The sequence below is a fragment of the Aedes albopictus genome, chromosome 2, assembly GCF_035046485.1.
Source record: "Aedes albopictus strain Foshan chromosome 2, AalbF5, whole genome shotgun sequence".
Lineage (NCBI taxonomy): Eukaryota > Metazoa > Arthropoda > Insecta > Diptera > Culicidae > Aedes > Aedes albopictus.
Window position 1 is genome coordinate 442,754,277 of NC_085137.1, and position 576,716 is coordinate 443,330,992.

The 576,716-nt window shown below is 38.7% G+C and overlaps 5 protein-coding genes and 1 long non-coding RNA gene across 13 annotated transcripts in view; 3 read left to right on the forward strand and 3 right to left on the reverse strand.

Annotated features, from left to right (window-relative positions):
• Nucleotides 1–1,429: 1,429 nt before the first annotated feature.
• Nucleotides 1,430–255,505, reverse strand: LOC109420237 (probable chitinase 10). Of its 6 annotated transcripts, none has more exons than XM_062853763.1 (10): nucleotides 255,248–255,505; nucleotides 242,275–242,645; nucleotides 78,075–78,190; nucleotides 7,880–7,961; nucleotides 7,213–7,478; nucleotides 5,977–7,149; nucleotides 5,803–5,914; nucleotides 4,771–5,741; nucleotides 4,499–4,700; nucleotides 1,430–3,061 (listed from the first exon to the last, which is right to left on the reverse strand). In XM_062853763.1, the coding sequence occupies exons 3-10, from the start codon at nucleotides 78,111–78,113 to the stop codon at nucleotides 2,850–2,852; spliced, it is 3,057 nt and encodes a 1,018-aa protein (XP_062709747.1). In that variant the 5' UTR covers nucleotides 78,114–78,190; nucleotides 242,275–242,645; nucleotides 255,248–255,505; the 3' UTR covers nucleotides 1,430–2,849. The 6 variants fall into 6 exon arrangements, with proteins under 6 accessions (XP_062709747.1, XP_062709748.1, XP_062709746.1 ...); XM_062853764.1 differs by having other exon boundaries at nucleotides 255,228–255,505; XM_062853762.1 differs by having other exon boundaries at nucleotides 255,186–255,505.
• LOC109420241 (uncharacterized) lies at nucleotides 72,511–73,669 on the forward strand. The gene is made up of 2 exons (XM_029872235.2): nucleotides 72,511–73,024; nucleotides 73,132–73,669. Exons 1-2 carry the CDS (start codon nucleotides 72,953–72,955, stop codon nucleotides 73,444–73,446), a joined length of 387 nt encoding a protein of 128 aa, XP_029728095.2. The 5' UTR covers nucleotides 72,511–72,952; the 3' UTR covers nucleotides 73,447–73,669.
• On the forward strand, nucleotides 84,958–86,432 carry LOC109397344 (uncharacterized). The gene is made up of 2 exons (XM_029872231.2): nucleotides 84,958–85,091; nucleotides 85,157–86,432. The coding sequence occupies exon 2, from the start codon at nucleotides 85,176–85,178 to the stop codon at nucleotides 86,229–86,231; it is 1,056 nt and encodes a 351-aa protein (XP_029728091.2). The 5' UTR covers nucleotides 84,958–85,091; nucleotides 85,157–85,175; the 3' UTR covers nucleotides 86,232–86,432.
• Nucleotides 93,973–105,664, reverse strand: LOC134288564 (uncharacterized). Its single transcript, XR_009998022.1, has 3 exons — nucleotides 104,573–105,664; nucleotides 96,548–104,287; nucleotides 93,973–96,484 (listed from the first exon to the last, which is right to left on the reverse strand). It is a non-coding gene; the product is annotated as an uncharacterized LOC134288564 (long non-coding RNA).
• Nucleotides 255,506–268,719: 13,214 nt separating the features above from the next.
• Nucleotides 268,720–273,939, forward strand: LOC134286907 (uncharacterized). The gene has a single exon (XM_062848606.1). It carries the CDS (start codon nucleotides 268,720–268,722, stop codon nucleotides 273,937–273,939), a length of 5,220 nt encoding a protein of 1,739 aa, XP_062704590.1.
• A 77,149-nt stretch (nucleotides 273,940–351,088) lies between these two features.
• LOC109397351 (LON peptidase N-terminal domain and RING finger protein 1) overlaps nucleotides 351,089–576,716 on the reverse strand; it is a 243,304-nt gene continuing 17,676 nt past the window's right edge. For all 3 annotated transcript variants that reach the window (XM_029869935.2, XM_029869936.2, XM_029869934.2), the window contains exons 2-6: nucleotides 564,776–566,238; nucleotides 381,925–382,043; nucleotides 356,037–356,171; nucleotides 354,540–355,970; nucleotides 351,089–352,979 (exon numbers count right to left, since the gene is read on the reverse strand). In XM_029869935.2, coding sequence (XP_029725795.2) covers nucleotides 352,539–352,979; nucleotides 354,540–355,970; nucleotides 356,037–356,171; nucleotides 381,925–382,043; nucleotides 564,776–565,598 — 2,949 coding nt within the window. In that variant the 5' untranslated portion in view covers nucleotides 565,599–566,238 and the 3' untranslated portion in view covers nucleotides 351,089–352,538. The remainder of the gene's footprint in view (nucleotides 352,980–354,539; nucleotides 355,971–356,036; nucleotides 356,172–381,924; nucleotides 382,044–564,775; nucleotides 566,239–576,716) is intronic.

A 576,716-nucleotide genomic window follows, 5' to 3' on the forward strand; every position in this document is an offset into this window, starting at 1 on the left:
TCAGAAATTTCGTTCGGGATCTCTTGAAAAATTTATTCATCGGTTCCATCAGAAATCTCAGAAACACTACCATTATCTATTTCAAGGATGCACCCAAGAATTTCGCCAGGACTTCCTGTAGATTATTCTGAATTACTTCAAAGATTTCTGGAAGAATTCCACCAGCAATTTGTATTGGAATTTTATAAGATAATTTCAATGGGATTCATGCAGGAGCCAGGAAATTCTCCAAAAAGTCATCGGGGAACTCTTACACAATTATCACTCAGAAATCTTTTAGGAGTTCATCCACGGATTTTTTTAGGAATCCTTTTAGGAATTCCTTCACGAATACCTTATACAGCTCCTGCAGAGGAATTCCTTCTGAAGTTCGTCAGGAATATACGGTAAAAGCACTAGACTTCGACACTGCTCTAGGCATTGCCCCCTCCATACAAATCCCATTTTTTATGTATGAAGTTGCGAAGATTAGAGCGTGGGTTCTCCTTCCGAGTTTTGTGTAGGGATTTCTACAGAAATTTCTCTTGGAATTTTAAAGAAGTTGCCTATAAAATTTCCATCAGTTTCTTCGGGGATTCCATCAGGAACTCTTACAATAGTTTCTCCAGGGGTTCTTCCAAGTAATACAAATATCACAGAAGAGTCACAGCACTGCAGGTTTTGATTGCATGGAAGTCACTGTGAAGCGCTTTCAGAGCTTTTAAAAGGCAATTCTTCAGGAATATACTCAGGGAAAACTTTTCGGAGCTCTCCCAGTGTTCTCTCCCTTCTCTAGCAAATGCAACAAGAGTATTTCTAGGAAATGCTTTTCAAATTCCTCCAGACATTTTTTTTAAATATATTCCAGGGATTCGTCCAGGAACTCCTTCAGGAGAATTCCAGGATTTTTCCAAGCATTCCATTATTTGCTAGTTATCTGGAAATAACTCCAGCATATTCTTCAAGAATTTCTTTAGGGATTCCCTTCAGGAATTTTTACAGGGATATCTTGGGCGTTTCCTCCGGTGCTACTTTCAAGGCTCTTACGAGAATACCTTCAAAAATTCTTTTAAGGATCCTTCCGGAAACTAAGCTTAGCTTAGTTGGAAAAGCACTTGTCTAGCGTATGAGGGTCGTGAGTTCAAATCTCACCTGAGCTGTGGATTTTTTTTACAATTTTGCTAATAATATATCCATTTGTACATATGTACGTTGAGTTCATTAAAAATTGAAAAATATCCTATAATAATGGCATATTTTTCGTGTTTCGTGTGAAAACACTCGAAAGGCAAATCAAGCCTGTGCCCATATGTTAATTTTGTAAGCAATTTCGATGATTTTTATCTACCATGGATTTCGTCATCTATGCTCATAGCTTATTGCTGAGTTTCAACGTTTCGGTCCATCCGGAATCTTTTTGAACGGTGATATAAATTTGAATTTAGCCCAGTTTTGAATTTAAATAATTCTTTATTTAAAAATAACTCTAAATTGTCTCGTACGTTACATCAATATATTTTACACTTAGTCAACGTTTTTTCTCTGTTTTCATTTTGTATTCGTATTATATAGCGTTCGCTCTAGCTGGCTGCACTTCCGCTAGCGTTTGTTTTCTTCGGCGCTTTTCGTTTCGACTTCCTCCATTGCTTCAAACATTCACGGTGCAGTTTCATTCCCTATTTAAATCTTATTATGAACAAAACAAACTTAACCCGACCATCGCCCAGTTCGGGGAAGATCTAATGCAACTGCTCCTGCCACTCGATCTTCATTTTCCTAAAAAAAACAGAAAATGTGCAGCTCATTCATCTTCCACTCGCTGGACAGCGGTGCTGATTTTTATCTAATTTTGTGTTTCTGTTGCTTTAGCGGAGCTTCTTCGCGGGGGGTAGCTGTGGACACGCACACATGCATGAATTCGCGCTGGATGTTGTTGATTGGTTGGCTTATTGGCTTGGATGTGTTTCGTTCCGTATTGTTGCGTTTATTTTTTTTTGTATATACACTTAATTATCACAGATTTTATACATCTACTCAAAAACACATTTACACAGAGGTTGCCAATTTGTGGAATTATAAAAATATGGTTCCGATCTCGAAGGGGGTTTGTGGTTCGTAGTTTCTAGGGTAAACTTCTAATCGTACGAGTTCAACAGTGTTCTAAGCTCGAAAGGCAGATCGCATTTTTTTTTTGCGCAAGTGTTTGTGTGCTTGTCTGCTGTTGTTTTCGAATATTTTTATATTTTCTACCGATTGAAGAATTTAACTTGATTCATTATTGATGTTTGTTGTTCGCTTAGCTTGTCTGTTATTCGTACTATTTCTTTTTAACAATACTTAAACGTAAGTGTTTGCTTGCTTAGTGGTTTTATATAAATAGTACTTGATAAACAATAGGGTCGTAAAAATAGAAGGGTGTTCGGTTTTTGATGTTTTTTTATGAAAAAGTTTTTGTCGATTTTGTGGTATTAAATGAATTGTGTACATAAATAAATTTCGTTCCGTTGTTGCATCCGGTAAGATAGCGAGCAAAGTAAATGGCAGTAGAAAAGTTTCTAAACGGATTGGCAGTTTTGTTGTCGGGTGCTTCTTGGTTATTTAGAGATACATGAAGATATTTACAACAGTTATTCGATCGATTGGTTGTCTAAGAGTAGCATTTCACCCGAAGACAACCGAATGCAGAGTATTTTCTGTTACATAACTTTTGAGGCTCTCTCTAGCTTGGATTGGCAGTAACGAATTCATCATAATTATTGTCTTACTATTGCTACATCTAAGGAAATAAAGGTGCGGCTAAAGGGAAGGAGAAAAGTGTTTGTGTTTATCGCGATTATGCTAGCAATGCAATAGACCTTAGGGGTCTAGAATTAGGCAGCTGGGGGAGACTGCGTGTGCTGCTGGCAACCTTCGACATTCTCGGGCCAATCGCAGACGTTCTCGTTGGGGTTGAACACCAAGTTGGCAGGGCAGGGCATGTGATGCTTGCGTTCTCCTTCGCACATGAAATAGTGGGTACAGTCGCTCTTGTCCGGATGGTAGCTGATGTGGCCATCTTCCTCGGCGCAAACGACTTCGTTGGCTGTTGGAAGAAAGGGAAGACCCATAAATTTCTGTGCTACACCCAAACTTCTAGTAGAATATTTACTGCCCAAAATTCTAAAACCCTATGATATAATCCTATGGAATTCCCCCTAGAACTCCACTAAATCCTTCGCATCCAATCGTCTCCGAAATCAATACTCCCGCCAAACGACTTTGTAATCGTCCTTAAATCCACGGAGAATACTTTAGAACCCCTTGAATTTCCATGAATTACCCCAGAGATCCCACAGATAAAACACCCTGAAAATCTCCTGGAACTTCCAGGAGCATATTCTCTGAAACATTCCCATGAAATCCCATGAACTCCGTATATCCTCTCAACCAACCGTGAAGTCATCCTAAATTTGTTTGGGAAACCCTTGAAGCCATCTGCTGGAATACCTTTATATTCTACTTGAAACCCCTCAAAACCCCTTGAACCCACTTGGGAAATGGCCTAAAGTTTCTTCAAAATCCTGGTGAAGACTAATTCCTTTGAAAACCTCTAATGAAACCCCCTGTGAAATCTTTCCCTTGAAACATCTGTGAAGCCATCTCTGGAGCACCTTGGAACGCCTCTGGAGTCCTTGTGAGGCTCCCAGAAACCCCCCGCGAATGCCCTGAAAGCCCCTTAACTCCCATTGATGTCTTCATCTTTTATTCTAATTTACCTATCAGAAGACCGGATCCAAAGGTACGATATCCTCCATTTGTTTTACCTAACGTTTAAATCGGGACAAACCCATGCAAAACCCTTTTGATGAAACTCCATTCCAAAACCCCCTACTAAACACCTTGAAACTAAACTGAATTTTCCTTCTATATTCCTTTTCAAACTCCTCTGACACCACCCGGAAAATCCCTGAATCTCCTTGGTACCCCTCCTGACACATTTTTGAAACACCCATTGAACACCCTTAAAACCATCTGCTGAAACCCCCTGAAATCTAGTATCTCTCGCCAAAAGCCATCTTCGAGTTTTCTCTGAAAAACCCCAGAATCCATATCCCTGAAACCTCTCTGGTGCTCCCATGAAATCTCGCTGAATTTTCCTGAAACCTCCTGATTCCCTGTTGAGTTACATGAATCAATGTAAAACGATGTGGTACTCGGAACGAAGCCCCGAAATTTCTCTTAAGTATGTCTGTAACTTCTCTGAAACTCCCTGAAATCCCCCATAAAATCACCTGAAGTTCCTTTGAAACTTTTCTAAATCTTGAAGCGCATCAGAATACTCCCTACTAAAACCTGCTGGACCTTTTCAGAAATCTTCCTTCTGGTTCACCTACTCCCCTATGAAGTTCTATAAAATCCTTCCAAATATCCTCTGGAGTCCTCCCAAAACCCTCCAGAGACCTTTTTTAAACACATCAGATGAATTGAACTCCTTTCTGGTATACACAACTGAAGGTTTGACCATCGGATTAATACTTACGATCCTTGGTGGTGTAGGCTCCACGTGGTCCGTACGACTCGTAAGGTCCGTCGTACTCCAGCTGCACCTTGTAGTCTTTGAGTTCTTCGTTCAGCACGTTCAACAGTGGGAACTTGCCGGCTCCGCAGCGACCAGAGAAGTCATCCATATCGACAGACCAGACCATGATTCCACCGAAACCCATGTCTTTCAACCATTCCATCTGTATGGATCAGGAAAAAGAGGCACTTTTGAAGACTTCTGCTCAGATCAACATCCCACCCCGCTCATACCTTTGTCTTGAGGGATCGCTCGTCGTCGAATCCGACCCACTGGTCTTGGCGGTAGGCAAATGGCACCTGTTGTTCCGAGTCCCACACCAGCGTTGTATTGTCCACTCCCAGGAAGGCGCAGATTTCGTAGTAGCTCAGGAATCCAGCCTCGTTGGTGAACTTTCCAGGTAAACCACCTCCGGAAGCCGGAGCGCCGATGTCGAACTGTGTCTGGTTAACCAACGTGAAGGATCGTCCATAGGTAGGCATACCGATCAACAGCTTCTCCTTGGGAGCTCCCTGTTTAACCCATTCGCGAGCGCTGAAGTCCACAGTCAGCTTCTTCTGGTAGGTGGAGGCGGTGTCCAGCGGGTACAGCGGAGAATTGTGTCCAACCTGGCGTTCCCATTGTCCGTGGAAATCGTAAGTCATAACGTTGATGAAGTCAAGGTACTTGGAAATCTCCGGAACATCGTATCCAGCAGCGATGGCTTCAAACGAGGCAGGGACAGCAGCCGTCAGCAGCAGCCGGGGTTGTCCAGCGGTCTTGGCCTCACCCTCGAAGGCGATACGCAGTTCACGCAGCAAGTCAACATAGGCCTTACGATCGTCCGCCCCACGAGGGTACTCCCAGTCGACATCCAAGCCGTTGAACTGATACTCACGTAGGAATTCGATAGCTTCATACACAAACTGGTTCATGCGGAACACATTTGAGGTCAACTCTTTGAACGGAGTAGATCCGAAGGCCCATCCTCCGATAGCCAGAAGGATCTGCAGATCAGGGTTCTTCTCACGCAGGGCAATAACCTCATCGTACATGTCCGGATCGTTCTCGTTGGCTTCGGTCAATTTGTGATCCTTCAGCGTAGCGAAAGCGTAGACAACGTGCGTGCACAGCTTGGCATCAATATCCTTGGGTTCGAACTTTCCGGCACCAGGGCGCTTAGCGGACCAACTGGTCAGATAACAGAAGACTTGTCCTGGACGAGCTGTGAAAGAGAGGGTCTGTTAAAATCTGTTTAGGAATTTGATGCAGTGGAGAGATATTACAATTCTTCTCGATGGTAGCCAATCCTTGCTTGATGATCTTCTTTTGCGGTTTCTGGACCTTCTTCAGCACTTCATCGACGGAAATCTTGATCGGTGCCGGTTTCTCTTCCTCCTGTAAAGAGACAACCATAAATCAGTACGTTACTACAACATCCCTAACCACCACAAACTCACCTTCTCCTGAATAGTAGCAGCGACCTCAGACCAGTTGACGTCCTTGGCTTCCTTGCCTCGGCTGACACCTCGCAGCTCCTCGCGCATAGCTCCAATCAGCGGGTACTTGACGTTTCCACCGCACACAGTTCCGCTGAAGTCATCCATGTCCACGGTCCACACCATAGCCCCGGCGAATCCGTTCGTCTTGATCCAGGTCATCTTGTTACGGATCGAACGTTCATCGTCAAAACCAACCCACTGATCCCCATCAACCATGTACGGAACCTTCATCTCCTCGTCCCAAATGTACGCAGCACCGTTCAACAGCATTTCGCAAATTTCGTAATAGGCCAAGAATCCAGATTCCTTCGTATATTCTCCAGCCTTACCACCACCGCTAGCCGGCGAGTTGACCTTGTATCGATCAGTGTTGGACAGCGTAAAGGATCGTCCATACGTAGGCATACCGATGACCAGTTTGTCCTTGGGAGCACCCAACTTAACCCACAAAGCTGCAGCGTAGTCTACCGACAATTGCTTACGCCATTCCGAGTCCGAGGATGGAGCGTACAGAGGAGCATTGTGTCCAGTTTCGCGTTCCCATTTTCCGTGGAAATCGTACGCCATCAGGTTGATGAAGTCCAGATAGCTAGCCACGGCTGGAACGTCATATCCTCCACGAACATTGTCCGGACCAACTGGGACAGCAGCGGTCAGCAACAGCCTCTGTTGACGGATTTCCTGAGATTCAGCCTCGAAAGCCTCACGCAACTCCTTCAGCAGCAACACGAAGTTCTTCTTGTCATCCGAACCCTTCGGGTACTCCCAATCCATATCCAATCCGTCGAAGTTACGCTGCCGCAGGAACGGAATAGCTGAGTAGATGAAGGTCTGACGCGCATACCGGGTAGCGGACATTTCCTTGAACTTCTGGGTTCCAAACGACCAACCACCGATGGCCAAAAGGATCTTCAGTTTAGGGTTGGCCTTCTTCAGTGTCATCATCCGATCGTACAGACCGGTCTTACCGTCTTTGGTTTCATCGTTGCTCTCAAACGAGCTGAGCTTGCCCTTCTTGAGCCAACCGAAGGCAAAGATGACGTGAGTGCAGAGATCAGCCGGAATATCCTCCGGGACAAACTTGCCGAGCTTGGTTCGGTACTGGGACCAGTTGGTGTAGTAGCACACGATCTACGGGTAAGAGAAAAGATCACATAGTTATTCAACTTAGATTACAAACACCGCGCATCCTACCTTGTATCCATCCTTATCCTGGACCTTCTTGGTGACCAGGGCATTGGTGGAGGCACCGGCAATGATGGCAGCAGCTCCGCCGGCTGCGGCTCCGGCCGCTAGACCCCCGCGCGTTTTCGATCGCACCCGGAATCTGTTCGTGGCGGAGGCCGGAGCTTGATCGGACCGATCCTGGGCAACCTTCTTCACTGGAATTTGATTATCTTCTACGCTCTGTTTGACGGTCGTTGATTTGAGACTAGTTGGTCGTCGTATTCTTCGTTTTGCTGCAAAAGCGGATCAATAAATTAGCCCTTTTCATAAGTAATCCCAGTTTAATTTCCATTGATCTACTTTGTAGTAATTGATCGACAGGAAACATCAATCACTCAATCTACAAAGTAGGATCTACGGCCGACGATCGATGGACGGTATAATTCAGAACCTCGTACGCGAACGATCGCATCGAGGTCACCTTGGACGAAGGAAGTTTACCGGATTTTATGGACTAGAATGGGTCGTAAATCTGCCATATTTATATACCAAGCTGCGGCATTTTGTATAACCGGTACGGTACGGTAGATTGGCGTAATCGCCGTCGATGGGAAAATGTCAATCGCGTCAACTCCTCCATCGACCGTCCAACCGTGTGCATGAAGTTTCTTATTGCGCATCGTGGTGTACTTACTTTGAGCACTATCTGTGGTTTGTGAGAAGATTGCGACGATGATGCATAATACTATCGCTATTCTAAGTATCCGTGGCGTTAACTGCAAGGGAAAACAGGAAAAGAAGAAAATCGATTAGTTGCTTGTTTAGTGACTTCTCATTATAATTAAATATGATCTGTTTATTATTGAACAGTTTTTTTTTTATATTTTTACAATTCTTCATATCAGCTACCAAATAATTTATGGGTGCTCTCAAGATTTTTTTTACTTATTTTAGGGAAACCCCTGAATCAGGAAATCGCTGATGGAATTGTCAGCAGATTTTCAAGACAAATCTGGGTCTCTGAATTTCCAAGACCGAAAATAGAGGCAGGCAGCTGTAAATTACCCTGGAGGATGTTTTATAGGATTTTAACTTTAGGCCATTTGTTGTTATACAGGAGAAGAACATTTTCCTGATTTCTTTTCACGCAATTTGAATTTTCGAAAATCTTCCAAAGTTGTAGGGTCTTGTGCCATTTTGGCAGGTGTACCTATTTTTGGCACAGGCCGGTATAACTAAATCAATTTTATCGCTTATTACTTAATTTTTGGCACACGGTGAGATACGTACAGTATCTAACCCTATATTAGTTTGTATAAAATTAACTTAGTTGTAGTGCCCAACAGTGCTGAAAATGTCATTTCGACATATCTAAATTCAACCACATCCAGATCATTTAAGAAGCTCAACCTGAGAATATGGTATACGAAAAACTTGTGCGGCTAAGCTCTACAAGAAAGTCATGGAAAACCCGCTCTTTTTTGAAAATTTAAGGTAATGTCACGGACTATTTTCGGAAAATGTCAATTGATATTCTCTTGATATTGGCATTTTTCAATCATAGTTTTTTTTTATTTTATTTTATTTTATTAACTTAATCTTCAGCTATAGCTGTACATATTGTTTTGTTACTTAAATTAATTGCCTAATCCTAGTTTCAAAAGTCGTTCTAGATAAATTAAAATCAATAATCCGTGACGTTTATCTTAAATATTCGAAAAAGGTCGGGTTTTCCATGACTTTCTTGTAGCGCTTGTCTTGCCGCACAAGTTTTTCGTATACCATATTCTCAGGTTGAGCTTCTAAAATGATCTGGATGTGGTTGAAAGAGATATGTTGAAATGACATTTTCAGCACTGGTGCCCAATATAAGTACACTTGGTCGGCGTTAAGTCAGAGGGGACCAAGTAACAAAATTGACGAAAATTAGATTTTTAGGGCATTTGATTAAGAATTACTTAAGCTACTTGGAAAATTCACCCAATTTTCTTAATGTTACATTTAACGAGAGTTATAGCACAAATTTCTTTTGATTGAACTGCAAAAATCGATAATAGTGTGCAGTCAGAGTGGACCATATGCTTGATGTCAAGAGAGTTGAAAAAATATGTATTAGTCAAAATTCAATAAATAAATTAGTTTATCATCAAAATGTGATACGTTTCCAAATCGTATGACTCCCTAACGCATTTTCTGATGAATATTGATCAAGAAAGCACGTGGAATTCCATTTTATTATGGTCAATATCGTATTTTACAGATCAACGTGTTGAAGCATATTGCGACATTTCGCGGGCAGACAGAGTGGACCATGTGTCTCTAAGAAAAATAGTTGAAATTACCTTATTCTTCGTAATCCTTTCCAAATCCAAATATGTTTGTTTAGTAGCTATTGGGCATCATATTGAAATGTATCAATACCCGTTTCACGAAGAAATTGATTTTGCCGATTATTTAAGAATTGTGTACTTGGTTCACTCTGTGTGAACGAATATTTGAAAAATGCCAGTCCTCTGAATAAATTATTATGAACCGTGTAACTACAATATTTCAAAAACGTACCGAACTATGAGAATATATTCAAAAGTTGTTAGCTATTAAATGTTCAAGTTAAGAATTCTTAAATAGCTCATTAATTGACTACCCTTCATGTGATATTGAACTGTTGTACTTGGTCCACTCTTACTGAACACAAAAATTGAAAATGGTAATCAACAGTGTAATAACAGAAATATCAAATTTCAAACTTCCTGCTCACATTATACACTACTCCTATTAACTGTTGTCCTACTTGTGCATTATTTTTTCATCTAATATGTAAAATCTTGAGTGTGCACTGTAGTTCGTTTAAGATTTTCCAAAAATCGTTCAGTCAGAGTGGACTAAGTACAATCAATTACTTGACAATTTCTCGGTTTCAAGCATTATTTAGCGTATTTCCTTGATCAATACAGAGCGATGCTGTGATGAATAGTCGTTAAGATTTATGACAAAAATTCAAGAACATTTGTTGAAAAACTCAAAACTTATAAAGTTGCAAACTTTAAAGTCGTTTTTCTAGAAATTAAGTAAAATACACATGGTCCTCTCTGACTTAACGCCGACCACTTGTCCAAATGACACAAAACCCTATGTGAAATTCCGACAGAACTTCAATAAACAATGAGAGAGTAATTCCTGAAGCAAGAAAAAGAATTGCAGGTATTATCATTGAAAGAACAACTGAAATTTTCTTGCAAGTATTGAAATATAAACAGACAAGATTACTGGTAGAACATCTTCCTAGAATTTAGTGAGGAATTTCAAATCCATGAAGCAATTACTGAATAGTTTTTGACGAACTACCATCGGAATTCTTTAATGAAAAAATAACAAAAATCCTGTTGAGTAAAACAAAAAAAAATGCTTTCATATCTAAAAAGTTTTGAGAAAAAGAAAGTTTTTGGAAAAAAATATGACATAAAAATATGCATGTTTCGTTGGTCAAATTTATAGAGCAATCTTATGATTTTTCAAGTTCCTACCATTAACTGTATATCATCACAGTGTTTCCCACGAGTTCTGTTGGATTTTTACTCAAATTTTTTGTCAAAAACGGTTGCTCTGTAAAAACAGTATTCCTATTGATGGTGTCTCAGCTCGTAGTGTTACAACTGAAATTTATAGTCCTGATTTAAAAACTGTTTTTTTTCTAAAGTGATTTCATTATGTCCTAGGGTAATTGTTCTCTTCGTTGTGGTATGTAGTACCTATTGTTGCGGTAACGGAAATTGAGCGCTTTTTCGATTGAAATGTTACCAAAAGACATTTTTAATAGATGTATTATACTTAAATTCTGAGATTGCTTTTTTGTGTGCCTAAGATTTGCCCAAAAACCTATTTAAAAAAATATTTTCCGTAATATTTTTGCTGCTGTGTTCCTAATGTTGCGGTATCCCATATGATTTCAATGAGATACCGCAACAATAGGAACTGAAAATAAATTTTATCCTCCATAATAGGAACAGTGTGCCTAATGTTGTGGCAAGCGATTATTGACCGAAAGCAGAGAGAAACGATAGTTTTCATATTTTTCCCAGCAAATTTGGATAGAAAACTACTGACTAATGTTCATTAGATGGTACGACCTTTTTTTTGAATTAATTTACCTTATTACCACAACGATCGGCACACTTACCCTACCTATTCTTGTTTTAAACCAAAAATTGGTCCACGAGTACATATTTATTAGTATTTCTTTTTTATTTTTTATTGAGACATTTTTTTTTTGAATTTTTTGATCTTGCCATTTTTTTTCCAAAATACCGAATACAGTTGAGTTTAGTTTTTCGATATTAGTCAGTATTCTAATCTGAAGATATTTGTTGAAAAAAAAATCTTCTATTCCTTTTATATGTGACCTAATTTTTTGTTGTTAAAAACTCAACTACCAATTACAGTTTCCCCCTGAGGAAGAAACTATCACCGTGTCAAAACGTCGGGTGAATAAAACAACTCGTTTTTTTAATCCCAAGACTGCGTAGCCGTTAACCAAGAGAGTTTTCTACTAATTTCTCTATACCTCAAGAAATAAGCAAGTCACTCAACTTTGAATAATTTGGCTCCTCTTTCCCTGACGGAATTCCATGGAGGAAGGTCTTAGTTTGGTCTGGTCCTTCTTCTTCTTCTTTATGGCTCTACATCCGCATTGGGACTTGGTCTACCTCGCTGCAACTTAGTGTTCTTTGAGCACTTCCACAGTAGACTGGCCCAAATATAAAAATGTTGAAAAATTCCACGGGGCACCCTTTAGAATCGTGCCTTTGGATGAGAAGAACAATCTGTGAAAGATTCAGCTCAATCGGTTTAAAACTGAGCTGGCGCAAATGAGTTGAAGGTTTGTATGGGATTTTCAGTCCAAATATATGGGAAATTGGATGACCTCCAGTCTCTCACTAAGTACGCTGGTTCAGCGAGTTCGATTTAGCTCAGAATTGAAAGAATGGTAGTTTATACCCTAAGGAACAACTTTGTAGAAGACCATATCATGATAAAACTTAATATAGTTGCGGTTTCAGCTAACGAAACCAGGATGAGGACATCTTCCCCCGTTTACTCTCGGTTGTTACATACAGCACGTGTTTGCTGTTCGAAACTTGCGCTCAACATCATAGGCGGCTATGTTGCCCTTCATTTCAATTGCTCACGCACGTGGGCGGGTATCGAAACAATGAAGAATTACATAGCTGCCTATGATGTAGTGCACAAGCTTCGACCGACAAACACGTGCTGCATGTAACAACCGAGAGTAAACGGGGGAAGATGTCCTCATCCTGGTTTCGTTAGCTGAAACCGCAACTACATTAAGTTTTATCATGATATGGTCTTCTATAAAGTTGTTCCTTAGGGTATCAAATACCATTTATTCAATTCTGAGCTAAATCGAACTCGCTGAACCGGCGTACTGAGTGAGAGACTGGAGGTCATCCAATTTCCCATATATTTGGTCTGAAAATTCCATACAAACTTTCAACTCATTTGCGCCAGCTCAATTTTAAACCGATTGAGCTGAATCTTTCACAGATTGTTCTTCTCATCTAAAGGCACGATTCTAGAGGGTGCCCCGTAAACTTTTCCAACTTTTCTTTCTCGCCATACAAATGTGGGCCAGTCTATTCCACAGTTATTAATTGAAGGGCTTTCCTTGCCTGCCATTGCATGAATTTGTATATTGCTAGGCAAGTACAATGATACACTATGCCCAGGGAGCCGGGAAAATTTTCCCGACCGGAACGGGAATCGAACCCGCCGTCTCCAGATTGGCGATCCATGTCTTTAACCACTAGGTTAACTGGAGACCCCTGGTCTGGTCTGGTCCCTCTTGTGCAAATTTCCAACAAAGGACTCCCCTGTTCAATCGAGTGTGGAAACAAGAATTAATCGGCCGACATTAGGGTACCTTGTCGCAAATGGTGACGCACCCAACGTAACTATTTTCTGAAGAAGATTTTCGCCAGAACAAAACGGAGGCTCGTCATTTGCGTCAATCGAGCCAGAATGAGAATTTCCTACGGCCAGGAACGGATACCTCCAGGAGCAATGCCTGGTTCGGACCCCGCAGGTCAATAACCGGTAAGCTCCAACCGGTCTACCCTGTTCTAGTTCTGACAGAGCCTCAAAATGGAGCCCGCCGCCGCCGCCGCCAGTTCGCATTGCAGCCTGGTGTAAGTTTCTCCAATTTTCTGCTCCAGTGAGCAGTGGAGTCTCTGTGTCGAGTCGTAAGTTGTTAAGCAACATGCGGGAAAAGGCTTCTGCAGCGGAATTCCGGTTCCGGTTCTGTGCACAAAAGATTCCGTGCGGTTTAGAGTCCATGAATAATGGAAATGTTCTTGTCCTTTGGATAGGGATAGATAATGTTGGAATGTTTGGCGCCCTTATCTGAGGGGGGTGAACAACGCTCATGAGCTCTTGGTAGAAAAACATTCATTTTCCATCGCGCATGACTGCACACAGGGATGTTCCTGCTGCTGCTGCTGATTGTGATGCTTGCTTGTCACTGTAGTGCGAGGGGACGTCACACCTGTTGAATGGCAAAGGCTGCGGAGAGACACGTCCATTCCGAAGTCACTTTCACCGACATCAAGCCCTGAATGTGTGCATTACCACTATCAAATGGATAAATAATGGTACAGTGTCAAAATTAATGTTTTAAACTGGAACTTTTGTGGCAATATCTACCACCTCGATACCTTGATAGCTTTTTTCACAGACGTCAAATTGCTTCGACAAAGTTGTTTGGCTCATAGTTACAGTACTGGATGAAATAAAGTGTGCATTGGCTGTTTTCATACACAATGTTCATGTCTGATGGGTCCAATCTCTCCTTCTAGTGCAACGATTGATTTCAAATTGTGTCTGGATATTCGTAATATGTAACTTGAAATTTGTTCTGTGATAAAGTAAATATTTCTGAACAAAACTTTTAAAAATATCGCAAAACTCCAATTTCAAGAAAAAATGAGAAATTTTGATGTTGGATTTATTCCGTAATTTACATTTTTTGGAAACATGCAAAGATGATTAGTCTATCGAAACAAATAACTTTTTCGAACAAACCGTTTACTTCAAACAGCTTGTTTACAAAATAATTTAAAAATCGCAATTTAGTATTTTTTCTGGAAGTGGAAATTTTACGATATTTTGAAAAAGTTTGCTCCAAAATATTTTCTCTTTTCACTAATCAAATTTCAAGTTAGTCAAGTTCAAGTCAATCCCAGACAAAATTAGAGATCAATCGGTGCACTAGACGCTAAGATTCGACACCCCAAACATAAGCATTTGCGTACTTTATCTCGTACAGTACTGTAACTACATGAATATCGAAGATGGAATCACTTGAATTAGTTTCGGTGGAAAAGCATGCTCTGGCATAATCTAGCGTCGGTGTAGCCAGCTTTATCTTTTTCTTGCTTATTTTTTTTTTAATAAATCCATACGAGAAAGAGCGGGATGAAATAGGAGGCAATGCCCCCTTCACAGGAAAAAAATATGTAATTAAAATTCAGCGAGAAATCATGCACATAAAGGGAATGCTACAGCTAGTGCAATTTTACATGAAATATAATGTCAAATTCCATTACCGTCGTGTAAATTTCTGCCAACCGTCGCGTAAACCATCATGAACTCCAACCGGTTACGCGACTATAAGCGGAAATTTACACGATCGTAGCGTAATGTTACATGATATTTCATGTAAATATGCACTAACTCTAGCATTCCCTTTATGTGCATGATTTCTCGCTGAATTTTAATTATACAGTCATTGCACAAATATGGGTCACTCTGTCACAATTATTAGTCAGTCAGTTCACCATGCAATTCAAATGGAATTGACCCATAATTGTGGGTGACCCATGATTGTGCTATGACTGTATTTTTTCTGTGTTTTTCATATTTATTATACTCATGTTTGCTTAGGAGAGTTAGTAAGAAAAAAGAAAAAGCTGACTACGCCAATATTATCTGCCAAAGCTATTCTTTTTCATTAAATCGTAAGCAGCATCAAAACCATAGACGACTTAGATACCTCAGTCTATTGGGCAGGTACCATGGTAATATCTTGTCCATTGAATTAAAAAGAGTAAGCCTTTTAATTTGTTTAGTGAGTACCCATAATATCTCTCAACAGTTTTCCTACGTTTTAAATGCTAAAGCTTGTAACTTATGATGCACAGCAAAAACTTCTGAGCATTACTCCCGACGTAAACTAATTTGACATATACATTTCTGTTCCATCTCACTGAATTTTACATCAAGCAATTTCTTGTACGGAATGTTGAACACAAGCTTCATACTGAGAGTGAGCTGTGAATTCAAGAACTGATGGAAAATGTGTGCGATATGACGGGGTCCTTTTGTTACAGGTTATATTATGTAACATTTTTTAACTGTGTGGTTAGACCACAGCTACCGTTGGCTTCAGGAGAGGGTCACAGAAGGTGACTCTTCCCAGCGGCTAACGAGACTCTGTATTTATCCTCAGTCCCAGGGTCGGCACGCTTATCCTTCCTATTTCGCGGATTCAGAAAAAAACACTTGGATCACCTTTTTACGGCTTAGTGCACTTCCTCTATCTTTCCCTAGCTATCTACATTCACTCTACTTATACCCACTTTCTTAATACTGAACTGACCTTTTTCTTCTTTCTTCGTGGTCCCTTTCTCCTGCCGCCATCATCTGCCGATCCTCTCCTTCCCCCACCTTCTTCTTCCCGTTTGATGCGACTTTTGTCCACCAATCGAATCGGGGTATCTGCGACCACTGGAGAATAGCTTTTAGGGTGGTCCTCGGCCTGGTGTAACGAATGACCGGATCATCATCTGCCCAAGCCTTTGCCGGATGTAGCCACGGCGGAAGGCCACCCATTTTGAGGTTAGGGAACACCTCTTTGTTTGTGGCGAAACCACGGTTTATAGTTAAACCTCGGGGTTCTGTGTCCGTTTCGGTTCAACGAACACCGAGCACCTCCAACAATGCTGTTAGGGAATACATGGGCATAATGGCCGATCTTATCTTCCCGATCAATCCAGGATCTACTTAAGGACAAACGTCTTAAAATTCCGGTTTAACAGTGCATCAAAACTTCAGACGCACAAATCTCAAGAAGCAAGCTTCAAACAACAATGCATTTTATTATTCTGTTCTTGCTCACTTGTGATAAGCCTAAAATATGAAGCTCAGGTGCGCTGGTTTTGTTTACGAAGAGATTTGTGCCCTCAAAATCGTGAGTAGGTGCCAAAGTCGGCCATTGTGGCGGCCATATTGGGATTCCAACAAGTCTGTCCTTAACCCTAAAAGAGATACCTTCATGGCCTCAGTTTCGTCACCTCGCTGAGTGTGTTCCATCAAAGACGAGCTCTGAAAGGCGCCTGGGGTCCAATGGACCCCAGGTATCCCTTTTAGGGTTAAACATGGCCTCCATTCGCTACCAATAATGGCTACCAACATCATGCTTACATGCGGAGTCCTCTGGTGAGTGAAGTTGCAGGGTATTGGTAGCTGCTATTGTTGGCTGCATCCTTTTCGGGTGACCATCAAACACACAGAGTGGAAACAAACAATACAAACACTTTCCAGAATTTAATTTAACAAACTGACGAATACTACACCAGACCACGACAAACTCTCACAAACCTGCTGAGGGGGTGCTACGAACCATTTCAAGCTTTCTGCAGACGGCATTTAGAATTCTATTGACCCTTTTGTATTACTCGTTTGATCAAGGTGAACGACAGTGAACTAACTCAATTAATCTTCTAAGTAAAATGTTTCAAATATACCAACGGAACCCCGTAATGGATTACTTCTAGCTCTATCTTACTCGATTCCATAGGTTAATCACTTAACGCAATCCTCCCATTGATAGTACTCAACACCCATAAGTTTACACAAATGAAAGCAAACGTTCAATGATGAACCGTTCGCATCATATATCACAGAAGCGCGGCATTTAGGAGTATCTAAATGTCGATTTGCGGTTCGATGTTAAATAGTTATAATCGTCGGACAGCTCATGTTTCAATCGCATAAATACCCATATCTAATCCGACACCTCTATTAATTTCGCGCTGGCTTTGAACGTTGCTACCTTACACAGATGGTACCCTAAATGGAGGTGAATTTGATCAACAGTGTGAGATCGATAACGGGTGTTTTCGAATTGAATTTCAGCGATTTAAATAAGTTCATTGTTAATTGTTGAAGAAGTTAATCTTATTACGCCTACAAATCAGCAATTCGCGAATAATGCTACATCATGTTCACAGTAATCTTGAACAATTCCGACACCAACGTGAACTTTGCCAAACAGGAATTTTCCAATCACAGCAAGATCCGCATGAACTTGCGTAGACGTACGTTTGGTCTGCCGTGGGCAAGCGATAGTATAATTTCTTCTTACCTCTATCCCTTTTAAGTCAAGAACGACGCCTGTTACGTCAAATTGCAAGTAAATCAAGCAGTTATCTCATTTCATTGGTTCCTCGTTCATCTGATCTGGCGGTCAATCAAGCTCAATTTCACCCTGCATTCCGGTAACCCCTCCAAGCCCAAGGTCGATCATTAAATTCGCCAGCTGGAAGAAATCTCAGTGTGGCGACTTTTTCACCGCAAAATGTCCCCGTCGCATTATGGCTTTTGGTCAACGGTCAGTCCGTTTTTGGAACCCACCTTTCTACCTACAAATTTCGCATGTTGTTGTTTTGACATTCCATCATTTGACGCGGCCACCACTGACTGTCGCCGCCGGGGTCAGACACCGGGGTCCCGCACACGTTGCACTTTTGGAGGTTCAGCCTATGCGAACGCCCGCCCGCTTTGAGTAGCCCAAGTGAATGCTTCCCAAAGTCCAATTGTTGTTGTTGCTGTTGTTTGCATGTGTTGCTGACTGACTGGGGTCGCGTGTTGGTTTGGGTTCGGTCCACACTGCATTGTTGAGGGGCTGTGGATTGTACTTGACCGCAATTTCCCGACAGCGACCGCCGTCGTCGTTGTCCGTCGACGTCGGTTACGTCGTGTGGTAGAAGTAAGAATAATTGCTGAAATTGCAGCTTGCATGTGCTGCACCTTGTTAGAAGATAGCGAAAGAGCTGAAACCGTTTCGGTTAGAGGTGTGTGGCTTAATTTGATGGCTTTAATTGAGATTGGTGGTCATAGCTTTGTATGGAAAATAATGCAGCTACAAAATTATTCAGCCAACTCATAATGAAAACTATGACAATATTCAGATACTATTGACCACCAGGGTCTTCCTCAAAAACTGTCTGCTTGCCATACACGTACGTTTACATTTCATCATCATTGCAATGCCCCAAAAATGGATGAAATACAAAGTTTAACTGTAATCCTTACATATTTGAAAGTAAAAAAAAATCAATTCTCGTCACCTAAGCGTTGACCTAGATAAATCATAAATAATATCCAAGAAAAAGTTCTTGGCCTTCCTTGGACGAATTTCTGTGATTGCATTTTTTATTAGAATTTTCATTCGGAAATTTCATTTGGATCTTTTTCAGTAATTAGGATATCGCGCTACTTGGGCGATGGCTTCTATATTCGTCTGTTTTCCACTATAACTCAGTCAATTTTGAACCAATTGTGTAATGTTGTACACGGGTAGATACTATACCTATTAGACTGGGTCAACAAAGCCGATTTTTTGGAACAAAGCTTTTTCGATTCCTTTTAGCGTCCAAAACAACTGTGCAAAATTTGGGAGCGATTGATTGCTTCCTCGAATTCCGCATTGCGATTGTAATTTGTATGGAATTTAGTATGGGAAAATGTGCTTTTTTGCATTTTTCTCATAAATTGAAATTTTTCGTCTAAAACAATCTAACTAATGACGTTGAAGTATAGCCTAGGATATGCCGAACAACTTTGCCGAAGACTGCAAAGTGATCCGACACTTGTGAAAAAAGTTATAACGTACAGATTGCCCGGTGGCGCTTAATGTTTAACATGTAAAGGAATAACATCAATAATAAAATCTCAATTTTTGGCCTAAGTTACCAGGTGAATAACTTTTTTCACAAGCATCGGATCACTTCGCGGTCTTCGGCAAAGTTTTTTGGCATATCCTAGGCTATACTTTCACGTCATTAGTTAAATGGTATTAGATAAAAGAATACAACTTATAAGTAAAATGCAAAAAAGTACGTTTTCCCATACTAACTTCCATACAAACTTCAATCGCAATGCGGAATACGGGGACGCAACCAATCGCTCCCAAATTTTGCACAGTTGTTTTGGGCGCTAATATAGATTGAAAAACCTTTGTTCCGGGTTGATACGATCAAATTTGAAGTTTCTCCATACAACGTTGACCCACTCTAATACCTATCTCACTGCATTCCAAAAATTGTGTCAATTGGTTCAAATTTGACTGAGTTATAGTGGAAAACAGACGAAAACAGAAGCCACCGCCCAAGTTGGAAATCCGCGCAGGAACTCGTTCAGAAATGTCCTTGAAAATTTATTTGGAAACTCCTTCGGCAGATACTCTGAAAATTTTCTTCGGAAATTGGTTTGGGAATTCCTAAATATATTTTTCTGAATCCATTCTTCATTATTTTTAAAGAAAGTCTTTGGCAATTTATTTGAAAATTGCCTCAGCTATTGTGTTCGCAACTACTTTGGTATCTGTTACAAGTGTTATTGAAAATTCCTACGGCAATTCTTTTGAGAAATTGTTAGGCAATTCCTTCTTTAATCAGTTCTCGGCAATGCCTCAGCAATGGCTTTGCGAACTTCTTCAGTTTTTTTACGGTTTTTTTTTATATTACCTTTTGCGAAGCTTTTTTTTGGCAAAACCTTTGGAAATTCTTCTAGCCATTTTTATTAAATTTGATCCTAAATTTCCTATAAGATTATTGTTGGGATTTTCTTGAAGATTTTTTTTAAACAATTTCGGCAATTCCTTCGGAATTTGGTTCGGTAACTCATTCGGAAATTTCTGGACTATAATCTTGAAAATAGATTCAGGTTTTTATTTTTGAAAATATCTACTTCATTGCGGAATTCCGTCTGTTGTTATTTTTGAAATTCTATTAGATACATTCTTGCGAAATAGAAAACCAAGCATTTACAATGGAACGGCCGAAGAAAATTAAAAAAAAATATTTAAGAAATTTTTCAAAAATCTAAGGAAGTTCGCAAACGATTTCCTAAGAAAAATCGCAAAAATGTTTGAAGGCATACCAGTAGAATTTTTTGGGGGAATTTCTGTGAGAATGCTTGAAAAAAATTACATTGTTTTATTTAAATCAGCTGAATCTTTGGAGAAATTGTAAAAGAATTATTGGATAAACTGAGAAAAAAGTCTTTGGAAAAACTTTTGAAGGAAGTTTGGGAGGAATTTCAATAGGCCCATTGAAGGAATTCCTTTAGAATTTTGAATAAAACATTGGTAGGCTTCTTAAAGCGATCCTTGGAAAAAGCCCAAAAGTAATCCTCTGTAGAGCTCTTGGAGAATTTATTGAATAGATTAAGCAAGGAATGCTTCATCCAAATTATGAAACCTTCGCAGAGGCTCCTAACAAGATCTTTGAAGAAATTCTGAAAGATTCTTTTAAAGAAATATTTAAGAAATCCTTGTAATGGAGACGAACCAGCCTTGGGCTGAAAGTCTCGATAATAAAGACATAAAAAAAATCCTCGGATCAAATCCCGTTGAAATTCTTGAAGCGATTCCTGAAGAATTGGATTGGAGGATGGATATCGTATATGAAGTCTTAAACTTGCATCAATAACTTTAAAGGTGCTTCTAGGCATTCTGAAAGAATTCTTGAAGAAAGTGGCAAAACAGTCTGTGCAGTAATTTTTGAAGAATTTCTAAAGGAATCCTTGGAAGATATTCTTAAGAAATCTTCAAAGGAATGCCAAGATGAGTAATGAATGCTTGAGGAAATGCCAGTGATTTTTTTTCTAGAATTTCTTAAGAATTCATTGATCTTATAGATAAATCCTCAGAGATATTATTGTTAGAATCCTTGGTGGACTTCCTGAACAAATGTTTCGAGAAATACTCGATGAAGCATTTTGAACCTTTTGATGAAGCCTTTTGAACCTTTTGAAGTACTCTGAAGTACTTTTGAAAACATCCTCTGAGACAACACTGTAAGAATTCTTGAAGGAGTGTTTAGAGAAATACTGAATGGCACCCTTGCATTAACCACTTGATCGATTCTTTAAGAAAAATTATAATTTTCGTAAGATTTTTTAAAGAAAACGGTAAAACAATCTTTGAAGGAATTCTTAAAGGATTAAAGGAAAAATCTTACGCTCATTGATGGAATTCCGGGATGTACTTATCCTTGCAGAAATCCCCGAAAAAAATCCTGAATGATTACAGAAAATAATTTTTACCTTTCCATCAGTAAGTTGGCCACCACTGCCAGCATCACGCTTATACTGAGTACAAAAGTCGGGATTGTTTTCAAAGTTTTGTACAAAATACAACAGAGTGATAATTTGAGGGTTAGAAGGATAGATTTTGAATGGTAAAATATGTACATCTGTAATTTTCATGGGGGGCCACAAACTTGGTTCCGCGCCGGGCTCCTAAATTCCTAGCTACGCCACTGTTTCCACCGTTGAGAAAATTCATAAAGAAAAGCCAGAAAAACTATGCCCGAATTCGCGGAAAATTTTCAAAAAAATATTATTGAGAAGGTGATTCTATAAGCTTTGATCGCTAAAATTTTTGGAATGCACTTTTTTTTATTTCCTCAGTTATGGCCAATTTTGTGAACCATGTAAGCCTGTATTTTCCACTTCATATTTTTTTGCGAATTTTTGAAAAAATTTCAAGGTTTCATTTTCATTGTAAAACTTTCTACGATGCCTCGTGCTTAGGTTATTTCTCAAAAAAGGCTTAGACGGCACATTTGGACATTTTCAAAAAAATATTTCATAACTCAAAAACAAAAAAAAATGGATTCCAAAAAATTCAGCAATTAAAGTTTATGGAATCGCCTTCTCAAAAAGTTTTCCGCGAATTCTGGCATACTTTTTCCGGCGTTTTTTTTATGAATTTCCTCAACGGTGGAAATTTTATGGAAAAGTTTTTTCAGTTCATATTTTTTTGGATGTCTGAGAAAATTTAAAAAATTTCCACGAGTTCGGGCATAGTTTTTCCGGCTTTTCTTTACAAATTTTCTGAACTGTGGAAAATCTTTTCCAGTTCATATATTTTTTTTTTGATTTCTGAAAAAAAATGCTTTCATTTTCTTAAAAAAAACTTTGTTTCTACGATGCTTCGTTCTTAAGCTATGATTTTTCAAAAGTAAAGTGTCAGGGGAAAACAAAAAAAAAACACCTGAGTTTTCCGGGAAAATACGCGACCCTGATTTTTTTTTCATTTTTTTCTGTTCATAGGGGAATTTACGTATTTTCGGCAGTTTTGTTCTCTTCGTAATGGGGGGTTCTTTGAAACCTGTAGATCTCAGAGTTGGCCTCAAATCTTTCCCAACCAAGCTGAGTTATATGCCCAAATTTTAGGCAATTCGGCCCACAAAAACCCCCCATGACGAAGAGAACAAACCTGCCGATAATACCCATCGTCACCCTATATTCATGAGTCCTCCCTGTGGAAAAAGTTCCATAAGAATCTGAGACCCATCGGCCCAAACCCGTATGGTAATAAAAAAATCCACATGAGGTAATTTTTATTCTTATATGATTTTATATGATGAGATACATCGCAATAAATTCAAAAAATAACATCATTCATCAACATATTGTTGCGTTTACATTTTATGTTTTTTTTTTCATTAGCTTATTGTGTTAGGGCACGGGTTCCCAACCGGTGGTTCGCAGCCCCCTGGTGGGCCGTGAAGCCAGTCCAGGGGGGCCGCGATGTTACCAAAAAAAACGCAAGAGCCACAATTTGAGGAATAAATTTTCAGTATAAAACACTCTCGGAAGAAAAAAAATTTCGGCAGCGCCGCTATTTTTTAAACCACGACTTAAACTAAATGCACATGTTGACACGTACGTCATTGTTAACGAAATTCGAGTGTCAAATTAAAAAAAAGTATCATTGATCGTCGAAAATCCCTCCCATAGTAAATTTCTGACTACGCCAATGTACCCAAATAACTCGGTTTCGTTTATTTAATTCATATTTTTTTCTAAAATTTTTCATTGGGCCCCAGACGCTTTGACAATTTTTAAAGGGGGTCGCCACCTCAAAAGGTTGGGAACCCCTGTGTTAGGGCATCTTCATAGGTATTTCTTCTGAGGATTTCTTCAGGAACTTCTTTCTGGAGATCGTTACAGAATGTTTATCCAGGAGTTTTATCTTGCGATTACTCGAAAAATATCCTAAATGGATTTATTCTGCGAATAAATCAGAAATTCCTTTAGGGAATTTAGGAGCTCCTGAGGGTTTCCAACAAGGTATTATTGAAGCACTTCTTGTCAGAACTCCTGCATTCGATGAAGGAATTCCTAAAGGACTGCAACAAGGGTTCTTAGAAAGAACTTCTGGAGGACACTCAGAAATTACTCCTGGAAGATTTCTATAAGGAACTTCTGGAGGATTAATAGAAGAAACTCAAAAACAACTCCTGGAGAACTCACAGAAGCAACACGTTGAATATTTCTAGAATATCCTCCTGGAGGATTCCCATATGGAACTTTTGGAGGAAACGCAGTAAGAAAACCTGCAGGAACTTCAAAAACGAATAAAGATAGAATCCAGCATTCAAAATAGAATCGATACAACTGGAATCGAGTTCCATAACGAACTCTTTCTCTTCATCTTCTTCTGTATGGCTCTACATTCCAACTGGAACTCGGCCTACCATATTCCAACTTAGTGTTCTTTGAGCACTTCCACAGTTCTTAATTGAAGGGCTTTCTTTGCCTGCCATTGCATGAATCTGTACATTGTGAGGCAAGGACAATGTTACACTACAGGGGGTGGCCAAAATGTTTGGGATAGGCAACTTTTTTTCTCCCACAAAAAAGTTCAACATGCTGTAACTTTTCATAGAGTGCATCAAAAAATCTCAAATTTTAACTGTTTGTCAACCTGTTATATGTGCATCATTGGTACAAATTTGGGCTCGATTGAATAATTTTTCGCAATGTTAGAACCGTTCGGGTAAAACACTATTTTTTAGACAACTCATTTTTGAGCTGTCATATCTCGGAAACCAGTGAACCGAATTGAATGAATTTTTTAACGTTTATCAACAATATATTGATGCTTAACGGTATAAAATGTAATATTTTCTCATGGTGAATTAAGTTATACCGGGTTGAAATTTTTACCCGTATAGAGGAAAATAAGTCAAATTTACAATACCACACAAAAATTACTAAATGTGTTCTTTCTTTAATCTAAATAGGCTCCAACATATCTAATTAAAGATATCTTTAGAACAGAAGTGGAAAATCTTTGGACATCAACACTAAAATTTATTGACATTGACTTAAAAATAATACATTTTTTCGAGAAAAATCCAAAAAGTGTCAATCCATGATAACTTTTTTCAACGTTCAAAAAGTATTTATGTTTTAATAGTTTTTGAAGCATTTGTATATTGTTAGTGTACGTTCAAAATTTCATTCAATTCGGTTCACTGGTTTCCGAGATATGACAGCTCAAAAATGAGTTGTTTCATAAATAGTGTTTTACCCAAACGGTTCTAACTTTGCGAAAGATTAATCTCAATCGTGCCCAAATTTGTACCAATGATGCATATATAACAGGTTGACAAACAGTCAAAATATGAGATTTTTTGATGCAGTCTATGAAAAGTTATAGCATGTTGAACATTTTTGTGAGAGAAAAAAAGTTGCCTATCCCAAACATTTTGGCCATCCCCTGTATGTCCAGGGAGTCGAGAAAATGTTCCCGACCGGAACGGGAATCGAACCCGCCGTCTCCGGATTGGCCATTCATAGCCTTACCTACTAGGCTAACTGGAGACCCAAAAAAGAACTTCTTCTGCACAAATACCAAATATAACTCCTGCAAGCATCCTACAAAGAAATCCTGAAGAAATTTTTGGATTGGCCCCAGTAGGATTTCCTTAAAAAAAAAAAAAACAGGAGGAACTCAGTGAAGAATGCCAGAAGGAACACTTGATGAAATCATAAAAAACATATTTGAAGGATTTCCAGAAAAAAAATACTGGGGGACCCCAGAAGGAACTTCTGGAGGAATATCATAAAAAAAATCAATGGTAGTTTCGAATGGGACTTGATATTGGCTTTTATTTGCGGCTATCTCACTCATTCATTTTATTAGACGGTATTATTTTATTTTACCAGACGTTTCGGCCATTGTGAAAAGAGATGACACACCTTTTCTCCTTTGAAAAAGGCCACACCTAAGAGCCGAAATAAATTGTAGCCGCAAATAAAGAATTTCTGAAGGGATTTCAGAATAAACAACGGAAGAATTTCCGTAGGAAATTCTGAAGTATCGGAGGCACTCTTGTAGAATTTTCAGAAGGAACATCAGCTTAGTAAATCTTAAGGAACTTTTGTGGGAATTTCAAGAAAACCCCGAATGATTTTTCTTCATGTATTCCTATTCCTGGTGGAATTTCTGATGAAATCTCCGAAGAAACTCCAGAAGTAAGGAAAAAATGGACATCTAGGTTAATTTGAAACTCCCGAAGAAATCCCAGGTGTCAGAAACTCTTTTTATGAGATAACCTAGAGGACTCGCAGAAGAGACTTCTTAAGTAATTAAAAAGAAGTTCTGGGGAAGTGAAAATTATTGCATAGAAAATTCCTAAAAGTATCCCAGAAAAAACTTCTGTTGAAATCCCAAAAGGAATATTTGGCTTGATGAATTTCAGAAGATATTCCTAAAAGTTGGTCATTCTTGAAAGCATCGTTCCAAGTATTAAAACTGTCGTATGCGTCACTCTTGCGTTCAACAAAGATAGACAGATTGTGAATTTCAGTTTCTTTAAATTCCCATACCGTCTACCCCCGTTCGTTTGAACGACACCTCATGCAAACCAACGGGGTTCATTTTTAATTTGAACATCTAGCAACTCTGTTAGCATCGAAAAACACACTACTGGCAACCTGATTTGGTGTTTTGTTTTGGTTCTGCGTTCCGTTTCACACCGTTCCATTAGCAGAATGACGTTTGAACCATTTTTAATTTGAACGATGTGCAGATTAGAGGGGGTCAAACTAAAAAGTGTTCAGATTACATGCGGTCAAACGAACGAGGGTAGACGGTATACACCCCGAAGTCACAAAATAGTAAAATGTGGTAAAATATGCCAAGGAATAATAAAATTTTATAGTAAACTGCATAATTATACTTCAGGAACGTCCATTAGGCCGAATTGCATCTAATGTAACATAGTACTTTATTCGATGTACTGCGTGCGTACTATGACTCCTGAGTCCTGTTACTAACACGTCAACATCAATAAAGTAGTGCAGAGGCGAATGAACAAGAAAATTTAAAACCTCTATAGTAAAAAAATAAATAAATTAAGTTGTGTGATTTGTTGATTATTGTATCGAGCCCTTAAGAACGTCCAATACCTGGACCGAAACGTCGGCAAAGATCTGAAATCGGTCAACACAATTTATTTTAGACTGCAGGCCGAATATCCAAGAGATTGAAGCATCCCAATCAGTCCCATTTGTAGCCCCAACGTCGTTTCGCAGGCTCGCCTTGTTAACTTGTTCAAGCGAGTCTGCAAGAGGTTGGTTGGTGCACCGCGAAACCAGAACTTACTGAACAACAGAGAATTTTGAAATGGTTTTTCACAGGAGCTGAAGAAGTATTGACACGTTTGGAAACCGCCACAACGAGAGTGGGCATCAGGGCACAGCAAACGGACGCATGCGCGTGACATCTCCCACCGTGTGTATAGTGGTAACTTCCCGTTTTTCCCACGCCTGAGTGCTGTGTGCACTCGAGTGTGTACGCTATCCGGCTCGTGATTCGGTTGTGCACCGAAATGTGACTAAATCGGAAATTTATGGATTTCCATTTCGAAAGCATACGATCCGCCCCGATGGAAGTAATTTCAACGACCATTTTCCCATGGCTGTTCACTCAAGCATGAATGAGGGAATTTCCCGGAACCAGAGCAGCAGGTTTGAAAGGATGATGCTTTGATCAGTCGTGGTGGGTGCTTTCCCCTTAGATTTCCCCGACCCGGTGGACTCCAAGTTCAGTCATGCGTGAAAGTGCCCTTCAATTTTGGCGCCTTTTTTCTACCGGTAGGTAAAGGAATCACAATCACCTCCTCGACAGCAACATATTGTCGAAGGTGACTGTTTACTGTTATCAACGAGTTACCAAACCGACCGAGGGTGATTAGAATCCGCCCGATTAGGGTTGTTGTTGTTACGACCCGCGTCAATGTTTCACACCACCAACAACGCAACACGGTCGGTCACTCTTGCTTTCACCCCTCATAAAGATAACGGAACTGACCGGCGTGTAATCACCGAAAAGTGTGCGAACCGTGAAATTCATCACTGAGACTGGGCACATGCTACGACCAGACCAACCACCATGACCACCATGGCGAAAGATAAGCGGTGCGCTTGACACAGTTCGTTCCTGCTCCTACCTACTAGGACAATGGACTCGAGATGCTCCGCTTTTGTCCGCTGACCGCGCGAGCGGCGCGAGTCATCATTATACAACGTCGTCAACCGTCCCGTCACCGTCCGGCGAATGCGAATTACCTACGCTTGTCAAGAAGGTATAGTAGGATCATTACTTCGATGATGAATACTGGACAGTGGACCTCAATCGCTGCTGGAGGGTTTGACGATTCCCATCTTTGGGGTAGCCGCAAGCCGAGTACTCGGTGTACTGTTACGTAGCCGGTGCGTGTTGCCTTCTTCGAAAATGGTAAGGCTTATCTCATAACATCTGGAGACGTGAAAACTTCGGTCGGCGGTGATAATTAATGGACAGAGATTGGTACTGATCTTGCGAATAAGTTAGGTAATTATGATATTACATCCGAACCGTCCGTTGCATTTTGTCCCTTGTGCGGCTGTTTCAATTTCGGTAAAAGAAACACATTGGTCAAAACAGTATTTGGCGATGTTCCTGAAAAAACTCTTGTCAAAAAAGTGCACAATTTTTGAAAATTGCTGGTAGATATTTTTAAGATTTCTCTTCCAAACATTCGTCAAATAATTTTATCAGGAAATTTTTCCATGCGTTGATCTAGAATTTTGCAAAAAAAAAATCGCAACTGATTTTCGTCAAAATCCTGCATGAAGTCATGCAGAAATTATCATGGAGAAGAGATGAACCAGCCTAGGGCTGAAAATCTCTATAATAAAGAAATAATAAATTCCGCCGAGAATTCCTTCGAAAGATCTGGCAAATATTTCCTCAAATTCCTATTTTACCTAATGAAAATCTTATACTTTTTTATTTCCGAGGACGCCATTACAAGATTATTCAGATCCCTTGCCTAATTTTATGCTGTTTGAGCAAAACTTTGGGTAGGTAACTGTGTTGTTGTTTTCTCCATTTCTTGCAACTTGAACAAGTTACCCAATGTTTTGCTGAAATAAAGGGTGAGTCGATAATTATTATGCCATTTTCGAACTAATGTAACTTTTTTCCTACTTCGCCAAAATCAACCAAATTTTGCACAGTTTCTCCTTATAGTCTCTTGCTTACATATAATGAATTGAGCAGTTATCAGTGAGATTCCGGTCGATATAGAATATATTTAGTTAACAGTTCTAAAAAAGATGTTGTACAATCACATGATAAAATCTAAAATCATGGTATCGCGCGTTGGAACATTTAATGATTATACATTATCGGATCATCTTAATGTTCGTCAATAGGTTTCAGGAACGGTTGTCAGTGAAACATAAGCTTGGAGCTGGGTGGAAACCAGGCACGATACGCATAAACAAACCAGAGAGCTAGAATTATTTGTTTCAAGTGGAGCCTGAACATGTCCGCATGGAGGGCGTTAATTGAAAATGTCGTAAATTACACTAAAACGCATCCTAAATTTGAACCGACACCAAAAAGTTGAAATACACACCCCAGACAACCAGGAGTCGCATAAGAATGCACTCTGTCCATCGTATAAAGTACTATTTTAAGTCAGTATCGCATATATGTTCAGCGGACGGACAATTTTCATCGCTTATTATGATATTTTTGAACTTATTACGACGTATCAGGTCAAGTCATATAAGAATACAAATCAACTTTTATTTAATAAGTGTACATCGTAATAGATGACATTCTAATGTTTTATTATGATGAACTTTAATTATTCGCAAAAGCGTGCGAGTAAACCCGCAAAGCGTCAAATGAATTCGCATAATTGTGCACTGCGATGATTATTCGATTTCGCTTGGTACTTTTCTTATTGTGTCTGTTTAACTCGCATTGATGTTTGGATGAAATCGCATAAAAAGTACAAATAATCTCGTTAAAGTGTGCATACAAACTCGCATAAGCTAGAAGTGTTTATGTTAACATAATGCGATTTTATATGTGATAACAATGAAAGAGTTGCTGTAGGACTGTGGATGCAGTGCCAAAATGCTACAAGAAAGTGAACAGCCATAATTATGTTTACAAAGCCATCATTATTTGTTTTGTTGGCTTGATAATCAACAATGGGAGGTGCTAGCCAGAGAGATGTAGTGAAAACTGTGAGGAAAATGGTGCCTTCAGTATGCCAAACACGCACAGCGCAGGTGAACCAAGTGCATTTCAACAAACACTATGGTGAGTTAGAATATCATGATAATTAATCATCTTATTTCATAAGTAGCGTCTGGTGTTAAGTGTGAAGTGTGGCTCAACAATCCAAAGGTCATTAGTTCGATATCGAGATGACAAGAATTGTTTTTTTTTTCGAATATTATTAAGTCGCATAAGGTGCTGAATTACGTCGTAATAGTGCTCACGGTACATCGCATAAAATATCGCTTCAAGTCATATAGCGTTATTATTGTTCCGTCAATGTACGTATAGCGCCTCCACCTTTGTACGCATAAGGCACTGTTACTGCATCTTATGCGATGTAACTTTAACGCATAAAAGTACGTATAACATGAACATGAACTTCATTATACGTGTAAATTGGTTGTCTGGGACATATACTAAACTACTGTAAAAATTTGGCTTCATTTCGTTAACTGTAGACATTTTGCGAACCAGTTGAAGGTAGGGTGGCACAATAATTAACGACTCACCCTTTAGAATAAATTTAGACCATGAAACAGAACACCCACGCTTTTGCATCATTTTATTGCAGAAACGGAGAATTTACCATTCAAAAATTCAGCTCATTACTACAAATCCAGTACTTAACCGATCGTGTCCTATAGTTCAAAAACATCCATTACTTTACTTTAGTCATTCTATACCAGAAACTTCAATGGGAAAGAATGCTTTCTAGTAAAGTCGCATGAATGTTGTGCAAAAAGACAACACTTTCACTGAATAGATGAAACAGTTTCGGACTGGAAATCTCTCTGATAAAGACACCTATCCTAACTTAACAATACTACGAATCAAAATCAGCCACTCTATATACGCGATTGATACATTTGCTAACACAGCTATTGCAAATCATTTCTGAAATCCGCATACTGACCAACAACTCGTGCGCCGACAGCCCATGCGCCGGGTTTAGAAGATCTATTCTCCATTTCTGCAATAAAACGGTTCAAAAAGCGGGCTCTAGGACAGAAGGTCAAAGGACAAATGGTTGAAGGACAAAAGGTCGAAGGACAAAAGATCGAATGGACTAAAGGTGGAATGGACAAAAGGTCGAATGGACAAAAGGTTAAAATAACAAAAGGTCGAAGGGACAAAAGGTTGAATGGGCAAAAGGTCGAATGGGACAAAAGGTCGAATGAGACAAAAGGTCGAATGGACAAAAGGTCGAATGAACAAAAACATTACTAGACCAAGTTACCAGCTGGTGTGTCACTTATAAGAATAAATAATTCATGTTGTTGCTCATTGAGAGAAACATTATGGTGCTGTTAGGGGCTGTCCATAAACCACGTGGTCATTTTTTTGGGACTTTTCAACCCCCCCGCATGGTCATTAGTTCATACAAACATTTTTATTTGTCCATACAAAATGGTCATTGGCCGAACCCCCCCCCCCCCCTGAAGACCACGTGGTTTATGGACAGCCCCTTATAGTAATCATATGTATTTCAGCCACTTTCTATAGGAAATTTTTCCTTCTTTTGTTTATAGGCTATTCTTGCAAGTTCTTTAGTTTGATGATTTTTCCTTCTTAAATTTATAGGCTATTCTTTTAAGTTTTGTTACAGAATTAATTATCGACTATTTAGGTACTTATAATTCAATCAGAAATTTTGCCTTCTTTAATTCAATAGCTGTTCTTCCTATCTATACTGCAGAAACAATTACTACTTGTGATTAGTGATCATCCCTTCTTGGATTTATAGGTAGTTCTGACGAATTACACTGTATAAGTTTAAAAAATTTCTTCGAATTACGACTGTTGATGATTATGTTGGGAGGTATGGCGTTCAGTCTTTGCAAGAATAACTCAAAAACGGATTCTTAAGCTTTCATAAGTTATTCCTCCAAAGCCATACCTCCCAACCCGTGAACCGTATAGTACATTTTTTTTTTTCATTATCGTCGCAACGCCTTTACCGTCATGACTAATGTTGCATACTACCGTCACACACTACATTCATACTGCCGTCGATGCATGAATGTCGTCTACCATGAATGTAACATTTGGCACCATGATTGTAACACAAATCAAGATGATGGAAGTACGAAATGACTGCTTTGAAATGTAGAGCTGGAGCGGTTCCGAAAATTGCGAAAGAAAAATGCGGATAACTCGTGCTCAAGCTCGTGCTAGAGGGTGTCAGGAGCGTTACTTGGGGTTTGGCGTCTGACAGGGACGGGGGATAGTTTAGGAAGATTTTGGAGATTTTTTAGGGAGTTTCAGAGGATTTTCGGCTGATTTCAAAGGCATTACGAAGGCGTTACATGGCGTTTTGGGGGTTTCGGAGAGTACATGTGCGTTACATGGGGTCAGAGGGGGTTTATGGGGGATTTTAGACTCATTCCAAGAAGCTTCAAAGCATTTTCAGCAGATTTCATAATCGTTACGGAGGCGTTACATAGCGTTTTAGGGGGTTTCTGGAGGTCTGAGGTGCGTTACATGGGGTTTCTGGAAGTTTAAGGGGGATTTTGCAGGCATTCCAAAGAGCTTCAGAGCATTTTCGGCGGATTTCAGAAACGTTATGGAGGCGTTACATACCGTTTTCGGGGTTTCGGAAGGTCTGAGGTGCGTTATATGGGGTTTCTGGGGATTTAAGGGGGATTTTGGAGGCATTCCAAAGAGCTTCAGAGCATTTTCGACGGATTTCACAAACGTTACGAAGGCGTTATATGGCGTTTCTGGGGGTTTCGGAGGGTCTGAGGTGCGTTACATGGGGTTTCCGAGGGTTTAAGGGGGATTTTGGAGGCATTCCAAAGAGCTGCAGAGCATTTTCGGCGGATTTCACAAACGGTACGGAGGCGTTATATGGCGTTTTTGGGGGTTTCGAAGGGTCTGAGGTGCGTTACATGGGGTTTCCGGCGGTACTAGGGGGTTTTTGGAGGCATTCCAAAAGGCTTCAGAGCATTTTCGCAGGGTTCCAGAAACGTTACGGAGGCGTTACATGGCGTTTTCGGGGGTTTTGGAGGATCTAAGGTGCGTTACATGGGGTTTCAGGGGGTTCAAGGTAGATTTCGGAGGTACTCCAGGAAGCTTCAGAGCGTTTTCAGCGGATTTGATTTCAAAGTCGTTACAGAGGCGTTTAGATAATGGCGGAAACCCTTAGTAGTGTCCCTATATTGTCCCCGAAACCCCAAGCGCAATATTTATTTCCAAAATGGCCTAGGATGTCGGGTTTCAACATAAACTCAATTAGCCAGGTTCGAAAATATCCGTGGGGCATGAGACTTTTTGATTTATTAGACGTGGGTCGTAACTATTCAGTTGGGAGCCATTGACTTTTGTTCCCCTGCTCCTTTGGTGGTTATGACCCTCGGAACGCACAATCCGAAAATCTGTCTCCGCTTCTTCACACTTCCGGTTCCTAAGTTATACGCATGTCCCGTTCGCAGTTTTCGGAACCACTGGGATTTCATTAGTTCACTCAATTTGCCAATCCTCTACATTTTTTGCCGTGATTAAAAAAATGTCACAGTCACCCATGAATATTTCATCTGCTCATACGTGAATGTTTTTGTTGCATGATAGTCAAGACCATACACCGACGATTATCATGCAAACTACAGTTTTTGACAGTACATTTTGGATCACTGCTCCCAACGTAAATTATTTCGTTTTGTTTGCTCAGAGATTTGTTCTTCTCTAAGATTGTTTAACTTTATAAAATCGCTGTAATGATTGGAATTTCAAATGACAATATTTCAATATATTATTCATCCTTCTTCTACCCATAGGCTATTCTTTCAAGGAGTGCTATTTTCCACATTTAACTTTCATGAATAACATTACTTTATATTCTTCTATTGGATTCTACTTTCTATCATTCTAAACATCTATTTCGGATTGCAATGCGGTAGTAAATAGCTGCATATAAGAATAAAGAATAAAGAATTGTCGTTTTTCTGTCAAATACTGACCACTTTATCATGCCTTCCAAATTGTCTACTGTCAATTATACCTTTTGTTCTATTCGACCTTTTGTCCATTCGACCTTTTGTCCATTCGATCTTTTGTCCTTCGACCTTTTGTCCTTCGACCTTATGTCTTTCGACCATTTGTCATAGATTCTGACGGCTAACTCGACCAAAACCAAGTACTTGATTATCTTGATTATGCATAGAGACAGGAGGGAGCGGACCTGGTGTGATGGTTAGAACACTTGACTATCACGCCGAGGACCTGGGATCGAATCCCACTCCCGACAAACTCGCAAAATGTGAGTTCTTCCTTCGGAAGGGAAGTAAAGTGTGGGTCCCGAGATGAACTAGCCTAGGGCTAAAAATCTCGTTAATACAGATAAAAAAAAAAAAAAAAGCATAGAGACAGGGGCAGGCATTGTGGTGCTAGTACGGAGGTAGTAATTGATTGCTAACTCAAACGAAATACGCTCTAGTTGAGAGAATAATTCTGGAGCTCGATTTGAATAGGTCGTAAGTACATTTGTCGGTATTAAACTTCGATCAGTTTATTTTAGTTATTGTAGTAAAAGGGAAGATATTTTGGAGACTTTTAATGATGGAACGGAAAGCCTGTTTTGTGATGATTCTGCTGTATGTATCAACTTTGTTCAATTTCAACGGTTTTTGCTATAATAAGCGAATCCAACTGATCGAATTTTTAATCGACAAAAGTACATACGACCTTTTCAAATCGAGCTCCAGAATTGCTGAATATTACCTCGGGTTCAAAGGTTTGAAAACATTGTAAACATTTGTTCTTTGACCAGTTATGAATTAACAATGTCATGCACGAGTTCAACATAGCTGGAGGTCATATATGATGCATGTCAATCAGTTTTCCGCTGCACAAGTGATTACATAATTTCGTACAAGCATACAAAAAAACGAAAACTGAATGACTCCGCACCACTATTGAAATGTTGAAGGCTAAACAATCCAAAGCGAGTCGCGAAACGGTTTTCCACTTTTGGCATCAAATAGCCCGGCGGTAACTGCCGGTTGATGTTTTGGCTTGGTGACGATGTTATGGTGTTGACGCACCACCGACAGGTGAACAAATTGTGATGACACTTGCACGTGTGTGTCATTACACATTATTGTCGTCGCCTTGCTCGGTGCAAGGTGCAATTTGAAATGCGCGTGCGCTTGATTTCCCATCCATCACCACAACACAACCATATTCATGTATGCACTGCCGGCCGTGGGGGATCATTGAACAATCTGTGTGCAGTCATGCGAACATGGCAGATTCCCGACGACCAGGCGAGAAGGATACCGGGTCGTGGAAGTAGAGGTTTTTATGCTTTTGGAGCTGCATGACAATTCAATTAGGACGTAGCTGTGCTGTCAAATGGGAGACCCTTTGCTCAATCAAGCATAAAGGTGCGATTTTTTACGATTGGGGAATCATGATGCGTGAGATATCTATTTGCCTCACGAACGGCTGAATGATAAGGATAAAACAGTCACAATGGAGTTGTTGAAAATGCAATGTTAAAAAGCAGGAGCTTGGGTCTTACTAACATGTTGAATAGTTTTCTTAAGAGAACTTAGAGGAAATCTTTTAGGGATCTTAGGGCAATCTCTTCAAGAATTTTTTAAAAATTCTACTTTTGCCTGCAGAAGCATAATGTTCAATCGGTCTGATGTCCATTCAGCTTTTGGTCAAATGGCCGGACACCGTTACTGAATTTTTATCTACCGACACCTCAAGATGTCAAACCATTCGAGCGGTTTCTTTGCAATTTACTGGGTTTCACCTTAACTAGAGTCATTATTTGTGCCTAAATTATGAACTCAATTTATTTATCTCATGATTAATGGTTTTCAAGAAAAATAGTTCTTCACCAAATTGTTTTAATACTTATCTTCACCCGAATCATTTAAGTCTACATCATCTATCACCAGTTTGCACAACGTACCTGAAAAGACAGAAAAAAAAAACAGAAAAGAACGTGATTAATTAAGAGCGACGTAAGCGGATCACCACTGCATCTCATCAGAAAATCTAGATCTCTTCAATGACCACCATTCCATCATTTAGGAAAACAATCGACGCAACGATTCTCGTTCCCACGGTTGTTGGTTGTGGAAAAGACATCCACCACCTGCACCCAGTTGTCGCTTGAACCAAAGTCAACCATAGCAGTCCAAATCGGTCATCTCGAGATCAAGGACCGGGGCTGGCTTTCTGATCTGTCTGATCAGAATCAATTAGCGTGAGCTAGAACTCCACTTCTGCTGACTGTGCGTGGGGCGATTACGACGACGCACAATGATCCAATTTTGAGAAAAGCTGGCAGAAACTCAATTTTTGAACATCTCTTTAATGGGTTTAAGTATATCTATCATACATCTACAATATCAAAAGCGTTGAATGTCTTTCAAATAAATTGAAAATCATGATTTTAAATCCATTTACAGCGCTGAATTGTTGCTGATGGAAAAATTGCTGTTTTTTTAATAAAGAACACAAGCAAGTTCAACCACTACAAAAGTCTAATGATATAAGTAATTCAATGGCTTCCATAAGTTCATTCGTATGTTCTTGTGTATATTAGGCACCTGCAATGGAAAAAGAGATCAAAATAACACTTGACAAAATTATCATGACATATTATTAGCACAGAGAACAGACGTCTATCTTCGCTTTCTGCCTTGTGTAAAACTCTGTAACGGTCATTTCAGAGTATGTGGTTATGCTCCCGTTGCGCGGCGCTAGCGTCCCATCACTTACATTGTTGTGTTGTCAAATTTGTTTCCAGTGCTCGCCGTTTTTGGCCGTTTGGCGCTTGTGTCGCTTTGTGGGCTAGTGTATTTTAACGATGAACACTGCCATCGTGGGTTCAAATCGACTTTATAAGTGGGGCAGTCTCCGTTGGTGGCGTTGAGGTACACTTAAATCCTTTACACACGATTTCGACGTATTTTTGTTCGAGCTTAAATGTCTGTTCTCTGTGTTATTAGTACGAGAAATTTACAACTTTAAAGTGTCTTACAAAACGCTCCCAGCTACTCCCCGCGCAGGTATTCGGTTCAAACGCTCGTCTAACTACGGAGAATTGATTAAGAAAAATTGCAGCTGCCAAGACATTAGCGCCATAATGATATGTGTATAGCCAAATTGTATGAAAAACAGAAATTTTGTTCCGAATTCGTTCGAAGAAATCAACAAATAATGAAAATGCTATTAATATGAAATTGAGAGCTTAATAATGTATCAGTATATTCATTTAGGCTAAAACTAGCAGACTACTATGATTTGGCAATTTTTGCCACGTATTTTCAAATCTGGACCACTGTGCGACGCATTGTTACCTCGGGCGGTGTGAAAGCTACCACACAGAACGAAAACCGAAAAAAATGGGCGGTACATTTCAAATACCTAGTAGCCTAACATGACAGAAAAATCAGTTTGTAGCACCTGGGTCTCACCAGAATGGCTTTGCTGGTGAATGGCGGAGCTTACCTAAATGGCTAAACCAGCTGGTGAAGGAATCTTGGTAGGTTATGACTATGAGTATTAGGGGTGCGCCGTGATCATGAATTTATTGGGTGGAGAAAACGATTTCATCAAGGTTATTTTTTGTCGCTTCTATTGGAGTTTGAACGATCTAGGTAATTAGAATGGATTGTTTGAGGTGTGTCGTCGTTCTGAGTGAATGGATTTAGAGACCAATTTACACATTACTTTATTGCATAGACAACCAATTTACACGCATAATGAAGTTTATGGCCGTGTTATCCGTACTCTTGTACGAGAAAGTGACATCGCATAAGATGCAGCAAAAGTAGGCCAATAATAATGCTACATGACTAGATATCAGAAGGCCGGCTCCAGAGGCACGTTATCCTTCATTTGGGACATTTGTGCCATCCGATTTAAGATGTCGAAAAAGGATTTTTAGCTCAACATAAAAGATTTGGGTATTAGAGGATAACGTGCCTATATTCATGCGACTTAATTCACACACATATGCGGGTTAAGCAGACATAATAAGATAAAGCACCAGAAGAAGCCGTATGCTCATCGTAGTAATGAGAATTTATTGGACACTTTGTGAGTTCAGTTGCACGCATATGCGAATAAGTTATGTTCGTCGCAATAAAACATCAGAATGTACAGTCGAGTCTCTTACTAAACGAATTTCTATTCAATATCTCAGAATCCCGGTAATTGGTTCACTAGCGCCACCTAGTGGCAGAACTTCAAAACAAGGGTTCCATTTTATATAAGTGTATATAATAGTGATCAACTTTGCCGAAGACACCATATTTCTAAGTTATCAGGACAGGATTCTGAGCTATGAGATTTCCAAAATGGGTATGTTCATTGGCGCCGCCTAGTGACAGAATTTGAAACAAGTGTTCCATTTTATGTAAGTCTATGTTATACTGATCATTGTTGCCAAGGACAACATCTTTCTAAGGTATCAGGATTCGGAGCTATGAGATTTCTAAAATTTTCATCTCTACTAGTGCCGTCTAGTTGCATAATTCCAAACAGGATTCTGCACTATGAGATTTCTAAAATTTGCATGTTCACTGGCGCCACCTTGTAGCATAATTGTGAATCAAGTGTTCCATTTCATGCAAGTCTATGTCATATTGATAAAATTTGCCGAAGACACCAACTTTCTAAGTTATCAGGATTCTGAGCTATGAGATTTCTAAAATTTGTATGTTCACTAGAGCCGCCTAGTGGCAGAATTGCGAATCAAGTGTTCCATTTTATGTAAGTCTATATCATACTGATCAACTTTGTCGACGACACCAACTTTCTAAGTTGTTAGGATTCTAGGCTAAGAGATTTCTAAAATTTGCATGTTCACTAGCGCCGCCTAGTGGCAGAATTGCGAATCATGTGTTCATTTTTATGTAAGTCTATGTCAGACTGATCAATCTTTCTAAGTTATCAGGATTCGGAGCTACGAGATTTCTAAAATTTGCAAGTTCACTAGCGCCACCTAGTGGCAGAACTTCAAAACAAGGATTCCATTTTATATTAGTCTATATAATACTAATCAACTTTGCCGAAGACACCAACTTTCTAATCGGGATTCTGAGATATGAGGTTTTGAAAATTTACATGCTACTAGCGTCGCCCAGCGGAAGAATTTCGAACTTTGCAACTCATCATCAGTAAGTTATTGGCGTACCCAACAACTTTCCCGAGGACACTATCCTTACAAATTATCAGGGTCTTGAGCTGTCGCATATCGTAAAGTCTGCTTGCCAACCTGATATGGTTCCTGTAGTGCAATTTAGCATCAAACTTTTCATGGTGCCTCTTGCGGCCAAATTGCCAACTAACCATATGATCCAAAGTTCTTAATGGTAGATCTTTTCAAGCCCTAAAACTTTGCCGAAGAAAGTATGGCGCTATCTCTTAACACACCCGAGATAATAGCCCCCAAAAATCCAAAATCCCATAAGCTCTTAGTCTGCTATTAAGCGGATTCCTATGTCACAATAGATCTATCAAATGGTCGCAGTGACTTAGATACCCAACAAGGAATAATAAAAAAGGATTCCTGCTGAAATTCTTCCAGGAATTCTATCACGGATTATAAATAAAAAGTTTGAAAGTCCATTAGGAAATTCTCTTCATGGACTGATTATGAAGTCCCTTGAGGGAATCCTTCAGAAATTCCATTAATGATTCATCCAAGAGTATGTTTCAGTTTGACACAGAAAAAAACTCCATATTTTTTTAGAAATTCCTTTCTACAGAAATTTTGCCACGCATTTTTATTTCTGAAATTCATATTCGGAATTTTCTCCAGTGAATCCCGCAATAAATCATTCAGATATTCCTTCAGAAATTATTCTGGGAGCTTTTCAAAAACTATTTCATAAATTCCGTTGGAATTTTTTCTAGGATTTTTCTTTTAAATACCTTCATTGTCTCTTTAGAAAATTTTCTAAAGATGCATTTGAGTGTTATTTTTTCAGGCACTGCATTAGAAAATCCTTCAGGGTTTTTTCAAAAAATCTTCCAAGAATTACATCGGAAATAACTTAACTTTTTTTTATCGAAACTTCACAGTCTCATCCCAAAAATCTCCCAAAATATGCATAGGAAATTTTCTTCAGAGTTTGCATTAGAATATGCTACAGAGTATCATTCCACGGGTTTTTTCAAAGAATCTTCCAAAAATTACATCGGAAATAACTCTAAGGGTTTCATTCGAAAATTAAAATTCTCCTTGGAAGTTCGTCACAGTCTTGTCCCAGAAATCTTTAAAAAATGCATCCAGAAATGTTTAAAAAAAAGCTTTTGGGAATTTTCTTCAGGGGTCGCATCAGAAAATGCTCTTGAGGTTCCTTCAGTAACTCTGCTCTTTTTTTCAGAAAGTCTTCCAAAAATTGCTTCAAATTCCTCCGAAAATTCTCTCATTTCTTCAGAAATTTCTATGAAAACTTGCATTCTATGAAGTTACAAATTGATCTCTATGATATTTTTTTTTTCAGGAAATCGTCTACATATTTATTAAAAAAAAGAACAAGAATTCCTTCTGAAGTTTGTTCGGAATTTTCTCGAGGGATTTCTTTGAAAAATCCCCCAAGGGTTTCCTTTACGATTTCTTACAAAAAATCCCCCAAAGATGCATTTGGGAATTTTCTTCAGGGATGGCATTAGAAAGTACTCTGAAGACTCTTCTGGGGGGTTTCCAGAATATTTTCAAAAAATTCCTTATGATATTCCTGCGGGAATTCCTCTAGATTTTTTCCCAGAATTTCTTCACGAGTTTAAAAAAATCTATCAGATATAAATTCAGACATTTTCTTCAGGGATTACTTTTGAAATTGTAAAATTCCACAAGGAAAAAAATTTCTCTGATTTTTAGAAATTTTTCAGAAATTTCCCCAAAGATTGGTTTTGGAAATTCTTCTCGAAGTATTCCTTCAGAAACTTTCTATGGATTTCTTCAGAAATTCCTCAAGGGAATTCAGGAATTTGTCTTAAGATTCCTCCATACATTTTCCACAACTATGTAGGTATTCCATTGGAAAAACTACCAAATATCCCTATAGTATTTTCTTCCAGGTATTTTTTTCAGAAAATCGTGCAGGGAATTTGGAACCCTCCTACTCCATTCCAAAAAATTGCTGAGATTTCTTTAGAGACTTTTTCTTCAAAAATTTCTCGAGAAATTTTACAAATCTTCCTTCGGAAAGTCCGCATCGATTTTTTTCAGTTTTTCTTGCGGAATTTTCTTGTGACGTCTTTGATTTGTTAGGAGATATGCTTGTATTTTCTCCTAGAATTGTTTTAAAACACCTTCCATAGGTTTCCTCAGTAATTTCTCCATGGATGCCTCTAGAAAATTTTCCAAAGATTCCTTTTAAAATTGCACCAGCGATTCCTTTAGAAAATGCTCCAGATATTTTTAGGAATTTGTTTTTCAAAAAAGTTCTTTAGAAGTTCCACTTTAAAATGCTTCAAAAAATCTCCCTGGCATTCCTTTAAAAAAAAATCGCAAAGCTTTATTTAGAAACTTTTCTAGGGATTCCTCTGGGGTTCTTTGAAATAATTTTACAGAGATGCCTTCATCAATATTTCTAGAGCTTCCTTAAGGAAACCTTGCATGGATTGTTTCGGAAACTTCTTCATGAACTTTTTCAGAAATTCCCGTAGATTCTTTCAAAAATCCATGAAGTATTCCTTCAGAAAACCTTCTATGGATTTCTCTAATAATTCCAACAAAAAGTTCTCCATAAAGTTTTCCAGCTGTTTATAGTTAGGAATCAATTGATATTCCTCCAAAAATTTTCTCCAGATATTTCACTAGAAAAACTTTATCAGATTTCTTAAGGTTTTTCTATAGGGATTCTTCCACAAAGTTTTTCAGATATCCATTTGGAAGCTTTCACCGGAATTTCTACACTCCGCCAAAATACACAAATATGTAAACATAAAAAAAAATCTTTCACCAGAGATTTATTCTGAAATTCCTTTGGGACTTCCTTTCTTCACAACTTCTTTTTGGAAATTCTTTCAGAGTTTCCATCGTTTTTGATTTGATTTGAAGGATAAACTTGTTAGTTCTCCAAGGATTCCCTTGGATATCTTTCCATAGATTTCTTTAGAAAGTTTTCTTAGGATTCCTTCTGGAACTGCCCCTGAAGTTACTTCAGAAAAGTGTGAAGAATTGGCAAAGTTAGTTAAAATTCACAAATAAAAAAAAATCAGAACTTCTTTACTAATTCTCCCAGGGATTCTTTTATAAAATCTTCCATAGATTCATTTACCAAATTCAGATTTCTTGATTTTTGCAGATGTTTCTTTAGAAAATCCTCCATGGATTTCTTCTAGGCAACCTACTACGGATTCCTTCAAAAACGTCTCCAGGGATGCTTTAAGAAAAACTTTAAGAATTTCTCCATGAACTTTTCCAAAAATTCCCCTAGAGTTTCATCTGAAAATTTCCTCACAGATTCCTCCAGAAATTTCTTCAAACGTTCCCATACAAGACATTCCATGAACTTTATTGAAAACTCCTGATTTTTTTCAGAATTCCTTCCGGCATTCAGCCTAATGGCTAGTTTCCACCTGGTAAGTACTGTGTAAAAAGATAGGACAAGTAATGGTCACGTAAAACTTTTGCAATCAAAATTACTTAAGAGTTCGCAGTTGATAAGTAATTTGCAGCCAGAAAGATTTGCCAACAGATGGCAGTGTCATGCGATGCTGTCAGTCATGTTGTTAATTTTCCGTACGGAATAATATGTCGATGCATTATTCCGTGAGTAAAAGTGACATTTCTCTTTCTTTTTTGTTTCATCTTATTCGCACCACAGACATCAGTGTGCATTAAGCTGTTAGTACACAGAGGCCTTAGGCCTGTAGTACACAGGGTCAAATATTTGACAAGGAAAGAACTCAAGAAACAACACTAGTTTGAAGCGGGAAACGTAATGGGGCCGGCAACGGAATACGGAAGCACTGCGGTATGGACCAATCCGCAAGTATGCCGCTGCGGTAAAACACAATGAGTGCGGATTTCTTGCGGTTAATTTCAAAACAACTTCAGTTCGGTGAATATGTTTGTTTCCTGGAAGAAAAGAATTGTGTGAGAATCTGCAGCATTGCTCTTGCTCTGTCTTGCTCTATCGAAAGAAATCTGAGGTTTCCTAGTTCTCGAAAATTCCTAAAAGAGTTCTTTCAGGAGTTTCCTGATATTTCCTCTAGAATGTCCCGCAGGGGTTCACGGGAATTCATTCAGAAGTTCTCCTCCAGTTCTTCCTCCAGGAGATTATCAGGGATTCCTCCGGAGTTTCTCAGTTATTCCCGAGGGAGTTCCTCGTAAATTCCTCCAAGAGTTCCCCGGGAATTTCTCAAGGAGTGTTCCGGAAATTCCTCCAGGGATTCCCCCGGAAATCATCCAGAAATGATCAGGTTTTTCCAGGAAATCCCCGATAAAGCTTCCGGGAGTTCCCTGGGAATGCCTCCAGAAGTTTTCGTTAATTTCTTCAGGTACTTGTCGGAAGAATATCCAGGAGTTCCCCGTGAATTCTTGTAGGAGCTCCCCGGGAATTCCTTTGGGATACCCCAATGAGTTTCCAAGAAATTCCTCCAGGAATTTCCCAGGAACTCATCAAAAATTACCTCGAGAATTCCACCAGAAGTTCACCAATAATTCCACCAGTAATTTTCCAGGAGTTCCTCTGAAATTCTTCCAGAATTCCTGCAGGACTTCCCCGGAGGAATTCCTGGAACAATCATCACAAGATCTTCTGGAGCAAATCTCCAGAAATTCCTTCTAAGATTTCTCCAATAATTCCTCCGGAGATTCCTCCAAAAATACCTCCAGGAATCCTTCAGGAATCCCTCCGGAGATTCCCCCAATAATTCCTCCGGAAATTCCTTCGGGAATTCTTTCGGAGATTTCTCCGGAAATTCCTCTGGAGATTCCTCCGGGAATTCTTTTGGAGATTCCTCCGGAAATTCCTCTGGAAATTCTTCCGCAAATTCCTCCGCCAATTCCCTCAAAGATTCCTGCAGTAACTTCATTGGAGATTCCTCCAGGAATTCCTTCGAAGATTCCTTCATGAATTCCATCTGGAGATTCCTCCAGGAATTCCTCCGGAGATTCCTCTAGGAATTCCTCCGGAGATTCCTCTAGGAATTCCTTCTGAGATGTTCCCAATAATTCTTCCGGGAATTCCTCTGGAGATTCCTCCGGAAATTCCTTCGCAAATTCCTGCGGAGATTCTCTCAAAGATTCCTGAAGTAATTTCTTCGGAGATTCCTCCTGAGATTCCTCAAGGAATTTCTCCGTGGATTCTTCCAGAAATTTCTCCGGAGATTCCTCCAGGAATTTCTCCAAAGGTTCCTACAGGTTCCAGGGATTTATCCGGAGATTCCTTCAGGAATGCCTCCGGAGATTCCTACAGAAATTCCCCCAAAGACTCCTGCAGTAATTCATTAGGTGATTTCTTCAGGAATTCCTTCGTAGATTTCTTCAGGAATTCCCCCGGAAATTCTTCCGAGGAATCCTCGGGGGAATTCGTGGAAAAATCCTCGGAGAAATTCCTGGAGGAATTCTTGGAGGAATCCTCGGATGAAATCTTGGAGGAATCTCCGGAGGAATTCTGGGAGAAATATGTGGAGTAATCCCCGAAGAAACCTCCGGAGGAATTCTTGGAAGAATCTCCGGAGCAATTTCTGGAGGAATCTCCGGAAGGTTTTCCCCGAGGAGTTTCCGATACTTCCGATAAAATACTGCAGGAATCTCCGGAGGAATCTTTGGAGAAATTCTTGAATGGATACCTGATCTCCCTTATGCCACTCCTGGTGTAATCTTAAAAGAAAATCCTGGAGAAATACCAGAAGAAACTATAAGAGGGACCCAAAAAATTACTCCTAGAGGAGATCTAGAAGGAGCTTCTGGAAGAATCCCGGAAGAAGTTGCCGCAGGAAGGATTTCCCAGATAGTAATACCATTTAAAGTTCCCCCAGAATCCCAGCGCAATGTCTCTCATCAGTATTTTCCTTGGAAAGCTTCCCAACTCCGTTGGAATCTCACTATCTGATTTTTCCCCAGAAGCCCACCCAAAAGTTTTATATTGAATCAGTTTCCACACACGCACGCGAAAAAGTACATTTCAATTTCAATAACATTTCCAAGAACATTTCCTGACGAAACGAACGAAATTTCTATAAGTCCAAATCGTAAACAACCTGGTGCCCTTTCTTCACATCCTTCTTACAGCATCGTTTCGTTAAAATGCTGTCAGTTAAACAAATGTCAAAATTACTTACGGAAAAAGGTGAAATTTTACTTGAGCGCTCTACTTGGCAACAGGAAACTTAGCTTAATGATCCAGAACGGTCGATTGCAGACTATGTACCATAATTTGGCTACCCCCTAGGTCCCATTCAGAAAAAAATCTTAGCTACACTAATGATAAATAAGTTGGACGTTTTTGTCAGCTCCAAAGCAATTGGTAATTTTCAGCTGAAAAGAAGAGACATGAGTATAAGGAGTATTTTTTTTGTATTTCAGCCCCAAATTTCAAATTTAAAAAATCACTTAGTTCACTTTTGCATCAACATAACCGTTTTTCCTCATCTAACTTTTGAAAAGGGCGTATGAAAAATACTTAATTTTCTTCTTTAAAAAGAATATAAATCGAAAACAGTTTGTTGGATAAAAATGATGTTTTCTAAGATGTTTGAGAATACACTAAAACCCCAATTTACGCTCATAACGGGAGGAGCGTAAATTGGAGGAGCGTAACTTGGGGGGAGCGCTATTTTGGAATTAGTGCGTAAATCGGGGGAGTGTTTTTTTTTTTCAGTTTTATAATTAGTTTGGGAAGATCGAAATCACGAAGTTCCTAACCTGTGAAAAGTTAATAAGTTATTTTATTACAATCAATAATTTGGCAGTTTTGCTAAGTTCAGTGGTTCCCAACCTACGGTCATGGACCAAGCGAATTTCTCGAGAACCAAAGGTGTGAGGATAAAGTGAAAAGGGTTTTCGCATTCTGCAGGGAGTACATATGAACTTATCACAATGTAGTGTACTGCAAAGATCAGTGGTTTCCAATCTATGGTTACAGGCCACGTGAATATCTCAAGAAACGGAAGTGCTAGGAAAAAGAGAAAATGCTTTACGGATTGATCATCTCAAGGATCAGTATCTCTGAAATAGATATGTTGAAAAATCAGTGGTTTCCAATCTATGGTCATGGGCCACGTGATTATCTCAAGAACCGAAAGTGCTAGGCACAATAGCAAATGTTTTACGGATTGATCATCTCAAGGATCAGTATCTCTGATATAGATATGTTGAAAAATCAGTTGTTTCCAATCTATGGCCACGTGATTATCTCAAGAACCGAAAGTGCTAGGAAGAAGAGAAAATGCTTTACAGATTGATCACCTCAAGGATCAGTATCTCTGATACAAATATGTTGACAAATCAGTGGTTTCCAATCTATGGTCACGGGCCACGTGAATATCTCAAGAACCGAAAGTGCTAAGAAGAAGGAAAATGCTTTACGGTTTGATCATCTCAAGGATCAGTATCTCTGATACAGATATGTTGAAAAATTGATACAGATACAGATATGTTGAAAAAATCAGTGGTTTCCAATCTATGGTCACGGGCCACCTGAATATCTCAAGAACCGAAAATGCTAGGAAGAAGAGAAAATGCTTTACGGATTGATCATTTCAAGGATCAGTATCTCTGATACAGATATGTTGAAAAATCAGTGGTTTCCAATCTATGGTCACGGGCCACGTGATTATCTCAAGAACCGAAAGTGCTAGTAAGAAGAGAAAATGCTTTACGGATTGATCATCTCAAGGATCAGTATCTCTGATATAGATATCTGAAGGGCCTTTAAAACAAAAATACACTGTGAGTAATATTCATTGCGGATCCATGTTAGATGCCATGTAATTTCGATTTTCCAAAAACCCTACCCTTTGATGTTTTATTATTTTGCTGTAGAAAGCTGACTTCCATTCTCAAAATTTGTCTAGTGGCCCAGCATGGTTGACTGTCTAACTATTCTTTCTCAAAGTTTTATTTTTCATCAATTTTCAATACAACATATGAAAACAATTTTTGAGATTTTTGATAACCAAAATAGGTTTTAGGAATTCGCTTCAATGAAAAAAAAACACATAATTCAACCATGCTTAAGTTTCAGCGATATCAAAAACTCGAAAAAAAGGAAAAATGTATGGGCATTCAATGATTTTTTTTTAATTTATCATTAACAAATCCAGTTTCTGTTGATGAAAATGAACAAAATAACTAGCAAAGACAGTGCTCTTCACTTCCACATTATTGTGTTGGCTGTGTGCTACGTAACATTGAATTAATCGGCCTACACTAAAAAAAGAAAATAAATAAACAAGTATTTTATTCAATTCAATTGAACCAGCCCTAGTTACCTTCCTCAAATACCAGTTATACGCTTCATTTTGTGCTAATTAATTCCAGTTTTCATCAAACTTTCATAATACACCGAATGCCCCTCGCCGCAAGGCAAGGTGCACTCGAGGCAATTGACTACCACTCGGCCCGCCACCCATCCATAAAATGCTCAAATGCTTGAGAAAGTGTAAAACAAGTCAAATAGAGAGAAAAAAAAAACTGGACCCCATATCCATCGTCGTTCGTCGGTCGTCCAGACAATAGAGGCGTAAAAAAGGTGTCAAATGGTCGGTTTCGTAACACATCTGCGCCCCGAGGTTTGTTTGTGGATGAAATGTGCTCAATTGAAATCGTTGCGCAATGCAACGGGGCGCTGGAAATGTGTGGAAGCCAGACGATCAGAAAGACTTTCGATTTTGTTGATGAGCAGCGGCACTTAACTCATTAAGCGGGTGAACCTTTCCATCTGGTTCAGTGCCCTCGAAATTCGTCATCGTATCATCGCCACTCCGCGCATCGAAGCTGAAAATCTCACACCTCATCACGACCTTGACCGGGTTCAATCGATCCCGGCCCGGCACAACAACGAGTCATCGGCCCCTTGTTAACGGTCGGTTGATCGATGCATGAGATGTGATAATCTTCATTTTTCAGAGATCATTTTGGGACTAGCAGGGTAAAATGCTCCAACTGAAGGGAGTAACCAAGGAGTACCAAAGAATTACAGACGGCTTGCCTCAACAGAGAACGCGGTACAGGGTGTTAACAGTAGAAGAGAAACTAATCCATTGCAGAAATGGCAGCACGAAAAAAGCATGGATCAGTACAAAATGCACAGTTTTTTTGCTACTCTCAATGGTGTGCGGTTCAAGACTGCGCCAGTGCTCGCTAAGCTCAGTGACCGATATGAAAATTTGGAAAATGGCAGTGATGTGAGGAGAAAGAATTACGGAAACAATATTCAGCAGAGAACAAGGTAGAGACTGGCAACTCTGTAGGTTGTACGTGGTCGAAGAAGCCCTAGGATTTCTGAACATTCGAGCAAACTAGAGGAACATCGCCCAAGACCCAAGAAGATTGAGCTCTACTACATATATGCACGGATCTGGAGTAAAGTCACTCTTTAGCAATCCGATGTCAAAGCAGGTAACATTCAGTTATTCAGGCTTAGGCCATTTAATCCCAATTCCCCTGGTAGTTAGCGGAGAATCGCCTCTCCATAGAGTCCTTCATTGCGTGCACTTAAGGCCGTCCGCCCCAAAAGAGGTTGAAATATGCTAGAGCCATCTTCTCCAACTCCGTTCAGGGTTAACCGCGCAGGCAATTGATTGGCTTTTAACAAGCCGTAAAATATCCTACTTAACACCGCCGCCTTATGATGGTCCACTCCGCGTTGAAAAAGGTGAGAAGAAGCACCTCCAATGTTTAATGTCACCACCATGCTGCGCTCGCAAAGTAGCCAACTGGCGGTGGCCATCACTCGGTTGAAGCGGAGAACCTTGATCGAGATGGTCTTAAAATATATGCTGCCGTCTTGCCGTCGTTTTCGAAAAGATCAAGACTCTTGGTCGAGTGATATTTTGTTGAGTAGGTCAGTGGCTGGCTGTCTGTATGTGAGGAAATGGGGTGTTTTCTTCTCTAGGTAGTAGAGCTCTGGACGCGATCAGAATGGAAACCTTTTGCGTCAGGTTGAGAGCGATCTTATCGCGGTGTTGCCGGATACCATAAATTATGGAGCGGACCTGGTGTGATGGTTAGAACACTTGACTATCACGCCGAGGACCTGGGATCGAATCCCACTCCCGACAAACTCGCAAAATGTGAGTTCTTCCTTCGGAAGGGAAGTAAAGCGTGGGTCCCGAGATGAACTAGCCTAGGGCTAAAAATCTCGTTAATACAGATAAAAAAAAAAAAAAAAAAAAAAAAAAAAAAACCATAAATTATGAATAGCCATTTAGCGAACCTCTGAGCTACTTGTTACTCCCATCAGTGTGCATAAATAGAGAGGATAATTAATCACTTCGTTGTGGTGCCCTATGTGGACCAAGATAGACTAATGACGGCGACTCACTTGCTTCACCTATACTGATCGTATACTAGTGGACGGTAATGGTTTTGTAACATTTCAAAGTAATAGATTGTTCATCTATTGCGTCGGATGGGTATGTTTCACATTCCCAGCTCTTGATTTTATATTTAAGGTGAAACTGGATGCATTTCCTCCATTTTTTTGGTTTTCGATTTTTTATAATATAACACATTTAAAGGAAGGATCAAACCCGACTAGAAGATTCTAACAAAAATATAACATTATTATAACAAACCCTGATATTTATAACTCATTGTGATATAATCAAGTTTAACCTTCACGTACCCGACCCCAACATCTCATTTTGAAAATGATGGCATTTCGTCAATTTTTATCTATTTTTTTTTAAGTCGCCCTCAATCGATCATAAATTGGTGCAAGTTTATTACACCCAAGTAGCCATGCAATATCCGGAACCATTCCGGAGATATTCCGGATTGTACTGGGGTCAGGAAGGGTGCCGAATTAGCTAAAAATGACTATTTCGTGTGTTATTGTGTTTGAACCATCGATTTTCAGCGGAATTTTTGTTGCGAACAGTGAAACACAACTGCGATAATCAGCTTTGAATTAGTTGACCCATCCGGATCACCGTGACAGGTTCCGCGGGGGCCTCATTGGGGACACTTCTGGTTGTCATCCAACACATGTCATCCCGGGTAGAAGTAAAATACTGACGATCAAAACATGATATTGGTTTGATTGATATAAGAGATAAAAGATCTGAAAATAATATCTAGAAAATGTTCCTGGAACATCTGAACAATATCAAAATTTGATATTCCAAGATCATACGAATAGCTCGCTGCTATTGGTTAGATCTTACAAAATCTAAATATGATTTGATGATGATGTTCCAGGAGTAAATTTTTGATTTTATTTTTAGATCTTTTATCTCTTATGTCAATCAAACCCATATCACTTTTTGATCTCTATATCAAAATATGCTATTATTGAGCTCTTTTCCTCTACTCGGGATGCGACATATCAAACTTCATGATTTCGAATGACTGAGTCAGAAACGATACCCTGAAGTCTGTATCAACTAATATGACGCGAACCGCAAGTGCTATGAACGTATGAACCCTACTTGCAAAACCGAGTCTGCGCATGTCCCACCAATTCCCCATTCAAACCACGCTCACAGCGAAAAGGTGCCATTATCGGTTGTTTTTTTTTTTATCACCGAAATCAATCCATTCATTACCGATGTATGTATGTACGTACGTACCCAGTACCACACTGCTAGTTGAGTGACTAACGAAGCGGAAAATTGTGCTTCCATTCTACTAGGAAGTCATGCGTGAATGCCCGCCCGCGCGCGTTTTAGTAGGAATGATATTTCGGCCGGATAGGACCATTTCCGGTCATACTATATTGGCTTGGCGTGAGGAAAATGGTCTTCGGGAAAGAAAAACAAAACAAAAATGACAACTTCCTAAAGAGCCAACTAATTTGTTCAGTCATGTGAAAATTTTACCATTTCCATGGACCAGGCGAGCAGGAGTTCGCCGCAGGTGTTTCGCGAGCGAGGGAAATCGGGTGGAAAATTTTTCGGAAAATGCTTCGGGACAGCCGAAGACGGTCGGTGACGAGAAACGGCGAGGGACTCCACTGCTCGGTCATGCGTAAAGAGGCCCTGCTGCGGTTTGTCAACCCCTCCGAGCAGGGAGTACAATTTTCGTTGATACTGGGAACAGTCTACATGAATTGAGAAAATTATATTGAGACATGCATGACATGTAGAAACTTTTCTTACAAGAAAAAAATCTCTTGGAATTCCAAATTTTAGGTGGTTGCCAACACGGTGAAACAAAAGGTTTGCTAAATAAATTCAAGATAGCGACTGACCCATCTTTTTACATCTGCAAAAAGTATCTCTACCTTTCTTCTCTCCAACAGCATTTTGTTTTGAAGTGGTTTCTGGAGAAACTTTTGAGTTTTGACGGTTTAAATGAGCCAACAATTGACCCATTTCGAAGGGTCTGCCAAAATGAAGGTAGCTTTAACTTACGGGGGTCCATGAAATTGATTAACCAAATGTATTTTTGTTACTTTTTTTCTGCGAAGACTTTTAAAAAATCGCCATCTAAAATATTTTTAAAGACAAGGTTTAAATAGTAGGCCGGTCTCAGCGAGAGTTACTCCCTCCAATGCTTCGGAATTCTGTCGGAAATTCCTTCGAAAATTCTTTCCAGAACGAATTTAAAAACTGTTTTTTTCGTGAATTTATTCTGAAACTCAAATGAATTCTCATGAAAATTTCAAGAATTCTTCAATAATGTTTTTGAAAATATTTGCGGCAATTTGCGGGAATTCGCTTCAATTTTTTTTACGAATTTACTCGACAATTCCTTTGAACATTTCCCTGACCAATATCGGTAGGGTTTAGAATAAAAATCTTGCTTTAGAAATTCGTTTGAGGTGTCACCAATTCCTTTAGAAATTTCTCTGGCATTGTCTTTAGAAAACCGTTGTGTAACTCTTTTGAAAATTACTCGAGCAATTTTCTTGGGAAATTCTACCAAAATTTCTTCAGCATATTCTTTGAGAGGTCCTTTACAACTTTTTTTTGTAAATTTATGCGAAAATGTCAACTGAAATTTCTTTAACACTTTTTCAGCAAATTCTTTAGGAATCCCTTGAGAGATTTTTTTAGGAATTCTAACTTCTATGGAAACATTTTCGGCAATGCCTTTCGGAATTTTTCAACCAGTTTTTCGGAAATTTCTACGATTTTTTTTGAGTCAGTTCGTAAAATTGGAAATTGTTTCGGCATAGAGGTGTGCGCCGATTTGAAATCTGTCGGCAGCGGCGTTTTGCACTTTTTTGGCCGGCGGTGGCGGCGTGAAACGGCGTGGCCATAATTTTTAATTTTTTGATAATTCCGTTAATCAATATCAGTGCTTTATTTTTTAGTAACTCATCATGCTGAAGATGCTATGACATGTTCATAGTTACGGTTTCTTATTGTTTTATTTTCACATGTTTTTTGAAAATTTCTTGAAATAATTGGTATGGTGAATCATCAATCAGCTGCCCAAAAAATTATCCAGAATGACCTCCTATGGGCATTCCCGGAAGAAATTCTAGAGGAATTCCCAGTGGAATTTCTAAAAGAATTTACAATTAAAATCTCAAAGGAATTCCCTGAGTAACTCGTAGAGGCATTCCTGTAGGTACACCTAGAGGGATTTGCGGATGAACTACTAAACGAATTTCCAGAAGAAAATCTAAAAGAATTCCCTAATGAACTCTTAGAGGAACGTTTAGGAAACTCCTGGGAGAATTGCCGGAGGAACTCTAAGAGAAATTGCCGGAGGAAATCTCAGTGGAATTCACGGTAGAATTCTTAGAGCAATTTTCAAAGAAATTCTTAGATGAATTACCGGAGGAACTCATAGAAGATTCTCGGTGTAAATTCCGGGCATTCGTTCTGCAACTCTCAGAAATACTTTTAGAGCAACTAGTAAAGTAATTGCCGGGAAACCTTTGTATCTCCTGAGAAACTCCTAGAGAAATTGCTGAAGAAATTCGAAAAGGAATTCAAGGAGGAAATCGTAGAGAAATTACCAAAGGTATTCCTAGATGAGTTTCCGGATGAACTCTTGAAGGATTTCCCGGGAAAATTTCTTGAGGAATTCTCAGCCGGATTTCTAGAGCGATTACGGAAGAAATGCGTAAAGAAATTCCCTGAGTAACTCGTAGAAGAATTCCCGGAGGTACTCCTACAGACATTGCCGGATGAACTCCCACATAAATTCTTGAGAGAAGTTCTAGACGAATTCTCAATAGAACTTCTAGAAGAATTCCCGAGAAATTCGTGAAGAAATTCCCGGAAGAACTCGTAGAGGAATTCCCGAACGCAACTCGTTATGAAATTGCCTGGGGAATTGATTGATTGATTTATCTTTATTTGAGAGACTTTCAGCCCTTGGCTGGTTCGTCTCTTGCCTGGGGAACTTCTTCCCGGTGAAACTCGTAAAGGTGTTCCCAAAGATATTCGAATTCCCGGAAGTACTCCTAGACGAATTCCCGGATGAACTTAAGAACAAGTCACGGTGAAACTCTTAGTGTGATTCCCGGTAAGGAATCCCCGAAGGAACTCGTAGAGAAATTCCCGGAACAATTCCTAGAGGAAATCCTAGAGAAATTCAAAGAGGAACTTTTGGAGTAATGTTCGGAGAAACTTCTGGAATAATTACCGGAAAAATTCTTAAAGAAACTCCTGGAATTCCCGAATGAACTCGTTGAATAACTCGTGCGGTGCTCCTAGAGGAATTGCCAGACAATCTCCTAAACACTAAAGGAATTCGCAGGAAACACTTCTAGATGAATTCCCAGAGGATCTCCTAAAAGAATACCCGGAGTAACTCTAAGAGGAATTTCTGGAGGAAGTACTATAAAAAGTCTCAGTGAAACTTCTATAACAATGGCCGGAGAAACTCCTATAGGATGTCTCGGAGGAAACCCTTGGATTTCCCGAAGGACCTTCTAGAGTTTCCGGAGGAACTTTAAGCGGAATACTTGGCGAAACTGCTAGAAGAATCCTCAAAAGAGTTGCTGGAGAAATTTCATCTCTTCTGGAGATGAGCACAATTTTTTTTTCAGAATCATTAGCATTTTCTTCAATCTTCTGAATCCTTACATTATTTCTTCAGCCATCAGTTATCTTCAGGAACCCCCAAAATCTTTGTGCACTCGATTTAATTCAAAGGACAAACTTTTTCACTTTCAAAACGTCGTTGACGCGACACACGAAGTTTAGAATTTCGAACAACTGAGTGTAATTTGATCTATTTGAGCGTTCCAAATTTTCAGAACTAAAACTATGGACTACCGCTGAAAACGGCCTTACGTAGCATTTGATGCTTGAAATATTGTAATGAAATAAATCAAGAAATAATATAACTTTGAGATCGGCGTAGAAAATTGGAGTTCGGCGGCGTAAGCGACGGCGCGCCGAAAAATAGTCGATGGCGGCGGCGCACCCCTCTAATTCGGCAGTTCCATTTTATTATTGGTTTAATGTTATGGTTATCGTGATCTTTTTTGAAATTGCTTTAAAACCTCATTCAGCAACTTCAAATATTTGAAGAAAAATTTGAAGGAATTACCAAAGAATTAAAAAAAAAATGTAATCCGAAGGATTAACTGTTTTTATTAGAATTATTGAATTACTTCAAAAACATTTGTTTTAAGAAATGCTCAAAGAAATTGCCCAAGGATTTAGCCGTAGAAGACAACATGTTCCTTTTTGGACCACCCTTATGAAAACCGAATTTTCAAAGCAGGCAGTTTAACCTTTGCAACAGCTTGAAACTATTTTTATTATTCAATTAAACAAGCAGAGTAAACAAATTCAAACATTATTAATATTTCTTTTCAGCTATAACTACTATCTACTTACATTTAATAGTTTTCTTCTAATGTCCTGCTTTTTCCTAACAGGTATGGCGGCTCACGGTCGGGCGCCTTCTCGAATGCTAACCAACCTAAATTAAATGATTTTAGGTTCACATATTTGTTTGCCATAATCACAATCACAATCTTACCTAGGAATTTACTTTGATACACGCAGTTTCTCAAAAACTACGCCCTTTTTCACTAATCGCGAAACACTCTAAATATTTTCAATTTTACTTTACTTCTTGCTGCAATGCCTATTAATCTTTACCATTTTGTGATCTTTCTTCCTTCTGTTTTTGTTTGTATTTACAGTTCGTCTACTCACTCACTCTCCCAACATACTCACTGACGTCTATGCTCAGCGCACGGGTCATCCATCCACCGGGTGTTGTCGCGTCCGGTGTGGACAACATGGTGCACCCTGGTTGCGCTGTCGAAGAGTGGTACTGAGCTGTGCCAACACAACCTAACAAAAATAGTGTTTTATTTTTGTCAAGACTGACAAGCAAAATGCAATAAAATACAAACAAACTACAGAAGAAATCTTAATTAATTCTCAAACAAATTTCCAAAGAAATGGACAAAAAATTATAATACGATTGACGAACAACTCCATTTCTGAGAAATTCACAAGCATTTTTAAATATCCGAAATCGTTATGGGAATTTCATGAGAATGGCGAAATCTTGCTTTGGTCTTTACATTTATAGTTCTATCAGGCGAGTTCAGCTGTCTGTTAATATATTCATCATTTGGTCTATCAATCTACATACCTATTACCAAAATGGAAAGCGCACCTACCAATGAGCTGAAACGCGAACCAAATTCCACCGAGCTCCAATTTTCAACTTAGTAATCCGCATAATTGAACCACCAATTTGGTACATTTTCCCATTCATTAGTCACCCATACCCATTTAGCATCGGAGCGAATCTCCATCTCAGTTTTCTTCGAACAGCACGAGCTCTCCACCAACTGACGAACACCAAACCTGAGCAGAAGGGAATAACAACAGCATAAGGCGCTGTGTTATTTGGGTAAAATAATAGAATAATAAAATCGATTATTTTTAAGTTATTAACACAACATATTATGTTATAAACTTGTCTATCATAAGCGGCAAAATAACAAATATCATAACAAAAAAATGTTCTTGGAAAACCATTTTAATAACTTGTTTTGTTAGTTTCAAGAACAACTTAATAACAGTGAATTTTGAAAATATTTCAATAACAAATTTTGATATTAATATATTATTGATAATAATCGGAAAGCAAAATTCGTTATGATATCAAAATCGTAACTTAGTAAATTATGATACTTATTATATAAAATTATTCACTTTGTCTCACAAACCCACCAATAACATAAGTAACAATACTTTAAATGATCAAAAAATACTATATTCAGTTTTTAATTCATTCTAAGAGCATGTAAAAGAAAAATCTTCCAGAAATTTCTCCGAGAGTTCTTTCACGAAGTCATTCACAGATTTTCAACGACTCCTCTAGAAATTCCTCCGCAATTATGAACAAAATCCCTTCAAGGATTTCTTAAGAATTTCCCATGATTTTTTTTTCCCAAATTTCATCTTAAGATTCCTTTGAGAATTTCACCAGAAGTTTTTCCGATGAATTCTCCAGGAGTTATCAAAAAAATTTGCCAAGAATTCTAATAATTGCTCAGAAGAATTACTTTTGGAATTTCTAAGCAGATTGCTCCAGGAGTTATTTTGAAGACTTCTCTAGGGTATCGAAGGGTTCCTCCAGAACTTCTAAGTGTTGTTCCGAATATTATTTAAGGAATTTTCAGAGAATTCGTTCAGAAATTTCCGTCCTAACTGTACACAAAAATGGAATAAAACAAAAGGACAGGTCATTATTATCCAATTGTTGATTTGATTTCAAAACTTGTTACTGTTGTGCTATTGTTGATAAGTTGATCAATAGTCCGACAATAACAAAACTTGTACTTCAACGAAACATGTTATTGAAATGTAATTGAGTGAATGTATATCAAAAACTTGATTACACTCCGTCCTTATTTCACGTCCACTATCGGGGGGGCGTAAATCAAATTGGACGTAAAAAAAATCACAGTACTTACCTAATTTCGTCAAAATACCAATGTTAGATGCAAGTTTACCTTCTCCATGTGTTCAGCAAAGTTTGAGTACTGACCAAGGGCTATCATGTGTGGCCATTCACTGTTCGAAATTTTGACCTCAGATGGCAACACTGATCGATCTACATAAAATAGTCCATTATCTGGGGGTGTTGTTTCAAGGCACCGGTAAACGTAGTTACCAAGTAAAGTTTTAGACTTCCCTAACTCGTGATCCAAAGCAGATAGAAAAGTGCCGTCTTCGGCAAAGATGTTCAGAAGAATAAGATCATTCTGTTGATTTACCAATTAGTTGGAGATTTCGCCGCTAGGTGGCGCTAGTTATCAAGTGAAGTTTTAGACTTTTCTATCTCGCGATCCAAAGCAGATAGAAAAGTGCCGTCTTCGGCAAAGTTGTTCAGAAGGATAAGAGCATTCTGTAGGTTTACCAATTAGTTGGAGATTTCGCCGCTAGGTGGCGCTAGTTATCAAGTGAAGTTTTAGACTTTTCTATCTTGCGATCCAAAGCAGATAGAAAAGTGCCGTCTTCGGCAAAGTTGTTCAGAAGAATAAGAGCATTCTGTTGATTTACCAATTAGTTGGAGATTTCGCCGCTAGGTGGCGCTAGTTATCAAGTGAAGTTTTAGACTTTTCTATCTTGCGATCCAAAGCAGATAGAAAAGTGCCGTCTTCGGCAAAGTTGTTCAGAAGAATAAGATCATTCTGTTGATTTACCAATTAGTTGGAGATTTCGCCGCTAGGTGGCGCTAGTTATCAAGTGAAGTTTTAGACTTTTCTATCTCGCAATCCAAAGCAGATAGAAAAGTGCCGTCTTCGGCAAAGTTGTTCAGAAGAATAAGAGCATTCTGTTGATTTACCAATTAGTTGGAGATTTCGCCGCTAGGTGGCGCTAGTTATCAAGTGAAGTTTTAGACTTTTCTATTTCGCGATCCAAAGCAGATAGAAAAGTGCCGTCTTCGGCAAAGTTGTTCAGAAGGATAAGAGCATTCTGTAGATTTACCAATTAGTTGGAGATTTCGCCGCTAGGTGGCGCTAGTTATCAAGTGAAGTTTTAGACTTTTCTATCTTGCGATCCAAAGCAGATAGAAAAGTGCCGTCTTCGGCAAAGTTGTTCAGAAGAATAAGATCATTCTGTTGATTTACCAATTAGTTGGAGATTTCGCCGCTAGGTGGCGCTAGTTATCAAGTGAAGTTTTAGACTTTTCTATCTTGCGATCCAAAGCAGATAGAAAAGTGCCGTCTTCGGCAAAGTTGTTCAGAAGAATAAGAGCATTCTGTTGATTTACCAATTAGTTGGAGATTTCGCCGCTAGGTGGCGCTAGTTATGAAGTAGAATTTGAGACTTTTCTATCTCGCGATCCAAAGCAGATACAAAAGTGCCATTTTCGGCAAAGTTGTTCAGAAGGATAAGAGCATTCTGTTGATTTACCAATTAGTTGGTGATTTCGCCGCTAGGTGGTGGTAATCATCAAAGTGTAGAATTAGCAGTAGTTAAAATATACAAAAAAAAAATAAAAAGGTGATCATCAAATAAAGTTCCAGACTTCCAAATTTTGGGATCGAGAGTAGATAGAAAAGTGCCGTCTTCGAAAACCTTGTTCAGAAGGATAAGAACTATTTGTTTATCGGTTGACCGTGATGCCTTATGTATACGTTTCAAGGTGTATTAAGTAATGAAGCAAAAAATATGAATGGAAAATTTCTTTTATTGTTCTCTTTCGTTTTAAATCCAGTACAACTGCCCTTATTTTAGTTAACCCATTCTCTCTTCATCGACCGAGCAATTTTTGGCAGCCAAAACAGTAACTGACTGCTGTTTGAAAAGCTGATTATACCGAAGCGTCACTCTCCGCAAATCAGCCCGAAATTGCACGGCTCGTTCAACATCAAGGTCCTCATCCAAGGCCATGTCGCCCATCTTTTCTGCCATTTCAAGAAGTTCACCAAGCTTAGTCTGGTTGAATTCCTGCCCACATACCTGGCTTTCTTCTGCGTCTCCAAAATTTTCTTCCGATTCGATCAGTAACTCCATCAGTTCATCATCGTCGAGAGGGTTGTGTTTTTTTTTCTACACCGTGATTTTTAAATGGGCGCTGGGTACCCGGGTACCCTGTCGGTTAAAGGATACATAAGGGTTAAAGGATGTATACAGTTATTTTTGCAACTAAATATTTTGGTTACCAATTTCTTGAAAATTTGGTTCACCCTAATTTTCATGCACATTGTGAAGACAGCCTTATTTTAAGGAATTACGAGCGAACAGTTTTTGGGTGGATGTGACAGAATCAGATGGCCAGTGTTGGCAGCACCAACATGATTTCACATGGTATCGGTATGCGTGATAATGTTCGCGCCATCGTACAAATAACGTTCCAGTTCCACTTGTGAATACAATTAGTTGGTTTTCTTTACATGCCTTTTCTTCTTTTTATGGCTCTACGTTCCCACTGGAACTTGGCCTGCCTCTCTTCAACTTAGTGCTCTTTGAGCACTTCCACAGTTATTGATTGAAGGACTTTATTTGCCTGCCATTGCATGAATTTGTATATTGTGAGGCAAGCACAGCACTATCCCCAGGGAGTCGAGAAAATTTTCCCGACCGGAACGGGAATCAAACCCACCTTCCCCGGTTTGGCGATCCATAGCCTCAACCACTAGGGTAACTGGAGACCCCATTTGCATGCACGTAAGCAGTATCTCATGCCATAGTAGGCTGGGAGTAAAAACGAGCTTTTGTTTTTTGGTTTTGGTACTCGTGATTTGTCCACGCGCAGAAGTCGAAAAAAGCTATTTCAATCACCGTGTGAGTATCCCGGTGAAAATCGATTTTTTGAGATTTTTTATGTTTACATTTCTTAATGGTGTAGTTACCAACACGCATACGAAATTTTACATAGCGATCCGATCTGGAATTTGGTAATTGACCGATGAGAAACATGCTCATGAACAGGAAAAATGGACGATATTCAAGACTTCCTTGCGTGGCGTAACTCGTAGCTCTCGGAAGCGATTTGTAATCATATGAGTTTTTTTTTCAATGACCGAAGGATCTGAAAAGGAGGCCCTCGTAATATATTTTTGTGTAACAATGCACTGCAAATGAGGTGCATTACAACATTGTCGAACATTCGAATTACCTATCTCACACCTGAATTGATATTTTTAACTTTATCTAAATCTGCATGGTCAGTGTTGCCAGTAATAACAGAATTTTTGTATCACAGTGTGAAATAACACACTGGAAATGAGGTGCACTACAACATTGTCGAACATTCAGATTGCCTATCTCACACCAGATTTGAGAGATTGAGCTTTATATAAATCTGCATGGTTAGTGTTGCCAGAAATAACAGAATTGTTGTATCACAGTTGGAAATAATGCACTGTAAATGAGGTGCACTGCAATATTGTCGAACATATGAATTGCCTATCTCACACCGGATTTCATATAGTGAGCTTTTTCTAAATCTGCATGGTCAGTGTTGCCTGTAATAACAGATTTTTTACATCACAGTGTGAAACAATGCACTGTAAATGAAGTGCACTACAAAATTGTCGAACATTCGAATTGCCTATCTCACACCGGATTTGAGATATTGAGCTTTATATAAATCTGCATGGTCAGTGTTGCCAGCAATAACAGAATTTTTGTATCACAGTGCGAAATAATGCTCTGTAAATGAGGTGCACTACAACATTGCCGAACATTCGAACTGCCTATCTCACACCGGATTTGAGATATTGAGCATTATTTAAATCTGCATGGTCAGTGTTGCCAGCAATAACAGAATTTTTATATCACAGTGTGAAATAATCCACTGTAAATGAGGTTCACTACAACATTGTCGAACATTCGAATTGCCTATCTCACACCGGATTTGAGATATTGAGCTTTATATAAATCTGCATGGTCAGCGTTGCCAGCAATAACAGAATTTTTGTATCACAGTGCGAAATAATGCCCTGTTAATGAGGTGCACTACAACATTGCCGAACATTCGAACTGCCTATCTCACACCGGATTTGAGATATTGAGCATTATTTAAATCTGCATGGTCAGTGTTGCCAGCAATAACAGAATTTTTATATCACAGTGTGAAATAATCCACTGTAAATGAGGTGCACTACAACATTGTCGAACATTCGAATTGCCTATCTCACACCGGATTTGAGATATTGAGCTTTATATAAATCTGCATGGTCAGTGTTGCCAGCAATAACAGAATTTTTGTATAACAGTGCGAAATAATGCTCTGTAAATGAGGTGCACTACAACATTGCCGAACATTCGAATTGCCTATCTCACACCGGATTTGAGATATTGAGCATTATTTAAATCTGCATGGTCAGTGTTGCCAGCAATAACAGATTTTTTATATCACAGTGTGAAATAATCCACTGTAAATGGGGTGCACTACAACATTGTCGAACATTCGAATTGCCTATCTCACACCAGATTTGAGATATTGAGCTTTATATAAATCTGCATGGTCAGTGTTGCCAGCAATAACAGAATTTTTGTATAACAGTGCGAAATAATGCTCTGTAAATGAGGTGCACTACAACATTGCCGAACATTCGAATTGCCTATCTCACACCGGATTTGAGATATTAAGCATTATTTAAATCTGCATGGTCAGTGTTGCCAGCAATAACAGATTTTTTATATCACAGTGTGAAATAATCCACTGTAAATGGGGTGCACTACAACATTGTCGAACATTCGAATTGCCTATCTCACACCGGGTTTGAGATATTTAGCTTTATATAAATCTGCATGGTCAGTGTTGCCAGCAATAACAGAATTGTTATGTCGGAGTGTGGAACAATGTACTGCAAACGAGGTGTACTACAATATTGTCGAAAATATGAATTGACACCCATATAAGTTATGCTGAAAAGTCTGATATATTGTGCACATTCATATGTATATATTTAGCAATATATGACTCTATTAGAACAGTGTTGCCATCTAAAAGTGTAAATAATAACAACCGAAGCTATCACTGGTTAGCTATTGTTGTCCTTTCAAACTTTACAGAACATTATTTGTGTCTATTTAGAAAAACTACTTGATAATTTGAGCAATGATTGAAATGGACGTTAATCTAAATTTTGGACGTAAAAAAGTGGACGTAAACTAATTCGGCGTAAAAAAAGTGGACGTAAAATAAGGTCGGAGTGTATAACAAAATGAGATTGTCCTACAAAATTTGTTATGGAGAAGCTATGCCTTCATAATTAAATATTAACAAAACAAGATATAAAAATAGGTTATGTGATTTCGTAGTTATTAATTTGATATTCTCCTCTGCTCGGGAGATGCAGATTGCAGATGCAGATTCGCATGATTGAAACTTTTATAGCCGAGCGAGAGGCCCTCACGTTTCGGCTTCAGCAGCCCCCAAAAACGCCACGCTGCCGCCGAGTGTGAAATTGATTGAGAAATCCTCTTCGCTTCGGTTTCACTCGATTATTGGACGGATTTCGAAGGGTGATCGAATTTTCGAACCAATTTTCGCGCCTTTCCGTGCCGTAGCGCCGTTCGCTCCGATTGAGGTTGATTTGCTGAGCGATCCAAAGCTAAGTGGGCTGAGGGGCAGCTCTAGAAGCTTTTGGTCACGATTTGTTCTCCATTCGTGCCGTTGAAAAGTAGGTTTCTGTGTGAGATGGAGAGTCTTGATTTTTCCGAGGCGAAATGAGTGAACTGTGTGATCTGCCTTGGGGAGGTCTTTAGATGACTAATCTCCGTTCCAATCAAGTGGGGTAAAAATCTACTTCGTCATATGCGCTAATTCCCGTCATATCAGATCGAAAATAGCCAATAATTACAGGTATTCCAGCTTATCTTTGACAATTTCTCATCAGATGGTAGCAAAAAGATGTAGGCTATCAATAACCAGCCCGTATAGCACTGAAAATCGAATAATAACGCGGAATTTGATGTTTCAATTTCACTTCATTTACGAGTTGATTTTTTTGTCGTTTTGCGTATGGCGAAGGCAACTGCACCAATGTAGGAAGAACTCCTGATGAAAGGCCGTTTGTTACTTTGGTAGCAATCGCGAGAACGACACTGTAAGAAATCCTGACAAACCTGCAGTAATTATGGAAAATATATTTTAAAAATTCCTGAATAGCCTCTCGAAGTAATACCATAGAGAAACTCCGAGTTGAATCCCGAGAAAATCTCCAGGAATAAACGCTAAAATCTCAAGAGAAGACGTTGTGGAAAAAACGTCCTCAAAACTTTCAGCAGTGGCTCTGAAACAATCCCACCAAGAATTGTTGGATTAACGCTTTGGCAGATTCCGAGAAACCTCTAGGACAAATCCTGGAAGAAACTCTTGCAGAAAATATGAGAAATCTCAGCAGTAAACCGGAGATGTTCTTTGGATCTCTGGCTGGAATTCAGGGATAAACTAATTGAGATCCCGGAAGGATTTCTGGAGGAAATTCTGGGGAGAGCTTCGGGAGGAATCTCGGAAAAAAATCACTGGAGAATTGCCGAGAGACGCTCTGGAAAAAACACCAAGAGAAATTTCTGAGAAAAATCCGAATAAGGTTGTTTGGAAACTCTAAGGAAACTTCTGAAGAAATCACTCGAAATCGGCTGGAAGATATTTTGGGAGGAACTATTGGAATATTCTCTTGAAGAACTCCTGAAGAAAGGCTGCCAGAAACTTTGGTGGCGATCGCGGAAGGAACACTGAAAAACAAAATTTCGATAAATCTACAGCAATTACGAGGAATATCTTTTGAAATCTCTGCATGAGCACATCAAAAACATCATTGAGAAACTCCAAGTAAAATCCCGAGAAAACCTACAGGAGGAAATACTAAAGCCTCAGAAGGAATCCTCAGAGAATTTTTGAGAGAAACGCTCTGGAAAATCCCACCGAGGAACTATGGGAATAACGCTTTGGCAGATCCTGCAAAACCGCTAAGACAAACTTTGGAAGAAACTCGTGGAGAAATTTCGCGAGAAAAACTTGCAAATACGAGAAACCCACTGATAAAAAATCTCCCTCCCAATCCGTTGCGGAAATATTTGCAGAAACACCGAGTGAAATGCTAGGAGAACCTCTGAAAGAAATCCTGGGATGAACTCCTTGAGACAATCCCAGAGAAACTTCAAGTAAAACTCCGAGGAATTGAAGCTTCTGGAAAATAAAAAAAAGGAAAACTCCTGCAAAAATTTCAGGAGAGCCTTCAGGAAAAAAAACACTGGAAATTCTCCTGAAGGAAATCCTTAAAAAAAACTTCGAGAGAAGCTGCTGGAAAAATCCGAAATTCCAGAAGATGGTCTGAAGAAATCCCGCGAAAATTTCTGGCAAATATCCTGACCAGAACTATGGAAATAATCTCAAGAAGGACTCCTGCAGAAACTTTGTGAAATTTTTGGTGGAAATTGTGGGAGGAACACTGAGAGAAATTCCGAGATACCTCAAAGAGAAGTTGTATAAGGAACTCCGGGAGAAGTCTTACGAGAAACTCTTGGAGCTGCTACGAAAAACCTCTAAAACAATCTCTTGAGGAACTCCGTCGAAAAGCCAGGGAGAAACACCCAGTGACATTACGGGAGTAAAACTTGTGGAAGCGAAAGCCGAAATTCATGCAGAAATCCCGGGATAACCTCCAAGGAGAAACACTGGGAAACTCCTGGAGGCTTTCCGAGAGAATCCTCTGCGATAAACGCCTAGAAAACTTCCGGGAGCAGCTCTGGAGACATCCCACGAACATTTCTGGAAGATTTCCGGGAGGAACAACTGGCATGACCTCAAGAAAAGTTCCTGAAGAAATGCTTGAAGCATCTTTGATAGGAATTACAGAAGCAACACCGGAAGAAATCACGGGATGCGTCTACCAGTAGTCTTGAATGGAACTCCGAAAGAAATCTCTCGAGGAACTCGTGAAAAAATCCCTCGCAGAACTTCTGCAGAAGTCCCGGGAGAAGTTTCGTGTGAGATCCCTGTGGATTTCCCTGAAATGAATCCTTTTTTGAGACTTGCATACGAATTTCAAGTAGACCCAAGTAATACACTTGTCACATAAGAGTTACGGCGGCGCAGGTTTTTGTTGCGCAGAAGTCATTGTCAAGTTAGTGTTTGTTAGAAGTAAGTCACAGTGTAACAAAAACCTGCGCCGCCGTGACTCTTCTGTGACAAGTGTGTTACTTGGGGAACCTAACAAGGAACTCTTGGGGCAATCAGGGGATACTCTTTTTGAGCAGTTAAGGGAAGTTCTCATATTGAGGTAACTCCTGCAGAAATCCCTCGACGAGCTCTGAGTGCAATCCCAGCAGAATCACTAGGAGAAATTTAGGAATACTCCCTTGAGAAAACTTCAGACATATATCTCTGAACAAGTTCCTCGAGGAATTCCCGGAACAAAAAAAAATCCGGTATACCACAGACGAAATCCGGAAAAAAATGATGATTAGCAGAACTTCGGGGAGAAGTTGAGGAGTTCCTGGGAATTCAAAACAGAATTCCAAGAGAAATTCCGGAAGGAATCTTGCAATGCACCCTGGAAAAAATCAAAGAGGAATTCTAGAAACAATTACAATTCTCTTTAAATATTATAGAGATTTTCAGCCTTGGGCTGGTTCATCTCTCAGTTCCCGAAACCATTTCCAAATTGTTTTTCGTCACTGTTCAATTTTCACTTCGCCAGATTCACTTATCCAATTTACACTCCACATAAGCTCTGTGGCACTTCAAAGCTGGGTTTCTATGCTTCAGATTGCAGAAAAAGCTGTTCAATTAATCAAATCCAATGCTGTCGTGGTGAAATCAGAGCTGATTACTCAAGGTTTCCAAATTTCAGACTTCACTGTTGTGTCTAATTAAGAATCATTCTGGGAAAATCCCACCATGCATTAGAATTTCACATTTTTTTTCTACACGCAGAAAAATAAATTGTAAACACAATTAACCCTCTAATACCCAAATTTTTGATTTTGATCTAAATATCATTTTTCGTCATCTAAAATCGATTTAAACATGTTTTGGAAGATGATTCTTCTTAATTCTCGATTTCGTGAATTTCAGTTTTTGATTTTTCTAATTTTTATTTTTGAACATCCCCACAGTTTTATATTTTTCCTGGAAGCCTATTTGGGGTACGGATTTTTTGAGATGAAAACATTTTGAGATTTTATGATTATTGTTAAAATATTTTTATTTTAAATTTTTTTCATAGTAAATTTTATTTTCCGTGTAATTTTAAGGAAAATAATTTTAGAGTGTATTCGATTCCCTTAAACTATAAAACTAAGATAGAATGATTTGGGAAAAATTAAAAATATGTTATTTGTAGCGATTCAATACAAAATAAACAATGACTTCTAGAAGGTGACTAAAACATCAATTTTTCAATGATTTAAAAAAAATGTAAATACGCTTTAAAATACACCAAAAACTATTTTGAGATATACAAAACATTCCTAAATATCAGCCAAAAATATAAAAATTTTGGTTTTCCACGAAACAAAAATTACAAAAATGCTCAAACTATACCCCGTCTAAAGGCGGGGTTGGGTATTAGAGGGTTAAATTTTAGTTCAAATCGACCGATTTTTTAGTTTACTATAGAGACAAACTGATTTCTAGTTTAAACTGAACTGTTCTATTGTTGGATAATACAAATATTTTCATTGGCCGAAATTTTTGACAGTTTGTTAAAACAAACAGAGATATGGTATTTTCAACATGAAACAATGGATTGATTCAAACGACTGCAATTTTGCCACTAACAAACCCGGATTGTGATTGTGTTGGTGACGGCAGCAACTGCGGCAGCTCGGAAATCTATTTTTAGACCGTCGGTAAGCGGATAGGTAGGAGATCGACTAAAAAAAAACAAAAAAGACGAAACAGATCAACTTTTTGTGGATGCTGTCGTGAGTACCTGCGCGTTATCCATCACGGCCAAAGCTGCACTTGAAAGTTGGCGTGATGGATTTGCTGCACCTTCTTCGTTGTGGCGATGTTGGGGTAAGCATTTTATAGATGTGTGAGTGCTTTCGGAACCATGTTTATGGTTTTTATTTTGTTGAAACAAATGAAATTTTTGACATTATATAAAATGATGGTAATCGGTTGTTTTTATCGATAAACTCTAAATGAAAACAATTAAATATAACTTTGGAACAAGTAAATTCTCAGTTTGAAAATCAACCATGCGTTTTATTGTTTTAAACAAGCGTCATTTTTCTGCGTGTATAACTATCGTGGAAGTGATATTCTTGCTGGAATTGCTTTTATAAATTCAGCATGAATTCTTCTTAAAATTCCATGAAAATTCTCCACGATTACTTGCACGGGCACCGTCAGAAATTCCATCGGTGATTCTTCAGGAATTTTCAAAATTTTCCTGGAATTTTTGCAGAGAGAAGACTTTCACAGGGTTTTGGATAATAATTTGGGTAAGAATACCTCATGAAAGATATACATATTTTAAGCATTTTTGTAGAACATTTCGATATTCTAAAAAAAAATCGGTTAGGGGTTTCGCCAGGGCTGGTAAAAGGTCCATTTTTTAACAATTTTCCAATTAAATTTATTAAAAAACATACATGTACTCTTTTTTATTTCTATAGGAAAAAAAATATATTTGAAATTTTTATTTTTATTTAATTGAAAAAAGGTCTTTTTTCAAAAATTGCTCTGGCGGAACCTCTAAACGTTTTTTTTAGAAAATCGATATGTTCTACAAAAAAGCTGCAAATATACGTATATTTCATTTAAGAGTTGACTTTTCGAACATCGATTTTTTGTTGGGACAGCCTAATGTACACATTTGCTAGTACGTGGGAAATTGAGGGATAAAATTGTGAAAAAAATCATGTTGGTGGGAGTCGAACCCACGACTCTTTTTTAACAATTCCATCGCTCTTTCGGCTTAGATGCCAACCTTTCAACACGCTTGCGGTTATGTCTTCTAATTAATATACAAGCGAGAGCGAATTGTTTTGATAGTATCAAGACTCACTCTTGCACTCCACATACCTAACGAGTGTACATGGTGTGAGCTCGGAGTCAGTTTGGCTTCCTATCCCACTGAATCGTTGCCTGTTCTGTGGCTCAGTTGGTTAAAGCGCCGTAAAGCAAATGCGTAGTCGTGGGTTCGAATCTCATAAGAGAGGATTTTTTTTTTCACAATTCCATCTCTCAATTTGACAATTAATCAACATCCTGTGTCTTCTAAGTTTTATTTGTTTTCCCAAATCGGCAAAAAAATCGTATCCATGCATTTCCTTGAAAATTGATCCAGAAATTACTTCAGGAATTTTCCTTGGGACTTCTTCAGGAGTTTCTCACGAAATTTCCCAAAAGGTTTACCTTGAAATTGGTGTAATGGTTTCATCAGAAATTTCTTAAGTTTTTGCTCCTGGTATTCCTCGAAAGACTTTTCAGGAAATTTCTTCAAGGATTGCTGCACAGGGTCATGATTGTATTTCTTCATGTATCTCTGCTATTTAACATTTTTAATAGAATTTTTCCAGAAATATTATGAGAGTTTTCTCAAGCAATCCTTATGGAAATTTTTATGGGGGTTTCCAGGTATTCCTCCAAACGTTTCTTCAAAAAATGCAATTCCAAGAGAAATTTATCTCAAAGATACGGACCCTTATTTCAGGAATTCTTTCACAAATTCCACCAGAGTTTTCTTGTATATATGTTTTACTGAGTAACGCTTCCAACCGCAGCTACTGGAACAATCTAAAGTCTACTAGCTTATTATAAGCCTTTGCGACATTGAGGGTCGTCCAAGCTGTTCTATAATGAAGTCTTTCAAATCTGCAAGAAAAACTTTGTGTGTTTTCGCCATAAATAAAAGAATTGCATAATCTGCTGGGATCCGCGAAGCTTTTGAAATCACAAATGTCATTTAGAGACACTACAGCGATATTCCAGGTCAGCCAAACTACCTTCGAGTTCAGAGCTTCAGGTCTACACTCGTAACAGTATCCATATCTGTTATACTGAGTAACGCTGCATAATCAACCGCAGTTACTGGAGCAATCTGAAGTCTACTTTTTTATAATAAACCTTTGGGATATTCAGGGTCGTCCAAACTGTTCTAAAATGAAGTCCTTCGAATCTACAAGAATGACTTTATAAGTTTTCGCTATAAATAATAGCATTGTATAATATGCTGGGATCCGTGAAGCTCTTGAAATCACAAATGTCATTAAGAGACACTATGGGAATGTTCAAGGTCAGCCAAACTATCTTTTAGTACAGAACTTCAGGTCTACACCCGTAACATCAGCTATATCTGACATACTGAGTAACGTTTCATAATCAATCGTGGTGACTGGCCCAATCTGAAGTCTACTACATATTATTATGAAGCTTTGGGACATTGAGGGTCGTCCAAACTATCCTGAAGTTTAGCTCTTGATAGTAACAGTCGTTATTCTCACAATGAACTTTAAACTGTAATCTGTAATCCCCCTGGCATAACATGAATCATTTCAAGACAGTTTTGAGATAATCCAGATCTACAACACTACTCCGGAGACCATAGCTTCAGGTCTACACTCGTGATAATAGCTTTTGCCACTACGTTAAGTAGGGTCACATATTCCAATGTACTTACCAAAGCACTTAGAGGAACAATATGCATTGTTATATATATTAGGGATATTATGGGCTTCCATACAGTTATGAATCTTAGTTGATAAAAACAACCACTGCAACTTTCGGAGGACTTACTGGACATGATAGATTACAAATCGTAGCTTTTAATGGAAGAATTTACCGTTACACCCGCAGATTTTAGGGTCTAAACTCAAGAACAGTTTGGATGACCTAGGATATCCCGACTGATCTGATATTGTCTATTGTCCTTTCAGAAGACTTACTGGGCATGATAGATTACAAATTATAGCTTTGTATAATGAAAGAAATTGCCGTTACACCCGTAGACTTTAGGATCTAATCTCAAGAATAGTTTGGATGACCTAGGATATCCCGACTGATCTGGTACTGTTTATTGAACTTTCAAAAGACTTACTGGACATGATACATTACAAAACGTAGCATTATATAATGAAAGAAGTTACCGTTACACCCGTAGACTTAAGGATCTAAGCTCAAGATCAGTTTGGATGACCTAGGATATTCCGACTGATCTGATACTGTCTGTTGAACCTTCAGAAGACTTACTGGGCAAGATAGATCACAATTCGTAGCTTTGTATAATGAAAGAAGTTGTCGTTACACCCATAGACTTAAGGATCGAAACTCCGTATATTCAGAAGAAAATGTTCCTCATAATATTCTACCGTTTTTATGCTATTGACCACTAAAACCACAGAAAAACGTAGGAAAAATTTCATAATAACGGTTGGAAAAATTTCGGTTTCAGAGGGTTACGGGGGTTTCGGAGGCATTTCAGGTAGTTTCAGAGTACTTTTGGCTGATTTCAGAGGCGTTTTTGGAGAATCTCAGGTGCATTACATATCAACATTGGCAAGTAAAGAAGTTGTACCCTCTAGAATTTGAAGTCTGAACTTTTTCATTACCATTGATGATATAAAATATTACGTTTGAATGCAGACTTTTTTTTCTTCCTGTTCGGGTCCATCACTGCGACCAGTTATTAGACCTATAGTTACATTACCCGTGTCCTTAGTGTAGTGCATGTTGCATTGCTCCATTGCAAATTAAGGGTAATACGATATCGATTGTTCCACAGTTTTTGTTTTGTTTTCTACAGGAGGTTGAAGATTCTACAGGAGCTATACAATTTATTAATAAGATCGCACTATTTACACTACTTAATCCCCGAATGGTTTCGAGACGAATCACCGACGAAATTCCAGGAGGAGCATTATAGAAACTCCTGGAGGAATCCATAAAGATACTTCTCGACTAATCCCTGCAGGAACTGTTGTATGTAACCTTGAAGGAATTTCTGCAGGAATGTCTGGTGGTTCAAGAATCTCACTTAGAGAGAACTCTTCAAAAACATCTTAATCCCAAATTGGAATTTTCGAGGAATTTCAGAATGAATTCCTGGAATAGTTTCCGAAGGAACTCCAGGAGGATTGCTCAAAAGAATTCCAGCAAGAATCCTCAAAGAAATTCCAGCAGGAATCCCCAAAGGATTTTCAGCAAAAATTCTCAAAGGAATTTCAGTAGGAATTGTCAAGGAAATACGATAAAGAATCTCCAAAGGATTTCTAGGAGGAATTAACGAAAAATATCCAGAAGGAATCTCTGAAGCAATTCCAGGAAAAATCCGTAAGGGAATTCTAGGAGGAATTACAGGAAATATCCCTAAGGGATTTCCAGAAGCAATCTCTGAGGGAATTCCAGGAAAATCGCTAAGGGAATTCTAGGAGGAATTCCAAGAATTCCCGAAAGAATTCAAGGAAAAATTCCGGAAGAAAATCTAGGAGGAATCCCCGAAGGAATTTTAAGAGGAATCCCCAAAAAAATTCCAAGAAAAAACTCCAAAGGAATTCCAGGATGAATTCCGATGAAGTTCTAAGAGGAGTTCTCGTAGATAGTACAGGAGAAAACCCTGAAGGAAGTCCAGGAGGAATCTTCGACGGAATATCAGGAGGAATCCCGGAGGAATTCCAATGTGGATCCCCGAAGAAATCCCAGGAGAAATCGAAAAAAAAAACAAAGAGAAATCACCAGGAATTCCAAAAGCAAACTTAGAAGTAACTCTGTGAGAAATTTGAAAATAAATCCCTGAAAGAATTCTAGGAGGAATCTACGGAGGAATTCCAGGATGAATCCCCAAAGGAATTCCAGAAGCAATTCCCGAAAGAATTCCAGGAGGAACCTCCGAAGAAATTACAGGAGAAATCCCAGCAAGAATCCGAGGGGAAACCACCAAAAGAGTTTCGGGAGGAATCTCCGAAGGATTTATAAGCGGAATCCTCGATGGATTTTGAAAAGGAAACCGCGAATTTCAAGACGAATCCACATTGGCAGTTCAGGAGAAATCCCCGAAGGAATTCCAGAAGAAATTCCCGAAGGAATTCTAGGAGGAATCCCCGAAGGAATTCCAAGTGGAAGCCCCGAACGAATTTCAGAAGAAATCGTGGTGGAATTCCATGAGGAATACCTGAAGAAATTCCAGCTGGAATCTCCGAAGAAATTCTAAGAGGAATTACCAAAGGAATACCAGGAGCAAACCCCGACTGAATTCCAGGAAGAATCCACGATGAAATATCACGAGGAACCCCCGAAAGAATTTCGGGAGAAATCCATGAAGGAAGTCCTGAAGGAATCTCCGAAGGAAGTCCAGGAGGAATCCCCGAAGGAATTCCGGGAGAAATTCCCGATGGAATTCTAGGAAGAACCACCGAAGGAATTACACATGGAAACCCCGATGGAATTCTAGAAGAAATCTCCGAAGAAATTCGTGATTCCTCTTCAAATTCCACGAGGAATCCCCGGAGGAATTACACAAGGAAACCACGAAGGAATTCCAGGAGAAACCCCTGGAGGAGTTCCATGAGGAATCCCCGAATCTACTGGAGATTCTTCTGATAGTTCCTCTACAGGTTCCTTCAATAGTTTTTCCTCTTATTCCTTCAAGGATTGCTTTGAATTTTTTCAAATGATATGGAAGCTAATTTATAAATTAATAATTGTTACCAAATTGGCCATGAGGCATTAGGCGAGGTGCAAGAATAGATTCTATCAATGATCAGTGCTTGGATAGACGGGAATTAAAACATATATGCCGAACTTCATAAGTTGAGCACACAATCGCAGATAACATTATCCATTGCAATTGCACTGTGAGTTGTCACGTTTGCCCTGATGTTTGCTCAGCTGCCTGCTGCCTGCTGCCCGTTGTAGACCTTGTCCCACCTGTGCCTCATCGTCATCGTCATCGTCATCGTCGTTGCCGACAACCTGCCACCATATCGATCACCATGCTATAAATAATTTAGATTCCTTGGCGCGATCGCAAGGCAAAACCTCGACGTTCTTGACTGGAAGCCACCCGTGTAGTTGCTGTCGGTTGTGCCACCACAATAATGGGAACGGCCGCGACAATCACCGTCGTAATTGGTTGCAACTTGTTGCTGATCATTGCGTTGATCATTGGGGTACGATTAGTAGACGATTGGAGTTTGTCGACGTCGCACACACCTAGATTCATAGGAAGCGAAAAAAAAACAATCAGAACTAATGTTTCATTCCTGAACGGTTCTAGCACATTGGTCAATGCCAGGGAGCACCCGTGGAGGTGGACTCCGACGGAGTCCGATCGTACCATGACGACATCCGAATCGTTCGTCTGATTCACTATCTGAGCTATCTGATTGATCATCTGGTGCGGACTTACATAACCGATTGGGCGTTGACCAGTCCGAAGGAAGCGTCGGACTACTTCGAGGCGGCTCTGGTGGCCGGGAAACAGGACGAACCCAAAGTGGACGGAGGAAAAGCGTCGCCGTACCAGCCGGACCCAGCGAAGGCAGAACGCAGTGTGCAGGTGGTGGAGTCGGTTAGCAAGTCGAAGAAGTGAAGAATGTTTTTTGGGGTACGGGATGCTAATTGATTGAAGCACACCTTTCTTGGTGGAAGACCTTGAAATTAAAATTATTTGAAAGCTGCTCAAGTAACGGCCATAGATTATGTTTGTTGAAGATGCGGAAGCTTATTATTATTTTTTTGCACACCTACTTTCCGAATTTTCGGAAGAATCGATCGATCGAATTTCAGGAGAATTTTCTAGGTGGAATTCCGACCGAAATTCCTGGAGGAATTTCTGACGGAATCCTTGGAGGAGTTCCTCACGGAATCCCTGGGGGAGTTCCTCACGGAATCCCTGGAGGAGTTCCTGACGGAATCCCTGGAGGAGTTCCTGACGGAATCCCTGGAGGAGTTCCTAACGGAATCCCTGGAGGAGTTCCTGACGGAATCCCTGGAGGAGTTTCTGACGGAATCCCTGAAGGAGTTCCTGACGGAATCCCTGGAGGAGTTCCTGACGGAATCCCTGGAGGAGTTCCTGACGGAATCCCTGGAGGAGTTCCTGACGGAATCCCTGGAGGAGTTCCTGACGGAATCCCTGGAGGAGTTCCTGACGGAATCCCTGGAGGAGTTCCTGACGGAATCCCTGGAGGAGTTCCTGACGGAATCCCTGGAGGAGTTCCTGACGGAATCCCTGGAGGAGTTCCTGACGGAATCCCTGGAGGAGTTCCTGACGGAATCCCTGGAGGAGTTCCTGACGGAATCCCTGGAGGAGTTCCTGACGGAATCCCTGGAGGAGTTCCTGACGGAATCCCTGGAGGAGTTCCTGACGGAATCCCTGGAGGAGTTCCTGACGGAATCCCTGGAGGAGTTCCTGACGGAATCCCTGGAGGAGTTCCTGACGGAATCCCTGGAGGAGTTCCTGACGGAATCCCTGGAGGAGTTCCTGACGGAATCCCTGGAGGAGTTCCTGACGGAATCCCTGGAGGAGTTCCTGACGGAATCCCTGGAGGAGTTCCTGACGGAATCCCTGGAGGAGTTCCTGACGGAATCCCTGGAGGAGTTCCTGACGGAATCCCTGGAGGAGTTCCTGACGGAATCCCTGGAGGAGTTCCTGACGGAATCCCTGGGGGAATTCCTGACGGAATCCCTGGGGGAATTCCTGACGGAATCCCTGGGGGAATTCCTGACGGAATCCCTGGGGGAATTCCTGGCGGAATCCCTGGGGGAATTCCTGGCGGAATCCCTGGGGGAATTCCTGGCGGAATCCCTGGGGGAATTCCTGACGGAATCCCTGGGGGAATTCCTGACGGAATCCCTGGGGGAATTCCTGACGGAATCCCTGCGGGAATTCCTGACGGAATCCCTGGGGGAATTCCTGACGGAATCCCTGGGGGAATTCCTGACGGAATCCTTGGGGGAATTCCTGACGGAATCCCTGGGGGAATTCCTGACGGAATCCCTGGGGGAATTCCTGACGGAATCCCTGGGGGAATTCCTGACGGAATCCCTGGGGGAATTCCTGACGGAATCCCTGGGGGAATTCCTGACGGAATCCCTGGGGGAATTCCTGACGGAATCCCTGGGGGAATTGCTGACGGAATCCTGGGGGAATTGCTGACGGAATCCTTGGGGGAATTCCTGACGGAATCCTTGGGGGAATTCCTGACGGAATCCCTGGGGGAGTTCCTCACGGAATCCCTGGGGGAGTTCCTCACGGAATCCCTGGGGGAGTTCCTCACGGAATCCCTGGGGGAGTTCCTCACGGAATCCCTGGGGGAGTTCCTCACGGAATCCCTGGGGGAGTTCCTCACGGAATCCCTGGGGGAGTTCCTCACGGAATCCCTGGGGGAGTTCCTCACGGAATCCCTGGGGGAGTTCCTCACGGAATCCCTGGGGGAGTTCCTCACGGAATCCCTGGGGGAGTTCCTCACGGAATCCCTGGGGGAGTTCCTCACGGAATCCCTGGGGGAGTTCCTCACGGAATCCCTGGGGGAGTTCCTCACGGAATCCCTGGGGGAGTTCCTCACGGAATCCCTAGGGGAGTTCCTCACGGAATCCCTGGGGGAGTTCCTCACGGAATCCCTGGGGGAGTTCCTCACGGAATCCCTGGGGGAGTTCCTCACGGAATCCCTGGGGGAGTTCCTCACGGAATCCCTGGGGGAGTTCCTCACGGAATCCCTGGGGGAGTTCCTCACGGAATCTCTGGGGGAGTTCCTCACGGAATCCTTGGGGGAGTTCCTCACGGAATCCCTGGGGGAATTCCTCACGGAATCCCTGGGGGAGTTCCTCACGGAATCCCTGGGGGAGTTCCTCACGGAATCCCTGGGGGAGTTCCTCACGGAATCCCTGGGGGAGTTCCTCACGGAATCCCTGGGGGAGTTCCTCACGGAATCCCTGGGGGAGTTCCTCACGGAATCCCTGGGGGAGTTCCTCACGGAATCCCTGGGGGAGTTCCTCACGGAATCCCTGGGGGAGTTCCTCACGGAATCCCTGGGGGAGTTCCTCACGGAATCCCTAGGGGAGTTCCTCACGAAATCCCTGGGGGAGTTCCGCACGGAATTCCTGGGGGAATTCCTCACGGAATCCCTGGGGAAATTCCTGACGGAATTCCTGGGGGAATTCCTGACAGAATTCCTGGGGGAATTCCTGACAGAATCCCTGGGGAAATTCCTGACGGAATCCCTGGGGGAATTCCTAACGGAATCCCTGGGGGAATTCCTGACGGAATCCCTGGGGGAATTCCTGACGGAATCCCTGGGGGAAGTCCTGACGGAATCCCTGGGGGAAGTCCTGACGGAATCCCTGGGGGAATTCCTGACGGAGTCCCTGGGGGAATTCCTGACGGAATCCCTGGGGGAATCCCTGACGGAATCCCTGGGGTAATTCCTGACGGAATCCCTGGGGGAATTCCCGACGGAATCCCTGGGGGAATTCCCGACGGAATCCTTCTGGGAATTCCTGACGGAATCCCTGGGGGAATTGAAGACGGAATCCCTGGGGCAATTCCTGACGGAATCCCTGCGGGAATTCCTGACGGAATGTCTGGGGGAATTCCTGACGGAATGTCTGGGGGAATTCCTGACGGAATCCCTACGGGAATTCCTGACAGAATCCGTACGAAAATTCCTGACAGAATCCCTGGGGGAATTCTTGATGGAATCCCTGGGGGCATAGGCGCCAACTTGTGACGTAGTTGGTGGGGCGAAGCTCTCCAAAATTGGACAATATTCAACTTTTTTCAGCTCAATGCGCTAGTTTTCACGTGAATATGCCTAAACTAGATCAACTGCGTCGATATTATCCGAATTTCATGGGTTTTTAGAGGCCTTGCCCCCCCAACTACGTCATAAGTTGGCGCGTATGCCTGGGGGAATTCCTGACGGAATCCGCGGAGAAATTACTGTCGGAATTCCTAACGGAATTTCTGGAGGAGTTCATGACGGGATTCCCGGAAGAATCTCTGACGGAATTCCCGGTGGGATTCCTGACGGAATTCTCGGAGGGATTCCTCATGGAATCTCCGGAGGAATTCCTAACGGAATCCCCGGAGGAATTGATATCGGAATTCCCGTAGGAATTCCTGACGGATTCCCCAGAGGAATTCCTGAGGGTTTCTCCGGAGGAAATCCTGACGGATTCCCCGGAGGAATTCCTTACAGAATCCCCACAAAAATTCCTTGCGGAATCCCAAATATAATTCCTAGCGGAATCCCTAGAGGAATTTCAAACGGCAATCTTTTGAAAAGAAATATACTGGCGTTTTTGAACATGTGCCATTTGACATCATTAAGCTGAAAAATAGAACTGATAAGATATTCCTCGGGTCTCTTGATCAACTACCAATAATGTTATCAGCGGATACACCCCTTGTTATACAAAGAGTATGCTGTGTGATATTCAAGGCTCTAGTTAAATCATATTAGTTGTGTCACAAAAAAAAATAAAACAACTCTATTGAAAAATTTAAAAACATATAAAATAATATAATATTTAAGCAATTTCGTATTTTATAATTTTGAAATTTTGATGTTTCACAAATTTAAAAATTCGATTTTTTTTATTTTTTACAATTTTAAGAATTGAGAGTTTTGAAATTTTAGAATTTGAATTAATTTTTATTTGTTGAGACAACTATGAACAGTAATTCCCAAACACAATATCAACGACGACAAAAGTTCAATTATTTTGCTTCAATTTGTTTGTTTTTCTAAGATGTACACCATAGTCAATAATCATTACTGCAATCGACGTTATCAGAATCAAGTTTCAATTGCTCGAGTGGATAGTCAATAAAAGTACATTACAGTAATTTGTATCAGCTTTTTGAGATTGAGCCTTATGTTAGCATCCCAATGCCATGTATCCTAAATTTGGGATTATTTATGTTTTTTTTTTAATTTCTTTGTCGACTGATCATGTAAGGCGAAGACTTAACCTCACTCAAACTATTGGGCACTGTGCACCAATTCAGTTGGAGCATGAATGATGATTTCGCCACAACAGGGGTGCAGCAACATTTGCAGGAATACCATTTGAACAAACCGCTTAATGGGTAGTTGAGTCGGAAAATTACTTTCACCCATTCACACATCGCGATTGCCCCTTGGCTCATTAGAGGAAAATGCGTTAGCATGCTTCCACCACAACTCAGCTGGTTAAACGTGCGGCTCAATTGCTCACCGTAAATGGGGTGGAAAATGTTCGAATGGTAGCCGCCATCTTCGCCGTAGGTACATAGGTACTTGTTGCTTCCTCGTCGCCGTGGCATTAGCTCTGTTGGCTTTGTCGTAACTTACCTGTAAAAAAGGAAAAGAAAAAAGAAAAAATGTGAGAAACTCGGTTAGTGATGGGGGTTTGCGGTGCTATTTCTGCAGGATGTCTCAATTAGGACCGCAACAAACCCGACCAGGAGCACATTACAAGATCATAACAAATTTATGACAATAGTTGTTACAAATAACAATAGTTGATATAATTCGAATTTTCCATGCGAATATCCATAACAAAATTATATTATTGTTGTAATAATTTCAGTACCTTAATTGCTTGTTTCAATTAGTTCAAACAGATGTATAACAATATTTGTTATATTATGCATTAAAATACATATAATTGCTTCTAACATAATTTCATGACACGTTTATTGCAATCTTTGTTATAGATTTGGAAAAAATATATCAAAATGTATAAGAATGTTTGTGTTGTCGTGGATTGATAATTTTTCTTATTTTGGTCACTTGAGCCAAGAGATTTATAACAAAACTTGTAACAAATTTGTTCTGAAATATATAACGGAACTCGTTATAATTTTGTATTGATTTTGCAAGTTTAATCTAAGAAAATTCGATATAATCTTGTTATGATTATATCTCAACTTGTTATATTTTTGTTTAAATTGGAACGAGTTTTGTTACATTTTTTGTTACTTTAATTACTAACATACATGTTTTATAACAACCGTTGTTACAAAAATCATTTTAACAAAATAACACAACATGTATCAATTTCGTTTTTTCCATCTAGTCGGGAATAGCCGAATTTCGCCCCAAATCATATTCGGAGTTGGCAGCACCCTCTCAGATTACCATGAAACTTTCTGGGTGTGTAGACCTTGACTAGATAAGCCACTTTGCATACTTAGTTTCTTCAAAATTTATCTAGACTGTCTTTTGAAAAGGGCTTAACTTTTTTTACCGATTTTTTTCAAATGTGTTTAATTAAAAAAATGAATACTCCTACAAGAAAGTGTTGCATGAGTAATTGTCACTAAATACGTCAAGTTTCAAGAAAAAAAATGGAAAAAAAATCTAAATTGAGTCCTACACTGAAAAAAATCGTTTAAAAAAAATCAAAGTCGATTTAAAATGATTTCGATGAAAATTTGTCTCAATATAGGTAATTATGTTCCCTACCAACCGTCCATACGCCACAAGATGGGGACTATTAAAGAAAAAAAGGTTTTCTAACAACAACTATTTCTCAGCCGGGGCCCGTGGCGTAGTGGCTACACGTTTGATTCATAAGCATATGGTCATGGGTTCGTTCATACTTATTGGAAATTTTACAAGGAATCCGAATATCAATATCAATATCAATATGGCCGACCCAACTTTTTATTATTGCAAATAGTAGCTCTATCTTTCCTCTTTTCAACAACAATCGGCACCTTAAACATTTTTGAAGACAAGGTGTAAATAGTGGGCCGGTCTCAGCGAGAGTTACCCATATGCAATAATATTGGAGGGTTTACGGTCCAATTTACAAGTAGTGGAAAATCTGACTTTCGGTCAAAACGTTGTAACGTCACGGTAGAATGCGTCTAATATGACCGGTGGTCCTCTCCTCAGATTCATAAGGATATAACCTACTAATTAAATTCACATAGGTATCCTAATCTCATTTGACATACAGATTGCCCGGGATAGGTGAAAGTTTCCAGCGTTTTTGCTGAGCCCCCAATCTATTTTCAGATCCATAATGATGCCAATCGCGGATAGGGGTCAAGTTTGTATCATATTGTGTTATGATGTTATAATATTTTTCTATAACTCATTATGTTATAAACTACACGCAAAACAAGAAAAGCTACCAAAAATTGAGATATGCCTTTTCTACCAATTTATGTATTAAAAACGTACAGAAAATGTGATAAATCATAATCCATTCGTTGTATTAAGATGCGCTACACGGTTCCATAGCTTCCATACCACTACACACAAACACCTCCATTCAAACCCGAGAAGTTGAACCGGGTAACGTCTAAAAATAACTTTCGCTTCGCTGCTGAGCTTCGCGTCCTATTGTCTACATGGAATTTTCCACTTGTAAACAGCAACCTGCTGGGTGCGGGCTTTTCAGTGCACAATGGGTCTAGAGTAGTATTTACGAAGACAAAAATGTTTCTGCCAAGTTCTGTCATTTCTTTTTTTTTTTTTTCATTATTGTGAAATGATTACGGTCAATCAAGTGTGGCTTATCCAAAAATCTGCTGATTAATTATTCTCTATATAATATCAGAATGTTTTACAAAGTTATAGCAAATTTTCAAAAATAAAACATTCGATTGATTTGTCTTTATTAAAGAGACTTTCAGCCCTTGGATAAAACATTCGAATCATTAGAACTTTTCGAAAAGTTTTCAATAAATTGCAACTTTTTTGCCTTTAGTCATATTTTAGTCGAGTCCAACGATACATGAAGACCAATACATTAGTCACAAACTTTCAAAATTTAATTTAATTCGGTTCGCTTAGTCCTAAGGTACAGTAATTTGATAAACGGAAGTCAAAAACTAGATATAGATAGAAGGGCTCTAATTTCGTGTAAAGTTGAATAATCAATCAAGCCCAAATTTGCACCAATTAAATCAAACTCGTTGAGGAGCAAGTAATCAAAATTTGAATAGTTTTGGTGGACTTTATAAAAGGATACAACTTGCTAAAAATGTTTTAGGCAATTTTTAAAACTTAGCATGCTTTTGTATATACCACTAGGCGGTGCTAGAGGTCAAGCAAATTTTAAATTTAATATATCTCAGAATTCTGGTCACTTACAAAGTTGGTGTCTTTGACAATGTTGTTTGGTAGGTCAAGGGCTTACAGTTAATGGAGCACTTGTTTCGAAATTTTGTCACAAGGAAGCGCAAATTACACATTTGCAAAATTATGGAAATGAATGTTTTTTTCGTAAAGCAATCAAAAAGCTGTAATTTAGTTTTCTTTGAACATATTTAAGTCAAGTCAAAGGTTTTTCAAAGAGCTATATATTAGTCATAAATGTGCAAAATATAATTTCATTCGGTTCACTTAATCCAGACATATAGCAGTTTAACGAAGAACACCCAAATATGAAACATTTTACTAGAGTCGCTCCAACTTCATGTAAAACTATCCACCTCCTCTCTCCTCTTCTTGGCGTAACGTCCTCACTGGGACAAAGCCTGCTTCTCAGCTTAGTGTTCTATGAGCACTTCCACAGTTATTAACTGAGAGCTTCCTCTGCCAATGACCATTTTGCATGTGTATATCTTGTGGCAGGCACGAAGATACTCTATGCCCAAGGAAGTCAAGGAAATTTCCTTTACGAAAAGATCCTGGACCGACCGGGAATCGAACCCGTCACCCTCAGCATGGTCATGCTGAATACCCGTGCGTTTACCGCCTCGGCTATATGGGCCTACTATCCAACTATCCAATCGAGCTCAAATTTGTACCATTTATAGCTAATTAGTTGTGCAACTAGCAGATAAAATTTGAGAATATTCCCTACACATTATAGAAAGTTACAGGTTGCTGAATATATTCGAGATAATAAGTAAAAGATACATGCTTCTACTAATTTGCAACTAGCGCCGTCTACTGGCAGAATCCTGAACCAATCAGCTAATCAACTGAAACGCCTTAATAAACCAAACAACATTGCCGAAGAAACCAACTTTCTAAGTAATCAGAGTTCTGAGATATATGGAATATAATAATTAATTTATCGTCAGCGCTACCTAGTGGTGGAATTTTGAATCAAACGGCCCATCACCAGTAAAACCTTGGCTGGCCTAACAACTTTGCCAAGTATACCGAATATTCAAGTAATCATGGTGCTAAGATGTACGGTATGGAAATTTCGCCAGTGCTACGTCTTGCTGTCTGTGATATCTGTCATACCAGAAACAAACAGACGTAACACTGATGAAATGTTTATACCAAATATCTCATCATCCTGATTACTTAGAGAGTTGGTGTCTTCGGCAATATTATTTGGCTGGTCAAGAACTAACAAATGATGGGCCGTTTGATTCAAAATTCCACCACTAGGCGGCGCTAGTGAGCAAACAAATATTATATTCCATATATCTCAGGACTCAGATCACTTAGAAAGTTGATGTCTTCGGCGATGTTGTTAGGTTGGTTACGGCCGCTCAGTTGATCAGCTGATTGGTTCAAGGTTCTGTCAGTAGGCGGCGCTAGTTACGAATTAATTGAAGCATGCAACTTTTATTTATTATTTCAAATATATTCAGCAAGCTGTAACTTTTTCAATAATGCACCAAATATTCTCAAATTTTTCCTGCCAGTTGCACAACTAGTAAGCTATAAACGGTACAAATTTGGGCTCGATTGGATAACTTTACATAAAATTGGAACAACTCTAATAAAGTAGTTCATATTTAAGTGTTCTTCGTTTAATTGCTATATCTCTGGATCAAGTGAACCGAATGAAATGCGACATTGCACAATTATGACTAATACATAGCTCTTTGAAAAACCTTTGACTTGACTTAGACACGTTCAAAGAAAACAAATTTACAGCTTGTTGATTACTTCACGAAAAAATATCAATCATTTGAATGATTTTGCAAATGTGTAACTAGCGCCACCTAGTTGACCATTAACTGTAAGCCCTTGACTCACTTAACAACGTTGTCGAAGACACCAACTTTCTAAGTGGTGAGAGTCCTGAGATATATGAAATTTAAAATTTGCCGTTTATTATTGGTGGAATTTCTAATTAAACGATCCATCACCATCCATCATGGCATCGCAAATAAAATTATTAGAAAGCAGATTTTTGAATCAGTTTAACCAGACGAACCACCCTAACATAACAATAATAGGGAATAGGGTCAACAATTGAAAATAAACTTTCTAAAACACAATATGTGTCTAAAAACTTAATGCTGAAGCTTAAACAGTTTTGTCTTCGCAAATACGGCTCTGGACCCATTGTGCAGTGTGGCGGCTGTATCAATTCCATCACCAAGCCACGTTTGTGTTGATGATGATGGCTTTCAGCCTCTTGTCTATTCATGTGCAGTTATAGCCGTGCTGGTTAGAGCGCAGGATACCGTGTATCACCATGATAGTATCTCGGTTCGATTCCCGCCGCCGCCCGTATTTCTTTTTAAACATGTATTGGTATTTGATGCCGCCGCTGCTGCCATGATCAGTCTAAAAATAGATCAAATAATGAGAAACCAGTGCGACAGAGCACACGCACACATGCGAAATTTTCCTTTTCCAGATTCTAGGAAGCCAATACAATTTTTGGTATACTGCCACCTACCAATTTTTGTATTTGCAAGGCCCTAATACAATATTTGTATATGTTTCATACCCAATTGTATTAGAATCTGCCAATCTCAGGTTGCGTGTAGATGCAGGATGATGTTAAAATAACTAAAATTGTTAGAAAAAGTACACTGGTCTAATCAATATTATAACCTATTTTGTTACAATTATATCATAATAATAACAAAATGTGATATGAATTTTCACCTCAGGATTACTGGTTTCCATTAAATTTTGATACAATTTTGTAACATTTTTTTCCAAATGTCCAAGACTCAAAACTAAATGATAACACAATGAGTTATCAAACAACATTTATAACACAATGTGATATAATTTAGTTATAGTATTTTGACAACACCAACGATGTTGAATATGATTATAACACAATGAGTTATAAATATCAAGGTCTGTTAGGATTATGTTATATTTTTGCTACAATTTTCTTGTCGAGATGGCACGAGAAGATTGATCGTCACTCCCAAAATCGAATCTCGAATTTTGGTGAGTATTCTCCACGAACCGATTCATGGGGTTGGATGATTCAATCTACACTACTAGGTAGTGCATTCCACTTCAATTGCAAGAAGGCTGATAAAAAAAAATAAACGCTGTCGTAATACTATTTGAGAACAGGAAACATTTCGTTTTTCAGAACTGCTCATAAAACGAACCGTTATCTTTCAATAAGGCTTAGGACGTGGCATCATCTGATAAGGCCAAACATTTCGCTTTCGATGACGCTAGGCTTGCTGTGATAACATGTGGATTGTTGATTATGATTATACCGGCTATGCAATGAACCTCCATTGAGGTAGAATCGATTCCGGTAGATTACCTCCATTAAGGTAACATTACCTCAATGGAATTTAGTTGTATTCAGAACAGTTGGGGGACTTGAGATGAGGCTTACGAAGAAATTATGGGAAAGGAAAAAAGGATGAGTTAATTGATGTTTAAGTTTAAGGAAGGAGGGACGCTGACTATGCATGGGTATTGGTGTGGGTATATATCTATATGAAATTCATGTGAGGCAAAAAAACTCACGAACGGATTGTCCGATCACGGACACTGGACGGAGGAATGGCCGGCTCTTCCCACTGAAGAGGGCTCACAGGAACAAATGCTGCAGACGATAGCTCGACGACGGAATAACTCTTAAGTGTTAGCCTTGTAAAAGGCTGATTGTTTCGGCTGTCCAAGAAGTAGGCTTGAGGGATTCGATTTCAACGATGTTTATTATTCAACTGCTTTACAAAGACTGATTGCTCTTCGAGCAAATGCGATCACTTATATATCCCACCCGCGCGCGAGATGAGCATGACTCTCGTTATCTATAGTCTGTTGCTCAACTAACAAAATTGGGAAATGTCTGTCTGTATGTGTGTGTATATGTGGGTGCGAATGTACGCTCAAATATAATCTTGAAATTTCGTTATAAGCAATATATCATTCTGATGTTCAAATCAAATTTTGCTGTTTAATAGGTGGATTATTCTTCCTTTTCCAAATATCGCAATATTGATAACAATGCACACCTCTGTTACAAATAAGTCATCGCTATGTGGTTTCAGTTACGCCTTTCCTCGATAACGTGAACATAGCACATATTCTTGATCTCCGTATACTATCAGTAAGTGTGGATTAGCAGTAGAATTTTCACGTTTAATGTAAAGTAATGTGCCTTTTTCCATACAGCATCAACTTCCGATCAACAATGTGTACCACAAATGCACTCACCCCTTTGCACACCATCGCTATACAATCCAGCAAAGTAAAGGTCATAACGTGGACAGTGAATTTTGACCGTAAGTCGATTCAGGAATGCGTTGAATCTGTAGAATCGGAACAGTTTCGCTTCTCGGGTATTATGTGGAAAATGTGTTTGGACATCGCGACACCAACGAAATACACCGGAATTAAGTGCTACCTGAAGGTGACGGACTGCAGCTATCCAGCGGATGTTGGACATATCATTTTAGCTTTGGATTCCTCTGGAGACATAGTGTGTTCCTGGGGTAAGCGTCCCAAGAAAGATGCCGAATCAGGAAAAAGTGTGTCCAGTGCTGATGATATTGTCAAAACATTTGAGTTGCCCAGTAGGGTAATTTCCGATGGTTTCTTAACGTTGTGTTGTCAATTGATACCAGATGAGGTATACTTTGAAAAGCAATTGAAAATGCTAGAACAAGAACAATCGACTGACGTTGTCATCTCATTTGGAAAGAAACATTTGAAAGCACACAATTTCATGTTGGCCGCCCACAGTCATACCTTCAATGATATGTTGAATACGGAGAAGCAGGAAAGCCAACTCAAATTGACAGATTTCGATTATGAAGTCGTCAAAGAAATGCTTACCTTCATCTATACTAAACGATTGCCGAATTTGGAAAAGCTCGCGGTGGGTTTGCTGAGGATTGACGATAAGTACAACATAAAAGGGCTGAGGGAGCGATGCGAAGAATCGTTCTGTGAAAGTATTTCAACCAACAATGCGATCAGGTTGCAAGCCCTTGCCGAGCATCACAATCTTAGCCAACTGAAAGACAGAGTCAGAGTTTTCATCGAATGCAATTTAAAGGCCGTTCAAGAGTCCGTTGACTGGAAGACTTTGATGCAGAAGTGTTATTCGGACTTGATAATAAGAAATTGTGTGCAAAATTTCGACCGTACCGAAAAAGAAGGCCAACCGGCAAGTAAAAAGCCTAAACTTCCAAAGGATAGAAATACAACCTTGACATTCAAATCGAATATGGGGAAATTCTATTGAAAATATAAATTTATGTACGTGAGCCAATTTATTTGAAAGGATCAGCATGTACCTTAAATTCAAATCAATATATTTTTAATCATTTTTATTTTTGATAATATATTTGAAGATTACCATTAAGAAAAGCTCAAAGCGAGATTCATTGTATACAACCATACAATCAATAAAATCAATGCATCGCTTATGTAAAAAGAAAATCGAGTTAAGTTGCTTTTAATTCCACTATGAATTTGCATCCTTTGACAGAGCCTCATTTTGCACCCAATCTCAAAACTTCAAAAATCTGATTCTCAGCCGTTTCTCAACGGAAGTTAAGGAAATTTTGACAGTTGATCACAAAATCCTTCTATTTTATGTAACCAGTATCATGGTTCCGGATTTTTCCGTTGTTCCGGATTTATGGCCGGGGGTACTGGGGTATTCTCCTTATCAGATAGAGGTGCAACCTATAATTTGCCTTCGAAAACTAGCTTGCGGCATATCAAACTTCATGATTTTGCATAACAAGAGTATTGGACCATGTCTCTAGAGATTTCAGATAAAATGGTCACTTCTCCGGATGTTCCGGACTCAGGTACCCCCAGGGAAGTGGCCACTTACTGACCGGTTCTGAAACCTAGCTTGCGACATATCAAACTTCATGACTTTGCAAAACAAGAGTATTGGACCATGTTTCCAGAAATTTCGGATATATTGGCCACTTCTCCGGATGTTCCGGACCCAGGTGCCCCCAGGGAATTGGCCACTTTCTGACTGGATCTGAAACCTAGCTTGCGACATATCAAACTTCATGATTTTGCAAAACAAGAGTATTGGACCATGTTTCTAGAGGTTTCGGATACAATGGCCATTTCTCCGGATGTTCCGGACCCATGTGTCCTCAGGGAAAAGGCCACTTTCTGCTCGGTTCTGAAGCCTAGCATGCGACATATCAAACTTTAAGATTTTGCAAAACAAGAGTATTGGATCATGTTTCCAGGAATTTCGGGTACAGTGACCACTTCTCCGGATGTTCCGGACACCTGGTGCCCCTAGGGATGTGGCCACTTTCTGACCATTTCTGAAACCTAGTTTGCGACATATCAAACTTCATGATTTTGCAAATCAAGAGTATTGGGCCATGTTTTGCAAAATCATGAAGTTTGATATCTCGCAAGCTAGGTTTCAGAACCGGTCAGTAAGTGGCCACATCCCTAGGGGCACCAGGTTTCCGGAACATCCGGAGAAGTGGTCACTGTATCCAAAATTTCTGGGAACATGGTCCAATACTCTTTTTTTGAAAAATCATAAAATTTGGTATGTCGCAAGCTAGGTTTCAGAACCGGTCAGAAAGTAGCCACTTCACTGGGGGCACCAGGTTTCTGGAACATCCGGAGAAGTGGTCACTGTATCCGAAATTTCTGGAAACACTGTCCAATACTCTTTTTTTTTGCAAAATCATGAAGTTTGATATGTCGCATGCTAGGTTTCAGAACCGGTCAAAAAGCAGCCACTTCCCTGGGGGTATGTACCAGGTTTCCGGAACATCCGGAGAAGTGGCCAGTTTATCCGAAATTTCTGAAAACATGATATAATACTCTTGTTTTGCAAAATCATAAAGTTTGATATGTCGCAAGCTGGGTTTCAGAACCGGTCAGTAAGTGGCCACTTCCCTGGAGGTACCTGAGTCCGGAACATCCGGAGAAGTGGCCAGTGTATCCGAAATCTCTAGAAACATGGTCCAATACTCTTGTTTTGTAAAATCATGAAGTTTGATATGCCGCAAGCTAGTTTTCGAAGGCAAATTATAAGTGGCACCTCTATCCGATAAGGAGGTTACCCCAGTACCCCCGGCCATAAATCCGGAACAACGGAAAAAACCGGAACCATGATACTGGTTACATAAACTAGAAGGATTTTGTGATCAACTGTCAAAATTTCCTTAACTTCCGTTGAGAAATGGCTGAGAATCAGATTTTTGAAGTCTTGAAATTGGGTGCAAAATGAGGCTCAGGCACATAGGTGTTAACTTTTTCAGTTTCGATTTTTCATCTATGTCGCCCAAGAAACACTTGTAGAGCATTGGAAGACGCGTCGTTTCGTGCGCTGAGATGGTCATTATCTCTCTTGGTTCAATAGTTACAGGAGTTTTTCTTGAAAAATCGTAATTTTCTGAGTGCTGGAAAAACTCACGAATCTCATTCTGAGGAGTCAAAACTGTTCAAATCACAACTAGCCATGGTTATGAATACAAAACCGTCCGTTACGATAGTCTAATTTGTTGAATTTTATTAGAAACCATGTGCTGCAACAGTAGTTTGCAACAGTAGGTCGCTATGTCGCTGTTCTAACGCGATTTCTTAGACAGATGAAGCTTGGGAAAAAGGTTTCGGGATGATTTGTGACAAATTGGGTAGGCCTACGCTGAATGAATCGGGGATGAGACGTTTGTAGAATTGATGGATTGATGACGAGGATTTTAGCTGGGAGAATCGGACAGGCATTTGGACCATTTGAGAAATGAAATTTGAGTGGGGGACGTGTGCTCCGAAATAGTCGGGCATCGGCTTGTGCCTTTTCAAGTAATTGTTTTTTTTTCTAATTATAAATAGTTCTTATTCCGCTAGTACGCGTCCGGAACACTAAAATGGCCATAACTCCGGAACTCCAGGACCAGACCGAACGATTTTCTCAGAAATTCAATCTACAATGTGTATGACATTTGGGCACAATAAAGTAGACGTTCGATAACTTCAACATGTTTACGTTTCATTTACCGCATGAACTTCGATGATTACAACAACTGACGGACGTCATAGAACTGTCAGTTGCTGCAGAATGCACATATAAAGTCGATTTGACCCCACGATGGCAGTGTTCATCGTTAAAATACACTAGCCCACAAAGCGACACGAGCGCCAAACGGTCAAAAAACGACGAGCACTGGAAACAAATATGACAACACAACAATGGAAGTGGTGGGACGCTAGCGCCGCGCAACGGGAGCATAACCACATACTATGATATGACCGTTACAAAGTTTTACACAAGACAGAAAGCGAAGATAGACGACTGTTCTCTGTGATTTCAGTTTGACGGAAAACGGTGCGATAACTGCAAAATTGTTGCACGTAGCGGACTTGCAGTTAAAAAGCATTGCTGTTAAAGCGTTTGCACCAAGCAAACGTCTACTGTATTAGAGCGTTGTTCAGCTGAATATCAACGTTTATTGAATGAAATTGTTAAAATCCTAAAATTACTGAACAAGTGCTAGAGATTAAGGTCCAGGTAAGCATTTAGATTCAGCCATTATTATGAATTTATTTATTTTTTTCAGTTTGGAGATTTATTTTATGTTTTTTTTTTTTGCAAAAATATTTGCACTTACCGATTAGAGACCTAAGGTAAAATTGTTTCAATTACAGACGAGGCCAAATATTCACTGCTAATCTCTTTCGTTTATTTCGATAGGGCTATCTCAAGAGGTTGATAAAGCCTGTTATCATATCATTTAACGTCACGACGTGTAGAAAATTAACCCTTATGTGGCCGTCAGGGTACCCGGATTTCAAATTTAGATATTTCAATGATTATCGAGAGTAGGAAGTTGAAATTCTGCTAGATCCCAGAACTTGTGAATATATGTCTATAAATGGGGTTGACCGAATTTTCAGGTGAGGAGGGGCAGGGGGAGCGGCTTTTGATTTTTTTATTACGTGGAATGCCGGCAGGGTACCCAGGTACCAGTGTTGGTAAAATCACACTCAAAGCAGACTCATGAACCGCTCCTGCGTGAGCAAAGTTGCGTGCGATTCTGAATCATTTTCTCACGCGCGAGATTTTCGTGCAAAATTTCGCTCTCACGAGTCAAGCGCCGAAATCTCATTCGCTTGTAAAACGATTCCAAATCAAATTGAACGGCATTCAATGTTATTGTACGCTAGATTTACTTCTGTTCTATCATATAATCCTAAAAACTGTGATGTAAATAATAAGAACACCAAGGAATAAAGCAATGAGTGAAATCGCGAGTCAACTCATGCATGATTTTTTCAGCGGTGAGTTTGGCGAGTCAAGAATCGCGCGTGAAACAACTCAACCAGTCGAGCACTTGACACTGAAGAAGTCTGTAAGTCACAGACGAAATAGGCCTATCTGTCCGAAGATAAGCACAGTAGTAGAATTAAAAGGAATTTGCTCGTCCTTTCTAGTTTTTCTTTAAAAGAGTTATTCATTTTTTATTTTCTTTTGCAAAAGTAAAGTATTAGTGAAGTGTTTTTAAATTAAACTAGAGTCTGAAGTAACAAGTTCTACTAAAAGCTCTAAAGTAATAGTAAAGGAAACTCAGCCATGAGATTTGAGAATTTGAGTTCTTACCAACACTGCCGGGTACCCACGAAACTGAAATGATCATAATATATATTATCTCCGTCAGTTTTCTATCGATTTAAAAAAAAATGGCTCATTTAACTCAGAAACTCATTATCGAGAAAATATTTAGTTGCTCCGATCTGATCACCGTGGTTTTCGGAAAATCTGGATTTTCGGCAGCATATTCTTATACCATATTGAAGCCCACATTGTTGAGCCTGGCATGCCCACGGGAAGCCTGATCCGAAACCGCAGCTTCAAAGTCAATGCGATTTATAATCCCAGGCTGGTCAGATACTATATGCTGAGGCAATTACCGATATTGCTACTAACCTAATTAACCAAATTAATTCAGTATGGTGCTGAATAACATTTGGATAATGGTGTTGTGCGCCAACTGAATTGTTTGTTGTTAAATCGTTTTACAACTGTTAACCAGCTTAAGTCAAAATGATTGAAAATGAATAAAATGCAAAGTTTTTCAATTTCCACGAGAGACTATTGTTGGCACTTATGCGGTGAACAACTATTGTGAAATAATAACTAAACATTAATTTACTTAAATTAGGATGCGAACTCGAGACCCGTCGATTGCCAGCTGCATGCCTTCCTATCTGCGCCATCCTAGAGATGATGAATTGAAGCATAAAACATAAACTTCCCGTGGTTTAATAATGGTTACACTTTGACTCCTATTCAGCAGTGGTGAATTAGCACAGAACATTATGGTTCACAACTGAACATGAGCATGAGCATGAGCATGAGCATAGATGACCGCACAAATCGTAGTTGCTACTCCGTGATTGACCGGAGCAATCGAAATAGCACAAAGAACATATGAACGGGGCTTGGGATTAGCTAACCCTTTCTCAATGTACACAGTTTGAGAACTCTCAACTATATTAAGGTCAATAACGGCCCCGGCCACGTCCTTACGGTTATCGAGGATGGAAAGGAATGTTAGTATGGTGGGTGATGTGATCTGAAAATAGATCAATGTACAAAAACCGCCAAGCATACTCTACCGTTTTTCCAAACCAACAAACCAAAAAGAAAATCTTATCGCGCGTCTCCACCCCAATATGAAGTACAAATCTCTAAACCATTCCACATAGAAATGAACTGAACGCAACACTTAGTTTAGCTCAGGGGTTTTCAGATCGTGCAGCGCGGTGCACTTGGTGCACCGCAAAGCCTTGACAAGTGCACCGTGACAGTTCTCTTTGGTTGTGAACATGTCATAAGTTTTATTAAAAATGCTTAATAAGTAAATTGACTAACAAGGTGAATGGCTGCTAGCTTTATTATGAATATTGTAACCTCCAAGAAAATGAGAGCTAAGCTAGCGCTAGAATAGGGTCTGGGACCATTTGGACCGGAGCACCTATTTTGGGCACTTGCTGTAATTACTCAGTCAAATTTGAACCGATTGGCTTGATTTTTGAGACACAATTAGATAGGCACAGTATCTAGCCATGTTCAAAAATTCAAGTTAATCGGTTTGAAATTGACCGAGTTATAGCAGCAAGTGCCAAAAATAGGTGCCCCTGCCCAAATGGTCCCAGACCCTACTACTAATACTAAAAATCTAAAAAAAATTGGCCAATATTTCCGAAAATTCAAGAGGGGATTTCCCAATTATTTTTCAACAAATTTACCACCAATCTTAATGGAATTGTTTGATTTTTTTTCTCAGATTTGCATGCTCCATGGAACCTGAGATGAATATGTTCAAATTAAGTGCCGAAAAATCCGACCATCCCAAAAAAGATTTTTCTAAGATTTTTTTTCAGAAATCTTGAAACAATAATTACCAAAAATCATACCAGTTCACCAGAAATATACATCAACATCACGTCCGTAAACGCATCCACATTTTTAACAATCTTCGAATTTTATCTTTAATTTTTTTTAGTATATGCACCGTGAAATAATTTATTTCTTAAAAGTGCACCGCGAAAAAAAATGTCTGAAAACACCTGGTTTAGCTATTATTTGCTTAGAAAAGTATCGTAGGATCATGATTCACTTTGGTAATATAACTTTTTGATTTTAGGTCATGTCATGAAGACTTTCGCGTTAATGTTCGCTTCACGCGGAAAGCAAACAATTGATCATCCACGTCAGATGTCAATGTTTCTTCTCAAAACGTAGTCTAGTCTGCAAAAAAAAAGTCAATGCCATTACTTGAAGTGACGGACTATACAAAGTATGCTTCAGAGAATAATAAAAACAAATAATTAAAAAAATAAAATAAAAAAAAAACGTCTTCGACTATCCAAGTCATGTTATTTTACAACGAATATTCACAATAAAATAATAGCATGAAACGAGCTCATCCATTTATATGTCTCCATCGCTGGTTGACTGTGTCTTTCAGCGTCGAACAAAGCGCAAATGTGGGGGAAAAAAATAACACACACACGCGCACCGCGGGTGGCTGTACGAAACTTACACGCGGAACGACGACGCACACAACACAAACCGACGACGATACCGCGACGATGCCGAACCGGAAAGAGCGGCATTTTTCTGCTCTATAGGGTATCGCGTCACTTGGGCGGTGGCTTCTATATTCGTCTGTTTTCCACTATAACTCAGTCAATTTTGTACCAATTGACTTGAAATGTTGTACACGGGTAGATATTATACCTATCTCACCGCATTCCAAAAATTGTGTCAATTGGTTCAAATTTGACTGAGTTATAGCGGAAAACAGACGAAAATAGAAACCACCGCTTAAGTGGCGCGATTCCCTACACAATACAGTCGACGTTCGATAACTGCAACATGTTTACGTTTCACTTACCGAATGAAATTCGTTAATTACAACAACTGACAGACGCTAAAGAACTGCCAGTTGCTGCAGAATGCAGCCAATGTGCATTCAGAAAACATCGCATTGCATCAAAAGTGCATGCAAAAAAACATCGCATCGCTGTTGACATTTCAGTTTGCACTTTGTTGTACTTTGTTGCGCTTAGCGGTGTTGCGGTTAAAAAGCATTGCAGTTAAAGCGTTTGCATCGAGCAAACGTCTACTGTATTAGAGCGTTGTTCAGCTAAAAATCAACGTTTTTTGAAAAAAAAAATCGCTAAAATCAATTTTGTTGTTTTTTTTTGCAAAAATGTTTGCACTTCCCGATTAGGGTAAAATTGTTTCAATTCTAGACGAGGTTAATCATTCACTGCTAATCTCTTTCGTTCATTTCGATAGGGCTATCTCAAGAGGTTGATAACGCCCGTTATCACTTCATTTAACGTCACGACGTGTTAATAGAAAATTTAAAGCGTTCAGTATCTGCTACTTTTTTCATTTTTTTTTTTGAAAAAAGGGAGACTGGTGATCAGAATGTGGTGAAGGATTTCTCAGATTATCTATTGTATGGGTATTGTTTATTTCTTTTAATTTGTTTATTTATTTATCGTAACGAACAAAACACATATTGAAGTGTCATCCGATTCGGCGCAAAAAATAAAAAATGAGCATGTTCACGGCTACTTAAAAAATGCGTTTCTTGGCACTATACAACTGTCATTTTGTTGTGCAAAGTGTGTTTTCAAATCAAGCAATTTTTTTTGTAATAGCAATTGTATGTGGATTAAAATGTGGGTGTCTGGACTTACCAAAAAGATTTTTCTGTCTTTGCTCATAGTCTTAAATAATTATGTTGTTAATGTTTGAATGGTTCTTGTAACAATTTCAGCACTTTAAAAAAATATGAAAAATCGATTTTCAAAAAATTGAATATTTTAATAACAATTTGATAATCCGATTCCCGGTGTTTTTAAGTCCTGCATCAAAGAAATTCACATCGGGCTAGGCTTCTTCCTTTTTAGAGATATTTGATTTTTTTCCTCAAACTTCAACCAAAATTCCTTAATCATTTCTTTCCATTCCGACGTTGCTTGAATAGCGTCAATTTTGAGCTCAATAAACTGTTTGGTTTCCTCTTTCAATTCTCCAAGACTTTTATGCTCAGCTAGAGCTTGCAGTCTTACTGCGTTCCCAATAGAAATCTTTTCACAAAGGCGTTTCTCACATTGTTCTTTGAAATATTTTATATCATACTTTTCAGCCATCGTCAGAAGATCGACCGCCAGTTTTTCAACATTTGGAATACGTTTAGAGTAAATGAAAGTTAGCATTGCATCTACGACTTCAGAGTCAAAATCGGATAGTCTGATTACGGAATCACCATTCTCCAACCAATCATGGAAAACAGAACTATGAGAGGCAATCATAAATCTGTGAGCTTCCATCTTTTTTTCTTGGGTCAAGAAAATAACATCTTCGTATTCATCATCTTTCAGTTTTTTTAGATGATCAGTTAAGTATTTTCGGAACAAAGACAGTTGGCAACACAATGTAAAACAGCCAGCTTCAACCCAGACAACCAATTTGCACGTATAATGAAGTTTATGTTCATGTTATACGTACTTTTATGCGTTAAAGTTACATCGCATAAGATGCAGCAAAAGTGCCTTATGCGTACAAAAGTGGAGGCGCTATACGTGCATTGACGAAAAAATAATAACGCTATATGACTTGAAGCGATATCTTATGCGATGCACCGCGTGCACTATTGCGACGCAATTTAGCATCTTATGCGATTTAATAATATTGAAAAAAAAACAATTCTGTCAGCTCGATATCGAACTAATGACCTCTGGATTGTCGAGCCACACTTCACACATAACACCAAACGCTACTTATGATACAAGCTGATTAATTATTATGATATTATAACTCACCTCAGTGTTTGTTGGAATGCACTTGGTTCACTTGCGCTGTGCGTGTTTGGCAGGCTAAAAACGATTTCCCGTACAGTTTTCCTGCCCCTCTCTGGTTAACACCCCCCATTGTTGATTATCAAGCCAATTCAACAAATAATAATGACTTTGCAACCATAATTATGGTTGTTCACTTTCTTGTAGCTTTTTGGCACTGCATCCACAGTGCAACAGAAACTCTTTAATTGTTATCACATATCAAATCGCATAATGCCAACATAAACGCTTCTAGCTTATGCGAGTTTGTATGCACACTTCAATGAGTTTATTTGTACTTTTATGCGATTTCATCCATACACCAATGCGAGGTAAACTGACACAACAAGAAAAGTATCAAGCGAAGTCGTATAATCATCGCAGTACGCAATTATGCGAATTCATTAGACACTTTGCGAGTTCGCTCGCACGCTTTTACGAGTAAGTAAAGTTCATCGCAATAAAACATCAGAATATCATCTACTACGATGTACTCCTACCTTATAAAAGTTTATTTGTATTCTCATATGACTTTACCTGATACATCGTAATAAGTTCAAAAAATAACATCGTATGCGATGAAATTTGTCAGTCAGCCGTACATATATGCGATAGTGACTCAAAATAGTACTTTATACGATGTACAACGTGGTTTCTTATGCGACTCCTGGTTGTCTGGGAATCGACTTCTGGGACAGGCTAAAAGGTTGATTGGGTACATTATCTGGCATCTCATTAATAGGGGTCTGCCTACCGAAAGTCCCATTATCACTATCTTTTTTCTCCGCTTTCGCTGAAAACTGATACCAGTAATCTATTATGCTGCGCGTCGAATCAAAAACTAGTACGATATAGCTCACTTGTGGAGCACTTCCGGAATCCACTATTTTCAAGTGACCTTTTGTTGTAAACTCAGAGTTCATCTCCAGGGACATTTTCCACCAGTGTCCCGCAAAGGAAAATTTGTCGGATTCGATAGTTTCCCCATTGGCAAACTTCGCAACTGAGTCACGTTCGAAATTCACAGTCCACGTTGCAACCATCACTTTGTTGTTTCCCTTTGTGATGATGGGCAAATGGGTTAGCTCGTGTTTCAGTAACGGGGATGGGTTCATTTCGATTCAGGATATAATGCTGCGTACAATTACAAAAAAAACTAATTAATGCGGAACAAGAACTAAATAAATTGACACCCACAATTATTTTTAAAAATCTGGAGAGAAAACGTTCCTACGTGCACTCGTAGTGAAGAGTCGATTGAAACTGATTTCACGCGGTTGCACAATCATTTCTTCAAGTGCAATGAATATTCCCACTTTTTATCAATTTTATAAGACTCCATTGAATGATAACCATACCATTCCACCATTCAGTTATAGGGAAAATCAACACACCTATTGTACAGTAAGTGACGTCAGTCAATCCGGCTGTATATTTTTATGAACAAGGAGAGGCTAAACCTTGAGGAGATCCGCGTTTTTCTTCTGAATGAAAATTGGTTCAGGACGTGGTTAGCAATACCAAAAATGTGTTTCAACTAAATCTTCAAATAGCTATATCTTAGCGATGCCTTAATCGATTTTTCAAAATTCTTTTTCCCATTTTCTAGTTTTGGATATCTGTACAAGAAATAAAAGTTTCCTGTCGGAAGTTCCTGTCGGAATTCTTGAAAGAATGTCTTGGAGAAATTCTCAACATAATTCTTGTAGTAATTCCTGGAGAAATTCTTGAAAAAAATGTTGAAAGAAGTCTTGGAGCAGTTCCTGAAGAAATCAATGAAAAAAAAAAATTCTCAGAGGAATTCCTTGGGTTGTCCCAGGAATATTTTCTTGAGGCATTTCTAGAGGTTTCCTGAAGAATCTTGGAAGTATTTATGAAGAAATTTCTGGAGGATGTTTTGGATGAATTCTAGAAGAAATTACTTGAAAAACTTTCTGAAGATATTTCTGGCGAAATTCCTGAAGGGAATCTGGGAGGAATTCTTGGCAGAAGTTTAAAACTCCTGGTGAAATTCCTGTACGAATATTAGGAGGAATTCTTGGAGGAATTCTTGGAAGAATTCTAGACAGATGTGTTGGATGTGTTGGAGGAATTTCTGGCTGAATTTTTGGGGAAATTCCTTGAGGAATTCTTGGTGAATTTCCTGGATGAATTGTTGGGGGAATCCCTGAAGATATTATAAGAGGAATTCCTGGATGAATTGCTGGAAGATTTCCAAGTGAAATTCCAGAAAGATTTTTTTAAGGAATTTCTGAAGGTGTAATACTTTCTTGAGGAATTTCTAAAGGTTTCCTGAATAATCCTGGAGGTATTCATGGAGGAATTTTTAGAGGAGGTCTTGAAAAAAAATCTTTAAAAATCCCTGGAGAAATTCCTGGAAGAATTTATCGAGGAATTCCTGGAAAAATTCCTGGAGGATTTCCTGAAATAATTTATGTATAAATTCCTTAAAAATTTTCTTCACGAATTCCTAGAGAAATTTCTGGAGAAATGCGTGATAGTAATCTCGGATGAATTAATGGAATAATTTTTGGAAGAATTTTCGTAGAGTTTTCCACAGGTTTCTGGAGAAATTTTTCGAGGAATTTCGAGAGAAATTCCTAAAGGGATTTTTGGAGAAAGTCCTAGAAAAATTCTTGGAGGAATTTCTAGAGAAATTCTTGGAGGAATTCCTGGAGAAATTCTTGGAGAAATTCCTAGTGGAATTCTTGAAAGAATTCTTGGAGAAATTCCTCGAGGGATTCTTGCAAGAATTTTCGAGGAATTTCTAGAAATATTTCAGGAAGAATTATTGGCAGAAGTTCTTTGAGTAATTGTTGAAAGATTTTTTGGATGAAATACATCGATAAAGTAAAGATATACAATAATAATAATAATAATAATCCATTTATTTATCATTTGATAATTTACAATAAAACATAAATTCATCTTATTATCTAAACACATACAAACAAATTCATCTTCTTCGAACATTAATAAATCTTATTGTCTAAATCGTTCTTTAATCCACCTCACACAATTTCTCTTGAATTCAGGAACACTTCTCATAGTTCTTATTTCAATTGGCAATTCATTAAATATTCTTATTCCACTAAAATAAATAGATTTTTGCGTACTTGTCATAGTAAATGGCACAACACGTAAATCATCACTTCGTCTAGTTGAATAATTATGTATGTTTCGTCCACGCAAAATAATATTTGTCAAGTATTCCGGCAAGAGGTTATTAGTCAATTTAAAGATTATTGTCAATACATTAAAAACTATTCGTTCTTTCACTGACAGCCATTGTAATGTGTCCAACATAACTCTTATGGGTGTATACCTGTTGCAGCTCAGAATAAACCTCATAAACTTGTTTTGCAATCTTTGCAATCTTTTCTGATGTATATCACTAGCTAAAAATATCACTGAGGAACAATAATCAATATGTGGTGCCACCAAAGTTTTATACACAAATATTTTACTCCAAAACGTCATTTGACTACTCAATCGAACTAGCATGCCGTACTTTTTCGCTATCTTTTTAATCACATTGTCGATGTGTGCTTTGAATGTCAATTTTTGGTCAATTAGGACCCCGAGGTACTTAAAGACCTCTACTCTCTCAATTTCAATTCCTTCAATATAAATTTTCAAATCTGCATAATTTAGCTGCTTCTTATTACTTATAATCATTGTCTTAGTTTTCTGAACATTTAATTTAAGTTTTTTCACTTGTAGAGCTTGAAGGTCCTAATCCCAGAATAGTTTGGATGACCTAGATCACCAAGTGAGTAAGTTTTTAATTATAATTGATGTAGCCTAAGAATACCTACCAAAATATTTCAATAAACATTTTTGCCCACCACATTATAATACGCCATCACAGTGCAACGAAGAAATCTGCCTCTGTGGTTGTGAAATACGATGCTTCGTATGCAGAAAATCCACGCACACATTTGCTTGCATCTTCCCTAGGCGAAAACTACTGAACATACCCATTTTACCGACGACAAAAAGCGATGGATTTGATTCATTGAATAGGTTTTGCTGCATCCTGCAGCAGTGAAATAAAACTTTGAAGTACCAAAGAGCTTTTGTGGAGTGCGAATTGAAGGTTGGTCCAACAAGTGAATTTGGTGAATTGAAAATTGCACGGTGATGAACAACAAGTCGGCTAGTTGTTGCTTTGGTACGGATGCCTTCGTCACGCACAACGAGAAAAAATGTTAACTCGTAAACGGAGTGAAATTGAAACGTAAAATTTTGCGTAATTATTGATAGTCTACAGCTTTTAGCTTCCATTCGATGATCCATTGGCATAGGTAAGTTGGAATGTATGAAATTATTTGCTTTTTTCCGTCTGATGTGACGGGAATAAGCGCATATGACGCAGTAGCTTTCTATCCTACTAGCCATCGTATCAAACTCCCAAAAATCAAAGTTCATTCAGATCTGACCGTGTCGTTCGTAAATCAACATCCTACTCGTGGAACTTGTTGCAGCTACCCCCGAACAGTTCTTGAAGCGTAAAATTCAACTCAATCCGCGATGCAGCAGCTGCCAGTCACTCCACAGTCGGTTGCCACATCTCATTCGGTTGTCAATTCTTTGCGTTTCGAGTGGGGGATGCCTTTATCATACGCGCAAATTGTAGACACCATGCAAAACTCCTCCCAAGGTAATCTAGTTCCAGTTCGTGCCTTGCTAATGTGGAGCTCTTTGGGAGGAGATCTAGAGCTTGCGCCATCCGCGGCCGACCGCGACCGCTCTGTGTGACATGCAAAGATGCAAAGCTCGCCGTAGTCGCGAAAAGCAAGTTTTTGTTCTTGCCCGTGCGCTGCTGCAATCGGCCGGCGACAGGTACCGTAGCAGATCGAACATGGACCCGTTTTTTTTTGCGAAACTGTTTCAATTCTTGATTGGTCGTTTCGGGGTTTGGATTGCTGGGTGGCTGTTGCCAGGTGGAAGACGGTTGGTCAATGACCAGTAACGGGCTCGCTAAAATGTCATTACTTTGGATTGGATTATGCGCTGGCTGGTGGTACCCCGTCCGGTACAGTTATTACCGATCGGACCGAGGAAGTCTCTGATTCAATATTGAAAGTAAAAGGGTTCTACCTACTCGTTTGGACGGCGAGTGGTGGTGCCTTGGAAACGAGTTTCGATCTTTTCTACTTGGTAGTCGGATGCAATCGGTACCTAACCGGTTTGAAATATTATTCGGTTGAATTGAACGGGTCTGGTATTGGTTCGAGCTCTAAATCACAGCAATCGATCAAGCCGAGTCTCAGCCGATGATGTTTTCCAAAACTTATCACAGTATTGTTTGAAGCAGCGATTTTGGGCCCTCCCTCAATTCTGTCGATGGCCAAAAACTACTCCTAGCAGCCACACCACCTCTCGATGTTTCTAGAAGGGTTTCAATGCCAGCGAACGGTATCGATGGTTTCGATTCAGTGCACCAAAATAAGGGAAAGAGGGGGGAAATGCGCCACGAAGTAAAAATTCGATTAATTTTACATTCGGTGCTCGAAAACATTTAAAATACACTAAAACCTCTTTTTATGCATGTTATTTTTATGCACTTTTAATTTATGCACCTTTTTTATGCCCTGCATAAAAAGAGGGAAAGCTACTCAGAACCAATATGGTTCATAAGAATATTTATTAATGACGGGGACTATTGCAACGGTGGCCAAGGAGTGTTACAGAGGAGAGCAAAGGAAGGTTCCTGATTCGTTTTTGGGTGTTTTCGAAGGTCTCATGTGCGTTACATGGGGTCCGAGTGGGTCTTAAGGGGGTTTCGGAGTCATTTCAGGAAGTCTCAGAGCATTTTCGGCTGGTTTCAGAGGCGTTTTAGGGGTTTTGGTTTAGGAGGATATTTTGAGGCATTTCAGGATGTTTCAGACCATTTTAGGTGTGATTCAGAAGCGTTACGGAGGAGTTTTCGGGGTGTTCGGAGCTTCTCAGGTGCGTTACATGGGGTCCGAGAGAGTTTAAGGGGGATTTTGAAGGCATTTCAGGACGTGTTTCAGTGCATTTTCTGTGGAATTAAGAGGCGTTACGAAAGCGTTACGGAGGAGCATAGGTTTGGAGTAACTCAGATGCGTTACATGGGGTCCGAGGGGGTTTAAGGGGGATATTGGAGGCATTGCAGAATGTCTCAGACCATTTCCGGCGTGATTTAGAGGCGTTACGGAAGCGTTACGGAGGAGTTTTTGGGGGGTTTGGGGCCTTTCAGGAGCGTTACATGGGGTCCGAGGAGGTTTAAGGGGGATTTTGGAGGCATTGAGGAAGGTTTTTGACCATTTTTGGCGTGATTGAGAGGCGTTACGAAAGCGTTACGCAGAAGTTTCGGGGGGTTCGGAGCTTCTCAGGTGCGTTACTTACATGGGATCCGAGGGGGTTTAAGGGAGATTTTGGAGGCATTTCAAGATGTTTCAGAGCATTTTCTGCGGATTCAGAGGAGTTACTGAAGCGTTACGGAGGAGTTCTCAGAGGTTTCGAAGCCTTTTAGGTGCGTTACATGGGGTCCCCGGGGGTTTGAGGGGGATTTTTGAGGCATTTCAGGAAGTTTCAGAGCAGACTCTGAAATACTTTAAAACGCCCCTCAAACCTCTTGCAACGCCTTTAAAGCTCCTGAGTCCCTTGAATTGCCCCTAAAGCCCCTTGGAACACCCCTGAAACCCACTTAATACAATTTAAATACCCCAGAATTCCTCACAATCTCATGAAAACACCAAAAATCTTGACAGAACACCCTCAAAAGGCTCCTCAAATCCCCCGAAACAACCCCTTAAAACGCCCCTGAAGTAGAGTGTCCTTCCCGGGACATCCCGGGACAAGAATTCCCGGGATTTGTATGATTTCGGGATTTCCCGAATCCCGGGATATAGTTTTAGAAATCCCGACCATCCCGGGATTCCCGGGATAAAGATCATTTATAGCTATAACTACTAAATATTAATGCAAAACATTATTTTCACTTTTGAAATCTGATCGGTTTTTTCACATGCACTACCATCGGGCTTTGGGCTATAGGTTTTACTTGAAAAAGAAAAAAATAATAATGAAAATATTGATTTTATGTTATGCATTTAATTTAAATTTTCTATCTTACTGGTTTATTCAGTAGTTGCAAGAACAATCTGGACATAGCCCCAACTTTGTAATGTTTGGAAACACGATTCCAAACTTGTATTATATTATGTTAATAAATCGAATTTTTTTTCTCATGAAATTCATGAATCTCAAAATTAAGTACTACAACATCTTTAAAACTATCAAAAAACCGCAATGAATTACACGCATCGCCTGTTTTCCTACTCACCGTATGGCGTTACCTTCTATGTGCAAAAAATAGCTAAAAGTAAATCGTAAAAATGTCGTATGGCGAATGACATCTAAAGATAAATTTCTCGAAGTGGGACGCGTTATTCGAAAAAAAATATTTGGTAGCTTAGATGGATTATGATGCTTATTCCAGTCAAACTATTAGAAATTTGTAATTTTCTACCTTGTAATAAATCAACTATCAAAGCGCTAAATACAAATATTTCTTGGTGAGCATCATGCTGATACTTTTATTTCTCCTTATAATACTTCTTGTTTTGGAAACAAAATATATTCATAACTGTTCGAAAAAAAATAATACTTGAACTGCACAAGAGAAAAGGAAAACTATTTTCTGGGTTTTTATTAAAATTTTGAAAAATCCCGGGATCCCGGGATTTCCCGGGATTAGCTAAGTATTTTGTCCCGAATCCCGGGACAAGAAAAGTGGCCGGGAAATGGACACTCTACCCTGAAGCGCCTTGGAACCCCCTTTTTGGGCTCTCTGGGAACTTTCTGGAAACCCTCGTTCAGGCGCAAGAGAGTATGGACCAAAGTGATATGTGGAGGTTTTACAAAACTGTCAATGGCGTGCGGAGAAAAACTGCGCCTTCTCCCGTCATGCGCAACGACCGTGATGTAATTTAGAACCTCTTCTGACATTTACAGTGATTGAAAAGTCTTTTTAAAAGCTTTTGATTCTCCAAATTGTAAGAAAAAATACCCTAATTAATCCTGGATGGTCTTAAAATTTACTTTCTACAATACTCACGTTATTTAGGATTTTCAGGTCATATTTTTTTTACACCGAATATCTTCCCACACTACTAAAGAGATCCATATTGCATGGTTTCAGAGCATAAACTCTAGAAAACAATCGCCATCTTAAACGTTGATACACTATCTTGGTTGTTCTGGTACTCATTTTTGGACTCCTGACGTATTTGTCATGCTAAATATTCCCATATTGCATGGACTTAGCATCTAAAATTACATAAAACAGTCGCTGGTTTGAATTTGGCATGCCTTGGCATGGTCTAGGATTTTCTGGTTACCAGTTTTGGTTAGAGTCCGGCACTCTTCATCATACAAATTATAGTCGTATTGCATGGTTTAAGAGACCTCGTAAAACAGCGGACATCTTGGATTTTCTAAATACAAATTTTGTCATGTTTCCCATACCAAATATGCTCATATTGTAAGGTTTCAAAACCCTACAAAATAGGCTCTAACTTGAAAAATCTTCAGTTCTCCGGTGACCAGACTATTTTTGTACTACGAACATCTTCCTCATACCAAATACACTTATCTTGCATAGTTTCGAAACTCAAACACGCATAAAACAGCCGCCATCTTGTATTTCGAACCGCTACATTAGATTCATTGGTCACCATTTCTGAATTCCGAACATCTTCCCCATACACGATATACCCATATTGCATATTATTAGCTCAAAAATCTACAAAACAGCCGCCATCTTGAATTTTTGTTTGCAATGTTGGATTTTAGATCGCCATCTTGAATTTTCTGGTAATCATTTTTTACCTCCGAACATTTTCCCCATACCAAATATACTCATTTAGCATAGTTTTAGAACTTAAAACTTCACAAAACAGTCGCCTTATTGAGTTTTTATCCACCATCTGGGATTTTGGACCGCAATCTTGACTTTTTTGGTGATCACTTGTGAACTCAGAACATCTACTCCATACCACTCATATTGCATAGTTTTAGAACTCAAAACTCCAGAAAACAGTCACCATATTGAATTTGTGTCCACCATCTTGTGTTTTTGACCGCAATGTTGGTTTTACTGGTCACTATTTTTGACCTCCGAGCCTGTTTCCCGTACTAAATATACCCATATTGTACAGTTTTAGAGCTAAAACTTTACAAAACAATCACCATCTTGAATTTTTGGTCTGCCATTTTTAATTTTAGATCGCCATCTTGGGTTTTTTGATCACCAATTTTGAACTCCGAACAAATATTTTCCATGCCAAATATAACCATATTGTATAGTTTTAGAGCTCAGAACTCCAAAAAAAAACAGCCGACATATTGAATTTTTGTCAGCCATATTGAATTTTAAATCGCCATCTTGGATTTTCTGGTTACCGCTTTACCATACCGAAAATACCCATATTGCATAGTTTTAGAACTCAAAACTCCATAACACAGCCACCATCTTGATTTGTTTTCCGTCATTTTCGATTAAGGACCGTCATCTTGACTTTTTCGGACATCATTTTTGAACTCCGAACATATTTGCCATACCAAATTGTGTAGTCTTGGAGCTCAAAACTCCACAAAACAGCCGCCATATTGAATTTGTGTCCGCCATCTTGGATTTTGGACCGCCATGTTGGTTTCTCTGGTCACCATTTTTAAACTTCGAACATTTGCCCCATACTAAATATACCCATATAGCATAGTTTTAGAACTCAAAACTCCACAAAACAGCCGTCATCTTGGATTTTAGCCAGCTATCTTAAATTTTATGGTCACCATATTTGGACTGCGAACATGGTTCATCAAGTATGAGCAAGTTTGCACCAAAACCTCTATTTGGGTAACGAGTCGGGATTTCCAAAATAGAGTTTTTACCTAAATGGATTTGGAGATTGCAAAGAAGTTTAAGAAGGGCGAGTGACTTGGAGATTTAAAGGGGCCATCCGGGATTTCATGGGTGTTTCAGGAGGGAGGGGGGGTCAGAGGTGTTGCACCGGGGGGGCTTCAGGGGTATTTTCGGGGAGTTTCGAAGGGTCTCAGTTGCGTTACATGGGGTCCGATGGGGTTTTAAGGGGATTTCGAGTGCATTTCAGAAAACTTCAGAGGATTGTTGGAGAGTTTCAGAGGCATTACTCAGGCGTAACGAAGGCGTTTTCAGGGATTTCTGAGGGTCTCAGGTGCGTTATATAAGGTGCGAGGGAGTTTTAGGGGGATTTCAAAGGCATTTCAAACAGTTTTAGATGATTTTTGACGAATTTCAGAGACGTTACAAAGGCGTTTAGGGGCTGTCCATAAACCACGTGGTCATTTTTTTGGGACTTCTCAACCCCCCCCCCCCCCCGTGGTCATTAGTCCATACTATTTTTTTTATTCTTCCATACAAAATGCTCATTGGCCGAACCCCCCCCCCCTCATGACCACGTGGTTTATGGACAGCCCCTTACGGTGGTTTCTGAGGGTCTCAGGTGCGTTACATGAGGTCCGAGGGTGTTTTAGAGGGATTTCGAGTGCATTTCAGAAAGCTTCAGAGAATTTTTGGCGAGTTTAAGAGGCATTACTCAGGCGTCACGAAAGCGTTTTCGGGGGTTTCTGAGGGTCTCAGGTGCTTCAGAGGGTTTTTGACGAGTTTTAGAGGCATTACTCAGGCGTCACGAAAGCGTTTTCGGGGGTTTCTGAGGGCTTCAGGTGCGTTATATGAAGTGCGAGGGGGTTTTAGGGGGATTTCGAAGGCATTTCAAACAGCTTTAGATGATTTTTGACGAGTTTCAGAGACGTTACAAAGGCGTTTTCGGGGGTTTCTGAGAGTCTCAGGTGCGTTACATGAGGTCCGAGGGGGTTTTAGAGGGATTTTGAAGGCATTTCAGAAATCTTCAGAGGATTTTTGGCAAGTTTCAGAAGCGTTCCTCAGGCGTTAAGTAGGCGTTTTTGGGGGGTTTCTGAGAGTCTCAGGTGCGTTACATAGAGTCCAAGGGGGTTTCAGGGGGATTCCGAATGCATTTCAGACAGCTTCAGATGTTTTTGGCGAGTTTCAGAAGCTCTACGTAGGCGTTTTGGGGGGTTTCAGAGGGTATAAGGTGCGTTACATGGTGTCCGGGGGGTTCTAGAGGAATTTCGAGGGCGTTTAAGGAAGCTTCAGAGGATTTTTGACTTTTATTTAATCATTTAAGCACATAAGTTATGGATGTAGGGTATTGGTTCCTCTGAAGCATGTGGCTCCTTTTTTCATCCTACGAAAAACAAAGGAAGCACTGTTTATTTTGTTTCTTATTTTTGTATTTTTGTTAGAAGTGAGCATAATCGCTTGTTTTCGAATAGGATGAATATGGGAGCATGAGATTACTGATGGCACACATACCCTAGATTCGATGACTTATGCTCAAGAAAGTTCTTAGGAAACCTTTAAGAGTCCCAAACCCCCCTGAGCACGCCCTGATCTCCCCTTAACGCCACTTGCAACTTAATTCCCTTAAACCAACCTTATCCCTAATCTAAGACACTTCAACTACTCTAAGCACAATTAGATTCCATTTGGGTAACGTTAGCTAAATGGAGGGACCTAAATAGATTATATCTAAATGGATTCGTCCTAAATGGAGATTTGAGTGTACCCCATTTAGCGTGATTTGATATGTCGCATGATAGGGTTTTGTGCATTTTCACATTTTGGTCCGGATCACTCAAATGGCCATTACTCCGGAACACCTGCACCGATCCGAACCATTTTCAATAGTGAACAACGGGGCAAAACTCCGGTTAATTTCCTAAGGATAACCCTATGAATTTCTCCGCGATTTTGTAACGGAATTTGTTCAGAAATTCTTCTGGAAGATGTGTTTTGTGGGATTTTTACAAAAGCTGATAAAGACACTTCTCCAGGTATTTCTGCAGTAACTCCTTCAGAAAATACGTATACAGATTGCTCCAGGAACAGCATCAGCATTTTATCAAAGTATTTCTCCAGGAATTTTCTTAAAAAATGCCCTATAAAGTTTTCTGAGAATTCCAACAACGTCTTCTCGAAAAGTTTCTCCAGGAAAGTCCACCGAAATTCCTCCTGGGATTCCTTCCCAGAATTTCCCTGGAATGCTTTCAGATTCTCTAAATATTCATCCAATAGCACTTACTGAAATTTTAGACGATTTCTACTCCAACGGATTCTTCAGAAATACTTCCAGGGATTTTCCAGCATCTTCTTAAAATATTGCCTCAAGAAGTTCTGAAGAAATTTAATGAGGAATTCTTCTAGGATGATTTCCATTGGTTTCTTCTAAAATTTCATCAGGGGGTACTTCTGAAATTTTTCTAGAGATTCGTTTCAAAAATTTTCTGAAATTTTTACAGGTATTATTTCATATATTTTTTTAAAGAAAATATTCCACAGACTCTTTCAGAAATTCTGACAGCCATTTCTTCTAGAAGTCCACCACAGATTTGTTCAGGAATGGCTCTAGTTATTCTTATGCAAATTCTCGCAGGAATGTATCAGACATTTATCCAGGGATGCATCCAGAAAATCCTACAGAAATTTCTCCAGATAATCTTTGATTATTACTGTCAGAAATTCAGGCTGGAATTACCAAACCACCCCCCCCCTGTTTCTACATGAGTTCATACTGAGATGAATTTCCTAGAAATTTCTGCGACATTTCCTCCAAGGATAATCCTATGAAATTCTCCTCAATTTTTTTTACGAAATTTGTTCAGAAATATTTTCTGCGATTTTTTTTTTAGAAATTCTTCTGGAAGGTGTGTTTTGTGGGATTTTTACAAAAGCTGATCAAGACGCTTATCCAGGTATTTCTGCAGGAACTTTTTCAGAAAATTCGTACAGAGATTGCTCCTGGAATAGCATCAGCATTTTATCGAAGGTTTTCTTCAGGAATTTTCTTAAAAAATCCCCTATAAACTTTTCTAAAAAATCCAACAACGTATTCTCGTGAATTTTCTCCAGGAAAGTCCACCGAAATTCCTCCAGGAAATCGTTTAAGAATTTCCCTGGGGTACCTTCAGATTCTCTAGAGATTCATTTAAGGACTGACTTGTTAGTATCCCAAAATGGCTGACTTTGACACTTACTCACGATTTCGAAAGCACACATCTCTTTGTAAACTAAACCAGCACACCTGATCTTCTTATTTTAAGCTTATGACAAGTGAACAAGAACAGAATAATAAAATGCACTGTTGTTTGATGCTTGTTTCTTGAGATTCGTGCGTCTGAATTTCTGATGCACTGTTGAGGCGGGATTTCAAGATGTTTGTCCTTAAAAGCATTTCCTGATTTTTTTTCAGAAGCTTGTTGAGGGATTTTATCATAAAATCCTGCACAGATTTCTACCAAAATATCTGAAAATTATTCAGAATTTTAAGAATGTGGGAATCAAAAGTTTTTCCATGGCGTTCCCATTCCTGCAAAAGTTCTCACAAGGATTTTTCTTAAAATGGCTCCTCCGGTTTCTTCAGATACTCCTGCAAGATTTGCTTCAGATATTCCTCCAGAATTTTCTTAAGAAGCTTTTCCAAAAATTCCAAAAATAATTGCTGGAAGAATACTTGATTGATAGAATCTCTCAATGATTCTCTTCAATAAGGACTGTTCAATTTATAAAACGGACAACTTGCTTGTGCGATATCTTTTTTATTTTTCAATAAAATCATTATCAGTTTTTTGCATAACTTTCTATAGCTATTCTCAAATGTAGGAAAAATATTACATTAGGCAAAATTTTCTTTATTGTATAACTGAAGCGATTTTCGTAAAACATCATTAAAACCCATTTCTCAAAATTCGACATAACTTTCCACAAACTTATCATGCACATATTCTTGAAGTTTTTAATGAATTGGAATCTTATACTACTCTACTAAAGGTAAAGCTCAAAAGTTGATCAGTAATAATGCACCAAGCAGTCTCCAGCTTGATATAGTGAGTTGCCTTGTTTTCATAAAAAAAATTAAAAAATGTTCATTTAAGTCCTGTGTTGCAATTGCATCACGGATTGGGCTAAAAATTTATCCAGAGTAGTAGAATATTGCTCTCTGAATGATACAGAAGAAAAATTTACTTTTAATTGCCTTTTTCATCAAAAATTTAATTCATAAAGATGGTCATATTAAAAAATGTCATACTTTTTGCTCCATTGAGGCAGATTTTTGACTCTAGCGAATCTTGTTATTAGTTATTTTCAACAAAGTTGGTCCTATGTTATTGTACACCATATTTAATAATAATCGGATGCAAAGTTTTTATTTCCCACATCATTGTTATGCAAAATTTGCATTAGGTGCCATTGTTATTTGGAAGAACCTTCAAAGAACGAAACTGTTTTGATTACTGTGTCTGTAATGGCGCACAGTAACCAAACCAGCAATTCTATTAAGAAGCAGTTTTCTGCATTTGAAACCTCATTAATCCCACTTTCGACTGGACGTATAAAAAACATTATTATTTAATATTTTAATGCTCTTTTTCCTTTACAAATGAATTTTATTCAAAAAAATCGAATTTCACTTGAGATTCTAATATCTCAACAGTTAATTTTCCAATTGCGTTTAAAGTTTGCCAGAATGTTTATTACTCATGCTGCTGCAACATGGCACATACTTTTCTGGTATAAGAAACGATATACCATACGTGAACAGTAATTTCATATATATTTTCAATTTTCAGCAATCGAAAAATTCACCTGGCCGATTTGCTATTAGATAAAACTATTTTTATTCGATTCAAAAATGATTACTATAATGAGAGATGATGTACTGAACAACGAACCAAGGGTGGTTAAATTTGAACTACGCGTCTTCTTTTTATGACCTTGTAAAGTTGTCCGTTTTATAAATTGAACAGTCCTTATAACTGTTGGTGATGCCTTTGGAAATTCCCAGAAGCAATTCTTAAAATTTTCTGTTCGATTTCCTGAACAAAAATTCCTGAAACAATTTCTGAAGTTATATCTGGAGGAGTGAATGCCTGAGAAAATACCTCACGAAACTTCTAAGGATACCGCCTTAATTATTATAAAAAGTCACGACAAACTTCTGGAGGCACTCTGGCAGTAATTCAAAGGGCAAATCCTTGAGAAATTTTTGCAGGTATTCCTGTAGATATTCGTAGATAAATTTCGGTTAATATCACTTTCAAAATATCTGCAGAATTTGCAGACAAAGCTACTGATGGAATTTTTGAGGAAATTCTGCAATATTTTTTTGAGAATTATCTGATCTCTGATATCTGCGAAGGATTTTTTTTACAGAGTTCCAATATAATTTCTGAACATATTAATCTCTAAAGTGAAATTTCTGAAGTTAATCCTGCGAAAACAAAATAGCAATCCTGGAAGAATAACCAAAAAGAAATTTTTGAAAATTTCTGAAATAATGTCTGCAGAAATTTTTGAGAGAATTTTTGAAGAAATTCCTTAGCCATCACCGGAAAAAAATCTGAAAAACCTTAAAAGAAAGGTCTGAATAAATCCTAAACAATACTGGAAGAGAACCTAGATGAACTTCTGGAAAAGATTTCCAGAAGACTCTAATGCGATTTTTTTTCTATGAATTGGTAAATAAATATCTGAAAGAGTCCCTGAAAGAGATTGGCAAAATGATCAAGACAGAAAAAAAAATCAGATTCCACATTTTCAAATTTTTACTGTAAGTTTATTAACTTCTGGCGTATCACTGTTCCAACTTTTGGAAAGATCGAGCTATTCTAGACGAAGCTTGAAAGATTCTAGAAAAGGGCATTATAACCTGATAGCCAACTTTGAACAGTTATATCTCTGGATTCAAGCGCAATGACATTTTGAGCGTCCATGACTTATATAATGAACATTGAGAAACTTTTGAAATAACCTAAGATTGTTAACACGGAAGAAAATTAAAGCGTTTAGATTATTTCTCTGATATAACACAAAATTATCGAAAACTTCAACATCATTTCAAAGCTCGAGATGGTGATAATAGATTATTTGAATTTCCTTCAATTGACTTGAATATGAATATGTTTTGAAAGGAAGTTACAAAATACCCTGGAAATAAATTGAAAAAAATAATGGGAAGTACATTTAAAATAGACCAATTTACTAAAACATCATAGAATAAATGAAGTAGCTGTAACATTTTCTCTAATGAATAATTTCAAGTTTATTCGTACTTTTTTTCAAAGCTCATTATACAAGTCATGAACACTCACAATTCCATTGCATTTCATCATTTTAATGCTTAAAGAGTTCCTTGAAAAATTTATGAATTTATAAAGGAAAACTCTAGAGGAACTGTATCTTTTGAAGAAATCTTTAGAGAAATTCCTGGAGAAACTATTGGAAAAATTCTAAGAAAAATTTCGTCAGGAATTTCTAGAATAATTTCGGAAGAAATCTCAAAGAATTACTAATGCATAATATTTCTGCAGGAATACCCTCAAAACCGTTTGACGAATACATGCACGAACTTCTGTAGTAACTCTTGAAGGAAATTTCCAAAATAATCTCTGAAGAAATCTCAGGAGAAGTTTCTTGAGATACCGTAAACTAGTTTCAAGATGAACCTTTGGTGAAACTCCTGAAGAAGGCTCAAGGAAAATTTCTGGAGGAATTCCCAAAAGAATTCCTGGCGGAATTATTGGAGAAATTTCCAAAGATGTCAATAGGTGGATGCATTTTGACTTGAGGGGAGTTTATTATCGTACAAATGGGGATGAAGGGTTGCAGATTTTCATAAAACTTTTTCCACAGGCAGGGCTCATGCATATATGGACAAAAAAATTGAGACAAATTCAGGGTCGCCTACTTTTCCGGAAAACTGTTGATTTTTTTGTTTTCCCTGGCACCACTTACTTTGAAAAATCATAACTAAAGAACGTAGAACCAAAGTTTTTTTTTATGAAAATAAAAGAAAATTTTCTCAGAAATAAAAAAAAAAATGAACTGGAAAAACTTTTCTACAAATTTTTTCACCGTTGAGAAAATTCAGCAAAGTGTGACGACCCATACAAAAATTTCAGAGGTCTCATTCAAAAAGTGTGACATAGGGGGGATGAGGGTTGAAAATGGACAATTTTTGCGTGACGTAATTTATGAACGCTCCCCTTTCTTTAAAAAAACTTAACTCTAGAACGAAGCATCGTAGAACCAGCTTTTTTATGAAAATAAAAGCAAATTTTCTCAGAAAATCTAAAAAAAAATTGAACTAGAAAAAGTTTTCTTAAAAAATTCGTTAAGTAAAGTCAGAAAAAATATGCCTGAAATAGTGGAAAATTTCAAATATTTTTGAGGTGGTAATTAATCGCTGAAAATTTTGGAATGCACTTTTATTTTTCGTTTTTGGGTTTTGGCCAATTTTGTGAAAAATGTCCAAATGTGCCATATAAGCGTTTTCTTTGAAAAATCATAACTCAAGGACGAAGCATCGTATAAACAAAGTTTTATTTTTATGAAAATAAAGGAAATTTTGAACAGGAAAAAGTTTTCCAAATTTTTTTAATAAAATATTTTTGAGTAGGAAACTTTATAAACTTCAATTCCAGCAACTTTTTGGATGTATTTATTTTTTCTTTCCTGAGTTATAGCCGATTTAGTGAAAAATGATTCCAGGAACGCTAGGCCAGACATATTTTAGATGAGCTTCAAGTGGGTTTTCAGAGGGCTTACAAAGGCGTTCCAAAGCGCTTCAGGAGGTTTCAGAGAGATTGTAGCAGGTTACACAGGCTCTCAGCTGAGCTTCAGGATGGCATCAGAGGCGTTTCATGACATTGATAGGCATATCAGAAGGGGTTTTAGGGGCAACACAGGCTCTTAGATGAGCTACAGGGGGCTTTCAGCGATGGTTAAAGAATTTCACCCAAGTAACATTTTTAAGTCAAACAGACTTGAAAAAGTGTTTAGAACCATGATAAAACTAAAATTAAAGGTTTTTGTTTTTTGCCGGTTCTCAAAACCTCTACAAGACTAAATGGTTATCGAAATGTTACTTGGGCATGGACGTTTTAGGGCGTTTTAGATGGTTTCAGAGGGATTTTACCAGACTTCACAGGCTCAGAGGTGAGACTCAGGGGTGTTGCAGTTTGATTTCAAGGCGTTCCGCTGCCGCTGTTATGTCTGTAGATCCGATTACCTATACTCAAGGGAGTTCTTGGAGATCCTCAAACAGACATTGAACATTGAACAGCTCCAGGGGGTTTTAGGGAGGTTCCCAGACACTTACGTGAGCTTCAGGGAAGTCTCAGGGGGCGTGGTGGTTTCAGTGGCGTTCCAAGGAGTGTATGGGCCTTTCAGGAGGATTCAGAGAGATTTTGGAGGCGTTCCAAAGTTTCATGGCCGTCCGAGAACATTTCAGGCGGTTACAGAGAGTTGTAGCTTTTAGTGAGCTTCATGAGCTTCAGGGTGGTTTCAGGGCATTTCAAGAGTGATTTAGGGGATGCCACAGACTCTCAGATGAGCTTTAAGGACAGACTTGTTAGAATCCCAAAATGGCCGCCACAATGGCCGACTTCGGCACCTACTCACGATTTTCAGCGCACAAATCTCTTCGTAAGCCAAACCAGCGCACCTCATCTTCTGATTTTAAACCTATTACAAGTGAGCAAGAACAGAATAATAAAATTTACTGTTGTTTGAAGCTTGCTTCTTGAGATTTGTGCGTCTGAAATTCCAATACACTGTTGAAGCGGGATTTCAAGACGTTTGTCCTTAAGGAGGTCTCAGAGGGAGTTCAGAGGCATTTCAAGGGTGTTTCGAATGATTTCAGAGAGATATAACTGGATCTCAGTTAAGGTTAAGGTGTTTTTAGGGGGTTTATGTGAGCTTCAAGGAAGTCTCAGGGTGGGTTTCAGAGGCGTTTCTTGGACGAGCTTCAAGGGGGCTTTAGAAGGCTTTCAATGGCGTTTCAAAGCGTTTTATGGGCATTTTAGGATGTTTCAGAGAGGTTGTAGCAGGCTACATAGGCTTTCAGATAAACTTCAGGTGGACTTCAGAGGCGGGTCATGGCAGTTATGAGCATTTTAGAAGGTTTTAGAAGGGCTTTGGGGGCTTCACAGGCTCTTTGATGGGAATTTAGGGGGCTTTTAGCGAAGGTTAAATAATTTCATGGACGTTTTAGGGCGCTTCAGAAGGTTTTAGAGGGGTTTTAGCAGACTTCACAGGCCCAGCGGTGAGATTCAGGGGTGTTTCAGTTTGGATTCAAGGCATTTCAAGGTGTTCCGCTGATTACGTCTGTAGATCTGATTACTTATATTCAAAGGAGTTCTTGGAGATCCTCAAGAACAGCTTCATGGGGTTTCAGTAAGATTCCCAGACACTTACGTGAGCTTCAGGAAAGTCTCAGGAAGCGTGGCGGTTTCAGTGGCGTTCCAAGGAGTGGCCTCGGGGGTTTCTGAGAGATTTTGGAAGACTTCACAGACTCCCAGATGAGATTCAGGGGTTGCCAGGAGGCTTTCAGAGGCGTTCCAAAGTATTTCATGGCCATCTGAGATCATTTCAGGAGTATTCGGAGAGTTGTAGCAGGCTACAAAGCCTCTCAGGTGAGCTTCATAAGCTTCAGGGGGGTTTCAGGGGCATTTCAGGAGTGATTTAGGGGATGTCACCTAAACCTCAGGGTGGGTATCAGAGGCGTTTCGTAGATGAGCTTCAAGGGCGTTTTAGAGGGCTTTCGAAGGCGTTTCAAAGCGTTTCATGGGCCTGTCAGAAGGTTTCAGAGAGGTTGTAGCAGGCTACACAGGCTTTTAGATGAGCTTCAGGCGGGATTCAGAGGCGTTTCATGGCATTTATGGACATTTCAGAAGGTTTTAGCTGAGTTTTAGGGGGCTCCACATGCTCTTTGATGTGGATTAAGCGGGCTTCCAGCGATGGTTAAAGGATTTTATGGATGTTTTAGACCGTTCGCAATGCTGTTTTATTTTGTATGGCGAGTTTTAAAATTTTTAAAACTCGCCATACAAAATAAAACAGCATTGCGAACGGCCTTAGGGCGTTTCAGATGGTTTCAGAGGAGTTTTAGCAGATTTCTTTGGCTCAGAGGTGAGATTCAGGGGTGTTTCAGATTGATTTCAAGGCATTTAAAAGCGTTCCGCTGATTACGTCTGTAGATCCGATTACTTATACTCAGACGAGTTCTTGGAGATCCAGACAGACAATTGAATTCGCAGTTTGACAGTACATAGTTGTATCGTGATGTGTAAGCTTTTTCTTCTTGGCGCAATATCCCCACTTTGACAAAGCCGGCTTTCAGCTTAGTGTTGCATGATCACTTCCTCAGTTATTATCTGAGAGCTTCCTCTGCCAACGACCATGTGCATTGTAGATCGTAAGGTTCCTGGACCAACCGAGATTCGAACCCGTCATCCTCAGCATGGGTCCATTGTGGATCCATATAGCCATAGTTGTAAAGGCGGGGCTATTCAGTATGACCATGCATTCCTTGATTGACTGATAGCACAGAGAACAGACATTTAAGCTCGAACAAAAATACGTCGAAATCGTGTGTAAAGGATTTAAGTGTACCTCAACGCCACCAACGGAGACTGCCCCACTTATAAAGTCGATTTGACCCCACGATGGCAGTGTTCATAGTTAAAATACACTAGCCCACAAAGCGACACGAGCGCCAAACGGCCAAAAACGGTGAGCACTGGAAACAAATATGACAACACAACAATGTAAGTGATGAGACGCTAGCGCCGCGCAACGGGAGCATAACCACATACTCCGATATGACCGTTACAAAGTTTTACACAAGGCAGAAAGCGAAGATAGACGTCTGTTCTCTGTGCTGATAGTTCCTTGATGATAGAGGTGTTCAAACCTGCATAAAAAACGTCAATGTCCCCGGTGCATTTTACACCGACTACACCTTGCGTGGACAGTGTTCAGTGTTCATGTGTGACTGAGTGACGCCCACTCGCCGTTCACCATTCTTCGGAGGTAGAAACAAATTTCATAAGCCGCTCGCAGCTCGTTTTCAGCTCGTCAGCAAAACGCGGCCAATTAAATAAATATTGTCGCTAATGCGGTCCCCAGCACTTCGGACCTCCATATCTCCCGCAGCCCTCCGACTGTCCGCTGCGACTGTCTGCCCTTCTCCGCTGTTGGGCGAATTGGTTGGAGGTTACTCGTCCAACCAGCTAACTACCATTAGTGTTCGATTGGCACCAGTCCATACGTAGCAAAAGCAAACAAATAGTATGGATGGGGAGAAGGGATTATAATTCGATACGCGCGCGCATGCTGTCAAGGAACTACTACAATACAAATTTGGCGTAGGTATCTGCTGAAAAGGGGGCGAGTGTCGATCGTGATAGAAACCAAGGTCTGGTGATTGAAAGGTGCCACAATGCGCCTTCGAATAATTTGTTGATATCATCTGGGGTTGTTCAGGAGGATTAGCATTGGATCATTAGTGTAGACTGCTAGTTGTTTTCATATAAAAATCAACTTGATTGTCAACAAATAAATGTCGCTGAGTAGCTAGTGGCAACGAGGAATACCGCATACAATAAAAATGTTTAAAACCATTTTTAAGTTACTCTTTTTATAAAACGGCTACTTTGGAGGCCATACTGAAGCGACCGGTAGAATACAAATAGCCGGAAAATCCACAATATATCTGGCAAAGAAGTACGCGAAACCCGTAACTTTTATCCGTCGACGTTTGACCTTGATGTCCAAACCGTTTCGCAACTTTGTCTGCGTACTCAACATCGTCATGATTGAATTACATGGACCATACTTGTACGTAAAATCTGTTTTTGATATCAAAAATCGCAAAAATGTAGCACACATGTTCTTCAAAAGTATATGCAACTCTTGTATGACTAAATTTAGTCCTATAAGAGTTGCATATGCATTTCTGGAACATGTGTGCTACTAGAGTTGCTTGTTTTAAAAATCGATGAAAACTAAAAACTCGAGAAAAAGTAGTTAGAGCTACTTGGAAATTTCGAGGCTAGAAGTGAGTATTCTACAGAAAAATAATTTAAAAAAATCGTTGGGTAAGGGTTTTGTAAAATTGAAATTAAATGTCATCTAACAGAAATCTGCAATGAATATTACTCTCAGAGCATGTTCTTTTCTAAAAGTCCATCAAATTCCTCAAACATCTTCGAAGACATCATTTCAATCCAACAAACCGTTTTCGAGTATTTTTTTTTAAAAGAACATTTGTTTTTTATATCCCCTATTGAAGAGTTCGGTGAAGATGCTAAAGTAAATGATTCGCGCAGTCCAGTGGATTTACTTCATGATTTACTTGGGGTGATAATGGTTTCAGATCAAATTTGTTCACACTTATCGTCACCTTGATTAGTTTAGTCTATGTCATCTTTCACTAGTTGTAATGCGTACCTGGAAAATAGAAATAAAAATAAAATAATTAGTTTGAAGCAATATAAATCAATAAATAAAATGTCATTTCGGTGAACAAAAAAAAAATTCTCCATTAGAAAATCTGGTTATTTTAATTTCTTTCTGCAATTCCAACATAAATACATGAAATTTTGAATATTTGGCCCAATTTTCAGTATACATACAATTCATCATGAAATATAAAACAAATCCAAACAAATGTAGCATGTAAATGTGATTGGTCATGACTGGATGTTTATGCTACGTGTAATTGACAAATTTAATGCCAACTCATCTTTGGAGTTGGCAGCACCATCTCAGAATCCAATGAAGCTTTGTGCATTTTGCAATTTTGCATATTTTATTTTTTTTTTATTTATCTAGACTAACATTTGATAAAAACTAAAGGTTTTGACCGATTCATTTTAAATCAGTGTAACTCAAAAATGGCAAGACGAAGAAAAAAAGGAAAAAATGTCTGAACTTTCAAGTAAAAAAATAAAAAAAAATCTAAAAATCGATTCTACCTGCTTAAAAAAAAAAAAAAAACAAAAACGCTTAAAAAAAGTCAAAAACAAACAATGCCCTTTTATTAAATTTACGATTATTTTTTCGGAACCGAAAAAAATGATTGTCTTAAAGTTCGCCATATATGTATCGTAAGATGGGCGCTTCAAAGATAACAAGTGTTTTTAACAAAAAAAAAATCTAGTCATCTTTTTTTCAGCGTAGATATTTTTTTATAAATGTCCCTCTGTTTCCCTATTATTTAAAAAAATCTGTCATTTCGGAAATCTTCCTCAGAAATTCCATTTGGTATTTCTTCAAATATTTCGCAGAGGTTCATTTTGTAAAATGTTGAATGTTTCAGGATTGCTGTAGAAATTTCATCATCAATTTGATCAGAAATGCTTAAGGGATTCCTTTAGAGATTCTTTGAGAAATTCTTTCACAAGCTACTCGAGGGATTCATTTAGAAAAACATTTTCGGATTTTTTCGAAAATATCACCAGTGACTTCATTAGACAGTCTTCCAAGCATTCCTACTCAAATTCTTCTGAGAATTCTTTCAAGAGTTATTCCAGAGATCTTTTAGATCCGCAGCATTATAAATGAATTTCTATGAAGTTCCCTGAAAGTTCATCAGATGCTAAGAACTAAAAATCCAAAAATTCCATGGATTCTTTTGAAAATCCTCCAGGGATTTCTTTCAGATAATCCTCTACGGATTCCTTCACCAAGTTTTCCAAGGATTCTTCTATAAGATTATTCACACATTCCTAGAGAAATTCCTCCAAAATCCAGAAGGAGCCTCAGAAATTGTTCCATGGATTTTTTTAGAAATCTCTTCTGATATTCTTTTAGAAAATTCTTCCAGCGATTTCATTCGAAAAACCAAATTCAAAAAAATTACAAAAGGTTTCTTTGGAATACTAGTTCACACAGTATGCTTCAGAAATTCATCCGGTGATACATTCAGAAATATCTACACAGATATCTTCTCTGGATTCCTTCCAAAATTGCACTATGAATATCTTCTTGATATTACTCCAGAAATTCTTCCATGAGGTCTTTCAATGATTCTATTAAAAATTCTTTCAGAGAATCGCCGAGAAATTTCTGCAGAGAAATTTTCAGACATGCTCTTAAGAATTACTTCGGAAATTTAAAAATTCGCTTGGGAAGTTTTCCATGGATTCTTTTAGGCTGTCCTTTGATAAATCCCTTTGAAGAAAGCGGAAGTTTCTCCGGGGATTCTTCCATAATATACAGGGGATAGACAAAATGATCGGGACAGGCAAAAATTTCACTTTTCACAAAATGGTAAGGAGGCTGTTATTTTTTGAAAAATTACACCAAAAAATCTAAAATTTTAACTGGAAGTTGATCAACTATTTGTGTATCTGTGGTCAAAATTTGGAAAAGATCGGGCTATTCTTCATGAAGTTAGAACAATTCTAGAAAAAGCCAAAATTATTCGATAGCCAACTTTGAACTGTTATATCTCTGGATTCAATGAACCGAGTGCAATGAAATTTTGAGTGTTCATGACTTGTAAAATGAGCTTTGAAAATAGTTTGACTAAACTTGAAATTATTAATAAGAAAAAAGTAAGAGCGAATTAATTTTTTTTATGTTTTTTTAGTAAATTAGTGTAATTTTAATATGCTTCCCAATACTTTTTCAATTTATTGCCGGTTATTTTGTCACTCCTGTCAAAACATAATCATATGGAAGTCAATTAGAGCGAATTCAAATAAACTGTTTCGAATTTTGAAGTGTTGTTGAAAATTTCGATAATTTGGTGTTATATCAGAAAAATAATCTAAACGCTATAATTTTCGTCCGTGTAACAAATTTAGGTTATGTCAAAAGTTTTCGAAAGCTTATTATATAAGTCATGAACGACTTTTTCTAGAATCTTTTATACTTCATGTAGAATATCCCGATCTTTCCCCAATTTTGACCATAAATACACAAATAGTTGATCAACTTTCAGTAAAAATTTGAGATTTTTTTATGCACTTTTCAAAAAGTTACAGCTCTTCTACTATTTTGTGAAAAGTGAAAATTTTGTCTATCCCGATCATTTTGTCTATCCCCTGTACTCCATGGATCCACATTCCACAAGTTGTATATTTCATTATTATTGGCTTAAACCTGGGCTGGTTCATCTCCGCCTAAAGAAGTTATTTCAAAACTTGTTACAGAATTTTCTTCCCTCCAGCGATTATTTTTATTCAGAAAATATTCCGGTAACCCTTAAGGGATTTATACGGATATTTCTTCACGAGCTGCTCCCCAAATTCCCTCGGATATTCATCAAGGGATTCCATTGGAAACATCCGCAGGAACGTGAAATTTTCAGACCACGCAGAAATTTTCCGTGGAAATCCCTGTAGAGGTTTCGAACAAACACCATTGGGAAGGTACTGAAGGAATCTTTGGTGAAGTTTTTCAAACAATCCCTGCAAGAACTCCTGGAGATACCGCAAGGTATTCCTATATGTACATCTTATACATTTTTTTTTTCTAAATTTTAGAAGACGTTCTGCTGATTTTTTTTTATCCAAACTCCTGGAGGTTTTTTTATGGAATCATCGAGGAAAATTCTGCAGGACAGGAATTTTTGAACGAATTTCTAAAGGAATACCTAGAAAAACTAAAAAACCTGCTACAGGTAAAAGAATCCTGAAGAAAGATCCAGATAAATCCTAAATGACTCCATGAAGCAGACCGTGGAAGAATACCTAGAAAAACTTTTAGGGAAATCCCTGGAATCTAGGAAAAAAATCTAGAAGAGTCTCTTGAGCATTTTCTAAAGGAATTTCTGGAGAAATGCTAGAGAGTAATTCGTGAAAGAATTTTGGGAGAAATGTCTGAGGAAATCTCTGGATTAGTTTCAGACAGTAAAGCGCAAAAAAAAACTCTGAAGGATTTCCAGCAAGAATTTCTGGAACAATTCCTGGAAAAACTTAAGGGTACTCATAGGGAAATTCTTGCATGAATCCCTGAAGGATATTGCAAAGCAACTCCTTTGGAATCTCTGAAGGAATTCGTGCTGGTAGTTCCAAACGTAATTTTGCAACGAACTGTAAAGAAATCTCTGGAGGAACACCTGGAGGAATTCCCTGAGAAACTTCAACGATAATTTCTCGAGAAATTTATTTAATTTTATGAAATTCTCAAAGAAACCCTTAGAAAAAAAAATCTGGAGGAAATTTTAATAGAATACCTGAAAGAATTTCTTCAGAAATTTCTGAACTAGAACATCTTCAAATTTGTTAAGCGATCTTTGAAGGGATTTGTTAAAAAAAAAACCTGAAAAAAAATTTGAAAGAATACCTGGAAACATTCCTGAAGAAACCCGTGCATAACAGAAAAGGTGTATACTAGCATTGGGCAAATCTGGCTGAGACATCGGTTTTTGTGAGTCGATTCGAATCGGATCAGCAGAATCGATTCACCGATTTAATCGAATGCTTTGAATCGGTGTTTTCACATCGGTTCGATATTATAAAATATAACAAAACTATAAAATAATTCGTTTACTGCATTATTGGGCTAAATGAATTCAATATCAAAATATACGAACACTTTGCGACTCAGAATCGAAAATGAATATAACGTTAAAAAGGTGCATTCTAAAAAAAAAGAAATTTAATACTTTTGAATCGAAATAAAAATCCCCAGAACTCTGAGAAGTATTTCCATATAGTACTGGAATAAAATTCACACAGACTTCTGAGAGAAATTCCCCCAGAAAATTTTAAGAGACTCCTCCAGAATTCGGAAAGGAGTTCCTCTAGAATTATTAAAGAGATTTCTTCAGAATGCTGAAAATGATTACAACAGAATCCTGAGAGACGTTATCTAGAAAAGAAAACCAGACTCTTCCGGTAGCTTGTAAGGAATTCACTCTGAATTCTATTGAGGATTTTCTTAGAATTCTGCGAGAGATTACTCCATATCTATGAGACGGATTGTATCAGAGTCCCGGGAGGAATTCTCCTGGAATCCTGTGATAGATAGTCGCAGAACCCTAAGAGAAGCTTTCCATTTGGGATTTTCTCAAAATGTTCCAGATTCATAAATAGGATGACTTTAGAATACTAAGATGAATCCTACCAAAATCATGAGAGGAATTCCAAGAGCTTTTCTTTCACATTTTCAAGTTAAATTCATCTAGAATTGTGAGAGAGATTCCCACAAAGCAAAAAAGATTTTCGAAATTCTAAGATGAATTCTTCAAGAAACTTAAAAGAATTGACCCAGAATCCTAAAATGCGTAGCTCAGAATCCTAAGAAGGATTCCACTATTCCAGAATTCTGAGAAAGGTTCCCTCAAAATACTAGGCGAGATTGCCAAAGAAACCTTAGATATACTCTCACAGAATTCTGGAAGATAGGATTCCTCCAGAAACTTGAGAAGAATTCCTCCAGAATCCTTTTAAGTATTCTCCCAGAATTCCGATAAAATTCCGGGTGGAATCCTTTAGAATGCTGCGAATAAGTCTGCCATAATCCCGATAGGTACTCTCCAGAATTCTACGAGTGATTCCTCTAGAATCCTGAGAGGGATCATAAGAGGGGTTCTTCCGGATTCTTGAGCGAAATATATCTAGAAACCTAAGAGGAATTTTTCCAAAAATCTGATGAGGATTCTCCCAGGAAGGGATTACGAAAACTTCTAGAATGGACTTCTCCACCATCCCGAGAAGGATTCTTTGGAATACTGAAAGGTATTCCCACATAAAACAGAAAAGTTACCACAGATTCCTGAAAGACATTGCCCGGAATCTTCGAAAGGACTCCCCTAAACTCCTGAAAGGGATTGTCCCTGAATTCTGAGAGTGGTTCCTCTAGAATACTTTAAATTATTATTACACCAGTATCTCAACAGAATCATCCTATAATCAAGTCAGGGATTTTCCCTGATTACTAAGAGGAATTCTCCCAGAATTCTGAAAGGGTCTCTTCGAAAGGACTAGGTACATGGATTTGATTTCCGCGATCCTTCCACATTGGCGTAGCTAGGGGGGGGGGGGGGATGTTTCCAGGGGTGCCCGGCATCCCCTAGAACAAATTTGGCACCCCCTAGATTTTTCCTTCACAGTCACCAAAAATTTAAAACTTTGCACAATAATTCCAATATTTATTAATGGCACATTTGAACAAAACTTAAGCACACCCGGAATTACTTATATAACTGTTGTACGTTTTGGCGTTTTGGGTATTGGTAAGAACAATCACCAGACTTCTCCACAGATTCCTCCAGAAATACCTCTATCTATTCGTACAGTGATTTCTCTTGCCTTTCTTTATGGATTCCTCCCGATATTTCTTCAATAAACTTCCCTTAGGATACTCCAGGCAGTCCTGATGGGATTGTACATACTAGAAATTTCTGCAGAGATTGATCCAGTAAATTCTGCTAGGATTTCTTTGGAAATTCTTACTATGATTTTTCTCGGAATTCTTCTAAGGGTTCCTCTAAAAATTCCTGTTAGGATTTCTTCTGGAATTTCTGGTGGAGTTATACAAGCAATCTTCCTGGGATCCTTTCAGAAGCTCCTCCGGTGACTCTTCCAGGAATTCCTTCAGAGATTTCATTCAGAGATTCTTTCAGAAATTTCTCATGGAATTCCTCCAGGCGCTTATATTGGCCTTCATCCGGGAATTGTGGCTAGGATTTCTCAAGCAACTCCTGCTGCGGTTCTTTCAGCGATTTCTCTTCTTCTCTAAAAATTCTCACTGTGATGCCTTCTGGAATTCTACTAGGAAAGTTCTTCCGGAAGATCTCCCTGAGATTTTTTTATAAAATCCCTTCATTGATTCTTCCATACATTTCATCAAGGACATATCCAGGACTTTCTACAGAGGTTCTTCCAGAAATTCCACAGGGGATTTTCCCGAGAACTTCTATTGACCTTCTTTCTTAAATTTAAGCTGGAATTCTTCAAGCAATTCCCATTAGGACTCCTTCAGAAATACTTCTAGGGATTTCTCCTAGCATACTTACTTGCTGCAATACTTTCGGGAAATCTTCTACTTCTACCGATTCTTTCAAGGAGAACTGAAGGTATTCCTCCAGGAATTTATTAGAGGAACTTCTCTTAAGATACCCCAGGCATTGATGATTCTAGGATTTCTCTAGAAATTACTTCTATGATAGCTCCCAGAATTCTAGGAATTCCTCCAGATATTCCAGCTGTGACTGCTCAAGCAATTCATACGGTTCTTCCAGCTATCCTTCATCCAGAAATTCTAACTGTGGTATTTCAGAAATTATGCTACGGATTCTTCTAGAGCTTTCTCCTGGCTTTTTTGCTGAGATCTTTCCAGGCAATCTTCCTGTTTTTTTTGCAGAAATTCCTTTGGTTGCTCCACCAGGGACTTCTCCAAGGACTAACCCAGGAATTCATCCAAAGATTTTATCCAAATATTCCGCCAGAAATTCTCATAGAATTCCTGCAGAAACTCTTTTTGGCCTTTCTCCAAGAATACCTCAAGCAACTCCTCCTGTGATTCTTCCAGCAATTCCTCCAGAAATGCTTTATTCGAATTTATCCTAGCGTTATGGCTGGAATTCTTCCTGAGATTCTTTCAAAAAATCTTCCTGTGATTCCTTCAGGGCCTTCTGTATAGATTTTTCCAGAATACCTCTACCGGTTCTTGCAGGGACCTCTCTAGGTACTCCAAGGATTTTTTCTTTGGATTCCCCCGGTATTCCTAACGGGGTTTTTCTAGAAATTCCTGTACAGTTTTCTTCAGCAATTCCTTCTAAAATTTCAGCTGAGGTTTCTTAAGTGATACATCCCGGAATCCTTCTAAGAATACCTCCTGAGATTTTTCCTGCGATTTCTTCAGAAACTTGCCGGTGATTCCTCTATGAATTTTTATCCAAGATATTTTGTCCACGGATTCTCTCATATACTCCCCATGGGATTCCTACAGGAACTTCTCTTGGCCTTCATCCAGGAATTTCAGCTGGATTTCTCAAGTTATTCCTGCTGTGGTTCTTCCAGCAATTCCTCCTAGGACTCCTCCAGTCATTCTTACTGTAATACCTCCCAGAATTCTTCTAATAATATCTCCAGGGATTCCTTCAAAAACTTGCTGGGATCTCCTAGAAGTCTTGCAGAAGTACCTCCGGTGTGTCCTCCTGGAAATCCTAAAAAAAATCTGGGATTTCTCCAAATATTTCTTGTTGGACTTCTCCAGGAACTCCTCTTGACTTTCATCCAGGAACTCCTCCTAGGATTCCATAAGCGATTTCTGCTGCTTCTAATGTTTCAGGAATGCCTCCTGGGTCTCCTCAAGATTTTTTTTTCTGTGATACCTGCAGGAACCCTTCTAGAGATTTGTCCTGGAATTCTTGCCAGGATTCTTCTAGGCAGTTTTCCTAGGATACTTCCATAAATGTCTTTGATTCTTCCAGGGATTTTTCTGAAGACTCATCCAGGAATTCATGGATTACTCTGGAAATTAATCATGGTATTACACCTGAAACTCCTCTTGGCCTTCTTCAAAGAAATTCTAGCTGAAGGAATCCCAATAGAAATCTAGAGAAATTCCTGAACGAATTTCGAGAATACAGTAATGTTCCGATTTTATCAAGCCCTCCGCGCGTAAGTCCTTTATTTCTCATTCATTTGCTGTTACATTTGAAAGCAAGTGGCTCCCCTTTTCTTTAAGACAAATGTTGAAGGCGCATTTTGCAACGTTAAAAATATTGAAAATGCGTATAGATTTTGTAGAATATTTAATAGCATTTTTGAAAATGGGCGTGATAAAATCGGAACAATTCTGTAGTTGGAATTTCCAGAAACATCCTAAAAGGTATTGCTAGAGAAATCTCTAGTGAAATCTCTTAGGAATGTACGGAAAAAAACTTGTAATTAATTAGAAGGCACAGAATGTTGCTAATTGACTAAATGAGAGATGAATTTGTGGAATAAAATCGCGTTTTGGTGGGATTCAAGAACACACGGCTCCGTATTTGCTAAGCCGCAGTATGGCCATTTCTTTGAAGGTTCCTTAGGCATGGTTGTTTTTTTTTTAATTTCTACGGTAGTTTTATTGGAACCCAACAAACATTTTAGGTTTTTAGGAGAGGAACAAACCGTTCTTAAGAAAACTATAGTTTAAGAAACAGATTTTCAGCTAGTTACGTTTCTTGAGAATGCTATCAACAATTCCTTTGATTTTTTTTCATATTTCAATGGCTATTTCTTCGTAATTATTTTAACAATTTCTTTTTCAGTTATTTTGAAAATTTCTCAGTCAATTTTATTGTGATAACTTTTGTAATGTTTTATGATTTTATTGTATTTAACTTTATTGCTTCCGAAAATTGCTGAACTGGAAATTCAGAAATTCTCGATTCCAAAATCGAGAAAAAAAGTAGAATGATTTGCCGAAAACATTTCCAAAAAAAATTTAGATGAAGTTCCCAGAGTCAATATCGAATGAATTACTAAAGGCTTCACTAAAAGAATTCCCGAAGGAATTGCCAGAAATGTATTTGGAGAATTTTAAAAAGCAAATATCAATAGAATTGTTGACATTAACAAAACATCGCTTGAAAGACTACTAAAAATTGGCGAAGGAACTCTCGAGAAAACATTTCAAAAGATTTGCCAATGGAATAAACAAAGCCAAATAAACTCCTGGTGGAGTTTCCGAAGAAATTTCCAAAGTAATTTCCGATTATATTTTAAAAAAAATGCGTAAAAAGTGTTTAGTATCAAATTCCAGACATATAACCAAATAAATTCCTAAAGAAATTGTCGAAGAAATTTGCCAGAGATTTTTAAAAGAAATCCTAATTAAAATAAATCGCACAACAATTTTCAAATAAATTGCCCGTGAATATTCCCTGAGGAATTACCGCTGAAAACACAAATTGCTCCTAAAATGTATTCCTAATCAATGTATTCAATCCACAAAACAAAGGGGTTGTGATGATTGTAAAGTTCAAACTGAACATGTATGATTACGTATAATGTTAACAAGTTCTCAAACCTCACATGGCGGGGAGAGTGTTAAGTCAGTACAACGGTTCGGATTAAAAAAAAAAACTGTTTTTTTTTAATATAGCGCGTTTAAATTTTCGTGCTAATTTGTCCCGCGACGCAGTATATAATTGTACTAAGCAGTTGACGGTGGATCGGTATTTATTTTTACAAATAAAAAGCAAAACAACCTGGAAGCCACTGAAAATGGCACCCCCTAGGGAAAAATGCTAGATACGCCAATGTCCTTCCAGCGGAGGTGCTAGAGTTCGATCGCTTTGACGTTTGCTAGTGTACACGTTCCTGAATGATGCAAACGAAATTTACAGAAGATTTGTGTAGTAGTATGCGTGTGTCTCGCGTAGTTCTACCAACATGGAATGCCTCAGAATCCTGAGAGAAGTTTTTCCTCTGGATTCTCCCAGAATGTTTAGATGGATATCCCTAAAACTTCCTGGCGGATTCTTTCAGAATCCTGAGAGAAATTCTCCTGCAGTATTGAAAGGCATCCTCAGAGCGGATCTTCCATATTATTAAGAGAAATTCATCTAGAATCCTGATAGCGATTCTCAATAAAAAAAATGCTGAGAAGGATGCGCTAGAATCCTGAAAGGGACTATGATCTACAATAAGAAGGATTCCTCCAGAAACCTGAGAAAGATTCACTTAGACTCCTGGGAAGGATTGCCTAGAAGCCTGAGATGTACACAGGTATACCTCGATTTAGTGGACCTTCGATTTTATGTACTTCGATTTCATGTACATTTTACCTCGATTTTATGTACATTTTTTTAATTGTAAAAAAGAAATTTAACATTTTTGAATCAAATGAAAAATCGAATGTTTAAAATCGATTCAGTCGATTTCGTGGGGCTTCAACATCGATTCAAAAAAATCGATTATTCGGAACAAAAACATCGATGTTGCGAACATCGATTCAAAATTGCCTAACGCTAGCGTATACTAGTTTACGGTGATTGAATCTAACAACTACAGAAGTATAATCCAGATAAGGAAAAATCTTCCGAATGATGTTATTTCCACGAGAGTGATATAGAGGGCGCCATGACAACACTGGAATAACCACTTCCTAAATTTCCAAAAAATCAACCAAAATTTAATACATACAGACCTGTTGATGTGCGTGGAAAAATGTGCTGCTTTCTAGTTAACTGATAGCTGTCCAAGTAGGATTGTCACCGTTTAATTGAATTTTACTTCCATAAACGGGCCCAACAAAGAATCAAATGCAAAGGTGCTTGCAAGGATTGAAAAGAAACTGGTGGGTAGAAATTACGCACTGAAAAATACTATGGTAGCTGTAGTTCTGAGAAGTACAGTTCAATTGCTTTAGATAGCAAAAAACTTTTATCAGCACAGCAAGAACATTTCTTATCTACCATCCGCCTTTCTGTATGGTCGCCTGTAAAAAGCAACAAAACAGAGCTATATCGCATGATATCCTCTATGGGCGTATTGGCTAATAAATCGTTATATGCCAATTCCGAGTATTTTCTTATCGTCATTTGGACTTCAAGGCAAAATCACACTTATCCACAGTGCCACCATTATTAGACTGTCAAGCGACCCAGTCGAACCTGCGTTTCGCAGCCGGTTACCGAGCAGCTAAGTCGAACAGCCTACCGGACCTCAAAATCTCCGCCAGATCCCCTTAGCGTTTATCCATGGGACCGAAACATGCACCCGCAGGCTCGAAGGGTCAATCTGCCGTCTCGCAAAAATCATCGAACAGTATGCAGGTTATCGTTTGCCCGAATTCAGCGTGCAACCGACAAACCTCAGCGCCTGTTCGCCGGAATCCAGCGCCCATCCAAAAGGCTCCAGCGCGTGCCCGATCTCCTGCATCTACCAGTGCCAGGGTGTCCTTCCGGGAAACTACATCGGTATCCCACCAGATTTTGCCGGACGGGAGCGTTCGCTCGACAACAAGGAACTATCGTCAAATCCAACAGCAATATCCACCTTCATCAGCAGACCCGCAACAGCAAATCCAACCATTCACTCAACGCACTACGACGACGAAGACGACAACGGCAAGGGCTGCAGCAGCCATCCCCTCAAACTACGGATGGGGATACAATTGGTAAAATGGGTAATTTGCGTGTCACAATGGATTGTCTACTTTTATATGTTTTATAACAAGTACTGACATCTTAGTAAAGAAGTGCAAATAAACGTTCGAACAAGTTTCGATTTTTGGATGATTCATATTTTATATGTAACCGAAAATCACGTTTTATATTTTGTAGGAAGTCTGGTAGGTTCAAACAAGAGTTCAAATGCAATTCGAGAGTGTGTGTAGTGTATACAGACGTTTTGCAAGTATGTATATTTATCTATCAGGTAGGTGCCATTATTTGCTGGTTACGTAATTCGTAGAAGTTTCTGTTCGCAACTGCAATACACCACCTTTTCACTTCACGGAATACTTCATTGCGACATGCCACAAGGTTAACAAGATAAACAAATTCTTAAACAACCTTCAAATTAACCTTCACACTTCCGGCCCCCGACAACTCATTTTGAAAATGCTGGCATTTCGTCAATTTTCATCTGATTTTTTTGAAGTCGCCCTTAATCGATCATAAATTGGTGCTAGTTTATTACACTTAAGTGGTCATGTAACATCCGGAACCATTCCGGAGATGTTCCGGATTGTACTGGGGTCATGGGGAAGGGGAGGGGTCTGTTTTGCCAAATGACCAAAAGTGGTTATTTCGTGTGTTATTGTGTTTGAGAGGCCCCCGCGGAACCTGTTCCAGGTGTTCCGGAGCGGCCATATAAGTTGCTTCATACTTCAATCAGTTTTTCTGCCCCGTTCTCTTGAAATCATGAAGTTTGATACGTCGTACGGCATGTTTTGTTTGCAAACCAAAAATGTCCCCGATGTCACCCCCGTGGAACCTATGCTAGATGTTCCGGGGTGGCCATATTAGTTGGTACAGACTTCAGGGTATCATTTCTGACTCAATCATTCGAAATCAAGAAGTTTGATATGTCGCACGACATGTTATGGATGAAAACTAGAAGTGTCCCCAATGAGGCCCCCGCGGGACCTGTCACGGTGATCCGGATGGGTCAACTTATTCAAATCTGATTATCGCAGATGTGGTTTATTGTTGAAAATTCCGCTGAAAATCGATGGTTGAAACACAATAACACACGAAATAATCATTTTTTGCCATTTCGGCACCCTCCCTGACCCCAGTATAATCCGGAATATCTCCGGAATGGTTCCGGATATTGCATGGCCACTTGGGTGTAATAAAATAGCACCAAAACTAGGGAACGGACCTGGAGTGATGGTTAGAACACTTGACTATCACGCCGAGGACCTGGGATCGAATCCCACTCCCAACAAACTCGCAAAATGTGAGTTCTTCCTTCGGAAGGGAAGTAAAGCGTGGGTCCCGAGATGAACTAGCCTAGGGCTAAAAATCTCGTTAATACAGATAAAAAAAAAAAAATAAAAAAAAAAAAAGCACCAAAACATGATCGATTGAGGGCAACTTCAAAAAAGGTTGGATGAAAATTGACGAAACGCCAGCATTTTGAAAATTAGATGTTGGGGCTCGGGTACGTGAAGGTTAATACCCATCAATTACCCCAGAAATTCTCTCAGCATTAACATCACTAGGCCTGCCTCTATCTCTACTAGCAAATATGTGCCTCGTACTGGTCGAATTTTTTGTCATCTTAAGATGCTTATGCTAGTTCTTTTACCATTAAAAAAATGTACTTAAAATCGAGGTAAAATGTACATGAAATCGAAGTACATAAAATCGAGAGTCCACTAATTCAAGGTATACCTGTATATCTCGGGCTTCTTGGGCAATCCCTCCCGGGAGCCTGAGTGAATCTTTCTCAGGTTTCTGGAGGAATCTTTCTTATGGTCAAGAGAGGGAGTCCCTTTCAGGGTTCTAGCGCATCCTTCTTAGCATTCCGAACCTTTTTTTTTTGAGAATCCCTCTCAGGATTCTAGATGAATTTCTCTTAATAATGTGGAAGATCCCTTCTTAGGATGCCTTTCAATACTGCAGGAGAATTTCTCTCGGGATTCTGGAAGAATCCGCCCAGGAAGTTTTAGGGATATCAATCTAAGCATTCTGGGAGAATCCCGAGGAAAAACTTCTCTCAGAATTCTGAGGCAATCCGTGTTGGTAGAACCACCTGTAAATTTCGTTTGCGTCATTCAGGAACGTGTACACTAGCAAACGTCAAAGCGATCGAACTCTAGCACCTCCGGTGGAAGGATCGCGGAAATCAAACTAAATTTAAATTCATCGTTAAATCCATGTACCAAGAAGGCCTTTCGAAGAGTGTTACCACTGGTACGTCTGTTTGTCTATGATTCTAGGGAATCTCTCTCTAGATTTTAAGGGAATTCAATTCAGGGTTTTGAGGTATTCCCTGCCAAGGGTGATATCACTTTCAGGATTATAAGTAATTGCTGGATGATCTGGGTTGATCCCTCTAAGGATTCTGGAAGACACTCAGTTAGGATCCCACTCAGAATTCGGAGGAAATTTTTCTCAGCATTCTCAGGAACTCCTCTCAGAATTCTTGAGGAATCATATTCAGAGCATTCTCAGACTTGTGGCGAAATCCCTCTCTGAATTCTATTGGGAATATTTCCTAGGATTCTGAGGGAATCCCACACAGGATTCTAGTGGTATCCTTCTCAGTATTCTGCGTAAGATCCTTTTAAGATTCTGGGGGAATATCACCATGAATTTGTCTCATGATGCTGGAGAGATCCTTGGGATTCTGGGGCTATATTTTTTAAGATTCTAGGGCACTTTCTCTAAGAATTATCCATTATTGAAAAATCTCTCACGAGATTCTGGGTGGAGTTCTCTGGAGAAATTGGGATTGTGAAGAATCCCTCGCATAGATTTTGCAATTCCTCTTAGGGTTTGGAAGAAATCCTTTTCAGCATTCTGCAAGAATTGCAGTAGAATTCTTTTTTCAGTATTCTGGAGCAGTTTCGGGATTGTGGGAGAATCCCTCTTAGTAATCAGGGAAAATCCCTGACTTGTATATAGGAAGATTCTGTTGAGATAAAAGGATTCTAGAGGAATCACTCTCAGAGTTCAAGGACAATCCCTTTCAGGAGTTTAGGGGAGACCTTTCAAAGATTCTGGGCAATGTCTTTCAGGAATCTGCGGTAATTTTTCTGTTTTATGTGGGAATACCTTTTATGTTTCTAGGTATATTTCTCTCAAGAATCTGGAAAACCCCCTCTTATGATCCCTCTCAAGAATCTGGAGGAATCACTTGTAGATTTCTAGAGAATACCTTTCGGGGTTATGGCAGACTTATTCGCAGCATTCTAAAGGATTCCATCTACAATTTTACGGGAATTGTGGGAGAATACTTGAAAGGATTCTGGAGGAATCCTTCTCAAGTTTCCGGGGGAATCCTATCTTCCAGAATTCTCTGAGAGTATATCTAAGGTTTCTTTGGAAATCTCGCCCAGTACTTTGAGGGAACCTTTCTCAGAATTCTGAAGTCCTTCTTAGGGTTCTAAGCTACGCTTTTTAGGATTCTTGGTCATTTCTTTTAAGTTTCTTGGGGAATTAATCTTGGAATTCCGAAAATCGTTTTTGTTTGTTTGGGAATCTCTCTCATAATTCTAGTTGAATTTATTCCAAGAGTGCGAAAGAAAAGCTCTTGGAATTCCTCTCATGATTTTGGGAGGATTCATCTTAGGATTCTAGGATAATCCTATTTATGAATCTGGAACATTTTGAGAGAATCCCAAAAGAAAGCTTCTCTTAGGGTTCATCCAAAATATCCCATAAGATTATTTTAGAAAATGGATGGATTGCTCCTGGAATTACTCCATGAATTTCTTAAGAAAGTCATTAGTGATTCCTTTAAATATACTTTGAGAGTTTGCTCCAAAATATAATCCATAGCTTTATTTAAAAATCAAGAATGAACAACTTGAGAAACTCGTTCAAAATTCATTCAGCTATTTCTCCAGAAAATCTTCCAGTGAATTTTAAAAGAAATTCTGCAAGAAATGCCTTCGGAGATTTCTCTGACAATGCTTCCAGTAATTCTTCTGTTGATTCGTTCTGAATATTTATAAAAGTTTTCTGAAGATTAATACAGAAACTTTTAATTTAGGAAGTTCTTTAGAATATCTTCTATGGATTTTATTAAATTTTCATGTACAGTTTCCTTCAGATTTTTTGTTAGAGAGGTTCATCTAGAAAAGTTTCCATTCGATATTCTTTGAAATTCATGTATTGATTTCGTTCAGGTATTTCTTCGTGAAGCCACGAGAGATTTGTTCAAGAAGTGCTCTAGGGATTCAATTGAAAATTCCCCATGAATGTGTCAATAAGTTTCTTTAGGGATGCATCCGGCAAATCTTTTTTCCAGAGATTCTTGCAGGAGTTCATACAGAGTTCCCTTCAGAATTTCCTCCAGATATTCATCCATGTATTTTATCAGAAATTTATTCGGCATTTCCTCTAAGGATGTCTCCATTAAATTCTTCACGGATTCTTAAAGAATTCAAAAAAAAAAACTTATTTCCTATGAATGTATAATTAACAAACATCTCAAGACTGTTTTCATGGTTCTTTGCAGATGCTTATCTATACGTTTCGCTACAGATTTTTTTTTTCAGATTCAGATCCCTCCAGGAATATTCTTCAAGAATTTCAATCAAGAATTTCTCCAGGAATTTTCTTATCAATCATTCAATATTTTGTCTAGGAATTCCTCCTAGGGTCTCCCGAAAAGTTTCTAAAGGTATTTCTCCACGGTTTTTTTTTAAAGGAATGCCTTCTGAGTTTTCTTTAAGAATTCCCCTGGGATTTTTCAGATATTTTTCCAGAAATTCATTCAAAAGTACTTCCTTTGTTTTCTACAAGGATTTTACTGAAGATTTCTTCCCGCAGGGACCCCTTCCAAAGATCCTTTAACCGAACGTTATTCCATGAAGTTTTCGGATTTTCTTCTAGGTATTCTACAGAGACTTTTTTTCAGAAATCCTTCCATAATTTTCCACGAATTCATTAAGACACTCCTTCTGTAATTTCTGCAGAAATTCCAACAAGGGTTTTTTTTTCTATAGAACCCAGACAACCAGAAATCGCATAAGGATGTACGCTGTAAAGTACTATTTCAACTCACTATCGCATACAATATGAACGAAATTTTTTATCGCATATGATGTTATTTTTTGAACTTATTGCGATGTATCTGGTAAAATAATATAAAAGTGCAAATTACCTTTTATAATGTATAACTACATTGTAGTAGACGATATTCTGATGTTTTATTGCGGCGAACTTTACTCATTCGCAAAAGAGTTCGAGCGGACTGGCAAAGTGTCAATTGAATTCGCATAATTGCGCACTGCAATGATTATACGACTACGCTTGGTACTTTTCTTATTATGTCAGTGAAACTCGCATTGGTGTACAAGCTTAATCGCATAAAAGTAAAAGCAAGCTCGTTAAAATGTGCATACAAACTCGCATAAGCTAGAATCGTTAACGTTGGTATATTGCGATGTGATATGTGATAACAATGAAAGAGGTGCTGTTGGAGTGCCAAGAAGCTACAAGAAAGTAAACAGTCATAATTATGGTTACAAAATAAGTTATAAAGTCATCATTTTTGTTTTAATGACCGGATAATTTATAATGGGTGGTGCTGGCAAGAAAGAGGTAATGATAACTGTGCGAGAAATCACGTTTCGTCATATTGAGCTCTACATAGCGCACGGAAACCAAGTGCATTCCAACACTGAGGTGAGTTAGAAGGTCATGACATTTAACCACACTGATTCATAAGTAGTGTTTGGTGTTCAGTATGAAGTGTGGCTCGAAAATCCAAAGGTTCTTAGTTCGATACTGAGGTGACAAGAATTGTTTTTTTCTACGAATGTTATTAAGTCGCATAAGATTATATATTACGTCGCAATAGTGCACACCGTGCATCGCATAAGATATCCGCTGAAGTCATATAGCGTTATTATTTCTCCGTCAATGCACGTATAGCGCCTCCACTTTTGTACGCATAAGGGACCATTCATAAACCACGTAGACTTTTTCGGGGGAGGGGGGGTCTGGCCAAAGTCTACGCTCCATACAAATTTTAAATTTTTTGTATGGACAAAAGTCTACGAGGGGGGAGGGGGGGGTCTGAGAATGCCAAAATTTGGTCTACGTGGTTTATGAACAGCCCCTAAGGCACTTTTACTGCATCTTTTGCGATGTAACTTTACCGCATAAAAGTACGTATAACATGAACATAAACTTCATTATACGTGTAAATTGGTTGTCTGGGAAGTGATCCTGCGGTTCCATTAGGAATATCTCCTGGGACGTCTTTAAAGATGCCTACAGAATATGTTCAGATATACCTTCGGGGGTTCCCGGAAGTTCTGCCACAAATTGCCACAAAATACCAAAGAATTCACTGCAGGAATTTCTGAGAATGCCTTGCAGGAATTTCTGAGAATGCCCTGCAGGAATTTCTGAGAAATTCCAGAACGATTTTGTCTCAGAAAATCCCTTTACACACTTCTGGAGATATGTATGGAAACTCCCAGAAGAAATTCCTCAACATTCCTGGAGCTACAATCCTGAATCAATATCTGAAGTAATCTCTGAAACAATTCTGGATGAAAGCTTAGGATAATACCTGAAGAAAACCTTAATATACCCCTTTAACTCTCAGAAGAAAAAAAATCAATGGAGGCTTCTGGAAGAACTCTACAAGTAATTCCAAGAGAAACTGCTTGGAAAATTACAAGAGAGGTTCCTGGAAACATTCGTAGATGAATGCCTTGAGGAATCTCTTAAAAATGTATGCAAAATTGCAGACATATATACTGGTAGAATTTTCAAAAAAATCCCTCAATAAATTTCTGAGGGATCCTTGGAGGATATTTTCTTAAGAAATCCCTGAAAACACTTCTGAAGGAATTCTTAGAAAAATCTATATACACTCCCGTTCAAAAGTTTGGGGTCACCCCCTCAAATACATGTGATTTTTTTAGGCCCATATCTCCGCCAATTTGCGTCCGATTTCAAAACCCTAGGTTTCATTCAAAAGATAATAAGTCAAAGAAACTTTGAACATGATTTAAAAAAAAACTTTTTCAAAAAATTTAGTATGTAAACTTTACCCAAAGTTGCCAAATTTTCTAAAAAATGAATATAAACTTACGGCAGTGTCGCTGGAAGTTGGGTCGACCAAATTTTAAGATGAGAGCGGTAATATAACCCATTTTCTATTAGCTTTCAACTGCTTTTTACAGAACTTAGCTAAAAAATCTAGAAAAAAAAGTTATTAAGTAAATTAATCCTTGATGTCATCGACCAAAAGTTTGGAGTCACCCCTCAATATGATGTATCGGCCAAAAGTTTGGGGTCACTTTCGTTAAACATGGAAAAGTTATTTTAAGGGCCCATATAGCCGAGGCGGTAAACGCACGGGTATTCAGCATGACCATGCTGAGGGTGAAGGGTTCGATTCCCGGTCGGTCCAGGATCTTTTTGTAAAGGAAATTTCCTTGACTTCCTTGGGCATAGAGTATCTTCGTGCCTGCCACACGATATACGCATGCAAAATGGTCATTGGCAGAGGAAGCTCTCAGCTAATAACTGTGGAAGTGCTCATAGAACACTAAGCTGAGAAGCAGGCTTTGTCCCAATGAGGACGTTACGCCAAGAAGAGAGAGAGAGAGAGAGGAAAAGTCATTTGGTGATATCTTCGTCATCTATAGTTCAATTTTAATTATTTTTGGCTCATTTCAAAGATAATTAACTAAATTTACGTTTGATGTCTTCAACTTAACGTATTTAACGATTTTGGTATATAAAAATGTTATGTAAAGTAAGCACATTTTACCACGCTTCAAAAAATGAGGCGTTAAGTTTTAGTATGTAAATTTCAACAAATATGTGTGGTTCAATGTCTATCTTACTGCATCTTACTGCATATCATTCATTTTGTTTCAAATAAGCCAAGAAGAATTAAATGAAAGATGACAAAGATATCAACAAATCACTTTTCCATGTTTTACGATAGTGGCCCCAAACTTTTGGTCGATGACATCAAGGATTAATTTACTTAATAACTTTTTTTCTAGATTTTTTAGCTAAGTTCTGTAAAAAGCAGTTGAAAGCTAATAGAAAATGGGTCATATTACCGCTCTCATCTTGAAATTTGGTCGACCCAACTTCCAGCGACACTGCCGTAAGTTTATATTCATTTTTTAGAAAATTTGGTATTGGGGATGAACCAGCCTCGGGCTGAAAATCTCCCTAATAAAGCTAATAATAATACTAATAATAATAAAATTTGGCAACTTTGGGTTAAGTTTACATACAAATTTTTTTTGAAAAAGTTTCTGTTAAATCATGTTTAAAGTTTCTTTGACTTATTATCTTTTGAATGAAACCTAGGGTTTTGAAATCGGACGCAAATTGGCGGAGATATGGGCCTAAAAAAATCACATGTTTTTGAGGGGGTGACCCCAAACTTTTGAACGGGAGTGTATATATATAAAAATGCCGTGACATACGTGGGACCGCGCATAACTTGCGAACGGAAGGTCCGATTTTGTTCATCTTAGTTGTGTTCTGTTAGTTTTCACCCAAGAAAGGTTTATGAGGCAAAAACATGGGAAAATTGAGAGTTTTTGAAAATCGATCTTCCACTTGGGAGTTGGTCTTGGCCAGAAACTTGAAACGTCAAAAAACGCAGTAGGCAGGACAAAGTTTGCCGGGTACAGCTTGTTTAATATAAAATTTCTGAATGAATTTATACTCAATAATCCTGTGACATGGAGAAACTTGTGAAGAAATACGTGCACAAACAAAACTACAGGGGGTGGCCAAAATGTTTGGGATAGGCAACTTTTTTTCCCTCACAAAAAAATTCAACATGGTGTAACTTTTTATAGACTGCATCGAATATTCTCAAATTTCGACTGTTTATTAACCTATTATATGTGCATCAGTGGTACAAATTTGAGCTCGATTGGTTAATCTTTCGCGAAGTTATAACCGATTTGGAAAAACACTATTTTCAAGACTATCAATTTTTGAACTGTTATATTTCGGAGACCAGCGAACCGAATTGAATGAAATTTTATGCGATTATCAACAATATAATAGTGCTTGAAAATTCATTAGATCATAGATACTACTTTAACTTTGAAAAAAGTTATGATGGTTTGACATTTTCACCCATTTGGAGGAAAATGAGTCAAATTTACTATACTGCACAAAAAATACTAAATGTGTTCTTCCTTTAATCCAAATAGGCTCTAATATATCTTCTTATAGATATTTTATGAACAGAAGTAGAAAATCTTTGGATATCAAAAATAAAATTTGTTGACATTGATGTAAAAAAATGCATTTTTTTCGAAAAAGATCCAAAAAGTATCAATCCATCATAACTTTTTTCTACGTTTAAAAAGTACCCATGTTTTAAATGATTTTCAAGCATTAGTATATTGCGGATAAAAGTTCAAAATTTCATTCAGTTCGGTTCACTGGTCTCCAAGATATGACAGCTCAAAAATTAGTAGTCTGAAAAATAGTGTTTTACCAGAACGGTTATAACTTCGCGAAAGATTAACCAAGCGAGCTTAAATTTGTACCAATGATGCACATATAATAGGTTGACAAACAGTCAAAATTTGAGAATATTTGATGCACTCTATTAAAAGTTACAGCATGTTGAACTTTTTTGTGAGAGAAAAAAAGTTGCCTATCCCAAACATTTTGGCCATCCCCTGTACTTAAGGATTTTTTTAGAGAACCACAGAAGAAATGAAAAATAAAATCCGAAGGAATCTTCGAAATAATACCTGTTAGAACTGGAGCAGGTATTTTAGAAAAATTTCTTGAAAAACCCTTAAAAACGCTAAGGAATAGAGTTTGGAATAATTTCTATTCATAAACAAAGTTTCTGGAAAAAATTCTGATAATCACCATTTTTTTTGTAGCAAAATACCTCTTGGTTTGAATCTTCAAAGGAAACATTTGGACGAATTACTGAAGAAACAACTGGAAAAAATCCTGGAAGATTTTTTTTGATAAATTTCAAGAAGAATTCACAAAGAAATAGCAGAGAAAAAATATTGAGAAAAAGTCTGATGATATTTCAGATACGTTTAAAGAAATACAAGCATTTACTTATGTAGTTATCCTTGTAGGAATTTCCTATAGAATCCCTCCAGGAATCCCAAAAGGAATTTTGGAAGGAATTTCTGAGTGAACCCGTACACCAGTTATAAAATTTTTTTTTTTGAGAAATTGTTTGAGAAACTCCTGTACGAATTTTAAGAAAAAAATTCTTGGGGAATTTTTGAAAAAAATCTCAAGAGGAATCACTGGAGAAATTTTCAATTGAATACATGGACCGGGATGCATACTAAGAGCAATTTTTAGAGGATTTCTTACTAAAAACATACTAATAAATCCTGCGAAAATCTTCTTTCTGTAAACATTCCTGAAAATTTTTAAGAAACCTTTAAAGAATCCCAAAAGGAATTTTTGCGGTGTCCCTGGAGGTTATCCTGGAGAATTTGCTAGAAATTTCTTGCCAGAATTCTTGATAAACTCGTGAAAGGAGAGGGATTCCGGAATTATTCTCAAATGGGCGCAATAGTGAAGCCATTTACCTACTGCCGTTATACGCATAATTGTTCCATGTTCCATGCAAGATATTTGAATTTTATTAAATTTCATATTTTAAAAGGTTGTAAAACTCAATATTGAGCTAAAACTCAAAATTTTTGAAGCACGGTTTCGAAATTAGTGCTAAATTATGCTTTAAAAATTTTGGTCGTTGACAGAAGTTCACGACTTTCGGTTTATTTTGTAAACTAGTGTAATCTGTGAAATATCCATAATTTTCAGAGAAATTAATACACCTTCTAGTTACAAAAATATTTTGCCCACAATGTGATTAAACATCAGAACAAGCAGGCAATAAATATTTCACCTCAATTGCGATCGTGAGACGGATGTCAAAACGAAGAAGAAAAAGCCTCATCGGTCGGTCGATGTTGGAAACCTGGTGGAGGCGACGACGTATGCACAAAGTTGATAGACGTAGACAGCCTGACCATGCAGCGAGCGATGCTCAAGCCAACGCTGAGTGAGTAATATCCACCACCAACAGTCAGTCGGTGGCTGCTCATTCGCACCACAGTACGACATGCGCAATCACAACGTGTTTATTTTCGGCCATATTTGAGTTATGGCCGGTTGTTGTTAATTGGCTTCTTTAGTGGTGTTGAGATAATTACATATTCTGAATCTGCATGCCAAACTGAGCCGAAATCCAAATTTTCATCAATTTTGGTGCCCGGGAACCTATTTAAAAATCAATTTGAAATTTGTATGGGAGCGATTTGTCGAATCACCCCTCGTCGCATTTTGTACTGAGCGGAGCTGTCAAGCAGTTGCCCAGCTGTCAAAAGGTGATTTCAAAAAAAATCCTTTGAAATTGATTTTAGATATCAAATTGAAGTTCTAAAAATCTGAAAAAAATCATAGCGGCTCAGAAAAAGGTGCTCTTTCGTTTAAAAATAGAAAATCATTGATTTTTTCTTAATTAAAAAACCCAATTGGGGCTGAAATGGACTTGGGTGGCATTGCAGAATTGTTGCTATAGTTTTCGAAAGTTGGATATGAAAGGAAATATGCAGAGCATAGATTATTTCGCTACATCGTTCAATGGTTTTCATATATTTAGTACAACATTTCAAGACATAAAACTGCGTCGAACATTGTGCGCCACATAACTCCGTTGGCATCCAGTTGATTATATCCAAGGAACTTCCTACCCTCTTCAAATCACTCTAGACCTAGTCCTTGGAATACACGTCGTCTTGTACAGTGCTGATTTATTGCGAAGACAATTTTTGCAGGGTTGCTATCAGGTATTCTTATAACATGCCCTACCCATCGTATCCTTCCGACTATGGCTACTGCTTAAGTACATTCTTTAGAGATGGCCTGATTTTGATTTGATTGTTATCACTTCGCCCCACTTAATCACCACACAATACCTCCATAGACCGTACGGAGTCATAGTATATCTCCAATGAATTCCAATTTGATTTATCAAATGCTCAAGAATCGACTTCTCCTCCCAACATTACGTCAAGTAGCGATTAGGAAATTGAGTGTTTGCGGATGCCCCCAAAGGGGAGTCTTGTCATCAGTTTTGTAGAATCTCGTAGCATTCAGAAGAAACGGTGGTACCGAATGGAAAACGCCAAATGCAAGGATGCACAGAGTACACTGTGAAAATCGCATAATGCGAAACCATTTACCGATATACATCGATTTAGTGGACCCTCGATGTTATGTACTTTGATTTGTACATTTTACCTCGATTTTATAATTTGTAGTGTTCAATTAGTTTAAAACTTTGTTTGTATTGTGATGACTTATAATGCAGGGGTTTTCAGCCTTTTGACACGCGAAGCACTTCATCCCACACTTGTCACAGAAAATTCACGGCGAGGTTTTTGTTGCGCAGAAATCACAATGACTTACTTCTTGCAAGTAAGTATTTATTTGTTAGAAGTAAGTCATAGTGACTTCTGCGCAACAAAACCAGCGCCGCCGTAGCTCTTCAGTGACAAGTGTGTTACTTGGGATATCAATAAACAGTTTTGTGAAGCACCCATAATAGCGCCAAAGCATACCTCATGATATATGTTCATAGTTTTATAGATTTCCCTTAATCTCATGCTTCCCTCTCTGACTTTATTTTTTTTATAAATTTCTCTCGCTTAGTCGATGATCACGATGAGTGAAGTATATGGGATGATTCACTGACGATATAGTTTTTTACAGATCTCTTGGGTCTCCAGTTAGCCTAGTGGTTAAGGCTATGGATCGTCAATCCGGAGACGGCGAGTTCGATTCACGTTCCGGTCGGGTAAACTTTCTCTATTTTCTGGGCATAGAGTATCATTGTACTTACCACACAATATACAAATTCATGCAATGGCAGGCAAAGAAAGCCCTTCAATTAATAACTGTGAAAGTGCTCTAAGAACACTACGTTGAAGAGAGGCAGGCCAGGTTCCAATGCGAACGTCGAGCCATAAAGATGAATAAGAAGAAAAAGAAGAAAAAGACAGACAATGACAGGCAATGACAACATTGATAGAGAGGGAACTGATGCAGAGTAATGGGCGAGCGGTTGCATCATCCTCTTCCTAATTACCATCCCAAGTTACATTTTTCAGTCAAATAGACTAGAAGAGGTTCTTTAAACCTCCATAAAACTAAAATAAAAGGTATAAGGTTTTATGACGGTTCTGAAAACCTCTACAAGACCAATTGGCAATGAAAATGTTACTTGGGATCGCTTCCACAAAAATGCTGCAGATTCAAAAGAAATTCCAGCTGTATTCTATGGATGCACCCAGTGGGCTACCCAAATCGTTCGACACCTGCACGGCCACCTCGCTGCTCGCTGATACTGGGTCGATCGTGCGCGATCAGCAATAATGATTCAACAACACGAACAAGTGATGAGCCATACCGTGGCCGATCCGCGGCAGCGATAGTTAACACTTTCGATTTCAATGGCAGCGTGCCGTTGTTGGTATGTTCGACGTTCGTGTGCTCGATTATGAAAATTATTCCGATTGTAATGTTGATGTGGTCCTCCTGTGAGTTGTGGTGTGAATTGAGATATACCTATCATTCTACGATGAAGGGGCTCGTCCAAGGTGTCGAATAGTTCATGTTATGTAATCGAACGAAGGCCTCTATGGGATAGTCCAAGCGGTTAATGGGAGCTGATTTTTGAAAGGTGATATTTTGACAAATTGATACTAATTCCTAACTGTCTTCGAGCGAGCGCTTTTATTTTAGGCTTACAAACCGGAAAGACAACCGAATCAACGATGGAATTATCGTAACATGGACGGACAACAACGGTGGAAACCATAAAGATGCAATCATGAATAGCTCCGCTCTGTCTACATGCCCATACAAGCCGATAGCCACGAAAGGACCGGACGCGGACGCGAACGCAGAGAGCGCGGGGATTGTCGTGTCCGTGAAATCAACTCGAAACGCCGTATTATTAATCACCAAACTAGACCGCGCGGTGTTGTTCGTTATGCTCTTTTTTAGGCGTTGTCCACCGTTCAAACCGGACTTCTTATTTGGCGTCCGGGTTCGTTGACGACGAACCAGGGTTGGATCCGCTCGAAGCTCAGATACCGGCGCTGATGAATTAGGAGCGGGGTAACAACCCTGTGTCACCCTGTGGACAAAGATCAGGTTTCCGTTAGAGTGGTTAAGCCGCACCTGGTTTTTTTTGGACTACCATCGATCCTTGTGGTCAGTATATACTTCCGGATCTGTCACATGGCTTAACCGAACAATTGACAACGTGCGTACGAGTCAATTCGGTCTAAAAGAGAATGGATGGTCACAAATCTGTATACTCTCCGCCTGCATCATGATAGGTGGTAGATCAGTATGATGATGCAAGATTATTAAATTAAACCGTCAGATACAGGGGTTTTCAAGCGTGCTTCAACAGGTTTTTATGAGTTTTGGGGGAAATAATTGAGAGACGTCACTGCTTGGAATAAATATGAAAGGTATGAACATTAGATTTATCAATTCCCTTGGACAAGTTTTATTCATTTACTGGTTTTCGGGAAATAATTACTGTACGGAAAATGTAAAACAGAGCTACAGGACCACGTCAGCCTATCAGTTACTCATGATAAAACTCCTTGCAGAATGTTGAAGCCAACGTGCTAGAGAAGATAAGAGGTTCAACCACCTCATGGATCTGGAAAACTTGCAGTCACACCTCGATATAACAAAACCGCCTTTTTAATTCCGCTACGTTATAGAGTCACATTTTTTCCCTAATTTGGATTTCATTCACCTAGCACAGTATTTGAACCTTTTTTTTTTTAAAAAAAATATCATTTTACATGTATTTTTACAAGATTTAAAAATAAGTTTGATATGTATTTTTCCACAGTTATAACAAATTAATATTTTATTCATTTGTTCCATGGCACATACTTTCACTCTTTACAGATTTCAGAAACAATTCAAAAATTTTTCAGAAAATGTTTTAGAAGTTCCTTCAAAAATTTGTGCTGAGGTTACTTTGGAAACTTTTCCAAGGGTTTCCCCAGAAATTCCAACAGAAATTTCCAATTTCTCTAGAAATTCTACTAGGGATGCCGCCAGAAGATTCACAAAAAATATGTAAGAAAGTTTTGTATGAGCATCTGCATAAATTCCTCCAGAGATTTCTTTAGTAAATCCTTCAGAGATTAACCCTATTTTTTTTTCGGGGCCTTTCTAGATTTTTTCTGGAAAGTCCATCGGAAATTTCTTAAAGCGTTCTCTCAAACGATTTTCCAAGAATTTATTCCAAAACATTCTCCGGGGTTTGCTGTAAGAATAGCTAAAGGATTTTTTTCCCGGACATCTGAATTTCTGTCAGAAAACCTTCTTGGGATTTCTTTAGAAATTGCTCTAGGGACTCTTTGTTCAAAAATGTGAGATCCATTCGGAAATTTTCTGTAAGGATTCCTATAGAAACTTCCCTCCCCCCTAGAAGTTCCTTCACATTTTTTCCGAAAGGTTTTTCCTGAAAAGCTTCCATGGCTTATATAATAAATTCGACTAGTAGTTTTTTTAAATTTCTCCAGATTTTCCTTCACATTACCTAACTAATTTCTCCATGATTACTTTGAAAATACTCCCACAAATATTCTGATAATTCTATCATGGACCCTTGCTGAAATCCATCCTCGGATTCATTTAAAAATCTTTAACGAGTTCCTAGAAAAAAAATCTCAGGAATTCTTGAAAAAATCTTACAGGAACTCTTTTAGAATTTCCTCGCAGATTTACTTTGAAAACTCATCCAGGAAATCCTAAAGTCATTCAGTTAGAAATTCTTACCCAAACTCTTCCAAGGATGCCTTTAGACTTTTTTCATAGAGATTCCTTCAGACATTTTTCAAAGTAATCATCTAGAAAATCTCCCCTGAACTTATATAAAAATACGCCATGATTTTTTTTTAGAAAATGATCCACGGATATATTAGGAATTAAAAGTACAGAACTCGTTAAAACATTTCTCACAAGCTTTCAAAAGAGTTTTCACAAACGATTGCTTTAGAAATTCTTAAAGAGTTTATCAAGGACATTCTCAAGATTTCTTCACATTTTTTAGACATTTCTGGACATTTCTGTTCCAGAAACTGTTCCAGGGATTTTTTTTAAGGACGTCTAAGAAAATCCTCCAATGATTTCTTCAGAAATGTTTCTGCAGATTCTTTCAGAGATTCCTCTGTGTATTTTCTCAGAAATTCTTCCAAGATTTCCTCCAAGCGTACCACTAGGGATTCCTCTATGGTTTCCTACAGGAAGTGTACGACTTTTACTGAGGGACTTCTCCAGGATTTTTTTTCATATCTCAATTGGTTTTATTGGGTATTCCACCAGGGGTTTCGAGGTGTTTCTTCGAGTATATGTACCTCCTGGAATAAATTCAGAAAATTAATTTATGGATTCTTAAACTATTCCTGTTTCTTTCCAGAAATTATTCCGGGAAATCATTTAGACGGGCTTGGTGGTCTAGTGGCTACCGCTTCTGATTCGTATGCAGAAGGTCATGGGTTCAATCCCTGGCCCGTCCTTTTCATCCTACTTTGTATCTTTCTATCCACTTTCTCTCGCTCTCTCTTCTCTACATATACAACTCATGTATATTCATATGTTCATAGCCATCGCTAGAACCAGAAACGAATTGAAAAAAAGTCGTTTCCCTCCCTTCCAACTTCCACTCACAACACAGTGTATATATAACGACTATAAGTTATGCAACCAAAGCGTGCTGTGCCGCTTGACCTTATTCACCTTATTCACCACACAATCTATCACGAACTCTATAAATAACCCTATCCATGGATCGCATCACCGACCCAACGGTGACTCCCAGATCTCCCATCCTTTCCGTCTAACAAATACCCCAGTCCGTGCGGGTTGTGGGACGCAGAGTGCTCTCGGTCTCTAGTAGCAACAACCAGTACACTCTAACATTCCTTTCCCTTCCCAGCTGACTATAAGGACTTGGCCGGCGCCGTTATTGATCAAATATGCATGAGCTGCTAAAATTACACTTTGAGAATAAGTGGAATGTCCCAGCCCCTTATTCAGTTGGATCTCAGTGCAATTGGTACCAGTTCAGATCAATCACGGAGGAGCAACCATTGACATGTATAGTCAGAATTGATCGATTGATCGATCGAGAAATTCTTCCGGGAAATCATTTAGAATTTTCTTCAGATTTTTTTTAAAAATTCTTTCTGAATTTTCTTCAGCAATACTGTGGTACCTTGTGGTATGCACATAATAAATTATTGTATTACTCTATTACGTTTAGCGTGTATGTTTACATTGAGTATCTGTCATATGTGGAGATGTTGTTATTGTTGTCTGGAGTGTGAATCATTGTATGTAATATTGAAGTATCGGTAATAAAGTGTATACAAATAATGAATACAGTTGTTGAATAATCATTACAGAGAAAGATTCTCACATTGGCGACGAGAACGGTGAACAGTGTACAGAACAGTGAACAGAGTAGTTTAATTTCGGTTCGGGAAGTGTTGTCTTTGGAAAAAGAAAGAGATGAGTGGTGTGTGTGGTGCATGCAGAGTGGTGATGACCTTCAGGTGGTGACTTGTGAATGAATTTCAACATTGGAATCAAAAAGGTAAATATTGTGTACTAACTGTTCAATATGAATCAAACAAACAAATTTATACCTTCGACTAATGTCAATGATCAACCTGTGAGAGATTTTGATGGTGATCGGTATTGTTTAGTTCAAATCGATGGCAATCACTATTGTCAGATAAAGAAATAAGTAACTGTGAAGAAAATCTAAGTTTTGTTGATTGTGATATTGATACTCGTTGAATGGGGTTGTTGTCCTAAATCTAGGCTTAAATGCTGAATAATGAATGAAGTATTTATTTGTTAACCGGATGGCCGAGGAAGGCGTAGAGGTGAAACAATATTTTGAAATCAAATTTTGCCATTGCTGTTAAAATCCAGTGAAGGCGATGAAAGCCAATGAAGGCGATAAAAGCTAATGAAGGCGACATTCTTGAAATAGCCGTAAAAGGCGGAAAGGATCACAGATAGAAAAGCCGTTGAAGGCGAAAAGACTTTTCGAAAGCAGGAAAAATGTTATAGGCAGAAGAGCCGACTAAGGCGAAAAACTGTCGATGGCGGAAAGATCCGTCGGAGAGTGAAAAGCCGTTGAAGGCGGAAAAAGCCGTTGAAGGTGGAAATGCCGTTGAAGGCGGTAAGACCTGCAAGACAGATATAGTCGATTCTTTGTAGAGCCGTATAAGGCGAATTGTGTTATTAAAAATTAAAGTACTAAAACGCAACAGTGTCGTAAATTTCGTAAGAAACAGGTTACCAGCCAACACAGATTTAAGGGCTGTTTTCAGATCAGAAGGAATTTCTCGGCTATCTTGATGCATGGAAAATTCCTTGGCTGAATCGCTCAAGAAACCGTTTTTTTTTCTTCGATCGCAGTACGCAGTTGCGAAGAAATGACAGTTCAAATGGCAGTCACCGTAGAAAGTTTCTGCCAGGAATCGTTCTAGAAGTTTCTTGAGCGATTTCTCTTGAACTCCAATCTGGGCTTTATAGTTGAATTGAACCATTAAAAATAAAATTTCAAACCAATTAAGTGGCAGCTGAGAAGGCGAAAGACAAAACTAAACTTTAGGCTGAGCGTGACTAGAAAAAAACAGGAACGAATAGTATTTGAATATGTTCCAAATGCGAATATAACTGAGCAAATACTGAGATTGTTGTGGACCCACCTCAGGTGATATATATTGAAGTTATCATTGCTCAGTAAAGTATAATAAGTCTACGAGACGTAATAAGGGTTGGCTCTTGAAACCAAATTAACATGAAGACATGATTTAACTAATGCTTTGTCCTCTCTTACATGACTCAAAATGTAACTTCAAGAAAATTAACATCAAGGTGTGAGAACAATTAAAGTGTCTGGTAGTTTGCAAGATAGGAAGTCAAAATGACAGTTAAAGCATTCGTTGAAGCTAGACAACATATTCAGAGCAGTTGCTAACCACTAACCTGTTAAGTATCATGCTAGTCAAATAACTAGTTGAATTGGATATTTAAAAAAAAATCGAATAATAAAAAATGAAACTTTTCGGCCTAACTAGAAGTCTCAGGAATTCGAGTAAAAAGCGCTTTATAGCCTATTGAATGCCACTAAATGTTCATGCGATTCAAGTACAGTGAGTTCTTGAGTAATCACTTCTGAAGTCTTTGAATATAAAATGTATCGGGTGTGGTCAGGAGGGGCATTTTGGCTTATGATTGCCTAACACTGGATATAGTGCCATCTTGCCAAGAACTGTGGAACAAGTTAGAGAACAAGGTACAGCTGTACGCTCAACAACAAATTCTGCACAATAATTTCCTAACAGGAAGAGACCAATTTTGATCAGTTAAGAAGTATTGAAACTATTATTGAGGAGAATAACGTACAGTATATCAAAAGCACAACATATTGGAATAATAAAAGATAATCATTTCTGTAACTAAAGGAATAGATATATCTAATGAAAGCTGGATTATGAGGTTTGTTTGTCAGTCGAGCTTATTAATACAAGCAGGTACCATTTACTAACATGTTACCTTGTTTGAATTTTTAGATTTCATACACTGAAAAAACTGCAAATATTGTATGCATGTTTCGCACACATAGATTTTTGCATTTTGTCATAGATAACCCTTTTAATGTGTAGATACACATAGTTTATATGAGGTCCATCGATTTTATGTGTGATCCAGCGTGGAAAACGAGTATGTGTGTACAAATAAAATTTATATATCAAATCTATGGATTTTTACCAATAAAAATGTGTGTACATGTATAAGTGATATTTGTGTTAATAAGTTCATTAAAAATTTGAATAAAAACGTGCTTTAAATTGTTTCAGTACATAGAAATGAATCGTAGAGGCAAGCGTAAGGGCCATCATGACACAGACAATCATGGTCAGTGTGCACTACGTCAGACTTGTAAGCGTTAGCAAAAAAAAAATGAGGATGTATTTCATCGAAAAGTTGTGAAATAAGTGATATAATAGATTAGGCTTTGCAATAATGCAGAATATTCTAGTCCGATCCAACGAACTGAGAATATTATCAATATGATGTGCATATGCAGAAAATCAGAGTTACTTAAAGATAAAAAGTTCTAAATTTTGACGGTACATTGAATGCGAATAATTTAGAAAAGGCTTGCTGAAATAGCTTCATTAGGTATCTAGAGTGAGAACATAACATGTTGAGGGGCTTTTGCAATATTTTGGAGGTACTAAAAAATAGGTACTTTAAAATAAATCCTACAGTTCAGAACCCAAAAGAGCGACATCAAAGGAACAAATTTTTGGTTTTGTAATGTTAAAATAAATTTGATTGAGCACGAATCACCAGTTAATGCGGGGAAATATTCATCGTAGAATGTAAACCTATTGAACGATCAAACCGTAAAAATAAACTCATTCAGTTTGAAAGGTAAATGGTAAATCATTCCGAAATTATCGGAAACATGATTCCTATAAACGTGGGCACCTATATAGGAGAACCGTCGAAAAGTGCTCCAAAAAGATGATCGATTTATTTTGTTATCTGGAGAAAATTGCTTTGTATATAATAATTGGCTACTATCATTACGTTTTCGGTTGGAAGCCGAAGTGACTGGCGGTGCAAAAATTGATGTTTAACCTACTTATAAACATAGCAACTCGATTTAGATTAGTGCTCTTAAGTAGCTTAATGATGCGCAATACCAGCAACCGGTTCAAATTTACGTCAAAACTGCAACTTTGCATGTGCTTAAATGCGTGATTTCGATTTGGTACTGCGACGATAATGTATGTATTAATAATTTGAGATAATTATAGGATTACAACATGAAAAACAAAACAAAGAATGAATATTAATATTCTACTATACTTTCAAATAGCTAGTGCGGGTGTGAGTTTTGTGAACAATATGTATTAAATATAATTAAAAAACTGGATGTTTTCATGTTTTCAAATTACTATTTAGCTAAAACTAGTATTACAAATATTGCTTTCGACAAGTAACGTTTTTCGAAATCGTGATTTGATTTAAAAACAGTATCAATCCCTTTGATATTTAGAAAACAAAATCTGTAAAGCCAAACTTCTGAATATATTCTGAACAAGAAACGAGTTCCAGCGAAGTTCGCTAAAAAAACTTAAAATGAAATAGTGTTTGTATGACACTTGGACACTTTGGATCGAAAACGAGTTAATGGATATTGATAATTTTTTCACTGTAACATTCGTGCAGTGTTCCGACATATTAGTAAAAAAAATGTCTGAATAATAATCTGAATATACATACCTTTTGTATGAGATTCTTATATGAAAGGACATGTCAAAAAAAAAATCAGTGGGCAGTATACAATGTTTACATGCTACCTGTCATTGAAAACATTTGAGAAGAGGAAAGCAATCCAATTAATTCATCAGCAAAGGTAATATTAAGCTTGACAGTCAGTATTAAAAATATTTTGGGATTTGGGAAAATACTTGGGTCAAAATAATATTTCTTTTTAGGTACAACCATAAGTAACGGCCAAGTTATTTACCAAAATGCCGAGCAGAGATGGATGACCAAATGGATGACTGTACTACTAATTCTGATGTGAGACTGAAGCGAGACGTTCATCAACTGAGGAGACTATAAGCGAAAACAACGTGGAGTGACCTTGCTGCGGATCTGGAGAAAAAACGAGATGTGGTACCTTGTGGTATGCACATAATAAATTATTGTATTACTCTATTACGTTTAGCGTGTATGTTTACATTGAGTATCTGTCATATGTGGAGATGTTGTTATTGTTGTCTGGAGTGTGAATCATTGTATGTAATATTGAAGTATCGGTAATAAAGTGTATACAAATAATGAATACAGTTGTTGAATAATCATTACAGAGAAAGATTCTCACAAATACTATCGGAAACATCCTTAGAGATTTCTTAAATATTCCTAGAATAACTTCAGAAATTTCAGCAAGGATTTTTTCAATAGCTTTTCCATGGATTCTTTCAGAAGTTGTTCCAGCAGTTTCTTCAGGTATTGTTCAAGTGGTTTCTTCAGAGATTCCTCCAGAAATTCATCCTTGGGAATGTACCTGTGAAGGGGCGCTGAAATGGGGGGACCCTGTCTAACTGTTGGAATCATCTTAGAAGTCCTGGTATGTTTCCTCAAGGAATATCTTCTGCGATTTCTTCAAGGTTTCTTTAAGAAATTCCTTTTCCGAGACTCCCAGGATACTTTCTCTGGTTTCTCGAAGAATATCTCCAAAAATCAGATTCACTCAGAAATTCCTGCTGGTAAATCCTTGCACTTCTTGATAGGGTTCCTCCAGGTATTTCAGGTATTTTCAAGAATTTCTTAGGGAATTTCATCAGAATTTTCCAGAAATTCCCTTCTGGATTTCCTCCAGGGACTTTTTCAGCGATTTTTACAGAAGTTTTACTGGTGATTCTTCCAACAATTTCTGTAGACATTTCATAAGGCTTTTTTCAATTATTTCTGAGATACCTCCCGAAAATACTGCAGATGTTCCTCGTTTTTACAGGAATTATATCTGGTATTTTTCCTATAATTTCTTGGAAGTTTCCTTCGGCAATTTTTCTCGGTATTTCTTCGGGGATTCTTGCAATTATTCCTCCGGGGTTTTATGGTGATTATATCAAGGGCATACATTGGCAATTTTTTTTACGAATCCCTAGACTGAAATATCTGTGCTGGTAGTTCATCGATTGGTTTTCGGTGAGAAATAATTAAAAACTTATTTGCCAGACTGCCGGACGTTTCGGTCTATTTTATTGGCCTTCGACCATCTTCTGTGGACTAATCTTCCAGCCGTCTCTTAACTATCAGACGGCCATAACTTGTCTGATAGTGAAAAGTCTGATAGTGAATTGTCTGATAGTGATAGTCTGATAGTGAAGAGACGGCTGGAAGATTAGTCCGCAGAAAATGGTCGAAAGCCAGTAAAATCGACCGAAACGTCCGGACAGTCTGGCAAATAAGTTTTTAATTTCTCGCCGAAAACCACATCAAATCGCGGCGATTAAAACAATAATAACATAGGCCTAAATATCGTAAGCGCGCTTTTCCATTACTGGTGTAATCACTTCCAGAATTGAATTGTGAAATAGACATGCCATCTCAACTCCGCAGAAAGATGTGTGGAGTGGCATTGGCATTGTTATTTTTTCGAGATTTTTGGAAAAGGAAATTTCTTGAATTTCTCTGAGCATGTACCTATAATATAACATATAAATGTAAAAAAAAAACAATTTTTACATCGGACACTCTCTTAAAACTGCGAAAGTGGCCATAAACACTGATAATCTTGATGTTAGAAAGCTGACTTCCTGCCTTCAAGTTTGCCATGCACTGCTGGATGGTCAAACGCTTCCAAGAATTTTTTCTCAAATTTTTGTTTTTCGTTGATTTTTTAAAATTGCCAAATCCAACAATTTTTTAGATTTTTAATTTCAAAAATTTAAAACTTTTAAAACTAAGGAAAATGTATGGTACCTTGTGAAATGATATTTGCGATCATCAAAGATTATCAAGATTACCAAACAAAAGGATCAATTATTTCTATGTGATATGATGATATGTGAATTTTCAGATCTTCATGATTAACATTCAGCAAAGTCCAATTTTTTTTTCTGAATAAGCTGTAACCTTAGTATGGTTTATTGTACGAAATCATATACATAGTTTTGTTCATTGGAACTTGTACGTAGAATCTATTTTTGATTTGAAAATACCCAAAAATTGTTTTCTTTTGACCGTGTTAAATATCGATGAAAAATACAAATTCATGAAAAACTAGATGAAAGCATTTCATTTCACCATCCCGGGCTACTTGGCACATTTTGAGGCTGGAGGTCAGCTTTCTACAGAAAAATAATAAAATGAACCGAAGGGTGGGGTTTCTGGAACAATTAAATGATATGACATCTAACATAGATCCGCGTTGAATATTACTCTCAGTGTATTTTTTTTCTCAAAGTCCTTCAAATATATATGTTTGAGAATACATCGTTTCAATCCAACAAATCGTATTCAAGTTATATTTTTTGTCATTATAAAATCAGAGCTGATTCCTTAAGATAACCTCTTCATGTATTACTAATTCACGTTTTTTTTCTGTCCCTTTTGCGGGACAGTCTAACTCGAATTTCTTTTACGATTTAAGCAAGAATTATTTTGAAAATTTCATGAAAATGATCCAAGATTACCTTCAGGGCCATCGACAGGAATTCCTTTGTGGATTAATCAGGGATTTTTTCAGGGTTCATCGTGAATTTTCTGGAATGTTTGTAAATAGAAGATTCTCACAGAATTTCTCTTGGGTTTCCTCCAGAGAACCTTCCAGAATTCTCCCGAGCAATTTCCCAAATCGGTCATCTTGGAAGTGATCCGCGGGTTTTCTCAGAAATTCCTTTAATGATTGCTACATAAGTTCATTCTTTTAGTCTTTCATGTATTTCTTAAGACTCGTGTATTTCATGTATTCCTTAAGCTTCAAGTTAAAATTCATGAGAAAATTTTGAAAATAAATGTAAGAACATGCCATAAGAAATAACTTTATAAATGTTGTCGTTTTTTTTTTGAAGATTTGTTTTTTAATTTCTCCATAAATTCTTCAAGAAATTTTTCAAAAAAATGTTTTAGGAATTTGTTTGGGGGTTTCTCCAAGAATTCCTCTAAGCGTCTCTTAAAAAAACCTAATTCCAGGATTTTTTTTTCAGAAAGAATCGGAAACTCTTCCATAAATCTCTCGAGGGTTTTCCTTCCCAAGTAGCACCTGTAACTAAAATGGAAATGATCATCGTTGCAAACATGTTGCAACTGAGTTTTCATGAAACATACAAAATTAAAACCTATTAAAATCCTGTTGGTAATGTCAAACTGAGGTATAACATTTTTATAACAACTAGCAAAATGAAAACAAACGTCATCATTAGTCGAAACTTGCGAAACCAATTTGTAACTGAAGTATAATATTATTGTTTCAACGAATCTTAGTTACAACCGTTTACAAACCAAATCAACCAAAACATTGATTCTGATTGTTATAAACATGTTGCACCTGGAACTTATTTAGAACATGACGAACAATTTTGACAGGAGAGGTAGAAGTTCCAAAATGTGCGGCAAAATGTTTTTGTGATCGTGAAAAATATAAAATGCACTATAAAAAACCAAAATATTTCAAAAATTATGAAAATGATGTACAAATAAAATGTAATTTTTTCTTCATAAATTTATCGACATATTCCAAATTTTATAAAGTTAAAAAAAAAAATCTGATTGGAAGTATAATAATGACTCAATAAAAAAGCCTCATTTTCGCAGTACTGAACGATTGGTACCTACCACTGGGAATATATGGGGGTTTGAGAAATCTAACGTAATGTACAAAAATATTAGGAGTTTCCCACAACAAATTTTACAATGGGTATACATTTTTTACAAAAACAAAAAGTGAAATTTTCCTTACGTAATAAATGGACAGCCTCTTATCGACGTGAATGGGAAGTACACGTCCAAGTGCCTGCTTTTTTGGTTACTTATGTCCTACACGGAAAATTCAAAATACTTTATTTTGTGTCGATTTTACCCTAAAATGAGTATATCAAATTTTTTAGGTTGTTTTTCCTCTCTCCCCCACCGATGTTGTCGTAAATAAACGAATATGTGTCTATCCAGCGGGGGTCCTTGAAGCCAATAAGCTAATTTTGGGTAAATGTAGATTTACCCAAATTTGGGTCGAATGAAGGGGATCTTGGGTTGAATTTACCTACTCTTGAGTATATTTTTAGCTAGAGGTAAAGGCAATTTACCTAGCATAAGTTAAATCGATTCACGCAAATGTTGACTTATTGGGCCGAACTATGGGATTGCGTCAAAATAATCCAATTTTGGGTAGTTTGGCGGTTCCGTGTGTACCGCGTGCAGCATTGGGCTTTATCAATACGGATTCCCATAGACATGATTTAGCGAATAGTATCTTTCTAAATTCTAAAATTAATTTTCAGCATTTTACGGGTGCATTAATAAGCTGCTGAAATGTACTCCGTCAAAGCAATATGGCGAGTTAATTTTTACCACAAATGCCTAAATTTTCACTCGCAAAATGATAGGTAGACGGAGGCGCGTTGGGAATACGGAGCCAAAATGCGTGACTTACCGATAAATCTGAAGCGGCACACAAATTGACGTTCTCGGTCAGACTTTTTTGCGGTATATTTGTGCACATAATTATTGATCACTTGAACGAAACTTTGGGTGCATAGTCAATGGCAGTGACGAATGTGGTGACTAGCTGACTAGTTGTCGAACCGGTCACAGCTTCTAAGTCGACTATAAGTTGTATCTTGGTCATAATTCGATTGCGTATTAAAACCGTTTATATCACGAATGGATGTTTTATATTGGCTCCACCTCTTGCGCTTTTTTAGTTGTAATTTAGTCGTTAATATGACGATTGGTTCAAATGACATAACTTTCAATATAGTTGTATACAAATTACAGGAACTAATTAATGTCCAATTGTGTTGCTTGGGTTTAGAAATACTGAAAACTTTCCGACAAGTTTTTCAGAAATAATTGGTGGAATTTCTCCAGTGGTTCCTCCAGGGATTTTCTTGGAATTCTCAAGAGATTATTCTTAAAGTTCTTGTTCCTTCAGGGGTTTCTCCAATAGATTCTTTAGTATTCCTCTCGGCATTGCTTTGGATTTATTCAGACCTTCAGGAATTCTTTCAGATTTTTCCCCAAAGATTCTGTGAACTAGATTTATCAACAGTTAGAATTCTCTCAATTTTTAGTTAGGCATTCAGTTATGCAAATCAGATGGAAACAGATTTTTATCTATTTTTCGACGTTTCGGCACGATGTATTTTGTCTTAAATTACTCCGAAACGTCGAAAAATAGACAAAAATCTGTTTCCATCCGATTTGAATGACAGCATGCCAAACCAAACGTTGTGATTCTCTCAACAATTTTGCAGAAATTACTCCAGAAATGTTTCTATCAATACCTGTAGTGGGGTTTGCAGTCCTTCCAAACATTATTTTACATATTCGTTTATAAATTATTTTTTTGATCTTCAGCGGTATTCGGAAGAACTCTATGGGACTTTTTTATTGTTTCTGCAAGATTTCCTACAGAAATTTCTCCAGGAGTTCTTCCAAGGATTACTTCAAAAAACCCTGTGGGGATTCCTCAGAAATTTATTCAGGGATTTTCAAGAACTCTAGCAGTATCCTAGTCTGCAATTTCTGCCAGCATTTTTTGAGAGATTTGTTCATAAATTTTTCTTCGGTTTTTTTTTCGAGCTTCTGCTTTTCTTGGAATTATTTGCATAAGTGTTCCATATTTTTTTTCTTAGAATTAAGAGGATATCTTGAGTTTGTTTAGGGTACTCTCCGAGATATTATCCTTGCATTCATCCAGGAATTGCTTCAGTTATAACTTCGGACATCGTTACAGGATTTTTTATCTGTGAGTTTCTCAAGAAAATTTTCAAAAGTTCCTTCTAGGAGTTTCCAAAGGTATCTTCAGCTGTGAGGGACTTTTTAAGACAATCCTCCGGGTATTTCTGAGAAATTCCTTCAGAGATTCTTTAAAGAGTTCCCCAGTATTTTTTGAACACGTTCTCGAAAAAAAGTCTGAAAAATCCATGGAAGAATATCTGAAATGTTCTGCTAGGATCTCTAAAGGCATCTAAGAATATATTTCTGATGGAGTCGCAGGAGTAATTGAAAAACCCTTGTAGGAATTCAATTTCATGATTTTTGTGCACAACAGTGTATGTGTCAGATGTTCATCTTATCCCATCCGAAGCAAGTTTGGATTGTGAAAAGAAGCTAACCATGTGCGACTGTGGAATCGAATTCAGTTCTACGCCTACTGGCGACGGATATAGCCGAGTGACTCCGTATCTTGAAGGAATAGAAGTGCCCGTCTAGCGAATTGGGAGTCGTGAGTTCATCGAGCACATGTTTTGAAAAAGTCTTTTGTGGGCTGCGTGGCCATGCGGTTAGCGGCATCAGGTGTTTAGGCATATTGTAAGCCATGGACTGTGAGTTCGATTCCCACCCACGATTCGGTGAAAAACTTTTCGTCCAACGGAAAATTATTCATTGGATCACTGGGTTCGTGTTTTCCGTTGTCTAGTGTAAGATATCTTCAGTCTGTACAGAATCTGGCTGAAGACAGTATGTAGTGTCTTTTTTAAGTATCTAGAGATAAAGATACCTCCTCAAAGGGATTTCAGGAGAAATCCCAGCAGGAACCTCTGAAACAACCCCTGAAGGAATGTTTTATTTTACAAAAATGGAATCCCTGAAGAAATCTTTAGAAGTTCTTATGAATTAATCCATGGAGGAATATCTGGAGAAATCTTAGGAGAATTTGTGAAGGAAAATAGGAAGGAATTCTTTAAGATCTTCCTGGAGAAGTCCTTTTAAAAAAATATATTGGGACACCATTGGTGGAATTCTTAGAAAAAAAATAATGAGGAATAAGCAGAAAAAAACCTGGAGAAACCCTTTAATAAAATGATTAAAGAATTTTCTGAAAGTATTACTGGAGATATCTGTGGATGAGTTTCTGGAAAATACTGTAGGAATATCTGGAGAAACGCATAGATAAGCGTATATAAAGATCCTTGAAAAAAAAAAACTCTTGAGATATTTAAAAAAAAATCCTAAGAAACATTTTTCAATTAATTTCTGAAAAAAAAACCATTGAGAAATTATTGGAGTTATCTTGAGGAGGAAATCCTGAAGGAATCTCTGAGATAGCTGAAAGTACTAATGCAAGTATATCTGGAAGAATTCCTGCAGAATTTCCATGCAGAAATTTTTAATGGAATCCCTGGAGCAATTTCTGAACAAATCTCTGGTGGACTTCCTGAAGCAATGAACGAATTTTTGGAGGAATCTCTAAAAATATCTGATGAAACCAATGCAATGGAAGTGAAACTAGGGTGCCTGTACCAATTATGGCACTACCTAAGGAAACCTATTTATACAAAAATAACGAGAAGACCAAAGAATGTCATCAATAAGTTAAAACACAGGTTGGTTTCTATACTTCACAGCAAAAATATAGAAACGGAGCCTAAACTACTTTTAGTATTTATTACAGCGTGTGCCAATGATAGGAACCCTGTACCAGTTATGGCAACATTTTTTAACTTCGGTTCCTTTTCGCACTATTTGCATGCATTCCTTATGGGATTAGCCATAACTGGTACACTATGGCGATATTAGGTGCAAGGAAGCCGAAATTTTAAGGAAAATGATTTATTTCTACCATAATTTGAGCAAAATGTGGAGTTTAAATGAGTGCAACCATCTTTTGTGAACGTCATCTGTTGTTCACAATTTTTTTCTTGTTGATTTACATCGTTAAAGGGTGAAAATCAACTATGGTGAATAATTGGTACTATAGCCATAATTGGTACACTTACCCTATTTATAAAGGAATCTCTGTAGGAAATTTAAAAAAAAATCCGTGGATGAATTTCCGATGTATAACGAATCCCTCGTATAATTTCTAAAGTAATTCCTGGTCGAGTTTCAGACGGAACCCCTTGAAATCTGCCTTGAAGAATTTGTATTTGAAGAAAGCTCTGCAGAAATTTCTTAAAAGAACCCGGAAAGAATTTCCAAAAAAACATGGTTGATTTTAAGATTAAATTTCTTCAGTAATTTATGACGAAATCCATGGATTATTTTAAGAAGAAATCCATAGAAGATTTCCTTGAATTTGGACTCCCTGGAATAAATCCCATTAGAAGATTATGAAAAAATATCTAGGGATTTTTTAAAGAATCCCCAAAATCATATCTGAAAAAGTCCGTAGAAGATTTTCTAAAGAAATCCTTGGAGAAATATCTGTAGGAACCTCTGATTTTCTTAAAGTAACCCTGAAAGAATTTCTGAAGCAATGGATGATTTCCTGGAAGAAATCTCGTATGGATTTCCGAAAAATCTATGGAAGAATTTTTAAGGAAACCTATGAAAACTGTTCTTGAACATTTTTTTGGAGAATACCTACAGGACGAGTGGAGCGGACCTGGTGTGATGGTTAGAACACGTGACTATCACGCCGAGGACCTTGGATCGAATCCCATTTCCGACAAACTCACAAAATGTGAATTTTACCTTCGGAAGGGAAGTGAAGCATGGGTCCCGAGATGAACCAGCATAGGGCTGAAAATCTCGTTAATACAAATAAAAAAAACCTACGGGACGCGACACGAGAACGTACTCAACACGTATTGTTCTTACAAACAATTTGAAGGGTTTTGAATTTACTTTCTTAGACGAACGGTTTCGGGTTCGATGCAGCCTAACGATGGACAAAGTTCGACTTGTTACGGATTTCTGGAGAAATTTCTGCAGGATCCCAAAACGAAAATCCGAAAGAAATTCTAGACGAAATTCTAGCCGAAATTCTGAAGCAATCCATGGAAGATGTTCTGAAGAACTTTGAAAAGAAATCCGTGGAAGACTTTCCAAAGGAATTTCGGCAGGATTTTCTAAATGAATCTAGGAGCCATATCGGATAAATAAGGTTTCATAAATGAATTCGTAAATTGTTTAAATTTCTTTCTGGAATAATCTCTAGAAAACTTTGAAGCAAATTCTAAGATTTTTTTTACGAATCAATGGAAGAATTCCTGAAGGTTTTCTTAGGTAAATCTCCGAGGGCATTCCTGACAGAATTTCTGTTAAATTCCCAGGAAGATTTTCTAATTGTATGGAAGAAACCATTTGAAACATTTCACCATGAATTTGTCTAGAATTTCTTCCCACGAATCATGAAGAAATCCAATGACAGTTTTGAAATTCAACAACAGTTTTTAACTAAAAATTTGATGATGAACACTACTTAACCCGATTTTCTTTTACTTTCAAAAAAAAATGTTCAATTTGAGAACCCCTTATATAGAAACTGTCGTACATTAGTTTGACGCCACCGCCAATGGAAACTATGCGTGCGTACATTTCCTTGTTCGCCCGTTTATATGAGCAGCCGCCTATCTATCTGATTGCTACATTCGATTCACACCGTTCACAGCTGGAATAACTTGTCAAACTTGAAATTCGTTCCACCCTTCCACCGCATCTACACGGGGATCGATCAACTCTCTGAGTGACACTCCTCGATGATCAAATCTGATCGTTAGTCAGAGACAATCGCCCCTTTTCGGACGCGCACCTGGGCTGGGATATGATCTTGTGTCATTGTATCTACAGTTGAGTCTGTTATAACGCCTTGCAAACTCCTTCCTCACATCCACCGTAAATCGTTGAATATCTTCTGACCAACTGAGCTTTGGAGACATCCAATCATAGGCGAAAAAATCTAGAAGATCTAGAAACTGCACTGGACGTCATGTAAGGTAGGTCGCTTATAGGAGGCTCAACTGTATGTACTCCCATCTCCCCGTTCAAAAAGGCGCCAGGCCAGCGCGGGGTGGTGGGTGGATCAATGTTACAAAAGGTGATCACTGAAGACGCTGTACCGGCCTCCTGGCCAATTAAGCGGTTGTTGGCCTGCCGAAAGTTTCACGATCCAATGAAGAATATTGATGATGCACTGCCGATGGCGCCGAGAGACGGCTCCATTACCAGCCCGGCATGGTGCCAGCGGTAGCGATCATCGTGACTCGAAATGTCAATCGCCGGCAAAGCTGAGATCTGAACTGATGAAGGTTGTGGGGTTTTATTAAACGATTCCATAAGCAAGCAGATTTGATTTGTTTTCTTTCCTGCGCAGTGCGGGGCGGAAATCCGATTGTAAAGCTAATGGACTGAAATATCGCTAAATGGCGAATGGATATGCCTGTTTTTTTTTGTCCGCCAGACGGTAATGGTTACCTTTTGTTTGCGTGGACGTTATAAAATGGGGCTTTGTGCAACTCCGTAAATTGCGGTTCTTACCTGAAACGAGACAATGAATAATAAACGGTTAGATTGTGGTCATTTGTCGTGAATAAATCATACTTTAAGATGGAACTAATTTGACTTATTTACTAATGAGACTCATTTCCAAGTCCTAAGTGATGGCACAAATGTCCCAATTTGAGGATAACGTGCCTCTGCAGCCGCCTTGCTGATGCCTGAAGTGTACTGAAAGGCTATATATTCACTCAAAAACGAATTTTCGACAAAAGGCTCGGAGAGTCAAGTTACATATACACACCTAGAAAATATCATGTAATTTTAAGTGTCCTGAACCTGACATATACGAGCATCTTCAAAAACACAAATTTAGAGGTTATAACATGTAAATTTACGTCTTTCAAGACACCCCAAAATAAAACTTATTTTTTCTTAGCGTCTAGCAATCGCTAGAACCTATTTGACAGATAAAACATAGAAAAGAAAAATATTGTCATACATGGGATTCGAACACCGGATCTGCTGATCGTGAGCCACGTCGCTTACGTCTCGGCTATTTCACCGAGTTAGATGCTGGCTGATGAACGTGATACTGATTCTACGTTTCTGGTGAAACGAATTTGTTGACATCTAACGCAACCAACCAGCACTTACTTGATGCGCGTAAAATTGAGTCCAATTTGTGATTCAGTCTTGAAAACGTTTACGTGTTTTGGTGATTCCGTTTCGTGGAAATTTCAGAATTTCTAAGTGTGTACCAATCAACTCAGTTCAGGGAATTGAGATGATGTCTGTGTGGGTGTATGTATGTATGTATGTATGTATGTATGTCTGTGCGCAAAAAAAAAGTTCACTCACTTTAAAGGCATTTGTTGACGATTTTTCAGATTTTAGCACGAATCGAACCGGAATTTTACCGCATTGTTTGCTATTAAAAATGATCCGGATCGGTTAAGGCGTTCCGGAGTTATGGCCATTTTAGTGATCCGGATCAGCACCGGTAGAACTGGCTGTATATAAAACCGAACCAAGTTTCGTTAGGCAGTATCCCATTTATTACGTAACGCTAAAATCGAGATTTGTATTGTACCCCCCCTCCCCCTCCGTAACACTCCCTCTCCCCCTAGAGCGTTACGTAATTTGTGGACGGCGTCTTATGGGACCGTTTATAAACCAAGTAGACCAAAATTTAGTCATCTCAGACCACCCCTTCCCCCTTGTAAACTTTTGTCCATACTAAAAATTTAGAAATTTGTATGGAGTGTAGACTTTGGCCATTTGTAGTCTGAGCTCTTTCATGACCCTTGATGATATAAACTATTACGTTAGAATGAATACTTTTTTAATTCTGTTCGGGTCCGTCACTGTGGGATTAGACCTATTGTGATATTTTTTTACATATTCGTTTATTTGGAAGGCTCGGGCGCCACATGGGCATAAAAGAGCTGAAATGATTTATAAATTTAGGTTTTTACGTTGTTTACATTTTTCAAATTTTTAATAGCCTTAATACTATTTAAGTTTGTGGAGCCAAAGTAATCGCGGCTGTTTCGAGGTTAGGGATAACAAATATTTATAATTGGAAAGGGATATTTGGACATTACCGGGATCCTTAGTGTAATGAAGGATGCATTACTCCATTGCAAATGACAGGCAATAAAGTATTGATTTTGCTGCAGTTCTATGTTTTATTTTCTCAGAACTTTCAGAAGCTATCAAACGTGATAATAAGGTCACACTATTTACACTAAAGAACCCCCGAATGATTTCAGGGAGGACTCTAAAAAGGAACCTTAGGAGGATCCAGAATGGAACTCCTGAAGGAACCCATAAAAATGTTTTTGGATTAATCTCTACAGGAACTGCTGTATGAATCCCTGAAGAAACTTCTGCAGGAATCTCTTTCAGAGATCCTCGCAGAAAATTCTGAAGAAATCCCTGATTGAAATTTCCGAGGAGTTTCAGAAGGAAATCCAGGACGAATCTTCGAAAGTAATTCCAGGAGAATTCCCCAAAAAAATTACAGCAGGAATTGGCAAAGGAATTCCAGGAGGAATCCCTGACGGAATTCCAGCGGGAATTTCTAAAGAAATTCGAGAAGGAATCCTCAAAGGATTTCTAGGAGGAACCAACGAAAATATCGAGAAGTTAAAGTTAATTTAATTAATTTAATAGTTAAAGGAATTTCAGGAGAAATCCCTGAAAGTATACTTGGAGGAATATCCGAAAGAATTCCATGAGGAATGCTGGAAGGAATTCCAGGATGAATCATAACATAAGGTATTCCAACAGAAAACTTAGAAGGAATTCTAGGAATAATCTCCGGAGGAATTCTAAGAGAAATCACCGAAATGACTCTAGGAAAAATCACCGAAGGAAATCCAAGAGGAATCCACGACGGAATATCAAGAGGAATCCCAGAAAAAATCCCAGGAGGATTTGATAAAGGAAATCCAGGAGGAATCCACAAATTAATTCCAGGTTTTTTTAAGAATTGTAGGAAATCCTCAAAGTATTTCTAGGAGGAACCATCGAAAAAATATCCAAGAGTAATCCTCTTAGGAATCCTCGTAGAAATTCCATGAAAGCTCCCCGAAGGAATTTAAGGAGGAATCTCCAGATTAATTCTAGAAGGAATCCCTAAAGGAATTCCAGGGGGAACTCCTGAAGGAGTTCTGGGATGAATATCCGAAGAATTTCCAAGCGGAATACTCAAAGGGTTTTCATGAGGAATCCCTGTAGGAAGTCCAGGAAAATTCTCCGAAGGAATTCCAGGAAAAATTCCCGAAGGAATTTAAAGAGATATCCCCGAAGAAATTCCAGGAGGAAGCCCTACGGGATTATTGAAGAGTTCACTGAAGAAATTCCAGAAAGAAACCCAAAGGGAATTCCAGAAGGACTCCTGAAGGAATTCCATGAGGAATTCACGGAGTAAATCCAGGAGGAATCTCCGAAGGAATTCTAAGAGAAGTCATCAAAGAAATTTCAGTAGCAAACCCCGGAGAAATTTCAGGAGAAATCCACGTTAGAATATCAGCAGACATCCTTCAATGATTTCCTGGCGGAATCCTCGAAGGATGTTCAGCGGATCTTTCCAGGTAGGGGGAAGGATTTGCAGGGTGTATTCTCTAAAGAATTTCTGGAAGAATTCCAGAAGGAAATCGTTTAAAAACTCTTGTAGAGACTCCATGAAAGATCCCTCAATAATATCCTGCAGATATGCCCGATTATAATCCTAAGGGAATTATTGAAGGATCTCCTAAGAGTTTCTCTGAAAGAACTCCTGTAGGAATTCCTCAATGAGCTTCTGGAAAAATCTCTTATGTAACTCCTGGAGGCATCCGTAAGTCTTGCTGGAAAAATCTCAATCTCAATCTTCAATCTGAAAGAATCCCAGGAGCGATCCCTGGAAAAACTTCTTGAAGAATTCCTTAAGGAACTTCTCGAGCCATCTCCTAAGAATATCCTGAAGGAATCTTGGAAGGAACTCTTATTTAGGAATCCCTGAATAAACTTCTGGGGTAATCCCTGAATTCTCCTCGTGGTATCCTTGGGTCTTAGTTTAAGATTCTCTGAAGGAACTTCTGTAGGAATCCCTGAAGAAACATCTGCAAGACTCCCTGAAGCTCCTGGAGGAATCTCTTATGGACCTCCTGGAAAGAACTCCTGTAGGAATTTCTAATAGTACCGTAAACTGGGGTCAAATTGATCTTCGGGTCGAAATTGATCACACGTTTTTCGGTTAGGTTTAGCATATTTCAAGTAATTTCCTTTTAACTATCGTGCAGTTGGGAACCGATACTAAACGATATTTGCTTGGAAGCTATTTGAAGAATGTTTTATCTAACGGAAAATCGTCTGATCAATTTCGACCCGGAGATCAATTTGACCCCGGTTTACGGTACTTCAGAAGGAATCCCTGCAGGAAATCCTAGACAAATGTCCTAAAACCTCCTGCAGGAATTCCTGAAGAAACTTCTCACGGGATTCTCGATGGATCTCCAGGTGGCATTCATAAATCCTCCTGAGAGAATCTTTAAAGGTACTTCTGGAAGGATACCTGAACGAACTACTTTTGAAATAGCTTAGGGAACTTCTGAAGGAATTTTTAATGAACACATGAAGGCATCCACGAATCCTCCTGAGGCTTTCAGGGAGATCCCTAATTGAACTCCTGGAGAGATCATCGAAGGAACTTTTGGAGCAATCCTTGAAAGAACTCCTGAAATAATCTCTGAAAACGTTTCATGAGGTATCCCGATGTAATTCCAAGAGGAATCCCCGAAAGAATTTCAGGAGGGGTTCTTGAACAAATTCCAGGAATTTCTGATGGATCTTCTGGAGGAATCTCTGAAGAAATTTCTGGTATAGTTCCTAAAGAAACACCTGTAGGAATTCCTGAAGGAACTTCTGAAGGAATTCATAAAGGAACTTTCAGATTAATCTCTCAAGGACCTCCTATGAGAATCTCTGAAGTATCTTCTGGATGAATCTCTGATGTATCTTTAGGAGACATCCCTGAATCCTCCTGAAAGAATTTTTGAAGGTACTCTTGTCGAGGTCTTCCTGAGAGATCTTCCGGAAAAAAAGATTATCCTGGAGGCATCCCTGAAGAATTTTCTGGAGGAATTGCAGGTGGATCTCCTGGAGGCATCGCTGAACGCGTCTGGAAGAATTTCTGAAGAAACTTCTGAAGAGATGTGCATGTGTGTTCTAAGAGTTGAGAAATCAATTATTGTAATCGAACTCTTATGATAGTAATCGTGAGATTTTTTTTTTTTCATCTTTATATAAACTTAAATTTGTTCGTGCACTGATCACCAGCGCGAAACATGAAAATCGGCGGCGTGACAAACAGCGGCGTATGGCGCTCCGCTGATACCTCGGTCGGCGTCGGCGTGGGACAAAAAGTATCGGCGGCGGCGGCGTGGCACGGCGGCGCACAGGTCTAATCTGGAGTCCAAACATGGTGGCCAGAATATCCAAAATGGCTGCTCCAAATTCAATATGGCGGCTGTTTTATGGAGTTTTAGGCCAGGAATATGAGTATATTTGGTATTGGGAAGATGTCTGGAGGCCAAAAATAACGACCAGAATATCCAATATGACGGCTTAAAATTCAAGATGGCGGCTGTTTAATGGTGTTTTAGACATTAAAACCATGCAATATGGGGTATATTTCGTATGGGGAAGATGTCCGGAGTTCGAAAATGGCGACCAGAATATCCAGAAAATCCAAAATGGTGGCTCAAAACTCAACATGGTTAGTCTGTTAGTGAAATTTTAGGCCCCAAAACCATGTAACATTGGTAAATTTGGTATGGGAAAGAAGTCCGGATTTGAAAAGTGGCGAAACAATTTCCAACAAATTTCCAGAAATAACCCTTAGATAAACTACGAAATCATTCCAATAAATGTTTTGTTACAGCATTAGCCTTGCTACCTAGAATTAGCGCAAATTGGGAAAATATTTAGTGTACGTTATATTGAGGCACAATAAACGAAATAATTTTTGGTGACAACTTATATTTTTTATTTTTGGTTTTGTGAATTTGGTTTAATCGTTATTTGGGGTTAATTTCTCGTCAAATTCATCAACATTAGCGATTTCATTTCTACTTCGGTATAACGTACAAAAAGAAACTTTATTTGTATGTTATATCGAAGATTGCGGTCCAAAATCCAAGATGGCGGCTAAAAATTCAAGTTGGCGACTTTTAATGGAGTTTAAGACTCTAAAACCACGCAAAATAGATATAATTGGTTCGAGAAAGCCCAGACAACCAATTTACACGTATAATGAAGTTTATGTTCATGTTATACGTGCTTTTATGCGGTACAGTTACATCGCATAAGATGCAGTAAAAGTGCCTTATGCGTACAAAAGAGGAGGCGCTATACGTGCATTGACGGAAAAATAATAACGCTATATGATTTCAGGCGATATCTTACGCGATGCACGGTGTGCACTATTGCGGCGTTATATATCATCTTATGCGACTTAATAATATTCGAAAAAAAAAAACAATTCTTGTCACCTCAGTATCGAACTAAGAACCTTTGGATTTTCGAGCCACACTTCACACTGAACACCAAACACTACTTATGAATCACACTGATTAAATGTTATGACCTTTCAACTCACCTCAGTGTTGGAATGCACTTGGTTTCCGTGCGCTATCTAGAGCTCTAAATGACGAAACGTGTTTTCCCGCACAGTTATCACAACCTCTCTCTTGCTAGCACTACCCATTATAAATTATCCGGTCATTAAAACAAAAATGATGACTTTATAACTTATTTTGTAACCATAATTATGACTGTTAACTTTCTTGTAGCTTCTTGGCACTCCAACAGCACCTCTTTCATTGTTATCACATATCACATCGCAATATACCAACGTTAACGATTCTAGTTTATGCGAGTTTGTATGCACATTTTAACGAGTTTATTTTTACTTTTATGCGATTTAGCTTGTACACCAATGCGAGTTTCACTGACATTATAAGAAAAGTACCAAGCGAAGGCGTATAATCATCGCAGTGCGCAATTATGCGAATTCAATTGACACTTTGCGAGTCCGCTCGAACTCTTTTGCGAATGAGTAAAGTTCGTCGCAATAAAACATAAGAATATCGTCTACTACGATGTAGTTATACATTATAAATGTTAATTTGCACTTTTATATGATTTTACCAGACACATCGCAATAAGTTCAAAAAATAACATCATATGCGATAAAAATTGTCATTCAGACGTATATATATGCGATAGTGAGTTAAAATAGTACTTTATACGATGTACAGCGTACATCTTTATGCGATTTCTGGTTGTCTGGGAGGTGACTGGAATTCAAAAATGGCGATCAGAATTTCCAAGATGGCGGACTTAAATCTAATATGACTGTTCAAAATTCAAGATTTTGCTGTTTTTTAGAGGCTCAAACATTAAAAGCCAGTTATACGATATGCTTTCTGGTGTTATGAAATAGATTTGTTTTAAACGTATTAAAATGCGATATTTAGCAAAATGCCACTACAGTTTTGTTGAAATGGGTTTTCGAAGGCACGAGAAAGGTGCCATCACTGCTAGGTGGATTAATTTGGGGTTTTCAACTGAAAATATGTTTTCGGAAGATAATGAAGATTCCATTAATAAAACATTGTGGCCCTATCCAACCTTGGCACCTTGCTGAATACCTACTGAATATTATAGGCTCTTATAATTAGCAAAAAGACGTTGTCACCCTTCTGAAGGTGTGTGAGTCCATGCTATTGTAGATATTTACACCCTCTTCTTCTTCTTCTTCTTTATGGCTCTACGTCCCCACTGGGAATTGGCCTGCCTCGCTTCAACTTAGTGTTCTTTGAACACTTCCACAGTTATTAATTGAAGGGCTTTCTTTGCCTGCCATGGCATGAATTTGTATATTGTGAGGCAAGTACAATGATACGCTATGCCCAGGGAGATGAGAAAATTTCTCCGACTGGAACAGGAATCGAACCCGCCGTCTCCGGATTGGCGATCCACATATTTACACCCAATTCTATAATTCAGTCAATTTCCAACCGATTATCATGAAATTTTGTACACATGTAGGCACCATTAGTACTATCCATGTACGATGTTTCATGTGAATCAGTCGAAAATTGACTGAGTTATAGCAAAATCCAGACCCGCGCAAAAAAAAAGAATTGGGTGTAAAGCATTGTCCAGTTAGAATCCGGACGCAGATAATCACTTATATCTCAGAGGTGGAATAACAAACAGAAATGGTGAAGCCCTCAAAACAAAGATAATTTACTGTAGTTTCATGGAAAAATATCAATAAAATTATTTAATTTAATTTTTAATACATTTTCTCATTTTTTCCGTGATTACTTCCTTAAAAATCTGCACAATGGTAGTAAATTTTATCATCAACCCCTTCGGCGGATTTGTTTAACAATCAGGTCATCTCTGTAGTGTCCTGAGACCCTCTACCACAGAGAACAGACGTCTATCTTCGCTTTCTGCCTTGTGTAAAACTTTGTAACGGTCATATTGAAGTATGTGGTTATGCTCAGTGTTGAAAAAGTCATTTCGTCATTTCTAAATTCAACCGCTTACAGCTCATTTTAGAAGCTGAACCTGAGAATATGGTATATGAAGAACTTGTGCGGCAAAACCAGTTCTGCAAGAAAGTCACGGAAAAAACGGTCTTTTTTAAATATTTAAGGTAAATGTCACGGACTACCTTCGAAAAATGCAAATGATATTCATGATGAACATCATTTCTCATTTTTCGAAGGTAGTCCGTGACATTAACCTTAAATATTCAAAAAAGAGCGGGTTTTCCGTGACTTTCTTAGAGAACTGATTTTGCCGCACAAATTCTTCATATACCATAATCTCAGGTTCAGCTTCTAAAACAAGCTGTAGGCGGTTGAATTTAGATATGCCGAAATGACATTTTCAGGACTGGTTACGCTCCCGTTGCGCGGCGCTAGCGTCCCATCACTTACATTGTTGTGTTGTCAAATTTGTTTCCAGTGCTCGCCGTTTTTGGCCGTTTGGCGCTCGTGTCGCTTTGTGGGCTAGTGTATTTTAACGATGAACACTGCCATCGTGGAGTCAAACCGACTTTATATGTGGGGCAGTCTCCGTTGGTGGCGTTGAGGTATGCATAAATCCTTTACACACGATTTCGACGTATTTTTGTTCGAGCTAAATGTCTGTTCTCTGTGCCTCTACCAATCTGATTAGGATTCCAAAGAAACTTTGCCAAATATTTCTCTTCTTGCGAAATTACGGGCTATTCAGTGAATTCCAAAGAAGCGAATTTTGAGTGCTTTTTCGTTAATAAACACTATCCAGCAGTGATGACACCACTGCACATCTCAGGCTGTTGTGATAGCTCACCAAATTAGCTCAAACCTCTACAGATCCCTTGTGTGCATTTTTGAAAAGCAGCACGCGATTCTGGAGGTTATCCTCTTTGTACACATTTGGTGTCAAAATCGTGATGTGAGAAAACGATGTCCAGAGCTCGAACTTCCTGGCAAATCTTGGAATTCCAAGCAGATTTATCCATGAACATAAACTTCAATCTTCCTTGGGCACTTCCTCATGGCATGGTTAGCAACACCTGTGCACATCACACATAATGGTTATGGAGACATTAACATTTTTCGCGACTGTCGTACCTGACCACGCTTAATTTTCAGCGTGTTTGTGCAAGATTTTTTTCCTTCACTTGTCTTCAACCTGAAATAACTTTTCACTCGTAGCAAGAAAATCAATGAAATTTTCACCATCAACTTGGTGACTTGATCAGACTGCTGTAAAAAAAAAATGATTATGATCATTGAGAGCGTCACAATAAATTATCCTTTCCGTCCGGATTCTAACTGGACAATGCTTCAGTAGCAAAATCTGCTACTAGGTATACTTACCTCTACAACTATATCCATGGTTGGTGAAAGTGTTTATGCAACAGAATTATGAACAAGAGTGTCAGTTGAATCTACTGCAAAAATGCTTTATTAAAAAAACTTTTAGTTAACAGAGCGAACGGGAAAATATCACCATACGCATTCTTCAACCTCTGTACCATCAAAATCTTCAGATCACGATTTATCAACAACGAATTAAGACGCAGCCCTCTCAACGATCACCACATGATTCCAACGATAACAAACACTCGATTGTGTCGATGATTCCATTTCCTGGATTCAATTCTCCACGTTGTTCTGGAGCTGCTGCTCCACACTGCAGAATGCCGCCGCCGCCGCCGCCGCCACCGACAAAAACCAGTTCCGACCTTGAAACTGACACTGACTGGCAGGGCACCTCACGGAGTGCGCGGGCTACGACCTGAGGTCGAGCCGGGTTCAGCCCGACCGACCGACGACGACCAGTTTCAAAGGCCGAAAGCCCATGTCAAGGATGTTTTCGTGTTCCGTGAACGTGTTTTGAATTCAACGCGGGTGCCTCGGTCGGTACCCATAGCAGTGGGCGGCGACTGCCGGCGAAAGTCGATTGGTCGACCACAGTGACGATAGTTTTCGTAGGTGTTTCGATGACTGGTTGGACGCACAGAAAGATGACGTATCGGTAACTGCAGGGAACGTTGCCATCTCTTCCAACCTTTTTCAGCTAATGATGATTAATGAGAGCTGAGATAACTGTAATCTCCTGGTTTGCGGAGAATCGTTTAAACTGGTGCACCGCCGCCATTTCCGTCTCATAACGGTTATGATAGCTGAGCTGAGGGTAAGGTGGCCGATTAGTGGGAACTGCCACAGCCAGTTGAACCAGTCTCCCCCTATCATGGGGGCTACCAGCAGCGTGCAAAGACAATCCTTAATTGGCGATAATTATACAGTTTTCCGTGGAACTGCAACCAACCAAGACTCGATGGAATTTAGCTCTTGAACATGAGTAGCGGCACACAGCACGTTTCAGCAATTTCCTGACTCCATTCGACGACCACTCATTTAACGCCATTTACATTCCGGCCGAGTTATGACCTTGCACAGTAGATCTACGGTATCGAATGAACAGAAAAAGTTTCACTCATCACCGAATTCTATTCATAATTCCACGGTCGTAGCAGAAAAAAAGCGAGCCACGAGATAGATATGGTGCGATATGGAAATGATGCATGGTCGCTGCTGAAACAAAGACAAAATATCGAGAGCTCGGCCTTCCACCAACAATGTCCCCCGGTTTCGGACAATAGATGATTAACCTTTATCATTTATTTAAAGTGTTTTGGTCAGTACACTCAGCGAAGTAAACTACACGGTAAAAAATCTGCACTCTGATATGAACTGATTGGCACTTGAATTCGCACTACTGTCTTATCTGTTTGTTATCAATTAAATATCATTCGAAAAAGAACATTCAATGCCTCTTCAATTTTAATGGAAATTCACTTCAATTCGTTGTTGACAATGTTTTGATTTCAAACCTAAAATTAAAAAAAAAAAAGCGTTCACCACACCCAGATTCGATACCAGGACCTCGAGATTCACAATCATCTGTTTCCCCACTACACTACTTCATATCTGTTAGAGAGGTGCGTATCGAAGCGAAACACTTTCTACCACCTGTCATCTATATTTACTTTCATGTCCAAAACAGTCATTACCAAACCAATAGCTTTTCACTTTGGATCGTACAGCTTTATACAGTAGTGCAAATCGAAGTGATTTTCAGTTAATTCCTCTGGTGGGTTTGTTTTGGTTCTGAAATCAACAGTGACAGCATTGCAATTTCAAAGGAAAAACATTGGTGATCATGTTGATTGGGATGTTGAATAGTTAATGGATTTTTCCCTTACATCGAGCGTGCAGATTTTTTACCGTGTACCGAGATTCATGAAAATACCTTATGAAATTCAGCCATAACTGTAAAGTATGGATGCCATAAGAATACCTTATGAAAATGGAACATGCTTATTATGACCTATTTACTTAAGATAAACTTATGAAAAGAGCAGAAAAATCGTAAAATGATGCAGACTGGAATCGATCGATGAACGTCGAGATCACTGAGCTCGTGCCCAACCCACGCGGCTATCGACGCTTGAGAATTTCGTGTTGCTAAATGTGTATAAAAGCCAAACTGTGAGTCGATTTTGTGCCATAAACCGACATTTTGAAATTCATTCTAGCCGTTATGAATTGTTTAAAGGCCATTTCATAAGTTAGACCTTATGATAATCGTAGGTTTATTTGCCTGAGTGTATCAAACCCGCTAACCTCAACTTGACCTTGCTGAAATCCTTCACGTTTACAGCTTCGGCCAAATTCAATTGTCACTTCTTAGGTAAAATTTGCTAGTCAAATAGACTAGAAGAGGTTCTTACAACCATTATAAAACTAGAATGAAGGGTATTTGGTTTTATGACAGTTCTCAGAACCTCTACAAGACTGATTAGACATCAAAATGTTACTTGGGTTGTTCATTTTCAAAAACATATTCATTTCAGCCGACTATTTGGAATTAAATGGAATAAGCTCGCCAAAAAATACCCATCATGTGTCCACCGGAGGAGAAAACCAAAAAAACAGCTAAACTCACTGAATATTTAAGAACTTTCAAGGTTACGGAACAGTAAAGAATATACTAGTTGATTTTTCTGGTGAAAGGCAATAGCATTTTTCAAACTTGTAGAAATTGGTGTCAGGCTATTCGGCCGAAGGCCATTCGGCCGTAGGTCATTCGACTGTAGGTCATTAGGCTGAATGGTCATTAGGCCGAATGGTCATTGGGTCTTCTTCTTGCCGTTACGTCCTCACTGAGACAAAGCCTGCTTCTCAGCTTAGTGTTCTATGAACACTTCCACAGTTATTAACTGAGAGCTTCCTCTGCAAATGGCCATTTTGCATGTGTGTATCAAGTGACAGGCACGAAGATACTTTATTGATGCTGAATCTACTGATATTTTACCCATGAATTTTTCCTTCTTTTTTTTCTTTTTTCTTTCTAGTATCATTGCTTAAATAGTTTTTGGCGCTGAAACTGCTGATATTCAATTAATAAATTTTTCCTTCTTTAAAACATAGGCTATTCTTTCTAGTTTAATTGTTAAACTAGTTTTTGGCAAAAATGGTTGGAAAAGGTAAAAACAACGGCTTACTTTCAATTCGTCCTGATGACCATTCGGCTTAATGACCATTCGGCCTAATGGGCTACGTACAAAAGGCTGAATTACGAAAGGCTGAATTAACAAAAGGCTGAAACATGAAAGGCTAAAATTACAAAAGGCTGAATGCATCAAAGGCTGAAATAACATAAGGCTGTGCCCGTGTAGCTGCCGGCTTAGAATAGCACTACGGATCACCTGTTCCGGGGGTAAAAGTCCACCAAACAGGTAACCCCAATCCAAGGTGTCAGGCGACCCGTGCTGAGGGATGAATGGTTGAGGGGGTTTAAAAGATGCTCAATCTTTAACGGAGCCCGTAGCGTGGGTAGATCGCCTTTTTGTGTTGCGTTGCGGTGTTAGATCTACCAAACCGAAATCTAGTGTCGTCCTATTTTTCAATTTTGGAATATGTGTTCTGTTAATTCAAGGAATTATAGTATTTAGTCCTTGCTACTGGTGTTGTGATGACTTCCAGTCTTTGAATAAAACTAAGTTTACCAACTTAACTTTGCATATAGTTAAAAACCTCACCATCTGAGGCTAAACTCAATGCAAAGGTAATCAAATTGGGTTAGGGATCCATGTATGTACTAACTCTTCGAAAACTGGAAAGTGCTAGTACGCAAGGAACATACTAGAATCCTTATTGCTAAACACATGTTCCATTATTGGAATGATATTGCTGCTAATGTTAAAACCCGGGTCCTACTGAGGAGAATTTAGCAGTAAAACAAGGGTGATGCTAGGTTTCCGATGCATGGCCAATATCAGTAATATTGTTTTGTTTTCTAAAAAAAACAAAACAAAAACTGTATCAAAATCGATACTTTATTGCCCCTCAATGGCAATTGAGTAATGCGACATGCACTACACTAAGGATACGGGTAATGTCACAATAGATCTAAAAACTGGTCGCAGTGACAAACCCGAACAGGAATAAAAAAAACATAAGGCTGAAATAGTGATTCGACTAGTTTTCAACCTCATCAGCCTAAAGATTAATCTGAACCGATCACTCTCAGCATGACTACCCGTTCGCTTATTACGTCGGCTACATATATGAGCCCTAATCATAGACTGTGCTTAGTGAAGAGGCTAATGATGCATACCAACGAACATAAAAAATGACTGATGATATTTCAATCAGAGATTTTTGCATCTTTGAACATGATTCGAGTCATGCTGTTGAGATTGGTTGCCATGACAGCTGCCAACAATGTCATCAGAGATTTTCCCTTCTTTTAAACATTTGCTATTCTTTGGAGAAATACTATCATAAGTCCAGTTCAACGACGCAGGTTGAACTTGCTCGAAGTTGCTGCATCTCGCTTTTACCCATTTGTCATCAAACGGGTAAGAGCGAGATGCAGCAACTTCGAGCAAGTCCAACCTACGTCGTTGAACAGGACTATAGTTACATAGGCGATCACTAATGTATAAAATGGGATTGTTAGCGCGGACAAACAGTCCTAACGCTTCCCGTTGTAAAACATAGTAACGGAAACATGTTTGCCTAATGACAAAAAAAAAATAGTTTGGCCAACCATTAACCAATGAGCGTAGTGTGCGTCAAATGTCAACCTCAAGCAAATCAATACAAGTGCCAGGGCTGGTCGGCCAACTAGCAAATCTTCAAAAAGATCGTTATATCAGTGTACGATATGAATAATAAGAGTGTTATGTCTGTTTATCTGTGATGTTAGTGTTGGGCTGGTCTTCTGCATGACTGCTTATGGGCTCGTCGTTTGAGAACTAGTCGAATAATTATTTCAGCATCATGTTTTTTCAGCCTTTTGATATTTTCAGCTTTTCGTTATTCAGCCTTTTGTAATTCAGCCTTTTGTCATGTCAGCCTTTTGTGTTTCAGCCTTTTGTACGTAACCCCAAAATGCTGTAACACGAAAGGCTGAAATAACAAAAGGCTGAATTACGAAAGGCTGAATCTCAAAAGGCTGAAAATGTCAAAAGGCTGAAATAACATAAGGCTGAAATAATGATTCGACTAATTTTCAAACGGCGAGCCTAAAGGCAGTCATGCGAGTCTAAAGGCAACACTAACATCACAGACAAACAGACATAGCGCTCTAATTATTCATATCGTACACTGATATATTGATCTTTATGAAAATTTGCTAGTTGGTCGACCACTCAGCCCTGACACTTCACGCCCAGAAAACCGTTCTGATAAACGTGAACAAACAAAAGTAAATATGAGAACAAGCAAATATACACCGTGAACTGGAACTAGTTCCAGCTGTCAATATGGGCGTTCTAGAAAACGTGAAATCTAGTTCACGGTGTACATTTCTTATTGTTGTTATCGTTGCTATGCAAAGTTGTTGTTTGTTTCCGATGCCGTGACTAGGAGTGCACGTATATCGGAACGGATTTTTTTGCGTGTTGCATCGGTTTTGCTTGAATTTGATATTAGACGCACACTACCGCTCTTTGGTTGATGGTTCATTGGACGAACATGCTTCCGTTACTATGTTCGAAATCGGAAAGTGTTAGGACTGTTTTTCCGCGCAGAAGTATGCATTATTGATCGCCAACATAACTATGACAGTATTTCTCCAAAGAATAGCATATATTTAAAAGAAGGAGAAATTTCTGATCACATTGTTGGCAGCTGTATTGGCAATCAATCTCCATAACAGCATGACTCGAAAGAATAGCTCATGCTCAAAGAAGGAAAAATCTCCGATTAAAATACCATCAGTCATTTTTGTGTTAGTTGGTATGCATCATTAGCCTCTTCACTATGCACATTCTATGACTAGGACTCATATATGTAGCCGATCTAATTAGCGAACGGGTGGTCATGCTGAGGGTGACGGGTTCGATTTTCCCGCGGGCCAGAAAGTTTTTGTAGTGGAAAATTCCTTGACAACCGCGGGCATAAAGTATTTTCCTGCCTGTCACACCATATACAAATGCAAAGTGGTCATTGACAGATAAGGCTCTCAATTAATAATTGTTGAAATGCGCATAGAAGCTGAAAGCAGGTTCTGTCTCAGTTGGGACTTTACGCCAGAAAAAGGGAAGACGTACTATAACTCATTTCCTGCATTTTTTCAATTTCAGCCTTTTGTGCATTCAGCGTTTTGAAATTCAGCCTTATGTTAGCATCCCTTGAGCCCAATAAGGACTGTTCAATTTATAAAACGGACAACTTTACAAGGCTATAAAAAGAAGACGCGTAGTTCAAATTTAACCACCCTTGCTTCGTTGTTCAGTACATCATCTTTCATTATAGTAATCATTTTTGAATCGAATAAAAATAGTTTTATTTTATGGAAAATCGGCCAGGTGTTAAATGAGGTGAATTTTTCGATTGCTGAAAATTAAAAATATATATAAAAGTACTGTTCACATATGGTATATCGTTTTGAATACCTCAAAAGTATGTGCCATGCTGCAGCAGCATGAGTAATAAACATTCTGGCCAAATTTAAACTCAATTGGAAATTTAGGTGTTGAGATATTAAAGTCTCAAGTGAGATTCGATTGTTTGAATAAAATTCAATTGTAAAGCAAAAAGGACATGAAAATATTAAATAATCAATTTTTTTATGCATCCAGTCGAAAGTGGGAATAATGTGGTTTTAAATGCAGAAAACTGTTTCTTAATAGCATTGTGGATTTGGTTACTGTGCGCCATTACAGACACAGTAATCAAAACAGTTTCGTTCTTTGAAGGTTCTTCCAAATAACAATTCAACCTAATGCAAATTTTGTATAACAATGATGTTATAAATAAAAACTTTGCACACGATTATTATTAAATAAGGCGTACAATAACATAAGACCAACTTTATTGAAAATAAATAATAACAAGATTCGCTAGAGTCGAAAATCTGCATCACTGGAGCAAAAAGTATGATGTTTTTTAATATGACCATCTTTATGGATTAAATTTTTTAAGAAAAATGCAATTAACATGAAATTTTTCTTCTGTATCATTCAGAGAGCAATATTCTACTACTCTGGACAAATTTTTAGCCGAATCTGTGATGCTATTGCAACACAGGACTTAAATGAACATTTTTTAATAATTTCTATGAAAACAAGGCAACTCACTGTATCAAGCTGGAGACTGCTTGGTGCATTATAACTAACCAACTATTAAGCTTTACCTTTAGTAGAATAGTATAAGATTCCAATTCATTGAAAACTTCATGAAAATGTGCATGTTAAATATGTAAAAGGTTATGTCGAATTTTGAGAAATGGGTTTTTATTGATGTTTTACGAAAATCGTTACAGTTACACAATAAAGAACATTTTGCTTAATGTTATATTTTTCCTACATTTGAGAATAGCTATAGAAAGTTATGCAAAAAACTGATAATGATTTTATTGAAAAATAAAAAAAAAAACCGCACTTGCAAGTTGTCCGTTTTATAAATTGAACAGTCCTTAAGTGGAGTCTCGTAGCGTTGCGGTTAGGCTCACCAAGCGCTTCTAAAATCGCACCATGTTATGGGGTGAGGGTTCGACTCCCGCTCCGGGCGATGTGACTTTTCGTGAGAATAATTTCTTCTCCGTATCCACTGGTGCATGATCCGTGTATCCGATGTCTAGTGTTAAGTTTCGTTCAGTCCGTACAGCCGCTGGCTGAAGACGATGTCCGTGTTTTTTAATAAGTCAATTTTGGGTAAATGCAACTTTGCTCAAATTTGAGTAAATTGTAGGGAGGTGGGTAGTTTGGCCCTTTCGTGTACGTCCACTAGATACTATGAAACTACACAAGCAAATTTGTGCCTTCAGAAATATGCCAGAGAATATGCAACAGCCGGTTCCTCTCGTGCATCGGAAGTGGGTCACCTTTAACGCCTCATTGCGCGTTAGTTTTTCTTTGTTTTGATTTCTCTTCTTTCCTCTTCCTCCTGAAGTACAAAAGGCATTTTTACGTGCCTCCACAATTCCTACGCTTTGGAAATCTTATTTGTCTACATACTTACACGATTTGTTTGGACTTCGGCTTTGTGTTTGCGCTTTTCACTCTCTACGCACAACGCCGCATATACACCCCATGTCTGCTACCATACCACCCGAATGAAGAGTGATTTCAGTTGGTATGCCAACCACCGTAAACCCATAATCGATTATGTTAGCAGCACCGGATCATGTCTTAGCTGCACGGTAGCGCGGGAGTGTGTTTTCAATTCGAAGTTCGATTCGCGGCAAGAAAGAAAACAAGCAGATCCGCAACGTGCAAGCTGTGTTGAAGCAATTGAAAGCTCTATGAATCACGTGTTGATTTTCTTTTGTGAAAGCTTTGTGCTGTGGCGAATGGAATTGAAGCACGTGGTTATTTGAAATATGTGATTTATTACTCAGGGTTTTTCCTTTTTTTTGGCGTACCATCCCAATTAGGACAAAGACTGCTGCTCAACTTCTTTGAGAACTTCCACAGTTAGAGCTTCCTTGACTAACAACTATTTTGTATTTGAGTTTTTAGTGAGTCGATCCCCACATAACCCGAGGAACCACCTCTTGGGTATCTGATTAGCAGATTTTCTTTTTCAATATATATCAAAATACCGTGTGTCAGGATCAGGAACCAAGACACTTTATTTGCTTGCAGTGTTAGAATGCTTAATTTCAGCCATAAACATATTCAAGAAATATTTGAAAATGTACAAGTAAACAGCACTAAACAAATGCTAAACATATTTGTATGCGTAAAACAATATTATTCTTCGTTTGCCGTTCAACAAACTTCTTGTGTTAGTTCTTCCCATTCACGAGTTCATGTTTACAAACCCCATATGACATCGACGAATTTGCATTTCAAACCACTTTCCGCCATGTGTATTTCCGAAACTCGGAGAGCTAACCGGATTTTTTTGCGCTTCGAATCTTCGGATGTGGAACCGGTTATTTAATATTTTGAAGAATCAACCTTCTACCAAGTGCTCGAGCCATCATCTCATTCACGTTTTATCCACTTCTAAAACGAATCAATTTTACAGATCCGCAATACGATTTCTCTCCAAGTTATTTGCGACTGTTTCTATTGCTGCACCAAGCGCATCTGACAACAACGCTTGCTCACCCATAAATATATCAAATCAAGAAAACGCCGACACACCTTAAAGTGAAACCTAAGGAGAAAACCAAATCTCACCGTTGTTGTTCGGCGCTAGCAATCGTGTAGCTATAGAAAGCAAAAGGTACCTACTCGCTCCGCGAAGACGACGATGTGCAATAAATTTGATCGATTTCATCAGTTTTGTATCCGTGCTGCAGCGCAGCGCCGCCACTCTTGGTGCTTTTCTCTCTACGTTCGGTAGTTAATCCGTTTGCGCACTTAGCTAGCACAATTATTCCATGATTTAATCCTAAGCAGCAATTTTATTCCGTACCACCGTGCTTGGTGGTCACCACCATGATCGCGGGTGCACACGGGATTGAAAGTGAAACCCGAAATCGATGCAGATGGAAAGTAAATCGAATGGTCGAATAGCATGATGCCATATACACTCCCGTTCAAAAGTTTGGGGTCACCCCCTCAAAAACATGTCATTTTTTTTGGCCCATATCTCCGCCAATTTACGTCCAATTTCAAAACCCTAGGTTTCATTCAAAAGATAATAAGTCAAAGAAACTTTGAACATGATTTAAAAGAAACTTTTTCAAAAAATTTTGTATGTAAACTTAACCCAAAGTTGCCAAATTTTCAAAAAAATGAATATAAACTTACGGCAGTGTCGCTGGAAATTGGGTCGACCAAATTTTAAGATGAGAGCGGTAATATGACCCATTTTCTATTAGCTTTCAACTGCTTTTTACAGAACTTAGCTAAAAAATCTAGAAAAAAAGTTATTAAGTAAATTAATCCTTGATGTCATCGGCCAAAAGTTTGGGGTCACCCCTCAATATGATGTATCGGCCAAAAGTTTGGGGTCACTTTCGTAAAACATGGAAAAGTGATTTGGTGATATCTTCGTCATCTATAGTTCAATTTTAATTATTTTTTGCTCATTTCAAAGATAATTAACTAAATTTACGTTTGATGTCTTCAACTTAACGTATTTAACGATTTTTGTATATAAAAATGTTATGTAAAGTTAGCACATTTTACCACGCTTCAAAAAATGAGGCAACTTTACGTTAAGTTTTAGTATGTAAATTTCAACAAATATGTGTGGTTCAATGTCTATGCAGTAAGTATCATTCATTTTGTTTCAAATAAGCCAAGAAGAATTAAAATTGAATGAAAGATGACAAAGATATCAACAAATCACTTTTCCATGTTTTACGATAGTGACCCCAAACTTTTGGCCGATACAGCATTTTGAGGGGTGACCCCAAACTTTTGGCCGATGACATCAAGGATTAATTTACTTAATAACTTTTTTTCTAGATTTTTTAGCTAAGTTCTGTAAAAAGCAGTTGAAAGCTAATAGAAAATGGGTCATATTACCGCTCTCATCTTAAAATTTGGTCGACCCAATTTCCAGCGACACTGTCGTAAGTTTATATTCATTTTTTTGAAAATTTGGCAACTTTGGGTTAAGTTTACATACAAAATTTTTTGAAAAAGTTTCTTTTAAATCATGTTCAAAGTTTCTTTGACTTATTATCTTTTGAATGAAACCTAGGGTTTTGAAATCGGACGCAAATTGGCGGAGATATGGGCCTAAAAAAATGACATGTTTTTGAGGGGGTGACCCCAAACTTTTGAACGGGAGTGTATACTATACGACCGTTAGTTGAAAATCATATCATAAACATAATAGAGGTTTAGATCTATGGAGTTTACAAATAATTTACCCATCTGTACATATGTACGTTGAGTTATTTGAAATTCATAATTGACCACACGGATTGGTATTACCGAAAATTTGCACTTTGAGTGAGTCGTTTTCGAGCATCTACCTCTACGTAGTTATCCGTCGTATCAAACAGAACGACGCGTTTGATCGCCTTCCAGGAAGCAATTGTTCATCCTCTACAAGTGGTTGGGGAAGCGGTACCTGTACGATAGGCAAACAGTTTCAAACAATAAACAAATCGCTTTCGCTCTTCGTACATATGTACAACAGAGATGGTTATATTTGCGGTTTAGGGGAAGATGATACAGATCGATGAGATTAGAATTGAACCTCATGACAACTAAGTTGCTGGGTCATTAATTGGCTCGGTAGCTTAGTTGGTAAAAGCACTTGTCTAGCGAATAAGGGTCGTGAGTTCAAATCTCACCTGAGCTGTGGATTTTTTCCCAATTTAACCAATGATTTACCCATCTGTACATATGTACGTTGAGTTATTTGAAATTCATAAAATTTCCTGTCAAGCTAAGCATTGACCAATAATGATCGAGTTTACTCTTGCGCCACGATCAATGCATCATGGCCAATTTGATTTCAAATTATAATTTTGCTTCCATATCATGTTCACACTATTGTGGAAGAACTACAATTTCTCCAAAATAATAAGATTGAATAAGTGTCCTTCGAGTTCTGTTTCCGTCTAGGCCAAGCCTATTTTGGGCACATCCTGAATTCAATTTCCGGCACGCTTTCTACGTGACACAATGGCACTTGGTACATGGGATGATCAAAATTTATGATTTGACCGTAGGTCAAATTCTTCGCAAATCAAATCATATGTGCAAAGTACTGCTGAGCAGAAAGCTTTTAATTTGAGATGGATGTAGCTTTAGAAGTGATCGTCAGGCCAATTTTTTCAACTGCTCGTACTGCAACACCTTGATCGATTTGTGAAACATTCAACACGTTATTGTTTTGGAAGAAAAACGACTTCCATAAGAAACTTTTCAAGTAATTCTACGGTAACATTAAGAACACCACGTATGGCCGTTTGGAAGTTTGGAATAACGACCAAACTAATTTTGTCCACCAGGTCATAATGCTCCATCACAGTGCAACGGAGAAACCTTTCTCTGTGGTTGTGAAATAAAATGTTTTGTATGCAGAAATCCACGCAATCATTTGACTGTATCCTCTCTAGACTAAGACAACTTGTTGTTCACATTTTACCGACCGGAAATAAATGATTTATGAATTTGATTAATTGAACAGATTTGTTGCGTTCTGCAGCAATCCAACTTTGAAGTGCCAAATAGCGTTTGTGGGGTGTGAATTGAAGGTTGGATCAACGAGTGAATCTGGTGAAGTGTAAATTGAACGGTGATGAAGAACAATTCGGCTAGCTGCTGCTTTGGTGCGGTTGCCTTCGTCGTACGCAAAACGAGAACATTTTCAACTCGTAAGTAGGGTGAAATTGAAACGTGACATTTCGCGTAGTTATTCGATTCCCAGTACTGATCAGCCATTGGCAAAGGTGAGTTGGAATATCTTCAATTATTGGCTTTTTCTCGTCTGCCCTACCTCAGAATATTGTCAAGAGTATTCGAAAAACAGATGAAAAACATGAAAACTTCAATGACAACGCTTTGGAAAGTAGCTGGCAACATGCGAATACGCTCCTCTTCTAGTGCGAGTAAATGTTCCAATCACTGGACATTCAACTTTGAATATTGTGACCTACCAGACTCAGTTCCCGCTAGATTGTCCTCTAGGGAAAGTTATGTCCATGCAGTTGTGGATTTATGGTTATGATGTTAGAAGACCAGGGAGCATGTGCCAGTCAGCGTACCATTCCTCACAAATACTACACAACAAATTAATTCAAAAATCGTCGTGCGTAATTTCTGGCGGTACCGTCGTGCGGGGCTACTTTGGACACTTATGAATATGGATCTTTTGAATTCAAAATATGGTTCAAATCTGTTTGATGTCTTTGGGACTATTATGACGGAATATTTTCCGCTTCATTTGGTTGAAATTGTTTTTCAAACAAACCCTTTACTGCTTGTCAGGAGGCGAAAAAACATCGAATAAATCATAAAAATAAACATAAAGTCTCAGAACATTTGCTCTGTAAGCATTGTTTCTACAGTTCATAAATTTCAAAGGGTTTATCAATCCGTTCAAAAAGTATCAACGTAGCATATACAATCGAATTATTGTATCGTTATTACATTATAAATGACCGTTTCACCTAAATGAAGGATTGATGGTCCCATTTTAAAGGCTGTTCATATTGCAATATCACGCTGTTCATAATACCAAAGGTAGCACAGAACCATCTGAAAACGCATATATTTATTGAAATCATGTATGATATAGTATTCTACATTATTGGTATAAAGTAGTATTCTAAATAAAGCTGGAATTTTAACTGCAGTTTTGTTTTAAAAATAAATGTCCAAAGTAGCCCCCATTCGGTTCTATATGAGATGTGTGCGATTAGTGTATGAACAACTTTTTTGTTCATTGATGGATTTAGTTGACATTTTGCATACATCCTATAAACATACACATTACACATACACATTATACATGATTACATTACACATTACACATGATTATTATGTGTAAAAATTGTAGAAATCCATTCACTACTTTGGGAGTTATAATGTCATCAAGGATGGAAGAAAATCACTTCAAGCGATAAATGATACAGGATACGAACAATCCAAGATAGCCTTGTTCTTGCAGTAGCATGATGCCGACGCCTCACACCGTGCTCGTATCACCGTGCAATCAAAGCATCTGATGCACGGTTTATCGCGTGATGACCCGTTATCGGATCATGTTACAAGTCGTGATAAATTTTATTCATCACAATTTAGGCCTCTTATGCACCCGTAAACTGCATTCATTATTAGAAATAATGCATTCATGAGCATATCTGGAAGTTAAACAAGTAAGAATGCTCTAAGTGGATGAAATCGCGAATTTATCATTTCGACTTCATGATAGCGATCGCATCGCGCCCGCACACGCCGAGCGAATCATTCTTCTCGGAACGTAGTTTGTTATGGTGCATGACGACAAAATGTTATCGTTGTTGCTATGATCGCGCGATGCCTTTCAACCGCGACACATTCGAGATCTGATCATGATCACTAGATTTCCATCCTTGAATGTCATAAAGTTGAAAAACCACGAAAAAGTGTATAAAGAAGCCCCGCACGACGGTATCCAGTTATGAACGTCACTTCATTCGGTAAGGCATTCTACAAAATTTCTTGAGTATAAGTTATACATGCATAACTTGTGTGTTTGAATGTATTTCATACTTGCACAGCTTCATGTAACTGTGTGCTGTCAAGTGGTGAGTTCAATGTTTTTTCTAAATGTCCAAAAGTTGCCGTGAGTATAGATTGTCGGATCTACAAGCGTCATTAGTGTGGAACATCTTAAATAGCACCTTAACCCGCTTGAAACCCCCCTGAAATGCTTCTGAAGCTCACCTGAGAGCAGTGATCCAAAATGTATTTTCAGAAATCTTTATGCCTTCTTGAACCAACTCCCCAAGCAGCACACAAGTCACAAAGGAGTGTCGACAGCGCAGTTTTTTGGTTGGACACGAGTCATTTCCAATTACTTGAATGACATGAATGTAGCTCCTATACAACCAAAAACCTGCGCTGTCGACACTGCTTTGTGACTTGCGTGCTGCTTGGGTCAATATCTCCTTTAACAGGACCTCCGGAATCCCCCAATTCGCCTCTGAAATCCGTTGAAAAGTCTCTGGCTCTTACTGAAATGGCTCCAAAAACCCGTGAAACCGCCTCGGACCTTCTGTAGCGCACATGAGAAACCTCCATAAATTCTTCTGTAACGTTTTCGGAATCCTCTGAAAATCATCTGAATCATCCTGAAATGTCCTCGAAAACCACCAGAGACCTTCCGAAACCCCCGTTAACGCACATTAAGCTTCATGTAATACCACTGAAGCACCCCCTCCGCCATACTGAAACTCGCTTGAAAACCCCGCATGCCCCCCATTTTAATCTGCTAGCTACTCTTTGCAACCTTGAAATCCATTTAGGTAAAAGTTCTATTTAGGCAGTTTCGACCAGTGATCTAATCGAGGTTACTCTCCAAGTTTCTCACTGAGTAACCAACTATTCAGATAAAAAAATGTTTTAGACTTCCAATGTGACAATATGCTTCTCTAAATAAGCGCTCTCTTAAAAATTTGCTTCGTGTTACAAGGAAATCATTTTTGCGATTTTTGGATTTTTTGAGCACTATAATTTTATGACAGAGAGAGAGAGATGTTGAAAATGTTTCGTCCTCCCAAACAGAAAAAAAACCTTACCGCAAATCCTACAGGATTTTTTTCCTGAAATTTTTCTAGAAAGGCTTTCAAAAATTTCCGATTGAATTCTTAGAGAAAATCTCTCTGAGATATTTTATGAAACTTATCCCGAAAGAAAATCATGGATTCCTTCAAAAATGTCTCCTTCACAAATTACATGAAGATTTTTTAAGGAGAAATTAATGAGATTTTTTTTGCTGAATTCCCCTAAGAACTTCTTCTGAGCCATCGTCAAACATTCCTCCAAAGATTTCTCCAGAAATTTCTCCAACGATTCCAGGAAAATTTCCAGGAATTTATTGAAAAATACGATCCGTTCAGAAATTTCTCCATTTTAAAATCTTTCGTGGGTTTCTCAAGAATGATCTCCGGAGATTCTTTCAGAAAATCTTTCAATGATCGTTTCAGTAATTTTTCAAGATGTTTTTTTCAGAAATCCTTCCTGTGATTCATTTGAAAATTACCCCAAAAAAATCCAAAAATTTCTCAAAAAAATTCCATTTTTTAGAATTTCCAAAAAAACTAATTGGGGATTTTTTTTTCTGAAAATACGTTGCCTCTAAAAGTTCTCTAAGGATTTCTTTAGATACTTCTCCAACAACTTCCTTAGAGTTTTCTTCAAAACTTCCTCCAGCGATTTCTCTAAAGATTTTTTTCAGATTTCTTTCCACTTTTTTTTTGGAAAATTGTTCACGTTTTCCTTCAGAAATTAAAAAAAATCCTATGAAATTTTTTCAAAAAGTCTTGAAGGGTCTCTTCTAGAAACTCTCTTTGGTAGAAGCTTTTCCCAAGATTATTTTATGGCATCTTCCATAAATTCTTTAAATAAATGCAATCAAAATTTCCGTAAGGGGTTCTTCAAGAGTTCTTGAAGTTATTTGGAGATTCATACAAAAAAAAACCTCTGAAAGCTACTTGAAATACACTCCCGATCAAAAATTTGGGGACACCCCCTCAAAAAAAAAAAGTTTTTTTTTAAATCCCGTATTATCTCCGTCAAATTACGTCCGATTTCAAAACCCTAGGTCTCATTCAAAAGATAATAACTCAAAGTAACTTTGAACATGATTTGGGTAAAACTTTTACAAAAATATGTGTATGTAAACCTAACCCAAAGTTGCCAAATGTGAATATGAACTACAGATGAAGTTTTTCTTTAGAAAACAATCCATAAGAAGTACATGGATCTCAGAAGTTCCTCCATGGATTCCTACGAAAAACCCTCCAGCAGTTCCTTGAAAAAAAAATCAGGATTCATTTAGAAATGTGTCCTCTTCACCCTTTTTGTATAAATGCTACCAGTAATTCCATTAGAAAATCTCCAAAGGTTGGTTCTGGTATGCCTTCAAAAATAGAAAATCTTTCATAAATTTCTTCCGAAGTTGCTTCATGTTTTAAAAAAATCCTCTGGAAATTCTTTCAGAAGGATTCCAGAAGTGCTTCCATAAAATTTTCCAAGGTTTTTTTAGAAACTCCTTCATGGATTCCCTTAGATGTTCTTAAAGAAATTTACATATTTCTGTAAGGATTTCTGGAAGAAATCATCATTCCTTCAGACACTTCTCCAGGAACTCGTTCAGAAAATCATATAAACATATTCTCCGGAGAATACTTCAGAAATTCCTTATGTAATCTACTCTAATTTTTTTTTCAAAATTTTCAAAGTTTGTTATGAAAATTTGTTTAATTCTTCTAAAAATTCCTCACGAATTTCTCGAGAATTTCCTTCAATAATTTCCCTGTATAATCTAGGATTCCTTGGGAGCACTCCGAAAAAAATGTCTGTAGGGATTTATTCTGGGAGTCCCTCACAAATTCTTGTCCGATTTATTTCAGTGGTTCAAAACTTCCTCCAGAAGGTCTTGCAGAAAATTATATCAGATATTACCTTATGAATTCCTCCAGATATTCCTCTATATGTTTCCCTATAAATTCTTCCATACTTTTCATCAAGGATAACTTCAGGTAATTCTTCTCGGATTCATTCAGCAATTTGCTAAGAATTTTACATGAATCTTGAAACGTTTTTAAATTTTTTTATCGGAGACCAAAGGGAGGATGAAGGAGCATTTCAGAGGGTTCCAAGGGGTTTTTGGAGCGCTTTAAGGGTCTCAGGAGGTCGCAGGGAAGTTCCGGAGGTACTCAGGGGCGTTTTAGGGGTTCCAAGGGGGGGCGGTAGGCACTTGAAGATCTCGGGAGCGTTTCAGCGGAGCTCCAGGGTGTCTCAGGGGTGCTCAGGGGAGTTTCAGATATACTCAGAGCCATTTAGTGAGCCCCAAGAAGTTTCAAGAAGAAGAAGAAGAGTTTTAGGGGATATCAGGGGCGTTTCAGGAGATCCTATGGGGCCTCAGAGTGTTCCGGGGACCTCAGGGGCGCTTAAGAAGGTTTCAGGGGCATTCTAAGGGGTCTCAGGGGCGTTTAAAGAAGTCTCAAAGGTATTTCAGAAGATCGCAGAGGATCTCGGGGGTACTAGGGAAGCTTAGAAGTGCTTTAGGGGGTACATTGGAACCTCTTTTTTTGCACATTGCTAAAACTGCATAAATTCAAAAAAATATGAAAAGAGGGGAAGATCTGCATAAACTAAGTTTGGGTTTCAATGAGGGAATCTAGTTCGCGAGAACAGGTCTTGCTCTGGGCATTTGAGATGGAGCTAAGGGGGCTTCCATAAAGTTCCCAGAGAGCCCAAAAAGGAGGTTCCAAGATGCTTCAGAGGCGTTTTAAGTGGTTGTTTCAAGGGATTTGAGGAGCCTTTTAAAGGTGTTCTGTCAAGATTTGTTAGCGTTTTCATGGGATTACGAGGAATTCAGGGACATTTCAATAGTATTAAAGGGGTTTCAGGGACGTTTCAAGGGGCATTGAGGGCAATTCAAGGGATCTCAGGAGCCTTTAGAAGACGTTCCAAGGGGTTTGAGGGGCATTTCAAGGTATTTCAGAGCCATTTCAGAATCATTCAAGAAAGTTTTAGGGTGTTTCAGGATCATTTCGAGAGCTCTCCTGGAGGTTTTAGGGGCGTTCGATAGCATTTCAGGGGTATTTCAAGGGGATTTCAGGTGCGTTTTAGGGGGCTTATGGACCCAATTAATGGCGTACAAAGGGGTTTCAGAGGCAGTTCAAATTGAATAAGTTGATTTCATGGGCATTTCAATGGGATCAAAAAGGTTTAAAGGGAGTTTCGAGGCATTTTAGATCAGGGTCGAATCAGGGGGAGTCAAAAACACCTTTAAATCAGAGGTTCCCAAACTTTTTGCTACCGCGGCGCCTTTTGAAATTTTCAAAATTTTCGCGGCGCACCAACAACTTTTTACAAAGATTTTTAATAATTTTTACACCTTCAATTCAAAATTTCAAATATATAAATCGTAAGAAAGCCCTCAATGTCGTGCTTTTTCATAATAAAAAAACAGAAAAAATGCTCAAAGATTCGCAGAACATAACACAAATTTTCGATTTCTGAAGGATTGCATTGCAAAACTTTTAAATTGTTTTAATAAAGTACGTAGATTACCAAATTAATTCGGCACATAAATTGTCGCAGATTTTTACGATAAGGAGCTAAACCAGTCTAAAGGAGGAAATCTCAATCATAGAGACAAACTAACAAGTTATGATAGTGATGTCAGTAAAAATATCGTCCCGAAACGTTTGAGTAATTATATATGACAGCATTATGGAAAGAACTTCAAAACAATTTCTTGAAATATCTACTTTGAATTACAAGCTATTGATAAAATCGAAAACTAAGCCGAATCATAAAAAGTCCAACAATTTGAGAGTCTTACAAAAATTTTCAATACTCCGGAAATATGTTTTTTTGTAAAAATCTACATGTTTCATGAGAATATTATAAATTCCGGAAAACATTCGTAGACTTTGGAATATTTACTATTTAATCGAAAATTTAGAAGAGGGAAAACCCCTTTAAATGACTTTCTTTTGAAGTCTTCCACAAAAAAAACCAAAACATTGGTATCGAATACAAAAAAGGGTTTGAAGTGACACTAGTTTTACAGAACAATACAAAAACAGCTTAAAATATATTCAGCCTTCAATAATAAGAGTTTGTTTTTTTTTGTGTTTTGGCCCAAGAGCCTGCGGCGCATCTGAGAGATATTCACGGCGCACCAGGGCGCCGCGACGCACAGTTTGGGAAGTACTGCTTTAAATCAAATATTTATTTCAAGGGAGTTTCAAAATATATTGTGATGGGGTTTCTAAAATCCTCTGAGACTTCCCGAAATGCCTCCAAGATCCCCTTAAAACTCCCTCAGACCCAATATAACGCACCTGCGACGGTCGAAACCCACAAAAACTTCTCCGTAAAGCCTTTGAATCCCGCCGAAAATGCTCTGCAACTTAATAAAATACCTCCAAAATCCCCCTAAAACCCCCTAGGACCATATGTAACGCACCTGAGAGGCTCCAAAACCCCCAAAAACTTCTCCGAAAACCTCTCTGAGATCATCTGGTGACCCGATGAAACCTCTTGGGTCCCCCTGAAACGCCTCTGTATCCTCCCTTTGATGTCCCCTATAAACAGCCTCTGCCCGCCACTGCAATAGTTTTCGTCATTGTTAAATATGTTTATGCACAATATTGATTCTGAGTGACTTTCCCTCTTTTTACGTGGGGCATAAAAAAGGTGCCAAAAAATAACATGCATGAAAAGAGGTTTTAGTGTATCAGGGGCGTTTCAGAGGATCTCAGAGGCGTTTCTTCAGGGGGCCTCTGTAACATTTTAGGGGGTTCTAGGAGGTCTCAGGGGCGTTTTTCAAGGGGTCGTTCGGACCCCCTAAAACAACCCTTTGGAATTGCTTGGAGGTCTTGGAGGGGTTGCAGGGGGTCTCTGAGATGCTTTATACTATTGAAACGCTCCTGAAATACTCGTAATCCCTTTGAAACATTCCTGGAAACCCATTGAAACGTCCCTGAAATGCTTTTAACGCCCCTCCTGGAACCTCCGAAATGCCATTGAATGCCCTTGGAATGCCTTTAAAAGGCTCCAGAAACTCGCTGAAACGCATGGGAAATCCTTTTGAAGCTCCCTTGATATGCTATCACCAGTGCTTGAAAAGTGAAGCGTTTCTTATCGAATGAAGCAAAATTTGCTCTTCTCATATGTCTTCATTGGCTAACATGCTTTTGAAACAATTGGAAGCAGGAGCAATGAAATTTTTATTTTTAAAAGTTTTGAGCTATAAATTAATCAACTGAATCGTTTCCGTATATTCTCTCTCAGTGCAGTCATTGAGAACGAATGATCTCCAGTCAGTTTGCCTCACTTGCCAATCGATCGATAAGAAACAGCGATCGTATTTGGTTCGGTTTCTATTTGCTGCCTATGCGTGTTCGTTCGTAGTGATTATTGGCGCTGATAACTGATCGTATTTTTCATATTCACTCGGATTCAAGCACTGGCCATCATGAATCATAAAACGCCCTAAAACCTCTCAGAACGCCCTTAAAATATTCCTAAAACCCACTGAAACTGTCCAAAATGCCTCTAACATGCCTCGTGCCCTTGAAGACCCTCGAATCGTCTCTGAAAGTCCCATAATACTATTATAACGTCCCTGAAATTCCCGTAAAATGCCTTCTGAACCTGTTGAAACGCCCTATACGGCTCCAGGAATCACATGCATCAGCCCTCGTAAAACACCCCTTTGGAATTCCCTTTTTATGGCTCTCTGGGAGCGTCCTGGAAACCCTCTTAGCTCCATCTCAAATGCCCAGGAGCAAGACCCTTCTTGCGAACTAAGTTTCCTCGTTTAAGCCCTGCCTTAGTTTTTTTTTCCGAAAACAAATTCTTTTTGTGCACTTTTTAAGTTAATTCGTAGTTTTGATTTGTTAGGGGTACATGGCATTAAAAGATGTTCCAGTGTATTTAATAGCGATTACATAACAGAAAGTATCAAAGTTTATTTGCTGTGTTTGTATATTTATCCATTCGACATCACCTCCAATAGTAGGCCCTCATCCTAAGGCGACGAACCCGATGGTGACGATAACTATCAGCATACCGCAGAGGAGATTATCTCGACTCGCAGCAAAGTGGTTTCATTTTTCGCGGATGATTTTGCATCCCATGTAGCTGGGAAAGAACACTCATGCTCCTATCCTACAAACATGGAACGCAGAAGTAGATTTTCGTTTTCAGCAGTATTTTTCCATTGTTGCCACACATGCAACCACACCGAACTAACCACTAACCGATTCAATCAACCGTGGGGTCCTAAGCAGATACCCGCAGCACTGCTGCTGCTACTGCTGCTGTAGTTGTTGTTGCTGCCAGAGCTCAGAGATAAGTACATAGTATCTGCGTGCATGTCTCGTGACGGTTACATAATGGCGGCGGCGGTGCGCAGCTTTTGTGCACATGAAACCGACCAATTTGGGAGTTAATGCTTTTGCACTTTTACACTTTTGCGATAAGATCTCAAGCGATGATCATCGCAGTCAGCCAGCCAGAGACTATCATATGCGAAAGGTGCCAGCTTTAATTGACGGTGGGTGACTTCATTCAACGGCTCAGTCGATGGTTGCTGGTCGTTGCCCCACTGCAGAGCTGGTGAGAAGTTGGTAAAAGTTGCAAATTTCGATGGGAACTTTCGATGATAGCCAAAAACTGGTTTCCATGGGTATCGTTCCGTCATCGAAACCACCAGGATAAGGCAATAAAAACAGGTGTTTGATTACATTTCCCTATGCTTGGAGGAGTTCTTTGACCACGTTTAGGAAGGATTCAGCGACTTACTCTTCGACGACCATCAACAACAAATTTCAAATTGTGGCTCACCTGCAACGAAAAAGAGAATGGAGAAATATGTTAGTGTTATGATATGGCACTTGATCCGTAGAAAACATGCGCTCGCTGGCTGGTAAGGTGAAGAAAGCAAACAAGGAAGTCTGCAATCGCCCCGTGAGAGCCATACAATTCGTCGAAATCGAACTGCGGCCGCGCTCTCGAATGCGTGATTTGCGTAAATTAAAACTCCAATATGTGGGTACCGGCAGTCCAGCCCGGTGCGATTACCACTTTCGCAGCATCGTTGCACAGCTCCTCGCCATTTCGGTGGCCACCACTCGCTCGTCAGGACGACGAGTCACGGTTGATCGATTCGAAAAGTAAAATATGTGCAAGTAGTGTAATTGTGGTTGCGGCTATTGTGTGTTAAATGTGGGGTAGTAGACGCAGCGAACGCAGAAAAAAAAACAACACCGGAAAGCGATGCCCCACAGCAACGAAAGTCGGGTGAGCCACCACACCAAGTGTGGTAAATATTGTGTTTTATGTAAATTCTGAGTGTTGATATTGGAATCGGCCAGCGGAAAATTGGAAGCCAACGCGTGGCGGAGAAATTGGTTTACTAGGGTATTTGTGCCTATCTTAGTCTCATTAAGGATGTGCAACATGAAAAATCACTCACAGCGCAATGTATACGCTTCAAACTTAATGATACAAATCTTTAACACACGTGCTCACTTCCACTGTTGATCTTACGATGCACTAGAGTGGGATTTACCTTCAATATTTGATTTAATTGCGATCACAAATCGCGAGCCACTCGCACCTATCTTCAGCACACCGTAAAATTTTCATCTCATCGCGGTCCACCGGGTGGCCCCTTATTCATCTCAACAGTATTTACAGCAAATCCACAACCACTCTCACATTTTCTCATCGTAGAGCATTCTGCACTCACCCACTAACGCACTCCCTTTCCCTAGCAGGTGACAGTTTCATTGTGATTGTTTTCCTCTCTCGCAAAGGAGAAGTCACAACAATGTGCGGCGCGACGAATCGTCCATGCTCGCTCCCCACGTTTTGCACTCGCATACATTCACAGCTGATTGGCAAATCAGTGCTGCCGAACTGGATGATAGTTCGTAAAGCTTGAGCGGTAGCAGCATATTTAGATGAAAACCAAACCAAATATTTTGAAAGAAATGGCGTTGGAAAATGAAATTATTGATCGATTTGCGTAGAAATTCGATTACCAAGATGTTAAACCAAGAAACGGCCATATTCTGATTGAAAAAACATCGTATTTGTAGTGACCAAATCTCATTCAATTAACTACTTGTTTCTTGATGTCTGGCACCGCTGTGATGCTTGCTTTGGTGCTTCGACAGAGATGTGCGCCGCGGTTAAAACATCATTTTTGGTCGTCGGCGGCGGCGGCGTTAAAAATGAGAATTCAATATTTCGCTCTTTTACATCTCATATAGCGAAACATTTTAACAAACTATACTTTGCATATGAGAATGTAAATACACTTAAACCTCAATTTATGCATGTTATTTTAATGCACTTTTTAATTTATGCACGTTTTTTTATGACCTGCATAAATTAAGGGAAAGCTACTCAGAACCAATATTGTGCATAAGAATATTTAATAATGACGGTAACTATTGCAACGGCGGCTAAACGGTGTTTCCGCGAGGTACCAGGAGATCTCCGGGGGGTTTTCGGGGGTCTGAGGGGGTTTTCGAAAGCATTGCAGTGAGTTTCAGAGGATTTTCGACGGGGTTTGGAGGCGTTACTGATACGTTTTCGGGGGTTTCCGAGGATCTCACGTGCGTTAAACGGGTGCAAGTGGGGGTTCAGATGCGTTACATTGGATCCGAGGGGATTTTAGAGGGATTTTGGAGGCATTTCAGGAAGTTTCAGAGCATTTTTGGCGGGATTCAGAGGCCTTATGGAGGTGTTTTCGGGGGTTTCGGAGCGTCGCAGGTGCGTTACATGGGGTACGAGGCGGTTTAAGGGGAATTTTGGAGCCATTTCAGGAAGTTTCAGAGCATTTTCGGCGGGATTCAGAGGCGTTACGGAAGCGTTTTTTTTTATGCACAAATTTCCCTCATTTTATGCCTTTTTTAATTTATGCACCCCCAGCCATGTGCATAAATTGAGGTTTTAGTGTAGTAACTTGTAATTGCGCACTCGTATATAGTGCGGCAGACAATTAAACGTTCCATAATAAATAAAAAAATCCATAAGGCGCAGTCCACAAATTACGTAACGCTCTTGGGGGAGGGGGGTAGTATGGCCAAGCGTTACGGCCCATACAAAATTTTTTGGATTTCCATACAAAAAAGCGTTACGGAGGGGGAGGGGGGGGGGGGTGGTCGCAAAAATATAAATTTTAGCGTTACGTAATAAATGGATGCTGCCTAAATAATTCTTAAGTTATGGCATGAATCGAATTATTAGAACCTGAATTCTTCAGATTTCATTACATCGGAGAAAATTGGGTTGATTTTGAAAATCCTCACATTTTGTATGTATGTAATGAAAAATTGACGAAAAATTTTAAACCTCATTTACTCGAAAGTGGGTTTTGTCACTTACACCTCTTTGCTTCTAACCCCCTCAATTATAAACGGACGTCGTTATGACGTCACGTGGGGAAAAGCATGCATGCTGTCATTGCATGCTTTATACACCTTGTGTGAAGAATATGATATTTGCTAGGATTTTTATATGATGATATATAAGTGACTAAAAAGTAACTAAAATCTCAACAGGATCATTGAACGAAATATTTTGTTTATTCGGCAATGAATGACATGCATTCATTTTGGGAGCGTTTAAACTTAAATCGATTATTTTCTGAAGATTATTGGGGAAATTCTAAGTTCGGCGGCGTGATGAGTTTTAAGCTGGCGGCGTGCTAGAAAATCAAAACATCCGGCGGCGTGAAGTAATAAATCTCGACGGCGCACATCTCTAGTCCTTGAGACAAAATGAGATGAATATAGGTACTAGGCCGAAGAAGGGGGCTTTTACCCTGAGAGAGAGGAGACAGCTGGCTTCGATTGCGTGCTACCTAATGTCAAGGAGGACCTGTCACAAACTGTCACCGAAAACCGAGCAAAAATTGCACATTGGTGGTGTGTAGTGGCCACGGTAGTGGCCAAATATCCAAAAGATTTTATTAAAAGTTGGCTCCGTTTGTTGTGATCGCATATGTTAAAATAATGATGGTCAGTTTCCCTCAATCAGCGCAAAGAATCCATTTATTTTGTCGCAGCGAACTCAATATGCAAATCATTTTTGACCAACAATATATTTTCAAACCATTGTGCGGCGCACAAAATTGTAAAAAGAAGTAAGAAGAAGAAATGTAAACATCGTGGCTGTCAGTGAGCTGTCTCCTCTCTCTCAGCTTTTACCCTATTACAAGATGGTTGCGATTGGTGGATGCGTGCATAATTATATAAAATTTAGAAAAATTGCGGCACGGTTAGTTGGCAAATTTGATTATAATGGTTTTGTTCACACGCTACTTTGCAGTACAATAACATATCATAACTTTACTGTTGGAAAATAAAGAGGATACATGATAGTTCTGGGTTGTAGTTAGGGCCCAATGTACTTATGCGAGGTCACCATTTTATGGGTCCCTCTTTTTAGAGAATATCTTATTCTTCTTTTGTCGGTAACATCACCACTTGGATAAAGCCTGCATCTCAGCTAAGTGTTCTATGACCACTTCCACAGTTATTATCTGAGAGCTTACCCTGCCAATGACCATTTTGCAAGTGTATATCGTGTGGCAGACACGAACATACTCTATGCCCAATGAAGTGAAGGAAATTTCCTTTACAAAATGTTCCTGGAACGACCAGCAATCGAACCCGTCCCCCTCCCCAAGTAACACAGAAAACATCTTTGAAAATGAAATTTGAAAAAGATGTTTTAATACAGTACTTTAATCGTATCTCTACACATCTTATGTTGAAATCAGGTTTAAACTATGTATGACATTAACAAGTCACTGAAAAATCTTATCAACCTCACCACACGTTACAACTACGTAAATATAACGTTGATTAAACTTGATTTATGTATCTTTGTCTTCTTTCAATTCTAGATGATGTGTAAAACATCATCAGCACATAGTTATAACCTTTAGGTTCAAGTATGTTACGAATACGTTATTTTTACGTATTCAATACGGTTATGTATAAGTTTATCAGATCTCTGTCTCCCCTCACTCACTTTAATTTATGAAATATCTTATGAACATAAAACTACACCGAAATTTAACTATAATAGCATCCGAAACTCATATTTTATGTTGTGCGGACACTTTGAGTAAGGTACCCCGGGGCAAGTGAGAATCGGGGGCAAGTGAGACCTATAGCTAGTATTTTTTTTATTATTTATTTTTAAGACTAACATTCTTCACGGAAAATATAGGTATCAAACCTACGGATAGGGTCTTGTACCATTTGGGCAGGTGTACCTATTTTGGGCACTTGTCGCTATAACTAAGTCAATTTCAAACGAATTGATTTGAAATTTTGTCCAGAGTTAGACACTTACAGTCAATCGGAAGGTTGAAGGATTTTATGGCAGTTATCAAGAATACTTTAAATAATCTTTAATAGAGTCGTGTGAAGAATTAGCTTAAGTTAAAATTCGCAAATACAGGGTGTTAGGTTCGTGAGTGCAAACTTTTTAAGGGGTGATAGAGGATCGTGAATGGGGAAAAAATTGTTCTACGCATATGGTCAAATCTCAACCGTTACGTAGTTATTGAACTTCCCATGTTTTCGACTCTTATTGCCTTAACTGGCTATAACTTAAAAATGGTCAAACTTATCGCAGTTTTTTGGCCCTTATTCGAAAGATTATTGAACTTTCTATCAAATGGCATCTTTGAATCGATTGGTTTAGCTAAATAACTAAGTTTTCTAGAGCAAATAGCTCAAAAGTAGTGTGTTTTAATTTGTTTTTGTCAATTATCTTTGAAAAATACGTAATGAATAGAAAATTTCTTCTTAGGCAAAGTTGTGGCTCCTGTTACACTCTACAATTCGTTCTTTGGCATCAAACATCCAGCGCTTATCGTTTTCTTGCAATTTCGATTTAAATATGCGGTACAGTGCGCAAAAAAGTGCTTTCCTTGACAGTTGCAAATTTTTTGATCTAAAATGCGATGTTTAAATCAAAATTACAAGAAAACGATAAGAGATAGAAGTTTGATGTCAAAGAACGAATTGTAGAGTGTAACAGGAGCCATAACTTTGCCTAAGAGGAAATTTCAATTCATTACGCATTTTTCAAAGATAATTGACAAAAATAAATTAAAACACACTACTTTTGAGCTATTTGCTCTAGAAAACTTAGTTATTTAGCTAAACCAATCGATTCAAAGATGCCATTTGATAGAAAATTCAATAATTTTTCGAATAAGGGCCAAAAAACTGCGATAAGTTTGACCCTTTTCAAGTTATAGCCAGTTAAGACAATAAGAGTCAAAAACATGGGAAGTTCAATAACTACGTAACGGTTGAGATTTGACCATATGCGTAGAACAATTTTTTTCACCATTTATGATCCTCTATCACCCTTTAAAAAGTTTGCACTCACGAACCTAACACCCTGTATAAAGATATTAAAAAAAGAAATTAAAAGAGTCATCGCTGCTTTGATAGCATGCCAGTGGATACACTGTGCCTGCCATATTAGATGGCCAAAACTAACAACAATTGCAATCATTACTTAAATGCTAAAATATTTTAAATATTGATTGTTTTCTAACTCACCAATCACCATTCTCTAAATTTTGGCCAGGAGGAGGAATTCAGGCCGACGATTGGTAAGTTCAGCGCCCACCAGCAGACGAACGAAAACGGCCTACGACTCATTGATTTCGTCGCCTCCAAAAATATGGCCATACGTAGCACCTTTTTCCAACACAGCCTCCCTTATCGTTACACCTGGAGATCACCACAGCAGACGGAATCTCAAATCGACCACGTTCTGATTGACGGACGGCACTTCTCCGACATTATTGACGTCAGGACCTATCGTGGCGCCATCATCGACTCCGACCACTATCTGGTGATGGTAAAACTGCGCCCAAAACTCAACAATGTTTGAGTATCGTACATCAACAATGTACGATACCGGCGACCACCACGGTACAACCTCGAGCGACTCAAAGCACCGGATGTTGTCTCAGCATACGCGCAGAATCTCAAGACCGCGTTGCCAGACGAGGGCGAGCTCGATGAGGCCCCTCTAGAGGACTGCTGGAGTACACTGAAAGCAGCCATCAACGATGCAGCCGAGAGCACCATCGGGTACGTGGAACGGAATCGACGGAACGAATGGTTCGACGAAGAGTGCAGAACGGTTTTGGAGGAGAAGAACGCAGCGAGGGCGGTAATGCTGCAGCAAGGGACTCGACAGAACGTGGAACGTTACAAACAGAAGCGGAACCAGCAGACCCGCCTCTTTCGGGATTTGGAAGTTTTAGAGAAAATATTGCGAAACTATCGGATGTAATCGAAGCTCTCCCTAGTCAGCCTAAACCGACGGCAAGTGAACGACGGGTGCAGTTTTCTACATCAGTGTTCCACGGAGATGCGACCGAAAAAAAAATCAGCACGGAAGAGCATTAAATAATTGAATTTCCAACTACTATTAGTTAAAAGATTTCGGCTCTGTTATGCTTAAGTGGCGCCCGAGCCTATTAAATAAATAAATGAAAAAAAGGAGGGAAGGGTTCTAAAAATGTCCTAGGATTAATAAAGAGAGCTTAACTAGTTGAATTACTTCATAGTTCATACCTCATTCCCACAACTGAATTCTTATTGCCATGAGGTTAGGATTTCTTTTCAAACACAGTAACAGATAAGCGGTCCTCTATGGAGATGACGCTTAAGCCACTTGTTGGAAAATTCAAGGGTTAGAGGTCGTAAGAACCGAAGCAAATAACTAATGCCATAAGCTTCATTGTTTTCATTCAATAATTCTTTGGAGTGCTCCTTCAACCTGGCCACCATCACTGTTTTGTTTAACGCATGACGAGCACTAGCGCTGTCTTTTGTCGTGCTCCATTGACAAGGGCATAAAACCTACGCATATCGTCCCGAACCATGCTATTCTAGGCAATCATACTTGGTGTTGTCGTTGCTCGCTGTGAATTGCACTGGTCACCCTGTTGTATTTTATGATCCGAAATTCGTCCACTAGTGCTCGAATCCTTTCCTCATTCTTCTCGTCCTTGACTAGTTGGCGTTCCGCGTCGAACCTATTGTTATCGTTGGTGTCACGCAAGCGAAACCAATTAGCTTTTGCACTGTTGTTGTCACTGTTTCATGGATAAATTGTTGACATCATTAGATCCATTAGTATTTTTTATCCTTTTGTCTAACTTCTGATGTCACTTTGCACTAATCGCTTCGGATTATAGCCGTTGGATATTGAAACAGATGATTCTGTTGTTTCTTGAACATGTCAATTTTCAGGTCTCACTTCTGAAGTAGGTTATCTCAGTTTAAACCAAATTGCTTTTTTTAAGAAGCAGAAATAGTGAATGATTATTAGAAATTTTGAACAGGTGCTTTGGTGCGAATGCCTTCATCGTACGCAAAACAAGAAAAAATATCAGAAATTTAGTGTAATCATTCGATTAACAGTGCTAAAGAGGCTGGTTATTGATAGTCTACATCTCGTTGCTTCCATCTAATGAAGCATTGGCAAAGGTAAGTCAGAATATCTTTAATGTTTGACTATTTTTTATATCTGTACTAACGAGATGATTGACTATTTTCCTTCTGATGAAACGGGAATTAGCGCATGTGACGAAGTAAATGTTTAACCTATTAGGTTTTTGTGAAATGATTCAAAGTTTATATTTGCATACAAGTTTCATAGATGAATTTATTAACTCTTCCACTAGGATTTTTACTACTGTTTATCTCGATTTGAAATGTTAACTTTCAGAAAATTCATTTGACACGGTAGATCATATATCGTAGCTTAGCATTGCGTTAATGTTAGCATTATAGCCGAATGCTGCCTCATGGTATAAACTTAAATACAGTTTGGATTTATTTTTTTTTTGTTTATGACCACCAAAATAACATAAACACGTGAAAACTGTAAAATAACGCTTAGAAAACATAGATCTCAAATGGTCAACTGAATTTCCCCGAGCAATACAATAATTCCATTTTTTCAATCCATTGATTGCCTTAATCTAAACGGAACCAAGTTCGGAATATTCCATTTCCTTCTGCAAGTGCCCATTAACAGTGCACCGAAGCAGGTATCGTTTTAAATCATTACCGCCTCTTATCGACTTATCGGTGCGCAGTGTAACCTCCACGGATCCAGTAGGCAGCACCGACAACAACTTTTAAACACCCAGCTAACCAACCTTCCAACGAACCTCGTCACGTCTTTCGCGCTTTCAACAAACGGCGAGAGCAGCAAAAAAACAAACCTGGCCTTTAGACGGTTAGGACCGTAGCCGTACAGGGGTATGAAGGAAAAAAAAAACAAATTTGCTTGGTACTTTCTCTTTCAACGGATCGACCGACCGGCCGAGCGAGCTCGAAATAAGACCGAGCAGTGCTTTCAATTCAGTCACACTGACTGTGGAGGAGGAAGTGCACCAACAGTGTGGAAGGCTCGAGAGAAAAAAAAAAAAATGAAACCTGTTCTTCCGAGACCCATGCAAGACAAGTTGGGGAAACCCGTATAAAACGTCATGGAGAGGTGGAAGCGATCCATTCTAGAATTTAATTGAATAATTTAACGAAATTTATACAAAAATCTTGAATCTTATTGGCTCAAATTCTGAAAAAAAAAAATATTTTGGAAAAAAAAGCACTCCATCTTTTTCCAGAAAGTGTTGGTTGGTGACGACGTTCGCGTCTCCTTCACCTGATTCACCTCGAGAGAGCAATGCTTGCCCAGAGAGGTTACCCGTGTAAGCAGCCTTCCTCCCACCCCCTACATCCCAAGCTACGAGGACAAAACGAACGGTTTGTAAAAGTCGAACCCACTTACAACAGCTTACCAATGCAATGGATGTTGTGACGCGGCCAGGTATTGCGGGGATAATAAAACGAGTTGTGCCTACCAAACCGGACGAAGACGGGTTTGTGTAAAATATGTAAACTCACGTTCCCTTTCGTTCATCTAATAAAAAAACACGATTATGTTTCGTTGCTGTGGTCGTCGTCTTCTTTTTGGTTCCTGTATAGTCGCCGCGTTCAGACTCAGCGTGAGGTGCATCTGGTTGCCCTGGCTGTGAAGCAAACGACTTCAAGATTATTCCCACAAGGTCAGCTTCAGGCTGCATCAGTGGAGTGCATCCCGCGACGCGAGTGCAACGAAAGTGAAACTGGTTGGGTGTTGCGAAGGGTTGATTGGTGCGTTGTGGAAAAGCCTGATTTAATGATTTTGATTGTTGTATGCCCGCTCAGCTTAAACCCAGGGTCTTCTGCTATTCAAGTTAATACAAAACGGCATTTTCTTCTAAAAAGTGGAAAATGGTCCCCTGGTAGGTAGGTACCTTCTAAGACTTTTTCTAAAATTAATGTAACATGCGATGCCGTCTGAAAAACTTCTTTCCAGAAATCCAGATCTCCACTCTTCCCTGGAAGGGGATTTCGTGGAAAATGTCCAATGTGGGAAATTACAAGCAACTGTAAGATCACTTGGAGCAAGGACAACTTTGTCTCAGTTCACCAAAAATGGAAACAACGAAGTGTGTGTTGAACTGCGGTTCACAGGAGTTTCCTCTAGTAAACCGAGTACCCATAGGAGGTAAGTGAAAGAAAGTGCTTCTAGTTTGAGATGAATGTGTAGTGAGGCAACGTCAAAGAGAACTTGGAGCGCTGCCGTAGGAGTTGAAGAGAACGCTTCAGGCATCGCCATTAAGCACTTCCTTTGGAGATGGCCTAATTTTGATTGGACCGTTCTCACTTCGCCCTTTTGTAACCACACAAGACATCCATAGGCCAATATTGGTCGAACAACAGCTGGGGTTTAGAGCTTCGCCGGCATTGTCCGAAGGCCATACAAGCTTTCTTGATTCTGAACTCAATGCAAGGTGTCCAGGTCCACGAAAGCTTGGAATTAAGAATGGCTCCAATGTTGTTTACTTGTTCAGTCACATTGATTTTGGAACCAAATAGGCGTAAAGGTTAAACACCATTACGGTTTCGCCTTTTCGTGAAAAGAACAATTATAAGATGTTTTCCTCGGATTAACCGAAAGGCCATATTGCCGACACCAACCCTCAACTACCTGAAAAGCGCTTTGCTTCAAGTCGAAAATGGAGCTGATGCACATACCAATTAGGTTAGGTAGTCGTCGGCAAAACCATAAATAGGAAAACCACTATTAATCAGTTGCCTCAATAGCGTATCTGCAACGAGATTCCACAATAGCGGAGATAAGACTCCCCCTTGGAGGCATCCGCAAACACTCAATTTCCTAATCGCCGCTTGACGCAATGTCGAGAAGAGATGTCGGTTTTTGAGCATTTGGTGAATCCAATTGGAAATCATTGGAGATATATCATGACCCCGTGTGGCTTCCAATATGGGATCGAAAGGCACGTTGACAAAGGCACTCTCGATATCGAACCACAATGCGTTCTAAGCATTTCAGAAGAAAAGAGGTCTAACTGATAGGTCTGAAGCTCTTTGCTTCTTCATACGACGCACGACCCACTTTCGGAATAAACTTTACAGTAATATCCCGCCAGGATTTGGGAATATACCCTGTAGCAAAACTGCAAACAAGTAGTTGTTTCAAAACATGTTTGAAATGATCAAATCCCTTCTGAAGCAAAATTGGATAAATTCCATCTGCCCCAGGGGATTTAAAAGGAGCAAATCTATTAAGTGCCCATTCAATCGATTCTAAAGTTATGATACTCCGAGCCGAAGCTAAAGAATCATAACTACAAGAAAAGACATTAGGTTCATCAGAAGATGTAATATCCTCACATCCGGGGAAGTATGTACTGAATAAACATTCCAAAACTTCCTCATCAGAGGAAGTGAAATTGCCATTTGGCAAACGAAGTTCGTTCACTTGAAAATCTTTAGATTTTGCAAGGATTTTGTTCAATCGACTGACTTCACTCAAACTGGAAACATTTGTACAAAGGTTTTTCCAGCTGGATCGTTCACCAGACCAAAGAGCTTTCTGGTAGGCCTTGCGAGCCGACCTGAAAGCCTCCGATCGAGCAGAACGTTGTCTGTTCCAACTCTTTCTACATTGTTTCCTGAGCTTTGCCAGATCAGAGTTCCACCAAGGGGTTTCTCTTGTGGTCTTCATAGACTGCAGAGGGCAAGCTTCTGCAAAAGCTTCCATGATGAAGGCCGTTGTTGTATCAACGGCATCATTTAAATCACTTAGTGTCAGTGGATGGTGAGTATCCACGAAATTTGGTTGCAACCAAATCAGTAAAAAGATCCCGGTTGGTTGACCGGGGGTTCCGGAAACGCAAAGTTTGCGAAGTTGCATTCACATGTTCAAACAAGATATAGCGATGGTCAGATAAAGATTCTTCATCTGACACATGCCAATTGATCTGCTCATGGCTTATTCTACTAGAGCAAAGCGTTATGTCTAACACTTCCTCTCTAGCAGATACCATGAAGGTTGGGCGGTTGCCTATGTTTAGTAATCCTATATCTGTACTACTTAAGTATTTCATCAAACTGGAGCCTCTCAAATTGATGTCTGAGCTGCCCCAGATTACATGGTGAGCATTAGCATCACTACCAACAATTAGCGGAAGGCCTTTTGAAGTGCAGTATGCAATGACTTGCTTGAAAGCATACGTAGGGGATGGTTCATCATGCGGTAAATAAACCGAACATTAAACGTATTTCCTGTTGAGGTTTCCAACAGATACATCGATTGTGATAGCACATACATCTCTGGTAGTTAGTTCAGAGATGAGTGTAGCAACGATTGCATTGTTGACAAGCACACATGCTCGAGCCATGACACGTGAGTATGCCATTTCATTTCTACTGAAAGTAGCAAACATTGGATTCACAAGGTTTCCTAGATAGAAATCCCCTTACGAAAGTAAGGTTCTTGGACTATCACCACTTGGGCTGTACCATTTTGCATAAGTCTGCAAAGATTGATCGTTGCTGTTCTTTTATGCTGAAGATTGGTCTGAGCTGTGCTAACCGTAGCCACTACCCAAACTAGGCAAGATTAAACTCTTAACAATCACAGCACAAAAAAGAACAGCAACAATAAAGCCAGATCGGCAACGATTTGAGTGCACCAAAGGCGAGGATGCACAGAATACACTGTGTAAAGTGCATAATGCGAAGCCATAGGTGAAAATTTGAACTAATTAATAACATCTTCATTATCCCGCTCTTATTTAGCCTTAAGTATGAGATTGAAAAAGGGCAGCTGATTGTCTCGGAGAAATACAAGGTCCACCGCGCTATTGCTCCGGTTAGCACAGTAAGGGCAAATACTGTGGAGAGTTTCCTGGTACTCCACAGGCTCCGTTTGCGAATAGGTTTTTATAAGACCCTTCTTATCATTCATTCCTAGGCACGGTAAGCGTAAAGTCGCATAACACCTTGAATTAGGGATCACCTGATTAGTGGACTCCTACCACTGGAAAGGCGGTCCGTAGTGCTATTCAGCTATCCAGGCTGATCGGGAAAAGAAGTTAATATTGGCGATCAACTTCATACGGGCCCGAAAAGCCGATCAAGTGTTGGCGAAGACCCAATAATCCCAATTACGCATAACATAGCAGACGACTCCGGACATACGACTCGATATAATCGGCAAAGTCCCACGTGACGAAAAAATACTACGATTGGAAACTTGGAAGAATTTGGTAGATTGTGTCTATAATTGAATGAAATTACGTTCAAAACTAGATTCATTACCAGAAACTTCACCCGTGTATATCGAAGATTTATCAGCTGTGTACTCTTTGATCATAACAGGTTATGAAGCCACCATAGCAGTAATTTCCTTTTGGTGTGAAGGGTCTTGTTGTCTTATGAAAACCAACTCGAAGATACGATTGCGGAAAACCCTTCTACCAACGCATATTTATTACTGCATTCATCCAAGCATATCATCAATCAAACAACTCGGAAACAAATAATAACCACCCGAAACCATTTCGATATTCAAATCCACAAACCCCACACAAAACCACCGCGGAGCCCACAATGAGCATATTGTATTGATTGTGGCTTAGCCTAAGCCGCCGTACCGCGCCACCGCCGGCCGCCCCAACAAAGTAAGAAATCGACGAAAAAGAAGTAGAAAAATGAAATAAATGTAGCCAGAAGCTCGACTCGACTTTGAAGCATTTGATTACGCAAATAAAGAAACAAAACTGAACCGAGGGGGATAAATTGCACCGCCACCAGCAGCATCCAATGAGACCCATGTTGCTGTGGTCCATGCCCCAAAGTCTCTTTAACTGGCTGGCAAATGGAATTACCCTCACACTCTCGTAAGCACGCCGCCACACTCGTGACGACGACGACGCGTGGCACCAAGCAACCAACCAACGAGGTGGTTGCAGCGTAGAAACCTTTCACGAAAAAGAGCTTATAATTATGATCATTACTATTATTCACCTCGGTAGAGAGATAGGGTAAGAGACTCCAAGCACAAGAGGCTGTGTCTCTAACGAACAATCTTGCATATGGGTACCGTTGAGCGGGGTTGAGTTGAGCGTGTTTGGTGTTCTCTGGTGATACACACCACGTTTTACTAGCGTATGGTTGCAACGGATTCCAAGAGAAAGGTTATATTATTTTACGAAAAATCTGCTTGTGCTGAATCAACTGTGTTAATATCCAAGTCCAACTATTAGTCTCCATCAAGTTTCAATGTAACCACTTCACCCCACCGAACGGTACTTGTTTTGTCTTGGCACCTACCACTTTCTGGCACTACTATGTATAGTTGTTTCACGTGTGGTACCTCATACATTAGACAGACTTGTTGGCAGCTGCAATTTTGTTTCGTTTCAGCGAAACGTGAAACGTGTAATCTGCAGTCGCAGATTTTCATATATTTTTTTTTTCGCCAGCATCTTATTAATTTAGCTATTTGCCAATCGCATTTGACAGCCGACGGGCTGCTGAAGCAGGCACCAGAGCGTACGGTATGTATGAGCTTTTGATGTATGTACGGTATGTTGTGTGCTTTTGATTGAGAATCGAGGAGACTGAGGTTTGACATATTCAGTTGGTGCTATCTACCAGCAGACACCACTGACTGCAGGCTACTGATGGCATTCGGAATTTTTGCTTTTGATAGATTTGAATGTTGGCATTTTGCGACATGTGTACATAAATTGTTGGAAAGGAATGTTTTTTTCTTCTTCTTATTATTATGAAAGCTGCCTCTCAGTGTTCGATTACATAAGGATGTGAAAATTGTAGTGTCATTGTACACAAAAGTGCTCTATTGAAATTTGTTCTTGAAACACTTTTTGGTAGCGAACACTTTCACGGTCTATTTCATGTACCATGGTTGCGTGCCATAGGCATGCAACATGCCTACATGAAATATTTTTTTCATGCCGAATAAATTAGCAAACAGCAATCTAGTCTAAGAGTACAGTTTACCAGATTTGCTGGTATGTCTGAAAACATACTGAAAAAAACTTGTAATTAGAAGGCACGAAATGTTGCTAATTAACAAATTGAGAGATGAAATTTATGGAAAAAAAAATCGCGTTCTGGTGGGATTCAAACCCACGACTCCGTATTTTCTAGAGCGGCACTTTAACGAACTAAGCTAAGGGTCGTGAGTTCAAATCTCACCTGAGCTGTGGATTTTTTCCCAATTTAACCAACAATTTACCCATCTGTACATATGTACGTTGAGTTATTTGAAATTCATAAGCTTAGTTGGTTAAAGCGCCGGTCTAGCCAATAGGGAGTCGTGGGTTCGAATCCCACCAGAACGCGATTTTTTTTTCACAAATTTAATCTTTCAATTTGTCAATTAGCAACATTTCGTGCCTTCTAATTACAAGTGCAGAAGACTAGATTGATATCAGAGAAATTAAATAAATTGACGAAATTTATTTTGTATTTTTATTCAATACTCTAATGGATACCTGGGGTCCATTGAACCTCAGAGCCACTTTGAAGTAGTCGCAAAAAAGTTTGGATTGGCGTATCGGCCCCATTTTTACAGTACCTTCAAACGACATCGCGATGAGTTAGTTGTGCAAAAATATCGTGCATTATTTTGGATTTCAAAGTAGAACTGGGCGATTTTGTACCCCTGGAATCCATTGGACCCCACGGCATGAATGATTGTATCTTGTGATCGTGACTTCCCAGAATAATGCTGTAACAATTTGATGCTGAATAAGCGTTTTCCAACCATTTTAAAGCAGCCTCCATTTGAACAAAAGCTGAGCACAAGATGTACAATTCTTTATTCAGCCCCTAAATATCTAATTTCGATGATTTTATCCAACCTTGAGTTGGTTTGAGGTTCATTGAAAGGATGATTTAAGGCTTAATATGCGCTTAGTCAGCAATCAATTGAATTTACAAAATTTGGTTAAAAAAAGCATTTTTTCACTTTTTCACCATTTGCGGCTTTCCATTTCCAGAAGAGATGCTTCAGAATGTATAAATTAATGTATGGTAAAACTGGGAGTTGAACTCGGAACTCCTGATTTATAGCCACTCACCTTATCACCTACACCACACACGAATGTATACAAGAGCATAAGTTGAACTAAAGCTGTATTGAGGCTGAAGAAGCTATGTGGACTCTGTAAAAACACTGCTTGGGTCAGCTGTCAAAAATTATTTGATTGAAGGTTGAACAACAGATGATTAATTCTGCATATTGGTGTATGTTTCAAAGCTGGTTACAGAGATGAATAATATTCTATTCAACTTGATATTCAGCTATCTATGTATTGCTGAATAAAGAGGTTGAACAAGCAATACTTCAGATCAATATTCAGCTGTCCTTGTATTGCAACATTTGCACCCATTTAAACTCGGCCGAAATTCATTATCATCACAGTCGAATTTCGCACACGACTTCGCTGCGGCTGGCATACACATAGTCGGTTGAGTTCATGACAGAGGCGTCGGATGCACAACAGGTAAACAAAATAAGTTTGATTAGTGTGAAATTCCGCTGGAAAATGATGATTCAGTGGATTCTCAAATTATCACAATAGTCTAAACATTGACGAGAAACCCAATATTCAGCCACTGCCACCATTAACCAGCCAATGTTCAGCTAACACACTCACTGTTCAGCATTCTTTGTAACATGGGTAGTGTGTTTTAATAACGATACATACTGTTTTAATGGCTATAAATATATTTTTAATACGGATCAAAAATATATATAGTTCGAACATTTTTATATTTTGAATGTATAGAATATTCGTATCTTCGGCAAAAGTGTTAAGTACATCAAGAACTACTTGAGAATGACAGTTTTCCTGTAAGCTGGCGCTAATATGTAAATACATATCCGCCCAGCGTCCTAGACACAGCAAGTGACAAGTGTCCTCAAAAAAGGAAACTTCTTTTGAGGTGAATGCCTTAATACAATATATATACTGCTAACAATACCAATACTTCCTATTTGGTGGATAATTTACTTCAGAATCGCCTCATCATTTGGAACAAATTCAGCTGCAAAGATCACATATGGATAAGACTTTTGAACCATATTTCAAAAATGTAATATGCATTTGTTACATTGATATCTCGATCGAGAGAAAATATTCGAAGTTGATGACTTCGGCGGAATTATTCATATGAATGTGAGTTTTCAATTTCAATAAGTTCTGATTCAAAACAAATAACAGGGATTCTTTCAATGATTCCTCTCAAGGTTCCTACAAGGTTTCATCTAGGAAATAACTTGGAACTCATCCGCATTTTTTTCCAGAAATTCATCCCGGGATTTATTCAGGAATTTATCCAAATATTCCTCTCGGGATGCCTCCAGAAATTCTTCCCAGGGTTCCTTCTAAGTTTCCTCCTGAGATACCTCCAGGAGTTTATCCCCGGATTTGTCCAGAAATGCCTCCCGGAATTCCTCCGGATATTTAGGAGTTTATCCCAGTATTGCTCCTGGGATTCCTGCAAGAATTCCTTCCGGAGTTCTACCAGGAACCTCCCGCGATTCCTACAGAAATTCCTCCTGGGATGCTTCCAAGAATACCTCCTAGAATTCCCCTCGGAATTCCTCCTGGAAATCATCAAGTATTTTTTCCTGGGATTCCCCCAGAAATTCTTACAGGAATTCCCCTTGGGATTGCTGTAGCAATTCCTCCTGGGATTCCTCTAGGAATTTCTCTTGGGATGCCTCTAGAATTTCCTCCTGAGATTCCTCTAGGATTTTTTCCTGACATTCCCCCAGGAATGCTCACAGGAACTCCCGAGGGAACTCCTTCTGGGGTTGCTCTAGGAATTCCTCCCGGGATTTCTCAAGACATTTATCCCGGAACTACTCCAGGAATTCCAAATCAAATAGACACCAACTCTATAAGTTATCAGGGTCTTGCGATATATGAGATGTTAATTTCATAAATAATTTGTCTGTGATGTCTTTTTCGGTTCAATCAAATAATACGTAACGCAAAATTTGTCAATTTTATAACTCCTCCCTAATCCACGTAGTAACATTTTTAAACTTTTGTTTAAAGTCTATCACAGCGCTAGACTCTCTCTCTCTCTCTACCCCTAGCGGTACGTAATATTTGAATAAACCCGTTTGAGCAGACGTGTATGTCACTCTGCGTACCTGGAATACTTAAGTAGTACAGATCTTGGATTACTTGGATTACTTAACCGCCCAACCTTCATGGTAGCTGCTGGAGAGGAAGTGTTAAACATAACGCTTTGCTCTAGCAGAATTAGTCACGAGCTGACCAATTGGCATGTACCGTGGTTACACAGTTATGGATCACACACGGTTACGGATCAATTCAATGTTTACGGTCGTATGTTGCAGCTTAGCATGGCATGGCGTGACATAGTATAGTGTTTATGCTATGAAGACTATGCTATGTTATGTCATGCTGTGCGGTTAGGCGCCATTGGACCGTAAACATCGAATTGATCCGTACCCGTGTGTGATCCATAACTGTGTATCCACGGTATCAGATGAAAAATCTTTATCTGACCATCGCTACATCTTGTTTGAACATGTGAATATTACTTCGCAAACTTTGCGTTTCCAGAACCCCCGGTCTACCAACTGGGATCTCTTTACCGATTTGGTTGCGGCCAAAATTCATGGATACTCACCATCCATTGACACTCCAAATGATTTAGATGATTCCGTTGATACTACAACGGCCTTCATCATGGAAGCTTTTGAAGGACCTTACCCTCTACGGTCTGTGAAAACCACAAGAGGAACCCCTTGGTGGAACTCTGATCTGGCGAAGCTCAGGATACAATGTAGAATGAGTTGTAACAGATGACGTTTTGCTGGATCGGAGGCTTTCAGGTCGGCTCACAAGGCCTACCAGAAAGCTCTTCGGTCTGCTGAATGATCCGGGTGGTAAAACTTTTGTACAAATGTATCCAGTTTGAGTGAAGCCAGTCGGTTGAAAAAAAACCTTGCAAATTCTAAGGATTTTCAAGTGAACGAACTTCGTTTGCCAAATAGTGATTTCACTTCCTCTGATGAGGAAGTTTTGGAATGTTTATTCAGTACACACTTTCCCGGATGTGTGGATATTACATCTTCGGATGAACCTGATGTATTTTCTTGTAGTTATAATTCTTTAGCTCCAGCTCGGAGTATCATAACTTTAGAATCGATTGAATGGGCTCTAAATAGCTTTGTTCCTTTCAAATCTCCTGGAGCAGATGGGATTTATCCTATTTTGCTTCAGAAGGGATTTGATTAAACTTGAAAAAAAGAACTACTTGTTTGCAGGTTTGCTACAAGGTATATTCCCAAATCCTGACGGGATATTACTGGAAAGTTTATTCCGAAAGTCGTGCGTCGCATGAAAAAGCATAGAGTTTCAGACCTATCAGTTTGACCTCTTTTCTTCTGAAATGGTTAGAACACATTGTCGATCGTCACATCCGTGATGTTCATCTGGCCAACGTGCCTCTTCATGTCAACCAACATGCTTACGAATCTGGTAAGTCCACTGTGACTCTTTTACACAAGGTTGTTTACGACCTATATCGAGAAGGCATTCACTCAAAAGCAAACCTGCTTGGCAAAAGCAAAGCCGCATGGAGTCATGGTATATGTCCAATGATTACCTATTCGATTCACCAAATGTTTGAACACCGACATCTCTTCTCGACATTGCGTTAAGCAGCGATTAGGAAATTGAGAGTTTGTGGATGCCCCAAGGGGGAGTCTTGTCACCGCTTTTGTGGAATTTCGTAGCAGGTACGGTAACGGTACTTGTTTCTTACCATTAGTTAAGACTAGTATGTAAGCTTACAGACTCTGATGAAACATTCGTAGTGAAAATTGTTAACATACCTGCAAAGAAAAGAAAAAAATATGGTTTAATTTGGAGTTTCAATCAGCATAGATTATATTCTAGAGAAAATATAATTATTGATTTTATCAGATATGAAATTGAGTGACCTGTGTACTTTTCAATAACTTGAAATTGCTGACTGTCTTCAACTTCAGGTGCAGTCTTGTAAAAATTAGTGACCAAAATGAAAATAAAAATTAAATTACTTTTCAGAAAATCAACTTGTTGGAGGATATCGCTGATGATACAATTTGCGAAACTGGATATGTTATGCATTAGGACAACCCCATAAATCACCCATTCAATCGCGGAAGTCCGGAAATAACCGCACCATATTCACAGCTGTAGTGGTGTTGCTCTATTGCGTAACTTTCTAACAACCAGAAGCAGCAAAACTCGACCGACTCCGCTGGAAGTTCGCTGGCCTTTTATCATCCAACCTACGCTGTGCGACCGAACCTACGCGCTCGCTGTTAAGCCCCTTGGTTGGTTCGCAACCAACAACGATGACGACCTGGCCAATTTGTGGTGCAATTCCAAAATCCAACCGCATTTGAATACAATTGGGCACATTCGTGCGCGGGTTATAGGTACCTAGGCAGGCAGGCAGGTAGGCATTATGCGCAATAAAACGGCCAATCAAAGCTCCTTAACAGTTCTCGTATGCACCGCGGTAGGCACCTTTCTCTTCGCAGTTTGCACAGTCGTCGGGATGACGACGACGGCTCACGGGTGCATCGCGCGTCAGAAAGTTAATCGTGAAACAATTCACTCTCCGCTAAGAAAGAAAGGAAAAAACACTGACATTTTTTCTCCATTCACATGCCGGCGGTGCGCGGTGGTGAATTGAATCGGCGTGAATGTTTAGTCAAAATTTTACGATGGCGCTCCGGTTCCACGAAAGCCGTCTGATATGTAAATTTAGGGGAAAGTGGAGTGAAATTTGCCACCAGAATGGGATCTCCTGCAAATTCTCGTATGAGTTAGATCTTCAAGATAGGTAATAAATCACAAAAAATATCAGTTTGTCACCTTCAAAAGCTTGATACCACTTTGAATATCTACACAAATACAGTTGTCCACTAACGGACTAATAAGACCATAGATCAATCTTGCTGAAGATAGCTCCTTGGTAGTTCGTCAGAGTTGCAAGATATTTCAGAAATTGGTATCAGCCATATACCGGCAGACAAGAAATAAACTCCATCCAGTCTCCCCTATAGCTAGTACAGAGGGTCTTTGTTCAACACACACCGAAACGATCCCCGTTCAAATGTGAAGGATATTTTCCCAGGGCACGTCTTGCATGCTCTCAGACATCGCACGCCATCGGAATGCTAATTCCAGTATGACGACGCGACGCAGGTACTGGTTGGGCTTCGTCTTCTCAAGTTTTTCTCTTTTTTGCGGCAGCTCTACTATGTGTTCTGTCAAAACAGATTTATGCCATGCTGCCGTGAAGTCCCTTCACTAGTCATACGCCGCGCCGCGTCGGTACGGGCCCGTGCGTTTCGAAATACCATAAACATTTGAAACCAGATTTCTAGTTGAACGCATAGACAAACACGAACGAGGGTCTGCAAGCTGAACCTGTCCGGGTGAGAGTTTCAATTTTTCTTCCTTTTAGCTCTATACAGCCATAGGTGACGACGAGTTGGAAACGGAGGTTAAGTTGAAGTTCAATTAAATTACCACCCCATACCGGATAGATTTAGTGAATGGTGGCGGTATGCTTTGAGAGAATTTATTTTTGTTTTATTAACGCCTCGAGATGACTACTAATTGCGGTCACATTGGATAGCAGGCATTTGACGATATTTCAATAGGATTTAACTTATTTAACCTTACGTTAGCCGCCTTGCCGACTACTATCGCTAGCACTAGGTATTTCAGACTGCGAAGAAATGGTGGTAGGAAGACAAGCGGAAGTTAAAAATCATGAAACATGATGCATATTTTCTGAAATTACTGAAAAACCCCTAATTAATCCACTTAGCGGTGATAGCGACTTTTTCGAGCCTTCGATAACACAAAACTCAAGTGACATGTTGATGAATATCACACTTCCAGACGTTCAACAAAAATCTATTTCATGGCACCAGAAATCATATCGTTTATCTGGCTTTTGATGTTTGTGCCTTAAACTCTTAAGAAAAAGTTGCTATCTTAAATTTTCAACTGCTTTTTTGGATTTTAGTCCCCCATCTTAGATATTCTGCTTTTGGACTTCAGACTTCTTCCCCATACCAGATATTCCCATATCGCATGGTTTTAGAGCCTAAAACTCCATTAAGCAACCGCCATCTTTAATTTTGATCCACCAACTTAGATTTTAGACCACCACCTAAGATATTCCGATCGCCATTTTTGGACTCCGGACTGGACATTTTCTACATATCATCTACATGGTTCTAAACCTCCATTGAATAGCCGCCATCTTAAAATTTGAGAAGCCATCTTGGATTTTAGATCACGATCTTGGATATTCTGGTCGCCATTTTTCGACTCCGAACATTTTCCCCATTCAAAATAAACCCATATTACATGGTTTTAGGGCCTGAAACTCCATTGAACAGCCGCCATCTTGAATTTGGAGCCACCATCTTGGATTTAAGGCCCCCAGCATTAAACTTGATGTTTCCGCAATGATATCACAGTTTCATTAAGGTCAAATTTTTGGATTAATGACCTATGGCGGAACTACTGTGCACGTGTACAGTTTTCTTTCTGCCTCCTCACTCATGTCTTATTTCGTACACTAGATCACTTATTTTACGTAACACTTGATAAGGTCCATCCCAGTCACATTGGAGTTTGGGGCATCTTCCAACCTGTCGCTGAGGATTGAACAGTCAAACGAGTTAACCCTTTTGGTAATATGGTTGATTCGCAGTATGATCGTTACGCCTTTTCATGGATTCCGCTGCCACTTGCCACTTCACGAATTAATTCCATCTCGTCGATTTTTTCCTGACCATAATGTCATAGTGTGGTACCGACCGGACGCTGTCTGGTGGAGGGCCTCGCCACAGATCAACCGTTAAAACTGATTCGCATCCCAAGTTCAACAATGCGGAGGAGTATTTCGTTGATTCGTGCACTGCAGATCGATAACTTAGTAATGCCAGTGGTAGTAGTTTATCCCATTCATTTTGCTGACGGCTCACAAACTTTGCGAGGTAGTCCAGCAGAGCCAAGCCGTCAGATTGTGGATGTAGTGGAATGATTCGCGTTTTACGTGCTCTTAACAACTGTAAAAGCTTTTGAAAAACCTCGCTTTCTAAATTACGACCCTGTGATCAAAATTTGCCGTGGCACACCGAAACGAGAGACGACGGCTTCTAGTTGAGCCTCGGCAACTACTTCTGCTGTTTGAACTAGCAACGCTACAGCTTCTGGCCACTTGGTAAAATAGTCCGTCATTACTAACACCCACCTATTCCCGCTTTCTGTTAATGGAAACGGTCCAAGAACGTCAATACCCATTTTTTCAAATGGTTCTCCTACTAGAGTTGGAATCAGTTCACCGCGAGATCGGGTCCTTGGTCCTTTTCTGGATGCACAAATGTTGCAGGTCAGACACCAAAGTTCGATATCCTTCGTCATCCCAATCCAATAAAAACGCTCTTTAGCCTTGAACAGCGTTTTGGTTTGACCGTAACATCCTCCAGTTAGGCTACCATGCACTTGTCGCAGTACTTCTTCGATCATTCCCTTCGGTACGACGAATACCCTGGAGAGTGTTGTTCCTTGCATGCGTAAGCTGCTGAAGATGGACCAGTACGATTTGCAGACCTCGTTCATATGAGATATCACTTCAAAATCTGGCCTTCTTCCACTTTTTACCCAACCAATCACTATTTGCAAGTGTGGATCAAGTTTTTGAGAGTCTGCAGTTTCGTCACCACTTACAGTCATTACATTACAAGGCAAATTCTCACTAGCTGGCGTATGGTTGACCGATGTTTGCATCCTACAGTAGCACACGGTCGCCTCGATAACCCATCGGCATTCCTATGACGCAATACCGGCCTGTGTTCGCAGCTATAATCATATTGGCAAAGTTTCTCGATCTAACGTGCCATCAGCCCTTCGGGTTCTTTGAAGCCTTTTGAGCCATGTAAGAGCTGCGTGATCGCTCCGCAATCGGAAGTGTCTCCCGTACAGGTAATGATGGAAATGAACTGCTTTTGACACGGCGACCATCTTTTCCAGTGACACAATAGTTACCTTCGGACTTCGAAAGTGTTTTGCTGTAGTATGCAATTACCCGTTCTTCAATATCTTGTATTTGAGACAACACCGCGCCGACACTACCGTAACTTGCATTTGTATCCAAAATGATCTCATTGTCAGCTTTCACAGTCACAGTCACATTCTTCATCCCACATGAAAGGAGTATGCAGTTCCGTCAACTTATGGAGTGGCCTAGAAATGGCTGAGAAATGTTTATTAAACTTGCGATAGTAAGCACAAAAAGGTACCCAAGAAACTTCGGAGAGTAGTTTTGCTGTTTGGTTGGGGCTACCCTGAAATTGCTTGAATTTTCTCTGGCTCCGTCTGCATTCCGTCCGCCGACACAACGTGTCCAATGAACACTACTTGTCGTTGCATTAAACCGCATTTCTTCGGATCAATTTTCAAATTTGCCCTTCGTAGCTTTGAAAACATTTCGCTCAATTGCACAAGATGATCTTCAAAGTTTTTTCAAATGCACAATCACGTCATCTATGTAGATAAAACAGTATCGCCTGGATACACCATTCAACACTAATTCCATCAAGCGCTGAAATGTTGCCGGACTAATGCATAGCCTGAACGACATCACTGAAAATTGCCATAACTTCTTGCCTGCAGAGAAGGCAGTCTTCTCAAGATCTTTAGCATGCATCTCTACTTGCCAGAACCCGATTTGTAAGTCTATTGTGGTGAACCATTTCGATCCTCCGATGGCATCCAGAGTAAGATTAATTCTGGGAAGGGGATAGGAATCCATTTTAGTCACGTCATTTAATTTACGGTAATCTACGCAAAACCTTTGAATGCCATCCTTTTTGTTCACCAGTACCACGGGAGCACACCATGAACTTTTGGAAGGTTCGATGAGACCATTGTTATGCACTTGCTGGATCATTTCATGCACGCACTCTCTTTTGGCTAATGGGACCTTCCTGGGGGGAATCTTGATAGGTCTATTATGACCAGTATCAATTTGATGCATGTCAAGATTTGTTCGTCCACTTACACCAGACTCGTGACTGAAAACGTCGCTATTTTCTATCAAAACTTTGCAAACGCGTTTTTCTCGTCTTCAGTAAGCTCTTGGGAGACATTGCTGAAGACATGCTCCAAATGAGAAGGAATTACTCGAGTTGAAGCTTGAAACGTAGGTCTGGTTACAGATGTGTGAGCCAGCTTTACAACATGACCGAGCGCGATAGTTGTTCCAGCTGGAATAACACATGCCTTTTCCGCAGTATTCACAATGCGAACTAGTACGCATGATTGCTGGGGATCGATTAAGGTTCTGGCAGTCAGCAAGTCGTTTTGTTATTTCTATCTGCTTCGTTACACACACTTTAAACGTTTCGCGTATTGGTTCACTTTCGTTCCGAATCCGAACAATGTTGTCCCGAGACACTCGCAGTTTATTGTTCACAAAATCTATTACACATCCATGCTCTTTCAAAAACTCATTCCCATTTATACAGTCTTCGGCAATATCCACTATCCACATTTCGTGTCGAACCCGATGTTTTCCAAAATTGAACACAACATCTGTTTAGGAAATAACAGGTAGAAATTCACCCGAAACAGTTTTTACGAACATTGATCGAAGTGGTTGTACAGAATCTTCATCCATTAGATCCCACAGCTTACGCCCGATGATAGTGATTGCAGCACCGCAGTCTACTATTGCTTCGCACGCCGTTCCGTTCACTAGAACATGTACTAGGTAGCCTCCACGATGCCGATTCAACGAATGGACGAATAGAATATTAGGTGGAGCATGTTCAGTTACCACCCTCCGCTCCTTTGGGATGGCATCCGCCCGTTTCCCGAATTCTTTGCTTGATTACGATATTTGCTCCGTCGACGACTCTGCGTTTGAGTGCCAGCACATCGCAAACCATGGACTGGTTCCTCATTTCTCGAAGAGTCTTCAGATTCAGAACCAGTACTTGTTGCTGTGTCCTGAACCAAACGCTTGAATGTTGTCCGCGTGGCGTTGCGCGAAATTTGGAACTGTAGAGCAGACTGCAAAGCTCCGTTAAGGGTTTTTGATACTCCAAATCTAACCAAGTTTTGGATAGACGGATCATTCAACCCATAGAGAAAATGATTCATTGCAATTTTATCCTGAGCATCAGGCGTGCAGTCATGATAAGCTGAAGCCACCAAGTGACGAATGTCATCAGCAAAGCTGGTTAGGCCTTCCCCTTTCTGCTGCAATCTGGCTCGAAGTTGTGCATGATGAAGAGCTTGATGAAACTGCGTTCACCAAATCTTTTGTTCATGGCTAGTTTGGGTTGAGTGTAGGAGAGTCGCTCGATAGCTGACAGAGAGAGGTACACTTCTAAAGCAGAACCTCTCAACATTGCCGCCAGATAGGGTCTGGGACCATTTGGGCAGGAGCACCTATTTTGGGCACTTGCTTCTGTAACTCAGTCAACTATCTACCAATTGACTTAATTTTTGGAATACGATAAGATAGGCACAGTCTCTAGCCATGAACAAAAATTCATACCAATTGGTTTGAAATTGACTGAGTTAGAGCAGCAAGTGCCCAAAATAGGTGCTCCTGCCCAAATGGTCCCAGACCCTACTTCGCTTTTAGAACACCATCCCAGTTATTGATTTCGGCAGTTATCTCAAACGTCAGCAAATAATCACTTTAGCGTTTTCTACCATTGTATATCTCGGGATTTAGCTACAGAGAACAGACGTCTATCTTCGTTTTCGGCCTTGTGTAAAACTTTGTAACGGTCATATCAGAGTATGTGGTTATGCTCCCGTTGCGCGGCGCTAGCGTCCCATCACTTACATTGTTATGTTGTCAAATTTGTTTCCCGTGCTCGCCGTTTTTGGCCGTTTGGCGCTCGTGTCACTTTGTGGGCTAGTGTATTTTAACGATGAACACTGCCATCGTGGGGTCAAATCGACTTTATATGTGGGGCAGTCTCCGTTGGTGGCGTTGAGGTACGCTTAAATCCTTTACACGATTTCAACGTATTTTTGTTCGAGCTTAAATGTCTGTTCTCTGTGATTTAGCTTAACTCTCTTACAACGTTTTCTCCCTCTGGCAAAGCAGCTGGGTAACTCTCGCTGAGACCGTCCCACTATTTACACCATGTCTTCAAAAATGTTTAAGGTGGCGATTTTCTGAAAGTCCTCCCCAAAAAAGTAAGGAAAATGCATTTGGTTCATCAAATTGATGGACCCCCCGTTAGTTAGAGCCACATGCATTTTGGCGGACCCCTCGATTTTGGTCAATTGTTGGTTCATTTAAACCGTTATAACTCGAAAGTTTCGCCAGAAACCACCTAAAAACTATAGGTTGTTGAAAAGAGAGAAGATAGGGCTACTGTTTACAGTTATAAAAAGTTGGGTCGGCCATATTGATTTTGGCCGCCATCTTGGATTTTTATACCAAAACTGTTTTTCACCATGTTGGCAACCACCGATTTTCAAAATTTTTGCGTCAATCGAAAGCGGGGACATTTTTACACAACATATCAAAAATTTAGAGATGTATCTTTTTCCTATCAAAAGTTATCTGCACTTTTGTGAATCATGCCACTTTTGCGCACTGGGTCAGGTGCCGATTGTTTACATATATGCAACGTTTTTTCACAGTGTTAACGAACATTTATTCTAAATCTGAATCCACTAATGAAAAGTTGAAAGTTTCAGCTTTTCAAAACACCAAAAAAGTTTAAAAAGCAATGCCCGCATCGTTGAGAAACAGTTAAAAATGAGAACGAACCTCCGATTTGCCCTAATTTTGCTGCAGGTGCGTTTGTGTATACAAGCAGGCGCCAACTTTGATGCTGTTGCGTCTCATTGCCGGTGCGCATGGAAATGTATGGACACAGAGAACAGACATTTAAGCTCGAACTAAAATACGTTGAAATCGTGTGTAAAGGATTTAAGTGTACCTCAACGCCACCAACGGAGACTGCCCCACATATAAAGTCGATTTGACCCCACGATGGCAGTGTTCATCGTTAAAATACACTAGCCCACAAAGCGACACGAGCGCCAAACGGCCAAAAACGACGAGCACTGGAAACAAATTTGACAACACAACAATGTAAGTGATGGGACGCTAGCGCCGCGCAACGGGAGCATAACCACATACTCCGATATGACCGTTACAAAGTTTTACACAAGGCAGAAAGCGAAGATAGACGTCTGTTCTCTGTGGTATGGAGAAAACGTGTCATGATTTACAAAAGTGCAGATAACTTTTGATAGGAAAAACATACATCTCTAAATTTTTGATATGTTGTGTAAAAATGCCCCCGCTTTCGATTGACGCAAAAATTTTGAAAATCGGTGGTTGCCAACATGGTGAAAAAAATGTTTTGGTACATAAATTCAAGATGGCGGCCGAAATCAATATGGCCGACCCAACTTTTTATAACTGCAAAGAGTACCTCTATCTTTTCTCTTTCCAACAACCTATAGTTTTTAAGTGGTTTCTGGCGAAACTTTTGAGTTATAACGGTTTAAATGAGCCAACAATTGACCAAAATCGAGGGGTTCACCAAAATGCTTGTGGCGCTAACTAACGGGGGGTCCACGAATTTCATTAAACAAATGCATTTTCCTTACTTTTTTGGGGAGGACTTTCAGAAAATCGCCACCTTAAACATTTTTGAAGACATGGTGTAAATAGTGGGACGGTCTCAGCGAGAGTTACCCAGCTATGTGTACGTTGTTGGTTGAAGTATTTGATCGCGTTGGCCTGCCAATGTCTTTACCAGGGTGTTCATCCATGAATCAACTGGAGGCGCTATATTCATTGGCATCGCAGCACTGAACTCCCGCAAATTTTGCAAGTGGTCAACTTGGCTTTTTATACAATCTAGCTCGGCTCCGAAATTGGTCATTTCGGTCTCAATTTTCCAAATACCATCGGTCATTTGTCCGTTCAGCTCCCGAAATTTGGATGTCACCGTTAAGTTTAGCTCAGAGATCATGGTGGTAAGTCCTTCTGGGGTGATGGCATTGGCGCCATCTTGGGTATCACCTTGCGGTGACGCGGTGCATGTATCCGTACTCATAATAAACCCCACTTCTGACACCGATTTCCGCCGAATCGTTTGCCACGACGAATTTCCCGAGCCGAACTTCTATTCCGGATGCGATAGAACAAAGCCTACGCGACGGAAATCGGATCGTTTAGCACGGTGATTCCCAAAGTGGGCGAATTCGCCCCCCAGGGGACGAAAATCAGGCCGAAGGAGGCGAAAATTTTAAGACCCAAAATTGGGGGTCGAAAATACTAAAAAGGGGGCGATTTTTTAAATAATTTGGAAAAATCAACAGTATTGAAATACAATTCCAGAATGTTAACTGAATCATTAAAATTCCCTGACATTTCAATATTTTTTGTTTTTAGAATTATTGAAAAATGTCTGTGATCGACTAAATTTCACCGAATTGTTTGTGTGAACCACCAGTGTGCGAGGCCGTCATGTTTGAGAATGTTGGATGTAAACATTTGTGTATTCAATGCTTTGTTATTGTTGATAGACAATAGATGTTGGCTCCTGTCAGATCCATTAGGTGGGAATAGGATTGCCACATACGTGACATTTTTGACAAAATTCAAAAAAGAAAAACAAATAAGACTGCTACACGATTCCGAAAGAATTCCTAGTGATTCTGGAGATCCAATAAATAAGTAACTTCTGTGGCGAAAATTCATGATTGATTATTGACACCTGGATCACTAAAATAATTAAAACGGCCGCTATGAAATAAATAGATAGCGCCCACCTTAGCCTTGTGTGTTTGGCATAACTCGACTGCTGTCATAATGGTCATGTCCATATACGGTGGCGACTTTGTTTACATGCGGTGAATGAAAGAAAAATTTGCTTGGATGAAGGCCGTCACACATTGTTTGAAAATATTTCAAATAACCTTCCCGGAAAAATTCCAAACATTGTTTACTACTTGGAGCTATTTCGAAAACTTTCCTCAAACTCAGCGTTGAATTCCCACAAAATCGAGTAATGACTGCATGTCTACTTCTTTTCATTGAAATCTTGTGAATTCGCATAACTGGATTTTCTTATATTTTCAACTACTGAGCGAAGCTGACTACGGTTGAAAATACACCAATATATTCCTGAGTTGTATTTTTTGCATAAAATATATTTTTGCAATTGTTTTTTAATTGCTCATCAGTCTTATTTGAGTACTTGTGATCAAATATCTTGGGTGTTGAAGAACCCCCTTCTAAAATATTAGTCAAACATCTAGCTGAGGAAAACAAGTGTTGTTAAATGATCATAGTCTGTTCTGTTTTGATCGGTATTGTTCAACATTATGTATAGCACAAACATGATTTCAAAAGACAGACAATCAATGCATTTGCATAACAACTCAATGAAAAGCAGGGCAATACTAATTTAGATACATTAAATACCAGTTTTATCTCAGTAGTGTCAAAAAGTGGGCTTTTAAAGGCTTCCTCTAAGCATATTTTTAGCCTTTTATCATAGAAAAAATAAATCTCCTTAGGGGGCGAAAATGTTTTTCTCAAGCTCCAAGGGGGCGATACCTCTTAAAAGTTTGGGAAACACTGGTTTAGCATAATACAACCTAGCAGTAGCCTCCACTGGGAAATATTCTCAGCAAGGTAAATGGCCTCGCAACGAAGGCAAGCTAAAAAATCAGAGACTTGAGGATTTCAGAAAAAAAAAACCTACGGTAAGGTTTGTTTAAAACCTACGTCTCTCGACTCTCAGTAAAGAAACCCCTCTGCCGATTGAAAACCACTTCTGTGACGCTAAGCAGGTATCGTTCGTTCATGTACCGAAAACACGCTGTGACTGCGTGCACGATCTCCTACTAATCCAACGCCGCCACACACCATCAGAACCCGAACCGAAACCGATTAGTTTGACAAGTTGTCCATCGGATTGCGCTTTCAAATATGTCACCACAACTCAAACATCATCATCATTTACAGCTTATTTACGACAGATACGAAACCTATCCGATCTTATTGTGGTCAGTTTCGAGCACTGAATCTCGCTTCATCGCCTTCGTTGATGTCTTCGTGTTCGTTCATAGTCATAGTCGAAGTCGGTTCACATTTCAAAAGCCGCCATGAGCCCAAGTTTCAATGCCATCCAGATGTGTGAGATATGCCTCGCTGCCATGCCGCCGCCACCGTTCATTGGATTGGTTGACGACGGCCGCACATGGCTATAACTAGCATGTTGTGAAAAACTAAATGCCTGGCTTCATAGGTAGTTGCTGCAGCAGACTTCGAGGTGGGGGTTTGTTCTGAAATGCTGCTCGGTTCATTCATTAAGATACCTTCATGCAAGCTGCCGAATACGACGACCGGCCCAGCCCAAACAGACGATCGAGCTCAGCATGTCGATTCAGGCAGGGTCCACAATCAGAATGGCTGGTAGTTTCGACGATGCTTTTACAATTAGCACTGACTATTTTAAACTAGCTGCTTCGAGAATGTAAATATATTATGTACGTACGTTCTTGCTAGCCATTAGCCACCATGCACTAAACTGCTTGTACTGCTGTCTGAGAAGTTCGTTTCTAGTCAATGGTTTCATTATATTTTTTTGGGTGGAGCCTTAAAGCAACGTAGACATATTTCGAAAGTGAATGGGTTGAACCACATTAGACGGGATTAGCCGGAGCAGGAAACGGCGATCACAATCGAATGATTGCGACCTTTGCTTAGAGACTTAGGATTGTAACGATTGAAAAGAAATCGATCTAAATCAAATGGCTGTTGATTGCATAATTTATTCTATTTCCTGATTCTATTCTAAAATGGAAACAAACACGTGGATTTCTTTTCTGACTTACGAGGAACATTATAAAAACTAATCTGAAGCATTATGGGACACTATCATGCTGCATTAGAGGCTCCCTTTGATCGTAAGTTTGCAGAAGTTCCAAAAAGGCCCAGTAATTGATTTTATTCTTTTCTCTTTAAGATACAGAGTTCGAATGAATCATTTAAGCCTAGCAATGTTACTTATCACCTAACACTTCTTAAATTTCTACCACGGGATGCATGGTGGGTAGCATCCTCATCGATATTGCACTGCCTGGTCCTGTGTCGGCATCTCGGCGGGTAGAAGCGATAACAAAGCATCGTCGTCGGGGGCGGCATATTCGTTAATTGCACCCCGTCCTTTCGGGTAGTCGTTGTGTCCCTCGTCTGCATGTTTTATGATCTGCGTCCGGTATTGAAGGATGCTAATTTAGACTTGCTGAAAGGCGTCGATGCAGATGTTGGTAACTGCCCGTAATAAGCATCTTAAGCAGTTTAAAAGCTGCATTAAACACTCTTCAGAAATTGTTGAGCTTTGCTTTGCTCTGTAGTTTTTATTTTTTGTTGTTTCTTAACATGAATGTCATTGGCATTGAAACAGTTGAGAGAAAATCATTAATAGTCATAGAAGGCTTCGTAGTTTACTTCCACAGCTAAATTTATACAGTTCATAAATACTTCTGTAAAATTTATCAACTTTTTCATGGCTGTAATTGAAAGCATCATTATCGTTTCTCGAATAATAACTACTAATTCATGTCGCACGAGTTTTAAACAATTTGCTCAAACAGTTTGCCATCACAATCGAAGTCACGAGTGAACCATAACGAGCCAATTTCGCAATACTAACCCGTCTTCGTCATCACCCCGAACGTCCAGTTATGTGTTCGACTTAGCGACAAAGCAAATCGATAGCCAGCCAATACCAAATCCACAAACGTTGATGTTTGATGACAATTGCAATGTACCGTACTTCATGGATCGAGGAGGACCGTCGAAGACGACGACAACGACAACAACGGCTTATATGCGTGGCTTCTTCAAGTGCCATTACATCAGAGACCCCTTTCTATAGGAGAAAGAGAGCTGCCTGCGCGGCGATGAGGACTGATTGGGGACTTCGAAGACGTTCGTCACTACTGGCACTGACTGCCATGAATGATGGGAGCTGGGGCACGGGGGCAAACAAACAATAACACAGCTTACAGCCAACTAGCGTCATCGTCATTGGCGGAGCCAGCATTTTCTTTTTTCTCACTCACTCTCCTAAACATACACGAGAAGGAGAAAGATAGAAGAGGGGGCAGCTTGCCTCCTCTTTCATCTTGCTCTTTCTCGTGTATGTTTAGGAGAGTGAGTAAGAAAAAAGAAAAAGCTGGCTCCGCCAATGGTCATCGTCGTCATGCCCCGTCTCCCATGGTAATCGAGGTACCCGCCGCACACCGGTTGGAACCTTATGGGAGTTTAATTTACATAATCTCATTCTGTCCCGCTCGATTGACGCTTTATGTCTGATCGTCGTCGTTCGACCGCGCGTTGTCGAGTTACCTTGAGAAGATGCGCTTGGAGTGTTGTGTTCATTGTACTGTACCTCTCTTCTAAGCTTGTGTATGCAACACTAGGCCTCACATGCTTGTTCTAGATTCCAGGCACGATCGACGAGCGTCGTCTATTTGTGCCAGAATTGGTTGATACAGTTTTCTGACTTTTAATGCTCTTCGATATGGGGTTCTGAACGACTGCGCGTTCATAATAAGGATGCCAGATTGTTTTACCAAGTGACTTCGAAGAACACGAAAAATATGTTCAGAAGTTATCATGATATTCATTTGTTTACATACCCTACGAACATTTTTGCTGTAGGACGGCTGAATAAATCGTTCTTAAGCTTGATTTTAAAAATGTTGGCTGAATAAGCTGTTATTCAGATATCACTGATACTTGAGTATGCCTTGAATTCTGTGCCCACCTTCTTGACTTAACTTACTTCTTAACTTCTTATGTTATCTTCTACTATCTACAGTTTCAATTCACCTGAATACATGGTAATTTTTGGGGTCTCCAGTTAGCCTAGTGGTTAAGGCTTTGGATCGACAATCCGGAGACGGTGAGTTCGATTCCCGTTCCGGTCGGGAACATTTTCTCGACTCCCTGGGCATAGTGTATCATTTTACTTGCCACACAATGTACAAATTCATGCAATGGCAGGCAAAGAAAGCCCTTCAATTAATAACTGTGGAAGTGCTCTAATAACACTAATTTGGAGAGAGGCAGGCCTAGTTCCAATGCGAACGTCGAGCCATAAAGAAGAAGAAGAAGACATGGTTATTTTCGCAGAAACATCTATAAAAACTCTTAATTAATCCACCTTGCGGTGATGGCGCCTTTCCCGTGCCATCGAAAACATATTTCAACACAACTTGTTACTTGAGTTGATCAATATCGCATTTCCATACGTTCAACAAAAATCCATTTCATGGAATCAGAGGTCATATCGTTTATCTGGCTTTTGGTTTATGAGCCTTAAACTCTTGGAAAACAGCCGCAATCTTGAATTTTGAGACACCATTTTGGATTTAAGTCCGGCAGCTTGGAAACTCCCCAACTAACAATCACATACTTTACAAGCACCTTTACGACTAATTTATTCAGTATGATGCTGAAAAACATTTGGATAATTTTCATGCACAACCTTTGTTCGGGGTTTGTTCACACAAATTTAGGAAAACTTTAAAGCATAGTGGTGTGTACCAACTGAACTGTTTATTGTTAAATCATTTAACAACTATATAGTAAAGCTGTTATTCAGCTTTATCAGAAATGATTAAAATAAATGAAATGCATTTTTTTTTCAATTTCCACGAGAGTTTATGATTGGCACTTTTGCTGTGAACAACTATTGTGAAATAATAACTACACATAAATTTACCTTAATCAAGATTCGAACTCGAGACCCGTTGATTGCCAGCCGCATGCCTTCCGTTCTGCGCCATCCTAGAGATGATGAATGAGGCGCTCAAGTAAAAACATAAACTTCCCGTGGTTTAATAATGATCAGATTTCGACTTCTATTGAGTAGTGGTGAATTAGCACAGAATATAATGGTGAACAACTGAACAACACATCAATTCAGCTGCTGTTCAGTAAAAATAACGTGTTTTTAATCCTGTGCTCTAAGTCGAAGTAAGATGAAACGAAAGACTCGTGAATAACACATTATACAATTATATGTGCTAATTTTTACAAGAACTTCACAAGAAGCCGAAAAAATGTCTTGTTAAGCTTTTTTGTAAAGGAGTCATCGCGAGTCGAATAAAAATCATAATAAACCATTCAAACGTGTTTTAAACTATCATTGTTATGCCAATACGAAAAATTGAACATTGGCTACTTTTTCAATTGAAACAGCATTTGTACAGTAATGTCTACGGCATAATTTAAGTTCAGCTATCATTACTATTATAAAGCAACAATTCAACACGCATGCCTGTTTGCGGCTTGCGATTGTTGGGTCTGGTCGTCATTTTTGGACTCCAGACTGTTCCCCCATACCAGATACACCCATATAAAATGGTTTTAGAACCCAAAACTCCATTAAACAGCCGCCATTTTGAATTTTGAGACGCCATCTTGGATATTCTGATCGCTACTTTTGAACTCCGGTTGTCCCCCCAATTGTACGGCTTTAGAGCCTAAACCTCCATTAAACAGCCGCCATCTTGAAGTTTATGCCTCCATGTTGAATTTTAAGATGTCATCTTGGATATTTCAATCGTTATTTTTGGACTCCAGACTTCTTTACAATACCAGATATACCCGTATTGCATGGTATTAGAGCCTAAAACTCCATTAACCAGAAGCCATTTTGAATTTTGAGCTGCAATCTTGGATTTCAGGCCACCACACGGTGTCAAAATTTCGATTATTGAACATTTATGTACCTCGGATTTTTCTTTGAAAATGATTAGTTTTTGGGCTATATATTCATAATCGGAAAACTAGAAAATATTTCATCGGCGAAAATTCTTCCATACATTTTGTATGGGACGTTTTTTGGGCTAAAATAGTAATTATTGATATTTAGTATGAAAAATAGCCAAAAACTCAGCTAACTCAAATTTTCCCCGATACAATATTTTAATATTTTGCATTTATACATTATAGCCGAAATTATAACATTCTATGAAGAAAAATCCGAGGTACATGAAAGTTCGATAATAATCAAAATTTTGACATGCGCCAGCTTGGATATTCTGGTGGTCATTTTAGGAGTCCAGACTTCTTCCCCATATCAGATTGACCCATATTGCATGGTTCCAGGTCCTGAAACTCCATTAAACAGCCGCCATCTTGGATATTTTAATCGTCATTTTGTTCTCCAGACATTCTTCCAATATCAAATATACACATATGGCATGGTTTTAGAGCCTAAAACTCCACTACACAATTGCCATCTTGCATGTTGAACCACCATCTTGGATATTCGGGTCGCCATTTTTGGACTCTGGACATCTTAACCATACTAAATATGCCCATATTTTCTGGTTTTTGATCCATATATTACATTAAACAGCAGCCATTTTGAATGTTCAACTGCCATCTCGGATTTTAGACCGCCATTTTGAATATTCTGGTCGCAATTTTTGGAGTTTAGATTTCTTTCCCATACCAAATATACCCATATTGCATGGTTCCAGGTCCGAAAACTCTATTAAACTGTCGCCATCTTGAATTTGGAACAGCCATCTTGTATTTTAGACCACCATCTTGGATATTATGGTTGCCATTTTTGGACTCCGGACATCTCCCGCATACCAAATATACCCATATTGCATGATTTTAGAGCCTAAAACCCTATTTAACAGCCACCATCTTGAATTTGGAGCCGCCATCTTAGGCTGCCATCTTGAATTTTGGGCCGACATCGTGGAATTTCTGGTCTCCAGTGTTTATTTTCGCATAATATTCATCAACCATAATTAAGGACCATTTTTAATGCAAACAATGCGGTAAAATTCCGGTTCGATTCGAGCTATAATCCGAAAAAATCGGCCAATGGGAAGTGCCTTAAAAAAAGTGAACTTTTTTGCGCACAGACATACATACATACACACATACAGGCATCATCTCAATTCGTCGAACTGAGTTGATTGGTATATATGACTAGCCCCTCCGAGACTTCTATCGAAATTCCCTTTTTTAAGTGAACATATAGCCTTTCAGTTCACTTTGGTGAACGAGAAAGGCAAAAAGTTCTTTAGTACATGAACTATTGATGTAGTCCTTGGGGCAAATTGCAGTGTCCCCTATACTGGTTGGTCCAAGGAGAATACTTCACTATTGCAGAAGATACATTTTTGAAAGATTTCTTGATAGATCTTCCTAAAATTTCTAGAGATTTCTTCAGGATTACGTCCAGGGACACCGTCAAAAATTGCCATGGGGATTATTCAATGATTCATCAAAAAATGTCTGGAATGTTTACAGAAAGAAGTTTCTTGTATTATTTCTTAGAATAATTTTATCAAGAATTTCTCTTAGTACCCCTTCAAAATGCATTCATATCCATGGCTTTCTTTGAGCATTTCTCCAGGGATCCCTCCAGAGATTCTTTCAGGAATTTTCCTTGGTACTTCTTAAGAAGTTTCTCAAGAAATTTCTCAAATTCTACTTCTTGAAACTGATCCACAGGCTTTCTCAGAAATTTCTCCCGAATTTCCTCCTGGGATACTTTAAGGGATTCTGGATAAATTTCTGTCAAAGAATGCTTCATAGGCTCATGCTTCTATTCCTTCATGTATTTCTTCAAACATTTCTGAAAAAAAAACTTACAGAACCATTGTCAAAAAATGTTTCATAAGTATTGAAAACTTTCCTGGAAATTTATCTAGAAATTCTTCTTGGAATTGATAGTCGATTTTTGAAAAAAAAAAGACAATTCCTGGAGAATTTATTTTCACATAGATTCTTTGTGAATTGAATTCCTCATTGGTTTTCTTGAGATATTTCTCGGGATCTCCTGATGGATTTTCCAGAGGAAACACATTGAAGAGTTTATTAGAAAATTCCTGGAATAATCTTTGAATAAAATTTTTAGTCGATTTCTGAATGTGATTTTGGAGAAATCTATGGACTTATTTCTAAAAAAAATCCTGAATACTTGACAAAATTCATAAGTAAGCATCTGCATTCTGCAAGGATTGCAGAATAAGCTTATTATAAGATATTTCTGGAGGAATTTCCATAGAAATTCATGGGAAATATTTTTATTAAATTTCTTACAAAATCCGTCGATAAATTATACTTCCAAGGAATGCCGAATAAATTTGTAAGAATGTTTAGAGAAAATTCTGAACAAATATCTGTTTAAATTCAAAGTAATAATGCAAGAATCTCTGAAGAAATCCATGCAGGATTTTTTGGAATTTTTGGACACAATCGAGTGGGAAGGTTTAATGGAATCCCGAAAGTATATCCTTAACAGTTTTTCTGAAAAAATGTTTGGACAATGTTCTGGGAATATCTATTGAAAAATCTTTGAAAGAATTTTTGAAGTGATCCCTGTGAAAAATTCTGAAGGAATCTTTGGAGAAATTCCTGATGAATTTTCTAAACGCATTCTTTGAAGAATTTCTGAAGTAATTTTTAGAAAATAATCAGGAAAAGACTCATAGAAATCAACCTGAAAGAGTTGTTGTAGAAATTCATGAGCAAATTTTTTAAGGAATCCCGTTAGAAATTTCTTGAAAAATCTATGAAAGAATTTCTAAAAAAAAAATCTCTGTCGAAGTTTTGGTAAGAATCCCTGGTAGATAATTTTAGAAAGAGTTCCTGGAACACTTTCTGAAGAAATCCATAGAAGATTTCCTTGGATTTGGAATCCTTGGACAAGTATATGGAGGAATACCATAAGAAATTTTTGAGGGAATCTCCAGAGAAATATCGAAGAATTCCTGAAAAAGTCTGTGGACGAATTACAAAAGAATTTCTTGGGGAAATTTCCGGCGCAACCTTTGATTTTCAAAGAACTGAACGTGATTCTGTGAAGTAATTCTAGAGGAACCCGTGGTTGATTTGCTGAAAGGATTCTCGTTCGGCTTCTTGCAAATGGAGGATTTTAAAGGCAACCCATAATAGTTTTTCCAGAGCAATTTTTTTTAGAATTTTCTGGAGAATCCTTCAACTTAATATCAAAAGGAAATTCTAGAGGATGTTCTGCAGCTCAATTATTTAAACAGTTTACATTACATAAAAGAAAGACTAAATAGATGAAAAAATATGCGAAACTGTTATTGCTCAACAGCACAATTGTGCTGGTTCGTCACGAAAAGGATAAACGAGGAGATTATTGAATCAGGATCGACTGTATAATCAACTGTTTCTTGGTGCTTCAGACTCTAGTTTAATTTAAAAACACTTCACTAATACTTAACTTTTGCAAAAGAAAATAAAAAATGAATAACTCTTTTAAAGAAAAACTAGAAAGGACGAGCAAATTCCTTTTAATTCTACTACTGTGCTTATCTTCGGACAGATAGGCCTATTTCGTCTGTGACTTACAGACTTCTTCAGTGTCAAGTGCTCGACACTGTCGAGCACTTGACACTGAAGAAGTCTGTAAGTCACAGACGAAATAGGCCTATCTGTCCGAAGATAAGCACAGTAGTAGAATTAAAAGGAATTTGCTCGTCCTTTCTAGTTTTTCTTTAAAAGAGTTATTCATTTTTTATTTTCTTTTGCAAAAGTTAAGTATTAGTGAAGTGTTTTTAAATTAAACTAGAGTCTGAAGTAACAAGTTCTACTAAAAGCTCTAAAGTAATAGTAAAGTGTTTCTTGGTGGTTTTTCAGTCTAACGTTAAGTCAAGACAAATGCTACTTGTTTAATAACGACGTTTCGGCTATTGGACTCGGCCTTCTTCTGGGGATCTGTTAATTGATTTTACATGACATTATACATTTACATTTGACAAGATCTTTTTAACGAAAAAAACTCTAAGGGATCCCCATGAACGCTCCGAAACGTCTATGAAAATCCTTGAAATCAACTGAAACTTCCTAAAACCCCTCTGAAACAACATAAAATTCCGTAAATCGCTCTGAAGTGCCTGAAAACCCTTGAAATGTTTCTCAAACCACTTGAAACGAACTGAAGCTATCTTAAAACCTCTATAAAACCCCCTGAGGACCTCGGAAACGCCTCTGATATCCCTGAAACGTCCTTAAAGATGCTTATGAAAACCCCTTCATTGAAACTCTTAGAATTGAAACGCTCCTAACATGAAAACCCGTTGCTATAGTTCAACCATTTAGTGGACTAAATTCGGAACTCTATTTTAACTATTAGCTAGTTGTAAACTGAACGTGCCGTTCAATTTTGTAGAAGACAGCATCCGTTGAGCAAATCAGTGTTTCGAGATATGAGTTTGACTTTCTTTACCACTATGTGCCATCTAGTGGATGAATTTCGAACCAAGGTCTTCCTTGGTCTTTAAGGCACAAGTTTCCCAAATGGAGGAGAACCTATCTCTGGAGCCGACCTACGGAAGGTCTTCCTCACCAGTTAGCTCTTAATCCACTGAACAACTTTGCCGAACAAGGCATGCTTCTAGTTATTCATTTTTTTTGAGTTACTAGAGCTACGTTCATCAATCTGGCAACCCTGCTTGCCACACTGTCAAATTGGGTTGCAAGTTTGCCATTATTATGCAAAGTAAGTGTATACTGTTGGCCTGCTCGAACCAGAGTGCGTGCAGAACGTTCCCGGGAAGTGTTTGATATTCTGGATGGGTTGCATTCGGTGGAATTATGTCAGCCAAAATTTGGTCAAATGAGCCTCACACAAGAATGTGTGTCCGGTTCTTAAAGTGTATGTGCACCAATGTCTCTTAAGATAGAAGAAGCCAAGTCACTTTGAGCATAATCATGAACGACTGGTCGAAAGCTGTAAGACCATAAGTGTGACCTTCAATGCTGTTGAAGCACTTGGTCAGCATTGTAAACCCAATTAGCTGAATAGGTTGTGTGAGTTCAGTCCTTGTGGTTAATTGTTCTGACAGTGACGATCGAGTAGAGTCGATGATGTTAGCAAACAAGATGTGAGCTCGACGTATTCAAGAAAACCCACAAACACGTTAGCGCCCCGATGGGGAGTCTTTCACAACCGGAGAGAAGCAATTTTTCTTACGAAATGGCAACGTACCAGCTGTGTACGTAGCTGATCCGTTTGCATTAGGGTGTGATGAATTTGAAGAATGCCATGAACTTCTGTATATTTTTTATTTTTTTTTAACAAATGTTGTTAAACCTTCTGTTTAACTGTTCAAGAAAATTTTGAAAAAAAAATCCGTTTCACCCTAACGTGCATAACCATTTGTGGATGACTGATATTACCCCGGGGTGCAAATTTGTTTAGCTTGCTGCTGCTGTTTGGGGCAGCAGCCAGTCAGCGTGGTGAAGATGTTTTAAATATCAAGAGGAAGTCAAGACGACGCGACGTTGATGCGCGATGGATGTGCCTATAACAACACATAGGGAACCGGTTTTCAGCAGAAGCACCACCAGCAGTGGTAAAATGTCAACTTTATCACCAAAACACCAAAATAGAAATATCAGCTCCGATGCAAACACAAACCGCATCGTGAGTTGGATTGGTGCTAATTTGCGAGCAAAGATGTTCGTATATGCTGTTTTCGTCCATGGGAAGATGATGATGCTTTTGGTGTCGAAATGTTATGACACTGGGAGATGGAGTTGGTTTTAGCATAAGTCTTAGACACATAGAAGTTTTGAGAGAGTAAGGTTTAGAGGAAATATTATAGTAATTCGTGCAAATATTTAAGAATCAAACAATAAAAATTAAAAAAAAAATAAATAAAAAAAACATAACGAACCCACGGTGACATTTTTGCGGGGTTCCCTAAGAAATTTCTTTCAGGAATATCTGACTGAAATTATGAGAACTTTCTGTAAACTTTCTGACCATTTTCCGACTCCGTGTTCGTACAACTTTGTCATCAGATGGTGATGTATTTTCGAGAAAATCGTTTTAAGTGTTACGTCTGCTTGTCTGTTGCAAAACTAAGATAATTCCATGATAAAAAAGTGATTGCTCCTTATTCAATAGATTTCGATAAAACTTTATGAGAAAATTCCTTATTTAAGCTTTTTCCTGATCAAGTTTGTAACAAAATTTTGACAATATTTGATTGGATTTTGGAGATGCATTGTACATTTCCCGGATATTTTTTTTTAATTTTGCATCGAAAATCATTTGCAGTTTCAACCAGAAACTTTGGGACAAAGGGCTGCCAAAGTAATACTAAATGTGTAATCATAGAAATCCTTCTTTTCCACTGTACATTGTTATTCGAACAGATATTTTTCTAAAATTTTACCAAGAAGTCAAATTAACAAAAAAAATCTAAAAATTTCATACAAAACTCCACTCAAACTTATCCATACATTGTCAAGAATTATGTCAAAATTTCTACCAGATTTACATTAACGAAATTTTCATATGTGACTGCACTCCAAAAATGTTGGTCAAGACAACTAGTTTTTTTTTAAACAAGGTCAAAAAAAAATATACGAGTCAACTTTTCTAGACGCGAGATGACATCCGACACTCTTTATTCAGTCGCGGTATAAGAAATTAAACCACGGAGGTTTTACTTACCTCGTGTCGATATTTGGTTAATAAACTGCCGGAATTCTCGTTTATACCTTATACATATACATTTAAGTGGGAGAATTCACTCTTTGATGTGAAAACGGCAACGATGAATAAATTATTTAAAGTGAATGAAGCAAGTGTGCCGGTGGTATTGAAACCCATAGATTAGATCCAAATTTATGATAGATTCCGAAGAAAAATCTCAGAAAAAGAATTATAACGTATTTGCTTGGAACTTTTCTCCAAGGGGAATTTCTTGTTGAAACTCTGATGCAATATCTGGAGTAGTTGCTGAACGATTTCCGTTGCCATTATCTGATAGAATGTTACCATAAAAAGTTATATTATTACAGTTATTGCCAACTCTGGTAGCTTACACATAAAACATCGACAAAATTCTGAAATTAGCTGCAGACGAAAGTTCATGAAAGTATGGAAAGTCTATAGTGCTATTTATTGTTTTATTATGTGAGATTGTGAAACTATTGAGAACTTGCGCTACAGGTCCTAAGCCCTGGTAAAGAAGGAAGGTTGCGATGGCTGTTATTCATGGCCATCGTGTAAAGAAAAAAAGGATAAACTCCAATGCCAAGGTGTCATGCGACCCATGCCGAGGGCTGAATGGTTGAGTGGGTTCTAAACATGCTCAACCGCGAACGGAGCCTGGGGTGTATCAGGGCGAACACCCCAGTAAGCAGTCCTTACTGCACTACGGCGGGGCACTGGTGCAGCGGACATTTATATCCCTAGCTACTCGTGGGATCAAAAATGAGTACCGTTATCCGGGGCCAAATGGATCACTTTAAAACAACTTTTGCGGATAACATCAGTGCCTGTTCAAATATTGCCAAAAGAATTTTTGTAAAACCAGTACCCAGTGGATCTCCATGGAACCATGTGACAGAATATTGTTCAACAAATTCAAACTTTGAGTTAAATAACTTCAAATATCAAAATATTGGAAATGTCACTTTGGGGAGAAATTGATCAGTATACAATTAAGCATCGGTTGGAAAGGAAAATTTCCTTCACCACTTAATTTTGCTCTTCTAAAACCGAATAACGCGTCTAAAATCTTACAACTAGTGAATTTAATACTTAATTTAAATTTAATGCAAAATTAAATTTCGAAATTTCCCCTTAAACGCCTAGAGGTAGGCAATTTCATTTGAAATAAGTGATTTATATTACAATAAATGACTATTTCTTCATAAAATGAACTTTTTATAACTATTTTATGTTCTGAATAGCTGCATAACATCCCAACCAAGACTCCACAAAAATGTTAAAACGAAGAATTCACGGGAAGTCCTATTAGCAATTGATTTTTTAGCAGCAGTGATTTCAGCTAAATGAGAAATACATTGCAAATTCCTTGAAAAAATAAGGCAAAACTAACTTTTCTAAAAGATTAAAAGTCTACACTCATCTCTAGACATCTACGAATCAGATCACGTAAAAAGTTCAGGATCATTACGACGCTGAAGAGTACCTAGTATGGAATTACAATGTAGTACCCGAGTGATCAATTTCACCCCCCTGATCAATTTGACCCCGGTTTACGGTACACATTCTACAAACAACCCTCAAGGTGACGACTGCCTCTTTCAGTCGTGTGAGAGCGAAGTGGAGAATACTCTGAGTCAGCTTGGCCTTGCCGAAGACCAGCTACTCAGTAGTTCGCAGGAGAAGATGGAAATATCCTGCCCCTCAACGCCTACCTCCCGGAGCAGCACATGTTTCGACAAAGCTGATCTAGATCTACAACCGCCACCCCCCCCCCCCCCCCCCCCCATCGACCGACTCCAACCTGCTGGACATGGAAGATAACGAAGATGAAGGTATAAGGATCGTCATCAACCCCCAAGAATCTTTAGCAAGTAGCAAAGGATCCGAAGATAACAAGGGTTCTATGGAATCCAAGGGGGCTCCGAGCAAGAAAATTCCCACACTCACACGCTCGCAGAGGAAGCAGCTTAGAACTCTCCGGGAGAAGGGAAAAGACCGGAATGAGGCCTTGTCCATAATCCTGAATAAGGAAAGCGAGCCCACTTCCTCAACACGCTCGAGAAACGACCTAGACAAATCCGCCACAGAGGACCCCAAACAAAAAAGGGTGAAGCACCATCTGGATCTAAGAGAGCGCGCCCAACAGTCCTCAAACCGCGCGCCTTAGAAAAACGTGTCTGGAAAACAAAACCCACCCATGAGGAAAACAGCTGGTATCAGCAACAGTGATATGGCCAAAAGCGTGAAGGTCGGGATAATACCCAAAGACTTTCCCACCGTCCAACTCACTACAGTCCAGCTAGACCTTCTACAAGAAGCACTCCTGCTCAGAGTAGTTCAACAGCGAAACGAGCCAATAAAACCCAAATCCACCACTCTCTTCTACAAGTCCGGTTACATGGTTCTAATCTGTAAGGATCAAGAGACTGCTGAGTGGTTAAAGAGAATACCCAACTAGCAAAAGTAGCTGCATAAAAGCTTATAAAACAAATGCTTCTGTGAAAGTGGTTGAGTAAGCTCTTATACAGCGAAAATGTTAGTTGGGTATCCCCATCCATGAAACCCTGGGAAGGTGCAGAGCTGATGGCAATGGACGAAGTGGCGATTCCACGTCCAGAGATGATCCGAGCATACTTCCCACAAAGCTCCAGCTATGACGACGACCGAATAAAGGCTCTCATAGAAAGCCAAAATGACATCACAACAACTAATTGGCGTATTGTGAAACGATCCATTCTGAAAGGCATTCATGTCGAATGGATCTTCCTAGTAGAGGGTGCGTCGATGGAAGAAGTCCAAATACACCCTCAACTACCGATTTGGTGAAATCCAACTAAGGAAGATTACAGATCAACCGACTGCCGATACCGCCAATCCGACTGGAAGGCCGACCCAAGAGCAATCTGAGGAGGCCTCCTGTTCGGGCAAGATTCGGCTAGCTGGAAGGCCGACCCAAGAGAAATCTGAGGAAGCCTCCGGTTCGGGCGAGGTTAGTAAATCTCACCCCAAAAGCACCATAAAGGCTAGTCAGTCCGCCTCTAAAGGAAAAGCTCGAAGCTTACATGCGACTACCTGCTCTAGTGGGACCAAAGGTATCTAAACAGGGCAAAGGGAGTGCAAAAGCGACAGTTTGACCACAGAGGCGAAACTGGCGGGCCAGGTCGCTACAGGGAAGAGAAACAACCCAGAATGTAACACCAAACGACACCCTGATGATCCACAACATCCAAAGCCGGACAGTCGTCGTCCGAAAAAAAACGGGAACCCCGGATATGGCGACTAAAGTTCTGCAAGTGAACCTCCACCATGCTGAGAGCGCCACGGGTGTGCTCTGTCGGAGGTTCACTAAAGAGAATCTAACCGTGGCCCTCATTCAAGAGCCATGGGTCAATAAATCCAGAATACAAGGTATTTCACAACACTCATGTAAGTTGGTATATGATGACAGCCATCTTGCTCCTAGGGCGGCTATTTTATCACATAACAACTGTAAATACTTTCCAATTTCAGAATTCATAACAAGGGACATCGTAGCTGTCGGGATGGAGGTACCTTCCGCTAGAGGGAGTAGAGAGATCTTGATGGTCTCGGCATACTTTCCAGGTGACGTGGACGAAATCCCTCCTCCAGAAATAGCTGCGCTCGTAGCCTACAGCGGCCAATGCAACATCCCCTTCGTCATAGGGTGCGACGCAAATGCACATCACACTAGAGGTGAGTACCTGTTACAGTTTCTCTCTTCCAAGAACATTGACATTTGTAATGTTGGTACAAGCCCACGTTTGAAAAATCTACTCGCCAGGAAGATTTGGACTTGACTTTATGTAGTCGGTCTATCTCTGATAAAAAAAAAAAAAACTGGCATGTTTCTGAAGAAATATCAATGTCAGACCACAAACACATCATCTTCGAATGGGAAGGGGGTCTAACGATAGAAAAAAACGTTTAAAGATCCTAAGAAAACTGATAGGGAATCCAACTCAGCTATCCTACAATCTGAAGAGTACATCATAGAAAGTCTCATCAAGTCCATTACACAATTGGAAGATGCGTCCAAATCCATTAAAAACAAAATCCTTAAGGTGAAGTTATGACGAAGCCACACCTCGATTTTTCAAGAGCACAAATCTGAAGATCCCAATATCGGTTTGCGTTGAAAAGTTGATCGATTGGTCACCACCAGCGAGTGACCAATCGATCAACTTTTCAGCCTAAACCGATGTTCGGTTCTTCAGATTTGTGCTCTTGAAAATTCGAGGTGTGGTTCCGTCATATCTTCACCTTAACGCCTACCAAGAGAGCTGTCCAACTAAATCAATTAGTTCGAGTAGAGACGTTCCATTGTGGAATAAAACTCTTGAAAAGCTTAGGAATACTGCGCGTAGGGAATTCAACCGTGCCAAGCGAACCGGCGATTGGAGCCTATGCATATAGGCCCTGACGAACTACAACAAAGAAATAAGGTCAGCCAAATGGAAATCGTGGATTCTAATGTGTGAAAGCATAGAGAATACACCCGTAGCTGCCAGACCCCAAAAAAAACTTTCAAAAGACCACTCCAATGGTGTGGGTAGCCTCCGAAAGACGGATGGTTCACTCACTGTAGAGCCTAGCGATACACTGAGCGAATTGTTAAAGATCCACTTCCCTGATTCAAGCCTTGAGTCGAGCATCGGCGGCCAAGGCACTAGAATTGCTGTCTCAGATCCACAAGAGATCCAATCATGGGTTTCTGGATCTAAAAAAGACGTAATAAGGGTTGCCATGGAAGCTTTCACTCGGGCCAGGGTTGAGAGGACTGTGAGATCTTTCGAGCCATTTGATGAACGCAAATTTTTTAAAATACTTTTTTTCATTAACTAGATAGAACAGTATTTATTTTTTCAAAAAACAAAAACCGGAGTATTTTATTTTTCTTTCCAGAATTTTCTAGAAATTTCACTTGAATTCCACCATTAGTCCCCCTAATAGTTGGTTAAAAAGCTATGGGAAATACATTACGGAATGTGTACTTGGGTTTTTTTTCGGGAGCAGTTACAAAATTTTCTCAAGGGATTTTACACGAAGTTTCTTTATAAAATCCATTAACTTCCGTGAAGATCGTGTAACAACTTAACGAAGTACATCACATAACATAATTGTGGGATTTGACTTTGATCCATAAAATGTCTGAAAAGTTTAAAAGGGGTGTATCCAGTGCATAGTAGGGTGCAACTCATTTTTCAAAAAAAAAAAAACTTCCTCAATTTTCAATTGAATTTCAATCTTGTTATGAATCTTTTCCCCATTTTTTTTCAAAGACACAAGCTTTTAATGATTTCTTTATTTTTTTTTAATTTTTTTTCATAAAAAAAAATAACTTTAGGGTCAGATAACTTGGAAAATCGTTTCAACATGGATAAATATAAAAAACCGTGCAACAACATGTATTTCACAAAAAAAATGAGAATTTCAGATAAATTTAAATTGTATTCTTCTATAATTTCAGTATTAAAATGAAACAAATATTCAATTATTATAACATGGAAGCCTTAAACTTATTTTTTTGTGGTGTTCTTAATTAAAACAATATTTTTATGTGGAAAATGCAAGGAAACTTTTTTCTTGAGAAAAAAAAATCTTTGCTGTATTTCATATCTCAACATATTTTGCAATTGCCAGATACTTTGAAAAAACAAATTGCCAAAAAAATCATTCTTTATTAAAATTTTACATGGAAAATTTGGCTTTTATGCATGTTTTGGAACTTCTTGGTGAAAAAAAGAAAAAATGATAAACAAAATCCCAAAAAAATCATATTTTGAGTGATTTTGGAGAAATTTAGCGTTTTACATTCGTTTATTCGAAAATCAATTTGAAAAAGATTCATTGAAAAATATTGAAAATTGAGAAAGTGATGACACTTAAAATTAAAGCAAATTTTTTAACTCGAAAATTCAAATTTGAGGCGTTTGTTCAACCTGCAAATTTAAATATTTTGGGTGAAACTCGCAGGTTTCTCGTTTTATGAAATTTGAATCTAGAAGATCATACAAATGTCAGGTTTCAACAACTTTTGAAAAATATGCCGCACTCAAGTGAATTCATTCAGGCATTTTTAGAAATGTTGCTTATGTATTATTCACAACGTTCACAAATTCTGTCAGAAAACCAACAGCCTCTGGATTAAATTTCAGAGAGCCTTCAGACCGAGGAATTTTCTTTATAACCTGATCGGCATATGATTTTCCAAGTTGAACAAGCAACGCAATCAAATAAAAAAGACACCTGTGGTGTAATTGACATTAAGGCAATGTTTTTAGTTAAAAATGGTTCTTTTACTTCATACGTTTCTTGGACCGTTTTTTTTTTAGATTCTAACAACATAATTCAATACCTAATATTCCAAGCAATATTTTGATGACTCATTTATCTCGTTGAGGTTTTGAGAACCGCCATTAAATCTTATACCTTTTGTTTTGGTTTTATGATGATTTTAAGAGCTTGTTCTAGTTTAATTGACTGAACATCTTTACTTAAGATCAATTTCAAAGAGATTTAAAAAAAAATTAAAGCGAACCTGGTAACACAGTTAGAGCAAATACCAATTGCCTATCATGCCTAAGACCTGGGAATCGCACTTCCGAGAATATCCCAAAATTTGGGTCCTTCTTCGGAATAGAGGTAAAATCGTGGGTTCTAAGATAAACTTTATTAGCGTCAAAAATCATGGTAAGAAAGATGAAATAATTAGAAAAAAATCAATGGGGTAAATTGGAACCCAAGAAACATGTAAAGATATCTGATAATTCTCTTCTGCGCTCCGAACGGAAATATATTTACATTTTTTTAAACAAATCTCAATAACAAACCTTGGCTAAGCTATACACAATCCCTTTCGAAATACTATTCGCTCACCACTTTGTCTACAATTGCTGCTACTCGGTAAACAATACCGTCGACCGTTGAAGTGAAAGGCATCCCCGTTACTGCTAGCCACTGACCCTTGGACTAGCTAGCTAGCCCTTCCAAAAGCATAAAAAACCAAATTGCCCAAAACAACCATCCAAAAAAAAAAGTGACCCCAAACTACTTACCATTTTGAAGCTGCTCCGTGCGTTCACTTCCGTTCTTTCCGTTCGTGACGTGTCGTTCCGACCTGTCGACGTTCGAGGTTCGAGTCGTCCTTCAGCTGTCGCGTAGCAGTAGTTGTAGTAAAAAGTGAGCGAGCGCGCGATCCGTACCGCTGTTGGTTGGCGTCCTTCAATTTTTCACTTCACACAATGCACACAATTCTGTCGTTCACCGCCAGGAGCCTGCGAAACTGCGGCGAAGGTACTGGTCAAACTAACGCACTCACGCGCGGTTACTGTTTTTTTTTTTTTCGGGGGGCACACTTTCACACAAATTCTCTGATCACGAGATACTCTGGTTACGCACCGACGCTGCTACTCTGTTCCAATAATACCTGTATAGAAATGCATACAGAAAAGGAAAAACGGATGAAGGAAATGTGGAAACCGCACACAATTGCCGCCAGATGCGCGCCGACTTCCGGTTTCGAGTTTTCTCAGCTTTGAGGGAACCGACGATAGGGGGGTGGACGAGAAAGCGGGTGGCGAAGCTTTCTTCCTTTTCTGTCTTTGGCGATGAAGGCTTGCACGGCGATACGATGGAATGACGACGTCGAGAAATGTTGCTGCCTGGGCTGCTGTTGGTTCGGTTGCTCAAGAGAAATGCACTGGATTGAGTGGTTGGGAAATTGCTGGTTGCACAAAGCGCTGCACTGTTGGGGGCGGCCAGCAGCCACCCTCTGCGGGGGTTGGATGAAAGGTTTGCCAGAAGGTGGCAAAGGTGAACGGTTAGAGTTCGAATAGTGCGGTTTCGGGTATAAGAGGAAAGACTTCATATTAATCAAATATTATTTCATTCTAATAAGAAGTAGGTACCGTAAACTGGGGTGTAGATGATCAGTGGGGTGAACCTGATCACTCAATTAGACAGCGTAACAAAAATTAACTTTTTGTCTGTCTCAAGAGCAAACTTATGTGTCTCCGAAGGATTTTGGGCCGCTAAATCCGAATCCGGGCTCAGATTTGCTCTAATACGTCACAATTTTGAGCTATACCTCAATTTATAGGGCAAAATATGCGATTTTGGGCTTTTTTGACTGAAAGCCATTAAGCAAGGAAATATTTTTTTCAAGCAATCAAAAGGTTAGTTGGTCAATTAACATCTAAATTAACGACTCATGCAAAATATTTCGTTTTACCAAAACGAATTTGATAATTTTAAGCGTTTTCTGTTATGTACGATATTTCCCATACAAGTCACCCTCCAAAAATTGCATGCAAGTTTTCATACTAATATAAAATGCTTAAATCTATCAAATTTGATTAGGTAAAACGAAATATTTTGCATGAGTCGTTAATTTAGATGTTAATTGACCAACAAACCTTTTGATTGCTTAAAAAATATTTCCAAGCTTAATGGCTTGCAGTCAAAAAAGCCAAAAATCGCATATTTTGCCCTATAAATTGAGGTATAGCTCAAAATTGTGACGTGTTGGAGCAAATCTGAGCCCGGATTCGGATTCAGCGGCCCAAAATCCTTCGGAGACACATAAGTTTGCTCTTGAGACAAAAAAATGTTGCGCTGTGTTACCCACGGATATCGACTTTCAAGGAAGTTACAATTCCATTCTAATGTTACGTCATTGGATTGCGAATGGTTAAAATATAATTGTTGCCTCCTTGAAAGTTGATATCCATGGGTAATTGAGTGATCAGGTTCACCCCACTGATCAACTACACCCCAGTTTACGGTACCTACATATATTTAGGATTTTAGGTTCTTAAAATTGGCATTGATTTCTCCAGGTCTCGCTTGGAACCTCGGTACAGTGCCAACTTTTATTTTGAAAATTTCCCTGATTTTCCTAGACATAGACTTGACAATTGTGATAAATTCTGTCAAACCCAAATAAATTATTAATAAATCACGATTGAAAGAAGAATACTCTGGGAAGGAAGAATTCGTCTCAATTTTTTCATGAAACACCAAGAGGGTTGCATCGAGATGACCATTGAGGATAATCGTTATGAATGCCAAAAGAGACTCACAGATAATCATGTTAGAAATTTATAAAGTATTTAACTTGTAAATATTACAGCTAATAGATCACACTCAGAACTATGAAAATTTCATATTAGATAACGGCCCAGGATTGGGCCACCTGCTTGCCCCAAAAAATGTCACAAGCAATAATACTGATAGTATTCAAGAAACTGACTAGAAACTCTTCCACAACCAAGTCAAGACTTTCAAATTTCAAAATCCACCACGGGTCTTAAAAATTTATCTCAGGAACCCCTGGAACATCATCTCGAAATATTCTGAAATTACCTACGTATCTGATAATAAAGATCGTCAAAAAAATAAAAAAAATTAAAAAATAATCATTTCGCCAAGCATTTTGTTGGGAAGAGAAAGCAATTGGTGAAGTACTAGATTGAAAGTAAAGAGCTGGATTTTTGTATGGTGAGATGATCAGTTTTCCATTTCCATTAAATGGTGCAAACAGAGCAGGTTATATGATTTCTTGCCTGATTGCATGTTGTTTGAGCAACAGTTTGGGTAGCTGTGTTGTTGTATTATTTATTTCTTGCAACTTCAACAACACAGTACCTAACCCAAACTTTTGCTCACAACAGCATCAAATTAGTAAAGAAACCATATAACCTGCGCTGTTTGCACCATTTTATTGCAGAAATGGAGAATTGATCATCTTACCATACAAAAATCCTGCTCACTACTTTCATTCTAGTATTGTACTGATTGTGCCCTAGTGCAAATTATGCAGTCGGTGGAATAATCGTCTCATATTTCAAATTCCAATTCAGGATATATATTTTCGGTTCCAATAAAAACATACCTACTCTTGCAATCGATTATAGTATCTGCTGTTAAACTTTCCAGATCTGAATTTTATCGCCGTTGCTGTCGCAACCTCATTGGACACCAAGCTGAGCACGACTGTTTGTTTTTGTACTCGGTTTCATCGCTGGGGTCTTATTATAGGACCCTTCCCATCCAAAGTGTTAAGTTAAGCGTTTTGAACGCAAAAGAGGACGTATTACTGTTTACTATTAGCGTATTATGATGTCGCTGTCAGAAAATAGAACAATATATTACTGTTTGATCAACATGATTTGTCAAATAAAATAAAAAAAAAACCAAAAAAAATATGAATGTGAGCTTTGCCCAGGTTTTGTCAGTGCATTTTTTTTTCTGATATTGCACAAACTTTACCCGAGTTTCTTTTTTCGTTCCTGAGATACGTCTTATTTGTGAAATATGTAGCCATTTCTATGAAAATTCATATTTTTGGAACAAAGCATCAAAAACGAGCATGTTTAGCAATCAGAAAAAAATATGAGCTAAACGAAAAAAAAAATTGTAAACAATGTTGGATTTACTTTTTCTCAAGATTATGTCAAATTGTGTGCTGTACAACTGATCGGCATAATTTATAAAAAAAATGTATCAAAATAGGGTTTTTAACGACAGCTTCCACCGTTAAGGAAAATTCGATGAAATTGCTCTGCATTGAGGTCAAATTTTAAAGAAAATTAAAAAAAAACACAACTTCAAATCGTCGAGCATCATTTTGTGTATGACGAACGAGGTTTTCCTGGACGTGTTGAACTGTTAGCGGCGTCGCGCTTGGTGAACAGATAATAAGTTGAAAACCCTCATCTTTCAAGGGAAGACAACGTAAAAACAAAAAAAAAATCTTGATAATGTAGGCCTAAGTGTCTTAGTTTATCTGTTAGGTAGCTCAAGAAAATCTTTAAGATAATCAAAAGCTTTGACGACGACTGTTTTGTTAGACTTTTTGGGTTTTTTTGTGGCGTTTCAGTCTCTTCGGGGATCAAAAACAACTATATGTTGGAACGTTGGAAATAGCAACCATATAGTTGTTTTTGATCTCCGAAAAGACTGAAACGTCACAAAAATACCCAAAAAACTTTAAGATAATCGTAAAAAATACAGAATTTTACGTGATGTATTGAAAATACGTTTGATTGAATTAAAATAAGCCATTTCTAGGTAATATTCACAGAGCATCCTATTCGAGCATCTTTGGACAATTTCATGAATTACTGTTTCGAAGCATTGGTTATTAAACCCCTGGAAAAACCCTTCCAGAATGATATAATGACCGAAATCCTGGTGAAGTTTTCAAAATAACAAAAAGATATAGAGAGTTGGTTAAGTAGCATTCTGCACATTTCTGAAGAACGGAATTCATTTAAAATTATTGGGATTTTTTTTCAATATATCCGAGTACAAATATCAAAAATAGTAGAATGTATACTTTTTATGAAATGAAACATTTGATAGAGTCCTGAAGCAATTCTATTTTCAGCAATATTTAAGAGAGATTTTAAAACTCATTTTTGGGAAGTTTGATCTCCAAATGATATAGCAGTAGAGATCAGTGGAAGCAAAATTTATTTCTGTGATACTGGGAGTGAGTACGCCAATAATGGAAAAGTCTGCTAAGTTTTAGAGGAAACCCTGCAGTAAATCACTAGAAAAAAGTTATCTGATAAACCCTGGAGGAACTTCTTAAGAAATCACTGACGAATCCCCAGAATAAATCTTGAAGATTTTTTTTACAGAAATTTCTCAATAAATGGTGCAATCACCACAGAAATTTCTACCGCAATTTCAAAGTTATTTCTGTCAAAATTGCTAAAGAAATTCGTGAGTCACATGAGGAATTTATGCAGAAATCCCTGGTGGGGTCCCAGCAGGAAGTTCTGTAGTAGTTCTAGCACTGGAGGAATCCTAGTTGAAATTTCTATAGGAATCACAGTCAAAGTCCATCGAAAAAACTCAGGGAGAATTCCTGAAAAAATATTAAACAATTAAATTTAAAAAGTCATTGGAGCATTCCAAGACGAATTCCTGGAAAGTTGAAGCAGGGATTCCTGGTTATATCTAATAAGGAATCTCTGGGGGAATATTTGAAGAAATTCCTTGTGAAATTCTATCAGGTATTCGGAAAAAGAAGGATTACCGTCGTATCTCAGAAGGAAACTTCTATGGAGAATATCTGGAGAAACTTTAGGAGAAATCATAGGAGTTTTCAACGAAATCCGAGGAGAAAATCCTTTAGAAATTTCATCAAAACGTGCTGGATAAGTTCAAGCAGAAATTCCTGGGTTAATCCTAGCAAATACTCCTCGAGCAGGAATGAAGCTTTTTGGGGAGATGGAGGTATTACATGAGGAAATCCATCATCATCTAACTCCATGGTTAGTTCCTGAATTAGTTGTAGAGCAATCCGAAGTGGAATATCTGGAGACATGACAGTTTTGTATTTTCCACTGCCGTAAATGAAATTATGTGCACTTCTGAGCCTCACAGCTTTCCAATCATAATCACACCAACAGATGACGTTTGACGTCTAATCAGTTCCATTTGAATTCGATTTATGAACATATAAAAATCAAAAATTAAAAAAATAAACGAGAAAGGCTAAAAATCACTGTTAGTTTAATAGCATGATCTTGAGGGTAATTTTCTTTTAAGAATGTACATTTAAACAAAATTTGAGAAAAATTTTTTTTTTGGTATACCGTAACTATATATAACGTAACGAAAATAAAGATGCGGTTTCGTTATATCGAAGTAGGACTGTACTTGAGAAGATTTTCGTGCATCTATTGGATCTCGTAGAGGAATAATTGAAAATCTACTGATATTTTTTTTATTATATTTTTAAAAAGAATCAGAACCATATTTATAATGAAACTTAAGAATCTTAAGAATCTTAAGAAACTTAAGAATCAAAAAGTCTTTGAGGAAATGTTCTGTCATTCTCCCATAGATTTTTACTCAATAGCGTGAGAGGGGTGTCGTTGAGGGTGGTCGAAGACGCGTCTGCTCGAGGATGAAATGGTTTTGCAAACAAAACCGTACAATTCAATAGGGCTTACCTTCAAGGTAATAAAAAAAAACGATTTTTATCTTGCATATTCTGAAGGTACACCACCAAAGAAAAAACATTTTTTTTTCAGCGTTTGGAGCTTTAGAATGAAGATTACAACTTCTGTAGCGACATGGCCAATGACAAAGCTTTCAATGTGATGATTTGATTGCATTTTCTAAAATCACCGTTACAATTCGTTGTTTTTTTTACTTTTTGTATTTCAAACATCGAAGTACTTAAGGATTCACTTTTTTATAAAGAGTAACATAATTTGATTCAAGAAGAGTTGGAAATTATGTATGCATAATACATAACCAGGTCATCAAAACAAGACAACATAACCGGAACAAAAACAGCGATATTTCTCAAATCTTTTAATTCTGAAATATTTTGTTTAGTTTTCATTTTTGTCGAGATGGATAATAGTTATTTATGTACCGAGTTGCAAAAAGTTGTTTTTTTTTTCAGCACGAGTCGTACATTTATCCAACGAGGCTTGCCGAGTTGAAGTTTAAACCACTTTAATAAAGATAATAAGTTGAAAACCACTTTAATAAAGATAATAACAATAATATCAATAATAATATTTCCATGCTTAATGGCTTGCAGTCAAAAAAGCCCAAAATCGCATATTTTGCCCTATAAATTGAGGTATAGCTCAAAATTGTGACGTGTTGGAGCAAATCTGAGCCTGGATTCGGATTCAGCGGCCCTAAATCCTTCGGAATAAGTTTGCTCTTGAGACAGATCAAAAGTTAATTTTTGTTGCGCTGTGTTATTTTAGAATAACATTATCAATTTCCTACTCTATCACGCCTGGGATCGAATCCCACTCCCGACAAACTCGCAAAATGTGAGTTCTTCCTTCGGAAGGGAAGTAAATCGTGGGTCCCGAGATGAACTAGCCTAGGGCTAAAAATCTCGTTAATACAGATATATAAAAAAAAAATAGAACCTCCTCAAAGCTTATTGAATTACAAACTGATACTTGCATCCCTTCAAATTTGCTGCAATTTCTTCCTAAAAGTTACACAGTATCTGTTTTTGGCTTTCATGGTCATGAAACCTTAATATCTATCCAAGATTCTACCCAGCTAACACGAAGTCGTATATGATGTAGAACAGGATGCTAAAGTGGAGGCCATATGCGTACATGCTCCCATTTAACCGTGGGTAAAGTGTACGCATATCGTCTCCATTTTAGCATCCTATTCAACATCGTATGCGATCGTGTGTTGGCTGGGTAGACATGCCAAATGGACAGAGACATTGTGCGAAATATTATGATGACCGAACAACTATCTTGAAAATTGTCTACTATAAATCTCAACATAGGGTCTGGGACCATTTGGGCAGGAGCACCTATTTTGGGCACTTGCTGCTATAACTCAGTCAATTTCAAACCGATTGATTTGAATTTTTGTACATGGCTAGATACTGTGCCTTTCTGATCGTGACTCAAAAATAAAGTCAATCGGTTCAAAATTGACTGAGTTATAGCAGCAAGTGCCCAAAATAGGTGCTCCTGCCCAAATGGTCCCAGACCCTAAATCCACCCGATATTCTGCAAATCAATTTGAAGGGCATCCAAAAAGAATCTTTTCATGAATTCGTCATAGATCTAGAAAGGAGAATGGTAAGACTTTTCGTACAAATTGGTCAAAGATCTCGGATGGAATCCTTTGAATATTTCTCTGGAATTGTGGAAATCGCTCAGGATCTTAAATCTGGAATCCGGCAAGAAAATGTCAAAGAATGGTGAAGGGCACTAATAATTATTTTGTCCAACATTCTCTTCTGAAGCGAAAAAGTGGGGATTCCATTCTCAGCGAAGTTTTACACAAGGTTTTACCTGAATCAATGCTAGGTAGAATTAATTACAAAGCCTCTACAGCAAATTATTTTTCCTTTTCCCTAACAAAAAATTTTTTGGGTTTATTCCTGAAGAAATTTCTTACAGAAACTTGTATAAACAAGTCAGAAATTTCAAATTATGAAAGAATTTCTTTGGGGTTTTCCTACATACTCTGAAGGTACTGTAATTGAATCGACTGTATGGTACAATTTACTATTTTTGGCTCCGCAGTCATGAAATGAACAAACGACGTTATTTATTTGCCCAACGTTTCGACACAAACCCCGTGTCGAAACGTTGGGCAAATAAATAACGTCATTTGTTCATTTCATGACTGCGGAGCCAAAAATAGTTAATTCTCTGAAGGTACTTCTACTGGATATTTTTCCAAAACCCTTAGAAAACTTCTGACAAAACAAACATCTTGTCAACTGTTGAGTCAAGCATGTAACCGACCGTGCCGAGTTTAAATCTAAATACGTTTCTGTCGTAAGATGCAAACCATTTTTGGAATTATACGGGGCAGCATTTAATTAGATTTCATTTTTTTTTACAGGTATTCTACCAGCTTACCCCAGAAAACATTTCAAGCATTTCTTTCAAAACTCATTGGTAATATACAATGATAGAATGCATGGATTGATGAAGAGAGGCCTGGTGAAACCCCTAAGATATTTTTTATAATTTTCAACGTAATTTTTGGAGATATTCTTGACAGATTATTTTTAATATTCACGAATTTATTTTCTTTAATATAAACAGGCAGTGGCATGTCTTTTTTTATGTTCTGTCGTTTTCGCCTAGGGCAAATAACATTGTAAAACTTTCAGTTTTTTTTAAATTGATTTTTCATTTTAAAAATGTGTAAAAATTAAAAAAAAAATAAAAATCCAAACAAAAAATCGTAAGTGATTTAGTTAATTGAATTCCACAACTTCGCGTCGAACTGTCTCTTATAATCTGTAACGCCGATTTTTTTCAGTGAATTTATCGTTCACGGATGTGATTCATATATGATTTAATGAAGTGCAATTCTAAGGGAAAAGTGTTACAATTATTAGAACGCAATTTTGGTAATGTTTTATAAGTAATGCTTGTTGAAATTTAATTGATTTCTTTAAACAAAAGCGTTGGAATGTTTCCAGATGCCATTTGAAATATTTCTATTAAAAGGTCATGTAAAATAAACAAAAAACATTTTTTTTAAATAATTGCAAGACTAATTTTGATGATTTTTAAAGCCTAAACATTTTTTTCATAATGCAAGAAAACCAATTCCGATACATTTAGACAAATATCGAGAAAAATGCCAGCAAAAAGTTGTGGTAGGTTTCCAGAATAAACAAATTAAATTGACAGAAATCTACATTTCCTAAAAAAAAATAAAAGTCTTTTCAAGAAGATGCTCAGAAACATCAGGGCACATATTTAAGAATTCCATTGATCAATTACTTTCGTGAAAAGCCAAAAAAATATCTCTCATGGAACTCATTAGAACAACAATGCTCGACGGAGAATCCCTTAAAAAACACACAGAAGAAGCATCTGCAAGAATTATTGGTGCAATTCTGGAGAATATTTCAACCTCCAGTTTAAATCCAGTGAAAAAATTGTTCGGGGTACAAAACCTGAAGCATTTTTCATGGCAAAATTTATAAGGGCTTTTTAAGAAAAAACATGATTTTTTGTGGAATGTCTGTCAAATATTGCAAAACGAATACCTACATATGTTTTAGGGAAACTCTTTGATGAGTTTAAGAAAGAGCTCTGACGGAATGTTCATTCAGAAGGATGAAAATCATCCAAGTTTTTCCGGCACGGTATTTGTGAAATTTTCCATACAATTCTTGATGATACTCATGAGAGTTCTCTGAGAGATGCGTAATAAGCCAACAAAAAATAAATAAAATAAAAAATGATGATTATTTTAAGTATAAATAAAAATAGAAATGTGTAGACAAACTTGGGTCAAATGCTAAGGAATAGGTGCTAGATTATTTCCGGTGGAATTTGATAATAAATTAGAGCAAGATTGTAAGAGTAAATACTGTTCAGAAAGCAGAACTTCTTTTTCGAAGATTGGCAGAATTGCGAAGAAAGCATCAAGTATTTGGCAGGAAATTTTAACATACATTTTGGATGTACATCAGCTAAAGTTGCTGTTAGATTTGCTTGATTTTAAAATTAAAACTCTGGACGATTATGTAAGTAATTTTTGAGCGACATATGAGCAAGATTCGGATGGAGATGATCCAGCTATGTGCTTGCTGAAAATCTACTCAATCAAGCCGATTATAATGAACAAGGTTTGTATGCAATGTCGAAAGAAGTTGTAGTTATCTCGTAGCACATCTTGTGTAGTTTTTATACTTGGACTGTTTGATGCAAAACGCATCCTTTTTAAAATATACATTGAATAAATCTGTGTACGATGAACCTGTAGCTTTGGAAATATTGTTTTTTGCTGGAAATTTTTGTAGTTTCTTGGAATTCTCAAAAGTTATCCTGAACCATCGCAATTTATTTTGTAGAAATTTTATGTAATGTTTCAACAAACTTCACATCAAACAATTTAATTAGAAATGCATTAGAAGTTTTTAAAATAATTTTTCAGACATTTCACTTGGAATGTTATCTGCGAAAACATATTCTTAAATATATTATTATAAAAGTGTAGGGTATCGGGATGCTTCGTTGGCATAGTCCCCTCGTTCGGCCTATCTCAACGTTAACCAAAAACTCAAACAAACACGCATAACTGGATATCGGAAAAGCTATGCGGCAAACAACTGTAACATTTCGTTTCAATTTTAGCACTTTGGAGCATTAAAATTGAATGAAAATGTCTCTTTGTTTATCTTTTGTAGACGCAATGATTCTTCGGCTAAGTGGGTAGTCTATACACATGATCATAAATGGCATGAATCTGGAACATTTCGAACTGACTTTTCAATAACTGAACATTTGATGCGACGGTCAAAGACTGTATTTTGAACTTGTATATTTGTTTTCAACGAATAATAAATATTTTACAAATTGAATGTGGGCCGAATATTGAGGACATTTTTTTCACTATGTACACAAATCTTGGCCCATCACTAAAGTGATGTCAACAACACCGGTAAAGTGACGTCAACAACATTGCTTGCGTAAGAACCAGAAAGAACGAACAGGAAGAAAGATTTTGTGTACGGTGAGTGTAAAAATATAACACAATAATAGGGTTGCGTTGTTACCGTTAATAAATTAAGAAAGAACTTTAATTTAAGTAATTCATTTACTGTTTTTTGAAAATTTTGCTCCGAAAATGTAATTTACAAGTAAGATTGGTGAACAAACAGAGATAATACTTCAGTAGAAATATTGAAAAAATGAGATAATAAGTGGTTCTAGTGCATGGACAGCAATAGGCCAATGTTGTATCCACTAATAGGCCAATTTTTGTACCATAGACCAACGTTGCATACCATCGCATCGAATCTTTTCAACTTAATAAAGTAAATTTTTGAATATTAACGTTAGTTTACTTCCAATTAGTGAAACAATAATTGCCTAGAGTGTGTAATAGGATCAACATATTATTTCTAGTGCTATTAATTCATGAGTTATGGTCAAAAATGTCAAGGCAGTTTGCAAATTAGGCCAAGGAATGGTACATATACCCTATAACAATCTGCAACGATCCAGATGTGCAAATGTATTCAACTAGATATTGAATCAAGATTTGGGAAAATAAAAATATATATATATATATATATTTTCAGAAATTTGCGCCAAACAGTTCCAGGAAAATCTGTAGAAATTCCGACAAAAAATTCAGTCAATGAAGGCAATGTATAACAAATTCTCTATCATTTTTTATAAAGCAATCGATTTATTTGAATTTTCGTGAAAAAAAAACATTCTTAAGCAAAAAGAGACGAAGCAGCCAAGGGCTGAAAGTCTCTTTAAAAAAAGACAAATTAATCAATATTGTTAAGGCTTAGTTAGTTATAATTGGGTGGATATGCCTTATCAACTATTTTGGAATGGTACTACCCAGTAAACCACAGTAAAGTTATGCGGGTTTACTGATACAAACATTCAACGATACAGATTTAAACTTTCAAATTTTTATTTTTAGTTATGGCAAGAAGTTCCGTGTAGTCTATGTCACTCCTGAATAACCTTTACATCGCATACATTGATCTGAAAGTGGCTGAATCTGTTAAGAAACCTCACTGTTCATCAATAAAAGTTTTCCAAGGAAAACATGCATATATCTATCAAATTGTAGAAAGGATTTGATAAATTTAAATCTTCCATTTGCTCCAATGTTAGCCAATTGAATAATTTCAGCTTTTCGAATTTCTCCCAACAAGAAAGCGCACTATCCGAGTGAAAACTGTACCTTCTGTGGGTGGCTGGATGGGAAAGCTGCCTTGCCGCCAGGTAGTGGGAGTCAGTTATGCGAAGTTATTAAAAATATGTTTTTATTCATTAGCAAGTTTATATAAAATAAATGGCGCTGTGCACACGTCTGAGACACGGCCACGCGACGGAGAGTGAAAAGGAAAAGATCCCAGCTGCAGCAGCAGCAGCTGTGATATGTGTGTGAGAAATTGCATCTCGCGTTTGTGAAAATTTCACAAGCGAAGAAACCATGAAAAGCGCGCGCGCGGCTGCTGTGCGCAGTGTGGCGAAAAAAGAGAAATCGGGGTTCGTCGCTTATTTTCCCAGTGCAGTCTTTTGAATGCAACTCAGCCAAAAGCTCGAGCTCCGTCGTCGTCGTCGTCGTCCGTCATGACTCCCCCGGCTGCCAGTTGCTTCACATTCACTTCGAAACTCGACACAGCAATGGTCTTGCATGATGGAATCTGTCACTTTCGATGATTTTGATTGGTATCTTCTCACGAGCGTAGGTTTGACTCATTACTATCACTTTCATCCGGAAAATTTCACCAATCCAATCAAGTTTGCACTTTCAGTGGTCAAACCTGCGCTCGTTTATCCACTGTAGTCTACCTCACTGTCACTGTATCTGTCACGTTTCTAGAACACCATCACTTCTCAAACACCACTCAGAATCCCCGCATCAAAAAATTCCCAGCGAACTTGCTGTGTTCCTTCTGCTCCCACGAAACAATGCAATGCCACCAAGAAAAACTCACAAAACCCTGAACACTCTCGGTTACTCTGCGAACGTTACTAACTCTTAACTAGGCGCACTAACCACAAACACAAGAAGCCGTGATTCCTCCGCACAGCTAGAGGGCCGTATAACGCGCGATTACTCAGAGTTTATCTCTCGTCGGACGAGCGGGCGAGGAGCGAAAGAATCGAAGCGATATTGACACAAACTATGCGAACTAGGGACTAAATCGAAAACGGTGTTTCATAAACATCGACGGTCCCCCAGTTGGAGCTGCGCTGTGGATCGGTTCGCGATCGTCCGTGCTTCGTTTCAACTTCGTCGGGGAGTGGGTGGGAGTTCGTGTTTCTGCCAGTCAGACGACGACAACGACAACGACGGCGGTGATGGAGTTGGTGTCGATCGGGCCAGTTGGTGAATGGAGGCGCCTTGCAGAGTCCGATCGCCGACCTACCATGTAGCTGGGGCTGGGGTTGTGAATTGAATTTCCCTTCTCTTTGTGGCAGCAACACGATGCAGGCGATCGGATCGGCGGGCTGTTTGGTGCTGACTAGTATGTATGTATGTAGTCAGTAGATTGCTTTGTACTAATCTTGTTCGCGCCATATGTGCCGTAGGTTCAAGTTGTTCGTTTGGTAAATTTTGGAACACGTTTCTACGTAGATTGCACCACTGTCCAGTCTAGCCAAAGCGGTGTGTTTCGTGGCAACCTAATGGATTGTTTCTGCTTAGCAATGCTAACTAGAAGCCACAGAGAGAGAGGCAGTAAAGATAGATAAAGATTTGAATAAAAATTGAGTTTGCATAGTTCGAAGTTGCTACTTGCAGCCTTGCGTCAAGATTCAGTGTATCTGATTAAATTCTTCATCTTTATCTATAGGATTGAATTATAACAATGTTGATTTTTTAATGACTTAGGTAGGATCTTGAATCATTTGGGCGGGTGAACCTATTTTGGACTCTTGCCGTTATAACTATGTCAATTTTATACCTAACAACATAATTTTTGGAGCATGATGAGATATGCACAGTATCTAATCCTATACAAAAATTCAAATTAATTGGTTGGAATTGACTGAGTTAAAGCGACAGTGCTCAACATTGGTACACCTGCCCAAATGGTACAATACTATTACTCTGCTTTCTTGCGGTATCAGGTATCAGGTATCAGTAGGTCGGCTCCAGAGGCACGTTCTCCTCAATTTGGGAAATTTGTACCATCGCCATGAACACGAGCCTATTCATCATTTACCTGAAGGAGAAGGAAAGGAAAAAGGATAGGACAGGGGAAAGGACAGGTAACGGAATAGGATCGTCATACACGCAAAAGCGTACCACAATGGATTCAAACAGCGCCCTGAGAAAAGCACTGTGATAGCACATAAAGCGTAAAGAAAGCCTATTGTTCATAACCACAGCGGGTCAAGAACAATAGAACGTCTTGAAGATTCAGGTTTCTGAAGTCAGTTTCACTTAAGTGTTTTCCGAGTACTCGGAAACGCAGTTGCGCAAAAACTGGACAGTTACATATTAAATGATACGAAGTTCCATAATCGGATTCACAGCTATCACAGGCAAATGAATCAGCTTGCTGGATATTCGCCATGTGATAACTGAGTCGGCAGTGGCCAGTCAATGCGTTGACCAGCATGCTGCAATTCTGCTTTGACAGATTTGTAAGATACTTCGCCACCCTTGGAGATGGCTCAGTACAATACAATTTTGTTTGACGACATGACCCCAAACTATTCCAGTATTGTTTGTGCTGAGTGGCAGCCCAGGTGTCAATCTGAAGCTTTAACCAACACTTGGATACCGAAATAGCTGGCTCAAGGCCAATGAGGTCATGTGATGCTCCAGTGCGAGCTAACTCATCAGCCAATTCATTTCCAGCGATGGAAGAATGGCATGGTACCCATTGTAACCCGACAGCCAGCCTTACGAGTTTCCCGGATGATAGTTAAATGGCTTAAGCGCCACTCCTTACGGAGACCATTTATCGTTTTTAAGGTTGCCCGACCTGTGAGACCCTCTTAGGGGAGGGTAAAAGTTTTCCCAAAAATGATTGGGCGGGAAACGAGTTGGCTGATCAAGGGGAACAAGGTGCTTACGACTGGGAAGTCGTGGAAAAAAACTAGAAATTAGTGTGCGACAAGTTGATATTAGCCGGTGACAAAAATGGTTTCGCGATAATTAGCATCACTGGAAGACTTTACTTCGAAATATTCAATCCAGCCACAAAAGAAAAGATAATATCCTTGGTTGTTTAACAGGGCCAACCACCCCAGAAAAATTACTTTAAAAGAGCCAAACGACCGAAAGTGCGAAAATATCTCTAAATCTACCTCTTTACACTTCTCCCAGTATCGTGTACAAAAACATTTGCGTTGCAGTGTAATTCAAAACCCATTTATTGTAACCAATTCAACAACGCATCTATATTTAACTTCTACTCTATCGACATCGAATTCAGATACTTTTTCTAGGCCTATTCTAATTCATTCCCTCTCACTCGCTAGCTAAAGTTCATTTGTGCGGTACTCAAAAAATGTGCGGTGCGGTATTCATTTGCCAAGGGGCAACTCAAATTTTATGCTGCAGCCTATTGCCGGGCGCTAACGCGTATGGCTAACGGTAGAGGCTAATTTGCAGCGGCCACGCTAGCTAGATTGGCTAAGGCTAGGGGCAAGATCTCACCATGCTCGACCTTCGAGAAGGGAGCCATCAGTGTAACATACGATGCCGTCTAAAATACTTCTTTCCAGATATCCAGATGTCCACTCTTCCCGGGAAGGGGATTTCGTGTAAAATGTCATATATGGAAAATTACAAGCAATTGTAAGATCAATTGGAACAAGGACGGTTTCGCTTTTCCGTGAAAAGAACAATAGATGTGTTACTCGGATTCACCGAAAGGTCATATTTGCGACACCAACCCTCAACTACCTGAAGAGCGTTTTGCATCAGGTCGAAAAGGGTGCTGATGCACTACCGACTAACAATGTTAGGTAGTCGTCGGCACAGCCATAAGTAGGAAAACCGCTATTATTGAGTTGCCTCAATAGTGTATTTTCTACGAGATTCCACAAAAGTGGTGATAAGACTCCCCCTTGGGGGCATCCACAAACACTGAATTTCCTAATCGCCGCTTGACACAATGTCGAGCATTTGGTGAATCCAATAGAAAATCATTGGAGATATACCATGACCCCGTACGGCTTCCATTATGGCATCGAAAGGCACGTTGTCAAAGGCACCCTCGATATCTAAGAAAACGCCCAAGCAGGATTGCTTTTGAACGAATGCCGTCTCGATATTGCAAACAACTTTGTGTAAAAGAGTCACCGTGGACTTTCCAGATTAGTAAGCATGTTGGTTCACATGAAGAGGCACATTGGCCAGATGAACATCACGGATGTGATGATCGACAATGCGTTCTAAGCATTTCAGAAGAAAAAATCTCAAACTGATAGGTCTGAAGCTCTTTGCTTCTTCATACGACGCACGTACCACTTTCGGAATAAACTTTACAGTAATATCCCGCCAGGATTTGGGAATATACCCTGTAGCAAAACTGCAAACAAGTATTTTTTTCAAAACATGTTTGAAATGATCAAATCCCTTCTGAAGCAAAATAGTATAAATCCCATCTGCCCCAGGAGATTTGAAAAGAGCAAAGCTATTAAGTGCCCATTCAATCGATTCTAAAGTTATGATACTCCGAGCCAAAGCCAATGAATCATAACTACAAGAAAAGACATCAGGTTTATCAGAAGATGTAATATCCACACATCCGGGAAAGTGTGTACTGAATAAACATTCTAAAACTTCCTCATCAGAGGAAGTGAAATCACCATTTGGCAAACGAAGTTCGTTCACTTGAAAATCTTTAGATTTTGCAAGGATTTTGTTCAATCGACTGGCTTCACTCAGACTGGAAACATTTGTACAAAGGTTTTCCAGCCGGATCGTTCAGCAGACCGAAGAGCTTTCTGGTATGCCTTGCGAGTCGACCCGAAAGCCTCCGATCAAGACGTCGTCCATTCCAACTCTTTCTACATTGTTTCCTGAGCTACGCCAGATCGGAGTTCCACCAAGGGGTTCCTCTTGTGGTCTTCACAGGCCGCAGAGGGCATGCTTCTTCAAAAGCTTCCATGATGAAGGCCGTTGTAGTATCAACGGCATCATCTAAATCACTTGGATTGTCAATGGATGGTGAGTATCCATGAAATTTGGCTGCAACCAAATCGGTAAAGAGATCCCAGTTGGTTGACCGGGGGTTCCTGAAACGCAAAGTTTGCGAAGTAACATTCACATGTTCATACAAGATGTAGTGATGATCAGATAAAAATTCTTCATCTGACACATGCCAATTGGTCAGCTCGTGACTAATTCAGCTAAAGCAAAGCGTTGTGTCTAACACTTCCTCTCTAGCAGATATCATGAAGGTTGGGTGGTTGCCTATGTTAAGTAATGCAAGATCTGTGCTACTTAAGTATTCCATCAAACTGGAGCCTCTCAAATTGAAGTCTGAGCTGCTCTAGATTATATGGTGAGCATTAGCATCACTACCAACAATTAGCGGAAGGCCTTTTGAAGTGCAGTATGCAATGACTTGCTTGAAAGTATCCGTAGGGGATGGTTCATCATGCGGTAAATAAACCCAACAATAAACGTACTTCCTTTTGAGGTTTCCAATAGATACATGCAACCTATTTTGCGGTACAAAGAAATAGTACATTTAAACGATTTGATAGACCTAATGTCGTTTTCAGCGATTGCATTCTATTCCAAATTCTGACATTGGAACAGACCATACCGAAAATTTTGACTTGCACCGTGGCGTTCTGAAATCCATTTTAGAACAGTCCCTGTCTTATAAAACTGAGCTACGCGTAGTTCCATTTCGCACAGGATTTGGAACGGGTACCTCAAGTACTCCTGAAGTTCCACAAAGATTTATCCAGGGAATCCTTTAATATTCTAACGGAGATTTCCCAGGAATCATTAGGGATTTTTTCTAGGGACTTTTCCGGGTATTTTTTTTGTTCTTCTTTATGTAAAAGTCTGTCTGGAATTCTTGTAAGAAATTGTTTTGGTAATTTTTTAAACACATAACTCACGTCTTACCGGAATCCTTCGGAAATTTTCCTTAGCACTTAGCGGTTGGAAATTTCGTTGTGTCTTGGGCTTTTTTTTTTTCATAATTTCGTCATTTGAAGGTTTCAACTGGGCAATTCTATTGAGAATATTTTAGGTATTGTTTAAGGAATTTCTACGGTAATCTGGGAATTTTCTCGGCAAATGGCTCAGCAAGGAATTGCTTAATGCATTGCTGCTGATAATAGAGTAGTGAACGTACCTGGGGTAGGTATTTTGACCTTCCTTGGGAATTTTATTACATTCATTAGATATGATAAATGTAGTAAAATTCCCGAGGTGAGCCAAAATATCTGCATGTCCACTACCCTACTTTCTAGGGTTCCTACAACAAGGATATCTTTGAAAATTATTTTTGGCAATTTCTTTGGGAAATCCTTTCGTTAATTTATCTCTTCTGGAAATTTCTTTGGCAATCACTTGGGTTTTTTTCTTATAATTTTGTAGGCGATTCCTAAGGAATTCTCTTGGAAATTCTTTCAACAATTTCTATGAGAAGCCCATCTGCGCTTTTGATAACTTTTCGTGAAGTTTCATTTGGGAATTCCTTTGGCCATATGTAGGGGAAATTTCTAAGACAATATGTTTGGAATATGCTTCGGTAAGTCTTATCCATTTTTCTTGGAAATTTCTTCGGCAACTCCTTAAAAAAAAATCGGTAAATCCTGTGGAAATTTCAAATGGCAAATTTGTTCAGCAATTCTCTCGGCAATTTATTCGGAAATTCCTTTAATAGTTTTTTCAAAAGTTCCTTTAAAGTTTTCTTCAGAAATTTCTCCCAATTGTTCGTTTGAAATCTTTTGCAAATTATTTGATCTTGCAATTTCTCCCAGATTTCATTTAGGAACTAAGAATTTATCACGAATAATCGTGAATAATTGGCCTCCAAAGATATGACCAAACTTTTTTACGCATTATATGAGAATTTGTAGAGGGAAAATCATGCAAATCTCTTTGAAAAATTCCCGAAACACCCGAAAAAGTTCTCGAAGGATGTTTTGAGGTATTCTTATAGAAATAAACATTCAAAAGAATGCCCAGAAGATCTTACTCTAGTATTCCCTCACTTTTGAAAATATTCCAATTTCAGAAGAATTTTCAAAGGATTCCTGGAAATTCCTGGGCTGATTCCTGGAAAAAACTTCCGTCATAATTTCCACAAAAATTAAGGGAGGATTTTACGCAGGAATTTCTGCTAAAATATTACGGGGATTTTAGACTTTCAGTATTCGCGTAATCATAAACGAATTCATGCTCTACACATGACGTTTCGGCTACATGTATTTGGCCTTTTTCGAAGGATAGATAATCAATCCGTTCAATCGTGAGTTAGAATGTGTTTGCAATAAATTACTGTGGAAGTGCTCAAAGAACACAAAGTTGAAGAGAAGCACGCCAAGTTCCAGTGGGAACGTGTAGCCATACAGAAGAAGTAGAAGATGAAAAAGGATCCGCTTCCCACTTTGATTCAACTTTAGTGGTTTACAAAAAAATGAAAGTCCATTTATTTACGTTACATGTATTTGCAATGCGTACCGCTTCAACAGCGTGGTTACTTGGGTTATGCTCCTTTGAAGAGAGAGAGACAATGAGGATAGACTTGACGATCAATTCTACCAAGACAAAGTATATGAACAGGTAGGCATTTTTCTAAGCCGCTTGATTTTTTATTCAACTGTATAATCGATGACGTTAAGATATTGCCTTAAATGTGCCGAAAGCTTCGCCGAAGACCGTAAAGCGATCTGACACTTGTGGGAAAAGTTATAACGTACAGATTGTCCGATGGTGCTTAACATTGAACGTAAAGGAATAACATCTATCAATATAAATAAAAATGGAATGGTGTTTGTATGTCACGAATAGGCTTGGGAACGGGTCAACAGATCGACATGATTCTTTCACTGTTGCATTCCGCCAGAGCTCCGACGTGTTCGTACGAAAAAATAATTAGAAAAAGTGACCGGGAAGGCAAGAAAAACATTTCTTCATGGAACCGGATGTCAAAAAACAGAGTAGGCAGGCAGGACGACGTATGCCGGGACTGCTAGTCAATAAAAAAATCTCAATTTTTGGCATATATTGCAAAGTGAATAACTTTTTTCACATTCACTGTCTATGATTGATTTGCGGTCTTCGACAAAGTTATTTGGCATATCCTAGGTTATACTTTAAGGTGCGTGGTCTTTTGTACAATTTTTTTCAACTTGACGAAAATGCAATAAAGTACGTTTTCTTATACAAAATGCGGAATACAGGAAAGCCAACAATCGCAAACAAATTTTGCACACACACCTAGAAAACATCATGTAATTTTAAGGTCCTGAACCTGACATATACGAGCATCTTCAAAAACACAAATTTAGAGGTTGAAACATGTAAATTTACGTCTTTCAAGACACCCAAAAATAAAACTTATTTTTTCTCAGCGTCTAGCAATCGCTAAAAGCGATTTGACAGATCAACATAGAAAAGTAAAATAATCCCATGCATGGATTCGAACACCGAATCTGCTGATCATGAGCCACATCTCTTACCTCTCGACTATTTCACCGAGTTAGAAGGTGACTGATGAACGTAATAGTGATTCTACGTTTCTGGTGAAACGAATTTGTTGACATCTAACGCAACCAACCAGCACTTACATGATGCCCGTAAAAATGAGTCTAACTTGTGATTCAGTCTTGAAAACGTTTACGTTCTTTGGTGATTCCGTTTCGTGCAAATATCAGAATTTCTAAGTGTGCAGTTATTATGGACGCTAAAAGGATTCGAAAAAACTTTGTTCCGAAAATTGACCTTGTTGACCCAGGCTAATGAGTACTCTTCTTCAGCCTACGCCACTATGTTCATTAGGCTGCGGCTTATTTATCAAAAGTTGTTGAAATCTGGAATTCGTAAGCTCTTTTAGATTCAAATGACATAAAAAGAGAAACCTCTGAGTTTGAGCAAAAATATTGAGATTTAGAGGTGGCGCAGTCGCCTCAAAGTCGAATTTTCGAGTAATAAAAAGGTGTTTTCGCTTCAAGTGTCATAACTTTTTCAATTTTCAACAGATTTTCAGTCCTTTTTTATGAATCTTTCAAAGATTAAATTTCGAATAAAGTTGTGCAACATTTTTTTTCTCACTTAATATACGAGTTTTTAAAGTTTTAAGTTAGTTTTTAGAACCGAAATCTAAAATAATACAGAGTTTTGTCTTTGACCCCTAGATTTTCTGTGTATGTATGATGAGGGAGTTATGCACTTCAATTATTTCGCATTCAAGAATGTCGAACCTCTAGCTGCCAACTTTTGCAAACATCTGAATCAATATGAATTCACCCAAATATCAACCAGATGTCCCAGCTCTAATAAATCATAAGTTATCTCACGTCACATCTGACATTTAGAGCAATCGCTCGGAGTCGTTCACCGCTGCTCCACATCCCAAAACTAGAACACCACTCGGCTCATTCACCCGACACACTCGTCACCGCGCCGGGCGGACAAGTCAAAAATCTCGAAAGTTGCCCCATTGCAACAGCCAGCTGATTACGCATTGCTTGTCACCTGAATGCAATTAAGGCATTCAGCTCTCCTGTGCAGATATGTGATTTTTCTTTTGCAAAACGATTACTTTGGCTGGGCGCTGCTACGCTGGGCCCAACCAAAACGAGATACAACTGTTTCAGACACGCTAGCCACCCTCCTCGGCTGACTACGGCTCTGGCTGGGTTCGAGTGCGTGAATGTATGTCTCTACTACTGTAAGTAGCTTTCGAAGAATTCTTTGGGCACTTCGATGGTGATAGACTGGCATTTTCATTCATTTCGCCCAGCATGGGAATCAGCTGAGAAAATCTTTTTCTTGCACTATTGACTGGGGCACAGAGGAGCTAAACCCGAAAATAAAGGGTAAATGTGTAAGAAAAAATTGCGGTATTTAAGGCATACTGCGCTTACAGTAAAACATGTACTCTCTTGATGTAAGTTTCATGAAAATTCATATAAATTATTTTTTTTGAGTTTTACTTTTGGACTCTAAACCATTGCCTTGTAACATATAGATCTAAATTATTTATTTCAATCATTTGTTAGATTAGTTTATCTCTTCAAAGGCAAATGAATCATTGAGCCGAAATCATAATTGACTGGGTAAGGGTGAAGTGGCAAAACCTACTTTAGAGTAAATAAGGCTTAAAGTTGTTCATAAAATTTTCATCATCATGAAGTTTCAAAATCAATCCAATTTTCTCCGATTTATTGTCAAATTTTTAATCATCGTATAATCTTAAAAAAGTTCCTGAGTGCTTGAATTCTAAAGAACTTTTTGATATGCTCACCCTGAAATCGTCACAAAAAGGTTACTTACACCCCTTTGCCAGACCTTAATTACAAGTAAAATTGTCATTGTATTCACAAGGATTTAATCCTTTTTATTCCAGGTCGATTTTACTATGTAAAGGTACTCTGTGTTTATTGTGAACTCGCGAGCCTCCATGCTACGGAGGGAAACCTCCACCTAAACCACGATCTGAGTTTCATACTTTGCCAAATTGGGGTCTCTCGAACCATCGAGTCCACCGCGGTTGTTTGGACGGAGATATAGAGATATGTATGTATATACCTACTTACGGTAGATGCTTGTTGCACACACCGATCTGTAAGATATGCCTACGACGACAACCGAGTGCTCAGAGTTTGCTACAAAGAAACTTCATACGCCAGGCAACCACTGTTGCTCGGGACGGGCCGGCAGAGACTTGACGCTGTACCTCTAGCTTTGTGGACCCGGACCAGACAGCCCACTTGCTACGACAATGAGGCATTTAATGTGTCTACTGTGGTTTTATTTTTTTCTCTGCTCTATATCAGTTAAATGTTGTTGAGTTGTAGGGTGTGGAACCATTTGGGTAGGGTTTCCTACGTTGTCCATTTTCCGCTGTAACTAAGATAGTTAATTCATACCAGTTCATTAACTTTTAGTTGCATGGTACGATAGCACCGACCAGACATGCTTAAACAAATTTTTTCATGTAAAATTCAAGTTGAGGGTGACTTTTTGGCAGCTTTTACTCAAAATCTGATACTTGGCATCATATTTAGAACTATCGAACAAAGAGGAAAGTTTTTCTCAATAAAAATTTTTCTTGCCTTTTCTATACAAAAATTTAAGCCTTACGTCAACTGAACGGAATCTACATGGTTTAAACTAAAATGTTTGTAGCGGTTGCGAAAATGTTAACTTTTTGCTCGGGCAACATCGACAATCTTGTCGAGATCAGTCGGTACACAATCATTTGCTTTTACAGATCTGGAGCCGTGCGATTGGATATTATTTTATGAAGCGACCCAAGAGCCTGCTTCGGCTGCTCCCAAGTATACAGTTTCACACATGCATGCAGGAAAAAAAAACGCTCCACTCGTAGCTTAATTAGTGCAACTTTGCCGTTACCAAGAGGTTCCACTTCATACGACTCACTAAAATACCAGATATGAGTGGTATTGAGGCGAGAAGTGTGACGCTGCGTGTCTAGTGCCGTGTAGCAATGTCGACAGATTAGGCGCGGCCAACCTCACCCGGTCTCTTCAAGTGTATTGGTTTTGCAACGCTCCGATCGGGGAAGTGTCTCATTTGATTGAAAGTGTATCTATGTACTTCCAAGCTTGTTTCCTGATTCTGGGTAATACACACGAGTCAAGAACTCGATCAGTGCCCATTGTGGCCACAGCGAAAGGTAATTTTTGTTCATTATCGAGAAATTACGACAGCAATCAACTGACAGACTTTTTAACGACCATTTACGCCAACAGCAGATCAACGACTTTCAACTGCGTGCACTCCAGTTAGTAGCACTTGTTACGCTCTACCCTATTTGAAAAATTGATTGAAAGCAAAACGCATAAATTAAGCGAACCTATACCCCGGTTGACTAGTGTTGGACGTGTTAACGATTTTCGACATATCAAAAGAGTAACCTCCTCCTATATAACCGTTAATTGAGGTAACTTCAATCGTTGCCCAACAAGTTCAACAGAAGTTTGTAGGGGCTATTCATAAATTCCGCACAGAGCCATGGAAAATCCTACACTTAAACTGCTTCTAAGAGAAGCTCAATAGGGTGATAAAAGCGACGATTGACGGTGTAAAAAACTGCATAAGGGTATGGCCAGTGTGGACGCGTCACGCGACGCAATGCGGATTTTCATACGATTTGACAGCTTCTTTAATTGTTATTCCTTTGCTTGCAAATTTTCGCGCTGCGTCGCGTTGCGCGTCCACTCTGGCCGGTACATAAGGGTTTCGGGCGATCTATCTGGTTCCTTCCTATCTCGTCGGAGAATGTGACAGGGTGATAGACTTGTCTCATTCCTGCTGTTCAATATCACCCAGGAAGGTATAATGCGACGAGCCCGGCTTAACAGTCGGGATGCGATTTTCACGAAATCCCGAAAATTTATCGGTTTTGTGGATGACATGGATATTATCGGCACGATAAAGGCTGATTAGTTAACGCTGTTGACGAACAAGATAGCTACCCTACACATTACTCAGCCAAGCACGATAATCTGTCGGACAAGGCGAGTCACTCGATTAGTCGCTCAACGGTTGGAACGATCTCACCAATTTGGATGACCAGTCGACCGATGATGACCAGGAGATGCTGGGAAGAGATCGAGAGAGTTTTAGTTGTCCACTACCACTGCTCGCGATCGGTCACCGGAGGGCGAACCTCCGTTCGTTTATGTTTAAGAAACACTCGTATTGTTTAGTCGTAAGAATAAATGTTGCTAATTAGAATAAAGTGTTGTTCAGTGTAGTTTAAACAAATAAATTGTGTAATTTGTGTAGCCTATGTGTATTGTGTGACCGAGAAGATATCGTGAGGCTACTGTGTGACTTCAGGGTCCGCGAATTCTCTGCGACTCCTCCAAGTAAAATTCGTTGGGCGAAGGTCACCTGAAGGACAACTATCAACGAATGGACAGCGAACATCCTGAAGGTATCCCAACATAAACTGGTCCTTCGAGCCGGATTCTATCGACCGGCAATTCGTTGGTTGGGACCTGGAAGCTAATTCCGCCATCGCGCTGGCACTGAAGAGCCCTTTGTGCCAGCTGAAAGGATTCGCGCCATCGTAGAGGGCTGAAAGGATCTGCGCCATCATATGACGACTTCAAAGGATCTGCGCCATAGTAGGACGTCCGTTTCCCTACACAAAGGATCTACGCCATCGTAGCAGAGGCTGAATGACCCGGCCGCCATCCCGACTGGCTGATTCCAATACAAGACATTGACCGTTGGACAGCTGCGCCACTACAAGCTTCAGGAAGGCAATTAATCAGCAACAAGAAACATCGATAAGCAGTTGGAGCTGAAGCAAATCGACATCGAAGCAATCAACATCGATTTTCGGATGATTTTGGACGGATTGAGGATTTCTAGGACTACGTAGGCGGCCTTAGTGCTGTTCTACCACCGGTCAGGTAGGTTTGAACACGTATATGTCTGGCCGAAGCCTCCTTTCAGTGTCCTAACACGATCATTTCGATCTACTCTCGTCCTTCTACACTACGATATCGATCGACGACCGGTGTTCCAACCGGTGTGTGAGCGAGCTAGCTGATCATCACGGTATTTGCACGACGACGTGCAGTGACGATTCGTGGCCGAGGTCTGGCCAAACGAGTTAGAGGGAACCTACGAGGCATCGACGACACCATTCGAGCTTGGGCAGTGCTGCACAATCCTGTCTCCCAGGTAAACTTATATATAGATATATGCCCAGCCGAAGCTGGTTTCTTGTTGATGCTCCACAACAATAAATTTTACCCTTTTCGACGAAATTTGGCTCAAATTTCTTACGGACGCAATCCCTATACTCAAGTGCTTCAGTGGTCGAAGCCTTGAGGTACATCTGGCGCCATCTTTAGTTCTCCAGGTGAGACTAAGAGTATATGCCCTGCCGTAGCAGGCCTCCTTTCGATATTACATTGCTGTTTTCCTCCTCTGATGCACTGGATTACTGGTTTCGAGACGAATTGAAATTGCGCTTTTGAGAACGAATGCGAACGTGTGATGCGGGTGTGGCTGTTGGCGTAATCTGTAGTTCCATAGGTGAGCTTTACAGTATATGTACAGCCGAAGTTGACGTTTTTGAATACTACATCCGCCCTTTTTCTGCCTTTTGCTTGTTCACTGGATCGCCTTGGAGTCTGTGCTACTGAATTACCCGTTTGTGTGGAGAGACGCTACAAGTTTCAAATTTGGTTTCGATCGGCTTCGGGAGCGACACTGCTTTCTCTCATAGGTGAGGTGAACAGTATATGTCCAGCCGAAGCGGACAAATTCTTGAAACTACATCCACATATCTTTCGCTTCTCGGAATTCAACTACCGTGAGACTCCATCATGGCATCCAAGGACTTGAAAACATTGAAGGCAAGGCTTAGAGGACTTCGTGCAACTTTTAGTAACATCCGTCGGTTCGTAAGTGACTTCAAATCAGATGTGACAACAAATCAAATCAATGTTCGGGTTTCGCGTCTGGATGAGTTGTGGCAATCAATCAACGAGACTTGTTGGGATATTCAAGCGCAGGAGGAATTTGAGGAAAGTGAAGTTTTCTTGAAGGAGCAAGCGGACTTCGAATCCAACTTTTATGACGTCAAATCATTCTTGTTGGATAAGTTGAACGAACTGAGCGGTGTCGATCCTCAAAATCAAACCGTTCGAGTAGATGATGGTTCGTTTCATGGTGTGGTGGATCATGTTCGTCTGCCGCAAATTAAGCTACAGTGTTTCGACGGCAATATTGATGAGTGGCTCAGCTTCAGGGACATCTACACATCCCTGATTCACTATAAGGCAGATCTACCTCCTGTTGAGAAGTTCCACTATCTCAAGGGTTGCCTTGGCGGAGAGGCAAAGGCGCTTCTCGACCCTCTCAAGATCACTGCGGCCTACTACCAAATTGCGTGGGATACGTTGCTTAAACGTTACAATAACAGCAAGCTTCTGAGGAAAAGGCAAGTGCAGGCGTTGCTAAAACTGCCATCTCTTGCTAAAGAATCTGTCGGGGAACTACAACGACTGGTAGAAGGTTTCGATAGGGCTGTTCAAAACCTGGATCAGGTAGTTGAGGCTGCTGAGTACAAGGATTTGTTGTTAGTAGAACTCCTCAGCTCTAGATTGGATCCTACAACCCGGCGTGGTTGGGAGGAACACGCGTCTGCTAAAGACAAGGACACCGTCAAGGAATTACTCGACTTTCTTCAACGGCGTATCCATATTTTGGAATCATTGCCAGCGAAACCAGAGATGAAACGGGACTCTACGTCACAGGAAAAACGGAAACCTTTCTTCCAAAGAACGAGCCATAATGCGATACAGTCCAACAGTGCGAAATGTCCATCCTGTTCAGAAGTCCACGGATTGCACATCTGCCCCGATTTCCTGAAGTTACCGATGTCCAACAGGGAATCTTTTCTGCGTAGCTATTCTCTATGTCGAAACTGCTTGAAGGGAGGTCACATTGCGAGAGATTGTTCTTCGAAATACAGTTGTCGAAAGTGCAGAGCCAGGCACCATACCGTAATGTGCTTCAAATCCGACGAACGTAGTTCGAACCACAGTTCAACTGAAGCTGGAAACTCGACTGAAGGCGCTAAGCAAGGTCCACCAGCTTCAGATCCACAGACGTCATTGAGAACAATGTCTTCTAACATGGCTAAGGTGTCGTCCTCTCAAATACTCCTAGCAACGGCAATTGTTCTTGTTGAAGACGACCAAGGATCACGCTATCCTGCTCGCGCACTACTAGACTCGGGCTCCGAATGCAATTTCATTTCGGAAAGCCTGAGTAGGTTGATGAAGATCTCTGCGAAGAAGGTCGACATTTCAATCCAAGGAGTTGGTCAAACCAATACGAGAGTCACACGGAAGATTGAAGCTACAGTCAAGTCTCGAACCTCGGAATACTCAAGGTCTATGGAGTTCCTGATTCTGCCGAACGTTACAGCTTGCTTGCCTACAGCTACTGTCAAGATCAATGGGTGGAATCTACCACAAGAAGTCGAGCTAGCGGATCCGGAGTTCTTTCGCTCTCGAAAGGTGGATATCGTTCTGGGAATCCAAGCCTTCTTCAGTTTCTTCCAGTCGGGGAAGGAAATATCGTTGGGCCAGGGGCTGCCCACACTCACCGAATCAGTTTTCGGGTGGATCGTATCCGGAGAAATCTTCGCACCGGTGGATGGTGCAGTTCAAGGTCGACTCTCCTGCAATATCGCTATTTCGGAAAACTTGGTGGAAATATTGACACGGTTTTGGTCCTGTGAGGAAGTAGGAACCGTCAATAGCTATTCGCCGGAGGAAACGCGCTGTGAGGAGCAGTTTGTGCGTACAGTGCGAAGGGAAGCAGATGGTCGCTACACCGTTACTCTTCCCAAGGACGAGCAGATCCTGCGACAGCTCGGAGAATCAAGGGAAATAGCAGAGAAACGACTGCGGAGTGTGGAACGACGGTTGTCAAGAAACCCGGAACTTCAAGGGCAGTATAACGATTTCATGGCCGAATACTTGGAACTTGGCCATATGCGGATGGTGGAGGACAGCAACGACGCAGTCCAACGAGTCTACTTACCACATCATCCGGTAATCAAGGAATCAAGCACCACAACCAAGGTCAGGGTGGTGTTCGACGCGTCCTGCAAGACGTCTACAGGCACCTCGCTAAACGATGCGCTGTTTGCAGGACCTATAGTGCAACAGGATCTACGATCGATCATCCTACGGAGTCGAATACGACAGGTTATGGTAGTCTCCGACGTGGAAAAGATGTTTCGCCAAATTTGGATCAACGAACGCGACACACCTCTACAGTGTATTCTATGGTTTGGACCGGACAACGAAATAGTCACCTACGAGCTAATCACGGTCACATATGGTACAAAATCTGCACCGTTTCTAGCTACTCGCACCCTCAAACAGTTGGCGGAAGATGAACGAGGGAACTTTCCATTGGCTGCGAAAGCCATTGACGAGGATGTCTACATGGATGATGTCATTTCCGGTGCAGACGACGTGGAGTCTGCTATCGTTCTACGTTGCCAGTTCGATGCCATGCTGCTAAGCGGAGGATTTCGATTGAGGAAATGGGCGTCGAATCGTCCAGAAGTTTTGAAGGATATCCCCAAGGAGGACTTGGCCCTACCTACTGCTGATGGAATCGATTGGGACCAAGACGCTGAAGTCAAAACGTTGGGACTGACTTGGCTTCCCAACGCAGACTGTTTCAAGTTTCAATTCATCATTCCACCGTTCGTTGAAGGACAACATTTAACGAAACGAAACGTGCTAAGTATCGTTGCGAAACTATTCGATCCTCTAGGGCTGCTGGGTGCGACTATCACGACTGCGAAGGTCTTTATGCAGCACCTATGGACTCTGGAAAATGAGAAGGATCGGAAACTAGCCTGGGATGATCAACTGCCTCAAACGGTGGGCGAGGAATGGCGAAAATACCACGAACAACTTCCGCTTTTGAATACGATCCAAGTTCCGCGATGCGTTATTACACCTGGAGCTCGATCAGTAGAGTTCCACTGTTTCTGTGACGCGTCGATGGTAGCCTACGGTGCAACAGTCTACGTGCGCAGCGAGAACCAATATGGCACAGTTTCCGTCCATCTACTTACTTCGAAATCGAAGATTGCACCCCTAAAGACCCAGTCTCTGCCGCGGTTGGAATTGTGTGGAGCACTTCTGTCTGCGCAGCTCTGGGAAAAGGTGTCGAACGCTGTGAAATTGGATGCCAACGTTTACTTCTGGACAGATTCAACATGCGTGCTGCAGTGGATCAAATCTGCACCTGGAACCTGGACTACGTTCGTGGCAAATAGGGTCGCCAAAATCCAAGCCATAACGGAAGGTTGCAACTGGGCTCACGTGTCTGGTAAAACTAATCCAGCAGATCTCATTTCTCGTGGAATCCTTCCAAACGAAATCCTAGAAAACGAACTTTGGTGGAGTGGACCCAACTGGCTTAAAACACCCAAGCATCAATGGAAGGCAAGTCCAATCCCGGATCAAACCCCTCTGGAAATGCGGAAAACGTTCGCTACTTGCACCGCTAAGGAGAATTCGTTCGTTTCGGATTTTGTAGAAAGGTTTTCGGATTACAACAAACTTATTCGAACTACTGCTTACTGGCTACGACTAATTGCGAAACTGAATCACGGCAATACATGTAAGGAAGGTTTTCTAACCACTGGAGAGCTGCAACAGGCAGAGGCGTTGCTCATTAGGAAGGTTCAGGACGAATACTTCTCCAAGGAAATCAAGGCGTTGCATGAAGGTTGTGCAGTAGGTCGAAATTCGCCGTTGTGCTGGTTCTATCCCCGAATCACTGAAGACGGAGTCCTGCGCGTTGGTGGGCGACTAAAGCACTCCAGCAGCTCGGAGTCAGCGAAGCACCCGATGATCTTACAGGCGAAACACCATCTAACCGAGCTGATCTTCCAATTTTATCATCTAAAGATGCTCCATGCCGGGCCACAGCTCCTTCTCGCTACCGTACGACAACGTTTTTGGCCTCTCGGTGGCAGGAACGGTGCCAGGAAGATTGTTCATCGTTGTCAACGTTGCTTTCGGGCAAAACCTTCTCGCATCGAACAACAAATGGGGGAGCTTCCTTCTTCCAGAGTAACCGTTGCAAGACCATTCTCCAGGACTGGGGTCGATTACTTCGGTCCTGTTTACATCAAGGCTGGAAGACGTCGAGCAGCGATCAAGTCCTATGTTGCAGTCTTTGTATGTATGGCCACGAAGGCCGTCCACTTGGAGCATGTCTCCGATCTTTCAACCGAGTGTTTTCTCCAAGCACTGCGACGGTTCTTCGCACGACGTGGAAGGTGTACCGATATTTACTCGGACAATGGTACTAATTTCGTGGGAGCTAAAAATAGAATGATCGAATTATACGATTTGCTACGAAATCAAGCCCACCGTGAAGCCGTTACCAATGAATGCTGTGGAGAAGGCGTACAGTGGCACTTCATACCACCCGGAGCGCCCCACTTTGGCGGCTTATGGGAGGCGGCTGTTCGATCGACCAAATATCACCTTCTTCGTGTACTTGGCGAAAATGCGGTGTCTGCTGAAGATTTCCGCACCTTGCTGGTCCAGGTCGAAGGATGCCTGAATTCTCGGCCACTAACACCCATCACCGATGACCCAACAGATCTTGAACCGTTGACACCTGCTCATTTTCTCACTGGTGGGCCACTACAAGCATTACCAGACCCAGATCTTGCATCAATCCAGCTTAACCGTCTAAATCGTTGGCAGCTAGTTCAACGTCAGCTGCAAGATTTCTGGAGACGATGGAGTACGGAATATTTATCGCAGTTGCAGGCACGGAACAAGAATTGGAAGCCTGCTGTTGACATCGCTGCAGGTAGTCTTTGTGTCATCGTTGACAGCCTACAACCACCAATGAAATGGAAGATGGGGCGAATAATCCAGCTTCATCCAGGAGCCGATGGTGTGACTAGGGTAGTTACACTGAAGACCGCCACTGGAACCATGAAACGAGCAGTCACCAAAATTTGTCTATTACCAAATCAGGATTGAAAACTACAATGAAGCGCTGCAGTAAGGATTTCATGTGAGGGTATCTAGTGCGTCGAAAAGGGGTATGTTTGTATCTTTTCAGAAGTTCCCGAGTCACTTCAGGGTGGGCGAGGATGTTGACGAACAAGATAGCTACCCTACACATTACTCAGCCAAGCACGATAATCTGTCGGACAAGGCGAGTCACTCGATTAGTCGCTCAACGGTTGGAACGATCTCACCAATTTGGATGACCAGTCGACCGATGATGACCAGGAGATGCTGGGAAGAGATCGAGAGAGTTTTAGTTGTCCACTACCACTGCTCGCGATCGGTCACCGGAGGGCGAACCTCCGTTCGTTTATGTTTAAGAAACACTCGTATTGTTTAGTCGTAAGAATAAATGTTGCTAATTAGAATAAAGTGTTGTTCAGTGTAGTTTAAACAAATAAATTGTGTAATTTGTGTAGCCTATGTGTATTGTGTGACCGAGAAGATATCGTGAGGCTACTGTGTGACTTCAGGGTCCGCGAATTCTCTGCGACTCCTCCAAGTAAAATTCGTTGGGCGAAGGTCACCTGAAGGACAACTATCAACGAATGGACAGCGAACATCCTGAAGGTATCCCAACAAACGCAATATAGATCCCATTGAGATCACTAGCCTTTGCCCAGCAACTCCTATTCCTAGCTCATCGTGGCACCGGCAGAATTGCGAGCAACTTTAGGGAAGATCGGATATCCTGAGGCGGGTAACCAACCCCGGTGAAAGCTTTGATCGTAGGCTGGCATGGAAAGGGGGGGTTGCTTCTGCAAACCTGAGCGTCTATTCTGCATGACAAGACTGTGCAAAAGGGAGGCGTTGGGGGGTTAAACCTTTTCCATTAGAGATGTTCCATACACTTGGCGCCTCTTCGGCCTTTGCCAAAATTAGGCCAAAACCACTCCCTTGTCACTTTCTCTGTGCACGGGTTTGCTCCAGGATGAGTGGCTCACAACAGCGTCTGATCCCCATGTCAGGAACGGCTGCCAAGGAAGGACTCAAAACTCAACTGTGCACTATGGTCCTCCGGCAAGTTGGAAATTGAAGTCAGCCCATACGCGACTGCCGTAAAAAAACATTGAAACGGAATATCAGCAACAGAATAATACGAACCTGGACCAACGGCAACGATCCCAGCGAACAAAAAGGACTTGCGATTGGATACTTTTTCCCAACACAGCCTCCCTTACCGTTACACCTGGAGATCACCGCAGCAGAAGGAATCGTACGTTCTGATTTACAGATGGCAAATCGACTCCGACCACTCCCACTTTGTTACAACAAAATAACGGTAATTTCTACGCGACAAATTCAAAAATCGATTTTTAAAGACTGCAACGTCGATTTCTAAAGCTATGTCACCGAAAAAGCGCAGGAGGTGGAGCCTGTGCAACATATGTCGTTCGTCGCATAAGAGCATAGATGGTAACCAATGTGTAATATAGTTTGCTTACACTGCAATAGAAAAATAAACTCAAAGTTACATTGCTTGTTTCGTCATAACAATTATGAAAAATGATAAACATGGCAATGGCGATTGGAAATAAGTATATTTCTAGTAAACTGGAAATGTGTTTCGTCGGGACACCGTCATAAAATTGACTGGCAATTGTATTTTTCTGGTGAAATTGTCAACATTACTAGCGAAAAACACGTGCGCTTGCAAAATTCGACAATTTTAACATATACATTTGCACATCGCACTGATTCGTTGTACGATTTGTGAACGGGAAAAAGCCAATTTATTTATCCCTTCTGATGAGTTTTCTTGTCTATTCTGTTCGCTTAGAACTCCATAGTCATAATTGAAAGATATATTATGTCAGTTTATTGTAACTGGTACAACTAATCGCCATTGTGATTATTAGGTAGAACCTACATTGCCGGTTGGATGTCTGAAGATATCAATATTCACATCAAACATTGCTTCATACAGAATTCCCAATTAAAAGCTTGAAAGCATTTTTTTTAATTCACGGAATCGTCATACTTGAGTTCTCCTCATGATCCCCCCTTGGGTCGATGCATCTCTATTTGTTTTTTTTTTTTTTTGGGAAACTAGTTTATTCGATATACTCAATTTTTTGGTAAAATTCGCCCAAAAATATGGGTAGTTCGGATTTTCCGTGGGCTTCTTTAAAATAATAGGTTCTAAACATCGTATTTGTTAAGTTTTAGCATACAAACATATCTAATTACTTAATACTTTCGACATGCAGTATTGAACTCAACCTGTTAGTAACTAATAAGTTGCACATTTGTGACCAAGTAATCGAACGTTTTTGCGCGTCTCATATGTGTTTACAATGTAACAACAAAAAATTACACTGTTGTCATTTGGAAACGACTATCGGTAACATGATACCAGAGCGTTCATGATTAACAAAAATCTTAATCATGATTAATCATTGATGATTAAAGTTCCAATTTTGCTGATTATTGATTATGATTAATGATTAATTTGATTTTTAAGATGATTAAAGATTATGATTAATGATTAAAATTGGTTTTATCTGTGATTATTGATTATGATTAATTATTGAAAATGGCTCATTGATTAAAAATCATGATTAATCATGATTAATCAATCACAAAAAACTAGAAATGATTAAAATATATTTATTGTTTAACATGTTTTTGAAGTTTCAAAAGTAAAAGGTAACTCTGTCCGGGAGATTTTTGAAAAAAAGAATCATAAATAATATTATTTAGAACAGCATTTGAACCAATTTAAATTGGATCATATATTTTATATGATGAATCATTTTTGGTGATGAATGATTAATGATTGATTAATATTTTTTTCTTATGATTATGATTACTGATTAATGATTAGTTTGCAAGAACAGAGTGATTAAGATTAATGATTAATGATTAAATGAGATTTTTTTGTGATTATGATTAATGATTTTGATTAATCTTAATCATTAATCATTAATCATGATTAAATTTATGATTAATCATTAATGCTCTGCATGATACATGGTAACCAAACATTGACTTCGCAGCAACTGGTCTGGTCATTTGTTTTGGTTTTTGGTTTCAATGTAACAGGATGATGTCAAGAATGCAACTTTTTGAATTTGACAGTTCAAGAGCGGGTTTCACTGAAGCCATTGTGTGACATCAATGAAGCTTCTGCAAGATTAAGGTTGCATTGCGATATCTGAGCAAAAAGAATGTGTACTGCAAAAACAGAACTGTTACCATTAATCTGAAGTGAAACGGCTATGCAATCTTTAATATTTTTCTAAAATATTTCCTAAGTTACAAGTGCTACTTGGGATCTGGTGATAGTCAAATTGCGCCCAGATACTCATCGTCATCAATAATGTACGGTACCGGCAACCACCACGGTACAACCTTGAGCGACTGAAGCAACCGGATGTCGCCTCAGCATGCGTGCAGACTACTGGAAAACGAATCTATGACAAAAGGTCGAAAGACATAAGGTCGAAGGACAAAAGGTCGAAGGACAAAAGGTCGAATGGACAAAAGGTCGAATGGACAAAAGGTCGAATGAACAAAAGGTCGAATGGACAAAAGGTCGAATGGACAAAAGGTCGAACGGACAAAAGGTCGAATGGACAAAAGGTCGAATGGACAAAAGGTCGAATGGACAAAAGGTCGAATGGACAAAAGGTCGAATGAACAAAAGGTCGAATGGACAAAAGGTCGAATGAACAAAAGGTCGAATGGACATAAGGTCGAAGGACAAAAGGTCGAAGGACAAAAGGTCGAATGGACAAAAGGTCGAATGGACAAAAGGTCGAATGGACAAAAGGTCGAATGAACAAAAGGTCGAATGGACAAAAGGTCGAATGGGACAAAAGGTCGAATGGGACAAAAGGTCGAATGGACAAAAGGTCGAATGTACAAAAGGTCGGAAAGGGTAAAGAGGTTAAATAGACTAAAGACAAATTGGAAGACATGAAAAAGTGATCAGAATTCGACAGAAAAACGACGATTAAAAAGTAGAACGAGTGATAGAAAAATTATTCAACAACTTCAAAACAATCATTATTGGAAAATAGGAAAGCGTCTTCTAAAGCTTGCAATAGCTTATATGCAGCAATTTTTACCGCATTACAATTCGAAATAGATGCCCATAAATGATGAAAAGTAATGTTAAGTTTAGGTTAAATATGGAAAATAATATTCCTTGCATGGCATGTCACGCAGAAATTGTGCCCATTTACGCTCATCTTTCACTGAACTTCTCAGTTTCATTTACCTTACAAAAGAGAAAGAGAAAAAACGCACAATAAAATGTACATAATTTCTCTCACGCAGAGTTTTTATGCAGGTCATTAGAGTGCTGCGTGAGAGCAATGAGAGCCCGCAGATCATAATCCCAGTGCGCAATTTCTGCGCGCACGCAGAAAAAACAGAACTCAGTGCACACGCAGTGTATTTAAAGGGGTCAGTGTTGTGTGAGCATTTGGTGAACCGAAAGCATGCCAGTAAGTCCAAAACCCGCTAAGGGGTATCAAATCCTGTGATATCAGAGACAAGCAGACGTCTTAAGCTGGTCAAGGACTTACAGTTGATTAATATTTTGGTTCCAAATTCCACCAACAGGTGGTGCTAGAGAGCTAACAAATTTTGTTTTTCATAAATATCAGGAAAATTTGCAAAAATTGCAACTAGTGCCACCTAGCTGCAGAAACTCAAACCAAACGATAATTATCCTGAAAGCCCTTGATCTACCAAACAATTTTGCCGAAGACACCATCTTGCTAAAGAATCAGAATGCTGAGATATGTGAAATGTAAAATTTGTACGCTATTAAGCGCCGCCTAGCGGTGAAATCACAAATCACACGGCCCATATTCTGAAAGCCCTTGACCAGCTGAACAACTTTGCCGAAGAAACCAACTCTCTAAGGCTGGTCAAGGGTTAACCGATAATAAGACTTAAGATTTAAAATTCTACCACTAGGCGGCGCTAAAGAGCAAACAAATTTTAAATTTCGCATATCTCAGCATCCTCATTTTGGAGAAAGATGGTGTCTTCGGCAATATGGTTTGGTAGATCAAGGGCTTTCAGAATAATTACCGTTTGGTTCAAGTTTCAACAGCTACGCGGCGCTAGTTGCATTTTTTGGCAAATTTTCCTGATATTTATGAAAAACAAAATTTGTTGCCACACTAGCACCGCCTAGCGGTTGAATTTTGAATCTTAAATCTTATTATCGGTTAGCCCTTGACCAGTCAAACAACTTTGCCGAAGACACCAACTTTCTAAGTAATCTGTCTAAGTTACCCATTAATGGGTTTTTGGGCTGAACTTCAAAAAATGGGTATTTTAACCCCATTGTTGAGTTAAGGAAAAATGGGTAAAAAAGCCCCATTTTTCTAGTTTTTTCAGCTAAACCTGATTTTAATATTACAAGAAGTAATCTAAAATATGAAACATGAAATAAAACGCATTTCTGATAGTCCTGATAACCTTTATTTTCCGGTTTATTTCAAATAGCTTCCAAAAGTCTTCTCCTTTCATCCAGATTGCCTCTGTCGCCGGCCGCAGAATCCTGAATAGGGAAAGATGACTGTTCGTATGAATTGTAGAGAATAATAGTCTAATCGGGAACTTACCCTCCAGCTTAAAATGTCCTTGTGGGCCTGCCAAGGAGCCTGCTGCGTGATGGCATCCATTTCGCCAACACCGATTCCAATCGCCTGGTCAGCTGTGGACTGGTTTATGCCGGGAAATTCGTCAGAACGCTTCTTCACCGCTGTGCACCGCAAAAAAAAGTCTAAAAATGGCGACGCCAGCTTCAAACTTATGCATGGGTGTTATATACCCATTTATAAGTTCGATGGTCATACTTCACAATGTGGAAAATTTACCCATTATATGGAACGGAAAAAACACCCATTATTTGACAGCTCAGTACTGATGCACAAAATGGGTATTTTGAACCCATTCATTGGGTATTCACGAACTAGCGTGTACATTAACAGAACTTGAAAGAACAGCCTACAAACAAAAGAAGGAAAAATTTCCTATGGAAATGTTAGTGACTATAACAGCACTACAATGTTTCTTTCAATGAGCGGCAACAAAGACATCTCAAAATTGTTTGTCTTATAAGCGAGAAATACCAGCTGCTAAATTGGTCTACTAAAATTCGACCTTTTGTCCCATTCGACCTTTTGTCCCATTCGACCTTTTGTCCCATTTGACCTTTTGTCCCTTCGACCTTTTGTCCATTCGACCTTTTGTCCTTCGACCTTTTGTCCTTCGACCTTCTGTCCCAAAGCCCTGGAAAACAGCTAAAGCACCATCGGGTACGTGGAAAAATATTAACGAAATGAATGCGGGACGTTACAAACAGAAGCGGAAACAGCAGACCCGCTTCTTACGAAAAAAAAAACGCCACCTAGAATAAGCGGACTACGAAAAAATGAAACTGCGTGCCGTTCCCATGAAAAACGGAAGTTCAACGAGAAGCTCAACGCATCTCGCAACATCTTCGTGCCGCGAGCCGAAATATGCAGGGATAAGGACGGAGGCCTCTTGACAGACGAACGCGAGTTTGATGCATCACTTTGACGAGAACCTGAGTGGCGTGGTTGACAAAGGCACGGGAGGCCACGACAGCGGGGGAAACGACTACGCCAATGCAGCAGAGGACATAAATGAGCCAACTCCCACGCTGAGGTAAGTTGAAGATGTCATTCATCAGCTCAAAACCAACGAATCTGCTGGTAAGGATGGTATCGCAGCTGAACTCATCAAGACAGGTCCAGGAAAGTTGGCCACCTGTCTGCACCGGTTGATAGTCAGAATCTGTGAAACCGAACAGCTTCCGGAGAAGTGGAAGGAAGGGGTAATCTACCCCTTCACAAGAAGGCTATCATTTGGAATGTGAGAACTTCAGAGCGATTACTATTTTGAATGATATTTACAAAGTGCTATCCCAGATCATCTTCCGTCGTCTGTCACCTAAAACGAATGAGATCGTGGCAAGTTATCAAGCCGGCTTCATCAACGGCCGGTCGACAACAAACTAGATCTTTACCGTACGGCAAATCCTCCAGAAATGCCGTGAATACCAGATCCCAACGCATCACCTGTTCATCGACTTGAAAGCGGCATACGACAGTATCGACCGCGCAGAGCTATGGAAAATCATGGACGAAACGGCTTTCCTTGGAAGCTGACTAGACAAATGCCCCGAACGCCCAGTATCCTATAAATAGAATTCTTGCTGTGGTCCCTTCAAAGTGTCTTCTCGCTTTCTTAATCTGAAAAACAGCAACGTTGCTTACTTACCTACCGGACAGACTAAGTCTGAGTGACCTCTGCTGTACATAGTAGCCGTCTCCATTCTACTGGGTCCATGGTTGTGTGTCTCCAGTTCCGCACTCTGTGATGGGTCCGCAGATCGTCCTCCACTCGATCGACCCATCTAGCTCGCTGCGGACCACGTCTTCTTGTACCGGTAGGATGACTCTCGAGAACCATTTTAGTCGAGTTGCTAAGTATACGACACCTTGGTGACGTGGCCCGCCTACCGTAGCCTCCCGATTTTCACGGTGTGGACGATGGATGGTTCTCTCAGCAGCTGATACAGCTCGTGGTTCATTCGGCTTCTCCAAGTCCCGTGTTCCATCTGCACTCCGCCGTAAATGGTACGCAGCACCTTCCATTCGAAAACTCCAAGGACGCGGTGGTCCTGTGCCCGTAGGGTCCATGCTTCGTGCCCATAGAGGACTACCGGTCTAATCAGCGTTTTGTAGATAGTTAACTATGTGTGACGACGAACTTTATTCGATCGTAGAGTTCTGTGGAGTCCAAAGTAAGCTCGATTTCCTGCCACAATGCGCCTCTGAATTACTCTGCTGGTGACGTTGTCTGCGGTCATCAGTAAACGAATTCTTCAACCGCCTTGATTTCATCACCGTCGATAAAAATTCGGGGTGGTAACGTTGCTGCAAAGGACTTCTTAAACTCGGAAGCGAGCAGCTACGCCAATCAATATCGACTTTAAAAACTAAATGGAATGGACGACGCAGGGAAAAGCATTTTAATCAGCTACTATTTGGCGCTGCCAAATTAATCAAAATTATGAAAGCTACCCCATTTCACGGTAATTCTAAGCATAAAGCGGCAAAGTCCCCCATCAACGGGCGACAACAACGGCCCTTTACTGGGTAAGTAGGTTCACATTCACGCCTCAAAACGCCGTCGTTGCTGCCCATTCAATCTGAGCCCTGCTTCTGGCCCCTCCCGTATTGATGGTGGGCACCTTTTCAAATCGGAGTGCTTATGCATTAAATTTTATTAGATAATTTTCGGTTTCACCACAAAACCACCCGTTTTCGGGGTGCGCGAGCAGCACACGTTCATTCGGAGGCATGGAAAACTGCGCTCGCACCCGTTGATCGGCGGGGTTGGTCCGCTCCGCTGTGTGAGAAATTGTTTGAGAAAAAAGCGCCCCTTCTTGTCCCGCTGAAAGCCACCGACCACCGCCGTCGCTTCGGTGGTGCTGGCTGAGCTGCAAAGGTAAATATTGGTCAGCTGTTTTCGCTTTCCTTTCGTCTGGATGGGGTTGAATCGCATGGCCAACGACTTTTTTTTTCGATCTAACAACTTCTATGGGCTTAAAAGTGGTTTGGCTGGTTGGCAAGCTGGGAGAAACTGTCGATTTCTAGGCTCATGTAGTGCTGAACTGAACTATACAGACTAAGGGATATGCGATACATGCATCTTAGCTTATGCTTCCTTTGTGATTTGTTTGAAGCCTTCTAAAGATTGTTCTGGGTGTCCCAATTGCTGTGTCTCTGGGTTTTCAGATTTGTGTTCTATAAGCACTTGCACTTCCATGCACTCAGCCAAAGAACCTTAAGATTTCCATAAGGCATAACTTATCAAACGGCCTTAAAACAATTCATAATGATTCGAATAAATTTCATAAGGTCACTCTATGACGTCTCACAGCTTGGCTTGTGGATTAAACACCCCAAATAACATTTTGATGGCCAATTAGTCTTGTAGAGGTTTTAAGAACCGTCACAATACATCATACCTTTTATTTTGGTTTTATAATGGTTCTTAGAACCTCTTGTAGTCTATTTAACTAAAAAATGTTACTTGGGATGGGACGAGCACAGTGATCCCGACGTTCATGGATCGAATCCGGTCATAAGTCATAAGTCTGTCTTATGAAATTTGTCATAACAAGCACGATCATTTTTCATACGGTATTCTTATGACATCCATAGTTTTTTACTTATCCCAACATTTTTGTTGAACAAGAGTGGAACAAACCACTCTTAAGCAAACTTAAGCTCAAGAAACTGTTATTCAGCTAGTTCTGTTTGTTGAGTATAGCAAAAAAACATAAGGTATATTTATGAATTTAGTTAGTTTTTTCGCTGAGTGTGCCTTTTATTTGCATGCTTTCTTGACAATTTTCGTATTTGTTTACCGACTAAAATTTGGACCCAGACACTTGTAGAATTGTCTTGTTCAATAACTGCGGCTTCTCATTTTTATCTGATACATTATAATCTTTATTCTTTAGGATAAAATATAACGAAAGCGTATCGCATACCCTTAAGTACACATGCTTCTCATATACACCTCTTCGACTTCTGTTCTGTGCTGCTGATTGGAATGGATCCGAAACGAGGAGCGCCACGGCTTCTGTCTGAACCGCTCGAAAGCCCATGTTCGGCAGAAACTCTCGTTCCACTCGACGATAGATGGCCGGTTTCGATCTCGTTGTTGCCACTTTTTTAGGAGTGTCGCAACTGCGTCTGCCCATTTGTGTCACTGTTCGTAGCTCAGGTACTTCGGCACGGCCCGGTTTGAAAACTATGTCTGGCTTCGACAGTCACTTGAGGCTAGGTTTGCAAGTTTGCTACTGAGAACGAAGAATGGGAGAAAATCTAAAATTTTCACTGAATCAACCATAGTCTGTTTAAGCAGTATCGAACCTTTTTAGTCAGGTCAATTTGGGTTTCCAGTGACAGTGCCTTGATGGCTAATTTTCATCATTTGTGGTGCACGAATACAAATTTGAAATTGAATTCATATTTTGTATGCGAACGATTTGGCAAATCACCTTCTTCTTCTTCCTCATGGTTTCACATCCCCACTGGGAGTTGACCTGCTTCGCTCAACTCATTGTTCTTTGAGCACTTCCACCACTAGCGTGTACAAGGGGAGGGGAGGCACCTGTCCTCCCTTCTATAAAAAAATATTTAAGAAATATGGTGTAAATGTCAAAAGATGCAACTCCTCCAGGGTTAATAGCATCTCATGCACCATATTGAGATTAATTGAATTATATTGCCGTCAAATGCAGTATACTGTCATCATGCAGCTTTTCCATTTGATTCACATTTTAATTTTTCAGGCTCCATTTTGGCATATCGTACACCAAATTGTATTCCATGTACCTAATCCATGTTGGCTTCCGTACCACATTAAATTCTATGCGCCATTTTTGCAATTCTTGCACCTTGCATCTACCCATGCAATGTTGAGAATGTTGTAACCACATGTAATTTCTTAGTATTCCATGCATACCCATGATGTTCACAGAACCATCTAGGCATCCATGCTGAACTCACGCACCATATTTTAACTAATTAGTGACATCAGCACCACATTTGAATAACATGCACCATTTTGGCATTGTGTATTCCAAAACTGTATTCCATGTACGTGAACCATGGTGACTTCGACACCACATTTAATTTAAAGCACCTTTTTTAGCCATTCGTGCACCTAGCCATACAAAATATCGAGTGTCACTTGATAACGGTGAGGATTAAAACAGTATACTAACACCATGCACCTTCTTCAAAGCTTTCAATGCACCACAGAATCATCTAGGTATCAACGCATTATGCTGATCTCCTGCAATGTCTTTTAATCAATTAGGTATCTAATGCATCATAGGGATATGCACCATCGAAGCTTTTCAAGCTCCATTTCAGCGTTTGTCATATCATCTAGGCATCTAATGCATCATTATGGCATGAGCATCACTTAAAATATTTTTTCTGTATTCCATGCACCATTTGTTTAATTCGTGCACCTAACCATACAACATGTTGACAATCAATGAATAACGGTGACAACTAGTGCAAAACACTAGCATCATGCACCTTGTGGAGCCTCGTAGTCGTGCGGTTAGGGTCACCAAGCTTCTAATCGCACCATCCGGGCGATGAAACTTTTCGTGAGAATAGTTTCTTCTCCGTATCCACTGGTGCATGCTCCGTGTGTCCCTTGTCTAATGTTTAGCTTCATTCAGTCTGTACAGCCTCTGGCTGAAGACGGTGTCTGCGTCTATTTTTTTTTCTTCAAGCTTTGCCATCTTATGCACCAATATGATGTGATTCACATTTGAATCCCATGCACTATTTTGGCATTTCGAATACAAAATAGCATTCCATGCACCTGGACCATGTTGATTTCTGTGCCACAATGAGTTTCCTGCACCATTTTTGCAATTCGTTCACCTACATATGGAACATGTTGAGTATAATAGAATCATGGTGATACTAGTGCACCATACTGACATCATGTAGCTTCTCTGCATTTCATGCACCACAATGATGTTCACAAAATCATCTAGGCACCTTCTCACGCACCATCTTTGAATCAAATAAGTGTCTGATTGCGAAATCATGTACCATCGTTAAATTTCATGCACTACTAAAGTTTTTTAAGAGTAATCGTGGTGTTCACTATACCATCTAGGCATCTATTGCACCATTATTTTTATAAGAAATTTTTTACTTCAAAATAGCATTTCATGTACCATGACCCACGTCAACTCTAATGCATCATACTGACATCATGTACCATCTTTGAATACCATGCTCCATATTAGGATTCCGTGAACCATCCTAATGATCTCAGTGTTATCTAGGGATTCTTTACACCACGATGACATCATGCACCTTTATTGCCGCACGCAATTTATTTTTTATGCAGCGACTATTTTAACACCATCTCCAAATCCCCTGCTTCAACTAATCATTCTATATATCAAATTGCAATTATACTTGCAATTAGATGCACTATCATGACGTTCCCTAAACGTTCCATAAAGGCATATAAAGTACCATACTCACATCACACATCTTTTTTAGAATTCCATGCACCTTCTTGGTGCTCATCAAGGTGTTCATTGTATCATCAAGGCATCTTATACACCACAATTGAATTTCATTCCATTTTTGTAACTCGCGTATCAAAATAGCATTCCGTGGATCATTTTGAGAACCACTCTACCACCTCGAAGAATTATAGGAGAAATTCCTGGAAGAATTTCAGGAGGAATTCCTGAAGGACTTTCTGGAGGGTTCCCTGGAGGCATCACTAAAGGAGTGGTTGAAAGAATTCTTGAAGAAAACTCTCAAAAAACTGCTGAGGGAGTCTAGAGAAATTCATGTAGAATTTGCTGGAGAAACTATGAATGGAATTGCTAGAGAAATTTTTAAAGGAATTCCCTCAAGGAATTTCATGAGGAAACCCTGGAGGCATTCCCATAGGAATCATTGACGAATTTCGTGGAGAAATTCTCGCAGGAATTCTTGGAGAAATTTCTTGAGAAATTTCTGGAAGAATCCACGGAGGAATTTCTGAAAGAAATCCTGGAAGAATTCCTGGATAAATTCTTGGAAGAATCCATGAAGGAATTTGTGAAAGAATTCCTGGAAAAATTCCAGTAGAAATTTCTGGAAGAATCCATGGAGGTATCTCTGGAGGAACTCTTGGAAGAGTTCTTTGAGACATTCCATTCGGATTCTCTGGAGGGATTCTGGCAGAAATTCCAAGAGGATTTTCTGGAGGAATCTCTGGAAAAAATCCTGGATTTTTTTATGGAGGGATTTTTTGAAGAATTTCTGAAAAAAAATCCTGGATAAGGGATTCATCATTTCCTGAAGAAATACCTTGAGAATTTCCTGGAGGAATTCATGAAAGAATCTGTGAAGCAATTTCTCGAGGAATTCCAGGAAGAATTCCTGGAAGAGTTCCGGGAGAAATTCCTTTAAGATTTTCTGGAGGAATCCTTGGAGGAATTCCCGGAGTATTTATTGGAGGAATTCCTGGAGGAATAAGTAGAGGAATTTCTGGGAAAAAATATGAGGCTTCCTTGAGAAATTTCTGGAGGAATGTCTGAAGGAACTAAGCACTAAGTACACAAATTGAAAAGAAAAATCTGAAGGAACTCGTCATGGAATTTCTGAAGGAATTCCTAAAGGAATTTCTGGAGATTTTTTTTAGAAAAATTTCTAAAGAAAATCATTATTGTATTCATGGAGGAATTTCTGGAAAAAATCCTGGAGAAAATCCTGGAGAAACACCTGGAGGAATCCGTGGAGGATTCCCTGGAGAAAATCCTCGCGGAATTCCTCGAGGAATTCCTGGAGGAACTCGAGGAATTCCTCTAGGAGTCTTTGGCAGAATTCTGGCAGAAATTTTTCGGGGATTTTCTGGAGAAATCCCTGGAGGAATTTCTCGAGAAAATCCAGGAAGAGTTCCGTGAGAAATCCCTTTAGGATTTTCTGGATGAATCCGTGGAAGAAATATTGAAGGAATTCTGGCAGACATTCCTAAAATATTTTTCCTAGAAGAAATGTCACGGGAATTTTTTGGAGGGATTCTTGAAGTAATTACTGGAGGAATTATTGGAGGAATTTTGGGAGAAATATATTAGGCTTTCTGGAGCAATTTCTGTAGGATTGTCTGAAGGAACTGCTCGAATAATTTCTGAAGGAATTTCTGGAGGATTTTTTTTTATGAATTTCATAAATGAATCCATGGAGAGATTCCTGCAAAAATTATGGAGAATTTTCTGGAGGAATCCGTGGAGGATTCCCTGGAGAAATTCCTCGAGGAATTCCTGGAAGTGTTCCGAGAGAAACTCCTTTAGGATTTTCTGGAGAAATCCGTGGAGGAATTCCTGGCAGAAACCTCTGGAGGCATCTTGGAGGACATTCTGGAGAAATGTCTGAAGGAACTCCTCGAGGAATTTTTAAAGGAATACCAGGAGGAACTTTTTGATGAGTTTCTGAAGAAATTCTTTAATGAATCCCTGGAGGATTTTTTAGGAACATCTGTACTTAGAATTTCAGTTATGAATCCCTAGAGTAATTCCTGAAGAAATCCTTGGAAAAACTGTTGGAGAAATCCTTGGAGGAATCCGTGGAGGATTTCCAAGAGAAGTTCCTCGTGGAATTTCTCGAGGAGTTCCTGGATGAATTCTGTGGGAGACATTCCTTTAGGATTCTCTGGAACAATTCTGGCAGAAATTTCTAGAGGATTTTCTGGATGAATTCCTGGAAGAATTTCTGGAGGAATTTTAGTTGGAATTTCTTCAGAAATTCATGAATGAGTCGTTGGGAGAAATCCTGAAGAAATTCCTGAAATAGAAATTGGATAATTTTCTGGAGAAATCCTTGGAAGAATCCTTGGAGGAATTTCTCAAGGAATTCCTGGAAGGCAACCGTGAGAAATTCCTTTAGGATTTTCTGGAGGAATCCTTGGAGCAATTGCTGGATGAATTCCTGGAGGAAATATTGGGGGAATTCTGCCAAACATTCCAAGAAAATTTTTCCTGGAAGAAATTGCAGAAGGAATCTTTGAAGGAATTTCTGGTATATTTGCTGGAGGTTTTTCTGGAGGAACTATTTGAGGATATTTAGCCTAGTAGTTAAGGTTATGGATCGTCAATCCGGAGACGGCGGGTTCAATTCCCGTACCAGTCGAGAAAATTTTCTTGACTCCCTGGGCATAGTGTATCATCGTACTTGCCTCACAATATACACATTCATGCACTGGCAGGCAAAGAACGCCCTTCAATAAATAACTGTGGAAGTGCTCAAAGAACACTAAGTTGAAGCGAGGCAGGCCAAGTCTTAGTGGGGATGTAGAGCCATAAAGAAGAAAAAGAATATTGCTTTGAAATCATCACCATCCGAAGCCTTTTTCACTACTTGGCGATGTAATCAACACTGCATCTTGAAACCCCTTCTTGGGAATTCATATTGCGTGTAATAACATGATTCTTTTTTGCACCATGATCATATGTTGCACTATCATTGTTGTGTCCCCTCTATGCAAGAACCCTGCGTACGATAGTGACTTTCATACTTATTAATTGTAGTACCTGTCATATCATAAATTTGTACATAGTGAGGCAAAGACAATGATACAATGCTCGGGGATTCGAGAAAATTTTCCTGATCGGAATGGGAATCGAACCCACCGTCTCCGGATTGACGATCTATTGCCCTAATTACAAGGCTAACTGGAGACCTCTGAGTGATTATTATAGTGGTTGTTGCTTTCAAGTAGTTTGACTCAAAAATATTAATAAAACAAAACCTTTGAAATTCTGTTAAAGTTTAAACAAGTAGTAAGGACATGTGATTGTTTCAAAGTTTTAGAGAAAGTGATGTACCTATTCTAGGGACAACGCATGCCAAGTTCGGAATACATAGACCTCAATTACTTTTTGAAAAAAAGAAAAATGTTCGGCATTTTCGTCATTCTTTGCCCGATTGCAGTTTAGCCAAAATTTTCACAAAGGAATGCTTCCAAACTGTCCATTAGAGTAGTCATTGTATGCAAGCTTGCTATTTGATGAAAACATTCGCGAAATGATGCGATTCGCTTTCGACAATGAATACGTTTTCACCCTACCTCGCTTGATCAAACCAACCTCCCGTACGAATAGCACACGAACAGACTCGACGCTGATCAGCATTGTTGGTTGCCCTTTTTCGTCGTTGCGCTGTTGCGTTTCAGCCAAGCCTGTCTTTCCATCGATTTCGATGCTTTTCGATCAGCTTATCACGAAGCATCGTACACTCAGGCAAATAAACCTAAGATTATCATAAGGTCTAACTTATGAAATGGCCTTTAAACAATTCATAACGGCTAGAACGATTTTCATAAGGTGTCAATATTCATAAGGTATTCTTATGGCATCCATACTTTACAGTTATGGCTAAATTTCATAAGGTATTTTGATGAATTTCGGTAGTTTACTTCGCTGAGTGTAGGCTAGAAACGTTATTGGTGTGATGTCAGTACATACGAATGGTGCTTCTGTGTGCGTGTCGAGCGTTCGTGTCGTAGCTTCTAAAACCATTCGGTGTTGTTCGTCTGTTCGGGTGAACATGTGGCGGTTCTAACAGATGTGTGTAAAATCGTTTGTGAGTTACGTCATGTTCGTTTTGCCTTTGCCTCTGGTCATCTTTGCCTCTGGTCATCGCTGAGCAGTGTACACTCAGCGAAGCAAACTACCGAAATTCATCAAAATACCTTATGAAATTTAGCCATAACTGTAAAGTATGGATGCCATAAGAATACCTTATGAATATTGACAATGCTTATTATGACCTAATTACATAAGATAAACTTATAAAAAGAGCAGAAAAATCACAAAATGATGCAGACTGGAATCGATCCAGGAACGTCGAGATCACTGAGCTCGTGCCCAACCCACGCGGCTATTGACGCTTGAGAATATCGTGTTGCTAAATGTGTATAAAAGCCAAACTATGAGTCGATTCTGCGTCATGGACCGACCTGATGAAAATCGTTCTAGCCGTTATGGATTGTTTAAAGGCCATTTCATAAGTAAGACCTTATGATAATCTTAGGTTTATTTGCCTGAGTGTTTAATTTATTCGCAAGCGATAAAAATACAATTGATAAGTAGATTGAGCATCCGTGAGGTGATAATTTGCATCATTGAGTATGTATTTTCACATAATTTTGATATAAATTGGGGGAACAGCTGGAACCTCCCATGCTTCAATTCCAATTCTTGGCAAAGATTCTCAAGACTATGCATATATATTAGAGTGGGACACCGAAAGGCATTTTACTCCTGTACACTTTTTGAGTTCCTTTTCGGTCCCATATCAACTGTGCAAAATTTCAGCTCGATCGGAGAAACTATATTTTAGCGCCAGCCATTTTAAGTTTTCTTACGATTTACTATGGGGAAAATCACTTTTTCAAAGAAAAATCGCCACAGGTTGCCCCTTAACCCCTAAAAATAAATTGATGAATGATTTCTGTTGGAAATTTTACGAGGAACCAACTCTCCGAAGACCGCAAAGTGATCTAAGGCATGTGGAAAAAGTTATTAACTGAAAACCGAATGGCATGCCAATGCTGTTTAACATGTAAGTAATAACAATAAATAATAAAATCTCGTCATTTTATCAATCGGGTGAGGCTTAATAACTTTTTCCACGAACGTCGCATCGGTTTGAGGTCTTCGGAGGTCTGATTACTAGTGAAGTTTTCTACAGAAATCATTTACCGACTTATTTTTTGGGATCTAGGGGTGACTCCTAGCGATTTTTCTTTGCAGATGTAAAATTTCCCCATAGTAAATCGTATGAAAAACTAAGAATGGTGGGCGCTAAAATATAGTTTTTCCGATCGATCTGAAATTTTGCACAGTTGATATGGGACCAAAGAGGAACTCAAAAAGTATACAGGAGTCAGAGTTTTTCCATTTTTTGTATTTTCCCAATAAACCGTGTACCAGGCTAATATATATATTCTCGCACTGTCGCATGACTTCAGCAAAAACTGTTCTAGCTTTCTGTCGAGTCGTTCGATTAATTCAGCCTTCGAAGGTTCAGACACCGACGATAAACCAAATCGCGCTGCGCTACCTTCTGCGACGCCAACTGTAAAGAGAACCGAACGGCAAATACCTACCTTTAATGTGCCCTTGGTGATTGAACATGCAATTTTCTGAATGCAAACCACTGCGCTGGAGAGCCGAGTGGGACAGTTGTTGTTGGTGCCGCTTGGAGTGGTCGCTAGGGCCCAGCGTATAATTATGCACCGTTCGAACGCCACCGCGCGCGCCGTGGACTGCTAGCCGGCGACAGACAAACCGTTCGTTAGGTGACGGCACGCGTGAGGCCAATCGGAAATTCGGCATGGTATCTACCGGAGGGCTCCATAGCAAGGTTATCATTATGCGCATTCTACTGCGAAAATTTGATTGGATATTCATAGCGAAACAAAAATATACTAATGGCCTGTCTCAAAAGCAAACACATGTCTCTCAGACAGATTTGAAGCCTCTGAATTCAAAAGTGGGGTCAGATTTGCTTTGGATTTTGGATCCCAAAATCTGTTAAAGATACATGAGTTTCCTCATGAGACCCCAGAAATAAAAAGGAAAGAAAAGAGAGGAAACAAATAGATAAAAGAGAGCTTGAGAAAAGAATAACAAAAAGTAAGGAGAGAGTTGGGAAAAGGGATAAGAGTGCGTGAGTAGAGGCAGTTTGTTCATTTGGGAGCCAAAATATAAATAAAGACAACTCAAACCAGTTTTACGGAGGTCTTCATTGCAATTTTCGACATTAGACAAAAAAGAAAGCGAACACATAACAAAATAGAAGGCAAGAAAATGAGATAGAAGAGAAAAAGAGAGAACCAAATGAGATAAAATAAAGCAAGAAGAGAGGAATGGAGAAAGATAAAGAAAAGAAAAAAAAACCTGATTAATCCACCTAGTGGTAATAGTGCCTTTCTCGTCGAATATGTACTCATGACGACTCCATCGACGTTAGCCAAAATATTCCTGAATCCTGAGAACACTTCATATAGAAAAGCAACAATTTTAACAAAGCCATCATTAATTAAGGAAACTTATTGATGGTACATATTCCGATGTTATTTTAGAAGCAAAAAGAGATTGAAGATTGAAAAAACTTTAATCGGTGTTGATGCGATCAAATAATAATTGTTGATGAGATCGCTTTGGTCACAATTTTGTTCTCTTGCATATATGAAAACTTTGGCCAATTCCTGACTTATAATCTTGCCCAACTTTTATAGGCTATTAAAAAAGCCACGATTTGATTTATCGCTTTGACATTTATTTTGTTCACTTTTATAATTCCGCTATTTGATGTGCAGCTTGCATGGGTTTTGTTCGATTTTACGTTTGGCCACTTCCGGCGGGACACCTGGAACCGATTCCGGTTGTCCCAAATATGGTCTGAGACTATGTTCTTGTCAACTCATCTGGTTACCTAAAAGCCGAATGCTAATGTGATCTGAGGTTATTTTTTTGCTTACCGTTCGGCAATTTTTTTTAGGAAACCGCGATTTTATGTATCGCATGCATGATTTTGGACCACTTCTATTTAATCACATCCGATGGAACACCCGCAATCGATTTCGAAATACTATTAAGTATTAGTTCTAGATATGGCCTGAGACTATTTTCTTGTTGACCGTTCATCAGGTTATCAAAAAAATCCGCCATGGTTTGGTTCCCTTTTTTATTTTACCATTTCCGGCGGGTTACTCGTCTCGTCACCAGTTCTGGAACACTACAAATTATGGTCTGAGATTATTTGATGGCTAACCGTTTATCATGTTAATGCATAAGTCATTGATATGTCGCATGTATTGATTCTCTTTTACATTAAGCCATTCCTGGCGAGACACCCGGAATCGGTTCCGTAACACACTGATATGGCTTGCGTCTATTTTCTTGCAACTGTTCATCATGTTACCTAAAAGCCGTGATTTGAGGTATCGCATGCATGGATCAGGTATCAGAAGGCCGGCTCCAGAGGCACGTTATCCTCCATTTGGGACATTTGTGCCATAATGTAACGTAATGTGGTCTTAGCCTACTTCCTTGATAAGCGGTCCACAAGTTGTCGGAAAAGTGGTGATTTGATGTGCCGCATGCATAAGTTTTGTTCACTTATATACTGCCACTTCCGGCGGGACACCCGGAACCGATTCCGAAACACTACCGGTTCAGATATGGTCTGAGACTACTTTCTTGCTAGCTTTTATTGGGTTATCAAAAAATGCCGCTCTTTGATATGTCGCATGCATGGATTTGGTTCACTTTTATATCCGGGACATCCGGAACCGGTTCCGGAACACTTCCGATTCAGGTATGGTCTGAGACTATTTTCTTATCGGCTTTCATTAGGTTATCAAAAAAGCCATGCGTTGATATGTCACATGCATGAATTTGGTTCACTTTTATATTTGACCACTTCCGGCGGGACATCCGGAACCGGTTCAGATATGGTCTGAGACTGTTTTCTTGCAAACTGTTCCAAGTTATCGAAATTGCCGCGATTTGATGTGTCGCATGCATAGTTTTGTATTATTTTTATATTTGGCCACTTCCAGCGGGACATTCGGAACCGGTTCCGGAACACAATCGGTTCAGATATGGACTGAGACCATTTTTTTTGCTTACCGTTCATCAAGTTAACGAAAATGCCGTAGTTTGATAATGGATGGGTTTGGAGCGTTTTCATATCAGGTCCATTCCTGGGGTACCGGTCCGGAGCACCTAAATGCCCATAACTCCGGAACCACTGGACCGATCCGAACCATTTTCAATAGGAAACAATTGGACCAGATTCCGCGTCGAATGAACCATTTATTTTGTACACACATACAGACACACAGACATCACCTCAACTCGTCGAGCTGAGTTGAATGGTATATGTGGCTCGACCATCCAGGCCTCTTATCAAAAAGTCATTTTTGGAGTGAACATATAGCCTTTCCAGTGCACTTAGTGTACGAGAAAGGCAAAAACTAACAAGGTGCATCCAAGCTGATATGCAATGGACATCCTGCGTCTCGCTGGGATCGCAGTGTTGACTATGGTAGGCATCCGATTCCCACAAACGAATGCGTCCACAGAGTGAATATTACTTCAATTGGATAAAATGCAACTAACTTGTACCCATGCTTCGGGTTCCGTGATCCTGATTATCGCGTATCCTGCATCTCATATCTTATGGAAAGGTACGGAAAGAAAAAAGACAGCAGGGAGAATAGATAAAAAAAAATATGAGAGAATATGGTAATATTTGCGGTTACCATAATAAAAAAAAAATGGAAGTGATAAAAAAGGAAAAGGAAAGAGGTTATAATATTTTAAGGTAACCAAATTGGACTTGAGTATTTGGAGTACTTAAGGAAGGAGCAGCGAAGGTTGTTAAAAGAAACTTACGGCATGTTCGAGGGTTTTGGAAGAGAAGAGTTCGAGACTAGGGGATCCCAAAACTTTTTTTGGGTATAAGTCATCGAATCTTCTTGCATAAACTGTGACTTCGTGCTGTATGCCTGGTGTATAGGCTGTCAGATCTACGAGCGTAATCAGTATGAAACGTCTTGGAGCCTTTCTGAAACCCCCTGAAATGCTCTTGGAGCTCACTTGAAAGCCAGTGAGCCTCCTAAAATTCCCAGGAACCCTTGTGAAATGCTTTGTAATGCCTTGAACGCCTCTGAAATCCCACTTGAAAATTTCACGAAGCTAGCCTGAGAGCCTGTGAAGCCCCTTAAAACACCTTGATATCTTCTGGAGCACTCCGAAATGCTGTATAAAACTACCCTGAATTTGTGGAATCCTCCAATACACCTATGAACCCCCTGCCACGCACTGAAATGCCTTTGATACCCTCCTGAATCTCCCTGAGGCTCGTTTGAGAGCTTATGAAGTCACCTGAAGTCTCTCTGAAGTTTTCCAAAAACCTCAAAACTACCAAAGCCCCTAAACGTCTGGGCCCAGGTTGGAACTTGTTCAAAAAGAAAAACGGCGTTCGATACCTCTCCAAGCTCCTTAAATTTCCTGAATCGTCTCTAAACCCCTCCCAGACCACGTGAACCCTCCTGAAACTACTTCAAACTCCCCTGAGGTCTGTTGAAAGTCACTGAAGCGCCCCAGAATCTCTTTTAAATCTTCCGAAGACCCTCTGAACGCCCATGAAATCCCTCTGAAACCCCTTCGAAATACCGCATGACTTCATGTTGAAATCCCCTAGATACTCACCCTCCTTACGCTTTCTCGTAAGCTTGAAAACTAGTTAACTGAATCTATTTAAGTAATGAATTCACTAGGAATATTGCTGTTGGAAATCGACTGTAATCTTGATTCTATTGATTAACGGCTACGCAATCTTAGGGTTCAAAAAACGAGTTTTATTATTCACCCGACGTTTCGACACGGGGATAGTGTCTTCCCCCTGAGGAAGACACTATCACCGTGTCGTAACGTCGGGTGAAAAATAAAACTCATTTTTTGAACCCTAAGACTGCGTAGCCGTCAATCTATAGAGTAATGAATTCATTTGGGTGACAAAATCTCTTCATACACCCCCAATTGCTACTGAAACGGAGGTTGCAGTCTGAACAAATCAAGCTGAGACAAAAAAAAACATAATAGAGGAAAGACAATAAAAATAATAAAATAAAGAAGAACTGTGAAGCCTAAATAGTAGCTCTACAGTAAGGATAGAGCATAAATGGAGGAGGAAACCAGAAAGAGGAAAAAGGAGAGGAATGAGACAGAAAAGGAAAAGTAGGAAGAGGGAAACGAAAGATAGCTAAGAGAGAAATAATAATGAAATAAAATATATAAAAAATATATTGAATTATAAAACGCGAAAGAATGAACAGTGAAATGAAAGAGAATGGATACAGAATAGAGAGATGAAACTGAACGAAGGAAAAAGGAAAGAAAAAGAGTGAAAAACAGGAGATGTAAAGCAGAAAACAAAGAGAAAAGAAGGAGAGAGAAGAATAAAGCGAGAAAGAATCAAGAAAAAAAAAAAGGATTCAGAAGGAGCAAGAATAGAGAGACAAGTATGAAGAGAGGAAAAAAATAGAAAGAAAAAAATATAAGAAAGAATGAAGAAAATGAGATAATTGAAAAAAAAAATGAAAAAAAAAAGCTAAGAAAGAGGAAGTTTAACAGATGCAGAGTGAAAGGAGTGACAGTAGAGCAAGAATAAAGAGAGATAAAAGTGTAAGAAGAAGTGAAATCAAGAGAGTGAAATAAGCGAGAATGGAGAAATAATGCATGGAAATCCACCAGAAATGACCAATAAAAAGTTGGCTCAGATTTGTGTTAGGATAATCCAAATGATATTTGTGCTGCTTGACATAGCTCTACCTACGTATCTATAGAACTCTAAACTGAAAAGGATGCTCTGTCCCAGTTTAACCAGAAAAAAAGAGAACGAAGAATGCCAAGTAACACATATGTTATATAAGAGTTACGAAAGTGTTACTTTAAGTTGTATAGAAGTAACTGTGACATATTTCTAGCGTTGTTTTCAAACGGCAAAAGGTTGTTCCAACCATAACAAATTGCAAATGCTCCATAGAGAGTCAAAAAGCGCTACGTAAAGAATGAACATATGCTTCATGAAAATGTGCAATGTTACCCATAAATAATTGAAAACGTTCCATAATATATAAAAAATGTACCGGTAAAACATAAAATTTTCTCATTAAAAGTGAAAATTTGTACTAATGAATAATACTGAAATTTTCCATAATAATATACAAATGCTCCTTAGAAAAAACGCAAATGCTCCATAAAAAATTAAAATTGTACCCATAGTAAATTGAATATTGCTCCATGGAAAAATAAAATTGCACCATAAAAAAATGAAATTGCACCATAGAAAACAGACAAATGCTCCATAAGTTTTATAAAACTGCACCACATAAAATACAATTTGCTTTATAAAAAATTGAAGATTCTCCATAACTTAAAACATTTGCAATGTAAAGCAATTCAGCCCTGTAGAATTAAATTATGAGAATATGCTATCTATGAAGGATTTTCAATTTTTCATTGAGCAATTCATGTTTTCTATGTGGCAGTTTGATAATGCTTATGGAGAATTCATCTATTTTCTATGGTGCAATTTCAATTTTTTATGGTGCAATTTTATTTTTCTATGAAGCATTTGTATTTTATTATGAAGCATTTCAGTATTATTTATTGGTGCAAATTTTCACATTTAATGAGAAAATTTTATTTTTTACCGGTACATTAATTATAAAGTATGGAACGTATTCAATTATTTATGGGTAACATTGCACATTTTCATGGAACATATGTTCATTCTTTAAGGAGCGCTTTTTGATTTTCTATGGAGCGTTTCTATTTGTTTATGAGTGCAATAAATAGGCTGCCGTTTTCAAACTACTCAGATCGTTCAATTTTTTTCTATAATGATTTTGTTTTTGGGCTTTTTTGTATTATCGAACACTGAGGATACTGCAACTCCGAAAATCATACGAATCAACTATGATTTTTTGCCACAAGAATTTCTTTTTCCAAAGGCAGGGCTCGTGGATATATGAACAAAAAAAGAATTGAGAAAAAATCTGGGTCGCTTATTTTCCCGGAAAACTCAGGTGGATTTTTTTCCCCTGACACTACTGACTTTGAAAAATCATAACACAAGAACGAAGCATCGTAGAAACAATTTTGTTTTAGAAAATGAAAGCAAATTTTCTCAGGAATCAAAATCAAAAAAATGTGAAATGGAAAAAGTTTTCACAAAATTTTCCACAGTTCAGAAAATTCGTAAAGAAAAGCCTGAAAAACTATGCCCGAACTCGTGAAAATTTTCGAAAAAATATTTTGAGAAGGTTATTTTATAAGCTTCAATCGCTGGAATTTTTGGAATGCACTTTTTGTCGTTTTTGAGTTATGGCCAATTTTGTTTAAAATGTCCAAATGTGCCATAAAAGCCATTTCTTTAAAAAATCAAAACTCAAGAATGAAGCATCGTAGAAACAAAGTTTTTTAAAGAAAACAAAAGCAAATTTTCTCAGAAATGAAAAAAAAAGTGGAAATAGTTTTCCACAAAATTTTCCACCGTTGAGAAAATTCATAAAGAAAAGCCGGAAAAACTATGCCCGAACTCACGGAAAATTTTCAAAAAAAATATTTTTGAAAAGGTTATTTTATAAGCTTTGATCGGTGAAGTTTTTGGAATGTATTTTTTTTCGTTACTGAGTTATGGCCAATTTTGTGAAATGACCACGTAAGCCTATATTATATGGTAAATTTTAACAAAATTTGTTACAACTCAGGAACGAAAATTAATAGCATTCCAAAAATTTTTGCGATCAAAGCTTATGAAATTAACACCAAAAAATATTTTTTTGAAACTTTTCCACGAATTTGGACATAGTTTTTCTGGCTTTTCATTATGAATTTTCTCAACGGTGAAAATTTTGTAGAGAACTATTTCCACTTCATATTTTCTTTGAATTTCTGAGAAAATTTGCTTTCATTTTCATCAAAATACTTTGTTTCCACGATGCTTTGTTCTTGAGTTATGATTTTTCAAAGAAAAGGCTTTTATGGCACATTTGGACATTTTTAACTAAATTGGCCATAACTCAAAAACGATAAAAAGTACATTCCGAAAATTTCAGCGATTGAAGCTTATGAAATTACCTGGCTTTTCATTACGAATTTTCTCAACTGTGGAAAATTTTGTGGAAAAATTTTTCCAGTTCATATTTTTGATTCCTGAGTATATTTGCTTTTATTTTCTGAAAAAAACTTTGTTTCTACGATGCTTCGTTCTTGAGTTATGATTTTTTAAAGATAGTAGTGTCAGGGGAAAATAAAAAAATTCCACCTGAGTTTTCCGGGAAAATAGGCAACCCTAAATTTTTCTTGTTTTTTTTTTTGTTCATATATCCATGAGCCCTGCCTATGGAAAAAACTTCATGGAAATCTGAGACCCTTCGGCCCAAACCCGTACGGTAATAAAAAAAAAATCCCTCTTGTTATTAAAAAATGTCAGTAGTGCAAGAAAAATTAACATTATTTCTTATCAAGTTTCTAACCATTATGTAGTTGAGGGTTCAATACATGAGCTGCAGGCATGAATAGACTCCAATCAATCCGCAGAAAACCTGCACAGCTGTCGTGGCTTCGGATCTCTCACTTGGTGACCACATTCATCAAGGTGCAGACCCCGATTGGGTCAGTGTCCCATTTTTCGCAATCTTGACGTCGTTGTCATCGTCACCGACGCTGTGCAGTGTGCTGCTGAGTGTGCTGCCTGAGATGGATTGGAGAGGAGATAAAATAGCAAACCTCATCGAGGTTAATACGTTATCAAACCGCGACTTGGTGTACGACCACGACTAATGCGACTTCTGAAATGACGATGATGATAAAAGACACTTCACATATGTACCTGCATTCTATACTGGGGTTTGCGTTGGTATGATCACTTGGATTTCGAGGAACTGGGAAGCATAGAGGTAGTGGGGAAAAACAACATCTTATCATAGAGATGACCAGGGTTATTTTTTTTTATATTTTTTCCATGACATTTTCCATCCCAGGAGGTGACCATCTTTTTCATTTATTAATGTGGTCGTATCATTTTGAATGTCACTATCCTGACTAGTGGGCATTCCATACTCGGCCACATTCTATACACCTATTATGAGCAAAAAGATAGAGCTGCATCTCACGCCGCCGCTGCTGCTGCCGGTCTTTTATTCACTAGCTAGCCTGATAGTGCTATAAACCTAGATTTGAACTCGTCTTGCCGCAGGTTAGCCTCGAATGGAACCAGATTTTCTTGGGCACCAACCAAGTGAACATACAACAACAGTTACTTCGTGCTACTCCTGTCGGGCATCATTCGGTCATCGCAACGTCGGTGGTGGTGGATTCTTCTCGGCATAAGTGGACACTGAAAGCTTATTTTTGTCTCAGCCTCTCGTTGGGAAAAATAGGAAAACATAAGTGAAGTGCAAGGTTTATACAATTACTTTCCTTAGTGCTATGTTGCAAGTAATTTTGGACCTGTTGATAGGTACATACTGATTCCACGGATGACATTGGATCGCAAAAAATAAATCATTGCATAGCGCTTGTTTTAAATGTCAAAAAGGGGTCTCAAGCTTAATTGAGAATGGCGACCAAAGGGGTCTCAACGGAACTGAAGGGGAAGGTATAAAAAGAAATCACATGAAGTTTTAATGAAAGCTCCAAAGTATAGCAGGGGGGTCAATTCAAAATTTCAGAGATATTTCAGAAGGATATTGAGGAAAATAACTTTAGGAAGTAATATACTTGGCAATATGGGGTTTCAAAGGGATTCAAATTGCCCTTGCTCTCCTAGGATCTCTTGATATTCTACTTACCCCTTTATTGAAATCCACCTCGACCCTATCTTTCCCCTTGCAACTTCAATCCTTCGTATTCCCTGAAACTCTTGATAACCGTGTTCCTTTATATCACATTGCCTAGTTTCCATGGTGAACAATTTAGAAGTTTATATAATAAAGAATTGCTTTTCGAAATACATCGAAGCCTGCCCTATATATTTCATACTATGATGCTTCTGTCCTGCTATGTGCTTGCTTATGCTTCTATGTTGTATCTTTTATCTTACATTTCAATCTTCTATCTTCAATATTGAACGAAAGAGTTCGATAGAAGTTCTTTCTCATATGTGAAGAAATTTCAAAGTTTAATGGCATATTTCCACATTCAAATCCTCACTGTCCTCAACGTCATCAATTTCGTTAACACAAGCAGCGAATCCTTCAACCACACTGTAAAGGCTCTTTAATTGTTAAATAACACATTGCACAGTTTTGCCACAAAAATAGGAAAAAAAACGACTCAAAACGAGAGCAATTTCTACTCCATTTCATTGTCCAATATCCAACCGAAAGCTCGCACTCAGAAAAGTCCACATGTTGGTCTACGGATTGGCTCGGCCGGCGGGCGACCCCAGGGGAAGTGGCGGCAATCTCCGCGGCACACTAACTGTTCGCGGAGCGCGGTGCGGTGCATTCAAAAGAAACTGGATGTCCTTGGACGGGGGTTTTATTATTTTCGGCTTCGACAGCGGTAGCAGCATATCTCATGTCGAGATCAGCGAGCCAACATCATTCATCGCCGTGCCGGGTCGTTTCGAGAATGGGGTTTTTCTGTTCCTCTTCTTTTTTTACTTGAATTGTTGTGTTTCGATTGAACTCGATCCGTCAACGGTACTTGGAATACAATATTGTTTTGGATTATATACTTTCATTTAATCTTCATCTTTAAGCGATACATTAGAATTAATTAAACTAAATTAACCATTTCTCGCCATAACACTCGATTCGTGACTGCAGTCCTCCAACCAGACAACCAATTTACACGTATAATGCAGTTTATGTTCATGTTATACGTACTTTTATGCGTTAAAGTTACATCGCATAAGATGCAGTAAAAGTGCCTTATGCGTACAAAAGTGGAGGCGCTATACGTACATTGACGGAACAACAATAACGTTATATGACTTGAAGCGATATCTTATGCGATGCACCGTGAGCACTATTGCGACGTAATTCAGCATCTTATGCGACTTAATAATACTCGAAAAAAAAACAGTTCTTGTCAGCTCGATATCGAACTAATGACTTTTGGATTGTTGAGCCACTCTTCATACTTAACACCAAACGCTACTTATGAAACAAGCAGATTAATTATCATGATATTCTAACTCACCTCAGTGTTTGTTGGAATGCACTTGGTTCACCTGCGCTATGTGTGTTTGGCAGAATATCTGGAGTTAAAAACGATGAAGCACCATTTCTCGCACAGTTTTCACTGTCCCTCTCTGGCTAGTACCTCCCATTGTTGATTACCAAGCCAACAAAACAAATAATGATGACTTTGTAACCATAATTACGGCTGTGCACTTTTTTGTAGCTTTTTGGCACTGCATCCACAGTCCAACAGAAACTCTTTCCATGTTATCACATACAAAATCGCATTATGTCAACATAAACGCTTCTAGCTTAAGCGAGCTTGTTTGCACACTTTAACGAGTTTATTTATACTTTAATATGATATTATCCGTACACCAATGCGAGTTAAACAGACACAACAAGAAAAGTACCAATCGAAGTCGTTTAATCATCGCAGTACGCAATAATGCGAATTCATTTGACGCTTTGCGAGTTAACTCGCATGCTTTTGCGACTAAGTAAAGTTCATCGTAACAAAACATCAGAATATCATCTACTACGATGTATTCATACCAAATAAAAGTTGTTTTGTATTCTTATATGACTTTACCTGATACGTCGTAATAAGTTAAAAAAATAACATCATATGCGATGAATATTGTCCGTCCGCTGTACATATTTGCGATAGTGACTTAATATAGTATGGAGCGGACCTGGTGTGATGGTTAGAACACTTGACTATCACGCCGAGGACCTGGGATCGAATCCCACTCCCGACAAACTCGCAAAATGTGAGTTCTTCCTTCGGAAGGGAAGTAAAGCGTGGGTCCCGAGATGAACTAGCCTAGGGCTAAAAATCTCGTTAATACAGATAAAAAAAATATACATATATAGTACTTTATACGATGTACAGAGTGAAATCTTATGCGACTCCTGGTTGTCTGGGCCATCTTCGGCCGCGTCCCACATTTGAAAGATCGTTCTGCAGTGCAGAATCTGCACCTGTTTCGCCCATCTTGCACACTGCCTTTCAGGTCTTCTTGTACCTTCCGGATCTCTTGCGAACACCAGCTTTGCAGGATTGTTGTCAGGTGTTCTCACAGCATGACATGCCCAACGTATTCTTCCAGCTTTTGCCAACTACCAGGGATTTATGTTTGCCGCAGAATGCAGTGAGCTCGTCCTCGTGCACGCAGACGCAGAGAAATAAATTGTAAAGGTAAACATAATTAAATTCTAATTCAAATCAACCGATTTTTAGGTTTGCTATAGCGACAAACTGATTTCTAGTTTAACCTGAACTTTTCCATTGTTTGATAATACAAATATTATCATTTGTCGAAATTTTTGACAGTTTGTTAGATCCAACTAAGATTTGGTAGTTTCAACATAACATAATGGATTATTTTAAACGACTGCACTTTTGCCGCTAACAATGCCGTAATGTGATTGTGTTGGTGATGGCAGCTCCTGTGGTAGCTCGCAAAGTACACACATACATTTATTTGTTCAACATCATTAAGGACAAACGTCTTGAATTCCCGCTTCAATAGTGCATTAGAACTTCAGACGCACAAATCTCAAGAAGCGAGCTTCAAACAACAATGCATTTTATTATTCTGTTCTTGCTCATTTGTAATAAGCTTAAAATGAGAAGCTCAGGTGCGCTGATTTTGTTTACGACGAGATTTGTGCCCTCAAAATCGTGAGTAGGTGCCGAAGTCGGCCATTGTGGTGGCCATTTTGGGATTCTGACAAGTCTGTCCTTAAGATAAGACATACTCAACAATAGTACGCCACAATACTCGGTTTGTGGCTACCCGACTAGATGGACATTACAAAATTATAACAAGCTGTGTTATTTTGTTACAATAAATTTTTATAACAAGGGTTGTTATAAAACATGTACCGTTAGTAGTTAAAATTACAAAAAATCTATCAAAATTCCCACTGAAAAGAACAAAAATGTAATAACTTGTGTTATGATCATAACAAAAATATTACAAAACATATTCCATGAAATATGATAGAATATAACAAAATATAACAAATTGTGTAATAATTCCTTTGGCACCAATTAGGGTAAAAACCATTTTTTATACTCATTTTTGGGTAAATATTTTTAAGTGTGTTATTCTATTTTTAGAAAAAAGTAAGTAACATAAAAAATAGTTTCTAGAACGTTATAAAATTCTTGGGTCTTAACGGGATTTGAACCAAGACACCTACCATCGGTAGAAATCTGGCGCCTCTGCCAATGAGGCCATCACGGCTCTTGAGGAGAGCGGTGATAAAAGCTTCACTGGTTCTACGTATTGCCAGCTCCGTCTTTCAAATCCTTGTTTGTCAGACGTACACGAGAGGGGTAGTATGACATCACATAGAACTCGTTGACACATAATAGACTTGATTTGTCGATGGAGATCTTGTTTTAATCGATCACAATTATATCATAGGTAGATATGATAACAACTTTAGATATAATTTAGTTATATTCAAAAATTTATTTTGTTTTAAGCAATGAAATGAAATCCATTACATAAGTGGTCATTAGCGTGGGACACAAAAAGACATTTTACTTCTGTACACTTTTTGAGTTCCATTTTGGTCCCAAATCAACTGTGCAAAATTTCAGATCGATCGGAGAAACTATATTTTAGCGCCAGCCATTTTAAGTTTTCATACGATTTAGTATGGGGGAAATAACTTTTTCAAAGAAAAATCGCCACAGGTTGCCCCTTAACCCCTAAAAATAAATCGATGAATGATTTCTGTTGGAAATTTTTCGGGGAACCAACCCTCTGAAGACCGCAAAGGGGCTGTCCATTAATTACGTAAGGGAATTTTTGCGATTTTTCGATACCCCCTCCCCCCCTTGTAAGATTTTTTGTATGGAAAGCCAAATATTTTTGTATGGTGCGTAAGATTTCTCCAACCCCCCCTCCCCCTATAAACCCTTACGTAATTAATGGACAGCCCCAAAGCGATCTGAGGCACGTGGAAAAAGTTATTGACTGAAAACCGAATGGCATGCAAACGCTGTTTAACATGTAAGGAATAACAATAAATAATAAAATCTCGTTATTTTATCGATCGGATAAGGCCTAATAACTTTTTCCACGAACGTCGCATCGATTTACTGTCTTCGGAGGTCTGATTCCTAGTAAAGTATTCTACAGAAATCATTCGTCAACTTATTTTTAGGGATCTAGAGATGACTCCTAGTGATTTTTCTTTGCAGGAGTAAAATTTCCTCATAGTAAATCGTATGAAAAACTAAGAATGGCGGGCGCTAAAATATAGTTTTTCCGATCGATCTGAAATTTTGCACAGTTGACATGGGACCAAAGTGGAACTCAAAAAGTATACAGGAACTTGAATTTTTCCATGTTTTGTATGTTCCCATATAAACCGTGTACCAGGCTAGTGGTCATCCATAGAGTATATCGTCACGTTTAGAGGAGGCAGAGAGGGTTGAAAATTTCCAATTTTAGCGTGACGTACTTAACCCTTCAGGAGGCGCGCCGTTGGAAAAAGTATAACACCACCAAAAAAGCTCGCTCGTCGAATACGGTGCCAGCACGGTGAAGTTTCAGGATCATGGCGCGCGTCCAGAAAGATTAATGGATGCTCCCTAAGGCCGAAACAAAATAGGCTGAATAAATTCCATAATTAACTGAGCATAGAGGGCGTTTTTTAATGATAATAATTATTTAATTCCACTTTTGCTCTCCACGTTCAATTACATGCACTACTCGGTATATTTTATTAATTTCGTTAAAGAGCAGTAGTACTGTTTCGGTATTTTATGTAATCGATCTCATGTTTTCGTGTGTAGAGAGAGATACGTCATTTGTGTAAAATTCAAGTCAAAAGTATTGCAAGTTCCATGTAACGGAAGAATTGTTCATCTGATCGGAAATAACAGCACATACAATATCCATCGTTTTAGCTATATTTCTTTGATCTTACTAAGAGTTAACCGAAAGAGATTTTTCAAAATACTCATAAAAATTGCTATTAGAAAAGCTTTTTTAATAATGTTTGCTTCATGTTTCATTTTGTCAACAAAATACCCGAGTTTCCTTCAAAATTATACACTGTTAAAAATACGTATTTTGTGAATTGGAGTGTTTGTGTAAAAATATGTTTTTTTTTTTATATAGCGCATTTAGTTCACCACTGGACAATCGCACTAGTTTTCACGAGTGCGAAAACGCTAATAAAAGTGCGCGATTGCATCAAATCAAAGATCACTTGTTCACCATAGATTGAAGAAATAGTGCGCCGAAGACATCAACCTGATTTGATGCAATCGCGCACTTTTATTCACGTTTTCGCACTTATGAAGTCGCAGTTCGCAGTCCAGTGGTGAACTAAATGCGGTATAAGTAAAACAAGTTTTTTCGGTGTTTATTTTTTCACAAAGTCCATTTGTTTTCTTTGAGGTACACCGGGGCAAGATGAAACAGCGCACAGTGGGAAAAAATAGATATAAAACGCGAATAAATTCAATATCTCTGCTCGGAGTGGATAGATTCGAATGAATTTTTGACACAAACTGCAAAAATCGCTACAGTTTCAGATAAAAAGAGTGCCATTCGCCGCACGATGCTGGAAATCAGTGTATTAAGCTCGTTTTATCCCGCGCTCTTTTTTCCACACCTTTTTGAGAAAATCCTCATCTATTCCCGACTAGCGTGCAAAATAAATGACTTATTTAACTCGTATTTGTGTAGAAACTTTCATTGTATCGGAAATTTGACATAAGATTGCTCCTTCTCTTGTCGATTGCATTCCACTTCGGGCGGAGATGCATGTGAAAATTTAAAGAAATAGAGGATATCGGGGTTATTTGAAAATATTTCAATTTTTAAGGCCGTGCGGTGAGCCAAACTAGCTCCATTCGATACTACGGAAGTTTTAACACAAACACGAATCAAATAAATAATTTATTTTGCACTTCAGGATTTTTCCAAAAAGGTGAAAAAGAGAGAGAATGGGGTAAAACGGGCCCGATACACTGATTTCCAGCATCGTGCGGTGAATGACTCCCTCCTTATCCGAAACTGTAGAGTTTTTTGCAGTTTGTGTCAAAATTTCATTCAAATCCATCCACTCCGAGCAGAGGTATTGAATTTATTCGCGTTTTATACCTATTTTTTCCCATTGTGCAGCGGGTTAACATGATGTTTTCTAATGATGATAAACAGTTTGATCGCCATAGAATATAGGTTTTGATTCAAACAAACTTTCGGCGAAGGATAAATTTCAAAATTCTATTGAAATCTATATCAAACTTTGCGTTTCATCTTGTCCCACCCGTTTCAACTTGCCCCGGTGTACCTTACCATATTTGTTCAGACACTTTTTCTCTAATACGAACGGTTTCCGTATAACAGATTTTCAAGAACTTTCATGTCAAAAACATTCGTTCTTCTCAAAAGTAACTCTCGAAACCAAACGATATTTTCTCACGTAAAATCACTTATTCGAGAGTTCGAAGATACGCTGCTGCCACCTGGAAAAGTTTACTGTATGCGTGAAGGACCGATTTTTTAGCATGGGGAAGCATAGGAAGTCGGTTTTCAAATGCTTCTAAAAAAATCAAAACAATATTTAATTAAAAGCGGGTTAGTGTACGTGATGAGAAATTCAATTAGCAAACTTTTTAGCATATAATTTTATTTAATTTTTTTCCCAGATTAGGTACTGATTGTGTAGAAAACGAAGATCTTAACCCGTACATCAATCCGTTTTTAATTAAATAATGTTATGAATATTTTAGAAGCATTCTAAAGTTGACTTCCTATGCTTCCCCATGTTAAAATAATTCACGCACATGATCAACTGTGGCAATTTGCTTCGTAGTCCCCAATACTGTTATTTTTGAATACGTTAGCTACGTTTTGCCTGAAACCGAGGTATTAAAGTTTTGTCGTTTACGGATTTCGCGCAGATTTGCTATATAGTGGGTTCACTTCTACACGACTTTCTCTACCCTGCTTTTCCATAGTTTCGAAGTTACGCGAAGTTCATTAGAGAAGATTTTTCTTTCATGTTAGCCTTTTTCTCCACCGGCCCTCCAATTTCTACCAGAGAACACTACAAAAGCTGCCACATTACAAAAAAAAAACTGTAGGTTGCGATTCTGATAACAGTCAGCACGAGCTAGTGAAGCGGTACTTCACGGTGGAAAATGTAGGCGTTTCGATGGATCGAAGTCCTGAATCAGACGAAGGTAAGCGGACAAGAACTCTACAGGAGAAAATAACGAGGCGAGTCGAAGGCGGGTTCGAGACCGGGCTTCTGTGGCGCTACGAACACGTAGAGTTTCCCGATAACTACGCCATGGCTGCACGACGGTTACGCTGCTTGGAAAAGCGCTTCATTGCTCATCCAGCCTTATTCGAGAACATCCAGCGTCAGATAGCGCAGTATCAGCAGAAGGGCTACATCCACGAGGCGGCAGAGGAGGAGCTGGTGACGGCCGATTCAAGACGGTTGTGGTGCATTCTTGGCGGAACAGTGCGGAACCCGAAAAAGCCGAACAAGATTCGAATCGTGAGGGACGCAGCGGCAACGGTGGATGGTGTTTCCCTGAACAGCATGTTGCTGAGAGGGCCGGATCTGTTTCAACCATTGCCGGATTTTCTCTGCGGATTTCGGCAGCGAAAAGTAGCAGTGGTGGGAGCTATCATGCAAATGTTCCATCAACTGAAGATCCGCCTAGAAGACCGATACAGTCAGCCCGGTGATCCCGGGCATTCTCCAAAGACATTCGTTATCGACGTAGCGACATTCGGCTCCACCAGCTCCCCATACTTGGCGCAATACGTGAAAAACGTGAACGCAGAGGAATACCCAAGAGCATCAGAGGCGATTGTGCGCCGACATTACGCCGACGATTACACCGTTCAACACTAAATTTTGTTATGGGATGAGAAAAAAAATAACGGGGGTTTGGGACCATAGAAGTGACATATTGAAAGAATTTTTGAAAAATTTTGGACCGAGCCTTCACAGTTCAAAACCGAAGTTTGTATGGAGAACTGGAGGTGTTCAATTGATATGTACATATGAACGCACTGTGCATATATTTAGGCGTTAGACAATAACGAAACTAACTAAAATACCGAAAACGCCTAAAAATACGCACGGCACGTTCTACTGCACATATCAATTGAACACCCCAAGTTCTCCATACAAACTTCGGTTTTAAACTGTGAAGGCCCGGTCCAATATTTTTCAAAAATTCTTTTACTATGACACTTCTAGGGTTCCAAACCCCTGTTATTTTTTGTCTCATCCCATAACACCAAATTTTGTAAAATTTTGTCGAGCAGTGTTATCCGCAGAGCTTCGACAGCGAGAAAGAAGCGTGTCAGGTTGTAGAAGAGGTCAAATTAGTGCATCGACGTGGCAGATTCATCATTCGCAACTGGCTCTCGAACTCGTCGACAGTTCTCAGACGGGTCGGGGAAACCGAGGTCGCATCAATGAAGATCGCCAGCGAAAGCTCTCAGATAGAACCATAGGATAAACTACGGATTTTTACCAGGAGGTGCACTACAAACAAATATTCATTAGTTCATCCATTCATCATTCATCGTTCCATATCTCACAGCACCGCATTTAAATTCTTGGGGGTGCCTGGCACCCCCGGTACTCCCAGTAGTTTCGCCTAAGGATAGAACGTGTGCTGGGCAGTGGGCATGCAGTGGAAGGCAATTGAGGACGTACTCGTGTTCTCCAGTGAAATCGACGTGGAGACAGTCATCCCGACCAAGCGAAGCATGCTGCGGTGTGTGATGAGCCAGTTTGATCCGCTGGGGCTTCTCTCCCACTTCCTCATCCATGGTCGCGTTATTATCCATGATATCTGGCGTACGAAAGCTGGATGGGACGACACGGTGGATGAGCAGATCCTGCTGCGATGGCGTTTTTGGACCGCAAAATTCAAGGAGCCACGAGCCAAGGAGCCTATTGGCTGGGCGTGACAGCGTCTGACATTGAAGATCTGCAGCTCCACGTTTTCGTCGATGGCAGCGAGACTGCCTATGCGTGCGTCGCCTATTTTAGGGCCACTATTCAAAGGAAGTATTATTGAGCACGAGTCGCAATAAAAACAAACGTTGCACCGATAAAAGCTCTACAGGGTGGATTGATAGGCTGCAGGCTTATGACAACTCTTTGTAACAGTCACAGCCTGCCTATATCGCAGCGAGTGTTTTGGATCGACTCGAAGACCGTGTCCGCCTGGATCCATTCCGACCACCGACAGTTTGTCGCCTGAAGAATAGGAAAGATTCTCTCCAAGTCCAATGCCATAGAGTGGCGGTACGTTCCATCGGAGGCCAATGTTGCGGACGATGGCACAAAGTGGGCCAGTGGACCGAATCTGAAAACCGACAGCCGTTGGTTTAGAGGACCGGATTACCTGTGGAAGTCTGAGGAGCTGTGGCCACGTCAGACTGAACCCGAAGCAACAAAAGTCGAGATCAGGCCGTGCAACGTTCACCTTACGGTGGAACATTACTAAGTCATCGAATGGAGCCGCTTTTCTAAATTCGAAAGGCTTAGGCGGACTGTCGCCTACATATATCATCGCTTCGTAGACAACTGCCGGCGAATGGTCACAAAACAGCCGTTACAGAAATCGAACATCACCAACGAGGAACTCAACAAAGCTGAAAACGCACTGTGGGCCAGCCACGAGTTACAGCAGTAGAACAGAGAGATAAATCAGGAACTGTCAGCCGTCTTCACCAACGCAATCACCAAGGGGGTGTTCAACCCGCCGTCAGCCCCTCACATGGGTGGATCGTGGGAGAGGCTTGTCAGGTCAATGTAGATAGCTTTATCCAGCCTCTCCACCACCAGACATCTCGATGACGAGACTCTTCTCACGTTGATGATCAAAGCGGAAGGAATAGTCAATTCCACACCACTGACGTTCGTACCGCTGGAGTCAGAATCTCAGGCAGCCCTTACTCCAAACCACTTTTTGCTGCTGAGCTCGCAAGGAGAGTCCCTAAGGACGAACTGGCGATTGACGGCGAACCTGGTGAATCAAGTCTGGCAGCGTTGGGTGCGGGAGTACCTCCCGACTATCGCTGGACGTACTAAGTGGTACAGAGATGCCAAGGTGCCGAAAGTCGGAGATCTAGCTGTCCTCGTTGATCCATCGGTCCGGAACGGGGCGGATTCTTTCCGCTATTACAGGATAAGACGGACGTTGCAGACAATTTCTTGTGATAACCAATGGAGGAGTGCTCCAGCGGCCTGTAACGAAGGTTGCTATCCTGGACGTCAAGGCAGCGGATGAAGAAGAAGCTATGGGTAACGCATAAACCTGCATTACGGGTTGGGAGATGTTGAGGGCAACGCTACGTTACTGTCCCCTAATAGCGCGCAGCCCTTTGACTCGTCACTAACACATACCAACCAGAGAAGTTGTTTATAGAGAAACGCGAAGAGGATTTTGGTTATGTTTATTTACATCTCCGGGAGAAAACCAGATTTACTGTACAGCGCACTACTTCCGACGTTATGTTTAACGCATAGGAAAGGCAGCGGAAGTCGATGAAGTTTTTTCGGAAATCAATTTAGTGCTAAACGCACAATAACAAAAATCGCCGCAGTTTGATGTGTCGCATGATGTTGCTTGGTTCAGTGTTGTATACGGCCAGTTTTATCGGTGCTGGTACGGATCACTGAAATGGTTATAACTCCTGAACGCCTTGACCGATCCGTACCATTTTCAATAGCAAACGATGCGGTGAAATTCCGGTTCGATACGAGCTGTAATCCAAAAAATCGGCCGATGGGATGTGCTTTGAAAGTGAGTGAACATTTTTTGCGCACAGACATACATACATACACACATACATACACACATACAGACATCATCTCTATTCGTCGTACTGAGTTGATTGGTATATGTGACTTGACCCTCCGAGCCTTCTATCAAAAATTCGCTTTTTGAGTGAACATATAGCCTTTCAGTACACTTCGGAGTACGAGAAAGGCAAAAGGGACCATCAAACCATTATTTAGGTGAAACGGTCATTTATAATGTATAACGATACAAATAATCGATTGTATATGCTACGTTGATATATATTGAACGAATTGATCAACCCTTTGAAATTTATAAACTGTAGAAACAATGTTTACAGAGCAAATGTTCTGATACGTTATGTATTTTTTTTTATTCGATGTTTTTCGCCTCTTGACAAGCAATAATGGGTTTGTTTCAAAAACAATTTCAACTAAATGAAGGGGAAAATATTTCGCCATACAATTAATATTATTATCAAAAATATTGTCGTCGTTTGAGTCCCAAAGACATCGAACAGATTTGAACCATATTTTGAATTAAAAAAAAATCTTGTTCAAAAGTTTCCAAAGTAGCCCCGCATTTCAAAAGTAGCCCCGCACGACGGTACTTGTCAAGAAGGCAGAGTCAGTCAGAAATATAAACTGTTTAGTTTGTGAATTCAGACAGGCAAACCGTCATTCTGTATTGTAACCGTAGAATTAAAACGAGGAGACGAAATGTAAATCCGAACAAATGTATTTATGTATTTGCATTGAATCGTATGTTGAACTATATTAAAACAGCTTTGACCTCGCTTACTCGTATAACCACAAACACAGCGTGCTACAGAGAACTCCGAAATTTAATCCGAAACAATCCAACAGGAGGAGAACGTGCCTATGGAGCCCACCTACTGATACCTGATACTGCACTGTTGAACCGGGATTTTAAGACGTTTGTCCTTAACTGGACTCCAGCACTCCTCTAGAGGGATCACATCGCGCACACCTACTTCAGGAGATTCTGCGTGTATGCAGAGGCGACATCCGATTGCGGTTGCTTCAGTCGCTCTGTAGGTTGTACCGTGGCGGTCGTCGGTACCATACATTGTTGATGACGGGAAGTTTTGAGTGCAGTTTCACCATCACCAAGTAATGATCAGCATCGATATTAACGCCACTACCGGTCGATTTGCAATTCCGTCTAGTGTGGTGATCTCCAGGTGTAACTATAAGGGGGCAGCGTAGATCGTTGACTTTAGTTATACATATGAAGTTGTGTAATAAAATATCAAATATTGGTATCAATATACGATTCCTCATGTCGATGCAAAATGTTAAGAAGCTTTAGAAGCTCTTTACAAGACAAGTCAAAGCAGTAATTTATTTCAATTTCTAAACGGAATTTAATTTCTTGCTTTATAGTTGATAAAGCAATAATTTTCACTTTCCCGACAAACTAATGTCCAACTGAGAGCTTGCGTGTCCCATTTATTGATTAGGTATCATTGACGTATCTAGGATTTTTTCCTAGGGGGTGCCAGTTTCAGTGGCTTCCAGATTGTTTTTTTTTTTTTTTTTTTTGTTAAATACCGATCCACCCACCCTCAATTTCTCAGTCGCGGAAAAAATGAGCCCACAAATTTAAATGCACTATATTTTGGAGAATAGTTTTTTTTTGGAAAATTCGATACGTTGTACTTATTTAACACTTTACTTGCCATGGAGGTACGAAAACTTGATAAATTGATTGTGTATAATACATGGAATTTGTATTTTCACTTTGAACATAACAATCATCGCGCTTTGAACATAACAAATTTGCGTACTCATCGTGACATCCTCTTTGTTTTATTACATGATAACAACTCTTATTAAAATAGTTTTCAAGAACAATTGTAAAGGTTATAAAAAGGGGAACTTACGTATTTTTGGCATTTTTGTTCTATTCGTCATGGGGTTTTTTTTTAAACCTGTTGATCTCAAAGTTGGCCTCAAATCCTTTCCAACCAAGCTGAGTAATGTGCCCAAATTTCAGGCAGTTTGGCCCACAAAAACACCCCTTGATGCAGACCTGCTGATAATACTCTTCGTTACCCTACTTAAAATTGCAAAATCAGGATACATATTTGCATTTTTGGTTTTACCACAAAATTAATGGCAACAGTGTTTTTGTTTTATTAGTTGAACACTACCACGTGTACATGAGAATACTTTTACAGGGAAATTATATTTCGGATAATCGAGCCTGGTTTGTACGTGTAATACAAGAAATTTATGTTTTCGGCAAAACATTCATTCGGTAATTCATCAGGGAATATTCCCGGTAATTCATTTGGGAATTGTTTTGTAATTTATTTCAATTAATACCTTTTTTGGAAATCTCCCAGGAATTCTTTTGGATTTGACAAATTTCTTTAGTAATATCTTTGGATCTTTCTTAAAGAATTTATTTCGGTTGTGTGTTGGGAATTTGATACGAAATACCTTTCACACATCCTTTGAAAATTTCATCGGCGACAATTCCATTAGGAGATTATTTAGCTTTTTATTTCATTGGCAAATCCTTTGAAATGTTTTCTCGGGTGTTCCTTCGCCAATTTTTTAGTAGTCTTTCAAGCGTTGTTTTGTTAATGTCAACAATTCTATTGAAATTTGTTTTTTAAAATTCTCTTAATTACTTTTCTGGAAATTCCTTTGAGAATTCCATTAGTGAAGCCTTTGGTAATCCATCCGGCAATGACTTTTCTGGAATTTTTCTGGTAATTCTTCGGCAAGTCATTCTACTTTTTTTTGGATTTTCGTCGTTTTTTTAGACTTTCATTATCTATGTTATTCTGTATTCCTTAGCTGATTCATTGGAAATTTTTCCATAAATCGCTTCTATAATTTTATTGAAAATTCTTCAGACAATTTCTTCTAGATTTCTTCAGTAATTATGTAAGGAATTCCTACAGTAGATGATTTCGGAATACCTTCGGCAATTTCGATATTACTTGCATTGAAAACTTATTTGGGAATTTCATCAGCAATTCCTTTGGAAATTTTGGAAGCTTCGATTATTACTTTGGGAACTTCTTCGATAATTCCTTTGGAAATTGATTTGGGAAATTAATTAGAAATTTTCTTCGGGAATTTATTTGAAAAAAAAATGTTTTTGTTCTACGAAAATTACTTTTGGAGTTCTTTCTGAACTTTCTTCAGAAATTCCTTCGATGTCTTCGGAATATTTTTTGAGAATTTCTCTGAATTTTTTTTTTGTGAATGTTTGTGGAAATTTTTATATACTATATGTCGGCAATTTATTTTGAGATTGGATTTGATCAATTTCTTTAAAAGGCTGGGTATTCTTATATGAATTCTTTTGGCAAATACTTAGAAAGTTTCAAGGTAATTTTGATGTTTTTTCCAACAATTTCTTTGGGAATTTGTCAGGAAGTTTTTCGTGAGTTTCATAGGATTTTCTTTGAGCAAGCTTAGTTGAGAATTTGTGAATTTCCAATCCAGCAATTTTCGGTAGCAATAAATATAAATACAATTAAATCAAAAAGAATTACAGGAATAACCATGGTAAAATTGCCTGAGAAATTTGCAAAATAACTGAAGAAGAAATTGCTTAAATAATTTCAGAGGAATAGCCATTACAATTATAAGAAAATATCCAAAGAATTTGATGACTAAATTCCATTTAAACTATCTATGAAATTAAAAAAACAACTATGTCGAAGCAATCCTCAAAGAATTGGCCACACTACGGTCTAGCGAAAACGGAGTCGTGGATTCGAATCCCACCAGAACTCTTTTTTTTTTTCGAAAGATCATCTCCCAATTTGTCAATCAGCAAGATTCTGTGCCTTCTAATTACAAGTTTTTTCCGTACAATCCTATAGGATTTCACTAGAGATTTCCCTAGTAATACCAACCCCATGAAACGGCTGTCATCCACATACAACTGGATTGAAGCCAAAAATATGGTGCTGGACGTGGTGCTGATTTGAATCGGCGGTTGCATAAGGCTGAAAACACAGTGATTTTCTCTGTTGGAGCAGGTGCGACATTCAAATTTAATTGATTTGAGTGTTGTTTTAAAAGGGCTAAATGTATTTTCATACTTGTGCGTCTTGTAAATTTAACAAAGAACACTAAACCCATTGAACAATATGTGGAAATGATCGTTTTTCGTTCACGAATTTATCTTCGCACGACAAAGATCGCTTCCGCACGTAGCAGATTGGCCAGCAGACTGAAAATTTGTAAACAAACTCGTGGCGCCCCACCAAAGGCGGCGGCTTCAAGAACTTACGCTTTCTTCAGGGGGTTGAGTAATACCTTCTAAGATTCCTCAAGTTGCTTGAGGAATCCTAGCCACAATTCCCGGAAGAAGGCCAATAAAAGCTGGAGAAATTTCATGAAAATTTTCTGGGATAATCTCTGAATTAAATCTGAATAAAATAAAAAGAATCGCCTGAGGAAATTCTGAAAGAATCCCAGGAAGATTGTCTAGAATAATCCCACCAGGAATTCCTCAAGGAATCCCAAGAGAAAATTTTAGAGGAATTCCTAGAATAATTCCGAGAAGTATCGTAGTAAGAACTTCCAACGAAATCCTAGGAGAAATTGCTGAATCAATCTCTGCAGAAATTTCTAGTATGTACAACCCCATCAGGACGAATTGTCTGGAAAATCCTAAAGGCAGTTTATTGAAGAAATATCGGGAAGAATCCATAAAGAAAGCCTAGAGAAATCACTGTATGATTGGATAGAGGTATTTCTGGAGGAATCCATGGAGAAGTCTGTTGATTGTTCTTACCGATATTCAAAACGCCAAAACGTACAACAGGTATATAAGTATTACGGGTGTGCTTATATTTTATTCGAATGTGCCATTAATAAATATTGGAATTATGCATTGTGTGGAGTTTTAAATTTTAGGTAACTATCAAGGAAAATTTCTAGGGGGTGCCAAATTTGTTCTAGGGGGTGCCAGGCACCCCTGGAACACCCCCCCCCCCCTAGCTACGCCAATGTTAGGTATGTCAGTATAGCGGTCTCTTTTAAACAGAACAAGCCCCCGGATCGTAAACCTAGATTGACGCGTACTGACTGTTTTCTCCAATTGAGAAAAGATTTGAATTGCAGTTTCAGTTTCTACCCGAGCAGATCGATGGAAAATTTTCTCTGTGAGAACTGGTTCTTTAGTACCTAGTAATGTCGTTCAGTCACGAAATCGAGATCAGCGCGGTGTCACTCTAGAAAAGGGAGAAATACACTCAAAGCGACAGGTTTGTTGTTGCTTATTAAATTCGATTTCATTTTTTTTTTTAATTTTTTGTACTATTTCTAAGTTATTGATTGTGGTTTATAATTAATGTAAAAATACATGACTCATATTGCTGAAGTGATGCTTCGAGTGTCTTTGATTTATTCAAAAAAAAAAACGTAATGAAAATTCTCTTCAGTAAGTACAATGCACAATGGTCCGAGGACCAACATTAAGTGGAAAAAATTAATAACTCAAAAACCATCCAAGATAGAGTCTTCATGTCTTCTAGACATTTGCTCGTGAGTCCAAGCCGCGTTATATGCAAAAGTGTCCTAAGCGCCAAATCTTAAAATACTTCATATTTCAGCACCTAACTTTTTTATTTCAAAAGATATCGAAATAAAATGTTCTGCAAAATTGAAGAAGGTAAAAACCCCGACAACTTTCTCGAAGAGCAGTTTTTTCTATCTCTTCAATCTGAAGAGATATAACTTATTGAAGAAATAAAAAGTCCGAAATCGTTTTTTTTGTCATGTGTCAAAAACTATCATTTTTTCAAGCCTACTATGTTCAGAGCAATTGTACATATTGCCAAAATACACATTTCGTCAGAAGACATCAAAGCTGTACGATGTTTCTATCAAAAGATATAAGTATTTTTGTACTTTTTTAAGCCAATTTTTCTAGCGTAACATTTGAAAAAGGCGCAAGTGAATCTTTAATTTTCTCCCACCACCGGATCTAGTATGACAAAAACTGCATTTTAACAAATTTTGGAGAGGGTGTTTTTTTGTTTTGCGTTTTAAATGTGATTTGACTATGACCGTATTTTAGGCATCAAATTCACGAAAAATGACATCCATAATGTCCGAGTTCAACATCTACTCGTGTTTCAAGATCACTTATCTTAAACATTCGAGTAGCGATGAACCCAATGTTGTCCTTTTTGTTTTGTTTTGTTCCTTTGTGTAAGTGAGCAAAAATATAAAACAAATTCCCTATAGTTTTTCGATTTCTTAATTCATCAGATATATGCATCTGGTGATCGTATGCAAATTTTAAATTGAATTGTGGACCGTCCAGTTTTATATGTTTGACATATATTATGAAAGGCCTTTGATCCTAGGATAGGATGCGACACGTAGTCAGTCAATTTGAGACCAATTTGCTGTCAAACGGAGACCAGTCGCTGATTGGTCGAAATTGATATCCGTTTGCTGCGATCATATCGCTTTGTTGTTGGCTTGGCCGTGTTGCTAGTTTGTAGGTTTAGCATTTGATACCAATATTTAAAATCATTGTATTTTTTTATTCAAGCTTTATCGCCTCAAATATGTCAGCATTCAAAAGCAAATCAACCTATGTGACTCCCATGGCTTGACACCGGTTAAAACCATTGATTTGGTGCAAAATCAATTGATTTTTTGATAGATTTCATCATAATTGAAAGAGCTTGCGTTTGAAAGCAATTTTAGTAGCAAGTTACGCTATTGCAATTGCAAATAGTGCTTTACGGTGCGAAATATGCATCAAAACTTCAATCGTTAAAGTTAAATAGTTTTAAAGATTTGGAATAAAGAAAAGTGGCAGCACTTGATTTTGATCGTTGACGAAATTGACTGACTACGTGTCGCATCCTATCCTAGGATCAAAGGGCCTTTCATAATATATGTCAAACATATAAAACTGGACGGTCCACATTTCAATTTAAAATTTGCATACGATCACCAGATGCATATATCTGATGAATTAAGAAATCGAAAAACTATAGGGAATTTGTTTTATATTTTTGCTCACTTACACAAAGGAACAAAACAAAACAAAAAGGACAACATTGGGTTCATCGCTACTCGAATGTTTAAGATAAGTGATCTTGAAACACGAGTAGATGTTGAACTCGGACATTATGGATGTCATTTTTCGTGAATTTGATGCCTAAAATACGGTCATAGTCAAATCACATTTAAAACGCAAAACAAAAAAACACCCTCTCCAAAATTTGTTAAAATGCAGTTTTTGTCATACTAGATCCGGTGGTGGGAGAAAATTAAAGATTCACTTGCGCCTTTTTCAAATGTTACGCTAGAAAAATTGGCTTAAAAAAGTACAAAAATACTTATATCTTTTGATAGAAACATCGTACAGCTTTGATGTCTTCTGACGAAATGTGTATTTTGGCAATATGTACAATTGCTCTGAACATAGTAGGCTTGAAAAAATGATAGTTTTTGACATATGACAAAAAAAACGATTTCGGACTTTTTATTTCTTCAATAAGTTATATCTCCTCAGATTGAAGAGATAGAAAAAACTGCTCTTCGAGAAAGTTGTCGGGGTTTTTACCTTCTTCAACTTTGCAGAACATTTTATTTCGATATCTTTTGAAATAAAAAAGTTAGGTGCTGAAATATGAAGTATTTTAAGATTTGGCGTTTAGGACACTTTTGCATTTAACGCGGCTTGGACTCACGAGCAAATGTCTAGAAGACATGAAGACTCTATCTTGGATGGTTTTTGAGTTATTAATTTTTTCCACTTAATGTTGGTCCTCGGACCATTGTGCAATGTTGTAGAAGAAGTTCTGTTTCAGTTGTGATATTATTCCAAGAAGAAGATCAGGAAAAAATAGCAAATGACAAAAACAAAGATTTTACTCATTGCTAAACAATTAATTAAAAAGCAAAACAAATATTACATACCTACACACATCGCTCACATTTTCATCGGCAGCTTGATGAACCTCTTCGATTTGAAGTAGAAGTGGCTCCCCGGTAACGGATGGTTGTACCATTCAGACTCCGAGCAATTAAGCCTCCACCTCTGGCAGTCAATAACTATCACCACCCCATCATCCCCATCCGCATCTCCTCGTGGTGAGCTCTCTTGTCATGAATTTGCGATTGTTTGCATTGCTGGCTGGCTGCTGTGACCCCCTCTCCTCCCCAACCAACGTTGGTACCATGAGCGGAGCACTCGAAGAAGCCAAACCAACTACCTACTGCTGCTGCTCTTTGGGGTCTTTATTATGTCATCGAACACCAGAGATAAGTTTCGTTTTCATTCGTCGTGCATGGCGAATGAAGAACAAACAAAAAGACATCGGCCACACGATAACGATGATGACGACGACGACGACGACGACCGTCCATCATCATCTCGTGATGTTTTGGGATGCTGGGGGAGGGTCGGTATGAAATGCGCCTTTGCTTAGGGGTGAAATCATCAGGATTCAGAAAAATGGTTCAGAAGCCAAAGTTTAACAAATTAGTGTTCTATGAATCTATAAAAGGTGCAAAAAACTGGTCCAAATTATAATTTACAAAAAAAAATATTTGAAAAGAATCTGTAAAAGTGATGATAGTTTTATTTTTCTAGCTGCATCTTAAACCATAGAATGAACCTTTCTTGAAGATAAATTTTATCTTGCAGCATGCACAGACGATACAATCTCCTGAAAATTGAACAATGAGGCCATAACCATAGGATGATCGTCATACGTAACTCAACTTCATGGATAATTTTTCACAAAAACAATATCAAAAACAGATATTACCAATGTCAAAAGAGTGTAAACTTCTGATATTTACGATTTTCTTCTGCACATTTATTTCCACATTCTGGCCGACTATTGTATAATGATCCACCACTCTGCATGTCATCCCAACGGGCCTCTCGCTCAGCAATGATGGCTTACCAAAGGAAAAGGCCAATTTTACATGCTAATTTTGATTCGCTGTGAGGTGCGATGAAGATTTTGGCCGTACATTGCATTGCCAATTTGCAAGACAATGATGAATGAGGAGTGAAATTCACATTATTAGCGCATCGCGTCAACCGCCATTCACCGTGTGTCTGTGGAGTTGTTATGAATGGCAAAAAAAGCTAGTGAACGTGGTTCAACTGTAGGCCCTTGCAAGTTAAAACGAAAATTGAGCCTATTCGACAATAAGATATAGTATCAAACGACATCAATCATTGTAAGTATCATCAAGAAATCAGGAATTCAACCATTGCCAAAAAAATCCTCGACTGACCTGAACCCGTGCCTTTACCGCTTCCGCTCTATGGACTCTGATTCAAGCGTTAGGGCATCAGTGAAAATTTTGAATCGACGGAAAGAAGGATACATTGTCATTCATATTAATCGTACAAATGATTTTAAAGTGACTACATATCGCGTTCAGCTTATACGTTCAACCAGTACCAGCCTATGCTCAACCAAAATACGGCATGATATTTGCCACAATCAATTTTCTCGAAAGACTACTGAAACCAAGTTTTCATTAGAAGTTACTAAAAGCAACTCTCAATCTCATTCAACCATGCTAGACTATAAAATCTCCCAGAAGCCACTTTCAGCTCAATTCAGTAACAAATTTTGAAAACGACGTATACTCAATGGTGTAGCATTGATTATACGTCGTTTTCAAAATTTGTTGCTGAATTATTGAATTGACCGAAACAAAACTCGATACCGATTATGGCAGTTTCGCCTACATGCTGCTGAATGAGAGATGTCACGAGACACATAAAAGATGTTCACTTCGTAACTTGCTTGCAATTTTATTCGGGGAACGTGTAGCGCAACATTCATATGTTGTAGCATTCAGTGTGTAACAGTCAGTGACAACCATTGCCTACAGTTGGGCGCATGTGATAAAGAGCGACCGGTTTCAAAGCGAGATGAAACACCATGCTTCCATCCATTATTGAGTTACCAGGCGAAGTAGAAAGGTAAGATGGAATTCCTTCTGACATGACTGAGCATAGAGCTTGCTGGAGTTAATTCACCTTTCTCTTTCAAGCATGCAGGCGGGATAGGATTTGTTTTCATCGGGAAACCTTTCCTGATAACAACAAATCCTATTTAGCCTGCATGTTTGAAAGAGAAAGGTGAATAAACGTCAGCAAGCTCTATTATCTGTACAGTTGAGCTTGAATGTTATTAGGACAGTATGCGATAATTGGCAGGGCATCATGTTAGCGTACCAAATTTCTCACCCAAATCTTTCTTATTCACGGTGCAGAAAGCGCACGGGTATGTTGAACTGTTACTCATCACACCTGCGACAATGTTGATAATCTTCAGGTCGCCTTGAAAAAAACATATCTGTTATATTTTACGATGAATAATTTGTTATATTTAACGATGAATGCATACCTGTTCTAACTGCATCCAGGGTACCAAGTTCCAATTTTTTCCACATTTTTGAAACATAGTCGTAGTTTTCTTGGACATTTTCAACCAATGCAAGAATGAAGCACCGTTTTACTCCAGAATCCCTGAACTCTGGCTGACCGGTTCATAATTGTTTTCCATATTCAAGATTATCTTCAACGAGCCTTGTCCTCCGTCAATCCCTATTAGCATGCGTGCGTCCTGAATATTACGACGACTTTTAACATATGCTATCAAGCCATGAACACTTCGACAGAAGATCAGATATTCCTTGTTAAGGTTGCCGCTTGAAGTTGAAAAAAAAACATTGACTCAACTTCACAAAAATTATGAAATTCGTGTGCGGAACTTGTAAGAAAGCTCTGCAAACCATGCTGTATCGCCACTGATTTCGATTCGCCAAGAGCTTGAGCAAGTTTCCGAGTCTGAAAAACAATGAAAAATAAAAAAAAAACGCATTTTTTTTTTTTTTTTATCTAGTTCGTTTATTTGGGGCTCAATCGCGTATAACGCTTTACGGAGCCGAGGATCTTTCTTTGTACTTAATAGTATACATTATACAGAGTAATAACTTTTTAATGATATCTGTTAGTAATGGGTGGAAGCCAGGGTACTCGTGGCAGCTCGAGGTTAGAAGGTCACATTTTGAGGGATGGACAGGGTAAGGATTGGGCCAAAGGTTTCACTGCTGGTCATCCGGGGGTGAATCGCATCTTACTAGCGTATTCGGTGCCTTGTGGTGTTGGTACCAACTTGTTGTGGGACTTGGTCTTCCGGATGGTCAGGAGCAGCTTGGTAACACAAAGAGGACAAAACAGAGAAAAAAAAAACTGGAGAAGAAAACACAAGCAAATTAAACTTTTATACCAGCAGAGCGGAGAAAGTCGAAAATACATCCCATGTATGTGACATCGCGGGTCCCCAACACATCTCTCACAAGAACAAAGGGTTGTCTACCTCGGGCCTCAAGGGTATCCAAAAGTAGCGCTCTGGAGGCGTCATTATCCGGGCATTGCCAAACTACGTGGTCGATGTCATCATAACCGGAACCGCACTTAGTACAAACATTGCTCAACGCGAGGTTAACCCTGTGTAAATGCGCGTCTAGCGAGTAATGGTTGGACATAAGTCTTGACATCACGCGAATGAAATTGCGACTTACATCCAGACCATACCACCACACTCGCAAAGAAACATTAGGAATAATGGAATGTAACCACCGTCCCAGCTGGCCATCTCGCCAATCATTTTGCCAACTTTGAAGAGAACTCTGGCGAACAAAATGGAAAAATTCATCATGTGAAATTCTTCTATCATAGATCTCACCTTCCTGTGCGCCCACCTTTGCGAGAGAGTCCGCCTTCTCATTGCCATAAATTGAGCAATGCGAGGGGACCCATACAAAGGTAATCTTGTATGATCTTTCGACCAGTGCACCCATCTGCTCCCTTATTTTTGTAAGAAAGTAAGATGAATGTTTAACAGGTTTCATCGACCGGAGTGCCTCAATCAAACTAAGGCTATCCGAGAAGATGAAGAAATGGTCTACGGGCATGTTGGAAATCATCCCCAAAGCGAAGTTGATTGCTGCCAGCTCAGCAACATAAACCGAACAAGGTTCCTGAAGTTTGCGGAAGGCGGTGAAATTTTCATTGAAAACACCGAAACCAGTGGATCCATTTATGCGAGACCCATCAGTGAAGAATCTCTTACAGGAATTGACATTTTGGTACTTTTCGTTAAAAATGCGAGGAATAGATATACATTGGAGTTGATCTGGTATTCCATGAATAGCTTGTTTCATGGACAGATCGTATTTAACAGAGGAACTGTCATTGGTGAAGTGTACACGGGGAGGATTATAACTTGGTAGGCTTATGTCAGATGACATGTAGAACAGATAGATTCTCATGAATTTTGATTGAGTGTTCAGACTGAGCATTTCTTCGAAGTTTTCAATGACAAGTGTGTTGCTCACTCCACACTTGATAAGTAACCTTAGCGAGAGCTCCCAGAATCGGTTCTGGAGAGGTTTCACCCCTGCCAGGACCTCAAGGCTCGCATTATGCGTTGAGTGCATACAGCCGAGAGCAATACGCAAACAACGGTATTGAATTCGTTCCAACTTTATTAGGTGGCAGTTTGCTGCTGAGTGGAAGCAGAAAGAGCCATACTCAATAACAGAGAGAATAGTCGTTTTGTAAAGTTTTATGAGGTCTTCCGGGTGAGCACCCCACCATGTTCCGGTAATTGTGCGTAGAAAATTGATCCTTTGTTGACATTTTTGCACCAAATACTTGATTTGGGTACCCCAAGTGCCTTTTGAATCAAACCAGACCCCAAGGTATTTCGAAGTCAAAGACTGGTCGATTTCTATTCCCAAAAGATTGAGTTTCAGTTGGGCTGGGTTCCGCTTTCTAGAAAACACAACCAATTGAGTTTTTTGCGGAGCAAACTCGATCCCTAAATCTCTTGCCCAGATTGACAGATTATTTAGAGAATGTTGCAATGGTCTTTGCAAAATTTCTGCGTGTGGGCCTTTTAGAGAAACCACAGCATCATCTGCAAGTTGTCTTAGCGTGCATTGTCTTTCCAAGCAACTATCAATGTCTTTCACGTAAAAATTATAAAGCAAGGGACTTAAACATGAGCCTTGGGGTAGGCCCATGTAACTAATTCTGGAAGTTGTCAGTTGTCCGAGATTGAAACTCATATGTTTTTCTGACAGCAAGTTATACAAGAAATTATTTAAAATTCCTGGAAGTCCACTATTGTGCAGTTTTTCTGACAATATTCCTATGGAAACTGAATCAAAGGCGCCCTTAATATCCAAGAAAACTGAAGCCAGTTGCTCCTTTTCCGCAAAGGCCAGTTGAATATCTGTTGAAAGCAACGCTAGACAATCGTTTGTTCCTTTGCCCTTGCGAAACCCGAACTGTGTATTTGAAAGCAAGTTGTTCGATTCGACCCAATGATCGAGTCGTGATAGGATCATTTTTTCCAACAATTTCCTTAAACATGATAACATAGCAATTGGGCGGTAAGAATTATGATCAGACGCTGGTTTACCAGGCTTTTGAATAGCTATTACTTTGACCTGTCTCCATTCATGCGGAACGATGTTGTTCTCCATGAATGAGTTGAACAGGTCCAGTAATCGTCTTTTCGCGATATCTGGGAGATTCTTAAGAAGATTGAACTTGATCATATCGCGTCCCGGAGCGGAATTGTTTGATGAAAGAAGAGCCATAGAAAGTTCCAGCATAGTGAAGGGTCTGTCCAGAGAACCGTCTCTTGGGGATGTTTCCCAAGAAATCGGTTGTGCTGGGACTGAGTCTGGGCAGACCTTTTTCGCGAAGCTGAATATCCAACGGTTGGAGTATTCGTCACTCTCATTAGAAGGAGAGCGGTTTCGCATGTTGCGAGCCACTCTCCAAAGCGTTGTCATTGAAGTTTCTCTTGAGAGACCCTCAATGAAGTGTCGCCAATAACTACGCTTTTTCGCTTTCAGCAGGTTTCTCAGCTGTCTTTCGAGCTTTGCGTACTCTTGATAAAGATCTGAGGTACCGTGCCTACGAAAAGTTTTGAAAGCATCCGATTTTTTAAGATACAACTGGGTGCAATCATCATCCCAGCCTAGTGTGGCTGGTCTTCTTTTGAAGGTTGCACTTGGAACACGTCGTTTTTGTGATTCTAATGCACTCTTATACATATATCAGTTCAGACAGGAATCGATACTCATCCAAAGGTGGGAGGGGATTGAATGATTCGATGCCAAAAGATACCGCTTCTGCATACTTTTGCCAATCGATATTCCTTGTGAGGTCAAAAGGAACCTGAATTGGATGGTCTGACCTTTCACTATTATGCTTTATGGTGGTTATAATGGGTAAGTGATCACTACCATGAGGATCCTCGATTACCTTCCACAAGCAATCGAATGATAGTGAACTTGACCCCAGTGATAGGTCGAGACGACTTTCTTTGCCGTCAGATGCAATACGTGTCACTTCACCTGTATTTAAAATGTTCAAATTGAAATCGTCGCACAAATCATAGAAAATGGCCGCTCTATTATCGTCATATGGTTCGCCCCACCCTGTACCATGTGCGTTCATATCACCCAGAATTAAAACTGGATGTGATAGTGCAGAAACCGCATTCCAAAGATGACGGCGGTTGATTGAAATTCTTGGAGGAATGTAAACGGAAGCTACGCAAAGTTCTTTACCCTTTACGTTTATTTGGCAAGCGACGATTTCTACGCCAGGATGAGTCGCGATTGGAATTCTATAAAATGAGTAAGTCTTTTTGATCCCCAAAAGAACTCCCCCATAATGGTCATCTCTATCCTGGCGTATAATGTTAAAATCGTGGAAGTTGAGTTCATCTTCAGAAGAAAGCCATGTTTCACAAAGGGCAAATATATCACAATCAGAGTTGTGAATCAAAAACTTAAACAGATCTAATTTAGGTTTTAGACTATGACAGTTCCACTGTAGCACAGTGATCATATCTTGTACCTCACTTGATGAATTATCCATCGAAAGATATGATCGCAGCAAGGAGGGGCCATGATTGTGTCAGATTCCGAAGATATTCTTCTACTGTAGGTATAAACATATCAATAATGCCTCTAAGTGTTTCTGGAAGGCTGAGGGCATTATATAAGCGATCCACGAGAACCCTAAAAGTAAACAGACCTCGCTTGGGTCTAGGAGGCTTACTTGAACTGCGAGGAACTTTGGTAGCTTTTTTCTTGCTACCTTGTCGATTATTTCTCTTTGAAGTGTATTTAACAGGCGGAGACGGGGGTGACAGGTTCTTGCTACAACATGGATCTGAAGCTAGAGGAACCTGATTCTTCGGAGTTTTTAAGTTTACCCCGTCTCCTTTAACACTAGGCAAACTTTTGAGGGAAGACTTTAAAAAGACCTTTCGGCGCAATCCCGGGGAAGATGATGACTTCCTTTTTCCAGGTGCGTGTACCTCCGAAAGAGATCCACCCTCATCAGTTTCGCCATCGTCCTGATCATCGGAAGACAACTCCTGATAGGGATTTTCAACTGGGACAGCTGATTCAGACACGGAATCTGGTGTTTTAAAAGATTTCACCATCTCCGCATATGTCTGTTTGGAGCGCTTTATGATAGAGCGACTCTCATTTCGAATGCGTCTTTTGTAAGCCGGGCAAACTTGCAAGTCGTGTGGATCTCCGCCACAGTAGCTACATTTTTCCGCTTCCTGTGTGCAAGAGTCCTCCAAATGAGCTTGGTTGCATTTGCCACAACGGGGCTTGTTGTCGCAAAAGCTATCACTGTGACCAAACTGCTTGCATTTGGTACAATTAAAAACCTTCGGCCTAAAAAGATGCACTGGGTAAAAACCACCATCAATTACGACAAATTCCGGGAGGACGGAACCTGGAAAAGTCACTCGAAAAAACGCTGAAGGCGAGTACACCTTTTTATTTCCTTCCATGGAAACCTTAGATAAGCGTTTACAGTCTAGGATAGCCACATCAGGAATTGACCTATTTTTGAATCGACCAAAGCCGGTCTTGATGTCCTCACATGTCAGCATTTCGTCGAGGATCTTCCCCTCCACCTCCACTTCTCGTGCTGGCACATAGACGGCGTATTCAACAGTAAACGCTTCGTGTTGAGCAATTTCATTTGCTGCTTTGTAGCTAGGTGCGGTAACACGCAGCTTGGATGCTTTCACTTGGTGAATAACGGTCCCAGGATACTTACGCGTCAGCTCTCGAGAAATCGAAAGCATATTCAATGGTTTGCATTTGCGCCGGAAATAGACAACCCAAGGTCCAGGCGAAGATGGCTGATAAAACCGCGTACGAGCAATGATATCATTGGGAGGCGTTTCGCCTCCATTTGAAACGTCCATGCGGGAAAAAATCAACCGCAGAAGAGTAAAACGTCAATGAAACAGAAGCAAATCTTTGTAAATTTAATTTATAATGGAAGAAAAAAAAAACAAGAAAAAAAAATCAAGGAAAAAACTGCAAAATATTTTATATCCGATTGCAATACTTATTCTGTAACGCCCTATATGAGTTCAAAACTCGGACTAGGTGAGAGACAGAAAATATGCCTGGGCAACCTTGAACCGACTTTGGTTTGGATGAGCAAAACAAATTCAACACAATGGGGGGCGAATGGATAATAAAAAAGTGCTACTTAGCCGTTCGATGTTCGTTGTAGCTACAGCAGCAAGCCGTCCGCACTGCAGGTAGAAAACAATCCGAGCCGTCTGCTGCCTTTCTGCTGCTGTTGGTGCGGGAATGAATCGACCACTGTTGGCTTATAGTGATGTCGAATTAAACACTGTGGCACGATACTAGTTGACTTTAAGTCAAGCTAGTTCGCTTCCTTCACTAAGCGCACACACCTATGACACTATTTTGCACTGTTAATTGGGGATAACTTGATAGCAAAACTGATCAAAAACCCACACGTGCGGTGGGGCAAAAAGATCAAATAATAAAACTGTTGCAAACAAGTGCCGCGTGTGGAGACCGGGAACCTGTCGACCGACTCGTTCAAGCGCTCGGTAAGGAATGAACGCATTTTTTTTTTTTTTTTAAAACAAGTCCCACAAACCTTTCTTGTGCTCAGATCCAGTTTATTTGGAATTTTCAAGATCTGGTTATGTGACAGACGCCGCTTTTCCGGATTTTTTTTTTCGCACTTCCTAGAATCTTTACTCTGGTGGGCTTTCCTCTGGAATTCTTCAAAACTACATCGCCGTTTGAAGCATTACTGGATCTCAGTGATTGTGCCAGAAGTTTACCGGTATCGTTACCAGCAAGGCGCACTAGATTTTTCTCTTTTGTGTCTTTTGAACAATGATGCGATTTCCCTCGATGAACTTTGAGCACAACTTAAGGTTGAAATTAGATTTTGGATTTGCTTGGTTTGGCCTTGACTTTGATTTGCTCACAAGTTTGCTCAAAGGATTTTGGCAGGCCACCGTACACAAATTGCACGTATGTTTCGTTGACGTCTGTCCTCTCGTGACTACCGACGATACATCTTTACTATAATCATGTAGTTTTATAGTTTTATGTGGTAGCCCTGGTGTAGAAAACATATTACTATGCATAATCATTTAAATTAAAAAGTTTGTTATTACCTTCCGACCACCTGTAGACAACCATGTAGCACTTGGCACACAAATCTGTCGGGTAAATTTCTTCATTATCATTGTAATTTGGCAAAAAGTATTTCACTAAGGTTTGCTTTACCGGTTGTTCGGGCTCTAAAGAAGTTGATCATCAATATTAATTTCTATTCCCGATCAGCCTAGATAGCCGTGTAGTGGCGGTAGCAATTACCTCAACTGGCTAAGAATATCACTACGGATTGTCTAATCCGGTGGTAAAAGTCCACCAAACGAGCGACCCCTAATTCATGGTGTTAAGTGTACCGTGCCTAGGAATGAATGGTTAGGGGGGTCTTATAAAAACTTAACCGTGAACGGAGCCTGTGGAGTACCAGGGCACCCTCCACAGTATGTTGCCCTTACTGTGTTAAACGGAGCAATGACGCAGTGGACCTTATTTGTCTCCGGGATAATCGGCCACTTTTCTTACGTCTCAATTCCGAGGCTCTATAAAAGTGGGTAAATGAAATTTTTTTTATGACAGGAATTAAGTTCGTACAGGTAAACCTTCATCACGCAAAAGGTGCTTCTGCTGTGTTGAGTCGAAGGTTTAAAAAAGAAGGACTGGAAGTGGCGCTAATTCAAGAGCCATGGTCCAATAAACGAAAGATTCTTGGAGTTCTATTTTATGATGAGCAACAAGATTCACCCAGAACCGCTGTCTTAGTACCCAAAACGTTAAAATGCTATCCTATTACAGAGTTTATCAGTAAGGACATTGTTGCGGTCATGGTAGAGGTACCACTAGGGGTAAAACTGAGATCGCTGTGGCTTCAGCTTACTTTCCTGGTGATGTTCCTGAGGCACCTCCTCCTGAGATCGCATCATTTGTCCAATTCTGTAAAGAAAACAGCAAATCGTTTATCATTGGCTGTGACGCCAATGCACATCACACGGTTTGGGGTAGTACGGATATTAACAGTCGAGGTGAGTCACTATTAGAGTATCTGTCTTCGAACAATATAGACATTTGCAATAATGGTGATAAACCTACTTTCTGAAATGTAATCAGACAAGAGGTCTTGGATCTAACACTGTGCAATGCTGCAATCTTTGACAAGATCACAAACTGGCACGTGTCAGATGAGATTTTTCTATCTGATCATAAACACATAATCTTCAATTGGAGTGGTGGAGATTATTCTAGAACCGCATTTAGAAATCCCAGGAGGACAAACTGGGATCAATATGTAGAATTGTTGAATACGCATTCATTTACAATGGGAGAAACTATTGATTCAACCCAAAAGTTAGAATCATTTTCTCAAAGGGTAAATGAAAGTACCATCAATTCCTTTAACAGAAGTTGTCCCACCATACAATCGTCTTCTACTAGAGACGTGCCATGGTGGAACTTAAAACTGGATCGCCTTAGAAAATTTTCTCGTTAAATGTTCAATAGAGCGAAACAAACGGGAGATTGGACTCAGTACAGGAAAGCCCTGACTGATTACAACAACGAAATACGAAAATCGAAAAGAAAATCTTGGATGCTGACATGTGAAAACATTAATAGCACTCCTGTAGTTGCAAGACTACAGAAAACGCTTGCAAAAGATCATTCAAATGAATTGGGAAACCTGAAGCGCGACGATGGAGCTTTTACCAAAACTCCTCGTGAAACTTTGGATTTAATGATGGAAACCCATTTTCCAGGTTCGGTTATAAGTGTGGATTCCAATGATACTATATCTCTGGAAGGTGAAGGATGTCCTAGTATAAACTCATCGGAGTCAACTAGTACAATAAACACCGCCTCAGATTTAGCTGATGAAAACTTCACGAAGGCCAGAGTGGAAAATGCAATTAGATCATTTCAGCCTTTTAAATCTGCAGGAGTTGATGGAATATTTCCAGCACTGATTCAAAATGGAGAAGCGGTGTTGGTTCCACCACTAATTGAGATGTTCAAGGCTAGTTTAAGATTGAATTACGTTCCATCAAAATGGAGACTTGTAAAAGTTATCTTTATACCAAAAAAGGGGAAGCGAGACAAGACGCATCCCAAAGCATACAGGCCAATTAGTCTTTCTTCAGTTTTGTTGAAGACTATGGAAACAGTTTTGAAGGATTTTATCAATTCTTCTTACATAAAAGACCATCCCCTATCTGACTTCCAGTTTGCTTATCAATCTCGTAAGTCAACGTTTACGGCACTTCATTCGCTAGTAACAAAGGTGGAAAAAACGTTTTCAGCAAAAGAAATAGCCCTATGCGCCTTTTTAGACATAGAAGGAGCATTTGATAATGCCTCCTATTCATCTATGAAGCGTGCCATGGAGAACAAAAACTTCGACCAATGTATCATACATTGGATTCATACTGTGCTTGCAAAAAGAGAAATCACCTCTGAGTTGGGAAGTTCTTCTATAACAGTAAGGAAACAGAGGGTTGCCCTCAAGAAGGAGTCCTCTCACCACTAATGTGGTCCTTGGTTGTAGACGATCTTCTAAGAAGCTTGAAGGAGAAAGGTTTCGAAGTTGTTGGCTTTGCAGACGATATAGTCATAATAGTGAGAGGAAAGTATGACGAAACTGTTTCGGAAAGAATGCAAAGGGCTCTAAACTATACACATTCATGGTGTATTAAGGAGGGTCTTAGCATCAACCCGTCAAAAGTCGTAATATTGTCCCTTTCACTAGGAGAAGGAAGATCAACCTAAAAGCTTTTCGGCTTGGAGGGATACAAATTCATCCTAGTGATCGAGTCAAATACTTAGGTTTGATACTGGATGCTAAACTGAACTGGAATGCTCAAATTGAGTCCGTGATCGGTAAGGCAACAAGTGCGTTCTGGTTATGCTCCAAAACTATTGGCAGGAAGTGGGGCTTGAAACCAAAAATGATAATGTGAATTTATACTGCCATAATCCGCCCAAAAGTGACGTATGCTTCGTTTGTCTGGTGGCCAAAAACAAAAGAGGTTACCACGCAATCAAAGCTTGCGAAAATTCAACGTCTTGCGTCCATTGCTGTTACAGGAGCGATGCGAAGCACACCATCAAAAGCTTTAGATGCGATTCTCAATCTGCTACCTTTGCACGAGTACGTGCAATTAGAAGCAGAAAAGCAATTGCTGAGACTTGAACGAGTTGAAAAGTTTATGCCAGGTGAACTTGTAGGTCACCTGAGCATTTCACAATACTTTCAAAATAGGCCAGTAATGAAAATGATTAAAGACTGGATGAAACCTGTGGAGAACCATGATGTTCCTTACAAGTTGCACGAAACAACTCGTGCAGATTGGGAAGTCGGAGGTCCCACTGTTCGTCCAAAAGTTGGAATAAAAACGGGAGCAGGAATCTACGGCCCTGGAATACAAACATCAGTGGCGATGGGACACTTTCCTACGGTGTTTCAAGCAGAGATTCTTGCTATTTTGAAATGCGCAAATATCTGCCTTGAGAGAAAATACAGATATGCAAATATTTGTATTTTCTCAGATAGTCAAGCTGCACTACCCAAGCAACACGCATGTTATATAAGAGTTACGACAGCGCAAGTTTTGGTTGTATAGAAGTTAATTTTACGTTATTCTAACATTATGTTGAAATAACGTCAAATAAACTTCTATACAACCAAAACTTGCGCTGTTGTAACTAATATATAACATGTGTGTTGCTTGGGTAAAAACTTTGTGTGTGCCGGGGCCCGTGGCGTAGTTGGTCACACGTTCGCTTCATATGCGGATGGTCATGGGTTTGATTCCCAGCCCCGGCACTTGCAATTTTTCGTCAGTTGCTTTTCCCCCGAGAGCAACTGACACTGACCCTCTTCTGAGCCCCATGGCTCAAACGTACCCGGATACCTGGACATCGGCGAACTGCTACTCATAATGGACCCCCAATCGGACTGAAAAAGGAACAACGGCCATCCATCATCATCCTTGTGCTCATCATTCTACTAGGTATAAAGTAGAAAAAGTGAAAGCAGCAGAAAGGCAACCAGTTCGATAAAGTAGAATAGAATCTAGGCGCTGTACAAAATGTAAGTGCAGCTGTCAATTGAAATTGCTCACGTAGTGCCCCAGTGGACAATAGAGCTGTAAATTAGGTTAAGTGATTAAGAATAAAAGCATTGTGCGCTTACAAATGTACTTCAAAGCTTGTCTGGGAATGCATTCTTTCACTGCGCAGGCTGTGCCAAGGGAATTCAGTAAACTTATCCTGGGTTCCAGGTCACTGCGGCATTGAAGGGAATGAAATGGCAGCCGAGCATGCTAAAAGAGGTTCCAATTTACAATTTGTTGGTCCAGAACCATTCTGCGGGATATCAAACTGTACAATTAAAATGGATCTGAAACGCTGGGCTGAGCAGAGGGTGATATCCAATTGGATGGATGTCAAAAATTGCAATCAGTCAAAATGGTTTATAACACCAAATGCTTATAAAACCAAAAAGCTCTTAGAGCTCAACAATAGAGCTCTATGTACATACACTGGCCTAGTAACTGGACACTGCCCGAGCAGGTATCGCTTGAAAAATATTGGCCATATTCAGAATGATATCTGTCGTTTCTGTAATACGAAACGTGAAACCTCGGAACATCTGCTTTGCAGTTGTGGTGCTTTATACACGCGCAGGCAAAGATTTCTAAATAGTGGTTGCTTGCAACCCAGTGAGATCTGGTCTGCAAAACCTGGGAAGGTCTTGGAGTTTATCAATTCCATTGCACCTGACTGGGAGACGACGCGTCGTGGCAGTAGCTGATTACTTGACACATGGTAATTAGCTGGCTAGATGCGAATATCAAAACGGGACATGCCACAAAAGTTTATCCTATTGGACGCAGTGGCTTAATTTCCCCAACAGGGGAGGATAAAAAAAAAAAGGTTTGCTTTAGTTTGTCATACAGTTTTCTGGGAGATTTGGTTTTACCGAAACACAAGGCGCAAACTAAATTGCGGCAGGTTTCGTGGTCCGCTGCAAACAAGTTACTAGGAGACAATGGTCCACTGCACGAATTTATGCTGGCCTGCTTACTCTCACAGAAAATTTGACGTTTGAGAGGTGCCGACACCGCACAAACGTCAAATTTCGCGTGAGAGTAAGCAGGCCAGAATACATTCGTGCAGTAATCCATGGGCGTGCAACCAAACCTTTCTTCTTAGATTGATTATTTAATGTTACCATGGTAACGTATACTGTACTGAAAATGGTGGCCATAATAATTATTAGCTCAATTGATCAACCTTTAATGTGTCACCTAGTTACAAGACTATGTACGTAGTGTTTCGTACAATAGCCTATGTATTGTATAAGAGAGTGTTGTATGCGATTTTAAACAGATGTTGAAATAATGTAACAATAAAAAGTATGTAGTAATAAATAGGAAATTCACAAACCATCCCTCTGTTTTTATTCGTTAACAAAATTCTTTGTTTCTTAATCCGTAAATAGAACGATATATTCCTAACGACACCATGTGGTTTCGTGCATGACATTCGGCATACCAAAGTGGGCTGGTTACATTGTATGCACACCGAATACAGACTTGTGATAGTTTTTCAGTTCTTCGTCTTATTTCTTATAATTGCTTCTGGAACAACTCCTGAAAACCCCTAGTTTTGATCAAAGACAAAGCACAGAGAACAGACGTTTAAGCTCGAACAGAAATACGTCGAAATCATGTGTAAAGGATTTAAGTGTACCTCAACGCCACCAACGGCGACAGTCCCACATATAAAGTCGATTTGACCCCACGATGGCAGTGTTCATCGTTAAAATACACTAGCCCACAAAACGACACAAGCGCCAACCGGCCAAAAACGGCGAGCACTGGAAACAAAAATGACAACACAACAATGTAAGTGATGGGATGCTAGCGCCACGCAACGGGAGCATAACCACATACTCTGGTATGACCGTTACAAAGTTTTACACAAGGCAGAAAGCAAAGATAGACGTCTGTTCTCTGTGGACAAAGTAAGTTTTCCCTTTCAACATATTTTGTATGAAGAAACCTTAAAATACTCAAATCGATTTTATTTTAACCTTCTTCGGGCATTAAAAAAAAGTTACGAATAATGCATTGGGGTCATTTTGACCCAGAAAATCAAACTCTTATAGAATGATGATTTTTTCACCAATTCAAATGACCAAAGTCTTATTTGATAGATGATTACGTCAAGAATGTGTTGATATGTTGAAATAGTGGTTCCGGGATCATTGGCCACCGGGAATCTGCTACACAGGGCACCATGTCGGACATGTGGGATAGCACTACATTTTGCCAGTAGTTGTGGAATATCTCGCATTCTGGACCACTTAGAAGGATACTGTCTTCGGCAAAGTTGCTCAGAAGACTAAGAGCTTTCTCATAGGAAACAATTTAGTTCGAGAATCACTCACTGCGTGGCGCTAGTGTTCCTATAAGCTTCCAGTTCAGTCTGAATGTCGTATATCTCGCGTTCTGGACCACCTAGAAGGATACTGTCTTCGGCAAAGTTGCTCAGAAGACTAAGAGCTTTCACATAGGATACAATTTAGTTCGAGAATCACTCACTGCGTGGCGCTAGTGTTCCTATAAGCTTCCAGTTCAGTCTGATCGTCGTATATCTCGCGTTCTGGACCACCTAGAAGGATACTGTCTTCGGCAAAGTTGCTCAGAAGACTAAGAGCTTTCACATAGGAAACAATTTAGTTCGAGAATCACTCACTGCGTGGCGCTAGTGTTCCTATAAGCTTCCAGTTCAGTCTGAACGTCGTATATCTCGCGTTCTAGACCACCTAGAAGGATACTGTCTTCGGCAAAGTTCCTCAGAAGACTAAGAGCTTTCACATAGGAAACAATTTAGTTCGAAAATCACTCACTGCATAGCGCTAGTGTTCCTATGAGCTTCCATTTCAGTCTGAACGTCGTATATCTCGCGTTCTAGACCACCTAGAAGGATACTGTCTTTGGCAAAGTTGCTCAGAAGACTAAGAGCTTTCACATAGATAACAATTTAGTTCGAGAATCACTCACTGCGTGGCGCTAGTGTTCCTATAAGCTTCCAGTTCAGTCTGAATGTCGTATATCTCGCGTTCTGGACCACCTAGAAGGATACTGTCTTCGGCAAAGTTGCTCAGAAGACTAAGAGCTTTCACATAGGAAACAATTTAGTTCGAAAATCACTCACTGCATGGCGCTAGTGTTCCTATGAGCTTCCATTTCAGTCTGAACGTCGTATATCTCGCGTTCTGGACCACCTAGAAGGATACTGTTTTCGGCAAAGTTGCTCAGAAGTCTAAGAGCTTCCACATAGTAAACAATTTAGTTCGAGAATCACTCTGAGAATCACTGCGTGGCGCTAGTGTTCCAATAAGCTTCCAGTTCAGTCTGAATGTCGTATATCTCGCGTTCTAGACCACCTAGAAGGATACTGTTTTCGGCAAAGTTGCTCAGAAGACTAAGACCATTTACATAGAAAATAATTTAAATCGAGAATCACTCACTGCGTGGCGCTAGTGTTCCTATAAGTTTCCAGTTCAGTCTGAACGTCGTATATCTCGCGTTCTGGACCACCTAGAAGGATACTGTCTTCGGCAAAGTTGCTCAGAAGACTAAGAGCTTTCACATAGGAAACAATTTAGTTCGAGAATCACTCACTGCGTGGCGCTAGTGTTCCTATAAGCTTCAAGTTCAGTCTGAACGTCGTATATCTCGCGTTCTGGACCACCTAGAAGGATACTGTCTTCGGCAAAGTTGCTCAGAAGACTAAGAGCTTTCACATAGATAACAATTTAGTTCGAGAATCACTCACTGCGTGGCGCTAGTGTTCCTATAAGCTTCCAGTTCAGTCTGAACGTCGTATATCTCGCGTTCTGGACCACCTAGAAGGATACTGTCTTTGGCAAAGTTGCTCAGAATTCTAAGAGCTTTCCCATAGGAAACAATTTAGTTCGAGAATCACTCACTGCGTGGCGCTAGTGTTCCTATAAGCTTCCAGTTCAGTCTGAACATCGTATATCTCGCGTTCTAGACCACCTAGAAATATACTGTCTTCGGCAAAGTTACTCGGAAGACTAAGAGCTTTCACATAGGAAACAATTGAGTTCGAAAATCACTCACTGCATGGCGCTAGTGTTCCTAGAGCTTCCATTTCAGTCTGAACGTCGTATATCTCGCGTTCTGGACCACCTAGAAGGATACTGTCTTCGGCAAAGTTGCTCAGAAGTCTAAGAGCTTTCACATAGGAAACAATTTAGTTCGAGAATCACTCACTGCGTGGCGCTAGTGTTCTTAGGAGCTTTCAGTTCAATCTGAACGTCCTATATCTCGTGTTCTGAACTACTTAGAAGGATACTGCCTTCGGCAAAGTTGCTCAGAACAAATAATTTAGTCACTGCGTGGCGCTAGTGTTCTTAGCAGCTTCCAGCTCAGTCTGAACGTCTTATATCTCACATTTTGAACATCTTAGAAGGATACTGCCTTGCGAAAAGTTACTCGGCAGACTGAGAGCTTTCAAATAGAATACAATTTAGTTCAAGAATCACTCACTGCGTAGCGCTAGTGCTCTTGGTTGCTTCCAGTTTAGTCTGAACGTCGTTTATCTTGCGATCTGGACCACTTAGAAAAGTAAGTTGGGAAAAGTTATTCAGAAGGTTGAGAGCTTTCACATAGAATACAATTTAGTTCGAGAATCACTCGCTATGTGGCGCTAGTGCTCTTGGGAGATTCCAGTTTAGTCTGAACGTCGTATATCTCGCGATCTGAACCACTTAGAAGGATACTGTCTTGGGAAAAAATGATCGAAAGACTAAGAGCTTCCGCATAGAAAACGTCTTCTTGAAAATACCTTGATTTTTGGAAATTCTTAAGGTAATTCCGATGAGCTTTTCTTCGGCCATGCCATTGTGTTTTTTCATTTTGTGAGGAGTATCTAATTGAATTTCCAAAGTAATAACAAACGAAATTCTGTAAGGATTTTCTAAAGGAGTTTCCAATGCTGAAAGAATACTGGAGAAATTTTTAAAAATTCAATTTTGCAAAGATCTGTTTAAAGAATAACAAAAGTAATTGTCAGCTAAATTTCCAAAGAGATTGCAGATAAAACTTCCAAAGAAAGCCGGTATGAACCTGCCTACGGCAGAAAATTCCCGAATAAACAGATAAAAGAAAACTTCCAAAGAAATTGATAAAGGAAATCCCGTAAGAGTTGCCTGATAAATTTGCACACCTTCTTCAGCCAAAGACCACAGACTGTATATAGCTTACACTAGACAACGGATTACATGTAAGACTGTAAAATATCCAGTGGCTCAATGAAGAATTTTCCGTTTGGTGAAAATGTTCTCCCGACCGGGATGGGAATCGAACCCACAATTCGTGGCTTACAATACGCCTTAAAGGCTGGCGTTACTAACAGTACAATCACGAACCCCACAGTTATGCTGTAGGTATTTTCAAATATAATAACTTCAATCAATTTCCAATATTACTGCTGAGAAATTTCCAAAAGATTTATCGAACAAAATTTCAAAGAATTGTCGAAATAGAAAACCCAAGAAAAAAACTTACATGAAGTTTTGGATCAAATCCACTAAATATTACTAAAGGATTTTCAAAGAATTTGCTGAAGAAATTCCGCCAAAAGGAAATTCGAAATATTTTCGCAGGGTTACTTTTACGGAATTCGCCAAAACGATTTGCAAAAGAAATACCGAATCAGTAAGAATTGGCACATATGTTTCCAAAAGAATGTTACAAATATTCCCAAAGTAATAAGCATAGGGTTTTCCAATTGAATTGTAAAAAAAAAACAAAAAGAACTTTCAGACGGGATTCCCAAAGAAATTTCCGTAGAAGAAATTTTTTTGAAAAATTCCACAAAGCCATTGCCGAAGCATATGTTACATAAGTTCCTAAAAAATCTTGAAAAATTTCACCAAAGAATTTTTTTTTTATCTATTCGTATATTTGGAAGGCTCAAGCGCCACATGGGCATAACTGAGCCGAAATCTTTTGTTATTGCATTGATTTTACATTTTTCAATTTATTACTGCCTTAAAACTATGTTAGTTTGGGAAGCCGAAGTACTCGCGGCTGTTTCGAGGTTAAGGATTGAAAATAAAATAAAATAAAATAAAATTGGGAAGGATGGATTTATGGGTTTAAAACAAAATTTTTTGCTTACTTATTCTAAAAACATTGATGGGACCAATTGTCCATATCTGTAACGGAACCAAAAAGAAAGGACTTTATCGGAAGACAACGACAAGAATGGACACACGGATGCGGGCGACGACAGACAGGGGCGAACAACAAAACCAAAAGGCGGACAACGAAAACAAGGTACATAATACATCAAACTCTGACAACAACACGTTACAAAAGCTGGTAAATCAGGTTCATGTATTCCAAATCAAGTCCTGCCAACACTTCTCTAACGGGTTTCTGTTGTTTTCCTCGGACCCGGAGAATTTCATGCAGCTCAAATCTGACCTCAGGATTTGCTGCACAGATATCCAAGGTCGTAACTGAAAAAAAAAATCCGAATAAACTGCATGACCCGAGATTAAACTGACAGCTCCAAAGAACACAAGTATCACGTTGTGAGAAAATTTTGAAATAAACTTTCAATGTAAAAGCTTCTTTTCTTCTTGGAAGGTTTTACAAACATAGTAACACGGATACACAACGATTATATCAAGATTTCAGCTACTAAGAATAATACACCCCAAAAATTTTAACTAAAATTTGCCGAGTTAAAAGTTTTAGCAAGGTTTGCTGATTTGTTCAGTCAAATCTACTGATCACCATCAACGTTTTGCTGTAACTCAGCAAATTTTGCCGAAAAAGCTTAATCTTTCAGCTCATCAAAATTTGGTTGTAAGCGTCTTGGTGTGTAGCATCATATCATGAAAACTCTTAGTCTTCTGAGTAACTTGGTCGAAGACAGTATCCTTCTAAGTGGTAGAGAGCGCGAGATATACGACGTTCAGACTGAACTGGAAGCTTCTAAGAACACTAGCACCACGCAGTGAGTAATTTTTGAACTATTTTTTTTCCTATGTAAAAGCTCTTAGTCTTCTGAGCAACTTTGCCGAAGATAGTGTCTTTCTAAGTGGTCCAGATCACGAGATATACGACATGTAGACTGAATTGGAAACTCCTAAGAACAATAGCGCCACGCAGTGAGTGATTCTCGAACTAAATTGTTTATTATGTGAAAGCTCTTAGTCTTCTGATCAACTTTGCCGAAGACAGTATCTTTCTAGGTGGTCCAGAACACGAGATATACGATGTTCAGACTGAACTGGAAGCACCTAAGAACACTAGCGCCCCGCAGTGAGTGATTCTCGAACTAAATTGTTTTCTATGTAAAAGCTTTTAGTCCTCTGAGTTACTTTGCCGAAGACAGTATCCTTCTAAGTGGTCCAGATCACGAGATATACGACGTTCAGACTGAACTGGCAGCTTATAGGAACACTAGCGCAGTGAGTGATTCTCGAACTAAATTGTTTCCTATGTGAAAGCTCTTAGTCTTCTGAGTAACTTTGCCGAAGACAGTATCTTTCTAGATGGTCCAGAACGCGAGATATACGACGTTCAGACTGAACTGGAAGCTCATAGGAAAACTAGCACCATGCAGTGAGTGATTCTCGAACTAAATTGTTTCCTATGCGAAAGATTTTATTGTTCTGAGCAACTTTGCCGAATGGCATAATCCTTTTAAGTGGTTCAGAACACGAGATATACGACGTTCAGATTGAACTGAAAGTTCCTAAGAACACTAGCGCCACGCAGTGAGTGATTCTCGAACTAAATTGTTTTTCATGCGAAAGATTTTAGTCTTCTGAGTGACTTTGCCGAAGACAGTATCCTTCTAGGTGGTCCAGAACGCGAGATATACGACGTTCAGACTGAACTGGAAACACCTAAAAATACTAGCGCCACGCAGTGAGTGATTCTCGAACTAAATTGTTTACTATATGAAAGCTCTTAGACTTCTGAGCAACTTTGCCGAAGACAGTATCCTTCTATGTGGTCCAGAATGCGAGATACACGAATTTCAGACTGAACTGGAAGCTTATAGGAACACTAGCGCCACGCAGTGAGTGATTCTCGAACTAAATTGTTTCCTATGTGAAAGCTCTTAGTCTTCTGAGCAACTTTGCCGAAGACAGTATCCTTCTAGGTAGTCCAGAACGCGAGATATACAACGTTCAGACTGAACTGGAAGCTTATAGGAACACTAGCGCCACGCAGTGAGTGATTCTCGAACTAAATTGTTTCTTATGTGAAAGCTCTTAGTCTTCTGAGGAACTTTGCCGAAGACAGTATCCTTTTAGGTGGTCCAGAACGCCAGATATACGACGTTCAGACTGAACTGGAAGCTTATAGAAACACTAGCGCCACGCAGTGAGTGATTCTCGAACTAAATTGTTATCTATGTGAATGCTCTTAGTCTTCTGAGGAACTTTGCCGAAGACAGTATCCTTCTAGATGGTCTAGAACGCGAGATATACGACGTTCATACTGAACTGGAAGCTCATAGGAACACTAGCGCCACGCAGTGAGTGATTCTCGAACTAAATTGTTTCCTATGTAAAAGCTCTTAGAATTCTGAGCAACTTTGCCGAAGACAGTATCCTTCTATGTGGTCCAGAATGCGAGATATACGAATTTCAGACTGAACTGGAAGCTTATAGGAACACTAGCGCCACGCAGTGAGTGATTCTCGAACTAAATTGTTTCCTATGTGAAAGCTCTTAGTCTTCTGAGCAACTTTGCCGAAGACAGTATCCTTCTAGGTGGTCCAGAACGCGAGATATACGACGTTCAGACTGAACTGGTAGCTTATAGGAACACTAGCGCCACGCAGTGAGTGATTCTCGAACTAAATTGTTTCCTATGTGAAAGCTCTTAGTCTTCTGAGCAACTTTGCCGAAGACAGTATCCTTCTAGGTGGTCCAGAACGCGAGATATACGACATTCAGACTGAACTGGAAGCTTATAGGAACACTAGCGCCACGCAGTGAGTGATTCTCGAACTAAATTGTTTCCTATGTGAAAGCTCTTAGTCTTCTGAGCAACTTTGCCGAAGACAGTATCCTTCTAAGTGGTCCAGAATGCGAGATATTCCACAACTATTGGCAAAATGTAGTGCTATCCCACATGTCCGACATGGTGCCCTGTGTAGCAGATTCCCGGTGGCCAATGATCCCGGAACCACTATTTCAACATATCAACACATTCTTGACGTAATTATCTATCAAATAAGACTTTGGTCATTTGAATTGGTGAAAAAATCATCATTCTATAAGAGTTTGATTTTCTGGGTCATAATGACCCCAATGCATTATTCGTAACTTTTTTTGTGGCGCCATTTTGGTTTCACCTTAAGAAAATTTTTTTTTTCAAAAGACTCGTTTCTGCAAAATATTAAAAGTCAAGAAGTTTCCTTACGATAAGTTAACTTACAAAAGAGATATTAATGATTGAAATCGCGTTTTGGGTCATAATGACCCTAATGCACGACGAAGGTTAATTTTCCCCGATGAAAGATTTTCTAGTCTTCAGCATCGATTTCTATAGGTAAATCCAACGGAAGCTAACGATCCCTCCGCATCTGGTGGCAGGAATGAGAACCTTATGAAAAACGGGGCTCCTCCAAAATTTCACATGGTGTAGCATAGGCAAAGTGCACTTTTTTCACTTTTTCATATTGAATTCCGCATCGTAGAGAAACAAACGAGCACTTTTTGAAAAGAAAATCTAATTCTCTTTCAGATGCGCTTAGATCCGGTAGGTACTTACGAACAACTTATGTGATTAATTTGAGGAGCTCTTGCTATGCCTGCGGCGGGCAATCTTCCGGATTTTTTGTTAGCTGGTCAATCCGGTGTCTGTCGCCGTGGGCACCGAGAATGATGATATTAGAAGCCATTATCAATGGAAAATAGCAACCACCAAGGCAAAATATGAGTTAATTTTGAAAACGAAAAATTGATTTTTTTATGTAAACAAACGATTTTCACCTTATCTCACTTAGCGCCTCTACAATTGGGGGTCATCCGAATTCACCTATACTGTTAATACTAACTTTTAAAGAAAAAAAAATATGAGGTTCATGCAAGTTCGATAATAATCATGTTTCAGCACACCGTGTGGCTAACACAAGGTCTACAAGGTTTGGTTAGAATTGATCTCAATAGCATCAGCACAGACAAACAGACGTAACACTTGCGAAATTTCCATCGACCACGCTTTTAACGGTCATTTTAAATTTTCATAGTTGTGGCTTTCACAACCAGAGGTGCGCGCATCGTTTTTCTATGCGTTTGACGTTTCACACTAGCGCCTTCTGTTGACGATATTGCACAACACAGTGATTCATGCAACTTTTCCACCAGGTGATGGTAGGGGGCGATCGATTTCAATGAAAATCGTTCAAGGTGTTACGTCTGTTTGTCTGTGGCATCAGGCTCCTCAATTTCGAGATCAGTTGTAGCAACTGGTGGACGCGACATTGCATCAGCATTGCAATGATCAGATAAACGGCGGTAACGTAAATCCTGTTTTCGAAATTTTGAAGAAAAGCAGTGTAGTGTTGCATATGCATTGCCCTAGTCGTAGGAAGACCCCTGTTTTCGGAAAAAATTCCATACACACAATGGCGTACGCCTCATTATCATTATGTGAGTGTTTCTGCTGAGTGCGAGTCAACGTTTGAGGAGCGTACTGCAATGGTCGCTCATCAGTTTCATCTTTAGATCGGTGGCTCAGAACGGCTCCGACGCCGTAAGGGGAAGCGTCGGTAGCAAGAACTAAAGGCTGTACGGCTGGAATCTTGGCAGGGCAGGACTGCAGTTTTTCAAGCCAAAATAAAAATTAATCTTGTTGATATACTCTGTCTAAGACAGTTTTATCATTCCACGATCCAGCTCCCAGCTGATCTTGACTCCCAGAAAGTGGTGTAGCTCCTTCATGTCCGATGTTTCAAAATTCCGCATCAATGCATTCATCACCCGTTCAATTTCGACATCGTTCTTGTCAGCAATTAGGAGATCATCCACGTATACTACGATGTATGTAGATCGTGTTAACCCTAATCGTGCATGACCCCTAATCTTGCACTCACGTAAATCTTATAGTTGTCAGATTTTTTCCAGGTACTAGTTCCGGCACTTCGGTGATTGTTTCAGGTCATAAAGTATCCGATGTAGTAGCTACACTTCTCCAAGGACGAAGGACCACCCCCACTGAACACTGAACTGGACTCGTTGAAAATCCCATTCAGAAAGGCCACCCGTTCATAGTTGCTACTGCCAGGAGAGTTCGGATGATAAACAACCGCATCACGGGCACAAATGTCCCCTAGTCGATGTGATTGTGCCTTAGTTATCAGCCGCGCTTTTTTTTGTTGGGATTTGAACCACTGCGACTATTATTGTGATATGTTGTGGTATACCCCTGTCTTATTTTGCATTCATTCAGACAAGGGGCTGTCCATTAATTACGTAAGGCAATTTTTTCGATTTTTCGACACCCCCACCCCCCCTTGTAAGATTTTTTGTATGAAACTCTGAATATTGTTGTATGGCGCGTAAGATTTTCCAAACCCCCCCCTCCCCCCATAAACCCTTACGTAATTAATGGACAGCCCCCAAAGAGTCACCATTTAGGGTAACCGCCGTTTGCCGAGGATGCAAAGTTGCCCAATCTGGTATAATTCTAAGAATGAATTCTGCAACTAAATTGGGATTTTTCAACCAAATTCCAAAAGGACTTACGACTTTCTTGTTGAAATATTGTCTTCTATGCACAATTAATACTGGACAGTCACATAATAAATGTTTTGAGGTCTCAATTTCACAGTTACAAAAACGATTTAGTAACTTTTCTGTAATTTTACTATTTGGCTTTATAAACAGTTTTGACTGCCTTGCATTTTTCGTTGCAATCCAATTCGGTTGTATCATTTAATGTTCCCTTTTTTTATTTCCAACTGTATTTCACATTTAGAAACACCACAGAAAGGTTCAGACCCATGAATTGAACACCTGAAGGTTATAGCAAGTGAATCAGCTTTTTCATTACCATCTATTCCACAATGACCTGGAACCCAGTACAGATTAACCTGGTTCACAAAGGACAACTTTTTCAACAGTCCTTTACATTCCCACACCAGTAAGGACTGGCATATGAATGAATGCGCGCATTCAAAGCCGCTTGACTATCTGAGAATATGTAATAGTATATCTAAGTTCAGCATGCATCCAGTCTTCGTTCATCACTAGTAATGGATTGATTTGAAAATCTTTCAGTATACTCAGATGCCCGAAAAGATTACCTTCTAATAAGATAGCCGCGCCTTGTATAGGTGACAAATTGTGGGGGGAGGGTCAAGAAAGGCGGTTCTACCCCATTACCCCGAACGCTACTACCCCGAATGGGCCACTACCCCGAACGCCATTACCCCGAAAGCATATTTTAAGGTGGGTTATTCTGATGATGGGTATTTTATATTTTTAATAATTTAATAACATTACTGACAGCTTTAATACCAGAAGATATCATTGTAAAGAATAACCTTAAAACAAAATAATGGAATAATACGTACTAGAGATCATCTTGTATGAGATAGAGCTGTCAGCAAAGGTCCTTCAAATACTGGCTATCGATATTGGCTCATTAGGCCGAAAAGACATTTGGCCAAAGTATCACTAATAAGCCTAAGTATCATTAGGCGAGATTAAATAATACAAATTGCAAAATAGGCACGGAAAGAACATTTTATAGTTAGAAAAAGAAAAAATCTTTTAAGGAGGAATAGATTAGGTAATAAAACTCTATAACAGTGTAACTTAAAGAAAACATTCCTTAAATGTGATTGATTGGTTGGCCGCCAATAAGGTCTGCAAGGATATAACTAGAAAGAACAGCATATAAATTAAAGAAGGGCAAATCTCCTATGGGACCATTCATAAACTACGTAGACCGAATTTTGGTCACCTCGGTCCTCTCCCCCTCCTCATCGTAGAATTTTAAAAGACACCGTCTTCGGCCAGAGGCCGCACATTCTGTACATTACTAACATTAAAAATAGACAACACGTATAACACTCAGTGGCCCAGTGGAGTATTTTCTGTTTTGACGAAAAGTTTTCCTCGACCGGAGCGGGAATCGAACCCACACTCCGAGGCATGCGAGATACCTAAAAGACTAACGCCGCTAACCGCTCGGCCACGAAGTCCATGATTTGTTCATACAAAAATTTGTAAATTTGTATAGAGCTTAGAATTTGGATAGACCCTCTCCTACTTACATAGTTTATGTACGGCCCCTATACATAAATCTGCAAAGGGCAACATGGCTACCAAACAACTCTGTAACAATATAAGTCGAAAGAACAGCCCAACTTTAAAAGAAGGAAAAACACCAGATGGAAGTAATAGAGATATGTTGCCAATCAACCCGGTAACGATGAAACTAGAAAGAACAGCCTATAAATTGAAGAAGGGCAAATCTCATATACAGTAAGCAGCTTTCACTCCCAGTAAACTATATAAGTGCAATTAGAAGAACAGCCTTTCATGAAAAGAAATCTATAGTTTAGTCGCCAGGAAAAAAATAGTTAATTTGGTCCAACGATGCTGGATCTACCTTGCTAAGTGAACTGAACTGAATATCTGAACTGGACTGGATCAGTACTACAATCTTGAAAAAAATATTCAGAAAACAATTTTAGGGCTTGATGTTCTGGAAACTGATCATCAAAATCAAAAGAAAATCAAAAGAAATCTAGTTGCCAGTTTGGCCGCAAGTCAATTCTGACAAAAATTTACTTGAAAGAACAGCCTATTATTCAAAGAAGAACAAATCCGCTATGGAGTTGGTTATTCGCCTGCAAATAAACTACGTAACACTCAAACTCGAAAGAACAGCTTCTGATGAAAAGAAGGAAACATTTCTATAAAGAAATTAACAGTTTGGCAACCAAACAACTCTGCAATAGTACACGGCTGGAAACTGCAAACTCAAAAGAACAGCCTATTTTTAAAAGAAGGCAAATATTTGAAGAAGTGTAGTTTGATAACCAGCACAATCGTTTGCCACCAGTTTACAATCGTGCTTGAGGCCAACCAACTTTTAAAAGAAGGGAAAATGTCAGTGCGAAATACATGTAGTTGTTTTAGCCATAGCTATAAGTTCAAAAGAGCAGCTAGTTTAAAATATGGAAAATTTGTCTTTACTTGTCTTCTTAATTTCATTGCGTTTGCTGCTTTCGTTTTCACGAACCTTACTTTTGCATGAAGTACAACATACGGAAACCTAAGGGAAACGGAACCTATCTTAAACAATGTGCTCCCATTGTCATGCTATCTAAAACAAAGTAAATAAGCATGCTTATTCTGCGCGGCGTGTGAGGTGAGACGGACGGTTTCGTCTCACGTGACGTGAGACGACTAATGTAAATCAAATGGGGCGAGTCGACTTTTGTCACCTCATTCGACTCGTCTCACCTCACACGCCGCGCAGAATAAGCCTGAAGATCTATTCGATTTGTGTTTTATTTTTATATTTTTTTACTCGTTACAAAAAGAAAACGGAAAAAATCGGTTCGTCTGTTTAAGAATAGAATTAACATAGGGGCATAGAATGGAGAAGAGTATTCATACCTACACTTGTTACTGATTACCCTTTTCTAACTTATAACCACCTTCATTAACTTCTAATCGGTCGCCACTTTTTTGGTGATCTCCTGAACGATTCGGGGTAATGACCCTTTCGGGGTAATGGCTTTCGGAGTAGTGGCCTATTCGGGGTAATGGGGTGGAGCCAGAAAAGGCACCTCATACGAAGCACTAGCTCAAAAGGTACTGGGTGAAAACGTACATGTGAGAGTCCTAACGGCGGAAGTGACTCTCAAGTGTACAAACCTGGACGAGATCACTGACGCAGAGAGCTCGCAGTCACACTTAAACAGCAACTACTGTGCAACACCAAGTGCATCGATCCAACTGCGAAAGCCTTGGTTTCCTCATTCTATAAAAGAAAAAAAGCTAACCGTAAGGGTGGACGTCAAAAAGTCCGTTAAAGTAGGGAGGATAAAGGTAGGCTTGTGCGTATGTCACCTGACACTCCACGAGCCACCGGAGGTTTGCTTTAGGTGTCTGGAACCAGGACACAAGTCGTGGAACTGCAAAAACCCTGACAGGCACAAACTGTGTAGGAAATGCGGCGCTGAAGGCCATAAGGCACAAGGCTGCATGAGTCCAGCCATTTGCATGATCTGTATCGAGAAATCCGTGAAGAACCATGACCAAGACCGTCTTATACAAAAAAAGGGAAAGCTAGGACGACCCATTAAACAACATTCCCATCGTAGCCAAATTCTTCGTCTCTCCGGGACCACCAACGGGTGGTCCAAGGTGCCCGGTCTTCAAGAAAGCTGCAGTGAACAAATCACAGTGAAGGTAACGTAGCTAAACCTGAACCACTGTGACGTGGCTCAGCAACTGCTTTGTCAGGCGGTTTCTGAGTGGGAGACAGATATCGCCATCATAGCGGACCTATATCGAGTACCCGCTGGCAACGGCAACTGGATCGCAGATGGGTCCAGAAAAATGATGGCGATATGGACGGCGGGTAAATACCCCATTCAGGAGTTGGTGTCTACTACCTATGAGGGCTTCGTAGTCTCCAAAGTAAACGGGGTGCTCTGTAGCTGTTATGCGCCTCCGCGGTTGCCGATCGAGCGGTTCACGCAAATGCTGGACCGCTTAACGACCGTGCTAACAGGGCGAAGGCCGATGGTAATAGCGGGTGACTTTAATGCCTGGGCCGTGGAATGGGGAAGCCGTTTCACGAACCAGCGGGGTCAGATCCTGCTAGAGACACTGGCCATACTAGTGTCGACCTGGCTAATGTCGGTACCAAGAGTACCTTTAGTCGAAACGGAGCGGAGTCAATTATTGACATGACCTTTTGTAGTCCTGGCCTAACAAGTAGTTCGAACTGGAGAGTAGACGATAGCTACATTCACAGCAAACACCTGGCAGTTTGCTACAGTATCGACTACAACAACAGCAGGCAGCGGGTAGAGAAAGAGGTTGAAGACAACATACTTCGACGAATAGGTATTTAGGGAGGAGCTCCGCCGTCATTGAAACCTACTTGGCTTAGATGGCGAGGAGCTGGTAGTGGAGACCACCGGCTTACTGATGGATTCAAGCGATTGTGGACCTACGCCGAGCTGGTAGATGCAGCGAGCGCGATCTGAGGAAGAGCGAAACGAACGGCGGGTGGTTTTCCCTACTGCAAAAGTAGCTCCTAAAAACCGGTATAAGGGCAAGCGAGAAGGCTTGCTTTGAGAATCTCTGCCATAGAGCCAATGCGAATCCGTGGGGTGATGCCTACAGGATCATGATGGCCGAGACGAGAGGTGTATTGGCTCCTACAGAGCGATCTCCAGAGATGTTGGAGGGGATCATCGAGGGTTTTTTTTCCGCGGCATGATCCTAGTCCTTTGCCTCTTTTCGTAGGACCGTCGGGGGCTGGGGTTGGTGATGAGGAGATGGTCACCGATGTGGAATTTGCGGGGATACCAAAGTCCCTTACCGTAGGTAAGGCCCCAGGTCTGGACATACATAGTTCCGAGCCTGGCATTAAAAGTAGCTATTGCAGAAGCTCCTGATATGTTCAACATCGTCTTGGAGCTACAAAGGAGGTGCCGCGTGGACTCGGAGAATGGCTAGTTCAAATGCGGTACAAGAAGTGATCCAGAGGTTCGGAGTATATTCTACTACTAAGCCTATTGGCTTCGTAGCTCATACCGTTGACCTGCGGTCGACCCTTACAATGATTGAGTGGACGTGGACAGAACATCCTGGTAGCACTGCTGTCGTGGCGTCGGTCTACTGGGTTGGTTCCGAGCCTGCGGTTGGAAAGGTCACGTGCTTCTGTGCGCTGGCTGATAGGGCCTTACTTGCGGGAAGCTCAAATTGCTGTGTACGCGGTATCAGTTCTTGATACATGCTGCGTAGTTGGAAGCAGGCGTGGTGTCGACCCTACCTGCCTTCCGAGGACAAAGGGAGGGAGTAGTGTGGACCAAGTCCTCAAAAAGACTCATCGGCATTCGTTGCTGCAGGCTACGCAGCTAACCATGACGATGCGATATACACTAGTCCCTCTCTGAAGCAATGCCTTCTTGGTGGTCCCGGAGAGATGAAGAATTTGGCTACGATGGGAATGTTGTTTAATGGGTCGTCCTAGCTTTCCCTTTTTTTGTATAAGACGGTCTTAAACCCCACACTATCTGGACCTGCCTGTCCAGCTATCTGTTGAGCAGATTATCCCCCCAAGGTGAATACTTAAGCCAAAGAAAAGTGAAAGGGCAGAGATTTATCAATCTTTGGTTGAAAATAGTACGAAAAAGCGTATTGAAAAAAGAACCCCAGATAGAACCGTGGGGCAGCGGAATACAGATCGATTCACGTTTATTCAAAGTTTACATGTGTCACATTATCTTGGCCTTAAATGGTACGAGTAGAGTTCTCACTGATTTCAGTTGTCAAGCATTTCTTCTTGATTTTTTTTTTGTTGAAGCTTGGTTTATGTTTTCTTTTCGCTTAAAGAATTTGACTTATAACTCTCTGTGGGAATAGCGATTACCATTGATTTTTGGCGCGAGTTTCGCCTTACTAGAATTAGAATAAGAAACGGGTATAAGGAGAGAAATTGGATTAACTTTTTTGATTTTTTTAAGATTAAGAACTCTTGTCTTGAAACAGGATTCCGAATTAAAGCTTGGAGAGTGAATTCAATAATAGAAAGTTGTCCTTACGAATAAGATAGGTTTCAAAACACGGTTTGGTTTAAGATTAAAAATCACACATGGCTTAAGAGGATTACATTTTCTTGTTGAATTGGTTGATTTCTTTTTAAAAACAATATATAAATGTAATTTGTTTAGCCTACCCGCGTCGGGACAAATGGGACCGGTCCCGGATTTGTCCAGCTCGCAGCTCTCATTTATTACTTGTTGTCCAGCATTGATTCTTTCAGGTCGCTCTCAGGCATTCTCATTCTCTTTTGCTCTCTTTCTCGGGCGCTCTCCCTCACAACTATGTTCTACACTGTTTGCTTGCTTATTTTAGTAGTAGGTTTGAAGTGTTTTGCTTTGTTTTCAATTAGTTTAATCGTATAGGAAAAAAAAGAGTCCAAGGGGGAAGGATATTGATTTAACTATCATTTCATCTATGGCATTCTTGTTTGTTGGTTACACATTTTTGAACTACTGCTGCTTCTTCTTTTTCTTGATCCACATATGTTGCCACCGCACACATTTTCTAGGTGTGCATTGTTTTATTTTTTCTGCTAATAAATGTGTGTTTGCTTTTTGGGTATGTTTGTGTTTGTATTGTACATTTCAAAGAGAAGAGAACCATTTAGTTGCATTTGCTTCCACTGTGTTGCTGCGTTTAAGAGTTAGTAGGATTGTATTGGTTGTTGCCCAAGATCTTAGAAGAACGTACACACCATAAAGTAGTCAAAGTAGTTTTCAAAGAGCAATACACTAGCAAATTCTTCATGTTGAATCCAGTATCATTTTGGATATTGATAGGATTCAAAGAATTTTAAAACGAAGTTACTAAGAGTGCAAAGATTGTAGTCTCAAACTTTTATTCATACATGTTCATCTATGGATTATGGATCCCTTAGAAAATGCATACATAATTCGTTTATGAAACGAAATGTCTTTGAATTGTCTGTCATAAAGCACTTACAAGAGTGTTAAAAGAATGAATTGCATTTTTCAGCTACAGTTCAACGATATTGACCACTTTTTGCCATGTACACTCCCCGATTCCCAAAGCTTCTTTGCTTCATTTAGAGCAGATAGTCGGCCGCTTCCGCCGCGGATTGGCTGAGATGATGATCCCCGGAACTGTTTCTATCACTATCGTGGTGGTGGTGATGGTGCACGTGCTCATGATCATGGTGGTGGTGGTGATGGTTATGCGTTGAGGTAGTTCTTTCTCGTATGCAACAATCAATTGCTTGGCATTGTTGTTGTTGTTGCTGCTGATGGTGGTGGTGGTGGTTGTGGTGATGGTTCTGGTGGTGCGAATGTTGCTGCTGTTGCTGGTGTTGGTGAGCGGACGCCGACGATTGGATACCGTCGCAGCAGCTGGCCGGAGGAGGCGAAGCAGGGGACGCCGGAACCACGCAAACCGACCGTTTACGCTTCTGTTGAGCCGACTCCAGGTTCAGCGTTTTGTCGATGGCTCGAAGCCGTTTCTCCAGACTAGTGGTTGAAAGGATGTCGACCTGAAATGTAATGAAGATATACATTAGTAACGAACTAAAGTGAGCTCTCGGAATGCCTAAGAGACATTCTCTAAGAATGCATTGGAAAACTCCTCTAAGAATTCCTAGGAGGAATTTTCCCCGAATCCCATTCCCTCAGATTCCTTTCGAGATATCTTCTCAGAATCCCTTGGAGGGATCCTCTCAGAAACCTCGGAAGGGATTCTTTCAGAATTTCTGGGAAGGATTCTCCCAGAATACCTAAGAGAGATTCTCTCAGTATCACTGAGAGAGATTCTCTAAGTATTCCTGAGAGAGTTTCTCATGGAATCCCAGAGAAAGATTTTCTCAGAATCCCTGGGAGGGATTCTCTCCGAATCCCTGGGAGGGATTCTCTCCGAATCCCTGGGAGGGATTCTCTCCGAATCCCTGGGAGGGATTCTCTCCGAATCCCTGGGAGGGATTCTCTCAGAATCCTGGGAGGGATTCTCTCAGAATCCTGGGAGGGATTCTCTCAGAATCCTGGGAGGGATTCTCTCAGAATCCCTGGGAGGAATTCTCTCAGAATTCCTGGGAGGCATTCTCTCAGAATCTCCAGGAGGGATTCTCTCAGAAGTCCTGGGAGGGATTCTCTCAGAATTCCTGGGAGGAATTCTCTCAGAATCTCAGAATCCCTGGGAGAGATTCTCTCATAATCCCTGGGAGGGATTCTCTCAGTATCTGTAGGAGGGATTCTCTCAGAATCTCTGGGAGGGATTTTTTTCAGAATCACTGAGAGGGATTCTCTCAGAATCCCTGGGAGAAACCTTCTCACAACTCTCAGAATCCCTGGAAGGGATTCTCTCAGAATCCCTTGGAGGGGTTCTCTCAGAATCTTTTGGAAAGATTCTATCAGAATCCCTGGGAGGGATTCTCTCAGAATCCCTGGGAGGGATTCTCTCAGAATCCCTGGGAGGGATTCTCTCAGAATCCCTGGGAGGGATTCTCTCAGAATCCCTGGGAGGGATTCTCTCAGAATCCCTGGGAGGGATTCTCTCAGAATCCCTGGGAGGGATTCTCTCAGAATCCCTGGGAGGGATTCTCTCAGAATCCCTGGGAGGGATTCTCTCAGAATCCCTGGGAGGGATTCTCTCAGAATCCCTGGGAGGGATTCTCTCAGAATCCCTGGGAGGGATTCTCTCAGAATCCCTTGGAGGGATTCTCTCAGAATCCCTTGGTGGGATTCTCTCAGAATCCCTTGGAGGGATTCTCTCAGAATCCCTTGGTGGGATTCTCTCAGAATCCCTTGGAGGGATTCTCTCAGAATCCCTTGGAGGGATTCTCTCAGAATCCCTTGGAGGGATTCTCTCAGAATCCCTTGGAGGGATTCTCTCTGAATCTTTTGGAGAGATTCCTTTGGAGGGATTCTTTCAGAATCCATGGGAGGCATTCTCTCAGAATCCTTATGAGGGATTCTCTCAGAAACCCTTAGAGGGATTCTCTCAGAATCCCTGGGAGAGATTCTCTCGGAATCCATTGAATGGGTTATCGTCGTTATCGTAGAATCTCTTCCTAAAACTAGCTAAGAAATTATCAACTCACCTTTAAATGCTGTTGCAACGGCAGAATAGCAATGATCCACCACGCCCACGCCGGTCCATCCACCCGGTCCTCCCAGTTCTCCTCAAGGTCCGGCATCCGGCCGAAGGTCTTGAAAATCTCGCACTTGATGTTGTCCGATAGGCTCTCATGCCATCCAATTGCCTTCGACAGCACCTTCTCGTGCAATTCCCGAATTAAATGCACCTTCCCACTACCGTAACCAGCCACGATCTTATCATCTTCGATGAACTCCACGTTGGCTGTATCGTAGCCGTCCTTCTCGTGACGGGCCACCACCCGGAAGCGCCTGGCTCCCACCGTCGAGAGAATCGAACAGCCATCGCCAAGCTGCACGCAGTCCCGGATGTCCAGCATGGTTCCATATTCGACGTACCGCTGCCGTCCGTTCGGCTGCTGAAGGGCTATGCCGAACTGCCGTTCACCGCTTTCGATAGCTCTCCGGACCATCAACCGGTAGCGAGGCTCGTACACGAACAGTGGACATGGCACCGAGGGAAATGCAGTGGTACAGATGAACACCGGCACCGTCGGTTCCCGGTCCAGCTCCTGCCGTCGGCGTTTTTCATACGCATCCGGAATGAACCGCTGCATGGCCACCTCGACAAACTGGGTTACCTTACGCTTAGATAATGAGATCAGGGTAGGATTGGTGGCCGCCAGGAGGGCAAGGCCTTGGCCATTGCTGCTGTTGCTGCTGCCGCCTGCCAGATGATGCCGGAACTGTTCGATCAAAGGGGCCATGCACAGTGGACAGGACGAGGAATAGTCCATGCACCGGTCCAGACACACCCAACAGTAGGTGTGGCCGCAGGGAGTCACCACTGGTCGCCACAGCGTTCGACAGCACAGGACGCAGTCAAAGTCGGAGGTTTCGATTTGGCTCGGGTGGACTCCCAACCGCACGGGGATTCCCTCGGCCGACCGAACCGCCTCCAACTCCTTGATCATTCGCTCAACGAACAATCGCAGCTTCGAGCTCGGTCTTGGAATGATTGTTTGCTGCTGTTGCTGCTTCTCCAGGTACTTCTGTTCCTTCCCGGCCCCCAGTGGCGAATCCATCCGGGGGTTGAATATGTTCAGATTGTACGCCGAGAGGGATTTCCGCCGGTGGTGCGGTGGGTTCATCATGGTCTGCCGGTAGAACTCCTCGTCCATTTCGTCTAAAAAACTAGACCGGAAGTAGTAGTCCTCGTCGCCGCAGTCGGAATGGTCCTCGTCGAAGTCGCTGGTCCGCAAGCAGAGGAACTGCTTTTTCGCTTTGTGCTTGTGGGCGGAGGGGATCCGTAACCTTCTCCGTTTGCGGGAAGTTAACAGCTCGTAATGGCTGCTGAAGATAAGCGATAGGGGATCCACCACCGGTGCCGGGAGGTCCGGCTCCGACCGAACCGTGGCGAGAAGCTTCTGGAGGTCCTACAATCAGAAAGGGATGGGAGTTAGTTTTGAACGTTTGGAGATTATGTTTGATGATATGAATACCTTCGCCAGATCCTCTTTTATCCCGTTGGCCACACACATGGACTGTTTGTCCAGGAAAATCGAAATGCAGTGCGAGATTATGGCTTGCTCGGTCTTTCCCAGGGCTGACAAAGCCAGGGCCCGATAGTAGTGTGCCTGTAATAGAAGGGCAATAGAATCTGTGAGAAAAGGTCGCATAATATAATGTTTTTTCCCAGTTGAAAAATTTAAAAAAATATCTGAAATGTGAACATATTTTGATCATTATACAACTCGTTATCTCAAAGTTTGTAAAAAAACTCGTTATCTCATGAGGGGACACTCGTTGAACCATTTAAGGCATTTTCCTAGATTCGTTTGTAGAGATTTTCTTAGATTTTTTTTGGAGGGATGACCGTCTCAGAAACTTTCGAATGTATTCTTCTTGTATCTCCTGCAGGGACTCTCCCAAATTTCTGTGAAAAGATTCTTCCAGCATATTTTTTGTGCCAATTTCCCCAAAATTGGATCGCCCTCTCTTTATTCCATACCTAAATTCTCTCGTAACGGAGAAATGCTCTCAGAAGCCTTTGGAGGGACTTCATCAGAATTTCTCAGGGGGAACCCCTTGAAGGAATTCTCTCAGAGTCCTCTAAACTGATTCTGTCAGTGCTCTTGGACGGATTCTGCCGGAGTATTTCTGAGAGATTCTCTCGAAATCAATTATAAATAATGCACCTTACTGGCAGCTACCAGATTTGCTGGTACGCCTGAAACATACTGAAAAAACTTGAAATTAGTTTGGATTTCCATTCCGCAGAATCGTTACATGTTCTGTGGCTTAGTTGGTTAAAGCGCCGGCCTAGCGAATACGGAGTCGTGGGTTCAAATCCCACCAGATCGTGATTTTTTTCACAAATTTCATCTGCTTATTTGTATGTTTGCAACAACACGTGCCTTCTAATAACAAGTTTTCCAGTATGTTTTTTGAAGGGCTATCTGAAAATCTTCTGAAACTTCCTGAAATTACTCCGAAATCCCCTTAAAACCCCCTTGGACCCCATGTAACGCCCCTGAGACCCTCTGGATGCCCCATGGAACTCCTTGAGACCAGTGTTGCAGAATTGGTTACTTAAGCACCCCCTATAGTGGTACGCCCTCCAGGAAATGACTTCACTTTTACGCCTAGTTGAAACTATTCCGAGAAAATCCTGCCATTCATTATTTTCTCACGATTTTTTCCTGTAATCATTGCGGAAAGGTATTCCTTTCATGATTTTTGCAAGAATACTTCTTGAAATTTCTAGAAATTTCTCCAGGATTGCCAGAACACCGCCAGAAATTCCTTTGCGACATCTTTGATGATTTATAAATTTCTAGAATGTTTGCAGAAAGGAGATTCTCTCAAAAAAATTTAAAATGGTTTTAGCAACAACTACTCAAAATATTGCTGTTAGTATCTGGTTAAAATGCATCCATGGATTTCTTTCAACATTTTTTCAGGAATTCCTTCAGTTATTCTTTCAGGTATTGCCACTGGAATTTTCCTTGGCACTTCTTCAGAAAGTTTCGCAGCCAGTATGAAATTGTATTGACTTTCTGAACCCCCTAAGCAGAATATCCTTTTTGAATGAGTGTGACCAGTTTTGTACCTTTTAATTCCGCCCTCTAATGCTCATCCTTTGACGACTCTCACTTATAATCTTCTACAGTGTCAGTTATCTGATAAATTTTTCACAAGATTCTCAAGAAATTTCTCAAAAGAATAATATTGAAACTGGTCCACCGGTCCTCCTGGGATTTTTTAAGTGATTTCATGGAAAATTCTTTCAAAGATTGCTACATAAGAACATGCTTGTGTTCTTTCATGTATTTCTTCAAACAATTTTTCAGATTTTTTTTATCAGGAGTTTTTCTTTGGGATTTCTCCGAAAATTCTTCTAGAATTTTATCACAAATTATTTTTGAAATTTCTCATAACGTTTCTTCAAATTCGAGGGATTTTATTCACAACTCGGAGATTGGTTCGACTTTGCAGTGCTGTTTCATTGGAAAAATCTATTTAATTGTGTCCGACGTTACGCCGGAGGGTAAAAAATACTGGTTGTTCTTTGTCTTGAGGGATGGTTGTTCTGTTTCAATAAAACAAGTCTGCAAAGCCGAATCTATCTCCGATCTCCAATCACAGTCGAACTAGCATATTATTTCACAAATATGTAGAGTTCTTACAGATATTCCTCTAGGGTTTTCTTTTGGAATTCTTTTTTTTTCAGTTTTTTTTAGAGTTTATTACTTGAATTTTCCAGAAATTTCTTCAGATTTGGATTTTTTTTTTCTAAAAAAAAATATAGAGAAAGGGAAATGGGTTTCGCCAAAAGTTACATCAAGTATTACTCTGGATTTATTCAGACCTTCTTTCAGAGATTCTTTCAGATTTTTTTTTTTTGCAAATATTTCCTCAGCATTTCATGCAGAAATAACTTCAGAACATATTCCCTAACATTTCTCATGGATCTTTTCAAGAAATTTTTGTTTGAATACCTGCAGATGGTCCTTCAGTTCTTGCAACTATTATTTCAAAGATTTCTTCCAAAATGATTTTTTTAATGTCTTTAGTAGTTCTCTAAAGAGCTCCTCAGGGATTTATTTTCTTGTTCTTCTATGATCGCCTTCAGAAATATCGCCGGGTCGTAATTTAGGAATTTTTGTGTAGAAATTGTGAAAGCAATTTTTCTGAGAATTCCTTCAGACGTACATATCTCCAGGAATTCTTTCAAGTATTCCTACAGAAAATCTTCAAGAGATACCTCAAAAATTTATTGAGGGATTTGTTCACAAATTCCATCAAAGATACGTCTGAGATTATTCTCTTAAGTGTTATTCAAGGCATTCACACAGGAATTGCTCAGAAGATTATTTTTGAAACTTATTCAGAAATTCCTCAAGGGCCCATATAGCCGAGGCGGTAAACGCACGGGTATTCAGCATGACCATGCTGAGGGTGACGGGTTCGATTCCCGGTCGGTCCAGGATCTTTTCGTAAAGGAAATTTCCTTGACTTCCTTGGGCATAGAGTATCTTCGTGCCTGCCACACGATATACACATGCAAAATGGTCATTGGCAGAGGAAGCTCTCAGTTAATAACTGTGGAAGTGCTCATAGAACACTAAGCTGAGAAGCAGGCTTTGTCCCAGTGAGGGCGTTACGCCAAGAAGAGGAAGAGGAAATTTCTCAAAAAAAAAACTAAAATACAAGAATTTCTTAAAAGAGTTTCCAAAGATCTCACCAACAGTTTTTAAGGGATTTTTTGAAACAGTTTTCTAGGGATTTCTCAGAGTTTTCCTCAGGAATTTCTTAAAAAAAATACATTTGCATTATTTGTCTGAAAAAAAATCTAGATAAAATTTTCCAAAAATTTGTCGGAAATTTTTCCAGAATTTGTTTCAGAAATAGTATAGGAATTTTCGTTGAAATTTCTTTTTCCATGCTTTAGGAGGATTTCGAATAAAAATAATTGGAAGAATTTTTGGTTGAATTTTTAGGATCACTTCCGGTAAAATATTTGGTGAAATGCATGAACAAGTTTTTAACGACATTGTACCATGAATGCATGGCTTGATGTCGACTGAGTTCTTGGAAAAAATCGACAGAGGTACTCTGTGATGGAATTTGGAAAGTTCATGTCCATTATCTACGTAGACTTTAAGGGAAGAGTGGGACCTATCAAAAATATAAACAAAAATATGTTGTTTTACCTAATCAAATTTGATAGATTTAAGCATTTTATGTGAGTATGAAAACTTGCATGCAACTTTTGGAGGGTGACTTGTATGGGAAATATCGTACCTAACATAAATCGCTTCAGACTCTAGTTTAATTTAAAAACACTTCACTAATACTTTACTTTTGCAAAAGAAAATAAAAAATGAATAACTCTTTTAAAGAAAAACTAGAAAGGACGAGCAAATTCCTTTTAATTCTACTACTGTGCTTATCTTCGGACAGATAGGCCTATTTCGTCTGTGACTTACAGACTTCTTCAGTGTCAAGTGGAGCACTTGACACTGAAGAAGTCTGTAAGTCACAGACGAAATAGGCCTATCTGTCCGAAGATAAGCACAGTAGTAGAATTAAAAGGAATTTGCTCGTCCTTTCTAGTTTTTCTTTAAAAGAGTTATTCATTTTTTATTTTCTTTTGCAAAAGTAAAGTATTAGTGAAGTGTTTTTAAATTAAACTAGAGTCTGAAGTAACAAGTTCTACTAAAAGCTCTAAAGTAATAGTAAAGTAAAATAAATCGCTTAAAACTATCAAATTCGATTTGGTAAAACTAAATATTTTGCATGAGTCGTTAATTTAGATGTTAATTGACCAATTAACCTTTTGATTGATTAAATAAAATATTTCCATGCTTAATAACTTGCAGTCAAAAAAGCCCCAAATCGCATATTTTGCCCTATAAATTGAGGTATAGCTCAAAATTGTGACGTGTTGGAGCAAATCTAAGCCCGGATTCGGATTCAGCGGCCCAAAATCCTTCGGAGACACATAAGTTTGCTCTTGAGACAGACCAAAAGTTAATTTTTGTTACGCTGTGTTATCAGCAACCAGCATTCGCCAGTTTTCCACTTTTTGCCTTTGTATACTGGAAAGGCAATATGTTCACTCCAAAAATGACTTTTTGTTAGAAGGCCCGGAGTCACATATACCAATCGACTCAGCTCGACGAATTGAGGTGATGTCTGTGTGTGTATGTGTGTATGTGTGTGTACAAAAAAATTCACATCACTTTTTGGTAGTAAACCTCAACCGATTTTAATGACCGATGGTGCATTCGACGGGGAATCTAGTCCCATTGTTTCCTATTGAAAATGGTTTGGATCGGTCCAGCCGTTATGGCCATTTAGGTGTTCCGGACGGGTACCCCTGGAAGGGACCAGACATGCATGCGACCCATCAAACCACGGCATTTTCGATCATCTGATGAACGGTAGGCAGGAAAATTATCTCAGACCATATCTGAACCGGAAGTGTTCCGGAACCGGTTCCGGGTGTCTCAACGGAAGTGTCCGAATATAATAGTGAACCGAACCCATGCATACGACACACCAAATCGCGGCTTTTTTCATAATCTGATGAAAGGTTAGCAAGAAACTAGTCTCCGACCATATCTAAACCGGTAGTGTTCCGGAACCGGTTCCGGATGTCCCACCGTAGGTGTCCGAATATAATAGTGAACCAAGCCCATGAATGTGACACATCAAAAAGCGGCTTTTTCGATAACCTGATGAATGGTTAGCAAGAAAATAGTCTCAGACCATATCTGATCCAGTCTTGTTCCCGAACCGTTACCGGGTGCCCCACCGGCCTTATATAACAGAAAACCAATGCGATACAACAAATAACGGTTTTTCCAATAACCTGATGGCTGGTTATTAGGCCTGTCCACCTTTTCAAAAATGTTCGCAGATTCTCACTGTTTAAACAATTTTACGAAAATTCACTTTACATCAGCAGTTCTTACACATTTTTGAAAATTGGTGATAGGGGGAAGGGTCTTGTCTGAGATTGCAAAAAAAAGTCTCTTTGAAATTCAAGATAAGAAACCAATACTCAAACCTCTTATTTGACTCGATCGAATTTTCATTAGCATCAAACTGATGTTGTTTCTTGAGTTCTTTCCTTGTCAAATATTCGACCCTGTGTACTACAGGCTATAGATTTCGAAAAATCCGAGGAAATGTCGATATGGAGACGCATGGTATTTGTAAAGAAGAATTCCACCACATCCACCTACGAATCGAACCGTCCGTCGTACTGCCGAAGAGAGATTAATGATCTTACCATAACACATCGGCACATACGGGGTCGCCACGGACCAAACCAGACACCAGACACGTTTCCCACCAGGACAAATGACGTACGTATGTACATTCGGAAGAAATTGCTATCGGTAAGGATGAACTTCTAGCCGGTGGCAGACAGATAGATAATCACCGGCGTGATTTTGTGGTTCAGTAACCGCCAATTGTTGCTGAACCACCCGACAGATGTCAGTCGGTGTCCTCTTGGGTGGAGGAAAAAGATCGTGTGTGGCTGTTGAAGATTGATTAATTGTTGTGGTTTTGAAGATGATGGTTTTTGCTGATAGAATTAGATTTAGTTGAACGGAGAAGGTATATACGCTGTGGGATGATTTACTACAAGAAAATCCAAGTTCTTGCTAATTCAACAATCGATGTAGCGGAGAAAATTCTGTTTGAATGTACAAATTCATGCAATTACAGTCAAAGAAAGTCCTTCAATTGAAATCTGTGGATATACTCAAAGAATTAAGTTGAAGAGAAGCAAGTCAAGTTTCACCAGAAACGTAAAGCCAGGAAGTAGATGGAGATCAGTTGAGATAGGGAACTATATTATCACTGCAACAACGAGTTAGCTACCAATAGCCGGCTCTGAAATTGAGGTGTTCATTGTAGTACTGCTTTCACCTTTCAATCATCTCTAGTGCATCTGACGAAAACTAAAATGAATTGCTCATAGGGTATTGGTTCCCTTATTAAGCGTGTGGCTCCTATTTTCATCCTACGGAAAACAAAGGATTGAAGCGCTGTTTGTTTTGTTTCTTGTTTTTGTATTTTTGGTAAGAAGTGAGCACCCATGAAAACAAAAAGAACGGAATCAATCGGTGCCGTAATCGCTTGTTTTCGAATAGGATGAATATGGGAGCGTGAGATTACTGATGGCACACATACCCTATTTGGCAACCAAAATTATTCCCTATTTCCTAACGTGAACTGCAAATCTGAAAACGATTCTCTCAGCAATCATTACATCATTTTCAGCTTCAAATTCGCACCCTTTGCCACACCATTGAACCATTTCGAAAATGCTAACCACTCAATGGCGTGCGGTTGCCCTGCCATTGGCAGGCTTACATTGTACCTACAGCCTATTGAAACGTGCGAGGTCCTCACATGTACAGGCGAAAAGGACTTTCGCCCATCCTCCCGCCATCAAACAGCCGCACAGGGCTTCCTCCCCCGACTTGGGGTGCTGTTACCTCACCACCAACGGAGTCAATAGTCTCTGTCGGATGACGTCCACCCTGACTGCAAGCCCAATGAGGCTCAGTCAAGTTGTTACAAAACCTCTATTCTAAATTCCGTTGTTCCCCCTTCCGTAGCAGCTCCCAAAGCAAAGTGAGAGCTTTTCAAATCATCACCGCGTGTTCGTTAGTTGGTAGGTTCGATTGTTGTGTCGTTACATCACACGTCACCCCATCTACGTCGCGTCGGCTAGGCTCTAGGGAAAACGTTGAGAGGGGATGGACGCAGTGAGGCACGGCCCAGTGCCGTGTCTGTGAAAAGCCGCCACGTTTCCACCGGGTCACGTTCTGTTCGGATGGAGGCGCCGCGCGGCGACGGCGTCGGCTGAGGGAGTTTTCTCACGTTTTGCGCATTTTTCACCGGTGTTCTCGGTTGTTTGAATATGGTTAGAGGAGGGTGGTCAATGGTAAGATAAGTGACGGAAGTAGAGTTTTAATGTAATAGGATGCCCATTGTCCATGGGGTGTCCGACCATTTGGCCGAACGCCGTTTGGCCGAATTATGATCAAAAGAATTCAGAGGAAGTTTTTGACAGTCTAACTACCATTATAATCATCACAAATATTTCCTTCTTTTAAACATAGGCTATTATTTCTAGTTTTGACATTTTGAGATTAATTGGCGTTGAAACTGTCAAAATTTTACTGTTTTTTTGTTTTTTCCTTCTTTGAGTCATAGGCTGTTCTTTCGGATCATATTGATGCGGAGAACTGTGGCATGGTCACTCAAGTTCATTATTTATTTTTCGGCCCAACGGTATTCGGCCAAATGGCATTCGGCCAAATGGCATTCTCCAAATGACCCTTTCGGCCAAATGATCCTTTCGGCCAAATGGCGTTCGGCCACATGACCCGGAACCTGTCCATGGAGATCTGATAAATTTCTATTTCCTTATAAACCTGGACAATATGCTTAGCATTGTCTAGCTTTGTTACTACGAGCTAATCGAATAAACTTCCATCCTCCTTCTTGAACGTTACTGGTATCCTGGCTTTGCTATTGTCCCAACGTTGACTACTTTCCCCTACCACAAAAGGTTGATCGGAATCAACTCGTTTGGTAAGTCTACATAATACGGATAGATTTGTCCGGAGTACAACGCGTCAAACAGATGTCGTTTCCCGAATAAATAACATATTCGATTGAATTAAGTGAAGAATTGTAGATTTGTGCCACGGTTTGACTGGTGATGCTGAATCCCCTGACCTGACTGATACATAAAACATGATTGTGCTGGGAAGTATTTCCAGCTGTCCTACTGAGCGAAATCTAACAAATTCATTGATGGCGTAAAAACTTGAAGTATTTTTGAGCAAAGTACGTTTAACCCGTAAACACCCGGGACGATCTACTTTTGGCAGAAATGCATCATCTTCTTTGTTTTAAAACATTTTACCCAGGTTTTTTTTTTATAGTCAAGGGGAATAGTTGTGCTAAAAAATGCATGGTACCTCCCCCCTTTGCACCCTCGCCCTTTTTCTTGGTAGCCGAAAATACGTGGCTTTTTTTTGTAGTTTTTATAAATTCTACATGTTTTTGCCCAAATTTCATCGTTTTGCTAATCATCAATAGTTTTTACTGATCCTTGACATGCAATGTATTACTACCCATCATAAGTCCGTTTAAGTTTTGATCCCAGAGCTATTCTAAGGCCTCCAAAGTACTCCGAAGTTTGCGTCACAAGTCCAACATTCTTAACCAAATATGATACACGATAAATCATCACAGAACATAGTCTACGCTACCTAGAAAGCCTCAAAACACTCCTGGAAAATTTATGGTAAATTAATTGGGTGATTTAGGTCATCCAAACTACTCTGGAATTCATTTGCTTAAGATCTACAACATCTACTATCATTAGTGTCCACTCTATTCAAGAAATTTAGTCACGTTGATGTCCATTAGACCTCGCAATGTTACAAGCAACTCAATATTGCGGTAGTTGGACATTCCGTGAAATACAAATGGCCTCAAAATGCTAAGAAGTTTGGATTACGATATCTAAATCCTGTATCATGTTTGAATTGTAAAAAAACATTCGTGGAATGTAGTCTATACTGCTCATGGAGCCTCATTGCACAACTATAATGCTTTTGGTACATTTATGGGATATTCCAGGCTTTCCAAACTATTCTGGAATTAGGACCTTCAAGGTCTACAGGCTCTACTCTTGTTTTCGTTCACTCTATCGGCATAATTCTTTCACGATTGTGTCTGTTGCACCTCATAATATTACGAGTATGTGTTGCTATTTTGGTGTCCACTGGCACACAAGTAGACCCCCAATGTATTTTGAAGTATGGGCCGCAATATCTGTAAATCTTAGGATATTTTATTGAAGCGAATGCTCGCGGAATATAATCTACGCTACTCTTAGAGCCTCGGAGTGCAATTCTGATAACTTAACAACATTCACCTGGTGATCTGGGTCATCCGAAGCGTTTCTGCCAATAATTCCTGGAAGAATTAATCCTGGAATTTTTCAAGAAAATCCCTCCATATTTTTATCCAAGAAGTACTTCAAGAATTCCACTAGAAAATTCTTTAAGATCTTTTTCAGTTCTTACACTAGAAATTCTGCCAAGAATTCCTCAAATAATTCCTCAAGAAATTTCTAAGAGAGTTTCTCCAGGAATTCCTCGTAGACTTCTGACAAGAAATTCTTCAAGCATTCCTCCAGGAATTCTTCTAAGAGTTTCTTCAGGAATTCCTCTGAGAATTTCTCCAGAAACCCACAGGAAATCGTCCAGAAATTCTTCCAACAATTACTCCAGAGATTCATCCGAGATTACTTTCAGGCATTTCTCCAGAAAGTCCTACAGGAATTCGTGAAGAAATTTTTCAGAGATTTTCAACAGAAATTACTTCAGAAAATCCTCCAGGAACCCTTCAGGGATTCGTCGGAAAATTCTTCCTAGAATTCCTCCAGGGATTTCATGGGATTTTTTTTTTTCAAGAATTCCTCCAGAAATTCCTTTATGAATACCTCCATGATCCTTCAAGAAACCTTTGGTAATTCCTCAAGAAAATACTCCCGGGATTACTCTAAGGATTTGTTCGAGAATTCCTTCAGGGATTTCCTCAGAAATTCCTCCAAAAACTCTTAAGGAATTATTCCAACTCTTCAGGAATTATTCCAGGAATCCTTCCAGGAACTCTTTCAGGAGTTCCTCAAAAAAAATTTCTTGGAATTCCATCAGGAAGTCCTCCAGGAATTCATCCAGGAATTCCTCTTATAAAATCTTTAGAAATTCCCCCAAGAATTCTCCCCCAAGATTTCACCCCCAAGATTTCTCCCCCAAGAAATTTCTCCAAGAATTTCATCCAGGAATTCCTCCAAGACATATGTCTACAATTCTTCCAAGAATTCCTCAAGAAAATATTCCTGGGATAACTCCAGGAATTCCTCCGAGAATTCCTTTAGGTAATTCTCCAGGAACTGCTCCGAGACTTCTTCTAAGTACTTCTCCGAGAATTCCATCAGAAGTTACTCCAAGAATTCTGTTAAGAATTCCTCCAAGAATCCCATCAGGAATTTTTCCAAGAATTTCTCCAGTTATTCCTCCAAAACTTCTGCTAAGAATTTCTCTAAGAATCCGTTCAGGAATTCTCCCAGAAAGTCTTTCAAGAATTTCGGCAGGAATTCCGATAAGAATTTCTCCAAGACCTGCTCCAATTTTTCTGTCAAAAATTCCTCCGAGAATCTCCCCAGGAATTTGACCAGGCATTCCTTTGTTGATTACTCTAGGAATACCAGGTTTTTTAATATCTTCAGGAATTCTTCAGAATCCCTCCAGAAATGCCTACAGGAATCCCCCAGGAATTCTTTCAAGAATTTCTTCAGGAAATAATCTGAAAATTCCACCACGAATTCCTCCAAGACTTCCCAAAACAACTCCTCCAACAATCCACAACTCCTTCCAGAGTTCCTTCCAGAATTCCCTTCAATAAATTACTTCAAGAATACCTTCAAGACTCTTTTCAAGATTTCCACCAAAAATCCAGGAAATTCTTTAAGAATTTCTTGAAAATTTCTTTCAGGATTTCCTCAAAAAAATCCTACAAGAATTCCTCCAGGAATTTTTTTCAAAAATTTCTTGTAGAAATTTCTGGTGAAAATCCTGGAGGAACTCCTGGAGTACTTTCTGTAAGAATTCATGTAGTAATTTGTGAAGGAATTTTCAAAGAATATCCTTGGGAATTCTTAAAGGAATTCCTGGAGGAATTTTCGAAGTTATTTTTTTAATTTTTAATTTGAGAGATACATTTGTGAAAAATTACCACTTGTTTTGATGGGATTCGAACCCATGACTCTGTATCGTTAGTCCAGCACTTTAACTAATTAAGCCAAAGAACAAGTTTCGATTCTGCGGAATAGAAAGTATCCTTCGAATCCAGTTTGACTTTCTATTCCGTAGAATCGAAACTTGTTCTGTGGATTAATTCTGTGGGGTTTTTGGAAGCATTTCAGAAAGTTTCATAGCATTTTCGGCGGGATTCGGAGGCGTTATGGAAGCGTTACGGAGGAGTTTTCGGGAGTTTCGGAGCGTCTCAGGTGCGTTATATGGGGTACGAGGGGTTTTCAGGGGTTTTCGAGGCATTTCAGGAAGATTCAGATCATTTTTGGCGGGATTTAGAGGCGTTTTCGGTGGTTACGGAGTGTCTCAAGTGCGTTACATGGGTTTTAGCGGAATTTCGGAAGCATTTCAGGAAGTTTCAGGGGATTTTCAGAGACCCCATCACAATATTTTTCGAAACTCCCCTGAAATGCCCTTTGCTTTAACGGTGTTTTTAAAACCCCCTGACATGAATTGCCTCGAAACACCCCTGAAACCTCCTTAGTTCCATTGAAACACCCTTGAAATAATCATTATAAATTAGAAATGCCTCTGAAGCCCCTTTGGACGCCTTCAATAGGCTCCAGAAACCCCTGAAACTTACCTGAAAACCCTGAAACTTACCTGAAAACCCCTTGAAACGCCCCTGAAATGCTATCTAACGCTCCTAAACCCTCTAAGAACGCCCTCAAAATTTTCCTGAAACACTCTGAAGCTTTCCGAAATGACTCTGAAATGTCTTGAAACGTCCCTCAAACCCCTTGTAACGCCCTCAAAAGGTTCCTGAGATCCCCTGAATTGCCCTTGAAGCCCTTCAAAACCTCCCTGAAACCCCCTTAATACTATTGAAATGCTCATGAATTCCTCGAAATCCCATTGAAACGTCAACAACACCTGACAGGACGCCTGTAAAAGGCTCCTGAAAACCCCTGAAACAACCCCCTGAAATGCCCCTGAAGCTCCTTGGAGCTCGTTTTTTTTTTAGATTCGCTCATTAACTAGATTAGCTCGAACTAGATTCCCTCATTAAAGCTCAAAATTTAGTGGATAACCCCGAGATGAAGTAGCCTAGGGCTAAAAATTTCGTTTATACAGTCAAAAAAAAATAGTGGATAACTGACACTGAGGAAGGAAAAAAAGTGGTAGTCCATATACGCGTTTCTGTCAAAGGATAAGCAAAATAGTGTGGAATTGAAAGGTACAAAACTGATTGCACTCATTCCCAAAATTTATCTATGAACGAATTTCCATCTTTTTATGTATTTTTTTTTTAATTTATGCAGTATATTCAGAAACAATATTATGCACAAGAAAATGTAAGGCTGACGGTTACTATTGGCAACGACGCCAGGGGGCGTTTATAGAGAAGCACAAAGGAAGGTTTCAGAAGGAGTTTCAGGAGGGGTCCCAAGGGGTTTCAAAAAAGTACAAGAAGAGTGTAGGGGTGTTTCAAGGGGGTTCCAAGAGGGTTCATGAGGAACCAGGAGGTCTCGAGGGCGCTTCAAGGAGTCTCAGGGGTTTCCAGGGAAGTTCCTCCATTTTTTTTTTATTTTTTCATTGATGGATTTTTCACTTACTGTTATTTCGTCACAAAGAGTTATAGCGGGTCTCAGGGGTGTTTCAAGAGCAATTCACGGAGTTTCAGGAGATATCAGGGGCGTTTAAGGGCGTCTCAGGGGGTCTCAAGCAGAGGAATCATCAAGGCTAGTCCAAGATACTCACTGGTTACTCAGTTTTTGAGGTTAAACTAAAAAAATAAATCTTGTAGAACTGGTAATTGATCGACTGTAGGGTTTAATTTATAGTTTTTCGGCTACGCAGTCTTTATTAAACCAACGACGTTATATATTAACCCAACGTTTCGACACTTGGACACTAGAAAAACTGACCAACGACAACAATACTAACACAGAAATAGCCAAAACATCACTGATAGAAACAACAACAGCACTAATACAGCATTGTATAGAGACAGATCACAGATTCAATCTAGAACACACACAAATAATAGACCATAGCTACAGACAGTCCACACTCCCATTTTTAGAGATGTGTCACATCACCAACACTAACCATACAATCAATAGACGTACCGATATAGACAGACTCAGTACAACATACGCAGCAGTGTTGCACGACATTAAAAGTAGGAATGAACGAAACGAAACCACTACGGGAGATAGCATAGATGAGAGGGAATCAATTACTCCAATAGGGCACAGTAACCAGTCCATAAGTTGAGATAAAGAAGGACTGAAAGACAGAAAGATTGCGCCATTGCCAGTGAAAGTTGTGCGGTGAGAAAAGTGGAAGATTTTAAAGTGTAAGATTTAATATCAGATTAGCGGGAACCATTTCATAATGAAACCGAATTTAAATTTACAGCATGTACCATATATCATCAAACCCGACAGTTACAGTTAGACCAAACATTAGACAAATAACGACACTAATATTGTAAGTAACAGAAACCAGACATTCCACACACAATTAATTCGAACAAATGTTAAATTAAATTTTAGTACCCCCTGAGGAAGACACCCACCAAGTGTCGAAACGTTGGGTTAATATATAACGTCGTTGGTTTAATAAAGACTGCGTAGCCGAAAAACTATAAAATAAATCTTGTATTTACCAAGAAGTTTCTCTGAAAAGTTCTTAAGAAATTTCTCATGGGATTTCTTCAAGATTTTCCTTGAACTTTTTTATATTCCACCAAAGATTCATGCAAAAGAATCGCCAGCAAAAATGTTGGAGGAATTTTCCGAGAAGCTCTTAGAATCACTTGGAGAAGATTCCTGATAAACTCCTTCATGTTGTACGACCCACGCACGTTTGGCGCGAATTTGCGTTTCAATAGCGGTTGCTATTCGGAGTTTATTGGCACTCCAGTGGGGATAGCCTATGTTGGTAAAGCAAACATCGCAAGATAAATGAGATGATAGGCTAACAGCAGATGGATCGAACGATTTGTTACTTTCCCAAAATGTATAAAGAAGACTGTTGCCTGTCGCCACCATTCCGCATCGTGCCCCGATGGCGATGCCAAAAGATTTGTCGACTGTCATATGGTGGAATATGTTCTACAGCCTTCCTCCTCCAGTAGCTCCAGTAGCTCAGATGGAGTTAGTCTGCTGCTCCATACCTACTGCTTACCAGATTAAGTGTATTAACATATCGGCATAGGAAATGACCCGGCATCAATCAAGTTACCACCATCCGGCGTCAACGCCGCCGCCGCCGCCATGGAGCAGCTCCGGAAAAATGGAAGATTGCGTCATTCGATGGAGGGATTCAACAGCAAAACCAACCACCCTCAGGAGCAGGGAAGAGGTGCAAGCTGTTGACAAAGCCAAAAACGTGACTGGTCACAACACTTCGGAAGCGAACTTTTCCGAGCTCTCTTTGTTGCGTGCGTAGGACGTTGTTTGGCGTTTCGAAGGAAGAATGATAACGAATGTGGTGGGAGGGAGAAAAATTGGGAGGGGTCCCCTAACAGTGAGATGTGCTTTGCTGTAGACGATAAATGTTTTTGTTGCGTTTGTGAAGTTCTTATTTGTTCATGTTTTAGTTAGTCAAACAATTCAGTTTGAATTATGAAACTTGACCCAGACAGGCTCACTTAACGTGTATTTAGAAGGTATAATATATAAGAAGAGTTATAGAATCAAAACTTGCCGTTCAACTTGAGAAATTGAAGATGTTATTACAAGTTCAGAAATTCAAAAACCTAACTAGAACCATCATAAAACCAGTATAGTTTTGCTTCGGTTTTATGGAGGATTAGATTCGAGAACTGGGTGAACCTGAACATATTACATAGATATCTCAAGACACAATAGAAAGTACAATTGATTTTGAGGGAGTTTTGAGAACCGCCACAAACCGAAAATGATATGATTTCGGTTTTATGGTGGTTTTAAGGATTTTTGGTTCCATTCAACTTTAGAATATTACTTTTCTGGGACAATTGTGCTTATTCTAGTAAGGATAGTTGGAAATATTAACCAGTATATTCATAATTTGAAATTACAACCTTTCAGACAGGTACCCAATGAACGAGATAGCAGAAATTACTGGAAGGCCCATTACTGGAAAAAGACGTGTGACTAGGCTTGAATATTGAATAACGAGTTTGGATGGGTGCCTGCTTGCTTCGTCCAGCAGCGGTGATAGTGTCGTCACCGTGACGTCCGTAAACGATTGTTCAGTTCTTAGCAGTGGTACGAGTACTCCCACCAGGGATGGGAACACTCACATTTAAAGATTTACACTCACTTACTATTTTCTCAGCTCAGGCGTGCAATAAATAAACAATGTATGGACGACTTTCACCTTGTGGTTTTGTCTAAAAGTTTGCCGAAGAGAGTAGGAGTCGCACACGCATACCAAAGTCGTGACAGAGCTGTGAAAGCGACTCTCCACGAGGTGAGTGTAATTTACATTCACTTCGTGGAGAGTTGCCTTCTCAGCTCCCTCACGACTGCGGTATGCGTGTGCGACCCCTACTTTATTGGGCAAACTTTTAGACAAAACCATCAGGTAAAAGTCGTCCATACATCGTTTCTTGATTACACGCTTCTGAACTGAGAAAACAGCAAGTGAGTGTAACTCTCTGCAAGTGAGTGTTCCCGTCCTTTACTCCCACTACACATACGTTATGTCAGCAAGGATCCTCTGTTAGTGGATGATGGGCTCTTTATGGGTGCCACACCACCGTCCGTCATCTGTTGAACTGAAATCCAATTGGAGTATGGATGGGGGATTGTGGAATTACAAGGCGAACGCCAGCTAAAATTGTTTTTTGGAATTCAATTTGGCTGGAGAGGCACTAACAACGATGCAGAAGACTCGACCATGTGGATTGGAAACACATGCTCTAGGACTTTTGGTGAATTCTTTGGTGGCGAAAAAGAAGATTCCATCGTTGAAGTATTTTGTAGAAAAAAAACATTTTTCTGAATATTTCGATTTGAGATTTGAGCACTCGCTAATATGACACAATTGAAAGTACAATTATTTTTAAGGAGATTTTGAGAATAAAACCAACCATAAAACCTTTTTTTGGTTTTATGACGGTTTTAAGGACATCCTTTACTCTATCTACCTTAAAAATGTTTCTTGAGGTCGTTCAGATTTTAAAATCTGAATTTCCAACTTTTCCATTACCATAAAAACGCCCTATCAGAAAGTCAATCCATTCCAACAACCTCTCCATTACCATTACCATTACGTAACCAATTTATCTAACGAGTGAAATAAGCTGTTCTAGCACACTACCGACTGTGTGCTGTTCCGCCACCTCCATCAAGTTGCAATCAGCTTGCAGCTGCCACACCGCGGCAGCCCATCAATTGCAATGACTGCAGCAGCGATACCTAGATGACGACAGAAGGCGGAAATTCTAGTGGCACTCGACACGGAGACAAACAACCTGTCTCAGGTAACGGTACTTGTTCGCCGCGTCGCAGCCACCATCACACGCCAAGGTACCGGGTAAGTACTTACGCCTCCACTCACTCAGCTAAACCTTACGCCACCGGCACTCGCGATGAAATCATTAGACTCCCGCAAGTGGAGTGGAGAACGATTACGATATCAATGACTCGGGGGTGGCGTTGCAGCATCAGGCAGCAGTAGAGCAGCAATGGCAGACATGAGGGTAGTCAGAAGTTTGGAAGATTGTTATCAAAAAAAAAAACAAAGGAAATTTTAAAAAAATTCCGAATATTAAAAAAATATCATAAAATAGAAAACAATCATGACCTGATTACCATTGATGATTCTCGAGTTTCAGCAGAAATTGCTCGTCTTTTAAAATACCATTTGAAAGGTTTTTTTTAACTTTTTATGATGATTTATTTAGAAAAAAAACAGTCTCAAATTTTACCAAAAGTTCCCGGAAAATTTATTTTTATTTTTGCGTTTTTTTTTTATTTTGAAATCTTCGACAAGATTCTTGTTTTGTTAATTAACATTTTTTCGGCTTTGCAGTCTTTAATAAACTAACGACGTTTGTTGTTATTCCAACGTTTCGACGCTTGGTGGGCGTCTTCCTCAGGGGGCGCTAACATTTAAAATTATAATTTGTTTGAATTAGTTATAAGTGGGAATGTTTGGTGTCGTTATTTGTTTAATGTTTTGGTTAACTATAACTGTCGGGTATGTTGAATTTTGGTACATGCTGTGAATTTATATTGTGCTACATTATAAAATAGTTTACATTAATCTGCTATTGAAATCTTACACTTTAAAAATCTTTCACTTTTTTCACCGCGCAACTTGTACAACTGACAATGGCGCAATTTTTCTATTTTTCAGTCCCTCTTTTTCTCAAGGCTCAAACATCCATCATCATTTTTCGGAAACAGGAAAGCAGTTTTTTCGCTGTAAATCAAAACAATGACCACGAAAATGTATTCACTGTATTCTATTCCTCATGTGGAACACAGTGAATCCATTTTCGTTGCAAAAATGTTTGATTTGAACGAAAAAACTGCTTTCAAATGTTTAATGATGACGATGATTCCAATAACGAATGGTTCAACGTTAACTTGTGGATTGGTTAACGTGCTCTATTGGAGAAATTGAGTACCTCTCTTCTATGCTAGCTCTAGTGCTTTTGTTTCGAAAATTTTCATGAATAAGTACCCTAGGACATGGTTTCCCAAACTGTGGGTCGCGACCCCCCAGGGGGGTCGCTGGCCTTCATCCAGGGGGTCGCGAAGGACAGTCGAATATTTTATTGTAACGGACAACAAATGAGAGATTTTCTATGGTGGGTCGCGAAAAGTACGTCTTCTGGCCAAAGGGGGTCGCCGCACCTAAAAGTTTGGGAACCTATGGCTCCTTCGGGGAATTCCCCAGGAGTTTTTCTAGCTCTAGTGGTTTTGTTGCTAGCATAGAAGAGAGGGTCTCAATTTCTCCAATAGGGCACGTTAAACAATCCACAAGTTAAGAAAAAGAGGAACTCAATAATAGAAAAATTGCGCCATTGCCAGTTGTACAAGTTGTGCGGTGATAAAAGTGAAAGATTTCAATAGCAGATTAATGTGAACTATTTTATAATGTAACACAATTTAAATTCACAGCATGTACCAAACTTCAACATACCCGACAGTTATAGTTAGACAAATAACGACACAAGCATTGTAAGTCACACAAACCAAACATTCCCACTTATAACTAATACAAACAAAAAAAAAAATAGTACCCCCTGAGGAAGACGCCCACCAAGCGTCGAAACGTTGGGATAACAACAAACGTCGTTAGTTTATTAGAGGCTGCGTAGTCGAAAAACTTTAAATTAACCCTACATTTTTTTTATTCTTTATTATTGTGTTTTTTAACTTAATGTTAAACACAATTAACCATACAGTCGTTCAATTACCAATTCTTGTTTTGTTTTCGAACTTCCACCAAAAAACTCCATCGAAATTGTTGCCAGCTTAATATTTGAGAATTTATTTAAAATATTAATCAAGAATTTCTCTTAATGTTGATCAAGGTGTAGGATTAGAATTACTAGTATTGGAAAGACGTTAAGAACCAGCTCTAGTAATCCCTCGAATTCCACTTCCAATTCCATTCATTTTTTTTTCAAATATTGTCATCATGGAGACCCTGTTTCAGATAAAGCTGCCTAAAAAATTAAAATTTTTCATTTTTTTTTTTCTAAAAACCATAACTTTTGAACCAATTGCTCGATTTTTAACTGCATTCTCACAAAACGCATCATAACTTTTTACTGAGACCATGAAATTGAGACTTGTTTTAATTCAATAAAGATCCACCTCAAAATTGTACCATGTTATATGGGATTCCCATACAACATGCGGACGTAGAACGGCAGTTCAGAAGTTGTCAAATTCTTCAATAAATCTGTGAATATCATCGGCTTCGTTATGATGCTTAAGTCTATTCAACCGCGCATCAATTTCAACCAAATGAAAGTACCATACTTCGCCTAAGTTATATTTTGAACAAAGCGATTTTTCACATTTTTGTTATCATCCTAAATTTTTATAATACCAAGGTTGTCATATACTGCGTAGGAGTTTCGAATACTGTCTTGGTAAAAGAATGTCTTCCTTTAGAAATTTCTGCATGAGTTCTTCTGTATATTGCTCCGGGAATTTCTCCAAGGGTTTTAAAAATACATAATTAAACAATTTGCCTCAAACGTTTCGGCAGAAATAACATTGAGTGGTTATTCTTAAAACTCATCCAGAGCTTCTGCAGATATTCCTACAAGAGTTTTTTTTTAGAAAATTGTGTCACGGTCGCCATGTGGTGAGTAAAATTTTTGATGCTCTCTTGGGCAGATTTTTTTTTTTCCTTTCCTCAGTAAAGTATAACAACGAGTCGAGTACCCGACAGTGACGAAGTTTGTGAGTCGCAGTCGAAATAGACCAATCTGTTTGAAGACAAAGTAAGGAGTGAAATTAGAAAAAAAAAACGCTCGTTCTTGCCAATTTTATTTTAAGTGGTACATTTCCAATTTATCTTTTGGAAAAGTGACGCGCTTGTTACTTTTCGTTTTACCAAGTGTTTCAAATGAAAAAAAAAAACTACTAAAAGCTCAAAAAAGCGATTTTGAAGATCAGAATTTTAAATCTAATTGCATTAAAGTTAATTGCAACTTTATATTTTTTATTCCTTAATTAAATTTGCAAAGTTATCTTGGATGTCGAAAAAAAATCGCTGAAGAATTAATGCAAGAAATTTTATTGGTATATCTCCCACGAATTTGTATATGAGAACACTACAAGTATTTCCAGTTATTTAAAAAAAAATACACCAGGATTAATGTAAGGGTTTTTAAAAGGAAATCCTTCAGGAATCTTTCTAAAGTTTCTGTAATATTCCATGTAGGACTTTTCCTGAAAGACATGAAGAAGTTATAATGTAAGGAGTCACTACAGAAACTTATTCTTGAGTTTCCCAATGGCTTTCTGAATTAATTCCTTTAAAAATTTTCGATCTGACAAAATTCCTCGGGCATTTTTTTTTTTTTTCTGAAAACTTCTTCGGTAATATATGCAAAGTATTGTATGAATGCCTCCAGGAGTTCGTACAAATACTCCTATAGCTCGCTGTTTGTTGTAAAGTACATTAAAAAAACAATATTGTTCAGATACCCACAAAATGAAAGCTTAGGGTCTTCCATTTGATTTGATGCTAAAAAAGAAACAGTAAATTCTATTTTTACATAAACAAAAACCAATTTTCAAAGAAATTACTAATTTTGTGAGTACATTTAATCCAAAACTTATATGGAAGAATAATACCCGTTTATTTACATCAATTTCGCTCTTAGCAGCAAATGATAGGAGAAACCCTGGTGGGTGACTTTACCAATGACTGCTTTTGACCCAATCCCACGCCAGCGAGCTGTTGTGAACGTGATCCTCCAAAAGTTCCTTCAGAAACTGTTGCAGGATTTCCTTCAAAACTTTTTCCAGAAGATACCAGTAGTTTTTGAGAAATGTATCCAAAAGTACAGGCAGAAATTTCCCAATGAGTTCTTCCTGGTATTCTTTGAAAATTTTCATGAATAAGTCCCCAGGAGCTCCATCGGGGAATCCCCCAGTAGATTCTCTAAGGGTTAACTTTTGATATTCCTCTATGAGCTCCTTCAAGAATTTCTCTTGCAGTGTTTTGGTTTACCTATAATGCTTCTAAGAGTTTCGTTTTCTGGGGAATGCTACAAAAGTTTTATTTTTTTTTATTATCAAAAACTAGATGAATCTTTGTGTCTTGGATCCGTTATGTTGCGTTAATCAATGAGTGAATTTAAATTTAGCTAAAGCTAAAGCACTATTTTCCAACAAGGCAATTTTTTTACATTTTTGTAATTTGTTATATACTGTGTCACGGTCGCCATGTAGTAGTGATTAAGAGTTTTGAATACTGTCTTGGACAAAGTATGTTTTTATTTTATTGTATAGTAAAGTTTAACAGCGATCATAATCAACCCAGACAACCAGTAATCGTAAAGGATAATAAAGTGGAGAATACATACAGGGGATACTCAAAATAACTGGGACAGGTAAAATTTTCACTTTTCAAAAAATGTTCAACTCGGTGTAACTTTTCGAAAAGGGCATCAAATATTCTCAAATTTTTACTGTAAGTTTATCAACTAGTTGTGTATCAGTGGACAAAATTTGGATAAGATCGGGCCATTCTACACAAAGTTATAAAGATTCTAGAAAAAGGTATAATTATACGATAGCCAACTTTGAGCTGTTATATCTCCGGATTCAATGAACCGAATGCAATGAATTTTTGATCATTAATGACTTATATAATGAGCTATCAAAAACTTTTGACATAACTTAAAATTCTTTACACAAAAGAAAATTATAACGAATTGATTATTTTTCTGATATAATACTAATTTATCCAAAACTTCATCATCGTTTCAAAATTCGAGATAGTAATTATAGTTCATTTAAATTCCCTCTAATTGACTTGAATATATTTATGTTTCAAAGGAAAGCTACCAAATAGCCGGCATTAAATTGAAAAAGTAATGGGATGCACATGAAAAATAGATAAATTTACTAAAAAATCATAGAATAAAAGAAATCACTATATTTTTTTTTCTTATTAATAATTTCAAATCAAGTCAACTGTTTTTCAAAATTCATTATATTAGTCATAAATGATCAAAATTTCATTGCATTCGGTTCATTGAATCCGGAGATATAACAGCTCAAAGTTGGCTATCGAATAATTATACCTTTTTCTAGAATCTTTATAACTTTGTGTAGAATTGCCCGATCTTTTCCAAATTTCGTCCACTGATACACAACTAGTTGATGAACTTACAGTAAAAATTTGAGAATATTTGATGCCCTTTTCGAAAAGTTACACCGAGTTGAACATTTTTTGAAAAGTGAAAATTTTACCTGTCCCAGTTATTTTGAGTATCCCCTGTACTACAACTCCAGAATTGTATACTTTCATTCATTTCTAAGGAAATCTTGGATGACCGTTTGAGAAAAAAAGAAAAAATTAAAATAAAAAGAGTTATTCTTGCAAGAGCTTAAAATAATGTCTAGAGGAACAGTTGGAGTAATTGGACCTTAATAGCAAAAAGCTCTTGGTAACAATTATGCGATCAGGTATGATATTATCATTCAAACAGAAATTTTTCAGAAATTGAAGAAGAAAGCTAGATTGAGTGAACTTGTAACTAAAAATAGACAATAAACAGTTCCAGTTTTAAATTTGAGGTCTGTTAAGGGACACGACTTGCTCGGAAGAATGAGAAACTTCTCGACAGCAGATTTGCGGTTTTCGCAGCATCAAGACTGTAATTTATTAACGTTTACATATAATGTTTAAATAGATTATAAACATAATATAGACTAACATTCTAGTTTCATCGATATATCTTCGAGGATCGACTCTCCCAACTATATGCCTATATTCTATGGACTGCTACTATGGACTTGGCTAAATTCAATACTGTCCATTCATCCACTATCGCAGTATCTGACAGTTCTATCCTCTATGCAACTCTCATACCTATTCAAACTCAAAGGCAGTGAGCAATGGAGATCTTGGGACTCACTGAACACGGAAGGAAATTATTTTCCATTTCCAACAAGGTCAATTTTGATGTGTTGTTAAATTCAACAAAAACTGCGCTGGAGCGTCAACATTGTTCAAAAAAGCTCAAAAAAGATTTTTTTTTTGTTTTTATTAATGTGTATTTTAACTTAGATGCTAATTCTACTACACTCTCAAAAAATATAACAGGGGAACAAGATCAGAAAACGAAAAGATTTATGTTTTTTTTTTAATTGAATGAAAATTTTGAATTTGGAGTAAACAAGATTTTTTTTTTTCGTTTGAACGAGATATTGTGTTGAGGTAGGGGTTTAGGACTCTATTCCTAAAAATAACCTTGAAAGAATCGCACGAATTTCTAGATGAATTCCCGAAGAAATTCTTGAAATTTTTATTTTCTTCAGTCTCTTGAATTATAGGTTCTTGGGTAATTTCATAAGAAATATTTGGTAGAACTTCTGTCGAAAGTTTTTGAGACTAAGAGCAAGGAACGAGACCGGGTACGGCGCATAGGAACGAATAATCTAGCTTGTTGAAGTAGATCAGGACTATTTAATATGTCATAAGCGCACATTCTTCGAAGTAATACTGAGCGGGCATGCTATGATGACACTGCGAAGGTCTTGGCAGTAGTCATCGTGATGTGCTGGCTGAAATCCAGCTTACTATCCATCGTCACTCCCAGATCATTATAGGACATCCCACGTTCGAAGCCGACACCGTTTGACGCGTAGCGATAGTTGGGATGTCTTTGAGATTTGGTAAAGCTTGTTATGAACTCTTCTCTAGTTGTTTTTTTTTTTAAGAATGCTCTAAAAGTTCTTTATCCAGAGGTTGTATGAGGTTGTATGAAATACTTGGATGAATTCCCGTAATGTCACACAAATCATTGAGTCAAAGTATCATTGAAAGCACCATATTTATCAAAAGTTTTCTTTTTTTTTCAACCATGTTATCTTCCTGTATATTTCGGTCACGGTCGCCATGTACTGTGTAGGAGTTTGGAATATTGTCTTGGGCACAAAAAGTTTTTTTTTTATTACGCGGTAAAAACTAACAACGATCAGATTCGGTAGAAGGTAATGATTGCAACTGTATAATTCTTTTTCATAGTTATTTTCTTGAAGTAGTCTTGAATGAATGTTTGAAAAATAAAAATCTCAGAATTGAAGAATCTGTTAAAATACCTCTTGATATATCTATGAAAGCTTATCATTCGAAGCCCTGGTGAAATTTCTGAAGAATTCCCATTTCATTCCTTGGGTAAATTTCTTTGGAATAGATCTTTCTTGCACCTGGTGAAATGGTTAAATCCTAGTCAAGTCAATGGATCCATGGCAACAAAATCTAAAATATCAGTCAGACGTTCCACAGGTACCAATTGTCTAATCATAACTGATTTTCTGATCCATGATATAGAGACAATCACAAAATAGTTGATGCATATCTCCTTCAGTTGTAGCTCGACAATCAATGTTGGTGTAGAACATTCTGAATTCTTGAAGAAATGCCTACATTATCAACTTTGGAGATATTTTGTTTTTGGAACTCCTGTGGTAATTCCGACATTTTTTTAATGAAAGTATCTTAATAAGGATCCTGGAAATATTTGTGATGTGTAGTATAAATGCTGGTCGTGATCTGTCAGTAATCATAAGAGTGGGTCATCGTTGTATGGAGAAACTTTAAATTTGATCGTATCAACCCGGAACGAAACTTTTTCAAACAGTATTAGCGTCCAAAACAACTGTGCAAAATTTGGGAGCGATTGGTTGTGTCCCCGTATTCCGCATTGCGATTGAAATTTGTATGGAAGTTAGTATGGGAAAACGTACTTTTTTGCATTTTACTCATAATTTGAATTCTTGTATCTAATACCATGTAACTAATGACGTTAAAGTATAGCCCAGGATATGCCGAAAAACTTTGCCGAAGACCGCAATGTGATCTGACGCTTGTGAAAAAAGTTATTCGCCTGGTAACTCAGGCCAAAAATTGAGATTTTATTTTTGATGTTATTCCTTTGCATGTTAAATGTTAAGCACCACCGGGCAATCTGAACGTTATAACTTTTTTCACAAGTATTTGATCACTTTGTGGTCTTCGGCAAAGTTTTTCGGCATATCCTAGGCTTTACTTCAACGTCATTAGTTAGATCGTTTTAGACGAAAAATTTTAATTTATAAGAAAAATGCAAAAAAGCACGTTTTCCCATACTATATTCCATACAAATTTCAATCGCAATGCGGAATACGGGGGCACAACCAATCGCTCCCAAATTTTGCACAGTTGTTTTGGACGCTAAAAGGAATCGAAAAAACTTTGTTCCGAAAAATCGACTTTGTTGACCCAGTCTAGTAATCATGCATGAGTGGGATGAAGAAGTAATTGCATAAAATTTGAAATTGTACACTAAGGTGAATTATTGAGGGTTCAATAAAGTTCGTTCATATTTTTGTGGAAACCTGACTACACCCTCGACACTTGAGGTTCCGTTCTAAAACGAGACACTCTTGGTAGATATTAGTTGCTGTCATACCGCACCGCCGCTTCGTTAACCACCATATAAGATTTGCTTGCTTATGATTGTCACACTCATACGATCCCCCGACACACAACGAGGGTGGGGTGATAATGAAATTAAAATTGCTGCTCTCGGTGGTGGCGACGGTCGCGGTCAAGCGAGTGAGTGGTATTTCGCACGAACTTGAAAACATGTTTACAGGAAGTCGTTACAGCTACTAGTATCATCATCGTAGTCATCAGAGCAAACGATTTCAAGTACACTTTTGCGTAACTGTAAACTGCCACTGAACGTTTAATCGAAAAAAAAACATACGGAAGAGTAAGAATGTTTCAATTGTCCCACCATTCGCCTCGAGAGCGTCGAGATGATACTGACCTTGTACGACGTGGGACGGCTTTTGAGAGCGTTGTCGGCGTCGGCAAGTGAGCTTTGGTAGTGCTGCAATCGGTACAGGACCTCGGACCGGAGCAGGAGACCTTTGTGGCTGTTGGGTGCTGTGGGAAGAGAACGAGAAAAAGACAACAAACGGTAAGAATGAAGCAATGCATACCAGAAATGAGATGAGTATTCTTCTGGGTGGCGATGATGGTGGCCGCCACCGCAAAAGGCAACAAATATGATAGCAAATATTTGATATTATCACCATAACCGGCAGACCCTGTCCGGACCGACCATCGACAGTAACGTAGGGCGGCCTCATTCGTTGTTCAAACTTTCTTTATCTCCGGCAAACGAAAGAGTGGCCGAACGACATTGATAGGGTTGTCGGTGTCGGTAGCAATTGGGGGAATTGGGACAAAATGTGCAATTGGAATATGACAGCCGTCTCCAACACACCTTTCTTCAATTGGGATTTTATGCGTCTCATTTTCTGTCAAACTATTAACCAATGCACAATGGGAAAAATAGGTATAAGACGTGAATAAATTCAATATCATTGCAAGTAGTGGATATAAATCAGTGTTTTTGGCCCGTTTTACCCCGCAGTAAAGCTTCCAAGCTGCTGTCTTCCTGGATAAAATCATCGTTGCCTCGGTAGCCTTAACAAAAAAACGTAAGCCATTCGAGAGCGTTTCTGTATCAGCGAGTGTGGATCCTGAAGCTGTAGCATCCGACATCTCCCTCCCAGCCGCCAAATAACACACTTGCCATGAACAGTCATGGCGGCGCAGGTTTTTGTTGCACAGAGGTGACTGTGACTTACTTCTAACTAATAAGAACTTACTTGCTAGAAGCAAGTATGTCACATTGACTTCTGCGCAACAAGGCAGATTCCGTCCAATTTCGCAGCCAGTGTGGTTGCGTCCTACGCTTATTCCGACCGGCATTTCTTGTTCCAATCCTTTGCCAAGATGCCTGTCAGCCACAGAAGAGATCTGGTTCCCAAACGTAAATTGTGCTGCAACTATTTTGATCCGGTCACTTATCCAGAAGTTGCACCTCGAAGTTCTCCTGCTCCTGCCATTCCTGACGCGATCGGCACCACACGTTGCTTCACGGTTCATACCAGCTTGGTAGAAGTTCGTCCGCCCCAGCTGTGACAACGAAATTCCACGAAACGCTGTCTGTTCCATTCACTTCGACCCCAGGACCGGCATCCACATCTCAACAAGTAAGCATGTCGGTTTAATCCTAGGCCGTTTCCTCCAGACAGTTGCTTCTCACGTCGTCGTTTGAAGCCAGGGCTCTGTTGGATTCCGGGTCAATGTCGAACTTCTTCTCTTTGGAGCTAGCTAACCTGTTTGCTATTCCCCAATCCGAGGCCGATGTGTCCGTTGCCGGAATCGGCTAGTCCCACTGTAAGCTGTAGCGTGCAGTGAGCGCCACCGTACGTTCCCGAATCGGATCGTTATCTATCCAGCTCTGTTTCCTAGTCATCAACCACCCCATTTGTCACTAACTTGCCCACCATCCACGAGAAGCTTCCGTCTTGGTAGCTCCCGAAGGTCTAGTTGGCCAATCCGCAATTCCATGTTCCGAACAAAATCTAACTGGTCATCGGCGGTGGAGTCTACTGGGACCTGCACACTGCACTGGCAAGAAGCTTTCATCGAAAAGCGCTTTGGTTGGACTATGTGTTTTGACAAAATACATCTTAAAGAACTCCTGGAAGAATTTCGAAAACAAATCTTAGAAGAACTCTTAGAGAAATTGCCGGAGGAACTCTCAGTGGAATTCAAGGAAGAACTCCTAGAGGAATTTGCTGAGGAATTCTTAGAGGAATTACCGGAGGAACTCATAGAGGAACTCCCACAAATACTTTAAGAGCAACTAGTTATTGAATTGCCGGAGGAGCTTTCGCAGGAATTTTTGGAGGCACTCCTGGAGAAATTTCCGAAAAAAATTCGGACAGGAATTCAAGGAAGAACTAGTAGCAAAACTACCAGAGGTATTCCTAGATGAGTTCTCGGACGTACTCTTAAAGATATTCCTGGAAGAATTTCTTGGGAAATTCCCGAAGAAATTCGTGATGAAATTCCCTCAGGAACTCATAGAGGAGATCGTAGAGGAACTCGTCGAGGAGTTCCTGGAGGTACTCCTAAAAAATTCCCGGATAAACTCCCACATACATTCCTGAGGGAAGTTGTAGAGAAATTCTCGATAGAACTCCTAGAAGAATTCCCAGGAAATTCATAAAGAAATCTCCGGAAGAACTCGTAGAGGAATTCCCGGATGAACTCATAAAGGTATTCCCAGAAGAACTTCTAGAGAAATTCCCCGAGATACTTTTAGCGAAATTGCTGGGAGAACTCCTAGAGGAGCGTTTGGGGAAACTCCTGGATGTATTCCCGGAAGATATCTTGAAGGAATTCCCAGAGGAACTCCTAAAGGAATTAATGAAGGAACTTTACAGGAATTTCCGGAAGAACTTCTAGAGGAACTTCCGCGGAATTCTTAAAGGAATTGTCGGAGGAAACTTCGACATACCCAGTGCAACTTCTAGATAACTAAGCTTCTAGAGCAACTCGTAGTGGACTTGCTTGGGGAACTTCTTCCCAGTGAAACTCGTAAAGGTGTTCCCGAAGATGTTCGGATTCCCAGAAGTACTCCCAGACGAATTCCCGAAAGATAGAGATAGTCACGGTGAAACCAAAGAATAAAAATAGAAAGAATGCCCTCTCTTGTCTTTTTCTATGTAAACGTCAAGCGACAAGACAAATGGCGCTCTCTAAGCGTTTCGAGGTGGAAGCTCTATGTAACAGTGTTCGTGATTTGCCATAAGAGAAGGTGGTGTGCGTATGTTTTGGTATCCGCATACAATCAGTAACGCACACTACCGCATGAAGGTTGAACTTTCATCCGCAGATAGCGCAGCGGTAGAGTCCCCCCGAGCATCAGCGGAGTGAGCTTTCTTGATATTCTTATTCTTTGGTGAAACTCTTAGTGTAATTCTCAAAAAAAAAAAATCGGTAAGAAATCCCCGAAGGAACTCGTAGAGGAATTCCAGGAGGAATTTCTTGAGGAAATCCTAGAGGAATTCCCACAGAAACTTCTAGAACATTCCGGAGGAACCTCTGAAAGATATTCAGGAAGAAATCTTAAAGAAACTTCTGGAAGAATTCCAGGAGGAACTGCTATGAACTCTTAAAGGAATTCCCGTAGAAATTCGTAAAGGAATTCCCGGATGAACTCGTTGAAGTACTCGAGGAGGAATTCCCGGAGGTACTCCTTGAGGAAGTGCCGGACGAACTCCTAAAGAAATTCCCAGGAAGAAATTCTAGAAGAATTGTCGGAGAATCTCCTAAAAGAATACCCGGAGTAACTTTTAGAGGAAATTCTAGAGGAAGTACTTCAAACAGTCCCTATGAAACTTCTGTAGAAATGCCCGAAGAAACTCCTAGAGGATGTCTCGGAGGAAACTCTCGGAATTCCAGAAGAAAATTCTAGAGCTCCCGGAGGAACTCCTAGCGCAATTCTTGGCGAAACTGCAGGAAGAATCCTTAAAAGAGTTGCTGGAGAAATTTCATCTCTTCTGGAGGTGAGCACGACAAAAACATGTTTTTTAGAATCACTAGCATTTTCTTCAATCTTCGGAATCCGTAGATTCTTTCTACAGCCATCAGTTATCTTCAGGAACCCCCGGTATCTTTGTGAACTTAATTTAATTCAAAGGACAAACTTTTTCACTTTCAAAACATCGTTAACGTGGCATGCGAAGTTTAGAAATCAAAACATCTACCGGTGAAACTGAGCGTAATTTGATCTATTTTTAGTGTTCCTAATTTTTGAAACTGTTATAAATTTGGGCCATAAAAATGGACCAGCGCTGAAAACGAACTTACAAATATGTATGTCGATGACTCCAATAAATTGCTTGAAATATTGTATGAAATAAATCAAGAAATAATATAATTTTTCAATGCGTTTAATTTTTCAATTGGAGTTCAGCGGCGTAAGCGGCGGCGTGCCGAAAAATAATCGGCGGCGGCGGCGTGAACCTCTACGTGGGGCTTCGATCACCCCCGGGCGTTGGAAAATGTTCGTAGCCAACCGTATGAGATAAATCCAAGCAGACAACTCGTATCGACAAGTGGTTCCGTAGCAGGTGCGGACAAACTGACTACTTTTCTCGAGGATTGGCTTCCGACTCTTGCACAAGCTCTGCCAATATCTCCGAGCTCCTCCTCCGTATTGTCCTCCGGATCACTCCTCCTGTCCTCGTCCTCGCCTAGGTGTGTCCGCCAAGCTTGATCCGATGATCCTACTCCAGAATACATCACATCCATCGAGCTCCTCCATCGACCAGCCGGCAGCCATCCAGTTAACCAGTAGGTATCGCCTTTCGTTCCAATGGATCCAATGTCCTCTCTGTGACAGCCAATTCATCCACCTAAAGATCCCGTGCTGCGACTCCGTGCCTTATGCGGGCGATTCTTCTCTAGGTCGATATACGCTCCTGGGCCCATAACCTGTTGGAGCTAGTTCACCACGGCCACGCAGGCCATAGTGAGGTTAGCTTCGTCGACGACCGTTCCTTAATTACAAAGCAAAAAGAACGCTGTAGTCATCTTCCATCTCACTAGATGGTTGCCGACTGATACCTCAATCAGCAACCGCCGTTCTCTCCATTTCATTCAGATACCAGATTCATGGTACCAGATACTATACCTTTGCCATCTACCAACAATACTGCCATCGCTCACGTACCTGAAGGTTCTACGCTACCTGAGCATTCAACGCTACCAAACTTTCAACAATCCGGCAGCATCTTGTGCATCTCCGACACGCCCGTCCCCCATCTGCGGCGTAGATTACAGCGGACCACTTGGACCAGTCAGGTTCAACGCGGTTCAACGAAAGTGTCCATACCGAGCAGCATTCCTTAACGAATTGCGATGCGCCTGGTGGCTCGAAGAGGGGTGGTTTCCAAGCACCACTCCGACAATGCGACCACTTTCAAGGGAGAATCACACGCCCTTCTGGTTTGACAGGTTTCGCATGGGAAAACTGTCAAAATATCACAAATCTCGACGGAACGGACGCTATGTTTTCCAGGCTTCAGACGTGGAAGCCCTGACACCTGGTCATTTTCTGGAGGGTTCCAACCTCCAAGCTGTTGACGGAGGTCCCCGAAAACCGGCACGACCGCTTCGAGCAAAGCCAATCTCTAACAAATCGGGGCACGATTGTAACCGGAATACCCGCAGCAGTCAGTTCAAACCTGGGCAACTCTTCGTGGTCAAAGACTGCCTTCCAATGCCTGCTCAATCAATGGCCCCTCGGCAAAATTGTCAAGGCATCGTCAGAGTGGTCACGCTGAAGACCGCTTCCACGGACAATGTCATGCGACCCGTCGCACGGATTTCTCTTCTGCCCATTAGAATCGATCCAAGTCAGTCCGACACACCCGTTGGAGATCATCAGTAGTGATGTACTAAACTGGCTCGAGACTCATATGATTTTAAATCAATTCCAATGACCCTAATCTACCCGAATGATTGTCCTAACCTTTCCGCCATTCTTGTACACCAAAGTGTACTGGAAGGTTATATGTTCACTCAAAAAACGGATTTTCGATGGAAGGCGCGAAGAGTCAAGTCACATATACCTATCAACGCAGTTTGACCAATTGAGATGATGTCTGTGTGTGTGTATGTATGTATGTATGTATGTATGTATGTCTGTGTACAAAGAAGGTCACTCACTTTTAAGGCATTTCCCATTGGACGATTTTTTTTTTTAATTTTAGCACGAAACGAACCGAAATTTTACCGTATTGTTTGCTATGCAAAATGGTTCGAACCGGTCAAGCAGTTCCGGAGTTATACCCATTTCAGTGATCCAGACCAGTACCGGCAGAACTGGCCGTATATAAAACTGAACCAAGCCCTATCATGTGACATATCAAACTGCGACGATTTTTGTATCCTTTAGCATGGCTGATGAATGTTGTGCGGAAATCAAAACTGAAGACCAAAAATTCCTCGATGGTGGCTGAAAATTCAAGATGGCGGCCTAATATTCAAGACGGTCGGTGGCTGTTTAATGGAATTTGAGGCTTCAAAACCATGCAATATGGATTGGGTATATTTGATATGGGGAAGATGTCTGGAGTCCAAAAATGGCGACCAGAATATCCAAGATGGTGATCTAAAATCCAATATGGCTTTATAGCCGCCATATTGGATTTCATTATGGTGACTGTTCAATGATATTTTAGGCTCTAATACCATATTTGATATGGGAAAGATGCCTGGAATCCAAAAATAGCGGCCAGAATTTTTAATATGATCTAAAATCCAAGATGGCGGCTCCAAATTCAATATGACGGCTGTTTAATGGAGTTTTAGGCTCCAAAACCATGCAATAAGGGTATTTATGGTATGCAGCAGATGTCTGGAGACCAAAATAGCGACTAGAATTAACAAGATGGTGGGCTAAAACCACAATGGCGGTTAAAAATTGAATATGGCATCTGGCATATTTTTGGCTCCAAAACCATGCAATATGGATATATTTGGTATGGAGAAGATGACTGGAGTTCACGTGATCTGAATATCCAAGACGGTGGTCTAAAATCCAACATGGCGGCTCCAAATTCGTGATGGCGGCTGTTAAATGGTGTTTTAGGCTCCAAAACCATGCATTCGGGGTATATTCTGTATGGAAAAGATGTCTTGAGACTAAAAATGGCGACCAGAATACCCAAGATGGCAGACGGGAATCCAAGATGATGGCTGTTTAATGAAGTATCAGTCTCTTAACCCCTTCGGTACGATTTTTTTCACCAACCTCGCCGCTGTAGAAGGCGTCAGCGGGGTGCAAATGACCCAACCGTCCTTAAAGGGTTAAACCATGCAATGTTATGAGGAAGAAGTCTGGAGTTTAAGGGTCAAACAACTGAAGCCAGATACATGATATGATTTCTGTTGCCATGATATGGATTTTTGGATACCTTACCCTGCAAGATGAATTATTCTTCAAGGGGCATTTCCCCCCGTCCTCCCGCAGCAGTCAGTCCCGAGTCGGGGTACAAATTGGTGCTAATTATTCCATTAGCTATGCAAACAAGACGCACGTCTACTTGATATCTGCCTGCCTGCTCCCTACTGTACTATCTATGTGCAATTCCTACTAGGTACCTATAACTACCAGTCCACCACCACCACCATCGTCACCCGGACCCGACTGACCCGGCTGGCTGGTCCCCTTGAAGGGGAAGGTTAATTACATCGTCCGATCGTCCGTTCGTCCGTCGCTTCATCGCCATTGCACTACCGTCTACCCTCGTTGGTTTGACCTCATCTAATCTGAACACTTTTTAATTTGACCCCCTCTAATTTGCACATCGTTCAAACTAAAAATGGTTCAAACGTCATTCTGCTCTTGGAACGGGGTGAAACGGAACGCAGAATCAAAACAAAACAGCAAAAAGGGTTACCATTAGTGTGTTTTTCGATGTCCACAGGGTTACTAGAAGTTCAAATTAAAAAATGAACCCCGTTGGTTTGCATGAGGTGTCGTTCAAACCAACGGGGGTAGACGGTACTGCCTTGGGGAGCCCCTTGACACGAATGCAGCAGAACGAGTTTGCAGGAGAAAATTGATATCAATAAATCGTCAGGGTGTGGGATATGAACAAAGCTGAGTAGCATTTCCCATGCGTGTATTTCCCCTAGCAAGCATCAGTGACAGCCAGCACCATGACGGGGTCGTCGTCAGTGTGATGCTGCCGCATTGACGAGTGGACTGTTATCGGAGCAAGACGCCATCACCGTGAGGTTCCGTATTATGCCAAGTGATTCTACTGCAGTTTGCTAAGATGGCTGGGAACGGATTGTTCCAGTGAGTTGCCCGGTATTCACATTGGCGATCCTGCCAGGAGTGCATCATAATCAATAACAAGTAAATATTAAAATAGGTAGAATCACTTGGCATAAAAATAGTGAGGGAAAACCAATCGTTTTGGTGTGTGAAGTGTGTGGTGGTGCTGCAAACACAGTGAAGTGGGTGTTGCAATTCTGCGGTTCCTGACGAAAGCTAGAGCGCGGAAAACTTTTGTCATGCCAACCGCGTTCTGTTTTAGCCTTGGTTTTAGCACAAACACATGAACAAAGGCGCGGTGACGTGGTTGATTTTTGTTGTCGTTTGGTAGCACGCTGTGGATAGGTGGTCGGTCGATGATTGCATGCATGTTTCTTCATGTTCTTGCTCGGCATGGATGGTCGCGCTTTCGTTGATTCCTCGGATCGTACATGCTCGTGTTGTCGCTCGGTTGAACGGTAAATGCAAACAGGTTGATGTGCATGATGGTAGAGGTGTTTGACTATTGTGAATGTTGCCGTAAAATTCTCGCGGCGTTGGTTGGTTGGGTTGGTTTTTGCTCGGGTTTTTGGTTGGGCATATTAATGGCGTTTCGAACCGCCGAAAATTTTTCTGCATAAGGAAAATGCAGGGACGTGTAATGAAAACCGTCCAAGGGAACGGCATTTTTTGGATAACCGCCGAAAATTATTCTGCATAAAGAAAATGCAGGGACGTGTAATGAAAACCGTCCAAGGTAAAGGCGTTGTTGGATAACCGCCGAAAATTATTCTGCATAAAGAAAATGCAGGGACGTGTAGTGAAAACCATCCAAGGTAAAGGCGCTGTTGGATAACCGCCGAAAATTTTTCTGCATAAGGAAAATGCAGGGACGTGTAATGAAAACCGTCCAAGGAAACGGCATTTTTTGGATAACCGCCGAAAATTATTCTGCATAAAGAAAATGCAGGGACGTGTAGTGAAAACCATCCAAGGTAAAGGCGCTGTTGGATAACCGCCGAAAATTTTTCTGCATAAGGAAAATGCAGGGACGTGTAATGAAAACCGTCCAAGGAAACGGCATTTTTGGATAACCGCCAAAAATTATTCTGCATAAAGAAAATGCAGGGACGTGTAATGAAAACCGTCCAAGGTAAAGGCGTTGTTGGATAACCGCCGACAATTTTTCTGCATAAGGAAAATGCAGGGACGTGTAATGAAAACCGTCCAAGGAAACGGCATTTTTGGATAACTGCCGAAAATTATTCTGCATAAAGAAAATGCAGGGACGTGTAGTGAAAACCGTCCAAGATAAAGGCGTTGTTGGATAACCGCCGAAAATTTTTTCTGCATAAGGAAAATACAGGGACGTGAAATGAAATCCGTCCAAGGAAATGTTATTGAAAAACTGCCAAAAATTGTTTGCATCAGGAAAATGCAGCGATGTGTAAAGAAACCCGTCTAAGGAAATGGCGTTGCATGATGACTGCCGAAAGCTGTGCGTGAGGAAAATGCAGGGACGTGTAATGAAAACCGCCCATAAAAATTGCATATCGTAAAACAGTTTAAAATTCGAAGTACGCAATGAAAACATATCTACTGAAAATATGTTGTAGAACCTCTTTTGAACTCGTTTTGTAGAATCTATTTTCGTATAATGAAGGACATTTGTGTGTTATATATGGTCCATCTGTACCATCACATTGAAGCATTGAAAATGGAGTTGTATGATATACGGAATCTTTAGTCTGATAAATCTCAAATTCGTTAATCTCTTGTTTTTTTTCTTTTTTGACAAATAATTCTTACAAAATATGTTCGTTTTCGTTGAATGCGTCGAATTTTCGCAATCGTGAATAACGATTGATTTGAGTGAGAGAAAAACAGGGCCGGCTACATAACGAGACGTGCGCTTGAAGGAGAGAAGACGCATCACCCAACTGCGTGTGTTGTAGTTATTTTTATTGGAGCTCGGCAAAACCCCATAGATGATTGGTTAGCATTGCAAGTTATCAATCATATGATATAGGTTCGATATTAACAAAAGTGCGTTTACTAAACAAAAAAGTAAATGTGGCCATTCGTCTTAATTTTTGTATCTTGAAGTGTATCTTGTTGCATTGGTGCCATAAGGATGAAGAGAACGAAATTGAGGGTTTGAGCGTAAAAATAACAAGCCTGCTAGTCGAAAACTTTTTTTTTTCGGAGAAGAGGGAGAATGTGGGATATGAACAAAGCTGAGTAGCATTTCCCATGCGTGTATTTCCCCTAGCAAGCATCAGTGACAGCCAGCACCATGACGGGGTCGTCGTCAGTGTGATGCTGCCGCATTGACGAGTGGACTGTTATCGGAGCAAGACGCCATCACCGTGAGGTTCCGTATTATGCCAAGTGATTCTACTGCAGTTTGCTAAGATGGCTGGGAACGGATTGTTCCAGTGAGTTGCCCGGTATTCACACAGGGGATGAGTCTTGACTTTAGGGAAGTGAGATGAAGCGGAGAACAGAGTAGTATTCCTTGAAACTAGGTAGATGCACTCGTCGGGAATCATGATACAGTGCTCATGACAGATAGGATCGAGATTATCAATTCGATGGGTATTCGATTATAACGAAAAAATGTTCATCAACGACCACTATTTTGTTCGGATTTTCTGTTGAACCCAACGATTATCAAATTCGGTGGTTATTTCTCCAGGTCTACGTACACTTGCACATTTTGCACTTAAAAACTGTGAAAGCTTGCCGGTCTTGTTGGAGTTATCACACAGCGGGGCAACACAATACAGCCAGACGAGAAGGAAGCTTTCCGGACCGGAGTAAAGCAAAACACTTGCGTACGGTTTTGACTATCACGAACGAATGATTTATTCAATATTTACATTGAGTTGTCCAAAAAAAGTCTCACGAAACCTACTGCAAGCCTATCCATATGCGTGAGAACAAAAGATGTTTACAAAGTTCTTACAGATAGATTAACACGGGAAATCTAAACACAAACCACTACCACATAGGAATTTGGATTGGTCAATTCAAGACTATAAACAATAACAGTGTTCAAAAAGACAAAACAAGTTCAGGGTGTATCTATTTAACCGTCGGTTGTCTCAATACCAGGGTTGCTCGAATGCACGCACAACATATTCCCAACAGGTCTACCTCCTTTGTGACGACGCCTCATAACCGTTGGAAGCCACCAGAAGAATCGGTGACTTAAACAGAACGAGTTTCGTTTGCGTTTGCAAGTTACGGCACTTAATTTGGTTACGCAATCCTTAAAAGGCCTTATTCGCAGCTGCTATACGGCCTTTTCATTTCACGGGTAAGTTGTCAACATTTCATGAAATATGTAAACAAATTCTTCAACAACTTCAAACACATCCCCATCAAATGACTACTTCAGTACTAACACAACTAGTACTGCCTCTGTCCCAATCATGTACCCGCAATCATGTACTTCGTTTTGGTTGAGCTTACTGTCGAGCCTCTCCACGCTGTCTCCCTCTTCAGAGGAGCCTAAGCTCGCTACACTGTTCCACGATCGATGCCGATGAGATCTATGTTGTCCGCAAGGCCAACGATTATGTGGGATCGTGATATAATAGTGTCGTTATTCCTCTGAACGCTAAACCTCGCAATCGCTCCGTCGAGTGCAATGCTGAACAGTAAATTTGTCATTTCGTTAATTTCGTCAGCGATCGGAGCACTTAATTCTGATCCGTGCAGTATTATGTGTATCAGCCTAATAAGTTTCGTTGGAAAACCATGTTCTGACTATTGTGCGGGTATTCCCTAATCGAGCACGACGGTTCGGAACGTTCGTGTCCCGAACAGTTCCAAAAATTGTCCGGTTTTGCCTTCACACCTGGTTTCACAGTCGAATGCGTCAAAAGTGACACTGTGTTTTTTTGCTGTCTCACTCACATTTCATCTCGCTCTCTTTCTATTTTCAACGATGACAGCAGAAGTCGCTTCAAAAAAACGAGGTACTTTGTGCAAAAGTGGCAGCAATTGACGAGGTATGCCGAAAAGGGCATTTGAAATAGGGTGTCGAATCGACCTTCGAATCCAGTGGTCAAAGAAACTCACAATATATCTGCCAAAAGCTTTCAGTACTCACGTTGCACTCGTCCAGACCAAATGCGCTTGTTCGCTCGTTTCGCTTTTGAGTGACGTCATGCTATCTAGATGGCCATGCATACTAGTTCAGTTACCGTAAAGGCCACTCAAACCTCCAAATGCCATTCGTGGCAAGCTCCATAGCTCTGGAACCAAACGTTCAATTAGCAAATTTCTGCTCAATTTCCAACATTTTTTCAAGAAAACAACCAAATTTCCAGCCGACAAAAACTCGTGCACAATCAGTTTCGCTTCGTCCATCCGCCGCAATCAATCTGCGTCGCAAAAGTTCCAAAATAGAACCTCTACCTATACCTATATTTTTGTTGATAAATACGATGATGCTTCGCGTGTCCGGGTGTTTGCACTTTCCTTTATTTGCGCGTCCCCAATTTTGCCACCACCACCACACCAGACACCAGTCACACGAGATGACGTTGGCAGGTTTTTTCGGTCAGTCAGACGGGAATCTACACTAGGTACCTAGGTAGGTAGCTCGCCCAAGCCCAAGGGGGGAACGAACCGGGACTCTTTACTTATCATCATCAAAATAAACAAAGCCAACGACGAGCCGAGCGGCGGCGATGAATAGGCGTTAAATGATTACCACGAGTCCACGACACAATAATGGCGTGGCGGTAACGGATGGACCAGGACGGGGTGAGAATTGGACGAAACGGCCACACGTAAACAAATGTTTTTGAAGTCACCCACCAACAACAACGACGGCGGTGACTCGGTCGTTGACCTCGACTTCACCAGTGGTTGGTCGGCTTCGGCTGTTGTTATTGATAGAGACGGTTGTTGCAAGCCGATCAAAGAAGTGTCATTACTGATACTGACTGCAAATCGGAGGGGGTTGGAAGACAAGAGGATCCGATGACTTGGTGTATTCCTTTCGCGAAATCAGTGTTCTTTCGCTGGTGCTTTGTTTCGCTCTGGGTCATTCGCCTTGACGGAGGCTCTCTGAGAGAATTGCGCTGTGCGTGAAATCATTTTTTTTTAACATGGGAAAGGATAGGAGCTGCATTTTCAAATGCTTCTAAAATATTTTAGGGACTTCAGATTGAAAAAAGTGTTAATGTTTTGCAATATACTTTCAATTAGCTACATTATAACTGGTTTTAGACAAAAGTTTTAAAATCACAATGTTATGTCTATAATATAGCGAATCAAAATCTCATTCGATAACATTAAGAACGTTTTGCTTGAAAAAATTTCTATAAAGAATTACAAGCATTTGAAAATGCAGCTCCTATCCTTTCCCATGTTAAATAAAATTGTTTTCACTCAAGCGCAATTCTCTCAGAGAGCCTCCGTCAAGGCGAATTGGCTGATCCGCTTGCGAGCGCGAGGTGGAGGTAAGCTGATACGACGACGAATGATGCTGTTTAATGTTTGAAGAAACGAGCGTGTCTGGACGTGTTTTATACGGGCGTCATTTCCCGTGATGATGATAACGGCGTAGAGGTAATTAGTGAATTTTATACGCGAATGCAAAGTGGAAGGGAACTGATTACGAAAAGCAGGTTAGGGAACGTCCATAAATTACGTCATGCAAAAATCGACCATTTTCAACCCCCCTCCCCCCTATGTCACCCTTTTTGTATGGAACCTCTAAAATGTTTGTATGGGTCGTCACACTTTGTTGAACCCCCCTCCCCCCTCAAAGCGTGACGTAATTTATGGACGTTCCCTTACGAGGGCAAGCAAAAAAAGAAAAAAAAGTCAGTTTTAATTGAAGTGATCCAGTGATTCCTTTAGAAAATCTTCCAGGAAATTAAAAAAAACTTCTTGGAATACCGTTGGAGATTATTCTAAGAAATCCTTCAAGGGTTCCTTTGACAAAATCATAGCTTCCTTTAGAAATTTAACCAAAGATTATTCGAGATTAACCCCAGTAGTTTCAGAACTTCTTAATCTAACCTCGCTGGATTTCCTTCCGAAATTGCCCCGTGGATTCTTTTAGAAAATCCTCCAGGAATCCGTTCAGAAAGTCTTTCACAGATTCCTTCTGAAAATTCTTTTGAAACATTTTCCATGCACCATCACATATTATAGTTATATAATATAATATCACAGACTAACAGACGTAACACTCTTAAAAACGGCTTGGCACATGTATTTAACGATCAATTCGAATTTCATTTGATTTGCGCGATCCTTCCACTAGAGGCGCTAGTGATCGACGCTTTGACCACAGACAAACAAACGTCACTCTTAAAGAAAATTCCTCAAAACTTTTGCCCGGTGTCTTTTTCATGAACACACTGCCACCTGTTGGTAGAACCGCGCGAGATACTGTCGGCCATGATGGATTTCGATTTGACGTTTATCTAACACCCACACTACGAAACAAAGCGCCTGTAATTTTCGTTTGCATCATTCAGCAACGTGTACACTGGCAAACGTCAAATCAAATGAAATTCGAATTGATCGTAAAATGCATGTGCCAAGCCGTTTTGAAAAGTGTTACGTCTGTTAGTCTGTGCTTTGACGTTTGATAAACGTCAAAACGTGCGTGTTAGATAAACGTCAAATCAAAATCCATCATGGCCGACAGTGTTTCGCGCGGTTCTACCAACAGGTGGCAGTCAGTGTGCTCACGAAAAAAAAAAACCGGGCAAAAGGAATTTCCTTCAAGAATGACGTCTGTTAGTCTGTGATAATATAATGAAAAAGCTACCATGAGTTTCCTCGGTAACTCATCCATAGATTCTTTTAGAAACCCATACTCGAACTATTTCAGGAAATCATCCACGGATTCTTTCAAAAATACTTTCAGCGATTCGTTTATAACATCAAAACTTCAGAAATTACTACAAGCATTTCTTTTGAAATTTTTCCACAAGCTCCTTCAGAGATTCTTTCAAAGTTTTTTTTTTCAAATTCTTCCAAGGATTCGTGGGGTTCCTTCAGAAATTATTTATGGATTCTCGTCTTGACTTCGGTTTCAAATATTAAGAAAATATTTAGAAAGTCTTTCATGGATTCTCTTTTAAATTCTTCCAGAGCATCCTTCAGATATTTCGTCAATAACATCCCCAATAATTATTTTGAGTAGATTTGCAAAGGTTCCTTCTGGAACAGCTTTTAGAAATTCTTCTGGGGATTGGTTTAGGAAATCTTTCGAAAATTCTTTCAAAGACTCTTTCGAAAATAGTTCCAGTGTTTCTTTAAAAAATCTAAGAAGACCGCCAGCGATTTGTTGAGAAATTGCTCGATGTATTCTATTGAAAATTCCCGCATGAATGTGTCCAGCAGTTTTCTCTAGGATTCATCCAGAAAATCTAGAGTTCATACAGAGATACCTTCAGAATTTCTTCCAGAAATTTCTCCAAAACTTCCTCTAAGGAAAACTCTAGGAATTTCTCCACAAATTATTTAAGGAATGTATCCTACAATAATTCCTAGGAATTTCTACAGAAATTCTTTGAGAAATATTTCAAAGGTTTTTTTTCCTAGTGATCTAGAAGCTTGTCTAGGCGGTTTCTCTAGGCATTTAAACAAGAATTTCTTCAAAAATACATCCACAGATTGGCCCAGGAATACTTTTTCTCCAGAAAATCCTTCAAGAATATCCCTAGGATTTCTTCAGATATTCCTTAAGTGATTCATTCAAGTACTTCCTGCGATTTCTACATGGATTGCACTGAAGGTTGCTCCAGAAATTCCTTTAAGAATTCTTTCAGAAATTCTTTCAGGATTTTTTTTTATTAGAAATTGCTGCTCAGATTCCTTCTGAAATTCGTTCACAGAATAAAAATAAATATAGAGACTTCTTCATAATTTCTTTAGGGTATTTCTTGAGGAATTTCAACAAGGTTTTATTTAAAAATTCTTCTATGGAGTTTTTCAGAAATTCCTCTAAAAATTTCTTTGAAAATCATTCAGATATTCGTAATTTTTTCTAAGTACTCTTTTAGAAATTCCTAAATTGATTTTCATCCAGAGATTCCTAAATTGATTTTCATTAATTGTTCCTGCGGTTCCGTTAGATACATCTCCTGGAATTTCTTCTGAGATTTCTGCTGCAATTGTTTCAAGTATTTCTACTGAGATATTTTCAGAAGTCCACCTAAAAGTTTCACAAAAAAAGTTATTGGATGAATTATTGAAAGAACCCCTGAGAGATTTTCAAAACAAATCTCGAGAAAATTGTTTGAAAGAGATTCCTGGAATTCGTGATGGTTTTGTGGAGACATTCCTGGACAAAAAAATCACAAAGTAATTTCAAAAGTAATCTTTGGAGGAATTCCTGCATGAATGCCTGGGAGTATACTTGAAGAAACTTTTTAAAATACCTTCTTATTTCACAGAAAAAATCATTAGAAACTTCTGGAGAAAAAAGAAAGGAAAAGTTTCAAGATAACTTTATGGAGCAATCCTTGAACAAATCCGTAAAGGAACTTCAGAAGGAATCTCTTTAAATGTTTGCAGAAATTGCAGACAAATTTACTGATGAATTTCTTAAAAAATCCCTCAGCAAATTCCTTGGGGATCCCTGAAAATTTTTCTGAAAGAATTCTTGACAGACCTCCTGCAGAGTCTGGAAATATCTCTAAAGGAATTCTTAGAAAAATCTCTTATACAATATCTAAAGAGATCAGAACACAAAAATCCCTCAACTGCCAGGAGAAATTTTAGAAAAAAAAAATTCTGCAGAAGCAAAAAAAATCTGAACGAATCCTTTTTTTTTGTGTTTTTTTTCTGGAAGAACTAGAGAACTCTTTTCAGATATTCATAGAATAATTTTTTGGAAAATTCATAAAAAATGCCAAGGAAAAGGTTCTGGAATAATTTCTACTGTAATTGCTGAAAGAATCTTAGGAAAAAATCCTAAAGCATCACCGGAGATATGTCGGAAAGAATCCCTAAAGGTTCCTTCAAAGAATGGTTGAAAAAAATCCTCAGCAACCTTTTGGAAAACTTCTGCAGAAACCTCTAGATCAACTTCTGCAAAAGTTTCTCGAGGGTTTTCTTGAGGAATTTGCTATTTAATTCCTGAATATATTGAGATATGCCTGAAGGAACCAGGAACTTGAATTTAAAAAGGAAAATTTAAGTAGAATTTCTGAATAAATCTCTGAAAGAATCTCCGAATCCCTGTAAAAAAATGTTTTAAAATAGCATCTTTTGAACAATTTTTTTTCTTGAGAATTTTTTATAGGAATTCCTAGGGAAATCCCAAAGAAAATTGCCTGGAATTCCTTCTTCAGCAATGCTTAAAGAATAACATGGAGGAAAACATGCACGAGCTTTTGTAGAAATCTTTGGGGAAATTTCCGAAGGAATCCCTGAAGGAATCCTTGGAGAAGTTTCTGAAGAAACCCGTGGACTAGTTTCAAGATGATTCTGATTTAGAGAAATTTCTTGAGAAACTTCTTTCTGGAGAAATTCCTGCATTCCTCTTTAGAAAGTCTCAAAAAAAAAGGACATGATTACAACCTACATGAACATATCTATCATACCTGGAGGAATCTTTGGAAGTATTCTTACGCAAATCTTTCCCGGAAAACCTGCTCTCTTACCACGAAAATTCCGAAAAAAAAAACTGGTGTCAGAATTCCCGAAACCCGAAAGAAAATTTTGGCGGTTTTTCTGGAGGTTATCGTGGAAAAAATCTTAAGAAGTACATGTGAAGGAACACGTTTAAAAAAATCGTTGGAATTTCAAAAGAATTCTTTTTGAACTCACAAAATAAGATTCCCGCCCCTTCTGCGATAATTCCAGAAAAAATATGAAATTACAATTCTTAATAAGGCACAATTCTGAAGTCATTTTCATGCAGGCGTAAATCCTTTAGAATTTTTTTAAGAACTAGTTCTTATAATCTACTAAAGTAGCTTTCAGAAATTCCTTCAGCGGTTTCTTCAGGAAGTTTTCCAAAAATTCTTTGAGTTGTTTCTCCAGGGCTTTCTTCAGATATTCCCTCAAGAATTTCTCCAAAAAATTCTACAAAAATTGTATTGGGTAGATTTACATGGGCTCCTTTTCTGAAAATCCGCCGAATTTTTTCTAGGGATTCATTAAATTCTTCGGAAATGTCTGCAAGGATTCATTCAGAACTTTCGGCAGGGACTTCTTCAGAAATTATTTGAATAATTTGCCTCATAAATTATTCCAGTGCTTTCTTCAGAAAATCTTCCACAGATTCCTTCATAATTTTGTACCAGAGTCTACCAGATTTTTTTTCAGGAATTGCTCTAGTGGTTCCAATAAAAACCTACAGGAATGTCTCCAGATTTTTTTCAGAGATTCATCCAGAATATCCAGAAAGAATTCCGCCAAAAATTCTTGCATTATTACAGTTAGTGATTCGGGCAAAAAATCCTTCAGAGATTTCTTCAGGATTTCCTGCAGATTTTTCTTCATATATTTTCTCATACATTCATCTAGCATTTCCTCTAAGGATTCCTCAAGGAATTTATTCAGATATATTTCCTAGGAATATCTACAGAATTTTGTTTTAGAAAAATATTATTTTTTCTAGGGAATTTTACGAAAGTTTATCTACGCGTTTCTCCAGGTATTCTTACAAGAATTCCTTCAGCAAAACGTTCACAGATTGCTCCAGGAATACTTTCAGAAAATCTTCAAAGAATATAGGTATATTCCTAAGAAATCCTTAATATACTTGTCTAGGAATCCACCAATGGTTTTACCAGGAGTTTCGCTAGGAATTTGTCCAGGAAGTGCTGCGGAAATTCATCCTTGGATTTTTCTTAGAATATCCCTGGAATTGTAAGGAATTTCTTCAAATATTCCTCTATAAATTTCTCCAGGAATTCTTCAGAAATTCCTTCACGGATTCTTTCTGAATTTCCTGGTCGGATTTTTTCAGAATTCTGGAAATTTCTTCAAGAATATCAACAAGTGATTTTTACAAAGATTATCCGTGCAGTTTATCAGAAAATCCTCTAATTTTTTATCTAAAAATCCTATAGTGATTTCCTTGGAAGTTCCTCACAGTGTTCTCTGAGAAATTCTTTTGGGGATTCCTGCAGACATTCCTACAAGTATTATATTTAGAAATTTACCCTGTGGACCGTCAGATATATCTCCAAAGATTCCTCCAGAGATTTATACATCAAGTGCGTTAGATGTTTCTCCAGTGATTTATTTCAGAAGCTTTCTCGCAATCTGTACAAAAAAATACAGGGAGAATTTTTGAAAGAATTTCTAATGGAATTTCTAAGAAAATCCCTTGCGAATTGTCTAATGGTATCCAATAAAATCATTTACATGGAATTGGAATGGGATTGGAATGGAATTGGAATGGAATTGGAATGGAATTGGAATGGAGAATTGGAATGGAGAATTGGAATCGAGAATTGGAATGGAGAATTGGAATGGAGAATTGGAATGGAGAATTGGAATGGAGAATTGGAATGGAGAATTGGAATGGAGAATTGGAATGGAGAATTGGAATGGAGAATTGGAATGGAGAATTGGAATGAAGAATTGGAATGGAGAATTGGAATGGAGAATTGGAATGGAGAATTGGAATGGAGAATTGGAATGGAGAATTGGAATGAAGAATTGGAATGGAGAATTGGAATGGAGAATTGGAATGGAGAATTGGAATGGAGAATTGGAATGGAGAATTGGAATGGAGAATTGGAATGGAATTGGAATGGAGAATTGGAATGGAGAATTGGAATCGAGAATTGGAATGGAGAATTGGAATGGAGAATTGGAATGGAGAATTGGAATGGAGAATTGGAATGGAGAATTGGAATGGAGAATTGGAATGGAGAATTGGAATGGAGAATTGGAATGAAGAATTGGAATGGAGAATTGGAATGGAGAATTGGAATGGAGAATTGGAATGGAGAATTGGAATGGAGAATTGGAATGGAGAATTGGAATGGAGAATTGGAATCGAGAATTGGAATGGAGAATTGGAATGGAGAATTGGAATCGAGAATTGGAATGGAGAATTGGAATGGAGAATTGGAATGGAGAATTGGAATGGAGAATTGGAATGGAGAATTGGAATGGAGAATTGGAATGGAGAATTGGAATGGAGAATTGGAATGAAGAATTGGAATGGAGAATTGGAATGGAGAATTGGAATGGAGAATTGGAATGGAGAATTGGAATGGAGAATTGGAATGGAATTGGAATGGAATCGGAATGGAATTGGAATGGAATTTGAATGGAATTGGAATGGAATTGTAATGGAATTGGAATGGAATTGGAATGGAATTGGAATGGAATTGGAATGGAATTGGAATGGAATTGGAATGGAATTGGAATGGAATTGGAATGGAATTGGAATGGAATTGGAATGGAATCGGAATGGAATCGGAATGGAATTGGAATGGAATTGGAATGGAATTGGAATGGAATTGGAATGGAATTGGAATGGAATTGGAATGGAATTGGAATGGAATTGGAATGGAATTGGAATGGAATTGGAATGGAATTGGAATGGAATTGGAATGGAATTGGAATGGAATTGGAATGGAATTGGAATGGAATTGGAATGGAATTGGAATGGAATTGGAATGGAATTGGAATGGAATTGGAATGGAATTGGAATGGAATTGGAATGGAATTGGAATGGAATTGAATGGAATTGGATTGGAATTGGAATGGAATTGGAATGGAATTGGGATTGGAATGGAATTGGGATTGGAATGGAATTGGAATGGAATTGGAATGGAATTGGAATGGAATTGGAATGGAATTGGAATGGAATTGGAATGGAATTGGAATGAAATTGGAATGGAATTGGAATGGAATTGGATTGGAATTGGAATGGAATTGGAATGGAATTGGGATTGGAATGGAATTGGGATTGGAATGGAATTGGGATTGGAATGGAATTGGAATGGAATTGGAATGGAATTGGAATGGAATTGGAATGGAATTGGAATGGAAATGGAATGGAATTGGATTGGAATTGGAATGGAATTGGGATTGGAATGGAATGGAATTGGAATGGAATTGGAATGGAATTGGAATGGAATTGGAATGGAATTGGAATGGAATTGGAATGGAATTGGAATGGAATTGGAATGGAATTGGAATGGAATTGGAATGGAATTGGAATGGAATTGGAATGGAATTGGAATGAAATTGGAATGGAATTGGAATGGAATTGGATTGGAATTGGAATGGAATTGGAATGGAATTGGGATTGGAATGGAATTGGGATTGGAATGGAATTGGGATTGGAATGGAATTGGAATGGAATTGGAATGGAATTGGAATGGAATTGGAATGGAATTGGAATGGAATTGGAATGGAATCGGAATGGAATTGGAATGGAATCGGAATGGAATTGGAATGGAATTGGAATGGAATTGGAATGGAATTGGAATGGAATTGGAATGGAATTGGAATGGAATTGGAATGGAATTGGAATGGAATTGGAATGGAATTGGAATGGAATTGGAATGGAATTGGAATGGAATTGGAATGGAATTGGAATGGAATTGGAATGGAATTGGAATGGAATTGGAATGGAATTGGAATGGAATTGGAATGGAATTGGAATGGAATTGGAATGGAATTGGAATGGAATTGGAATGGAATTGGAATGGAATTGGAATGGAATTGGAATGAAATTGGAATTGGAATTGGAATGGAATTGGAATGGAATTGGAATGGAATTGGAATGGAATTGGAATGGAATTGGAATGGAATTGGAATGGAATTGGAATGGAATTGGAATGGAATTGGAATGGAATTGGAATGGAATTGGAATGGAATTGGAATGGAATTGGAATGGAATTGGAATGGAATTGGAATGGAATTGGAATGGAATTGGAATGGAATTGGAATGGAATTGGAATGGAATTGGAATGGAATTGGAATGGAATTGAATGGAAATGGATTGGAATTGGAATGGAATTGGAATGGAATTGGGATTGGAATGGAATTGGGATTGGAATGGAATTGGAATGGAATTGGAATGGAATTGGAATGGAATTGGGATTGGAATGGAATTGGAATGGAATTGGAATGGAATTGGAATGGAATTGGAATGGAATTGGAATGGAATTGGAATGGAATTGGAATGGAATTGGAATGGAATTGGAATGGAATTGGAATGGAATTGGAATGGAATTGGAATGGAATTGGAATGGAATTGGAATGGAATTGGAATGGAATTGGAATGGAATTGGAATGGAATTGGAATGGAATTGGAATGGAATTGGAATGGAATTGGAATGGAATTGGAATGGAATTGGAATGGAATTGGAATGGAATTGGAATGGAATTGGAATGGAATTGGAATGGAATTGGAATGGAATTGGAATGGAATTGGAATGGAATTGGAATGGAATTGGAATGGAATTGGAATGGAATTGGAATGGAATTGGAATGGAATTGGAATGGAATTGGAATGGAATTGGAATGGAATTGGAATGGAATTGGAATGGAATTGGAATGGAGAATTGGAATGGAATTGGAATGGAATTGGAATGGAATTGGAATGGAATTGAAATGGAATTGGAATGGAATTGGGATTGGAATGGAATTGGATGCGCTTTCTTTGGTAAAATTCCTAGTTGCCAACGCTATGACTGTTTGCAAAGACGCAAATAAAACCAAGTTATGTAAACAACGTCTAGCGAACAAAGAAAAACTTCCAGAACTCAAAAACAACACAATCTTATCTTCGCGTTTGATAGCAAACACGCTCATCATGGTGCAACTGCAGTTGCAACCTTGATTTGGTTGCATTTGAAACAATAACCTCTCTGGCGCGTTATCTATACCTACGTGTCGGAAACTCAAAAGCCACCAACTGGCGGGGCAGTGCACCGGGTGGTTGATGGTAGGTAATCCCTGCCTGAGAAAGACTACGATTGCCATTGTTGTTGTCATATCAGTCAGCAAGTCGACTGACTAAACGTAAGCAAAACCGTTGTTGTTGGCTGACATTAGGCCAATGGCACCGGCCGCGATGATAGTGAATGACTCAGACGTATGCTCGTTATCAGTGTAGCAAAACCGCAAGTGTACCCGTTGCGTTGTTGGACCCCGGTGTGAAATACCCCAGGGAATAAGGATTTTCTGTGGTTTGGAGAGCAGTGCACTTGACTGATAAGGCTGGGGGTGATTGTGAATTGTAGGTGATGGGAGATCTAGAGCCTAATCGGGATCGAGCCTGTTGAAAGCAGCTGTTAATCTGCTGAAATCGCAACTGTTTTCAGTTGTAGTCTCAGAAAAGTAGGTGCAATCAAGACCTTTGAGGTCATCCAGTCGTTCAGCAAGTTTTTGTGATGGAAATGTTATTGAGTTCTGACGATAATATGAATACTTAACTAGAATCCCTTGGAATAATACACAATTCTACAGCTTTGTTGCAGAAAATCCTGATGTACTCAAAGATAAATAGAAGTCATACCTGAAAATAGAGGAGAGGAAAAAGGTCTATTAGACGAAAGTAGAACGATTTGCAACGTATTATCACGAATGTCAGTCGAATCAATTTAAAATACCCCCTCCCCCCTTTCCAACAATCCTCATAGAGCTGTGCAAAACAACCCCAGGATGTTGGAACAAATTATTTCCCATCTCAAACGACTCTCGAGCTTCCTGACTGCTTACTTCACATATTAAACCATCAAACGGAATGTTAAACGTTCCGTTCATTGAAATTCAGTAACTACCATGTCCTTGACCTTCCCAGAGATGTTCGCTCTACGTTCGCATATCGGATGAACTGAAATACATAACCTCCCAAACCCACCCTGCAGCGCAATATTTCAACCAACATGAACAACAACGTCTCCACATTCCAGCCCACTCAGTGCACAGTGGCCCAAAAGCTAGTAAATGTTTTGGTAATAGTAACCTGTTCGTTTAAATTTAAAAAAAAATCTTATCATATTACATTTCCAGCTCCAGGTTGATTAATTTCTTTGAAATCCTAATATATAATTGCCATCATTTATAACATTTCAGGACAGTGCAATTCTTCTCTTACACTAAGACATATATTGTTAAGTACCAAGTATACAACTATGTGTACCTCTGTCTCTATCTGCAACCATGTACTTACATGTGCTATGGGGTGAAATTCATGAAATGATTGGAATCCCAAGCAACACACATGTTATAATAGAGTTACGACAGCGCAAGTTTTGGTTGTATAGAAGTTTATTTTACGTAATTCTAACATTGTGCTGAAATAACGTAAAATAAACTTCTATACAACCAAAACTTGCGCTGTCGTAACTTTTATATAACATGTGTGTTACTTGGGATTTCATGGCTCTGACAGCTTGTGTGGGTAACAAATGTTTTATGATAACCTGAAGAAGATTGAATAAATATAATCGAAACGTCGGACGTCATATAAAGGAGCATTTTGCTACACATTCAGATTGCCAGAGCCGAAACATTCCTATCACGTTTAAATTCCAGAGTCGTAACAAACTTTAAATTAAAAATTAGTAGCTCTTCAATTTGATAATTTATCTTATAAGTAGAATTTGATTTTTGCTTGCCAACAATTACATGGACATAGATAGCATAATGTGTTTAAAGAAAAGTTGAGCTGTTCCCTTCTTCAGGAAGAATGTGAGTATAAATCAAATGCCCATTGATAGAAGAATTCAAGTTGTTGAACATCCTACCTATGAAGCCACGAATAGGATTGACCTTACCATTCATCTGCCGGGCACGCAATTCAACAACTCTCAATAAGCTCTTTTGGTTCAGCTTTTTTACGCTGCGATTGTTTCGTTTATCTTCAGTGAAACCAACACAACTTTTCACCAAGTTTTAATCTTGTTTGGCCCACTGTGCCATTTAGAGATGAATCGGCGACTCTCGAGCTTCATGACTGCATACTTCACATATTGAATCATCAAACGGAATGTATAAACGAGAATGGGTGGTTGACTCGCTCGCACACTCTCAAGGACCTTTTTGTCCCGTTACCGACTCCTGAAATTGAGACATAAAAGCGAAAGTACTTTACTTTGAACAGTTCGTCCCACCCATTCTTCGGAAACGTGAGTGATCCCTTTGCCGGGTGTCACATCATCATCATCATCGTCGTCTCTTTGCCTCGTCAAACTGCTTTCGAATTGATTCGATTTAAATCAACTAGTAACCGACTCACGCGCATCCAAGAGGTGGTAACCTGGCACTAAAGGCACCTGAAAGGCTCACCGGTAAATTGTATCACGTCCCACCAGAGGAGCATCGCATCGCTCGCACCTTATTCCACGCCCAAGAAAGTTTAAATCGATCGACGACGACCACCGGAAAACTGTCGGTCGGGCCGCAAAGAAGATTTTAAGCTTCGTCGTGTTTACCGGTTCGAGGGAAGTTGTAATCCTTGGAAGAAAGGATCTTTAGGAGGTGCTGCTGATGAAGCCTAGATGCGGTGCCGCTGGAGTGGAGAACTATGGGTTGGTTCGAAAGGTAAGGTGCAGGCCGGTAGTTGAAAAGCGGCGCTTGATTGAATTTGTTGAGATGTGGCTAGAAAGTTCTTCCCTGGCGAAAGGTCAAGGAAAGAAAGGCTTTTGGGTGAAGTTGGAAATTTTAATCGTTTGTTTAATTTGGTCATACGGTTCAACACTCTCTGGTAAATATTAATAAAGTTGGTCAAGTTTCATCATTTCTGCAACTTTCGGAACTTTATCAACTAGTCGGTTGCAGTTGAACATGTTTTTTAGTTAGTTAGTTGCTGCAGCTGAAAGTTAACATATCTATTCGACCTTTATATTCAACCTATTGCTCATTCGAACTATTGTTATTGCGGAGTTAATTTCCTATTTTTTAACGGAGCAATACTTTCATACATTAGTTTTCATACACATTTAGAGGAAGTTTAAAGGTATCTCCTGATTTTTTTTTTTAAGAAAATGTTTATCAGTCTTACACATTTTTTAACATTTCGGCATTTCCTCAACATTAAAACTTCTTCCAAAATAGAAAAGATCATTTCCTAACTTTTAAGAATTGTTAATTGATTTTTGTGGATAATTTCCAAAAAAAAATATATTATTGTCGAAAGTTTCATCGATCATTTTCTACATTTTCTGGTTTGATAAATCATTTCTCAATTTTTTAAATAATTTTCTAAATTTATTTAGAATTGTTTCTCATACTTAATGAACAGGTTCCAAAATTTCATAAAATTGTTCTTTACAATATTAGGTCTGTAAATTAATGATTTGATCGTTCTTCTAATAAAAAAAAAGAACTTTATTAATCCTTTCCAACATTTTAATAATCTTTTCATTTATTTTATGGATTATTTCGCAATTTTTTTAATCTTTTCCTAGAGTTATTGGACAATCTTCAATATCACAAGCATCATTGCCATATTTTCATGTCATTTCTTCCTAATTTTTTAGAATGATTTCTCATTAAGAAGTAAATCGTTTCCCATTCTTCATTTAACAATTCTCAAATTTCATGGACACTTTAAAAAAAATTATCAATAATGTTTCATATTCTTGGACAATTTCTAAACTTTATGGACCATTTCCAAAATTTATTAGATGATTTTCATACATTTTATTTCCTCAATTCCATGGCTCATTCCTTATGCTTTATGAACCATTTTCTGGACTTATCGAAACACTTCTTATATTTTATGACTTGTTCTCAAAATTTAATGAATCGTTTCTTATATATTTTTAATAAATTTCGAAACTGTATGGAAAATTTCATACATTTTATGAAACATTCTCGAGATTTATTGGATTATTTCCCAAATTTTCTGAATTGTTTCTCATACTTTGTACATCCTTCTCAAGATTTTTTCGATCATTTCCTTTATGATATGGAACATTTTTAAAGTTTTATAAAACATTTTGTATATGTTTGATTTTTTTAATTAAAGGGATCATGTCCAAAATATCATGGTATAATTTTTCACTTTTGTGCTAAATTTTGCTTGTCATACATAATCTTTTATTGATCACGTTCAAAATTTCATGGATAATTTCATAAATTTACAAGAAACCCTTGCAACATCTAGAAATACCTCTGGGGGAATTCTTTGAAAAGTTTCTTATGAAATTTCTGAATGTAGTTTACAAAAAATCTCTAAAGGGAGAAATGTTTGAAGGAAATCCTCTAAAATAAAAATATATAGAGTAATGCGGGACAAAAGTTCGCACGGGGCAAAAGTTCGCAGTGGGTCTTTTTCTGAGCACGAGTTAAGAACCCAAACAAATCTGTATGGGTTCGACACATAATCAGGTCAGCTACTCGTCAATAAAATTTGGGACGATTTCGTTATGGTTTGGTAGAGTTATGCAAAAAAATGTGTTTCTAGGGGTTTTGATAGAATTTTTGGACCTTTTGGAATAAGAATTTGTAGTAACAGGAAGAAGAAGAATCTCATAACCTCTTGATGTCGGAGAATCGTTATTCCATAGTAGTTCGAGAGGGGCACTCGAATAAACAATAAACTACTTATGCTTCTTGCAGAAAGGGACATTGTTAAAACCTCGACAGTGGGGCAAAAGTTCGCAGTAGCTGTGGGGCAAAAGTTCGCACTAGATTTCTGAATCTAGTACATCAATATAATTACAGAATTTTTGAAGCAATGATGGTTTCGTATAGAAACTACTATATATGTATAATATGTGTAGTATGCACCCTGAAATCGTTCCGGCAGAGGGTTTGAACTTAGTTTTGTGAGAAGTTCCTTTGTAAGCAAACTTTATGTTCACCCACTTAAATCAAGAAATGAAGACATGAACATTTTAAAACATTTGCTTCGTTATCCTCGTCATGTCTTTTCGTATGTTTCTAAAGTTCTTATGTTTATCTACTTAACCGGGGTCTTTCATAGCTTAGTTTGTAAATTGACAGCTATAACTCATCACCATACTGACTATCGATGGTCCCGTACTGACACCATATTGATGATTACGGTCCCGTTCAACAGTTTTGTTGCATATTTGTTTTTTTTTTCATGCATTTTGTGCAACATGTATCTCTATGATTACCCCACAATGCATTTTGACAACTTCAGTAACGCTGGAAAGGACAGCTCTTAGTTAATAGTTGTGGAAGTCTTCGTAAAACACATTCTATACAAAAGCTGAACACCAGGTCGTATTCCAGTTGGGCCGTAATGCTAAGAACAGAAGGAAACAGATTTCATGGCTAGAGTGAAAAGACGAACATGAATTAACATGAAATAAATGAACATCACACCAATAAACTATCCTGTACAAGGTGCGAACTTTTGCCCCGCATAATGCAAACTTTTGCCCCCACTATGGGGCAAAAGTTCGCATGAGAGTACTTGTATTAAAAATTGTATTACTAAAACTACAAAAGGAACGCGAAAAAATCTAGTACTACGTTTTGAAGGCAACATGATAGGGACCCGTTTAACGAAGAAAAATGATATTGTTTTCTTTTCGTTTATTAGTTATTTTGTGAAGTCTGTTAGGTGCGAACTTTTGCCCCGCATTACTCTACTGGAAGAGAATCCCTGAAGAAATTTATGAAAAAAGCGATTTCTAGGGAATCTTTGAAGGAATTCCTGGAAAAACTAGAGAACTCTTTGCATGGATCTTTTCTTAAATTTTATGAAGTATCTCTAATGAGTTTTGGTTTATTTTTGAAATTTTAGGTATACTTTCCCAAATTTTATGAATAATCTACAATACATTTTAGATATTTTCCAAAGTTAAATAGACCGTTTTCAAAATTAAATGGATAAATTTCAGGGTTCATATTTTTATGAATCATTTCATGATTTATGTATCATGGTTTTTGAATCATTTCTCAAATTGCATAGATTTAGGAAACTCTCAGTGATTATTTCCAAAATTTTGTCAATAATTTCTTAAATTTTCTATTTAAACTTTCTGAGTTTGATAAACTATTCCTCGTATCTACTTTCTTAACTATTTCCAAATATTATGGATCATTTTCTTTATTTTATGGATCGTTTGATGAATGTTATGTACCATTTCTTATATTTTTTTGATAATTTCGAAAATTGTATGGACCATTTTTAAAATTCAGTGGACCATTTTCAAGATTCTATGGATCATTTCCTAAAATCTTTTTTTCATTTCTCATGCTTTATGAAAAATTTTCAAAATTTTACGGATCGTTTCCTATATTTTAAGGATAATTTTCCAACATTTCAAGAACAATTTATCATACCTTTTGAGTCATTTAATAAATTTTATATCATATTAAACAGAACATTTCTAATACTTTATTGGTCATGTCGAAAATGAAATATGTTACCTATTGCTTATGGATCTTTTCTAAATTTTGTGAAATCATGCTTTTCCCACATTTGTATCAATAATTTCCATTTTATTCCCAATATTTTACCTCCTTATTCCCAATATTTCATTCATTTCTGTATGTGATTATACACAGATTATCTAATTCATTCCGTGGCGCAGTTTATGAAATTTTGAATTTTCTTGTTGATAAATCTAATAGAATTAAAGGAAAAATTCGACAATTTTCTACGGATTCCAATATATGTATTATGGATTTCTGAAATGGTTCTATGAGCCTCATTTCAGAATGATTTCTCCAGGAATTGTTGGGATTTTTTTTTTCATTTGATTACCAAAGTCCTTCTTGCATGAGTTGCTGTGGCAGTTTCCTCTGGAATTTTTGAGAATTATCCTGAAATTACTTCTGAGATTCCGACGAGGATTTTTTAGCAATTACTCTAGCGGTTTTCTAGTGGTTTCTCCATATGTTTCTTCAAAATTTCTTGAGGCTATTGTTGTAGAAATTCTAGCAGGATTTTTTCCAAATAATCTCATCAGGGTTTTTTTTTAAATATTGCTTTCAGGATGACTCCACGAATTTCCAACATTCCATTTCAGCTTTTTTTCAGTAATAAGAAGATTCGTGTTTTTTTTTCAGATATTATTCCACGGATGTAATCAGAGTCCCAACAGGAAATTTTGCAAGGATTTTTCTCAAATTTTCACAAAGAACAAGATTTTGCTCGAATAATTGCTTCTGCAATTCCAGTACAAACAAAGATGTCATTTGCAGTTGATACATGATTTTCTCCAAGAATTCCTTCAAAAGTACTATCAGAAATATTACATGGATTTTCGTCAAGGAATGATCCCAAACTTTCAACCGGGGTCCTTTAAAAAGTTTATCTAAGAATTCCCCGAAAAGTGACTCCAGAATCTCACAGAGAAAATTTTTATAGGAATTGTTGAGAGTATTTCTGAAATTATTTATTGAGAGATCCAGAGGAAATCCTTCGAAGCATTCCAGAGGAAAATCTTCCAAAGATTTATATGGGAATGCTTTCGGGACTTCCACCAAATATTTGTCTGGAACTTTTTCCAGGGATTCATTTGGAAATTCCATTGGGAGTCCGGTCAGGAATTCTTTCGAGAACTCATCCAGGAGTTTTTCGGAAATTTCTCTAGGAATTATTTCGGAAATCCCGTCGGAATTTCCTTCGACGTTTGCTTATGCCTTTTAGAAATTCCTGCAAGGATTTATTCGAGCATTTGTCGAGCAAATTCTTTGGAATTCCTCCAGGGATTCGTTTAGGAACTCCTCTAGGAATTCCTTCGGAAATTTCTCCATGGGTTCTTTTATGAATTCTTATAAGCATTTCTTTGTGAGTTCTTCTTTGAAATCCTCTAGGAATTTTGTTTGGAAATTGTCCAAAAAATTCCTTCGGATATAATTTTAGATTTTTTTTCGGAAATTATTTTGGAAATTCCTTTGGAAATTATTTAAGAAATTCCTTCGGAAACTCCTATAGGACTTCTTTCAGAAATTCCTCAAGAGAGAAGTAATTCCTTCGGAAATTTCTCTTTAAATTTCTTTGGAATTCCTTCGGAAATTCCTCCAGGAGTTCCTTCGGAAATTCCTCCAGGAATTCCTTCGGAAATTCCTCCAGGAATTCCTTCGGAAATTCCACCAGGAATTCCTTCGGAAATTCCTCCAGGAATTCCTTCGGAAATTCCTCCAGGAATTCCTTCGGAAATTCCTCCAGGAATTCCTTCGGAAATTCCTCCAGGAATTCCTTCGGAAATTCCTCCAGGAATTCCTTCGGAAATTCCTCCAGGAGTTCCTTCGGAAATTCCTCCAGGAATTCCTTCGGAAATTCCTCCAGGAATTCCTTCGGAAATTCTTCCAGGAATTCCTTCAGATCCGTTCAATCCAGCGACAATTTCTCCAGGAATTGTTTTCTGAAAATTCCTAAAGGGGTTCATTCGGGAATTCCTCCAGGCATTCTTTCAGAAATTCCTTCAAGAATTCTTGTGGTTTAATGGCTCATCATCTAATTCCTGCTCCACTCCCCTTTATAGCTACGCCTTTGGAATGCTTCATTTTGACTGTAATATACAATGGTGACACAAACCAGCACGCAGACCCACCACATTACTTGCTTCTTGCACCAGAAATGATAACTTCTGCCTGTAATGATAACTTGTATCCAACCACGAAACCAACAAACGACGACCTTTACAAATGACAGAGCCATTTGTTATCGATCTGACCAATCTGGGAGGAGAATGAGCTAGCTCACCCTCATAAGAAAGGGAAGTCATTTGGATGATAACGCATCGGATCACGTTCCGACAAACAACGCAACGGAGGCGACCATTAAATGGTTTCTCTTCCTCCTTCGAAGCACAAATGTGGAATGGAAAGGCACCATTTCCTGTGCGATTCGCATTCCGGGCTGCTGCTGCTGATGAAGGAATGCCTAGGCCACATGCCTGAGACTCAGCACCAGCATCCACCAGACCAGTAGCGTGACGACGACAGAGCGGTTAGAATTTTGATTAATTTACTGATTCGGACTTTGGGCTTTGGAGGGGGTCGTCGGTGATTGGTGGTGTGTGGGCATGGGCACCGTATGGGAATGGGTGAGTGCGAGAGTGGAGACGTAGGTTAATTAGCTTTGATGTTTGCCAGCATCATCAGGATCTCCAACCAACGAACGGTGGCTTCGCAGAGGCTTCATATAAATTAATTCCCCGGAGATGAGCAACGAGTGTCAAAAGCACTGGTTCCTACAGCTTTCCGTAGTTTGTCCATAATGAGGGGTTCATTGCGGATCCACTGTACACATACTAATGAACAAATTAGATCCCGAGGGTTGTCAGAGATGGAATTTGCTGCTGAGAGATGGACCATGTCCTGGTCATGACTGGAGATTTTAGATCCGAATAAGTTTCGATTTTTTTTTAATGAGCTTATAGCCGTTGTTGATGAAGGTGTAAATTCTATCACACATAGTTCATATGAATCCTATGAATCTATGGGTTCAAGAACTGTCATGATGAACATAAAATATACTTTATTAATCCCAAGAAACATTTTGATGGCCTATTAGCCTTGAAGATGTTTTCAGAACCGTCATAAAACCTAATAACTTCTATTTTGGTTTTATGATGGTTCTTAGAAACTCTTCTAGTCTATTTGACTAGTCTATTTTCTAACATTTTGAAAATACACCGAATCCAGTACAACAATGATTTGTTTATGCAACTCTACAGATAAAAGGAGAAAAAACACTAAATCCCGAGTTATTTCCAACATCCGAACATGGCAGATGTTTCTCACAACCCAACAGTCACATATAAGCAAATCCCGAAAAAAAAGCCTCAGAATCTGGAACACCTAGCACAACGCCACATTTTCAAGTTGTTAAAGTAGGACCCACCTACAATAACGTTCCTTCCTAGCTGGGAGAAGGCTCCTGTAGGTACACCTGCCAACTTCCGGTGTATGTTTGTGTGTGCTGTCGTCAGTCAGCTAATAAAAAGTTACGAGCTGCGAGAACGGTAAATCAATTTAGATCTAACGTGGAAAAGGCTTGACGGCACTGAACAGATGGACCAGAAGTGGAAGCATGGAACACATTTTTTCGCGTTCATAGGTACACGCCTCGTGGAGCTTACAGAGCAGTGAAAATATGCTTGCGGTTGGCCACGGGACTTGCGGATATGATGCGCAAAATGTGCCGGATAATGTTCAGGACTGATTGGTTATGCGATAGCAATAAAAAACATTTGAAATTGATTATGCATGAAGATGATGCGTAAACTTCAAGAAGCTTCAGGGTTATCCTTCTTTCACTTATTGCTTGTTTTTTTTCTTTGTTCCTACAATATCTTCAACCTACTTACTTACCTTACCGGTCAGGCTAAGGCCGGGGTGGCCTCTGCTGTACATAGTAGCCGCCTCCATTCCACTCGGTCCATGGCTGTTTGTCTCCAGTTCCGCACTCTGCGTAGGGTCCGCAGATCGTCCTCCACTTGGTCGACCCACCTAGCTCGCTGCGCTCCACGTCTTCTTGTACCGGTCGGATGACTCTCGAGAACCATTTTAGTCGGGTTGCTATCCGACATCCTGATGACGTGACCCGCCCACCGTAGCCTCCCGATTTTCGCGGTATGGACGATGGTTGGTTCTCTTAGCAGCTGATGCAGCTCGTGGTTCATTCGCCTTCTCCAAGTGCCGTCTTCCATCTGCACTCCGCCGTAGATGGTACGCAACACCTTCCGTTCGAAAACTCCAAGGGCGCGTTGGTCCTCTGCACGTAGGGTCCATGTTTCGTGCCCATAGAGGACGACCGGTCTAATCAGCGTTTTGTAGATGGTTAACTTCGTGTTACGGCGAACTTTGTTTGATCGTAGAGTTCTGCGGAGTCCAAAGTAAGCACGATTTCCTGCCACAATGCGCCTCTGAATTTCTCTGCTGGTGTCGTTGTCGTCGGTCACCAGTGAGCCCAAGTACACGAATTCTTCAACCGCCTCGATTTCATCACCGTCGATATAAATTCGGGGGGGCGGGCACGGTGATTCCTCCCTGGAGCCCTTTGCCATCATGTACTTTGTCTTCGACACATTAATGACTAATCCGATTCGCCTGGCTTCACTCTTTAGTCGGATGTACGTTTCCGCCATCGTCTCAAATTTACGAGCAATAATATCAATATCATCGGCGAAACCAAGCAGCTGAACGGACTTCGTGAAAATCGTCCCACTCGTGTTTATCCCCGCTCTTCTTATTACACCCTCCAAAGCAATGTTGAACAGCAAGCACGAAAGACCATCACCTTGCCGTAACCCTCTGCGAGTTTCGAAGGGACTCGAGAGTGTCCCTGATACTCGAACTACGCACATCACTCGATCCATCGTCGCCTTGATCAAACGTATCAGTTTATCCGGGAATCCGTATTCGTGCATAATCTGCCATAGCTGTTCTCGATCGATTGTATCATACGCCGATTTGAAATCGATGAACAAGTGATGTGTGGGCACGTTGTATTCGCGGCATTTCTGCAACACCTGGCGGATGACGAACATCTGGTCCGTTGTAGCGCGTTCACCCATAAATCCAGCCTGATATTGCCCCACGAACTCTCTTGCAATCGGTGATAGACGGCGGCATAAAATTTGAGAGAGTATCTTGTAGGCAGCGCTCAGTAGTGTGATCGCGCGGTAGTTCCCGCAATCCAACTTGTCGCCCTTTTTGTAGATGGGACACACGATACCTTCCATCCATTCCTCCGGTAATACTTCATCCTCCCAAATCTTGGTAATGACCCAGTGTAGTGCTCTCACCAGTGCTTCTCCACCGTATTTTAGAAGCTCGCTTGGTAGTTGATCTGCTCCAGCGGCTTTGTTGTTTTTCAACCGGCCAACCTCCTCCTCACTCTCTTGAAGGTCAGGGGCCGGAAGTCTTTCGTCCTGTGCACATACTCCTAGATCTGTTACCACGCCACCTTCGGTACTTGCAACGTCGCCATTGAGGTGCTCATCGTAATGCTGCCGCCACCTCTCGACCACCTCACGCTCGCTCGTGAGAATATTCCCGTGATTATCTCGGCACATGTCGGCTTGTGGCACAAAGCCTCTGCGCGAGCGGTTCAGCTTCTCGTAGAACTTTCGTGTGTCCTTAGCGCGGTACAGCTCTTCCATCGCTTCGCGATCTCGTTCTTCCTGCTGGCGCTTCTTCATCCGGAAGACTGATTTCTGCCTGTTCCGCGCCTGTTTGTAACGTGCCTCATTCGCTCTCGTACGGTGTTGCAGCATTCTCGCCCATGCTGCATTCTTCTCGTTTTTCAACTGTTCACATTCGCCGTCGTACCAGTCGTTTCTGTGATTCGGAGTCGCGAAACCTAGTGCTGTAGCCGAGGTACTACCTATGGCGGATCGGATGTCCCTCCAGCCATCTTCAAGTGTAGCTGCGCCAAGCTGCTCTTCCGTTGGTAGGGCCACTGCTAACTGCTGCGCGTAGTCTTGAGCCACTTCTACGTTACGAAGTTGCTCGATGTTGAGCCGCGGCGTTCGACGTCGACGCGTGGTGATAACTGTCGAAAGTTTTGAGCGCATGCATACAGCGACTAAGTAGTGATCCGAATCTATATTCGCACTGCGGTATGTACGGACGTTGGTTATATCTGAGAAGAATTTACCGTCGATTAGAACGTGGTCGATTTGGTTTTCTGTTTGATGGTCGGGTGATCTCCAGGTGGCTTTGTGGATATCTTTGCGGGGGAAGAAGGTGCTTCGGACTACCATACCACGGGAGACTGCAAAGTTTACGCATCTCTGGTCGACACGGCGTGCAGGCTTTTTCGCCCGATTACCGGTCTGTACATTTCCTCCCTTCCTACCTGCGCGTTCATGTCGCCGACAACGATTTTCACGTCACGCGGCGAGCAACCATCGTATGTTTGCTCTAACTGCGCGTAGAACGCTTCTTTCTCGTCATCGGGTCTCCCTTCGTGTGGGCAGTGGACGTTGATGATGCTGTAGTTGAAGAAACGGCCCTTAACTCTCAACATGCACATCCTTGCGTTGATCGGCTGCCACCCGATCACACGTTGTCGCATCTTGCCCAACACTATAAATCCTGTTCCCAGTTCATTGGTGGTGCCACAGCTTTGGTAGAAGGTAGCCGCTCGATGCCCGCTTTTCCACACTTTCTGTCCAGTCCAACAAAGTTCCTGCAACGCCACGATGTCGAAGTTGCGGGGATGTAGTTCGTCGTAGATTATCCTGTCACATCCTGCGAAACCTAGTGACTTGCAATTCCATGTTCCAAGTTTCCAATCGTAGTCCTTATTTCGTCGCGTGGGTCTTTGCCAATTGTATCGAGTCGTATTTTCTCCTATGTTATTCGCAATGGGGATTTTTACGGGTGGCTTATTGGGCCTACGCCAACACTCCTGTCTCGCCGGAGGGCCATCGTGCCAGTTCTGTTTAACGTCCCAACCAACACTGGGACGACCACGCTGATGGGACTACCACCTTGGATCTAGCTGGGCGTGGTGCAGCGTTTCTTACTCAGCCGCTGGATGCCAGAACAGACGCTGTTTGAGCCGCACCTCCTTGGTGAACAGACACTCGGATCGTACCTCCTCAATCTAGCTGAAGTCAGAAGGACAACAGTGCCCAGGCTGCACTACCAGCTAAGCACACAACTCTTAGCTGGCGGTCTTTGTCATCGCTTGACCCGTGGAAGCATGAGGTAGGAACTTGTGAGGACCAGAGCTATATTGGATGCTCTCCTTATCGACTCACCGTTTCTTCAGGTTCAGGTTCTTCAGGTTCTTCAACCTACATTATCACTTAATTTTTGAGATCGAATCTCTCAAAAACAATGAACAAATCAACAAAAAAAAAATCCTTGAAGAATTTCCGAAAGAATCTCTGAAGAATTTCCCAAAATCTTGGATTTTTTTTTGAAATTCCACTATGAATCCCTAGAAGAATTACCGAAGAATTTCCAAGAGGGATTCTCAAAGGAATTCGAAGAGAAATTCCCGAGGGGAATTCCAAGAGAAATTGCCGAAAGAATTCCCAGAGGAATTTTGGATGGCTTTCCCAGAGAAATTCTTCAAATCAATCCACAGAGGAATTTCCGAATGAATTCCCAGAGAAATTCTCAAATGAACTCTTGGAAGGGTTTCCGAACAAATTCTGAAAGGAATTTTCGAAAGAATTCCTTGCGTCATTTCCGAAGAAATCTCCAGAGAAGTTCTAAGAGAAATTGCCGAATAATCTTACCGAGGAATTGCAGAAAGAATTCCTGGAGAAATCCCAGAAGGACTCCCAGAGCAATTGCCAAATTCCACAGAAGTATACTCGAAGAAGTTCCAAGAGGAAATGTTGAAGGAATTACGCAATAAATTCTTGAAATTTCCTAAAGAAAGTGCAAGAAAAATTCTCAAAGGAATCTTAGGAAGAACTTCTTTAAGAATCCACGGAGAAACCCTCGAAGAAATCCCTGAAAGAATTTCCAAAGGAAGCTCTGGGGGAGTTCCCGAAGAAATTCCTAAAGAAATTTCTTAGGGAAATCCATAAATAATTTCCAAAAAATCCCGGAGGAATTCGTAGAGGAATTTTCGAAGGAATTTCTAGAGGAATTTCCAAAGGAATTTCTAGAGGAATTTATGAGGGAATTCCTGGAGAAATTTCCGAAGAAATCCCTAAAGGAATATCCGATTTGTTTTCCAAATTTTCTTGAGATTCCAGGTTTTTCAGATTTTTTAAGGCAGTTTAAACCCTGCTTACAAACAATATTTGCTCTTAAGTAAAATAAAAACTTTTACTAGGATTATTGTGACAGAAATTTTCAATCCAAAAATCTGGTGCATTTGCTGAAAACAAATCTAAAGTTTGTCTTGGTAATATTGCGGATATAATTAAAAAGGAAGTTTTCGTGGAATGAATATAGGAAATAATTTTTGGGAAAAAAAGGTCAAAGTGCATAGCAGTTATAGATACTTCCGGTAGTTTTTTTGTTGGGCCATCAGCAGACATTTTCGATGAAAGTTCTGCAGAAATTGTTATCAGAATTTTGAAAAGTTATAATCAATACTGGCGGAAGTAATCAACGAAGGACTTCTTAATAGTCTCTGAAATGAACTTAAGACAGCGGATAAGGAGATGTTTCGGCGGAAGTTATGCGTTTTTTTTTGAGAAAAAAAAATAAAAACAAATCAATATACCCACAGGAATTAGTTTTGTGTGAAATTCTGACGAAAAGTTCTGGTCAAAATCCTGAAAAGTTTTTGGAGAATTTCTGAGAAAACTTTTGGCAAATATTCGATGAATGGTTGATGGAAGAGCTTCAAAATGATATTTTAGGAGGAAATTCAAAGAATAAGTCAAAATGATAAAAAGTTATCATTAAAGTTTTCCGTTTAGACTCATTTCTGAGAAATTCAATCAATATTTTTTACACATTTTTTTAACTTTTTTTTGAGAAATTTGTCACAAAGTTACTTTTGAAAAAAAAAGTTTCTGATGATAAGAGTACAAGAATCAATAATGACGTTTTAAATATTAATGCTTACTTGGGTACTTAAGATATAAATTATTTTCGTAAAATTCGTTTTATTTTTATGAAAAAAAAATAAAATAAAATTTTTATCATAAATCATACGAAATGTACTTAAGTTCGGGATAGGAAGCGAACCAGAAGTTTGTGATCATGCATTTTGCGAAAAATAAATTAGTCGAGAAAAAGTATTTTATCATGAATTTATAACAACATTGTTTATATCAAAACAAATACAAACGTTGACATATTTCACTATAATTCATGGGGGAATTTTTGAAAATTTTAACATTAATTTTTAACCTTCAAGCTGTTGAAAAATTTGACAAGTGATGCATTTTAAAATAAGATAAGAAAGTATTCAAACAGTTCCGATTGAATATTTCTTTTAATGCCTTAGTTTACACCAAGGTACGGCTTTCCATAATGTTTGTGGAAGTTTTTGTATCAGATCTTTTCAGAAGTTCCCTTTGGTTTTATTTCAGCTTTCCTACAGAAGTTCTCTTCGGGTTCTTGCTTAAGAAGTTTCTTCTCGGCATTCTTTCAGAAGCTCCAAGAATTCGTTAATGAAACTTCTTGGGGGATTCCTCCTAGAATTTTTTTCGGAATCCTTTTAGGAACTTCCGGGGTCATAGAACTTATTAGGGGTCATATCCCGGCGATTCTTCTCTATTCCCCAAATGTTTTTGTTATTGAATAGCTTTATCTGCTGCAGTTTTATAAAACATCCTCCAGATGTTCGTTTTGGGTTTTCTTTAAAAGCTCTTTCTGAGATAACATTTCTTCAGGATTTCATTCTGTGAATCCCGGTTAAAGTACATTCCAAAAGGAATTCCATTTCCAGAAGGAACCTTTATAGAAATCACAAAAATAGTTCCTGGGGAGTTCCTGGTACTCCTGTTATGCATGCCAGATAAAACCACTTTGAGAATTTCAGAAAAAAAAATAATGGAAGAATCACAGAGAGAACTTTTGAAGGAATTCTGGATAGACACTTGAGAAAATATCAATTGAACCACTCATATAAAATAACGATGGAGTTTCTCAGAGTCATTCCAAAATTTCCCCGGAATCTCAAAAAAAATCCTTGAAAAATAACAGAAGGCAAAAAGAAGAAGTGAATTCCGGAAGGAACTTCTGGAATTATTAATACACCGGCTGAAACCACGGTCGAAATTCCCAGAAAGAGGCATCTTTAAAGAAACTCTGGGATAAATTCCAGAAGCAACATCTGGCCAATCTTGGAAAATCTTGGCGGACCCCTAGAAGAAACTCCAGGAGGTATCCGTAACTTCTAGGGTACTTCTGGGGAAATTCAAGAAAATCTTCAAGAAACTCCTTGAGGAATCTCAGAAAAAATAAAGAACGCGTTGAAAAATCATAAAGGAAACTTTTGAAGAATTACCAGAAGGAACTGCTGGAGGGATTTTCAAAAGCGGACATCCTAAGGAACTTCTTCACGACTTCAAGAAGAAACTTTTTGTGGATTACCAGAAACTTCTTGTGGAACACCAGAAGAAACTGCTGTAGTAATTTTAGTATGAACTTCTGGGAGTCCCTCGATGGAACCTCTGTTGAAATCTTAGAAAGACCTCTTAGATCAATCTCGAAGGCAATCTTGGAGGAATTCCAGAATGAGCTCCTGAATTAATCTTAGGAAGAACTCTAGAAGGAATCTAAGAAGAAACTTCCCTATGAAAATCTGAAGGAATTTATGGTGGAATTCAAAAAGAAATTCTAAAGGGATGCCTGAAGTAATTCATGGAGAATTATCACTCTGCAGCAGGCACATTCTTTACTAACTGACGTTCATCCAGTAGTCCATGGTTGTGAAAATTAAAAAAAAAAACAATAAATTGGAAAGACGGCAATTTTAAAGTGATGGAGACGCATGGTCATTCAGTACGTATATGAGCACAAAACTTGAAATTTTCAAAGAATGCAGCTAAGAAACTACTAGAAAAACATAAAAACAGATATTTTGACCTTTTTTGAAAATTTAAGGTTACTGATTTTTTTCCCGATATTTTTTCTTAAATCTAGAATAATCTTTTCATTCGTGAAAAAATGCAAATCGGTTGTTTGGTTCGAAAGTTATGACGGCTCGAAAAAAAAAATGAGTTGTTTTGTTGGACCACCCGATTAATATCGGGTAACTTTTATTTTCGAATCTATTCTTTTTTCATGGAATGGCTACATTGGTTTATTTTTATTGCATTTTATCTAGTTGTTGGATTTTTTTTCTAAATTTCTAAAAAAAATATTGTAAATTTGTTTCTGTACAAGAACAAAATTACGAATTACATTTAAGTAGTTTATTGGTTCCCTTATAGCTTGTGCTTCCCATTTTCATCATGCGAAAAACAAAGGATTGAAGCGTTGTTTGTTTTTTGTTTTTATTTTTACATAGTTAGAAGTGAGCACGCATAAAAACAAAAATAACGGAATCGATCGGTGCCGTTATTTGGGAGCGTAAGATTACTTATGGCACTCGTGCCCTTCAAGGTGAATCTAGATACATTTCCTCAATTTTGTTATTTTTCCGCTATTTGTATAATAAATCAAAGTCTAAAATCAAGTTTAAATTTCTGCAACATTGGCAAATACAGGGGAAAGACAAACTGATCGGAACAGGCAAAATTTAACTTGAAAAAAAATGGTCAAAAAGTTGTAACTTTTTGAAAATTGCATAAAAAATCTCATTGTTACAGTAAGTTCAAAAACTAATTGTGCATCAACGGTCCAAATTTGAAAAAAATATCGAGTGATTCTACACGAAGTTAAAAAGGTTCTAGAAAAGATAGAATTATTCAATAACTATATTTGAATTGCTATATTTCCGGATTCAATGAACCCAATTCAATGAAATTTTGAGTACTTATGATTTATCTAATGAGCTTTGAAAAACTTTTGACTAAACTTAAAACTCTTAACACGGAAGAGAATTTTAATGATTTTAATTGTCTTATATAACACCAAATCAACAAAAATCAACATCGTTTCAAAATTCAAGATAGTAATTGTAGTTCATTTGAAGTTCCTCTAATTGACTTGAATACAAATACATATTGAAATAAAGTAGCAAAATAAGCGACAATAAATTTATTCTAGAAAGTAATGGGATGCTTATTTTCAATAGACCAATTTAAAAAAAAAAGCACAACATAAACAAAATCGACAGCAATTATTTTTCTTATAACTAATTACAAGTTAGGTCAATTTTTTCTCATAGCTCATCATGAAAGTCATAAACAGTCAAAATTTCATTGCATTTGATTAATTGGATCTGGAGATAAAACAGCTTAAATTTGGCTATCGGATAGTTATATCTTTTTCTAGAAACTTTCTAACTTCATGTAAAACAGCCACATCTGCCCCAAATTTGGACCATTGATACACAACTGGATCAACTGACAATGAAAATTTGAGAATATTTGATGCACTTTTCGAAAAATTATAGGTTAGTTGATCTTTTTTTTTTTTTTTGAAAGGCAAAAATTTCACCTGCTTCGATCATTTTGTCTATCCCCTGTACACATCTTGTTTATTGTTGATATTTATAATGAAAGCTACTATGCAACGTGCTTCAATGTAGAGTTTGTTTTTTCGTATACACTCTTTAGATTGCACCACTTCATTTTTATTAAAATTTTCCATTCCATGGATTGTCTCCTCAATTTGCAGAAGATCAAACCCATGTAGAACATTTCTCCGAAATGATGTCAAACACGTATCACTCATCGTGTCCCACATATCATTCGGTCGACTATTTCCCTTCAACCTGTATTCGCTTGACAGAGAGAATAAACGCACCTCATAAATTTTCCTATTTTACCTATGGCGAGGAGATGATGAATCCTCGAACAACCAACCATGCGGCTCCATTTGGACGCGCAGAAGCGTGCGTGGGAGAAAAATGACACCCATTAAGCATAAGCTCATCATTAAAGAAAACCGCGCTTCCAACCGACGACGACGAATGGAAGACTACTGAGCTGAGCTGAGAGTCGCATTTACGACCAACACGCGATCCGCACGCACGCAATCCCTTCCCTTCTAAAACGCACACACGGTACGTTGTAGCTGTAGGTGGGTGTGCCACGAATGTGATTCCAATTTATTAGGACTCATTTTTCCTGCTTAGGAGGCACAATCTCGCAACCGAGTTTCGCATGCGGCGACGGCGGCGATGCGTGTGTCAGCAAAGAACGCACGTAGGACCTAGTCCTAGGTGGAACACTTCGTGTTCGGGGGTGTATCCACCACGCCACGATGTGACTTACTCACGACGACGACGGCGATGGTGACTTCTGCTGGCTGCGTGTGGGAACAAATGTGCGGTGTTTCCGTCGTTCAATAATGGTTGCTGCGTCTTCTCGGATGATGAAAGGGATATAGTGCTGAGGAATTTCACGTTTTACGCGCAATAATAACGGTTATATATCTACGCGGGCGTTATTAGGTGTTTATTAGCACGGTTCAGGTTGAAGTGATTTAGGAGTGTGGCGTGGAGGTAACTGTGTCAGAGTATTTCCCGCGTTGCTAAGCGGGAGTCTGCGGTTCTAGAAAAATGATTATTGTTCGGAATGCGCTGACGTTCCATAATGACGACTGTTACATAAACATAAACATTTTTGATGCGGTATTATGTGAAAAATAATTCAATACAAATAATCACCATAGATTATAAACATTTCAATCGAAAGATGGATGGATATGTAAAAACATTTATAAAAAATACCATTGAACTTAAGAAGCATTTCGAACCATACATATGAGAGCAAATTAAAACAAAACAGAGGAATAACTCTTGGAGCAAAAATAAGTTTCAAGAGTGTGAAATATGACCTACACCAAAAAAGAAAGAAAACAACACACTTTAATCAAAAAGCAATAAATGCTGGTTATATGGCTCCCAATAGGCTGTGCCGAGAACTGCTGAAGCTAGACTGAAACATGTCAATCATACAAAGAGTGCGACGCACGTTAGATCTCCCAAAACATACAGATGCCATAAAGTGTCTCAACACTGTACACGTGGGTTGATATCGATCTTATTTTTCACTGGAATCCACACATTCGCCTCAGTCAGTTTTACCGCCTTGGAGCGAGAATATTTGATAAGGTTGGATTCCTTCACCCGTTACGGTGGAAAAAAAAACGGATTCGTATTCGGTACAGATTACTTTCATCCTTCCGGTTGGAGCGCAGTTACTACCTGTCTGCATATGGTGATTGATGTGAAATGGAATCTTTTGTAAAAGAAGGTTTCGCATTCCTACTGTTGCGCCTCTGTTGTGTATGTTTGTATACTGATTTTATTTGAGTGCTGCATGACCGGTTTCAGATAACGAATTTTCAAGTGATTTAAACCGAAATATGATGTTGTTTGAATTCTTTCAGGTTTCACAGAGCAAAAATAGCTTCAACTTCATGTAGAGTAGCATCATATGTTAACTCACAATAGACAATCAGTGGAACAACTAACAGTGAAAATTTAAGAAATTTTGATGCACTTCACAAAAAGTTTCGACTACTTGAGTATTTTTTTGAAAAAAAAAAAAATATCTGTTTCGAGCATATTGTCTCTCCCATGTACTAGGCTACCCCAAAACAAACATATGGGGATATTTTATTATCGTACAAATTGATACGGAGGTTCTCAAAATTTAATGATTTTTTTTCACAGGTGGGGTTCATATGTATATGAACAGACACTAAATTGAATAAAATCAGGGTCACCTTATTTTCCGGAAAACTCCAGTGGAAAACAAACATTTTCCACAGACACCAATTATTTTGAAAAATCATAACTCAAGAACGAAGCGTAGATAGTCGTAGACACATTTGTTTTTGTGAAATCATAAGCAAATTTTCTCAGCAATTGAAAAAAAAAATCATAATGAAAATTTTTCCACTGTTGGGGAAAACTGGTTGGCAAAGTCGAAAAAACTAACTAAATCTAGTCTGTAAAAATTCCAAAAAAACTATTTTTGAAATGATATTTTTTTAAGCTTTATTCTGTGAAGTTTTCAAGATGTGTTTTTTTTCGTTCCTGAGTAATAATCATTTTTGTGCAAATTAGATCGATGCAAATATTTCTTTTCTTTTATGTCCGATATCTTTCATCTGGTACGAGGGGGGCTAGACAAAAATAAAAAATAAATAAAAACTATTGAAAAGTTCAAAATTTTAACCATAATTGAAAAAATATGTTTCAGCTATTGAAAAGTTATTGCATGAAAACATTTTTTTATATCGAAAATAGAGTCATTGTACGTTATGTGACATAAAACATGCTAAGTATTTGCATCGGCCTTACTAATCAAGACGGTCAAAAATTAACAATTAACATCTGAACAATTTCTACAAAATTGGCCATAGCTCAGAAATGGAGAAAACTACATCTTGAAAATTGCACAGAATTTAGCTTATGTAATTTCCTTCGAATTTTTTTTTTGAGAATTTTTCCGAGTTTTTCGGCTCTACCCCATTTGGCATAACGCCATTATGCATAACGCCGTTTGGCATAATGCCATTTGGTATAATGGCCATTTGGCATAATGTCGTTTGGCATAACACGAAGAACAGCCTTCTTGATAAGGCCGATGCAAATATTTAATTTGTTTTATGTCACCCCCCCCCCCCCCCCCTTCAAAAATCAGAAAATATTGAAGGGGCGAAAAAAAAACATGGCGGCCAATGACTCCATTTTCAATAGATAAATTGTTTTCAAGCAACAATTTTTCGATAGTCGAAAAATATTTTTTTCAATAGTGTGTATAATTTTAAATTTTTCAATAGTTTTTTTTTGTTTGTTCCTTATTATTATTTGTCCCCCCCCTTGTACCCAATGAGAGGTCTCGGACATAAAAGAAAAATAATATTTGCATCGGCCTAAGAATGTGCATAATATTTGTTATGCCAAATGGCCATTATGCCAAATGGTCGTTATGCCAAATGGCTTTTATGCCATATGGCGTTATGCCAAACGGCATTATGCCAAATGGCATTATGCCAAATGGGGTAGAGCCACTTTTCCAACCGATTTTACTTAACTGTGGAAAATTTCAAGGAAAACAATTTTCATTTCTTATTTTTTCAATTGCTTAGAAAATTTGCTTATAATTTCACAAAAAAAAAGTGTATACTATGCTGTTATGAGTTATGATTTTTCAAAGAAGGTGTCTGTGGAAAATGTTTGTTTTCCACTGGAGTTTTCAGAAAATTAGGCGACCTTGATTTTTTTATTTAAGTTTTTGTTCATATACAGGAACTCTTCGATATAACGTACAAAAAAGTTTCTCTTTGTACGTTATATCGAAGTGTACGAATCAGATAAATATTCAATATTTTTTATGCTAATATTGATGATTTCGACGTGAAATTAACCCCAAATAATGATTTCGGTGAAATTCACAAAACCAATGATGAAAAACATGAGTTTTCACGAAAAAGGAATTTCGTTTTTGTGCATCGATACATTTTGCTTCGATATATCGTACACTATTTTTTTCAATTTGCGCTAGTTCTAGATAACAAGGTTAATACTGCAAGAAAACAATGATTTGAGTGGTTTCGTAGCTTATCTGAGGATTATTTCTGGGATAAATTAAAATTTTCAATGTTGTACGTTATATCGAATTCACTATATCGAGGGTACGTTATATCGAAGAATACCTGTATATGTGGCAGGGTTCAATGAAAAAAAAACATTAAATTCTGGGAACCTTCGTTCCAATTTGTACGATAATAAAAAAAACAATATGTTCATAATTATTTGAAGAATTTTGGAGAACATTTCCCTAATATTTATTTTACAGACTGAACCACAGCGATTTTCAGAAGCAATTTAGTTTAAATTAGCAATCTCACAAAAAAAACTTTATTTTTATAATATGTTTCAATGAATATAACGTTTGACAAGTACCATTTCAGAATATGTTTTAAATATTTTTTCTGGGAACTATATCATTACACTTTTTATGTAAGAAAAATATGTCAAGGATTTGCAAAACTTTATAACTGACTATTGTTACTCTCGAAAGTATACATGTTGAAGAGGTTTAAGTTTATTAATAACGCAGTAATAGCTACATGACCAATCTTTTTCATACATGGTATACGTTTCTGGATTCTAGGATGGTTGGCAATGGATTCATAAAAGATTTTCTAGTGAATATTTATCAACAAAAATGGCGATTGTCATGGGTACCGAAAGCAATCCGTTAAGTTCAAAATAAGGTCACATTCAGAACAGTAGAATACTAGAAGACTAGAAGACTAGAAGACTAGAAGACTAGAAGACTAGAAGACTAGAAGACTAGAAGACTAGAAGACTAGAAGACTAGAAGACTAGAAGACTAGAAGACCAGAAGACTAGAAGACTAGAAGACTAGAAGACTAGAAGATTAGAAGACTAGAAGACTAGAAGACTAGAAGACTAGCAGACTAGAAGACTAGAAGACTAGAAGACTAGAAGACTAGAAGACTAGAAGACTAGAAGACTAGAAGACTAGAAGACTAGAAGACTAGAAGACTAGAAGACTAGAAGACTAGAAGACTAGAAGACTAGAAGACTAGAAGACTAGAAGACTAGAAGACTAGAAGACTAGAAGACTAGAAGACTAGAAGACTAGAAGACTAGAAGACTAGAAGACTAGAAGACTAGAAGACTAGAAGACTAGAAGACTAGAAGACTAGAAGACTACAAGACTAGAAGACTAGAAGACTAGAAGACTAGAAGACTAGAAGACTAGAAGACTAGAAGACTAGAAGACTAGAAGACTAGAAGACTAGAAGACTAGAAGACTAGAAGACTAGAAGACTAGAAGACTAGAAGACTAGAAGACTAGAAGACTAGAAGACTAGAAGACTAGAAGACTAGAAGACTAGAAGACTAGAAGACTAGAAGACTAGAAGACTAGAAGACTAGAAGACTAGAAAAGTATAAAATTAGAAGACTAGAAGACTAGAAAACTGAAAGACTAGAAGACTGGAAGACTGGAAGACTGAAAGACTAGAAAACTACAGGACTACAAGATTTGTAGACTAGTAGACTAGAAGATTGATGTTTTCCTATTTTAAAACAACTTCACTAAAATTATGCGGAAAACTGTCTTATTTTTGTAGTTTTTATGGAATTATTTATAGAAATTCTCTAGTAAAGTCCTGAAGAAATAATAATAATTTTCGAAGTTCCAAAATTCGGACCAGATAACTATAGGTTCCCTGCTGACACACCTGAAGTGCATTTTTTCGCCAAACTGAAAAACTGTAGGCATAGCACTTCAATTTCTTGAGGTTTCTGCTAACAGAAGAACCTCAACAATACATGAAGATCGCGACGCGAGACAGGCCACAACACTTATGATTCATACAAAAATAGTTTTGTTGTGTCTTGTTTCGCGTCGCGTTCTTTGTGTATTGTAGACAGAGCATCCGCGAGAAATTTTGGAAAAAAATCTCTAAAAATTTTCTGTATAATTTTAATCAAGTAACAATTTATGGATCACCGTCCTCAACAAAACTTTTTTCGGAGTTCTAAATAGTTGTTTCTGTAGGATTCATTTTTAAACTTGTTCTGCCAGGCAGTTGACGAAATTCTTGCAGAATTCCTAAAAGTAATTAAAAAGCTTTTGGATTGTTTTTTTTTCTGTTCGGGAATGCCTTTGCAAAATTTCGTGGAAAATCCCAGAAGAGAAATCATTTAACGAAAATATTGGAAAGATGCACATGATAATTCCTTCATTTTTCGTTTTTATCAAAGTGAGTTTTAACTTAAGGTGGAACTGAATGCATTTCCTCATATATTGGTTTTTGTTTTTTTTTTTTTATTTAATAACGGAACAAAATCTATTTTCATATACATGTAGAGTAACGATCAAGGTATCTCATGATTTTTTATCTTGTTTATCGATTTTCCAAAAACCATTTCTTTCTTGATTCCACTTCTCGTTCTATCGACAGTAGTTTAAAAACTGTCGAAGTCGTCATTTCGCCGTCACCGTACACTACGTCAGCGAACTGTTTCCAACGTGATGAATTAGGAAGGAATAAATTACGGAAAACATATTTCTGGAGAAGAATTTTCCACAGTTTCTAAATGTCTTCTAGTAGAGTAATAATCTAGTTTATGAAGGCAATTTTGACGCAGTATTGATAGAGTTTCAACGAAAGGGTAAGTATTTACTTGCATGATTAATTTATTTTTATTTTCACTGTGTAGTTGTGATGAAAATTGATGTGTATAGTGAAATTTACCCGAGCAGAGGAGAATAGCAAGTTTATAACTACGAAATCACATAACCTGTTTTTATATCTTGTTATTATTAAATTATCAAGGCATAGCTTTTCCATAACACATTTTGTTGGACAATCTCATTTTGTTATAATCAAGCTATTGATATACATTAACTAAATTACATTTAAATAACATGTTTTGTTGAAGTACAAGTTTAGTTATTGTTGTACTATTGATCAACTTATCAGCAACAGTAACAAGTTTTGAAATCACAGCAACAATTCGACAATTATGCCCTGTCCCTTTGTGTTGTTCCATTTTTGTATTCAGTTAAAAAGGAAATTCCTGAACGACTCTTTTTAAGAATTCCTTAAATAATTTTCGGATAAGCATTTGGAAGTTCTGGGGGAACCTTTCGATAAATCCCTGGAGAAGTCTTCAAGAGAACTACTGGCGCAATTTTCTTTGAAATTCCGAAGTTAATTCTTCTGAGCATTTATTAGGATTTTTTGCAGAATCTTTTGAAAAACTCCTGGAGAATCCTTCGGAAAAACTCATGGTGAAAACTTCAAAGAAATTTTCAGAGAAATCTTAAGATAAACTTCAGGACTAATGATCACAGGAAATTCTGAAGAAACCCTTGAAGGGATTCTATGCAGGATTCTGGAGGAATTTCTAAAGAAGTCTTTGAAAATCCATAAAAAATTCCGTCAGAACTCTCGGAGAAATTTCTGGAAGATTTTTGGAGTCATTTATGGAAAAGTTTATGACCAAATCTGTCGACAAATTTTTGGAAGAATTTTATGACAAAGTCATTTGATAAACATAAAAGGAGTTTTTGACGGAATCCTTAGAGAAATGAATAGAGGAATTTTAGAAAAAAAAAATTGCAAAAATTTCTGGTGAAAGTCCTGTAGGAATCATCAGAGGAAGTTCAGGAGAAATTATAGCAAAATTTTTGGAGGAATTCTTGTAGAATCCAGGAGAAATATTCCAGGGAATAATCGGAGGAATTAAAACAATCTTTCCAGGAAAATTGTAATAATCTGTACAATACTTCCAATATCCCAAAAGTTTTCTGCAAAACTGTTGAGCATTCTAAAAATTCTTCACATTTTATGCAGAAAAAAAAACAAAGGTCACAAGTGCTCCGAAAACTATTAAAGTGTAAAGGTTTATAAATTACAGGTGGAAATCGAATCTCGTCTAATTTGATAATATAGAAGTTACTAAAGTTCGATTATCTTGACTTCAAATCTCTTAAGAATGAATTAAGAGCTGAATATAGTATTTTTCGATCATTTGAAAATATTTCTTACGTCAGAGTGATGAACCTAATATTACTGGCGGGTTTGTGAGACAAAGCGAATAATTTTATATAATAAGTATTATAACTTATTTAGTAACGAGTTTGATATCATAGCAAATTCTACTCTCCGATTATTATCAATAACATATTAACATCAAAATTTGTTATTGAAATATTTTCCGAATTCATTGTTATTAAGTTGTTATTGGAACTAACAAAACAAGTTATTGAAATGATTTTCCAGGAACATTTTTTTGTCATGGAATTTGTTATTTTGCCGCTTATGACAGACAAGTTTTTAACACAATATGTTATGGTAATAACTTGAAAATAATCGATATTATTATTAAGTTATTTTGCGGCAGTTCTGTCGCTGCCGTCATTGTGCACGGACGCACGCAATTGTTTGCTCTTCGAGTCGGTCTCTTTTTGCTGCCAGCTTACGCTGTGCGCACGTTTTGTTTCGCGGTCATTCACTTTTGATACGTTCTCGCCGGTGCTATCTGTGCCGTTGAAGCTGCATCAAATCGACGAGCGAAATGGCTGTAAATGTGATCAACACCGTTCAGTTTCGGTTTCCGCCGGGTAGCCCACCACCGTCATGGGTGGAAATATCTACGTTTTTAAAGCAACTGGATACGGATTTAATGCTGGTGGAAGCCACATACAAAACAGCGCACGATCGTTCGCTGTTCGTTAAATTCACGTCCCTGGAGGCAATGAACGAGTCGTTGCAGAAAAATGTGGAACCACGACAATTTGCGTATGAGAACGGAAAATCAGCAACAGTAAGGATGTCGATCGCGGGTGCTAATATTCAGTACGTCCGTGTGTTCGACTTGCCGCCGGAGTTGTTGGATGATAGTTTGTCATCATTACTCGGAGAGTATGGAAGAGTCGACCATGTGGTGCGTGAAAAGTTTCCAGTGAACCTAGGCCTCGACCACATGTATACAGGTATACGAGGGGTGTACATGGACGTGGCAAAGAAGATTCCACCATCGATATGTGTTGATGGTAGAACGGGGCGGATTTTTTATGAAGCTCTGAAGGACACTTGTTTTCTGTGTCAGGAATTGGGTCATCGAAGAAACGTATGTCCTCAAAGGCAGAATCGAAACAAGATGAAGAATAAAACAAAGGAAGCCTCTGGACTCAGCTCATATGCTGACATCGTCTCTGGAAAGGAAACCGTATCGGAAAATCAACAGTCAAACTTGGTAGTACTGGAAGAGGACGTCATTGAAGTTCTGGAGGAAGACGAAGATGAGGAACATGTTGACCAATTAACGGAGGTAACAGAAGCTACACAGACGCAGCAAACCGCTGGCGATGGACTTCTCGTTTCTGAAAAAAAGCAACGGCGTAAAGAAGGTTTGGAAACATTAGAGGAGGTGGCAAATGCTATCCAGGAAGCGATGCTGAATTCACAAGCCAGCCAACGGCGAGCCCAATTCGCGGCTTCAGGCTCTGGTTCAGGTTCCAGTTCTGGTTCCGGGCCAAGAATGAAAGTTCCTCGTAGGACTCGCTATTGATAATTTTAGTTTAGCTTTTAAAATAACAAATGTATGTTGTTGAGTAAGATTTGCGGCTCTGTAGAGTTTTTAGTAAACAATTGAGTAAAAACGAACTGAATAAAAAAAAAAATTAAGTTATTTTGCCCAAATAACACAGCTCCTTATGCTGTTGTTATTCCCTTCTGCTCGGGTATTAGATGATATCAGAAAAAAATTCTTGTGGAAATCTTGGAGTTTGTTTTTCCTTCTTTTGGGCAGAATTTCTTTAACATTATGTGGTTCTCCAAAAATACGATGAAAAATACTTGAAAAACATATTCCCTATTAAAATTTTATAAAAAAAAACATAATTTTAAGTTTTTCACAAAAAAAAATGAAATTTTTGAAATTTTTTGAAATTTTGACTTGAATATCCCTCTATGGCCGGTAACCATACCATCAGGTGGACAAAAATACTTTTTTGATTCCATTGTTTCGTTTACTTTGAAACTTTTGAGAAGACGTATAGTCCATTATTGTTTTTTTTAATTTTTTTTATTGACGTTTATTTTAACTTATTTGCTAATGCTACACTATATCCATTATTATGATTTGGCGAAAAATGTGTATTTGAATCACATTTGCGACTAACGCTGCTTATAACATAAAAAAGCCAAAAGTTGTAAAATTGACGGCAATGCCAATCAATATGAGGTTTGGAAGTCTCCTTTGGAATGATTAGTAGCCAATAAATGGCCAACATGACCAAAACGCTGGAAAAATTTAATACCTTCTAAATTCTAAAGTTTAAGTATAAGCAGCCAAACTCTTTACGAACTTTTAAAAAACATATGATAAAATGCTTGAAACCTAATTTTAGCCTGGGATAGCTTTTGATAAAAGTATAGGATTTTTAAAGTATTTGATAATTTTCACCATTTTATATTTTTAGTTTAGCTTGTCTCTAGTTTATTTATTTTTTTGAATAGCATTTTTATAATCTTGTCAGCTCTTGTTAAATTATAAAATTAAATCAGAAAGGTTATTTAAATAAGGTACCCTACTGTTGCTTCGGAAACATTTATTTTCTCGCTAATAACGATTTTGACAGTATATATCTAAAGAACCATATCATATAATACAGCAAAATTTTGAGAAAATCTTAGTAGGTGTGTTAGCCATCGAATGACTATGAAGAAACATGAATTAGAGCAAATCACTTTTTTGATTTTTTTGCCGCGTGGTAAGCAATAGTGTATCCAGGTGATAAAAAACATTGCAGGTACATATCTCGCGTTTAGTATCATACAGGCGTATCTACAATGATCGATTTCTCTTCATCGATTTTCTCTTCGGATTATTCCGGGAAATACGACCAATAGTCGGATGATCTATCGGTGTATTTCGGTAAAGGACGACTAGGACTAGCATCTAAAACAACAAAAACAATCAAACATGATTTGCCGGCCAAGTTATTAACCAAAGAGAAAATCGATGAAGAGAAATCGATCATTGTAGATACGCCCGTATGATACTGAGCGCGAGATATAATTCATCAAAAGTCAATGCTTAGGTACTACGCACAAAGAATCATTTGTTGTTGATTAACCAAAATTCTAAAAACACTGATTTTTTTTTGATAAAATCATTAAGATAACACCAAGATCTAAGTCTCAAATTCATTGAAAAAAAAAAACAGGAGTTGGGGATTTTTTTTTCAATTATCGTACAAATTGGGCCGAAGAGTCTCAGATTATTATGATTTTTTTTCCACTGGCAGGGCTCATGGATATATTAACAAACAAAAATTGAAAGAAAAATTAGGGTCGCCTATTTTCCCATAAAACTCAGGTGAAAATTTTTGATTTTCCCCTGACACTACTTATTTTGAAATATCATAACTCAAGAACGAAGCATTGTAGAAACAAAGTATTCTTTATTGAAAATAAAAGCAAATTTTCTCAGAAATAAAAAAAAATATGAAGTGGAAAAAGTTTTCCACCGTTGAGAAAATTCATAAGGAAAAGATGGAAAAACTATACCCGAATTCACGAAAAATTGAAAAAAAATGATTTTTTTTTTCATTTTTTTGTTCGTATATCCATGACCCCTGCCTGTGGAAAAAGTTTCATGAAAATCTGAGACCCTTCGGCCCAAACCCGTACGGTAATAAAGAAAAATCCCCAGTTCAGTGATAGTTAAAAAAAATTCACTACATGTTTTAGTGGGATTCAAAACCACGACTCCGCATCGCCAGTTCGGTGCTTTAACCGACTAAGTCACAGAACAAGTTGCAATTCTGTGAAATAGTTAAAGCGCCGCACTAGTGGTACGGAACATTATTGGGTTCGAATCAACTTAAAATAAGTGGTATTTTTTTTTTTGAATTTATTTCTCAATTTGTCAATTTGTGTCTTCGAATAATTGCTTGTTTTTAGTAATTCCATAGTAAAATGCTGATAAACGCGGCGAAGTTTATTAACTAGTTAATTTGGTTTGCTTACATACCCTTTCAAGCATTTTGCACTTGTTATGATTATCCAATAGTAAAAGTGGAGCATACCTGGAAATAATAAAAAAACGAGAAATTAGTTATTTCATTTCACAAGTACTACACGGACAACTAAACTAAGAAATCAAGCATCAAATCAAAAATCCCCATCCGGCAAAACTTGCACATTCACCGCACCCGAACTGGCATCAAAAATTCATCAATCTGATGATTGCTTTCCATCCACTTGACTGCACCGACCTAGCTCCCCGGCATAAACCCTCGCGCAATCATCATGTTCATCCAGTAAATGGGCAGAAATCCCAACAGTCCCACTGCGACACACAGCTGGCCGAGATTACACCTTTTATTCCCTTTCAAGCAACCACCACCATCACCACCAACACCAGAAGTTTTTGTCACCAACCACAAACACGGTAGAAGTAGGTAGGTATCAGTTGACGGCGTGGCACTCATGCCCGTGTTCCCATATGCAAATGCAATCTGGTACCCGGTGCTACCGCACCGGGGTGGTTTAGGACAGAAATCGTGACGGGGAGGCCTAGCAGTAGCAACCACCCGCCGGCCGCCCGGGGGACAGTTTTTTGTCCTACTCGGCTTCGACCTCGCCTTCGTCCTCGGAACACATGGTGGTGACGGACGACTACGACATGGGAGATTTTGATTTACTTTGCAGCACAAGCAGTCAGTGAGTGGAAACCGTGCTTTCCAATGATGTTGCCAGGGCGGCTTGCTTCAGGGCAGAATCAACAATCCGAGAAAGGAAATGATTTTCCGTTTTTCCTTGTAGGGGAAAGTGGTGTGGAATGCTTCCTACTCTAGTGCTTACATAGCTGGTTGTGATCAAGTTGCCCCACTGTCCTCTAACAAGTTTGAGGTGGACTCGGATGGTGGAAATTTGGTGGCAAAACTCCTTTGAGAATAGTTAATGGTGGGGAAAGCAAGGTAGCAAGTGTAGCTACTTGATAAATGGTGATAGCATGCTTATTTGGGGTAAAACTTTTCGCCTGCCTTCGAGGAGGCGCACCAACTAAACCGACACGGACGTTTTGGTCGAGTCTGTTGCTACCGACTGCACCAAGTCTCTCTCTGTACTGTGTGGCTGTTGCATTCTATGGTTTGGAATCGTTCCGACCTGGTCTTCCTTTTCGTGCGGTGGTGGAATAAACTCTGAATACATATGAGGCATTGCTGCTTGGGGCGAAAAGTTGGCAAACGATACACGAGTAGGGTTTGCAATATGATGGTTTGGAAGATAGGAATTCCTAGATGAATCTCTGGAGGAATTCCTAGAGGAATCCCTGGGGAAATACCCAGAGAAATCCCTGCAGGAATTCTTAGAGCAATCCCTGGAGGAAATCCTAGAGGAATTCCTAGAGGAATCCCTGGCGGAATTCCAAGAGAAATCCCTGGAGGAATTCCCAGAGAAATCCCTGGTAGAATCCCTGGAGGAATTTCTAAAGGAATCTCTGGAGGAATTCCTAAAGGAATCTCTGGAGGAATTCCTAAAGGAATTTCTGGAGGAATTCCTGGAGAAGTCCCTGGAGGAATTCCTAGAGGAATCCCTGGAGGAATTCCAAGAGAAATCCCTGGAGGAATTCCCAGAGAAATCCCTGGTAGAATTCCTAGAGGAATCTCTGGAGGAATTCCTGAAGGAATTCCTAGAGAAATCCCTGGAGGAATTCCTAAACGAATCCCTGGAGGAATTCTTAAAGGAATCCCTGGAGGAATTCCTGGAGGAATCCCTGGAGGAATTTCTTGGAGAAATTCCTGGAGGAAATCTGAGAGGAATCCCTGGAGGAATTCCTAGAGGAATCCATGGAGGAATTAATAGAGGAATCTCTGGAGGAATTCCTAGAGGAATCCCTGGAGGAATTCCTAAAGGGATCCCTGGAGGAATTCCTAAAGGAATCCCTGGAGGAATTTCTTGGAGGAATCCCTGGAGGAATTCCTAGAGAAATCCCTGGAGGAAATCCTAGAGGAATCCCTGGAGGAATTCCTAGAGGAATTTGTGGAGGAATTCCTGGAGGAATTCCTAGAGGAATTCTTCATGGAATTCCTAAAGGAACACCTGGAGAAGTCCTGAGAAATTCCTTCAAGAATTCCTTGACATTTCTCTGAAGAAATCGATGAAAGAATCCACGAATTCCCTGGAGGAATCTAGCGAAAAAATCTTGGAAAAACTTCTAATGAAGAAGCTTTAGAGGAATCTCAATGAACCAAATTCGCCGTATGACAAACCCACTCGCTTGTAGCACTGCTCCGACCACATCTATTCCTTCCCATCTGAGCCCCAAAGGGATTCCATTTCCATAAGTTGGCCTTGCATATCGAACGAGGTTGTTGCAAGCGAAAACACACATTAACCTTTGCAGTAGTACTACAGTAGATAGATATAGAATAGATAGGTCCTGGTGCTACAAGTCCTTCCCACCGTCCCAATTCCCACCCGGGTTCAGTTGGTTGGTTGGTTCGGATGCTATGAAAATATGACCGAACGAGCAACGAGCGCACGGGAAACTGCTACTTTGCCATAATCGTGATAAACGTTCATAGTTAGTTGTAGCGCCGTGGCAGGGAATATGAATGGTAATGGGACGTGTCGGTATTTGGTTCCGATATCCTTGAGGTCGTTTCTTAGCTCTGTTGAACTAGGCTTGAACGAAACACTATCGTGAAGGTTGTTCAGTCTAGAACAATGGGAAGTTTTTTAACTTCTCTGTGTATAAACTATCTTCGTGCCTGTCACAACGATAAGCAAATGCAAAATGGTGATTAAGACAAAGAAAGTTTTCATTTGGTAACAGAACCATCATCAGCGCCGAGATCTCCACCGAGCTTGTTGAAGAGACAGTTCAAGTCCATCCAGAAGCACGAAATTTAATCAGCCTTCTCCATCCATCAAGCTGTGCTTCAACCGTCAATCAAACGCAACTCCACCAGGCCACACTCAAAGTACAAAGGACACTGAGCTGTTTTTACGCGGTTAGCACAGACGCGCCAGACTGAAATGGCTCCCACATCTGCTTTTTTTTCATGTCAGATCCATTTCCCTCTCCATGTAATTAAAATATCAAACCACTCAATATCCGCCGTTCGTTCGTTTTTTTTTCTAGCGCCATGGAGGGAAGTTATTTGGTTGATACGCTTGGGCAGGGAGCAATTGATGGATGCAAGTGAAAGGTGGATGTGTGACTACAGGCTGAGTTCTGAAAATATGCACAGAATCTTCTGAACTGAATTTAAATAAGGTTTATACTTGCATACGTTCATACATGTATGTTTAATCAATATCTCTTTGAAGCTTCTCAGATATCCCTCTGAAACGCCCCATAATCCTTTCTAAAACCTTGAGGTCTTTTTGAAATACCGCTTTTGACCTTGGAAAGATTTAATATTCCGGCCCTAGAAACCCTCTGAAACGCTCCAAAAACCATAAAGCCCCTTTAACCTTCCAGGACGCGCGCCATCAAGCAACCGAAACTACACCGCGCTCGCGCTGTATACGAAAAGCGAGGTTTTTTGGTAGTGTTGTACTTTTTACAGCAGCGCGCGCTAAAGGGTTAAACAAAAGAAACCTTCGAAACCACTTGATGCCTTTTGAAACTTTCAGAAACGCCTTGAAACGTCTTAACCCTCGAGCAGTCGCGTCCTTGACTACCTGCAGCGACGCTGCGCTCACGCTGTGTACCACAAGCGTGCATTTTTTATGGTGCGTGTACTCAGTGCACGACGCGACCGCTCCCGGGTTAAAATACCTTGGAAGCCTTCAGAGCACCCTGGACTATCCTTGAACTCGACTGAAGCACCCTGACACCACCGTTTCAAATGAAATGCATCGAAACACTCGAAGCACTCGAAATCTCGAAATTCGCTGAAACCGTCTAAAAGCCCAATGAACTCCTCAGCATCAGGCCCGTACACAGAAAAGGCGAAAAGGAAGGGGTTTTCCAAATGTTGGCAAAGTGTGGTGAAGCTCCTAGTGTGTGGTTCGGCAATGGGAGGGGTTTAAACCCCAAAATCCCTCCCTTGAGCACGGGCTTGAACCACAGTAAATCTCCTGAAACGCCTAGAAACCCACCTTGAATCCTCTGAGACCCCCTTAGACTTCCTCTCCTAATTCTAATAAAAACTACTTGAAACCCCATGTAACGCTCTAAAAACGCCTTCATTTACTTCTGCAACCCCCTCTTGAAGCACACTTGAAAGCTCCCTTGAAGCCCCGGAAACCGTCTATGAAGCCCTCAAAAATATCTTGAAACGCATTGGAACTCTTCTGAAATTCCCTTGAAACCCCCTGAACGCTTCCGGAAGTACCCCGAAATGACTAAAAGTGCCTTTGGGTATCTCTGAAACCTAACTTAAACCATCTGGATATTTTTATTTTCAAAACTTCTAAAACCCCAGAATCCTCCGGGAGTCCCTTTGAAACCCTCTAAAGCCGAAAGTTCTGGCAAAATATTTATTCCAAAAATGGCACGCCGAGGACCTGGGATCGAATCCCACTCCCGACAAACTCACAAAATGTGGGTTCTTCCTTCGGAAGGGAAGTAAAGTGTGGGTCCCGAGATGAACTAGCCTAGGGCTAAAAATCTGGTTAATACAGATAAAAAAAAAAATTATTCCAAAATGTTTGCATTACCATTTTTTTTAAATATTGAATAAATTCGTAAACGTAGAATTCTGAAAATTGCTTCCAGAGTATGTACAGTGACACTACACCGATGAATCACCTTAATTTTGTACACTATTTATGAATCACCATGTTGATCAAATGAGTGGTCCATAAACTGTGGTCATTTTTGCCGATTCATAAATTGTGGGGTTACTGTACGATAAATTGCTGAAAATGTGTTAAAGATGTGCGTCAGCAATTTGTTATACTATCTACCAGCAGGGATGAGAACACTCACTTGCAAAGAGTTACACTCATTCCCTGTTTTCTCAGCGTACTAACAAGAAAAGATGTATGGACGACTCGTCACGACTCTCCATGAAGTGAGTGTAGTCTACATTCACCTCGTGGAGAGTTGCCTTCACAGCTTCCTCACATCTTCGGTATGCGTGTGCGACCCCTAGTCTATTCGGAAAACTTTTAGGCAAAACCACAAGGCAAAAGTCAGACAAACACCATTTCCTGATAGCATGCTGCTGAGTTGAGAAAACATTAAGTGAGTGTAACTCTTTGCAAGTGAGTGTTCCATTCCTTGTCTACCAGTAATTTCATAAATTTTGATTTCATGATCATAATTTTTGAAACTTTGTGATCTTTTCTCAAATTTTTAAAGGATTTTCCTTAAATACCGCCTATTAATTTCAGAGATTTTAAGGAGTACGCTTATGGGGATTTCTTTAGCAATTTTGATATCCAGCATTGCAAAATATTCCCCTGAGATTATGACAAACGACACTCTAAGTCTTAAATAGTGAGTTCCAGCAAGAACGTCAGCAGACTTCCTTCATGATTTGCTTCACATATATCTATGAACTCCAGCTCCTTTTCCAACTTTTCTTGAAGAATCGTCAAAACGACACTGCAAGTTTAGCAAAAGTCTTTCAAAATTTGTAATGGATGTCTGTTTGAGTTGAACCTAAATGTTGCTTTAAAGACGATCAATTTTGTTCTGATATTGCTAAGAATAAAAGAGAGACGAACCAGCCAAGAGCTGAAAAGTCTCTTAAATAAAAACAAATCAATCAATCAATCAAGAATAAAATGTATTGTTTTGCTTAATAATTCAACATAGAGAGATGCTGGGTGCTTCCAGTTCCATTATACTCAAAACAGTGCTGCCTTTTTTCTTTTTTTTTTAATATATTTTTTACTTTACAGAAACATAAATAAGATTCAATAAACGGAATCAGTTGATACCGAAATGGGTTGTTTTGATAGTTGATAAGATAGGTGTCAGGCCATTCGGCCGAAGGTCATTAGGCCGAATGGTCATTAGCCCGAATGGTCATTGGGTCTTCTTATTGGGTCCCCACTGAGACAAAGCCTGCTTCTCAGTTTAGTGTTCTATGAACACTTCCACAGTTATTAACTGTGAGCTTCCTCTGCAAATGACCATTTTGCATGTGTGTATCGTGTGACAGGCACGAAGAGAATTTATTTATGCTGAATCTACTGATATATTACCCATGAAGTTTTTCCTTCTTTTAAATATAGGCTGTACTTTCTAGTATCATTGCTAAAATAGTTTTTGGCGCTGAAACTGCTGATATTAAATTCATAATTTTTTCCTTCTTTAAAACATAGGCTATTCTTTCTAGTTTTATTGTTAAACTAGTTTTTGGCAAAAATTGTTGGAAAAGGTAAAAACAACGGCTAACTTTCAATTCGTCCTGATGACCATTCGGCCTAATGATCATTCGGTCTAATGACCATTCGGCCTAATGGCCATTCGGCCTAATGGCCTTCGGCATAATGACCCAGCATCGATGAGATGAACTCGAGATCGTAGGACTGCCAGTGGAACTGATGCCGAACACCAGCTGATCAATTTTTTTAACTTTCAAAATAAAGTTTTTTTTTATTTGCTTAAATTTTGAGGGTATTAAATCAAACATAGTACATTGAGAAAATACTCCAAAAAATATTTTTTTTAGAAATCACCCGAAAATTTGCAGGAAAAAAGCTCTAGATATATTATTTCGGTTATTGGCGAGAATCGTGTGAGACAAATTTGAAGATTTTTTTTATGGAATTCCTCATGTTATATTTATTTAAGGCATTTGATTTTTGAATTTTTAACAATTTTAAACGCAACTTCCTTCTAATGTTTTCATACGCGTTTAATTAAATCAATAAAAAATATTCATTTTGTTCTTCAAAAGTTACAAATTCGAATTTCTGACAAACGGAGGTTGAAGGTCAAGGGGAATCTCTACTATTTTCGTAAGTTTTTTTTGTCATGTGTGGTTACTGGTAGATAGTATCATAGTAAAACTCAGCTTATTTTTCTCGAAACTACCATTTCATCAAACAGTCGTTTTATAGACTTGATTTTTTTTTGTCTGTATTAACGAGATTTTTAACCCTAGGCTAGTTCATCTCGGGACCCACGATTTACTTCCCTTCCGAAAGAACTCCGCCATGAATTCTACAAAGAATTTCGTCACTAAACCTACAAAGAAGTTCTCCAGGAATCCTACGAAGAATTACTCTAGGAATTCTACAAAGAATTCCTCCAGGAATTCTCCGAGGTTCAAGGAATTCCTCCAGGAATTCTCCAAGTTTATTTTGTAAGGTGTGGTTTTCTAAAAACTGTTGGTCTCTTAGCTGATCTCACAGCTTTACCAACCAAACTGAATTATTTGAACAATATTTATGTCATTGAGCTAACAAAAAACTCCTCATGACCATGGCCATGAATAATTTTTAAATTTTTATCAGATTCTTGGAGCTTGTGCAATAAATTACACAAGAAATCTGGGAAGCTTTTACACAACCGTTTTTCAAAAAAAAAAAAAAATACAGGATGTTTTGCTGAAAATACTACAGTGATTCCAGAAATATTCGTTAGGAAATTTTCCATAAAATGTACAATAAATCAAACAGAAAGATGTTCCATAAGGCATTTTGGTTTGGATTCGGTCATAGGTTCATGATTATTTATAACGGATTCAAAAAACAAAAAAAACTACTTTTTCTGTGAATCAGTAGGAATTCACACCAGGAGCACTAAAAGATCATATCATACAAATTGCATCAGAGATTCGCCAAGGGTGTTCACTGTTGGTTAAGAGTTTCTGGGCAATTCAGTTTACACTTAATATCTCGCCAGAACCGCAGCCTTCGAAATATGTTCACAGTTCTACATACATTATTTACATTTCGTGTTTCATTTGGTTCATTTTTAAAATCTAAATCTAAAATCTAAGCTGAAAATGTCAAGAAGCGTATGATCATTTGTCTTTCAATGCTGTTTCTCTTATTTCTTATTCTTATATTTTTGTAAATATAAATAAAAAATTAGAATTAAATAAAAAAAAATGGATAAAAAATTCATAAATAAAAATTTTAATAATTGAATCAATTGGTACCACTGACGGTTGTTTTACGAAAAGCTGCTGTTGAGATGATAGGACTATCGTAGGACTACCATTAGCACTTTAACCCCAATTTAGCCTCGATATTTTATATATGTTTTTTTTTCGATAGAAAGCAAAATTAAAAAGTTTTCTGATTTACAAAATCGTGAGCCTAATACATCTCATTTTAAACGTGAAGTTATTAAAATATAGTGCATTGAGGGAATTCTCTAAAAAGTATTGAAGTATTTCCTGGGATATTGAAAAAAAATGCTGAAAATTGTCAGAAAAAATTAAAGATATTACATTGTTTTTTTTTTTTTGCAATAGTGAGGCAAATCTTGGAGGAATTTCTTACGGAAATCCTGTTTTGTATGTGTTTGTTGATACTTTGAGGACTTTCAACACAATAATTTAATGAGATTCAAATAAAAATAAAAAATAAAAAATAAATAAAATGCAACCCCGAATGTTTTTTCAAAAATCGGAAGATATATATTTTTCGTAATATTCTGGAAACGTTGCAAATTCAAACTGCTAAAGACTTTTTAAAGTGCACAAGAAGTAAATAAAGAAATGCTTGGGAAAATTCTGCTGAAAATACAAAAAGTCAGCCCAATGCGTAGTTTTTAAAAAAATATCGAATTATTGCAGTATGTGCGGAAAATTAAACAAAAAACTTAGGAAACAATTGTACATGTACACCCGCTCTAAAATAATTTTATTCACGATTTTCACCTCCAAATACCTATTACAACATTTACTAAACTTTTAAATATGAATTCGGTTTCTACAAATTTGTCAAGACGTCTTGAAAAAACTCAAATTTCTTTGAAATTTTGAAATTTATACCAGGAACTCCAAAAGAACGTACTCTAGAAATTTCATCACACATTCTCATTGAGAGTTGCACAGCAATTCCTTGCACCAAAATCACGTCACTAAATGTAAAAATTTGTCATCTAATAAGATTGATATATTCCCTCCGGAAGAGAATAGTTTGGCCGTCCACAGATTTGAATCGTTGTTTCATTTTTTCACAAATAAGCTGAAAAATTAAGAAACTTATGATAATTTGAGAAAAAACTAGATAAAAAATAAAAAATGAAAAATAATTTGATGCAATTTTTCTACGAATAACTGATATCATATTTGAAAAAAAAAAACTATTCAGATGATGGTTTTACAGTTCACGAAGTTTTTATTCCCTTAAATTGTTTGGTATGGCACACAATATTTGCTTTGTACTTTCTATTCGAAATTTGAAAAACACAAATTTGAGAATCCCTACACAATCTTCAATTTTTTAAGCTTTTAGTTATAGATTTTTGAGGAATGACTCTTGTGAATATACAATTTATTCAGTTTTATTTAAATTTATTCTTAAATTATACATCAATTATTTCAAGTCCCCTCACCAAGCATTTAAAAAATCCTCAAAAGTGTGTCTTCAAGTTTTACCATATATCTTGGTTTAACAATTTATGTGTGAATTCTCCAATATTTTCACACATTTTCTTCATCTTTCCATCGGTTTGAAAATTCTGCAAAAGTTTACTGAACGAAAAATTAAAAAAAAAAAACAATTATGTAAACAACAGGTTTACAATGATGACTTGTTCACAACTTCTGGAGAATTAAAAAAAAAAATCTTAATTAAGATGTGTTGGAAAAAATATGAATAAAATATACGGCAAGCATGTCTAATTTACTATATGAATCATTTCCGTAATATGTACTTTTTGTACTGCTTCGTTGGGCTAAGCAAAAATTAAAAAAAAAACAAAAATAAAAATTGGACTCCGGCAAGAAAACAAATGGATGACTTATTTGGGAAATGAAAGATAATGACACCTTAAAGTCCATGTTATTTATGGATTTCTAAAATTTTTAAAGCATTTTTCACGAAAATTTTGGAAAAATTCTTCGGAATTCACATGTTTTGAAAACATTCATAAAGAAAGAAGTCTTTCCATAAACTCAAAAAAAATATACGAAGTTAAGCTTTTGTAGAGACCAAAACAAATTGAAAAAAATAAAACAAACAAAAAACTTTCAAGAACATTATTGACAAAATATTTTGAAGCGCCAATATGAGCGTTTACTAAAGTCGCAGTGACTACGACTACGGCTCTGTAATGTCACCAACATTTATTTTAATTATGGATCTTTTTGTGTTAATGTTTAAAATATTTGAAAAAAAAACCGACAGAGAAAAGGACTTAGAGCATCTTAAAAATAAGAACTTGTTAGTTAATGCCGGAAAATAGAGACGAATAGTGACTCAATAGTTAAAAATGGTGATTTCTTACCAAACCTGAAATTTAAATCACCAATGTTTCATTTCTGCATACTCAAAAATTTCAGGGTGGTAAAAAAATACGATTTGATGCTTTGAATTTCACCGGTAATTCCATAGAAATCTGTTAACAGTTCGAAATACCAACTTAAGGCGAAACTCCGGTAATTGATGAAATATATTTAAAAAAAAAACAAAAAATATAGTGCATTCAGTTTTGCCTAAAAACTAAACGTTTTTTAGAAAAAAAATATTGTTAAACTATGCGACATTGAAGCTGAAGCACATTTATTGTTAGTACGAAAATGGTTTTGGTGAAATTCAGGTAGTCCATTGAGGAATATGGTTTTGATTTTTTTTATGCTTAGACGTTTTTCAAAGAGTTCCCCTTGGAACGCTTTCTCGCATGTGTATATATTTGTTCTTCAAAAGGGTTCCAACTTGCTGGTTATTCGTTCCTTTGATGCTTCCTCGTTTTTTTCGAAGGCTCTACTGCGCTTTCAAGAAACATTGCTCAGTTATTTTCTAAGATTTTTGTACAGGATGTGGCTTGATTACATCAATGTAAGAATTCTTTCACAATGTATTTCTGATTTTTTTAGCATTGCTTACGAATTTGACCATGAGTTCAGCCAGGGACTCCTTCGGGATATTTTGTACGGAGCTTGGCGAGAAATTAGTCGAGCAGTTTGTCCAGAAGTTTCTCAATGTATTCCATAGAGAATCACTCGTAGAGCGTAGTACCGTTTAATCATAAGAGGGGACCAGAAGCAGAGAAATGTGAGAGCCAAAAAGGTATTATATAAGCTCCGGCGTTTCGGCCTGATGGTGATGTCCTTTTTAGAGATTGCATTGTAGCCGTTTACCGTATATGTCATACAATTCCTGAACAAGGCCACAACCAATGAACCAAAACGTCGGAATAGTGTACAATACCTGTCTAGACGTAACGTTGGAGATTTAATCTAAAATAATTGAATTGTTAACCAGTCGAAAGTACCATCACAAAATAATAATGGTGACAATTTTCGTCCACATCCTTTCAACACACCCCGTAGAAAAAGGAGGCATCGATGACCCCGTGGCGAGTGCTGACCATGTCAGTTGCCAACCGAACCCCTACTGGGCGAGCCGGGCAGTGCGTTACCATCGTCATCACAACGACCGAGCGAGCGAGTGAGCAAACACAAAGGGACGACGACGATATAGAAAAAAAAGTGTAGACCCCGGATGGCGGATTGAATAGGTTTCGCGCGCTGATATTTGCAGCAGTTAGCGAAACGCAAGACCTTCACCGTCGCCAGCCACCACTGCACGGGTGCTGGCTGGCTGATGTGGTATTACTCCCTGTGGAGCACTTTCCGGGTGGACGACGACCAAGCTCTACACATATATGCGGCGGAGTCCATCGCATCGCCGGATATGAAGACTATGGTACCGCCGCCGTCACCGCCGTGAACCGGAGTCCTTTTTTCCGATTGTTGTACGCGTGTGTGGTGCACTGTATTGTTGGCACGCTACGCTGACTTCGGTTGGTCGGTTGGTGCTATGAAAAGCACTACCTAGGATAGACGAAGGGCGAATGGGTCTGCCAGAGCACGGCATTGTGGATACGGAAAATTGAGTTCAAAGGCTGCTGATGGGCGGATAGCTCCGGGACAAAACGCAGTGGGACCGTAAACTTCACTGTTTTACGAGAGTGTGGAAACTTTGTTCTATCGGGGTGGAAGGTTGAACTTTTTTTTTTTTTTTGAGATTTTCTATCAGATACCGGTCGGTTACAGTATTGTTGGCATTTTGTTCGAGGTGCGATACCGGTGGTGAGAGCAGTGAGATGTTTATACAAGTGCTGTTCGATACGATTATTCTCCGTTTGTAAACAGGCCCTCGTACGCCACACCTACGGGGAAGTCAGATGGAATACATTCAACAGCACCGTTTTTAAATAAAGTAGAAATCATAAACATGGTCATTCTGTTCCTGTCTAGACCACGTCTTTTTTCTGGCACAGCCTAAATTTAATTCCCAGCACACCTACGTGACACTGTGTTTCAAGAATTCAAGCAAGAATTTTCCAAAGAATCCCTCCAGGAATTCTACAAAGAATTTCTCCAGGAATTCTACAAATAATTTCTCCAGAAATTCTCCAAGGAATTCCTCCAGGAATTCTTTAAGGAATTCCTCTAGGAATTCTCCAAGGAATTCCTCCAGGAATTCTCCAAGTCATTCCTATAGGAATTCTACAAAGAATTTTTCCAGGAATTCTACAAAGAATTCCTCCAGGAATTCTACAAAGAATTCCTCCAGGAATTCTACAAAGAATTCCTCCAGGAATTCTACAAAGAATTCCTCCAGGAATTCTACAAAGAATTCCTCCAGGAATTCTACAAAGAATTCCTCCATGAGTTCTACAAAGAACTCCTCCAGGAATTCTACAAAGAATTACCCCAGGAATTCTACAAAGAATTCCTCCAGGAATTCTACAAAGAATTCCTCCAGGAATTCCACAAAGAATTCCTCCAGGAATTCTACAAAGAATTCCTCCAGAAATTCTACAAAGAATTCCTCCAGAAATTCTACAAAGAATTCCTCCAGGAATTCTACAAAGAATTCCTGGAGGAATTCTTTATAGAATTCCTGGAGGAATTCTTTATAGAATTCCTGGAGGAATTCTTTGTAGAATTCCTGGAGGATTCTACAAAGAATTCCTCCAGGAATTCTATAAAGGATTCCTCCAGGAATTCTACAAAGAATTCCTCCAGGAATTCTACAAAGAATTCCTCCAGGAATTCTACAAAGAATTCCTCCAGGAATTCTACAAAGAATTCCTCCAGGAATTCTACAAAGAATTCCTCCAGGAATTCTACAAAGAATTCCTCCAGGAATTCTACAAAGAATTCCTCCAGAAATTCTACAAAGAATTCATCCAGGAATTCTACAAAGAATTCCTCCAAGAATTATACAAAGAATTCCTCCAGGAATTCTACAAAGAATTCCTCCAGGAATTCTACAAAGAATTCCTCCAGGAATTCTACAAAGAATTCCTCCAGGAATTCTACAAAGAATTCCTCCAGGAATTCTACAAAGAATTCCTCCAGGAATTCTACAAAGAATTCCTCCAGGAATTCTACAAAGAATTCCTCCAGGAATTCTACAAAGAATTCCTCCAGGAATTCTACAAAGAATTCCTCCAGGAATTCTACAAAGAAATCCTCCAGGAATTCAACAAAGAATTCCTCCAGGAATTCTCCAAAGAATTCCTCCAGGAATTCTCCAAAGAATTCCTCCAGGAATTCTCCAAAGAATTCCTCCAGGAATTCTCCAAAGAATTCCTCCAGGAATTCTCCAAAGAATTCCTCCAGGAATTCTCCAAAGAATTCCTCCAGGAATTCTCCAAAGAATTCCTCCAGGAATTCTACAAAGAATTCCTCCAGGAATTCTACAATGAACTCCTCCAGGAATTCTACAAAAAAAATCCTCCAGGAATTCCACAAAGAATTACTCCATTAATTCTACTAAGAATTCCTCCTGGAATTCTACGAAGAACTCCTCCAGGAATTCTACAAAGATTTCCTCCAGCAATTTTACATAGAATTTCTCCAGGAATTCTACAAAGAATTCCGCCAGGAATTCTACAAAGAATTCCTCCAGGAATTCTACAAAGAATTCTTCCAGGAATTCTACAAAGAATTCCTCCAGGAATTCTACAAAGAATTCCTCCAGGAATTCTACAAAGAATTCCTCCAGGAATTCTACAAAGAATTCCTCCAGGAATTCTACAAAGAATTCCTTCAGGAATTCGACGTTGAATTCCTCCAGGAATTCGACGAAGAATTCCTCCAGGAATTCGACGATGAATTCCTCCAGGAATTCGACGATGAATTCCTCCAGGAATTCTACAAGAATTCCTCCAGGAATTCTACAAGACTTCCTCCAGGAATTCTACAAGAATTCCTCCAGGAATTCTACAAGAATTCCTCCAAGAATTCTACAAGAATTCCTCCAGGAATTCTACAAGAATTCCTCCAGGAATTCTACAAGAATTCCTCCAGGAATTCTACAAGAATTCCTCCAGGAATTCTACAAGAATTCCTCCAGGAATTCTACAAGAATTCCTCCAGGAATTCTACAAGAATTCCTCCAGGAATTCCACAAGAATTCCTCCAGGAATTCCACAACAATTACTCCAGGAATTCTACAAGAATTCCTCCAGGAATTCTACAAGAATTCCTCCTGGAATTCTACAAGAATTCCTCCAGGAATTCTACAAGAATTCCTCCAGGAATTCTACAAGAATTCCTCCAGGAATTCTACAAGAATTCCTCCAGGAATTCTACAAGAATTCCTCCAGGAATTCTACGAGAATTCCTCCAGGAATTCTACAAGAATTCCTCCAGGAATTCTACAAGAATTCCTCCAGGAATTCTACAAGAATTCCTCCAGGAATTCTACAAGAATTCCTCCAGGAATTCTACAAGAATTCCTCCAGGAATTCTACAAGAATTCCTCCAGGAATTCTACAAGAATTCCTCCAGGAATTCTACAAGAATTCCTCCAGGAATTCTACAAGAATTCCTCCAGGAATTCTACAAGAATTCCTCCAGGAATTCTACAAGAATTCCTCCAGGAATTCTACAAGAATTCCTCCAGGAATTCTACAAGAATTCCTCCAGGAATTCTACAAGAATCCCTCCAGGAATTCTACAAGAATTCCTCCAGGAATTCTACAAGAATTCCTCCAGGAATTCTACAAGAATTCCTCCAGGAATTCTACAAGAATTCCTCCAGGAATTCTACAAGAATTCCTCCAGGAATTCTACAAGAATTCCTCCAGGAATTCTACAAGAATTCCTCCAGGAATTCTACAAGAATTCCTCCAGGAATTCTACAAGAATTCCTCCAGGTATTCTACAAGAATTCCTCCAGGAATCCTACAAGAATACCTCCAGGAATTCTACAAGAATACCTCCAGGAATTCTACAAGAATTCCTCCAGGAATTCTACAAGAATTCCTCCAGGAATTCTACAAGAATTCCTCCAGAAATTCTACAAGAATTCCTCCAGCAATTCTACAAGAATTCCTCCAGCAATTCTACAAAAATTCCTCCAGCAATTCTACAAGAATTCCTTTAGCATTTCTACAAGAATTCCTTCAGCAATTCTACAAGAAATCCTCCAGGAATTCTACAAGAATTCCTCCAGAAATTCTACAAGAATTCCTCCAGCAATTCTACAAAGATTTCCTCCAGGAATTCTACAAAGAATTCCTCCAGGAATTCTACAAAGAATTCCTCCAGGAACTCTACAAAGAATTCCTCCAGGAATTCTACAAAGAATTCCTCCAGGAACTCTACAGAGAATTCCTCCAGGAATTCTACAAAGAATTCCTCCAGCAATTCTACAAAGAATTCCTCCAGGAATTCTACAAAGAATTCATCCAGGAATTCTACAAAGAATTCCTCCAGGAATTCCAAAAAGTATTCCTCCAGGAATTCTACAAAGAATTCCTCCAGGAATTCTAAAAATAATTCTACAAGGAATTCCTCCAGAAATTCTACAAGGGATTCCTCCAGGAATTCTACAAAGAATTCCTCCAGGAATATTACAACGAATTCCTCCAGGAAATCTACAAAAAAATCCTCCAGGAATTCTACAAATAATTCTTCCAGGAATTCTACAAAGAATTCTTCCAGGAATTCTACAAAGAATTCTTCCAGGAATCCTACAAAGAATTTTTCCAGGAATTCTACAAAGAATTCCTCCAGGAATTCTACAAAGAATTCTTCCAGGAATTCTACAAAGAATTCTTCCAGGAATTCTACAAAGAATTCTTCCAGGAATTCTACAAAGAATTCCTCCAGGAATTCTACAAAGAATTCCCCCAGGAATTCCACAAAGAATTCCTCCAGGAATTCTACAAAGAATTCCTCCAGGAATTCTACAAAGAATTCCCCCAGGAATTCTACAAAGAATTCCTCCAAGAATTCTACAAAGAATTCCTCCAGGAATTTTACAAATAATTCCTCCAGGAATTCTACAAAGAATTCCGCCAGGAATTCTACAAATAATTCCTCCAGGAATTCTAAAAATAATTCCTCCAGGAATTCTACAAAGAATTCCTGCAGGAATGCAACAAAGAAGTCCTCCAGGAATTCTACAAAGAATTCCTCCAAGACCATTCTACAAATAATTCCTCCAGGACCACTCTACAAAGAATTCCTCCAGGACCATTCTACAAAGAATTCCTCCAGGAATTCTACAAAGAATTCCTCCAGGACCATTTTACAAATAATTCCTCCAGGAATTCTACAAAGAATTCCTCCAGGAATTCCACAAAGAATTCCTCCAGGAATTCCACTAGGAATTCCCCAAGAAATTCACCAGGAATTCACTAAGGAATTATTTCAAGAAATCCCCAAGAAATTCGCCGGGGAAGGAATTCCGCAAGGAATTCCTCCAAGAATTCGCCAAGGAAATCCTCTACGAATTCCACAAGAAATTTTCTAGTAATCCCCTAAGGAATTCCTCCAGAAATTCTCCAAAGTATTACTTCTGAGATTTCTCAAAAAATTCCTCCAAGAAATTTTAAATATTTCTCAAAGATTTTCCTAAAATATGCCAGCCTAAGAATTCCTCCTGAAATTCTTCAAAAAATCGTTCAAGAATTTCCCAAGGAATCTCAACTAAAATTTAAAAAAAAACTTGAGAATTTGCCAATTTTTCTCAAAGATTTTCCTAAGTATGCTTCCAAGAATTCTCAAAAAAACCTTCTAGGAATTTCTCAAGGAATCTCAACAAAAATAAAAAAAAACTTGAGAAATTTAGCGATTCCCCAAAACAATTCTCCCTGAATTTGTCACATAATCTGTTAGAGACTCTGTAAGGAATCACAGGGAATTTCTAAAAAAAAATCGAGAAATTTCCATAATTGTAAAAAAAAGTAAAGCGTAAATAATTAACAAACCTTTCTTCATATTCGTTCATACATATGTTGATGAATCTGTCCAGTGACAAATTGGCACTCAATCAGACCAGCACAGCTTTTGATTACACCCATTGAGCACCTATTGATGTAGTAGGCTACCATTAATTAGATTTCACCTTTCACACCACATCATAAAAAAAACCTTTTGGATTCAGCCACCCATTTCCGTTCTGTTGACTCATTATTACTGGATTCAACACCTCTCGGCGCTACCCACGCTAACAGTTTGCTCCAAAACACACTGTCGCGTGTCGACGATAGTCCCATTTCACCATTGATCCTGTAGGAGGGACAATGGGATCCTGTCGACCCGCAGACTATCGACGTAGCGTGCAGCCAGCACTGAGAACCGAACTGCGGTATTCAAACAAACAAACAAACAACGACCAGCAGCACTACACCACAATAATGACAATAATGATTATTATCACCTCGTCGGTACCATCCGGTGTCCCCTCGTTGCCTGAAAGTACGCACTCTTCCCTGCAAGCAAGTCGGGTTAACCGCAAACCATTCGATAATTATTATTTGTATACTACTGTTGAAACATTCATGGTTTGAGGGGAAAGCAGGAAATTGGTTTTCTCTCGAATGAGGGTGTCTAGATGGAGGTCACTTTTGGCCTTTCTCATAAACCAAAGTGTATGAGGCTATATGTTCATTCAAAAAACGAACTTTCGATAGAAAGCTCGGAGGGTCAAGACACATATACACTGAAGTTTTTTTTACGCGGTTTTTTTTACGCGGTTTTTTTTTACGCGGTTTTTTTTACGCGGTCCGTCCTAAAAAAAAACCGCGTTATTTCAAGACCCGTCGTAAAAAAAAACCGCGTTATTTCAAAAACCGTCGTAAAAAAAATCCGCGTTTTTTCAAAAACACGCGTAAAATAGTCAGCACCACATCTAACGTGACTTGACTTTTTTTACGACGTTTTTTGAAATAACGCGGTTTTTTTTTACGACGGGTCTTGAAATAACGCGGTTTTTTTTTACGACGTTTTTTAAAATGACGCGGTTTTTTTTTACGCGGTTTTTTTTTACGCGGGACCATTACCGTCGTAAAAAAAAACTTCAGTGTACCGATCAGCTCAGTTCGACGAATTGAGATAATGTCTGTATGTGTGTATGTATGTATGTCTGTGCGCAAAATAAGTTAACTCACTATTAAGGCAGTTCCTATTGGCCGATTTTTCGGATTATAGCCTGAATCGAACCAGAATTTTACCGCATTGTTTGCTATTGAAAATGGTCCGGATTGGTCAAGGCGTTCCGAAGTTATGGCAATTTCAGTGATCGGGACCAGCACCGGTAGAGCTGTCCGTGTATAAAACTGAACCAAGCCCCATCATGCGACATATCAAGCTGCGGCGATTTTTATAGTCCTTAGCATGGTTGACAAACTTTGTGCAAAAATCAATACTGGAGACCAGAAATTCCGCTATGTAGGACCAAAATTCAAGATGGCGGCTCCAAATTAATGATGGCAGCTGTTAAATAGAGTTTTAGCTCTAAAACCATATATTTGGTATGGCGAAGATGTTTGGAGTCCAAAAATGGTGACCAGAATATCCAAGATGGTGGTCTCAAATCCAAGATGGCGGCTCTAAATTCAAGATGGCGGCTATTTAATGGTGATTTAGGCTCGAAAACCATACAATATGGGTATATTTGGTATAGAGAAGATGTCCTAAGTCCGAAAATGGTGACCATAATATCCAAGATGGCGGTCTAAAATCCAAAATAACGACTCAAAATTCAAGATAGCGACTGTAATGGTGTTTTAGGCTCTAAGATCATGCAATAAGACAAATGTCTACTCAAATGCAGTGAATTGTAGATTAAATAAATACAAAAAGTATGGAACGAGCTCACCAAGTTTTTATATGCCTATAACGATCAGATTCTTGTTATTTCTTTTTTTTTTGAATTTTAAACTTATATCTGATATTTTGCACAACGATAAGATCGGAATCTTTTCATAATTTGAATCGCTCGACTGCTTTTAGCATAGGGTATCTTCAAAAGACAATTCCTTCAATTTGGCTTCGTGGCCGTGTGGCTAGTGTCAACAAGCATCGTGCTGAGGTGCGTGTGTTCGATTCCCACCGCAGCTGTCAGGAAAAGTTTTCGGCTGTGCCACTGGGCGTTGAATGCTAATCCGTTGTCTAGTGTCGTGTTTCATTCAAAGAGCAAATAGCTCATTGGAAGGTTTAAACGTGTCCGTGTCTTAAAAAAAATTAAAAAAATACAAGAAAAAAAGAAAAATATATTTTAAAAAATATAAAAAATTAAGTAACAATACGACACTGATTCATTCTAAAATTTACTAAATTTTGTATACATGTGTTTGAAACTGTGGTGAATGAGTAATTTCAATAAATTTTCTCGTTTTCCTAAAAAATATCAGGACAACCTTTCAGATATGGAAAGCTTTAAAGTTGAACTTATAAATAACGGTGTTGGGTACAAGTGGGAGGCACTCAACACCGAAATTATATCCCATCCATAAATTTCGATCGGCTTTTGTGCCTTTCAGCTGTGCACTGTTTTTGTAATCGAAAACGCACACACCCGAAAGCACATCGACCAACAGCGAGCAATAATTTGCACAATGTCCTTTCCGTCCCACTTCTCGTCCGAAGCATACATTTGGCGAGCAGCTTTAATGAATTCCGCGTTTTGTTTCCTTCATCCAAAAAGTCCAAAAAGTTTATTTAATAAAACAGAAATCCACGGGATAAATTTCGCTTGGTATGCAGTATCGGTGGAAAAAACACTATTGAAACAACCACATTCCGATTAAATAATGCAAACATTTTTCAAATCACTCCAACTGCGCTGGCTTCCTCCTCCGAAACGCGAGGAAACTGCAGCAGCCAGCAGTCACGATCAAACCATAAAGTTTCCTGGTTCAGGAAAAAGAAACCAACAGGACCAACCCCTACGGGCGCCGGGAGGTTCATCCAGCTGAGAGCAGTTCCTGCTTTCAGCTTGTTTTTTTTTTTTATATCGTACTATCCCGATTTCGATGCATCCGACAGAATTCCCAGCACGTTGCAGTCGTATCCATTGAGAAGAACGGTATACTTGCTGACTGCATCACGTACCTACAGAAGGCACTTTATGGACCAACATTGTCCAACCCCTTCGTACAGCTCTGTGGAGTATTGTTGGAAAATCCATGAATACACCATGCACCTCCATTAAGCGGCGGTTGGTCGCTCTCGGTTGTTTCATAGATACACGTATGCTTTGGAATCCTATCGGTTTCGTTTTTGAATTGTTGTGCAAAGTAACTTTGGCGAACATCGATAAAAAATAAAAATAAAAATACAATGTTAAAAAAATAAAAAAAAATGTGAAAAAAAGAAATAAATAGTCCTTCCGGGACTTTTCCAAAGGATTCCTTTAGAACTTCTTCAAGATTTTCTGAAGCATTCTCCAGGAAAATCCTTCAAGAATTTTTTAAGGGATGCCTACGAAAATTTTCCAATACAATGTTAAAAACAAATGTAAAATAAAGAAATTAAATAAATAGTCCTTCCGGGACTTCTCCAAAAAAAATCCTCTAGAACTTCTCCAAGATTTTCTGCAGCATACTCCAAGAAAATCCTTCAAGAATTCTCTAAGGGATGCCTACGAGAATTTTCCAATACAATGTTTAAAAAATAAAAAAAATGTAAAAAATAATGAAATAAATAGTCAATAAATAGTCCTTCCAGGACTTCTCCAAAGAATTCCTCTAGAACTTCTTCAAGATGTTCTGAAGCATTCTTCAAGAAAATCCTCCAAGAATTCTTTAAGGGATGCCTACGAGAATTTTCCAGTGCAATGTTTAAAAAATAAAAAAAAATGTAAAAAAAAATAAATGAAATGAATAGTCCTTCCGGGACTTCTCCAAAGAATTCCTCCAGAAATTCTTCAAGATATTCTGAAGTATTCTCCAAGAAAATCCTCCAAGAATTCTTTAAGGGATGCCTTCGAGAATTTTCCAATAAATTCTTCCAGAAATTATCCGAAGAATTCCTCCAGGAATTCCTTATAAAATTCCTCAAAAACTCTCTCGAATTCGCTAAGAAATTTCTCCTGGAATTATTTTAAGTATGCTTGCAAGAGTTTCTCAAAAAAATCCTTCCTGTATTCCCAAATAAATTCTTCAGGAGATCCGCAAGAAGTTCCTTCAGGATTTCCTCTACGAATTCCTCAATTAATTCCTTTTGAAATATTCCAAGAAATTTAAGCAAATCTGAGGCATGCCTCCTAAAGTTTCTCAAAGAAGTGCTCCAGGATTTCTCCAAGAAAATCCTCCGGCAATTTTTCAAAGAAATCCTCCGGGAATTCTCCAATGAAATCCTGTTCAAAAAATCCTTCAAGAGTTCCGCCAGTTGAGTGCTCCAGTAATTATTTCTGGAATTCCTCTAAGAATTCTCAAAAAAAAACCTTCTAAAATTAAAAAAAAAATCAGAAATTCCTCTAGGAATTATTCAAAGAATTTCTCAAGGACATCTTCCAGGAATACTCCAAGGAATTTCTCCAGAAATAATTGAACTTAAATAAAATTAAAATAAAAAGATCAACTCATGATCATATTTATGACTGGAGACAAAAACAGATTGAATTTCCTTCTGAATAACACAAGTTGCAGCTAAAAAGCGTCAGTGCAGGGACACATAGAAACAATTTTCGAACCATTAAGAAAATTGTCCGATTATCTGTGCATCACTTCGATTGTAATCCCGCTGTCGGAAGCCAGTAGAAAGCCAGCCCCGAACCGTTCGAGTTTTCTCCATGGTGAGCAACGTTCGTTCGTTGCAAGACCAAATACAATGAAAGCAATAATTCACCGAGCGCGAACGACGCGAATGGCGAACGGGGTTTTGAGACACATTTCCCAGAAATGGCTTCTTGCTTGCAGCAGCGAAAACACCGTTCAAGGTTGATTCACGGTAGCGAGCGCCTGAACTGGCAATAAATTCTAGCGTGCCAGAATTGTCGGTGTAATGAATAATGGAGCCCTTCTCCTCCCTTCCTTTCGTTTCGATGATGAGTTACGAGTTACATGAGGTCATAATGGGTGGCTTTGTTTGACAGAATAGTGGACCTATTTATAGTGCCGTTGCAGTATTCCCGGAGGAATTTCTTGGGGAAATTTCTGGAGGAATAGCTGGAAGAATCCTTTGAGGAATTCCCGGAAGAATACTTTGTGGAAAGGATCTCTAAGGGGAATTCCTTGGGAATTCCTGGAGGAATTCCTTGGGAATTCCTGGAGGAATTCCTTGGGAATTCCTGGACGAATTCCTTGGGAATTCCTGCACGAATTCCTTGAGAATTCCTGCACGAATTCCTTGGGAATTCCTGGAGGAATTGCTTGGGAATTCCTGGAGGAATTCCTTGGAAAATCCTGGCGGAATTACTTGGAAAATCCTGGAGGAATTCCTTGAGAATTCCTGGAGGAATTCTATGAGAATTGCTGGAGGAATTCCTTGAGAACTCCTGGAGGAACTCCTTGAGAATTCCTGGAGGAATTCCTTGAGAATTCCTGGAGGAATTCCTTGAGAATTCCTGGAGGAATTCCTTGAGAATTCCTGGAGAAATTCCTTGGGAATTCCGGGAGGAATTCCTTGGGAATTCCTGGAGGAATACCTTGGGAATTCCTGGAGGAATTCCTTGGGAATTCCTGGAGGAATTCCTTGGGAATTCCTGGATAAATTCCTTGGGAATTCCTGGAGGAATTCTTTGGGAATTCCTGGAGGAATTCCTTGGGAATTCCTGGAGGAATTCCTTGGGAATTCCTGGAGGAATTCCTTGGGAATTCCTGGAGGAATTCCTTGGGAATTCCTGGAGGAATTCCTTGGGAATTCCTGGAGGAATTCCTTGGGAATTCCTGGAGGAATTCCTTGGGAATTCCTGGAGGAATTCCTTGGGAATTCCTGGAGGAATTCCTTGGGAATTCCTGGAGGAATTCCTTGGGAATTCCTGGAGGAATTCCTTGGGAATTCCTGGAGGAATTCCTTGGGAATTCCTGGAGGAATTCCTTGGGAATTCCTGGAGGAATTCCTTGGGAATTCCTGGAGGAATTCCTTGGGAATTCCTGGAGGAATTCCTTGGGAATTCCTGGAGGAATTCCTTGGGAATTCCTGGAGGAATTCCTTGGGAATTCCTGGAGGAATTCCTTGGGAATTCCTGGAGGAATTCCTTGGGAATTCCTGGAGGAATTCCTTGGGAATTCCTGGAGGAATTCCTTGGGAATTCCTGGAGGAATTCCTTGGGAATTCCTGGAGGAATTCCTTGGGAATTCCTGGAGGAATTCCTTGGGAATTCCTGGAGGAATTCCTTGGGAATTCCTGGAGGAATTCCTTGGGAATTCCTGGAGGAATTCCTTGGGAATTCCTGGAGGAATTCCTTGGGAATTCCTGGAGGAATTCCTTGGGAATTCCTGGAGGAATTCCTTGGGAATTCCTGGAGGAATTCCTTGGGAATTCCTGGAGGAATTCCTTGGGAATTCCTGGAGGAATTCCTTGGGAATTCCTGGAGGAATTCCTTGGGAATTCCTGGAGGAATTCCTTGGGAATTCCTGGAGGAATTCCTTGGGAATTCCTGGAAGAATTCCTTGGGAATTCCTGGAGGAATTCCTTGGGAATTCCTGGAGGAATTCCTTGGGAATTCCTGGAGGAATTCCTTGGGAATTCCTGGAGGAATTCCTTGGGAATTCCTGGAGGAATTCCTTGGGAATTCCTGGAGGAATTCCTTGGGAATTCCTGGAGGAATTCCTTTTGAATTCCTGGAGGAATTCCTTGGGAATTCTTGGAAGAATTCCTTGGGAATTCCTGGAAGAATTGCTTGGGAATTCCTGGAGGAATTCCTTGGGAATTGCTGGAGGAATTCCTTGGGAATTGCTGGAGGAATTCCTTGGGAATTGCTGGAGGAATTCCTTGAAAATTCCTGGAGGAATTCTTTGGGAATTCCTGGAGGAATTCTTTGGAAATTCCTGGAGGAATTCTTTGGAAATTCCTGGAGGAATTCTTTGGGAATTCCTGGAGGAATTCCTTGGGAATTTCTGGAGGAATTCCTTGGGAATTTCTGGAGGAATTCCTTGGGAATTTCTGGAGGAATTCCTTGGGGATTCTTGGAGGAATTCCTTGGGAATTCCTGGAGAATTTCTTGGGAATTCCTGGAGGAATTTCTTGGGAATTCCTGGAGGAATTCCTTGAGAATTCCTGGAGGAATTCCTTGGGAATTCCTGGAGGAATTCCTTGGGAATTCCTGGAGGAATTCCTTGGGAATTCCTGGAGGAATTCCTTGGGAATTCCTGGAGGAATTCCTTGGGAATTCCTGGAGGAATTCCTTGGGAATTCCTGGAGGAATTCCTTGGGAATTCCTGAAAGAATTCCTTTGAAATTCCTGGAGGAATTCCTTGGGAATTTCTGGAGGAATTCCTTGGGAATTCCTGGAGGAATTCCTTGGGAATTCCTGAAAGAATTCCTTGGGAATTCCTGGAGGAATTCCTTGGGAATTCCTGGAGGAATTTCTTGGGAAATTCTTAGAGGAATTTCTGGGGAAATTCCTAGAGAAATTTCTTGGGAAATTCCTAGAGGAATTTTTTGGGAAATTCCTGAAGGAATTTTTGGGAAATTCCTGGAGGAATATCTTGGGAAATTCCTGGAAGAATTTCTTGGAAAATTCTTGGAGGAACTTCTTGGAAAATTCCTGGAGAAATTTCTTGGGAAATTCGTGGAGGATTTTTTTGGAAAATTCCTGGAAGAATTTCTTGGGAAATTCCTGAAGAAAATTCTTGGAAAATTCCTGGAGGAATTTCTTGCTTTTTTTAGAATTCGTAAAGAAAAACTTTAACGAATTTAAGAATAAAAAATCTCAGGGAATTCATAAAAGATTTTGTCGAATTAGTGCAGAAAAAATAGAATGGAAAATCCTGACAATATTCTTGGGAAAGTCTTGAAGATATTCTCGTTCAGTCCTTAGAAGCCTCTAAAGAAATGAGTTGCAGTTTTTGGGATATTTTCAACCGAGGTCCTGAGGAACTATTTTTGGAAATCCCTGGAAAATTTCCGTAGAGATTTTATGTAAAGAATTTAAAAGCTTTTCTGGAAGAATCACTTGAGAAATTCTAGATTAAATTCGGTGAAGTACTTAATGTACCAATCTTTGACTTATATTCAAGAACTTGAAGAAAATCTTTTAGAAGTTTCGCTAGAGAAATATTTTTATAACTCCGATTTTTTTTCTGGGGGAATTTCTAGTGTATAATTGGAAAATTTTTTGAGTTATTTTCAGAGGTCTGTCCAGTCGACATTTCTGTAAGAATATTTGATTCATTGATGATTCCTGCGAGAAGATTTATACAACCGTTTCGGAGGTTCAATTCGTAATTGAGTAAACTAAAACTTGCTTATCATATACTTACAACCAAACGATATCTGATTTTTCAGCTTACCTGTAAATAAAAAAGAAAGACATTGCGATTACTATTGATTGTTTTTTATAAATGTGAAGGTTTGAATACGGTCGGATGCGAGAATTGGAATTGGAATCTATTCAAACCAATAACAAAAAAAACTTCATTAAATTTTAACAAACATGACAAACAAATCATAATTTAAAACATTAAAAGTAGTAAAGTTTTCAAAGAGTTTCCAGCATAATTATCAAACCATAATAATCATGTGCAATAAACTGCTATTGGGGCAACAATGTTGCCATAACTTTCAACCCGTAATTAAAAACTAGCAACTTTTTCCGTTTTAATTGCTCTGAAGTAGTACGCGATCCTTCTGCCGCTGAATGTCGTTTGTTTATGGCCCAGGTACCCAGGCACTAGGTACTAGGTGGGGTACTTACTTGGCATAAGCTGAAGAACACTCCCAGAGTATGCGCCCGAGTGGGGAGAAGTACTCGAAAATTGCAATACTCAACAAAAGTAATAAATTTTGTCACGGTCGCCATGTCGGTCTCATTGACATGGCGACCGTGGTAGAACACGTACCTCAATAGTTTAGCTGCCATTCCTCATTTGAGTGCAAAAATATCTGTTTCCAACCTCAAAACCGTTCCTATTCACATTTTTATATCTTTTCCTATAACTTTCCTTATCTGTATACGCCCCATGTATGTATGGAACCAAAAAAATGATGATATTCGCCGTCTAGAAGGGCATTCTGCAGTGGGCGAGCGAATGCCTCATCATTCCTTAGATTCCCTATCATAGACCAGAGTTATTGATGTTACATGTGCTATTATCATATAAAGTTGGAGAAACATTAGATTAAGTGCACTTGTTCTGGAAATACTGGAATAGCACCTGTAAGCGGACATTGCAGCTCAAAGTCTGTCACGGTCGCCACATCGTAGGTTTTCGAATAAGACTATGGATGGAGGTATAACTAAACTACTGATAGCGCATTCGGGTTATTATTCACATAGAGCTTCAGTTTTAATTCTTCGGATACACCTTTGATCTATGGTATATTGTCGTATCCAGCCGATCGGGACGCGCCACGTACCCCCCAATGACGACGAACGAAAAGGACATTTAAACTCATCGTTGTTGGTTGTCGACGGGCATTTCCCCCATAGCCCCAGAAACAGGATACATTTGCGCCATTATTGTGCTGCTACCACACACACACACACCGCACACCACACGGAATGCAATATCATGCAAATTGCGCCGGCCGGTTTTGCTGCAACACGGGGCCCCACCACTGCTACTGAAGGGGAGGAGAGGGGGGGTTCTTTAGCTACATCCTCATACCCCGAACAAAGCGAGTCGGCAATTAAACACAGAATGCAGAAATTCGTCCTACTGCTGCCAGTTGCAGCCGAGCCGGACGGCTACGGCGGCGCGGTGATTCATCGGAGGGTTGGGGTTTTTCCTTTGTTTAGCTCCATTTTCACACATTTGCATGCATGATTTTATTTTTCACTAGTTTTTTTTCACCACCACCACCACTACCACCACAATTGCTGCGGAGTGAGATTTATGTGCTTCTGCCTGCGTCTGCGAGTCCTGCGAAGTAGGTGGCCATCCTGACTGGGTGGGTGCAGTGGAACAAAGGATGACGAGCAACGACGCGACGACGGACGGCGGTCAAGGATAATGGGATTGATTGATTGATTTGTCTTTATTAGAGAGACTTTCAAAGGATAATGGGAAATATTTTAATTGTTTTGTTGCATTGTTTCGCCCTCGAGAATCCTAGAAGTGCAGTGAGTGGCAGCGATGAGATCAAAACAGTCGAGTTCATTTGCATTTTCAATGGGTGGGTACTCTGGGGTTGAGGTACTAGTTTTGGAACGTTTGATGGGTTTGCAACAAAAGCAATGGGAATTAGCTAAGTTCATACTGACTATGTTTGGTTACGGTAAATATTTGTTATTTGAACACTGCTTGGTTTTATCCTCTAACAAATATCAGCTGTGGAGAACTTCTTGAATTCCTCAAAGTATTCCTGGAAGAATTACCAAGGAATTTCTCCAGGAATTCCCCAAGGAATATCTCCAGGAATTCCCCAAGAAATTCCTCCAGGAATTCTACAAAGAATTCCTCCAGTAATTTCCCAAAGAATTCCTCCAGGAACTACTCATAGAATTCCTTCAAGAGTTCTCCTCAGCTGAGGAGAACTTCCCGATAATTCGTGGTGTTACTGTGTTTTTTTTAAATTACTTATGTAGAGCCCAGACCAGAAAACTTCCTGTTCAACAAGGCAATGCGATGATTGCAATTGTGTACTTTTTACTTTTTCGTTCGTTCGTTTCGTTCTTACAGAGAGCTGGAGAAAAACCCTCACGTTCTTTTTAGAGACTACATAGTTTGATCCTAGTCACGAAGAAAATCGAATTTTTAACAATTTCTTCAGTAAATATCAGATAAAGAAATATAACTGCCAGTGTGGTTCAGGAAAATTTCCTACTCGTGACCTGTCACGGTCGCCATGTCGTAGTTCGAGCTTGATTCGGACAAAATTTCCAGATTTTTGAGCACATAGTGAAGATTTCTGGTGCTTCATAACAGTTTCAATCAGAATTTGGAGTTAAATTCAGGAAAGTTTACTACCCGATTATTGTCACGGTTGCCATGTCATTGTTTGGGCTAAGTTCCGACAAAATTTACACATTTAAAAAAAAAAACAGTAGAGATCTGTGGAACACCTAAATAATTGCAATCAGAACATTCAAAATAACTCAGGAAATTTTACTACTCGTGTCCTGTCACAGTCGCCATATCATAGTTCAGGCAACATTTCCAGATTTATGAGATATTGGTGGAGATTTCTGGTTAGAGGAGCAGAAATTTTTGTTATAATTTGGCTTCGTGACCATGCGGCTAGGAGCGTGAGTCGTCTAGCCGTTTCGTCAACCTCAAAGTGTGCGTTCGATTCCCGCTCTAGTCGGTGAAAACTTTTTGTCAATTGCAATATTCTCCACTGGACCACTGGGTGTTTCGTGTGTTGTCCGTTGTCTTATGTTAGTGATCGTTCAGTCTGTGCAACCTCTGGTTGAAGACGGTGTCGTGTCCTTCTATTTAATAATCCAAGAGAATACAGTTCTCATATACTGTCACGGTTGCCATGTAGTCCATGTAGCAGTTTGGGTTTCGTTCGGGTTAAAGTTCCACTTTTTTCTTTCAAATTAGGAGAGGTACTCCAGAACAGTTTCAATTCAGTGTTGTTCAGAAAAATTCACCACTTGAGTTCTATCACGGTCGCCATGTAGTATAGTTAGGGCATGATGGTAGAATGGCTATCACATCGGATTTGTATTTAAAAAGCCATAGGCTCACTCAGTGCACAGCAGTTTTCCACCTAATACAGTTATATCGTTCCATTTTTGCCTCCTTGTCTTCAATTTCACGTTCCATTTGAATGTTTTAGAGGTATTGCAAGAGCCTGCGATCAGCGCATCTGCTTTGTAACAACCATTCCGATTGTTTGCTATCCGCCACTTCATGCCTTTCAATTGTCAGTCCACGAACCATAGCCATTTATGTGTTTCATTTGGTGTTTTAGCCAGTTCAATTTTAACGTCTAAATTTTGTACCAAATGTATATTTTTCGTCTGAAATCGAATAAAATCCTTTTGGACAGCTATTTCAAAAATCTCATTTTTTTTTAATTTAAACCATTACTACCAGTTCATATTATTAGACAAATCTTTTTGCGGTGCCGGGTTTCCATGAGAAAATCTACTCTCTTGCCAAAGTATTGCATATTTTATTTTATTTTTCTTTGAAATATTTTCCTTAGAACGTTTAGAGTGCATTGTAGAAAATTCGGAGCGTTTTTTTTTATTTTATTTTTTCTGTACAAAGGTTGAAAAAAGGAAAAATACAAAAATTGATCAGTTCGTACGAGCAGTAAAAATTAAAAATAGATATGCAATGTGTACCAAGCCTTCAGAACAAAGTTCTGAAGTTTAATTTTTAGAATTGGCAATTGAAGTCCAGGAGGAATGTCTGACAGATCTGCTAGTCTAGAAAACGTCAGGGAAGAATATTAAGATACATAAGTCCAGGAGACACTTGAAGTGAAATTGGATGTTTCCTCATTTTTTGGTTGGTATTTGTTTTTTTTTATTCATGAAATTGGTTTCCATACACATTTTGAGGGAAGAAAATGTTTATCAGTTTTCCATAAAAATACTTTTGAATTTTCAACTAAAACTTATTTCTGTAAAACTGAAAAACGTTTTTCACCAGAAAAAAAATCAGGAGATAATGTAATCCTTCGTCAACATGTGTATTCAATAGGAACTTGAAAACAGTGCTTCGATATTAAATATTAATATCGCCGTAATTAAAAAAGCTATCTTACAGATTTCCTAAGTTCGCTTTTGACAGTCATAGGATGAACTTTAAGTGCAATTGCCACGCTTAATGGAGGAGGAAAACGAATTCTTCAAGCAAGCGTTAAACTGAAACTCAGCAGGACATCGCTGCAGAAACATGTAGAACTTTTGTTTTTCAAAAATGACGCAAAATATGAGTTTTTTTTTTTTAATTTTCCTTATTTTTCTCTTCTTTCTACTCAAAATTTTCACTTATGATATCGATAACTTTCCAAATGTTAGACCAATGTGAAATCTTAAGGCAAGCTTTCACAAATACAGGGGATAGGCAAAATTTTAACTTTTCAAAAAAGGTTCAATGAGCTGTTACTTTTTGAAAAATGCATCAATTATTCTTAAATTTTCATTGTAGGTTCATCAATTTGTTGTGTATTATTGGTCAAAATTTGAAAAAGATCGAACTATTCTGCACGAAGTTATAAAGATTCTAGGAAAAGGTATAATTATTCGATAGCCAACTTTGAGCTGATATATCTTCGGATTCAATGCGCCGAATGCAATGAAATTTTGACCATTTATGATTTATATGATGAGCTCTGTAAAACGTACGACTTAGCTTAAAATTATTAACAAGAGAAAAAAATATCGCGATTCCATTTATTTTATGATTTTCAAGTAAATTGGCCAAAATACTTTATTCAAAAATTACTGGTAAAATCATACAAAAATTGGTTAACATTGTGAAAAATAAACACATGTTTCTTGGGCGACTTCCTTAACGAACTCCTTATTAAAGGAATGGGTCAAAATTTGCTATAAATTTTCTTTAAACAATTTTAATAATTTGGCTTTAACCCTCTAATACACAAATTTAAGGTTTTTAGTCAAACATAATTCTTTGTAATCTAGAATCGATATAAACTTGTTTTGTTCGGCGATTCTCTTTTATTCGCTCTTTTATTATTTTGTTGGGATTGGGTTTGGAGTTGGATTGAGTTTTGGATTTGGAATTGTCTAATTATTTTTGAATATATGAACACTTTAATAGTTTTCCCTGAAGCCAACTTGGATTACCGTTTTTTTTAATTTATTTTTGGATATAATGGTATTTTGTAATTATACTTGAATTTTTTCGATTTTTTTTTTTAGGAAAATATGTTTTTGTAACTTGAGGCGAAACTGGATCCATTTCCTCACTTTTTGGTTTCTGATTTTTTTATAAAATAATAGAACAATATTTTCAAAATCGGTTTTCGTACACATGTAGATGGATGTATGGATCAAGGTATCTCCTGATTTTTTTCCAGGTGGAAAATGTTTTTCGTTTTTGCAAAAACCATTTTTAAACAAAATTTCACAAAAAATGGTTTCTGCAAAAACGAAAAACATTTTCCACCTGGAAAAAAATCAGGAGATACCTTGATCCATACATCCATCTACATGTGTACGAAAACCGATTTTGAAAATATTGTGTCATTATTTTATAAAAAATCAAAAACCAAGAAAATGAGGAAATGCTTCCAGTTTCGCCATAAACTTTTAAATTGTGATAGAATGATTGAGAAAAATATAAACTATAAAAATTCAAAACTTTTTATATTTTTGATCATTGATTATTTCAATGCAAATTTTAGATCAAAACTAAAATTTGCATTGAAATAATCAATGATCAAAAATATAAAATGTTTTGATTTCCCAGAAAAGAAAAAAATACAAAAATGGTCCAACTAATCGGCATTAGAGGGTCAATATTTTACCCGACCCCAGGTACCGATTTCTCCATGAATTAGGCAAGATTTCTCGAGAAGCATCATCTCATATTTTCACATGAGCTTTGTTGAAAACTTATCTGAGATTTCCATCATAAACATCTCTACCAGTGGTTTTTTTTTGCAGCAAAGTTCACCGCAAGCCGTTCGACAATCAGATCCATTGCTATTTTCTATTCAACTTGAATTTCTTAAGACATTTTCAATTAAAACAATTCAGGAATTCTTCGAGAAGTTCGACTATGAATTTATCTTGATATTCTGTAATAAAATAAAAATTAAAAAAAGCCTGGGCTAAGGAAAGATTCAACAAAGTTTTCCAATAATTTAATATTGAAATAGTGTTAACAAAAATATTGAATACGCTTAGTTCAGATTTGTTACTCTAAATTTATATATTTAATTTGCAGCTTATGGTATAAAATATAAAAAAAAATGCAGTCGAGCTCTTGACACCGAAATAGTTGGTAAGTCGCGGAGGTAGATAAGTCCACCTGTCCCAAAAAAGGATAATCAGTGCAATTCAAAGGAATTTTCATACTGTAAACTTATAATAAGATGACATAGAAGTGGTGTTTATATATTGAGAGATATGAAATAGAAAACCAAACAAAATCAATCGGAGTCCACATTGTGAAGTTTTTTTTACACGTTTATTTTGAACCTGTTTTCAAAATCAAACAAAGTTTACAAAGTTTACAGCTCAAACACGAACTGGTAAACTACCCATTAACTTTGATATGTCGAAAGTAGAACATTAAACAGCATTTCAACGACATCATAAAGATATCATATAGCCATCAGTGCAGATCAGCTTGTCGTTTCTCGTGAACGTTATATAAATTGCAACTCAAAACCAATCAACAAAACCGTAGATAATAACCCGATATGGTTCATGTCAATCAACGCCCTTCAATTTGCAGACGTATGAAATCCAAGATGAAAATCGTACCGAACACATGCTTCTTCTTACTGATGTGATGTCCCAACTGGAACAAATGTAGCTTCTTAGTTTAATATTTTATGAGAATTTCCACAGTTATGTATAAATAGAGAGGTTTTTTTTATCTACCACTCCATCGTTTTGTAAAATTAATTTGAGAGGCAGACATGATGAAACTTTATCACCAGAAAATTTTAAGAAAACTTCTTCAATGAAAAGATCCGTGATCACCCGGAAATCGAACCCATCCCCATCAGCATGATCATGTTGAATGGCAGCACGTTTACCAGCTGAGCAAAATAGACTTCTTTAACCACGTTCTTGAGGAAGCCAAAAAAGCATCACCGTCGTTCTCGACCACCCACACATCATCCATCCCAATCATCGACCCGTTCGTTCGTTCGTTCATCACCGTGCGGTTGCCTAAATAAATGATGAACGATCAATCCAAATTATGAAACAAAATGTTTGCGTTTCGGAAAGAAGTGAAGGTGTGCGTTACCGAGGTGAAGGATACGAGAAGGAGGGCGCTTCAGATCGACATCTATACACCAACCCGTGGTGGAACTCACGATGCAGCGCGGCGAAAAAAAAAAACATTTCAACACAGGGCAACCCAGATTTCACATTACATGTCTTGGAAGTTTGGATTCTGTTTGAGGGAAATCAAGTGCAGGGAAATGCATTGTTTATTTACGTGACAATATCTTACAAGAATACCAGAATTTCAATGAAAACCATTACAATGAACAATATTTTTTTTTTTTTTTTGTAGTGTTGGTTGAATAAACCTGACAATTCCAGGACAACATTGGTTTCCCTTCCAATCATCAACCATCTTTTTCTTTTAATTTAATTTCAGTTCATTTCAGCTCTGATTATTTTCATTTACTTTTCATTCTACTTTTATGTTGTTTTATTTTATTTTGTTTCATTTTACTTTATTTCATTCCATTTTTTTTATTTTGTTTTTTTTACGTACCGTCGATGGGGGTGACAATGGGTCTGGGGGGTGAGATTGGGTCAAAACGGAGAAACATAAAATTTGAAATAACTCATCAACTATCGCTAATTTACCGTCAAACGGGGTTACTTGCAACATGATGACATACACTAAATGTGAAGCATTTTCTAATAATAATAAAAACTAGTATGCCCTACTATTCTGGTTATAGAGATTATGTGTATCAAAGATCGATTTAGTATAAAAATTAGCTTTGTTTCTTTGTTTATGGTTTAGCTACACTGTTAAAACGGATTGCTCATTTTATGCCATAAAAACAAGTATGAAAATCGTGCTTGACCTCTCCCTTATGGTAAGTGCGATAAGTCTGCTGACCTTTCTTGCAGTTAGGGTACCTAATAGTAAGCTTAGCTAAACGATAAAAGTTTGATAAACTTATCGACTAAGTAATGCAAAAAATCATTATTATATTCGACAACCACTATGGGGTAACTTGCAACAGTTGAATTTGACGAAAACTTCTATTATTTATCTTCATTTCACGATATACTTGACAGAAATAATCGAAATGGATCATTAATTGATTACGTAACGCGTTCATTTTCAAATGACAATTCATTTTTTACAGTTTTTTGCACGTGACCTTCAAATATTGTTAGGAAATACCACATTTTGAAGTTTCATTCATGTTTCATCATGTTAAAATTTCAATTTTTGTTTATGAACGCTGTAAAGCTATCACCAATATCAATTCTGAACCTAGATGGAGTACATTATTTCAGCTTAATACCCAAATTAGCGAGTTTGAAATTTACAAAGTAGAATAGGTGTGTTTCAATCATGTTAATTTAGCTGAAATTGCCAAACACCACTTCAAACTGAAAACTACTTGAACATGACTCACTCTACCTTTTCAAGAAATGACAATAATCATTGTTGACATTTTGTAATGAGTGCTAAGTCACGAGAATCATATATATTTTGTGTTTGAGGGACGTGAGATCTGTTGCTAAAGATATACTCTTGCTTGCAATAACTATCAATCCTTTCATGAAAAATTATATGTCAATTGGTTAGTGTACATCTTTTTATGGTATGTTTCATGCATAGCATCAAAAATTTACACAACGACTAAATATTAGAATGTTAGTGCTGTTTAATGATAGCTAACTTAGCGTCATGTCCTATGTTGCAAGTTACCCCACAGATGGGGAAACTTGCAACAGAGCGATTCCAAGCAACAGCATCAAAATTAAGGAAAATTTTTAATTCATGATTTTCTATTGAACTGAAACTTTGCACAGTTTTTCAGTTCCATCTAAATCGCCATTTTTCGATATCAAATTTTTATTTAGAGCCACGACTAACTTTTCAAAAGGGTGTATGTGAAAATGGTTCAACAATATTCAAAAATATGCACAGCAAAAACGGATTGTTCGATTGTTATGAATTTTTCAGCAAAGTTAGATAGCTAAATGGTGATTTCTAAGAAAATATACACTGTGAAAAAAAATCTATTTTATCATTGAAAAACATCATTTTTGTCACAAAAACTCAAATATCTCAAAACCCTATCTTTTTACCAACTTGAATTTTTTAGGGAAAATGGTCCATTGTATTAGCAATCTACCATAAAAATTTGGTGATGGTAAACTAATAAACAAAAAAGTTATAACATTTCAAAAATTTCACAATTTTTACATTAAGTAAAAAAAATTTTTCTGTGTAAATTATTTCGGCCGGGAATCGCGATTTGATGCTGATTTTATTGTTCAGCAAAGTTAGATAACTAAATGGCGATTCCTAAGAAAATATACACTGTGAAAAAAATCTTTTTAACATTAAAAAATATCATTTTTGTCACAAAAACTCAAATATCTCAAAACCCTATCTTTTTACCAACGTAATTTTTTAGAGAAAACGGTCCATTGTATTAGCAATCTACCATGAAAATAAACAAAAAAGTTATGACAATTCAAACATTTCACAATTTTCACATTTAGTAATAATTTTTTTTAGTGTAAATTATTTCGGCCGGAAATTGAAGTTTGATGCTGATTTTATTGTTAATGGCCTTGCGTGAGTAAAACAAGTTGTTTTTATTATATATTATATATTATATATACATATAATATAATATACTATGTACCGTAATGTTCCGATTTTATCACGCCCTCCGCGCATTAGTCGTTTATTCATTAATTTGCTGTTACATTTGAGGACAAGTGTTTTCCCTCTTCTTCAAGATGAATGTTGAAAGCGTGTTTTGCAACGTTAAAAATATTGAAATGGGTATAGATGTTGAAGAATATTACAGGGCATTTTTGAAAAGGGGCGTAATTAAATTGTTTAAACAGATGTCGCTGATGGCAATTTCTCAGTTGTTGTCGTTTTCGAACTTCCTGCGCCCTGCTTTACCGATGATATACAGATGGCTCGTTTGTCAAATTCTAGACGGCAGGACGTGCAATTGCGTAATTTTGTACACAATGTGGACATTTGGGCATAACCAGTCTCTTTCAGTTTATCTATGGTGCTTTCGGTGAGATTTCGTAACTCTTTTGAACATTTTTTTCATCAAACGGTCTACAAGAGAGCGTTGAGTTGAAGACCTTTGAGAAAGCGACTGTTCATCTTGTTCGTTAGATTATAATAAACAAAATCACTTATTAATTTTAACTTACTTGTTTGGTGTTGGTGGCTGAAGAAAAAAATTACTATACAATTTTTAATATTCATAGCGGTAGTATTTTTTTGTTTTTTTCGGGAGCATTGTCAGGTATGTATACAGACAAACAAACGTAACACTGGCGAAATTTTCATTGACCACGCCTTCAACGATCATTTTGAATCTTGGTTGTGGCTTTCATAACAAGAAGAGCGCCCATCGTTTTTCTTTGCGTTTGACGTTTCACACTAGCGCCTTCTGATGACGATATTGCACAACGCAGTGTTTCGTGAAACATTTCCACCAGCTGGTGATAGTGTGAACTGGGCGATGAATTTTCACTAAAATTGTTCTAAGCGTTTCGTCTGTTTGTCTGTGGTATGTACCTCTTATGCATTTGTTGTTGTTGAAGTTACTCGCATTCTTCCGATCATAAAGTCTGTTCTCTACACACTTAATTTTGATTACCGAGTTCGGTAATTTTTTGACGAGATTAAAACTGCTGAGCACCGAACTCGTTCAGCAAAAATGCATTGTTTACCTTTTCCATACGATTTTGACAGTTGTTTTACTGAGCCTCAGTAAAATCGATTACCGAAACTACCGAGATCGTACTGCTGTTATAATCTCGTCGAAAAAGTACCGAACAGGCAATTTAGAAATAAGTGTGTAAGAGGGATTTTTTTTGCGGATAAACTAGACGTATACGCGTATATAAAACTTTTATTATACAGCTTTTGTCTCAAAAATAAATTCAATTCCATTTTTCTTATAATCAACAGCTTTTCAACACTATCAAAAGATTTTTTCACCAGTCACGTACAATAAAAAGTATGACAATCTCAATATTTTTGATCACAACACTGGATCGCGTCTAAGTTTCAAATAGATACTATAGTAATTACGAATAATCAAACTAAAGTATCATGAAAACAACTTGTTTAATTCAGGCGGTAGCCTTTACAATAAAATCAGCATCAAAATATAATTCTCGAAATAATTTACACAGAAAAAAAATTTTTTTTTGTTACAAAATGTAAAAATTGTGAAATGTTTGAAATGTCATAACTTTTTTGTTTATCAGTTTACCATCACCAAAATTTTATGGTAGATAGCTGATATAATGGGCCATTTCCCCTAAAAAATTGAAGTTGGTAAAAAGATAGGGTTTTGAGATATTTGAGTTTTTGTGACAAAGATCATATTTTTTCAAAGTAGAAAAAGAAATTTTTTACAGTGTATATTTTCTAAGGAATCATCATTTAGTTATCTAACTTTGCTGAAAAATTTATAACAATCGAACAATCCGTTTTTGCTGTACAGCTTTTAGAATATTTTAGAACTATTTTCGCATACACCCTTTTGAAAAGTTAGTCGTGAGTGAATATGAAGGTTTAATATCAAAAAATGGCGATTTATATGAAATTAAAAAACTGTGCAAAGTTTCAGATATTTTTGAAATGGTCGCTCAGGATCGACTGACATGACACCGTGGAATTCCTCAACAAGCATGTATTTCGCACCTCCTGATTAGGTGGCAACGTATTTTGGTAAACCAAGTGCTGCATAGTATTCTACTCGGGGTAATTAGCGTACACGATGCTTCACAGGATGTTTCAAATGTTTAGATTTTCAATGATATTGCTTCAAAGTCGAAAAGTGTTGCAGTTTACCCCATTTGACGGTATATTGAAAACTTTATGTTATTTCAAAGAGGAGATGTTTTTAAACGTCATGATGCAGAATAAGATGTTTAGCAATAATCATTTTTTGTTAAATTTGTGGCTAAACTTATGTGATGAAACTACTGGTAAATCACTCTGAAAAAATTTCTCCTTCGCAATGCTCCACACAAGCACCTAACCGTAAATTTTCTTATAAGTATTGAGCTGTAGGTATTACCTGGTTGATGCAATGGAAAAAGTAAGCTGTCAATGCACTTTTTATTTAAAAATTCAATATTTTCGACCCTATGTCTAAATATTAAGAATGGGGGTGAGATTGGGTCAAGCAAGTTATCGAGTGCACATAACCTTAACTAAAAATTCAACTTGTTATCCAGTCCCCAATTGACTTTAAAGTCGTGCCATGTTTACCGTATCTTCATTAAAACACGCTTTTTTCGAAAATATGTCGAAGAAGTGTCAAGCAAGTGTGTTCATACGTTTAGTGCCTAAAATCATTTATAAAAATACACCCATGCGTTTGGATAGCTCCTCTAATCATCATCTAGCCTTTAGTGTACTGCATATTCGTTTCAATGTTATTGCGAGAGAGGGTCTAAGGGGCTGTCCATAAACCACGTGGTCATGAGGGGGGGGGGGAGGGGTTCGGCCAATGACCATTTTGTATGGACGAAAAAAAATTTTTGTATGGACTAATGACCACGCGGGGGGGGGGGGGGGGGGGGTTTGAGAAGTCCCAAAAAAATGACCACGTGGTTTATGGACAGCCCCTAATAGTGTGAAATGTTGTGTAACATAATATTTGAATGACCCTCTATCTTGAGAGGCCAATGATCATGTACATAAGAGTTTATAACGGGGGATTTGGTTAAACATTTCTTATGCAGTAATGCAGTATACTAAAAAAATCATGTTTTTTTTCAATCAATCTTTCAATGCGTCCCTCCCTCATTGTAATCTTCCCCCTCCTCTCTTGGAAGTTGAAACTTTAAATGAGGATGATTATGGTGGCTAAAAATGGCGATACAACATACAAACGTTATTTTTATCAAATTTCAACAATTTTTTCGGTTGTATTAGCCCTTTTAGGTGGATTTATCATCTTTTAAAATAACCTAAGTTTTTATTCGTCATGGTTACATTGTATTTCAAATAGACTTACTAGATATGATCAATAAAATTAACTTATATTCTTAGATAGGCGACTTCGAATACTTTGACCCATTCTCACCCCCTCTAAGGGGTGAGATTGGGTCAATTTTCAATCATTTGTAGTTTAGTAAGTAATTCATATAATGTGATACTTTTTTGCTAAACTATCACTACCACATAGAAGAGTATACCTATACATACCAAATAAAAAGTTATTCCGACTTAAATTGCATTTGTTATTTAACAATTCATCTTTGAGTATCTTTTTTTGACCCATTCTCACCCCCAACGACGGTACAGGGAAGTGATGAACCCAACTCTTCAATGTTAGTTCAAGATCTGACATCGACCATAATACATTTTGGAATTTTTCTTCATTCTATAAAAACAAAAACAAAAAATTTCTTGGAATTTGGGAGAAAGCATTGCAACCTCTTCAGCCCGCTGGTTTTTAAGATATGCTAGCTTTTTGACGCCGTATCTGAATCAAAATATTGCAAAAATGATTCTTTACGATACGCAGAATGTCCCTAACACCAATTGAACTTCAAATTGTTGCTGGCATGCTGTTGGTCCTGGTTTTATTTAATGCATACTCTATTGCTAGAGCTTAATCATCCTTTCGAAGTTTCTCCGCCCTTCAATTGCTTTGATCTTCTAAAAAAATCAAATCCAAATTCTCATCGCAATACCAAATTCTACGCAACCGAATCGATAAATCCGCGAATGACATCCCAATCAACAGCGTCCCCAAAAGAGGTTGGAGGCTAAAATGGCAACGCGGAGTGGGCACCGGAGGATGGAAATCAATTTCCCGTCTCGAAATTGAACCGCTCATGCCCGAACGGAAATCAATTAAAAACTCGGACCAAACGGTTATGTTCGCTAAAAAGGTGGGTGGAGATGATGCCTTTTTATGTTTGATGTTTGGCCAACCCCCTGCGTTGTCGAGAGTATTGAGGGACGCAATTCGCTGAAAGTGTTCATTTAATTATTTTCCGAAACGGGGTTGTGCCGGAAATTAACTACTGTTGAATAAAAGTTTGAAAACAATTAGCCTTGGTTTGGGAAAGGTAGAAGCAGGGATAATTTTTTCCAAAATTATTCATGCTTCTGGAACTTTTGAACGGCACTAGATTAGACTATTTTTTTTTTGAAAATTGCGCCAAACAATCGGAAATTTTATTCAAAACCTTTGTTACATTTTTGCACAATAACCTTTAGAATTGTTAAGAAACCAATTTAAAACATGGTTTTATAGTGGTTTTAAGCTGCAAAAATATTTCCTGGAAGATTTCTCATAATAATCAGCAAACAATTTATGGAAAAAGGTCACATTAATCTTTTTCACTAAAGTTGTACGAAATTTCTGTTTTTTTTCTACCAAATTGCTGAAAATCTCTTTAATAAAGACAAATTAATCATCAATTCTATCAAATTTGCGCAAGATGGGTAAAAATTTTGCATTTTTACCAATTCTCGATTTTGTCGAAAATTTTTTATTTTTTATCTTGAATAAAAAGTCATAGTTTTTGAGAAAAAATGGAATTCTATCTAGAATATCATGAACTTCATTTGAACTTCGCTACGCAATAATTCGCCAACAATTAACAATTTACCCTTGTTTGTTTGATATGTTAGCCAGTTTTTTTTATTTATTGTGCTAAGAAGTACAAAGAAGACTCACCTCACATTTCTTTATACATAATCTTCAATTCGTTCACAAAAACATCAAAAGAGCTACTCCAAAACTCCCAACGAAAGCTTTCAACCAACAGAATAAGCTTTCCATTGTGATTTAACAATTCACCTATTTCATTATGCAGAATCAGATTCACCGAAACAAACAGACCCATTCAGTTGACCAACAACTGGACATTTATTTTACGTGTCATCCATTTCTGATTGCGCTGTTTACAAGGCAAACATACACACACGTGCAGGCCGAAGCACTACTGTGTGTATTATGTTCATTTCCAGCATGGAATTATATGGGCACATATGCCAAACTTGGAAACTACTAATTGTCCCTCCCCCGACCCTAACTCGGAGGAAATGTGTTACTTGTACCGAGAGTTGCGTGCAGTAACGTAGTAAATCAGTCGGAAGCAGGAGGATACCTAATGGAAATGTACTGTGGATGCACAATACACGGTACTGTAACAGTGGTTTAAACCTTTATAATTTGCAAAGTTCCTTAACTTGGATTCAAATTGGTAAAACCTATTAGAATCAATTTAACTCGGACATGTTGCCTGAAAAGATATCTGAAAATATAACAAATTCTGTTTTAAAAAGAAACTATTAGGAAGAGTTTTTGCATTTTTTAATTTTTTTTTCTTTATATTTTTTTATAAGGTACACCGGGGCAAGTTGAAACGGGTGGGGCAAGATGAAACAGCGGGTTAACATGATGATTTCTAATGATGATAAACAGTTCGATCGCCATAACACATAGTTTTTGATTCAAACAATCTTTTAGCGAAGGATATATTTCCAAATTGTATTGAAATCTATTTCAAAACTTCGCGTTTCATCTTGCCCCACCCGTTTCAACTTGCCCCGGTGTACCTTACTTTTATATTTTTTTTTCTTTTCTTTTTTTAACTTGAATATGTTTCTTGTACATTTTCCTGAGTTTTTTTTAAACAAGCTCATAAGAGAGCGTATTATCATTTGGTTTCATACATGTTATGGTTTCCTCTTTAATTTTTTTAACATAATGAAATTATTCAACCACCGTAACCTTTAAAATAGTGGGGTCTCCAGTTAGCCTAGTGGTTGAGGCTATGGATCGCCAATCCGGAGACGGCGGTTTCGATTCCCGTTCCGGCCGGGGAAATTTTCTCAACTCCCTGGGCATAGTGTATCATTGTACTTGCCTCACGATGTACAATGGCAGGCAAAGAAAGCTCTTCAACTAATAACTGTGGAAGTGCTCAAAGAACACTAAGTTGAAGCGAGGCAGGCTAAGTCCCAATGGGGACGTAGAGCCATCAAGAAAAAGAACAAGAACCTTTAAAATACTGATGAAATCATTGCTATGAGTTTCATGTCCAGTGTCTTTTTTTTCGGGTATCCAGAATCCTACAGCGCAAAATGACCATACAGAGTATTGCATACAAGCGTTGGACAGTGAAAAGTGACCTGCACATGCAAGGGCCAAGCCTCGTACCCTTTGCTGCTGTACTCCTGGATGGCAAATAATTAATTGAACGCATAATCAAATAGGGGTCCGGTTATCATCTGGCCTTGGACTCTCTCCCCTTCTTCCTACCAAACTATTACTACTTCCCAGGCAGTATTCTGTTGTTGGTGGTGCAACAGAACGGACTTTATGTTTTGCCAGGCATCATCGATCGATTGCGGAGATCGGATTTCGCAGTCAGTGCACATGCACAATTCCGCATGGTTATTATTTGTTCGGTTTATTCAAACATATGGGATGACCATCATTTATTAGTTCTGTTTTAGTTTAGTACTGCTGGTGCTATATTTTAGTTGATATATGTAAAGGTTTGTTAGTACAAATATGTGGTGCAAAATAAAGGCTTGAGCTGCCTGGTCTAAGACTTTTGTCATTTTTAAATTATATTACGTCTGGTGAAGCCACTTTTTTTTAATTTTTGATAGCAAAAGTTTGTTTCACCTAGAAATCCATGGTCATCAGAAAAAAATTACTTGTTATGTTTGGTAAAAGCTTAAATCAATATGTAGTCGTTTCCATGAACTTTAAAATCTTACACAAGAAAAAAAAAGATTTTTTTTTATTTTTTTTTGCATATGCATACTTTTGGCTAAATTGGCAAATGCCTGTTTGTTGTTGATTTTTTTATTAACAGGGATTTTAACCTTTTATGGGTCATTAATCCCATGGCAAATGCCTGGTGTATTCCAATAAAAATATAAAAACATGGATTTAAAAAAATGGAAGGAAATGCAAGAGAACAATAATGGGAAAATCTTCTTTTTAAACAAAATGTTTACGAAAATGGTAAACATTTGCTACCAAACATGTGCCAGAAAAACTGCTGTGAAGTTTTTATGAAGTTTCACTTGAAACTATAAAAAATATAAAATGCAATAAAAGCTATTTATAAATCCTTAAATAAAAAAAAAATTCTTCAAACTTTTTTTTTTAATTCAGCATATTGTAGTCAATTTCAAAAATTACTTCAACAATGTTACCATTTTTTATGGTAGGCCATTTTATTACTTTACCCTGAATCATAAGAATTTTCATTCACGAAGCAATTATTCAATGATGGAACTTTATTGTTAATATTTTTTGGAAAAATTCAAATTGCTGCTTGCAGAAGTTTTGTGTGAATCCTTCAGTTGAACTACAAAATATCTGCTGGAGTCCTTATCTAATTAAAAAAAAAAGTTTAGATTTTTTTTATTTACGAAAGATAGTTCAAGAAAACATTTTTGAAGATACTGTTTACGAAATATTTGAACACATTTCTGTACAATTTGTCGGAGAACAAAAATTCTCAAATTTTACTCAAACTATCAAGAAAATAACTTTTAAATGCTATTTTTTTCAAAAGATTTTTCATGTCAAAATGCTTGAGGTTTGGCTTTTTTTTCGAACATTTCAAAACTGCTACAAGAGTTTTATCAGAGTATTCTGAAACACACGTGTAATATTGATTATAATTTTGGGATTATTCGGATGGTTCACTTAATTTGTATTTGATTTTGTTTTTAATTTTTCCACCAACAATAAAAGACATCTGTTTTTTTTTAATTTTTTTTAACAATAATGAAAACACTTGAAATTTTGAATGAATTTCCCTGTTCTTTATTTTTTCTGGAATTTTTTTTTCTTAAAACTTTACTACTACTACTACTTTTCAATCTTTTTTTTTTAATTCCTGAATTTTGAACTTTGTCGTACATTTTACCTGATTGCTTTCCAGACACATACATACTGCCTAGAATTTTTTAAGAAACACTTTCAAGAGAATCATCTGCAAAACATCACAAAGGGCTTATTGAATTTCTAGAAGAACCGCCAAATTAATACTACCGAGAAAATTTCTAGTGGATAATGTAGAAACAAAACTTTTCAAATGAACTGATAACGAGTTTCTTGGACAAATGTTTATAGAATTTGTTGAAAAAATATTTCTAATATTTTAAGGAATTTTTGAAATTCATGCATGAGGGAGCTATTGTCGATATTTATAAACAAACGCTTTTGCGTCTTCAATAATTGTAAGAGTTCATTTAGTGATGGAATTGTGTAACTTTTAGTTCCTTTTAGAAGTTTCTAAATAATGCGTATTGGGTAAGATCCTAGTACAAATCCAAAACAATCTGAAAATACTTAAAAATGTTTCTAGGAAAGAAAACTAATGAAAAGTATAGAGAAAATCTTATTCAATGGTTTAGTAAACAAGATTTTGTCTATATTTTTTTTATTAGTTTTATTTCCTAGAAACATTTTAAAGTATTACATTCTTGAACAAGTTTTAGCAAAATTTATTGAATAATGTGTATAAAAGATTTCAAAGTACTAAATAGCTATTTCAATATATATGTTTTTCCTGTTTAATTTACATCTCGATTTTTAGAGATATTAAAGCAGACTATGCAATCCAGATTCATAAATTTCTGAACTTTCTATGTTACTACTTCTCTACTTCTTCTTACCACTTTCTCGAACCAGTTTTCAAAATTTCGAGTGCTATTAGAAGAATATAAGGATTTTCATTAATTTTGGTGCAAATAGAATCAAAATCGATAGCAGCCTGGAAATATCATTCGTTGGAGTATTAGGTAAAATCCTAGTATATTTTTTTATCTGTATTAACGAGATTTTTAGCCCTAGGCTAGTTCATCTCGGGACCCACGCTTTACTTCCCTTCCGAAGGAAAAACTCACATTTGGTAAGTTTGTCTGGAGAGGGATTCGATCCTAGGTCCTCGGCGTGATAGTCAAGTGTTCTAAACATCACACCAGGTCCGCTCCACTAGTATAAATTTAAAAAAAATCTGATTGTTTTTATATATTTCCAGAAAAAAAAGACATTTTTTTATTGATCCATTTTTGGTATTATTGGACAAGTTTTAGCATAATTTGTTAAAAAATGTGAAAAAAAAACATTTAAAACTGCTAACTAGCATTAAAGTTTTTTTTTTAATTTTTATTTCTATTTTTTTTTATTTTGATCCCGGAATAAAAAAATGAAAAACATCTAGTGAAAAAAGCAGCGGTTCATGAATTTCTGAATTTTGGATGTTCTCGTGAGGTCATTAGACCTGATTCAAAAATTTCGAAAACATAATATCTGAAGATGCACATAAACATTATAAAGCATTTCGAAAGTTTCCCAGATGCTGCATTCGAGTGCTCAATAATCAATAATATCACGAACTTATAATGCAGCCATTCCATAGAAAACGATATACGTAGTGCAACTCCGATTATCGCGAAACTTGGTGGTCCTGTAGTTTATCGAAAATAATTAGACCCGTTTTTTTATTTCATCATTAGGCTGACCAATATTCAGATAGGGTGGTCCTAAAAATCAAGGTTTTTAAAAACTAATCAATTAAAAAACAGTTAACGAATTTTAAACTTTTTTTTATGTTTGGAAGCTATTGAACTCTAGTTTTCAGGAAAAATACGTTGAATTGGCCAAATTGTGTTTTTGCGCAAAATATATGTGTATATATTAGTTTTTCACGTTTTCATGGATTCGGAACCAAAAAAGTACTCTAGTTTTATATTTCCATTAGAAAATTCAAGAAATTTGGCGTAACATATCATAAAATCAGAGATGTACGTTTTTTAGTTTTTGAGATATGATTTTTTGAATATCGAGAGTCATATATTTCAATACTAGCTACTGTAAAATTGGAAGATTATGATAAATCTTCATAAAACTATGCCATGTATTGCTTTTTTGATTGATTCTTGGGCTGTTTAGTATCCATACATGTATATGGATTCAAAATATAATCAAATGAAAAAAAAAAAATGTATGGGAAATTTGACCTTTTATTTTCCAAAAATCATATCTCAAAAACTGAAAAAAACATACATCTCTGATATTTGGATATGTTATGCCAAACTTCCTGAATTTAGATAAAAATATAAAACCAGGGTACCTCTTTGGTCCCGAGACCATGAAAACGTGAAAAAACAAATATATTTGCATATTGTTTGCACAAAAACACAATTTGGCCCATTCAACAATTTTTTCCTGAAAACTAGAATTCAATAGCGTTTTCAGTGAATTGGCTCTTTTCGGTGTCACAGAAAAGAGCCAATCCACTGAAATCAATAAGATTCCCCGGTGATTAATCCTAATCAGTAGAATTCAATAGCTTTCAACAAAAAAAAGATGTTCAAAATCGGTTACCTGGTTCAAAAATTACATTTTTTTTTAATTTTAGTTTAAAAAAACATGATTTTCAGGACTACCCTATCTGAAAATCAAAACTGGTCACCCTAATGACGAAATGAAAAAAATACGGGTCTATTTATTTTCGATGAACCCACCAAGTTTCCCGATAATCGGAGTTGCACTATATCGTTTTTCTACACGCAACCAGAGATTTGCAGATTCTAATACAATACGGTATGAAACATATACAAATATTGTATTAGGGCCTTGCAAATACAAAAATTAGTAGGTGGCAGTATACCAAAAATTGTATTGGCTTCCTAGAATCTGGAAAAGGAAAATTTCGCATGTGTGCGTGTGTTGTGATCTGTCGCACTAGTTTCTCATTATTTGTTCTATTTTTAGACTTGCCATGACCAGCAGCGGCGGCATCAAATACCAATACATGTTTAAAAAGAAATACACGCGGCGGCGGGAATCGAACCGAGACACTATCATGGTGATACACAGTATGCTGCACTCTAACCAGCACAAAACTGTTTAAGTTTTTGGACACATATTGTGTTTTAGCAAGTTTATTTTCAATTGATGACCCTATTCCCCATTATTGTTACGTTAGGGTGGTTCGTCTGGATAAACTGATTCAATAATCATGGATCGTTCAATTAGAAATTCCACCAATAAGCAAATTTTAATTTTCATATATCTCAGGACTCTCACCACTTAGAAAGTTGATGTCTTCGACAACGTTGTTAAGTGAGTCAAGGGCTTACAGTTAATGGTCCACTTGCTTTGAAATTTCGCCTTTAGGCGGCGCTAGTTACACATTTGCAAAATCATTCAAATGATTGAATTTATTTCGTGAAGTAATCAACAAGCTGTAAGTTTGTTTTCTTTGAACGTGTCTAAGTCAAGTCCAAGGTTTTTCAAAGAGCTATGTATTAGTCATAAATGTGCGACATTTCATTTCATTCGGTTCACTTGATCCAGAGATATAGCAATTAAACGAAGAACATTCAAATATGACCTACTTTATTAGAGTCGCTCCAACTTTATGTAAAGTTATCCAATCGAGCCCAAATTTGTACCGTTTATAGCTAACTAGTTGTGCAACTAGCAGGAAAAATAGTTGCAAATTAGTAGAAGCATGTTACTTTTACTTATTATCTCGAAAATATTCAGCAAGCTGTAAGTTTTTATAAAGTGTAGGAAAAATTCTCAAATTTTATCTGCTAATTGCACAACTAATTAGCTATGAATGATACAAATTTGAGCTCGATTGGATAGTTTTACATGCAGTTAGAGCGACTCTAGTAAAATGTTTCATATTTGAGTGTTCTTCGTTAAACTGATATATCTCATGATTAAGTGAACCGAATGTAATGAAATTTTGCACATTTATGACTAATATATAGCTCATTGAAAAACCATTGACTTGACTTAAATACGTTCAAAGAAAACAAAATTACAGCTTTTTGATTACTTTACGAAAAAAATCGTTAATTTGCATAATTTTGGAAATGTGTAACTAGCGCTTCCTAGTGGCGAAATTTCGAAACAAGTGGACTATTAACTGTGAGCCCTTGACCTACCAAACAACATTGTCGAAGACACCAACTTTGTAAGTGACCAGAGTTCTGAAATACATGAAATTTAAAATTTGCTTGATCTCTAGCGCGGCCTAGTGGTATATACAAAAGCATGCCAAGTTTGATAAATTGCCTAAAACATTTTTAGCAAGTTGATACCTTTTATAAAGTACACCAAAACTATTCAAATTTTAATTACTTGTTCCTCAACAAGTTAGGTATAATTGGTACAAATTTGGTCATGATTGATTAACTCTACACGAAATTAGAGCCCTTCTAGTAGAATACCTATTATTTGACTTCCGTTTATCAAATTACTGTACCTCAGGATTATTAAGCGAACCGAATTAAATTTAATTTTTAAAGTTTATGATTAATGTATTGGTCTTCATGTACAGTTGGACTCGACTAAAGTATGTCCAAAGGGAAGAGAAGTTGCAACTTATTGAATACTTTTCAAAAAGTTCTAATCATTTGAATGTTTTTTTTTTACAAATTTGCTACAACTTTGTAGAACATTTTGAAATTGTATAGAGAATAATTAATCAGCAGATTTTTGAATAAGCCACACTCGAGTGACCGTACTCATTTCACAATAATGCAAAAAAAAAAAATGACAGAACTTGGCAGAAACATTTTTGTCTTCGTAAATACGACTCTAAACCCATTGTGCACTGAAAATCCCGCATCCGGCAGTTTGCTGTTTACTAGTGGAAAATTCCTAGTAGACAATAGGACGCGAAGCTTAGCAGCAAAGCGAAAATTATTTTTAGAAACAACCCGGTTCAACTTCTAGGGTTTGAATAGCGGTGTTTGTGTGTAATGGTATGGAACCTGTGACCGTGTAGCACATCTTAATACAACGAATAGATTATGATTTGACACATTTTCTGTACGTGTTCAATACATTAATTGGTAGACAAGGCATATCTCAATTTTTGGTAGCCTTTCTTGTTTTGCGTGTAATTAACAAATTAAGATATGAAATTTTTGAAAACAATCGCGTTCTGGTGGGATTCGAACCCACGAATCCGTATTCGCTAGACCGGCGCAGCAAATGGATGCCCTGAGTTTCCAAAATCACATTTTATTGTATGACAATATCTGCGCCAATACTAAACCAATTTTGAATAAATTTTTATGGTTTAAAAATCAGCTATATTTGTGACGGAATCAAAAGTTATACATTACTAGCTGGTCCCGGCAGACGCTGTACTGCCAATTTGATAGGGGTTGTTTGACAACTGTTTGAGGTCATTCCAGCACCGCACTCTAGATTGGTTTTATTTCGTTCCTGTTGATTCTTCCCAGCTTATGAAAAATCAGTACTTTATCATTTTTTTCTACTTTTCTAGTTGATTTTCGTAACTTTTTGCACATATAAACACAGCCACCACGAATACGAACCGAACCGTGCAAGAGTCATGCAAATCGGTTCATCCGTTCTTGACTTTTGTTGCCTCAAAGGAACTTCAAACTCATTTTTATATATATATATATATAGATTTTGTCTGTCTCACTGTTTTTTTTTTTTGAGTCTCGTCTTTAAAATTGACATTAGAAATTTTTAATTGAGCACAAGCAAAATTAATCATGGTTTTGTTATTGCCTCGTAGGATATCTTTGAGAAATTTATGTGAAATAAATGTGAATTATTTATAGAAAATATATGGATGATATCAAATCCATTTTAAAAAATGTTCAGCTGTGGGTGCGATTAAATATCAGGAATTCAGGAAATCCTTTTTCTTGAGAAATTCAAAAATGTATTTCTGGTAAAATTTTCGACAGCTTTCGTCTTTATTTTCTTACTTTTAGTTTTTTGTTATAAGTCTGTCTGATCGATGCCATATAAAACTCTTTCAAATCCAAATTTAAATGTTTATTTAAAAACTCAGGAAAAATCCACCGCGTTTACAAATCTATCATAATCATAATCCAGAGTTGACCAAGTGATGATCAGTAATTGGTAAAGACTGCTCTCAGCTATTAACTGTGAAAGTGCTCACAGAGCATTTATCTGAGAAACAGGTTCTTCTCAGCTGCAATATAATACCAAGTAAAACAATCACTGCTCGGTTCTTATAAAGAAAACTGTTAGGTCTTATTCCAGCCAAATTAGCGGTATAATTAATTCCGGATGAACCATGCCATGAACAGAGCTCCACCAAACCAACCAACGTGAAACATTATCCTCCGACCGACACCATCAGGCAAACTTTGCTCTTTCGCCGCGCTTTGTATTCGTGTGCTGCTTCCCTGCTCCTCCGGTGAGTGAGTTGTTTAAGAAATTTTATAAGCCATCATCTCCTCACAAATCCGGAAGCATTCATGTGTCAGTTTCACTTCAGCAGATTTTCTCTGGTGCCGCACCGCACCACCACCCATTCTTGCATCCATCCATGGCACCTGCAGGAAGCTGGGGATAAGGCTATATTCAATCCAGCACATCACGTAACTAGTTGGAATAGCAGTAGTAGCACACTTTCACCGAGGATGATATTTCCAGTCATTCAAATTGCGCGCCCCGGTTGATGGTGGGATACGAAGAAGGCGGCAGAATGGTGGGCCTGGGCGGATAAACCAAGTGTTCTACTTTATACAGTTGCGATGATAGTTGATGGTAGACAGCTGGTGTGATGCAAGATTGTACAGGATGCTCTCATGGAAAATGCACTTTTCATGAGTTCCATTATTTTGTAGGATTTTTACCATACATAATTCTAGATTTGAAGAACCTTTTCTGAAGAACATCAGTTTATCTTCAGTTCTGGAAAGTTCTTTCAAAAATCTAAAATTATTTCTGTCGCATCCGGTCCCGTCTCCATTCGCACCCACTCATACAAACTGAATCGCTATTTTCCGGTTACGGGTGGCGTTTAAGAACACTACATACATGATGGAGATGCTCCTCCGCTTGCTCAGTACTGTGAGTGAGGGTGACGATGCAGGGCAAACACTGAACCGATGGAATACGCGCGATTATTAAATTATACGCTCTTGCCGCTGTTACAATGGAGCAGTAAGCACCTACAACATTGTAGCCGATTTATAGTTTGAGAGTACATACGTAGATGTTCGCCATTCCGGATGAAGTTGATGACGCGAAGCGACGCAACGCTATTAGAGCCGAACGGATGAGGATGATGATTTACGAGCAACTGTAGGATTTGCATAACGGAATTACACATGGTTTGATTTGTTCGCGCGTGGTGGACGTTATTCCCCAGTTCCATCAGTTTTCCAAACGCTCTTGCCGTTGCGTTGCCAGTTCGATGGAGACGCACCGTATCTAACGGCGCGCGGAGCGCATGTTCATGGTGTGTGCGAGAGTTCCGGTGCGAGTCAAACGATTCGATCGTCATAAATCATGCGTCCGTAGGAGGTTAGGTATAGATACTCAACTTTTCCGTGCGACTTATGTTGTGGTTTTTGATCCAAACATTTCGTCGCTTCTCGGGGAGGAGATTTATCATGAAGCGTGGAGAATATTGAGTGGATACTGGATTGGATATGCATAGTCCCTATAGAAGCGAGCCAACTTGGCACTGTGCCATGGAAACTCTAGGTGACAAACTGTTACGCAACTTGTTTGCGGAAATGGGATTAAATTTGAGAAGCTGTGGTATGTGTCAGCCTGTTAATTGGGACAGCATAATTCAACCCAATTTACTCTGAACTTAAAGAGGACCAGATTTTACGGAGAACTTAAGCAAATCAGTAAAGAACATTGCTTATGTTTGTAAAATATTCACAACTGAACTACGTCTTTACAGTGATAATAGGGTCATTTTCCAATTGTTACACGGCTAAAACTCGCCTTTTGTTGCATACTCCATGTTATTCTTATGAGGTGTGCAATAATTGACGAATTTTTAGCCGTGCAACAATTGGAAAATTACCCTACTAGTTTTTATATTTTTATCTCTTTTTTTTTTATTTTTGGACAAACTTTATCTTACGTACCAGTTCTTCATACATCTACACATGCACAATGAAAAAAAATCTTTCAACTCTATGTTTCTCATTGGAAAACAAAAAATAATCTTGCTAAAAAAGGAGGAACTTGTTCTAAGAAATCTATTTTTTTCCGGATGTCCCGCCGGAAGTGGCCAATATAAAATTGAATGAAACCCATGCATGCGACATTTCAATCCGCGGCTTTTTAGATAAACTGATGAACGATTAGCAATAAAATGGTTTCAGACTATATTCAGGAAAACCAGAAGTGCTCCGGAACCAGTTCCGTGTGTCCCACCGGAAGTGGTCAAATGTAGATGGGAACCAAACCCATGCATGCGACACATTGAATAGCAGCTTTTTCGATAACCTGAAGAACGGTAAGTGGAAAAATACTCTTAAACCACAGCAGAGACCATCGGTAGTGTTCCGGAACCGGTTCCGGGTGTCCCGCCGGAAATGGCCAAATTTAAAAGTGAACCAAACCCTAGACCAAACCCATGCATGCGACGCATCAAATAGCAGTTTTTTCGATAACCTGAAGAACGGTAAGCAGGATAATAGCCTTAGATCACAGCAGAGGCTACCGGTAGTGCTCTGGAACCGGTTCCGGATGTCCCGCCAAAAGTGGTCAAATATAAAAATTAACCAAACCCATGCATGTTACACATCAAATCGCGGTTCTTTAGATAACCGGATAAACGATTAAACAATAAAATGGTTTCAGACCATATTTGGTACAACCAGCAGTATTCCGGAACCGGTTCCGGGTGTCCCGCTGGAAGTGGTAAAATGCATATGGGAGCCAAACCCTTGCATGCGACACACTAAATCGCGGCTTTTTTGATAATCTGATGAACGGTTTTCAAGAAAATAGTCTCAGATCACATTAGAGACTACCGGTGGTGTTCCAAAACCAGTTTTGTATGTCCCGTCAGAATGACCAAAATGTAAAATGAATCAAAGCCATGCATGCACATAAATTTTCGGCTTTTCAGAAAATCTGTTGAATAGTTAGTAAGAAGCTAGTCTCAGACCATATTTGAGACATTAGCCACAGTCTTGGAACCGATTCCGGGTATCTCATAGGAAGTGGTAAAAACAGTGAAAATAATCAATACAAGCGATAAATATGTGTAGGAAAAAAATCTTGACCAAACTGAAGCAGGCTTATCATATCACACCTTTTCAAATTCCTGAGGTGTAAATATACAGTAGAATGGGGGTTACATGAGAAAATTGAAATTTAATCGCATAAACATCGAGCAAAATTTATCAATCCCCTCTTGCGCCTAAAACTAGAGCGCAAAATTTGGATCCGACTGGTTGCTCCTCGCGCTCTGTGATATGGTTCAAATTTGAATTGGTTTCAGTATGAAAAATTTCACTTGCTTCCATTTTTTGTTTGGTCAAATTTTATAAATCTAGTAACCAGTAAAGTGTGCAGGAAAAAGTTTATCGAAGACTGTAAAGTGATTTTTGGTTGTGAAATAAATTATATTTTAGCTTGTTATTATCGTCTTGGTATTGATCGACCTCCAGTAATAGTAAAGGTGGTCACGCAGTCATCTACGAGGTCTGATATTTTTCAGCTCTGCCCATACATTGAACATAATGTCGGAAATAAGTTTCCCAACTCGATGATGGCATGGATTAAAATCTTGCTTTTATAATATTTTTTTTATTGTTTTATAATATGTAAGAACATACTTAAGTCAAATTTATAGCATGCCTTTTTGTATGATAACAAATTAAACCAATATCGTATAAAGGGAGCCTTCAGAAACTGTTCTAGAATAAATTCGGGTATTTCTCATGAAATACCTTCTATGATTTATCATGGAACTCTTATAGTAGTCCCTCCAGAGATTTTCAAGGACCTTTCAATTTTCTATGATTCCTTCATAAATTTTTACTGGGTTGAATGTCTGCTAGAATTTCTGCTGTAATTGCTCTAGATGTTTTTGAAATGAATCCTCCAGGAATTTCCCCTGTGGTTTATCATGGAACTCTTTATGGAGCTCCTCCAGTCATTTTTTCCAAGGGAATTTCCCAAGGAGATTTTCCATTCCGTCACTCCTCTAAAGTATCTACTGGGACTCCTCGAGTCATTCCTGGTAGGGTCACTCCAAAAAAGCTTCAATATTTTGAATGCTGAAGGAGTATTTGCTAAGATTCACACAGGAATTCCTGCTGGAACTTATCCAGCACATTTTGATGGAATTTCTCCTTAAATTCTACCAGATTCCACTAGAAAAACTATTTCTGTGATTTCTCCAGAGACTGTTTAGAAGTTTCCATTTTAGAATGACCGGTATTTTTCCAAAAGAAAGAATTTCTCCAGGAATACGTTATGGAATTCCACTAGAAACTTCTTCAGAGATTCCTCCAGAGATTTTTGTTTGAATTTCTTGTGGAAGCCTTGCTTGATTTTTCCTAGGATTTTTTCCCTGGGATGCCTCCAGGATTTTTAAATTCTCGCTGGGACCCCTATAGGTAATCCAACAAGGATTTCTCCTGTCATTCATTCTAAAGATTCTCTTGAAATTCCTGCTGGGACATTGCCTGTGATTTTTACAGAAATTCCTCATGTGATTATTCCACGAATTACTTTGAAAATTTAACCAAGAATTACTTTGCATATTGCGGTGGAAATTTCATCTGGGACATCTCACGAAGTTTCTCCAGGCATTCTTACAGGAGTTTTACCAGGAATTTCTCCAGGCATTCCTACGTGAGTTTTCCTGAGGATTTCTTCGGGGATTCGTCCAGTAATATCTCAAGAAATTCCTTCAGGGATTTATCTAAGAGTTTCTCTAGCGATTTGCTTCAGTGTTTATCTAAGACTTAGCAGACTTTCATGAAACACGATCGTAAAACGTTTAACTGGAGAGTAGGCTTGATTCCAGGAGAGGTGTACTCTCTAAATCACGATTGTTATTTAAATAGAAAAAGTTGAAACCAAAAAAAAAGGTTACGTTATATCGAGCTATGGCTGTATTTAAAGTCGGAAAAACAGGGTGTTTCCTCAGAGTGGAAAGCAATCTCTATTCTGAATTGTTTACACACAGTGGATAGAAAACACAGGAACATTAAAAAATTTAAAAACAAATAAAAAAATAAAAATTAAGTTTGTGTGTTTCTTATGCTTCATCTGCGCTAGCTTTGTTAACCCTAAAAGGGATACCTTCATGGCCTCAGTTTCATCACCTCGCTGAGTGTGTTCCATCAAAGACGAGCTCTGAAAGGCGCCTGGGGTCCAATGGACCCCAGGTATCCCTTTTAGGGTTAAAAAGAAACCCAGCTATTCGATCACAATTTCCTCACAAATAGCATTTTATTTTTAGGAACGGTGCGGAAGTTTGACTTCTTAATTTGACTTTTCTAAAGTATTTTTTCATGATTTTAAACAAACACTTATTTTGCAAGAAATGAGAATACCAAGGGAAATGCTTCACATTTTTTTTTTCTGCATATTTTGTGTTCTGCCGCAGATTCCCTTAAGACATTAAGGAGTTTTATTAAAAGTTTATTAAAATCCATCTGCAACTGTATAAAGATTTCTCAAGAATTTCACTTGAATTCGCCATTAAAATTAACGTATTTTTCTGTGGAATATTATTTGAGAAGCCGTGCTGGAATATTGCTTAGGAATTTTTAACAAGGCACCTTTCAGTAATTATTCCATTCTTTCTTAAAAAAAAAAAAACTATGCGATATGTTTTTAAAGAACTCTAGAAGTAATATCTCCAGCACTTTCATCAATACACAACATTCCAAGCCAATTTGAGTGCTCTACATAACTTTGAAATTTCTTGCAGATTTTTTTTCAAGTTGTTCAGAAATGTCTTCTAGTTTTTATCTTGTAATTCACCCTACAGGAATTGGATCAAGAGCTGCCTATAAGAATATTTACGCCAATTTACGTAAACCTTAGAGTGCTGCTTATTTTCAAAAACTGTTGAGCATTAGGATTCATATGCCTACCTGGATTCAAAATTATTTAAAAAGAGAAACCTCCGAGAATATATGTTTGAAAATTTAGTATTTTGTTATTATTTTTTTTTTGCTTGTGAATTTTAACTATAGCCATTTCTTCATAATGCGTAAATAATAGCATCTAGGCCAAAAACTTCCATATTTTGAGTGTACTTTATTAAAAAATAAATAAAAAATCTTTCACTGTGTACCACATCGCTGAACATGATGCTTATCTACTGATTTTCTGAAAATTGCTGAAAAATCACCCAAAATTTTAACGTTGCAGGACAAAAAAAAAGTTTTTAACAATGCATTGGTCATTTTTGGTGGAAAGTTTAATAAAAATGAATACTTCAACGAATAGTTTGATCAGAACATATTTCGGCAACGCCCAAATCTGCAAAAGCACATTAAAAAATTGAAATCGGCTAAGCAGTTGAAAAAATATAGAGCCCTGAGGTTATTTTTTTCTTAGTGAAACGGAGAAAAAATGAAGAAATTCTTAAAAATAATAATTTGCGTGATTTTGGAAAAGTTTTATGTTCTATAAGTTTTTTTAATTAATTTTGGTGGTGTAATAAAATTGATTAAAAAAACCTAATAATTTTCCAAAATCACGCAAAATGCGATTTTTAAGATTTTTTACATTTTTTCTCCGTTTTACTAAGAAGGCTCTATATTTTTTCAACTGCTTGGCCAATTTCAATTTTTAATGTGCTCTTGCAGATGTTGGTGTTGCCGAAACATGTTCTGATCGAACTATTCGTCGAAGTATTTATTTTTATGACACTTTTCACCAAAAATGGCCAATGCATGTCTAAAAATTTGTTTTTTCTGCAAAATTAAAATTACGGGCGATTTTCCAGCAATTTTCAAAAAAATCAGAAGTAAAGCATTATATTTAGCGATATGGTACACAGTGAAAGATTTTTTTATTTAATTTTTAATGAAGAACACTCAAAATATTGAAGTTTTTGGCCCACATGCTATTATTTAGAATACGCAACCCGTAACGTGGGTAGATCACCTTATAATGGTGCGTTACGGCGTAAGATCTACCATAACCAATCTTGATTTCGTAATTTTCCAGCTTTATTTGTTTTAAATGCAGGAAAATTCTGGAGCTCGATTTGAAAAGGTCGTATGTACTTTTGTCGATTAAAAATTCGATCAGTTGGATTCGCTTATTATAGCAAAAACCGTTGAAATTGAACAAAGTTGATACATACAGCAGAATCATCGCAAAACAGGCTTTCCGTTCCATCATTAAAAGTCTCCAAAATATCTTCCCTATTGCTACAATAACTAAAATAAACTTATCGAATTTAATATCGACAAATGTACATACGACCTTTTCAAATCGAGCTCCAGAATTATAAAATCGAAATTTGGTTTACTTTTCTGTGTTTTTATTTTTGTATAATGTTTTTTCACTACTAATATACCTTTTGTTTCAATGTTATTTGCTGGATTTTAACTTCAACTTTAATAAAATAACATTTTTTCAACGCTGTCATGTAAATAAAGTTGTAATTGTAGGTCAATTAAAATTCTATATATCATAATCATAATATTTATTGTTTCAGGTAAAATCAGGTAATTGGTTAACTATATGATTAAATATATATAATTAAATTACATGTTATTTGGGATATTGGGAGGGGTAGCCTAAGGAAGCTAAATGAACTGGTTTCTGGACAAATGTTCGTGGGGTGGCCAGACTTTGTCACGAGATAACAACCATCGTGTTGTCTTCCGAAGGTTTCCAGTAAATTTAGCTTACCCTGCTACAACAAACCATCAGGTAGATCATTCCCTTTCGGTATGACTCTGCAGCCATAGGTAATCCTTGCGCTGATGGTGGGTACACAATCATCATCATCATCACATGCTATTATTTAGAATACGCATGATGAAGAATAAAATTTATAATTAAAAACCAACACATTGCATGAAAACAATTAAAATTTGGCCAGAACTCTCGTTTTTGTTAGTATAATAAGTGTTTTTGAATGTTTTATTTTCATATATCTCCAAAAGCACTCTCCACAATTTGAAATTGATAAGCAGTCAAAATTTATGTAAGAAGAAGGAAAAATAAAGAAGTTATAATAAAACTAACATTTTTCGTATCTATGGAAATATATAACGCACTACAAGTTTATTGACCAGCTCATGCCAACTCGTCTTCGGGGTTGGCAGCACCCTCTCAGAATGTAATGAAAGTTGGTGAGTAAGAAGACTTTGTATTTTCAATCAATTGCATTATTTTGTTTTTTTTCGAAATTTTTCCAGACTAACATTTGAAAGCGCTTAAGTTTTTTGAACGATTTTTCTTTAAACCACAGTAACTTAAAAATGGCAAGACCTCAAACAACTTTTGGGAAATTGTTTGAGCTCTCAAGTTAAGAAATAAACAAAAAAATAAAAATCGGTGCCTACACCCTAAAGTGTTAAAAAAATAAAAAATCACATTAAAAAATTTTGTAAAAATTCCCATTTTTGCAAATAAACGAAATTTTCTTGAATATTTGAAAAAAAAATGAAAGAGTATCATGCAAGAAGATGCAAGAAGAATTGAGAATTGAGAAAAATCAACTCAAAGGCATTTGAGCCACCAATAACTCTCAAACTCAAATGTTTATTTTTCATGTGATTTGAATCTAGAACAGCATACAAATTTCAGGTTTCAACAACATTTGAAATATAAGCAGCACCCCATATTGCAACCCCTTCGTAATACGGTACCGTAATCATATCTTGATTCTTAGTTCAAACCACAAACTTTGGCACAACAGTACATATTTTCTATTTTTTTTTTTTTAATTTTATGATCGTGTGTTCCTCTCCTGACTTTAAACGCATGTACGGTATTCTGAAACTTTATTCAATCCCTAGTGGAAATTTTGGTCAATTTTCCGACGCTAACGTCATCCATTCTCAATTGTCTAATTAGATATTTTTCCCCCATTTCTTAAAATTTCTTAAAATCCGTATGAAATCTCATCAAAAACTCTTACAGGAAACCCGAAACATTCTTGTACAAATTTGCAGGGCTGTTACAGCTGTTGTGGATTCCACAATTCTCGCAATTTTATCTTCTAAGTCTCGATCCTAAACACCCCTGGAGAAATTTCTGACAGTTTATCTAGATCAATTTCTGATACAATCCTTGTATAAATTTCTAAAAAAAAAAATGATTTCTTGGTGATTTTCCTAAACCAACCGGAAGGATTTCTGAAAGAATCTTTAAATGATTTTTTGTAAGAATTTCCTGAAAATTTTCTGAATAAACAGCTAGAGGAATTTCTGAAGCAATCCTTGCAAAATTTACTTGAAATCTCTGTGGAAGCATACAAATTTCACATTTTAACAACTTTTGAAACCCGAGCAGGAATGAATAGCTGCCACATAACTAGAGCATACCAAAGTCAGGTATCATACCAAGACAAGGTATTGGTCGGTTGTCCAGGTATTGGAAATAACTTATTTTGGTATTTTGTAGGTATTGATACAATACCCGAACGAGTTATTGGTCTGGTGTAGAGGACTGCTTGAGGTATGATTGAATTATGGAAAAATCGCTGTTTGTATGGAAATATCGCCGATTATTATTTAGGTATTGCCATACCCGATATCATTATTCACGCGTTATGCACATAACACACACCAGTTATTATTTTAGGTATTTTACCTCTTATGCAGGGCTACTTAATACATCATTCAGGTTGTAGGTATTCGGTTTTCCATACCTGAGTTAGTTATTCTTTAGCGTTTTTCTCCTGCTCGGGAATATAGCAGCAGCTTTGAAAATATTATCTGAAAATGTTCTCCTCCAATTGTTTTCCTACTATTCATGTATACGAGATTTGCAGGACACTTCCTTCCAATTCCAAATTCCTTCCAATGCTATGCCAATAGTGTCTGATAAAAGACAAAAAAATGATTTTTCTTCCAGAACAGACTCTAAGAAAGTTTAAATGCTTTCATACCAACTATCTACTTACTTATCTTAGCCCTCATTTATAGCTTACCTGTAAGAAAATAAAGAAACAGAAAATTATTATGAGCATTTTCTCGGGATCTGTAAATAATAAAAAGGAAAATTCGTTTGCTGCCAATTCTTGAACATTCATCATCAGCCACCAGTAACTGTTTCCAAAGTTCCACATTTCTCGCCAACAATTTGCCAGCCAGCCACCTTCATTAGCATGCACGCCGCCACCACCGCCGTCAAGGCGCGCTGTCACAATTGGCAACTGAATCGGTTAAGCAAACGACACCCATCCCGACGACTGAACTGAGCTGATACCCACGGCCACCACAACACGCCGAGCCGAAATCCATCCCACCAGCACCAGAAGCTATTAGCGAACTTGCCGCGTGCGACGCGCACGCTCCACACTCTATGACTATCTTAGCTATGACAACCAGCCAGCCAGCGCCAGCGAGCGTGGAGTGGTAGACAGCAGCTGGTTGGCGTTACACGCTTCTCGTTTACCACCTTCTATTTAATTGACACGTGGAGTGTGTCGTTTAACCATCACCATCTCGTATCTCGTCGCCGCCTGTCTGAAACTTTGTGACTAGGTCCTAAACATTTCACGCCCGAACAACGACGGTACAGAAGAAGACGAGTGACTGATGTCGCGGTTCATTAGAGGACGCGTAAGAATTGGGGAGAACGGGGTGAAATGAGGTTTTCCTTCGAATTCCTGAACAAACGTATGTTTTCCATCTATCGACATTATAGCAATTGGAAAAGATTAGAGAAGAAAACCGTCCTTAGCGACCCTTAACACTTCTTTTGTTATTTTTTATTATTTTTTTTTAAATATTTTTTTACAGTTGACCGAGAAAGGTTTGTATCCAAAATCATCCTTGATCCGGTTTAAACTTAGCAAATGAAAGGTACATAGTTATGATTAAAAAAAAAACAAGTAATATTCTGGTAACAAATTGTCTGAAAGTGGCTTTGAGAATCGTCATAAAACTCATCCCCTTTTATTTTGGTTTTATGATGGTTTTAAGAACCTTTTTCAGTCTATTTGACTGAACAATGTTACTAGAGAATGCTGGATGTTTCTTTTTGAATAATTATTCAAATTCTTTTTAAATGGTTTTATTTTTAATTTGCTTTCTGTTGAGAAAACTACTAATTGAAATTTAAATTTAAAATTTAAATAGAATGTTAATTTAAAATAGAAATAAATATAATGTTAATTTAAAATGTTAATTTAAAATTTAAATAGAATGTAGGAGAAATAAATCATTTTTACGTGTAATTATTACTTTTTTTATGTCGGCCTTTTTATTTTTTCTATAGTTGATCGAGAAAGTTTTCAATCCAAGTGTATTATCCTTCTTGAACTCCACAGATAGAAAATACAGCCCAAGTAACATTTTCTAATCAAAAAGACTAAACAAGGTTCATAGACCATCATAAAACCAAAATAAAAGGTGTTGGGTTTAATGACGATTCTCAAAACCTCTTTAAGACTTAATGGTCATCAAAATTTTACTTTGGATGTAACTTATAACCAGAAATGTAATTTCTGAAAATTGCAAAACTACAATTCAAATAATTTGAGCAAGTTTTCAATAACTGGAACTCCCACCCTGAATCACGGTGGCGCAAACCGGCAGTCCCCCAAGTGCAACTTTTGGCACCAGAAGATGTAAAGAACGATGCTCTCGCATCGTGATCTGTCATCATCGGTGGCGGGTGCCGCAGCCAGCATCGCCGATTTGACAGATGTCTGTCAACGCGGCCCCGTATGGATATATGTAGGTACATGGTTGCCACACATCCATCGAGAAGCTCTACAACAATGTTTCCGAGGTGTGCGACGACGCCGTACAACATTGCATAACTTCTTGCCTTCGCTTGTGTCACATTATAAATCAACTTTCGACACGTTTGGCTAAGAGGTGTCGGCGGTGTCAGTAGCTAAGCTAGTGAGAAAACAGAATAGAGCGAGGAATGTTTGGCGAACGAAGGAATTGGATATGGGATTTTTCCACAACGCAACGCCGGCTGGTAACATCTGGTGTTTATCTCCTCTGTCTTGGCGGCGCGGCGAAAGTAGGTCAGGTCACGCGCCGGGTTTTCTTTGTGGTAGGTTTTCTCGGGGAGGCTTTGTTTTGTTTGAAGGCGTGAAACGTTATTTTTGGTGTCAGACAGTCATCAATTCTGGAGGTCAATATTTGATTTCTTTCAGCATCGAATAAAAATGGGATGAAAAGCTATTCCTTAGGAAATTTTTATTGCAAACCCTGGACAATCACAAAATGGGTCATGGATACTCAAGCACGAACGTATAACTGAGACATAACTGCAGCATAACTAACCTACGTCAGGTATCAAACCAAGACAAATTATCGACGGTTAGTCTGGTATTGAAAATAACTTATTTTGATATTGTGTAGGTATTGAATTGCCTCAACGAGTTATCACTTTGGTGTTCAGGACTACTTGAGGTATTATTGAATTTTGGAAAAACCACCATTTGTATGGAAAAAATCGCCGGATATACCTGATATCAATATTCACGTGGTATACTTAGTATACATTATTATTTTAGGTATCTTACCTCTTATGCAGTGTTTCTTAATACCTCATTCAGGTTGTAGATATTGGGTTTTGCATGCCTGAGTTTGGTATGCTACAGCTTTTTTCCCCTGCTGGTAGCTCATGGATTCCCTGAAGCTGGCTGAATTGGCTGAATCTTCGGAAGAATTCCAAGAGTTATTCTTGAAAAAGCTCATTTTAGAATTCTTCGAATAATATTTGGAACAGTTTTGCTGAAATCCATAAACTTTTGGGTAGATTTTTTTGGTTTTCAATATTTTTGGGAGTAAAAAAAAATAACAATATAATTTTTATTTCCAACGTTTCCATTTCCATTGGATCATATTCATGGATTCAAAAATAATCTTGTTTTTTTGATTTTGTGATTGGTTTTTAAAAGCGGACAAATAACAAAAACTGGAATGAAGTAAAAAAAAAACAAATTACACATAAGCAAACATTTTATCAATCTCAAAAGAAGATTCAAAAGGATCGAAACGTAGGAAATATAATTTTTTTTATGGCAAATTGAAAAAAATATTTGATTATGGGGGAATTCTTGATTTTTGTGCAATTGATCATGGGATTAATGAAGCTTTTGTCAGAGCAACTCCATGGTAATTCCAATGAAATTTCTGATGAAATTAGGGGTTAGATCACCCTTGCTTCCATGGAACAAATCCGTAGACAATCTTGACGTCCAAAACAACTATTCTTGGTTGACGAAGATTATTGCAGAATTGATAAAGGATGATGATTAATCTGGGCTTGTTTTTGATAAAGGATATTTGGTCAGTAAGCAGAACTAATCTAATATTCTTTGGAATTCCAAGAGGAATAACTACAGAAATCTAATGGTGAATTTGCATTGAAAGTTTGGAAACTGCAAGAAGGATCCCTGGTTCATGAATGATTTCTAATGAAACATCTGCTAGACTTCCTTTTAAAACTGCTTTGAATATTTCAATTATTCTATTTACATAAACCTCTGGAAAAAAAACTATCGTGAAAATTTATAAAAATTTCTAAATTTTCAAAAAATTGTTGGGAGAATGCTAGTATAAATTCAAGCAAAAACTTTGCACAAGCTCCCTAGAATATGTAGAGGGTTTTGAATTGTTGATATTTTTGAGTTGTTTTAGTCTAGTGGTGTCCCTAAAGAATTTTTAGTCAAATTCTGGACAATCGGCATACCTAGATTTCAATCGATTTCAATCGATTTCTATTTTTTTTTCGTTTCCTTCGTTGTTTTCCTGGGTACCTCCCAAACATTTGTTGGGAACCATCAACAATAGAGCAAGCTGATTAGTAACTTCACTGCTACGAACATTTCATACAAGGTTAGATTTGAAATTATGAATAGTGCATAGAATTAGTTAGGGGTTTTCAGCCTTTTTGGCTCGCGGTGCACTTTTGGGAAATGAATTGCTTCGCGGTGCACCTGTTAATTACAGTCAAAGAATCCGATTTGAGGGTTTCTGTCATATTTTCCAAAGTGTCTTCCCGGTGCAACGATATATGTTGAAATACTTTTTCCATTGATATAATAACCGTCAACCCCCGTTGTTTGAACAACTCCTCATGCAAACCAACCAGTTTTTAATTTGAACATCTAGTAACCCTACGGGCGGTTTGCTGTTTTGTTTTAATCCTGCGTTCTGTTTCACTCCATTTTATATTCTGCTCATGACGTTTAAATCATTTTCAGTTTTAACGATGTGCAGTTAAGTGGGGGTCAAATTAAAAGTGTTCAGATTAGATGCGGTTAAACTAACGGGGGTAGGCGGTATAATATTGGTTAGCTTTTTTGTAACTTGTCGGAGGTTACTACGCGTTAAACTGTTGATGAACTTACACATTTTTGTCAGTATTCTTGAAAATTTTCGGACAACAATAATTTCCGGTAGATTCCTAATAAGTTAACAAGAACCTCGACGAATTCCTGCGTTTACCCTTGAATCCTTATTCTCGTCGTTTGCAATAATTGACAAGATTTTTGGTAAATTTCATCCTTGTTTTCTGGCTAGTTCATTAGGAAATCTGAAGGTAATGCAAAAACAATCAAAATTCAAAAATATAAAATACGAAAAGCAATGAAAAATTGTGAGAAATTCTTGAAAGCTGCTTGCGAGACCTTTTCCCAGGTTACACGAGAATTCGTAGCAATGCAGGTTGAATTTCTTTTGAGATTTTCAGCGAAATTATTGAAGATGCACTACAGATTCCTTGTAAAATAATTGATGGCCGGATTTATTATAAAATCATGCATACATTTCTCACAAGATTTTTAGTAAATCAATGGTAATCAAAATACTTCCTTAGAAAGAACCTTGGAAATTTATATAGCGATCGTACAGAACTTCGTTTTGCATTGTAAGGTATTTTCGAAAATTGTTAAATTATGACATGTCTTGCGGTGCACTTGTCGAGACTTTGCGGTGCACCAAGTGCACCGCGGTGCACGATCTGAAAACCGCTGGATTAGTAGAAGATTCTGGAATTGGATGATTGCGTTCAAAAAGTGAATGTAAAGTAGACAAATGGCATTTGAACTTTGGAGAACTTCCAAAGCAGACTGTTTGTCCGAAAAAAAAAAGAAATTGCTAAATTAAGGGACAAATCCTGGACTTCTTTAAGGTATCCTGTTACGCAAGAATAATACGTGATAATATCATTTAAAAAGTGTTCGAGATTTGCATATCCATGTGTTAAACTTGAAGTTCTTTGCAATTGAAATAGTTTGACGATAAACCTCATCACTAAGGCAAAGTTATCATCCCAAGCAATACAAAGTTCACAGACGAGTCACGGCAGCGCTGGTTTAGGTTACGCAGAATTCACCGTGACGTCTAACTTCTAGCAACTAAGTATTTATTTCTTAGAAGTAAGTCAGAACGACTTCTTCGAAACAAAAACCTACGCTGTCATGAATCATGATACTTCTGTGACAAGTGTGTTACTTCGGATAAGTATTGCTATAATGATGTGGTTTCAAAAAAAAAAGTAAGAAAGTTGTGCTTCGAGAAAGTTTCAGACCTAAACTATGCAAAAAAATCAGATTTATTTTTTTTGTTTTGAAAATATCAGAGAATTTTGAAACGGTTTCTATGGATTCAGAAGAAACTCGAGCAATTTCAAAAAGACCTGTTGATGGACGACTTTGCAAAGAAAACTTGGAAGCATTTCGAAAGAACTTTCTGGAGATATTGTTAAGAAACTCCGTGACTATGAATTTATGATAATGATTAACCTGGGCTTGTTTGGGGAATATCTGTAAATAAAAAGAAAATCAGGTTAAGTACTGTTCCTTTGAATTCCACTAAGAATTTGCATCCTTTGACAGATACGTGTTTCGATCTCAACTGTAAGGTCGTCTTCAGTGTCTTGTACGAGTCAAGTTGAGGTCGAAATACGTATCTGTCAAAGTATACAAATTCTTAGTGGAATTCAAAGGAACAGTACTTAACTCAATTTTCTTTTTATTTATTAATTTATATTTTTTTCTATTGTAATTTCTGAAAAAGTCCATGAACTTGAAAAGTTTGTAATTTTCCTGGCAGATACATTTTTTTCTATAAGGTCCTGCTTTCTTGTTCAAATTGAAAATTAATATATTAATTTTGTATCATGCCATATCTGGATAAGTTCAAGTTATTCTTGGAGCAAACTTTCTCCTATTTGAAAATGGCTGAACAACTTTAAAAACGAAATTTATTTGTCTGTTTCCCCTATTTACAATTTAGTGACATACATTTTTGTTTCGATAATATAGATCAGGAATCCTCAGGTTTTTATGCTTGCGGTGCATTTTTTGTGACACTTTTGTTTAAATTGAAATATTTTCTTGTGTGGAGCGGACTTGGTGTGATGGTTAGAACACTTGACTATCACGCCGAGGACCTGGGATCGAATCCCACTCCCGACAAAGTCGCAAAATGTGAGTTCTAGCCTAGGGCTAAAAATCTCGTTAATACAGATAAAAAAACATATTTTCTTGCTAAGGCTATTTCTGAAAATTCCCAGACTAGATCCTTCGGAATGCTGAGTGAGACCCTGAGCATATTGATAGTTAAATTCCTGTCAATTTAGATGTAGTTTTTAGCAGACTTCTGTCAAGAAGCTCGGCACAATCCTGCGTTGACCCTTGAATGGTTTCTAGTCAGAATTTATCCAAGACGGATTTTCTAGTGAATCTGATGGACAATTTTTCTCATGAATTTATTGTAGATCAATTGAAACATCTATGACCCTGCATGAAAAATTCTGTGAAATTATTTTTATTTTTCTACTTTGATTTATTCTTATAAAAGTTAATGGGAAATAACTGAAAGATTTCATGGACTAATTTCTTGGGGAAATCTCTTTCGGAGGAAATGATGTGAGTTTTAAAATAGGCGCAATCGTTCCTACGGTAGTGTGATATCAAATGTTCGCTTGAAATGAATTGATTCTGAGATTAAGTTGAAATGAATCAGGTTAATATATTCAGCTTGTTATACTCAACATAACATGTATGCAACCGAACGTGTCCGAAATTTGCGAATGGTTATTTTAGAATAATTATTTACCTTAGACTGGCCAAAACTGGTGCACGTACCATATCCTGTCCGAAACAGACGTGTGCGCCGAAGCATGTTACTTTGAAATTTCTTCCAGGATTTTTTAGAGATTTATTAAGTTTTCCTCTAAAAATCTCCCCAGAAATTCTTCAACATATTCCTCCAGGCGATTCTCTAGTTTTCACCCAGCCATTCCTTCAAAAAATCAAATCATGCAGAAATTTCATATCGTCTTGTAGAGGAGCGAATCCTTCACAATTTCCATCAAATACTACTCAGTTATTCTTAAAATGTTTACTTTAAAACTTTAAAGATGTTCCTGCGAGTGTTCATCCCGAATTTTTTTCAGCACTTCTTTCAGAAATCCTGATTATATCTTTGCAGGAATGTTTTCTGGAACTTTTGTTGGTGCTTCCGGACCTGTCTGAAATTCCTCGGCCGATTCTTTCAATTCTTATGGAGATTCCTTCGAAAAATTGAATTCCTTCCTCCAGAAACTCCTCCAAAGATCACTCCTGAAATTGCCGCAGAGAATTTTGGAAGTATGTTAAAAAATCTTGAAATCTCCTGAGCTATCTCCACGAGCTGCTTAAAGGAATCCTTGACAAATTTCTCCAGTATTTATTGTGTAATTTTATGATAACTTCTGTTAAGGAATGTCTGAAAGAATTCCTGGAGGAAGTTCTGAAGTAATTCCAGGAGATATTTCTGAAGGAACCTAGGAGCGCTACCAAAAACAAACCTTCTAGATTTTTTTCAGTAACCCCTGACAAAATTTTTCAAGGAATTGCTAGAAGAGTCATAGAAAAATTTCCGGAAGAATCACTAAAGAACTTTTGAAAAAGGTCTAGATGAACTTATAAAAAATATACATGGAAGAATTTCTGATGGAATCCTATGCTAACAATAATATAATAATCCTCAATTTACTGAAGAAGTCTTTGGAAATATTTCTGGAGGTATCTCTTTAGCAGTTTCAGAAAGAATCCGTGGAGGAACTTCAGATTACATTTAGAATAAATCTTCTATCTAATTTCTGTAGAAATCTCTACGGATATTTTTCAAAATATCCCTGGAGGAATATCTGAAAGAATTATAAGGAAGTTCCCGAAAAAAACCTCGAAGATGTTGATGAAAAGGAATTCTGGAAGAATCTCTCATCAAATCTCTGGAGAAACATGTAAACTTCTGCAAAAAAAATATAAAAAAAATCTCATAATGATACAATTAACCACAACACCTGTCATTGCTGTAGTAATTCAAAACAAAGCTTTTTATTAATCAGCTGCCAATCACCCCAGAATAGAAAACATATTTGAACAAGCTTGACAATCCAACAAGTCTAAGTATTTTTAATATACGGTTCAAAATACGCAATTCAATGCCAATATTTGAAATGTTGTCTATTCACTGAAAGCGTAATAGCTCAGCAAGATTTTTTATTTTTTAAAATTAAATGACGCATATGAATAGTACTATCAGATAAAGCATTCATAGTACATGTATTATTTTAGAACATTTTGATAAAAAATGCTCAAAAAGTAGTCATTTTAATAGCTCAAAAAAGGTTTTGACGTCAATATAAACACAATATTTCAAAAAAAAAAACAATACTCTTTCAAGTGTACCTAGTAATCCATGAAAAAATACATAAATATTGAAAAAAAAATCGGGAAATGAAATTATATTTTTTAGAATTTTTATAACAAATGCTAATTTAAAAAAAAACCGTTGGGGAGCCTCTAAATGATTTTTAAGAAAATCGAAACGATCTACAAAAATATTTTTGCTTTTTTCGTTCACCAATGTGAACTGAAAGGCTATGTGTTCACTCAATAAACGAATTTTCGATAAAAGGCTCGGAGGGTCAAGTTCAAGTCACATATACAAATCAACTCAGTTCGACGAACTCACATGATGTCTGTGTGTATGTATGTATGCGGATGTATGTCTATGTACAAAAAAGGTCACTAACTTTTAAAGCACTTCCCATTGCTATTAAAAATGGTCCGGATCGGTCTAGGCGTTCCGTATTTATGGCAATTTCAGTAATCCGGACCAGGAATATCCGACTATTGTTGGGGTATGTGGGAAAAGGATCTTTCATGTAATCTTATGATTCCTATTAACTTCCAATTACACCTGCAGCTATTTTCAATGATCTACAGTCGTGTTTGTTGTTGGAAAGTACATTTTGATTCTCTTTTTGTATGAAAAAGGGCAAAAACGGGCAAAATGGACCACTTCCCGTGCCGTGCGGTGAATGAAATTAGCACCAATCGATTTCTCGTACTTTTTTACGTCAGAAATGGTCAACTTCACGTACCGAAACCAGCGGCGTTAAAAGATCCGTTTTTTGAGTCGATTTTTTCCACTGTGGCACTGGTAGAACTGTGGAGCGGACCTGGTGTGATGGTTAGAACACTTTACTATCACGCTGAGGACCTGGGATCGAATCCCACTCCCGACAAACTCGCAAAATGTGAGTTCTTCCTTCGAAAGTGAAGTAAAGCGTGGGTCCCGAGATGAACTAGCCTAAGGCTTAAAATCTCGTTAATACAGATTAAAAAAAAAAAACTGGTACAATTGGTCGTATATAGAACTGAACCAAGCCACATCATGCGACACGTCAAACTACGGCGATTTTTGTAACCTTTAGCATGGTTGACAAATTTTGTGCGAAAATCAACTCGGGAGAGCAGAAATTCCACGATTTCGGCCCAAAATTCGCACAGTATCTAGTCATGCAAAAAATTTCATATCAATTGGTTTAAAACTGACTGAGCTATAGCAGCAAGTGCCCAAAATAGGTGCTCCTGCCCAGATGGTCCCAGACCTAACATAATGAAAGAAATGCTTTTCTAGACTAGGTACTATAATTTGGTGTATGTACATTAGATTGTGAATTCGTACGGACAAGAACCTTGCAAATTCTTGAACACTAAGCATAACACACGATTGAAGTTCTTTTGCGTGCCATGAAAGTCCGTCACGAAAGAACAACGCACGATTACGAAAGCAGATCTTGTTCTGGCGCTGACTTACTTGGCGAAATCAGACTGGCGGCACCAGCAGCCGTTACTGCGCTGAAAAAAAACTGCTAGCACCACACCCCACGAATGCACACCGAAAAAAAAAGTGATATAGCTACTCCGATCAGACGAGAAAGAGCTAAAAACATTAATTCTGTGGACACGCGAAAATAACCAACGACCAGCAACGACCAGCAACGACCGCGGTCGACCGGTCCAACATCGAGTTCGCCTTTGTTGTCGCCGTCGTCGTCGTCGTCGTCGTCGTTTTGCCACTTTCAAGGTCGATCAACTTTTATTTACTGCCACCACCGTGGCACCGACAACGACGATGACGACGACGGCGGCAACACCACGCGAGTTGAATTTCCCCCCAACCAGCGAAGCGAAGATGGATGAACGTGTCGTGTGAGAACCCCAGCAGGAGGCCCCCCATCTTCAGCCTACATAGTTCATTTCTGTCTACTGAGTGTCCGCTCACTGCTGGCTGGGGCTCGACGACTCGCCTCCTCGGAGGTGATTGCCGCTGAAGACGAAGCGAAGCGTGCTTCGAAGTTCGAACCGCGACGACTGGTTTTGGGGACCGAGACAGTCCGACAAACGTGCCGTTTTGACTGGTGCTGCTGTTTGGAAATGTTATGTAATGCAAGCGTGGCCGTCGCTGGCGCTGGGTGGTGTGGTGTAGCAGCCAGCCAACCTACACCAGTAATATACAAGCCTCGAGACCATGACCGGGTTTTCGGCGCTGTTTTTTTTCGGTGATTGTGCGTGGCTTTTGATTCGCTCTTTTATTCAATTAGCGACTGGTTTTGGCCCAGATGTGTGCAGGCAGGCAGAAGCAAAACGACCAACAACGTGGTTAGTTTGAGGAACGTGTCGGAACATGTCGAGCAAATTGGGAACATTCTCTTTTTTGCCTTTCTCGTACACCGAAGTGTACTGAAAGGATATATGTTCACTCAAAAAACGAAATTTCCAAAGAAGGCTCGGAAGGTCAAGTCACATATACCAATCAACTCAGTTCGACGAATTGAGATGATGTCTGTATGTGTGTATGTATGTATGTCTGTGCGCAAAAAAAAAGTTCACTAATTTTTAAGGCGCTTCCCATTGGTCTATTTTTCGGATTTTTTCGAATCGAATCGGAATTTTACCGCATTGTTTGCTATTAAAAATGGTTTGGATCGGTCGAGGCATTCCGGAGTTATGGCCATTTCAGTGATCCGGACCAGCACCTTTGGAAATGGCGGTATATAAAATTGAACCAAGTCCCATCATGCGACATATCAAATTGTGGTGAATTTTTTTAACCCTTAGCATAGTTGACGAATTTTATGAGAAAATGAACACTGGAGACCAGAAATTCCACGACGTTGGCCCAAAATTCAAGATGGCAGCCTAATATTCAAGATGGCGGCTCCATATCCAAGATAACGACTGTTCAATAGAGTAGCTCTTAAACCATGCAATAAGTGTATATTTGGTATTGGAAAGATGTCTAGAGCCCAAAAATGACGATAGAGTCCAAAAATATCCTAGTTGGCGACCAAAATATTGAAGATGGCGACTGTTTAATGTAGTTTTAGGACCTGAAACCAGTCTGGATTCCAAATTGACAACCAAAATATCCAAGATGGCGGTCTAAAATCCAAGATGGCAGCTCAAAATTCAAAATGATTTCTGTTTAATGGAGTTCTCTAAAGCTCTAAAACCATGCAATATGGGTGTATCTGGTGTTGGTAAAACCGTAAAATACGAGTATATTTGGTACGGGGAAGACAACCGGTGTTCAAGAATAGCGATCACAATATCCAAGGTGACCTCTCAAAATTCAAAATGGCGGTTGTTGAATGGAGTTGCGGGCTCTAAAACCATTCAATACGGGTGTATCTGGTAGGAGAAGAAGTCTGGAGTCCAAAAATGGCGACCAGAATTTTCAAGCTGCCGGACTCAAATCTAAAATGGCAGCTCAAAATTCAAGAATGCGGCTGTTTTCCAAGAGTTTAAAACTCAAAAATCAAAAGCCAGATATATGACATCAGGCGATATCTTATGCGATGCACGGTATGCACTATTGTGACGTAATATAGCATCTTATACGATTTAATAATAATAATAAAAAAACAATTCTTGACACCTCAGAATCGAACTAAGAACCTTTAGATTTTCAAGCCACACTTAACACTTAACACCAAACACCACTTATGAAACACACTGATTAATTGTCATGACATTCTAACTCACCTCAGTGTTTGGTGGAATACACTTGGTTTCCCTGCACTGTACGTGTTCGACAGGCTATCTGGAGCTCAAAATAGCGAAGCATGATTTCCCACACAGTTATCACTACCCCTCTCTTGCTAGCACCACCCATTGTTAATTATCAGGTCAACAAAACAAAAAACGATGACTTTGTAACTTGTTTTGTAACCATAATGATGACTGTTAACTTTCTTGTAGCTTTTTGGCACTCCAACAGCACCTCTTTCATTGTTATCACATATCACATCGCAATATACCGACGTTAACGATTCTAGCTTATACGAGTTTGTATGCACATTTTAACGAGTTTATTTTTACTTCAATGCCATTTAGTTTGTATACTAATGCGAGTTTAACTGACATAATAAGAAAAGTACCAAGAGAAGTCGTATAATCATCGCAGTGCGCAATCATGCGAATTCAATTGACACTTTGCGAGTCCGCTCGAACTCTTTTGCGAATAAGTAAAGTTCGTCGCAATAAAACATCACAATATCATCTATTACGATGTAGTTATACATTAAAATAGTTTATTTGTATTCTTATATGATTTTACCAAATATATCACAATAAGTTCAAAAAATAACATCATATGAGATAAAAATTGGCCCTCAGCCGCATATACATGCGATTGTGAATAAAAATTGTACTTTATACTATGTAAAGCGTACATCCTTATACGATTTATGGTTGTCTGGGTCATCAACATGTCACACGAGTTGTGTTGAAATGTGTTTTCGAAGGCACGAGAAAGGCACCATCACCGTTAGGTGGTTTAATTAGGGTTTTGGTGACGGTTTAATCAGCTTGCAATACAGTACTGGATAACTTAAAGTGCACATAGGATTTTTTTTATTTAAAGCATCATGGCCAACTTGGTATCAATTGCTAAAATATAAATTAGCTAGCCTCCATATCATGAAAAAAATACTTTAAAAGGACTAAAATTTCCTTAATATAATAAGATGAATAATTGTCTTTCGAATTCAGTTTCCGTCTAGTCCACTTCTATTTTGGGCACAACCTGAATTCAATACCCGACACACTTTCTATGTAACACTATGGTACATAGATGCTTTGGCCGTATATGTTCATTCGAAAAGTCTGTAAGTTCCGCAGATCATAAAACGCCATCACAGTGCAATGTAGAAGTCTCTGTCTGTGGTTGTGGAATACAATGTTTCGTATGCAAAAAAAAATCACGCACACAATAGCTTGCATTCGAAGACGAATACGAAGAAAACTGTAAACAAACATCTTAACAACGAGAAAAAAACTGATTGATTAGAGCCGTGGTGACCAAAGTGCGGCCCGTGGGCCGCACGTGATGTCCAGTTCTCTACGTTGCCGTATAACTCCTTACAATGTTTCTTATGGAAGTTGTTTTACTCCCGAAATAATCAAGAATAACGTGTTAAACGATAAATAAATCCATCCAGGTCTTGCATTACGAGCAGTTGAAAAAATGGGCCTGAGGATCACTGGATTAGAGTAATTGAACAGCTTTTGCTGTATTCTACAGCATTGAAAACCATCTTTGCGGAGTGTGAATTGAAGGTTGGTTAAACAAGTGAATGTGGCGAAGTTAAAAATGAAGAGCGATGAAAAACAATTCGGTAGCTGCTGCTTGTGTGCGGTTTCCTTCGTCGCACGCAAAATGAGAAAAAAATGTGTATGTAGAGTGAAATTGAAACGTGATATTTAGTGTACTTTTTCGATTTCCAATGTTAGCGGGGCTGGTTATCGATTGTCTTGGCTATTTTCCGTTTGATGTGACGGGAATTAGCGCATATGACAAAGTAAATTTTTAACCTGTGAAGCAATTTTTTTCAACGCACATATTGGTTTTACATTCCACAATTGTTACAAATATTTGCAGCACAATGCAAATGCCCAGAAATCGATGAAACAAACGTTAAGAGTGTGGCGTTACTTGGTGAGTCCATTCCATGTTATTATTTAACATTTTCTATGACGTTTTAGTTAGTAGTTAGGTGAACTTGTTTACACTTTACTATAGAGTATAGACTGAATTCGAAACTTCTGATTGACATCGTCCAATCCGCTAGTCCATCGATTTGAATTTGAACTTCCAACCTGGCTCGCGACGAGATGCTAATCAGTCTCACAAAAAGCCGTTGTTTTGACGGACCTGTGCCACCGTCGTCAACCGACCCAAATGCATGCCATTAAAATCGTTCTCTTCATAAAGGCAGTTAATCGTATCGCGACGGATGGACCGTCATGAAAGTGTTCAGCAAAGAAGGTGTTCTCCCGGAAGAATTTGCTGGATTATTAAGAGGAGTTCCTCTTTCCCTCTGTGCTAAGCTGTTCTCAACCAGGGATTCTGGAAAGGGGCGAGGGAAGACCGTAATAGCGATTTAATAAGCGAAATAACCCCTTCTCTCCACTTCTTTTCGCCTGTGCAGCATTCTTCTGGAGAGGAAAGCGACGGCGATGATGCACTGCACTGCTGCTGCTAGAATAGAGCCAGCGCGCGTGCAATCATGCGAGAGGACGGGAAAATTGTTTGCATATTTTACGGGCGAACCGGCGCGGGAGAAAAAGAGTTTTGCACATGCTGTTGAGCTGCTGGTAACGTGCAAGGTCTGGCTGTTGGCTGGTGCCCTTCCCTCTCGGATGCGGGAGCTAGGTACACACATACGACGACGACGACGAGCCATCATGAACGACGGCGAAGGATGTTGAGTGATATTCTTTGTGGAGCTTGTTGGTTTGGATATCGTAAAACAAGCGAGCGCCGATGTCGAAGACAAAGGCGAACCTCCACCAACCAGCAGTGGAGAGGTGATGAAATTTATTAAGCCGTTTAGGGACATAATGGGCGATAAAATGAAGGGCGTTTCACACAATGGACCACGGAATGGCAGTAATTTTTGCGCTGAGGTGTCAAAGAGCGGTGAGATTTTTGACACTCTAAAATGTTTTTCGGATGATGGATAATGGGCTTTTAAAAATATAGAAGGCTAACTTGGTACATCAATCATGTGTGTTCTCTTGAAAATCAGAGCAGCGATGACCTCTGCTTTATTGCTGAAGAATCTCTCACATGGGCAATTTCCTTTTCTTGTGAAGCTTTCTTAAAAATTTGTTTCATAATTCTTTCAAGGGGAGTATTTTTCCAAGAGTAATTATATTTCATCATAGAAGAATTATTCATCGTCAAAACTGTCAATTTGAATGGAATTGGGCTCATGATAACCCGCAACGACTGATTATCAGATTCACTGAAACAAAGAATAAAAGCAGCGTTTGTTTTGTCAGTCTTACCTATTTTTACAGTTGTGTTTCTTTTTTTTTTAATTCTATTTTTTATATTTTTTTTTGTTTTTGATGCATATCATAAACTTTTTTTTTTGATTAATTTCAAATCAAATTGAAGATTGCTAACGAAACGAACTCATCAATAGTCATAAAGCGAGATGTTTTTCTATCGACTTATCTATTTTAATCAACATCACCCTTAAAAAAGTAAAATTATATACTTTTTTTGTTTTTTTTTTCATTTTCATAAACTTTTTCTTTTAATTCACAATGAATCAAATTGAACACTTTTAACGGAAAGAGCTCACCCACAGTGAGGTGTTTTTCCACTTACTTTCCTATTTCAACTCACTGTCATTGATCCTTTTTACCCTTCTTACACCCATAAGAAGGGTATAAATATCGCTCGAAAAACCGACTTTCGATCCGAGACCCGGAGAGCCGAGTCTCATATACCAATGAACTCAGCTCGACGAGCTGAGCAAATGTATGTGTGTGTATGTGTGTGTATGTGCGTTACAAAAAAAGTCACGCACGTTTCTCAGCCGTCTGTCAACCGATTTGAGTTCTCTTGGAAGCAAATGAAAGCTACTACATTCTAGTAGAACGCTATTGATTTTTTTCGATTGGACGTTTGGTTACCGAGATATCTCTCGAAGAGTACTTATGAGTCATACATCTAAACTTTTTAAGATTTTTGACCAAGTGTATCATAATAAATATTGCGGCCGTTTGTCAATCGATTTGGGTTGTCTTGGTACCAAATGAAAGCTACAGCATCCTAGTAGATCGCCCAGAAATTTCATTTCGATTGGACATTTGGTTACAGAGATATCTTTCGAAGAGTACTTAGGATTCATACAACTAAACCTTTTGAGATTTTTGACCAAGTGTATCATAATAAATATCTTAGCCGTCTGTCAACCGATTTCTGTTCTCCTGGCACCAAATGAAAGCAACAACATTCTAGTCCCTATACAGTTTCATTAGGATTGGACATTTGGTTACCGAGATATCATTCAAAGAGTACTTGGGAGTAATACAGGTTAACTTTTTGAAAGATTTTTGACCAAGGGTACCATAATAAATATCTCAGCCGTCTGTCAACTGATTTGGGTTCCACCACCAAAAGAAAGCTACAATATCCTAGTAAAAGGCCCTGAAATTTTATTTTGATTCGACATTTGATTACTGAGATATCTTACGAAGAGTATTTCAATAAATATTTTTTTTTATTATTATATTCACTTGTTATCTTGCATGATTTTTTGACCAGTCTATGGGAAATTATTTTTCAATAAATAATGCTGATCTCATACAAAGTGTATATTAGTAGGTTATTGTTTCCAACAAAATTATAAATAACAAATTTCAAATACACAGGAGTTCTATGAAAACTAACAATATGTTAAATGAAAGCTTTGAATTTATACACTACCCGTCATAAGTACGGACTCACAAAAAGTATTGCAACAATATTGCATCACCCTGACTCACCTCGATATCTCTAAAATCAGATCACCTACAAAAATGCCGCCTTCAGAAAAGTTGTTGCTATTGGGCTCCTGAATAACTTTGCTGAAGACAGCATCTTTGTAAGTCCTCAGGTTTTGGAGATACCGAGGTGAGTCAGGGTGATGCAATATTGTTGCAATACTTTTTGTGAGTCCGTACTTATGACGGGTAGTGTATATTGTGAGAAAAATGCAAGAACCGGACAGCCAAAATAACTAGCTAATGCCAAAACTAATTAACTTAGTAGATATATGTTTTTGTCCTTTCTACACCATAACCATCAATACCAAGCATTTCGGAGCTAATTTAATCGACTGATTAAGAGATATTAGACAAAGTGTATCTCGCTGATTTTCTTACCCATTTGTTAATCGATTCAAGATCTTTTGGCAGTTAACAAAAGATACAATATTCCAGAATATGTAAGCTATTTTTTAAACATTCCATACAAGATTCTAGGAGGTGTCTGGCATTTCTGGTAGTTTAGTCCATGGTTCATGATGTTATTTTGGAAACCAATCCACTAGATGCCAAATCCACAATACTTTCTAGAACTTTTGGTCAATTACACAAAATAAATATGTTAAAAACAAATAATACAACAATAACTTTAATAAGTGTAAGAAGGGTTCTGTTCACCATAGGTGGATTAAATCGGGTTTTTAAAGTTGCATTTGCTTACTCATTTTTATATTTTGTTTTTTTTTTCAATTGAATGATCATCAAACTGATAACAGAACAAGTGCATCCATCGTTATCAAGCGAGATCTTTTTCTGACCTCTTTTTATTTCGTTTCCATGTTTGAGAAAAAAAAAGTCTCTGCTGAAAAGGTGCTTGGAAAAACCGGAAATTCAAGCCAGTGAGATTCATCCATCATTTGTAAGTTAGTTAACTAAGCAAGGAAATATTCGATACAGTTTTGAGTTCTTGAGAGATCATTATTGAGGATAAACTTATATAGTAATGTATCGAATTAATAATCTCTTGGCATTGTTTGAAGCATAACATTTGTCCAAGTTCTCTCATAATTGTTTTTGAAAATATTAAAAAACTCTTAAATATTCTCTCTAAAAAATTCAATTTTTTTTCGAATGAGTGTAATAAGTTTCGTACCTTTTAATTCCGCCCTAATTGGGCCGAATTAGGGCGGAATTAAAAGGTACGAAACGTATTATTCTCATTCGAAGAGGGTATTCTCCTTAGAGGGTTCGAAAAGTCGGTACAAGATCAAACTTTTTCTTTTTTTTATGATTTATTCAGGACGTCATACGAAAAATGCCTCAGGAGTAACACTCCCGCATGAAAAAATGTCTGCTTTGATTTCTTCTTGTTTCCTTTGAAGTTTTTTTTTTCACTAAAAACTTATTCGAGAGCATTTTTGGAAATCCTTTCATCATTTATAAATTCTTGCCCAAATTCTTTTACTCGTAAGATCTTCCCCACATATATATTTCTTAAAATTATTTTAGGATTTCTTTCAAAATTTCTGATTAAGATTTCTTCAGGAGTTTGATACCGTAAATCTTCATACAAGTTTTGCTTCAAGAAAATGCTCAGAAGATCTCTCCGGCAATTCAGCTGAACACTTTTCCTAATGAGATTTCTTTAGGAATTTTCAAGATTAATTTTGGAAATTGCAACGTCAATTCCCAGTTGATATTTTAAAAATATATACGAAGATTTGGCCGAAAATTTAATATTTATCAAAAAAGTCTAAGATGATTCTTCTAAGGCTTTTCATATTATTTTTTTCAGAGAATTTCACCAGAAATTTCTCAAAATCCTCCATTAGTCATTCCAAAAAAAAAAATCTCTGGAAATGTCTTTGTTCGGGCCGATCGCCACGAATAATTAATTTTCTCCGTGCACCTTCAGCCGCAGCCTGCTGAGGTGCGCGATTCCAGCAGCACACAGCTGCGCGAAAAACAACATGTGATGCAAGCAACCGCAACCGCCCGAAAGGATCACGCGAAGGAAGAGTGGGCGCAAAAGGAGGAAAATTCCTATCCTCAGGCAAAGTTTATTGTTCGCCTTGCAACCGACGTGTTAGGACGTGCGTCGTCGTTAATTAGCAAAAGTGAATTCGATCAAAGTTAAGGAAATTATGTAAATAGTGTAAATAGAGTTTGAAACGTTATAGCCTGGTGTTTTAATTCCGGTTCTGGTTCCCTGGTTAAGTGGTCTCTTCGGGAAGTCGTCGGTCCGCCTATGTCGAGAAGTCGTAAAATACAGTCCACTTGCGAACAGTCTTGATTTTTCAAATTCAAAACAATTAACAGCTTTTCCTTCATCCAAGAACTCGTCTTTTCAAGCATTGCTTTAAAAGTGTCCATCATGATTTCTCCAAATATGCCTTCGCAAATTACTCCAAGATTTTTCTACGAACTTCTGCATATACATATTTCCAAAAAACCTCTCAAGATTTCTTCAGGAATTTCTGTTTCAGATTCCTCCTGGCATTCTAAAGAATTAATCTTCAGAAATTTCTACAGGGTTTTTCCAAAGAAATGTTCAGAAGATATCCTGGCAACTCAAGGAATTAACATGATTGTTTTTCCAGAAAATTGCAGCATCAATTTCCAAATTATGCTCAAAGAAACTGCTCCGAGGATTTGGCCAATAATTTCTAGGAAAATTCCCTTCAGAAGCTCCTCTTTCTATTTCAAGAATTCTTAAAAGTTATCTGCATAAATTCCACCGAGGGTTCTTCCAAAAAATCTGACAATTTTCCAAACATTCTTTCGAAGGTTTCTCCAAAAAGCCTCAAATGATTCTCTTTAGGTATTCTGTTGCATTTTTTTCAAGAATTTCACCAGGAATTTCTCAAAAAAAAATCCTCTAATAAATTTTCCAAAGAACCCTCCAAAAATGTGTGCGTCCTTCACATTTGAACCTCCTCCTTTTTTGTAAAAGATCTGCCAATATTTCTTAAACGATGCCTTCAGAAATTACCACAAAGATTCTTCTAAGAATATTTTCAGAGGTAGCGCGGAAGATTTTTCTGAAAGTAATTTAATTTTTTTTTTCAATAATTCATCCGGAAGTTCCTCCGGTAACATTAATATTTAAATTTCACTGAGGATTTCTGTGGATTTCATTTCAAATCACTAAAAAGTTTCCTGCAGAAATTCCAGTGAAGGTTGTTTTAAGGTTTTCTTAATAAATTTCTCCGGAAAGTCTTTCAAGCATTCCTCTTTGAGCTCATCTAAATATTCCTCTAATAAATTTCTGTGAGGATTTTTTTGAAATTTTGTAAGAAATGCCCCAGAAATTTTTTTGAAAAACCTTTAATAAATTTCTCAGAGAAATCCTCAAGAAATTATTTCGAGATGTTCTTTTTCAACTTAATGCTCTAAAAGTTCATTCGAAAATTGCTCCAGAAACTCCTCCAAGAATTCTATTTAAATTTTTTGTAAGGATTCTTGCAGCTTTGTTCCTGCAGAAATTTTTCCTCTAAAAGTTCTTCCAAGAAACCTTCCAGAAATTAATTAGGATTCAGATGTTCCTTCGAGGTTTTCTCCAGATATAGTCCGAAGGAGTCTTCCTGGAACTCCTCCAATGACCCGTCTAGATCCCCTTATCATGATTCCTAGGCGATCCCCTCCAAAGATTCTTCCGGAATATAACTCATAAATTCAGAAACTTCTCAAAGGTTTGTTCAAACATTTTTCTCAGTTAATTTCGTTCGGAGATGTCATTCTCCGTTTGTTTCGTGTTCTGCCAGAAATTTTTCCAATATTTTTCCTGAAAATTTATTAAGGATTTCTCCACAAATAATACCACAGACTCTTCCAGAAATTTACCCCCAAAAATTATTCCAGTGATTCCTCAAGCATTTGTGTGTGATTTTTTAATATTTTCAAGAAATCATCACCAATTCTTTTAGCAATTCTTCCGAATGTATTTCCAAGAGCCCCTCCATGAATAAATATCTATTTATAAATAATTATCCAACAAAAAATTCGAAAAAGGGTTAAATGAAAGAATGCAAGAATGCAAGAATGCAAGAATCTCCGCAGGAAAGGCTTAAGGAAATCCTAGAAATATTTATTTTTTTTTAGAAATTTATGAAAAAAAAATATTTATAAAATATAAAAAAAAACTTCGATAAAATGAAAAGATTTGTGCAGTTTTCCGACAAATTTTCAAACATTTTGATGAATAAGCTGAACCTTGAATATGTCGTTATTTTGTTGTGAATTAAGAGCACATTCAAATCAAAATTTGGTAAGATTTTTGGAAAGAATTTTCCCCCATATAAACTAATAAATTATAATAATACTGGACCAAGGTATTTAAACCTTGAAATTGAACAGTTAATTATAAGATGCTTTTCTTTTAAGATTCCTGCTAGGAATGTCCTGATTTTTTTTAAAGACTGCTAACCCACTTGTTGCTGGAGACCCAAATATTACCAGAAAGCTCATTGCACCTTTGAAATTGTGGCTGACTTCATAGACTTTCTAAAATAAAAAAAATAAAAATAAACTGATGGGAGCCTAAATTATTGAAAGAATTTCGTTTTTTTTATTTGCAGGAGTCCACAGTTTCAAAGAAAAAAGTATTTCTGAAAGACTACATGAAAAATTTCCAGCAAATATGTTGGTCACTGTTTGGTTTTGACTGAAGTTTTGGGAAGTCTTATACAAGTTTTCATAAACTTTTTTAATTTTTCTATTTTTTTTTTAATTTTTTTAATACTTTACCGTGCAAATCTTTTTTTTTTTGCTTTTTATGGATAATTACTGAAAGATTGCATAGAAATATAACTACGTTAACTCCATAGCCGGGTAATTTCTTGAGCAATTCATAAAAAAAAAATCTTCGAGAGACTTTTCTGAGTTTATCTCAACATTTTAACTGTTTCATATTTTTTCCCTAAAAAAGAATATTTTTCCCTAAGAAAGAAAGAGGAAGAGAAAGACATTTATCGTGCAGGGTCTATTTAGGCGATACGATAAATGCAAGGGTATTCAGAAAAACCATGCTGAAGGTAACGAATTCGATTTCCTGTCGATCCAGAAGCTTTTCGCAATACTACTCCTTGAATTCCTTGGGAATAGATTATCTTCGTGCCTGTCACGCAATATAAGCATCTAAATGATCTTTGGCAGAAAACATCTTTCAGTTAATAGCTGTGGAAGTACTCATAGAACACTAAGCTAAAATGCAGGCTTGGCCTTAGTTGGGATATTACGTCACAAAGAACATTTCTCTTCCTAAACTTTGGAAATAAGTTTCCTCGTTGCCGAGCCTGGTAACCAGAATCAACCGTGCACATTTCGTCGAATTACCCAGTATCTCACTTCTGCAAAAAAGTTATTTTCCTTGTTCCGCTTGGAATTTTAATCAACCTTCAGTCGTTTCCCTCAGTACAGCTCTACAGCAGCGCCGAGTCTACATTCTTCCACCACCCACCCATTCCCATTAAGGTTCGTTAACCCTCGAACGTTATTTTCGTATTCTTTTTCGTCTCCTATCACCGCCACAGTCCTACTGATTCAACATTCCACCACCGCTGTGACTGGTGGTGGGCGTCGGAAAATTTTCCGTATTAAATTTGGTTCCCTTTTTCCTCGCCGTGAAATCTTGATTCATCATCGCATGTCCGTATGTCCGGCGACGCGGCTGACTGCCTTGTCATCGTTGTCGTCGTAGGTACGTAACCCGCCCACTCGATAAAAATAGACCGTTGTGTGATAGTTTCCCCTTAATTTTTCATGACCATTACGCGACTCACGCGGTTCAAACGTCTGACCTTCAACCTCTCTCCGCGTTTAGAACTGCTTTCTGGTTCGTCGACGACAACAGGTTTGACCCTTTGACGAGGTCAGGGGCCACAGACCTCCCTTGGGTACTGGAAGTTTAACCCCGGTTAAACCCCGGTGTGGAAATTGGAACGCGAGATTACGCAACAGTTTTCCCTTCGCTGTGCTGGGTCCGGTTGTTAAATGGGTCGCAGTATTTTTTTCCCTCACGCGTGAGAGAGTTTCCGATTAATGAGATAATAAGTATGGATGGTTTGAAGGTGCCGGCCGCCACCACCACCGCTGGTACCGATCCGTCAATCAATCACTTTCTCACGGTAAATTAAGCTTTTTGACGCGGGTCATTAATTTGGCGATTGTTACACCGCCGGTTTGGGGAACTTTTTCCGAGACGACAGCAAGAATGAGTTTGAATTAAATGTACGAAATATCGGGAGTGTAGTTACTTTTGTGCTGCTTGATTAATGTATCTGGTTTCCGTACCAACTGTGAAATCATGGAGTAGTGAATAGAAAGTGGAATAGATTTATTGCCACGCTTCCATCATGAAACTTCAAGATTTGTTTCATGTTGAATCAATCAATGCATCAATCCTTACAACTCCGCGATATGCCTAGTATTAAATTATATAGCTTACTATTTTCAAAACACTTATGTCGCAAAATCGAAAACCCTTGAAGAGCAATTCGCCTTGAGGACAACTTGGGAAGTCCAACAAGTTTTAAGAGATATTTTCTCCAAGAGCATCTTAGGATGGGCCGCTTTGGTCTTATGGCGGGTTTATGGCTGAGTTGATGTCGCTTTGCAGAGCAATTTGGTATATGCATGGTTTTAAAGAACAGGTGTTGAAGCATTTTAAAATTAATTTTGTTACGTTGTTCGGAGTACTTGGAGCAAACAAATATATTTTTCATTTTGTGCCAAAATAATTAATTTTCCACAAGCCTTAGTGTAGGTCTGATTATTTTATGTTCAAAAATGGTCGAATGGCATTTTAAAATTAATTTTGTTACGTTGTTCGGAGTACTTGGAGCAAACAAATATATTTTTCATTTTGTGCCAAAATAATTAATTTTCCACAAGCCTTAGTGTAGGTCTGATTATTTTATGTTCAAAAATGGTCGAAGAACACATAAGTAAATTTTTGCACCTCTTCATTTCAATAGATTTGGCTGAAATTTTTACCAGTCACTTCTTTTTCAATGCCAATCAAAATGGAGGGATGGACTTAAGAATCAGAGAGAACATTTTTGAAAAAGTGGACAGGTCTAATCAAGGTGTCTCCTGAATGTTTTCCTGGTGAAATTTTCCACTAGGAGAAAAAATCAGGAGATACCTTGATCCTCTTCTAAATGTGTTTGAAACCCGATTTTGAAAATATTGATTGAATCGAAAACCAAAAAGCATAGAACATTTTTCTAGGCGAAACTGAATACAGTTCCATATTTTTCGGTTTTTGATTTTTGATTAAATAACGGAGCAATATCTACAAAAAACGGTGTTTAGAAGAAGGATCAAGGTATCTCCATTTGTTTCTTGGGAAAAAATATTTCTGTTTTCTCATGAGATCCACAAACATATTCTCCTACATATTCTTGGCATATCTCTTGGAAGATGTTTATGAAAATTTATTCTTGGTGACTTCTTTACAGCCCCCGTGGTAGATTCCCTCCTCAACTCTAGTTAGCATTATGTTTGAAGCTAATGTTTCGTCTATCCGATGACGAATAATTTGATTTCTGAATCCTGCTGAATATTCAATATAATGCAGGTTTTTTTACAGAAATTCTGAAGATTTCACCAAAGATTCCATTTGAAAAAAATTCCTTTTTATTCTGTCATGCTTAAGAAGTTCTTCCTAATATTATTTCAGATTTTTCGCCAGTTATTTTTTAAAAAAACCGGATTCCAAAAATTCTAACAGCATTTTTTTTTTCACAAAATCAAGAGTTCAGGATTTTTTTCGAAAACGTCTGCGAGAATTTCTTCAAAAAATCTTCCAAATAATGCTTCAAAAATATTTTCTAGGGATGCCTTAAATTACTCCTTCGATTCATTAGAAAATCTATAAACTACGTCACGCAAAAATTGCCCACTTTCAACCCCACTCACTCAATCGCTGACCTGTGGGGACTCTGAAATTTGTGTATGAGTTGTTACACTTTGCTGGGATTTCTTTAGGATATTTTCCTAAATATTGATTAAGGGGACTCACCAAAAAGTTTAAATTGCTGCGTAAGTCTTGATTTTCTGTTATTTGAAATATTTCATGAAATTGCGAATGAAACAATCAAAGTTTGCCTTCTTGGTGGTCGCGATGTTTAATCAGCATAATCTTTAATCCGCGGTTTACGTTGTTTAGTGAATCCATCTTTTGATAAAATCTTATAGGAATTCCAAACAAGAGGTTTTCCTGGTATTCTTCCGATTTTTTTCCCGCAATCCCTTCTACAATTCCTCCAAGATTTTTCTTAGATTCTTAAGGACATTCCTCCAGGGATGTTTATGATGAATATCCCTAGGGATTTCTGGGAAGAAGTTAGACAGAAGATTTATTTAAAAAAATACTTGATATTTATTTGCTACGTCTTCAACAAATGTTGTACAGACTGAAAATCTTAAATAACTATTTTACACACAATTTTCTCATCGAACATCTAGCTTATCAAAGAACTACATTACATTCAACAATACAAAAAATAAATAATAGTAACACAAATATTCAATATCAAGCATTCGTTCTACATTTTTTCTACAATAAAGCATCTATAAACGGTGAATCATCAGGGTTTCATCCGAAATTCCCGAAATCTTATTCCCGGCGGCCAGGTCGACGCTTGCAAAAATACCAAGAATCCCTTAAGAAATTCCTCCACGGATTTCCTTATCTAACTTGTTCAGGAATTTCTTCAGAAATATCTTCTAAGACTGCTTCAGAAAATTGAGGATTTCTTCATGAATATCATCAAGGGATTTCTTCATAAAATTTTCCATGGATTTTTTTTTCAGAAATTCATTCAGATTTTTTCAGATTATTAAAGAAATCTCTACACTGCTAGAAATAAGTATAAAGACAGAGCCGGTTTCCATAGAACATAATCATGTAAACGGATTGTGATGGAATATTGATTAGTATTCAGCCATTCCATAGAAAAACGATATAGTGCATCTCCGATTGTCGTGAAACTTGGTGGGCTTGTAGTTCTTCGGAAATAATTAGACCCGTATTTTTTTATTTCGTCATTAGGGTGACCAATTTGCATATAGGGTGGTCCAAAAAATGAAGGTATTTCAAAACTAAAAATTTTCAAAAAATCGTATTTTTTGAACCAGTTGACCGATTTTAAACTTCTTTTTTTGTTTGAAAGCTATTGAATTGTAGTTTTCAGGAAAAATACGTTGAAGGGGCTAAAATGTAAAGAGTACTATAAAATATGCAAATATATTAGTTTTTTCACGTTTTCATGGTCTCGGGACCAAAGAGGTACCCTGGTTTTATATTTTTATCAGAAAATTCACCTCTTTGGTCCCGAGACCAGAAGAATCAGAAAAGTACCCCCTTTAACGTATTTTTCCTAAAAACTACAATTCAATAGCTTTCAAACAAAAAAAAGAAGTTTAAAAACGGTCAAATGGTTCCAAAAGTTACGATTTTTTGAAAAATTTTAGTTTTGAAAAACCTTGTGTTTTTGGACCACGCTTTATGAAAATAGGTCACCCTAATGACGAAATAAAAAAATACGGGTCTAATTATTTCCGAAGAACTACAAGCCCACCAAGTTTCACGACAATCGGAGATGCACTATATCATTTTTCTATGGAATGGCTGATTATTAATTATAAGTCATGCAAACGTTTACTAAGACCTTTCGCATTCAAATAAGTATAACACACACTTTTTGTATGGAAATAGGATAATGATTTATAGTACTAGCCAAATTTTTAGTTATTCTAAGGTTTTATCCAAAATTCCATCACGACCGAATCGCTAGAAACAGATGTTTTGAACCCTTAAAATTATTATTTTGTATGGGAATAGGCTCGGTCTCAATACCTAATTCTAGCAGTATATTTAGAAGGTTTCTTTTTGGAGTTATTCTTGAAAAAAATCTTGCAAAATGACTGAAAGGTGTTGGAGGACAAAACACTTTGACTTAATTACTGAAGTAAATCATTGAGCCTAGAGGAATTTTCGGAGGAAAATTAGGTAGCAGTTGTTGAAAACAAATCTGGAAGAATTCTTGAAGGAACTATTATAAGAACTTTCAAGAAAAATGATTATTTTTAAGAAGTCTCCGAAGGATATCTGGATATCTGTAGAATTCTCGTCTGTTAATAATTTCTTGAGATATTTTTGAAAAAAATGCCACGAAATTCTAAAGTGCTTTCCGAAAAAAAAGCTGCAATAACCTCTGAAAGCACTCTTGAAGGGTCCCCGGAATAATTTCTGAAAGATCAGGAATCCAATAAATCTCAAGAGAAGTTTATGATGCAACCTCAGGAGGAATATCTGACGATCTTCCGGGAAACTCCCTACGAGAAACTTCTAGAAGAATCACCTGATAGTTTTCTAGAGGAATTTGGCGGAGGCTCGTGGCCGTTCGGTTACCGTCACCAAGCATGACATGCCATGGGGTGAGGGTTCAATTCCCGCTCCGAGTGATGAGACTGTTTGCAATGTGCGTAGTGTCCGTTGTCTAGTGTTAAGTTTTGTTCAGTCTGTACAGAGTTAATTTTGTACGATGTCCTGGTCTTTGAAAAACAAAAAGGCAGAATAAAATCCTTTCGGATCCTGCATGAATTGATTAATATCCGGGAGTTAAGCAAACATTTTTAAAAATATGTGTGACAGTTTATCTCTTGAATATCTGTGAAAAGACTTCTTAACTATTTCAAAATGAACTACAAGTATATCTCCGGAAAAATCGTGCACAGGCTTGGTTTATGAACCAAGTTATACCGGTTAAACTTTTTGAAACTCTCAAAATAATGCGCCAAACCTTCATCCTAATGTTTCCGTGAATTTCTTTGGGAATTTGCGAAGAATTCAAAAATTCACGAATAAAAAAATATCTTTGGCAATTTCGTTTAAATTCCCTAATAAAACATTTCCCAAGTGGATGAAGTTTCATTTTACAAACTGAGAGACCATCGCGTTCTGATGGGATTCAAACCCACGACTCCGCAACCTCTAGACCGGTGCTTTGACCAACTAAGCCACAGAACATGTAACAATACTGCGGAATAGAAAGCTAAATTGACTTCGAGCCCACACCACTACTGGGTTTAGGCAACATTCTTTGTTACCCCCTACTGTTATCCGTAAAGATCCAAATGGGGGCCGCAATATAAATACACATAGAATTCTTTGAATTTCTTTGCTTTTTGGGTTTTTTTAAATCGTTTCAGTCCATTTCGGTCTAAAATTATGACGGTTGACTTTCATTTTTCATGAAGTTCTTGGCTTTTTTCCAAGACTATTATAAACTGTATACAAAACTTGTCGGGAACGTTTCCAAAACTGCAAGTTTTGTTAAATAATCTGGAAGGACAGGTAGTTTCATTTTCAAAGGTTAGTCGACATTCTGAAAGTTGTACTATGTCGAAATAAATCATTAAAAAAAATCCTGGGAGCATTGAAATACAGATTTACTTCCAAAACCGATGAACTCAGGAAATTTTAAAATTAGTTATTTATGTTTGAACAAAACAGCAGCTTCAAAAGCGTGTGTAGACAGTAGAATTTTCTCAGTCATTTTAAGCTCTTCATGACATAAACATGTTGATAACAAATAAAAGCTTAATAGTAGTTTGGCAAACGATTTTCTAAGAATGCTTTCTTAAAACCCAATATGGTGATATGTCCAAAGGCTACCCAGCTAACACAAAGTCTTATATGATGTTGAATAGGATGCTCAAGTGGAGGCCTTATGCGAACCTGCTTCCATTTAACCACGTGTAAAGTGTGCGTATATCGCCTCCACTTTTCCATCCTATTCAACATCATATGCGATCGTGTGTTGACTGGGTACTATTATTATTCTTTTATCATAGAGATTTTCAGCCCGAGGATGGTTCAAATCTTTCCACAGGGTATGATAAATAGAGTCAGAGTTACGATACGAATCAAAAACGGCAAAATTCTTCCACCTGAATTAGGTTGTTCCCCTTATTCATACACGACGGACCCGGAAATCCTCGTCCACGCTGATGACTTATTCAGCGCGTAACATGCGCAAATTAAACATGCAAATTGATACGTTCTCACCCGTCTCACCATCATCATCATCACCATCGCCACCATCCCGACGTCATAGTTCTAACCGGGAATTATATCCGATTTGTTGAGCCGGTGCGGTGCTCGTCACATCGCAATCTACATCTAACTAACTAAGCTCTCATGACGACGATGATGACGACGGCATCCCATTTCCAACTTCTAACTTAATTATGAACCGGAAACTGTTTCCACCGCGCTCTTGCTTGGTTCGTACTTTGACTGGACAACATACACAACACATACTCCTCTGTTTCCAGTGCTTGGATGGGAACGACATCATCGTCGTTATGAACGACGACGATGATGAAGGGACCCTTATCTTGATGAGGAATTCCTATCCTATCAGTGACTATTAGAATTCGCAATCAACCGATACTCATATGGAAATTCCTTGGAAATATCGAAAAAACGATACTCTTTATCCGTTTTCTGCATTCGAAACGATATCCAGTAATCCCTCGCCGGGACACGGACGAATATCATCATTTTACTGACCCACATTCATCAATAAGTCGCTTCTCGTATTCCGGTTGACTAGCGCTTGCATTTCGCTTCTTTCATCGAATTTGCTTTCCCTACGGATAAAGTTGTCCGGATGATGTCAAGCTTATACATTCGAAGATGACAACGTGGACACAGAACATGTTACCATGTTGTTGTTGGTTTTCCACACATATTTTTCAAACTGCATATCGTACCGTCGTCATATCCACCTACCTAGGAACATCGTCACAAAGTGAAAACTGCAATCATCATAACTCAAACAAACTCCCACCTCCCAGGTTGGATGTGCACTGTGCAGTCAGCCCACATCTACCGGGAAAAGGCACCACAGGGACCATGTGCCCGAACGATTTTATAAAGTCATAAAACGATTTTCTATCTTCTTTGAACATTTTTCCGACTTTCGTCGTTTGTCAATGAGGTTTTCGTCGACAACATTTCAACAGTGTTTAGGAGAATTTTTAATTTTGTTCGTTGATCCAACTTCGAGCATTTTTGGTTTTATCAAAGTTTTGTAGTAATTACTGAATCAAACAGTGCTCTATAAAGCCTTAATAAAACCTGTATTGTGACAATCCAAAGTAACATTTTCAAGTCAAATAGTGGAGAAGAGGTTCTTACAACCATCATAAAACTAAAATAGAATGTAATAGGTTTTACGGCGATTCTCAAAACCTCTACAAGACTAATTGGCCATCAAAATGTTACTTGGAAAAGAACGTTTCCCCTGATCCAGGCTCATCTGTAAAACATCATTACGAGAATGTTAATACATCCCAAAACACACTCCATTAGCCACATATAAGAACGATTCCCGCATACATTAGCCCGCAACATTAATTTTGATCGTTTCGTCGGACATGACTGCCAAATTACGCCCAGTAGGTAGTACACAGTGCAACACAACAACAACACCTGGGCAATGTGCAACACTTGTGTCGGCGGAAGAACCGCATCGCGCCAGCACTCACGGTGAATGAAAACCGACGATGACGCTGACGCCGAATTGTTACCTCCAAGGGTGGAGTCAGGCAGGGCGGGGGGCGAGTGAAAATGCCCATTAGTCATAAACAGGTAGTAGGTTGCAGCAGCAGCAGTAGCAGCAGTTATTAACGTAATTAATGCTGGTGCTAAATGTAGCGTTTTCACGGCGTGGTTATACACTTGATGACAAAGCTGGTTAAAAGTGGCCATCAGAAGCGACCGTGAAATCACCGCCGGACCATCGCGATTTGAATATAGAAGACACGATGAAAAACAGGAAGTTGGCTGACATTGCGGGAACAAACGGTCCATTCATACCGGTTTTATTTGTCACAATAGATCTAAAAACTGGTCGCAGTGACTTATATACCCAACAAGGAATAAAAAAAATACCGGTTTTATACGTTGGTGCTAGTTTAATTTCTTTAAGGATCATTACTCTTCGAGAGTTTCCTCATATTCAGAAGGTTTTTACGACATTGCACCTCTAGTTTTACTGCCTAGGAAGAGATCATGGTTTAGTTTAGCAATTCTTTAAGAGAATCCTTTGGAAATTTCTGCAGGAATTCCTACAGAATTACAGATATATTCAGAATTTGTTTCTTAATTTTTTCTAGTAGTACAGAGATTCCTTCAGATTTTCCTCCAGATATTTCCAATGCAATTTCCCAGAAATACATCCTCAATGAACTTTTCTCGGAATTCCATTTAGAGTTTCCTGAGCAGTTTCTAAAAATATTTTTCAAGAAAGTTCTTCCCAAATTTCTGCTGGTATTTTTTCAAGAATTTCCCTGATTTTCCTTCTGATATTTCTTTTGAGATGTTTTCAAAAGTACTTACTGAGATTTGAACAGAGAATCTACTGGAGATTTTTTCAGAAATTTCTCTAGGGATTCCTTCAAAAATATTTCCAAAAACCCTGAATTTTATGAATTTTTTCAGGAGTTTTTGTAAGGGTGGTCTTTAAAAGATCTTCTTTGAAATTTTGAAAAAAATTCTCTTAAATGTTTTTTTTTATCTGTATTAACGAGATTTTTAGCCCTAGGCTAGTTCATCTCGGGACCCACGCTTTACTTCCCTTCCGAAGGAAGAACTCACATTTTTCGAGTTTGTCGGGAGTGGGATTCGATCCCAGGTCCTCGGCGTGATGGTCAAGTGTTCTAACCATTACACCAGATCCGCTCCCTCTCTTAAATGTTAAGGAAAACTATACAGAGGTTCCTTTTTAATTTTTTTCACGGGTTCCTCCAATAATTGCTTGAGAAATTCCTTTAAAAATTCCTGAAGCATTTCCAACAAAAAAAAAAATATTCCTGCGTCAGAAATATCTCCTAGGATTCCTTCACAAATTAATTCAGCAATTGTTTTAAATATACCTCTACAGAATTTTTAGAGGCTTTTTTTTAATAACACAAAAGATACTGGATGAGTTCTTAAAATGATCCCTGAAGGATTTTTTTTTTGGATATCGTAGAAATTCGTGGAATAATTTCTCCAAGGATTTCTTTTAAAATTCCTTCACGGACTGCTTCAGTAATTTTTCCAAAATTTCCTTCATAAATTCTACAAGGGATTTCTTAAGATATTTCTCTGAAGATTCCTTTAGAAATTCCCATGATATTCCTCCATAAATTTGTTCAAGTAATGCTTGAAGCAGTTTTACAGATTTTTTCCGATATTGTTCATGGATCCCTTCAGAAATTGAAATTTACCAAGGTTTTCTTCAAAAAATCCTCCATCTTCAAAAATTCTTCTAGGGATTCACAAAGAAATTTCTCCAGCACTCCTTTCAGATATTCCTTCAAAAAATTCTCCAGATTTTTTTCCAATAAAAATAATAATAATAATAATAATAATAATCTTCAAGGTAGATTATAATGCGTCATTCTGAAATTCCGCCAGAGATTATTTAAGAAATGCTTCTATGGATTTATTTAGAAAATTATTCTAAATTTTCTCCAAGGTTTCCAGTGTGAAGAATTAACATAATTTAAAATTGAAAAATTAATATAAATATAAAAAACCCATTAGATTTCTTTAGAATTTTCAATACGGATACCTTCCAATTTTTTCTGAAATGTTTCTAGTATAACAAAGATTCTTTCAGGATTTTCTCTAGATATTTTCCATGTATATTCCTGTATTTCTTCCTAAATAAACTTTTGAAGGAATTTCATCGAATGTTTTCTGAGAAATTTCTCTAGGAAGTTTTTCAAAAATTCCTGCTGGTATTCCTTCAAGTATTTCCATGGGCTTCCTCTAGATTTTTTTTTTCGAGAGTACTTAATGAGATTTCTACAGGGATTCTACTGGAGATTTTTTAAGAAATTCCTTCAAGGATTTTTCAAAATTCAAATTTTGATTTCAAAATTTCAAATTTGAGGATTTTCAACGAGGGATACCTTCAAAAGTTCTCTCAAGGAGTTTTTTTTAAGAATTTCCTCAAGACATGTTGAAAAAAAGTAAAGAGATTCCTGCCGAAATTATTTCTACGGGTGCCTCCAGCAGTTCCTTGAGAAATTTCTACAAGGATTCTTGAACAAATTATTTCGCGAATTTTTTTACACACAGTTTTTCATGCTGTTCCGTCAGACATATCTTCTGGAGTTTTTACAGAGATTCCTGCAGGAGTTGCTTCAGATATTTATTCAGACTTTTTCTTAGAAGTTCTTCCAGAAACTACACGAAAAATACTGGATAAAATCTTGAAAGGATCGCCGAAAGTTTTTTTTTACAGAAATACTAGAAACTTATAGAATAATTTCTCCAAGGATTTCTTTTACAAATCATTCACGAACTGCTTCAGTAATTTTTCCAAAATTTCCTTTACAAATTGTACAAGAGATTCTTCCAGAAATTTCCTTAGAGATTCCTTCCGATTTTTTTTTGATATTCCTCTATTAATTTATTCACGTATTCCTTGAGAAATTAACTTCTACAAAGATTTCCTTCAGAAACTCCTTCCAGAAATTATTCTGGGAATTCTTAAAGAAATATCTCCAGCGGTTTTTTCAGATATTCCTCCGAGAATTTCTCCAGAAATTTCTGCAATAATTTTTCAAGTTAGATTGTAATGGGTCATTCTGGAATTCCGCCATAGATAACTATAGAAATTCTTCAAAGGATTCATGATTCTACATGTGTGAAAATTTCTCCAGGGAAGATTTTTCAAAATGGATTCATTCCGAATTTTCAATACTGATTGTTTCCGTTTTTTTTTCTTATTTTTTTCTAGTGGTAAAAAAATTCCTTCAGGTTTGTTTCCAGAAAGTTCTTCAAAAATTCCTGCTGGTATTGCTTCAAGAATTTCCCCGAGCTTCCTTCAGATATACCTTAGGATATTTTTTCAAGAGTACTTCCCGGGATTTCAACAGGGATTCTACTGAAGATTTCTTTAGAAATTTCTCCAAGGATTTCTTCAAAAATATCTCCAGATACTCAGAATGTTATCAGAATGATTCTTAAGGAAATTTAGTTTGGAATTTCTGGAAGTTCCTCCAGAAAATCGCCTAAAAATGTATGTATATTCCGAAATTATTCCAAGGCTTCACCCAGTAGTTTCTTAAGGAAATCGCATTGATGTTCTTTCCGAAATTCTTTCTTTAGAAATTCATACAAAAATCTTCTAGGGATTTTCCAGAAATATCTCCATGAATTTCAGTCAGAAATTCTTTATGATGAAACTCCTTCAGCGTTTCCATTTTAGAATGTTCTTCAAGAATTTCTCCAGAAATTTCTCCAAGAATTTTTCAAGGTAGATTGTAATGGGTCATTCTGAAATTCCGCCACAGATAACTATAGAATTTTTTCTAAGGATTCATGTAGAAAATGATTTGAAAATTTCTCCAGGGAAGAATTTTCAATATTGATTCCTTCCGAATTTCCAATACTGATTCTTTCTGATTTTTTTTTTATTTTTCTTAGTGGTAAAAAAGATTCCTTCAGGTTTTCCTCCAGAAAGCTCTACAAAAAATCCTGCTGGTATTGCTTCAAGAATTTCCCCGAGCTTCCTTCAGATATACCTTTGGATATTTGTTCAAGAATACTTCCCGGGATTTCAACAGGGATTCTACTGAAGATTTCTTTAGAAATTCCTCCAAGGATTTTTTCAAGAATATCTCCTGATACTCAGAATGTTGGAGATTTCCTAAGAAAATTTAGTTAGGGAATTCTTCTTAAATTTCTCCAGAAAATCTCCTAAAAATGTATTGATGTTCCTTCCGAAATTATTCCAAGGCTTCACCCAGTAGTTCCTTGAGAAAATCGCATTGATGTTCCTTCCGAAATTCTTCCTTGAGAAATTCATTCAAAGATTCATGTAGAAATTCCGAAAGGTTTTTTTTAGAAATTGCCTTTTCGGATCCGTCAGACATATCTCCTGGAATTCCTTCAGAGATTACCGCAGGAATTGTTTCAGATGTTCTTCCTGGGTTATTTTTTTTTTTTTTGAAAGTTCATCAAGAAATTACACAAATTATACTGGAAGAGTTTTTGAAAGAATATGGAGAAATTTCTAAAGAAAATCTGTAAATTTTCGGATATCTTAAAAAATCATCCATTGACTGCATTAGTGAGTTTTCCAAAATTTCCTCTACAAATTCTTCTAGGGATTTTCCAGAAATTTCTCCATCAGATTCTTTCAGATTTTTTTTGTGATGATTCCTGGAGAAAATAAAATCTACCAAGGTTTTTCTCAGAAACTCCTTCAGCGTTTCTATTTTTGACATTTCTTAAAGAATTTCTCCAGAAATTTCTCCAAAAGTTCTTAGAGGTAGACTGTGATGGGTTCTTCTGAAACTCCGTCAGGGATTATTTCAAGAATTCTCTAGGGATTTATTTGGAATTATTTGGAAATTTCTCTAGAGAGTCCTTTAGAATTTTCAATACTGATTGATTCCGATTTGTTTTTTTTTATTTTCTAGTATTACATAAATTCCTTCAGGATTTCCTCCACATATCCCCAGAAAAACATACTGAATAAACTTTTTTAAGAAATAACATCAAGGGTTTCCTGCGGAGTTCTTCCAGGTGTAATTCTAGGAAGTTCATTGAGCTTCCTTCAGATATTCCTCTAGAGCTTTATTCATGAATACACCATGAAATTTCAACAGGGGTTCTACTTAAGGAATTCCTCCAGGAATTCCTTCAAAAATCTCTTCAGATACTTAGAATTTTGGAGATTTCTTCAGGTGTTTCGGCATACAATTTCTTTCAAAGTTCCTCCAGGTATCATTCTAGGAAGTTCATTGAGCTTCCTTCAGATATTCCTCTAGAGATTCAAGAATATTTCCAGTAATTTCAACAGGGTTCTACCGGAGATTTGTTCAAGAATTCCTTCAAAAATCTTTTCAGATACTTAGTAGTTTAGAGATTTCTTCAGGAGTTTTGACAAAGGATTTCTTTCAAAGTTCTCTTCCGATTTTCAGAAATTCATCAAAAAAAGTTGTCAAAAACCGTACAGAGATTCCAAGGATTCCTCCAGTAGTTTCCCACAAGGTTCCTGTGGTTCTGCCAGAAATATCTCCTGGGATTATTTCAGACATTCCTGCAGGAATTGTTTCAGATGTTCTTCTAAGGATTTTTTAAAAGTTTTTCCAGATATTTACCAAAATATACTGGAAGAGCTCTTGAATAGATGGCTGAAGTTATTTCTAAAAAAAATTAAGAAAAAAATCCTGAGTACTTTCTTTATGGATTCCTCAACAAAAACTGTCTGTAGCAATTTCTGCAATTGTCTGTTGAGAAATTCCTAAATCAATGCCTGGGAGAATACTGGAAGAAAATTCTTAAAATGTCTCACCAATTCCTAGAAGAACAAGATCATGAGAAACTTGAGGAGTAGTTGTGAAATAAATTCCAAGGAAAAACTTTGTGAGAAATTTCTGGATGGATTCTTGGAGAAATCTGAAGAGGAATTTCGGAATAAATTTCTTAAAAATGTCTGCAAAAATCCAGCAGATATTGCTGACAAAGGCACAGATGGAATTTCAAAAAAAAAAAATCCTCAATTTATTAAAGAGGATCCCTGGATGGTTTTGTGGAGGAATCCTTGGAAGTACTATTGAACCTCTGGATGAATTCCTAGAAGAATTCAAAAAAAAAATGAATTTGAAAGAATTAGTACACAGAAATTCTTAAAATACCTGGCAAAATTTCAGGAGCAAATCCTGCAGAAACAAAAAAAAACATGAAGGAATTCTTTAGAAAACCACTCAAGAAATTTCCGAAAAAAAAATTGTTGAAGTAATTCTGAGTGAACTGGATGACCATTTAAAATTTCCCGGGAAAAATGCCGAGGAACAGATTCTGGAGTAAATTTTGTAGAAATTGCTGAGAGAATCTTCGGAGAAATTCCATAAGTATCACTGGAAAAAATACTCCTGAAGAAGGGTGGAAAAGCAATACCTGAAAGAACTTCTAGAAAAACTCCAGAAAAAAAGTTCTTGAGTACTTTCTAGAAGAATATTCGAATAAATGCTTGAGAAAATCCCTTAATATATGGAGTACAGGCCCGTGCACAGAAGTGGCGCCAAGGGAGGGGTTTTTCCCAATTTCAGCAAAAGGCGGAGGGGCGCCTAGTGTAAGAAGCGTCGGTAATGGGGAGGGTTTAACCCCCAAAACCCCCCCCTTGTGCACGGGCTTGATGGAGTAATACTCCAGTAACGAGTTAGGGATACTGGCGAAATTTCAACAATTGTTTCTGAAAAAGTTCCAAGAAAATTACTAAATTTTAAAAGGAAACCCCTGCAGGAATTTCTGAAGAATCCCTGAAGGAATCTCCGAATCGATGTGCAAAATGTCTCCTGAAACTGTATCTTTTGTTGAAATCTTTGGAAGGGTTACTGTGAAGGAACTTCATGAGGTATTTCCTAAATACTTTAAATGTTGAATCTAAAAAAAATAAAACTTGTGCACTAATTTCAAGATGAATCATTCATTTTTTTTAAGAAACTCCTGAAAAAGGCCCAAGAAAAATTTCTTGAGGAATTCCTGAAATAAAAAACAAATGAAAATCTTTGTGAAAAAATTGAAAATCTCTGCGAAAATATATCTTCTGAAATTGCATCTTTTGAAGACATCTTTAGAGGGTTTACTGGAAAAAGTCCTGGAAAAAAATGTTGAAGAATTTGAGAAATTTCTGGAAGAATTCCTAGAGAAATCCTAGAGAAAAACTCCTGGAAATGTCACTTGAACTTCCATGTTTGAGGAAATACATGAAGGAATACATGCTCAAACTTCTGTAGCAACCCTTGAAAGAATTTCCTTAAGGGTCCTTGAAGGAATTCCAGGAGGTATTTCTTAAATATTTCAAATTTTGAATTTTAGAAATTTTGAAATTTGGAATTTTTGGAAAAAAAAAGGTGGTGCACTAATTTAAAGATGAATCATTCGAGAATTTCTTTTAGGGACACCTGGCCAATGAAAATGGCTGGAGGAGTTCCTGAAAGGAGTATTGATGGAATCCCAGGAGAAATTTTCAAAATTAATTCCTGATGAAAGGTCGGAAAGAAATTCTTGGAATAACTTCAGGAGAAACCCCTGAATCTCTAGAGAATTGTCTCGAGGAATATCTAAATAAATGCTTGAGAGAATATCACCACCCCTTTCTCATTCCATTTCTGAAGGAACTCTCGAGTAATTCCAACAAATGTTTCTGAAAGAGTTAAAATATATAATTTTCGAAACCCTAGAGAAATTTATCGAAAAATCTGTGCAAATTTAGAAAAGCAGTGAAAAAAATACTGGTTGAATTGCATCTTTTGAAAAAATCTTTGTAGGAATTCCTGGAGAAATCCCTACAGAAATTCATGGATGAATTTCCTAAGTAACCCAAAGAGAAACTCCAGGAGGAATTCTATCAGAAATGTTTGAAGAAATACATGAAGGAAAACATGCTCGAACTTCTGTAGCAATCCTTGAAAGAAGTTTTTAAAGAATCCGAGGTATTGGTTAAATTTTTGAAATTTTGAATTTTTATTACTTTCAATTTATAAAAAAAAATTGTGGACCAATTTCTAGATGAATGTGTCAAGATGTTTCTTGGGAAGTTTCTGAAAAAACTCAAGGAAAATTACTGGAGGAATTCCTGAAAGAATCTATGTAGGAATGCAAGGAGATTTTTTTAAGAAATTCATTCTGAAAAAAAATATATACAAAGAATGCATTCTAAAGAGATGCGTGGAGGAATTCTTTCTGAAATTCTTTCTAGAATATTTTGCGAGAATCTTCTTTCTATAAACATTTCAGAAGAAAACATAAATACTGAAGAAATCCCAAAAACAATTTCTGGTAGTGTCCCTTGAGGTAATCTTGGAGAAAATTCTTGAGAAGTACATGGAAAGAAATATATTCCAAACGAATTCTCAGAGGAATCTTTAGAAAAATTCTTGCTGAACTCTTAAAAGGAATTCCTGCGAGAATGTGCGTCCATTCAGCGTTAATTAGAAATGTGTTTCGTGAGAAAAATAATTCACGGAGGGTGAAATTTCCCGTCACACACCGCTGGTTGCGGTATTTCCGTGATTGCAACAAAGTATGAACATGCTAAATTGCACACTTCACGTCTCCTCTCACACTGGAGCAGTAGAGCAAAGCAGAACACACCTTTCATTCATCGCCGCCATCGAACTGCCGCATCATCACCACATCCTCTTCTATATTCCATTTTCCCAGTAGACTTCCCCCATCATAACAGCGCCGATTTTCCCACTCAGTACGGTCTACCTATGCTTTCAATGCAGAATGTCAGCCTCATCCTTCCGTTGCACCACCATCCACCATGCAAGAATCAATTTTTGATTCACTTCGTCGTTGCAGTTCTTTGCTGCCGTTCGTCGTCGTCGTCTACGTCTAACGTCTACACATCTACCGGTACCGAGTACCGGGCTGTGGCTTTCCTACGCAGTGCAGCAGCGTTCGTTCAATCAACGGCTGGTTTGTTTATTTTTTTATCATGATTGCATTTCAATCATGCCAAGGGAGGAGATTTGCTACAGTTGGACCAAAAGACCAAAATTATTTTTCCGGGAAAAAAGCTGGTTGAATGGTCTAAGAACTGGGTGAGAATTTCTTCATCTGATCGATCTTTCTGAAGCATCAGGCTAGAGGCACAAACAGAGCAACCCCATTAGACCGTCCACTTTTCACCTTTTCCCCGAAAATTAATTTAACTGCAGTCACTCAACTCAGCGACGACGGACGACCATCACATCCTCAGACAGGTGAGAAGATGACTTGAAAAGCTTTGCCCCTTTTGATTCTCTTGCGTCACACCTATTTTGCTGTGTTTTGCACCTTTCATCTGCTGTTGCACTTAGTTTGCCCTGTTTGTCTTTTACTCTTGTGCACTGTAGTCTACACAGTCTAGTCTGGTCTGATATTGGAGAGAATTCAAGAGAGGTAAACATCAACCAAGCAGGACCATGGCAGTAGACACGTAATTCATGTCCAGACCACTTCTCCGTCACCATATTTCGGGTCACACTCCCAGCCATCTCACAGACATGCTTCCCCAGAATGAATGTTTGCCACTTTGGAGAGTGGCATGTAGGGTGATTGTTTCTGGTTCTGTCATAATAGGATCTTGTATTTTGCGGAAGCCTGACGACGACTGGTTTGAGTCCCTGTCGACCCAGAAACTTTTTGTAAAGGAAATTTCCTTGATTTTCTCGGGCATACTTCGTGCCTGTCACACGAGATAATCTACACATAAAAAATGGTCATTTGCAGAGGAAACTCTCAGTGTATAACTGTGGCAGTGCTTAAAGTATACTAAGCTTAAGAGCAAGCTTTATCCCACTTGGGGTGTTACGCCAAGAAGAGGAAGAAGAATAAGGATATGGTATAAGCGATCAAAATCCAACATAAGTTTATGAGGAGCCAAAGGGACTCTGAAGGATTTCAAAGAATTTTTGGGAAGGTTCTTGGTGGATTCAGGAAGTTCCAGGGGCTTCTAGAGACGTTCAGGGGAAAGTTAGAGGGGACTTTAATTTATTTTAGGAGGTCACAGCCTTTCCAGGTACAGACATTTCATAGAGTTTAAGGGAAAAAATCAGAATAGAACAGAGTGGCCTTACCTAAAAATCCACTAAGACCCCACATGAAACGCCATACAACCCTGAGACCTCCTCAATACTCCAAGAATCCCCCAGAGTTTCCTTGAACCGTCCTCAAAATTCCTTGCAAGGCAGTTACACCCCTCTTAAAACCAATGTAAATCCCCCTGATACGCTGTACACTAATTAAACCTGATAAACGCTTCAAACACACCTGGTACCCACGGAATTACCCTAAGACCTCCCGAGATCCCCAGAAAAGCCCATAAGTCCCCCTGAAATCCTCTGGGATCCTCTGAAATGCCTCTTAGTATCCCCTTGAAATCTCATGAAATCCCCCCCCCCTTGTCACCACCCGACAAGGAGATCACTGCGACCAGATTTTAGGACTTTTGCTGTCAAGTACGCAAGTTATCTCAGTAACATGTGAGTCACTGATATATTAACCTTGGTATCGACTTTTACCTAGAACTCAAGGCGAACTGTTATTGATGAATAGCTATAATCCTGTTCTAGCGAGATTATTTTATAAATCTAACCACGTCCTTTGTGTATGGAATCCATATGTCAGTGTCAGTAGACCCCAAGAAGGGGTTGCCGAGAACTTTGAGCCTACACGATGGGTGAGAACACGGTAATAGCAGAGCATGTGTTCTGATGTTTCTGTCTCCTCGTCACAAAAGCGACAATTTGAGGCTTAGATTGCTCCGATCTTTGGCAGAGGTAGTATCCAGTTAGATGTAGATGTTGATATACTTTTTGTTGAGATCCAATAGTTGTTGGGCTTGAGATCCTCTAAAACACACTGGAGCTCCCTGAGATCTCCTGTAACGTTCCATGAAGTCCTCTAAACATCTAAAACGCCTCAATCTTTTTTTGTTCAATGAATATTAACGCTTATGCCAGTTCTTCTCGGCTACCCATTTGATATCCCTGAATTTCTTGAAACTCTTTGAAACGCCTCTGAAAGCCCCCTGAACACCTCGGATACCCCCAAAACTTCCTGAAACCTCTTGAAACCCCTAGAAACATCCCTTCAATCCACTGAAACCTCTCTAGCTCCCTCAAAATACCCAAAAACTTCACTCCCAAGTAACACAACTTGTTGTATTTGTGTTTGAAATTCACAATTCATACATAGTCACATGATTTTTTCGTGAATTATTAACTTAATATCAAACACTTATATAATCAAAACAGCGCAAAAAATGGCGGCTTATAAAACATCTTGTAGGTTATATCAGATGTATCCCAATACACATATTGTACTCAAAAGGTTCATTCCCACCAACTGTCTAATACTCATTGGTTGTATTCAAGTTATATATCAATCATAACATCATGCAGAATATTAATATACTTCAATCACACTCACTGGTTGAAATTATGCTTTGCACTGGTGATATAACCTGCAAAAAATATTTATAATACATGACCATCGCAATTTATATGAACAAGCTTTTTGAACGTTATATAGCTTGGAAAATCCATTTATATAACAAACATTTCAGATACTCGACTTACCAACAGTATTGAAACTGCCAAGAAAAAAAACGTCAACACAAATATTTATTTTATTAGAAAAAAACAGCAAGCTTAGTCAGCATGAGAATTGCTTCTAATGATGAAGTCCATTATTTTTGTATATTCAAATAACAAACTCTATAATGGATTTTTCTCAGTGGGGTGCTATGCTTTTTAATCTGCGCTTCATGATTTATCGTGAAACATCAACTTTTACTCATCCAAAACTCATGCGCCTCTGAAGTAAGCTAAAAAATGTAGCATAAACATATCATATAATGCAGTTTTGTGATTTTTCCATTTATATTCACAGAAAAGTAATATGGCAGACAATCCATGAAGCTCAGAGTGCCGTTCAAAAATATTGAACCATTACTTATTTTAATAAATACCATAATTGAGTGCATGAATAATTATTGTCTTGGGCAATCAAGTGTGCAGAATTAATAACAAAACACAACAACTAGTTTTTGTTTTGTATAAAGAAAAAAAAAACATATTAGAATGTTGTTTTTAAATTGATTATTTGTGTACTAAAATTTTTGTTCGGTATTGTAAACATCATTTTTTTCTGATGAGAAATTGAACAAATTTTCGTACACGACTTTTATAAGATATGGGAGACTGTTAAAATAACCGTTTAATTACACCTATCGAGCTATCCTACAACAGATTTGATAACAAGTTATTTTAACGTTTTCAATACTTCTAGATAACATTTGTTCAACAAACTCATTTGTTACACATAATTTAGTTTTATAATAATTATCACAACGTTTAAATAACTGCATTATACCTTATTGCTTGCCTTGTTTACATCTGTTGAAATGTCAAATATTCTCAATAGTAAACACAAATCACTTTGCTATTGAGGCAGAATCGTCGTTGTTTTGCAATTCTCACGGAATTTTAAACACGCAGCGTATACCTAATCATCTTTTTTTTTTTCATTAGAGTTCGGAATAATTCACAATTGTGCCGTACGCGTGTGGAAAATAAGCCGAGCTGACGCAATCAACGGTAACGCAGCAACTCGCGCAGAAGTTCAGGTCGAATCAGAGGCTCGGTGGCAGTGGCTGATAAGTATGTGATTGGAAATTGATTGAAAATCGCTCCCACCGGATCCATGCCTCGATCGTAAGTGTTTTGACTGCTTTGATGGGATGTTAAAATAACAAACGGAGGCTACTCGGTAAACGCCATTACCGGGAAATTGATGAAAAAATGAACCCGACTGATTCAACCGCTGCATCACTGCTTGCAAAAGAATCAGTACGGCAGATACTTTCCAGGCGCTCAATTGAGTATCACGCGAATGGTCCCGTTGGAATTCTACCGGTGCTCAATTCTTCTTGTGATTAGCGTTGTGATTAGCTCAAGTGATGACTTTTTGAGAGGACCATTGAGGCAAACTTCGCAGACGAAAGTGCCATGATAATCACAACACATAACAAAGTGAAAAGGTAAACATTGAATGCCGTCATGACTGGATGGTTATTAGTTCTTGATGCTCTATAAATGTTGGCTATTTGTAGAATCATTGAATTTGAAACATGACAAAGTGAATTGCACTCTTTTGATATTTTTTATCAGCCAACACAAATAAAACTCAATAATAACTCAACATGTTTTCTGATACGCTTATAACCCTTTTATATGACATCTTTTGAAGCTTAGATTTTCAAAGATGTTTTCTGTGTTGCTTGGGCTGAAACCTCCTATCCTTCGAACTCCTTGAACAACCTTAAGGTCTTCTAAGTCCTTCAAAATCCCACTGGAGCCTTCTGAGCTTACTGGAAAGCCCCAGAAATATTTTGAAACTCCCGAGACAATGCTGAACAGCTCTCTCTTATTAGGTTGGGTAAGCTACATAAATTAAATCTGAATTTAAAAGCAAACTTGCTTGAAAAAAGGTTTCATTGTACAACAATATTACATCTCTGAGTTAGGTCCTTTTCCGGTAACATAGACACATTCATCACCGCACACTTCTTCATGTTCTTGTATGTATACAGAGCGAGAAATAAGTATAAAGACAGTGCCGACTTCCATACAAAATAATCATGTTTGAAGATCAAAATCTCTGTTCCTAGCGAGTCGATTGTGACAAAGTATTGGCTGCGATTTTAACTACACACTTAAAAATTCTGAAATTTGCACGAGACAGAACCATCAAAGAACATAAACATTTTCAAGACTGAATCACAAATTGGACTCAATTTTACGCGCATCATGTGCTGGTTGGTTGCGTTAGATGTCAACAAACCCACTTCACCAGAAACGTAGAATCAGTATCATATTCATCAGCCACCTTCTAGGGTAACCAATATAATTTGGACCCCCATATATTTTGGACCCCCTGGGTCGTATTATCATAATTTTCACAGCTTTAATGAGGATATGACGAAAATTTTTAGAAGCATTCGCTTAATAATAGTGTTCTGCAAGAGCAGCAATCATTTCCTCACTGGAAATATCATTATTTGCCTGGAAATTATTTTTTGTTAATTTCGTCATCCGTGCGAGTGTCGCGGCATGTTTACGAAAAGAGAAAGTGGTGCTGGGGAAACTTGCAGATGTAAACAAAAACTTGTATCAATCTAGCGCATTAAATTCGCAAAGTTCTTTAATCATCCCTTGCCAATCAAGTAATTAGGATGTGATCCAGCATATCCAAGCGGCAGATTCTTCGAAAATAGTTTCAAGTGGGTTTAAACACCGGGTGTCCAAAATATATACTTAAGAGGGTCCAAAATAAATTGGGGTGTCCAAAATAGTGAAAACTGATGCTTCAAAAATCAGTTATTTTCATCAAATTTTCAGCCAGAAATGACCGTGTGGGTATTTTTGACGGACAGTAAAGCCTCCACTGTCCACTGTCAACATCATCATTATGTGTAACACCCTCTGAATCTGTGTGATTTTAGCTTAAATTTAAACTAAAGTCCTCTAGGGGTCCGAAATTCGACCGTTACCCTACTCGTTGAAATAGCCGAGAGGTAAGAAATGCGGCTCACAATAAGCAGATCCAGAGTTCGAATCCAGGCGTGAAAGTATTTTACTTTTATATTTTTTATCATCAGATCGGTTCTAGCGATTACTAGACGATAAGAAAATATTAGTCCTGGAAGACGTAAATTTACATGTTTTGTCCTCTAAATTTGTGTCTTTGAAGACGCTCGTATATGTCAGGTTCAGGACACCTAAAACTACATGATTTTTTCTAGGTGTGTAGAATTTAAGCTAGTATTATAAATCATCATCCATGCAAATGTTTTTATTAACTTTTCAGATTCAAATAAGTTTAAAGATGCTTTTTGTTTGGAAATGGTGTCTTTACATTTATTTGAATCTGAAAAGTCAGTATTAACATTTGCATAGATGATGATTCATGGTACTAGCTGAAATTCTTAATATTTTAAGGTTGCATCCAAAATTCCATTACAATTAAATCGCTAGAAACAGAGATTTTGATCCTCAAATATGATTATTATGTATGGAAATCAGCTCTGTTTTTTTTACTTATTTCTCGCACTGTATTTCATTTTAAATTACTCATTAACAACCAAGAAACCACTCAAACCTGAATCAGATTGTGATGAATCGAAGAATGAAAAAACAGCAAATATTTCGGCACCAACATTTCAAAAGGGCGTAACTGCATTTACGACCAATGCCTTCTCACAAAGCTGTGGAGCGTATCCCATCCCTCTCGAGCAATCCACTAGCACAAATAGAAAGATAAAATCCTCCTCTTTCGATTAATGGATGTGAATTGCGTGAGATGAATGAAATATGACCCACAGCTCTGTGAGAAGGCATTGGTTGCAAAAGCAGTTACGCCCTGTTGAAATGTTGGTGCCGATTTAATGGTTGTATTGTATTTATACTGGAAAAACTAAACACAGATAGCAACATTGACAAATTGAGAGACTAGTTTATGAAAAAAAATCACATTCTATTCGGTTTCGAACCCACGACTGCGTATCCGCTAGACCAACGCTTTAACCAACTAAGTCACAGAACAGGTAACATTTCTGCGGAATAGAAAGCCAAAAGTGACTCCGTGTCCACATCATGAACACTCCTTTTTTTTTTGCAAATACATCTCTCGTCATCTTTTGGAGGTTAAAAAAAAACTGAGTGAGAGATTTTGCCAGAAATTCCCCCAATATTACATGGATACTTTTGCACATTCAACTATGGGGTCCTGTAGGAAAAGTATCGGATAGTTAGTCATCATTTCCACGTAAAGTTCCCTTGGATTTTTCCGAATCTTTTCCCAATCGTATTGGAGGGGAAATTTTTCAACGAAATCTCATATTCTTGATTTCTCAAATGAATTGAGTGAAAATAAGGAAGAACGTTTATCTAAATATTCTGAACAGAGTTCTGTAAACTTTTGGAAAATTGGTGGTGAAAGATTCTGAATAATACTGCAAGAAATTATGGAAAAGCCATCAATGAAACTTCTACTGCTATTTATGATGTGATTAAGATGGCATGTAGAGGTATGGAATTGAAACTTTCCTTGCGAATTGTTTTACTTGAAGCGTGGGAAACATTCATGAAGGACCCTAGTCAGAAATTGTGCTGTAGATTCCCTTAAAATGAACCCCGCAGAAACCCAGACAAGAACTTTCACCTGAAGAATATTTTCAGGAATTTCTCAAACTTTTCCAAGAGTTGCTCTAAGAAAAGCACTAAAAATTTGCTTTAAGTTTTCATTGAAATGTATGTGTTGTTACTCCACGAAATGCTGCAATTCTTCAAAAAAAGTCCTCCATTATTCCGAATTTGTCAGAGGTCAATTGTTTCTAATAAACTGATATTAGTTTTTTTATCTGTATTAACGAGATTTTTAGCACTGGGCTAGTTCAACTCGGAACCCACGCTTTACTTCCCTTCCAAAGGAAGAACTCACATTTTGCGAGTTTGTCCGAAGTGGGATTCAATCCCAAGTTCTCGGCGAGATTGTCAAGTGTTCTAACCATCACACCAGGTCCGCTCCACATGGAAAATTGTATTTTTCTTGTAATTTTAAGGAAAGTTATGTAAGAATGTGTTCAACTTCATTAACTCCTTTAATATAATAGATGGATTGGGAAAAAATAACATATTTAATATAATTTTCCGGTTGAATACATAACATCCAAATGTTAAATGTCATTTGGATGTTGATCAAACAACAGTTTTTCAATGATTTATAAAAAAAATAGTACGTTTAAAGAGACATTTAAAACTTGGCTCATGGATATATGAACAAAAACATGAGAAAAAATTAGGATAGAGACGAACCAGCCAAGGGCTGAAAGTCTCTTTAATAAAGACAAATCAATCAAAAATTCAGGGTCGCCAAATTTCCCGGAAAACTCAGATGGATTTTTTTTTTGTTTTCCCGTGACACTCCTTACTTTGAAAAATCATTACTCATGAACGAAGCATCATAGAAACAAAGTTTTATTTAGAAAATGAAAGCAAATTTTCTCAGGAATCCAAAAAAATGAACTTGAGAGCAAAAAAATATGAAAAATATGAAAATATGAAAAGTTTTCCACAAAATTTTCCACAGTTAAGAAAATTCGTAAAGAAAAGCCGGAAAAAACTATGCCCGAACTCGTGGAATATTATCGAAAAAAAAATTGTGAAGGTTGTTTGTATAAGCTTTTACCGCTGAAATTTTTGGAATACGCTTTTTTTCGTTTTCAAGTTATGGCCAAGTTTGTTGAAAAATGTCCAAATGTGCCATAAAAGCCTTTTCTTTGAAAAATCATAACCCAAGAACGAAGCATCGTAGAAACAAAGTTTTATAATGAAAACGAAAGCAAATTTTCCCAGGAATTCAAAAAAAAAAATATGAAGTGGAAAAATTTTTCCACAAAATTTTCCACCGTTGAGAAAACTCATAAAGAAAAGCCGGAAAAAGTATGCCCGAACTCGCGGAAATTTTTAAAAAAATATTGATGAGAAGGAAATTTTTTAAGCTTTGATCGCTGAAATTTTTGAAATGTACTTTTTTTCGTTACTGAATTATGGCCAATTTTGTGAAAATGAACATGTAAGCTGATATTATATGGTCATTTTTCACAAAATTTGCCACAACTCAGAAACGAAAATCAAGTGCATTCCAACAATTTCAGCAATCAAAGTTTACGAGATTACATCTTCAAAAATATTCTTTAGAAAATTTTCCACGAGTTCATAACATAGTTTTTCCAGCTTATCATTACAAACTTTCTCAACAGTGGAAAATTTTGTGGAAAAAGTTTTCCACTTCATATTCTTTTCGAATTCCTGAGAAAATTTGCTTTCATTTTCTAAAACAGAACTTCGTTTCTACGATGCTTCGTTCTTGAGTTATGATTTTTCAAAGTAAGTAGTGTCAGGGAAAACAAACAAAAACCCACCTGAGTTTTCCGGAAAAATAGGCAACTCTGAATTTGTCTCAATTTTTTTTTGTTCATGTATCTATGAGCCCTACCTGTGGAAAAAACTTCATGAAAATCTGAGACCCTTCTTCAACATCACTTTTTCAGCCTGAACGACTCAGTTCAGCATGATTATTCAGAAAAGACAAGTTAAGTTCTCTTTTCGAGAATGTGTATACATTTGTGTGTGGTTTAGATGCTTAGCTGAGTTGCTTTAAATCAGAAGGCCCAGTTCAATTCCCAGACATTCACATGTATTACTTATATATTCCAAAACACCTCTTCTGTCTACTGAAAGTCATTTATTGTTAAACAGCACATGAATTTATTTATTTTTATTTTAGACAATAATAAAAACGTTTTGAGTTATTCTATCTCAAAAATGGTCACTCTAGTGACGAAATAAAAAAAACGAGTCTTTCAATGAACTACGAACACTCCTAAGTATCACAAAAACTTTGGAGATCCACTATATTGATTTCTGAATGATTTTTCAAAGATTCCTAGGAGTGCGATCCAAAGTTTTTTTAAGACTTTAAAATGCTCTTAGGAAAAGTGAACCTCTAAAGTTCAAAAAACACCAAGATATTTTGAACTTTTCATTTTTTTTTAAAGAAATTCCCACATTTTAGCAAAGGTAGTGGCTTGTATCTTGGCCACTGTTCGCTATATCTCGTTAAATTCAAAACCTATGAACTTGAATTTTTTTCACACGACTTGCTACCATAACTTTATAAAATCTATAAACAACCTTTGTTCAGAATATTTTGATGAAAATGGTGAAGAAAATCCTGTAGACATTCTACCACAAACTTGAATGTAATTTTCATGGATTTCGTGAAGGATTTTTAACACAGTCCAAAGCCATCATTTAGAACGATGTTTCAATATTTTTTTTCGATAAAACTGCAAAAATTTTGGCTGCAATTTTGAGAAAGTTTTTATAACTGATTCTTGATTGAACTTCACTTCGCTAAACAACTTTTGAAGTTATTTTCAAGAGAATACCTAATTTTTAAGAGGATTTCAAATTTTGAAGGGTTCCTCAGGTGAAATCTCAAAAATGTCTATCAATCAATAGAAGTTTCTCAAGATATTTAGTGATTACTTAGTGATTACTTATTTCTTGATGCTTTGCTTATTCTTCGCCACGTGAATAATTGGAATTAACCTGTTTCTCTGTAGCCTGCTTTCCATCCAAGAGCAAGAGAACAACGATGGCATTTCGTGCTGGAATGAACACCGAAACATTCACCCTTCCCGTGCCAAAATGAGGAAAAAACGAAAGGCAAAAAGCCTCATAACTCAAATCTAAAGATTTTTGTTTGCCACCTCTTTGGGGAAGAGCGCCGAGCGCTGGGATTATGTGAGTGGGTGTGTATCATTCCACACAATGAAAATACATTTTCCATTCTCCACCTTTCCCCCCACTTTCCATTGTTGCTTCGATGTTGCCAACGTTCCCGCTGTGGCTCCGGGTTTGTCAGTTTTAGCTCAATCAAGAACAAATCAACGCTGCTGAATGGCTCTCGGCCGGCCGGAGAGCCAGAGGTGTACGTACACGAACGGAGTGAATGTGATTTTTTTTTTCGTCAAACGACGTTTAGTTCTTCTAGCTTCTTGCGGAAGAACAACTTTCGGACGGCAGCCTTGCAGCTGATTTAATCATGAAATACTTTTTTGAGCTAGGTGTTTGGCAACAGAAAAGAAACTCAAATCAGCAAATTTCAACTCCGAAGATAGGCAAAAGTCGCTCAACCGGAAGAACCCACTTTATGTTGCGCTGCTGCGGGGCAATTTTATTTCGGAAGGTATTCAATTATTTTTTTTGCATTCCATTTTATTGGGAAGGGTTCTTGGAACGGACGAAAAGCCGTGACACGTTTCGCACTTTGAGTCTTCTCTCTATTCCCATTAAAGTTTTATCTAGGAACGACATTTACACCGTGTCCAATAAGTTCTCATACAAAATCAAATTCAATTCATTCCCCATCTGTAATTAGGATTTTCAAAGTAAATTTATTTATTGAAAGGCCAACTAACACACACCAAATACAGCATATGTTTTGGAACTAATTGTCCTTTATCTTTCTCTGCTGATCGCTTATGTGTCGTAAGTCCATTTCAGCTGGCACGCACGCCATTTCATTGATATTTCGTCGTATTTTAACGCGTAATGGTTTTAAGTTGAAACAAATTAGGTTCCTGTCCTCCCCACTGCTAGTAGCAACTATAACCAGAAGAGAAAAAATATGAGATCCTTTATTGGTAAAGTACGAAGCCGTTTTACTTTGTATAAAATAAAACGTGAATCCAACAAAAAAGTCCATTTACCTGTTTTAATGAGATTTGTTGTGTTAACGAAGCATGAGTGCATCTTATCTGGATGATTCACATCATTCTCACTTTTAAAACATGCTTGTATTCCTATTATGGTAAATTTAGTGTCCAAAATTTAGGTTTTATGATGTTTATCTTTGATATAACGGTTATTTTCATGAAAATCAGCCCAAGTTGGGCTTACTTGCAAATTTCTCACCATATCATCACTAAAATTGTATTGTAAAGCCTTAGTTTATCCATTTGGTACATAACTTGAGATACAAACTCTAAATTTATCCTCATGGACTCTATTTCGCTACCGTAGAATGAAAAACTTTTCGAACATTTCTCATGCGTGCCAGAGAAAACGGATTTCAGAAAACGGAAGTATTCTGCTAGGCTTATAAAAACAAATAGAAAATAAAGTTATTCTAAACCGTATGCTTTATTTAATCAGTATTATGTGGCCTTTCAATACATGTATTCACTTTGAAAATATGAATCACATATGTGAAATAAAATGATTTTTTCTAAGTTTGTATTTTGTATGAGAACTTATTGGACACGGTGTAGAGCAGCCCCTATTGCCACAGCTGTAAAGGCGTGGGTATTCAGCATAACCATGCTGAGAGTGACGTGTTCGATTCCCGGTCGTTCTAGGTACTTTTGTGAAGGAAATTTCCTTGACTTCCTCGGTAGGTTCGTGTCTGCCACATGCCATATACATGCAAAACAGTCATGGCCTAAGGAAGCTCTTGATTTAAAATCGTGGAAGTGCTCATAGAACACTAGGCTAAATAGCAAACTTTGGCCAAGTGCGGACGTCACACCAAGAAAAAGAAGAAACTTTAGAGCAGCCAAATCGTATACGCAAGGGTATTGCACAAAACCATGATAAGGGTGGCTCCAAGAATTTTACGCCCAGGTACTTCCTTGAGCATAAAGCATCTTCGTTCCCATCACGATGTACGAATGCAAACATGGTCATTTAGTAAAGAATGGTCACAGTCAATTACAGTGGAAATGATAAAAGATCATCAAATTTCGTCCAAAATAGGAAGAATAAAAAATTCACGGCCTGATAAATGTTCTTCAAGCTACCAAGAAAACTTGACCTCTGTGCCAAACAAAAATTGGCATATTTCACGCTGCCATCAATTACCTCAGTAACATTCAAAACACATCTCCCATGAAAACCAATAACACATGTGTTACCTATACTCGGTGTTATCTTTCTATGAACTTGTCTAGTCCCCTCGTATTACATTGGAGTGGCATGGCATGGCTTGTGGCAGCTTGGACAACCCACAGACAGTACAGTGAAACGAGATGCTTATGCTGACGCTCGATGCTCGACGCAACGAAGATTACGAACAGATGTTACGCACCGATGACCGACGATCGACGTCGACAGCGCACATGATAGACGATGGCGCGGTCGTAACAGCCAAAACCATTCGACAGCCAATGACGGACGACGAGTCAAATCGTCTTCTCTCGGCCGGGGGTGCAAAAAGTGGACCCCACCACAACGCAAGGCAGGATGGCCTCCATTTTTGAAGTAAACGAAAGAACAAAACAGTCTTGTGATTTTGTTGTTGGCATCGATACGGGGCGACAGGCAACCGAGGAAATAGGTCATTTAGAGTCGTGCCCCTCGAAACTGAAAACTGGCTTCTTGTCAGTGGCCTCATTTGGCGTCAAAATAACGATTATATACACTCATTACGGAGAAGTTACCTTGCGGGTTTCCGTTGCTCGACCGATATGGTGTCAGAAAGTAGCGGAACAGGTGGCGTTAAGTGGATCACTACTGCCGCCACGTGCCAGCAGGCATGGGAGGGAACAGGTAACAGGTAGGGTAGAAATTAACTTCATCTTTTGCGCTAATTCCCGTCATATCAGATGGAAAATAGTAAATAATCAAAGGTATTCCTACTTAACTTTGCCGATGACTAATGAGATGGAAGCAAAAAAAAAATGTCGATTATCAATAATCCGCCCCTAATGCACTGGAAATTGAATGATTACGCAAAATGACACGTATGCCGAAGGCAACCGCACCAAAGCAATAGCTAGCCGAGTTGTTCTTCATCACCGTTCAATTTTTAACTTCGCTGGATTCACTTATTGAGCTGACCTTCAATTCACACCTCACAAAAGCTCTGTGACACTTCAAAGTTGGATTTCACTGCTGCAGAATGCAGCAAAAGCTATTCAGTTAATCAAATAAATCATTTTTTTCCTGTCGGTGAATTGTAAACAACAAGTTGTCTTCGCATTGGCAGAGGAAGCTCTCAGTTAATAACTGTGGAAGTGCTCATAGAACACTAAGCTGAGAAGCAGGCTTTGTCCCAGTGAGGACGTTACGCCAAGAAGAAGAAGAAGAAGAAGTTGTCTTCGCCTAGGGAGAATGCAAGCAAATGTGTGCGTGGATTACGAAATATCGTATTACACAGTCACAGAGAGAGATTTCTTCGTTGCACTGAAAAAAATAATTGAAATTATTTGCACTTTTTGAATTTGATTCAAAATATCTTAGGTTCAATAGCTTACTTCTGTCTTTCTTCATGCATTCAAACCTATTTTACCGTCCTATGCTTCTAGAAAGAATTTGTTTGTGCCCACTTTTTTGTCTTCACAGTTCTGACTAATGTATGTTTCAAGTGTTGCTCTGAATATTTTAGACAGTAAGCCGAAACCCAAGAAATGAAAGCACCCAGTATTGTTATGCATCTAAGCAGCGTTGCCAGCTAGTAAATTATTATTCAGCCATTGATGGATGCCCTGACCCACTATAGACAGTCGAACTCTATACCTAGTTTTTTCATTCTTTCAAAACATATAAAATTTTCTGTCCGAAAGGATAAATCCTTATTGGGATTTGTTTCGTATCACTTGAGCACCCAAGTGACATTTTTCAGTCAATAGGTTCTCAAAATCTCTACAAAGCTAGCCAGACAACCAGTCGTATAAGATGATAAAGTGGATGCCATATGCGTGCATGCCTCCTTTTAGGCAAATGCAAAATACATGCTTATCACCTCCACTTTAACATCTAATACAACATCTTATACGATCATTGGTTAACTAGGTAATTAGTTATCAAAATGTTACTTATACAGTGTTGCCAGTGGTCAAAGTTAATTTCCTATATACGTAATGTAGTAGATAGCACTTTGTGCTAACTGAAACCTTGTGTGAGTCTCATCTAGCCAACATACCTTTTCCACCTTTGAATAAGCACAAAAGTACGTATTGCTACTCTAGTATGTGGTTCAGGAAGGCAAGGGTTCCTGGTCCACATGACCTTGGAGTTTTTCCAACTTGTCTTACTTTATTCTACTAATACCATTAGATCCCGACTAGTTAGAACAATGGTGTCTTCGACTAAGTAATCCAGCATGATGAGGAATATTTTGGATACTCTTTTTGTTCGAGAATTTTCCATTTGGAGCCGGATTGTTTTGCCTCTGCTGCTATTTGATTTCGTGCAATAACTCATGGAATTCCCTGGAAAGATTCCAACTTTTATTACACCAGGAATCACCCCAAGAATTCATCCCAGAATCCTTCCATGGAGTTCTCCTGATATTTTTCTCAGCAATATCTCCAGATTTTTTTTGCAAAGATTCTTCCCGGTTTCGGCGGTTTTTATCGGATTTTTTTTTGAGAATTATTACAAAATTCCTTCAGAGATTGTTTTCGGAATTCTTACAGGGATTCCAACCAAAATTCTTCCTGGGATTATTTCCGGAAGTATTCTAGAATATGTCTAATGAATTCTCCCAGAATACTTCCAGAGAATCTCCTCGGGATTATTTCAGAAATTTATTTCAAAATTCTTATAAAGATTTCTTGAAAAAATCTTCCAGAGAACCCCCGTGAAACTTTCAAAAAGATTCACCTCAAAATTCTTAATTCCACTCGGAATCTTCCAGGAATTTTCCCAGGATTTTCCATAAGCATTATATCTGGTATTTTTTTAAATTTTGTTCCCTCTTCTACGATTTTTTCCCAGAATTACTTCAGAAGTTCCTCCCGGAATTCCTCAAATGATTTTTCATATGAAATTCTCGAAATTTCTATTAGAATTCCTTAGCTCCCTGAACTCAAGCAATTCCAAGGAATTGTTCCAAGGATTTATTCCGATTTTTTCAATAAATTCTTCCTGGAACTGTTCAAGGTCTTTCTCTCAAAAACTTGGAGTTTTCCAGAAATTTCTGTCGATTTGTTTTTCGATAATTGCTCTCTGAATTCTTTTTGAGGAATTCTTACCAGGTTTTCTCTCGATATCCTTAAAAGGATGCTACCTGATTTTTTTTTTCTAGAATTTTCTTTTTTTTTTAATGTTTCTTTCCGAAACTTTTCCACAGGTTGTCTTTCCCCGAAATGCTTTGAGGGATGTTTTCGGAAGGTCTTCTAGGGTTTCCTGCATGGATCCTACCCGTAATTGCTAACAGATTTTTCCCGAAAATACTATGGTTTTCATCCGGGATCGAATACAAGGATTCTTTGCGAGATTCTTTCAGGGAATGCTCACTGAATGCTTCCAGGAGTTCTTTCCGAATAACTTGTAAGAATTCTCACAGAATTCTTTCCGTGAATCTCCCTAAAATGTATCCCGTTATTTTCTCAAAGGTTTTACCTGACGTTCTTGTAGAGATTTCTCCTCGAATTCCTTTAAGATTTTTTCTCAGAACTTCCTCCGGATTATTTAAAGATATGTTTCGGAATTCTTACAGAGTTCATCCAAAATTCTTTCAAAGATTTCCGCCAGAATTATCGAAAAGATTAAACCCGCAATTCTCCTGGAATTTATTATTTTAGTTTTTAATTTTTCCAGACATCCATTTCAGAACTCTTCCAAAGGTTCACCCGGGCATTCTTCCTGAGATTTTATTCGGAATTCTACCTGAATTCTACCAAAGCTCTTCCAAGTATTTGCTCCTGAATTATTGAAAAGATTAAACCCAAAATTCTCCTAGAATATATATATTTTTTTAACTTTTCCTGACATTTATTGCAGAACTTTTCCAGCGATTCACTCGGGCATTCTTCTTTAGATTTTATTCGGAATTGCTCCTGTATTCCTCCGGTTCTTCCATAGATTTCCCCAGAATGGTCGAAAAGATTAAACCCAAAAATCTCCTGGAATTTATCATTTTTATCTAAATTTTTCCAGACATTCATTTCAAAACTCTTCCAAAGATTCACGCGGGTATTCTTCCTGAGATTTTATTCGGAATTCTACCTGTATTCTTCCAAAGTTCTTCCACAGATTTCAAACAGAACTCTTCTTAGAATTCATCCCAAAATTCCTTCTAGAACATCCTCCAGCTATGACATAAATGACATGTTTTCAAAAAATCTCACTCGGAGATTTTTCAATGTTTCTTCTCTGAACTTTTATAAGCATTTCTCCCGAAGTACTTTCAAGGATTCTCCCGGAAATCATAGGAAATTTCTCCAGGCTTTCTTGTTGGGCTTATTTCCATAAATATTCCAGGGATTAATTAAGGAATTCTTACATAGAATTTTCCAATAAATATGGCTACAAGTCACCACAAGCATTTTTTAACGGTTTCTCCAGGTATGTTTTTCCAAAATGTCTCCGAGATTTTCACATAGATTATTCTAGAATTTTTCTAAAAATTCCCACAAAGATTCCAAACGGATTTTTCTAAATGCTTCTTTTCGCTTTTCTCGTATTTTTTTCGGAAATTTATCACGGAATCCCTTCCAATAATGCCTTCTGAGTTTCTCACAGAGTTTTTCCCAAAACTCTTCCAGAGATTCCTTTCTGGATAATTCCAAATATTCTTCCCGGAACTGTTCAGAGGATTTTCAAGGATATTTTCTTAGACCCCTCCATTAGCATTCATCCATGGATTTTTCCCGGAACACTTTAGGAATTTCTTTGGAAATTCATTCTGGGAGTCATTCCGTAATTATTACAGAGAATGCTTTCGGAATTTTTCCAGGGGTTATCCTCCAAGGCTTTCCTCCCGCAATCCTTTCGGAACGTTATCTCCGATTTTATCCGGGAACCTTCCAAGTTATCCCGACCGTTGCAACTCATCAGTTTAGAATCCTTGGCGGCGAGGTGTATTAAACTTCAGCAATTGATCTTCCGGATTTTTTTGGAAACTTGCCACGAAATTATGACAGCTATGTTACTAGTAATTATTTTCGATTTTTTACGAAAAAAAAATTTCTAAAAAAAATCCAAGGATTATATCAGAATTTATTAGAATTATATTAGAATTATATCAGAATTCCTACGAGATTCCATCCGCAATCCTTAAAGAGTCATCTTGTGGTATTCTTCAAACAGTTTTTGGAAGGATTTATCTCAGAATATTTTCGGGGGCATCTCCCGAAAATCTTCTACAGAATTTACCTTAATTTTTTTTCCAGCACTTTTTACGACATTCTTCCAGGAATTGCACTCGAATATTTTCCAAAAAATCTCACCAGAATGCTTCAAAGGGATTCCTTTGGAATTCTTTCCAGAAGTCCATCCAGAGTACTTTCTGGAAATTTTCCAGGGACTCTTTTTGTGATTGCTGCCTGAAGTTTCTTTTGGATTCCTTCCAAGGATATATACTATTTTTTGCCTTTCTCGTACACCGAAGTCTACTGAAAGGCTATATGTTCACTCATAAAACGAATATCCGATAGAAGGCTCGGAGGTTCAAGTCACATTACCAATCAACTCGGTTCGACGAATTGAGAAGATATCTGTATGTGGGTATGTATGTGTGTATGTATGTATGTCTGTGCGCAAAAAAGTTCACTTATTTTAAAGGCACTTCCCATTTGCCGGATTATAGTCGGATTTCAGGTTATAACTCGAATCGAACCGGATTTTCACCGCATTGTTTGCTATTAAAAATGGTTCGGATCGGTCGAGGCGTTCCGGAGTTATGGCCATTTCAGTGATCCGGACCAGCGCCGGTGGAACTGGCCGTATATTAAACCGAGCCCCATCACGCGACACATCAAACTGCGGCGATTTTTGTAACCTTTATGGTTGACGAATTTTATGCAAAAATGATCACTGGAGACCAGAAATTCTACGATGTCGACCCAAAATTCAAGATGGCAGCGTAATATTCAAGATGGTGGCTCCAAATTCAAGATGGCGGCTGTTCAATAGAGTTAAGGCTCTAAAATCATGCAATATGAGTATATTTGGTATGAGGAAAATGTCTGGAGTCTAAAAATGGCAACCAGAATATCCAAGATGGCGGTTTAAATTCAAGATGGCAGCTCCAAATTCAAGATTGCGACTGTTTTATGAAGTTTAAGGACCTGAAACCATGCAATATGGGTATTTTTAGTGTGGGAAAGAAGTCTGGACTCCAAAAATAACACCAGAATATCCAAGATGGCGGTCTAAAATCCAAGATGGTGGTTCAACATTCAAGATAGCTGCTGTTTGATGGAGTATAAGGATCTAAATCCAAGCAATATGGGCATATTTGGTATGGTGAAGATGTCCAGAGTTCAAAAATGGTGACCAAAATATCCAAGACGGCGTCTCAAAATTAGGACCTGAATGTGAAGAATTTGTCTAAGTTAAAATTCACGAATAAAAAAAATAAAGAAAAAAAAATTTAGGACCTGAAACCATGCAATATGGGTATATTTGATATGGGGAAGAAGTCTGGACTTCAAAAATGACGACCAGATTATCCAATATGGCTATCTCAAATCCAAGATGGCAGCTCAAAATTCAAAATGGCTTCTGTTCAATGGAGCTTTAGGCTCTAAAACCATGCACTTTGCATCTAGTATTGGGAAGAAGTCTGAAGTCCAAAAATGACGGTTAAAATATCCAAGAAGGCGACCAAAATATCCAAGGTGGCATCTCAAAATTCAAGATGGTGGCATAAACTTCAAGATGGGCTCTAAAACCGTACAATATGGGTATATTTGGTATGGGGAAGACAACCGGAGTTCATAAGTAGCGACCAAGATGGCGTCTCAAAATTCAAAATGGCGGCTGTTTAATAGAGTTTTGGGTTCTAAAACCATTCAATATGGGTGTATCTGGTATGGGTAAGAAGTCTGGAGTCCAAAAAGTGCGATATTCATCAACATTACACTTGAGTTGTGTTGAAATGTGTTTTCGAAGGCACGAGAAAAATGCCATCTCCGCTAGGTGGATTAGTTAGAGTTTTTTCTCTGCTACCAATCCCTGAATACCTCTAAGCACTCTTTCAGTACTCATTTTGGAATTCTCACAGCGATACCTCGTGATTTTTTCTCAAGGGATTCATTTCGGAATAATCCCAAAGACTTCCAAAGGATTGTTCCGGGATCTTGAAAGGGCTCCTCGCAGCATATTTCTTGAATTTTTCCCAAAGTTTTCTCCCGGAAATCTTCTAGGTGTCCTTTCAGGAATTCTGTTGGGAATCATTCCAAATGTTTCTTCCGGAGATGCTTAAAAGTGTACTTATATATAAACAGTTCTAATTGCATAGACAACTACAAGAAGACTTCTGGAGTTATTTTTTTTAATTTTTGCTAAACTTTTATGCAAACAATAATGTTCGTACATTTCAAAATGTGAAGCATATTTGAAAGACATGCAAGGTTTAAAACGCAAAGCTTAAAACAAAAGTTCAAAATTGACGGGGTGTTCCAACATTCCGAGAAAACATAATGGTGCTTCAACATTCCTTCGTGGAGGAGGTTATTCCCTTTGATGTTCTCGACACAATTCTATTGGAGCCGGAAAATAAAGAGCAAAGTATGGGCATGGGCACACATTCAGTCATACAAAGAACTTCCCGACTTGCAAACTCGCTCACCCCTAACGGGAGCTTCCTTTCTGACTAGATGATAAAAGAAATCGAAGAATGTCTGACTTTCCGGAATTGTGACATGGTGGCGGCATCCGCCACCCACCCGGTCTACTTCCCGAATTCTTCTTGAATCCCGATAAGCAACGCAGCAACGGGATGGCACTCTATCGGGTGGATAACGAAGTTTGAACCAACGGGGGAAAAGTGCCTCCGGAACTGTGGGGCATCAAGTCAGAGGAGCAAGTTTGCTCCGAAGGCCAAGCCATTGATTGGATCAAAAGAATCACGCGGAACTTTACGGACATTTGTGATCGGGGAGCGAGTTTCTTCTGCGAGTGCCATTCCGGGATTGTACAGAAATGGACCGGAATTGGTTGACTCGAGGAGGAAGGCTAATAAAATCAATCTGCTACTGACAAGTGATAAATTGAATTTAGAGCGCGTTGGAACCTACTAGCACAGATAGAACCATTATCGCTCAAAGATGGAAGAATTCCGTGTCAAATGCTGATGACAATTTTCACGACATAAAGGGGAAAATTCAATCCTTTCGGTTTGACAAGAAAGGACCAAATGGAAAAGCTTCCTCATTGCAGGCACTTTACTCTCGAGACAAGACAGGCGTAGCCACTCAGCAGCCACTTTTGAATTATATTCGCCTAAAAGGTGCACCTCCAAAGATGAATGAAAAGAACAGCTTCCAGATAATTGCCATTATGTTACGCCACGCCATTGCTGGCTGGCTGCTGACAATAACGATGGCGATGACGACAAGTTCGATACACAGTGAGAATTTTCGAGTGATTAGAAGGAATAATTGATCAACACTTCAGATTTTGTTCAAAAGTCATCTAACACTTTATTTGCAAATTGTCTGGGAATTTCTAGGAAAGTCATCTAGAACTTTTCGTAGAATTTATCTGCGACTTCTACTTGGGATCATCAACGACTTCCCTGAATTGTTGTCTAATACTAACATCTGAAGTTAGATTTTTCCCAAGAGTGATCTAAGAGTACCTCCTGGAGTTTCAGTTTAGACTTTTCCCGTAAATGTTGGAAAACTTTTCTCAGAAATCATCCAAGACTTCTACAAGAAGTCGGCCAAGACTTCTACCAGAAGTCGCTCAGGATGTCTCCTAGAATTCCTCCAAGACTTACTCAGAGAACGTCCAGGACGTGCCTATAAAATACAATTAGGACTTTCAGGGCTTTACTATAAATTTTGTTGTAATTTTCCACGAATTCTTCTGGAATAAATACAACAGAATTTCGAGTAATTTGTCCTCTTGTAATTCCCAATGTGCAATGAGAGAACGGTGCTTTAGTTCCACCGTCCGTCGCCGTTCGTTTTGAATTCAGTCATAGTACACTACTGAGTGCAACGGGGGAGCTCCACACAAGACTAGGTACCTATCGACATGGACGACCATATTATGCCTTTGCAAACCTAGTTTCAGCTGGGAAGGGGTACCTACCTTTGCACCGAGATGCGAGCGAGCGTTACCAACAACCCATAACAAGCGTTTGCGCTTTTCACCACCCACGCTCTAGCTGGAAAAGGTGACGCGAAACTCGCACGCTCTGCTTCCAGCACTAGGTAGAGTGCTGTGAATGCGGCGAACACACCGGCGCGAAAGAAGTCGGTCGGTTGTAATTGTGCAACATGAGAGAGCCGGTGATAGGTCAAATCGTCGTCGACAACGATGACGACGGCGACGACGACGGCTGCGACCCCGATCTGGAGACTGCCTTTGCGCTGCACAGCTTTGAGCGCTCTTGCTCTATGATCGGTCTTGTGTAATGGAGTTTGCTAATGTAACCAACAGAGTTGGATTCGATAGACTGGGTGCATGGGTTTTCAGTCGTGAACTACTACTGCTGCTGCACCAGAGTTGCGAAACTTGGTTTCATAAGTGGATTAGTGCTGTTCGCACACGATGCAGCAAAAGCGTTGGTGGATGTCAGAGCTATGTCCAAATGAATAGATTTGAAGTGCAGAAATTGTCAATTTTTTGGAAATCTTGTTGAGGGTTGATGCTGGAACTGTTTCCAAGCAGTTATCTCTTTAGTTCCTTATGTAAGTAAGTGTTAAATTTCTTGACTATGTGGTAAAAAAAATTCCTTGGAACGACAACGTTCCCCAGAAGTCGTCTAAGACTTCCCCATAAGTCATCTAAGTTTTCCCCAGAGGTCCCCCAAGACTTCTCTAGAAGTCGCCCAAGACTCCCCAGAAGTCGTCCAACACTTCACCAGAAGTCCACCAAGACTTCACCAGAAGTCGTCAGAGACTTCCCCAGAAGTCGTCAGAGACTTCCTCAGAAGTCGTCAGAGACTTCCCCAGAAGTCGTCAGAGACTTCCCCAGAAGTCGTCAGAGACTTCCCCAGAAGTCATCAGAGAGTTCCCCAGAAGTCGTCAGAGACTTCCCCAGAAGTCGTCAGAGACTTTAGCAGAAGTCGTCAGAGACTTCCCCAGAAGTCGTCAGAGACTTTCCCAGAAGTCATCAGAGACTTCCCCAGAAGTCGTCAGATACTACCCCAGAAGTCGTCAGAGATTTCCCCAGAAGTCGTCAGAGACTTCAGCAGAAGTCGTCAGAGGCTTCAGCAGAAGTCGTCAGAGACTTCAGCAGAAGTCGTCAGAGACTACAGCAGAAGTCGTCAGAGACTTCAGCAGAAGTCGTCACAGACTTCAGCAGAAGTCGTCAGAGACTTCAGCAGAAGTTGTCAGAGACTTCAGCAGAAGTCGTCAGAGACTTTAGCAGAAGTCGTCAGAGACTTCAGCAGAAGTCGTCAGAGACTTCAGCAGAAGTCGTCAGAGACTTCAGCAGAAGTCGTCAGAGACTTCAGCAGAAGTCGTCAGAAACTTCAGCAGAAGTCGTCAGAGACTTCAGCAGAAGTCGTCAGAGACTTCAGCAGAAGTCGTCAGAGACTTCAGCAGAAGTCGTCAGAGACTTCAGCAGAAGTCGTCAGAGACTTCAGCAGAAGTCGTCAGAGACTTCAGCAGAAGTCGTCAGAGACTTCAGCAGAAGTCGTCAGAGACTTCAGCAGAAGTCGTCAGAGACTTCAGCAGAAGTCGTCAGAGACTTCAGCAGAAGTCGTCAGAGACTTCAGCAGAAGTCGTCAGAGACTTCAGCAGAAGTCGTCAGAGACTTCAGCAGAAGTCGTCAGAGACTTCAGCAGAAGTCGTCAGAGACTTCAGCAGAAGTCGTCAGAGACTTCAGCAGAAGTCGTCAGAGACTTCAGCAGAAGTCGTCAGAGACTTCAGCAGAAGTCGTCAGAGACTTCCCCAGAAGTCGTCAGAGACTTCCCCAGAAGTCGTCAGAGACTTCCCCAGAAGTCGCCAGAGACTTCCCCAGAAGTCGTCAGAGACTTCCCCAGAAGTCGTCAGAGACTTCCCCAGAAGTCGTCAGAGACTTCCCCAGAAGTCGTCAGAGACTTCCCCAGAAGTCGTCAGAGACTTCCCCAGAAGTCGTCAGAGACTTCCCCAGAAGTCGTCAGAGACTTCCCCAGAAGTCGTCAGAGACTTCCCCAGAAGTCGTCAGAGACTTCCCCAGAAGTCGTCAGAGACTTCCCCAGAAGTCGTCAGAGACTTCAGCAGAAGTCGTCAGAGACTTCAGCAGAAGTCGTCAGAGACTTCCCCAGAAGTCGTCAGAGACTTTCCCAGAAGCCGTCAGAGACTTCCCCAGAAGTCGTCAGAGACTTCCCCATAAGTCGGCTTAGACTACTTTCAGAGATCGTCTTAGACTACTTCCAGAAGTAGTCTAAGACAGCCCCAGAAGTCGCCTAAGACTTTTGCAGAAGTCGCCCCTTTCAAGTTCTCTTTCAGAAGCCGACTCAGACTTGAAAAATGTAATTCTACCATTCCATAACGACCATAACGCAATCGAAAACTAGATAAATAGGTCGATCGCAATGTGCTCGCGCAATCATACGCTTCGCAATGCACATGAATCGACGACGACGACGACGACGACAGTCGTCACCATTCACTTTTCTCCGTCGTGCTGCTGCTGCTGCTGTTGCAATCATCGTGATCCATTCTCTTCGAACGCCACCGCCGCTGCTGCAGCTACTTACCACAGAGCAGCCGTAGTGATACAATCAGTTGCAATCAGAGCAGCACGGCTGACTGGCTCTGATGCGATGCGGTGGTAAATGGGCAACATTTACCATTCTGTAATCATCATTAGCTTTGGGGAGCGAATATTACGGTGTGATTGAGTTTTCCACGACGTTTAATGAGTCGCGTTGGGTAATTTTCGGGAATTTATCAAATCGATAATCACTTCTTTCATAGTAAATCTTTTCTGCTAAACGCATTTTGCTTTTTAAAATGTTCACAAAGTGACAATGTATCACATATTTAAAAATGTAGAACACTACAAGTGGTATCGGCTCTACAAGGTTTATGGCGCTTGGGCCATTAAAAAATTAATTAAACGTAGAGAAGGTTATCCAAAAATCTTCTGGTGACTGTTGTGAAGATGCAGAGGAAATCAAAGTCTCAAAGGTAACGAACTGAAATTCCGTTTTATTACCAAAGTGTTGTAAGGACGTGGCCGGTAATCAGGGATGCCAGATAGTTTTATACAAAATCATAATTGAATTGCATAAAACATTGGTTCTTACAAAATCATGTCACTTCAGTAGTTAAAAAACATGCATGTATTTCACAAAACAAGCAGTCTGTGCCGATTAAAATCTGCATAGAGCTAGTAAACCCATGCAAATGGCAACCCTGTCTAATACTAGCACTTCAGATCTTAAAAAACGAACATTATGGTTCTCTTTTGCCACCGATCATACTCATGCACCATTCCACGACTGCATACCACCATTACCGAGCCGTCCCTATTTGAACATTACCCAACCAAAATTGAGCAATCCGCGCGCATAAATTGACAACCCGAAAAGGTTGCCTCAGTACGCTGGCGCTGCTCTCTGTCGCCCTTAAACACTCCTCCTACCAGCCAATCAACCAACCAGCATCACTTGCATGACTTGTACGGCAAAGACGAGTGAGTCCTCACGCAAGCGAGATACCACACACCACCACCAGACGGTCTGAATCGAGCTCAAGGTTAGCACCAATATCGGTTATTTAACGCACCTTTTACCGCCGCGCTGCTCTATCCACTGATGTAGTGGAGCAGACTCTCCGTCTGGCACCGAAAAAATAAACGAGAGACGCGTTTCGCCTGTGCGAGCTGCTGGCTCAAGAAGTTATATAACCTTTAAGTCGGCCAGCAGCGGTAGCAGCAGCAGCCAGAGCGTTCATGGTTCATAACGTTTTTACAGTTTTATTGCAGTTTCTGAAAAGTTCAACGCAACATCAGCCGACATCATCGGGGTTTTCGTGTGTTGAGTGGCGTATGGTTATGCGAACAGAAGCAAAAATTTTATGGAGGCACGGGGAGAAAACACGATGCAATATTCAGATGTCTAGAAAAAGTCGTCTGGAACAGCTCTCAAAAGTCCAAGAATTTCCTCAAAAGTCTTTCAGAACTACTCTCAGAAGCCATCCTAGACTTATCTGAGAAGTCGTGCTAACCTCCTTTCAGAACTCGTCCAAGACTTCGTTCAGAAGTCGACCAACACTTAGTCCAGAAGTCGTCCAAGACTTCGTCCAGAAGTCGTTCAAGACTTCGCCCAGAAGTCGTTTAAGACTACGTCCAGAAGTCGTTCAAGACTTCGTCCAGAAGTCGCTCAAGACTTCGTCTAGAAAACGATCAAGACTTCGCCTAGAAGTCATTCAACACTTCGTCTAGAAGTCATTCAACACTTCGTCCAGAAGTCTTCCAAGACTTCGTCCAGAAGTCGTTCAAGACCTCGTCCAGAAGTCGTTCAAGACTTCGTCCAGAAGTCGTTCAAGACTTCGTCCAGAAGTCGTTCAAGACTTCGTCCAGAAGTCGTTTAAGACTACGTCCAGAAGTTGTTCAAGACTTCGTCCAGAAGTCGCTCAAGACTTCGTCTAGAAAACGATCAAGACTTCGTCTAGAAGTCGATCAAGACTTCGTCTAGAAGTCATTCAACACTTCGTTCAGAAGTCTTCCAAGACTTCGTCCAGAAGTCGTTCAAGACCTCGTCCAGAAGTCGTTCAAGACTTCGTCCAGAAGTCGTTCAAGACTTCGTCCAGAAGTCGTTCAAGACTTCTTCCAGAAGTCGTTCAAGGCTTCGCCCAAGTCGTCCAAGACTTCATACAGAAGTCGTGCAGACCTCTTCCAGAAGTCATCAAACACTTTTTCCGAAAGGCGTCCAAGACTTTTTCCGGAAGTCGATCTAGACATCTAAAAGAAGTCTTCTAAAACTTCTTCCAGAAATCGTCCAAGATTTTTTCCAGAAGTTGTCCAAAACTTCTTCCATAAATCGTTCAAGAGTTCTTTCAAAAGTCGTCCAAGACTTCTTCGAGAAGCGGTCCAAGCCCGCTTCCAGAAGTTGTCCAAGACTTCTTACAGAAGTCGGTCAAGACTTCTTACAGAAGTCGGTCAAGACTTCTTACAGGTGTCGGTCAAGACTTCTTTCAGATGTCATCCAAGGATTCTTCCAAAAGTCATTCAATACTTCTTCTACAAGTCGTCCAATACTTCTTCCAGAAGTCGTCCAAGACTTCTTCTAGAAGTCCTCCAGCACTTTTCCCAGAAATCATCCTAGACTTCTTCCAGAAGTCGTCCAAGACTTCTTTCAGACGTCGTCCAAGACCTCTTCCAGAAAGTGTCAAAGACTTCTTCCAGAAGCGAAGACTTGTCCCAGAAGTCGTCCAAGATTTCCTTCAGAAATCATCCAGGACTTCTCAAGAAGTCGTGCAAGACTTCTTCCTGAAGTCGTCCAAGATTTCTCTTGAAAGATGTGCAATTCTCCTTCAAGAACATGTTTAAGACTTCTTTCAGAAGTCATCCAAGATCTCATCCAGATATCATCGAAGACTACTTTCAGAAGTCATCCAAGGATTTTTCCAAAAGTCATCCAAGACTTCTTCCAGAAGTTGTCCAATACCTTTTCCAGAAGTCGTTCAAGACTTCTTCCAGAAGTCGCCCAAGACTTCTTCCAGAAGTCGTCCAAGACTTCTTCCAGAAGTCGTCCAAGAATTCTTCCAGAAGTCGTCCAAGACTTTTTCCCGAAGTCGTCCAAGTCTTTTTCCAGAAGTTTTCCAAGATTTCTTAAAGAAGTTGTTCAAGACTACATTTAGAGGTCAACCATGATGTCTTCCTGAAGTCGTCCAAGACTTCTTCCAGATGTCGTCTAAGACTTCTTCCAGAAGTCGTACAAGATTTCTTCCAGAAGTCTTCCAGGACTGCTTCCAGAATAGATGTCGTCTAAGACTTCTTCCAGAAGTCGTCCGAGTTTACTTGTAGATGTCGTCCAAGACTTGCATAAAAAGGACGAAGGCTTTCAAAACATCTTCAAGAAGTCGTCCAAGACTTCTTCCAGAAGTCAACCAAGACTTCTCCCAGAAGTCAACCTAGACTTCTCCCAGAAGTCAGCCAAGACTTCTATCTGAAGTCGTCCAATACTAATCTTAGAAGTTCGCCCAGATTTCTTCCAGAAGTCGTCCAAAACTTCTTCCAGAAGTCGTCCAAGACTTCTTCCAGAAGTCGTCCAAGACTTCTTCCAGAAGTCGTCCAAAAGTTCTTCCAGAAGTCGTCCAGGACTTCTTCCAGAAGTCGTCCAAGACTTCTTCCTGCAGTCGTCCAAGACTTCTTCCAGAAGTCGTCCAAGACTTCTTCCAGAAGTCGTCCAAGACTTCTTCCAGAAGTCGTCCAAGACTGCTTCCAGAAGTCGTCCAAGACTTCTTCCAGAAGTCGTCCAAGACTTCTTCCAGAAGTCGTCCAAGACTTCTTCCAGAAGTCGTCCAAGACTTCTTCTAGAAGTCGTCCAAGACTTCTTCCAGAAGTCGTCCAAGACTTCTTCCAGAAGTCGTCCAAGACTTCTTCCAGAAGTCGTCCAAGACTTCTTTCAGAAGTCGTCCAAGACTTCTTCCAGAAGTCGTCCAAGACTTCTTCCAGAAGTCGTCCAAGACTCCTTCCAGAAGTCGTCCAAGACTTCTTCCAGAAGTCGTCCAAGACTTCTTCCAGAGGTCGTTCAAGACTTTCGTTCAAGACTTCTTCCAGAAGTCGTCCAAGACTTCTTTCAAAAGTCGTCCAAGACTATTTCCAGAAGTCGTCCAAGACTTCGTCCAGAAGTCGTCCAAGATTTCGTCCAGAAGTCGTCCAAGACTTCTTCCAGAAGCCGTCCAAGACTTCGTCCAGAAGCCGTCCAAGACTTCGTCCAGAAGTCGTCCAAGACTTCGTCCAGAAGTCGTCCAATACATCGTCCAGAAGTCGTTCAAGACTTCGTCCAGAAGTCGTCCAAGACTTCGTCCAGAAGTCGTCCAAGACTTCGTCCAGAAGTCGTCCAAGACTTCGTCCAGAAGTCGTCCAAGACTTCGTCCAGAAGTCGTCCGAGACTTGTTCTAGAAGTCGTCCGAGACTTCTTCCAAAAGTCGTCCAAGACTTCTTCCAGAAGTCGTCCAAGACTTCTTCCAGAAGTCGTCCAAGACTTCTTCCAGAAATTGTCCAAGACTTCTTCCAGAAGTCGTCCAAGATTCCTTTCAGAAGCCGTCCAAGACTCCTTCCAGAAGGCGTCCAAGATTTTTATCCAAAAGTTGTCCAAGGCCTCTCTTCCAGAAGTCGTCCAAGACTTCTTCGAAAAGACGATCAAGACTTCTTCGAGAAGTCGTCCAAGACTTCTTCCAGAAGTCCTCCAAGACTTCTTCCAGAAGTTGTCCAAGACTTCACCCAGAAGTCGTCCAAGACTTCTTCCAGAAGTCGCCTAAAACTTCTTCCAGAAGTCGTCCAAGGCTTCTTCCAGAAGTCGTCCAAGACTTCTTCCAAAAACGTCCAAGAATTCTAAATCTGCAAATTCTCAACCTGAATTCTATAAAAAATAGTCAAAATGTCTACTCACCGTATTCAAGACTCTGGTTGCAGCAGCGCAGCGCCTCGTCCAGCGCGTCCCCCTCCAGGTGCCGCTGGGCCTCCTCGTTCAACTCGGCTGCCTTCAACTCCGGACCCCACCACCGTTCAACAAGCCGTCGCACCAAAATATCCTGCTCAAACCCAATCACACTACTGCTTCTTCCCCGCTCATCATCACGCCGCCTGTCATGGTTGGTGACCACTGTGGCCATGGCTACGGACGACGCCGATGCCGATCCGGACGAAGACGTAGCCGTCGATGCTGAACTTGCCGCCGCCAGAGGCGGAAGCACCGTCACCATAGCTGTCGCCACAGAGCCGGACGTAACGGTCGCCTGCGCGGACGAACCTCCGGCACTCGATGAGATCGTTGGAAACTTCTGACTACACACGGCACACTGACTATGGCCGAAGCAACACTGCCGGCAAAAGGTGTGACCGCAGGTGGCCGTCACCGGAAACCGGAGGATGTCCTCGCAGATGGGACAACACAGTGGATCCACTACGGAACTATCGCTACACATATTGTTTGCACTAAGGGTGGTGGACCCGTGGTCGAGCCGCTTGGAGATGACGGTCGCGATCAACAGTTCGGTCAACTGTTTCAACCGGTTCGGACGGCCGCCGGACCAATCCCGAATCCCAGTGCCAAGCATCGAGAGGGCGGACCTCTGCTGTTGACCACTGCTACCACCGGCTACGGCCGTCGATTCCTGCACCTCCAGTAGATACCGCCCGAGCAGTTCACACTCGAACGAATCGCAGATCATCACACTAAATGCATCCTTAGCCAGATCTGTCATCGTGGCCATTTTCCACTTGCCCCCCTCGGGAGGGTGTGTGGTTGACGGTCGTGCCAAGAAACTCAACTATCTGGGTGTAAAATCACCAACCGACCGACCGACGATCAATTAATTCTCACAATTTTCCCCTCGCCGTTGGTCTCTTCTTCTACAACGGAACACACGCTACAGCTAACACGATCACTACCCAGGTAACTAGGCTGTTTAACGGACGATCGTGGGAATTCTCCCAGCACAATCCGACGACACAGATACCCCGAAAATTTTCTTCCTTCTTCGCATTCGCTTCGCTCTCGGAGGGACACGTGTCACTGCCTGAACGATGTATCACTGCTGCTAATTGCGTAATTTTTCATCGAGTAGATTTGCACAGCGCAGCGCAGTAGTGGTTCACTTCGATACCCGCCCAATTCGAATCATACACACTTTATTAATAGAGACGTGTCGCTTGCGCTTCTTCCAATTACTGTGTGTATTCAGGCTTCTTCTTCCTCACACGCGGCTACGAGAATTTTCCTTTAATTTTTGCAGAAACACACTTTTCACCGGGATTTTTTTTTTCTTCTCGAATTGCAGCGCGCCTTGCCACCCCCTAGACTGGGACTGGGATGGTGATGAGTTGGCAGGTTATCGTTTTTCTCCCGGGAAACTGAAAAGAAAATCCGAGTCGAGTCGGATGTGGAAGGAAAAGAAAGAAAAGGAGAGCTTGTCAGTCAACAGTCAATCGGCGGCGGGACACACAGGCAGGCAGGCATTTGATGTCTTGAGTAATGAGCCGGCTCTTCCTCTGTGGTGTGAGGGGAGAGACGGTAGATGTCGAGGCTGCTGGTGTGGAACTATGGCTTTATTGACTGATTGGGAGACCACCTAGAAAGTTGGAATCTTAGTAAGAAATAAATACATAAATTGTCTGATAAGCGATATTTTTGTCATTCGAAATACAAATTTACTGTTAACTTATTAGAGTAATGTGCAAATAAAAAATTATTGTATTACTAACAACGTTCAAAGTCACATATGTCTGTACTTCTATATTTGATCAATATCGCCCTAAAATTCATTGAACGCCTTCCAATCCCTACGCAACCTCCTTGAAGACCCTCTAAAACCCCGGCGAACTCCCGGAAACCAAAGATGGTTGGAAGGAAAAAGATGACCGACTCTAAATTTTCCCAGAGACACACTATGCATGCTACACTACCACCATCTGTTGAGTGAAAAGCGCAAAAAATGTCCTTTATGATGATGATTAACCTGGGCTTGTTAGGGGAATATCTGTAAATAAAAAGAAAATCGCGTTAAGTACTGTTCCTTTGAATTCCACTAAGAATTTGCATCCTTTGACAGATACGTATTTCGACCTCAACTGTAAGGTCGTCTTCAGTGTCTTGTACTTGACTCGACTCGAGTCGAGTCAAGTACAAGACACTGAAGACGACCTTACAGTTGAGGTCGAAATACGTATCTGTCAAAGGATGCAAATTCTTAGTGGAATTCAAAGGAACAGTACTTAACGCGATTTTCTTTTTGTCCTTTATGGTTAGATTCAAGTTAGCGTGTACCATTTCGACGCAATAAAAAACACGCTAAAACCACGTAGCACAAAATTGCGTCAAGTAAATCTGATTCAACTTTTATTTTGTAAATATTTTGCTTATAAAATATTATTTAAATGTACCGGAATTATATGGAACGATTCAGTCATTTTAAAAATATGTAATTTTCATGATATTCGAATCTACATTGGAAAGATCACCATCCATGTTTCTCAATTTTTTCCAGGATATTGTGAAGAGAATCCAGTCACGACGATAAACTACGGTGCCAGGCATCTGAAAGCCTCGACATCTGCAATCATGAACAGCAACTTGTGACGTAGTTAGGAGGCGAAGCTCTTCAAATTTTGAATTTTCACGTGAATATGCCTAAATTAATTGAACTGCGTCGATAATTTCCGAATTTCATTTATTTGGAGAGGCGTTGGCCACCCCCAACTACGTCACGAGTTGGCACGTAAGTCTGCAATTCTTATGTAATGTAACATCTTAACTATCAAAAACTAATCACATTACATATGAATTGAAGTTGAATTATGTGTGCAAACATATTCGTGTTATCGAACATTGGAACATTCAAATCAAGCTAAAAATTGGTTCGCCCATCACTGAATCCATTCTAGATTGAGTTTAAATAAGGGCGAAAGTAACATGAGAGAGTTCTCTTCATCGACTCTCTCTTCTGCAAATTAAAGTGACAAGATGCATATTCAATCAAACTTTTTTACACTTAGACGCTTGATTGCATCGCAACCTATCGATTTATGACCAAAAAATGCAACCATACTTGCATCTTGTCACTTTAATTTGAAGAAGAGAGAGTCGATGAAGAGAACTCTCTCATGTTACTTTCGCCCTTATTTAAACTCAATCTAGCATTGATTAAATTAAAAATCTTTTGGCGATTACAATAATAACCTTGCGCGTTACTGTGTGAAAAAAATTTAGCGTGAATTTGCCTGTGCGTTTGTTTTGAGATTTTTCCGAAAATTCATTAAGAGTGTATTAGTTGAACGTTGGCTCACCAGAGCGGCGCTATTCGTGTCGCCTGTTAGGAGCGGGAGTCGTTCATCTTTTTCCTTCTAACCATCTTTGCGGAAACCCTCCGAAACTTCCTAAAACTCCCTGAAACGCTTTGAGACCCCTCTGAAACTCTCTTAAAAGTCCCCTTCCAAGTAACATTTTTAGTTAATAAGAAGAGGTCGTTAAGTCCATCATAAAACCAAAATAAAAAGTATAAGGTTTTATGAAGGTTCTGAAAACCTGTACATGACTAATTGGTCATCTAAACCCTTCCGAACTACCTAAAACGCTTTGAAACTCCTCTGTAACCTCCGAAAAACTCCCTTTGAAACCCTGAAATTTCTCTGAAACCATTTTAAAACCCTCATAAAACTTTAAACAAAACATCTGGAAAAATTGCAACATATTATTACAGATTAAGACTTCAGGAGTGATTCATTCAACAATTAGTGAGAGTCTGTAATTTAAGGATGCGATCAACATTTTTAAATTTATTTTCAGAACTTAGTTCAGAACCAAACGGTTGATGAGTATTCTCTGAAAAGGCTGCTGGTCTTCTAACAAACCAATGTACTATCTTAAGAACAATACAACTACCATCGATAACTCAGATCCTGGGTTTCCCAGTAACATACAGAAATTTCCTCACTGTTGACAAGCTGCACTTTAAGATACGAATAAGATTTTGAGATTTTGTCATTATTATTAAAATGCAATCTCCGTTTAGGTAGAATCTATTTAGGTCTCTCCATTTAGGTAACGTTACCTAAATGGAATTTGATTGTGTTCAGAGCAGTTGGAGTACTCAAGATTACAGATAAAGATGGTTTATGAAAAAAAAGCAGAATTAAGAAGTAAAAAATCGCGTTAAGTACTGTTCCTTTGAATTCCACTAAGAATTTGCATCCTTTGACAGATACGTATTTCGACCTCAATTGTTGTAAGGTCGTCTTCAGTGCCTTGTACTTGACTCGACTACAAGACACTGAAGACGACCTTACAGTTGAGGTCGAAATACGTATCTGTTAAAGGATGCAAATTCTTAGTGGAATTCAAAGGAACAGTACTTAACGCGATTTTCTTTTTACTTACAGATATTCCCCTAACAAACCCAGGTTAATCATCATTAGAATTAAGAGTTAAGAAACGATTATAGAGTGTTTCAGGGTTAAAAGTTTAAGAGTATGCGAGAACTCCCTGGAGTTTAGGGCATCTGATCTACAAGCGTAATCAGTGATCTTTTGGAGCATTATGAATGAAATTTATGCTTACACAGTCTCATATTGCTACATATGTGTTGTCGAGTAGTGAGTTCGTTGTCAGTTTGAAAATCTCAAAGAACTTCCTGGCATATAGGTCATCGTTAGATACTAGTTGTATCTTAGAGCATTAAGAATGAGGTTTCTACTTACACAGCCCTAGTCGTTTATGTTCTGTCAAGTGGTGGGTTCTATGACTGTATAGCATGTTCAAGAATTCCCTAGAGTATAGGCCATCTGATCTACAAGCGTAATCAGTGATCTATTGGAGGGTTATGAATGAAATTTATGCTTGCATATCCTCATGCAACTATGTACTGTCAAGTGATGTGTTCGTTGTCAGTTTGAGGATCTCCAAGAACTTCCTTGAGTATAGGTCATCGGATCTCAGTTACATCCACTTGCTGATTTCTCAGCTCAGAAGCTTGCAATCAAGAAACGATGTATGGACGACTTTTGCCTTGCTGAATAGAGTAGGGGTCGCACACGCATACCGAAGTCAAGAGGGAGCTGCGAAGGCAACTCTCCACGAGGTGAATGTAAATTACACTTTTACAGCTCTGTCACGATTTTAGTATGCGTGTGTGACCCTTACTCTATTCGGCAAACTTTTAGACAAAATCACAAGGCAAAAGTCGTCCATGCATCATTTCTTGATTGCAAGCTTCTGAGCTGAGAAGCTGTGCTGAGCTGAGAGTGTTCCCATCCCTGTACACAACCTCAGGTAACTATGAACTATCAAGTGTTGAGTTCGAAGAATCTTTAAGGTTCTTCAGTAACTCCCTTGAGTATAGGTCATCAAATCTACCTGGGCTACTAGTTGTATACAAGAGCATTAAGAATGAGGTATATACTCACACAGACCCAGGCATCTATGTTCTATCAAGTGGTGGGTATCCGAAAACTCCCAGGAGTTAAGGCCATCGCATCTAGAAGCGTAATCAGTGATCGTTTGGAGTATTATGAATGAAACATTTAAGCTTGTCTAGCCCCATGTAACTATGTGCTATGAAGTGGTGAGTTCATTGTCAGTTTGAGGATCTCCAAGAACTGCCTTGAGTATAGGTCATCGGATCTTCTAACGTATTTGGTTGTCTCTAAGAGATCTACGCAATGGAGGAAAAGTTAAATGGACTTCTATATTCCCCTGAAACCGCTCTGAAGACCATTAAGATGGCTTGAAATGTTTCGAAACGCCTCTAGAATCCTCAAGAAATCTTAATGAAATTTACCTGAGAGCCTCTGAACCCTCTGAAACCACTCTGAAACCTCCTGAAACGGATTAAAACGCCTTAAAACGCATTGAAACGCCTCCAAATAATCCCATTAGCCTCTTAGCCTCTCTAAAACCCTTTTGAAACGCTTTGAAATGCCTTGCAACGCCTTGAAACGCCCTGAAACGCCTCTATAGAACCTGCGAGAAATTCACCTGCAAGCCTCTGAAGCCCTCCAAAACCCTGCTAAAGCCTCCGGGACGCCCTGCCACGCATGAAACGCCTTTAAAACCCCTACAGAACCTCCATGGAATTCACCTGAGAGCCTCTGAAGCCATTTAAAACCTCTGTGAAATCTCTTGAAACGCCCTAAAACACCTTGAAACGCATTGAACGACTTGAAGCGCTTTGAAACGGTTTATGAAGAATTAGCTTAAGTTAAAATTCACAAATATAAAGAAATAAAAAAAAAACGCTTTGAAACGTTCTGAAACGCCTATTAAAACCCTATAAAACCTCAGTCAAATTTACCTGAGAGCCTCTGAAACCCAAAAAAAAAACCTGAGAAACCTCCTGAAACGTCCTGAAACGCCTTCAAACGCCTTTGAAATCCCCATGAAGACTCCGTGTAATTCTCCAGCGAGCCTCTGAAGTCGCTTTAAGGCCCCCTAAACCTCCTGAAGCGCCATGAAACGCATTGAAACGCATCTGAAACCCTCATTAAACCTTCGTGAAATTCACCTGCCAGTTTCTTAAGCCCCCTCAAACTTACCGGGAACCTCCTGAAATACCCTGAAACACATTGAAACGCTTTAAAACGCCTCTGAAACCTCCGTGAAATTCATCTGCGAGCCACTGAAGCCCCCTTGAGCCCCCCCTTAAACCTCCTGAAACGCATTAAAACGGCATGAAACGCTTTGAAACGCCTCTAAAACCCTAATTAAACCTCCATCAAATTCACCTGCGATCCTCTGAAGGCACCCTTAAACCTTCTGAAACACCCTGAAACTCCTTGAAACGCTTTGGAACTCCTCTGAAACTCCCGTGAAGTTAACCTGAGAGTATATGAAGCCCACTAAAAGCCCTCTGAAACCCCCTAAAACCTCCCTTGAAATCCCTCTGATAACCCCCCCTTTCCATCTGAAAGTCATGACCCTCTCCCCTTTGCATCTGCAAGCCACAAGCCCTTCTCAAACTTCCTTGCAACCTTGAAATCCATTTGGGTAATGAATCCTTTCAGGTAAAAACTCTATTTAGGCAATTCCGGCTCGTTACCTAAATGGAGGTCCGGGTGTATACCTATTTATTTCATTACCTATTTTTTTCATGGACAAATTTATTTTCCGTGTAATTTAAGGAATACCATTTTAAAGTGGATCCAACTTTACTTAAGATGTTCCGCGATGGTATAATGTACATTGAGCGAGCCTGTCTGGGTCATATTGACCCCAACATACTACAAGGATTAACTATGATGCAATAATTAAGGAAAAATGTAAAATATGGTCATTTTTGTGATTCAATATAAAACAGTCAATATCATTTAAAAGATGACCGAAGCATCAATTTTTTAATTATTTAACCTTCTTCGTGTATTAGCTGACGTTAGTCCCGCATACGTAGTGTACGCTCAGCGTGCCTGTCTGGGTCATAATGACCCCAATGCATGACTTGGGTTAAAAATTAAATCCCAAAGTTTTTCAAGAAGTAATTCAAAAATTTATTCAAGGATAACTACAGGAATTCCTCCAAGCATTTCATCAGACATTTTTTCAAAGGATTTCTACAGAAATTCCACCAAGGATTCGTTCGGAAATGTCTCCAAAAATTTCTGGAAAATTTTCTAAGAATTCATTTGAAATTTCCACCAAGTATACCTTCAGTAATTTATCCAAGTATGAATAAGTTCCTCCTAGGCTACATCGCGGAATTTCTTAGAGGACTTTAACAGGAATTTCTGCATGAATTCCACCAGGAATTTATCTCAGAGTTCCTTAGGGAATTCGTTGACGGATTGCCTCAGAAAAACATTCATAAATTCATTCAAGATTATGTATTGGGATTCCTACAGGAATTTCTTCAAGGATTCAGGAGTTCATCAATGATTTTTTTTTCAGAGGAAATCCTCTCACAAATATCCTTATGAAATCTTTAAGAAAAAAATCTTCAAACATTTTTAGGAATGACTCCTTCAGGAACTCCCCGCAGTGAACTCTCAGGAACCTTCTTCTGACTTTTTTTTTCATGTGTTCTTCCAAAAGTTCATCTACAGATTTGTTCAAAAATACCTCCAGTGACTGCTCCACAACTTCTCTAAGGATTTTCTCGGAAATTTCTCCACAGAATTTTTAATCAATTTTTCCAAGGATTCCTTTGGAAAATCTCTCTAGAGATTCGATCAGTAGATCTTTCAAGATCTTTCATTAAGAATTTCTTCAAGAATACTTTCAGATTTTTTTTTCCAAGAATTGTCTTGGAAATGCAACCAAGGATTTAATTGCATGTGTCAGGAAGCTTCTTCAATATAATCTCTTTATTTTTTTTTTCCAAGATTTGCTTTAGAAGTTCCGTCAAAGATTAATTCGAAAATTTCTCCAAAGATTTATTCCGTAATTTTTCTTAAAGTTGCCCTACGTTGCTCTACCTTCGAGAACTCCTACAAAGATTGCGGAACTACCTTCAAGAGGTTGAATGAACTACTACAAGTATATCTTCAAAAAAAAAATGTCCAAAAATAATTTCAAGAATTCCTTTAGCTCTGCATTGACGAATTCCTCCTAAGGTTCATTCCGATTTTTTTTCGAGAAATTCACCCAATGATACAGGAGCTATTCATGATTCTTTCAGAAAGAATTCCTTTCACGAATATCTCTACGAAATCTTGAAAAACTACATGCCTCTAAAGATTTTTTAGGAGTTCATTTAGTAACTCTTTTTGGAACTCATCGCAGGGATCTTTCAGTAAGTTTTCCAAAGATTCCTTCTGAAATTTTGTCCTGTATTCTTCCTAGAATTCATCTACAGATAATTTTAAAAACACCTCTGGTATCCGCTTCGCAATGTCTCTAAGCATCTTCTCGGGAATTTCTCCACAGAATCTTTAAGGTATTTCTTCTAGGATTCCTCTATAAAATCCCACTAATGATTCGTACAGTAAATATTTCAATGATTCCTCTAAAAATTTCTTCAGGGTTTTTTTCACAAATTAATCAAAGGATTGTATTGGAAATTCCTTAAAGGGTTCGAATCCATACTTTTGGATTTCCTTCAAGAATCTCTCTACTAATTTTTCCAAGTTCTTCCAGACGTTCCTTCAAGGAATTAATCGACAATATCTCCCTAATTCTCCCTAGAGCTGCACAATAGAATTTTTAAGAGATTTTTCTTGGAGTTTCTCTGTAGATTACTTTAAGAATTGCTCCAGGGCTTCAGCACTTCCTTCAATCACCCCGCTAAGGATCCTCATCGGGAATAAATCGAAGGATTCCTTCAGGAATATCTCCGAGGATATCTTTTGAAATTGATTACTTTTCAGAAAACTATTTAATGATTCTAGCAGTTTTCTTCTAAAGTTTCTTCGAGAATCCCTCCAAAGGTTCTGAAGTCCCCGTCAAGGCCTAAATGAACTCCTACAGGTATTCTATAAAACAATCTCCCAAGGATTGCTTCAAGAAATTAAAAAAAAAATATTCAAGGCTGCTCTCTAGAATTCCATCGAAAATTTCTCCAAAGATTCATTCCGGAGTTCCTCCAGTGGATGTGACCTCTATAGATTTCTATTGAAAATCTTCCAAAAATTCTACCCAAATAATTGGCTTGATATTTTATTCTTATATATGATCGCATTGTTAAAACACAAAGGCTGTCGAAAGCATAAACTTTGTACTAGTGTTGGTAGTATTTTTGGTTAGATAATGTAGTTGCCAGTTTTCAAGATTTTCTATTCGCCAGACTGTTAATACAGTGAATGTACTCCAAATTATGAATTTTGTTGTTTATTGTGGCTAAAGGAGCAGCAAATGCCTAGTAACAATTATGATAGATGAAGTACCATTCTTCTTAAAACGTTTTGGTAAAACCTCAGGAGAAATTTCCGAAGCCAAAAACAAATGTTTTATTCCAGAATAAAATGTTGATGAAAGCCTGTTTGTTTTGAATTTCAATAACATGCTTATATTCTTTCACTATTTCGCTTTTAGTTATGTTCAAAATTTCCAGGGATTCGGACATCTTCCAGAAAGCCCCCAAGCAACTGTACCAGAATAACACAAGTTTTCTAAGGTGAATTTCCAGTTGCCACTGAGAAAGTTCGTATTTATTTAGTCAAAACTGACTCAGACACCACACACTTGTACCAGAAATTTCACCAGAAACTTTTCCTAGATCCTTGCCAAAATATTTTCAAAGGGTTTAGACAGAAAAGAAACTCTAGGAGTTCCAATAAGAATGCCAACAGAATTCCCCAGAAACTTCGTGATAGTCACAATGTCAGTCATTCCTGCGGGAAGATTTTCCATCTGAACTCAATTCGGAGTTCAATTGATAATGAATTTCCGCAGAAATATTTCAAGGAATGGTTTCTAAAATAGATAAACCAAAATAAGTTTAAAATTATGCAGGAAGTTATGCTGGTTTAACTGAGATAGAGAATTGACAAGAGTTTCAGCTTTGCAGTCTTGTTTTAGGAGAACAAACTATTCAGTTTTGTCTGACGTTTCGACATTGGGTTTAGCGATTATTGCCCGAAAACGGGAAAGGCATAACCAATTCATATTTCAAAATATTGCCTAATTGCATGATATCTACCGAATACAACCCAAGATTTTCCTGTAGAGTCGTCCATGGGAAGCTTCGATTCCATCTACTGCTTTGAGCACGTCAACTCATCTTTGCTGAATTCCTCTCCTTAACTCGATTCCACTTCGATATTTGTAACCACCCTGATAATGTTTTCGTTCTCTTACGTTTTTTATAGACGTCGCTGTCATCCGCACTGCTGAGTACACTAGATCAAATGCCACACTCATATTCATATGCATTACTGTACATCCACGTAACAGAGCAAACATGTTTTAAGACAAGGAACTACCGTATTTTTTGCCTGAAGATGACGACGAATACGGTGTTGAAACGTCGAAAAAAAAATAAACAGTTGGTTCGGCTAAAACAAGACTGCAAAGCCGAAATAATCTTCAATTATTCTAGAAAAAAATCTACTAAAAGCACCAACAGATCTCTTAAGTTCTAACCAAAGACGGAAATGATGTGTTCTTTTAGAGAGTTATCCAAAGATTAAGTCAAACTCTTCTTTAGAGGATTTGATAAAATACACTCCGGCATTTTCAAATGTTTTTTTTTTAGAATTACCGCAATTACTAGTTAACATCCAATGTTTTTCAGAATATCCCGGAATAAAGTATAAACTGAATCTCGGTAACGAACAACAGCCCGTGTTCATCCATAACCACTTCACAGAAGTCATAGAACAGCACAACCGCAACGTTGCTATTTTCGTACTCAAATCAAAACATTGATCGCTCAACGTACGTCTAATTGAAGCCCATGGCATCCAGCATCGAATGGTGTTTGTCTTTACCGCAAACGACGTCATCACCACCACACCGTCTATCCATCCATCGTCAATCAAAAAGCTCTAAAACTCGCAAAAACATTCGGAGTCATAAAGAGCGCTCGAAACCCTTTTGATTCCAAGCTTGTGCGACGATTCGAGGCAAAGATACATATAGGTATCACACAGTATTGAGTTTTATTGCTGATGACGACACCGACGACGACAACGATGCCCTTTGCGGTCTATAAAGTTTCTGAAAGAGTAGATAATGGCTCCCCAAATTCAAGGTCAAATGAAACAGAAACATTTTGGACAATCGTCGAAGAATGAGATAACCGCAAGATTGTTGATAAAATGTTAACATTGTAACGATGTAAATGACTAAAGTTTCTGTACCGAAAATCGAGAAGTAAAATTAAATATACCGTCAAGGCGCCATTCACCGTGTGCCTTTGAATATTTTTTCATTATTTCTATATTATGACTGAATGATATGACAATTT

Bases quoted from the DNA above. Each gene is read 5' to 3' on its own strand.
- LOC109420241 (XM_029872235.2), top strand. From the start codon at position 72,953: ATGGGAACGGCCGCGACAATCACCGTCGTAATTGGTTGCAACTTGTTG. The intron at 73,025-73,131 runs GTACGATTAGTA...GAACGGTTCTAG, and splicing joins TCATTGCGTTGATCATTGGG to CACATTGGTCAATGCCAGGG.
- LOC109420237 (XM_062853763.1), bottom strand. From the start codon at position 78,113: ATGGCGGCTACCATTCGAACATTTTCCACCCCATTTACG. The intron at 7,479-7,879 runs GTAAGTACACCA...CCGCTTTTGCAG, and splicing joins AACCACAGATAGTGCTCAAA to CAAAACGAAGAATACGACGA. The intron at 4,701-4,770 runs GTATGAGCGGGG...TGATCCATACAG, and splicing joins AGCGATCCCTCAAGACAAAG to ATGGAATGGTTGAAAGACAT.
- LOC109397344 (XM_029872231.2), top strand. From the start codon at position 85,176: ATGTGTACCACAAATGCACTCACCCCTTTGCACACCATCGCTATACAA.
- LOC134286907 (XM_062848606.1), top strand. From the start codon at position 268,720: ATGGCATCCAAGGACTTGAAAACATTGAAGGCAAGGCTTAGAGGACTT.